This window comes from Eubalaena glacialis, chromosome 10, assembly GCF_028564815.1.
Source record: "Eubalaena glacialis isolate mEubGla1 chromosome 10, mEubGla1.1.hap2.+ XY, whole genome shotgun sequence".
In the NCBI taxonomy this organism is placed as follows: Eukaryota; Metazoa; Chordata; class Mammalia; order Artiodactyla; family Balaenidae; genus Eubalaena; species Eubalaena glacialis.
This window is the reverse complement of record NC_083725.1, coordinates 64,054,287-64,501,717: the sequence shown is the minus strand read 5'-3', so window position 1 is coordinate 64,501,717 and position 447,431 is coordinate 64,054,287. Positions and strand designations below refer to the sequence as shown.

The 447,431-nt window shown below is 46.2% G+C and overlaps 1 protein-coding gene across 3 annotated transcripts; it reads right to left on the bottom strand.

The window, feature by feature from the left end:
• Positions 1-4,008: 4,008 nt before the first annotated feature.
• Positions 4,009-395,454, bottom strand: TENM4 (teneurin transmembrane protein 4). Of its 3 annotated transcripts, XM_061204087.1 has the most exons (29): positions 395,169-395,450; positions 392,362-392,631; positions 300,604-300,813; positions 243,092-243,347; positions 232,669-232,767; positions 231,155-231,390; positions 199,207-199,377; positions 192,025-192,239; positions 190,044-190,254; positions 154,330-154,431; positions 151,794-151,988; positions 145,850-146,050; positions 125,578-125,763; positions 110,482-110,628; positions 98,659-98,875; positions 79,025-79,144; positions 73,769-74,030; positions 70,975-71,242; positions 68,461-68,604; positions 65,549-65,798; positions 55,621-55,853; positions 51,536-51,690; positions 44,805-45,682; positions 30,113-30,285; positions 19,635-19,870; positions 15,725-16,021; positions 12,649-14,263; positions 7,496-7,638; positions 4,009-4,896 (listed from the first exon to the last, which is right to left on the bottom strand). In XM_061204087.1, the coding sequence occupies exons 1-29, from the start codon at positions 395,389-395,391 to the stop codon at positions 4,138-4,140; spliced, it is 8,472 nt and encodes a 2,823-aa protein (XP_061060070.1). In that variant the 5' UTR covers positions 395,392-395,450; the 3' UTR covers positions 4,009-4,137. The 3 variants fall into 3 exon arrangements, with proteins under 3 accessions (XP_061060070.1, XP_061060073.1, XP_061060072.1); XM_061204090.1 differs by lacking the exon at positions 300,604-300,813 and having other exon boundaries at positions 395,169-395,454; XM_061204089.1 differs by lacking the exon at positions 199,207-199,377.
• Positions 395,455-447,431: the final 51,977 nt, after the last annotated feature.

The window sequence follows — 447,431 nt, the reverse complement described above, 5'->3', positions numbered from 1 at the left end:
GGCATTCCAGAGGGGGTAAGAAACCCAACATCGGCCTGCTGTCTGGGGCGGTCACGTACACAAGGCTGGTTTCTGAGAATGGAAAGGTTGGAGAGGATAGAGTTTCTATCACCTGAGCAGTGAGTCTTTAAAATGAGTTTGCTGTTTTTTGAAGGTAAAATGAAAGGGCCTTGAACTAAAGAGTTCTTTCTTTAATCCCCTCCTGTCCAGTAAAATACAGACAAGTGTATAAACTACCTGGGAATTTTGAACCTTAAATAGAGGGCTTTTAATCCTAATGAGGATCCCCAGGGAAAAAAGAGACTGAGTGCTTTCCAAGACCCCTCAGGAGGCAGGCCCCAGCTCATGACCAGGAGCCACGGCCGGGGCTTAGTGGCTGCTGTGAGGAGTGGAGGATAGATTCGACTTTAAGCACCAGGGGAACAAACCCTAAAACCCGAGACCCCGCTGAGGCCCGGCAGACTCCTTCCTCCTGGGCACCAAGCTCAGCCTCATGGTCCTCACCTCGTGGCAACTGCAAATACCAGGCTGCAGATGTGAAACTATTCTAAGATTTCACATGGAAATCTCATCTTTGCATATTGGAAACCCCTGCCACCTATAAGGTGGTACTTAAAAGTCACAGCTAAAAAGGTCCTTTATTCTTTTTTTTGTTTGTTTTTAAACAAATCTGATTCCTTGTTACGTGCCTATAAAAACACTGCCCAGTTTTATTCCCCTTCCTTGCCTATATCACCTTCTGCTCCCAGCCCTACCTCATCCCGATTCTTTAAAATCACGCCCTCTGGCCATTTTCAACCTCTGGTCAGTTTCTTAGCAATTGTTTCAAATCCTCCATCCCTAGGTAGAAATCCGGCACTAGTCTGTTCCTTGGGTTAATTCTCAGCGGACGGTTCTGAGAGACAAGCATCAGGGGTAATTGCCCGTGGAGTTCCTTTCCCTTCTTCCCGTTGTCATAGCTCTGCCCTCCAGTGATGTCTGCCTGGAGGGTGGATAAAAAGGAAATCTCATCCTATAAAAAACAAAGTTGGGGAATCACTGAAGTCCTATTTAAGGTGATGACAGAGGGGCTGAGGATGAGGAGCTGATGGCAGCTGTGGAGGATACGGGAGAAGGCAGGAGCTCTTCCAAAATAACCCTTTTTCTAGGGTCAGAAGCTGACATCCTGCAGGATAATGAACCTGAGCCAGTGAGGGAGGGCTGGTAATTCTAAGGAACGCACACGTTTTGGTTGGTTAATGCCAAAAGGGCAGATGCCGTCAAGGACGGGATTTGATGCCTGGAGGCCGCTGAGCGGCACAGGGAACTCTGGCTTATGCCTTCAGACTCACTCTTGTGGTGCGATTGGCACTGCTGGTCTCAGCAGGACAGACTGAGAGTGGAGGCAGTGAGTCACCTGCCAGCCCAAATGGAAACCAACTCAGAAGGGGCGAGGCCAGAAGCACCACCTCCAACAGCAACAGCACCAGTGTGAAACTGAGGTGCATGATGCTGCCTGCCCCACACCTGAGGTCCTCTCTAAAGGCTGGGGATGCTTCATCTTCTCCCCATACAGAAGCTATGCCTCCTTGGTGGTATGTAGCCCAGAAAAAATATAACATCATTCGTTTAAAGGAAAGGAATGCTCAATAATTCTCTGTGATTTTGATCTTTAAGAGTCCACACTGTTACTTCGGTGGGGGTGAGGGGTGGAGAGTCAGAGGGTTGGGGAGGTGTGGGGAGATGGTTCATTCGGCCCTCGTGCTGTCTCTGACCTCCAAGTAGACGTCCCCAGCAGGTCTTGACTGATGTCAGGAAGCCAGGATGGAACTGATCATCTAGGTCAATGGGCAGGGTCCCATTGCTCAAGGGCTCCTTGTATCAAGAGTACATTTGAGAGGCGTAAGTCTATTTTGGATTAAAAAAAAAAACAACTTGTGTTCTTCAGGCCAAACTATTTTCCATCCCATCCAAGAACGATCCTGCCGGATGGGACCCGCTGCCAGCTCCCGCCTTGCACAGTGGGCCCGGGAGCACTGCATCTGACTCAGCGGAGCTCTGGGAGCAGTGGACAAATAGTCCAAGACACTGTAGCAGCAGTGTCACTTTTTTTGGAAACAGGAAGAGCACTTAGCGAAACACATCCTCTCATCCCAGTGGGATGACGTAAGGCAAAACCTCCTCTCCCGAGAAGCTCTGGGTGCCTACCTCTGCCAGGCAGACCCCGGCCTCCGTGCTGCTCCGATTCTCATGCAGTAAGAGACCTTTTCGGTTTCATTAACTCATGGAATATTCTGAAGACTCTGTGAGTAAGGCTATAAAGGTGCCATGAGCTTGTCAGTCCAACAAGGTTTCCACGGGAAGGAGCTCAGACTCAGAATTCATTTTCCACACTCAATGTAAAATGTAACCCATAAAAGTCCCATTTTCTAAGAAGCCCAGCTTAAAAGGAAGCATTTGGCTTCCCCTCCTGGTCTCCCAGAGCCTCCTGTGAGAGGTAATGACAGTGGTAATTAGGCAGATAAAACAGGAGAAAGGAGCTCCTAGCTCTCCCCTACTCTCAATGCTTCCCCCGGCCCACTGGCTGCTGCCTCTTCCTGGGCATGCCCTCCAGGTGTGGGATGTACTCGCTCCTGAAAGGACTTAAACTTCTGCCCAATGACCACAGGCGTAGGTCTTCACAGGGACAAATGTAGCCCGGCCTTCTGGATCCATGGGCACCAGCCTCAGGAACCGCCCCCAATCCTGGTGGGGTAGCTTGACGCTGCCCGGCCACACCAAATTATCTCTTTCCTCCTTTCTCCTTAATCTTGCTTTAAAACCCCAGTTGGGCTCCTCTAGAGGGGAAGCTGTTTTAGAAGAACTTCACAGAAGGAATTTCCTGAAAGCCTATCCAGCTGCATCCCAGCTCTGCAATTAGCCCAATACATGAGAGGCAGAGGAGCCTTCAGGAGCTCGTTAGAAGGATGCTTGACTCATGCTTTCCTCTCTCTGGCTGACTTTTTCTTAAGCCTCTTTCCACAATCAAAGGCCACCAAGCACCTCTCTCCACACTCCTATTTCTCAGTGGTGGCAGCTGAGCAGTGGAGGGAAGATACCCAAAGTCATGGGGAGAGGGCTTCACCTAGGAAGGCAGGCTGGTACCCTTGCCACCACTGCCATTCTTTTGCCGTGGGTGACCTTCCCTTCTGGACGTGGTGTCCACACTGAGGGCTTGCTGTGCAGTGCTGGTTCTCACATCTGACTTTGGGAGAGAGAAAGAGATGAATAAGGAACATCATGGGAGGACCAACCAACCACAGATGTCCTGGATGCCTCTGCCTCTTGGGGAGGCTTGGGCTCTAAGCCCCAGCATGCTGTCACCAGACTGGGGAAAGGACCTGGGAGACACTTTCTCCATCCCAGCATGGAGGTGGCACTGACAACTACACAAGATTTGCAAAAGGGGTTGGGGGTTTCATTTCCCATCAAAATATAAAGCTTGGACAGGAGTTTGGGGCAGCTTGAAAAAGGTGCTGTGAGATCATGAAATTCCCCAGAGAAGATGGAACCATCCATGGTCCTCTGGAGGCATGGAACACAGTGAGTAAAAAAGCCACCACTTGTCTGCGGGAGCTTAGCCAAAGATCCTCAGGTCCTGCAGACCCTCCTTCCAGGCCCCCTTGGAAATTTGCTACCGGCCCGTTACTCTCCGCACCCTTCCCTCCTGCCTGACCCCCATGGAAGAGAAAGTTGCACATGGGACAAGTTAGCACAGACACTTGTGTCTCACATCACACTGGGTACCTGGGGACAGACAAGGACACACCCCAGGAGATGCATCTCAGTGAGGAGAAGTGTACCCCAAACAACAAGGAAAACTCCTCAAGGAAAAGGGAACAAAAGACAAGAAAGTTTTCATTGTGATCACACTACGGAAAAAAAATACCTTCTGTTCTTTGCAAAAAATGTGTGAAGGCCAAATTTGTGTTTTTCTTTTCTTAAAAAAAAAGGATGTTGCATGAATTACAATGCAACCAGTATCTTTTTTGTTTTGTTTGCTTTCTGCACTTGTTAAAAAAAGGATTCTTTTTTTTTTTTTCAGTACAACACAGTCAGGTATGCGGCCACAAAAGAGTAGCTGTCTTTGGCAAGAAGTCCCGGCCATGGTCCTCTCTGTCACCTTCGGCCCATCTCACTCTGTCTCATGAAGTGGATGTTGCTGGCGCTGTCTGACACTTCCGGGTACTGCTCGACCGAGATCACGAAGAAGCCGTCGTAGCCTTGAACCCGCCCCGTGCTCAGCGCCTGCTGCTTCTCGCCCTCTGTCCAGGCCCGCAGGCCTTCCTCCCCTTCCCGAAGTCGCTGCTGCTCGCGGGCCCAGGCCTCGCGCACGGCTCTCTGCCGGGCCAGCTCCAGCACCCGTGCCTTCTCCTCATCCGGTGTTGTCCCATAGCGGGTGTTCAAGCACAGTGCCCCGTACTGGAGCTGGATGTCTGTGTAGCGTCTAGTCCTGCCACTGAGCACCGTGTTGATCTGGGACACAGTGACGTTGACCCCGTTCTCCAGGGTTCGCCGCCCCCCGCTGAGGCCCAGGATGGCCAGGTCGCCTTCCGAAGGTCCTGGTTTCACAAAGTAGTGCGTGTCCACCCCGTCAATGGTGAAATGCATGTTCTCTAGGTAGTGGGCGTTGTTCAAGATGGCAGCAACCCTCCGCCCGTCCTCGTTGGCCACACTGATGATGTCTGTGGTCACTCGGCCATCCTTCAAGGCGAACTTGACCCCTTTGCCAAAGACTGAGCCACTGGATGCAAACTTCTTTGTCTCTGGGGCCTGCTGGCAGCTGGTGATTGTGGAGCCGTAGAGCTGATCAAAACGTTCCAGGGTGACGAAGGCCTTGAGCTGCTTCTGCACTTCACACTGTACCCCGAGAATAGACTGATGGTGGGGGGAGAGAGAGAGAGAGTGAGATAAATGGGGAAAAACTTCCAACGGCCTGGAGGATCAGCTTACATGACTAAAAGTCAAACTTATTCAAATGTATTAACCTGCAGCATCTAGCTCTACTGCTGACCACTAGGACACCCAGCCCTCCTTCATCCATCTATTCACCCTTCCTTCCATTCAGAAGCTGTTCAGGGAGCATCTACTCTGTGCCCAGTCCCTTTCTCAGCACGGGAGATACAACAATGAATCAGACATCATCCCTGCCCTTGAAGAACTCCTCGTTTAGTGGGGAAAGACAGATGTGGCAATAAATAACTACAATCAAATGTGATGAGTGGTGGTCTAAGAGAAGCAATAGTAACAGCTATAGCCAACATGTCGTGGCCTTTGAGCTGAATAATTCACATTCATTATCTCGTTGGATCTTCACAATAACTTTATACAGTAGGGACTGTTATTGTTCTGGTTTTACACCTAAGGAAACTAAGCCTCAAAGAGGTTGTAACTGGCCCACAGTCATACGACTAGTAAGTATTCAAGCCAACATTCGAACCCTGGTCTGTCTGATACTAGAGGCTCAGTTCAAGGGCTGCTGGAGTCGGGAGGAGCAATCACGGCTCAGGATGTCTCAGCCTGGAGGCGGAGGAGCAAGGTGAAGGAGATGGGGTTCAAGGACAGGCTCATTCTTGAGTTGGGACTTGGAGGATGAGGGGATGATGTCAGATGCAGGAATGGCGAGGAATGCACTCTTGACAAGAAGGTTTAGTAGGATGAAAAGTAGTGATTTACATAAACCCTCTTAGCCTGCTGTATTGCTCTCTGCCATGTTTAGAAATGATTTTCAAGGAGGGCCTCTGTCCCCACAGTGCTTCCTGGGGGCTCCCCAAGTGCCCCCGCTCTTGGCTGCTTTGGGGGACAGGTTGGAAGCCACGTTCAGGCAGGCCCCAGGGCCTTATCAGCAACTTAGAGAAATGGCTTTAGAAAAAGGCCCATCGGTTTCTCACTGAAATTAAGTCCTCTTTATAATTAATAGAACCCTGTCTGTGAACAATTATTTCCTAGAGTTTCACGGAAGCTGGAGTGCTCAACAACAAAGATCTCCAATGCTTGCCAAGGGCAGAAATCAATAATTCATTGACAGGCGAGGTTGGCAAACGGGCTGTCAGAGACTGTGGCTCTGGGAGGGGGTGGAGAAGGGAGCCTGGAGGTGGGGGTGCAGCTGAGTGGCTGGAAGCGGCCCTGGGAAAACAGTCAGTGCTGTGGGCAGCTGGGCAGTACCTGGAGGGATGGATGGTGGGGATTGGAGAGGGGCAGGGGTTGGGGCTAGGGCCGCAGAGAGAGGATGGGCTTCGTGACCAGACAGACTTGGGTTCTCATCGCCTTTCCAGCTCACCTTGGACAAGTTTCTCTCAACTCTGGTCTTATCTGTAAAATGGGGAAAAAGACTGAACTCACAGGGTTGTTTACTTCTTTCAACCATCTGTTCATTCAACAAAAGTTTTCCATGCACCTACTATGTGCGAGGTGGTATGCTGGGTACCAAATAAGACCCAGTTCTTGCCCTCTTGGGGCTTAGGGTCTAGTGGAGATATAGGGAAGAAAACAGGAATGAAAATATAGTGTTGTGAGTGCTTAGCACGAGGAAGCTATAGGTGCCACCGGAGCACAGAGGTGCAGAATCACATTCTCCAGAGGTCAGGGGAAGGAAACAGCTAGGCTGAGGCCTAATGGAATCCGACTGGAGTAAGAGATACGGACGTGTAAGTTTCCGATCGCCAGCAGTATGCCATCTGGCAACCCTGATTTCCTCCTCAGTCTCTTGTCCCCCTGGTCAGGTATCCCCTGGAAGGCCTGGTCTCTGCCTGATTCTTTCCTGCATTCACTGGGCTCCTGGGGCATGGGGCCTGGAAGAGCCAGCTCCTAGCACAGATCTTATGAAAGAGGGGGGCAGTGGGAAGAAATGAGCAAATGGATGCCTGAAGTGAGGGGGTGGAATGAAACTGTTTTTAAGGATCTTTATAGCCATAAAATTCTATGAGTCTTTGAAATTGGGTCATAAATGGAAGACAGGGGAAAGTAACATTTTTTTGAGCACCTACAGACAGATCTGGGTTTGAATCCTGCTCTACTTCATCCTTGCTGTGTGGCATTCGAAAGCCTCAGGCATGAAATCTGTAAAATGGGAACAACGATACCAAGGGATATTTTTGTGTTAATTTATGTAGAATAGGCCAGGTGCACTGAGGTGCTCAGAAAATGTCACATTTGTATTTCGAACACACCTTCCCTCTTTGTACTTTTGTTCTGGGTTGGGACAAAGGCTTATTTTTTTGTGTGGAACTCCAAACTCAGTGTAACATACAAAACTCCTTAATTTGGCTTGTGAGGGCCTACGTGCTGTTACAGCTGGGTCCACAGTGACTTGCCAGTGGCAGGGTTACTAAGTATTTGCTGAACTGTTTCTGGCAGGCACAGTGAACGTACCACATTGGTTTCTACCATTGGCCTAGGCTTTCCTGAAAAGCTGGTGGGACCCATTCCTGTAATGTCTGGATGGCTTGAGGGGTGGTCAGCCATGTGTGTGAATTACCTTGCTGTTGTCCCACTCCTGAGTTTTCATCTGTGTGTGGATGAGCTCGTAGGATGGTTCCATGGCATCCATGTCTGGCTTGGGATAGCCGGGAATCACATTGTGAAGCTGGAATCCGAAGGTGAGGAGCCAGCTGTTGACATCTGGGTGGGAGAGAAGCAGAAACATCCCCATGGAGTCAGTGGACCTCAGAGTGACACATCCCAAGAAAGCAGCCTAGAGTTAGGCTGCAGGGGGGCGGGGTGAGGGCATGGAGAGCTGCTGGGGGGAGACCCAACAAGCATGCTGGAAACTGTTTCACGGTGTGAAAGCTGAACATGCTCTTGGGACCCAGTGTCCCCTCCTAGGCATGTATCTGAGAGAGATGTCACCTACGTAGAACCTAGGTTTCCAGACTCCTCTTACTACTGTCACTCTACCCTGAGGACCTTCAGCTTCACAGCCAGGGACAGCTGTTGATGGATGAAGACTCCTCCACATCCAACCCCAACATCAACAGGAGACACAGAGGACAACCAACCCCAAAGGAAAGATTCTAATGAATGACTTTCAAAGAGAAAATTCACTGAAGAAGCAAACTCTCCCTCCTTTCTCCTTTTTGAAGAGATTAGAGCCTCAGGGCCAAAGTGCATTGGGCATGGAGGTGGCCTGACCAAAGATCGAAGAGTTTTTTCCCCCTTGATCCTGCCTTTATTTACTCTGAGAGCCTAAGGAAGTCAGTTAACCTCCCTGCGCCTTCATTTTCCAGTCTTTATATTGGGCTTGAGGATCTAGCCCCATAGGCACTGGATTTACTGGTTTTTATAATATTCCTGGGGGGTTACTAATTATAAAATACTAGGTGTAGGGAAAGCAGCTGGCTCACAGAAGAGTGGAATCAGGAAGCCAAGACTTCAGGAAGAGAAAGAGGGTGGAAAGTGTGTCCTCAGTTACTTGGCCCTCTGTTGCTGAGTGTCTTTTATGTGCCCAGCACTGGTGTCACAGATCCTCAGCTTGCACACGCAGGACCCTGAAGGGGAGATGAGACATGGACACGGATAACCTTGACACAGGACAAACGCCTAGAGGAGGGCAGAAGTCTTTCAGTTCCACAGGCTGACAAGTCTTCATGAAGAAGGTTGCCTTTAAGCCAGACAGTGAAAGCTGTGTAAATTTTGTCAGGCTTCGATGGAGATGAAGGCAAAGGCCATTGTATAAGGCAAGGCCTGGAGAGGGGAGGTGAGTATTGGGAGCGTTCGGGTAACCAGACAGCAGTTCAGCAAGGCAGAGAGAGAACCAGAAAGGAAAATGGCGGCTGGAGCAGGAAGAGCCTGGGATGGCAGGTGGGAGGTGATGTGGGGTCTACAGGAGAGAGACAGACAGCCTGTGTCCCAGCGTGGCTCAGCCTTCCTTGGGAAGGGGCAGCTGAAGATGCCAAAGCAGTTGTTGACTAGAGACTCAAATCCAAAGTCAGGAGAAGGCAGGATTTGGAATTAAGTCTCTGAGCCAGCAACTCTGGGCGGTGGGCATTCAGGCCTGCTTTTGGCTTCTTCCAAAGCAGACAGATCCCTGGTCAGGGAGGTTCTTAGGGTCCAGGCATTGGTGGAATTGAGTTCATCCCAGTGATGGGAGTGCCATTTGGGGGTCATCAACTTCATCCCACATTGCCTTTCCATTCAAGAACCTCAAGTTTGCCTTTTTCTTTCTTTTCTTTTTTTTTTTGGTTTTTGTTTTTTTGATGTTCCAGAGCCCCTCTCTTGGGTTTGAAGCCTGGAGGTTCTGACGTGGAGGGGTGGTAGAAAAGGAAGCTTGGAAACCCAGATTCTACTTCTAGAAAGATCATATAAGGGAAGGAACATGGTGAGGCAAGACAAAACCCATGTCCAAACTCTGGCTCTCAACTTGCAAACTGTGTGATCTTAGACAGCTTCCTTAACCTCTCTGAGGTTCAGTTTCCTTATCTGCAAATTCATGGGAGAAATGGTTTTCACCAAGTCATGGAGAAGAGTACTAATAGTGTTACCACTTTGGGGCAGCCAACATAGAGCAGGAACTGTTCTGTTTTGTTACATAAATGATGGGATTTAATGTATTTTAAAGTGTCCAGCTTGGTTCCTGGCTCATAGAAGGTTGCCTGTGTTTCCTCAAACCCAAGCCTCCATGTGCCTGGAACTCCATTTCCTCTTTTGTAGCGTGAGGTGCTTCGACCAGTTTTCTCCAAAGTCCCTTTCCTCACTGAGTTTCTAAGTATCTCTGATTCTCTGAATCTTGGTAGATGGTTCTTTGGGAAATTAAAACAAACAGAACAGGGAAAAAAAAAAACCCTACAAAGCCATTTTGCCTGAGGCTGAGAACTTGCATCTGAATTTGTAGTTGCAAAGGAAAGCTTCTATCAGGAATACTGCAAATTCCCAGGAAACCAGGGGGCTGAAAAGAGGCCTGGGCCTTAATTACAAGTGATGGAAGGTGGGAAACTTTCTCATTATGCCTTTAGGAAAAAAGCTGAAAATTGATTCATTCACTGCTTTTTCTACTGTGCTTTTCTCAAGAGTTGGGAATTTTACCCTTCTTTCCTATGACATCAGAGGTAGACATTTCCCTCAAGTTAAAAAGCTCTTTACTCATCCATTCGTCCCAGACTTCAGTGTGGCTCCCTGGGACAGTGATGAAAAATAATAATCCCTTTCACATGTACACAGCTTTGCACTTTACAGAGAGAATTCAAATCTAAGAATGAGGATTTTGGAGTCAGACACAGCCCCAGCCTTGCTACCTCTTCCTGGGCGGGTTACTTTACCTCCCTGACCCTCACTTTCTGCCTTTGTAAATGGGGTCAGTGGTCCCCATCGCACAGGCTACAAGTGAGGGTTAAGTATATGATGGATCAGTGGTAGACATTTTTAAGTTGTCCTCCTAGTGTCCCATTCTGCCTACTCCCTCTTTATTTTTGGGGTATCCATGTATTTTTAGGGACGCTGACTCCACCTAAGGGCTTAGCGTTGAAGCATGTGACCTAGGCTAAGCCAATCAGTGCATTCTATCTCCCCAGCCATGCTGGTTGGTTCAGGCGTTGTCATGTGACATAAGCCTCTCCAGTATTATAGGCTTAAGACCCTATCCTGTTTTTGGAAGAAAGATGAGATGCCTTTTTATTGTTGTTGTTGCTGGATGTGAATGAGGTTGCATGTAGCCCACGTGGAAGCTAAATGGTCAAGTTTAGTGAGAATTAGTAGTATCTTGGCTTTTAGTAGTAAAATGGTTTTTTCTTCAGCTACAGTAACCTGCCAAGGCATCTCACAGGAAATTCATTGGAAGATGAGGCAGGGGGCGTGCTTAATGCAGACAGATGTAAGAGAAATGTCCTCTCAGTCGGTTAAGTTTTTCTGGGGCTGGCAGCAAGCTGAGTAGGGTGAACGCTGTGAAACCTCGTTGAGATATTCCTGTGCGTCCACAGGCCCCAAGGATGTTTTCATCGCACCTGCTCACCACTGTGTCCCCTCTTCCTTCCCACTCTTGGGACTCCTGCTCTCGACGTGACCACCTGGAATTCTTCCCTGAAAGAAGAATCCTCTAATTCTGTCAGCAGAAACAGGTCCAGACTGGGCCACCTCAGTTTGGGGGCCAGGAAGCCACCACGTCCCTAAGGGGCACTCACGTGGGCTGTACACATTGCCCTCTCCACACTTTTGTACGTGCGGTCCCCTCTATCTGGATCGCCTTTTTTCCCATTACCTGGCGAATGTCCACTTGTAAGCGGACCTCACACGCCAGCTGCTCCCTGGGTAGAACCAGCTGTGTCTCCTGTGTTTCACTGGCTGTCAGCGCAAGTCTCCGCCGTGGGCCCCTCACACTGGACAGCAGTTGTCTGTCTGGCCTCTTGTGGGGTAAACTCCTGGAGGGCAGGGATCATCTTTCTATCCCCAGTGCCTAAAACAGTGGCTGCACAGAGGGGGCCCTTGTTGAATGAAGGAAACTGCCTTAAACTAGGGGCAGGAGGATTATGTCACAGGACAGAAGACGGGGAGACGACCACGTTTGCAAGTTGTCATGCCCAACTTTGGTCCACCACGAGCTCTGTTCTATAAAAGGTGCTGGTTTTATCCAGACCTGAATCCCCAGAGCTGCTCTGACTCCTGAGGTCTTCTGTGACTGGCCTGGCAGCGGCTGCTTGCTGGAAGGAGGCCGTTAGAGGCATTTCTGGCATGCGTGACCTATGGGGCATTTTATACTCAAGTTGGTTTCACGGTAGTGGAGACCAAAGCCCACTTTTAAAATCAGACAGTAGGGGAAAGAGAACCAACATGAGCCAGGCACTGTGCTAGGCAGGTTATAAAATGTATCTCATTTCACCCCTGCAACCATCCTATCAGGTAAGTATTTTTTTTTTCTTATTTGTCCATCTGTTCTTTGCTCCTTTTTCTCCCTCTTTTCCTACCTTCTTTGGATTATTAATTTAGTCTTCATTTTATCTCCACTATTGACGCTGTGCCTCTGCTTTATCTTTTAGTAGTTGCTCTAGGATTTACAATATGCATATGTAACTTACCAGAGTCAGGGTAGATATTCTAACTTCAATTTATAGATCAGGAAACTGGAATTCAGGGAAAGTTAAATAAATTTTGTGACTGTCATAGCTTAGAAATGATGGATCTTTCACCTAGTTCTGTCTGTCGCCAAAGTCTGAATTTTCCATTACCTCATCCCAAATAAGAGAACTGAATTCTTCTTTTCTTTTTTTTTTGTCATACCTTCATTCAACTTATCAGGGACTCATAACCAGCCTGATCTCTGGGTCAGAAACTCTCAAAGTACATTCCAGGGGATGCATCCAGTGAAATATTAGGGTTTCATGGTCAAATAAGTTGGAAAAATAGTGCGTAAATATATGAAACAGTTCTCTTTACTACAGGACTTCTCAGAGCCTTTCATAAGCTGAAATGTATCGTGAAAATTTAAGTATGGTAGTTGCCCTGTCAAATTGATTTGATGCCAAAACAGTTTTTCCAAAGCATTTCTCTGAACTGGTGTTTCTTCAAAAATACTTTGGAAAATGCTGCTCTAAGAGGAAGTCAATATCTCCCATTACGCCATACCGGCTTTCTCAAGGAAGACTGTCTTTTCAGATGACCAGAGTGATAGTGGTTCCTGCCCTCTGAATAAGTCCTGATCCTCACCTGTCATGAAGCACTTGATGTCCTGAGAGTTACTGATGGGGTTGTTGTTTTTAAACATATAGAGATTAAAAGGCATGATATTGCTGCTACTAAGCTGCTTCCACAACTCGTGGTCTGGGCTAGTCCAGCGACCAGCCAGCACGTCGTAATCTCGCCGGCCCATGTGGACGAGCTTGGTGAGCGGATCGTAGAGGCCACCGTGGTAGCCAATGATGATCTGGAAGTTGGGGTTGGTGTCCATGTAGATCTCCCCGTAGGCCGTGTACAGGATCTGCTTGATCATTAAGCCCGTTCCACTGAAGACAGCAAGAGGGGTCCCGATGTTGTCACAGGCTATGTAGAACTCGTCTCCGCTGCTCAGCTCCATGGCAAAGAGGTGTCCTTGCAGGTCATAGTAGAGGGATGTGATCTCAGAGCTGGAGTGGTTGTACAGATGGGTGACCTTGGTAGGACTGGTCAGGTCTGCATAGAAGAACTGCAGGTGGTGGCTCTGGCTGCTCTTGCTGGACACCCGCCGCCCCAGGCCATCGTAACGGTACCTGACGCTCCAGCCACCACCCCGGTTGTAGGCCTTAATGAGCAGGCCTGCTGAGTTGTACTCAAAGACATCACTGCCCCTCTGCCTCAGGAAACCGTCCTCGTCCATCTTGTATTGCACGTCACCCAGCCTGGTGATGCGGTCACGGAGGTCATACCGTAGTGGGGTGAGCCGTGCACTGTTCCCGGGGCTCAGTAAGTGCAGGTTCCCATTGAGGTCATAGCTGTATCGCCAGAGTGGTTTGTCATTGATGGAGACTGTCTGCAGCTGGCCGTCGGCGTCGTACTCATAGGAGTAGCGGGTGGTGTTGGCATAGGGTCCCACCTTCAGCTCTTTCTTAACGACTCGCCCCATGTTATCATACTGGACGGTCATCCAGTACATGAGCGAGCGGAAGATCTCGTATTGCACTTCCTTCATCCGGCCGTATGCGTCAAAGTGCTTGGTGTGGGTCATGACCGCCGTGGTGATGATCTGGTTAATGTCGTAGTAGATGACACCAAATTTCCCGAACTGCTCCGTCTTGCCCGACACATCGTCATAGCGATAGAGGTCGATGGGCAGCGGGGTCTCATTGATCACGGCCTGCATGCTGGTCACCCGGAAGCTGTTGTCATAGTTGTAGTCAAAGCGGGCGTTGACCATGCCTTCCTCGGTGAAGCGAAAAATCTGGCGGTCGATCAGGGGCCCGATTTGACGGTAGCGGATGGTGCAGGTGAAGCCCTCGTTCTGTAGGTTGATGGTCTTCAGCATGCCGGCGGTCTCGTCGTAGGTGAAGCTCACCTTGGTGGTGTCGTATAGCATCTCGGCTAGCTTGGACAGCTTGCCATACTTGTATATCACCCTGCGGCCGGTGCCCAGGTAGAAGGTGTGGAGGAGGTGGCCGTCCTCAGTGAAGTCCTGGATGACTGAGGCGTTGCCCTCGGGGGGCTGGTAGATGTTCCTGTAGTAACCCACTGAGCGGATGGTCTCCAGCGTCTGCCGGGCCACGTTGGGCATGGTCACAGAAGAGAGGCGGTCGTTCTTGTCAAACTCAAAGATGTACTGCCTCTGGCTGTGGAGAAGCAGCACCATGGACTGGAGGGGAAGGAAAACCGAGAGATGAGAAGAGGGTGCTGGGAAGGAAGGGGTGGTCTGTGCGCCCAAGGCTTAAAGGAAAAGAATGAAAGGTCAAGGAAGCTGGTGGTTCTCTTAAGTTATGCCCAAACCAGAGCTTTCCAACCAGTGCGCCCTAGGACATTGCAATGGGGCACAAGTGTGCTAAGACAAGAATTTCTCTCTGCCCTTGACCCTGGCAGGGCCTGGGGCCCCAGAACACTCAGGCCATTTGCCTTCCTATAGTGAGCAGCCTTGTCTGTTTGCCCCTTTGTGGGGTACAAAAATGATGATTTCAGCATGGGATGAGGTTGGGAGCACTGGCCTAAAGTAGTTGCAGCAGCCTCTCTCCTGGCTTCCTTGTCCCAGATTCCTTCTCAGATCAATCTTCCTACTCAGGCAAGAATGATTATCCTAAAACACAGCCTGACAATGTCTACTGCCTGCTAAACAACGTCCGTTGACTCCCTATGGCCTACAGGATAAACACATGTCTGAGAAGGACATTTAAGGTTTTGCATAATTGTTTATGTAGTAACAGGTCATATGCCCACCCGGGGGTGGGGTGGGCTGTGGTGGGCATGGGGAAACCTGGTTTCTAATAATGGACTCATTGTGTGGCCCTGGGCAAGTTCTTTCCCTCTGGGTTGGATTTTTCAGTAGGCTGGATGACCCCCAAGGTCTCTCTTAGCACTACCACAAAATGCTGCTCTTGGAGATGCGAACACTGCACAGGGTAGGGGAGACAGATCACAGATCAAGCAGAGCCTGGGCCCTGGACAGGTGACCAGGAGCAAAACATTAAGTAAGGATCTGGGTATCAGAACTGGGGCATGAAATACAGACTGTTTCAGGAATAAGTCAGTAGCTAAAAGGCCTAAACGCATCTGGGCATCAAAGTTAGCATTTTCTCTTATTTGGGACCAACTTTTGATTTCAGGCTTTTCTGATTCCAAGTCCCTGGGATGAACTGAATCCTGACCTGAAGCAGAAGGGACATACTAAGGCCACACCTAGCACTTGAAGCTCAGGACTAAGCACCTCTTGCATAATACTAATCCCCAGGCTTTTGCCTTGTTCTCTGTGACCAGATCACACCAAGAGCCCTAGACCTGGGAGCAGACCCCTGCCTGGGTCTGGGCCCAAAATCCTGCTCTGTAACTCCAGAGAGTGTTTGGGTCTAGCTCCAGCCTATTGGGTGGGACTTTCACATTCTCCTGTCCCAGGACCCCCCACTTACCACCCCATCACCATAATCCATCCATACACCGCCCGGGACCCCCTGGCACTCTGAGGCAGATTTTCCTGAACATTTCCTTTTGGAGACCACATGGGTCAGATCCATCCCACTGAGGTCAGCAGGCTGGGCCTGGCCATGGGTTGAGCCACAGTGATGGATCTTCTATATGGCAAGGCCAGTGATGGAGGGCGACAGACACCTGCCTTCTCTAAGTACGTGTAGCTCCAGGTCTTCCCATCAGCAAAGATCCTAGATGTGATGCGACCCGCCTGATCGTATTCCATCCTCTCAGACATGATGCCCCTCTGGACGCCAGCAATGTGGCCCCCTGGGGAGTAGGTCACGTTGACACCATTCAGCCTGCTGCTAGGTGACCAGAGGCTGGGCCGCCCCGCCTGGTCGTACAGGATGCGGAGGGTGAACTTGCGGTGGTCGTCATAGATCTTCTCTGTGCGTGTCACACGGTCAAAGTCCAGAGACAGGAGGTTCCGGTTGTGAACCTGGGGAAGGGGTAGGAGGAAAGAGAGAGTTAATCTAGACCTTGAGGACTTGGTCTGAGAAGCTCCCGAGTAGAGGAGGCAGCACAGGTTGTGGGTGTCAACAGACAAGGGTTTGGGTCCTGGCTCTGTCCCTTGTCAGCTCTGTGAAGTTTCCTCATCTGTAAAAGGGGAATAATCATGCCAATTACATAGGGCTGACGTGAAGATAAAGACAATGCAGATGCTGGGTAAAGAGTAGCGGAAACGATTACATCATTTCCTAATATGATTCTCCTAATGAGGATAGAAAGGCAGATCCTTCTTGACTCCCTCCTGAAAAGGGAGAGGCCACGTGGGCCCAGCAAATCAGTGCCTGACCCCATTTATTATGTGCCAGTGTTTGCACTCGTGTTTGATACCAGGAAGACCACAGTCAGGGACGGGCTCCAGGTCCCGTGGCTGGTGAGTGAATGAGTCTGGATTTGACTCTCACCATTGCAACGTGCCAACATATGATGTGTGGTCCTCTGAGCAAGTCCAGCCCTTCTTAGGGCTTTGGACTCCCCGTCCCCTCTGGGGCCTCTCCTGCCCTCTGCCACCACAATTAGGGCTTCTTGGTCACCTCAGTTAGCTCCCAAGACATCTTCTTCTTCCTGGAGGCCCTGGGAGGCAGTGTATGTTTGAGTCTGGGATGGCTTCTCTGACTGGGGGTTGCCAGGGGACACTGTCCTAGGTTTTGGAACATTTTGCTCCTTCCTCTAGGCTCAGGAGCCCATTGTATGATCTCTACCTGGGCTGCTAGGTCAGCACACAGTTCGGTTTCCTTTCAGAGTCAGAAATACAGGGGTCCCACAGGGGTAGCAGTAAATCAAGGTTTTTCATATTTTAGTTAAGAAATATACTTCAGAGGCCTGTTTCTGTATTTGGATCCACCCCTTAGGGGCGCCAGTTGTCCCTGAAACACTGCCAGGTACTCTGAGGCTAAAATGCTGGTTCTCTCTAAGTGGTGCTGGGCCTGACAGGGCATTTGGGCACATTTTCGGACTCTTCCATTAGTTACTGGTTAAGTTTGACAAGTAGGTAAGAAGCCCCAAGAGGAAAGCAGACGATGCAGGCCATATGATGCCAACCCGCACATGTGGATTAAGGTAATGAAAGGCCCTCTGGGGCCCTGTGTGGTAGAAAAGGGCTCAAGTCTAGGAATCAGGCCAGGAGTCCAGTCTCAACTCTGTGACTGACTTTTCTGTGTGACATTGGGCCAGTGCCTTTCCCTCTCTGAGTCTCAATTTCTTCCCCTGTGAAACAGCAGGGCTGTTGTGAGGATTGAAGAAACCTCAGTAAATTACCTAGCGGAGGGCTGGGCATATAGAAGGTACTGAGTTAATGGTTGCAGTTATTTCCATTAAATGACAGCAAATGATCACGGTCATTCTCAGAGGAAGTAGAGACATGTGTGTCTCCCCCTTCTCCTCAAACAAATTCTAAAGCCTTGAAAATCAGGATTTATAATGATGGTGCTGAGATGACTTTAGCTGTGAATGGCCTGGTTAAAATAAGGTTGCCTTCCCAGCGGTAATCAAACACAATTGCAGGAGCAAAAACAGTGTGGCAGACAATTCCCATGAAAAATCAGAGGCGTTGGAGGCTGAAGCTGTGTTCTTTGCAGAGAGGGAAGGGGAAGATGTGGGGTCTGCACTGCCAACAGTGATGGGGGCCCTTTTAAAGCATCTCTGGGAAGGTCCCTTGTGACTCCCCCCCAAGGTGGTACCATCAAGCCAGCCTCCCCCCTCACCTCCTGGAGGGCCCCCAGTGAAGAGGATCTACACCTCTGCTGCAAAATTAATAAAATTGAATTAAGCAGCTCACTGGGGAACCACCTAATGCTTCCTGTGCTCAGCAGGGGCAGCAATGAGATTATTTTACATCTTTATTAAAAAAAGTTCCCAGTTGTATAAAAAATGAGCTCCATTATGGCGAGGTGCACCCGGCTAACATTCTAATTCCACATCCCGCCACTGTGGGTGGTCATTTATTTTGGGAGGACTTGGAGATGCAGTCGCCCGACTGGAGCGTCATTCATCTCAGGCTCGGAGAGGGACCAGCTGATGCCTGGGGAACTTTTGGTCCAGTTCACATGGCAGAGAGGAAATCCTAATAGCACTCATTGCTGCCATTTATTGAGCACCTGGGGTCTTCCAGCGCTGGGCTAGGTGCTTCAAATATATCATCTGGTTTCTGCAGAGGAATCTGAGGCTCAGAGGAGCTGCTCAAGGCTACACATGTGGCCCAGGCAGGAATAAACCCAGGTCAAACTTTCTACTTATCTCACTGCCTCAGATGTGTATGAAGGGCTCCTGGAGAATTCACACAGGGGGCTCAGTGAGGCCATGGATTGTGTCCCACAGAGAACAAAGAAAGCTAGGCCTTCTCTGGGGAGCCAGTGGAAGGCTGTTTCCCACATTAGATAGTTGCTTGAGTTCTTGACTGTTGAGGAACACAGGAAACCTTGTTGTCTGGGCTCTAGTTGTGTGACATTGAATAAGTAACTTACTGTTTCTGTATCTGTTGTGAGAATGACACTATGAGACAGGGTGCCTATTTCTAGTCATTACTGCCGCCGAGCTGTGTGAATCAGGAAAAATCCCTTTTCTCTCTGGACCTTGGTTATCCCATGCATGAATCAGGGGCTTAAGTGAACTTTCTTTGTGAGAAAGGGCAGGGGGCTCAAGACAGCCCCGGCCGTGTTGCATGAGGATGCTTCTGTGGCTTTTAGGAGTCAGGAGCATGTGGCTCAGTCCTGTGGTACCCTGCAGCTCAGCAAGTCTCCATGGAGCACCTGTGGTCTGCAAGGCACTGTGCTGAAAGCCAGGTCTGTGTCCTCTGTTTTCACTCTCCCCACTGCCTTCCTTTCTGAAGTCGGAGGGAAAAGAAGCTGGGCAATCTGGCCCTGGGGCAGAGGCCACACTATAGAGACATGGGAGTCAGGCAGAAAAAGGGCTGGTTCAGGGCATCCACACACTGAAAAGTGCCACGCTGCAGATGCCAACCCCCTGGCAGTGACAGCTACGGTGGGGTCATTCTGCTGTCTTAGGAAGGATAACTCTGCCTGGAAGGAGAATGTGGCTTAGGTTCCAAAGAGCTAAACTGACTCTTGGTACATGTTAGCAACAGTAATAACAGTAATAAGAATAACAATAAAAGGACAACTAGAATAGGTATTACTGACCACTTATTATGTGCCAGACTCTGTATAGGGCGCTCTATGTATTATTTCTAATCCTTGGAGCAACCTGTAAATTGGTTTGATCTTCCCCATTTTATGGATAATGAAATTGAGGCTTTAGGAGATTACGGATTTGCCCAAATTCACTCAGGGAATAATAGAAGCCGGAAGCTTGACTAACATCAAAGCCAGTGATCGTTTCACTAGCACAACTGAAAAGATACACGAGCCTCTTATTGTGTGTAGTCGCTTAATTTCCTTTCCCCTTTGCAGATGAAGCAACTGAGGCCCAGGAACACTTTCTCCCCGGGACAGTTTCAAGAAGAGTCCAGTTCTCAGATGCCTCCTCCTTCGTTCCCCCCAGGATCCAACCGCCCCCAGGGGCTGAGACCTGCTGGAGGCCTGGCTCACCCGAAGCCGGCGCCCGAAGACGGTGACCTGACCGCGAGCCTGCTCCCTGCGCTGCCGCCACTCCACCAGGTTGAGGCCGTTGTCGATGGGCAGCGTGACGTTCCGCTTGCCCACGGTGGGGTTGACGGTCCCGGCCAGCAGGTGGGGCTCCGTCTGCAGGGCCACCTCCATGCCGTTGGCCAACAGCAGCCGCAGGGAGCCGTCGGCCCCGATGTAGTAGCTGTTCCGGACCTGGTCTGAGGGAGAGAAGAGGGACGGACTCTGCTCAGGAGGGTGGAGGACGGAGGGAGGTGTGTGTACAGCAGAGGCAGTGGTGTGGTCTTTAAATGTCTTTATGTTTCTGACTACAGAAGCAAAACACTGTCATTGAAGAAAACTAGGAAAATACATGGAGGTCCATGAGCTCAATACCCAAAGGAAACCACTGTAAATATTTTGGTATATTCCTAGATTTTAGGATATTTCTGAATACATTTATAGTTAAAAATGGTTGCTGGGCTTCCCTGGTGGTGCAGTGGTTGAGAATCCGCCTGCCAATGCAGGGGACACGGGTTCGAGCCCTGGTCTGGGAAGATCCCACATGCTGCGGAGCAACTGGGCCCGTGAGCCACAACTACTGAGCCTGCGCGTCTGGAGCCTGTGCTCCGCAACAAGAGAGGCCGCGATAGTGAGATGCCCGCGCACTGCGATGAAGAGTGGCCCCCACTCGCCGCAACTAGAGAAAGCCCTCGCACAGAAATGAGGACCCAACACAGCCAAAAATAAATAAATAAAATACATCTAAGACATTTGGTTTAAAAAAAAAAAAAATGGTTGCTTATGGAGGTTTTTCACTGATCACTGTATTATATCGTTGAATATTTTCATAAATGTTTTTCTTAATGACTGCATGTTATTCCATTGCCTGGAAATACCAGAATTTATTTAACCAGCCCTCAAATAGATATTCTGATTATTTCCAGCTTTGCATAATTACAGGTAACACTGCAGATAAATATCTTTTAATCATTATGCTAAGTGAAAGAAGCCAGACTCGAAAGGCCAGATATTGTATGCATCAGTACATTTATATGAAATGTCCAGGACAGGCCAACTCACAGAGACAGAAAGTAGATTAGTGAGGGAAAAGGAGAATGGGGTGTGATTGCTAATGGGTATGGGGTTTCTTTTTGGGGCTGATAAAAAAATTTCTGGAATTAGTGGTAATGGCTGTACAACTTTGTAAATATGCTAAAAACTGCCGAATTATACTCTTTAATAGGGTGGATGTTATAGTATGTGAATTATATCTTTATTAAAAATATACATTTTGGATAAATCAATGTCTTCATTTGGGGTTATTTAATCAAAACAGACTCCTAAATGTAGGATTACTAGAGCACAGGGTTGAACATTTTTAAGCCTCTCCCACTAGGGTAATAACACTCTTTGCAACAAGGTGAAAAATAAGTACAATATGTATATCAATGACAGAATGCCAAATATATATATATATGTTTTAAATTGCTGTCATATATACATATATGTGTGTATATGTCATATATGTGTATACGACAATGATTTAAAAACAGGCTTGAGTTTGAAATTTTAAATCTGATTAAAACATTTTAGTTAGGATCTTTTAGCTAACAGAACCTTCTGGAGAAAAAGTAAATTTCAGCTGTAAAATGCACACTGTGTTCTTTTCTAAAAATGGAAACATTTGAGTCTGCGCTGCAGTCACCTGCCTCTTGCCCTTCCTTGGCTGTTGCTTCTGCCTGCACTGCCCCTGTGTTTAATAAATGCTAGCCCAAGCCCTTCCTTCAAGGCTCTGCTTAAACGTCATCTCTTCCCAGAAGCTTCCCTTGTTCCTCTGGTTGGAACAAATGCCTCCCCCTCCCTTAGCCTCTTTATTGGTCTCATTAAGGGTCCTGCAGCTGAGGGGTTGGGGGGTTCACCACTCTGTGAGTGAATGAATTCTCAAATACCTAAGTGCCTACTGTGAAAGGCACTACTGCACAGAGATTAAGAGCATGGACTCTGGAGCCAGGCTGCCTGGGCTCAAGTCCCAGCTCTAGCCGCTCTCTTGCTGCAAGACCTTGGGCAAATTCCTTAAGCTCTCATGCCTCTGTTTCTTTATCTGTACACTGGGGATAATAATTGTACTGTTACCTCACAGGATTAAGCAGGATAATGAATATGAAGAGCTGAGAGCAGTACTGCACATCTAGCGCGTGTTACGTAAATGTTAGCTATTACTAGTTGCATGTGCCTTGCGCTGTGCTGGTCACTGTCACATCTATCTCTTGTCATCTCTCCTCTATCTTCACTGCCCCATTTCACACACCTGTCAGAGTGAACTTTTCTAGTACCGATCATGGTCCTTCTATAGATCCCCCTTACTTTTAGATCAGCGCTTAAGAGAATGTGCTCTAGAGCCTATTTGTCTGGGTCCAAACACCCTACTAGTTGGGTGACTTTGGATAAGCTACTCAACCTCTCAATGCCTTATTATCTTCATTTGGAAAATGGAGATATTAATAATATCTCAGAAGGTTGTTGTGAGGATTAAAAAGGATGATGAATGTAAAACACTAAAAATATACTTCATACTGAGTAAGTGCTCAAAATATTAGCTATCATTATTATTATTGCATGTGCTCAGTAAATATTTGCTGGATGGAACTAGATATATACTAGGCTATGTCAAGCAATAAGGATGTGGTTTTTGTAGGTAACCCTCACTGAATCTTCCCTGCTAGGTGGCATCAGATCAGCCTCTCTCTCTCCCACCCCCTCGACCCCATCTTTCTCCCTTTCTCTCTCACGCACGCAGAATTCTAAAATCTGCCTCAAACTTGCTATGCATTATTCACTGACAATCTGTATTTTACTTCCTGTGAACAGTGAAAAAGCCTGTGTCAATTTATCTTTTAAAGCTGCTCCTTGCTGAATCCACATATGTCCATTAATGGTGACTTTGGATGGAACAGCATCTGTCGAGGCCCATCTCAAACGATCCCCATTTAATGTGAGCTGTGACTTCCCAAGGCTGCTGTTCATTAGTAGCTACTTCTTATTTCTTCCCATAGTTCAGACGTAAGATGAAACCGAAAGAGCTTTTAACGAAGTCTCTACTGAGGTGGCTGCAAAACTGAGGATCTGAGCCTGGTACGAAAGGAGAGCTTGGCACAGGTCTCAAAGAAGAAAAAGAGGTACCACGTTTCCTGGCAATAACCCAGCCAGAGCATAAATACCTAGGGTCTGTCCCAACCCACTGCTAAAGGTGCTTGGTGGGGACGGAATTCCAGGGCTTGATTTCTCTTTCTTTGACTGAGAACCGCTACTGTTCTTTGAGCTTTGGTAAAGGCACAGGACCACATTTGGGAAGAAAAATGGTTGTGAAAATATATGGTTATTTTCTTACGGTAAATCAAAATGCCTGTTAATTAATTAATCCAACAAGTACTTTCTAAGCAATACTATGTGCCTGGCCCATGCTGGTCTCTCTATGTATATTGTCTAAAGAAACTGTCTGAGAGGAGATTGGTTCAGGATGGCGGAGTAGAAGGACGTGCTCTCACTCCCTCTTGCGAGAGCACCGGAATCACAACTAACTGCTGAACAATCATCGACAGGAAGACACTGGAACTCACGAAAAAAGATACCCCACATCCAAAGACAAAGGAGAAGCCACAATGAGACAGTAGGAGGGACGCAATCACAATAAAATCAAATCCCATAACTGCTGGGTGGGTGACTCACAAACTGGAGAATAATTATACCATACAGAAGTCCACCCACTGGAGTGAAGGTTCTGAGCCCTACGTCAGGCTTCCCAACCTGGGGGTCTGGCAACGGGAGGAGGAATTCCTAGAGAATCAGACTTTGAAGGCTAGCGGGATTTGATTGCAGGACTTTGACAGGACTGGGGGAAAGAGAGACTCCACTCTCGGAGGGCACACACAAAATAGTGTGCGCATCGGGACCCAGGGGAAGGAGCAGTGACCCCATAGGAGACTGAATTAGACCTATCTGCTAGCATTGGAGGGTCTCCTGCAGAGGCGGTGGGTGGCTGTGTCTCACCGTAAGGCCAAGGACACTGGCAGCAGAAGTTGTGGGAAGTACCCCTTTGCGTGAGTCCTCCCAGAGTCTGCCATTAGTCCCACCAAAGAGCCCGGGTAGGCTCCAGTGTTGGGTTTCCTCAGGCCAAACAACCAACAGGGAGGGAACCCAGCCCCACCCCTAAGCAGTCAAGTGGATTAAAGTTTTACTGAGCTCTGCCCACCAGAGCCACACCCAGCTCTACCCACCACCAGTCCCTCCCATCAGGAAACTTGCACAAGCCTCTTAGATAGCCTCATCCACCAGAGGGCAGACAGCAGAAGCAAGAAGAACTACAATCCTGCAGCCTGTGGAATAAAACCCACATTCACAGAAAGACAGACAAGATGAAAAGGCAAAGGGCTATGTACCAGATGAAGGAACAAGATAAAACCCCAGAAAAACAACTAAATGAAGTGGAGATAGGCAACCTTCCAGAAAAAGAATTCAGAATAATGACACTGAAGATGATCCAGGACCTCAGAAAAAGAATGGAGGCAAAGATCGAGAAGATGCAAGAAATATTTAACAAAGACCTAGAAGAATTAAAGAACAAACAAACAGAGATGAACAATACAATAACTGAAATGAAAAAGACACTAGAAGGAATCAATAGCAGAATAACTGAGGCAGAAAAATGAATAAGTGACCCGGAAGAGAGAATGGTGGAATGAACTGCTGCAGAACAGAATAAAGGAAAAAGAATGAAAAGAAATGAAGACAGCCTAAGAGACCTCTGGGACAACATTAAATGCAACAACATTTGCATTATAGGGGTCCCAGAAGGAGGAGAGAGAGAGAATGGACCGGAGACAATATTTGAAGAGATTATAGTCGAAAACTTCCCTAACATGGGAAAGGAAATAGCCACCAGAGTCCAGGAAGTGCAGAAAGTCCCATACAGGATAAACCCAAGGAGAAACATGCCAAGACACATAGTAATCAAATTGGCAAAAATTAAGGACAAAGAAAAATTATTGACAGCAGCAAGGGAAAAATGACAAATAACATACAAGGGAACTCCCATAAGGTTAACAGCTGATTTCTCAGCAGAAGCTCTATAAGCCAGAAGGGAGTGGCATGACATATTTAAAGTGATGAAAGGCAAAAACCTACAACCAAGATTACTCTACCCGGCAAGGATCTCATTCAGATTCGACGGAGAAATCAAAAGCTTTACAGACAAGCAAAAGCTAAGAGAATTCAGCACCACCAAGCCAGCTCTACAACAAATGCTAAAGAAACTTCTCTAAGTGGGAAACACAAGAGAAGAAAAGGACCTACAAAAACAAATCAAAAACAATTAAGAAAATGGTCATAGGAACATACATATCGATAACTACCTTAAATGTGAATGGATTAAATGCTCCAACCAAAAGACACAGGCTCATTGAATGGATACAAAAACAAGACCCATATATATGCTGTCTACAAGAGACCCACTTCAGACCTAGGGACACATACAGACTGAAAGTGAGGGGATGGAAAAAGATATTCCATGCAAATGGAAATCAAAAGAAACCTGGAGTAGCAATACTCATATCAGATAAAATAGACTTTAAAATAAAGAATGTTACAAGAGACAAGGAAGGACACTACATAATGATCAAGGGATCAATCCAAGAAGAAGATATAGCAACTATAAATATATATGCACCCAACATAGGAGCACCTCAATACATAAGGTAACTGCTAACAGCTCTAAAAGAGGAAATTGACAGTAACACAATAATAGTGGGGGACTTTAACACCTCACTTACACCAATGGACAGATCATACAAACAGAAAATTAATAAGGAAACACAAGCTTCAAATGACACAATAGACCAGATAGATTTAATTTATATTTATAGGACATTCCATCCAAAAACAGCAGATTACACTTTCTCCTCAAGTGAGCACGGAACATTCTCCAGGATAGATCACATCTTGGGTCACAAATCAAGCCTCAGTAAACTTAAGAAAATTGAAATCATATCAAGCATCTTTTCTGACCACAACGCTATGAGATTAGAAATCAATTACAGGGAAAAAACCATAAAAAACAAAAACACATGGAGGCTAAACAGTACATTACTAGATAACCAAGAGATCACTGAAGAAATCAAAGAGGAAATCAAAAAATACCTAGAGACAAATGACAATGAAAACACGACGATCCAAAACCTATGCAATGCAGCAAAAGCAGTTCTAAGAGGGAAGTTTAGAGCGATAAATCCTACCTTAAGAAACAACAAACATCTCAAATAAACAATCTAACCTTAACACCTAAGGGAACTAGAGAAAGAAGAACAAACAAAACCCAAAATTAGTAGAAGGAAAGAAATCATAAAGATCACAGCAGAAATAAATGAAATAGAAACAAAGAAAACAATAGCAAAGATCAATAAAACTAAAAGCTGGTTCTTTGAGAAGATAAACAAAATTGATTAACCATTAGCCAGACTCATCAAGAAAAAGAGGGAGAGGACTCAAATCAATAAAATTAGAAATGAAAAAGGAGAAGTTACAACAGACACCGCAGAAATACAAAGCATCCTAAGAGACTACTACAAGCAACTCTATGCCAATAAAATGGACAACCTGGAAGAAATGGACAAATTCTTAGAAAGGTATAACCTTCCAAGACTGAACCAGGAAGAAATAGAAAATATGAACAGACCAATCACAAGTAATGAAATTGAAACTCTGATTAAAAATCTTCCAACAAACAAAAGTCCAGGACCAGATGGCTTCACAGGTGAATTCTATCAAACATTTAGAGAAGAGCCACCCATCCTTCTCAAACTCTTCCAAAAAATTGCAGAGGAAGGATCACTCCCAAACTCATTCTATGAGGCCACCTACACCCTGATACCAAACCAGAGAGAGATACTACAAAAAAAGAAAATTACAGACCAATATCACTCATGAATATAGATGCAAAAATCCCCAACAAAATACTAGCAAACAGAATGCAACAGTACATTAAAAGGATCATATACCATGATCAAGTGGGATTTATCCCAGGGATGCAAGGATTCTTCAATATACGCAAATCAATCAATGTGATACACCATATTAACAAACTGAAGAATAAAAACCATATGATCTCAATAGATGCAGAAAAAGCTTTTGACAAAATTCAACACCCATTTATGATAAAAACTCTCCAGGAAGTGGGCATAGAGGAAACCTACCTCAACGTAATAAAAGCCACATATGACAAACCCATAGCAAACATCATTCTCAATGGTGAAAAACTGAAAGCATTTCCTCTAAGATCAGGAACAAGACAAGGATGTCCACTCTCACCACTATTATTCAACATAGTTTTGGAAGTCCTAGCCACAGCAATCAGAGAAGAAAAAGAAATAAAAGGAATACAAATTGGAAAAGAAGAAGTAAAACTGTCACTGTTTGCAGATGACATGATACTATACATAGAGAATCCTAAAGATGCCACCAGAAAACTACTAGAGCTAATCAATGAATTTGGTAAAGTTGCAGGATACAAAATTAATGCACAGAAATCTCTTGCATTCCTATATACTAATGATGAAAAATCTGAAAGAGAAATTAAAGAGACACTCCCATTTACCCCTGCAACAAAAAGAATAAAATACCTAGGAATAAACCTACCTAGGGAGACAAAAGACCTGTATGCAGAAAACGATAAGACACTGATGAAAGAAATTAAAGACGATACAAACAGATGGAGAGATATACTATGTTCTTGGATTGGAAGAATCAATATTGTGAAAATGACTATACTACTCAAAGCAATCTACAGATTCAATGCAATCCCTATCAAATTACCAATGGCATTTTTTATAGAACTAGAACAAAAAATCTTAAAATTTGTATTGAGACACAAAAGACCCCGAATAGCCAAAGCAGTCTTGAGGGAAAAAAACGGAGCTGGAGGAATTAGACTCCCTGACTTCAGACTGTACTACAAAGCTACAGTAATCAAGACGATATGGTACTGGCACAAAAACAGAAACATAGATCAATGGAACAGGATAGAAAGCCCAGAGATAAACCCATGCACCTATGGTCAACTAATCTATGACAAATCAGGCAAGGATATACAATGGAGAAAAGACAGTCTCTTCAAGAAGTGATGCTGGGAAAACTGGACAGCTACATGTAAAAGAATGATATTAGAACACTCCCTACACCATACACAAAAATAAACTGAAAATGGATTAGAGACCTAAATGTAAGACTGGACACTATAAAACTCTTAGAGGAAAACATAGGAAGAACACTCTTTGACATAAATCACAGCAAGATCTTTTTTGATCCGCCTCCTAGAGTAATGGAAATAAAAACAAAAATAAACAAAGGGGACCTAATGAAACTTAAAAGCTTTTGCACAGCAAAGGAAACTACAAACAAGACGAAAAGACAACCCTCAGAATGGGAGAAAATATTTGCAAACGAATCAACGGACCAAGGAGTAATCTCCAAAATTTATAAACAGCTCATGCAGCTCAATATTAAAAAAACAAACAACCCAATCCAAAAATGGGCAGAAGACGTAAATAGACATTTCTCCAAAGAAGACATACAGATGGCCAAGAAGCACATGAAAATCTGCTTAACATCACTAATTATTAGAGAAATGCAAATCAAAACTACAATGAGGTACCACCTCACACCAGTTAGAATGGGCAGCATCAGAAAATCTACAAACAACAAATGCTGGAGAGGGTGTGGAGAAAAGGGAACCCTCTTGCACTGTTGGTGGGAATCTAAATTGATACAGCCACTATGGAGAACAGTATGGAAGTTCCTTAAAAAACTAAAAATAGAATTACCATATGACCCAGCAATCCCACAACTGGGCATATGCCCAGAGAAAACCATAACTCAAAAAGACACATGCACCCCAATGTTCATTGCAGCACTATTTACAATAGCCAGGACATGGGAGCAACCTAAATGCCCATCGACAGATAAATGGATAAAGAAGATGTGGTATATATATACAATGGAATATTACTCAGCCATAAAAAAGGAACGAAATTGGGTCATTTGTAGAGACGTGGATGGATCTAGAGACTGTCATACAGAGTGAAGTAAGTCAGAAAGAGAAAAACAAATATCGTATATTAATGCATATATGTGGAACCTAGAAAAATGGTACAGATGAACTAGTTTGCAGGGCAGAAATAGAGACACAGATGTAGAGAACAAACATATGGACACCAAGGGGGGAAAACGGCGGGGGGGTGGGGGTGGTGGTGTGATGAATTGGGAGATTGGGATTGACATGTCTACACTAATATGTATAAAATGGATAACCAATAAGAACCTGCTGTATAAAAAAATAAATAAAATAAAATTCAAAAAAAAAATTGGAAATTGAAAGAGTTAAAAAAAAAAAAAAGAAATTGAGCAACCCTAGGAAGCAGGAATTGTCATTCAGCCCCATTTCCCAGACCCAGAAACTGAGGATCGGAGAAGAGTGACTCCACCCAATTCATACAGGTTGGAGCTGGTACAGCAGGCACAGGGGTCCCAGTGTGTCTGCCCCCGGAACTGCTGCTCTTTCCACTGCCCTGCACCATTCAACATGGCTTCAACATGCTTTCTTTTCCCAGAGTAGAAACTTGAGGGCCATGGTGATGGGGTGGCAGAGTTAGGACTAGAATTTGGCACTCTGACTCCCAGGTCAAGGCTGTTTTTACTACTTTGTGTCAAAGCTTTTGGGAGTATGAAAAGCTATCTGGAGGCTCGGGGAAAAACATCAAGCAAGGCTTTCCCTAGTGATGGCTTCTTTTTTCTCATGCTTACTAAGTCCAACAAAGCTGCAAGCTCCACTCTGGGTCACCAGGGCCCATGAGAACAATTGAGGCAGACAATTCACAGCGAGGTTTCATCCTTGTGATTTATCTGAAGCTAAAAGATCAACTCATATCAGGGATTATTTGATGGACACAGAGAAGGGTCTCTTCTCTATAGAATCCTAGGAGAGTAACAAAGCGCTCTCACCTGGGATTCAGGGAGGCCTTCTCCACGCCCAAATCCCTTTCATAATTAGGTGTAATTATTCTTGTCCTTTGTCCTCATCTGCACCAGAGTGAGAGTCAGTCTTTAATCCGGGAGCCATTAGAATGGCAGAATAGTGAGGTCACCTGGATTAGCAGCTAACGGATTCTCTACCCTTTGTTCTGCTGATAATGGAATAAGACAATGAAATATTACTCTGAAGCTTGAGGGAGAGAATTTACAGGGCTCAGGCTGATGTGTTTTGCAAATTAGGTGGCAATACAGAGAGAAACCAGTTGTTATGCTTTCTTGTTCTTGGGCAGCTGCAGTTAGCAGCTTGTTTCTTGTGTCATCCTCTTTCAAAGGGGTCTCCCCACCCCATGGTCTCCAAGACCCCAACCCCCCACCTGGCTTACCTTGCAGCAGTGTATAGAAGGCACCCGAGGCAGACAGGTTGGTGGTTATGGTGACGTCATCCTTGCTGGACGTCTCTACCTGGACATGCACTGAGCTGTCTGTATCACTTCGGAAACTGCTCACCTGGCCAGTAGGGAAGGTCACATTGGTCAGGCGCCCAAAGCTGTCGTACCTGAAAACCAAGGGGTGGCTCTGAGTAACAGAAATATAATCGTGCCATTGCTGGAACTTGGCATGTTCTACCTTATGCCATGGTTTTGCATGTTCTGCTTTTCTTTCTGGTCAGATACATTTCCACGTCTCCTGCATCTCCTTGGATACCACTCCACCCGCTGATATTCAACTGTAGGCAAACAACTTACCTCTCTGAATCTTCCTTTCCTAATTCTGTAGAGTGGAGATGATAACCCCTGCCCTACCTACCGCCCAGGATTCCTGTGAGCAACATGTGGAAGTGCCCTGTCACTATGTCACCCATGAAGGGTGAGATGATGGTGCCCATATGAGATGGATGACCCAGAGTCTTAGAGCTGGGCGACTCCCAGAGGCGAGCAGTCAAACTGATTGCTTGAATACTGGCTCAACCACCGCCCGCCCGCCCCTCCCCCAAGAACTGTAGGTTTCTCCTGAACAGCACTGGAGATAACCCTAACCCTAATCCAGGAAGCTACAGATCCTGGGAAAAGGGGACTTTGAATTCCAACCAGGATTCTGCTGCCACATAAGCAGGCTAGACAGATGGGCTCTAGCAACCCCTTCACATCTAGGTTTCACATCTGGCACCAAGCAGCTATGTATCTGTGGCGCTCAAAACTCACAGCTTCACTCTGGTGTGGTCTTTCTGAAGCATCATAATTGAATCTTAATTCTCTTTCCCTTTCTCCTGATGAGACTAAAAGAAATACCTAAAATTATTCACCACCTACAGTATGGCGTTCATATTGTTCAGGTATGGTGCTAGTCGCACAATGTTCATACATTCTTTCATTTAATCTTCACAACTAGTCTAAAAGGTACATATTAGCTCCTTTTTGGAGGAGGCTCAGAAAAGTGAGGTCACCTGCTCAAGGTCACACAGCTAAGTGTGATAGAGTCGAAATTCAAACTCAGATCTGTCTGCTTCCAAGCCACCACTTGATTCTCTGTCTTCAGGGAGCATTTCTGTACTGTCTATTTGCAAGTATCCATCGCGTGTGCTCTCTTACCTGCTGCAGAGTGATTGGGAGATAGCGGGGAGCGGGCTACTAACATTTCATAATTACGGGAGGCTGAAGTGTAAAAAGGTAGGTTTTAAAGAGCCTTTTTGCCCTTGCGTGCGAATGGGGAAAAAGTTCTTCGCCCAGATGCCAGTATTTCTGACTTCTACTCAGGCTCAAGCTTATAGCGTTGGTTCAGCTGTATACGTCTCCCTCATGTACTCTGGGTCTCCCACTGGACTTTTTTTCCTGCTTGGCTTTTACTACTAGGGTAAAGCTGTCCTCTTGGCCCCTGAGGGTTTTAACCATGGTGAAATGAAAGGCCTGAAAGTTCAATTCCATCCTTGCTCTTCTTGTGATGCCTTCAGCTGGGCCTGGCTTCCTGATGGGACCCTGGGGTCCCACAGCTTCTATGGTTTCAGGTGAGACTTGGTAGGTGAGACTAGGCAGGCCTTTGCTGAGCAATTTTCTGTTCAAGGTCAGATTTGAATGCTGCGTGGATTCTGCCATCTGCCAACTCTTTCTGTCCCTGTGGCTGGTACTGATCACGGCACGCTTTACACCAAATGGTAATAGTCCCTGGCGCGGTCTGCCACAGAGGAGGTGTTGGTGAAGGTCTTTGGAATGAATTGCCCCAGTCCTTGACCTGAGACCGACTCTGGGGGAAGGGCCAAGGGGCTCTGGGAGAGTTGAATCTTTGGTGCTGAGGCCTGAGGAAGGGGAATGGAAGCTCTTTCCAAGATGGTGAGAAAAGCGGGGGTCTCGACCACATATGTCAGGCCTGAGCTTGGTGGGGCAAGGCTGTGGAGCTGTATCAGTCCTTTGGGTTCTCTTAGAGGCAGTTACGGGGTTTGGAAACCTGTTTCCTGTCATGATTTCTCATTTTTCTTCCTCTGTACTGAATCAGGTTGTTATAGGGAAAGGTCAGTCTGGCTTAACGGAGGGTAGTGGTGTGACTTGACCTAGACTGGAGGGTGAAAGGTACAGAGTGCCCCTCAGAGTCGGGCAAGGGAGTGACTCTGAGAGATGCTGCAGGAAGGAGGGCGCGTCTTGGGGTAAAGATCTGGAATGTCTGTCTTGAGGCCTCTCTCACCTGGAGAAGCTCACAGCTCTGCTCCCTGTAACTCTGGGAGAGGCTGGTGTCCTTTTGAACTCTTCATGGCTGCTGGAAATTTGAACAGGAAGGAATTTCACAAAAATGTTTACAGTGGCTATCTCTGGGAGGTAGAATTACAGGTGATTTTAGTTGCTTATTTATATGCATTTTATACTCCCAAGATTTTTTTATAATTAACCTGGATTATGTTCATAATCAGAAAAGTGCTGTGACAACCCAAGTAATGCCTCATAAGCATGGCCACCTTGGGGAAGAGGACTTTTAAAATTACTGGCATTTATAGAAGCATCTCATTTATAGGACATCTGCCAATATTAACCTCTAGGTCTTTTCAGTAAAATATTACTAGGGCATCCCAAATTTCTGAGCCAAAAATCAAGACCCCCCCCCCCAAAACTGGCTCTGCTCTGGTCACCTTAACTGTATCTGTGGTCTATGAGTAAGCTGAGTGTTGTCAGATCCCAGGTCATCTTTGACATCAACTGGAAGATCCATTTCAGTCCAACAGTTTCATGGGATGAGAATGCTGGTTCTTTGAACACCTGTGATCCATGTACACACTCTTTATTAATCTAATTTCCTGACCTAACTGGATAAAAAAGATTTTATTATACCATGCAAGATACTTAAAATGGAGTTTTGGAGTCTTACAAATAAGACTTAATAGATTATTAATTAGGGCTCAGATGTCACCTCGATACTACTTCTATCAAGGCCTTGCTCAAATGCCACCTCATAAAGCCCTCCCTGGTCTCCCCAACTCTTCTTCTCCCAGTGGTACTCTGGCACAGCTCTATCACAGAATGTGTCCCCTGCATTATAAGAGCTGACGTACAACTTGTCTCTTACTTTGGCCTCGGAGTGCCTGAGTCAGGACAGGGTCGTGGAGTCAGACAGCCAGACTGGGGATCTGGATTCCACCAGCCTGGAGGTCTGGCCGTTAGCTCATCTCAGCTTCCCCAGCATGGGGACTGGTAGAGGGAAGATGGGCAGGGAATGTTGGCTGAACGAATAAATGAATGCATGATTGGACATGTGAGGCCTCTTTCCTGCTCTGTGGGAGAAGACAGACTATCATTCATTCACACGCTACCCCCTGCAGGACCTGACAGAGGCTTGACACACAGTAGGTCCCTGATAAACATCTGCTGAGTGCACAAATAAGGAAACAACCACCTTCACTAAACGATACTTTAGCAATCTCTGTAGGCATCTCTCCAGAGTTTTAGTCTCCAAGATAGAAAGAGGCTTTACATAAAGGCAGACAATCGTAATTATTATTGAAGGTGGCCTGTAATACATAATTAAATTGAGCCTGAAGACGATACAATGAAAAGGCCCCATGCTTTCAAGATCTGGTTTTATTTTATATGAGATGGCCAAAAAACAGTAATTTCCATTCCTCACATTTTCCATTAGAAGGACTGAATGTCTTAATTAAATGAACATCCAACAGAACAGCCAATTTATAGAATTTTCTTGTCTCTTATTCATTCATTTCAGCGCTTCCTGGAGCTTGAGAAATGACACTGGATCTCTCTGCCGCCTGATCAATACCTGTGATTATGCCATCAGAACGCTGCTGCTTCTGCCTCTGCGGAGAGGAGCTGGAGCTGCCCATCCTCTGGACCTTGACCTCTGCCCTGTGGCCCCCTTGGTGGGGCCCTTTCTCTTCCTGCTACAGAGCTGCTAAGGGAAAGGATGTTGGTGCTCCCCAACAGGGTGTTGGGGACGGGTCTCTGTCTGCACTCCCTGGATTACAAGTGGCTGCCTCAAACCCTGGCCCCATGAGGGAAAACTTCTGGACAATGGCTTAGATACGTCTGTTGCAGCTTTACTTAAATTACTGGCCAATTTTCTTCCCTTCTGTTGAAGAGGAACAGAAGGAACACGTTGGTGTGGGAAGGTCCTTGGAGCCAGGTGGTCTAGGCTTTGAATCCAGGCTCTACACTTGCTAGCAATGCAACCCTAGAGGGTGGGCACTCAGTTCTGTTTTTCTGCTAACCATCCAACTCCTACCACAAATGATGCTATTTCAGGTAGGTTATATAACATAACCTTGTGTGCCTCTGTTTTCTCCTCTATAAAATGAGGGTAATAATACCTGTCTCAGAGAGATACTTGAAGATCAAACAAGGTAACATATTTAAATGCAAATTCCTTCCAGGGCTTGCAAGGACCCCATGAGACTGCCCTCACTAGACTATCAACTCCCTGAAGGAAGGGACTTTGTTCAGTCACTGGTGTATCCCCAGAATTTAGGAGAGTGCCCAGCATATGGTAGATGTTCAATAATGTGAATGAGCGTTGGTTGAATGATCTGCTCTTTCCTGCCTCTTTCTGATTTCACCTTGAACCCTATTCCTTCCTACTTCCTCTGTTCCATTACATTTGCTTCTGTTCTCCAAACACCCTGAGTTCAAACCAGGCTTGGGGTGCTCACACTGACTGTTCCCTTTGCTGGGAATGCTCTTCCCTCCAATCTTGGTAGGGCAAGTTCCTTTTATTACTCATGTTTTAGTTCAAAAGGTATTATTCCAGCAAGGCCTTCCCTGATCACCCTTTCTGATGGGTCCTCCCATCTTTATCACATTATCTTATTTTACTGTTTTCACTTATCATCTTGTTGATTTGTTTACTTGACTGTTTTCTCTCTTTTCCCGCTAGAATATAAGCTCCATGAGAACAGGGACCTTGTTTGTATTCTTAGTGCCTAAAGCAGGACCCAGCATGTAAAAGGTACTCAATACATATTTCTTAGATGAATGAATGAATAAATGAATAAATAAATAAATAGTAGATATTATCGTTGTTTTTTCAAGAGTTGGGATGAGGATAACTAAGAACTCCATCCCTATTACCTCTCACTTTCCATATGAGGAAGGGAAAGTTCATTACTATTCATAGAGTACATTTTAGGTACTGAGCACTGTTCTCACAACCATTTTTGAAAGTGGGCATTATTATCATCATTTCACAATTGGAGAAGCTGAGGCTCGGAAAGGATAAGTAACTTGAGTAAGATCACACAGCTAACAGAGGAATACAGATTCTGTCAGGTCTGTCTGACCTTAAAGTCTGTGTTCTTTCATCAAGCTTCCCATAAAGATGGTGCCACTTCAAATCAAAACCTTTGTGTTCAACTATGTTAAAGAAAAAAATTGGGTTTGGAAAATCTCAAGTTGGGTCAAGAAGACTGACAATTTTCTCTTCAAGATGCTTTGCTTTGCTACCATTACAGTTGACTTTGCAGTGATGCCGAGCCCCCATCTGGGGGTATGATGGAGATGGCCAGGTGATTGGCTTTTTCCTATTTCCTTCCACTGACTTTTCTTCACTCATTTTCCCAAAGCATCTTTGGAGCACGAGGAAAGAACACACATAAAAGATTCATAGAGTGGCTGTGAACTTGGCTCTCAGAAGAGGACCACTAAAGGGTATCTTCACATACACTGCAAAGCGTTCTTCTTCACACTCAATACTTCACATCTCGAGCCATTTTACTATGTGTGGCTGGTGAGGAAAATGCCACATTGCCTCTCTGATACTAAACTGTTGCTGATCGGGGACTTTTTAGTTGAAAATAAAGATTTGATTTTTACGACTTTCATCTATGATTGTTTCAAACAACACCATCACCAACAAGAGGAAATGGAGGAAATGGCCACTGTATCCTCTGTGAATAATTAGAGTTCACAGCCCATGCACACCAATAGTTCCCTTGACCCCAGGTCTCTCTGTAAGAGACTGGCATCACTAAACCATTTGCAGCTACTCCAAAACTGCAGCAGAGCCAGGCTACTTGTTGGCTTCTGCAATAAAAATTTGTCCTTCCTGCCCATTTCCCATAGAATTAAGTCCGAACAATGAATTGTAGTCTTCAGGATTTCTAAGATCTGGCCCACCCTATCACTTCAGGTCTTAGCTCTCATTGATGTTATACTTGAGGCCATGCATCCGGTGGTTAAGTGCTTAGGATTCAGGTAGATCTGAGATTGAACCCTGGCTCTGCCACTTATGTGTACAATGTCACAGAGCCAGTCAATGTCTGTTCTGTTTATTCTCTGTTCCCTCCTCAGATCCATTCTCTGCCCTTCTCTGTGCTCAGGGGGGCTGACCCCTGCAGACTGCATCCCTGGGGCCCCTTGATGGCTTGCTTCTGGTTGGGTTCAGTCAATGGCAGGAAATGGCAAGAGACTGGAGGTCAAAAGGAGGAGTTTTCCCTACTCTCCATGTCGTTTGGTGCCATATTTCTAATAGTGGGTGCATCCACCCACTATTACAGCTTCTACCAGATGCCTTCCCCTTCATGGTTACAGCTCCCACTGGGCTTTAGTAAGTAACAATATCGTATTCCTTCCCTGCCCTGCCCTTCAGCCCGAGGGTTGGTAATAGTTGTTCACTGTTTTTAGTGCCTGGATGCCTCACTGTCCTTTCTTGGTTCCCTAATCCCTGCCTATACCTCTAATAACACTTCTTCATTGGAAAGATATTTTTGCTGGATATAGAATTCTAGGTTGACAGATTTCTTTTTTTCTTTCAGCATTTCTGTTTTCTAGTTTGTATGGTTTCTGATGAGAAGTCTACTGTGATTCTTTTCTTTGCTCCTCTGTAAAAAATGTCTTTTGGGGGGCTGCTTTCAAGATTTTCTCTTTTTCTTTTGTACTCAGCAGTTTGAATATGATATGCATAGATCTATGTGTGTATAGTGTGTGTGTGTGTTTATTCTGCTTGGTGTTTTCTGAGATTTTGGGTCTGTGGTTTGATGTCTATCATTACATACAGATAATTCTCGACCATTATTTCCTCAAATGGTTCTTCTGCCTTGTTCTTTCTCTCTTCTTCTAGAATTCCAATTACATGTATATTAGAGCAGTTGATGTTCCCCAGTTCTTGGTGCCCTTTTCTGTATTTTTTTTCTTTCTTTTTTTCTCTTTGTGTTTCAGTTTGGATAATTTCTATTGACCTATCTACTTTCCTCAGCTGTGTCAAGTTTACTGATAAGCCCATCAAAGGCAGTCTTCACTTCTGTAACTGTGTTTTTCATTTCTAGCATTTCCAATCAATTTTCTCTTTTAGTTTTCATTTCTCTGCTGAAATTATCCACCTGATCTTGCATGTTGTTCACCTTTTCCATTAGCACCTTTAACATAATTTTTGGTTATTTTAAATTCCTGAAAGATAGTTTCAACATCTGTGTCATATCTGAGTGTGGTTTTGATGATTACTTTGTCTATTGGGAGTGTATTGCTTTTTCTTGCCTCTTTGTATGTTCAGTTGAAAGTGTGACATCTTGTGTAACACAGTGGACACTGAGGTAATAGCTTTGGGGTATGAGTATGAGTTTCCTTCTGCTCAAACTTTAGTGAGAGAGTTTAAGTTAATTTAGTTAGGATTTGGGCTGGCTTTGAAGTTTGTTACTTCTATGCTTAACCTTAGTGCATCACAGGCTTTACATTCCTCCAGCAATACCTTGTGTTTAGGATGTGAAACTGGTTTGCCAGAGGGTTTTTTTTCAATGTGTCTATTCTATTCTTAGTTTTAGGTCCCCTCTTTGTGCCGGGCCTTAGAAAGGGTCTCTTTGTAGGCTCTTGTATCTCTTTCCCAGTAGTAGTCTGCTTTTCATTGTTATGTTTAGCTTTTTAGCTAGCGGTGGTGGCTCGTGAGCTTGAGAGAATTCTCTTTTGTTCTGATTAAGCCTCAATCTTATGTGTGCATGTGTCCCTGAGTCTCAGGAGTGTGGCCTCTTCAGTGCTCCTGCCCCTTTCAGGCTGTCCATCTGGGCCCATTACATATTCCTGCTCCTCTTCCAGCAGTAGTTAGAAATTTTTTTTCTTCCTTCATTCAGCTGCAATGGTTTTCCACCAGTACCTAAGTAGAATAGTGTTTGTTGCCCTCCTCTCCACAGATTAAGCCTTTTATTCCATGTGGGAGATCAGGTGAGAGGGGTCTGGGTAGAGCAGGCAGAAATTTGTGCCCCTCCCTCAGCAGCTGCTGTACCCCTCCCCCAGGTCTACCACAAGGGATATTTTCTTACATCTTCCCCTAGTCTTTTCTGTGAGTACCGAGTGGGGTTTGTGGAGAAAAGTTCCGGAGGATGTGGACTCTCCCAATTTCTGCAGTCTCCAAGGGCTTCATATTCTCTTGCCAGTACACACTGAGCCTTTATAGATTCACCAAGCTGAACTTTTCCTCCCAGGGACTGGGTGCATCTACCAGGTAAGCTAGTGCTCACATCTTGTCTGCGATGTGACACTCTGTCTCTCCTTGGATTTGGCCACTTGGTTGCCCTGTGACTTCAGAGAAGGAGTTCAAGGAAAACTCATGAATTTGCCATTTGTTTGGCTCATTTTCATTGTAAGGTTGGGAACAATGCTCTTTCTAGCTCTTACATCCTCAAGCAGAAACTGGAAGCCAAGTCTCTTCATTGGAACCATTTGAACTGAATTCAATTTCCCGCTGGGAGCACTGATAGTGCTGGAGCTGCGATGTAAACCTAGTATTTTTCTCACTACAGCATATTTGTTTCTTCCCTTCATTATCCCCCTTCTCTCCTGAATGTAAATTTCATTCATAAAATAGTTACTGAGCACCTACTAGGTGGCAAGCCCCAAGCTTGTACAGAGATACATTAGTTAGGGTCTCAGAGTAGTTAGCTCGAGCATAGGGATGACAGGGGCTCTCACAGGGCACCATGGGATGCCAGAGCCACTTCCCCCTATGAAACTTACTCATGCCTAACCAGCAAGACAATTTTGGAACCCGCCTCAGCTCATCAGGCCATTTTCTTAGTCACCAAATGCCATCTGCCCAGGAGCCCAAGCCTGAAATTAATGATGCCACACGCTGGAGATTAAGAAGGCATTACAGACCCCTTTGAGGTTTCCTACCAGCAGACCTGTGGGCTGAGGGAAGAAAAGTAACCTTGATTCCCCAGAATTATAAACTCTTAAGTCAAGTTGTTCTAAAGTGTGTGGTGTTTATGTTAGACGTATTAATCTGTTGAGAGGATCAATAAAGCCAACTTGAAACTTGTTTCAGTAATAGCCCATGTAACAGGCAAGCCTGGGCTGATTTTTTAAAAAAGAATATTAGAGCATTTGGGTTTGGAATCCATTAAGCTGCCTCATGGACCTAAAAGTGGGAAATTCACTGGAGCAATGTGCATTGGCAAAATCTGTCCAAATCTGTGCTGAGAATTACCATAATGATAATATCAGACTATTACTTCTTGGGAGCATCATAGTTTGCAAAGTATTTTCACTTTCAGTATTTATTTAGTTTTTTGATCCCCATAATGGCCCTGAAATGGAGTAGGTCAGGTGTTATTTCTGTCTGGTTGAGACTTGGGTCTGGAAGCCAGTCTGCCCCTGAATCACATGGCAAACATCCAGTGAAAATAGGTATCTGGTATCCTTGCTATGTTCACAATCTGATCTGAATCATTTTTCCTTGACCCACTCTGGATGTCTTTTTCCAGCCCATTTTTGATATTCTCAAGGATCTAACCCCTTTCCTAGTTCATACCTTGATCCCTCAGACTTGACACTTGATTCTGTTCTTCTCGTCTGCCCTCTAATTCCTACCTACTTAAATTACAACTTTTGTCTGCTCCTTTGATTAGGTGACTCACAGCTGCTCCGAGGCCTTGGGTACCTTCCATGCCCAAACATCATCTCTGCAATTACTTGTACTGCCACTAATATTGCTTGAAATACTAATATTAATACTGCTTGAAATAATAATAACAACAGCAACAGCTATCATTTGAGTACTTATGATGAGTCAGACACTGAGTTTTCCATGTTTCATCTCATTGAAATTTTGAACCTTAGGCTAGCCCTATGAAAAAGGTACTATTTTAATCCCTACCATGTAGTTAAGTTGCAAAGAATTTAGGTGAACCCAGTTAGTGTAATTAAAAGAACATGGACTTGTGTTCTGGCTCTGCTATGCGCTCACTGTGTGATTTTAGACTAGTTACCTAATCTCTCTGTGCCTCAGTTTGTTCATCTGTGAAAACTGGAATTGATAATTCCTACCATCTGAAGTTGCTGTGAAGATTAAATGGGAAAGAGCCTGGCACACAGTAGGATCTCAAAAAAAAGTGAATTTCACTTTTTTCTTTTAGGGCTTTTATCTTCTACTCCTGAGTACAGCTATTAAGTGGATACTTTGGAATTCTTCATAAAACATCAAATATGGCTGTATATTTCATCAAGGAAGACAGGGAGGGAGGAACAGGATGCTTTCTGGTAGAGGTGTAGGAAATGGTTTTCAATTTCAGGGCTGCTTGAGAGTAATGGCTGCAGTGATGTGTAAGCATTCAGTTTGGGACTTGAGGGCGTGACCTTGGGAACTAATTGAGTGTACCGACTTGCTCAGACAAAGAAATCCCTGTATTGGCTAAATAACGTATAAGAGATCTCCATTGGGCAATGGGGGGAAAATTGAATTATTTAACGTATTTCCATTTCAATTAGTTAATCAAGATAATTGCTGTTTTCCTGGATCTTTGTCTTTTCTTTGTAATTTACAAGGCCCTTGTTTGGAGAAAGGAATTTAGCCCGTGAACTCTGTATAAACTGCTGTGACTTTTTTTTGTGTGTGTAAATTATATTTAAAAATCTATTACAGCCCCTTTTGCTTTGGATTCTAGGATTGTGAGAAACTGATGCTTGATCAAGCTTGAGAAAAATTTACAGTTCAAGCATTCGGGTTCATTTGGGATTAACAAACTCAGCCAAGGGGCAGCAGGGCAGAGCTGAAAGAACATGAGCTCTGGCATCAGACAGACTTGGGTTGTGATCCCTGTTCTGCTGTGTTCTCACTACAGAACAGTGAACAAATGAGCCTCTCTGAGCCTCAGTTTCTGTTTCTGTAAAACAGATACTGTCACCCATCTTCCAGAGCTGTTGTGAGGACTGAATGCAATAATGCAGTTCCTAAATCAAAAGAAAGCTGGAGTAGCAATTCTCATATCAGACAAAATAGACTTTAAAATAAAGACTATTACAAGAGACAAAGAAGGACACTATATAATGATCAAGGGATCGATCCAAGAGGAAGGTATAACAATTGTAAATATTTAGGCACCCAACATAGGAGCACCTCAATACATAAGGCAAATACTAACAGCCATAAAAGGGGAAATCGACAGCAACACAATCATAGTAGGGGACTTTAACACCCCACTTTCACCAATGGACAGATCATCCAAAATGAAAATAAATAAGGAAACACAAGCTTTAAATGATACATTAAACAAGATGGACTTAATTGATATTTATAGGACATTCCACCCAAAAACAACAGAATACACATTTTTCTCAAGTGCTCATGGAACATTCTCCAGGATAGATCATATCTTGGGTCACAAATCAAGCCTTGGTAAATTTAAGAAAATTGAAATCGTATCAAGTATCTTTTCCGACCACAACGCTATGAGACTAGATGTCAATTACAGGAAAAGATCTGTAAAAAATACAAACACATGGAGGCTACACAATACACTACTTAATAACGAAGTGATCACTGAAGAAATCAAAGGGGAAATCAAAAAATACCTAGAAACAAATGACAATGGAGACACGACGATCCAAAACCTATGGGACGCAGCAAAAGCAGTGCTAAGAGGGAAGTTTATAGCAATACAAGCCTACCTCAAGAAACAGGAAACATCTCGAATAAACAACCTAACCTTGCACCTGAAGCAATTAGAGAAAGAAGAACAAAAAAACCCCAAAGCTAGCAGAAGGAAAGAAATCATAAAGATCAGATCAGAAATAAATGAAAAAGAAATGAAGGAACCAATAGCAAAAATCAATGAAACTAAAAGCTGGTTCTTTAAGAAGATAAACAAAATTGATAAACCATTAGCCAGACTCATCAAGAAAAAAAGGGAGAAGACTCAAATCAATAGAATTAGAAATGAAAAAGGAGAAGTAACCACTGACACTGCAGAAATACAAACGATCACGAGAGATTACTACAAGCAACTCTATGCCAATAAAATGGACAACCTGGAAGATATGGACAGATTCTTAGAAATGCACAACCTGCTGAGACTGAACCAGGAAGAAATAGAAAATATGAACAGACCAATCACAAGCACTGAAATTGAAACTGTGATTAAAAATCTTCCAACAAACAAAAGCCCAGGACCAGATGGCTTCACAGGCGAATTCTATCAAACATTTAGAGAAGAGCTAACACCTATCCTTCTCAAACTCTTCCAAAATATTGCAGAGGGAGGAACACTCCCAAACTCATTCTACGAGGCCACCATCACCCTGATACCAAAACCAGACAAAGATGTCACAAAGAAAGAAAACTACAGGCCAGTATCACTGATGAACATAGATGCAAAAATCCTCAACAAAATACTAGCAAACAGAATCCAACAGCACATTAAAAGGATCATACACCATGATCAAGTGGGGTTTATCCCAGGAATGCAAGGATTCTTCAATATACGCAAATCAATCAACGTGATACACCATATTAACAAATTGAAGGAGAAAAACCATATGATCATCTCAATAGATGCAGAGAAAGCTTTTGACAAAATTCAACACCCATTTATGATAAAAGCCCTGCAGAAAGTAGGCATAGAGGGAACTTTCCTCAACATAATAAAGGCCATATATGACAAACCCACAGCCAATACTGTCCTCAATGGTGAAAAACTGAAACCATTTCCACTAAGATCAGGAACAAGACAAGGTTGCCCACTCTCACCACTATTATTCAACATAGTTGTGGAAGTGTTAGCCACAGCAATCAGAGAAGAAAAAGAAATAAAAGGAATCCAAATCGGAAAAGAAGAAGTAAAGCTGTCACTGTTTGCAGATGACATGATACTATACATAGAGAATCCTAAAGATGCTACCAGAAAACTACTAGAGCTAATCAATGAATTTGGTAAAGTAGCAGGATACAAAATTAATGCACAGAAATCTCTTGCATTTCTATACACTAATGACGAAAAATCTGAAAGTGAAATTAAGAAAACACTCCCATTTACCATTGCAACAAAAAGAATAAAATATCTAGGAATAAACCTACCTAAGGAGACAAAAGACCTGTATGCAGAAAATTATAAGACACTGATGAAAGAAATTAAAGATGATACAAATAGATGGAGAGATATACCATGTTCTTGGATTGGAAGAATCAACATTGTGAAAATGACTCTACTACCCAAAGCAATCTACAGATTCAATGCAATCCCTATCAAACTACCACTGGCATTTTTCACAGAACTCGAATAATGCAGTTCCTAGCCCAGCAGTGACGGGCAGCAAGGCTAGGTCCTTCCCCATCTTCCACGTACTTATCTAAGGGTCGCATATTTGACAGTCTCAGTTGTGTGGAACATGGCTAAGATCTCAAAAAGACGCCAAAAAAATCCAAGTAGAATAGATGTTACAAAGTCCATTCATTAAAATACCTCATAGAGGAACACCTTGGATATATATATTTAATTTTGGCAAGGATTATAATAAGCTGAATGTCTGGTTCTCTGACTACACCAGTTAAGAAGCCCTACCCTGGATGAAGAGAAGGGAAGTGAGCTACTGAAGTCGGCCCCACGACTGAAACCAACAATGACACGATAGCGCCACACTGAGGGAGGAGGTGGTAAAACTATGGATGAGGCACAGGAACTAATGAAAGAACAGTTTAGAATCACTTGGGGCAGGGATGAAGGGTTCTATAGCTTCATTTCTTCACTTCCTGGAAACTATCTTCAAAGGCAGCATCAAATGCATTGTTGTTTCTTATTAATGACCCTGACTCATAAAAGAAAGATTTCATTATGTCTGTATAATGTGTTTGAGAAGGGAGGCATGTAATGCACTTCATAAACTCCATCCAAAATGGTAAAAGTGAAAGAAAATTTTTTGAAACTTAAAGATGTGGGCTTTGATTATGTGGACAATTCTTCCACATGGAACTGTTCTTTCTCCCATTGCCACATTTCTGGACAGTGGTCATATGAAGATGCTAACACTTAACCAAGTATTGATACTTTTCATCTACATCACCTCCCTGTAGTATGTTGGGCAGGTATCCACTGTTTCCATTTTACAGAGGTGGAAACTGAGGCCTAGAGAGATTAAGATTATCATGGAGCTGGATTCAAGCCCAACTCCTCTGACTCCAAAAAGCTCATGCCTTTTCCACTACACCATGTTCCTTCCTAGGAGTAATCATCTGGGTTATTAACATGCAGAACATATAATAGGTCATGGTTTGCATCCCAAGTGAATTAAAATAAAAAACATCCACAAATTAACACTTCATCAGTTCACCTCTAATCCTACAATGCATCCATGAAACAAAACCATCAAACAGCCTGGTCTTGATACTTACTCGTAAAATGTCGTCCATCCATTTTCATTGCTTTTGGTTGCCAGAAGGCCAGAGTTGCTGTGGTACGTCATCATGGCCAACTCGTGTCCTTGTGTGGTCACGCTCTTGAGTGCACTGTTGGTGCCCATGGTCACCCAGTACACCTGGCCATCTGGGACCACCAGCCAGAGGGGCATCCCTGTAGAGTCTCTGCGGACGTTTACCATGTTGCCGTTGTTGTCTGTGATGAGCGTGATGTCGCCATCCCCAGTGTAGGTAAAGTTGTACAGGTAATCTCCTGTGGGTAGGCTTTGGGTGTACAGATGCTTGCCACTGGTATCAAACAGGTAGAGCTCCTGGTCGATTGGGGAGGACAGCTCATACATGTTCTGGGTGTTGAGGAAAGGCTTGTTCTTCCTGATAAACCGGATTCGGATATTCCCAAGGTCAGCCACATAGAGCTCCCCGTCAGCACACACAGCCAAGGAAGATGGGGTGTTCAGCTTTGCATCCTTGGCATAGCCATCGTCTCCAGAGAAACAATCACAGTTGGCATCATTTTTACAGTCACAGCCACTGGGGGCCCCGGCAACCAGTGAGATCTCTCCGCTAGTGGTGACCTGCCTGATGCGGTTGATCTTCTTCTCGTCTGTCTCAGCGATATACAGGACCCCATTGTGAGAGACAGCCAAGGCAGTGGCTGACTCCAGGGTTGCGTGGATGGCCACCTTGCTCAGCAGGAAGTGGTCGATGCCGGGCACCTGGCAGTGCATGGGCCTCCCGGCGACAATGCGAACCTGGTGGTTTTCAGAGATCTGCAGGACTACGTTGTTGTCCAGGACATAGAGGGAGTTGTCCATCGGGTTGGTGGCTAAGTCTGTAGGCCACTCCAGGCGAACCTGACAATGGAGAGATAGACACTCAAATGCCTGGCGAGGTGCCCACCACTGATCATCCCACACCCCTTAGAGCCCATAACAGTGTCCCAAGTGCCAACACATGGCAGTCTTGCCTGATCCTCACAGCAGCCTGTCATCAACCATGGATATCAGCCCCTGATCAGACAGAAAGCATGCAAGAGCCCTCACTGAGACATCTGATGGTCTACGTTAGACTGACAAAAACACGAAGAAGGGGATAACAAATAAACAAAAAAAGCAGGCGAGGGCTTCCCTGGTGGCGCAGTGGTTGAGAGTCTGCCTGTCAATGCAGGGGACACGGGTTCGAGCCCTGGTCTGGGAAGATCCCACATGCCGCGGAGCGGCTGGGCCCGTGAGCCACAATTACTGAGCCTGCGCGTCTGGAGCCTGTGCTCCGCAATGAGAGGCCGCGATAGTGAGAGGCCCGTGCACCGCGATGAAGAGTGGCCCCCGCTTGCCACAACTAGAGAAAGCCCTCGCACAGAAACGAAGACCCAACACAGTCATAAATAAATAAATAAAAATTAAAAAAAAAAAAAAAAAAAAAAAGCAGGCGAGAGGAGAGACTTTGGAGTCAGACAGGCCTGGGTTCAGATCCTAGTCCCCCTACTTGTGACCTTGGGCAAGTTACTTTACCTCACTGAGCCTCAATATTCACATCTGTAAAATAGGAATGACAATAGTGCAGAGAGTCTGACCCTCCATAAGTGCTCAAATAATGGTAGCTAATGTTGCAGAGGTGGGAGGGGAAGGCAGATGGAGTCTGGAGGCTGAAGCAGGAGCTGTTCAGAGTAAGAAAGACGCTTCATGAATTGTTGCTAAATGCATGAAGGATGATTTCTCAATTCTTTGAGTTCATGGATTAATACATGGCTAGGTGCTGGGGATGTAAAGAGAAAGTAACATTGGCTCTTGTCTGACATAGTTCCAGACCTGTGCTTCTCAAACCTGGCCACACATTCAGATTACCTATGGTGATTTAAGAAAGTATGGGTGCTCAAATTCCACCTCTGATAAATTAAATCAGATCCCTGGGTGTGGGGCTCGGGCAGAGGCATGAAAGCTTCCTGGCTGATTCTAATGTGGGGTTGGAAATCATAACTGGATCTTTCTCCTTCAAGGGTGATCATTGGACTGGCAGTGGTGGCATCACCTGAGAGTTGGTCAGAGAAGCAGAACGGCAGGCCTCCCCTGAGACCTACTGAATCCGAATCTGCATTTCAACAAAATCCCTGGGGGGCTCCTGTACACACTGAAGTTGGTGAAACCTTGCTCTCGATAATGGTTTCTAGCACCTCAGAGAACAGGTCCACCTGGGAGAGATTAACAACGTCGGCTACGGGAGTGAGGGGTTCAGAGGTCCTGGGCCCCATGTCTGAGCCTCCTCTGAGCCGGGTCAGGAAGCTGGCAGGGATCACAGGTGGGCAGGCAGGGGACTGCAGCCGGCAGGTCTGAGGCGAGGATGCTTTGTTTCTTGCCTCGGTGGCCGTGGAGGCTGGGACGTTGGGTGCATCACCCTGGGAGGTGCTGGCACTAAGGGAAGCCCTTTGCCAATTGTGTTCCCCACGAGATCCAGCCGTAGTGCACGTGGGCTGCCAGCTGCTCCCTCCAGCTGATGTTTCTACCCCAGCCCAGGGGACTCGTTGCCTTAGGTGCCTGAGCCCCCTTCTAGTCCTTGACGCTCAGTCCAATTTGGGGCTTATTGAAGCAAGTATACACCTTTGGATAAGCAATTTCTCTTCCAGAAATTCACTCTTGTGCACCCCTGTCTACAGAGGTGCTCATCACAGCCATTTTTAATAATGGTAAAAAACTGGAACCAACCCAGATGCCCAATGACAGAGAATTGGCCAAATAAATTATAGTACATTTAGTTCATCCATAAGATAGAATATTCTGTGTAGCAGTTCAAAGTGACGTTATAGATGAATATTTAATGACATGGGAAGATGTTTGCTATGTATTAAGTGGAAAGAACAGTCTGCAGACCTGTAAGCACAGTGTGATCCCAACTGGGGAAAAAAATACAATAAATTAGATAGATTATGGGTAGAAGGGAGATTAAAAGCTTGAGGGCTATACACCAAAATGTTAACCGTTATCTGGATGAGAGGTAGTTTTAACTTTCTTCTATGTCATTTTAAATGTTTTGTATTTTCTGCAATGTGCATGTGGTAGTTTACTAATGTAAAAAGAAGCCCCAGAAGATAATATACAGATGAGATGTGGCCACCTTCATCTACCTGCCCCTTCAGCTCAGCACCGTTCTCAGGATGGCGTAGGCCCCGGCCCACGGCCGTTGCTCCCAGAGTCTGCTTGCTCCCTCACCCCAGCCTGGATCCCTCTTCTCCCCAGCACGGGGCCCCGAGGCACGCCAGCGGCCCTTCCCGAAGCCCAGAGCCCCGCCCCGCAGCCGGGCTGCCTCCCTCGCCCTTCCCAGCGGTCTCTGGAGCACAGCATCTCCAATGCCTTCGGCTGCATCAAGAACGCAGTTCACCTGAAAGTGACAAGGGAATTTTCAGTTTCCTAAAGCCCATTTCTTGTCAACACTGGCTGCTAAATCTTTCATGCCCTCTGGTCCTGTGGCACCTTGGGGACATACTTGCTGAGACCTCTCTGCCTGTCATTATGGTCAAAAGAGAAGGCGCCCTGATGGGTGGGTGGGGAGGGGGGGAGGTGCCAGGGGAGGGGAGGGAGAGGGAAAGGAAGGAGGGGAGGAGGGAAGAGCAAGCCTTTCCTGCTCTCTCCTGCACACCCATGTGCACACAGGCACCTGGGAAAGAAGGAGCAGTGCTCTTGGAGTCACAGTGCCTGCATGATGATTCTGGACCAAGTACCTATGATTCTTTGATTTTACCTCCCTGTTAGCGATAATCCTGTGGAGGCTTCATTTCCCATCACCAGAATGGAGGGACAAGAGTTTGCAATTTCTGAGGTCCCTCCAGCTCCCACATTCTATCGTCCTGAGATGGAATGGAGCGCCCTTGCCCCATCCTCCAGATCATTCTGTGCCTTTATTAAAGCCCTCTGAGCTGACTGCCTTGTTGCAGAGTTATTTGCAAAAATGGATTGTCAAATGGATGAACGAATGACTGACTGGTGAATGGCATAGAGAGAGCGAGGGGTTTGGGGTCAGGACAGCGCACTTCCTAGCTCAGTCCGCCAATGTCCACAGGTGTGATCTTCCTCAAGTTACATAAACACTTTGAACTTCTTTCCCCATATGTAGAAGGTGGTAATAAATATTACATAAGAGTAGTTGTGAGGATCAAATGAGACAACTCACAAGGATATTCTTGGTAAATTATAAAGAGAATGAATATTTACAGCCTATTATTAGCTGCCAGACACTGTGCTAGGCTCTTATGAAATGTTTATTACCACCTTTTACATATGGGGAAAGAAGTTCAAAGTGTTTTACATGATGTCATAAAAAAATTTCATTTCCATACCCCTGAGGGAACTTAGCACAGGGCTCCGCATTTATAACCACATTTTCTTTCACCAAGCTTCAGTTTCCTCATCTATAAAATGGGGTACGTAATACCTACCTTGACAGATTATGGTGACAGCTAAACAAGAAAAGTGAAGTTGTAACCTTTCTGTATCCCCATTTCTAACAGTGCCTGGCACATACTAAATTCTCAGGAAGTCATTTTGGACACTAAGGACAGAGTTATACTCTGTGTCTCTGGTGGCCACAGGCTGCAGAGTTGAGCACTAATCCCCCGTTTTGAACAGGTTGCAGCATCTTCTGTTCCTTCTCTACTCTCTGCCTCCCTCTAGTTTCTCCTCCGGCCTGGTCTTTGTCTCCTCCCAGAGAGTTCCTTGGTTTTCCCCTTTGTACTCTTGCGTGAGCTGTGCTCTTATCTCTCTGCCTTACCTCCCTGCTCCACAGGGCACTGTAAAGTAGCTGCGTGTTTGTGACAGAGGAAGCTCTGAGAATGAAAGCCAGGCCCCCTTCCCGTACATGTATATAAGAGTTTATGCCTGTGTTGGAGAGTTTGGTAACAAGAATCCCATGCTTAGATTCAGAGGACGGTGTTGAGGACCAGGGCCATAGAGATTTCAGTCCAGGATTTCTGAATTTAAGGGTGGGTTTTTTTCCCCCCTCCACTCTATGCCCGTTGTCTTCCAAGCCTTTGATCGGGCTGCTTGGCAGTACCTCTGGCTAAAGTTAAACAATTTTCCAATGTGTAGACTGAAAATTTTCAGCACCCTCTGCTGGCTGGTGGCGGGCCCATTCTGAGAACTGAAAGTACTTGGACGCACATCCTCAGGCCGTGGCAGCTTCCTGATGGGTAAATCATGCTTGCTTACAGACTGGAGAGGGAAACTCTCAAGCCAGCAAGGGGAAGCCTGCCATACTGGAAAGACAGGTGGCAGAGAAGAGATTCCACACTGGAGCATAAGGATTCTATTAGCTGCTGCAGAGGGTGCTGGTGCACACCAGCATCTGACAGGGAAGGGACACGGCTGCTGGGCCACCGGCAGCAGCCCTGAGTTCTGGGGAAGGGGCTGTGCGACACACATCGGTAGTGGGGGCAGGCATGACCAGAGAGGCCTCCCAGCCGCCGCCCGCTGAGCAGGAGCAGGTCTGTGGTCAGCGGCAAAGGGCCTGTGTGCAGACTCCCCTGGAAGTGAGGGGGTTTAAAAAGCTAAGTGTGCCCACTGCTGACACCAACTCAAAATCTAATGTGATTCGAGCCTCCGTATTTCCTTGGTTTTGCTAATGTTGGCAAGATGGATGTTCACTGATTCGGCACCAGCCAGGTGCTGCTAAAGGATCTAGCAATAAAGGACACATCCCTTGTCAAGTCACTGCAGGACAAACCAGGGACATGCTGAACAGCCAGAACCTTGTGTCTTTCTTGGGTCTACACCCACCTGCTAAGGTCCAAACTCTGGTATGGTAAGGTAAGTCCTTCCCTAACTGGCCCCAAAGCATGCCTCCAGTTTCAACTCCTGGTACTTCCTTCCAAGAACACTATGCTCAGTGCCCAATTTTCCAATGTTCCTTGAACGTTCCAGGCCCATTAACATCTTTGTACCTTTGCACATGCTGTTTCCTTGTGTGAAATATCTCCTTGCTTCCAACAAACTCCTATTCAGCCTTCAAAACCTGGCACAAATGTCACCTCCTTTGTGAAAGCAGGACTAGAATTTCTGTTTATCGGTCACCTCCAGAGTGCCAAGCAGTGCTAGGAGCCCTGCGTACACCGTTTCACATATTCTTAAGGCAATCCTGCCAGGCCAATGCCAATTACTTCCATTTTACAGACATGAAAAGTGAGACTCAAAGGACCTCAGCAACGTGTCTAAAGTTACACAGCTAGTGAATGGCAAAGCTGAGATTCAGTCAATCAACCAACTAATCAACCAACAAATATTGGCTGTGCTCCTGTGCATACCAGGTACCCTGGTTACAGTAGAGGAAAAGATGGACAGAATTCCTGTCCTCATGTAGCTTACAGTCTAGAAAGAGAACAGACAATGTTCAAGTATCTGTAAGTGCTTCCAAAGAGGGAATTCAGAAGGTTATGGATTTAAATTCACACTGTGTGAGGCTCTGCTGCCTTCGAGGCTTCTTGAGGCAAATTTCTTCACTATCCCCCGAGCCTCCTTCTGTCACCCACTTGTCACCTCTGATGGTGAACTTCCAGAGCACCGTGCTGTGCCCTAACCATCTGTGTGTCCTTAGTGCTCTTCACCAAGAGTGTGCTTACAGCCTTGTGCAAGATAAAGATGAACGGCCAGCGGGCTGGCTGGGGGCCGGCGAGAGGATGAGTGTGCAGACCCAGGGCTCTAGCAGACGAAGCTTCCTCCTTTTACCTGAGAAATATCCATGACAGAATCACAGCTCAGGGGCCGGGCTGAGGTAAGATCGTTGGAGCCCAGCAGAGTGGAGATGACCCCATTCTGATCAATGCGTCTGATCATGGTGCCATCCACGAAGTAGATCAGCCCGGACTTGTCCACCGTGATGCCTGGGGTAGAGAAGCCAAAACAGGGAATTCAGCCTTCGAGGTGGTAACAACCCACATACTCATGGAAACATGCGGGTAGACAGAGCACCTCCCCTTTATGATTTGATTAGCTTCTTCCCACAACATTCATGCCCTTTCTAAAGTCGAGAAGACAGCTGCCCAGAGGCTTGTACAAAGCAGAGATTAGAACCCAGGTCTTCAGATTCTCCAGCCCTCTGGTCCTTCCACCTTGCTGCCTCTGGAGATTTTTACCTATCATCTTAGCCATGTACTACAACTTGGACTCATAACTGCTGGGAGTTTGTTAAGTGCTAGAGGTAGTGGCAAGGAGGAACTTTTTCAACGTCAAAACTGTGGATTATTTAAATTAACCTACTTCTGAAGACCTGTAATTATAATAATCAAATCCCTTTTTGACAACAATTTTTCTTTTCTTCCAAGATAATCATCCTTCACATTTTTCTAGTCTATTACTATTTTATTTTTATTTTTATTTTTATTTTTTGGCTGTGCCACGCAGCTTTCAGGATCTCAGTTGCCTGACCAGGGATGGAACCCGGGCCCGCTGCAGTGGCAGTGTGGAGTCCTTTCCACTGAACCTCCAGGGAGTTTCCTGTTACTATTTTAGTTTCATTGGTTATTTCAGAATTATAGAGCCTAAAAAAAGAATCCTTTGGATTTGTGTAGGGAAAATTGGTGAATTTAATTTCTAAAAAAAGGCACACTGAAAGGAGAAGTCATAATTATTATTCAACATCACTTCCTCCATTTGCTAGACCGTCCCACCTGTTGACTCTCCCCGGCCAGCTGTGTGACCTCAGGCAAGTCACTGGATGTCCCTGCATTTGTTTTCTCAGCTGTGAAATAAAGGGATTGTTCTAGATCTATATTGCTCACTTTTGGATGCGTGTGACAATCACCTGGGAGCTTGCTAAAATGCACCCCCCAGGTACCTGGTTCAGAGAATCTCAAGCGGAGCCTGAGCATCTATCTGTATTTTTGACAAGCACCTTGGGTAATAATGATACAAATCAAAGTTTGAGGACCACTCTAGTAAATCAGTACTTCTTAACCGGTGATATGTATCAGAATCACCTGAAGATTTTTTTTTTTTTTGATATATACCTGCTTGGTCTCACTCCTGGAAATACTAGTTCATAGGGTGGCTGGGACTGGGACCAAGTTGTGCTTTAAAAACACTCATGGGTGATATTGATACCCCAAGTCGAGAATCACGAGAGGTAGACATGCCCCCTCAAAATGTGAACTGCTCAGGGGTCCTGGGGCTGAGAGGCAGACAGGATGTGCCCCTGAGGAGAGCATGGTCTAGATGGGGAGGCCTGGGAATGAGAATGGACCCAGGGAGTGACAGAAGCCGGGAAGGTTCACGGGAAAATAAAGGAGATTCTGGTCAGTTTCATTCTGTTCAGTTTTCTCTGGGGCAGGAACTGAGAGAAGGATCAGAAAAAGCTTCATATACTTCACTTGAAGTATAAAGCTTTCCAGTTGTATAATCTCAGGGGAATCACTTTACTTCCAAGCCTCAGTTTCTTCATGGATAAAATGTGGACAATAATGTCTGACCTGTAATAGTTAGCCCTCAATAATTGTTAAGGGCTTATAATTATGAGAACATGAAACCCACCTGGTGCTTGCTCTCAGGGCCCACGTGTCTATGACCGGTCAGGAGGGTGGAGTTAAGACACCCAAGGGCCTCTGAGTGTGAACACCCACGGGAGCTGTGGTTCTTCCTGCCCCCTCCCCAGGCTGTTCAGGGCTGGAGAGTGATTTCACACGGAGGACCCGGCAGCCTCAAAGCGGGGGAAGCCTTTATTCTGTCCCTGCCTAGAATGTAAATTAATTATATTCTTTAAGCACCGAGACAGGAGCTTTCTTGTCTGCCTGGCTATGCTCAGTCTTTCTCTTCCATCTGCTAGGACTGATGAGTGCTCCAGGAACAATTGGGTTTCTTGTTTACAAAGTTGGCTGCACAGGCTAATAGAAGCGATCTGTCCCCTGATTAATTACTTCATTTTTTCTCCTTTTGTTGTGCTATATAGATGGACATCTTTTCTCCTCCCTGCTGTACAGTGTCTGCACATCGTGGCACCCTTGTCATTTCTATCTGGGTTAATTACAGGCTTTGGGGGCGACTTCATTGTCACTGCATCTGTGCATGTGTGCGTGTGTATGTGTTTGTGAGGGCAGGGTGGAGAACACACATGTGTAGGGCAAACGAGAAAAGATTTTGAGAAAATAAAAATTCTCAGAAAAAACTTTTAATTCTAAGAGAACAGAAGGTTGCGACCAAAAGGGCTCTCGGGGACCATTTGCCCAATCCTCACATTTACTAACGGCAAACCTGAGGCCCAGAGAAGGAGGACACAAGAGCCGGGAGTGGCAGAGCAAAATTGTAATGCAGAGTCCCTAAGTGCAAGCCCAGTGTTCTTTCCACTCCAGGCTACTCTTTCAGTATTAGGAAATCACAATTAGGAAGGAGATTAACCACAGATGTCACAATATTTACCCCATGGAGTTACCAGCTGACCACTTCACGTATGTGGTAGAGACATACGCTATTAAATAATGATACATGGTATGCTGCACATACAATATAACAATTATAATGCGAACTACCATTTATGGGATGTTTATCACGTGCCTGGTACTACTGTCCTAAGCAAGCATTTACATTCCTGGTAATACTTAATCTGTACTACAACTGTATAGTATATTTCTATTTCATAGAGGAGGTAAATGGGGCTCAGAGAGGTTAAGCAACTCACCCAAAGTCACACAGCTATTAGGTGGCAATGTCTGAATTTAAATATAGGACTCCTGAGTATGAAGTGCACTGTGGCTTTTTGGAGGAGTAAGTCAGCTTTCATTTGAAAACCTACAGCTTTCATTCAAAACCATGCCCTGAAATCTGGCACTATTTAAAAAAAAACCATCACTCATGACATTTTTATAGGACATCGTACGAAATATATTAATTTTGACCCTCAGAACAATCCTAGGAGGTGGACACAGAAGATACTATTACTCCTATTTTATTGTTAAGGGCCATGTGGCTTAGACACTATAGGTCATTGGCTTTAGGGCCTGCAACATGGTAAACATACACTGATGGGTATCTGTTGACAATGATGGCATCTCCTCCAAAAAGCTTTCCCAGTCTCTTGGACACAGGGACCTCCCTTGGCTCTGGACTCCCATGCACAGTTCTTTTTCCTTGCATCTCAGGGAGCACTTCTCCCCCTCTCCCATCTGAGACATTCACATTCAAGTCTTATTTTTCTGCTACAATGAACTTATTTATGCAAGTACATTGCACTGCATGCTCAGTAAATACTTGCTGAATGAGTGAATGGAAAGTGATTGTGGGTATGAAGAGGTCCAACTTTTTGAAGCACTCAGAATTGAAGCTTAGAGTTAACCCATCCTATAGCACATGAACATGTGCAAAGATGATACACTGCCATGTTTTTATCAAACAATAACATGAAAGGTAGCATAAATATCCAGCAGGAGGGTATTGATAAATAAATAATGGGACATCCATTTGCTGGGATAATATATAGCTATTAAAAGCAAGTACACCAAAGACTCTTTAATGACATGGGGAAACATTTGCGATATATCACTTAGGAAAAAGAGTAGGTTGCTAAAACAGGTTGTTTAATGTGATTTCATTTTGTTTCTGGTGAGCATTACATGCACAAGAACACTTAGAAAAAAGACTAGGGGGAAAGACAGGAAGTGTTAACTGGGAATATTTCTGGCAGGTGGAATTATGACAATTTAAACTTTGCTCCGTAGGTTCTTAGCGTTTTCCAACATTTTTTGTAATGATAAACAGATATGTCTTTTGGAAATGGAAAATACCCCAATAAATGTTACTGAGAGTGTTTAAAAGCAAGGCCTTACCCCTGGGGTTGGTCAATGTGGCTTCCGTGGCTTTTCCACCATCCCCACAGCGAGTGTCATCAAAGGGGAGGCACTGGTCACCTGTCCCTGCCACCACCTCGGAGTTCTTGACGAGGTCCTTCACCACCACGGTGGACTTGATCTTGAAGACCCGCCGGCTGTTGGTGTCCGAAAGGAAGACAGCCCCGCTCGTGGGGTCTGCGGTCAGGTAGTATTTGTGCGCCGGAGTGTGACTGGAAAACAAGGACACGGCAGTCGGTGAGCACTTTCTTCTTTCCTAACAGGCAGCCGGAGATGCACAACTTGAGTCCAAGTAAAGAAGTCTTATGGGGACAATGTTCCTATTTGGGGTGATGGTTGCCCAATTTTTCTGACCTCTCTGGTTGGCCTAACTATCCCTCCCACCCAACTATGAATGCAAACGCCTCTTGCCAAAGACCGTGATGCCCAGTGCCATGCCCGTATCAGGTGCTCAATACGTGTTTTCTTAAGAAGATTATCCGTGAGGCTTACCAGAGGCGGCCTGTAAATCCAGACCAGAAACACGAAAGACTCTGACTTTAAAAAATACTTCAGAACAAAATGACACACAAACGCTTCCCCCACAGCAGCCCCCACCCCCATCTCAGGACTGACGGCTAAGGCCTCGGCCAGATTGGACACCATCCAGTGTCAATACCATCTTCTGTTGACGCTCATGTTATACTTATCAGGAGCCCAGCAGGCTCCCTCCTGCAGACAGACATAAATGAATTGCAGGATTAGTTTGTAATTTGCAGTAATAGCCAAGGAAGAAGAAACGGAAGAGAGGAGCAGTGCTGGGGATAGCTCTGTTTCTGGAAAACAGCCACAAAGACAAGGCTGTGCTAACAGAAGAAAGCGAAGCTAGACCACGACTGTACAGAGGGCTTATGGAGACAAGGCACCGCCTCTAGGCACTGGGCAGGAAAACTGTGTGGGCTCTGGGGTCAGCTCAGTCTGGGTTCCACGTCTAGCTTTGTTATTTCCTGGTTCTGAAACCTGGGCAAGTTACCTGGCCTCCTGAGCCTCAAGTTTTCTCCATCTGCAAAATGGGGATGGGAACAGCTCCCTTGCTGGTGTATTGGGAACATTATATAAAACCATATATGAAAAATACTCGGCAGAGTGCATGGCACATAGTACTTAATAATCATAATTATTATTTTAATTATTAGTCATTATGTCTGTTTTTGCATTTGCAGAGGACTACAGAGTAGGTATCTCTTATTAAGGCTGAATTTTCCTATCACAAAGTGTGATTTACAATTTCTTCCAAGTCTAGGCTGTACTGGAGTCAGACTCATAACTCCTGGGAAGTTAACGATCGGTTCCTGCACGTGGCCTGATCATTGCCAGGGCTTCAGACTGCATCTAAATATTGGTAGTCTCTGGGGTTCCAAGTCTCTGGAAAATCTTCTGATTCAAAGGAATAAGGAATCTCCTTCTGTTCAGCCTGGATGGCCTGGCAGTGGCCACTTTCACCGGACAGTGGGACACACACCGTGCTAGGGGATTCAGGGCACAGACTGAGCAGTGCCTAGAGCACCAGCAAAGTAGGGGCACTCTATACCCCTGCAAGGTACAAGTAAGAGGATCAGAAGAGACTAGGAAGAAGCTATTTTGCATCTCATCAGGCATGCAAGTTTTGGGTCCTTTTGAAAAACAACATTTTATTTTACAGATTAGTGTGTTTTGAATTACATATGGAGACTGAGGCGCTGTAATCTTCAGGGTCAGGTTCTCTGAAGGTCTTAGTCTGATTGCTCCTCATCACACCCACCCCTTGCTTTGGGCGGTGTCTTGGGGACTGGCCAGGCCTCCAGACTCAAGGCTTTCCTTCCTGTTTTCTCTCCCTGAATACGACTAAGATGACATGATCTTCTCCAGCTGTCCTGCCTCTCTAGTCCTGACCCTACTGTCTCATGACCTCCTCAACAAAGGGCAGGTCTCTGCCTGCAGCCCAGGTCCTCCCCTAGCCATTCCTCCCTGATCTAACCCCAAACCCAACACGTCACCTCAATGCTTTCCCTTCCAGGACCCTCCATGTCTTACAGGCTAATTCAGACTCCCCAGCCTGGCAGCACACAAGGCCCCTCATGCTGGGCTGCTGCTCTATCCTCCCAGCCTCTTTCCTGCCATTTCCTCACAGACACCCTGTCCTCAGACATTCTGACAACTTGTCCCTCAAATGCGCCATCACGCCTCTTTGCCCCTGTTCTTCCTGCTCTGGGGAATACCCCGTGCCCTCCGTTTCTTAGCCTGCTGAACTGCTACTGATTCTTCAGGTGTCAGCTCAAATGGTACCTTTGCTGGGAAACCTTCCCTGACTTTTCTTCCCTGAGATTCGTATCTGTTCATATCTGGGTTACAGGACACTCAACATAATGCTGTGGCTATTTATTTATGTGTCTGTCTCCCAAATCCTGCCAATACTTGGTGGGAAGAGACGGGGTTTTATTCTTTTCTGTATTTCCAATGTTCAGCTTGGTGCCTTCTAGCCCATAGCAGCCATTAAGTGGATGGACTCTCCCTTTTTAGTTTATTTAAACAGTATTTTCAATCAAATTACTTAGCTTTTTTTTTTTACTTCTCCTTTGTGGGTGGTGGTAACAGGAGAGAGGGCCTGTTTATCTTGAAATGTCCCCTGTGACTAGCCCTATAATGCAACACAGATTTAATCTTCCCAGATGACACTGATTCTGGCTAAATAAAATGCAGTGACCTTAGATCCTACTCTGCAATGCTGGGGCAGCCTTGATCTTTCTGCTTCCTGACGACAGCTGGAGGAGGGGGTGATTACTTCATCTCTTCGCGTATCACTCATGATAAATGGTTGCTATCCACCTTGGTAGAAAATAGGTCCTTGAGGGAGTATGGTGGGGGGCCCTGTCCACTTAGATTAGCCCCCCGAGGTTTCAGCTCATGTCCTTCTGCACTGCCCTGGAGAAGTGCCACTTAGGTGACGTTTCTCAGGTCCGTGAATTCCAGAAGAGGGTGGCATTGTCAGGATTGTCCCGTGGCCCCCTCTTTTGTGCTCAAGGACAAATTTGCGGTTGGGGGGTCAGTTAAGTGCAGGGGAGAAAGCACTAGCTTTGAACTGAGAGGATGTGGGTTCTCCCTTGGGCGAGTCACCTAAATCGTCCAAGCGGTAGGTCCCTCAGGGTCGAATGATGGCATCTCTGCTCTGCTTTGCTCACAGGATTGTCATTAGGATCAAATGAAATTATCCAGCTCAACAGCCCTTTCCAGTTGGCAGAGAGCTCTTGGATAATCTTCAGCTCACGTCTTCCTCAGGCCACCTGCACCTGGAGCAGCGCCTGGACCTCTCCCAGGAGCAGCGCGACCAGAGCTGCCCGCTGCTGGTATGGAAGCATCTGCTACCTCCAGGTGCCCATTTGTCCCAGACACTGTGCTAGCGTTTTATACGCACAACCTCATTTTCGTCACAACGACTACAGAAGGCAGGTGCTTTTTATTTATTTATTTAAAAACAACTTTTAGAAATGAGATGAGAGAGGTGAAGTGACTTGAGCAGGGCCAGAACCTGCTAAGTGGCATGGTGGATTTCCATCTCGGATCTGCTGGACATTGAAGTCTGTGTTCGTTCTACTTCCCCACACTGCTTCTCAGGGCCTAGAAAGCTCCCCTGCCTTTCTCTCCAGAGCACCTGCTCATCTCTTGGGATGTAGCTCCTGCATCACCTCATCTGGAATACCTACCTTTCCTGGATTCCTGGGACCCTGCTTTGCCCTCTTTCTTTTGTTGTGGTCCCACGAGACGCTCAGCAGACTATACTTTTCGTACTTCTAGCACCTTAAGACCCTTTTCTGCTTAGTTGTCTGTCTCCTCAGGGACATCTTGGACTCCTCAAGGGCAGGGCCTGGCTTCAAGGCCCTGGTGCTTAGCACTGGGCTGGTGCAGAGTTAGTGTTCCAGAAAGGCTTGCTGAATTTATGAATCAGTGAGTGAATGATGATCCGCCTCTCTGGGATTATAGACAGGAAACATCCACCACTAAGGGTCTTAGGGTGATGGTTCTCAATATGGCTACACATCAGGTTCACCTGGAAAGCTTTTTTAAAAAAGCCTCACCCATCACATCCGAAGGGCCTGGGCATCTGTCCCTTTAACATCACTCCAGTGATTCAGAGGCACAGCTAGATTTGGAAGCCATGGCTTTAGGAGCAGTGCTTTTCAAACTTTAATGTACCCACGAATCATGCTAAAAGGAAGACTTCAGTTCAGCAGTTCTGGGTGTGGCCTGAGAGCCTGCATTTCTAACAAGTTCTCAGAGGATGCCGATGCTGCTTATCTGTACTTGGAGGAGCAGGGCCTTACTTAGAATACTCTGCAAGCCATAAATGCATGAGACGGGAGACGGCCTACCCGAGACCCCACGCCTGGTTCTGTGGACAGGGACCGCGTCTGATCCGATTCTGATCCCCAGTATCCTGAGGAGGGCTGGGCATAGAGTACGGTCCTTCTTTTCTACTTCCTTAAACATAAGCCTGGTATCTCTGGAAGCTACGTAAAATCTTAGAGGCTATAAGGTAGCAATCCTGAAGTTAATGAGCTGCAGTGAAGCCTCACTCTGCCCTCTTTCTGGACAATGTAGGGAATTTCCTAGTAGGAGCTGTGAGCCCAGAAGTCTCTTGGGACGAAAGGCAATCTATTCCCTGCTTGTGAGTGAGCATTCTCCCTCTGTCTCAGAATAAGATCTGCTTGTGCAAAGGAGCGTCCTTTGCCCACGTCATGTGGCAGCCCTGGCAGAACTTGATTCACTGGTTCTCAGAACACGTGAGAAGAGCTTGAGTATTGGAACCACACAGACATGGTTTTCAAATACCAGCTCCACCACCCACTTGGTAGGTGACATTGGGCAAATTACTTCATTACTCTGAGCCTCAGTTTTTTTCATCTTAGAAATGGGGATAATCACATCTATTTCAAAGGGCTACTTTGAGGACAAAATTCTATAAAGAATGTAAATCTTTAAGCATAGTGCCTGCTCTATTAAAAAATAAAAATGCCCAATTAATGGCAGCTGGTCACCTTACGAAACCTCCAGAACATTTATGTTACTGCACGATGGGAAAGACAAGTGTGTCATACTTAATACTGTCTGTCTAACCTATTTTTCGAGGCAATTAAGGTCTCTCTCAGAGTTAACATAATTTGCGTAGCTGGGTTTGATGGAGAACTGAGTTCAAATGTACTTCTGAACAACAGGCTTCAGACATTCCTCCGTGACCCTAGGGGAGAGATCTTGGAAGAGGTGAGAATCCTTGTTCCCTGAAGGGACGCAGGGAGGAAGATGCCCAAAGGACCAGGGTGGGGGTCTCTGTGCTGAGCATGTCCAGTATGGTGGGCTGAATTGAGGCTGTAAAGGTCAAAGAAAGAGACACATACCCACAGGCTAAGGGCACCAGCCTGGAGCCAAATGCTATCCCTGGGAGCAGCTGAACAGTAAATGCTACTGGACGAAGAGGACAAAATTTTAGAATTTCTTTAATCTACTTCTGGCATTTACTGATGGGAACACTAAGGCTCTGAGAGAGGAAGGGATTTACCAATATCCAGGTACCAGTTAAAATCAGAGCCGGAGCCCTGGTCTTCTCCCTCCTGATAGTCTTTAGAAAACTGGAAGGCAGAAAAAAATTCTGTTTTTCCCTTACGCTTTGGTTCACTTTCGAAATAGGTTTTAGCACGTGAGAAAACAATGAATTGAGAGAGGGCAGGAATCCAGCCCTGAAATCATACCATGGATACATCAAAAGATTGCTAAAAGTCAGAAACAAAAGGTACCAAAACCACAACTCTCTCAATTTATAGATGATGCAATTGGAAACCAGAAAAGCTAAGTGACCAGCCCAAGGCCGCATGAATACACAGCAAAGCTGGACAAGTGCCCTGGCTCCTAACTCTTCCCGGCTAGGTCCCCCTGTATCCCGGCTGTGTCCCAGGCAGTTACCAATACTGACTGGAGGTTTTAATGATAAATGCTAGGTTTTCATCCAAGATTTTCATATGAAATGTACTGTGTTTTCTATAAAACTGAACTTGAGGGCACATATCAATTCATAGTTCAGTATCATCCATACAAAGATCTTTGGAAATCTCTTTTCTATTTCAGTGTCAGGAAAAAATATTCCTCTGCTTAGAAGTGGGCATATTTTCCCATTTCTGATGATGTAAACCATGGAAACAATTATGTTTCCCTGTTTAATCTGGCTTCCAGGAAGCTCAGAGTCTTATTTGATGTGTAATCACATATATGTGTTTCCTCCTTTTTTCTCTTGCTCCCAAACTGTATGTAATTTACTTTAATACATGTGTCTTTGGTTGTAAGAGGACTGAATTCCTTTTTGGGGAAAAATGGAGACATAATCATCATCATATAATTGTTATGATGATGATAATAATAGTAATAATAGTAATAATAATAATAAATCATTAGTGCTCCTCTCTCCAAGGGAGATTTTATTATCCTCAAGTTAGAAACTAATGATCAGACAGATGAAATAAGTTTTTCAAGGTCACACAGTTGGGGAGCTTCAGTTTTCTCATCTGTAAATTGGGTGTATCATGAATACCTACTTCACAGGGTGGTTTGGGGGTGAACTGCTATAATCCATGTAAAACAGTTAACCCCCTCTCTGCTACACATTAAATGCTCTCTACATATTATTATTATTACCTTAAAAGACTATATATGAGTGTTACATTAATACTATATCTAATTATATCTATATAGTTATTAATTACATTAATAACTATATAGACATGGACATAAACATTATTGGATTTCTGGGTCTGTCTGACTCTTTCTACCATCCTTATCCCAAGTCAGCACCACCCCATGTGCCACTTTGATCTGAGCCACACATGGATAACTGAGAGTCACCTGGGCAGCAGTGCGAGCCACATCCCCACCTGCCATGGCTACTTTCAAGTCACCCAGATGTGTGTGAGGCTTGGGGACTCTGAGGCTTGGGGACCCTGACCATTACCCAGGAGTCAGATGAGTGCCACAATGACAGGGGATGCTGACAGGCAGACATTCCTCTCGGTGTGTCTGACGAGGACCACTTCTGCTTGCCGCAGGGTCACTGTGAGCCTACGCGACAAATCTACTCTGTGACAAAGTTCCTGTTTGGGGGTTGCTCCCTTTGGGTGGTCTGTATGGTCTGGAAATTCCCCCATTCTCTCCTTGCTGGCAGACCTTCTGGAGAGGTCCCCTAGCAACCCAGCCTCCAAAGCCAAGGCACCTGGAATGCCCACAGAAATACAAATCTGAAGCCTGTCTTCTTCCAGGATCTTTGCCTGAATGAGACGTTCTCAGGACTTCCCACTGTGACCCTCCAAGTCACTCAACACAGGATAATGTCCTCATTCATTCTGAGGATAAGCAGACTGGGGTGTTCAAATTACTATGCCAAGGTTAAAATTTCCCCCTATTACTCAGTCTGTCATGTCCACAAACTACCAGAGTAAGTGCTGCACTTTGGTAGAGATGAAAGGAGTTCAGGCTCTCCCCACTCACCCCCACCATTATTAATGACTTTCTCTCATTGTAGCTGATGTACCCCCAATCCAATCCAATCACACAGGATTCATTTGCCATTGAGCGATCTGAAATTGACAGGTGCAGCTTACCATACAGCATGCAACAAGGCAGGGGAGAGACAGGAAATTCTCCACCGGTTGGCTTACCTATGTCTGAAATCTTTATTTCTGACAGAAGACAGGAGAGCAGGGAATAGAAGAAAGAATGAAGTGTTAGCAGCAGGGTTAGAAGCATTATTCGCAGCCTGAAAACTTGACAGCAATGGTCCTGTACAATATTATAATAAATAAAGACTTAGCAGCGCTGACACTGATATATTTCATATTGGCGATTACTTGTCAGTGAGCTCACTTATAAGCAGCTACGTATCACAGAAGAGGCATGGTTTCACCTGCATCAACACTGCTGACTTACGGGAAGAGGATGAGGTTGACCCAGGCTGCTTTCACCAGGGTAAGACAGAGGCTGGAATAGTCGATTCCCTCCCCTGTACAGAGAAGCACTCCCAGAGATACACACTCAAAGCTGCATCTCTGTGTGCACACTGCCCGATGGAGAGCTACCCAAACCTGCGTAGCCCACCACAATCCTCCTCGGAATAGAATACAGAATTGGAGATACACTCTAATTAGAAGGGAGAGGGTGACACAGAGAAACAGACCTGGGAAAAAAGACTGGAAGAAAATATACCAAGATGATAGTATGTCGACAAATTTGTTTTTCTTTCCCAATTTAATTTACTCCTCCCTTCCTTACCCACTGTCTTTCACGATCTCCCCACAGCTGTGGCAGGGAGACAGGGAAAATGGGGGTCTCTTATTTAAAAGATGTGAAAATGGAGGCCCAGAGAGGGTAAGTGGTCCAGTTCTAGTTTCTCTGCCAAGGTGGGATGACCCTGTAGCCCACGACTCTTTCCATCATGGCACGGGAAAGAGAAAGATAATATGAGCAGCTGACTAAAGCAAATACACTCAAGAGTTCCCTCTTCTCTGGCAGATGTCTACACTGGTCAAACTCATAAAAGAGAGAAAAAAAAGGCAGATAATATCCCATCAGCGGCCTGCTTCTCGTTCAGCCTGATGCCTGATTTCCTGTGAGTCTACAGAATGTGAGCTTCTGATTTTCTCGTGGCCAAAGACCTTCTCCTTCCTTTGTCTCTGTGTGGGTCGGTGAGTACCAGCACCCTCATCCTGAGGGCCGTGACAGCTGTGGTCAGCCAGTGAGCCTTCCCCTCCTCTCTCGTGTGTGCTGCAGAGTGAGACTCTCAGCGGGCACTAACCTCCCGGGAATAACTAAACATGGCATTCAGCCACGGTGGTCCTCACCGGGCCATGTGACAATTCTTGGGTGAGGCAGACTGCGTGATGGCCTTCTGGGCTGGGCCTGCCAAGCTGGACCTTGGGCAGATTCCTTAAATTCCCTGAGTCTCCTTTATCTTATTTGTCAGGACAATAGTAATACATATCTTGCAGAACTGTTATACTAGGCAAATAGAAGAGGCCTCGCAAAAAGAGAGTTTCCTTTTCCCCTGGCCGCTTTCCAGCTCAAGGGCCCGTCCTGCTCACATGGACCCCAGCCCAGGAGACGGGCAGATCCCAATCCCTAAAACAGTTGTGAGGAACTTGGTACAATTTCTCCTGAAAGGGAGAGTGGGGCTCCCCCGTCTCTAACCACAGCTTCTCTATAACCCTGGAACCCACCCTGTGACAGTGGTCTGGTTCCGAAAAGATCTGGTTTAGGGAGGCGTAGAGGCATCCAACATATGAGGCCCTTCCCCGAGCTGTGAGTGTGCTGTGCTCCAACCCTCATGGTCAGAATGGGGACAAGGAGAGGCTGACAGCTGGCTCTGCTGCACCTCTGCATCTTAGGAGCAGCCCGTGGGCCTTATCTCAGTATGGGGCAGCTGCAGGGAACTTCTCCTAACTCCGACGCGTGTTAAGTAACATGGCCAGGCTTGGTAACACTGGCACCAGGGCCTAGTCCGTGACACCATCCTTTGTCCTTATAAAAAGACTCATGTGACGAATTCCAATCAGTTTGGTGCCAGGAAACAGAAAAAAGATTCAAGGGCTTCCAAGGGCTCCTCGGTTGCCAGCAGCCTTCTACATCCTCTGGATGCCAAGATATCTCCCTGTCCCAAGGGCAGTTTGTCTTCATTGCAGTGCCCCGTGAAAAGCAGCACCTGCTTCCCCAGAGCCCCCAGCTCACAGTTTGGCCTCTGGGGAGTGACAGGTGAGGCTCTGTCCTGTCTCCTTCTCGGGCTGGTGGGTCACGCCAGGTGGGCCCACAGGATGGCAAAGGGACATATTAGGAACCGTGAGGAAGGCCTCCCCTTACATACCTCAACTCCAGGATGTTGGTGACGTTCCCGGAGGGGAAGATCCTTCGGATGTAGTTGAAATCTCCCACGTAGAGGCTCCCGTCGGAGCCGCACGTGAGGGCCACGGGGGCCAGGAGCTTGTTGCCGTCAGCAAGGCCATTGCAGCTGGGGCAGGAGATGCTTCTCCGGCGCCCGTTGCCCATGATGCTCCCGATGACAGGAGGCTGCTGAGACACAAACTGGTTCTCCCCGTTCCCTTTGTGCAAGATGCCTGGGACAAGGACAGAAGAACAGAATCACCGATGGAGCAGGAGACGGCTCTCCCCTGTGGCCGGCCACAGGGTCGCCTTGATTTTGCAAGGAATGCCAGATCCCTGCCTACCATTTCCAGACTCATCTCCCAAGGCTGCCTCACTCCATAACGAAACCCAGGCCGTCCTGGACAGGCCACACTGCTTTGCTGATTGAATTCCCATGACAAGTGTGTAAGACAGGTGCCATTATGTTCCCTGTATTAACAGGGGAGACCTGACATCACACAGATGACAGTAGAAGCGCTTCTGAGTCCAGGCTCTGAATCATTCAGCTCCGCTGCCTCTCAAATAGACTGAACACACCTCACGTGCCTAGTCTACGTCTCCATCACAGCACAGAATTCTTTATTGCACTTATCTGTTTTCTCTCTTTAGAGTGAGACCGTTTCATGTGCGGAGACAATGTCTTTTCCCTTCTGTATTGCCACGGCCTAGCACAGACCTGACACAGAGTAGATACCAGTAAATGTTCATAGAAATACACAAGTGAAACTCCCAGACTCTTCTCATTGAGGTGGAGTCAAGACACTGGGGTTTTTACCTGATTTTGATACTAATGGGCTGATCCCAGAGCTTGCATGGGTCTCTTCAGTGCTTTAACTGCCCTTGGGCCTCAGTCTCCCTACCAGCAAAATGAAGGGATTGACCTCAATGGCGTGCAAACTGCATCCCATATCTATACTGTCTCTTCTCAGGCCCAGCTCATCCTTTAACTCCTGTACTGTTGCTACAGCCTCCTAACTGGACTCTCTGCCTCCGGCTTCGGCTTCCATACCGAAGCTTGAGTGAGTTTTGGTTTTTATGGTCACAAGAATCTTCTCCCAGGCTGTCATCTGTTAGCTTTGCCCTTTATTGAACAGACGTCTTTCATTTTTACGTAGTCTAATCAACCATTCTTCAATTCTAATGTTCGTGCTTTTTTTAGGGTTTTAGGGAATCCTTCTCTGAGATCATAAATACATTCTCCTGTATCTTCTTCTATTAACTTTAAAGATCTTTCAAATTTAGCTCTTTAATCAAACTTTTAAATTTATTTTGTGTACAGTGTGAACTTAATTTTTTCCTCCACACATTAAGCCCATTTCCCCCAACACCAATTTCTAAAACACCTATCCATCCTCCGCTGACATGTGATGCTACCTCTACCATATACCATGTATACATGGTGCGTGGCAGGAACTTGTATCCTACCCACCCTGCCCTTCTTCTGTAGTTATAGAACTGTGCTGTTTAGCTGGACATGTGACTGTCTGGAACTGACTACAATCCCCAGCTCCCTCTGCAGCTACACTTGGCAGGTAACCGGTTAAAGGTGTGGAAGTGGTGTGGGCAGCTGCTGGGAGGTGTCCCTACAATGGAAGGGGCTTGCTCTCAGTCCTCTTCCTCCCTCCTGCTGGCTGGAAAGTAGATGTGAAGGCTGGAGCTGAAGCAGTCACCTTGGACCATGACCTTGGGGATGGAGGCCTGAGTAGAACAACCCTGCAGAGGTCTAAACCAGCCTTGGATCACCTACCTCCAGACTTTCAGGTGAGTGAGAAACAAACTTTTAACTTGTTTGCAATTCTGTTATTTTGGCTTTTCTGACACTCATGGCCAAATGTAGTCCTAATGACTACTCATAGGTCAGTTTCTGGGTGCCTTGTTCTATCCCATGGAATCTATTTCTCTGTTCCTGTGACAGCACCACACAGTTTTAAGTGTTACAGTTTTCCTAAGATATTTTAACATCTGGCAAGTGCCTCTTTTTTTGTTCTTATTTTAAAGACTGCCTTATCTATTTATAAATCTTTATTTTATTATAAACGTTAGAAGTAGTTTTTCAATTCCCACACCCCCCAAACATCAAAGCAGTGGCTTCGATAAGCATTCTTGCATCTACAGATTAGGCAGGAGAGATCTGACATCATTACCACGTTTACCTGTCCCATCCTGGGACACAGTCAGAGGGGGCTATCTAAACTACAGATCCCACTGCGTCCCTTGCATGCGTTCAACCTTTCAGAGGCTTGAGATCTGCCTCTGGACGGAGTTGGAAGTTCTAATCTTCTTACCTGGGGCTCCAGCCGCTCAAGCCCCCGGCTCTGGCTTTTGCTATTCCCTTCATTTCACCCTTTGCTCAAACCACAATGAACCTTCTCTCCAATTACTCTTGTTTCAAGCTTCAGTGCCTTGGCACATGCTGTGCTCTCTGGCTAGAAAGTTCTCCCCCCTTGACATACAGGGTTAATCCTATAGACCCTTTGAGACTCAGTTCAGAAGTTCTCTCCCAAGAGACACCCTGCTGAACCAAGAAGCTGAGTCAGGTGCTCCTCTTCTACAGCCCCCAGAGTGTCCCCGGCTCCCCTCTGGGACGGCACTGTCCCTGGCACAGCGTGGAAACTGCCTGGGAAGTGTTTGTCTCACCCAGAGTGTAAACCCTTGAAGCCCTTCACTTCTGCATCCCCACTGCCTAGCAGTGACAAGGTAGCCAAGGAATATCTGTATTAACGCTTCTGACCGACTGATCACATATAAGACTATGTGATTTGAAGTGTGTGTTTTCTGCCTCACAGGGAACAAAGCATATGAGAAAAGGGTCACACCGTGGCCTGGTTCCTGGAATTGTACTAATCCACTCACCACTTTGGATGTTGAGGGCATGATGTTTGTCCAGGCTCCATCCTCCCAGCTTGGAAGCATCGATTTCATAGCCCTGTAGCACTGCTGTTCTTTTTTCCCACAGGATTAGATCTGGGCAGGATTCATACTCATAACCCACAGAAACTGTAGAAAACAGAAGGCACAAAATGCACAGGTGAGCAAAGCCTCTTCTTTGGCTTTGACCTATGTGCAACTAACATTGGGAGGCTGAGCCTGAACATCCTTTTTTGGAGAGCAATCGTACATCATTAGGAAACATTAAACAAATGTTCTAAATACTTTATGAAGGATCCAGGTGAAGGACCCAGGTGAATCGATTCCAGGGAAATAATCTTTAGTATGGAAAATACTTTAGGCACTAAAGTCTTCACTGCAGCATTATTTATAATAGTGGAAAGTTGGAAGTAATCTAAAGGTCCAAAGGGGGTGAGAGGTTGAGCAAACCAAGTGTATCCACCTGAGGAATATTATGCAGCCACTGGAAATTATGGTTATGAAGACCACAGGGTGACATGGAAAAGTGCTTACGGGGTAATGCTGAGTTGAAAGGACTGGTTATATACGGTATTAAATCTCTGTTAAAAAAAACTATACATGAAAAAAGAAAATAAAGTTTAATGTTAACAAGTAGTTGTATTTGTTTATAGAAATAGGTTCGACTTTATTTCTATTTTTTGGTCCACTTGCCACATTTTTATTAATGAACATGGTAATACTTTAATAAAGAAAAAAATTAAAAATCATTTATAATGAATACATGGAAAAGGAGCTCAGTTAGGGAACTCTGAAAGCTAGAAGGTGCTTTGAGGTCTCAAAACTTGAAAATCCCTGGTTTTGCTTTTGTTTCATAAACCCAGGCCTCCTGGGTCACTGGGAGGCAGGCTAACCATGGCAGGCTCCCTGAGTCTGGGTTTGTGAAAATCCCAGTAACTGCCCTATGGAAAGGAACTGGCAGAGACAAGAATGCTGTTTCTTCCAAGTATCTTTCTGTGTAGATGCTATTTTCCACTGGGCAATGCTCTATCACATGATCAAGACAGGAATTAACAATTGGGCAGCCCCTTAAAGTTTCCTTTAGGTGCTCTGAGAGATTGCTGGCCCTCTATGGCAGGAGTGAATGCACTGGAAGATGTCCCTGTGACCTCTTCCCTATGACCTTGAGTCCCTTAAGCAGCCACTTGGCCTCCTACTGGTCCCCTGTCATCTCAGGAAAGCAAACCTCAGCCCTTGACGTCTCTGTGCAGAGAGACCTTAACTGGCTGGTGGGCACTAAATGTGCTCATTTCATCTAAAGAGGTAGTAAGACTTCATTGATTTTGAAGAGACCATAGAAGTAGTTTGGTTTACAGAAGGGATTGTCAACAGTGACGGATGGCATCTTTGCTCCCAGTGTGCCCTATGGGGTAGGGCAGGATGCAAAACTACAGGGGAGATCTTGGGTAAATCCAGCTCAGTTCCTTCCTTGTGTGGCCTTGGGAAGTCACCTCACCTCTCTGGTCCTTAGCTTCCTCATGCAGAATATGAGGACAATTTCTGACTCACAGGGTGGTTGTAAGGATTAACCGAGACACCAATGTACAGGGAGCGCATCACCCAGAGCAGATGCTCAACAGACACTCTCTTACTGCCTGCCTTCCCTCCCTCCCTCCCTCCCTCTTTCTCTTACTCTCTTTCTCTCTTTCTCTCTTTCTTTCTTTCATTACTTCTCATCTGCTTCCTCACTCTGCCTTTGCCGAATCTAGAAAGGGAATGAAACTGGAGTGAGGTTCAAGTTGAGAGGGATTTCCTGGGCTGTTACTCTAAGTGCTTGGAGGATTAGCCCTGCAGGGCTTAGGACTGCTAACAATCCAGCTCTGAACCCTTCGTGGAGCCTTGCTGTCATCCGGAAGCTGAGACGAGCACAGCCAGCCCTGGAAGCCCAAGGTCCGAGTGGAGCTGAGACTCCAGGTGAGGCTGTAGTCACCTTCTGCTTCATCTTAGAGAAAAACAGCAATAACATCAACAAAGGGACTCTCTGATTGGCAAGGAGGTAAAGAGGGCAAAAAGCCTTTCTGATGAGGGAAGAATCTTAGCTCCTGCACCTCAATAAGACTGAAGAAACCCAGAAGCTCCAGACTCCCATATTTTTAATGGGTAAGTTCAGGCCCAACGGCTGGGGGGGTGGGCAGGGCTGGGGCAATGTCCACATGGCTCTACCTCTGCGGCACCAGCCTCTTTCAGCCCATCACATGCCACCACAGAGCTCTTCAAGGGCCTTTTTGGTTTTGTAACCCTCTTTTTTAATGGTCAAGTTTTCCACATGCAGGTCTTTGAGTACTTTCTTTTAGGTCATGGATGGTCACTGAAAGGTCCTGACGGCCAGCTAGACCTTAGGTATTTCTGAGAAGAGAAAGGGAGAAAGAAGAAACAAGGAAGGTGGAAAAAGAGCCCCGTCCCCCCAAGTCTTACTGTCTCTCTGAGGATGGCATTGAGGCCTGCGGCTGGGAGGCTTACCGAAGGCTTCCGAGAGCCCAAACACCTTCTGGTTGTAGACGTCTGTCTTGTCCCAGATGAAATAATAGGACAAGTCTGGGGCTGCAGCAAACCACTTCCTGAAGAGGCGGCCCTCAACCGCCACCATGAGGTGCACCTTCATGAGGTTGAAGGGGATGGTGGGGTGGGTGAGGCTGATCCTCAGGACAGATTTGTAGCCGGGGGTACGGCTGCTCAGGTAGCTCAGCCTCATCTTGCAGCCAGAGATGGCGATTTCCTCCTGCAAAGCCTAGAGAGAGAGATCACAGCAGGTGACGGTCACAGAATCACTGGTGGAGGGATTGTGGTCACAGCCCCACATACTCTGGGTGTTCAAGAGGCAGAGGAGGATGCAGAGAAGGAGGAGGAGAGAAAGGGAGAGGAGGAAGCGGAGTGTGAAGGGGAGGGGGGGAAAGGAAGAGAAGGGAGGAAGGGGCGTGGGAGGAAAATGAGAGCCAGAAGGTCTGGTTTCCGGGGCAGCTCTTACTCGGTGCATCCCTGCCTCCATAAGCCTCGGGTTCCTCCTTTCAGCAGCGATGACGATGATCATCTTATTGCATTAATGAGAGGATAACACGTGTAAAGTATTTATCATACTGTCACCTTTCATTCACTAGCTGTGTCATCCCAGAAAACTCATGGAACCTCTGAATCTGTTTCCTCACTGGATTAGTTAGAGGACTGGGTAAGGTCACATACATAAAGTGCCCAGCACATAACGGACACTCAGTAAATGTTACTAATGATGACGGTGCTACTGGTGCTGGAAGCAGGGGGCACTGGGAAGTTCCCTCCGACCGATGTGAACAGGTGGTTCAGAGAGAAGGCCTGCTTCTCTCTCAAAACTTTCCTAAAGGAAGATCTGTTACAAGTGGCTTTCCTCTTCAGGAAGGTAAACAGAGGCTAGAGATGTGGACCGAACCATTATGCAGGGTTGGGAACACAGGCTGCCAAGGACCTGCAGCTAAGGCCCCCAGCTCATCAGCAGAAAGAGGACAGATGGGCTGCACGGAGTCTGCGTGCTCCAAGGCTGTGTCAGAGGGGCAGAGTGGTGGGGAAGGCAGTGCTTTACCTACTGGTGCAATGGGCTCAGCTCCAAGATGGGAAGTTGAAATTAATGCCAAGATGCCCAGGTACATGGCAGAAGTGGAGAACTTTTATTGGCTTAATGCTCTGGGCTCTGTTCCAAGAAGGGGATGTTAAATCAATTGAGGCTAACGTATCCATTAAAAGGACAATGATTATTTTACCCTCGTGGTCACAGGGGAACTGGGCCTTCACAAAGAAAGCCTCTTCCTTTCAGTCCATGTCATAGATGGGTGTGAACTCCCACCCCAACCCATTCTCCTGAACACACGACATTTTCGGGATTGGGCCTACACCAAAGCAATCTTCCTAAATTTCAGCTCACAAGTTCTAGGCAAAGCCACGCTTGAGTGCCATCCAGATGCTGTCATAAATATTTACTCTCCTTAACATACCCTTCAAAATGTACATCTCCCTGTACTTGCAAAGGCTAGCCAATGACAGGACTGGGAGAACCCAAGAGTTTGTTTTCATGTATTTCATGAATCTGATAATAAGCAAGGTTTGTGACCCAGCTGGGCTCGTAGACACCCAGCCCAGGGAGCACTGTAAAGAGAGGGGGACCTTTCACCTCATTTGTTTCAAAGTCCCTGCTCCTGGGAAGATGTCTCGCTGGAGCTGAACCAGTGCTGAGTAACATATCACCCCTCCCCAGCAAGCTCTGTCTCCACTGACAAGCATTCCATAAGAAAGGTCAGCCTGGTGGTGGAGACAGGAGACAAGCGCTGAATGTCTGAAAAGGAGTGAGGTTTCAACCTGTGGGTGCAATGAGAATTCCGAAATGGTTGTGTTTCCTTCTTGAGGGCTGGCGTCTGAAGCCACTCAACAGGGCGCAGCGGAGAGATGTGCCTGCTTAGCCCAGCAAGAAATACACACACAAACGTGTCTAAACACCCCGCTCCGCCAGCACCGGAGATCATTAACCTGCACGTTGCCAGAGCTCTCATGAGGCCGGCGGGACGGCTGGGGCTTCTCCCCCAGTTTCTGCACTGCCATCCCTCCTCCTCCCCAGGCTTCGTTTCTGCCATTAGAAATTGGGCCGGGATGGCAGAAGAAATTCAAGTCCACCCAGCTTTGTTAGGCAAAGAATCCATCTTGGTTTCTATCAGATTAAAATGCATTTTTCCAAATTACTTCCTTTTAATGATAATGAAGTAAAGCACTTGCGTGTATAGATTTGAGCCAAAGCACTCATTAACTGGCATGAAGGCAGTGTGTGTAAAATAATCTTAATAGTAATAATGGTTAAAATGCACTGAGCACTTAGTAGGTGGCCAGATATCGTGCCAAGTATCTCATACACATTTTCTCATTTAATCTTTAGTACGACGCAAACATTTGGGACCCTCTGCCTCACTCCTCTTGGTGGAAACTATCATCGCTATTTTTAACAGAAATAAGGAGGGGCGGGGGATACACTGGAGGTTGGGGAAAGGGGACGTGGAAGTGAACTGGGTGGCAGAGTGGAGAGGGGGTGGGAATTTATTATATGCTGGAGGGTGCCAGGCACTTTACAGGGCTCATGTGTATTAAGTGTGTAAGGGGGTGGCCATCATAGCCTCACAGCATGCTGGCTGGGGTCTGGATGGTGCGCTGATGGGCTCTCTCTTTCCCCTGTCTCTGAGATCCTCCTCCACCTCCCAGATGAAATAAAGGCATGGAGAAATGCAGTTAAGAAAGCTGGGTATACCTGAATTTCCGGAACGATGGGGCCTTTCTCTGCACAGGAGCTGGCGAAGGACGTCAGTGGGGAAGGAGACAGGACAGGGTTTGGGCGGGCGAAGTTGCTCAGGTCACAGCTGGGAATCTCATTCTCCTCGTGCCGCATGATGATGGTTTCCATGACAAAGAAGCGATCCCAAGGCAGCCAGAGGGTGTGCTCCTGTGTGATGAAGGGGGCCCGCTCGAACCGCAGGATGATGGAGATGCCGCCATTTGTGACCAAGTCAAAGCTGTTTGGGAGGGGAGGGTGAGAAGGAGAGGAGAGGGGGGGCAGGAGATGAGGAGGAGGAGGAGGAACAGAGGAAGGAGGAGAAAGAGAGGCAGAGAAAGGAGAAAAAATTACATCGAAGGATCTGAGCACTTGTTGAGGGAGACTCTGAAACCTGAAAGACTTGACCGTGGTCACAAATGGTGACAGAGATTCCAGAAAGCATTATTTTTTTGAAAGTGATTCACCATAGAGAATTTGCCAAAACCAAATAACAACCTGCTTTGGGGAGCCATTTGCTAGGACACAGGACTGCTGATGAGCCTCTGCTCGGGTGCTCCTGGTACTTAGGGCCTCTTAGAGCTGAAGCCCAGTGAAAATTCATCAGAATAAAGCAGAACAAACCCTGCCCTGGTGTTAGAACTCTAAGCCTAGTCCTGGCTCTGCCGTGGGCTACTGTGTGACCTTGGGTAAGTCATTTAGCCCGTCTGATTCTCAAGTTTCTCATCTGTAAAAGGCAAAGGTTCAAATAAATTATTCTTAAGTCATTAAGATTCTATGACTCTACAGCAATTTTATCTCTGATTATGATACTCAACCAGGCCTTTGGAGTTACAAGATAGCAAGATAGTTTAGAGACGGGCACAGTTAGAACTTAGAAGTGAAAGAGGAACCAGAAGACTGAGTCCCAACCTCCTCGTTGAGATGAGATCTCCGTGGCTGTGTCCCTGAGAGCTGGTCACCCAGCCTTTGTACATTACCCTTTCGGGATGGCCAGAAACTTGCTGGCAGCTCTGTTTTTGGTTCTGGCATCTTAACTCCCACCACCTGCAGACAAACCTCGCAGGGCAGTTGCCCGTCCAAGCCTTAGCATGGACCTTTTTTTTTGAAAATCCAAGGAAACTGAGTTCCCACTTGTACACTCCATGTTTCTGACACTGAGCGTCTGATCTGAGGGTTCAGCAGCTAGGTGGTCAGAGGCCAGATGAGCTCACATTATAGAAGACGGGAAAGGAGGCCCAGGTGTAAGCCCAGGTATGTCACTAGTCCTGCAGGCTGGGTCTGCTTTGCCAACTAGAGTGTGTGGTTGCTACTTAAGACCCCATGTTCGATGTGCAACAAGATTAATTCAGACCAGAGTTTTGTGTCCTTCCCCCACCCCATCAAAACAGAAAGTTTAAAATCAAGTAACAGTTGAACCACTAGGTCATCTGACCTAGTCCCCTCTCTGAATCTGATGCTTTAGTTCCTTCTACAGAACCACTATCAAGGGGCTATTTGGTTCCTGTTTGCACACTTCCAGTGATGAGGAGCTTGCTATGCCCGCAGGTGGACTGTCCCATCTTTGGTTAGTTCTGACTGTTAGCAGACTTTTTTGGAGGGGCGGGAATTGAGCCTGGGTCCCTCTCCTAATAGCTCCTTAGCCATTGGGACATGTTCTACCTGCTGGGGTGACTTCAAACTAGTCTTCCTCTGCCTTTGACAGTCCTTTAGGACTTGGAAACAGTGATCCTGTCCACCTGCCACCTCCTGGTGATGTCTCTTTGGACAAAGTCCTTTAGCTATTACTTTTAGGATGCATTTTCAAGGCCTGTCCTCATCTTGCTTTTTTGGATGGAGGGCTTCTGCTAACTCCTTACCCACTCAGAATTCCAGTTCCCTCCCCCGGGATCCCACTGCACCATGTGCACTTCTCCTAACAGCCCACATCACATTGCACTGGAATCATACATTCACTCTCAGGCCTGGGGACACTGATTCCTCTCAGCCTTTCCAGAACTTAGCCCAGTGCTTGATGGTTATAGTTTATAGAATGAACTCATGAGTGATGTTGTCAATTTCTTCTGAATTGACTGTATACTAAACACCCTAAGTTCTTCCTTCCTTTGGCTATTACCGTAAGTCGACCTGACATTTACCTGTGCAGTTGGTTTTAGAGACCCCACTGCAGGACCTCACCTTCATCTCTGATGAACACACCTGGTGGGACTGGTCTCATTGCTCCAGCGTGCTCCTCCCTCCTCTAGAAGCTGCAGGGATTTTGCACTGAACTAGTGTCAAATCTTGCTCGTGGTAGATGGCACCCTCAGATCTGGGTCCCCAAGCTCCAAAGCCTGACTCGCCTGTCCTTTTCAGATGCTTTTCATCTGTTTTGCCTGCTCTTCACTCGGCCCCTTCTAGGCCCACATAACCTTTGAGTAGAGGAAGTTGGGTACCATCATTCTTCAATACATAATAATAGAGAAACACCAGGGAAGGTGTTTATTTTCAACTAAGAGTTCAGGTTTTGGCTTTCCAGGAGAATATCCAGGGTTTGGGGAAAATACCCAGGGAACAGAACTGAATAGCATCTGTACTTTGATAGAACACTTAACTGTCAAACAGAAGTTTGGCCTGACTTACAAGCTCCCTTCGTGAGAGGATGAGCATGGGGAGGGAGTGAAGACAAACATGAAAAGACATATTCTCAAGGCCGTGAGCCAGTTGGGGGCAGCTGGCCTAGCCAACAGCGGGGTGTGATTGGCTCTTACCAAGAGCCAGGCCTGCTCATCTGGAGGGAAACGTTGCTGTGGACATGGGCGTGACACTGACCTCAAAAGGAAGGCCTGCTTCTCAGATGAAGCCCCAACAGTGAGGGCCAGTCCGAGCACTGCCACGTAGTCCACAGGTGAGTTCCGTCACCTGTCTGAGCCTCAATCTCTTCATGTGAGATGAAGGTGACGATCATCATCACTTGGCAGAGTTATTAATGAGACAGATGAGATAATGGATGAGGAAAGCACTGGGCTCCTTTCCCTGGGCTTCGTGCTCTGTATAATCCCATCTTTCAATTCAATGAACCTGAACTGCTTCTCTTGTCTGCTATTCTTTAAACATTTTTCTTCATGATTTCTATTTTTCATCTTTTTAATGATCTCTTTGGCTAACTTTCCTGCCACTGTTTTCTGTTTGTGAGCTCTTGTTAAGACTTGAGGTCTGGTATTTCAGCATGGGGCCAGGGTGGGAGATCTGGACAAAGGCAAGTGTCATGGTGCCTGCTGGGAAAGTGAGGAATACAAAGATGAATTAGACCTGGTCCCTGGACTTGCATATACTGTTATCTCCGGGCGATATCTCTGGCCTTACAGTTTCTCCTCGGGTATGAGAAATAAGAAAGAAGGTGAGTCAGGGACAAGGGGGAGGGAAATGGGCAAGATGTTACCCATTCACATATAACAAACAGGGCTCTTCAGACACATATTAGAGAATAAGTAATGACTTTCCCATACATTATGCAGTGTCTAAGATGGGAAGAAAATTTAAGCCCCCTAATGCATTGGTAAGAACTGTTCTGAAACTCAAGCTTTAGGCTGTAGCAGCTCTGGCTACTCTGGTGTAATTTAGCTGGCCGGTACAGGAAATATGGCTGATACTTACCGCCCAGGATGCCCATCCTCTCAGGAGGTAGTAGAGATCGCAAGGGCAGCAAAACAGGAGGAATCAAAGCCTGGAGGTGCTAATTGGGCATTCCCCAAGGGCCACCAAATTTACTGGACTCTGGTGTGTTTTATGGACTCACCCTAACCAAGCACAGTGGGCAGAGGACGGACTACTCGCCATCTCACGTGAATGATGGACAAATTTTATGGCAAAAAAAAAAAGAGCGGTACCCATGGCTCCTTTTTGATGACTGTTTCACAGCAGGTAATAATGTAGTCAGGATACTTGTTGCCTATGATGCTCACATCTTCTATTTCCATAAAGCAGGCAGCCCTGAGCTGGAAGGTGGTAAAGACACCAGGAGGAAGGAGACTTCTCCATGCTGTAGCGCAAGTCTGCGCTGAGGTGCTTCTGGGGATCGGTGGCCTGGCCCGGACAGATGATCCCTGGGGACTGGCCACCAACCTCTTCCATTCATAGGGAGGGGGAGGAGGGAAGAGAGGGCTCCCCATGCCCAGCTTGCCAACCCCGTCTAAGAGGCACATATGTCTACAAACAGATGAGCCCCTACTTCATTATCACCTCGGCCAGGACATGTTCACATCTGAGATTGGATTAAAGAGGTGCTGAAATCAATCAGGCTGGAGCACAGTTTCCAACACAGAGTGAAAATCAACCTTATGGGCCCACACTTAGCCAGATGGACTATCACCACCTGATTTTATTAAAAATAGAGGACTTGTCACCACTGACAGCCTAAATATTCCACTTTCCTCCTTCCCCTCCTCTTCTCTCCAAAATAGTCTCATGGCTTGCATTGTAATCATCACCTTTTTAAGTTGTAATTTTAATAAATTGCTAATATTTATTAAAAGAGCGGTCCCCATATACTTACTATGTGCTAGACCCTGGAGATACAGCAATGAATCACAGTTGGGCAGGGAACTAAGATTTATTAAACACCTACTATGTGCATGGTGCTTCTCCATTCATCATAGAATCAAATCCTTACCACCACCATGTAAGATAAATAGTACTAGGACCATTTAACAGATTAAGAAGCTGAGGCCAAGAGAGGTAAGGAGATTTGTCTAAGAACACACAGCCAACAAATGGGGGAGCTACAGTGATTAAAGAAACTTGACTTCATTCAGGCTGATGAACTGAAGGTTCTCACAGGGATCTGAAGGTCAGAGTCCTGTCATCACTCAGTGGCTTCCATAGACCTGGGTGGTTGCAGATGGAAACCACACAGCAGGAATGCTGAGACTTCCGGAGCTGTGTGGTCTATGGAAAATGGTCCACGTGACAGTATTTTATATCATAAGCCATGCAACAGAACAATATGTATAAGGTACCGCATGCTTACTCTGAGAAACAAATAAGAAGAAGCTGCTTAATTTAGAGCCAAAGGGATTTAGGCCAGAGTCAGCTACAAGGTCACACAGCTAGCGCATTGCAGGGCTGGGCACATGGATTCAGGTCCTCTGACTCCAAGTCCTATCCTTTTCGTACGTTGTCATTCCAGCAGCAGCTATGTGGCAAGACCACGAGAGCAGGGCTTTCACCAACCCTGGTCCCCAAAAGGCCTCTTACCTGCCATCTTGCCTGCTGATTGTGTATCCAAAGAGAGGGTTATTGACGAAACTGATGTTCACACCAACCAGCGGGGTCCCATCTGATGTCATTACTTGACCACGAATGACACATGCATGCCTGTGGGTAGAAAAGAGAGAATAACATGACCTACTTTTCACGTTAGAACCCTGGCTGGCAGGTCAGAAGACTGAGGCAGGTCACGCAGACATATCTTGGTACCCAGGGGCTCATGGTATCCACTCAAGATGAGCACTACCTTTCTTCTTTTATTGTCTCAATCTAAGTCATCAAAGCATCCTCTAAAGAATTATTATTGAAAAAGGTTTTCAGATATCTCACTTAGAGGGTTATTTTCTATGGATACTGTACTATGCTGTAAGGAGAAAAAGCTGATGGGGTGGGGCGGTGCTATACAGTGTACTTATGCATGCGAATTTGGAGTCACATGACTTGGGTTCAAAACCTAGCTCTGTCACAGCTCTTTTTTTTTTTTTTTTTTAATCATTCACTTTATTTATTTATTTATTTTTAATTTATTTATGGCTGTATTGGGTCTTCGTTTCTGTGCGAGGGCTTTCTCTAGTTGCGGCGAGCAGGGGCCACTCTTCATCGCAGTGCGCGGGCCTCTCACTGTCGCGGCCTCTCTTGTTGCGGAGCACGGGCTCCAGACGCGCAGGCTCAGTAGTTGTGGCTCACGGGCCCAGGTGCTCCGCGGCATGTGGGATCTTCCCAGACCAGGGCTCGAACCCGTGTCCCCTGCATTGGCAGGCAGATTCTCAACCACTGCGCCACCAGGGAAGCCCACAGCTCTTTTTTTTAAATGTTTATTTATTTATTTATTTTCTTATTAGTCATCCATTTTATACACATCAGTGTATACATGTCAATCCCAATCTCCCAATTCATCACACCACCACCTCCACCCCCCCCGCCACCTTTCCCCCTTGGTGTCCATACGTTTGTTCTCTACATCTGTGTCTCAATTTCTGCTCTGCAAACTGGTTCATCTGTACCATTTTCTAGGTTCCACATATATGCGTTAATATACGATATTTGTTTTTCTCTTCCTGACTTACTTCACTCTGTATGACAGTCTCTAGATGCATCCATGTCTCTACAAATGACCCAATTTCGTTCTTTTTATGGCTGAGTAATATTCCATTGTATATATGTACCACATCTTCTTTATCCATTCGTCTGTCAATGGGCATTTAGGTTGCTTCCATGACCTGGCTATTGTAAATAGTGGAGTCACGTGACTTGGGTTCAAAACCTAGCTCTGTCACAGCTCTTTGAGTCTCTGTTTTTTCATCCTCGTGTACAGTAAGCTCCATAAATGGCAGTGATCTTTATTGTCACTAAGAGTCTCACTGGAAGCAGACATTCAAGAAAGTGAACAGGATAGAGGGCACTTCCTCTCACCTGGCATTGGAGACAGGAGAAGGGCAGATGCTGGTGTCCCCTTGGAGTGGTTTCTAGAACTTGGCACCTCTCCCAACATCCCCCCTCCCATTCTCCCTCTATATTCCAGGCAACAAGGCATCTGCTTTTCCCAAACTTGCCAGGCAAATGTTGTTCAAAGCCTCTGTGTCTGTGCAATGTTCTTCCATCTGCCTCAGATATCATTCCTGTACCCCTCTCCCAACATTCTCATCCTTGAAGACCCAACTTCCAATGACGCCTCTTCCCTGAAGCCTTTCTTGATGCCCCTAATTAGAACTAGTCACTGTCTCTTCCAAAACCTGGCACAAACCCCTTGATACCCTACCACACTGTACATGTTTCTCCACTCCACTAGATCACCAGCTCTTTGAGGCCAGGGTCAAGGTCTATTTCCTTTTTTCTCTTTAGAGTGCCCGGGAGTGCCTAACAAGTACCAGGTGATTGTTTAAAAAAACAAAAACAGTAGGTTGAGTAAATAAGTGGGACAATTAGAGATCATCTAGAATGATGTTTTTTCAAATATTTCAGAAACAGAATCTTTTTAGCAGATGATATTTTATAAGGATCCCCAAGTGGAAAACCAATAAAAACAAGATCTGCTCCAGATGAAGTAGGGGTGGGACCCGCTTTCCCCTTGGGGTGGTTCTGAAAGCAACTCTGTAGAGTCTTAGTTTCTGGAGAAGCCAGAGGAAAGCCAGTTGGAAAATCACGGAGTTAGTGGAAGAAGACGAAACTGGGTCCACAGACGTCATGTTATTTGCTCCAAGCCACACAGGGAGGCAGGGGCAGAGCCAGGCCTTGAGTCCAGGCCTCACACTCGGGGTCCAACTCTAGACCAGTCTGTACACCACTGGCAATGGGTGGAAGTGAAGATGCTCACTGGTGTCAATGTCCTAAGGGATCAGGGCGCTGGGGAGACAGCCCTCATGGTCAAGACAAATCTGAGGCAAAGACGCAAGGCGCTGTTGTCCAGACAACTTTTTTCCATTCACCTCAGTTCGGAAGGCTTTTTTCTGGCCTGGGGATGAGCTACTGATGAGGCCTGTGGGCATTCATAAAAAAAGATCTCAAACTCAGCCTCTGCTTTATTAGGTACCTACATCTCTACCCTTTCTACGGAGGAAAGCGATAAGCTTTTCTCTGTTTGATGAGAAAAGCAATTAACACCAGGCTTGTAAGCAGCTGGGCTCGCCGGTGTCAGTTTGTCCTTTCTGAAGGCAAGAACAACTACCCACAATGCATCGAGCTCCTCACCCCGCCTCCCCTCACCACACACAATCTGGTTAATGTTAATACAGTCAGTGGTTTTCTTCCGAGGCCCTTGGTCTAAATGCAATTACATGGCAAACAAGTTAAGCGGGTGAGGCTCAGCAAAGACTCTCCGTCCTGCTCTGAAGGTCTCCCAATATATTTACGTGAAATTATCTCTCCGCTAATGGGAAAGATTTATGCCGTCAATTGTATTCAGCCGGTACTGAGAGATGCTTTCTCTAATGGAGGAAAATTGAATTTCTTATTGCTGGAACTCTGTCCTTCCAGAGAATTACTAACAGATCTCATATCCTGGTGCTGGCTACTCTCCAGCCTCCTCCTGACATATGTGCCTTCAGATTCTGTCTGGACGATAACCAGCCCTCTGGGGATGGTTTCCTTTGGGGGCCTGCCCTGGCTGCTGCCCCTCAGCCACATGCGGGCCAGCCTCCTCTGATTAATCTCTCTTTGGGGATTTCCTGATAGTTGGGAAACACTAAATCAGCACCATTTGGCCATCATGTCGCCTCCACTTCAGCAAGCCAGAGCAGATGTAATTTTAGCCCGAGCTCCTGTGGATTGCTTTGGATTCTGGAGAAGATTAAGTTGACTCCCGGTACCCCTGTGGGCCGCAGAGGCCTCCTGCCAAAACAGGCATTTGGCTCAGGAATTAAGTCCTGGAGAAAAACACTTCCATCCTCCTTCTATTTGACTATGACTTTCAGTTGTCAAGAAAACCCAGTTCAACGTAAAGGCTTCCCTGGAACAAAGGAGGTGGGGAAGTCTGCTCTACGGAGGCCCTGGAAATGTGTCTCCTGCCACGTGTTTTTGTCCAGGGAGGTCTGAAGACATGTGGCTGCTGGGTTTCCAAACATTTTCTTTCTTCATCCAGTTATTCAATGGATACCACCAGTGGTGTACTGGTGAATATTTAACAATTGGCTTTCAAAAGAAAAGTGGCTTTCATCTGTGGCATTTGCCTATTTCTGTGGTGTAAAGACTTCCACCACGGCCGATTTCACACTACCGATGAGATATCACCGCACCCAGAGTTGGGAAGAGATGGCTAGTAGGACACCAGTATATAACAGTATTTCCACCACAGAGAGACAATAGACCTAAATAAACTCTAGAGTAAAGATGAGGGTAAAACACAGCTAAATAACTAGAAAGTGATGAGTTTTGATTATTACCTTTGTTTTAAATATAATTTGTCTAACTGTGACGTTATATAATTTAATTTTCAATAATAGTTGTGCTTAAGAACTAGCTTGCAGAATTCCTGAACATTTAATAAGCAGTCCCTGTGAGCTGGCATGAGCCGGCTTCTGTCCACCACTGGAACACTGACCCTCACACTAAGGGTCAGTGCATCTAAGAAATAGGTGCTGCTTTGACTGTGAAATTCCATAATGGAAGACTGCCTTGGTGAGAAATCACTAATGCAGGGTGCAAATCACTGTCACCAACTTGGCTTCCCAGCTGGCTCGTATGATCCTCTTATCACCAGTCCTATATTTGACGTGTTTTGCTTTTCCTCGGTCACTGTCTTGGCATATGGGGTTATTTTCTACTCATCCTTAGGGTCCCATCTAAGCTGTCATCACTTCAGTGAGGCTGTTTCCAACTCTTCCTGGCACAATTAATCACCCCTCTGCTCTGCTAGGTTGCTCTAAACCTTCCAAGGATCTCTCCATGATGTGACTGTCATACAGTGATATCATTCACATTTACACAGCTATCTTATGTGCTTCCATCTCCAAGGGCTAGGTAAGCATGAGATATTCTCCCCGAGTGTTTATTAGGTGAGAAATGATCAAGTAACTGAAATTCAGAGAGAACGGACTTGCTCAAGGTCCTACAGCAAAGAACTCAATGGGCTGAACTGACACTCAAAGCTAGGACTCCTTACTTCCAGGTCCTTCCTCTTACTACTATGTTATTCACCTGCACTCACTAAAATTCACTTAATCTAGAAAACGGGGCACCTACTCGAAGGCAGGCACTGTGTTAGGCACTGAGGTTATAGAAATACACGAATTACAGTCCCCGGTTGCTGCCTAGAGCTCACCAAAGCAAATTTGAAACGCCTGAGTGTAGTTGTCTCTGACACCAGTGAGTCAACACATGGGTTTGGCATATGTCAGGCAGCTGGGATACAAAACAAGCAATTAGGCTGGGTGAACTCTGCCAGGAAGGAGTTCTCATGCCAGGCCAAGGGGGAGAGGCGTCAAACACGCTGGCATTGGCCCAACCACATACTCAGGGCCCGACTGAGGTGCCCTGGCTGACGCCAGTGACAGGGAAGATCTGCCTGACTGCTTCCTGGGGACACTGGCCAGGTTTGGGATCAAGGGAGGAAAGTGTTGGAGAGACAAAACCACCGTGAAACAGAACCAAGCAAAGAAGAAACTCACCTCAGCCACCCGTCAGGGAGAAGTGGAGGGGTGTGGTGAAAGAGCCCTGGGCAGGGGGTCAGTTCCCAGTTCTGACTCTGGTAACTAACTGTATGACCTTGGAGCGTCATCTGACCTCTCTGGATCTCCATTCTCTCACCTGTCCATGCAGGCTGAAGATTTTCCCAAACAGATGTAAAGTGGAATGTATGATGAATTTAACTTGGTGCTCCTCAATCCAGCTCAAGCAGCCCTACTACACGTGGCTTCAGAATCCTAATGGAGCTCATACAATGCTGATACTTATTTCTGAGTTGTTCCCTCTACATGGAACCTTCCACCCGTCCTCTTCACCTGAAAACCACCTGCTTAGCCTCAGGACCCACCTGGAGCAGTACCCTAGCACTCGCACTCCCTGGGCTGTCTCTGCAAAGACTCTGAGTGCTGTCATGCTATTGGGCAACCTTTTTCCCCCGGCAGATCACAAGCTCCTTGAAGATAGGGACCACATCCCCCCTCACTGCTGCACTGCCAGCACTGAGCGTGGGTGATGCTCATTTCTGCGTGGGCAAAAGAAAGCCTCCACCAACACAGGGGTGCGCCCTGGAATTTGAATGCATGGTGCAGAGTAAGCTCTTAATAAATTATTTACTAAATGAATAAAGAACTGATGTGTTTCTGTAACTGAAGATGAGAGAGATATCAAAGAACTCTGAGCTACTTGACCTTGACAGGGATATGGCTACGGAACAGAGGGTTCCAGGGGCTGGGCTTTCTAGTTGGTCACAAGTTGCATGCCAAGGCTGGGTTCCTTCCCCTGGAGGATCCACCCGCCTCTGCTTGCAGCCCTACTGCTTTGATGCTATAGCCTCCTCTTCTGTACATTTAAAGGTTTTGAAAACTTAAAAAAAAAAAAAAAAAAAAGAATGCCAGAAATTAAGTTAGATTTGTTATTCATTGTGTATTATACAAGCAGATAGAGGAAGATGAAGGAAGAAAAACTGCAGCTTGAACATTTTTTGTTATTAAATGGAGACAGCTAATGAAGCTGGTATTCAGGAAACTGGAATAATCATTTGGGATCTATCTAGGCGGCAAAAGGTAACTTTAGCCTTTCTTTGCTTTAAGGTATTTGTTACTGTATGCCACTATTGGTTATGCAAATCACTCCTTTGCATTACATACTTTAAACAGATTTCTATGCCTGACTTGTACCCACCCTTTAAACTGTTTTCTGCCAACTCATCTGACTGACTAGGGATCTTTCTAGCACCTACTACACTTTATCCAACATCTTGTAAGAACCTTACTTGGGCCCAAAGAAGCCCCACTTCATGGCCTGTCAAATGACCCCCATCAAGGGGGTTCCCAGTCAAAGCCTGACCCTGTCCACTCAGTAGCTTCCAAGACCTTCTTTCTAGCCTGGCAACACGGGCCGTTCTGTAGCCCTTTCTTCAGAGCTTTCCATCTTGATGCTCTGCCTCCGTTTCTTCAACCAGCTTTTCTAGCCTGCCGTCTTCCACCTGTGTACGTTTTCTTGGGAACCCACTAGTCATGACATGTGCGAAGAGACCTTCCTGATCATCTCTCTTCACACTTCACACTTCTTGCAGAAGTGAGAAAATAAAGCCTCGGCAGGGGATGGATTTGCCCATTCTCGTAAGAGTGGCTGGGGAGCCAGGATTCACATTCAGGACTTCATTTATTATCCATGAGAACTCAGGAAAGTCACTTCACCTCTCAGGCTACTTACCATCTGACACAGATATACACCTAAATAACAGAATCTCAATTTGTTTTAGCCGCCTAAAAAATCTGAGTTAACATCATCAGAGGAGGGCTCTGAAAACTCTTTTTGATCACACACCCTTTCTGTAAACATTTTCTGAAGGTTCCATGGGTGTATTCATATTTATTAATAAATTGTACACACATGCTATCATCATTAGCTAATATTGGAAAGCATAATATACGCTTGGTGCAAGATTTAATGGACAAAAAATGAATATTTCAACTAGTCTTCTTGATAATTTTGAATCTTTTGCTTCCCTGTTTGTTAGATCTGATGAGAATGATCACTACTGTTTTTAACTTCATAGTGGAGTTGAGGAAGACTTTGGACCAGGAGTAGGAATATCAGCTCTGCCGTTTGACTGTTGGCTCGTATTTGCACTTGTCATCTTTGATCGGTAGTTACTTTGCAAAAATCCTTTTATGCCGCTGGACCCCATTTTTTATGTAAGTTTGGTTAAAGCTAGATTTTACACACACACACACACACACACACACACACAACACAGTCATGCTATAAACCAGTAAAGCTCCGTGAGGAGTAGATCCTCATCTCCCTCGGAACACCTCACATGCTCGTCCAGACACGTAACCAACACTGGGACCAAGCAAATCAGAGAAAACCTGGTGTTCCGTACAAGTAAACATCCATTCTTTCTTATTTTGAAAGATAAAAAGTAAATGTAGACAGACGTCCTAATATTTTCTTCCTGTACCTCATGGACCACATTGGGCAGACGCCTTGGGACCACTGTACAGCACTAGAGTTACGATAGTGTGTGTCTGTGCTTTCTTTGTATGAAATAAACTCTAATATGCTATACATTACTATATTCAAAAGCCAACTTCTAGCTGTGTTTCATTCTTTATAACTTATTTCATCGCTCTTCCTATGTTTACTTTGTATGTCTTTCAATAACCTTAGGCCCAAACCAACAGAACTTGATCTAATCACTTAACGTTTAATAACGTTCCGACTTACTGGTGGTCAGGGAGTTGGACCAGATCCTCTCTTGAGGCACCTTGCAAATCTAAGATACCCAATTCTCCAGACCTTACCACTGTCAATTTACCACATCATCAGTATCCCTGTGCTATCCATGTCATTTTCTGTAGTACCCATTGTGTCCACATAAAGTCCACACTCTTTAGCTTGGCATGTAAATACCTTCAGGATCAGGCCCCTGCCTGCCTCTCACGTCCCGGTTTTCCATTCTCACATCCTGTGCTGCTGCCATGTTAAATTACTTCTCATACCCTTGCCTTGGCATGCATTTCCATGCCTCCCTGACTTTGTCTATGTTGGTTCCTTTGCCTCAAATGACTCTCCTCCCATTCCTACTAATCTCTCCTTGAAGGCCTGCCTCTCAGTGAAACTCTTCCCTATTTTCCAGGACAAAGAATCCACTCCCTCCTTTGGTGAACAAAGCACAATGTACTTATCCCACTAAAGTGTATTCATCTGTTTAAACACCTTATCTTTTCTAGATTGTGAGTTCTTTGAAGGGAACAACTATGTCCATTTCATCTCCCTAACTCCGTGTTTATCACAGGAGTAGGTCTTTTAGTATGCATTCAATAAATGTTGAGTAAAGAAACAAATGAAGATCACATAAATGAAAAAAGATGATGACAGAAAAATATGAATATAGTTATTTCATATAGCCCAAAGTAAAAAATAGATATACATGGGTTGGGGGAAGAGAAACATAGATGAAGGCCAGGTAAATGAGAATAGGGTTCAGTTATTGGAACTTTAACTGAGCACCTACTATGCGCTATACACGGTGCTGGGTGGTAGGGAAGATATTTATTCATCCATTTTCTTACTTATGGAAACTACAGGACAGCAGTGCCAGTAGTTTCTGTTTTATTTTCCATTGTATTCTTTAAAAAAATATATTTGTTTATTTATTTATTTTGTTGTTGTTGTTTTTGTTGGTTTGGCTGCTCCATGCGGCATAGGGGAATCTTAGTTCCCTGACCTGGGATCGAACCTGTGCCCCCTGCATTGGGAGCGTGGAGTCTTAACCACTGGACCGCCAGGGAAGTGCCCTCCATTGAATTCTAAGCAGTTAAATTACTAACAATAAATGAGACAGAATCCCTATGCATGAGGAACTCACCTTTTGGAATGAATATAATTTGACTTAAAAAAAAAAAATCCTTGTATCTGGAAGTAAAGCTAGCATGGGGTAAAAAGGGGAGCTGCCTACCAGGTCATTCCAGTACGACATACAAACATCCCCACAGTTAGCATCAAGCACCAGGCCCTGCCCAAGTACCCTGACTCTGTTCTTCCATTTGGAATTGGGCTCAGTTTAGACTCCACCAGAGGCTTCCAGATCACTTGCTGGGTATGTGGAATGAATGTCACAGGGAAGTACTCCAGTTCATGACGGAACAAGCTTTTGCTCTTGGACTGTTTTGTGTATATCTGGGGAGCGGAAAGAAGAAATCCACAGACTTCTTCAGATTAACAGGAATTTAAGGTTTAACTAGAAGAGTCCTTTGGGTGCCTGAGTCCAAGCCCCTAATTTACAGGTGAGATACGTGATCCCTAGAGATGGACAGAGCTTCCCCTCCATCACCCACTGAGGCTGAGGCATCGACAGGTCTGCTATGATGCTCTCACCCCACCTGGGGGCATCCAATGACAAGATGGCCCGGCAACTGCTAGTGCCTTCTGGGCCCTTAGGTCTGCCTCCTGCAGAGCCCAGAAGCCACGGTCCTGTGATCTCCTAACTTTCTGTGGTCGTTGAGCTACTTCAGACACTCAGGGAGCACGAGCTCCCGGGCCCCTGCTCTGATCACTCAAGCCTGGGGGCAACTCGGCTGCTGAAAGCTGATGCTTTGGGCTGAGTCAGCTCTCGCAGAAGTCATCTGGAATATTTCCTGCTGGCCAACGAAGGTGCACACAAGAACAGAGCCCATGACTGTTCAGGACACCGTATTTCCAGAGAAGTGAGTCCTGGTTGTGGCAAAGGAGAAGCAGGACTGAGAGAGACCAGCCAGTGGAGATCATTTTTGAGAAGCAAGCCTCCTGATCCTGGGTGGCAGGGCTGGCCAGGTCAGGGGACACGGCTCGGAAGCACCGACCGTGTGCCTGGGGCCAGGGAATGTGAGTACATGTCTATAGAGGCTGTTCTCTGAGCTATGCAGCCAGAGGACGGCCTCTAAGAGGACTCCGCAGCAGATGGCTTGTGCTGCTAGAAAAACCTGAAGCAGCTCTGCTAAAATGTGACTACACACAGTGTCTCAGTGGACAAGTTCATTTCATGACCGCGTGTCCTGTCTTCCTGTCAGGGTACAGGACAGGTCTTGCTTCTCCCGGAAAAGGGAGACTTCGCTGCTTTACTCAGAAAGGGGAGACTAGGACGGACCACAATTAGACCCACTTCCTGGGGTGGGGCTGGAGCGGGGCAGAGACACAGAAAAGAGCTGTGGAAATCCAGCTCAGCAGGCCGGACCTGAGGTGTAGAGCAACAGACAGGTGGCATTCAAGGGAAACAGTCCTTCCAGGGGCAGGGGAGGAGGACTGACAGGGGACAGGCATGGTGAGGGAGCTCCCAGGGGCAGCTGGATGTGGATGTCCCGTGTGTCACCAGGTAACAATGCCCAGGTTCCTAAGCAGAGCACGGGTGGATCTCCAGACCCAGACATGGCAGGAGTGGGAGCCAGGTAAGGGGAAGCAAGGCTTGAATCCTCGGCGGGCAGGGCTGCCAGGCCGCTTGTATCAGGGACTTACAGATAGAAAGTGAGTTTGGGATTCTGGGACAGGACAGAGACCCATTGCCAGAGCTGGCACATAAAGGGTCAGGCAGAGGAATGGTAGGAGGACTGGAGGCTGAGCCGCTGGGGTTGCTCTAAGCCCTCCTCCTCAGAATGGGGTTAGTCCTAGAGGCCTGCAGGCTAGACCCACAGGGTAGAGCCACAGGGCCCCGCCGTGGTGGGAGGAGGTGGAGGAAGGGGGGGGCGGGTGGGCAGGTCTCTCTCCTTGGCTAGAATACTGTCCAGAGGTAGCATCGCCTCCTCACAGCCCCGCACCGTGGAGCTCACTTAGAGCCAGCTCTTGACGCCTCCAGGATTGGACTGGAGTACTGGTTAGACTCATTGCAGAGGTGTTTGGTACATCCTGAGCCTATATTCTCCATAGAGGACAATATTAGTGATGTGATGCCTGGCCCTCCAATATTTTAACTTCTCACTGCTTGAAGTTTATCAGTGTTGGACGGAAATGCAGAAAGTCCCTGACTTACAGTCACTGGAATTACTACTTGAGAGCCTCACTTAGGACTCCACGCTCACCAGGACTCAGGCTCTGCTACTGCATCGTTGAGCCAAGAGTCTTCTCTGGCCTCAAAGTCTCCTCTTCAACCACAACGGACCGCCCATCTCAAAGGTCTGTTCACCTCTGCCTGCCACAGTGCCAGGGCACTTGCATCGGTTATATAACTACATTAATGCTTCGGGCTAAGATTCTCATTTCTCTCCCAGTTCCTACGGTGACGCTAAAACCTATACGAATACAAATGCCCTTGCCAATGCGAACGCTAACTCTTGCTGTAAGTGATAACAGCCAATAACATTCATCCAGTGCTTACTGCTCTGACACGTAAGTGTTTTATATCTCCTTCAATCCTCAGACATCCCCACGAGGTACCAATTATTATCCTCATATGACAGATGAGGAAAGTGAGGAACAGAATGATTAAGAGACTTATCCCAGGTCACACAGCTGGCAAGGGGTAGGGCTCAAATTCAAGCCTCGCTACCTGCCTCTGAGGCCATGCTCTGGGGCACTAAGACCTGCTGCGTGTTAGCTTTTTACTGTGTTGTACAGTATTAGAAAGAAAGTCAGGGCCAGCTGGGGTTGTAGAGTTGTAGCAGCACCATGTTGTACAGATTTCCAAGCTGAAGATGCGGAGGTGGGAATACAAAAGACCTAGCAGAGAAGAACAGAGGCTCAGCACATGGGCTCTAGGACCAATCAGCTTGGCTTCAAATGCTGGCTCTGCCACTTACAAGCTGTCTGTCCTGGGCCAGGTTACTCAACTTCTCTGTGCCTCAGTTTCCTATCTGTAAAAGAAGGGGCATGAATTCCCTATGTTATATGGTTTCGGGGGAGATGTAAAGGTGTTACTAATTATGAAACTTACAAAGTATTTCAAATAATGCCTGACACATAGAACATCCTTGGTAAATATTCGGTGTAATTACTGAACATGTGCTATGCACCAGCCCTTGGGCTTCCTGGGTATTTTATCTCATTTAATTTTCCAAATAACCTGCAGCGTGAGAATGAGTAACCCCTCATTCCAGATGAGGAAATTGAGCCTCGCTCACCCAAGGTCGCTTGCTCTCACTTGCCCAAGAACTTGAATGCAGGGCCTCTCCCTCTAAGCCCCGAGTGGTTCCCGCTTCAGCGCAGCATCGTCTGCTAATGCTTCCTGTGATGGACAGCTAGGAAAAAGCTCAGGCTACGCAACAAACAGATCGTAATTTGGTTTCGGAATCAATAAAGGGATGATCAAGTGGCAGAGGAGGACTTGTTAGCTGCTCATCAGGATGATGTGAGAAGTTGCTGCCTGCATCCTGAATTAAATCACCTAGTTGCTTTATCATCATAAACATTCATTTCAATGCGGGGAGGGATTTTTTTTTTTTTAAACCAACATGAATAATATATAATGGCTGACATTTTGGAGGAAGCAGGATCTTTACCTTCTTCCATCTTCCATCAGGGTAATTTATCATTGCCTTCCTCCCTGCCCCCCCTTTTTTAAACTGATGGGGTAGCCTGTCAGCTCAGCTTGTTCTGAAAACGCAGGAGTATAATTCAATAATAAATTCGCTCAGAGGCCAGCTGTCAGGAAGCTGGTGTTTATATGAACTCCATTAGATGATCTCTACTGCTCAGACTCTCTGAGGGCTATCTGAGGGCTGTCTTAAGGCCTGGGGTGGGGTGAGGGGGGTGGAGTGGCAGGCAAATGCATTTCTGGAACTGCTCTGTCACTGACACTTGCATATGGCTTTAGATCTGCAGTGGGCTGATGAAAAATTATATTGTATACATGATCTTTCCTCCCTCTTTTCCATTATATTTTTCCTCTTGTAACCTTTTACTTCCAAAATTCTTGGAAACATTGTGCCTTTATAAAGGGTCTGAGAGAAATTCTAAAGGCTTACGTGGTATCAAGGTTATTTCACTTCTGTTAGTGGCAGTTTTAAGTCCTAACTGAGGTGACATGCCCTAATCTGGTTAGTGCACAGGCGAGGGGCAGATCTTTCTCAGTTTCTGCCCCAAACTACCTTTCTGGTCTCAGAGTCCCCTCTGTTCTTCTTTTTCCTCCATGGCCCCTCTGCACACCAGGATCATACATCCTAGATTCCCTGAGACCCTCTTGATTTCAAACATTAGAGCTTGTCTCTTGACTTTTGATTTGGAAAATACTGTCACCATAATCATGCTCCGGCCACATTAAAATTCTCTTGGTTCTTTGATTATCATGGAAAGTCATGCTGGTTCCTCAGTCTAGAATGCATTTTAAAATCCTGTTCAACTGAAACCCACAGTAAGCAACATACCCTAATCAAGAGTACACACCACACACACACGTGTCATGAAATACATACCCTTTTAGAGTGCTGCACTGATATTTTCTATTCCACTGTACCCTATTCCATTTAAGTTTACTTCTTAAAAAAATAGTTTCGACCCACTACATTGACTTCATGATGTGCTAACAGGTTGTTGTGACCTGAAGTGGGATAAATAATGTTTCAATGGCTAGCCCTCCTCACTGAAATCTTTGTCTCAGGCCAAAGGCCATCTCCTGCCAGAAGTCTTATTTCATTAGTTCATTTGTTTGCTTGCTCATTCATTCTCAAAACCAAACATTCACTGCGGCCTATTCTGAGCCAGGCCCTCTGCCGGGTGCTGGAGAAACAAAGATGGGCCAGGTGCAGCCCCTATGCTGTGGAGCTCAGGGACCTGGATTTGCAGTGGGAGTGATGGTCCCGCCTTTGAGCTCTCAAAACACTCTCTCTCTACTCTGTTCGAGCACTCAGCAGTAGCTGATTGGCTGACTCACTGATTCATCTACCATTCATTGTGGTTTAGTCTGTGCCAACCCCTCTGCTAGGCACTAGGGATTGAATGACCAACGAGGCATGGGACGCACAAGGAGGCCCCAGTGTAATGGGGTCAGATACACATCTTCTCGCAGGCCTAGTGCAGAGTAGGTGCTGATTAATATTTACCAAATGGAGCGCGGCAGTTCTGTCCCTCTCTGCACCTGCCCACTCTCTCCTCTCCACAGGATCTGACCCTCTCTATACGATACGATCCTCTGCCTCCTTTGGGATGAATACTCTGGTCCATCCCTCCTTTTTCTAAAGTCCCCCTGACTCCTGAAGTCTTTTCTCTTTGGGTTCAGTGTGCCCTGTGGCTGACTTTGGTAGCAACCTATCCACACCCAACCACTTGCCTGAGTGAGCTGAAAACCTATTAGGTTTCGAGGAGCCCAGAGAGACTTGACAACATCACATCCTTCCTCTCACCAATACAGTGTCCTCAAACATGTTCTGAACTGGTACTAAGTAACTTGGCGGTGGTTCTTCCTCTTCCTATAATCTGCTACCCTGTCTAGCAGTGGCAATCCACAAGTATTCACTGAACTGATCTGTCTGCCCTGTGTCCAGCTCTTTTGACCCAGTCAGTCCTTCCTAAGATAAGAGATACAACCAAAGTTGTGTAACGGGGAAACAGCTGCCTTGAGTCATCTTAGAGGAGGAATTGTCTCACACTGCCCTCACTTTCCCAGCTGTCTAATCCCAAGTTCCACGGTCTGGGTCCTGTTACCTGTCCTCCTAGTATGGACAATCCAGCTGGGGATCCTTCTTCCACCTGCAGACCTGAATGGCTCCTCCCCTCCCACACACGTCTCCATAGAGGGCACCCTGCGTTGTATTCTCCCCATGAATCCAGGGGAGGGACAGGTGCCTTCCACTAGGCAGAATGGCTCCAGGCATTCAGGCCAGGGTGGAAAGATGGTATTCAAGCCACCTAATCTGGTGATGGTGGTTCCCCTGCCTGTTTTTTCCCTCCTACTTTAGACCTACTTGAGATCAGCTGAAGTCATTCATATCTCTGTCACTTTATGTGGAGCTGAGCACAGCAGTGGCAGAGGGTCAGGTAGAGCTACTGCATTCATTAAACCTGTATTAAACACCTGCTCTGGGCCAGGCATTGTGCTGGGCTCTGGGGACACAGATGAACCAGACAGGGTCCCTGAGGGAGTCCCTCACTCTAAGTCCATCCGGCAGTACTTCTACTTTAGTTCTGAGTCAAGCTCTGGGCTTTCCTCCAAGAAGCCCAGCCCAGCCCAGCCAAGAGCCCACTCTGCTTGGCTGGGGCCCTCACATCCTGGGGATCCATTGCCCATCCTTCCCTGAGGGCTACCCCTGCTCTAGTGCCTCTGACACCAGCTGGGGTGCTGCACAGAAGTATGAGGAAGCCCCCACATAACTGCTGGTGTCATGTATGCATCTGGAGAACCTCTGCTTCCTCATCCCTGCCGTGGTCAGGCCTCTGAGGAAAAGCATCCTGGGGAGAGCCCTGGGCGCTGAGGACTGACTGGCTTGCTTTCCCCACAGAAAGGTGCTCCGGTCAGTTCCAACTGGCCCTGAATTCCTCTCCCTCTCATGGTCGGTCCCAGCATGCCTCATACTTGGGTCTCCCTGAGTCAGTCACACAGCTGGGAAACTGCAGAGTAAAGGAGCTGCACCCCTGGGGTTCCTTGCTGGGCTCAGAAACGCCGTTGGGTCTCTGGGTGACAGCCTGCTTCTTGGAAGAGCCTGTTAAATGGACTCCCATTCAGACTATACAAATTGTGGTGCAGCATACGGGGTGCAGGAAAATACAGGGTTTTTCTGTCCCACAGGCTTGTTCTTGTTAAACACAGGCACAAGGTCAGGCTGGCCTGCCCATCAGAAACCCCGCTCTCTGGAGAAGTGCCACTGGACTCCTCCCTAATAAGAACCCCGGCTGACAGCTGCCTGGCAGAATGCTGCCGTTTCCCTTCCTCAGATGAGGATTCAACAATCCAAACCTCGTTCCTCTCTAGGTGGCAGCTGGACTTTCCTGGAGGGCAGAGTACTCTCAAGTTCCACTTCCAATCAAGGAATTAGAGCTGGAAGCTCTTTCTAACATCATCACCTCCACTCTCACGTTTATCATCATCACCACCATCATCATATAATTAGCAAACATTTTTTGTGTGGCCAGTACTAGTCTGAGACTTTATGTACTTTTTGTTTTTTCATTTAATTCTCACGACAACCCTGCACAATAGACATTACTACCCTGCTCTTACAGATGAGGAAACTGGAGCTCAGAGAAGTTAAGGAATTTTCACATAGCTATAAAGTGGATGCAACAGACTTTATATCCAGGTCTTGGATATTTTTACCAGACCACACCGCTGCCATAAAAGCCACCATTTACTTATCACGAATGTACCAAGCCCTGTGCTAGGTGCTTTATCTCAGTTAATCTTTTCAATGGCTTTCATGAAACAATTACTATTATTGCCAGTTTATCATTGGAGGCAGGTACACAAAGGTTCAATCATTTACCTGGGGCCACACAGAGCTAGTAGGAGGTAAAGCCAAGATTCACACTCCGGGCGCTTTCTATGATACCACATTCTTTCATACGAGAGGAAAGAAAGCAACAACCCAAACCTGGCAACTGATTTTACTTTATCCCAGAGATGCAAATAAGCCCTGTATTACGGGTTCAGAGCATGACGATAGAGAAAAGCATCTGCTGTCTTGTGTTTGTGGGTTTCCAGTCACTTGGGCTTGTTTTACATACAAATCTGTTTGGGGATACTTAGTAGTGAATGATAGCTGTTTCTTCTGAATCTAGATCAGTGAGAAGCACCGGCATCATGTTTCAGGCGAATAATAGGTAAAAGGAATTTTAACAGTAACATTTGGAAGCTTCCGTTATCCATTCGTTTTAGAGCAAATACTCTATTCCGGGCCCTGCCCTAAGTAATATAGGTTTGGAGAGATGAATGGTCTCTACTTTCAAAGCATGTTATTTAACTGAAGGTGACAGATATATAAACAATGATCTGGGAGCTGACTTCTACTCCTGCTTCTGCTACTAATCTGTAATGTGATTTTAACAGATAATTTAACCTCTCTGGACTCTGAATCCTCAGTAGAAAATTAAGTAAAATAGATAATGTATCCATCCATCCTCTGTCCCACTGTCCCTCCCCATCGCTCCCCTCTCTCCTTCTTTCCTTCCATCTCTTCATTGTTCAAGGTAATATATCGATATATGTATATTTATCTTGAGCGACTACTAAGTGCTAAAATGAGTGAGATGCAGTCCTGTCCTGGCAGACTCAGTTTAGAGGGTTAACAGACATTTACATATTCACTATATTAAGCCCTTGTCCAGAGCCACGTATCTATCAGTGGCAGAGCCAGGATCTGAAACACAAGTTGGCCTGACTCCAAGGCCTATACTCTTTTCTCTCTGCTGAGCGGTCCATTTCTCCCAGTACAGGTTTCTCAAGTTCCCCACTTGACAGGTTCCTTAAGGCATGTCAGACTGGGAGAAACGATACTGAAATCCTTGGGCGGGTGCCGCGTGATTCGTGGCACGTAGGCAGCAGGCTTGGTGAGTGACCAGAGGACATGCAGGGGTCATGGTCCCTGTTGGTACTTATCAGGATGGCATGGTAAGGGCACCCCAAAACAGAACAGCCACTGGCAGCCAACCAGCCATAGCCCTAATCAGATCCCATAACGGGTCCAGTAAAGAAAAGGTGAGCAAGTAACATTCCCCTTGGTAGGAGTAATATTTCTATCTCCAGTTGACTAAAAGAACTCACACCATGGGAAGGCCCACAAGCGTACATACAAAATCACACAACTGAATGAAAGAGCAGAAAGCTCCCTACCCAGAGACGAAAGCTGTATTTCTGGCCAAGATAAATGAATAGGTTTTTCCTCACTCTATTTCTGCTCCTGGCTCTGCCACTTGACTAGCCTGTGAATTGGGGAAGATCATGTAACCTCTGAGGTTCTCAGTATTCTCGGGGTAAGTTGAAGGGACTGTAAAGTACCTTCATCTCTAAAAAGGTTAAAGTTCGAATGCTTTGACACACTCGTATCATGCCCCTCTTGCTGGGCTCAGAGAACTCCCTCGACTTCACTTTTCCCCTCTTGTCATTGCTCCTTGTGAGGAAGGGCTGGGGCAGTGGAAAGCACGGGCCCTGGAGTCCCAGCTCCATCACGTCCCAGGAGTGAGCCTTCTCCTTGGATTCCCAGTTACTCTCTGGGGATCATAATACTACCTTCCAGGGAGACTCCCCAGGAGTCCTTCTTAGGTCCCCACTCGGCCCCCTTACACATTTTCCCGGATCCAACTTTTGTGTGCTCATGGTTTCATCTACTGCTTGTTTGTTGATGGCTCACAAATCAAAAACCCCAGCCCTAACCTCTGTGTGAGCTTCAGATTTGCTTCTGAACTACAAATAGACATTTATTCTTGGGTGTTCTACTGAGGTGAGTCCCTTCCTTGCCCTTGCCAAGCATCTGAGTGAGAGACTCCTCTCTCCAGCATCCCTCAGACCCAGCAGATGATGAATCCCTTCTGATTTCCCCCTTTAAATAGAACTGGGGATGTCATTCATTCTTCCCTTCCCTCATCCCTACCACATCGTCCCCTTAGGGCAGGAACTCTCTTGGCACAGAAGTCATGAACATAGAAGGCACACAGTCTGTGCTGAACTGAACTGGGCTGACTTCTAAGGAAAGCTCTGTGTGCATGAGGTATCACTACCTTGGAAGACATTCAAAATAAATTATCATAAATCCCTCCTTCTTGGATACCTTTCCCAAGTTCACAGACCCTGATCTGGGGAGCAGAGAACAGACAGCTGCCTTTTGCTGGCTCCTGTACACTTTTATGCCTCTGGGTCTTTGCACAACCTGTTCCCTCACCCTGGCACACTCTCTCTCCCTTGCTGAGCTATTTCTCATCTTTAAGACTCAGTTCTTAAGTCTCAGCCTTCCCCCGCCCAGGAGCACCTTCTCTATGCTTCCAGAGTACCCTGGGGGCATATTTCTGGTCTATCACAATGGAACTATGTTTTGTCCCCTTAGTGGGCTGTGAGTGACCAATGGGCAGGGACCGTGCTCCACTCATCTCTGTGACTCCAGCACAGGACCTGGCACAGAGTAGACCTCAGTAAAAACCTGTCCAATAGACGACACCACTGAACGCTTGTGAAAGAATGCACGGGCATATGGCCTGGGGTGCCAGCAGATGCACCCCACCCCAGCCTAACAAAATCTCCCGGACATCAGCTCTGAGGGATAAGAGTGTCAAAGCTTTCAGCTCATCTGGAGACCACAGAATCAGTAAGAGCTGACTGCAAAGTGGGTATTGATCCAAGATTCCCCTTGGACCTTTGATTTCCCACTCTCTCCATCTATCACCCAGTGAGGACAAAAAAAACTTTGCTCATAAAAATTCCAAACGCCTTGGATAGCAGTTTTCTAAATGTGGGTACCTGAGGCTGCTTCCCTGCCTCCCCTGACATTCCATCAAGAGCCTTCAATGCCCACCCTCCTGGACTCCTCCCACTCCCACCCACCCACACATGGCCCTGGAGGTGAGCCATTTCCCCTTCAGAGAACCATGGCCAGAGCTGGACTCACCCTCCGTCAAAGGGGTTCTCCCCGGGGATGATGTGTGTGCTGTCCCTGCCCACGAGGAACTTGATTCGGTCGTAGAAGGAGTGCAGGTTCTGCTGGGACACAGGGGTCTGTGTCTCCTGGATGATGTCCAGAGGGTCGGGGGAGCCCAGGCACAGCGGGCTGACGTGACAGAGGGGCTGGAGGCAGCAGTCGGGGTCCATGCAGTCCACCAAGCCATCTGCAGGGGTGACAGAGCATGACGTTTATATGGCTATGTTCAATCAGCATCGTTTGTCCACAGTGCCTTCCTTATTCACTTCTCTATTTTCCATTCATTGGAAAACTTTATTAAGTGCCTGATATAAGCCAAGGGCTTTGCTGGGCACCAAGTAGATTCAGGTGTCAGATCAGGTCGCAGCCCACTAGCCTAGTAGGAGAGACAGACAAGTCAGTGGGCAGCGTGACATGTTTTTTTGTTTTTTTGTTTTTTTCAGAGAGAGAGAAGGAATTATATATATGAAGGCCCAGAGGTGAGAGACCACACTGAACATTTGTGTTGCTAAATTCAAATGCTGGGCTCAGAAGGTGAGGGGAACAGCACAAGATCAGTCTGTGAGGTTGGCAGGAGCAAACAGCTGGGCCTCCCGGACCAGGTTAGGGAGTTTGCTTTTCACCCTCTGGACAATGGGAGCTACTGAAAGGTGTTAAGCAAGAGGTGATTTTATCTGAAAGTCATTGCATTGCTGAAAGAGCATACCCTGTATCGTGGAGAGGGGACTGAAGGGGGCCCAAGGTAGAAGCTGGGGGCTGCATGGAGGCAGTGTTGCTGAGATTACACAGGAGGAAAATAATGGTTCCTGAGACTAGAGCAGTGACAGTGGAGACTGAGAGAAGAGGACGGTTTGGAGAGATGCTGAAGAGGTAAGACCTGGCGACTGATGGGCTTCGGGGGTGAGAAAGAGGCAGTGCTGGTGGAGGTGGCGAAACTCCCAGCATCTCTCCCGGCCTCGATGCAAACGTGTGGACACCCGGCTCTGCCTTCTGTGAGAGGGGATGGTTTCAGATCACCGGCCAAGCTGCCATTAGCAGAGAATTCTCTCTACCACATGGGTGGATTTCTTTATAGGGCTGAAAATTGTATTACAGCTTCCAGCTTCCCAAAGTGCAAAAAAGAAATTCCACCAGACCACAACTTTTTGGTCTCATTATCCCAAAGCGCTTTTACAGGCACCCAAGAGAATAGCTTAAAATAGATGACAAACCCAGGGATTAGAGGATACTGCCCAAAGTGGGGGACAGGGAAAGCCAGTCTGTGTGCTCTGTAGGCAGAGAACAGTCGAAGCACATGTGTTCCTCTGTAGGTTGGAATTCTGCCTCTCCTGCTTACCAGCTGTGTGACTTTGGGCAAACTTCCTCACCACCCTGGGGGCATGGATCCTGCTCTGGTTATCTCTGTTGTATCCCCGGCACTTACTACAGGTGTTTAAAACATGACTGTTACATAAATAAATGAAAGAAAATTGAATGAATGAATTGACAAATGAATCAAGGGGACGAAACCAAATGACAGTCCATAAAAGGCAGAAGACCATTATCTTCATTCAATTCAGTTAAACAGTGTGGTATGGTGGGAGGATCGTGTGGCTCAGAGATTGAAGCTCCAGTCCCAGAACTGCGCCTAAGAATGACTCTGGGCGAGTTCCTGTACTTCATCGCTCTGAGGTCCCGTCTCCTCAACACTGACATACTGCCTCACTTCTGTCTCCATGGATTTACAACACAGATGCTGCCCACAGGAATACTGCCTATGCATTGGTTAGACTGGGTGCCCTACCCACACAGGCAGCACTCTTAAGCCTCCTTTCTAGCCTTGGGATGTTGTGGCCTCAGGCAAGCTACCTGACCTCCCTGAAACCCAGTTTTTTCCTAATAAATTAGGGCCAAAAATCCCTTGTCTTTCTCTCCCAACTTCTGCATGGTATCCAAGACCTTTTACGCTATGCCCTCCTTGAGGGCAGCACAGTGGTAAAGAGTATGGGCTCCAGAGCAGGACTGTCTGAGTTGAAATCCTGGCTCTGAAACTTACTACTGTGTGACCTTGGGCAGGTTACTTAAACTCTCTGGTCTCAGTTTCCCACATCTCTTACAAGTGGATTCTTTTTTTTTTTTTTTTTTTTTTAATTTTTTTGGCCACACCGAGGGGCATGTGTGATCTTATTTCCCCAAACAGGGGTCGACCCTGTGCCCCCTGCAGTGGAAGCGTGGAGTCTTAACCACTGGACTGCCAGGGAAGTCCCACAAGTGGATTCTAAGAGTGTTACTTAAGTATTTTTTACATAAGTGAAAAACATAGTGTATGTCCCCCAATCTAGCAGAGAACCTGACACATAGTAAGTACTTAATAAAGGTAGCTCCCCTTCCTGACCCTGACCCTAGAACACAGCTCACCAAAGTGTAGGGCTGGCTGTCCTTTGTCTGCTCACCAGCCAGATCCATCCTGAGATGTGGAGGAAAGGTCTCTGCTCACTCCAGCTCTGTCCTGGGTCCTACCTTGTGGCTCCTGTCCCAGCTTCCAGATACACCAGCTAACTGCCTAGCCAAGCACCTGTTTTCTCCTGCAGTCGGCGGGCTCCATCACACATTCTCGGGCTGCCCCTGTCAGACATTGCTTAAGCACATAATTACAGCCCAAGCTGAGGGTTATTTGCATTCTGCTATTGATGTTAGCATGACAGATTCAGTTGCTGCATCCATAACTCTGCAGAAATGCTCCATTATTCAATCCCGGCGAGCAGGGACGCTGACCATTAAATCAGCTAGCACAATTGAAGGGCTGTGAAAAGTCATGGCTAATTTGAAATTTTATTAGCTCTTGCCTGCTCTTGTTTACCACCGAAGCGGTCCCTGGAAACCAGTCTTTTACCTCTTTATAAACACTCAGCTCTGTGGCACCTTGGAAGAACTGCTTCCTGCTCTCTGGTCCTGGTTGGAAGGATAGCCAGGAATGATTGCTAGTATTATTAATTTTTGCATTAAATGATGATGATGATGATGATAATCACAGCTGCCACCTACTGAGTGCCAGGCATTGTGCTAAATGCTTTACAAGGAATGTTTTCAAGGAATGTGTCATTGAATCTTCCCAACTCTACGAAGCAGCCACTGTTGCCACCATCACCCCCATTTCAGAGAGAAGGAACCAGAGGTTCCAAGTGGTAAAGTAACTTGGTCAAGGTCACACAGTCAGTGAAGAAGGTGACTCGGAATTTGAACTCAGTTCTTTCTGAAAAATAAAAGGTTCTCTGATCCTGAAGAGACTTTTAGGAACTATTTCTTGAGTGGGAAACATGAATCTACGAGTGTTGCTGAAATGCTACCCTTCTGTGCTCTTCCAGTGCCCTGGGTGACCTCCACCACTGCACTCATCTCCCCATATTGTAATTCTCATTTTCTCTGTCTTGCTCCCCACACAATGAGCTCTTGGAGAAGAGCTGCTGCCTGCCTACACCTCCCTATGTTGACTCTCCCCTATCATTCATCTGGCAAATATTTGCTGAGTCGTAAATGTGGGCTAAACCTCCACTAATAGAGACCATCATATTTAAATGAGATACATATTTTAAAAATGAGTAGGGCCCACAAAATTCTTATCAAAGTCTCAGTTTATGAGACCAGCTTCTGTGCAAACCCCTCTCTGTTATTTTCAAATGCAGCATTATGGCAGCCTGCAGCAGGGCATATGGCTGCTCTACGGTAACAGAGACTCTTCCACGGTTTCAGTTTCTTAGGCATAGATGACAAGTTTTAGAAAAGTTGTAGTAAGAGGAAAAAGTATGTTCTGAGGACAGAAAAGTAAATTTTGGGGTAGATTAGAAATTAGATTAGAAATACATCAATATACGGTTTTCAAGATTCTCTGGTTTTGGCTAGTTTGGAGACATTTAGATTTTCCAAGCACTTCTTATCTCACTTAATTGTATATTACACACACATTGGTTGACTTATAAAATGTTCATGTTTTCTATATTTCCTATTCCCATCGGGAGACCTTTGTTATCACAGGAGCAAAAACAAAACCAAAAAACCCATCAGGAAAATAGAGAGGATTTTTCCTTTATTTCCTTCGAAATTTCAATAAAACCCTCCTACACCCTAAACTCTAGCTTTTGGGAAATTACCTTTTCCCCCCAGAGATTTCCATTCTCCTTGAACTTCTGAAGGCCTCCCCTCTCTGCTTACATGGTGAAAGTGAAGAGGGGCAGATGAAAGTGTCAGGCTCCCGGAGGGTAGGAGGGGCAGCAATGCCACACCCGGCAGGCAGTGGCCTCTGGTGCCGCGGGGCGGTGGGAGAAGGAAACAGCCAGAAAAAAGGCAAAACAGAGACTAAAAAGAAAGACGAAGAAGAAGGAAGGAAGGGAAGAAGCAGAGAAAAAAAAGAAAAAAGGGGCCAGGTCTCTGGGGCACGAAATGAATATTGCAGAGCAGTTCTCGTGCTTGTGACCCTTGAACGTGAAGCCCTCTGGTGCTAAGATGCCGCATGGTGCGTGGAGCACTGGCTTCTGCTAACATTTCCACATACGTCCTACGCCACCAACTTGAGAATGAGGGCCACACCATTTCCTCTTGCCTCCCTCCTCAGCACCCACCCTGCTGGTGGGTGTCAACTGACCTTGGAGAGGGGCAAGTGGAGAAAAAAAAATCCAGGCTAGAAGCCTGAAGACAGGGTTCCTTCCCTGAGTCTGTCACTCTCTAGCCATGAGACCTTGGGCACATCCCTTCCTATGCCTGAGATGCAATGTATTCACGTCAAACCAGGATAATAAGCTCTGGCAACCTCTCAGGATTGCTGAAAGTTTCCTGGGTCGTGAAGAGTAAACCAGTAATTCAACGAAAGAAGTCTTGGAGTCCTTCACCCTCTGCAGAGGGTTGCTATGGCACAGGAATGAATGAAGTCCTCTACCATCAACTGCGGTCCTGACTAGTGGTGGCTTCCTATTCATGTTGTGACCTTAACAGATGCCAGGGAGTGGTGGGACTTTGGTGACCATCTCCCTCTCTGCTGTCAGTGTCCTCACCAATCGTGGGGGGCGGATGGGGCAGCCTCTGGGGCTAACCTTCCTGTCACCTCCTGGCCTTTCTATGCCACAGGCCCATCTCCCCTGGTGGCTGGCCTGCTGGAACTTTCACAGGAAGTGACAGGCGGGCACGAGAGTTCTATCGTAGGTGGTGACTCAGCTGGCCTTCTCATCTTTACAAAAGAAGACACTGGGGTCAGGTTAGGTGATTTACCCAACATCATACTGCTAGCGGAGTGGCAGAGTTGGGACTCTGGTCTCTTCTCTTTCTCCAAAACCAGGCACTAGTCCACAGTCTACATCTCTTTCCCTATTAGTGCTTTGGACATCCTGGATTCCCCCAGCCCTGTCCCCCATCCACAGAAGGCAGAAAATGACTTATTTCTTATCCTAAATGCATAGCACATTGCCTTGTGCACAGGGAGCATATTTGTTGAATGAATGAAAAAATGAATGCATTACGTGAGGATCCCAAATCAAACAGCTCCATCAGTTGGATGGGGCTCATCGAGGGCTGTGAGGCATGATGAAACCCCACCACCACCCCGGGAAGAGCTCGTTCCTCTCCTTAGAAAGGAGGCACAGGGGACAAGTCTGCTCTGTTCCTTCCGTGTCTGTCACATGGCTGGCAGGCCCTGCGCTAGGCACTGGATAGACAAGAAGAAAATAGTCATGTCTCCAAAGGATTTGGTGTGATGGGTCAGACAGAGATAACCGTGTGCTGGGAAAGAAGGAAGCAGAGGGGGCTGTGGAAGTCCAAAGGTGGGAACCCAACGTGGGCTGAGGGCTGGAATATTTCCTGGAAGATGGAATGTTTAAACTGAGACTAGAAGGAGGGCAAGAATAAGCCAAAAGGAGAGCAGAGCTGGGGGCAGGTTTGGGAAGTTTGTGGACTAGCAAACTCTTTTCATCAGAGTTGTCTGCATGGTTCCTTAACCTGATGGTCCCGTGGACAGTATCTAACAAGCCCACCCAGCTCTCTGCAGGCTTAACTCCTCCCGGGGCTCGACAGCCCATCAGCTGGCCTCATCTCACGACTGCCTGCAGTCTGGCCAAAGAAGTGTTTTGCAGCCGGCTGTGAGCACAGCATCTGGGGAGGCCCCGGGGGGCGGTGGGTGGAATGTGCCTCCCTGTCTGTACACATCTGGGAGAAGTTTTCGTCATTTGCTAGAATAAATTCTGTGCCTTCTTTGAAAAGGCTTGCAAAATCTTTATCTCCTCCTCGGAACCCAGGATATTTAAAGGTCAATTTCGCTCTTGTCTCTTATCACAAGAAATGTGGTTTAGAGATAGTCTGAAGTGCGGCCCAATTCTTTGCCTTTATGTGAACTCTCCATGCCAACAATGGGAGATGGGGAGGAGAAGGGAGGACAGAGAGCTCTGTTCTTGGTTTTACTGAAATTTCTCCTTCTAGGTTGCATCTATCAATTATCTGAATTGCAATCCATGATTGTTTTTTTATGGGACCAACAGTGCCTAAAGAGATGAACACACCTTGAAGCTGCTTAAAGATCCTTTATCAAAAGGGGTCTGGTTGCTTAAATTCCAGTGGGCTTTTTCTCTTGGCTTCTTCTTTTTAAACACAGGTTCCATCCTCATCCTAGCTTTCCCACTGATCCACTGGATGACTTTGGGAAAATCACGTCAGCTCAGTGAGCCTCGGTTTCCCTGCCTGTAAACATCTGCCCTGCAAGTGTGTTGTGAGGGGCTGGAGGTTATGGACACAGAGTGTCCAGTGCAGGGCCTGCCCCTTAGAGATGCTCTCTAAACGATGGCTGTTGTCTTCCTTTATGTACATTTGAATTTTTTTCCTTCTAGCAATAAGCGTGTAATAGTTTGGAATACAAAATTTAACTAAGACACGAAAAAGGTCAAAATACATTATATGGAGAAACACAGCATAATCATAAGTACAAAAAGTAGAGGATAAAATTATATAGAGAACATAATTCCAAGTTTTAAAAATAATAATTTATATATGAATATATATTTATTTTATAACAAACATCATGTTTCTGTGATTACAGGTGGAAAGGAGCAGGAGAAAGAGACCTGACATTTGCAGGTGATGAACTGGGGCTTAGAGAAAGTGAATAACTCGCTGAAGGTCATGCAGCCAGCAAATGGGGGAGCAAGGATTTGAATCCAGACAATGTAGGTACAGATCCTGTACTTTTAATCACTGCGGTATGTTGCTTCTCAGGTGCTTTAGGTACATCACCTGTAATCCTCATAGCAACCCTGCAAGGTAGGCCTTACTATTCTTATTTTACAGTCACACAGCATCTCCGGGCCACAGTTTCTCCATCTCTGAAATGGGCATGAATGCCCCATCAGAGGGTCAGTGTGCAACGCACAGGAAGGTGCACGTGACAGCACTTCACAGAGGGCTTCCTAAAGGGCGCTACATGCATAGGGATCATCTTCTTCGTCAAATGGGCCACACAGAGGAATTCGCATTTTGTGGTGAGTCCGGGCCTCTGCTTGCCAGCCTGCCTTGCTGTTCCCCCTCAGCAACCAGGGCTTGGGGTGAATCTGGAGGCAGGCTAGGTTGACTGGGCAGCCCTGACAGAGGATTAGGAGACTGGGAGTAACTAAGTCATATCCAGGATCTATTCCCCGCTTTAAAAATGTAGACAACGACCACAAGTGAAAACAGAAACAAACCAATGAAGCTAAACCCAACTCAGCCATATTGTGTAACTTTTTTTTTGGTCTCAGTTTAAAAACACTGCTACAACATTCTTAATGAAGCTTGAAATTCCAGTTTAATTTGTAAAGGACTGCTTTAAGGCTAGCAAATTGGGAAAGAAGAGAAACCAGAAGTTCTCAGATAACTTGAAGAGCCACGGTCAGGGTTACGATAGAGCCGTGAGTCTGAAGTCTGGGCACACTGAAAAGTTCTCATGTGGCCAGACCTCACAGACTATGCAGTTTCTGTCACCTGCCAGCTGTGTGACCTGGGCAAAATACTTCCCCTTACTAAGTCCTAGCTTCCTCATCATAAGACAAGAGTAAGGGGATAAGAATACCATACACCTCCCAGTGTTGTTGGATGGGTACACAATTGCTTTGCAAACGGTAAAATGACATATAAGTTATCATTGTCATCCTCTGGTCTCCTCTGTGGTACTGTTGTAGCCTATTTAAATTCGAGTAAGTACTCACACTACATGTCTAGGAGGAGGATAAAGCACTAGGAGGAGGTGGTCCATAAGATCACACAGAATGGCCCAAGAGTCTTGGGTCCTAGTCCAGCTGTGTTAATGACTTTCTGTGTGACTTCAATGTGTATGACGTCACATCCCCTCTCTGGGCCCCAGTTTCCCGGTCTGTAATGTGCAGGGGAGTAGAAGGAGGGAGCTGTAGTCTGTGTTCTCTGTCTCCTCCAGTCCTGCTACTCACATTAACCTCTGCTAATCCCTTCTCCAAGCCCCTGAGTCACATCAGCCAAAAACAATCTCTCAGCGAGACGCTAACATTTTTTTCCCTCCACCCTGACTTATTTATCTGGGATTGTGCTGTGTCCCACATCATGGCTGAAATAAAGGCACCTGTTTCATTCTGCCTCCATTAGATTTGGTTGTTTGGATAACAATTTCTTCCAAACAACTGTGAGCTTCCTGAGGGAGACAGACAGGGTCACGTTCATCGGTCTTGATATCCTCTCAGAAAGGAGTGTGGTACCCGGTAGACAGCAGGAGCCTAGCAAATGTCTGCTTGACTGAACTGCAAACAGCCAAGTGCTAAATCTGGCTCACCCCTGTGCTGCCGTGCACAGCCTGCCCTGCTTCTCCCTCCACTAAAACTGTCCCTGTTTGGCCAAGACCCAGAGGGGCCAGTGAGGATAGTCTTGCCCGCTCCGGCACTTGGGGACAGTCTAACCCTTACGGTTGTTTCATCTGTGCCACCCTGCAAAGTGGGGACCCTCTGCCTCTTCCTCTTGGCTCCCCCAACGGGTAGAGAGCCCACCAAACTGAGAGGGTCCTGAGGTCCATTCCCTCATTTCTCAGTTGAGAACCCAAGGCCAAGCTCCCTCAACAGTCTGGTCTCCCCAGCTAGCTGTCTTCCCCACGATGACGATCCATGGGATGTGTTCCTGGCTGAACTGGAAGCCCCGTGGGACAGGGGCTACATCACAGTTCCCAGGAGGGTACCCAGGCATTTGATGACATCAGTTGAATGAGTAGATGCTCCTTTATTACAGCAGTTATCCCACTGCATTGCAACTGGTGCTGTTTCTCTCTCCAGGCTGTGAACTTCACAAAGGCAGGGACTGTGTCTTATTTGTCTCTGAAGCCCCAGGACCCAGGATAGGGCCCAGTGCAGGGTAGACCTTCAGTTAATGTTTGCTGAGTGAGTGAATGAACTCAAGTTACAGTAGTACTATTGTATGGCTTTCGTAAAAAGTATGTAAAAGCTCATTCCAGTCTGTAACATGCTCCATAAACGGAAGAGGTATATTCTCCTCCACTTGGGGATTTTCTCATTGTTCTTTTCCACTTCGTGCTGGTTCATCTCCATGGCGGCTGGAGAAGGCTCTGCTCCCCTGGGGTCGGGATCAGCCCTGTTTCCTATGATGAGAAGCTCTTTCTCCCACCAAAGCTGTGGGGCTTTTGGCTCCTGTGTGCCCACGCTCCCTGTCAGCACTGGGGGGGCTGCCTCTGAAGGATGGTGAACAGAGGGTACGCTGGCATGGTGTTTCATGTGAGGGGCTAAATGAACCCTGTTTTATAACTTATTCTGGTATGCGTGTTACGGGGGAGTGCACCCTCTCCCCACATTTCTCAGGGACATTCAGTTCTTTTGCTGTCCAGATAGTCAACAGCCTCCTGAAAGCTTTGGCCAAGACCCTGGATTCCTGAGAAGGGAATGACTTCACGGTATGGCTCCTCTCCCTTTCTTTTCTAACTATAGGAATGTCATTGCTGGTCATGGAATTGTGTCTACACAGGCAAAGTGAAGGAGGGGAGTTAGGCAGATAATTTAGGCTGACATCTCTTCCCTATGAAGAGCCAGCACGATTGCACTTTATCTTGCCTGAAGACGGGGCTACTTGGTGCTCTTCCCTGCTTTGCCCATGATGTCTTCTCCCTCCTTTCCAAGAAACGCCTGCCTGCTCAAGCTTCACCTTCTTGATGAATGTCTTCCTACTCTCACAGCAGCCAATACAGAAGTCTGCAACTGCCCTTATCACCGTCCATTAGCACTTAACTTTGGTCTCCCTCCCTCATTTGAGCTCCTGGAGTGTGGGGACCAGACTTACTCATCTCTGTGCCTGGCCTAGCGCCTGGCTCCGTAACAGGAACCCTGGATATTTATGGAGCACAGAATGAATGAGCTCCACAAATCTCAGACTGATTAAGGGACATTTCAGCCCTGTGAGATCTCGAGAGGAGAGCAGGGACCTACTGCCTCTGCCTGGCTACCATGACCCAACCCCACGAGCTCCTTGTCGACAATTACCCCACGGGGCCCAGGACTGGGTGCATCAGGCCCGACCACCTCCTGGATTCAGGCAGCAGACCGAAGGACTGGCTCAGACAAAGACCAGTGGCCTGAAACAGCCCAAGGTTGCCGGAGCCAACTCAAGGCAAATGAACCAGAGTAATCACAACAGCACACACTTGGCCTTTTAATCCTTCTGGTGCTTTGAGATTGTAGAATCACCCTAAGTAGAAGGTTCCCAAAGGTTGGGATGCTGAGTTTCTGGCCTGTTGATTTCCTGCTCTGTGCAGTGTATCAGAAAGCCCCTTGGTATAAATATGAGGGAGCTGCATAAACACATCTGGAGTAGGCCAACTGTTAGGCCATCATTATAAAGGAAGGATTAACTGTTTTGATCTTTTTTTTTTTTTTTCATATCTCCATCTTTTTCTTCTCCTAGTAACCCCTTGAGATTGGTAGAGTCAGGAGGAATCAACCCATCTTCCAAGTGGGAAAGCAAGCACATTGTGTTTGTATTTATACAAGTTCCACACAACAGAAAGACAAAGGCTAATTCTAGGACTAATATAAAGACTGGAAGGGCTCTTATGATCAAATGGCCTCATTTTATAAATAGGGAGTGTGAGGCCCACTGACATCGAGTAGCTTGCTTAAGGACACACAGAGCACCAAAGACAGAATTGGGATTAGAACCCTGGACTCTTCACTCTCAGCTAATAAAAGTTCCACAAGACTAGGCCTCCCTTCCTTAGGGTTTTGACTGCCCAGCACTTGAAAAAAACCCAACAGCAAAGACAAATTCTACTACAAATCCACAGGGACAGAAGGTGTGGAGGCAAAGGTGGCCCCCAGCATGCTTGGTGAGGGTTACCACCAGAATCAGGGGAGAAGGGACCTTGACAGAGGTAACTCAACCTCCCTCCCCTGGAGAAGCATCCTTTCTGCCACTTTCTATGGTACAGAATTGGGTGGCCTTTTCTTGTCCACTTCCAATGGCGGTATCTTGTAACTTTGCCAGGCAACTCATTCCATTAATGAATTACTAGAAAATTCCTTCTTCCATATGCCTTCTCCTCTGCACTTGCTCTCAGAGGGTAACTAATTTTGTTTGCACCAGCTAATTTTAATGAATTCAAATGGAACAACCAGTGATATGCACTCATTCCTTAGATGACATGTGCTGTTTTATGCCTACCCTGCAGGCCCCCTTGACTGGACAGCTGGTGTGTTGGTGGCCTGTTATCTCAGTAATGCCCACCCTCCACTCTGTGCTTCCCACAGCCCTGGAGATGCACAGCACCCATGGGTGCTAGAGCCCTACCTCCATCGTTGTCTTTGCTGTCGCCACAGGCGGTTTCCATGGACGTGTCACAGCCAGCTCCTCTCCAGCCCAGCTGGCAGACGCAGTGCCACCCATTCAGGTCCAAGGTACATCTGCCGTTGCCATTGCACAAGCCAGGGCAACCCTCTGCAAGGCAAAGCACACGGAATCAAGGTATGATCATCCACAGCCAACTGGTCACATACACGCACACTCTGCCTGTCAACTTACAAAAGGCTTTCACATTCATCAGCACATTGATGCCCTCAGCACCGGGGGAGGCCTATCATGAGAACTGCCACTTTACCTCTAAGGCAACTGAGACTCAGAGGTGGAAGGCCTTACTAAGGATGCACAGTCAGGACGAGGCGCTGTCAGGACGTGGCAGGCATAGGTCTGAAACCCACACCTTCTGTATCTGAAACCCCCTCTTTCAAAAGTGATCAGGATTCTGCAGCAGGAGTCAGTGGATGTGGGCTCGTCCAAATTTGATCAGCGGAGCTTTCTGGCTGATCCTTGCTCCTTGTTCACTCTTGCCTGTTTTTCCTGTCTCTGGTGGCTGCGTGGAACAAAGGAATCATCTCTCTATTTACTCCTCTTATCCCGTTAGCACTTCTGGGTCTCATTCTAAAAGGCTGTACCTGTTTCAGGCCTTGTTACTAGGTTCACTGTACTGAACCTTAGGCTTCTCATTTATTTTGTCCTATTTTCTTCTGAACAACTGTCTTTGCTTTCAGGAAGAGTCCTGGAGTCTTTTTTTCCCCATCTTATCTACAGCCAGTAAAGGGAACCCGGATGACTGCCACGAGAGAGACTAAGTAGGGCTGTCTGTGATTGCCAATGCAGGTTTGGGCAGGCTTCCCTTCCCTAATTTTCTTCATCTGTACATCTGTCTGCCTGTCTGTCATTTATTAAGCACCTTCTCTGGGCTAGCACTGGAGGTACAGAGGTGAGGAAGACCTAGTTCTTATTCTTGAGGAGCATGTAGCCTATCAAAGGAGACAGGCTGGTATAAGCAAAATATTTCACTGCTAAGTACCCTGCGGGAGATGTACAAAATATGGTGGGAACCAAATACAGGAGTGGCCATCTGTCTGAGAGGGCTGTGGGTGATTTAACCAGGGAGGGTCAGGCAATATTTAGACTCTGCCTTAGTTCTGCTTTGACTATATCATAAGGTGGGGAGTTATTATTCAAGTAGATTTGCAGGTTTTTGCTGACCACCTTTTCAAACCCCCCTCTCTCTCTGAGTCTGTAGCTTAGAAATCTAGGCCTGAGAATCTGTGAAGTTACACGGTTTACTCCAGCTTCTATGTTGCTGCTTGGTTTTCGTTCAAGTCCTCCTTTTAACAAATCTGCCAATTCTTTTCTCAGAGGGGCTATCAAGATATTACCTCCCTGGGATGTCTTCTCTGGCCCTGCTCAGTCTCAGGGAAAGGTATGGATGTGAAAGCACTCTGCCATCTATAAAACTTGTTTTATTATTAGGAGCAGCAAATACAGCTACAAACTAAATTTTCTATCATGAAATAACTGAAAACTGACCCATTATTCTTAAATGGGACAAATGTGGATGTGGCTGTCTGATATAAGACCTAGGCCAAGGTAGGCACTCACTAAATGGCCGATCAAATAGAATCTAAAGCTGTAGTGTTTCAAGGCCTTTTGACAGTTGACTGTTCTTACAAAGTAAAAGAAAAGACCATGTTCATTTATGCTTGAGATGTTCAATACCAATCAATCAATCTGGCCACTGTGTTCCATTCAAAGGAAGAAACATTTACGGACTGTGTACTCTGAGCCTAGGAGGGATTCCTGCGGAAGTTTTGAAGCAAATGTAGATTATGGGGTCACAGCAGAAGCCTGCTGGGAAAGGTGGGAAGCCAGCAGCATGGCCACCCCAAAGGTGATCGAGAAAGCAGTCGAAAAGCGCAGGAGCAGTGCTGTGATGTGCAGGTGACCGCCCAGGCATTCTGACTCAGTAGCCAACACCAGCCACCCCTCCTGATCTAAGCAAATACAGACTCCCTCTTTCTCCAATTAGTCCCATTTAAAGTTTTGTCCATCCAGCTGAGACTTTAAATTAAGCCTCCTATGTATTTGAGATCAGTTTTGGAGGAAGAAGAGTCCAATCGTTAAGAATGATAGCAGACTGCTTTCTCTTGCTCCAAGATGTAGCCTCTTGTAAGATGCAAACAACATCTCTTATCTAAGAGCACAAGCTTGGGAGCCATATCAAAGGCTGGCTCTGTCACGCAGTGGCTTTAGGACACCCAGGCACCTTATTTAATTTCTCTGAGCCTCAGTCTACTTATAAAATGGGGTTGGTGGGAGGATTAAATAAGATAATGTATGCAAGATGCACAAAGCCTGACATACAGCTTGAACACAGTATCTGAATCTTCTACTCACCTTGACCTTCTCTCTAGTTTAGTAGAGGGACTATAATATCCTAAGTTGTATCCCTAACCTCAGGTAGGGGTCATAGAAAGGCAAAATAGAAAACTGAGGCAGTTATCTAGATCAGAGTTGGCAAGCTTTCTCGGTAAGGGTCCAGATAATAAATATTTTAGGCTTGTGAGCCATATGGTCTCTGTTGCAATTACCCAACTCTGCCATTGTAGCTTGAAAGGAGCCACATAAAATTTATAAATGAATGGGCATGGCTGTGTTCCAATAAAACTTTATTTACAAAAACAAGTGATGAGCCAGATTTGGTCTGTGTGCTGTAGTTTGCCAAACCCTGGTTTAGGTGCTTCAGGAGAGTGATGACAATGCCAGCTGCCATATACTGAAGGTCTCATATGGCTTGCCACTGTGCTAGACATTCTACATATATTATTTCCAAACTAAGTAACTTTTGGTTATATTTTCCAGATCCTTATTTTCTAGGGCAGTGCCAATTTCACACCATTTAATCCTAAATTTTTAATAAAAACCATGTGTTATAATACAGTATGGACTTTGTACCTAGACAGACCTCAGTTTAAGTCCCAGCACCACCATTTTACTTACTACCTGTGTGATGACTGGCAAATTATTTAACTCTCTAAGCCTCAGTTTTCTCATCTGTAAAATGGAGGTAATATGTAATTCAAAGAGTTGTTAAGAAGATTAATGGGATAATGTATATCAATTATTTAGCACAGTGGGTAACACTGGTAGGTATTTAATAAATGACAGCTGCTATTATTATTATTGGGTTTATTTGTTTTAACATTGTATAACTTCACTAAGAAACTCACAGACTAGAAAATAACCCTTTGCCAGTCCAAACTGTGTCAATGTTTGGGTCAAAAGCTGTAGTCCTCGTAAATACAAACCTTGCCAGAGGGAGCTGAGACAAACCCAGTGACATGGTCATGGGGCCAACACGCAGCTCAGCAGGAAGCAGCGAGATGGGTTCAGGGTCACGAGTCTCACACCAGGCCCACCGTTTCATGCTTTCCTAGCACTCTTTCCCCCTGAGAGCAACTGTCCCGAGCATACTCAAATTATTAATTTTGCAATAGTTTACTGCCTTACTCCCTCCATTAGAATGTAAACTCCATAAAGGCAACTTTGGACCTAATCCAGTGCCTTGCATGTAGCCAGTACTCAGTATATATTTGTTAAAATGAATCAATGAATGAGGTGGGGACCTAGGTTCTGCCTGACTAAGTTGTGGGATCTTGGGAAAGTGATTTTTCCCCTTTTGGCCTCAATTTCCTCATCTATGAAATGAAGGTTTGGATGAGATGCTCTGTTAGGTCCCTCCAGTACAGTCACCCAATAGAGAAGGTCAAAACAACTTCAAATTTGATGATTTTGTTCTTAATTTCAACAAACTTCACTTAACACCTACTGGACACCAGGCATGTGTTAATTCTGGGGTACACAGAGCTGAGAATATAGCCTCTGCCCTCAATATTTTTATATTCTATTTATTGATACCCTTTGTTCCAGGGCAATTTAAAATGGATCTTATAATCTCAAACAATACTTCTCAAAGTGAATTCTTTGAACTACTAGTTCTATGAGGTCCTCAAATACAAACTTCCGTAAGTCTGGAAAACAATATATCCTATATTCTTATCCTAGAAAGTCACACTAAATATTAATACACTAAAGGCTCTGGGAAGTCTTATAATAAAGAAACCTGCTTATTTGAGTATCAGAACGCTTTCCTCAGAACTATTCCTCCCCTACCCACAGCCATTTACAATAATGCAGAATATTCCATTCCACAAAACCCTCTGTGGGAAGCTCCTCTTAGCACACAGTGCCTGGTGCAACCCATTCTGTGCTGCTCTTAAACTGCCAGAGGAGCCCGTGTTCCTGGGGAGGGTAAGCTCTACATGTGAAATCACAGGAGCACTCTCTCAGCAGTTTCTTCAAATGGACCAGGTTCTATCCCGAGGGTCTGCACTGTCCTACCAGTTTCAGGGTTTCAGAGAGAACTGTAGTACCTGTGGCTTGAATGAGGTTTGCTCTCAAGCAGGAATTTGCATCTGGGATCATCACACCCCCATTAGCCAGTAGGAGGAAGCCTCCTCTGGGGGACTTGCTGACTTTCTTAAAGCAATATGTCCATCTTTACCCATTGCTAAAGCTCATTAATTCCACAACCCTGAAATTCATCAATAATTCAGAGAGCCCAAGTGACATTAACAATCCCCTCTGGAACGACTCACACCAGGCATTTGCCAGAGCCAAAATAATGTAATTTTAAGGTTTAGAGAAGGGCTAATAAGCTTTTGAAAAGAAACGATGCCCTTTAAATGACAGGGGACCGCTTTATCTTCAACCTCCTGCTTAAGCCTAGGAAGAAGCCTCCCTTGAAGCTAGAAGGCTTCCAGAATCCTTGAAGGTATTTATTTTTTACTTAAGTGGTAAAGCAGCTATGCAACACACCTAACACAACAAATGTCCCGTTTATGTTTCTCTTTCTGGTTTTCTTGTACTTTTTCATCCCTACAGTCACTTCCCTAGACAAGGTCACCATTTCTTCCCTCCTAGATGACAGCAACAGTCTCCTAACTGGTCTCTTCGCCCCCAAATGTTCCTTTTCAACTCTTTTCCACAATAGGGCCAGATCGATCCTTCCAAATCACAAATGTCATCAAGTCATTATCCTGCTTTTAAAAGCCTTCAGTGGCCTCTCATATGCTTGTTACGGCCCACGGTCTTGGTCTATGAGGCCCTGCCTAAGTTGGGGAGAGCTCTTCTTGCTAAGTGGCCGTGGGACTTCTCTATCACAATCATCATACTTTGTTGGAATTATTTGTTTTAGTGTCTTCTCTGCTAGGCTGGGACCACTTCCTTTGTGTGGCATCCTCATTTCCTGGCACTTAGGAGGAGTTCAACATACTTGTTGAGTGACTGTTGTTTCCTCAGTGTCTTCCAATGCAAGTGGAAAGCAAAGAAAAAAAGCTGGTTTGTCTCTGAACTGCAAAATATTCTACTCTGAAAAGTCTGGGGTTTGCATTATATCGGTCTCTGAATTCTTTTTTGGGGGAGTTACTAGTACCCATTATACCAGAAAGCCAGCCAGATGGGGGCTTGGTCCAGACCTAGATTTTGGCAAGAAACATTTGTCTTTTAAAGCAAGTTATGATTCACTGACCTAATCCAGCTCAAGGTTTGGTGATATATTTTCTGAACTAAAGATCAGAACGGGTGGTTTGAGAGAATACGGGTCACTTCCTGGTGAGGTTGCCAGTTTGGAAGACAGTTTGGGGAAGAATTTTGGAAATTAATGGGACATTCTTGGTGACTTACCGTGACAGATGAAAGAATACTGGACATACAGATTAGGCCAGGAAATACAAAATCCTGGTTCTGCCACTTACTAGGAGTGTGATCCAGAATGGGCCACTCAGCTTCTTCAACTTTAATTTCCTTTTCCAATCAAATGAGTATAACTATTCACTTGAAAAAATTCACAGGACTCCCTCAAGACTCATGGATATGGAAAAACTTCACAAAGTAGGAAAAAAAATCCACCAGCTATTAAACTTAATCCATACTGAGGATTCCTCTGATAATGATTATGTGTGAAACGCCTATTTTAAAGAGGCTCAGAGGTGCTACTCTTTCTTGCTGGAATAATTTTATTCTTGGTTGAAGGCCAGTACGTGAAATCCAAGGAACCTTGCTTCTCAACACCATTGGATGGGCCCTAGTACCACCTTTGCTGTATTTGGCAAAGATATTCCAGTTGAAAAGCATTTAGTCATTTATGTTTCCCTAAAATCCTTTCCATCACTTTTTAAACAGCAGTTGCTAACTCTTATTAAAAGCCAATTTAACCTTTTTCTTTACGATTTCAAAAATTAGTCTGGTTAATGAAGTCCTTCTCCAAATTACGGGTGAGGCTAAGAATATGATGCTAAAACAGCACAGCTAACATTTATTGAGCATCATTCCTGCCCACGTGCTAAGCACTTTACATTCATTAATCAATCCTCATGTCAACCCCACCAGGCACGTCCTGTTATCCTCATTTTATAAAGACTCTGAAGGGAAGAGAGGTTAAGAAACATGCCCAAGGTCATCCAGTTCATTAAGTATTGGAGTTTGGATTCAAACTCAGGCAGTCTGACTTCAGAGTATGTTTCCTTAACCAATGAGCACATATTTGGTGCCCGGTGCTGTGTGAGGGCTTGAGGATAAAAAGCTGAAGATGGCATGGTATTTCTCCTCCGGAAGCTTGGAGCCTTTCTGGAGCACACATATCTGATCACTCTGAGACTTATTCCTAGAGCAGTGAGGCCTCTTTGGAAAATTGGGTACTATCTACTTAATGTAAATGCTTAAAACAGAAGGAATTACTTGGCCTGTAGGGAACACTCGTCAACAATAAAACTTACCAAAGTCAGGCCTTCTCTGAAAAGGAAAAAAAAATCCAAACAAACAGACCATTCACTCCCTGAGGTCAGGGCTCTGTTTTCCCCCAATTCTCCAGAGCCTGGCACAGTATCTAGCACACAGTACTAGTACTAGTGGGAATGGAGTTCTTAAGATTTCTTAGTTTGCTCTGGGGTCTCTTCCTGTCTCAGGCCACCCACCCTGGTTCCCAGCATCTTCATTCTGATGGACCAGGGGCCATAAGGGATGGGCAGGGTGACATGAGATGGGGTAGAAAGGGTGAGGGGGTGTACGTGTGTATGGGGAGAGAAGGACAACAGCACAGTGGTAATGTCACAAAGACGGAGCACCTGGGGCAGGGGAGAATGACACTCCAGGTGTATCAACCATCTTGTGACCAAAACCCCTCTGCCCTCTGGGCAGTGGCTGCTGTGACAAAGCCTGGGATGTGGCAGCATCGAGACACCTTGCTTATGGGGTATATATACATTTCTAGATATGCATTTCTTCTGTCTGTTATGCTCATACACAAGCACACACACAAGACAATAGGAAAATAGAGGAAGGAAGACCATACCTTTAACTACCCTATCCAGATAGTGCGCTTGGGAAATAAAAGACAGCACATTTAAGGTAGGATCGAAAAAGTGCAATACTGCCTGTCACATAACCATGCCAGGTGCTAAGGAGACAAAGGGGGCTGCACCCCACATTTGGGACGGACCTGCCAGGGTGGGGAAAATAAAACCAAAGACAGGACAACACGAGAGAGAAGGAGGGAGAGCAAGCACATTCTCCAGGAAGGGCCAAAAGGAACGTCAACTCACTCTGTGATCCAGGCGTTTGGAAATGTGATCATATAAATAAGAAGACATATGGATAAGGAAAACAGCAGAAAAAGGAGGATGGGAAGCTGCAAAAGTGGCTACACTCCTGCTCCATCAGCTTTATGGAAAACTAGAACTTGCCCCTTTGTCTACCCAAGGCAGCATCCACCTTCCCTCCAGGCGACGCAGCGGGACAAGAGCGAGGGCACCCTGCATGGGCAGAGGTGACCCCAGGAGGTTGGAATTCGGAAACAGGCAAAATGTGAGTCACCCCTGATATACACTAGGGAAGTAGGTTGAGTCTTTGGTCAAATATACTGCTAACTTATCTGTTTGCCATTCTTGTATTTTCCATGGACACATGTGCCCACATAGACTTGAATGCAGAATGCGTGGTGTTCTAAGTAAGATGCATCTCTCCTTTGCATCTTACACAGAATGTGAGGTGCAGGTCAATGGATGTTGCTGTGAAAGACAAGAAAAAGAAAAGAAAACCTGACTCCTTCTCAATGCTGATTAACTTAAAAGGTAGAATGATGTATGCTCTGTTTTCCAACACATACATCATTGTTATCATCACACATCATCACTGAGGGGTTATATCCAAGCACTGAATTATTTGGCAATCTAAGGTTTTGCTCATTTGTGAGGATGGGTGTCAAATGTGGCTCTGAACTAAACCTACTGTGCGTATACATGGGTGCCTGGCTGTGTGCTTGGGGCAGGGCAGACCTCTTCATTCCCAGCATAAATCAGTCACAGCATTTCACCTTTCCTATTGGGCTGTGGTCACAGCCATTGGAGGAGCTTCCCTAGCACCTCCTTCTCTATACCTCCCCCACATGTGTTCCCACAAAGGCTGGAGAGATGGCCATTTCCTGAAGGGCTGATGCTTTCAGCCGGGCTGGTCCCCACCCTTAGCTCGATTTCACACGTGAATCAAAAGTCCGTAAGAGAGGGCTCAACTGCAATGGTGAGGCCTTATCTGGAAGCCCTAGGGCTCTATAAACTGTAAGAACATTCTTACTCTCTCCATAAAAGAAATATAAATTTTATGTTTTCAATCCTCTGGATAGGACAGACACTGTGGCTGTTCATCAATATATATTTGCCTCCTACGACTGGTGGATGAGAGGGTATGTTCTTAGTTCAGGCATCCATGTGGTCTGTGCTTCAAGATGAAATATGCTCCCAGAGGCTGCAGAGCCAAGTGGAAAATTGAGAAGAGGAGTTTTCACTGGGTCTGCACGCTTCCCCTTCATTCTTACAGATGCTGCACAGTCCATGAGCTAACAGGCTGTAAGAAGGGAAAGCAAAGGGGAGTGGTGTATGAAGCAGGACTGAACAAAGCTGTGGAATGACAGACAGTGAAAAACAGGGTCAGCCCACAAGAAAAACAACCTAGGAAACATCTCTGGTGAAGGCAAAGACTTTCTCGATTCTTGGTTCATCTGTCACTTGCGTCTTAGTCAAGCTCATTCATCTAATTTTGCAAAGTGATCTAAAATTTCTTAGACATCATCTCCCAGGATACGCCATCGGAGAACCACAAGACACAGGATCTCCTGGCTCAGCTGGTGTTCTTAGCTTTCAGATCTGCAGAGTTTTGTGGAGGGTCATAATCACAGGTTCTGGTAATAACACTGAACCCAGCTACAGAGGAGATGGAGTGAGCCTAGATTTCTCTCACAGGGTTGGCAAGGATGACTCGGCTGGATGAGATGCCATCATTGGGATTCAAATGACCATACCACTGCGCAGCATCCACTTGGAGGGAGTTCTCCGACCAGAAAAACGTCTCCAAACTTAACGGTGATATCATGGCTCTGGTGATGAGTAGAGATTATATCCACCATATAGGCTAATCTCCCCAAACCCAGGGGCTGACCTCAGAGAGCTCTCTCTCTCTCTCTTCTATTGCTATAAGAACTACTTAGCAATAAAGATCTCTATTAAATATGTTTTTAGTACCTTTAAAAAATGCTTACTAATTTCTCAGACCACAGGCAGGAACAGCAGCCAGTGGAAGTGATGGAGGCACACTCGGGTCGTAATCAGTGTTGTGGGTTTCAGGGGACAACAGTGGATTCCACAAATCCCGGGATTCCTTCCCCACACAGTGACCTCAGGCCACACTGTGAAAAAAGCTCATAATAGCCAGTCAATACCAAGACCAAGAGCTTTCTGGGAATGGAATAGAGCTTCCTTGCCTCTATTGAAAATGAAAGCGGTAACTGGGTCTTTGAAGTCCAATGCCATTTACTTATAAAAGGCATATGCAGAAGTCCACACTGCTGTTTCTTTCACTGCTTGAAAAGCTTGGCACATATGCCCTTGAGTCAAGTCACGTAAAATTTCATCGTGATTTTAAAGCAATAACTTTAAGAAAAGATGACGCAAAGTCCCTAAGCTTGCATTATGGATGGTGGATTCAGGGCTTCCCCAAATTCCTTCATCTTTCTCCTCCAGATTTCAGGATGAAAACGATGGAAGCAGAGTCATTTTCCTCTTGGACCACGCTTGTTTTTTCAACATCGGACATGTTTCTCACGCTGCTTCTACATTCCTGTCACTATGCAAGAAAGTGGAGATAGTGGAGGCACACAGCTATTTATAAGACAAGCTCTGAGCCTTAGCACGAGGGTAGCCTGTGAGGTCTTAGATCTCTTTAGCATTTCTATGACCTCCAACATGAAAGCTTCTTTCCTTCACTTGCCTGTACCGATAGAAGTTTCCGGAAATTTCTCTTAAGATAATCCCAAGAAGCTTCAGGCGCCCCCATCAAAGGTTGTGAAGAACATGGCAAGAAGCTTATTCTTCAGGAGCCTCAGTTGACTCTAATAGTTGTATCATTGGTACCCGTTAGGTCAGGTGAAACAAGGATCATTATGGCAGGTGATGATTGGGGTGGCTATAGTCATCTGAACTTCTTTCATATGGATGACAAATCATCAAAGAGATGTTCTTGTTAAGTTCTTGGATACATTAATGCTCTTCTCTCTTTGGATGAAGGATCAATGAGGAATAAGTGGCCAATGGCACCCACCCCGAGAGGGGCTCACGGAGCCCACTCACTAGTCTCCAGTTTCCCACTCCTACCATGTGTGGGCTGAAAGCTCCCAGGACCATCAACTAATCAAGTTCTTGCTCTGATAACATGGGGTAGATCTCTGTCTGTTTTCTCTTTCTCCTTGTCAGCATTTGTCCTACAACTCATGGGTCATGATGTAAGAGAATGCCTCTGAGGATGGATAAGCATAGGATTATCTCACAGGCGCTGATACCTTGTGAATGCTTGTGAGCTCTTGGTTAAGGATTGTCTGATTACAAAAAAGAAACTCTAGAGCTACCGTTCAAAAGTGGACAAAGAACTCCAGAAGATTGTGTGGCCTTTCTTTATAATTTCTCTGCATCGTGAAGTCTGGCTTTGCTCGCTCTAGTAATTGCATCATCAGAGTATTATTTTGATCTTTACTCCCAGAGGAGGATTTGTTTAAGAATCAAGATTTATATGATTGGACAGTTCTCCTGAAACCTAGTAAATAGTTCTGCATATCTGGCATCTTGAACAATCACAGCTTTGGGGTCAAGGTTGGAATTTTACAAATGTAATCAGAAGCTAGCATTTCCCACATGTGTTTTGGGACTTCATAGACAAGGGGCAGTGAAGTGAACAAAATAACTATCATAGAAGTGATCCAAAATGTTGGTGTTTTCAAAGAAATAGGAAAAATTAAACACCTTCTTAAATTTAGCTATGACTTTCAGCTTTCTCTAAAGAAATTGGAGGTCAAGCCCCAGACTTAAAAGACTCATAAAATTCCTGGAAAAGACATCCAAAAATATGTTTCTGATGACTCTGTGTTGACCATATACTTGAGAAATGGATCCTAATCAATCCATCTTACCTTAAGTTCTAGACTAGGGAAACTGGGTTCCGTATACACAAGTGGATGTATTACTAGTAAGTAAGTAAGAGTGAAAATGAAAAAATCCTTTTTTATTTGTGGGATAGTTTTAGAAGCAGGTGATGGGTGTGCAGTCTGTGGGCAGTGGAGGAGGGGCCGGAATTCCATCACCCCTGCAGGCCTCCTCCAGCCACCCCACTCTGTGATTCACAGAGGGAGAAACTGAAGCCCCCAGCGACCATGTGGTCTACCCATGGTGCTGTCACCAAGACTTTTCTTGAAGTTGCAAAGAGACAGATAATTCCTAACATAAGGAATTAAGATTTGAAATAGTCTTGCTTTTTGACAAAAATATTGTCATTAAAGAGGATGCCATTGCCAAATATCCTTTCATTCTGAAACCAATCTGTTTTGAGAAAAACCAGGTAGCTTCCATAAAAGAAAAGGTGGACCCAAGCCTCCAAAAGGAGATATTTAATTCCTCCTATATAATCTGCTCTGGGAAATGTCACTGGGGTAAGAAGGTTTTTAAGCTGGGGACTTGACCATAAGGACCCCAGACTTGTCTTACTCTTTTATGCCAGCTGTTAGCGAATCAAGTCATTCTTTCCTGTTTATGGAGGGCAGCAGTGTGCAAATGAACAGGCCTTCCTCTCTTTGGATCCCACTGCATGGAGGTCTCTGAATCAGCATCGTGGATCCTGGCCTTTTCTCTGGTATGGGACAAAACCACACTGCAAAGTATGAGCTAGCTGTGCTATGACCCATCGTATAATGATGAAATCTGATAACAAGAGAAAATTTAACACTTTGAATTTCTAACTTTTCACACCAGCAGTTTTTGCTTTTCCTAAATGGTCCTCACAGGGAGTGAAGTTCCCTGGAACATAAGAAAGTGCTTCTTGTTACCATCAAAGATTAAAAAGGGGTTTCTCCTTCTCATATCTATTCTGAAAAGAAAAAAGAAGGCACCGCCATCGTTTCCCTCGTTTGTATCTCGTACTCCATCCCTTCCATCCAGCAAGGTTACCGAAGTGTTCCTTCGGCACTAGGGTGTTGGGTTTCTAGCGGGGATGCAGCTGGCCACAGGCAGAGACGCACAGAGGGCAAGTTGCCATGCAGGGAGATTAGACAGGGTCAAAGGAAACGCTCACCACACAATGAAAGGTAATAGAATTCCGAGCCAAAGTCCTTTCATCTGAGCCACTATGACTAGTCCTTTACTTCTTCAATGTCCCGTGACATTTTTCTGGTATTTATGACTGTCAACCTCCCTCTTGAATCGTGCACATTTACCTTGGTGTATTTCTTATCCGGAGGGGAAAAAGCATCTGCAATCCCAAGGAGGAATTTGCTCTTAAAGAGTGACAACAGGGTGTGCAGGGGAGGTGGGAGGGGCTGGTTTGACTTCTTGGCATCAAAACAAAGAGATGTTCTTCAAGCTAGGCTGATGAACATCCACGAGACACTGGCTGGAACACAGCCTGCCCACAAGCCCTGCCATGAATCATCTGTGACTGGACGCAGGGAGAATTTCCGTAAATCCCTCATCATTTGACTCAGACGAGATGCTTTAATCTTATAAAAGTCTGACATCCATAAACTTTTTGGAACTTGGTAAGGTGAACCGAGGACTCTATAAGCAAGTGATAGAAAACAGAACGCACTCTCTCTGGGCTCTGATTTTGGTTTTACTAGGGATGGGTCCCCTTCTGGGCTGGGAGGCTAAAAGGTCAGCTGGTCCTTAGTCATGCAGAAAAGTGAAGGTGAAGGAAGGGCAGAGTTGAAAGAAGCAGGTGGGCCTCTCTTGTGACTAGGGCTGCTTTTCTTTAAGAGGTGTCCAGGGCGGTCGTGGGATAGGATGACATTGACAGAAAGAAGCCACCCAGAGGCACGCAGTGAGACAGCGCGGCACGTTCTGCTATGGAAAAGCAGGGTGGGCTGCCGGCGGCTATGGAGCGTCTCTGGACTCTTACGTAAGAGTGTGGCTGGCCAGCTAGCTGTGGGACTCTGAGACCAACCAGAATAAGAAGGCCCAGCCTCTGGGAAGGATGAGAGCCAGAGGCCTCTGCAGAAAACCTGGGCTTTGTCCTGCAAGGACTGCAGAGCAAGCAGCTGGCGAGGAGCTCCTCCCCAAGGCTCAGAAAACCAAGCCTCAACTTCCAGTCCTACTTCTTAACAGTTAAGTGACCTTGGGCCTCAGGTCCTTGAAAAGGAGGGGGTAATACGTGTGCCTCCACAGGGTGACGGATGGGAGTGGGAAAGAATGCAGTTAAGGCCCTTAGCACAGTGCTTGCCACGCTGTAAATACTCAAAAATCAGAACCTATTATTATTAATATTAGTAAGTATAAGGTATTCCACTGCCATGGATAAAAAGGGCGATGGTGTGGAGGCAGGGATGATGAATAAAAACTAATTTCAGGCTGCAAAACAAAAGGAATGCGGCCTAAACAATATGAAATAAGAGGTAGCTCCATTTGCTCAAAATTCCTGTGTCCCTCATAATCTTTGGGGCTTGCCTCCCAGTTTCTGTAATCAAGAGGTGACTGTCAGAGCTGGAGAGGCACCCGGAATCCTGTCTCCTAGAGCCATGTGCTTGCCATTTGATCACAGACCCTTCCTTGAAAAAAGTGGAAGGGGAAGAAGTTAAAACACACATACACAAACCAGTTGATTCAATAAAGACCTTTTGGTGAGTGTTCATTCCAGGATAATAAACCAAGCAAACGTCTGGCTGTGTTTAAAATCAACAAAACCAGCAGGAAAGAGAGAGAGAAGGGAACAGAGTGATCAGCTTGTTTTGAAAGCTGCCGCCAACAGTGCTGCTTCAGCAGGGGCTGGTGCCAAGGAGCCACCAGGAGAGGGGAAAGGAGACAAATGCAGACGGGACGGAAGCCGAGGACAGGGGAGGGGGGCACCCCAGGCCTAATGGGATGCAGATGTGGCCTGGGGCCTACGGGAAGCTTTCCCCAGGATCCCAGGCCTCTTCGGGAGCTCCGGCCTAGGAGGCTACTGGGGGTGTTCAGCGCTAAGCCCAAGACCTCCCAACCAGACCATAAACTTGATTTAATGGCTACGTTTATGGAGTACTGTACGATGTGCCAGCCTGTGCTAAACTCTTTACGTGCATTATGATCCCCATTTCACAGGTGACGAAACTGAGGCTCTGAGAGGCCTTGGGACTTGCTCACAGCTGCTAATGTAGAGCCATCTGCCTCATGCCTGAACCCCAGCTCCTAACACAAAGTTATACTGCTTTTGGCCCGGGAAGGGCTAAACCCAAGGCACGCTGACCAGCTAGCTGAGATCTGGGAGATGCAGGGTGGGAGGGAAAAGGTTAAAAATGTCCTATTGTGAGTTTGAGTCCAACTGATGTCTAGGAAAAGCCAGCCATAATGTCGTCAGATGAAAGGACTTTTGGCCCAGTTCCCACATGCGATGGGGGCCCCGAAGTGCCCGACAAAGGCACCGCGCAGCCCTGGAGAAGGTGCGGGGGCCTGGCCCTCATACCGATGGTGCAGTGCTCGCCGTTCCAGCCCGGGCTGCACTCGCACTTGCCGTCCCGGCAGGTCCCGTGCTCGGCGCAGCGCGGGTGGCAGGCGCGCTGGTCGCAGGCCGCCCCCATCCAGCCGTCCTCGCAGCGGCAGGTGCCCCCCACGCAGACGCCGTGGCCACCACACTCGGCAGCACAGATCTCTGGGTGGGGGGAGGGAGAAGGGGGAGAGAGAAAAAACAAGTATTGAGCCAGTCGTTCTTGGGAACAAGGGTCACACTTGGCTACCTACCTCGGCTCTGTGAGCAGTCGGGATTCCAGAGGCTCAGGAGGCTAATCTCTGTGGACAAGGACCCTCGGACAGGAAGAGTTCTCCAGCCAGAGGCCTGTCCCGGGCCCCTTTCCTCACCACAATGGGGTGGATTGTAGGGCTCTGCTCTGTTTGCTTTTCTCTGTGGCCAGCCTGCCCCCGCTTCTGTGCTTACCGCTTCCAAAGGGGACCGCCCTTCTGAACAGATGCGAGGAGAAGTCAAATTTAATTAAAAACCAGTTATGTGTGAAAACAAAGTGAGGATGAGCCAAGCGAAGTGGCTGTGGGTCTGGCTGGGGTGCATGAAGGGTCCTGGGCTTGCACTTCATTCCAGCTTTGACTCTAATTGAGATGGGAGGAAAGGGGAGGCTGGGCCCCCGCATCCCAGGGGGGTTTCCTCTGGTGTTCTGTTGGGTTTATGTTCAGCCCTCCTGCTCACTGCTTCATCACCCCAACTCCAAGCACCATCTAAATGGCCTTTCCCATCCAAAGCAAACAGCTGGGCTGGGGGTGGAGGCACTTCACAGCCAGACTGGAGTTGCCCAGCCCTTCACAAAGGCCCGTCTGTGAGACGGTGCAAAAGACACACGCGACCTGATCCACAAGCCCCTTGGGCCCAGGGCCAGCGACAACTTCATGGTTACTCAGGCAGAGGTTGCGAAAGCTCTGAAACACAACTCCTTTTTAGGAAACCAGTTGAACAACTGGGGCCCTTGATGCTCTCTGCCAGGGCTGTGATGGAGACCCTGACTCGATTCTGTGCCTCGTGGCCCAACATTCTTCAAACGAAGATCCCAACACCTTTAATTTCTTTCAAATTAAATTGACTGGCACCCATGTCAAGCTGCATTTGCACATTACCCCTTCCAAGCTGTACTCCTGGCTTGGAAGCTACTAACAGTCCAACTACTTTTGAAAAAGAAAATAAAATTAGACCTCAGAGGCTCAGAACTTCCATATTAATCTACAAGGCAACGGCTAAAATGTTCAAGAATTAAAAAAAAAACAAAACAGAAAACAGTAATAGTTCCCACTTATGGTGTGTTCCTATGCCTGACATCTTGCCAAGCAAAGTAGCTGGAAAGGGAGTTAATGCGTGCAGTACCACACTGGGTTTCTCAGCTCCCCAGGGGAGAGAAAGGCTGTTGTAAAATGTGTGCAGAGAGCCCTGACCTGGAGCCAGGGGACCTGGGTTCTATGCCAGGCTCAGGAGCAGAAGCTGTGTGACCCTGGGCAGGTTCCTTGACTTCACTGGTGATGCTGCCTCACAGCACCTCTGCTGCCCATCAGGGCTATGCTGAGCATTCAGTGAAGTGGACGATAGAAAAGGGCATGACAAGATGACTAACTCAAGAAAGATTTCTCAGGACAGTGAGTTTTAGACTACATGTCCAAGGACCAGGTTTGCGAGGTCTGTGTCTGCTCAGCCACGGATCTGCTGTGTGACCTTGGGAAGGTCACTTGCCCTCTCTGGGTGTTGGTTTCCTCATCAACTGCAGGGGGGAACCTGATGGCATCTAAGACTGTGGGAGTCTATGATATAAACATCCTCCATGTCACACAGCATTATCTATCCCTAAGGCTCGGCTGGAGTGTCCCTCCTCCTCTGAGAAGTCTCCCACGATTCACTCTGCGGTTGTTCTCTTGTTCCGTGCCTTTCCACGTGACGTGATAGACTGCTTCTCCATTTCTGTGTGTCTCACTGTCAGACTCAGGACAACCTGAGGCTGGATGAATTCTGATCACCTCTAGGCCTGGTACCCAGCACACATCTTAGCACAGAACAGACCCTTAATTAAGGTTTGCTGGATAATGAATAAATCCATGTGTGCCTGGGGCTATAGGTGCCTAAGAATTTAAAACAATTCAGGTACACCCTGCTCAGCCTGGCTGAGAGTCAGTCCAGACCTATCTGTCTGCTTATCTCTGGTGGGTTGCCCTTGTGAAAACTTCCCAAGTGAGCGTGGAGCTGTGGAGCAAAGTGTCAGGACACCCAGCAGCCCTACAGGAAGGGGGCTTTCTCAAGATGTTCTTCAAGTTTCCTTCCCTTCTCGCTCACATGGACAATGTCCTGGATTTTTCTCAAGATGAAGAATGACAATCTCGGGTCCCTGGGTCTCCCTACGTCCTAAGTCTGAAATTTCCATCCCTTCTGCACAGCGCTACAAGGGCATCGACCCAGGTGACTCCGGAGGCAGGGCCTGCACTCAGGGCTGGCTGGGACTTTCACCTGAGAGCCTGGAGGAAAGTTCAGCTTAGCATTTTTTGGGGTTTACTCAGCCCATTTTCCAGGTGGCAGTTTATGGTGTGAAAGTAAACTTCAGACAACCCTTCTGTTCACCGAGGTGTGAGCCTGGAGAGGGACAGGCTGTGGGGCAGCCTTCCTCGGGGCACTTGGACTTCACTGTCTTGGTGTTTTGGGCTGCGGGGCACTTGAAGGTCACGGGCTTGAGAGTAGAAGAGGCAGGGCTTCCCCAGCACTTGACGGTCTCACTTCAGGTCCTCACTACTGGGTAGTTCATTCCTTTACTAATTAACTTTGAGGCAGTGTGTGTGAAAGAGCGTAAGACTTGGAATCAGGTGTGACTCCAAATCTTGGTTCTGCCAGTTGTGGGACCTTAGACAGCCTCCTCAACTGCTCTGAGCTTCATTTTCTTCCTCCGTAAAATGGGGATGATGATAGCACCCACTTCAGAGCGTACACAGCCCTGATATACAGCTCATACTGATTCCTTTATTGTTCCAGTAATAGTTCATGCCTGCCTGCTATGTGCCAGAAACTGTGCCGGGTGCTAGGAATACAGAGGTCAATAAGACATAGTCTCTGCCCCACAGGAGATCATTGCCCAGACAAAGCCCAAACTTATTGCTAAGATCAGCCGAGTAATCTACAGCTGTTACTCACTTCGGCACCTTTCTGCTTACATGCAATGAATAAAGAACTGTGAATCTTAGGATCAGACAGATTTGGTATCTATTCTTGGCTTTGTCACTTATTGGCTGGGTAATCTTCAAGGTGCAAGTTATGCAATTCATTGAATCTCGATTTCCATTTCTGTAAAATGAGGATAATAATTCCCACTTTACCAATCTTACACGGTTGGTGTTAGATCAAATGAGGTAATGTATGGAAAAGCCATTTTTGGCTTAATAACTTAACACTTATATCAGGTTTTACAGTTTACAAAGCACCCTTCACATACAATTTCTCATTTAACTATCACAACAATGCTGTGCGAACACCTGGCTATTATCCTTCTTAGAGGTGAGGCTACTGAGACCCAGAGAGCATAGGGGAATTCTACAAGGTCATGTGTTCATCTGGTGCTTTCTCCTCATTTTGACAACCCTCAGGGCAAGGCTGCAAGATAAGCATTTTACAGATATGGAAACTGAGTCACAGACTAGACATAGGCAGGCTCATTTTACAGATATGGAAAGTGAGTCACAGACTAGACAGAGGCAGGCTCATTTTACAGATATGGAAACTGAGTCACAGACTAGACAGAGGCAGGCTCATTTTACAGATATGGAAAGTGAGTCACAGACTAGACAGAGGCAGGCTCTCCTTTGAGGGAACCTCCTGGTTCTTCCAGCAGATCTCCCCTCGTTTCTGGCCCTGTTGTTTATCTCTTGTTACGTTCAAGTCAGACCCTGGCTATGTGTGAGATGCAATGAGATTCTCTACACAGAGTTTCCCAGACACCCGAGCTCACTTTTCTCCTCTGGAGACTGCGGAGCTGTCCCTCCAAACTCTCCATTTCCCCGCCAGTTTACACTAGACATGCTGTCCTGGCACGAAGCTAAAGCTGCCTGGTGGCTGAGCACCCCTCCATTAGTCCTTTACAAGCTGTGTTGTGAGCTCTTACACATTTTGATGGAAGGGGCCTGAACAGGGTGACCTTGATGTTTATGTGGTGCTAGCTGATGGTAACACAACCTGTCAGTGTTGAGGTTCTCTTCTGCAGATGGGCTCTCAGCCCGAGAGCAGGAGACCCACTGCCTCATGACGGGAGCAGAAACCTGAGATTCTGCTTCCTCATTTGGTCTCAAGTTGTAGGCCCCATTGTTATTTTTTTATATACCTCAATTTTTTTTTTTTTGCCCTTGAAATAAAAGGAACTGCTTTATTTTTGCTTCTCTGATTCTGATTTTACACTGAAGCAGATATAACTTCCCAGAGTGGCTGGTGAAAACCAAATAGGATGATGCTAAAGACTGTGCTTTGACCGCTCCTGTGCCCTTTATGTAAATGGTACTTTGTGAAATTCGGGTCACAGCTCCTAAGTCTCAAGTTTGCTCAGTTGTAAACTGGGGATGACACTGACTACTGCAGACAGTTGGTGGAGGAATCACTCTCATTTGCTTAATTTCTTGAGCACTCACTGGGTGCAAATCCAATGGTGAGCGGGCACTGGGGGATCCAATGGTGAGTATGACAGACACGGCTCTTTCCTGACCTCAAGGAGTGACATTCTAGCATGGCAGACGGATATAACCTAATTGAATTAAATGGGTTAAGATGAATGGAAGTGAAGCTTCTAGTATGGAGCCTGGCACATAGTCAGGATATGATAAACTGTGCACACACATATTCTTATAAGAAAGGAAATGGGGTGTAGTGGCAAGTGTTATCAGACTGAATGAAGTCAGATCAGATGTGAATTCTGACATGCAACACACCTGATACAAACAAGCATTTGATAAAGGCTAGGCCACGGTCATGTGATCAACATCAGCGCTTTCTGACTACATGCTGGACGGCTGGGGCCTGGGAGGAACCCTCTGACGTACTATAGAGTACACAACCCATACAGTAGACATGGATTCAGATTCCGACTCTCCGGTCTCCTTGAGTCCTTGCGGAGTCCTTGGGAGAAGTACTTAATCTCTCTGGACCATACTTCTTCACCCTCAAAACAGGGAGAGTAATAATGGTCCCCTACAGGGTGAGTGAGTGGTGGTAACTGAAGGAAAGGGTAAATGTGAATGGCTCTATGTAATCTGTGTTATGTATGTTGTGTTATGTACATAACTGATTGATGGAGACCTACAACACCCTGTATCAGTGCAGCTCCGAGTCACCGAGAAGAGAAGCATCTCCCTGAAGAGCAAAATATTTTCTAGCAGCAGCCTCAAAATTTGGGTATGAAACTCTTTCTCTGGTTACCTAGCATGGCACCATCAGCCAAGACCGTTAAAACCCAGGTAGAAGCCACCTGTATTTGTAGCTTCGGCTTCCTCTTAAAATCAGGTGAAAATCCCCAACTGTCCTAAAGTGTTATTCCAAGTCTGTAAGTTTCTTGGCTGAACTATACAGGGCCTTGGAGAGCAACCAGGTCAGGCCCAAGAGCACCCTGGTTCTTCTGGAGAAAGCCGCAACCCCCAGCACCTCCTCTTCCCCACCCCACCTCTGCCTCACTGGTATCCACGTCTGTCTTCTCTCTAGACTGGAAGCCCACCTGATGGCAGGCTCTAGCTTTTATTCATCTTGGTTCCCAGCAGCAGGCACCAGGTCTGGCAGAGCGTGAGCTTTCAACAAATATTTGTTGAAAGAACAGATGAATTTTTAAAAAATCTCATGGCAGAGGTGTTATGTCAGTTGGCTCAACTCTATCCCAGCGCCATATTGTACAAAATTTATTTGGTTAAGTATATTCACACAGAGGCTCAGCCTCCTTTGTGCTTAACCTTCTTAGAAACTTATCTTCTCCAATCTCCGACTGATAGCTTGTAACCTTAAAGTGTCTCAGTCCTTACACCCTCACCCACATCTTCCTTCGCACCAATGCCCGTGTCATACCTGTTCCATTTCTATGATGTGGAAGCAGGTGGACACATGATGAAAAGGGTAGGGAAAAATATATGGTTTGGCTATTGGTTAATTGTGCTCCAAAGTGTATACACGAGGAGAAAAGCTGCTCCAGTCTCCTCTCATTAAATGTTAATCCCCATATGAACCTGGATGAAGCCTGGGACCTACCACAGCTACGTTTTAATTTGTCTGGACTTACTTTACAATCCTGTTCATTAAAATAGCTGGTAAGGGAAGCTGTGCCTCTCCCCTAAAGGGAAATACTTACATATAATTTTCCCATAAAATTTCTTCGACTTGGAAAGATGCTCAAAATTGACACAAGCAGGGGGATAGAGGGGACCCCACACAAGGATCTGTGTGCTTTCCTGCTGAGCAAGGAACAGATACAGGTGAAGCTGTCTTTGAAATTCCAGGGATGTGAAAGCAGAGCCTTGGCCCCATATGACCTCCTGGGAAGCCCTTTAATAAGTCTGTATTTAGCACTAAAAGGGATAATAGGGAAAATTGCTCTATTCTGCTTAGGACCTGAGGTTCTCAGATGTGACCTTAAGAAATTTTAGTAAGGGTTAAATAATTTTAAATGATTTCCACTAGGATTTTCTGTTGCATCGCTAGCTCATCTGAGTTAGTGCCCAGTTTGGGGGATTTCTCTGAAATCCTGGTCCTTGAAAATCCCTTGGGGGAATTTCTCATGAAATCCTTGGCCACTTTAAGTCCAAGCTACACTAAACAGCATTTGAGGCAAAAATAAGGAGAAATAGTAGAACCACTATTGGTGGCACACAAATATTATCTGATTAAATCCTCACAACATCCCTGCAATTTTATTTTCACTCCCTTACCATCACCGAGGAAACTGCTTGGAGAGACTAAGTGACTTGCTCAAAGGTACTTAGCTAGAATGATAGGTGACTATGATTAACACAGCTTTTTGGTCTGTGAACTGTGGGATCAGGTTTAGGCAAAATCTCAGCTGTAATCTGAAATATTTCCTTATTAATTATGTATTAGATCCTCACCCCAGCTAGACTAGAGAATCTCTGAAATCAGAGTCTGAGTCTCCTTTTTCACCCTGACTCAATGTTTATCATGTTAAGTACTTTTCCTTCTGTTTGTCTGTTCAGTCTCCATCCATCCATCTGCCTGTCCATCAGCTCATCCATCTGTCCATCAACCCAATCATCTAATCATCCAATCAGCTATTCAGTCAACAGGCCACCTAACCGCCCATCTATCCATCCATCCATCCATCCATCCATCCATCTGTGTGACTTGGGCTAGTTAATTCATCTTTCTGTGCCTCAGCTTTCTCTTCTGCAAAATAGGATAGAGACACCAACATCTCAGGTTCATGTGAGGCTTAAAAGAACATCACGTAATGTGCCTAATGTCACGTACATCTTTTACAGAGTAAACACTCACTACATGGCAACTATTTTACGTTTATGTGCTAGAAAGAGCCAGGGGAAGGGAGGGTTTGAAGACACTGTGGAGAGCAAGGGGAGGACGTGAACAATTGAGGTTCCTCTCAACAGCTGGAGAGGACTGGATCTGGAGGATAATCAGAAGGACAGGCTTCCTGGGCCCCTCATGCCCTGGGGAGAGGTAAGCGGCAAAGACCCGTGTAAGGGACAGACCAGGATAATGAGAGAGCACTTAAACCATGGCCTCCATATTCTCAGTGAGGTAGGAATCTCTGCTGAGCAGGATGCTAATGGATAGATGTGGACATTTGAAAGAGCCCCTTGGGGACTGAGTGTAAGAACTGACAAAGTACAAGAAGAACTGCAGCTGGAAGGACCCAGGAGGGGCTAAAGGTCGTGAGCATGACATGATTTGGCTTATAGCTCTCAGAAGCCCGGCTGTAAGATCAGAGATGGTGAGTGGCTGGACTGATCCTGGGTTTTGCAAGATGGATGTGGAAGAAAGGCACAGAAACAGGGAGCCGAGAGTGATGAAGGAAGACAGCTGGAAGTAGAGGACTAAGGGAACAGGGGGAAATGAAGGAGAAAGAGGGTGAGTCAGGGGAGAGCTGATGCTGGGCAGGAAGTGGCCTGGATGTGGCCAGGGGCTCGCCTTCAGGTGGGTTTAGGGGTTAAGAGAGAAAAAGAGGTGGAAAAGGTAGAGGAGCAGTTTTCTTGGTCAGAGCATGAGAAGGTATCTTAGAGATTCTCTAACCATCCTGTAGACAGGAAAACACAGGCCAAAGAGAGGAAGTGCCTTGTCCTTGGTCACATAGTCATGTGCATATTAGTACTTGAGCAAGAAGTTGATGGCTGCCTTAGGAAATAGTCATGTAAGGGGCCAGCCAGATAAATGGCTAAAAGGGGGGGGCGCCTCACCACTCTTTGGCCCCCTCCTCTGTGCCTCTGCATAGGCTGCTTTCATGGTCTAGGTGCTCCTTTCCCCCAGCCTTCACATGTTGAAGTCTGGCTCCAATGCCACCTCCTCCCTGAAGCCTCCTTGCAGTGCCCACACTGGAAGGGGCTTCATCTCCTGCCTTTCCAAAGCACTTTACGCAAACCTTTGTTTATCAGGGTTATTAGTCTACCTGTGTTGCCTCCAGAACCCTGCCATCATCAGATTAGTCTCTGTACTCTGTAGTGAGTCTCACATAGAAAATGTATCTTTTGACTGCATCCATGTACCGCCAGATTCCAGTGGTCTGAGGCAGGGCACTCCATGTAACTATTCAAGGTACGATGATTTTGCACAGGGCAGAGGCCTGGATTTGGGCAAGCTGGGTATAAAAGCCTTCTCTGCTACTTCCCAGCTCTGGGAAACAAACATGGCACATATCTGAGCCTTATCTTTGTCATTTATAAAATGGCGGTAATGAATCTTAAAATTGATTTAAAAATATATTGAGGACCTACTATGTGCCAGATACCTTTAGAAGCTGGGGATTCAGAAATTGTATCAAATTATTCCTATCCTCAAGGAACTCAAGTCTACCTAGGTGTATAAATGAGCACAAAGCTGGACACCATGCCTGGCACACAGTAGGCTAATTACAATTTAACTCTCACTTCCACAGGCCAGATATCCCTGCAGTTTGAACAATTTGGCTCGACTATAGCACCCACTCTCTCTCCCTCCCTCTCCCACAAAATTGGGCAGATGGCTTTTTAGCCTCAGTGCAGGTTGCAGGAAGACGCCAGAAGGGAGGAAGGTATAGGAAAGGAGCATCTGACTTCCTTACAATAATCAATCTCCTTTTGACATTGAGGCCAAACCCAAGTCACTCTCCTGTACTTCTCAGCTTCCATCCCTATCACCTGAGAGTCAGAGCTGCTCCAAGCCATGCCTCGGTCCCCCAGATCTAGATGGCAGAAAGCTAATCAGCCTTGGAAACCACATGGCATTTCACCTCACTCAAGGAGTTCAGAAAGCTTTCAAACCAAGCAGAAAAATGGATTCCAGTACGTTGGTGCAGAGCAGTCTCCAATCTATTCCCCCAGGACTAGAATTTCAAGCTTTATGAAGCACCTATCACAGGAAGTAGTAAGTCGCTTCTATTCACCTTAATTGGAGGGTATCTGGCTTCCTGATTAAAGGAGTTCAAAGCTAGCATGGGGGAGGCCTCCAAATACGCTCTGACTTTGCAGAATGATAACAAGCCAAGAAAGGACGGGTGAGCAGAGAAGCCAAAAAAGGTAACTGGGATGTGTATTTGTGGCCAGGGCTGAACCACTACCCCACTGAAAGGGTCCAACTGGGTATAGTGAAAAGATAGCTGATGTTCAGACCTCCAGCCCTGATACCCTTTTGTGAAGGCCCACCTCTCCACCCAGTCATGTGCTCATCTATCTAACTCTTTCCTGGACACCTCCTCCTAGAAGTCCCCCAGGCACCTCAAACTGCATGCCAATATTAGAGTAAGCTTTCTAAAACCAAACCTGACCATGTCACAGCTCTGCCTGAAACTTTTCAGTGCCTTCCACTGACAGATAAAACCTAAACTCTTTCAAGGCCATTCATGATCTGATGCCTGTTAACTTCCTTCACCTCTTCTCCCTCTCACTACTGCCACAAATATCCTCAGCTAAGCTACTCCAAACTGTGGTTCTTTCCTAGAAAATGCCAGGATCTGTCTCATCTATGTATTCATTGCAAATCTTTGACTTCTATAGTGGGCTGCTGCAAGGTGCTTGCCTCTTTCTTCCATCTCTGACAATTCAGATCCAACCTCCATCACCCACCTTAAATCCCACTTCCTCCAAGAAGCCACCTTGATCACCCCGGCTGAAAGCAACTGCTCTTTTCCTGAACCCCTGTAGTATTGCCAGGTCCACTGTGGTCATGATCCAATTTACATGGTTCCTGGCAGTGTCACCAAGTAAAGTGGTACCTTGTAAACCTGATACCTGATCCATGGACAGTATCGGCGTAAACCTTGGTAATAGCCAATGGCAGGATTATGCAGGGGATAAGCATGGGTTCAGAACCCAGAGAAGGCTGGATTTGAATCCTTTCTTTCCCAGAGTGCCTTTGGGAAAGCCACTCAAGTTCCCTGAACCCTGGTTTCCTGAGAATAACACCGTCTGCAATTTCAGAGGCTTATATATTTGTTGTTTGAATAAATCATGAAGCACATACATGGAGGAGCTCTGTAAAATGTAAATAAAATTTCCATTCAAAGGATAGTTATTATTTTAAAATTACAAAGTTACCATACCAGCAGTTTGATTCAGGAAGACAGCCAGAGATTTTGTACAAGATATCAGCTTGGGCATCCAAATAGAAACCTAATTCTGAAGCCCAATTTCAGGAGGGCTTATATTTGCATACTGAAGAGCTCCAGTTGTGATAGAAAATGTTCCAGGGCTGTCGGGGGAAATTCTACTAAATTACAAAGCTGCCAGCTTCTGGTTTATCAACCTTTGACTCTGGCAGTATTTAGTAGCATGCCTGTTTGGGCCCAATTTCCCAGGCTTTGATTAAATGTTAGGAAGTAACCATCTCATTGTGTCTGAACCTCCACACTACTTCCCAGACAACTGGTGGGCTCTTCTCTGCCTCCTTCTGACACATCCACTTCTTTCTCTGCTTCATTGTCAGTCTCTTGGATATTTATTATTCTGAACTTTGATTTTAGGCTGTCACTTGCTGTCGGGAAAGGGCACAGGAAATGTCAAGTCTCAACGGACATGATTCCTTGGGTGAAATTCTAACCTCGAGTTTCCCCTCCCATAACATACCTATACAGAAATAGCCCAGTCTGATCATTTCCTTTTGATGTTTAATTGGATGTCGGTGCTGTGCTTTCTGCGTTGAGAAGCTAATGCTTCTCAGAGAGGGAACAATTCCGGCTACACAAATGAGACTTGTAACAGGGGAGAATGCTCAACGCTGAATCTAATTTTCTCTCCCATCCATGAACAGAAGACAATTTCTCTGGCATTACAGCATCTCACTCAGTCTTTCTGTCATTAGTAAGAATTAAATTCTGTTCCCTCAAATCTAAACGTAATTATATTTTGCCTCGTAAATAAAACTGAATTACCATTTTCAAAATTTAGCACTAATGCAACTGCTATGTTTAGAGCTTTAATTTTTTTTTAACCCTGTTGCTACTTTCAGCTTTTTTTTTTTTTTTAAATTGGGCTTATTTTGTTATCAATTGTGACTTCATTTGGTAACAGAGCTTTTCTGTTCCATATCTATCTGGTCATTATTGTTATTAATTATGCTTTGTGATTTGCTTTTCTTTTTGGTAGGGGAGGAGAGTAATAGAGAAGAAATTGGAAGCTCAAAGGATCTGAGTTTGAATTTTAGAAGCTCTCGTTAAGCTGAGGTAGGACCTAGGCCATGTTGCACTGACAGAGTTAAAGAAAGAGCCCTGACGTGGAGTCTGAGAGGGAAATCTTCAATGCGCATTGAAAGATTTTTTAATTTGAGACTTTCAGCAAGGCACTGAGTGGACTCCATGACTGGGACCCTGCCTGCCTCTCTGGTCTCACTTCCTCAGCTCCTACTCTCCAGTCAGACTGAAGGAGGACTGCTCCGTACTTCTGCACATGCTGTTCCCTCTGCTTGGACGGCCCTCCCCTCCTTTGCCACCAGGAACCCCACCTCAGTCCCCTCTCACAATCTGGCTCACAAGTCTCCATCCTGGGGAAGACCTTCCCAGGTTCTTCTCTGCCCCGCTCCTGGCCGAGTGCACGCTCCTGCCCTCGTGCTCCCCAAACCCACCATAAATGCGTCGGTCAGAGGCCTTAACACCGCATGACTCCATGTCACCTCCTGAATGGCCTGAGGCATGTTGATCCCCGGGGCCTAGAATGGTCCGGCACACGAGAGGTCAGGAAGGATTGTGAGTGAAGGAGTGGACGTGTGTGCTTGTCAGCAGTGGGTGCGCATCCAGAGTTGTTCTGGGGTGCTCTCTGCGGAGGCTGTGCTCCTCTCTGGAAAAAGCTCAGGAAGCTCAGTCCCTGAGCAGAGGCCAATGTTAGCGCCGTAGGGCCCTTGCGCTGGTGTCTGGGGATAAATGTGTCAGCACATTAGTGACTCTTCACTTAGACTCGATGACCAGAGTCGGGGGCTGGGGGAAGGGGGGTGGGTAGAGAGTCTCAGTAACCACAAGAAAACCGAGCCTCCGAGAGAGAAAGCAAGTTGTTCAGGTCACATAGACTCCAATCCAGTTCTGGCTCCAGGCCTTCACCATATAAACTGCCCTCAAACTTAAATTGCTTAGAGTTGAAGGACTGTTTGGCTAATTTAGATTTAGTCATGCATTCTAAAAATATACATTAATACTTTATTTATTGAGTGCTTACTGAGTGCCAGCCACCATGCTAGGCATTTTATATACACATATTAAAACTAATTTGAAAAACAGCCCTGCAAGGCAGGTATCATTAGCCATATTCTTTGGATAAGCTCAGTCTTGAAAATCTAGCTTGGTCCTACTCCAAATCCCATGCAATTCTTTCTGACTGCACATGCTACGCCCAAATCCATACCATTGAATCTCTAAAAGATCTCTACCTGTTATTCCATGAAATCCAACTGCAATGAAATGATAAGAATCATAAACCACCAGCATGAGCATTTTACAATCAAAATCTCTGCCAGGTACTGCTTCTGTGAGCCAGCAACCCAAAGGAATAAAATGTAGTGAGAGGGCCCTCTCAAATAAAGGTCATTTATGGAAGACAAGATTGGAAAGAGCTCATAGAGAAGTGGAAACGAGGAATGAATTGATGAGGCTGAGGACAGAGATGACTGGGCTGGGGTGGAGGGGAAGGAAGACCCGCGTGAGAGCCAGTGAAGGGGCAAATGATGGGTTTAAGGGATCGAATCTGATATGGTATTCTGGACAATGCCACAGAGCCTGAAATCTTCTTTAGAAGATTTTAGAAGATTTAGAAGTCATTAGGCTCTGAAAGAAAGGTAGGCTTTTCCAATTTTAAGGACCATCTCAAAGAGGTTAAATTTCTCCCCCTTTTCTAAGGCAGCTCTGAACCAAGAGGATGAAAAGCCAACTAAAGCACTTGAGGGGGTGGGTGTGGGGAGGGAGTCCTCCTGCTCTGCAGGGCTACTGAGCATGCCCCCTTTATGCAAAACCAATGAGGCACCCAGCCCAGCAGGACTACTCCCTGGGGAAGGTGGCTTGAAGGAGGTGAAATGATGCCAGCTCTTATCCAGGAGGGGTTCTGGCTGGCTGGCACTGCCCATGAAATGAACATGGGCTAGGTCTGGAAAGTGAAAGATGGGGCCCAGGAACTCGGTTTTAGCTTTGCAGAGTGTTATGGGGGCGTGGGGGGAGCGGATAAGGTTGGGGGTCGGCGGGGGAGGTGGGTGGAATCCTGAGAGAAGGGATTAGACTGTCCAGCTGGTAGTGTGCTGGGATCTTCTTGGGCAGAGCCTTTGGCTGTAACCCCTCATTCTTCTTTGATAATTCCCTGGATAAGTCATTCATTCAATAATCACTAGAACCTAATGGCCGTCAGGCTGTGCACTAGGGAGAATGACAGACACTGACTTCATGGGGTTCACAGTTTGGCAAGAGAGAGGCACATTTATAATACATGGCTCAGTACACCACAGAGCTTAGGAGAGGCCTTGAAGCCAGACTTGGGTTGCATCCGTACTGTGCCACTTTCCAATGGGGAGATATTGGCAAGGAATTTAACTTAGTTCTGACCTTCAGTTTCCTTATGTGGAAAACAGACCTGGTAATATTTCCTTTACAGGGTTCTTATGACCCTTAACTAAGATAATGGTTGAAAGCACTTAGTTCAGCACCTGGTACATGATAAGCATTAAGAAATGGATGACTCTCTAATTAATGCTCCATCCTGTGACTTATCAGGAAAAAAGACAAGATTAATGGCAAAGAAACCTCTTTGGATGGAAAGAAGACTTGAGGTAAGAGCTGAGGACTTGGAAACAGAGGGCCTAGATTTAATTCAAATTCTGCCACTCATTAGTCACTTCGGGCAAGTCGTTTCCTCTCTCTAACTCTTTCCCATCTGTAAAACAACTGCAGTAGCAATCACCACCACCATCATCACCACCCCTATCACCATCACCATCACTACCATCATCATCACCACTATCATCACCATCACCACCATTACAACCACCATCATCACCAACCCCATCACTACCATCATCACCATCACCACCATCATCACTACCATCATCATCATCACCACCACTATCATCACCAGCACCAGCACCATCATCACCACCACCATCACTACCATCATCATCACCACTATCATCATCACCACCATTACAACCACCATCATCACCACCCCCATCACTACCATCATCATCGTCATCATCACCACCATCATCACCACCCCCACCACTACTACCATCATCATCGCCACTAACTATCATCACCGTCACCACCACCATCATCACCATCACCACCATCATCACTACCATCATCATCACCACCACTATCATCACCAGCACCAGCACCATCATCACCACCACCATCACTACCATCATCATCACCACTATCATCACCATCACCACCATTACAACCACCATCATCACCACCCCCATCACTACCATCATCATCATCATCACCCCCATCACTACCACCATCATCATCATCACCACCACTATCACCACCATCACAACCACCATCACCACCAGCGTCCCCAAAGACTGAAGCAGTGAAGTTCCACTGGGTCCAGAGCTGAGGACAGAGGTGTGTTGGGGGTGGCAGTGGGACATATAACCTGTGCTCTTCCAGGCCACAGGAATCTACTTAAACAGTTATCTTATATGGTTTGTCAGGAAGAAAGACCACATCAATGAGGCAGGATTTAAGGAGGAATTTCTGAGATGAGATGGCAAGCCAAGCTGCTGAGAACCCAGAGGCCTGAGTAAACACTTGTGTAAAGTCTGACTTCACTGTTTCCACAAACCTAACCAAAGTGCTGGGAAACTTGTCAGCTCACATTTCATTACAGGCTGGTTGTTGAGTGCAGGGCATGTTGATTTAAGCTGCTTTCATTAAATCCTGTTCTCCATGCCAAACAGCAAGACTCTCATCTCAGGCAAGAGACGGTCCTCCTTCCTAGGAGGGCCAGACAGCAGGGGCCCATTTCTGCCAGCCCCACCACCTAGAGTCAGTCCTATAGGATGCGTCTTCCGGCCTGCAGCTCCTGGTGAGAAGGCTCTGGGCAGTGCCTGTGCCAGCCCTGCTGTGCCAGGAGCAAATAACGTAAAAGGTGTGACTTGAGCTACCCTTGCTGGGTGTCCGACTTGTGCCAGCCACCATGCTAACCACTTTCTCCATATTTTCTCACTAAATCCTTACAACAATCCCATAGGTAATCTACCTAAAGGAAAGGAGGGGAAGCAGCTTGCTGAAGCCACTCAACTAGTGAGGAGCAGGTCCCCTGAAATGTAGTTCAGTGCCTGTTCACCACCCTGTTAGCCGCAGCCCTGAGTACAAAGACAGCTCCCTGGCTACAGCGGCATCTGCTCAGTGAGGCATCTCCTGCTTTAGCTTTAGGGCCCAAACTCCATCGTTTTCAAACAGCTTCCACTCAGTGAAAGTGTCCTCAGAAGGGAGGGAGGGGAAGACGTGAAATGCTCCCCCTCTACAGGCACTGTTCTCAGGCACACCTGCATTACACAACTTAATCACCACATGACCCTCTGAGGTGGGCACTGCTATTATCTCCATCTTTCAGATAAAAAAACCACAGTCGGACTTCCCTGGTGGTGCAGTGGTTAAGAATCTGCCTGCCAGTGCAGGGGACATGGGTTCGAGCCCTGGTCCGGGAAGATCCCACATGCTGTAGAGCAACTAAGCCCATGCGCCACAACTACTGAGCCCACGCGCCTAGAGCCCATGCTCTGCAACAAGAGAAGCCACTGCAATAAGAAGCCTGCGCACTGCAATGAAGAGTAGGCCCCGCTTGTCGCAACTAGAGAAAGCCTGCATGCAGCAACGAAGACCCAACACAGCCAAAAATTAAATAAATAAATAAATAAATTTATTAAAAAAAAAGAAACCACAGTCAAGAAAAGTCAAGTCCCTTGCTAAGGTCACACAGTTAGCGCGTGCAGAGCCAGGATGGAGCCTAGGCAGGGACAGCCAGGACAGTAGGGAGAGAGAACCACCGTCAACGCGCTTTCACTAGCCTTCAAACTGGCTTCCGGCGGGAAGTGAGAGCCAAGGAGAAGCTATGGCCGTGGGGAGGCAGCGCGGGGTGCTGGGCAGCAGGGGGCCCCCAGGCTGGGCTCGGACTCCCAGCTTCGGCAGGCTCAGGGTGTCTCAGGTAGGTCACCGAGTCTCAGGGTGAGGATGGGGATGGTACCATACCCGTCACCCTGCCTCAACAGCTGTTGTTGCTGCTGTGTGTGTGTGTGAAAAGGAGAGAGAGAGAGAGATCTTTGTATGCTTTGAAGCACTCAACAAACACAAATTGTTATCACTATTGCAAGGGGAGACAGGAATGTTGAAGTCATCTTTTAAATTCCTGGCCTTGTGGCAATCATGACACTGTTTTAGTCAGTTATAGGTTAGAGATTTAAAAACCATAATCCACGTTTCTGAAAGGGCACCTTTCATCTTGCCTCTCTCAAATGTCTCCGTTACTATCAAGGGCTCTCACCAGTGCGTGCTGTAATCATGCTCATAACATAGCTAACATTAACTGAGCCCATATCACGCGCTGAGTAGCGTGATACGTGTTTTTACTTTATCTTAAATAATCCTCCAAATAATTACTTTCCAAATACTAATCCCAGAAGGTAGGTATGCTTGTTATCTCCGTTTTACAAGTTACAGAAGTGAAGCAACTTGCCCAAAGTTATAACTAGTAAGCAGCAGGGCCAGCATTTGAACCCAAGACTGTCAGACTCAGAGACTCTTCTTATCACACGGAGCTCTCTGCCTTAGCTTGTGAGGCCATCTGTTTGACAGCAGCTATGGGGAGTGAGAGGCACAGAGTTGAGGAAAATGAGCACTCGCAATTCTATTTAAGGCCCTTGTAATGGGTCTGCTGTCTCCTTTTACAGGGCCAACTCAAGAATGCCTAGTGATTGCACTCAAAGTTACACCTGCCTCCGTCAGAGGCTGTGGAATCTCATCAGGGATTAACAATGCACGGACAGTTATAGTTCTATCATAAACTAGCTTTGTGGCCACATAATGAACAATACAACCCAGTGTAGCTTTCGGAAGAGCATTCCTTATATTGCTATAAACAGAGCTGTATATAAAGACTTATTCCTAAAAATGCAGACGTAGAGAATGGACTTGAGGACATGGGGAGGGGGAAGGGTAAGCTGGGACGAAGTGAGAGACTGGCATGGACATATACACACTACCAAATGTAAAATAGATAGCTAGTGGGAAGCAGCCACATAGCACGGGGAGATCTGCTCGGTGCTTTGTGACCACCTAGAGGGGTGGGATAGGGAGGGTGGGAGGGAGACGCAAGAGGGAGGGGATATGAGGATATATGTATATGTATAGCTGATTCACTTTGTGACACAGCAGAAACTAACACGCCATTGTAAAGCAATCATACTCCAATAAAGATGTTAAAAAAAAAAAAAGGAATTATTCCTAAGACATCTGTGTTCATGATCATGTCTTTACACGAGCTTTGCAAACAAGGATAAAGTCCACTTTAGGCTGCGTATTGAACATCAATTCTCCATTCAATGGGGAAAGGTAATTCAAAGTATTCCAAAGGCACAAATGCTGCACTGGATCTCATTTTTACCAAAGGTCTCAACCGTCTTTCCTGATCACTACCAGAACTGTTAATACACAAGATGATGATCTGATGTGAACTTCACTTTGTTTCAGCAACGTGGTGTGGTGGGGAACGTGATTCAGGGTGAAAAACAACGTTGATGGAGTTGCTACCACTTCTTAGCCACGTGTCCCTGGGCAGGATTACTTAGAAATTTTCTGGGCCTAAGCTTCTTTATTAGTTGATTTCTCTTCATGCGTTTGTTTGCTCTGTCTCCTGCCCCCCCTCTCCAGAATGCAAGCGCGCCAGGGTACAGACTTCCTACCTCTTTATCCCCTCTGCCTTGTTCAGTAAGTATTCACTGAGTAAAATACTATATAAATTGGTAAAATGGGGATGATGATGCCTTTCTCACAGGGTTTTTGTGTGGATTTAAACAGTGGATACTGTCCAGATGAGATACTAGAAGCAACCACACTTACTACCTACCAGTACTGTGCTAGGTGATTTACCTATGTTCTCATCTAATCCTCACCTTGAGAGGGCCTCTAAATCCTAAAGCGCTTATAAACAGAGGGTGCCAATATAAGCATTCTGTGAACTTTATATGTGTAAACTCTGTGGTGAACCAAATACCAAAATTAAGAACACATTCAATCATGTGTTCGTCATTCATTCATTCATTTGTCAAAGTTTATTGGGCAGCTGCTGTGGGCAGGCCTATGCTGAGTCCTGGGAATGTGGAATAAGACACGTTTGCTACCCTCATGGAACTTACCATCTCGTAGAGGATCTGGCCAGAAAGGTGGGTGAGGGCCACATCACAGAGCACCCTAAATACCATACTGAGTTTGGACTTCATTCTGGGGAATGGGTAAAACCAAAGGCCCATCCCTGCAGAGCTCAAGGAGGCACAATGTTCCCCATGGCCTTGCCTCTAGGATGGCCATTGTAATGTGAGAGGCGAGAATTCAATGAATCACATCTATCATCATTAACATGGTTAAGGGGCGATGTTTTGACTCTCAAGGCCACCACTGTGAAAGGAATGATGTGAATATAGGATTTGTGAATCCTCTGCCACTCTAAGAGTAGAGGTGTTGAAGGCTGGAGTTCAGGGGAAGAAGAAAAGCATTCAGAGAACAAACGTATGGAACCAAGGGGGGAAAGCGGCGGTGGGGGGTGTGGGGGTGGGGGTGGGGGCGATGAACTGGGAGATTGGGATTGACATGTATACACTGATGTGCATAAAATGGATGACTAATAAGGACCTGCTGTATAAAAAAACAAACAAAAAAACAACTAATACTAAACTTTCTTTGGGTTATTTGTATGGAAATATGTTAATATAAATGTTTCAGACATTACATGAAATTTCTAAAAATCTTATATGTTCTGGTATAATCTTATAAGTCATAATTCTAGTTATTACTTTAAAATGTATATCTCAGAAATAACTAAATTTCCGTGTCAATTGCATTATTATGAACTTTCATCAAATCTTTAAACGTGGTCAATTTTAAGTCTTTTGTCATTTACAGACAGTTCTGGGTGTACTCTGATGCTTTTGCAAAAATGTTCCTATAAAAGGGTTTCATCTTCAAGGAATTCATGCAAAAGACTCTGACAAGTACAGGTTTCTGGTAACTGACTATACTGCTGAACTGAATGAATAAGCATTTTCAGAACTCTAATGGAAAACTGATGAATTCATAAACGTGCTAACAAAAGATCAAGATGAAAAAAAAATTAATTACATGGGACTGAGTGAACTGATGAGGATGATTATAATTTTTGTGACTTTCTGTTTGAATTAAAAAAAAAAAAAAAAAGAAAAGCATTCAGAGACATGGGTAACCCCCTGCTACATGACCAAGGTCAGGGTCAGGGCCCTGAACAGGACTGAATGGTGTACACGTCACAGTGGAAACCTCCTCCCTCCATCTAAGCTGTGCCCTTATTCTCCCCACATTTACCGACAGAACAGTCGTGTCCAGTCCAGTTTGGGTCACAGCTGCAAAGCCCGGTGTCTGGGAGGAAGGTTCCGTGGCCCGAACACTGGTCCAAGCACGTGGCCCTGGGCGTCTCACAGTTGGTGCCTCCCCAGCCCACAGAGCAGTGGCACTCGCCTCTCACGCAGACCCCCCGGCCCGAACACGTGGGGTCCATGCAGTCCACTGCAACGCGGAGAAGAGATAACAGAGGTAAGTATCGGACCAGCAAGGGTGAGGCTTCTTTAAGCAAACTGCTATACTTTGTAGTGGAGGAGCTTCACATGCTCAGTGAGAAGGACCCAGATTTCCGTGGAGAGGTCACTTGGTAAGGTGAAGAGAATAACTCTAGCAACGGTAGACCTGGGTTCCCGACCCTACCCGGTGGTTGACTGTTTAACCTCTCAAGTCTCAGCTCCCTCACCTGTAAAACGTGCATACATATTTGTACCTCTTGACTTGAGGGGTGCACATAGTAAGACATATGTATAGAGCAGCCAGTGCCTATCCTAGATGTCTGTAACAACTGCAACAATGGAGGACAAGACTATTTTGTTCATGTCTGTATCTCCAACCTCCTAGCACATGGGAGGTGCTCGAAACATCACTGGAGAACAAACTATTAGTATTTACCACTTCATAAATGCAGTTTTATTTCCGCGAATGTGGGATTAAAATAAAGAGATTCCTTAATTTAAATGAGAATTTATTTTGCATTTAAATTCCTTTAGATTTTACCATCTTCCCAAAACTCTGGAGAATGATACAAACTTTCACACCTCATTTTCCAGACACACATTTGCCTGGAAATGTTTCCAGGCAAACATTTCAATTACTATTCAAAATTATATATGATGGCTGTGTTCAGCTTCTCCTCAAGTGGGGGGTGAACTACAAAGCTGTAGCTCACAGCCAAGCAAACCCCCAAGCAGGGCTCTTAGGGCCCAAGGTCAAGGTGGTCTCAAGAGACCTCCCAGAAAGAGGGAGGAGAATAATATTGTGGGTTACCTGCTCTCTGCTTACACAGTAGGAAGTATCTTATATACTTCACCGGATTGTTTTCTCAATAACCCAATGAGGTACAGAGGAGAAAATTGAGGCTCAGAGAGGTAAATAATTTATATGGGATCATAGAGCTAAACCCTGCCGGAGAGGACTCTGAAGACAGGTCTGTCTGATTCTGAATCCAGTGATATTCCTGTTCCTGGGGCTGATTTTCCTAAGTCAAAGCTTTAGTTACGGGGTTACACAAAGTTAACAGAGACCTCTAATCTTCCGCAAAGCACTTCATGGAAAAAAGAAGAAGAAGGGCATTGAGGGCTAACTTAGCATGTGGCTCCAGTGGATGCAGAAAGTGCGAAAGGCAGCAGAGAGGAGGCAGAATCAGCAAAGGGCTTGTCCATGTTCTCTACTCAACCAAAGAGTTGCTAGATCATTGTAGGGAGGGAGGGGATTCTATCCGTCTTGCCAGTGGAAGGGGAGAGTGGAGTCCTGATGGGGCCCAACATGCAGCTGTTGTTGAAAGTGTTGACGGAGCTGCTATGAATGTAGTCAGGTTCCTTCTTGTAGGGGCTCAGGAGGAAGCCGTATGCTGCTGAGGAAAGAATTTAGCATTTGACTCTCTGAGGTCCTAAGTTCAAGGGTCACAGGACAAGCTGTAATGGTTCCATGACCACGGTCAAGTCACGTACCTGCTCTGGGCTTCCATCTATAAAGCAGGTCTGGTCAAATTACCTACCTCTCAGGTGGCTATGAGGACCAAATGACACTGACGATTTGAAAGGACAGTATAAACTGTAAACTGTTGCAAAGAAGTTATCTGTCCATTTTATCAGGACATTCAGTAGCATGACTTGGGCAGACTGTGGTCAGAGCTCATTTATAATTCAGACGTGATTTTACTTTATTTATCAATTAAATTTTATAGCCCAGTATATTTGACTTTTGCACAAAAGAGTGGGAAACTCGGCCTGGGTATATTAGAATCACAGACACAAATGGGCAGAGACTTTACAAAGAGCATCATTCTGGGAACAGGCTGTTCATTTTGAGGGTCACCTCATTAAGAAAGCTCTTTCACTATTTGGGTTTTTAAAGGAGTTCAACATAATTACTTCAAGGATAAACAGGAAGATCAAAGGTCAGGAGCAACCATTTGATTAAAAACATAATAACAAAAACAACAGTAAGAATAATATTAGTGTTAATTTAGTTCCTCTTCTATGCCATATCTTGCTATTAAACCTTTTGTATGCATTATCTTATTTAACCCTAACAACAACCCCTTGAGGTAGATACCGTTACTATCCTCATTTTACAGATGAGGAAACTGAAGCACAGAGGTTAAATAACTTGCCCAAGATCACACAGTGGTTTAAGTGGAGGACTTTAAATTTGAAGCACTCTTCTCTGGTATAGATCCCTTGCTATTTCTTCTACAACCTTACTGGTTCCAAAATACATGAGCACATGTATACAGACATAGCACATAGAATAGTTAAAAACAGAAATCAAAAGAAAAGAGCACAACGAAAGAAACAGGGCAAAGTGGAAAATTAAGAAAGCCAAATGAAGGCAAAGAATTGCTTTTCTTGCAGTCTCTGGACACCACTTAATAATAATGGTTTAAACATGACCTGTTGGAGTTCCTGGTAATTAAACATGATAAAAATAAGAATAGTGATAAATTTTCATGACCTGCCTCAGATCTCAGAACCTCAGAAGGATTATTCTGGCCCATTAGCCTACTATGATAATTCCCTAGATCCAGAGAGTTTTCCAATTTGACAGGAAACGACTCAGCAGTTCTTATCCCGAGGCCTATAAAGGTATTTCCCGTTCAGTGAGTGCCTGGACCCCAGCTTGGGGTGGAAGCTGTCTCTGAGCCGCCCTCGAGGTTGAATCTATAAATCTGCACTGTTAGCGGAGCACGCTGGAGGGTGGCAAGTTTAGCAAGAGGCCCTCGGCATCACAGTCTTGTTCCTCAGACACAGTAAGTCTGATAGGGACCCAGGAACCAGCAAAGTGAATCCGATGCGCTCAGAAGCTGGTCCAGGCAGGGAAGAAAGAGCAGAAAGAAGTGATGAGAGGCTACCTCCAGGCAATTCATCATCAATTAACCATCACTTCGGAAGGTCAACTTGACAAAGCAAGTGTGGAGTGCAAAGGGAGTTTTAAAGAGGACTGCACCTTGGGGCGGTCTAGCAAACCTTGGCTGAACTGGCTGAGATTCCAGCCAGAATGCTGTCCCTGCTGATCCCAAACCTAGGGCCATTATCTATGCCACAGTGACCCTCTGTCCAAGAGGTCCCACACAGACTATGCATCTGCCTTCCCCTTCTGGGGCCTCTGGGGAGACTGGAACCCTAGGGTGAGATTAAAATGGTCTCTTTCCCTCACATTGGGTTAGTTTCCCTAACAATATTTATTTTGCAGGGAGCTGTGTATAACGTGGGAAGATCGGCGGGCCTGGGGTCGGGGAGCTGAAGGAATACAGGGGAAGCTGGCAGGGAGGTGGGCTCAACTTTGGGTAGAAGACAGTCTAACTTAGTTTCTTCTTAGAAGAGGTGCCAAGCAGTTACATTTTTTTTTTTTTTCCTGTGCAGACCCTGCCGTTCAAGCCAAAATTTCTGGCAGACGCTTGGCCCATTAATGAAATGATGGGGCCTGCGTGGCCAGGCTGCAAACACATCTCTTTTCCCCAAATGTTCCACGCTTCAGTGACCACACAAGCTATCGGACGCGCTTCAGGACCCACAACACAGCAGCTCACTTTTCACTGCAAAAGGCTTAGGTGGGCCCCTCTGCCCCTCTCCCAGCTCCCTCTAAGCATCCTGCCAGTGGCCCGGTTCAGGCTTTAAAAAACAGGGGGCAATAAACTTCAGAAGAAGGAAGAGGGAGAGAGAGAAAAAAGTAAGCTTGTTAGCTGGTGTTTTATAAACACAGTGAAACCTGTTAGAACAGAACTGAGAGGGAATGGAAAGGAGAAGAGGGGAGAGGATGAAGGCCTAAGAAAACCCCACTATAAACACAAGGACTGTGCAAGGATGCTTCACCAGAGAAACAGAAATAATAAGAGGAATCAGTACCAGATGGCCCTTCTCGGGAAAGAAAGCAGGAGTGAAAACATTTCTTTTCAAATAATAATGTAAATCAAATTGCTAAACAGCTTCTCTCTCTCTCTCTCTGTAAATGACCTTGCACTCTGGGGCACCGGCTGATCAGGAGAAGGACAACTTCCCCTCCTTGGCCCACATGACATGGTGGGGCTAGGGGTGGGACAGCCCCACTGTTTCAGGAGGAATCTCCTCTTTGTTTCTCTTTCCTTCAGAGGGTCTTCACCTCAAGTGACTAAATGAAAAGGGAAAGCAGAGGAAGGTCACCATTGTCAGGATGAGAAAGCCAAGCTCCTTTGTTCAGGGGCCGGGCTCCTCCTTGAGCTCCGACAGCCCGAAGTAATCCGCATCAAAGTTAATAGGTCTGAATCAGGACCTCCAGCCACACTCGGGGTTTAGAGACAGCCTGTCTCTGAGAGGTGATGGATGCTTTCCAGACACTAATCCCTTCCTATTCCCCACTCTTTTAAAATGGGCCCATTATACTCTCTCATTTTTTAGGGGAAATGATGCCTTGAGGAGGGGATACTCATTAAATCCCCAGTGGGTTAGAAGACTAGCTCTCCTTGGAGCCTCTTCCACCCGCTGGAGAAGGTGCCAGGGCCCTAGACGGTAGACAGTGGGAGGTAACGACTACTAACATCGTCCATCAGTTTCCAAGTCCATCCATTTCAAACGACCTTGGATACAGTGAGTGGGGTGAAACAAGAAATATGCTTCAATAGTCCCCAGAATAATGCTAATGATATAAGAGCTAACATTTTTGGAGCATTTCCTATGTGTCAGACACTGAGCTACGTGCTTCACATGAGTCATTTAATCTAGTCCTCACAATGACCCTCTGAGTAAGGAATTCCCATTTTACAGATGAGGGAACTGAGGCTAGTGAGTGGTAGAACGAGGACTCGAACCTACATCTGATTCCAGAGTGTGCACTCCCGATGGCTACTCTCTATTGCTTGTGAGAAGACCCCTCCTTTCATCGGGAAATCCCATGTGGTCGGGAGGAAAGAGTACCACGTCTGAGGTGAGAAGACCTGGATTGAATTCCAGCCCTGCCATCAGTAAGCGCTATGACTACGGGCGTGTCACTGCCCTTCCCTGGGCCTCAGGTTCTTTGTGAGATAAAAGTATTTACTTATCTCACCTGGTTAGGTTTTCTCGGGAAGAACTGATGTCACCCTTAAGTCAGCAGTTCACTTCCTAGCCTCGATCTGCACAGGCATATGTTTACTTTATGAAGGAGGGAGACACGTTTATGAGCACCTAAGAGCCACAAACATGAACACACACACACACACACACACACAAACACAGGAGTGAGGCTGTGGAAGGCGTGTATGGAGGTCTACAACAGACTCACACTTCAGAAATGGAGAGCAGAGGAACTTAAAGGGGAGGAGAAAGAACTCAGGCTACGGAGCCAGAAAGCCTGGGCTCAAACCTGGCTCTGCCGTCTACCAGCCATGGGACCTTGGGCAAGTCATTTGACTCCCTGAGTCTCAGTTTCCTCAACTATAAAATGGAGATGATTACCCTTCCCTGCTGGGGTTTGAAGCTAAATGACACCAGGCTTTTAGCACAGAGGCTTGCATACAGTAAGTGCTCAATACACACACTTCTCTTCCCCTCGCTGAGCAGGACCCTAATTCGTCTGTCTTCTCCCTTTAGGTTAGTGACCGTTGCCGAAGGCGTCCTGGCTTGGGGGTGGGGGTCACAGGGCCGCTCAGGAGGCTCCCTGGATGCCCTCGTGGCCCTGCCTGCTGGCCTCTATCTCACAGTGAGGTGCCGAGCTGCTTGCCCGCAGGTCTTACCTTCCTCGCAGTTCTCGCCCTTGTAGCCGGGGTTGCAGATGCAGGTGCCCATGATGCAGGTGCCGTGGTTACTGCAGGCCACGTCAATGCACTGGTTGGTGGGCACGTCGCACTCGGCGCCCTTCCAGCCGCTGTGGCACAGGCACCTGCCCTTCATGTACTGGCCGTTCCCACTGCAGAGCACGGGGCAGGAGGCTGCAGAGACAGTGCGGGAAGCCTGGCATGAGTCCACGCCCCACATACCCCATCTGGCCTCGATCCCTTTCTCTCCTGGGCTTCAGCTGCTTCGCCACAATTCCCATGTGTGTCCATCTGTTTGCTTCTCTTGTTTTATTTCATTCCGGTGGGATAGGGAGGGCGGGAGGGAGGGAGATGCAAGAGGGAAGAGATATGGGAACATATGTATATGTATAACTGATTCACTTTGTTGTAAAGCAGAAAGTAACACACCATTGTAAAGCAATTATACTTCAATAAAGATGTTTTAAAAAAAAGTATATTTCTTCTTTTAAATTTTATTGAGGTATGGCTGATTTACAATGTTGTGTTGATTTCTGCTATACAGCAAAGTGATTCAGTGATACATGTATATATACATTCTTTTTCATATTCTTTTCCATTATGGTTTATCACAGGATACTGAATATAGTTCCCTGTGCTATACAGTAGGACCTTGTTGTTTATTGTTACCTTTACTTTAAATTCTCAATAAAAAATAAAGAAAAAAAAAAAAACACATCAGGAATTGTAGGTGAAGGTGTACCATTCAGGGCCTGGCGCAGTTGGTGCCCACTGAACGCTGCTTTCCCCCCGTCCCCCTCATATTACTGGTGCTGCACGGTGGTCACCAGCATCCGTAGATAGGAGGCTTCAATCTGGTCCTTGGGCTCACTGGAAAAGACAGCTGGGCCTCCTGCCCTCCCCGCATTCCCTCCTCCAGCGCTCTGCTCCTAGTAGCACTGCATTTCGCTTCCCCATTCCTCACGTGCGGGACCACTTACTATCGTCTTTAACCCAGCCAATCTCAGCTTTCCTTGCCTTTCAGGTCTCCACTCAAGGCCCACACGCCGCTGCCCCCATAAGAGAATAGCTGAGCCCAACTTGGCTCTTTAAAGTATTATCTTTCCATTTTGCCACTTAGCGTAAAGGGTTTTGTGATCATCTGTACGAAGGACACTATATAAAAATAATTATATTGCACTGTGCTGTAAGTACCTACCAGCCTTACTGAGATACAATAAGGCTGCTTTATACATGACTCTTAACTTTAAGTGCATATGGGATGAGACACTAATTCTTGTTAGAAGGCATGACTCTTCTCTCTGCACCACCTTTCCCCTGCTTTCACCTGGCTTTTCTCCTTTTTAAAACACTCGGCAGGTAATCACTGTGCTTCCTCAAGGCTGCTGGCTCTGCTGTCTCACACCGAGTCTATTTCACGTTAGGAAGAATAAGTAGAATCCCCATAGCAGCACCACGGCATGGTATTTGGAGGGCGCTGTTTCCTCGGCCTGGAAAACCATCTCTGCCTTCCACCAATGAACGATTCAAGTATCTCGTCTTAGTTCCAGTGTCACCTCATCTGGGGAGCCTTTACTGGTCCTCATTCCATCCAAGCAAAGATCCTTTCATGCTGATAGATGTTCCCCGCATCTAACCTTGCTGTAGGTGTGCTTCACTTATCACTGACTGCTTTGTCATCGTCTATTTCCCTGTCTGTCTCCCAGACTGAGAGGTCCTGGGCTTGGGTCTTGCTCAGTGTTGTAACCTCAGTGTCCAGCACAGGACCAAGCCCTAAAGGGCACTAAGCAAATGCCTGTTGGATGAGGGAAGAGGTGGAGGAACCAAAGGAAAGGGCCATTTTAGTTTCCCCAAGAGGAGTGCCCAATTCTTGGGAGTACAGATCTGCTTTGGCATTTTCCTTGTTAATTCTTCCAGGACAGAAACGAAGGCCAAATGCACAGGCAGATCACGGGCAGCCTTTAAACTCTCCCTGTAGTGGTTATCATTAGCATCGTACGTGCCCGAACAGGAGGCAACATGAGTGTCCTGCGTGGAGAAGAGCAGCTTCCCCTCCCAGTCCCTCCCCTTGGTGGCCTCAGCCAAGACTCTGCCTGCACGGTAGCAACTGGAGCAGCAACTCAGGCCCTTCCACGAGGTCAGAGACGAACCACACTCGCTGAAGACAAACGTCAAAGATGCTTGGCAAAGGCAGATCAGTCCCCCAAGGGGAGATCTACTTTTTAAAAGAACCCCCATGGCCACTCTTCCTGCTCCCACAATGGACATGGGGTTCCCCGTGGCTGCCCTTCCTTCCTGACCTCCCCAGTCATGCACCCATGGATAACACGGCGGGGTCAGCCAGGGCTCTGCCTGCGGACCTCCCTCTCAGGGCTTCAGAGGACTGGCTCTTGGGAGCCCTTCTCACAGGAGGCAGGAGCTGGCCTGGATTTCTGCGCTTGCTCGGAGAAGTGGGACCTGAACTGCCCACGGGGCCACAGGGTGGACCTTGTAAGCCCACAAGCGGGGTTCTCACCTCGACCACAGTCAGGGCCCAGGAAGCCCAGAAAGCAATGGCAGGTCCCAGAGATGCAGTCGCCATTGCCATAGCAGTTGCTGGGGCAGTTATCCACAGATTCTGTGGGAGAAAAGAGAAACAGAGTTGCAAACGGAAGCTTCTTTACCCAAACAGAGGGCCTGGGAATCCAGCCTCAGGTTAACTAGGACCAACACATTTGAGCGCTTCTGGCCCAGTCAGTGAAAGGAATCAATAAAGTTAAAAATGATATATTTACTCTTACTGAGGTACATCTCAACTGACGTTAAGAGACGTGTTTGGGAAAATGTGTGCCTAAACCAATTTTTTATAAATCAAGTTTGCATCTACAAATGCAGTAGAAAACTTTCGGCTACAAACATTGGGAAAAAATAGTTTAACCCATTAGTGGTTGTCTTCGGAGGCTGGGTTATGGGGTGATTCTCGTGGTCTTCTTGACACTCTTCTATGTTTTACATTTTTCTCATAATGGGCTGATGATCCATGAATTTATTTTTTCATAAAGCTACTGAGGATTTGCAAATCTGTCTCTTCCCACTTCTGATTCTCCATCTATCAGTCCAGGCCCCAGCATCTCTCACTGGGGCTCACACAATGGCCTCATGGCCGGCTTCTCAGAGTCCTTTCCCTCTCTCCCCCTGATTCATTCACACCCAGCAGCCTGAGCCATCTCTCTGATTCTCCTACTTAAAACCCTTCAATGGCCCCCCCATTTGCCGAAATGAAAAAATCCAAGCTCTTTCAAAATGCGTCAGAGTTTTCCTTCACATTCCCTTTGCCCTACCCGCATCCCCAGCATCGGCAATCAGTGCCCACCTTCTGCAGGGATGCTACTTTCTCTAATTCTTCCTAATATTGTACATTCAGTATCGTCTGTGTGACATGCCAAGGAAATATAGGATCCATTTCAGAAAGATTTTAGTAAAAAGTTAATCAATGTTTTGTAGCTCCAGTTAGTAAACCTGTTATCTAGGAAGTCTTTATTTGGAATAGCTCGTTTCTCAATAATACCGGACATGGAATAAAGGAAGAAGCCACTACATCCTGAATGCCTTCTTTGTGCCATGTATTTCCACAAAGGTTATTTCAGTTCACTGTCACGAAATCTTCAAGCATGTATCAATATTCCTATTTTACAGACAACAAAGAAACGACAAAATGAGGAGGCTGATAGAGAGATGAAGTGACTTGCTGAAGGCCCTGGAGATACTAAGTCATGGATGCCACATCTGAACCCAGGCCTTTGGACTCCAACCCTGGTCTTCTTCAATGATGCTATGCTATCTGGGCCTTAAAGGAACTTATTCTTCAGCAGAAGCCAGGGATGAACAAGGCAGATGTGTGGGCCAGTGAGGCCAGTCCTGAAGACAGAAAGGACCAGTTGGAAGGTAGCGAATTCTAGGACTTTAGAGCCTGAAGGGATTGAAGAGACCACCTAGTCTAATGATCTCATTTAATAGAGAAGGATACTGAGACCCATAGGGCGGGCAGTGACTCACCCAAGGTCTCCGAGAGAGTCAGCAGAGTCAAGTTAAAGCAGAGAAAAGGTTAGTGCGGTGGGGCAGAGCTAAAGATTCAACCTGTTGTCTTAGCTCGCAAGTATAAGTCATGAAGCCAAGACTAAGACCTCTGTTAAATGAGATGTCACCATATGAGACATGAGTCTTACCTACAGGAAAGTTGTGGCTTAACTGGGAGACTGGGATAACAGCTGTCACCCAGGCAGCAGCACAGGGCGTGGAAGCTCTGCCTAGAGGTAAGGAGACCTGGTTCTGGGGCCCATTCTTCTAGAGTCATGCTGGGTGACCTAAAGCAACTTCCTTCACCTCTCTGGGTCTCACCTTCCTCATATGTAAAATGAAGGTGATAGCAGAGATGATCCCTAGGACTGCTTCCTGTTCTAAAATTCTATGAGCATCTTGCAGAAAAGGTGTCCTGACAGGGCATCAAGCCTTAAATCCAGGAAATCACTTAGGGCCAATGCAATGGCAGCTGATATGGGGTAAAACTAGCAGAGGGAAGACTTCTTGGAGGAGGTGAGCTTGAAGAATGGCTTGAGTATGGATAGATGGGGGAAAGGTGGGGGGATTTTGACGTGCTCACAGCATGGTGCATTTCCCAAAAAGGTCTCTTCCCAGTTGTCTGCCGTTATCCACTTGGAAAAGACTGAAAACATTTGGGAAAAGGGCTCAAATGTATGCTTCCTTTTGTGAGTGGGTGGAAAATTCCCCTCGCTCGCTGTACCTCTGCTAACCTGAGCAGCATACGACACTAACACAGAGCTAAGAACAAGAGGGCCTAGCCTAGCCTGTGTTCTCATTTCAGGGAGTCTGAAGCTGTCTGGGACCTGGCAGAGCGAGGCTCACGAGCCAGGGCCCTGAGCATCTCTGCTCTCCATTGGCTTTGCCTGGAAGAATCCATATGCCTTTAAGTCCCTAAAGCCTCTATGTTAGAAGTGGCTTCCGAAACACTGTTTTTATAGAGAGTAACTTAGGACGTTTCCTTTTGAATATTCTTCTAAAAATAAGAATTTTGAGTAAAGTTTAAGGCAAGATTATTTTCTCTTTAGGCTACTGGCTAATGGTACAAATGGAGGGTGGGTTCTACCTGCAGTCTTGCAGAAGGAGTACAGGACAGAGAGGCAGAAGGCCTGCTTCCAGCTCTCGTTCTGCTACTGAAGGGCTCTGGGACCTTGGCCACAGCACTTGATCTTCCTGCACCTGTTTCCTCATCCTTGCACTTGGCTCCTCTCATCCTCCCCTGCTAGGCGACTCCTACTCCTTCTTTCAAATCCAGCTCACATGTCACCTCCTCTGACAAGACTTCCTCATTTCTTAAACAGGCTAAGATACTCCTGGGACTTTTTCCGTCACCCCTATTAAAGCACCAGATAGGCAACACTGTTGACTGTGAGGACAGGACATCCTTGAGGACAGAAACCGAGTATATTCACTTACACATTTGCCCTGGTATCCAAAGAAGGGTCTCAGTAAATGTTTGCTGCTGTCCCTGAAAGAACTTGGCTAGATGTTCTCAGAGATCCCTCCCAGATCTAAAATTCTATGGTCTAGGCCTTCTCAAACCCAGTGGTATAAAATATGTCTCCTCATACAAGTACCATAATTTCCAGCTGTGTTTTTAATAGGATCAGTTGCAGATAAATGTCACACACTTTCTAGATTTTGATTTATGAAGTCTGTAAGACACAAACCTGTTAATTCAAAAAGTCTTCCTAGTGAAAAAGTAAGGAAAGTATATTTTCTGTGACTGAGTATGATGTCGGTTGCTGAAACTGACAGAATAGAAGCCTGTTTGCTACAAAACTTGCCCCAGGCTGTTGGTGTCAGAAGGCAGAAGTTTTAGGAGATATGGAATAATTTTATGACAGCAACATGGAAGTAGAGACATTTGGAGAATATTTCTTTTTGATGAAATGTTTTTGTATATAGTTTTTCTTCCACTTGGAAGGATTTCAGCTACTTGGGGTCCACTTGGAATCCTACAAATAATGAGTCTCCATTGACCAGATATCTCTATGCTAAACGCTAGTGTAGAAGTGACACTCACTAGCTTGGGAGAAGTGTGAACTTTATTGCATAAACATGTTATGTTTTCAATTAGTGCCTGGTGAGTTTCTTCCCCCTATAGTTCCTTCCTGCTTTGCTCATGTTCACAATGCAGCTGCCTTCATGTAGTACAAGGTGTACCTTAGATCTGCTCAGATCTCAATGAAAAATTCAGCTGCCTGTAAATAACTGATTTTCGTAATTGGGTGTATGGTATGGTAGAAAACAAGGGCCTTTCCCCCCAGCTTTTGCTTTTCTATCACAACAGTGTGTTCTGCTAGGAAATTTGATTTTCAGGAACTTGTTTTTCCTTCCGTCAATATTGGAATGCAGAATTTAAATGTTTCCTGAGCTCATTCTCTGGACATGTGTTCTGAGTGGGCGTGTTCTCTGGATGTTGACCAAAATATTGCTCGAAATACAAAGGGGCATCTGCAGAAGGAAGAAAAGACAACAATGCTCCTTCCTGGAGAAAACATGGGAGAGGGGAAACTATAGAGGCCTTTGGTGAAACCACAGCAGTGCCTCATTTTGTCTGCTCACCACGCTTTTCCAGAGACAAATCATTAGCATCGCCATGTCAAGGTGAAAGATGATCACAGTTGGTAAGTATGTCCTCCTGTGTCTAGGGCTGATGCCTGGGAAAGCCTGCCTTCATTTGCCACCTTCTGCTTTTCTTATTTGAAATCCCGGAGCCTCATTTTTGCAGGAAACAAGGAGAGACCACAGAGGGAAATCCTGTCTGGAGGAGGACTACTGGGCAGTGTAATTGCCTACTGGACTCCAGTTTCACAGGGGCAGTTATACGAGAAGGGCAGAGGAGGCTTTTCTCCTTTATTAGCTCACTGTGGTGTGGACACACCTGCTTCATGCCCTGCTCTGAGCAGGCAAACCTTTGCAGTGATTGAGCCTGAGGTTGAATTCCAGCACCAAAGACAGAAGGAACCAGTTGTGAGTGAGGTCAGAGCCCACTAGCCATCCTTGTCTCTCTTTTCTGCTCACCCAGCACTATCCCCCCGCCTCCCCCAGCACCTCCTCCATGCATTGCTTGCCTGTGATGTGTCCCAGCTAATAAAAGCCTGCGCTTGCTACCTACAGCTCCTTCCTCTGCTTCTCTTGTCTCTCCTTAAGCTGTAAAAGTGGATGTTGGCAATTCTTTGGAGGCACTTGTTTAAAGAGCCAAGGTCTACCTATTGCCCAAGAGAGATGCACTCTTTGATGCCTCCTTTTGGCTTCTCTTTAGGAGGATGGATGCTAATGCTTCAGGCAAGAAGGAAGGAACATGGACTCCAGAACAGCCAGTTGGATGATTGGATACATCATCTTGTCTACAGCTGGTGAAATTTATACTCTAGGTTACATCTATTACATCCCCTTTGATCCTGAAGCCGGGGCTGGGTTTGTTGTTGACAACCAAAAGAAAAGAGGGGAACAAACTAGACAGCACAGCTGGGTGTTAATTCTACAGTTACTCTAACAGAGACCCTTTCATTCCCTCAAATGGAACTGTGAAAGGTCTATCATATATTCTAATGTATTCCTTATAATTATGAGAATTAGGTACTTTTGCCACCATTTCACAGTCTTAGATGGAGACTGAGAGCTGAAGTCACTTTCTCAAGGTCACACAGCTGTAAGGGTGAATCTGCTGGTGAAACAAGTTCTATCTGAAGCCAAAGTTTGTGGTATATGGCTTGGACCAAAATATGGGATCCAGTCCCATACTAGCTATGAGCCCTATTGACAAGGCATCTCTAAACATCAGTTTCTTCATCTGTGAAATGGGGTTAATAATAGCACCCACCTCAGAGGGTTATTTTGAAGGCAAATAGTGCTACGCTGTGCATGTAACGAGGTTTGCCCAGGACTTGGCAGAGTTGGTATTTGGGTTTTACGGAAGGTCACACATGCTTTCCGTTTGTGAACCAAAACAACACACTAACTTGGTCTAATGAATCCAAACAAGGCAATATGGGTTATTGGGGGTAAACACACATACACACATGAAACACACAGAAACTCTCCACAGTAAAAACAGGAAAGCAAACAAGCAATGTGCTGAATGTGATGAAGGCAGGGTATTTGGGTAATTTTCCTCCTGGGGAAAAGCACTGTCAAAGCAAATTAAACCTGTTGTCTCCCAGAAGCCCAAACACAGGCTAGCTCATGCCAACATCTGAACGAACTTTTCCCCCCGTGCACTCCAGATTGGCACTGGGCAGGTGCAGGTGCTGGAAAGCTGTTCCACGGCCTATGAGGCGTCAATCTGTAGGTGCCCCAGCTTTCTTTGCAGATGATGGAATTCAAAGCCCTTCAGTCTGCAACAGTCTAGGTCAATTCAATGACAAAAATCTGACAAAGCCTCTGACAGCCTGGGCTTGAAGCCAGTTCTGCACTGGCATTTGAACTGGGAAATCTCTTTTCAGTCCTACCCAGAAGTCTACCAACCACCATTAAGAGCAGCTCCAAGGAGGGATCTAAGAAAAAGATTGTTCCCTTGATTATATTCAGTCTTGGTTCTTTGTTAATTATTTCTTTGGGGGCAAACCAAATTTCACCAATGAGACTGTGAGCTCCTTGAAAACATGCATTATGTCTGGTTCTCCAAAGAGGATGGTGAGTGTGACACACAAAGCAAGTCCTCAGTAATGTTTGTTGTATTGAGAAGCTGAGCAGGAGTGCAAGGGGGAAATGGAGGAAAGGGGTCAGGGTCATGGGCATGGCACAACAGTCAGACTCAAGAGAACAGCTGGTGGCCAACAAAGCTGTTGTTTCCTTGTCCTATATTTTTAGATGTGCAATGCCTAGAAGAATGCAGGGAGTGACAGGAAGTTCAACTTTGCATTGCACTCTCAGACCGTATTTGGAGCTCAGCTGTTCACATCTGGGAGGCACATTTAAGAGCCCAATGAGATAAACTGGAGCATGTTCATCGAAGAGCAACCGGATGGTTAAGAGAACTTGAAATCACATTGCAAATACAGAATTCTTGAGAGAATTGGGAATTTAGCTTACTAAGGGAGTATGAACCCTGCTTAAAAATAACTAAAGGGCTATTATGGGAAATAGGATTAGACTTTTGTTTTGTGGCCCTAATAACTTGACTTAGGTCCAATGAGTAAGAACTATAGTCCTTGGGCAATGGAGTTGGTTTGAAAGAAGAAAGAATTTTGAAAGAGAAGAATACCACTTACTATGTTGGGTTATCTTCTGTTGATGTATATGTATCTACCTAAATATTGTAAACTTTATGAGGGCAGGAAATGTGTTATTCATCTCTGAATCTCTAGTAAACAGTCATCCTTGACTCAAAGCAGGTCTTAAATGAATGTTTGTTAGTTGAATGGCCAAATGAACAGGCTATGTGAGCTATAAGGTCATGCATTTTCAGTCACTGATGTACTGCAGGAGAGGGCAAATTAATGACTGGGATATTGCAGGGAGATTAAAGATAGACAGTATAGCATCTTCCAAATCTGAAATCTTACAGTGCTATGAGTCATGGTGTAAGGGAACATGCCTGGACTGGATCAAGAAACTTGGGTTCTTTACTTACAAAACAGAAATAGACTCATACATGGAAGCAACCTAAATGTCCATTGACAGAGGAATGGATAAAGATGTGGTACACATACACAATGGAATATTACTCAGCCATAAAAAAGAATGAAATAATGCCATTTGCAGCAACTTGGATGGACCTAGAGATTGTCATACTGAGTGAAGTAAGTCAGACAGAGAAAGACAAATATAATACCATATGATATTGCTTACAAGTGGAATTTAAAAAAATTGGTACAAATGAACTTATTTATAAAACAGAAATAGAGTCACAGATGTAGAAAACAAACTTATGGTTACCAGGGGGGAAAGGGGGGAGGGACAAATTGGGAGATTGGGATTGACATATACACACTACTATATATAAAATAAATAAGTAATAAGGACCTACTGTATAGCACAGGGAACTCTTCTCAATACTCTGTAATGACCTATACGGGAAAAGAATCTAAAAAAGACTAGATATATGTATATGTGTAACTGATTCACTTTGCTGTACAGCAGAAACTAACACAACATTGTAAATCAACTATACTCCAATAAAAATTAAAAAAAAAAGAAATAGACTCACAGACATAGAAAACAAATTACTGGTTACCAAAGGGGAAGGGGGAGGAGGGATAAATTACGAGTTTGAGATTAGCAGATACAAACTACTATATATAAAATAGATAAACAATAAGGACCTACTATATAGCACAGAGAACTACATTCAGTATCTTGTGATAACCTATAATGGAAAATAATCTGAAAAAGAATATATATACATGTATATACACACACATATATATGTATAACTGAATCGCTTTGCTGTACACTTGAAACTGACACAACACTGTAAATCAACTATACTTTAGTAATAAATAAAGAATAAGAAACTTGGGTTCTCATCCTACTCCTGCCACTACCTTCTGAGGCAACCTTAGCCATGTCCCCTTTTTCTCTCAGGAACTTTCTTTTCATCTACAAAATTCATTAAATTTATTCAGCAAACATGTATTGAGCATCTCCTCTGGCTCAGGAAGTTTCCCAGTGCAGTGGATGACTTGGATGATCTTTCAGGTCTAAGATCCTGTGATCTAATGAATCAGATCCAATTGTCACTACTTAGAAAACTATACTAACATGAAGAAGATGAGACAATAAATCATCATGATGTTTATGGCCTGAGGGAGAGAAAGGAAGTTTGCTCCTTTAAGGGCAGACTCCAACTTTTTAAACCTCTCTCTGTGTCCTCAGATAACTGGCCTCACATTATAATCTACTGTGTGAGAGCGGCCTCCAGTGAGTCACTGAGGCCAAGGGCACAGGGATGGGAATACAGAGCAGGTGCCTCACTGGCTGCTTCTGGCTAAGAGCTCCTACCTCTCTCCCCGGGGCTGTTGGCAGCAGCTTTCACAGATGCCGGAGTCCCCACAGTTGTCTCTGCTGCCTTTCCCAGAGAACTCTGCACATGCGTAGTCTGTGGCCATGCTCCGTGAGCATATGCCAGGGAGGCCACTGAGACACACGGCAAGTGGTGATGAGACTGCCCAGTGCCATGCTGTTCAAGAGCACAAGGGCCTTCCAAGGAGACGTACGTGCTCTCATCCTTGGATACACTTTTCCTTCCTTTATAGAATTATCCATCCTTCACCCAGAGGAGCGATGCTCTGCCCGCAGTTCCTGTCTAAGCAGTAGGCACAGGTAGACCAGATGACCGGCCACAGCTGATTGGACTGGGACCCAAGGAGAGTCATTTCATAGGCTGCCCAGCGCTCTAGGACGTGGCCTGGTGCACAGAGGCTCTGGGCCAATCAGAGTCCTACTCCAGTATTTGAAATCAAATGTGCCCAGGGAATGCGACAGCCGGTGGAAGCCAAGAGACCTGATGGAAAGAGAGGGGCTGGGGAGGTTCTTCTGGCCAGGTAGGAGCCCACATTCAGAGGAAGCAGTCCTGAGTGAGCAGAGGAAGCCGGCCTGTTGGCTGGGAGAGGTAAATGGAGTGGCAGCTCAGAGAGAGGCATGAGGTCACACCGCCCATGAGAAGAAGAGAATGACGGGGACTGGGGAGCAGACTGGGCTCCCAGAGGCTTCTCAGGGCGTATTTTAGTCCCAAGCCCTGTTAACGTTTTTGAAACTACTTCACCACAACACCTACCTTTCCTTGAGGTGGCCTGAGTGTGTTTTTGCTTCTGGCAACTGGAAGTACCCTGACACATCCATTCGCCTTGGACCTTATCAGCTCTACCTGATACTTATCAGGCTTTGATGATAACTGGTAAGTGCAGGACATGATGTTTTTGCAGCATTTCTGCATACAGTTGCATACAGTTTTATTTGATCCTTACAATAGCTCTGTATGCAGGAAGGGAAGGTGCTCTTTATTATTCCCCATTTTATAGATGGGAACACGAAGGCACAGAGAACTCGCTCAAGTTCATGCAGCTAATAAGTGACAGGGCTAGTATTAAAATCTATATTTCTCCTCCCACCTAATTGAGGGATTCCTCGACCACACCACAACTGCAAATCCAATAAGAAAACATGGTGATCCCACTCCTTTTGCCTCCAGTTACGGAGTGAGGACGACACAAAGGATGCTGCCAGGGCCAGGAAATTCCAAATGGTACCTAATTTGGTTTTGTTAATTGTAATTCTGGTTTTAAAACATACCTGCCAGCATTCAGATATCAAAATGTGGCTCTTGCCCCTCACATTGTATCATACTTGGGCAGTAATATTGTTCCATCATTTGTTCACTGATAATTCATTCAAACAAGTCTCTGTTAGTTCCACTGTGCTGATGCCATCAGGAGGACCTGAAGTGTGGTCCTTGTTCTCAAGGAGCAGTAGAAAGGCTCCAAAGGAGCCTTTGGAGTCAGGCAGATCTGGGACTAAATGTCAACTCTGTTACTTCTAAGGGTGAGACTTAGAGAAAGTCACTATCTGAGTCTCAGTTTACTCATCTGTGGAATGAAAAAATCGTTTGTCTTACACATTTGTACAGATTAAATAAAGCCACTGTGTGTGTGTGTGTGTGTGTGTGTGTGTGTGTATAAACACACACCTGGTGCATGACAGGTGCTCAGGCAATGTTGCTTGCTCCTGTCCCTAGCATAGTTTTTTCCAAACTTTATCCTGTGTCAGTCCTCTGAGAGGCTTGTTAAAACATGGATTGCTGGGCCCTCCCCCCCAGAGTTTCCGATTTAATAGGTCTGGGTCCCAGGTGATGTTCATGCCCTTGGTCTGGGTACCACCTTGAGAACCACTGGTCTGGAAGAAAGGCTGAGATTTTGCACACAGGTTTATAAAAACAAGCCAGAGGGGACTGAAAGATCTAAACTATGCAAGAATGCAAAAGAATTCATGGACCACTTCCAAAGAGAAGGGTTTGATCCTCCAGGAGGGAGTGTCTGAAAAGCTCTTAAAGAATAGGCAGCTTTTTGAAATGCAAAGCAGTCCTGGGCAAGATGGGGGTCGGGTGAGAGCCAGATCCAGAGTAATCATCTTTGCTGCTCCCACGAAGTGACCTGCTGATATTATGCCAACTTCACGTCAAGTCTGTCTTTGGAACAAATTATTTAAGAAATCAGTTTTGGGTTTTTTTGGTGTTTTTTTTGTATTTTCAGTTTTCTTAAAGCTCAACTTGGCTGCTGGCTAGAGAGTTCCATCTAATGAGCATCACTTTGTGTTGAATTATTCTCTGATGACAGACAATGGAGGAACAGAAAAAGGTTCTGAGGAGGTGGGGGGGGACTGCTTATTATTCTCCAATCTTTTATCCAGGCTTGTCACCAAGCTTGACGCTGCTTACAAAGCACATAGAAAACCAGCCCCTCAACCGCCCTTTCATGTCATGTCTGAAAATGCACAGAAGGATGATGTACAGATGACCTAGACACCTGCAGATTAAAAAGGCCCATGGTGGCCTGGCCTTGGCTTGGAAAATGGCAATGTCTGGTCAGCATCACCTCTGGCCTGAACCACTGCATCAGCCCTCCAAGCGGACTTCTGCTTCCAGCCTCGTCCCTGTCAGTCTGTCCTGCACCTGGAGGCCAGAGCTGTCATCCTGAAATTGAGTCTCTTTGGGCCACCGACAAGGCCGCTGTTCCTTAGCATCTAGAGTTGATATCACAAACCGGAGGCTTATGGACACTTCTGTTTGCAAAGTGCTTTAAAAAATTTGAATTAGTTGCCAGAATTTTTCAAAAAGGAGAGTTCATAGAAAAATCTGAATGGTGGCTTTTCTTGAAAAATTGGAAGATCCAGCATGGCAGCAATCTCTTCTCATTTAGGAGAGGCCCAGATACGGTGGTTGTCCACAGTTCCAACCTGCAGCTTCCCGCACTGCTGCCACCTGCCTGGGTCCCCGAGGCATCTGAACATAGGACGCCAGCCCCGAGCAGCGCTTCCAGATGTCACTTATTTGGGTGCTGCCTTTACGTTGTTGCCATAGCCACGCACCATCTGTCCTCTTAGTCACTTAGTATTTTTAGACTCATTTATTTTCTTAAACAAATTTATTTTAAAAAGAAATTCAAAATAATAGTTTGATATACCTAATTATATTTTTTCTAGTTTACTAAAATAAAAACACAATTTTTGAAGTAGAGTCTGTCTATGCATAATATAAAATAATCTCAAGAACTATAAGAAACACTGGAGGGGAGAAAGCCCACATTTTGGAACCAGGAGGTGAATGCTCCAATTCCCTTTCCAAGGTAACTTCTCTGCCACAGGGGTCCTCCTCATGTCCTCTCTGTGTTGCTGCCAAATTGCTCCCCGCCCGCTCCTGAACCCACTCACCCTTTTCAGCCTCCCTGACTGTGCCCGCGCTGATGACTTCACCTGTAAAGCCTTCCCCTCAGCCCCTTCCCCTTGTCCAAGTCCTACCTAACCTTCAAGGCCCAATTTAAATACCACCTCTTTCATGAAGCCTCCCCAGATTCCTCTTAGCAAGACAGACCTCACAGTCTCTCATCTGAATCTAAACAGCAATTTATTGCTATCCTTTGCTTATCACCTACTGCTGTCTACCTTGCAGTCTAGTTATTTATGAGCACGGCTCCTTTTCTCTAGTAGGCGGCAAACTCCTTGAGAGGAAGGGATCCATTTCCCACCCCCTTCCGTGTCCGTGTCTCCCCAGTGGCTGGCACACCGCCTTGTCTAGAGTGGCTGTTCACTCAACGCTTGCTAAGTATCAAATGACAAAGGGCCTTGTGTGGCTGACTTCATGTCCTCTGGTGTGTCCAGCCTCAGACTCTAAGGCTGGGCTCCTTCTGTGGGGCCTGGACTGTCTATTTCTTTGCTGATTTCTTCTTTTTTAAAAATTTATTTTCTAACTTCGTTTTTATAAATTTTTTTTCCAGACCTGTGGCTTCACTTTCATTTCTCTTCCTCGGGGCCTGTTTCATTCAGCCAGACACAATATTGGGCTCTCTACTCGCCAAACAGCACTAACCACATGTTTCGGGAACATGTAGTAATAAAACTTTGCGGGGCCCCCATTCTTTTCTCCAGCAAGAGCTGTCAAGATGGCGTCTGTGAATTATGTGCTTGAATCACTTCCACCTGGACATAACACAATAAAATGATTAACAAGATGGATACATTCTCAGACTCTGGTGGATTTTGCTTTACAATACTTATAATGCATGTTGGTCAGTCGTGCGATGATTGGGACAGTACTTCTTTCTTATTTATCTAGTGGGTAACACTCAGTGTAATAACTTGGGTCTATATCTTTGGGCCAGAGGCCAAGTTGGACTTCTGCTTGACACCAAAACCTATCAGAGATCATGGTCATGTAATTATATGTTCAAGTTAAACATTTTATAGCTGCTCTAGCCACCGGGACATTATCACTCCCCCAGCCTGTAGGCAGAAACTGCCCAACGGCAAAAGGGAAATCTACATATCTTGCAAGGAATTGAGAAATAGTTGCTGCTGTGAAAAGTTTATGGAACCTTCCGGCCACCTCTGATCCTCTGGCAGAAGCAAGACTTTAAGCCACCAGTATACTAGGTTATAACACAAATGTTAGCCCCTGTCTGGGCCTGACGTGGAGGGGAAGTCTCCCAAGTTCCCTAACCAATGAAACGCTGGCCAGGCCATGTGCCAGGCTGTCCTCATGCTGGAGCACTAGACCACAACCCCTGTGGCTGGCCAGCCTTCCTCCCAGGTCCTGGGTTCCTTGCACTTGTCTACTGGGCTGGAGTGAGAGACATCCAGGTGTGGTCAGCTGGGTCCTGCCTCCCGGGCTGAGTCTCTAGGCCCTCCGTTCCTCAGAGCTGTACGTCACCTCTGGCATAATTCGGCTTCACTTGTCTGGAGCTCCCTGACCCATGACTGAGCATGGGCCGTGCAATCAGAACCTGGGTGTGACTTCCAGTTCTGACCCTCACCAGCTGGGCAACCCTGGGAAAACCATTTAGGGTCTCTGAAGCCTGGTTTTCTTACTCACCTATCTCATAGCGGGGTTGGGGGTAAATGAGATAATGCGTGTAAAGCAATTAGTGGGGCTTATGGTAAATGTTTCATCAGTGGTAGAGGTAAAACGAAACCAAGTCAAAACACATCAAACAAAGTAAACCCATTTTTGGCTAGGCCAAATCAGAGGCTGTGTAGTGTAACAGAACGAGCACAGACTTTAGAGTGAGACCCCTGGTGTTCCCATCCCACTCTGACACCTCCTATGTGACCGTAAGCAAGTCACTTCACCTCTCTGTGCCCCAGTTTCCTTTTCTGAAAAGGAGGCATAGGTGTTATAGTATAACAACTGTAGGTGTTATAGTATTAACATCTGAACCCCTATGGATGGGGGCCATGGACCCTTCTAGGGGGTTAGTATTTCCTGGCTGCCCCCCAGCTGTCCTCAGCTCACTCCTCCTTCACCAGGGGCTCCTGGCATGTTGTACCTGAAGGTGTACTTTATGACAACAGGACAGAGGGAGCCCGAGAGCTTGGGAAAGCAGCAACCAATGCTCCGACACCATCTCCACACAGGACTGGCTTATGTTATCAGGACCCAGCTGAGTCCATGCAGATTATGTTTCTTCCACCTGCATGACACACTACAACATATGGGATGTGTCCACAAGGAGGCACCAGGGCGCTGAATTCTCTCTTCCTTTCAGCTCAATCCTCTAAGGTATGGACGAACATTCCACAGACATCACCCCTCCTTTCTGTGAAAGATGAGTTGTAAGGGACTGGCCTTTCCTAGAAACCCCCGGGGACATTTCCTGTGAACCCCCTTCATACTGGCCAACCCCTCGCTTCTTCCCTCTGTTACCTCTCACCCTGAGGACCCTGCCTGCGGCCACAACAGAGGAGACCAGTTTTGCGGGCTGGGACTGATCCATCGCTATAACCACAGTGTGGGCCCAGCGGCCAAAGACAGAGCATGTGGGGACACACACACACATACACACACACACACACACACACACACACACACACACAAACACACAGGGGCTCTGTTAGCCTGAAGGTGATGAGGGCTGATGCTGAGCTTGCTGGGTCTGGAAGCTTCCAAAGGATATAGTAGAAGCAGCCAACACAGGTCATCACCTTCCCAGGGAACAGACTCCCGCTGCTGAACCTTCTGCCTCCCCTTGGGGTTGGGGTAAAAGGCCCCTTGACTCTGAGCCCTGCGCCTGTAGAGGCCGCATCTCTGGCTGCATTAGCCTTAGTGGCTGCGGAGCCTCCTGTCACTCGGCTCTCCTCTCCTGGCGGCTGGCCAGCGTTGCAGAGGATGCGGGGGCATGTCCTCTCCAAAGCAGTCTGGTCTGAGGGGGCAGCTGCTCTGGTTATCTGATGGTTTGGAAGGTCGAGGGGGAGCATCTTTAATTCCTGATGGCTTAGTGTAACCCCTCTTCCCTCCCAGACCCTGGGGAAATCCCAACCTTCACATCCAACTGCCGGGACAGCAAATGAAGAGAAAGACACTGGGCGGAGAACACTCCCAAAAGCATCCTCTGAGAGTCAAAGACGGCTTTGGCCTCTCACTCTTCCATCTAAGCTTCTTAGATTTCTAGTGCAGATACAGGTCTTTAATAATAAAGAAATAAATTCAGACACTCAATAAGGTAACAATACGACTAACAATAGCCCTCACCACCATCCTCTGTTGAGCTCTACTATGTGTTAGGTACTGTGATAAGCATGCTAACCTCATATATTATCTCATCTAACTGTCACCCCAGCATTGACATCGGTATCATTATCCCTGTTTTTCAGATGAAGAAATGGAGGCTTAGAGAGTTGAGATGCCTTGCCCAAGACTGCAGAGCCCAAAACTGTTAGGTCTCCCAAACAACTAGTTACTGAAAACCTACTATGTGCCAGGTGCCAGATTAACTAGTTCAATTGCTCCCTTCTCTGCACCCCCCTTCCCACGCTGCTCAAGCTATGGTACGGCTCAGGTGAAACTGCACTGCAGTTAGCTGTCTCCACGACCGCCTCCGCCAGTGCAATTAGAGCTTGGAGGGCCGAGGTGGGGTCTAAGCCCCTCTGTAGCCCCAGGACCCAGTTCATGGCCTGGTGAAGGGCAAAGGCTTGGTAAATGGTTAGGTGAGATAGAATGAAGGCACAACCTCTGTCCTCACTGTCTGATCCAGGTGACAAGAAGATGGGTCAGCAGGCAGTAAGTTCCTGCAATGGATAAATGTGTAAAACCCAGAGGAGAAAGCAACACCTCAGGGACCCCCATGAAGGCACCGGAGCTCAGCACTGGGGGCTGGGCAGATAGTCTGCAGGTAGAGAAGGGTCCTGGGATTACTTAGAAAGAGAGGAACACGTTCAAAGGCAGCTATTCTCAGAATCAGGTGGAGGAGCAGGGCTGGAATTCAGGATAAGCAGTGGAATCGAGGCTGTGAAGGGCAGTCAGCTGATGGATGCCAGTCATGGGGACCAAAGAGATGCCCCACAGTCCAAGCCGCAGGCCCAAAGGAGCTTTCCTTTAGGCAAATCAAAGGGCCCACTGTTCCTCTCTGAACAGCTTTTTGAGACTGACAACCACCAGACTGCCTGGAACTACAGGTCTGGGTCTAGGGCTCTGAATGCCCCCAGAAAATGACTTCATTCAGACACTCAGCCAGTCAACATGCCTCTGCCTTGGGATTCAGCCTCAAAGTACAAATTAAAGAATGTGAGAGCCCACTGCGTGTCAGGAGAGTGCGGGTACACAGAATCTCATTTGCTTCTTCCAAGCTCAGGGAGGATAATTCCCTTTCTCAAGGTCTCCCCCCCCTGAGTGGCTACAGAACGGAGATGGGAACCCCACTCTTCTCACTCCAGACACACTGCCATCTCCTACATTTCCAGTAGCTTCTCACCCTGGATTTTGGTTCCCTGGCTCCTCCCTCCCTATCCAAATCCTCCTATGCCTTCTTGGTCCACCCTAGCCAATAGTGACACTCATTGCTGACCTTCTCAAAATTCCCTTGACAATTTGCCTTGCCCCACGAGCAACCCCCATCTCTTGTCTTCAATGCTGTCAGGGTTAAGTCTTCTTAAAGGCCAAGGACTGTGAGAAGCTCTTAAAGGCCAAGGACCCCAGACTGCACTGCCTTTGTCTCCCCCAGGAAGCAGCACAGTGCTTTGCTACAAATAATGCAACCAATATATATTTTTAAAATTGATTTGCTTTTTATCAGAATTGGTAGAGTTGGGCAGAAAAAGGTGAAACCTAAAGTTGGACAACTGTGTGACTTTTGTGAAAACAATAAAGATGAAAGCAGAATGTGGAACAATAATAACATTAACTACTGTGCACTTCTGGGGAAGTCTGCTCTGCATGCAATAACTCCTCTACCCCCCATAACAAAGTCTGGGCCGATTAGTACTCCCATTTCCCAATTTGTTGTCTTGACCACATTTGCCTAAGGCTGCAGAGCTAATAAGAGGAGGTACAGGAATTTGAACCCAGTGTCAGGCTCCAGAGCTTATCTTCCCAACCATCACACTGTGTGGAAAGGTTGCTAGATTGTCTACACATTTCAACCACCACAGCATCCTTAACTTGGATTCCTCTGGATAATGAAGGCCTAGAAAGAATAGACTCTCTTACTGGAAGGAAATAAATGCACACTTATTTGGATATAATCCTGGAGGTAGATTCTCATCCAGGTAGAACTTCCTCTCAAATAAGCCATCCAAGTGGACGGGGCTGAGTGAGGAGACGTAGCAGGAACCCAGCTGGTCTCGCTGACGTTTCTATTGCTGCCTCCAGTGGACACTCATCAATTCTTTCTACCTTAAACTCTGTAGCATTTAATTTTTTTCTAAATCAATGTAATGCATGTACATAGTTTAAAAAGTCAAACAATATTATAAAGCTTACAACAAAAACTAGAAGACCTCTGGCCAACTCACACCTCTCCATGCCACCTCCCAGACAACCGCTCTCAACTCCTTTGGCTATTTCTTCTAGAATTTATTCCAATATTTCTAAGTGCTGTGCTTATACAGCTATTTTTAACTTATATCTAATGTCATCTACTACTACTGTTATCTGCTACTTCTGTCCACTACAATCAATGCAAAAGCATCATTTCTTGCTTCTTTAATTTCCTGTGCTCCTATTAACGACTCTACTCATATGAGGCAAGGAACTGAAACCCCTCTGAAATAGAATGTTCTGCATGGTCAAGCACACCGGGTAATCTGTCGGGTCCACTGTTTTCTTTCTGCCTGGAGATCTCCCTCGTGGAGCCCTCTGCCCTGCTGTGGTCTGGTCTGTTTGTGTTCTAGGCCGGCTACACATCCATCAATCTGGGACCTCTCTCTCATTCACTGAACCCCTTACTTCCTGGGCCCCCCTTCTTGGTTTACTTTATTGTTTTGGTGGAGTGCATTTTCTAGAAGCTTCCTGAGAAAAGGTGGGCGGGAGGTATGATTTCAGGACTGTGCATGGCTGTAAATATCTTTATTCTACCCCAACACCTGGTTGGGGTTTTGACTGACTATGTGAGATGAGGGAGGAGACCTAAGGGTCTAGCTGCTTCTGCTGAAGTAGCTGCTTCTTGCCCTCTGTAGCGCCTGGTGCCTCGTCCTGAGGTTTTCTGGGGCCCTGCTCCTGACATCTCAGTCAGCAGATGCCCAGTATTCAGCCTTCCCCACGCTGCTAACTCAACCCGCTTTCTGTTTTCCAAAAGTCCGCTGACATCTCTTGATGGCTACTGTCTTCTCTTCTTTTTTTTTGTCCTTGGGGGCTTGTTCCTTGTTTCTTTGTTTGAAGCCACTGCTCTCACCATGGTGGGACTCCAGAAGGGAGGTAAGTGTAACACTCAACCACAAGTTCCTCTCAAAACAGCATGAGACGATTTTCTAAGTCCCTCTTTCTTGAAGCTCTCTCTTCCCACAGCTTTGGAAACAGCACACGCTCTGATATTTCTGCCACTGTAGTCACTCATCCCCACTCTCCTGTTCTGGCTCTTCCTCCAACTGTTCAATGCTGGTGTTCCTTGGGCATCTGTCTTAAATCCTCCTCCCTTCTTAACACTTACCACTCACCTCACTCTCCCTATTGGATTTTTTGAGGTCTCAGCTTAGATGTCAGGTACTCAGAATGAACCTTCCCCGGCCCTATCCCCGTTAGGTTGCCTCCCCTTGGTAAGTGCTCCCCATGACCTCACCCTTTTCCTTCACAACTTTTCATGTCCCATTACTGATCAATGTTCTCCTCCCTGCTGTCTGAGAGACCCACCAGGGCAGCTCCCTGTCTGCCGTGTTCACAGCTGTCACCACTGCCCAAGCAGAGTGCACGGCATATTGAAGGTACCATAGAAACATACTGGATGAACAACACATGCTTGCCAAGATAAATGGATGAATGGATCAATCAATCAAACAGGAGAAGTGGATTCAAACCCAGGCTTGTCCATAAACATGCTGTGTGACCTTGGACCAATAAAAGAGTCTTCAGAAAAGAGCCTTAACTTCTGAACCTCAGCTGCTGCTTCTACTAAACAGGGGCAATAATCTGAGTGCCGTCCTACCTCACTGGGTTGTAAAGATCAAAATAAGAATGGAAAAACTGTATGTCATTGTGCTGAGTAAGCTAAAAGTCCTGTACGACATAAGGAATTATTACTGTCATGGTAAACTCTGCTACACAGAAAATTCTTGTCTGCTTTGGGTGTAGAGGATGCAGGAAACAGAATGGCGGGCTCAGGTTTCAAATCTCAGGATTCTTTAGAATATACTTTCTTGAAGTAAATCCCACTAAGCCTTCTCCGGATCCTCTAACACTAGGCATGCAGGATGGAGGGATCACCTGGGGTCTTGTCTTTCACCTCAAGCAAAGCTGAAAGCATGGTGTGCTTTCACGGTTAATGGTTTTAACTTAATGTATTCTTTAAAAAGCAGAAACAGAAAACGATGAAAATATTTACGTATACACAGGTGTGTAACAGAGACCCAAAGACACACACGTGTGTCCTAGCACCTGCAGCACTTAGAAATCACACTGGCCCCAGATTTGGTTCAACTCAGGTCCTTTTCTGGTGCTCTAGATTTGCCCATTTTATCACTTGTACCAACCAGGGAGAGGAGGAAACTTTTAGAAAATGCCAGGTCTTAGAGGCTATAAGGCAGACAAAGGTCTCCTCTTTCACAGCCCCCATCGGTTAGTGCTTTGAAACACTGCATTGGGTTCAGTTTAAAAGTGCACCAGACTCCAATGGCCAGCCTGACAAACACCCTGATGGACACTCTCTAAATGTCACTTTGGTTCCACATCAGGAAGTGGGCAGGTAGAAAGAGCAGGGGTCTCAGAGTTGAAAACTTGAGTTCAAGTTCAAATTCTGCTTCTAAACTGTAGGATTAGGCAAATTGCATTGTTACTAATTGATGTGTTCGTACTGTAAACATAACTTACTTCTGTGTCCTAATTCTGGGGCTGAAAATTACAAGCATTTCCCCATGTTTCATACTCTTGATAATGATAATTTTTAATGGCTGAACAACATTCATTAAGTGAATATTATGTAATTTGCTTATACGCTTTCTTATTATTAGACACTGGATTTTTCCCCGAATTTTCACAATTGTAAGCAATGCTGAAATAAGCAAGCAGCTTTTTCTAGGTATTGATTTATTTCTTTAAGAAAGACTCTCAAAAGTTGAAAATATGACCGTTTTTATGATTTAATGCAAAATGCCAATAAGCTTTTCCAAAGGGCTGTATTGATTTACAATGCAGCTAGAAATATATGTGGGTACAGTTTCACTGTAGCCCCTTTGGGGTTGGGTATTAGCTTATGGGGGGGGTTTCTAACTTACTAGGTAAAAAAAAGATGCACAATTATTTTAATTTGTGCTTCTCAGATTACTAATGAGGTTAAACATATTTCATGTATACTATATACTTTTGGAAGCTTTTCTGCATGAGCTTTAGCCATATATCTATGAGATCATAACTTTTTTCCTAGCATATGCACTTTAATATACATATTAATCTTTCCTTGGTCTCTCATTTTTACTGCAAGTATTTTCCCAGTCTACCATTTTTCTTCTTATTTTGATAAGTCTTATAAGACATGGAAGTTTTACATTTTTATGAGAACATTTGCTAGTCTTTTTTCTTCGTGATTTCCTCAATGACTTTTAAGCTTAAACGTCCTTCTTAAGCCAGAGAAATTGCAAATATTGGGTTTTATCCTCTTTTACTTTGACTTTTAAGTATTTACTCTTTAATCCATCTGGAATTTATTTTGCCATATGGTGTGGAGTGAAGTCTGAATCAGAGGGTGAAAACTCAAATTCCTCCAGGAGCCAGGCAGGTAAGTTAAAGGAGTAAAGCAGGTCGGGTAGAAGAAAAAGGATGAGGTAGAGACGGGGGAGAATTACAGAGTATTCGAGGGGAGGCGGCTTGTCTGTGCAGGAAGTTTTTGGTCTTCTAATTTTTCAAGGTAAGCCATAAACCTATAGTTTTATGGGAAATCATCCAACTTTTAAATATTGGGCCAACACTGCAGGCTAAAAATCCTTCTCTGTGTCTACTGGGCACATCTATCCCTCTGAATACCACTTGGTAGCCTGAAGCTGATGCTTTTCCAAGTTATTCCAACAACATTTATTGACTAAGCCTTTTCTTCTCCGTTAGTGTGCAATTCTTCCTTTTTCAAATATTAAAAGTTTACATATAACTGGTACTATTTCTAGGTGATTTTATTTCATCAATCTGCTTGATTCCTATTCTCTGTTATTATAGAATTAGGGCATGTTAATATCTCTAAAAATGAGCACCCTTTCATTATTCTTTTTAGAATCTCTTTCATACTTTCATCTGTTTATTATTCCAGATGAAGTCTTAAACCCTTCAATCAAATCCCCCAAATTCCCTTTAGGATTCTGTTTGGCATTCCATCAAGCTGATAAATTGACATATTTAGAGTAGTTTGCCTTCTCATCTAGGAACATGTTATATTTCCTAATTATTCATGTCCTATTTTATAGCTCTGAATAAAATTTTGCAGTTTTTGTCACATAGGTCACATATAGTTCTCATGAAGATGATATTTTAATTTTTATTGATTATTTTGACTGGGACATTTTTCATTATATTTCATAACTGGTTATTGCAAGTACATGGGAAATCTGTTGACTTTTGAAAAGCTGTTTTGTACCCCAGTTACAAATAGTTTTATTCACTATTAAATAGTTTTTCGATTAATGTTTTTGTGTTCTTTAGGAATGCAAACACATCCTTCACAAATAATGATAGCTTTGTCTTTGCCTCTTGTTTCTGTTTCATGCCTTATGTCACTTAAGCCAGAACTTCTATAACAATGCTAACTAATAGATACACTCTTATCTATTACTAGTTTTAAAAGGAATTTATCTAATATTTAACCAGGAAGCGTTGGCTTTTGACTAGAAATCAGTGTTCTTTATTACGTTAAGTATCTTTTTTGTCTTTCATTTTCAATACTGTTGTGACCTAGTATTGTGATCAAAGGAGTTTTTAATCACTGATTGAACACAAAAAACCAAATCTCAGCACAGTGCACTCAAAAAGTGCTGGAAACTTGCAAAATAAGTATGAATCAGATATACGTGGATTTGAATCCTAGCTCTGATTCTGTGTGACCTTGAATGCAATCCCCTCATCCGGAAAATGGGGATAATGCCTCTGATGGCACAAGTTGGTTATGAGAATTAAAATGAGTTAATCTAAATAAACTGTGCTTAGTGTAGCACTTGGCACCTATGAGAAGCTCAACAGATTTCACTTTCCTCCTCAATCATTTAAAAGAAAGAGATAATGGTGGTACAAACAATTTCCCAAACGAAAGCTTTCCAAGGAATAGCTTGCGTTTATAGGGTTGAGAAAACTCAAACTATATTGGTGAAAAACACCATCCTAGTCTTCCTGCCTTACTGCATAGGGCTTTTCCTCACTTTTTCAAAATTTACTGTCCATCCCTTGCACTCGTGCATAGATTCTTTGGCCTCTGACACAAATGAAAATAAAAAATCAGGCTGACATGTAATATGAACCAGGAATGAAACAAACTGTGTTTCCATTAGCCCCGAACACGAGTGCTGCTCAGATAAAGGCATGAACAAGCAGCTACTCAAAGTGAAGCCAGATGTTTGGAGGTTTCTGGCCTACACTTTTTTATAACCCTTCATATAACACTCATAGTCTCGTCATTTCAACAGAAGATCCTCTGCTCTGTTTAAACAGCAAGAAACCCTCCCAAACCTCTGTTAGATTTGCAATCACTAAACCCGTGCTTGATTGTGAAGAAAAAGGAGCTTCTCTCAGTAGAGATCCTTAGGTGCAAATTCTTTGGCCCAGACAAGCGCTAAGGACTGACAAAGTACACACCCTGCAGCGTCCTCAGAGCAGAGCCTCAGATAGTTACCTGTTACCCTGGGAAACGGGACCCAAGGGAAATGGGTACCGACTTGGGAGGGGCCCAGGGAAAGTATAGAAAGGCCAGTGTAGAAAGAGCATAGATTTGGAGTCAGACTGTTGTAGATTCAAATCCTGGCTCTGTCCTTACTCCTTGTGTGACTATGGACAAGTTTGTTAATTTCTCTGAACCTTATTTCCTCATCTATATAAAGAAAATAATTTCTCCTGCTTCCCTGGGACTGTTACAAAATTTAAGTTAGATAATGCATGTACAACACTTAGCTCGCTCCTGGGGCCCCATAAGCACCGAAAACAATTAGTGACTGTTATTGCCAATAACAATAACAAACCCTTGTACAGCATCTATCATGTGCCCAGCATTGTCCTCAGTATTTAACAAATATCAGTTCAGTTTCTCCTCATAATTACTCCCATGAAATGGGTACTAATATTATCATCATTTTTCAGATAAGGAAACTGAGGCATTGACGGGTTATGTATCTTGCCCAAGGTCACACTGCTAAGTGGCAGAGACTGGATGCAAACCAGGCCATCTGGATTCAAATCCACTCTCTAACCACTAAGCCGTGTTCCCCCTCTTTCTCCTGCTTTATGACACAATATAACTGATCCGATTCAGTGCCGCCTTGAGGCTTCCTTTACATGGAAGGGCACACACACAGTTCGGGCCATAGAGGGCTTACGCAGTAAGACAACCCATTTCTAGGAAGCGCTGCTGACCCTGAGATCAGTGCACACCCTACCCTGTATTCCTCTCTTCTCCACCTTCAAACCTCACTTCACCTTTTCTCATCTTCACTACCCCTTCCTGCCGCACAGGAAGAGGTGTCTCCCCTCCTTTCCTAGGACGAGCCCTTCTGCATCTGCCCTCCGTTCTGTGTCTCCCACCCCCTTGCATCAATCACCTCCCCTCTCTCCTGGGCCTCCAATCTCCTCCCCTGGCTCCTTTTCTGCAGCTGACAACACGCTCAAAACTCCCCCCACCTTATGTAAACCTTTCCTTGAACTTGCCTCCTCCTCAGGTTACTCCCATCTGTCTCCTTCCCTGCTCTGTGTAGAAGGAATTGTTTCTACTCAACGCCTCTTACTCCTGAACTTGTGGTGACCCTGCTTCCACCTGCAACAGGGGCGGAAACGCTCCCACTAACGTTGCCAATGACCTCCTAATGACCATTTCCAGCAGCTTCTTTGTCATCAGCTCCCCAACTTTTCTCTAAGGCGAATCTCTGTGTCTCTCTCCCCTACCTACCCTCTGAATACTGGGGTTCCATCCTGGACTTTCTGCTTCTCAGGGCTCTGCCCTCTCACATCCACACCACGACACCCATTGGGTTCCTGTCTCCAGGAACTACCAGAGCTACCCCAAGTCAATGCCTGTTTATCCATCTGCCTGCTGGTAACTGCCAACAACTGAAACCCACTTGGAAATCCTATGAGCAGCTCAAATCTAATGTGAATTGACCATCTCCCTACCTCCTTCCCCCAACAAATCCATTTCCCCTACTTATTTTCTAATTGAATTAACAATATCACTGTGTATCCATTCTCCAAGGTTGACACTTCCTGCCTCTCCCTGACAGCGAAGTGGTCAAGAAAACTAGTCTATAATGTCCTTGAATGCATCCCTTCCTTTATACAAAACCGTAGCACTTTCCCAATTCAGGCCCTCTTCTCTCATCTAACCATACTGGTTACTGAATCAGTCTTCCAATTCTTCTCCCTATTTTAGTCTGAGAAACTAACCCATTTGTATAAACCACTGCCAAAGAGATCGATCCAAGACCCAAATCAAGCTACATCTTTGCTTAAAAACTATCCTGTGCTCCCCACTGCCTTCAAAACCAGACTTTTAAGCTGGTCCATAAAGTCCTTGCCAGGCTGGCCCTAACCTCGTTTTCTAGGCTCTTCTCTGGGAACCATCCCATTCATGTGCTCTACCCACTTCCAGTAGATACACCGGGCACTCTCACACAAAGGCAGGAGTGGGAAAGCACATACGGGGAAAAGTGTGGATACTGGAGCCAGAGAGACCTGGATTCAAATCCCAGCTCTTTCACTGACCAGGTATGAAACTTCTGCTTAGTCATCTAATCACTCTGAGTTCCACTTTCCTCTGGAGAAAAAATACCTACTTTGCATGCCTGTTGTAAAGAGTCTGAAACAGTTTATCTAGAACATCCAGGATAATACTTAGATATATTATGCAGTGAATAAACAGTAGCTGTTAATATTAATATTATTAATTTTGCCAAGTGATTTCAGAGAGGCAGGGAGGAGTTTGTAAAGACTGACAAAATGTGAAACTAGAATGTGGCATTTGAGAAGTTCCCTATGGAATCAGAAGAAGATCAAACTTAAAAGAACAAATAACAGTTAGTGCTTTGGAATGTTCTGGAGCCCGCATTTCCATTTGTGAACTGCAGACTTGAACCAGTTTCAGAGTTGCTCTACCCCCTGAATCCAGCAGCCGTGGAATGCACAAAGCTCCCAGGACAGAAAGAACATTACTCAGCCAGGTGCCCGGCAGTGCCCTGAACTGGCAGTTGTGCCTTCTTTCCTTCAAGCTGCTCACAAGAAGTTAATGTTCACGGAAGAAGGTTCTAGGCTTCAGGGAGTATCTGTGACCTTTGACCTTTCCGTTGGTGCTCACTGACCAAGGAAGACCTGGCTTCATGTCCTCCTGTGAGTCACTGTTCAAAAACTCTGTCTTCTCATCTCTAAAAGCTAATAATGGTCCTTTCCTGCCTGGTCCACAGTGGCCATGTCTGTCATTGAGCAGAGGTGGTTACTATTTCTCCTTTATTTATTAATTTTTTTTAAGTAGCTCTTTCTCTATAGTTCCCTTCTGGTTCTCACTTCTGCTCTGGCCCCAAGCTGGTAATAATGAATATTTGCACACTGCTTTCCAGCTCACAAAACACTTTTCTCACCATAAGTCCTTTATGCCTCACAACCTCCTCCTGCATCCCCAGCAGAGGTAGCTGCCCTCCTCTCTGCTCCCATGGGAGCTCGCCCAGACCTCTCTGTTGGCACAGACCACATTCTATTGGAATTATTTATGAAAGGGTCAATTCTCCCAGTGGACTGCAGGCTCTTCGAGGGCAAAGCTTCTGTTTTATTCACTGATGAGTCTCCAGCACTTACCAAAGCTGATGTTCAGCAAACGCTGAATCATTAAGAGACACTTAAAAACGTGCTGAGAACTTATCATGAAATCAACTGCTTTCATGTCATCGTCAGACTCTCTAAAGTAGGTTTTAATCCTAACTACAGGTGAGTTAGGTGAAGTTCAGACCTATCCAATGTCCCACAGCTCATAGATAGTGCAGCCAGAATTCAAACCCAGGTCTGGTTCACTCCAAAGCCTTTGCCCTTTCTCTGGACCACACCATCTCTCTGGCCATGGCGACAATCTCAACTATCTACTGCCAATGCCAAGTCCAGCAGACTTGGGTCAGGGTTATTCCTCAGAGGGTGTCACAGAACAGGAGGCCATGTATTTAATGTTCCACACATCAGCGGTACTGAAAAGGGAAAGAAAAGGATACCACGGTGAGAACGCTCTTAAAGCTGCTGTTCTGAAATGGTAAAGCTAGCTGGCAAGATGGGGAGGAGCAGCTGCCTTTATCAAATGAGAGAAAAAAGAGCTATCAGAAAATAAAAACTAATCATCTGTCATATAAAAATTAAACCATTGCTGATAAAATATCTTCTATTGGAAACTCCACCTGAATGGGGGTGGGAGTTGGGGTTCCTTCAGCAGGAGTCAGTACAGGTCAGGATGTTCTTCAGGACCAGGCAGATGGGAGCCCTGCAGGTGGGGATGGCAGGCCCACTGCCTGCACCCTGTGAGCCTAGGAGATGTGAATGCCATGATCCCTAGGACCCCGGCTACCTTGATGATTCTCTGACTACGAGAGTGTATAAGATGTCATCACACACCAGAAACCTGGTCACTGAGATGTAAGAGAAAGAGCATGGGCTCTGAGTTGCTAACCTAGCTCTATTTTCTACTTATGAGATCTTGGCAAATAGCATCGATCTCTGAGCCTCGGTTTCTTTATTTATAACGTAGAAACATACGTAATCTAACTCCCAGGGTGTTTGGGAACTGATACTGCACCCTGTATGGTGCCTGGCATGGAATCAGTGCTCAATCAACAGACTGCTGTCATTATGATCTTGGCTTTGCCAGGCTGTGTGACCCTGGACAAGTCATGGGACTTCTCTAAGCTGTGGTTTTCTTATCTTTAAAAGTGTGATTTAGATAAACAAAACGTTTGTGTAGGCTCCTGCCAGATGTAATCCCAAAGTAACAAAAACATAAACAGGAATAAAGACGCAGACGTAGAGAATGGACTTGAGGATACGAGGAGGGGGAAGGGTAAGCTGGGATGAAGTGAGAGAGCGGCATGCGGCATGGACATATATACACTACAAATGTAAAATAGATAGCTAGTGGGAAGCAGCCGCATAGTACGGGGAGATCAGCTCGGTGCTTTGTGACCACCTAGAGGGGTGGGATAGGGAGGGTGGGAGGGAGACGTAAGAGGGAGGAGACATGGGGATGTAGGTATATGTATAGCTGATTCACTTTGTTATAAAGCAGAAACTAACACACCATTGTAAACCAATTATACTCCAATAAAGATGTTAAAATATAAATAAATAAAGTTCTAACTCAGAAGAAGAAGAAAAAAAAAACATAAACCCAAAGTGAAATGGGAGCTCTGGCTCTGGGTGGAGGAAGAAGGCTGAAATGCTGACACAGAAGAGCCCAGAAATATCTGGACTCTTTCTGTTGACCCTCCCACAGCACCTTCTCCCAGCTCCCTCCCCCCAGCTGCCTGTCTTCACTCACCTGGAAAACGGACCATTCCTCAACCCTTTTCTTTCCTTGCTTAAATCTCTTTCCTTAGGAAACGTTATCTTAACACCTGTGGTTTGCCAATAATCTCCAAGGGGTGGTAGACAGCTCAAATCGATTCATTTACCTCCATTTCCAAGGCCTCCATCCTGGCCCAGGCCAGCCTGAGCCCCTGCCGAGACCACTGTCACAGCCTCCTAACTGGTGTCCCAGCTCCTACAGCTGGAGAAACTTTCCAATATGTAAATCAGATTAGGTCACTCCAGCTCAGAGTCCCACAATGGCTTCCTGCTACCCTTAGGATAGATTAAAAAACAAAACAAAACGAAGTTCTTCACGTGCCATGTTAAAGCCAGCACGGTCTGGCTCCTAGTACCTCTCCAGCCTTACCTGATACCATTCTGCCCTTTGATACCCACATCCCACACTGTGACCATCTCAAAGTTCCTTGAACTCCCAGCTCTTGCCTATCGCAGGGCCTTTGCACATGCTCTTCCCTCTGCTTGGTGTATTCTTTCCCCAAACCTTCATCTAAACAACGAATTTCTAACCCTGTCCCAGCCATCTAAATTAGGTCCCCTGTTTGTTTCTCCAGACTACCCTCTTCTCTTCTTTACTACAATGAATACTTACCATTTACCATTATACACTTACACGTATATTGGATGATTGTAATTAAACTTAAGAATCTATCTCCTATTGTCTCAAGCATGTCTGTAAACTCCTGAGGGTAGGAAGCATGGCTATTTAATATACCACGGACACCAATGCCTGCTCAGGACATGGCAGGTAAAAGGCAACTAGTGAACACTGGTTGAATGAGAATATGAACAGATGTAGTGTCTAAATCTGCCTGCAACCACTCTGGACCTGCTCTTCCTGCTGGCCCCCTTAAAGCAGCACGCAAGGGGCTTTGAGCCTTAATAAAGAAGTCCTTGCTGCCTTACGTGTTGTAAAGAGACTGAACCAAGGCTTTTCCCTCCTCCTCAGGTATATGGGCAGCTTCTCCTTTTTCTCAGCCTCACTTAGCCTCACTTACTAGCCTGTGAGGACATCAGGGGCAGCACCACATCTGCCTCATGGCTGCACCGAAACGCCCAGGCCAGGGGCTGGCACACAGTAAGAGGCTGTCAGTGAATACCTACTGAACCAAACAGACCAAACAGTGAAGCCTGTGGCAGACACCGATGACCCCATATTCACTTCCCCTCTTCCTTTTGTTTCGAGTGCCAAGGTGGCAAGCTAAAAATATTCCTCAGACTTCCTTACATCTCTGAATGTCCAAGTGACACAGCTCTGTGAAAGAAATGTAAGCTGAGGGTTTTAGGAAAAAACTGGCTTCCCTACTTCTTTCCCCTATCTTTTTTATTCCTGCCTGACATGCAGACGTGAGTCCTGGAGCTGCAGCAGCCACTTTAGGACCATGAGAGGCAAGCATGAAAACAACAGCCAGAGCTGAGGATGGCAGAGTGCAAGGGCAGAATGAGGCTGGTCCCTGATGCCATGCTGAACTGCTGTACTGGCCCTGGATGGGCCTGCCCTAGACCGAAAGTGTACATGAGAACATCAAAATCCCACTTAAATGCCACTCTAGCAGAGATCTTGTTACCTGCACACTAAATTCATTTCTAACTATTCCCATGGAGAGACAAGCTTTATTGCTAGTACCTACTGTGTCCTTGAGCTCCTTTTGCTTCTTTCCTGTCCTCGAGGCCCCAGGCCCCAGATAATTTACAAAATAGATGGCAGAGGCAGAGGAGGGGGTGCGTGGAGGTGGTGGGAACCCTGCCCCGTCGTCTGCAGGGACAGCTGCTGGCAGGGCTGGTCTCCAGGCTGCAGGTGAAGCGCTCTGATATTCCAAGCTCTCCTCCACTGAACAGATTTTTGGCCACAGTCTGTCTCCAGTGTGCTGACTTGAGTTCTACCTCCCACCTACAATTTCATTCCACTTATACCAGATTGCTCCCAATAAATCGCTGCTATCAGGGAGAGGTGAATTCACACGGCACTTTTCCAAAGAGGTGTTTTCAGTAGAAATTTCACAGAGTGCTGCCAATGTCATTTACAAGAAGGTTAAATGGATTACCGAGAGACCTTGATTCGTCATTGCTGTATTATATCTTATAATTCAGAGGAAGGGGATATGGGGAAGGGTGGGGCAGAGCTTATGAGAAACTGAAAATCATTTCTCAATCACTCCTTAGCTTCTTCTTTGAAGTAGTGCAGGTTTTTAAACAAACCACAGTACATAATGTCAGAGATTTTTCTCTCTAGATCCTTGCAAATGCACCCAGAGGCTGATGAACAGTAGTCTTACCCAATCAAAGCAAGGGGAATATACAAGTAGCACTGTCCACTGGTCTCTGGAAAATCCTGAAAAACCCAACTTTGATGACCGTTGTAAGATAGAAGCTCATGTGAAAGTATCTATTTACACCTGGGAATAAAGAGGAATGGGTTGCAGGGACAGCAAATAAAAACACCACTAGTGCTACTGAACTGTCCTTCTGTCCTTCCTGGCTCCCCCTCCACCGCCCTCTTCTTTTTTCTCATGAAATCACAAAGCTCAAACCCAGGAAACTTCCTCTGTTATATACATTCATGGGCTCTTGTTCTGGGCCCCGCAAGATAAAGCCTGCAGCTCTAATCATTTTATTCCCTTGCTCAAAGCCTGCAATGGCACCTCATACCTGTAGAATGAGCTTCTCCCTTAGGGTGGCATTCAAGGTGCTCCCTGATGACTCACTTTTCCCCGTCAGGGCATCCTTGCTCGAGTCAATCAGGATGGTGGCTCCTTACAGCCAGCGCTTAATTTTCTGCCTACCTCTCTTTTGCTCACGTTCTTCCTGCTACCTGGAATAACATCTTCAACAAACCCCTGCCATTTCCTCCTTTAAATGTGAGAATTCTACCCATCCTTTAAGGTCCCATCAGGTGTCACTTCATCCAGAGAGCCCTCCCTGACCCATCTGGCTGGACGTGCCCTTGTCTTCCTCCAGCCCTCATGGCACTTTGACCAGTGACTCCACGAGTGAGCCTTCTTTCTCTCTTCCTGGATTACAGGCACTTACTATGTAAATGCTCATCTCCTTAGTCAAGACCATGAACTACTTTGGCCAGAAACCACGTCATACCTTCTCTGTATCTCCACCTCAGGAAAGAGTGGGAATGTAATCATTTTTGGATAAAGGCAGAAAGGAAGGACGGGAGGACGGAAGGAAGGGAGGATGGAAGGAAGGGAGGACGGAAGGATTAGATCTGCTTCTAGTCCCCGGACATAGAATAGGTCAATTTATAGCAGCTGCCTGGGCCTGAACAGAAGGACCCTCCTCTTTCATTACCATGAAATGTCCTCAGACCAGGAAGACCAAGGCATGTTTCTCGTAAAATTGCCAGGGTCTATGTTTTCTAACAAGGATTCTAGTTTCTTTTCTCTGGGTTTCTAAATCCACTGTGGGGTAACCTCTGTTATTTTCCAACTTGGCTCACATTGCCACAATGTCAGGGTGATCTGTCCTTTTATGCTTCAGCATCAACCAAAATTAAAAGATAAGATGCTATATCTAGAGGCCCAAAACACTGCAACACTGACTTGTCAGGGCTTGGGGTTGCAAGCAATGCATACAAAGGTATTTTTATTTTGAAAATTTTGGATGTTGTGAGATTTTTTTCATGGTCTTTTTAATGACTTCTCAAGAAAACTTCCTAGGTTGATTTAAGATGCTTACTTATATTGGAGGCAAATTAATAAAGGGGAAATTATATTCCATATAATACAAATAGAAATAAAATATTTATTTTATCAGACCAAACAGTAAGACACTCTGGCATCATGGACAGAACACGGGATTTGGAGACCAAGTTTCCATCCTAGCTCTGCCCTTACTGACTGTGTGACTTTGGGCTAGTCAATTAAATTCTCTGAGTCTCAGTTTCTTCATCCGTAAAGTTGAGATCAAAATGAGAATTATCTAAGGTTCTGGTTCTTTCTTACATACAGAAAAGAGCTAAGCATGGTCCCTAACACACAGTAGGCGCTCTCTAAATGTCTGCTGAATGAATGAACAGGTGGAAAACCAAAGTAAGTGTAATATCCAAAAAAGGGGGCTTGATTCTGGAAAAGAGGCAGATGACTAAAGAAGGAAGATCATGAGCTTTAGAGTCAGACAGATACAAATTCAAGTCCTGGCTTTTCTCAAAACATCCCTGAACCTGAATTTCCTCATCTACAATATGGGCTGAAAATAAAAATAATCACCATGTGGAGTTACTGCAGGGCTTAGAGAATGTATTTAAAGCCCTCTGTAAATGGCAATGGTGAATTATAATTTAGCTATTGGTATACATCTTCCTACTTCATTCAGTACTCGGGGTCAGCCAGGTCACCTACCCCCAAACGGAGCCAGAACCAGAAACAACATAACCTTCAAATTCGAGATCTCTGCATGTGGGGGAAAAGCCATTCTTTCTGCAAATAGCTGCCATGTTTTATTCTAAAATTTGCTCAGTTTCAGTGGTTTGTGTGCATGTGTGTGTGGGTGAGAGAGAAAATGCATCTAGTTCAGAGGGAGCTCTGTCAACAGCACATCTCCGTGTATATATATTTGTGTACACAGTTTGTAAAGTGCTTTTAGATTTTTTGAAGGCAAAAGATAAACTTATTTAATTTAAAATCATCAGCTGGATTGCATTAAATGGAGGGAAAAGCAAAAACGTTCACAATATAGCCATTTGTTAAATTAAACACAATTATTTCTCCCACTACTTAATTAAAAACAGACATAAATACTCTGGATTCTGACATCTCAGATCTTCTTAAATTCTAGCTCTGCATTTCAGCGTGTAACGGAGGGAGGGTCACATTCCAATTTGTGTGTTAAGCAAACCTGAGAGTTACAATTGTATATTGGGACTATAATGACTTCACTAAAACAAGACCTAAACTTTTAATGAACCTGCCAAGACAAATTACAACTCATGGTTCACAGGTAAAGACCAAAGACAGCTGAGACTCAATGCCAGAGACTCTTGGGGAGACAGGGATTAATAGCAACATCAGAGTCAGTCTGTTTTTGTATTAAAAAAAAAAGGTATTCATTAAACAATCACTGCAGCTTGAAGGAAGACAGACAAGTCAGAAAGGCAGGGAGAGAAAGGTGGACAGAGAAAGGGGATGGGAGAGAATATTAACCACTTCCATGTATCGAAGCCTGGGCTGGGCACTTTATATTTATTCTCTCCAATCTTCACAATGGGGATTGCCAAGTACTATTATTGTTTCATTTTCTTGACAAGAAAGATGAGGCTCACAGAGGTGACGTGACTGACTGTGGTCACAGAGCTAACATGCAGCAGTGGGAGAAGGAAGGAATGGAAAGCAGTGCTCAGAAGGCATTTGTTTTCACAGCTTAGTTGACAGACCGACCACCAGAATCAGGATCACCTGGGCTCTACCTCAGGCCTACTGGGAAAAGGCCCAGGAATCTGAATGTTAGACTCACTTCCCAGGTGATTCCTTTGTACAACAATATTTGAGACCCCCCCTCCCATAAGATACTGTAACCCCTTGTTACTCAGAATGTGGGCCACAGATGAGCAGCATCTCACCGGGTGCTGGTACAAAATGCAGACTCTAAACACCCAGCCTGACCGACTGAAGCAGAATCTGCATTTTAACAAGACGCCAGGTGGTTCATAGAACTCTGAGAAGCACAATACAGCCTAACTGCTCTAAAAGACATTATAGCGTTAAAGGAGGTGAAGACAGATTTCATCATTTAGGTGAGAACAGGAGAACCTGAGGGAAAAGCAAGGCCATCTCCTTAATTATGACAAAACAGGTCAGCAAGCTCTGACAAGCCAAGAGTTGGCAAGGGTACCTAACTGTACCTACATCTTATTTCTCTGAGAGGCACATCCTAATTAAAAGTAGCTTTCTTTGGGGGTTTGTATTAATTTCCTTTCATATTTGTGCTCACTTATTAAAAATACAGAATTCTGATTGTAGGAGACCTTAGTTCTGAGCAAGCATGATACTGCGCCTAAGAGAAATCAGGCTGTGAGACCATGAAGCTGTAACTCAGGCACCACTAATGACTTGAAAATCATGTCTCTAAATTGAAGCCACCGTGTCCAGAAAGAGAGAAGAAACAGGGTCTGGAGCCTGGCAGACCCTGCCGAGTGTCAGCCTAACTGATGGTGAGGACCAGGACTGGCTCTCCCATGACGGGAAACAGGCGGCACCGACAGCCTCCTGGGTCACCACTAACCACCGAGCTGCAGCCTCAAATTCCAGAGTCTCAAGGAAACAGGAGACGGAATCTGTGCAGGGCCAGAACGCAAATTAGTGGTGGAGATTTAGAAGTGAGCACACTTTCTACTGCACCTCAAAAGAAGGCATCAAGGGAGGAAACCAACAGCACAGCGGCTGCCAAGACTGCAGAGACCAGCAGCTAGGACAGACACTTCCAAAATAAGGACAGCACGAAGTGATATTTCCTACCCCGGAGCTGATGTAGCCTAACAGCTCCACCTCCCTCATTTTGCTAAGAGGGTAGAATGTTGAGCCTGCAGTTACAGCAGAAGCCCATACACTGTGCACCGTATTTAATGGGAAGGTATTCTCCGCCTCAACGCTACAGGCAAAATTGCAAGTAAGAGGAAAATGGCCTGAAAATGACTACTGCTGTTTAGAAGGAAGAACCTGGGTCTTGCAAGAGTTTTAGGAACCAACGACCAGATTCAGAGGTTTTTATTCAACTCCATTTCCCATGTCAGAGAGGCTCCCAGCCAAGGACCAAGACAGAGTTTTGAGGTGAACTCAAAACAACACAGAGGTTTTCATTAAGCAGAAAATCCATCCCCAAGCGTTCTGGTTAGTGGAGTTTTGTCTTCTGGAAGTTTTATTTTCCTGTAGGGGATTTTATCTCCAGGCTGTGTCACTGCGCTTCTGATATAAACCGACGCAACGTTTTCTGATCTGAACCACTGAGCCCAACGCATCCTATATCACACTGTGATGATCTAAGGAGGAGACAAATTCTGTGCAGTATAGGCGTAAAGAAGAGAAATTCCTTAAAACAGGATGCCAGGCTCCCCGGACACCCACAGGCTTGTGAGGTGGCCAAGGCGCTCTCTCTGAACGAGAACTCTTCCAGTACGAGGGACCAGAAGCTGTTAAGAGCTCATTTAAATCCTCCGGGCTTGCTGTCCGCCAGAGCTCAGGACATCTCGGTTCTCTACAAAACCCCCATCTGATCAGATTGTTCATCCAGCCCTTTGCATGGCTATTCTCACCCTCTTTCCAAACCTTTATCTTTTTTTTTTTTCCTCATCTGCCAGGGGTTGTTGGCTCCAAAAGCAAAAGAAACAAGCAAACAAAAGCTCAGGTAAGAAACCAAAAACCCAAATAACAAATCAGTGAGCTGAACCAAGGGAGATTATAAGGACGAATACAGGTGATGGAGAGACGTAACAAGAATTCCTGTCTCCTTGTCAGTTTCGCCCCTTGGTGTTTAAATGTAGCTGCGAGTCCACACGCTAGGCCACAGATAACACGAGAAAGGCGGTGGGCAACAGCGCTGGGCTCAGGTGCCAGCCCAACATGGCCTTCCAGCTCCTCCTGTCACTCCCTTCCCTCGTTTCCCTGCATCTCACTCCCATCCCTTGTCCAGCAAGCCCAGTCAGGATGGCCTCATGCTGGGTGGCCTCTGTAGCTCTGGGCAAGACACATCCCCTTGTCCACTTCGACTCCCAGGATCCCCAAGTGTCCTCTCACCCGAAGAGACAATATCCCACAGACCCCAGAGGGGTGGAGCTTCCTTACCAATGGCAGTGGTGAGAAAGGAAACCACTTCAGACTCCTTCCCATCATTATAAAAAGCCAGGTGCCAGATTCCTGAATCCAAATACTGGATGAAGCCCGTCTCATGGCTAGAAGGGGGGACAGCTCCCCGAGACTGGCGCTGGGGTCCCTCCAGGCTCCGTGCTTCCTGGGTCAAGAGCCTCCTTCCATCCAGCAGCTCCACAAAGTCAAACTGAAGTACAAAGAGAGCATAATTAGCAGTGGACCTGCTTCACCACAAGGCTAGATTCTTCAGGCTTCTCCCGGGGAGGACACGGGGAGATACAACCTGAAACAGGCAGAAGAGGCTAACGCCATGTGAAGGTTGACCAACCAACTCCAACTCCTTCCCAGAACCCATTTTTCCCTGGTAATAGTCTCCTGATACTCTTGTGAGTGCACTGTAATTAGTGGATTATTTTCAAGTCTCAGAGTTTGCACAGGACAACCATGCTTTTCCAGTGATCAGAAACCCAGCCACTTCATGACTGTTTGAACTCCAACCCCATGCAGGTGATGGCGGGCAGGAATCCCAGGGGTCTAGGATTGGGCCTGGAGCACTGGATGTGGCTTAAATGTCAGTCAAGTGCAAACGGAAGTTTGATTTATACCTGTCTTCCTTTCGTCAATGACGCTTTCTCAACGCTCCAGTTTCAGGGAGCAGTTTTAGGGGAACTAAACTGGATTAGCTCAAAACTCTATCAATAATTACATGCTGTGTCAAATACAAGTGCCGATTGATCCAAGCCTACCAGCGTGAGAGACTTGAAGTCAGTCACACAGTGCTAACAACAGGCAGGTGGGGAAGTCCTGCTGGCCTACTGGCAAGCAAATCATGCAACTGTCTACCTGTCTGTCTGTCTATCTTTAAAGCAAAACAAAATAGATACTTATTCTGTCTCATGTGAAAACGTCTAGGGGCATGAAGTCCAGGAGCAGCATGGCAGTTTTACAAAGAAATCAGAGGGGCCCAGGCTCTGTCTACTTTTCTGCAACTCCATCCTTAGCAAATGTATTTATCTAGCTTTTATCTAAAAATTAAATAACTACGGGGGCTAGGAAGACTGTCTTTGGCCAGGGAGTGTCTGATGGATGCCTATGATTTATATTACTCCAATTCCAGGGCTGGGAGGACCTCACACAAGTCTGCTCTTAACCCATCATGACTGGTAATGTGTCAATCATCCTGGCCGAGCTTTTTTTTTTTTTTTTTTTTAATTGAAGTATAGTTGATTTACAATGTTGTGTTAATTACTGCTATATGGGAAAGTGATTGAGTTATACATATATATACATTCTTTTTTAAAATATTCTTTTCCATTAGGGTTTATCACAGGATATTGACTACAGTTCTCTGTGCTATACAGTAGGACCTTGTTGTTTACCCATTCTATATATAAAAGCTTACACCTGCTAACGCTGGCTGTCTTTCTTAAGTGTTTCTAGTGTGCATGTGTCTGGGTAAATGTGAAGCCCTGAGGAGAGAAGGGATGCTTTACTCTGAGCCAGGTCCTGCACTAGCTGCCTTCTAGATGTGGTTCTCCACTCTTCACAACAGCCCTGTAAAGTGGGTATTGTTATCACCATTGGCTAGATTAGGAAACTTGCTCTGAAAGGATGTTACAGGCTCAAGGTCACATAGCTGATAACAAGAGGATTCAAACCCAGGTCTCTTTGACTCCAAGGTGCATGCTTTTTTCTCTAGATTACACTTCCTGGATAATTTAACTTTGAGACTGGGTACTAGTAAAAAAAGGCTATACAGAGACTTCCTAGAAAGCCTTCCTCTTAACAAGCTCCAAGGATACAACCCTACTCATCCGAAAGGTAGGGTCTGAGAGAGGGCAAATGGATGAATGGGCTATAAAATACATGAAATTTCCTTCAAGCTCAGAGATCCAGGCTTAAGCATTAGGCTTCTTGACTTAGGCTTCTTGAGCAGGGTCCGTGGGGTTCTGGTTACCTGTGTGTGTGAAGGAGGAAGGCCTTTTCTGCCATAAATGCCGACCAGAGCCGCCTTTCCCAGAGACACATTGAATTTCAGATGCATAGGATGGTCTATGAACACCTGAGACCTCCAGAAAGTGCCAGGAGGAATCTTCTGGGAAGCCCGTCTCCCCACGTCGATTTCTCCGGAGTCTATAAAACTGTCCTCTGGAAAGAAACTACTGGGCTTTCCTACCAAGACACAGGGAAGGGAAGACAAAAACATCACCGTTAGCCACATGTGAAACCAGGGACCAGAGCATCTGAGCAAGCAGGGCTCTCCGATGCCTCCCACTCCTCTCTACAACATTTTGCTGTCAGCCCACTCCCTGCCCCAGACTCCTCCGTTGAGGAGTAAGAATGCCCAGAACTTTTTTTTCCAATGATGCCCAAATTGTTCTGCTAAAAATATGCATTCTTCCAAAGCAGAACGGGTCCTCCCCAAGGGCCATCTGTTTACTGCATAATTCTACAGCTTGTTAAGATATATTTTGATCCTAAAAATAATCACTTGCAGTCACATGAGAATAACTCTGTGTGTATGTGTGTGTGTGTAAAAGCATGCATGCTAAAAAAGAAAAGATAGAGGGAATGAGGTGTTGTTATTAACTTTCCAACTCAGAATGGTTCCCCCAGCAGTGGGAAGCATGACCTGAGTAGAGTCAGGTAAATTTTACAAGTTCACTAGTTTATGTGTAATTGGGAGCCAAATTCTGAGGCTCAGACATGTGGATGAGAGTTTGTGTTGGGAGGAGGGGTAGGGTTGGGGAAGATGAGGAAAAGGGTACGTCTGAAGAGAGAAACCATCTCTGAAAAACGCTTCTTTGTCTTGGATGGAGGGCTATGAATATCACTGTGCTAAAGTGGGTAAAGATGAGGGGATTTTTCAAGTTCAGGCACAAACCTTATGACATACTTGGAAATTCAACCCAGGCTCCCAACCCTGCAGGTTGCTGGAGTCGGGGGAGTGGTCAAGAATAAGGTCTCTTGCCCAATTCTGTCACCAATCAGGAGAGTGACCGCTTTCTGGGCGCACCCCAAGTGCCAGGAAGGAAGGCTGCTTATCAGACTTCCTCTATTTAGTAATTAAACACACTCACATGTGAAAAATATAAACTCTAACTTCCTGCCAGACATCAGCCCTCTGAAGAGTTGGGCGGGGGAAGGAGGAGAGGACAGGGACATTAGAAGACCACCCTTAGGACATTAACAAGCCAAAATCAAGTCAACAGACCACATTTTATTTGTCATTAGAAGGACCTCTGGGTATCCTAGTTCCAAGGTTTGTGGTGGTGTTATAGATGTTGGAAGAGACACTTTAGAGACCGAGAATCCATTTATAAAGAAAACACATTTGTGGGAACTTTTTATGAAAAGCACTTGGGGAATAAGAAATTAAAATGTCTTTTTTTCCCTAGCTTTGTAAGATTCCTTACAAAGCACATTTGATGCTGAAATGGAGCTTGGCAGGGCACTGTTGTAGTCATAAAATATTTTACTGTTTTAAATAATAAAATTCAATTTAAATGTTAAACTTCTCCATATGTTATCATTCCTTATAGACTCCTAGGCAGAAACATCAGGTTTTTAGCTTTAAACCGTTAAACGTTATTTTAATTAAAAATATGCCAACAAAAAAGTTAAAATGCATGCTCTCAATAAAAGTATCACTAGTATTCTGTTGTTAGCATGGGAAAGAGCTTACATTTAATTCCTTTATGGAAGGAATATGCCCCAGACTTTTACCTTGAAAATGTAGACACACACAAACCATGCCACTGTGGTTCAAAGACAGAAGCCAAATTCACAAAGCATTAAGATGGAAGAGAATTACTTTCACATTCTTCCTTATCTGATTTTCGGGTTCCCAGTACCACAATCCTTTTATAGTCCAGGTAGAAGATAGTACACCCTTCAGCTTATAATTCTGTTAGGGAGGCAGAACTAGGAGGGAGTATGAAACAAAAGCAGGATGAGTTCTGAGCTTTTTACTGCTAGAAACTGCACATAAATAAGCCCGAGACTCCTAATTCCAAGGACTCATTTCCTTTGTGAGTAGGTAGGAGTCAGAGCTGATGGGATTTGGGAATTGTCTGCATTCAAATAATTCCTGTGTCTGAGAATGAATAATGAAAACTTCTCCCACTTTTTGGCATGCCGTTGGAGAACCCTGCACAGTTCATTTCCCCTCCAGTGAGCATGTTTTTACGAGACAGCTATCGAATCGGCTAAGTTCTTTAGCCTCACAGGTCAGAGGTCAAGTCCAGAGACTCTCTAGAGGTCTGCAGGCCCCAGAGTCATAAGTAAGTTGGCTCTTACCCCAGAGGAGTGGCAAAAAGGAATATTCTTTTCTAGCACTCTAGTATTTCACCAAAGCTGGCCAAAATGGGAGAAAAAAAATCACATTTGGTGTGTATACAATGATATAAAAATAGTAAATTCTGGTCTACGGCACACTCCCAACCAGGACCTTGACTTTCTTGGCTGAGTCTGTGACGGCCACTCTGGAGCTTAGGTTCAAAAGTGACCTTTGTACCAGAAGTCACCCTGTCCAGATCCTTAGGGAAGGGATCATGGCCCAGTCTAAAGGAAAAGTTTGAGAGGGAAAGAGCGTCCCCATCTTGAAATTTAACCTTTATCATTCTTCCCCTCTGGTCCCTAGTGGTCCCCACAGGGACTAACCCTAAGGATGAGATGGAAGCTTCTGGGGGGGAAGACCTACAGCCTGCCGAGTACCTCTGTCTGGTGGGAAAGAGGCATGAGATTTGCTGGGCTAAGGGCTGTTCAGAGTTAGCCCACCCTCATCCTTTCCTGTCTTTTAAAAACCCTTCCTGCCTTTCTCTCTCCAGATCTTATAACCTAAGATTCTTTGTTCTTAATTTTGAGCACCAAGATGTGAGTACTAGGATAGAAAATATCCCACTACATGGCAATACCCACGGTGTAGGTGGTGGAGTGGTGACAGGGGGTACAGGGTAGAGGCAGTTGGAGGCGAAAAGTCCTGTGCATATAACTCTTTTTATTCCTACCTACATTCTGGAAAACAATAATAATAATAAACATTATTAGTAGTAATAGTAATAGAGGTAGCAGTACTAATAGTAGTATAACCTATCATTTATTAAGTTCCAACTACATACTGGGCATCTTTATATGTATCGGTTCTGTTAATCCTCACACTATTAAAATGTATATACGGATGCTCAGAATGCTTAAGAAACCATTGAGATGGAGTCATTTGGGCCGCCCCTTTATTTATTAGAATATGGCTTCTTAGGACATCAAATTGATAAGTTATTAATTAAAACTCTTCAAAGATATTCTCAATGGTGGCAGAGTGCATTGACCTTCTTTAAGAGCGAGGGTCCAATTTAATTCACAGTCCTAGCGGGCTTAATACCAAGGCTAGACCAGGAAGATCCAAGGCCCATTGGAGAACTTCCTGCCATCCTGGGATACAAAAAATTGACAATTTTTATGAACTGGGATCCCACACACAGGCCCTAAAGTTAAAGGGAGACAGTCAGTATCTCAAGACATTCGTAAGAAGGACACTATACAATCAGTGCGTGCCCGAGAGGCTTAACAAAGTACAAAGAGCTTAACTCAGAATTAGGGAGCTCCAACAGCACGATTAGGTTTCACAGGGCAGATTCTACCGGTAACAGTCCTTTTCTTTATAAAGATATACAGATTCAGGCTTCCTATAGCTATGCTGTGGAAATATGCAATCATGTCTGTAAAAGAAATTTCTCAACAAATTACTGAAATGATTGGATAGCTCAAATAAGGGAGATTTGGAAGAACTGAAGTTCCATGCACTTCCCAAGTTCAGTCTTTATTTTCCTGAACTGAGATTTATCCAGATAGGTTCTAAATTCCTAATCAACCAACACTCTCCCCCCTCCCTCCACCTTTTTGGTTCTTTTCAATGCAATAACTTGCACAAAGATTTCTTTAGTTTCCTTAGCAACTGTTTGAAATTTATTTGGTTATCAAAATAAGCTGTTCCATTTTGGAGAGCCCAGCTGAGCCTGTGTGCAGCAATTTGCATGGTTCAAACTGATGGGCAATTTTGATTTCACTGCAGAAAGAAGAAAATACTATCCCTGGCCCACCAATTAAACCATCAGAAATGCTTGTTTATTCAATGCTTTTTTCCCTTTCTCCATTAATGCATAACATAAGTTCTTATGGTTTTACTTCGAAAAGCTGCTGTATTTGGTTTCCATCCCATGACAACCCTGAAATGGTTATAGCCACTTTGAAAATATAGTATAAATTGCAGTTTGATGTTATTCTCAAAGACACAATGAACCTTTAAAATACTGGGTTCATCATATAGTTCACTGGTATAATTAAAAAATATATACCCTTTAAAAATATTCACAAATGCCCCAGACTTTGTGGGAATCTTTGAGGGCAAAATATTAATTAGTCTGGATTTCTGAGATTCTAATAGCTGACATGGAATGGCTTGGGATTTGGGTGGACAAGAAAGGAACTAACATTTGTTGAGTGCTTCTTCATAACCAGTCTTTGAAAAGATAGGTGTTGGCAATCCTTGTTCCACAGATGAGGAAACTAAGGCCAAAGGAGATGGAGTAATGGACCTGAGTTAACAGAGCCAATAACTGGCGGGGCCAGGACTCAAATCCTGGACTGCCTGGCTCCAAGGCCTATTATCCTCTTTCCACCCACCACACTGCTTCCCCTGCCATTGCGGAACAGGGCTCTAATCTTAACTCTGGAATCAGCTCTCTGATATCCTCAGAAGTGACAGGAAATATGCACTCACATCAGGGTTAAGGACTTTCCCCCTTGAGATACGTCTAAGGAACTAGATTTTTAACATCACAATTAAAAACGTAAACTGAGTAGACACTGGTTTGACCAAGGCAAAAGAAATTAAGAACCATGTGGTCTCACATAAACTAGAGGAAGATGTGTCCTCTGTCTCTCCAGACTGATGTATTTTTTGTCACGGTAATTGCTTTCGATGCTGACCACTTTCCAGCATTGCACTGCATTTTAGGGGTTTGTAAACAGGCTTTCCATTTGCATTAGTAATGACAGATAATCCCTTTAAGCAAAAATACTCCAGTGAAAGTAAACCAATAAGCTGGTGCAATTTTATTTTGTCTCTTATCTGCACCTCCTGCTCCTTGGGAAAAAGAAAACAAAACCTAAACAACCCACAAACTAATTTCATTAGAGTGGGAGACTTTCGATAGATCCAACTCCTGTTGAAAGAAAGTCTGATAGAGAAAATACATTTTCCTAAATGAGATCTTTGAGGGTTAAACATATCTTAAATCTGTGTTTGTTGATTCTAAAGACAGTTGTCATTTATGGTATTCACCTATGACATCTGACACTATAAGCTGACACAGGAATCACAAGCCAACAGGAAGGACCATGGACAGGGCCAACCTGAAAAAAAATTCTAAACAACAATCTGGTTAATCAAATGATGATTCTGTTACTAATTTCATATGTAGAACTTGTGAATTAGAATGGACGTTACAGATAATATAGCTCAATAACCTCCTTTTAAAGAGGAGGAAAATGAAGCCCAGAAAGTCTTTCAAGGGATTTGCTTAAGGGCATCACAAGTGGCAGCAGCTGGACTTGGACTCAGGGTTCTTGACTCCTAACCTAGAGCTCTTCCCATGGCTTCATCCATGCTCCCTCCATATCCTATTAAGGTGCAAAGAAAGTGTAAGTTATTCAATGTTTTAAGTCTTAGAATCTTTGTAAAGGAGAAGACTGGCTTTGCCCCCCGCAAAGGAGTAGGCAGAGGTTCTGATTAGGCTCTTTGGAAATGCCCTCAGTTCCCTTAAAGATGACCATAGGTCAAGAGTGGATTTTGGCCTTCAGGACCATTCAGAGACCATGAATAGCTACTCTGGCCAAGCATATGCTACCCTGTTAACCAAACTGATTCCTAGAAGGCAAACTCTTGACAGGACAGGGAAGCTCAGAAGCCATGACCCAAAGTTAACTGAGCTAAGAGGAAAGAAGATGTAAGCAGTGAAGATTGGAGGCCGCTGTGACCACCTTGCTGACTGAGGTAACACCAGAGAGAGAAAGCAGGCCACAGGAGAAGGGATGGTCGCACTGCCTAGAATGATAGCCAGCCTGGCCCATGAGCTCAGACATCCTTCCCGGTACCAATTTTTGTGGGTCTGCCACTTCTTGGCTGATAGTGAAAGAATCTGTGTTGATGGCATGTTAGAAAGAGCCCTAAGAAATTCAGAACATGGGTCTATGGATGTCCCATTCAAGAATGCCAAACTCCAAATGTCACCACCACTTCCATCATTGAAAGAGAAACATCTGTGTCTCATTGTACAATGGAATTTCTTATCCACATCTCCTTCAGGGTCTTATAACCATGAGGTGAGTCAGGTAGGTCAACTTATGGAGACTGCAAGAGCCCTGCAGTCACACAGACCTGGGCTCATGTCCCAAATTCCATTATTTACTGGCTATGTGACTCTGGCCAAGTAACTTAATCAAAGTGATCCTTAGTTTTGGCATCTAAAATGGGTATAATTATACTTACCTCACAGGATCTCTGTGAGGATTAAATGTGAAGTGCTCTTGACAAAAAGCTTTGAACAAATACTGTACAAACACTAATGATTATTGGTATTGCAGATGAGGAAACTAGGGCTCAGGAAAATTAAGTGACTTGCTCAAGGTCACATGGTTGAAAATGCTACAACAGCTGAAGTGGTGTTTCCATGAAACCACAAGGTCCAAGGGTACTTCGCTTACAACACACCCTCTACCCACCTTGCCACACCCCACTCCAGGAGACGCCCATTCATCCCACGAGGTTGCCTCATCATGATCCCACATAATCAAAGACAGCCGCCCAGCAGCGTGAAAGCCCATGATACTTCCCTCAGGGCATGGGATGGGATGTCGCCTGAGCACCATGAGCCCTGCCCAAGCCCCGCTATGAGCTCACAGTGACAAGGAACTGCGATGAAGACACAGGTGGCCTGGCAGCCGGCGTGGAGTGCAGAGGGATGGAGGAAGCACCAGAGCATGGAGCTGTGAGTCAGGCACATGGCGCGCAGAATGGCGGTCTCCTCGGTTCAAAGGCAGACACAGAGGACTCACGACACGAACAACACAGCAACCCTACCTTCCGTGGCTCCTTTGCCTTTCCTGTCAGGGATCTCTAACCCAGTGCCCCCTGAGGGATACAGGGAGACGTCCGTTGGCACAGGCCAACTGCTGGCTGTGTCCTCCGTGATCTCATACATCTGCCCCTCCATCGGCTGCAGGTGCCAGTTTAGGCCAAACAGGTGCATGGCTGTGGTGAGCAATGAGAAAAGTCATCTTTTTCTGCTGGAGGTGGAAATGGAACTCCCAAGCCAGAGGGGAGGGCAAGTGGGGGTGGGGAACACAGGAATTCAGTTCAGTTCAGTTCAACAAAGAGCCCATGAAGAGAGCTCTGGCAGTGCTGAGCGCTACACAGGGGACTGGGGCACAGAGATGATCCAGGCACAGACCCTGCCCTCGAGGGCTCACAGTCTAGGGGAGTGGGGAGAGGGGCAGGGATGAGGGAGTTTCAGGAGGTCTTGGCCTTTTTTTTTTTAACATCTTTATTGGAGTATAATTGCTTTACAATGTTGTGTTAGTTTCTGCTGTATAACAAAGTGAATCAGCTATACGTATACATATATCCCCATATCCCCTCCGTCTTGCATCTCCCTCCCACCCTCCCTATCCCATCCCTCTAGGTGGTCACAGAGCACCAAGCTGATCTCCTTGTGCTAAACAGCTGCTTCCCACTAGCTATCTATTTTACATTTGGTAGTGTATATATGTCCATGCAACTGTCTCACTTTGTCCCAGCTTACCCTTCCCCCTCCCCACGTCCTCAAGTTCATTCTCTACATCTGCGTCTTTATTCCTGTCCTGCCCCTAGGTTCATCAGAACCATTTTTTTTTTTTTAAGATACCATATATATGTGTTAGCATACGGTATTTGTTTTCCTCTTTCTGACTTACTTCACTATGTATGACAGACTCTAGGTCCATCCACCTCACTAAAAATAACTCAATTTCGTCTCTTTTTATGGCTGAGTAATATTCCACTGTTTATATGTGCCACATCTTCTTTATCCATTCATCTGTCAAAGGACAGTTAGGTTGCTTCCAAGTCCTGGGTATTGTAAGTAGTGGTCTTGGCCTTTTGATTCAAAAGATAAATAACAATCTAGAGGAGAAACCTGCAATTTGTATCACCAAGGGTTAATTTCCTTAATATAAAAAGAACTCCTACAAATAATAAGCAAAGTCTAGCCAGTCAGTAGGAAAATAGGCATAGGATATGAACAGATAGTTTACAGAATAAGAAATGCAATTGGCTCTTGGTCACATGAAAAGACTCTAGACATCACCCCTAGTAGGAGAAATGTAAGTTAAACTCTGCAATATTGTTTTTCACATACGGTTTGGCAAAGATTTTAAAAAGGTTGAAAATATACAGTATTGGAAGAGAACAGGAAATAAGCACTCTCACACTTAGCTGGTTTGGTGTGAGCATAAGCTGGTACAAACCCTACGGAGGGCAATTTGACAAAAGCTATCAAGTTAAAAATACCCATACCCTTTACTCTGGAACTTAGAGGTTCCAACTCTCCTCCAGATATGTTCATATACATACAAAATGATGTACATACAAGGTTATTCACTACAGTACTGTTTGTAATAGCAAAATATTGGAAACCAGTCCACCAATAAGGGGCTAGATAAGTTTTATTTATACAATATACTACGCAACCATAAAAAAGAGTGAGGAAGCTCTTTGTATATATTTTCCTGGAAGGAAAATGGTAACATTCAGAACAGTATGTTTGATATACTACATTTAGGTAAAAACATTTCTGCATATGTATAGAATATTTCTGGAAGGATAAGAAAAACACTGATAACAGTGGGTGCATCCTGTGAAGGAAGAGATGGGATTTGCGTTTCACTGTGTATCTGTTGCACATTTTGATTCTGTGCATTTTTGTGATTTTGTGCAATGCTGTGATTTTGATTCATGTGCATGCATTTCTGTTTTAAAACTATTTTTGCAAGGTAGCAACTGCTAAATAGTCTTCTGCAACAATCGAGAAGAGACCATAAAACACCAGAGAACGGATGTTGTCCTTTAAATACACAATGCTTGCGAAGGCTAGGAAGCGTGTTTTCCAGAAAGGTTTGCAATCTAGTACAAAGCGTCGGCTTAAGTCCCACTGGCGATTCAAGACTTGAGCCTCATCAATGGTCCATACTTACCTCTTCTGGGATGCCTTCCCTGACTCCCCACATACAGAATCGCATACTCCAGTCCCCAACTCCCACAGCATCCTCTGTGTAGCATCACTCCTTCGTTCAGCTGATGAACACTTTCTAAAAGCCCACTCTATGCCAGGACCCGTGGCTGACACTGAGAGCCAGAACTGAATCAGACGCTCCCTGCTTCCATGAGCTCGTAGTCGAGCAGGGGAGACAGACAAGTGACAAAGTGTATTCAGAAGGACTAGAAGGCCCAGAGGAGGCAGTGGCTGACCCGCTAGGAGGGTGACAGGGACACAGGGAAGGATCGACAGAGATATGGAGGCCCATCGTAATTACGTTTACCGAGGACCAACTGCTTGCCGGGCAGGGCCCTGGGTAATCTGTATACATTACCTCTAATCCTCATGCAACCTTGCCAGACCCAATTTATAGATGTGGACATTTAATTAACTCAGAAGGTTAATTGAAATTATGATAATTATAAAACTGTGATTTCTTGACTGCTTTCCATGGGCCAGGCATTGTGCTAAGAGCAGTTTCAAAGTTTCTTTGATTCTTGCAACAATCCTAAAAGGTGATAATGTCATTTTGCAGATGAAGAAACTAAGACACAAAGACATCAATTAACACTGGGAAGGTTAAATGGCTAACAAGTGGCAGAGTCTAGACTAGAATCCCAAACTGCTGGAATCCTGAAATCACACACCATCCATCTTTCTGGCTGGAAGGCTCTCCCCACTTCACCATGCTGCTGCTTGCTAGCTTTTTCTAGCAAGGTGGCTGGGAATTATAAAGACATCCCCTTTTACACATCAAGCAACCTCCGAGGCTTTTACATGTCTTTTTAGGCAGCAGTATAGGATTCCGTGAGGTAGACGGAAAGTTGTGTTATTTGGCCGCAGTTTGTGGAAGGGTCACTGGTGGTCTTGAGGGGCTGTGTGACTGCCTTCAAGACGCAAAAAAAGTGTGTACAGGGGACCAGAGCACAGCATGTCCTTATGACTCTTGATCCAAACACAAGCCACTGAGGAATACACACAAGTTTGGCTTAATCAGGAGAGCGTACGCTGGTAACAGAAATGCAATCAATCAGACCCTTTGCTTTCTCTTCGGTTACTGTGATGCAGTGGGAAGTGTGCTGGACCAAGGGCAAGAAAACTGGTTTTGAATCCTAACTGCCACTTCCTAGCTACAATATTCTCATCTGAGAAATGGGGATAAAAATATTTCAAAGAATTATTGTATCATATGTGATAATATATGGCAAAGCACTTTGTAAACTGTACATCTGTGTGATTACTATATTCTATAACCATTATATTCATACCTTTGACAATACTGATAAAATAGCAGCTAACATTTATACAGCACTTTTCAGGTACCAGACACTAAATGAGGTGCTTTATACTACTCTTGACTGCCTCTCTGTAGCTGTCAATAATAATAACATTAATTTGCCTGTTAGAAGTGAATACGCTGCTACTTCCAAGGCTGAATTAGCTCACGTTTCTGCTTACCTTCTTACTGTTTTAATCTATTTATTGGCAACTCCAAAGGTAATGGAGAAATTGTTTGAATTGCGGACAACTCAGATATATGCAGTTAAACGAGCAGCACTTCTTTCCCCGTTAGAATCAATTATCTCATCTAAGTGCGCAAAAGAGCTGTCTTGTTAAAAGGTCATGAGAATTAACTAATCCCAGAATGAATAGAACTCTCACAGCTTTGTGAAGAGAAACATTTTTGTCAAAGCTTTCTCTTATTTTAAACAAGATGCAAAAGCAAGTTCTTAAGGTAAAAAATATGTGGAGGGGGAAGAAAAGCCAGTGGAAAGAGTGTTCCAGGTGAAAATGATCACAGGATCTGGCATCCAGGGACGTTAATTAGGGCAGGGCAGTCCACAGCTGGATAGGGGAGGCTGTCGGCCAGAAGCCCAGAGGTGCATGCTGGCACCCCTTCCTCTTGGCCTTGCCCCTCGGCGATCACAAACAGAGGCCCACACAGCTGTGACGCTGGTGGGTCTCTCTGTGACCTGTGGTAGATGTGCTCTTAGAAACCACCTGGGAAAGCCAAGTTCTGGATCCAGCTCTAACTTGGACTCTCAGGAGATTCAGTCCTCCAGAAATAATTCTGGAGGCTGGTGGGTAGGGAAGTGAGTACAGGGCCATCAACATTGGGCTGACAAATGGCCGACTGGAAGGTAGGAGAACCACTGGCTGAAACCACCCACCCTGGCCAGGCACCACAGTTACCACGTGCATGAGGTATCTTGCGACAGGAGGTCCTCGTAAGGAATGCGGAACTAACAAGCCACCACCAACCGGAAGAATTCGGGAAAGGTCAAAAGGAGAGAGGGGATGCCAGTTCATATGTCCTGCCAACCTCCCAGAATCCTTCTCACTGGAATCCATCTTGGCTGAGTGATGCGCACGCCACCAGGAAGGACCATGAGTCAGAGTGATTGGCCAGAGACAACCTGGAAGCTAATCCCATCACCATAAAACCCAAGACTGCGAGCCACGTGGCAGAGCAGTCCTCCTGGGTTCCCTTACCCTCCTGCTCTCCGCCCGGGCACCCCTTCCCCATAAAGTCTCTTGCTTTGTCAGCACATGTGTCTCCTTGGACAATTCATTTCCGAGTATTAGACAAGGGCCCACTCTCGGGCCCTGAAAGGGGTCCCCCTTCCTGCAACAGTAAGATTTAGACAGAGGAGCAGGAATGATACGGAGTCAGAGATGTGAAGTTCCACCAGAAATGTTGTCTTAAAGCCAGAATAAAAGGGACCTTTAATCTGTGATCCAGTCTTAAATATAAGTCAGGCTAGGGGCCCCTCAATCCTTTTACTGTATTGTTTGGTGGGTGGTCAGTTTTATAGTTCTGGGTTATGAGCGACAGAAAGAGAAGGAAGGGAAATAGTCTGCTCTGTTCTCCTCTTCCCAAAGGACACAAGGCATACTCGGTCAGAGGCTGTCCAAAGAATACACAAGCTCAAGCAACCATTCGTCTTTGTCCTTGATAATATTCAAAATAACAACAGTAACTCAAAACCTGGTATAATCTGAGTGCATACTACATGCCAAATTCTTAATTTATATTATTCGATTTAATCCACATGTAAAGATAGGTTGAAAAAACATTATTGGAGAATGGGTACAATGGAACTGAATGGAAATTGAGTTACAGGGATATATTCTGATTTACTCACAGTAAGTTACCTAACACCATAGAGCTGGTATAAGTTTGAGGCAAGTTTCAAACTCAGGAGCCTGTGTTCCCCAGCCAAGCTTCCTCTTTTACATATTTTCCTTTAAATAGGAGGTAAAATATGGGCAATATAAAGCCACCAGCAAATAAAGGCTGAAGTTAATGTTTGGGGGTCCCAATGGTGATAATAAATAGTTCTTACCCCACAGCAACCCTCATTTAAAGCTGTAGATAGCAGTAGGTGCATGCTATCCAGATGACTTGGAAATAACAGTCATGGATCCAAAAAAGCTAAATAATATAAATGGTCCTCTCCAGCCTGCTTTAAGACCAGCCCACTGAAACAATATAAATGGTAATGATCGTAATCCCTCCTTCCAGAGGAATTAATAGTAAGCACCAATATACATCACAGGATTATCTAAATTACATCCCACAGTATGTATTTATAACTGTTTGTGCAAAACTCTCCCAAGTACATTGAAAGTGACCTAAATAAGAAACTTGATACCGGTGTCCCCTTTAAACTAGTTTGTAATTCAGTGAAAAGGTGAAAAGATGCTAAAGAGTTGAGAAGAAGGCTGTGGAAAGGTAGCGAGTTCACAGGATCACCCATGTTGAAAGGTTAATGATTTCTAAAAGCCAAGAGCTAGGGTGGGGGGACTTTCTTACTCCCTCAGATCTGGTCAATCTGATCCCAGGGCTGACATTTTCCAGTCGCCTTTTCCTGCCCAGCGAGACATGAGAGAGGGCTGGGAAAGTGCAAGCTCCATCTTGACATTTTTAAGAAAAATACTCAGTAGATGTTCAGATGTTGAAGGCTCCCCCCAGCACCCAGCCAGCAGGAGGCAATTAACAAAGTCATTATGCAGAAGTCACCTAAGTAAGTATAGGAGAGTTTCCACTGTCACATGCATGCTTCCCTTCCAAAAATAGAATGCACGAACCCAGTTGCATCTGTAAATTAGCAGCTCTAGGTAGTGACTAGAGATGGTTATAACTTCAAGAAACTGTTGATTCAAGCAGCATTCTTGGTTTCAAAAGGCAGCAGGAACCAACCCAGCTGCATGGCTACCTACTTTTCTGTTTTACATTATTAATGCTCAGTTGTTTGTTCTTAACTAGCATCATTTCTGTAAAATATAACTCATTGGAGTTCTCTGACTTATGGTCCTCTAATATAGAAAGCAAAAAACAAAAAGGCAAAACAATAACAACAGCAAAACGACAGAGCTTCATTCCCCAAGTTCTTCTCCTGGTTTTGCAACAAAGCCACAACATTCAAAAGTTTCAAACCTAGAAGCCATATACACAGAGATGTACACTGCAGTGTACTAGTAAAAAAATCAGAAGCAACCTAGATGTCTTAAAATAGGAGAACAACTTAGCTAAACTATGATACAAGTACTGGATGGAATACCAGGTATACATACGAAAAAAAAATCTAGAAAGAGATATGTAAAAATGACATCAAGCTTTGAATTATAGTGGTAGGATGACTGACTAATTTTCTTCACTAGTTTCTAAACTCACTTCCATGCTGTTTACATTAAAAAGGAAGTTCTACAACTTAGTCTTAGGAGCAAGAGGTAAAGAAGGACAACAGAGCCGAGTGGGGAGATCCTGATTTTGCGCATATGCCACGTGTCAGACACTTAGGCAAGGGGAATTACATACATTATTTCATTCAGACCTTACATAAACCTTGAGAAAATCATTAGTATTTCCATTTTACAGACGAAGAAAGTGGAGGTTCGGAGAGGCTGCATGACCTGCCCAAAAATACTTCCCAAGATACTTCCCAGATGGGAAGTGATGAAGTCACTTTTGAACCCAGGTCTGACTGGTCCCAAAGTCCAGGCTCACCTCTAGACTGTTGATGAGTTACAATGCCTGAAATTAAATTAAAATTAAGATAATTTTAAGGCAAGGCCTCTGCTGACAGTATAGCCAGGTTTTCTTTTTTGAGATAGTCTGTTAAAGGACCTTCATCTTAGGGATAAAGCATGGGGTCCCCACCTGTTTACATCCTGACCGTGGTAGACAGGGTTGACCCCCAAAAGCAAAACCATGTAAATGCAAGTAAGTGACTTTGGTAGAGTCAGTCCTCAAGTTTGGGTCTATCTGGAGCATTCAGAGGCACATCATTTACTAGGTTCCTGACTTTGGGTAAATGACTTAGCCTCTCTGAGTCTCAGTTTCTTCATCTATAAAATAGATAGTAATATTTACCTCAAAGGATTAAATGAAATAATGCATGTTATGTGCTTAGAACTGTGCCTGGCACATAGTAGGAGCAAAATAAATTGTAGCTGTCATCATCTTTGTCATTTTGCTCTGCTGATTTTCCTAATTCCCAGATCCTCTGAAAGATTTATTTAAGCCAGCTCTGTTCGATCACCTTTCCTTCTCTCCACATATTGCCCCTAATTTCCCTCCCATGCCAACCGCAAATTTCTTTGAGCTGAGGGCTCTCTCCCTACCCTGCTCCCATCAGCTGACAGACTTTGCGCACAGGAACTAGAGATATCTGTCCCGTGGATAAAACAGTTTTAAAAAGCGGAATCGCTATAAAGCAGCCTGACAGGATCCCACTGCTGACTACGTGGGGCTAATTTTAAATCAAGTAAATATATTGCCTTTCTTCCTATCTCTGGATAAACCTGACTGCAACAATCAGGGTTACTGTCTCTCACCCCCAAATTAATTGTTTTCTGGAGAGTGGACTCTGGCACAGTTCATCATTTTCCTGCACCATGCAATGCTGTGGGGAAAGGAGGCCTTTCAGCAAGGATTCACTGGCACCTGCTCAATAGTTCTGGAAAACAAGGTGGGGTGGGAGGATGGGCATGAGAGAAGGGGAGAAACAGGCACGCCCGCCGTCAATGCGGAGGAGAAAGGTCAATGTAAGTGGAGGGCACTGAAAACCGGTGACACGGCAAGTTGTAGGGGGACCAGGGCTGGAATCTAATTTGTGCAGAATGGAGTGAACGGCTATTACTGCAGTAATGGAATAAGAAAACTCTCTTTTCTGGGCCCCTTTCACCCGACGGGCTCTACTAAGCCTTCTTCCGTGCATGACTAGTTTAGGGGTTGGCCACCTTGGACTGACCTCAGCCCAGTAATGTGACCTCTCCCTGCCCTACTCCCAACACAGTGCTGGTGCCAGACACAGGAAAGTGGGAGGCACGAAGTATAGTGGTTACGAGCACGGCCGTTGCAGCCAGACAGCCCTGCGTTCCTGTTCTGGTTTTCACGTTTATAGTTATGTGACTTTGTTCCTGTTATTTAAATCTTTTGACTCCCAGCTTCCTCATCTATAAAATGGTGACAATAATACCTAGCTCCAAAGAATTGCTGTGAAGGTGAAAGGAAAGAATATATTTTATGAGCTTATTATGCTGCTTGGTATTTACTCAAATTTACTACCAGAGGGTAGCCTTCTACACTGGTATCATCATCATCATTTGCAGTGTATATTAAGCTTTTCACTGAGAAAGTGAAGTACAGAGATTTCTTGAGGGAGTTGAGAAGTCTGAGTTTTTGCTCTGCTGGTGGGGGGATGTCGCTATGACTGAACCTGCCCCCCACTCGCTGGGCAGATGAGACTCAGGCTTGACGGGGGCACTTGGGGCAGAGCCTGGAACTGCGCTGAGCCCAAGTCACCGGATTTAGTTCCAAGTTCTTTCTGCTAAATGACCCCGTCACTAAGTCGCAGCAGAAAATCCTGTAACAGCAGGAAAGGCCCCTTCATGGCTTGTTCTTCCGTCAGGCACTGCACTCCCAGACTAAAGGAGTCATCTTCTTGAGCCTAAAGTAAAGGGAATGAGCCCACGGGGCAGGTGATATCAGGCCACCAGCAGGCCCTCCCTTAGGGCAGGGATCCTTTCTCTCATCTCCATCCCCCAGCACCTGGCCCACAGGAGAGAAGAAGAAAAAGAGCAAAGGAAGGAGACAGACATAATTAGGATGATTACCAAAACAGTAACAGTTCCCACTTATTAAAAATTGTACCATGTGCACGACACAGTGCTGGAGGATGAACATTCATGATGTCATTTAATCTCACAGCTTTTTAAGGAAGACAGTATCTCCGTTTTATGGATTAGGACCTCAAAACATAGTGACAAAGTAGATATTATTAACCTGATTTTGGATCTTTAGAAAACCAAGGCCCCAGAACAGTCCATCATTGCACCATTCATCATGGCAGCACCAAGATCCAAACCCAGGTCCGGGTCACTCCACACCTTGAGCTCTTCGCAGACTGCTGTCAGAGCCCAGGGCAGGCTTCCATGCCGTCCTGATTAGAACAACATGCAGCTTCTAATCAAATCACTGCTGACAGAGCAGTCAAGGAAGTGACTCCACGCAGTGGAAGACCCACCACCTGCCCTTCATATTCAAAGCCTCGTTAAGGATCCAGGGAGCAAAATCACCCCAGGGTCGCCAGCCTGTTCAACTGCTCTGCTGGGGTGCGCAGCCAGCCCTGCCCCGGCAGAAACATGTCAGCTGGGGAAAGCTGGGAAAGTTGCCTGTCATTTCCCGAGAGGGGGCGGAACGCTGGCCTAGAGCTCTGCTGGGTTTCCTTTCTTTGTGGTGCTTGCATCCAAGTGCCAAGACTGTTCACAAGGCTATCTAAAGCATTTCTATAAAAAGGTGTCTCAACTTAGCCAAGGACCAGCCTCTCATGTGTGATGCCTTGTCCCCTCCTTCCTGTACCAACCATCAAATGGGGCCGAAGGAAACACGGGTTTGGTTCACGCTTGGGAGCTCCAGAAGGAGAAAGTGCCTGTTGCTAGGTTCCATTTCCATAGCTACTAGAAAACGTCCTGTTGCAAGGCTCTGTGAGGCACCCTCCCATTGCCTGATTCCTTTGGCATATCAACCACGTAACTGGGTTTTTGTTTTTTTTTTTTTCAATGATCAAAGTCAATTAGGAGGTGGTCCCCACTGTACCTCTAAATGGAGTTTTAATTTGTGTGTATATTATTAGGATAGGCCTTTTCCCTCTGGAACAGTCATTTCAGTGGGAAGAATGAGGGTGGACAGCTTAACGCAGAGTCCGCTGCCCAGATTTGTAACTAGCGATGATATTTCTTTATAATGAGAAGCATTTTGAAAGAACATTTTAAACTCTCACAGAACAGAGTGTGTGATGTCCCTCCTTTACTCTCCACAGCTTCCCAGCCTCCTGCCCCCTGGAGCGTTTTCTAGCTCTTTGGGATCATACTACGTTTTCTTGCCTCTCTGCCCTGTCTGTGCACAGAGCCAGGCACACAATACACACGAGTCCTCTGATATGCAAGGACCCCTGGTTTGGCTCAGTCCTTAGATTAGGAAGTTTAAAGCAGCACAGAGTTCCATGCACCATGATGATGATGATGATGATGATGATGATGATGATGATGATGATGATGGTGGTGGTGGTGGTGATGATGGTGATGGTGATGGTGGTGATGATGGGGATGATGATGAATGTGGCAGTGATAACAGCCACTGTTATTAATCGTACCAAGCACTGGGGCTTCCCTGGTGGCGCAGTGGTTGAGAATCTGCCTGCCAATGCAGGGGACATGGGTTCGAGCCCTGGTCTGGGAAGATCCCACATGCCGCGGAGCAACTAGCCCCGTGAGCCACAACTACTGAGCCTGCGCGTCTGGAGCCTGTGCTCCACAACAAGAGAGGCCGCGATAGTGAGAGGCCCACGCACCGCGATGAAGAGTGGCCCCCACTTGCTGCAACTGGAGAAAGCCCTCGCACAGAAATGAAGACCCAACACAGCCAAAAATAAATAAATAAATTAATTAATTAAAAAAAAAAAATAGTACCAAGCACTGTGCTTAGTGCTTGATAAACAGACTATCACTTAATCCTTGCAAAGCCCTAGGAGGTAGGTACTATTATTATCCTCATTTGCAAGATGAGGAAACTAAGGCTCCAAGAGGTTCAACAACTTGCCCAAGATCACACATTTAATAAAAGGCAGAGGGTCACTTCAGATCTGAGCCAAATCCAGATTGCACAGAATCTGTCCCTAACCCCTATACACGCTGCCTTTCTGATTAGATGTAAAACTGTGGAAATGACAGAAATGGAGAATAAAAAAGGAAATCTCAGAATCATATGGCCCTGCCTTACTGCTCAAAGTTTGTTGGTGATATTTTCCTGAGGAGAGAAACTTGAGCATTTGAAACACTTGTTGAGCACAGTACCTGACGTTCCTCGTTGCTTCTCCCTGCCCAGGAATCTCTGTCTGTGTGGGTTTCTCCTGTCCCTTGAACACACAGCCTCCAGGCTTCGTTGATGTAATGTCTCTACATGGAACGGCCACTGTCTTTCCTATTTTTAAAATCATTCTCCCATCCTTCAAGGCCTACTTCAAACCTTAACTCTTCTGTGAGGATTTCCACCATTGCCCCAAGCCAGAAATGCCGTCTGCTCTCCCCTCCCCAGCCCCGGTTCCTGACCATTACTTCAGCACCTGTCCCATGCACACCGCCCTGACAGTCCATACCCAGGTGCTTCCCATCCGTCCCTTGCTGGCTCTGTTGTCCACCTATGTACCCAGCGGAGCAGATCTGCAGAGACAGCTGGACTCCCAGCTCTGGCCCCCCAGCTCTGGCCCTTACCAGCTATGCATCTGCAAATAAGTCACCTAACCACTCTGACCCTCAGTTTTTTCATCTCTAGAAAGGGAAAGAATACAAAACCATCTCCCAGGTTCTTATAAGGATTAAATTTAAGGAAAGTCCTTTTGAAGTGTATTGAAAATATAAGACATCATTATTATGTTGCTTAAAAGTTAATCAATGAGGGGGATTAACCAAGATGGCGGAGTAGAAGGACGTGCTCTCACTCCCTCTTGCGAGAGCACCGGAATCACAACTAACTGCTGAACAATCATCGACAGGAAGACACTGGACTTCACCAAGGAGGATACCCCACGTCCAAGGACAGAGGAGAAGCCACAGTGAGACGGTAGGAGGGGCGCAATCAGAGTAAAATCAAATCCCATAACTGCTGGGTGGGTGACTCACAGACTGGCGAGCACTTATACCACAGAAGTCCACCCACTGGAGTGAACGTTCTGAGCCCCACGTCAGGCTTCCCAACCTGGGGGTCCGGCAATGGGAGGAGGAATTCATAGAGAATCAGACTTTGAAGCCTAGTGGGAATTGATTGCAGGACTTCGACAGGACTGGGGGAAACAGAGAACCCACTCTTGGAGGGCGCACACAAAATAGTGTGTGTATCGGGACCCAGGGGAAGGAGCAGTGACCCTGGGGGATACTGAACCAGACATACCTGCTGGTGTTGGGGGGTCTCCTGCAGAGGCGGGGGCTGGCTCTGTTTCACCGTGGGGACAAGGACACTGGCAGCAGAGGTTCTGGGAAGTACTCCTTGGCGTGAGCCCTCCCAGAGTCTGCCATTAGCCCCACCAAAGAGCCCGCGTAGGCTCCAGTGTTGGGTTGCCTCAGGCAAAACAACCAACAGGGAGGGAACCCAGCCCCACCCATCAACAGTCAAGTGGATTAAAGGTTTACGGAGCTCTGACCGCCACAGCAACAGTCAGCTCTACCCGCCTCCAGAGCCTCCCATCAAGCCTCTTAGATAGCCTCAACCACCAGAGGGCAGACAGCAGCAGCAAGAAAAACTACAGTCCTGCAGCCTGTGGAACAGAAACCACATTTACAGAAAGATAGACAAGATGAAAAGGCAGAGGGCTATATACCAGATGAAGGAACAAGAAAAAACCCCAGAAAAACAACTAAATGAGGTGGAGATAGGCAACCTTCCAGAAAAAGAATTCAGAATAATGATAGTGAAGATGATCCAGGACCTTGGAATAAGAATGGAGGCAAAGATTGAGAAGATGCAAGAAATGATTAACAAAGACCTAGAAGAATTAAAGAACAAACAAACAGAGATGACCAATACAATAACTGAAATGAAAACTACACTAGAAGAAATCAATAGTAGAATAACTGAGGCAGAAGAACGGATAAGTGACCTGGAAGACAGAATGGTGGAATTCACTGCTGCGGAACAGACTAAAGAAAAAAGAATGAAAAGAAATGAAGACAGCCTAAGAGACCTCTGGGACAACATTAAACACAACAACATTCGCATTATAGAGGTCCCAGAAGGAGAAGAGAGAGAGAAAGGACCAGAGAAAATATTTGAAGAGATTATAGTCGAAAACTTTCCTAACATGGGAAAGGAAATAGCCACCCAAGTCCAGGAAGCGCAGAGAGTCCCATACAGGATAAACCCAAGGAGAAGCACACTGAGACACATGGTAATCGAAGTAGTAAAAATTAAAGACAAAGAAAAATTATTGAAAGCAGCAAGGGAAAAACGACAAATAACATACAAGGGAACTCCCATAAGGTTAACAGCTGATTTCTCAGCAGAAACTCTAAAAGCCAGAAGGGAGTGGCATGATATACTTAAAGTGATGAAAGGGAAGAACCTACAACCAAGATTACTCTACCCGGCAAGGATCTCATTTAGATTTGATGGAGAAATCAAAAGCTTTACAGACAAGCAAAAGCTAAGAGAATTCAGCACCACCAAACCAGCTCTACAACAAATGTTAAAGGAACTTCTCTAAGTGGGAAACACAAGAGAAGAAAAGGACCTACAAAAACAAACCCAAAACAATTAAGAAAATGGTCATAGGAACATACATATCGATAATTACCTTAAACGTGAATGGATTAAATGCTCCAGCCAAAAGACACAGGCTTGCTGAATGGATACAAAAACAAGACCCATATATATGCTGTCTACAAGAGACCCACTTTAGACCTAGGGACACATACAGACTGAAAGTGAGGGGATGGAAAAAGATATTCCATGCAAATGGAAATCAAAAGAAAGCTGGAGTAGCTATACTCATATCAGATAAACTAGACTTTAAAATAAAGAATGTTACAAGAGACAAGGAAGGACACTACATAATGATCAAGGGATCAATCCAAGAAGAAGATATAACAATTATAAATATATATGCACCCAACATAGGAGCACCTCAATACATAAGGCAACTGCTAACAGCTATAAAAGAGGAAATTGATAGTAACACAATAATAGTGGGGGACTTTTAACACCTCACTTACACCAATGGACAGATCATCCAAAATGAAAATAAATAAGGAAACAGAAGCTTTAAATGACACAATAGACCAGATAGATTTAATTGATATTTATAGGACATTCCATCCAAAAACAGCAGATTACACGTTCTTCTCAAGTGCGCACGGAACATTCTCCAGGATAGATCACATCTTGGGTCACAAATCAAGCCTCAGTAAATTTAAAAAAATTGAAATCATATCAAGCATCTTTTCTGACCACAATGCTATGAGATTAGAAATGAATTACAGGGGAAAAAACGTAAAAAACACAAACACATGGAGGCTAAATAATACGTTACTAAATAACCAAGAGATCACTGAAGAAATCAAAGAGGAAATCAAAAAATACCTAGAGAAAAATGACAATGAAAACACGACGACCCAAAACCTATGGGATGCAGCAAAAGCAGTTCTAAGAGGGAAGTTTATAGCTATACAAGCCTACCTAAAGAAACAAGAAAAATCTCAAGTAAACAATCTAACCTTACACCTAAAGGAACTAGAGAAAGAAGAACAAACAAAACCCAAAGTTAGCAGAAGGAAAGAAATCATAAAGATCAGAGCGGAAATAAATGAAATAGAAACAAAGAAAACAATAGCAAAGATCAATAAAACTAAAAGCTGGTTTTTGAGAAGATAAACAAAATTGATAAGCCATTAGCCAGACTCATCAAGAAAAAGAGGGAGAGGACCCAAATCAATAAAATCAGAAATGAAAAAGGAGAAGTTACAACAGACACCGCAGAAATACAAAGCACCCTAAGAGACTACTACAAGCAACTTTATGCCAATAAAATGGACAACCTGGAAGAAATGGACAAATTCCAAGACTGAACCAGGAAGAAGCAGAAAATATGAACAGACCAATCACAAGGAATGAAATTGAAACTGTGATTAAAAATCTTCCAACAAACAAAAGTCCAGGACCAGATGGCTTCACAGGTGAATTCTATCAAACATTTAGAGAAGAGCTAACACCCATCCTTCTCAAACTCTTCCAAAAAACTGCAGAGGAAGGAACACTCCCAAATTCATTCTATGAGGCCACCATCACCCTGATACCAAAACCAGACAAAGACACTACAATAAAAGAAAATTACAGACCAATATCACTGATGAATATAGATGCAAAAATCCTCAACAAAATACTAGCAAACAGAATCCAACAACACATTAAAAGGATCATACACCATGATCAAGTGGGATTTATCCCAGGGATGCAAGGATTCTTCAATATACGCAAATCAATCAATGTGATACACCATATTAACAAATTGAAGAATAAAAACCATATGATCATCTCAATAGATTCAGAAAAAGCTTTTGACAAAATTCAACACCCATTTATGATAAAAACTCTCCAGAAAGTGGGCATAGAGGGAACCTACCTCAACATAATAAAGGCCATATATGACAAACCCACAGCCAACATCATTCTCAACGGTGAAAAACTGAAAGCATTTCCTCTAAGATCAGGAACGAGACAAGGATGTCCACTCTCACCACTATTATTCAACATAGTTCTGGAAATCCTAGCCACGGCAATCAGAGAAGAAAAAGAAATAAAAGGAATACAAATTGGAAAAGAAGAAGTAAAACTGTCACTGTTTGCAGATGACATGATACTATACATAGAGAATCCTAAAACTGCCACCAGAAAACTGCTAGAGCTAATTAATGAATTTGGTAAAGTTGCAGGATACAAAATTAATGCACAGAAATCTCTTGCATTCCTATACACTAATGATGAAAAATCTGAAAGAGAAATTATGGAAACACTCCCATTTTCCATTGCAACAGAAAGAATAAAATACCTAGGAATAAACCTACCTAGGGAGACAAAAGACCTGTATGCAGAAAACTATAAGACACTGATGAAAGAAATTAACGATGATACCAACAGATGGAGAGATATACCATGTTCTTGGATTGGAAGAATCAACATTGTGAAAATGACTATACTACCCAAAGCAATCTACAGATTCAACGCAATCCCTATCAAATTACCAATGGCATTTTTTACGGAGCTAGAACAAATCATCTTAAAATTTGTATGGAGACACAAAAGACCCCGAAGAGCAAAAGCAGTCTTGAGGGAAAAAAACGGAGCTGGAGGAATCAGGCTCCCTGACTTCAGACTATACTACAAAGCTACAGTAATCAAGACAATATGGTACTGGCACAAAAACAGAAACATAGATCAATGGAACAAGATAGAAAGCCCAGAGATAAACCCACGCACCTATGGTCAACTAATCTATGACAAAGGAGGCAAAGATATACAATGGAGAAAAGACAGTCTCTTCAATAAGTGGTGCTGGGAAAACTGGACAGCTACATGTAAAAGAATAAAATTAGAATACTCCCTAACACCATACACAAAAATAAACTCAAAATGGATTAGAGACCTAAATGTAAGACTGGATACTATAAAACTCTTAGAGGAAAACATAGGAAGAACACTCTTTGACATAAGTCACAGCAAGATCTTTTTTGATCCACCTCCTAGAGTAATGGAAATAAAAACAAAAATAAACAAATGGGACCTAATGAAACTTCACAGCTTTTGCACAGCAAAGGAAACCATAAACAAGACGAAAAGACAACCCTCAGAATGGGAGAAAATATTTGCAAACGAATCAACGGACAAAGGATTAATCTCCAAAATATATAAACAGCTCATTCAGCTCAATATTAAAGAAACAAACAACCCAATCCAAAAATGGGCAGAAGACCTAAATAGACATTTCTCCAAAGAAGACATACAGACGGCCACGAAGCACATGAAAAGATGCTCAACATCACTAATTATTAGAGAAATGCAAATCAAAACTACAGTGAGATATCACCTCACACCAGTTAGAATGGGCATCATCAGAAAATCTACAAACAACAAATGCTGGAGAGGGTGTGGAGAAAAGGGAACCCTCTTGCACTGTTGGTGGGAATGTAAATTGATACAGCCACTATGGAGAACAATATGGAGGTTCCTAAAAAAACTAAAAATAGAATTACCATATGACCCAGCAATCCCACTACTGGGCATATACCCAGAGAAAACCGTAATTCAATAAGACACATGCACCCCAATGTTCATTGCAGCACTATTTACAACAGCCAGGTCATGGAAGCAACCTAAATGCCCATCAACAGACGAATGGATAAAGAAGTTGTGGTACATATATACAATGGAATATTACTCAGCCATAAAAAGGAACGAAATTGAGTCATTTGTTGAGACGTGGATGGATCTAGAGACTGTCATACAGAGTGAAGTAAGTCAGAAAGAGAAAAACAAATATCGTATATTAACGCATGTATGTGGAACCTAGAAAAATGGTACAGATGAGCCGGATTGCAGGGCAGAAGTTGAGACACAGATGTAGAGAACAGACATATGGACACCAAGGGGGGAAAACTGCAGTGGGGTGGGGATGGTGATGTGCTGAATTGGGCGATTGGGATTGACATGTATACACTGATGTGTATAAAATTGATGACTAATAAGAACCTGCAGTATAAACAAACAAAGAAACAAAACAACTAATACTAAACTTTCATTGGGTTATTTGTATGGAAATATGCTAATATAAATTTTTCAGAATTACATGAAATTTCTAAAAATCTTATATGTTCTGGTATAATGTTATAAGTCATAATCCTAGTTATTACTTTAAAATGTATATCTCAGAAATAACTAATTTTCTTGTCAACTGCATTATTATGAACTTTCATCAAATATTTAACCGTGGTCATTTTTAAGTCTTTTGTCATTTACAGACAGTTCTGGGTGTACCCTGATGCTTTTGTAAATATGTTCCTATAAAAGGGTTTCATCTTCAGGAAATTCATGGAAAAGACTCTGACAAGTACAGGTTTCTGGTACCTGACTGTACTGCTGAACTGAATGAATAAGCATTTTCAGAACTCTAATGAAAAACTGATGAGCTCATAAAAGTGTTAACAAAAGATCAAGATGAAAAAAAAAATTAATTACATGGGACTGAGTGAACTGATGAGGATGAGTACAATTTTTGTGACTTTCTGTTTGAATTTAAAAAAAGAAAAAATCCCACAAGGACTCAGAGGCAAAGAATATACAAATCAATTTTCACTGCAAAGTAAAGGAGCTGTTACAGTGGAGGATTACTGGACTGAATGTCAATATTATGACATAGTATGAGTGTGTTTCATGTTTGGTAATTGCAATCATTGTTGCTTTTGTTGTGGTCATCCATGTAAAAAAAAAAAAAAAATGTTAATCAATGAAAGAAAGAAAGAACACCCAAAGTTTAATACACAGACTAATGCAAAGATTTACACGTGAAACTTCCTACACAGCCCCAGACCGATACCATTAGGGGTAATCACAGTACAATTTAATGGACTTAATGCTCTACAGAAAAGTGAGGAGGCATAAACAAGCAAAAGAAGAGTTTCCAGTTTTCAGGTAAAGAAAAATGCTACCTCTCCTAAAATTCTCATTTAATCTTCGTTACTCCCAACTCCATCGCCTCTCAAATACCTTTTTTTTGCATGCATACTGGGTGGTGTCATGTGTGTACTCACACACAGAGACTCATACACTGAGACACACATAGGAGTCCAATGAGTCTGTCTTGCTGTAGAATTCTACAGATGGCCTGAGCGGTAAAATTTAGGACAATGTGATGAAATGCAGGCCACAGCTCAATTAATGATACTGGCATTTATTCTCTTCCCCCACTGGAGGCTGTGAACAAAATCCTAACTCCAGGCTCAAAGGCGCAATAAATCTAGCTGTTTGCCACACACCAGCAGGAAAGGCTCCCTCCAAAATGAAATGTTACACTGGTGACAATCTAATGCCACAGCACATGAAGCCTGGAGAACAGGTGAATCAGATAACACGAAGGGCTAGTGCTCAATAAGCGATGTGTATCGAGGTCCCCTGATGACATCTGGGCCTCCTTTGCTCTCCAATCCTGAAGCACTCTGGGTGCAAACCACAGCTCCACTCAATGCCACATAGGCACATAGCAATCCTGGCACAGTGCATGGCCCAGGGCAGGTGGATGCTAATTTTTCTTCCTTAAGAAAATAAGGTAGTTTCTCTCTTTAGTAAGGAGCTCTGTGCATCCTCTCAGCAGTTCAGATCAGGTGAACCGTCCCAGCCCCGCTCCAGCCCCGCTCCAGCCCCACTCCAGCCCCACTCCAGCTATGGGAATCGTAGAGCACAGTGGGAAGAGGGCAGGCTCTGGGGGCAAATCCTGGCTCTCACACTCACTAGTGATGTGGCCTTGAACAACTGACTTAATTTCCTCAGGTCTCAGTTTCTCATCTATGAAATGGAAATAAAAATAGAATGGTACCTAGCACATGGCTGGTACTTGACAAATATTTGTTGGATAGGTAGGATTGTTAAGAAGATTAAATGAGAAATATATATAACACTCAGAACATGCCTGGAACATGGTTAGCTCTCAACACATGTGAGCTGCCAACTCTGTTAGATCAGGGTAGGTTGTGGGAGGGAAGCTGGCAGCAGGGGCAGAAGAAAGCCCCAGACAGGATGGCAAAGCACCCCCTTGTTTGCTCTGAGCCTTGGGTATGGAGCACAGCTGCAGAGAAAGACATCAGAGGAGGGCTCTGAGAGCTGGCATGGTCTACATAAGGAACATAGGACTTGGAATCAGAAAATCTGGTTTCTAGGCCCAGCTCTATTACTTACCAGTCATTCCAGGCAAACAAGTAATTTAACTGCAGCAGGCCCAGTTTCCACATCTGGGGCTTGCAGCTAATAATCCTACACAGTGCAGAGACTGCTGGAGAGGACTAATGGGTCTGACAGGCCTCACATGAAGGCAAGGGATTTATTATGTATCTGCCCAGTGGAGCCTATTCTAAGGGGGAAGGCAGCCAGCGTCCTCCTGCAGTGCCTGTGGTTTCTGTAGTTCTACATTCAAGAGCCTTCAGTAAAAGAGAGACTGAGGCCCGCAGTAAGTCCGATGCACAAATGGATATTTTAATGCACAGTCTTCTGACACATGTGCCAAAAAAATAGCCAACATTTCTATCTATTGTCCCTTGCCTTTGTTTAGACTGTTCCATCTTCCAGAAAACCATTCCTAGCTTCTCTTTTAATATCTTACTTGATTTACAAGGCTCAATGCCTTGGGGAAATTTACCTGATCTTCCTGGTTAGAATGAATTGCTCTCTCCTTCAGGCTCCCACAGGGGTAAAGTTCAAACTCCAGTAACATGCTTTTATCATTTGTCTACTATTGCCTTGGGCTCCTTACACATCTGGCTATCTATGAAACCATGGAAGACTCAAAGCAGTGATGCTAGCTTATCTGGCTTTGTCTGTCCCTGTAGCCCAGGACACAACCCAGCAGACAGGCTCAGTGAATGCTCCCCAGTGTCTCAAACCTGAGCCTGGGGAAGCTCCCTCTACTTCATCCCAGATTACCTGAAATCCCTGCATCTGCAGACGGCCCTTGGCTGCTGAATCTTGGTTTCAAATCTCTGGGTGATCCAGCTGCCCGGAAGGGTGAGATCTGTATTTCCTCAGCACCCACCATGGACCACTCACCGAACTGGACCCTTTGCAGATGTTCTGTCACTTAAACACCTCTTGGATATTAATGGACAAAATTATCCATCAGGAAACCAAGATGCAGAGAGATGGAAAAATCTGTGTGAGCACGGCTGGAGGGCGAAGTCTGTGCTTTTGCTATTAGACTGTACTGCAGTCTTTAGGAGGATGAAGCCTTTTAGTTGTGGTTTTGTTGTTTTACTGATAGAAGGAAAAAAACACTGTGTTTTTTTTTTACTGCCATCTCACTTCCTCTCCCCTTTCCCGCCCCTCCCTTTTTTTTCCCCCTGAAATGAAGAGCCGCTTGGCTGGGCTTCCTCACCTCTGTCCCTAGCCTGCAGCACGAAGCACAGCCCTGACTGTACGGACCTCCTCTCCGCAAGCTAGGTATTTACGACAGTGAGAAAACAGCCATCAGGGAGACCACTCTCACTTTCTCTCTGCATCTAAGTGCAATTAAATTATGTTATTTCACAGTAATTAGTTCAGAATAAAAACAAGGACTTGGGGACATGTTCTTTCCAAGGATGCTAAAAATCTGTAAAATCGATTCCTTTTCCACACTCCCAGGGTGCAGCTGGGGAAGGATCACCCCGGCCACATAGCTGGGGCTACTCCCTGACCAACCACAGCTATGCTGCCTCTTTGGGGGCCTTGAAACTACCCACAGGACAAGGCCCCCCGAGTCCTGGGACAGTGTGTTGTCTCTGGAGCTGCCGCCATTGTTATAAAAAATGAATATACTAATAAACTCGGGTCCTTTCTTTTTTGAGGCATTTCCAAACTCGGGACGGCTTGGCCCTCAAATTCAACACAACTTGTTTGCTAGGGGGAGGGGAAGACAGATGTCATTCACTAGTGGCTCTTATTAGAAAGAACTAGGTGCCCGATTGTCATTGCATCCCCAGAACAGCCTATTATCTGCTTTCACAGAGGAGGAAACCGAGGCTCAGAGAGGGCACGGTTCTTGCTTCAAGTCTCACAGGTGTAAGCAACAGACAAGGTCTGTGCCCTACACCGACTACATTTTGGAAGCCACCTCTGGTATTCTCTCCTCTTAGTTTCCAGTAACCATTTTCACTCTCACATGATCTCCCTGCCTCTAGGCTTTCGCCTCTGTTCCCTGTAAGAACCTAAGCTTCTCTGCTTACCACTTTCTTTCCCCCTGCTCCATGCCTTGCAATATCAGTTAGCTTCTGGTCCTGACATCCCTCCTTTCTCTCCTTCAACAAACTTTGGCTGAATGCAGGCTACATCCTGCCACACCCTGGTACGAGAAGCTGTGGCTATAGCACTGGGCAAGACAGAAATTGCTTCCACCCCCATGGAGCTTACAGTCTGACAGTGGAGACAGAGCTGAGCAAATCCAAGACATAGTTCGCAGCTGCAATGACCGTGAGACCCCTGAGCACTAGAAGAGCATATGACTGGGTTCCTGGCTTACGGCGAGGGGGTCAGAGGAGCTTTGCTGAGGAAGGCACGTGTGAGCTAGGCTCTCGAGAGGGAACTGACTGGGAGAAGGCATGTGGTTCCCTCCAGGAATGAAGATCCCTTTACCTCTCTGCGTCTCGGGGCCACTTGTAACCTCCCCCGGCCCCCATTCATTAAACCAGCTGACCCACCAAGATCAGACACAAAGCTGCACGCTAACAGCACTGTGGGGAAACTGGACACGTAGCTGGGAACCCGGGGATTCAGCCCTTTCCTTCTGAGGAGCCCCTAGCAAGCAGTGAGTCACAAGAGCTTTAAACTGTCCATATCTTGTGACCCCCCGCCCAAAAAAATCCTGCTCAGGGGGACACACCCTCCCCAAAGTAAGTGAAAGAAGAAAACAGAAGAGGTTTTCTTTCATTCTGGTTACAGAAGTGCTATTTATAATAGCAAACAGTTGGAAACAAAGGAATACAATGATATAATAATGGCACAAATATGATAGAGGTAGTAAACTTGACAAGAATGAGAATTTTGTGTCAATACTTAAAAATATGTGTACAAAAAGATGGTCCACGAAAAAGGCAGAAGAACATACACATGCTGACTACACAGAGGGTTTTGGCTGTGATCCTCCAAGGAGGTCAAGTGTAACACACAGAGAACCCTAGAATGTTTCAGTTGTTTGCCCTCATATCTTAAATTCTAAACCATATCTTTAAATTTTCTCAAAAACACTTTGATGTCTTAAAGTTTGAAGGTTATTGTAGGTAACACCTGATTTTGAATCCAGTAAGTAAATCACTTCTTTACTACACATCTCAAAAACGGTACCAAAAACTACCGAGATGTGGAACGGATGAGTGGTGGCCCGAGGCTGAGGATGAGGAGACAGGACTGATTAAAAAAAAACGGGGGGCTTCCCTGGTGGTGCAGTGGTTGAGAATCTGCCTGCCAATGCAGGGGACACAGGTTCGAGCCCTGGTCTGGGAAGATCCCACATGCCGCGGAGCAACTAGGCCCGTGAGCCACAACTACTGAGCCTGCGCGTCTGGAGCCTGTGCTCCGCAACAAGAGAGGCCGCGATAGTGAGAGGCCCGCGCACCGCGATGAAGAGTGGCCCCCGCTCGCCGCAACTAGAGAAAGCCCTCGCACAGAAACGAAGACCCAACACAGCCATAAATAAATAAATAAATAAATAATTAAAAAAAAAACAACGAACTTTTGGGGTGATAGAAGTGTTCTGTGTTTTGATGGTAGTGATGGTCACACAACTCTGTCAGAATTCATAGAATGGCACAAAAAGTGTTAATCTTCCATATGCAAATTATATCTCAATAAATCTGCTTTTAAATACAAGCAGTCGGGGCCTGCTGGCTGAGTAGGTGTACAGGTGAGGGAGACACGCTTGAGTGTGGTATGGGTCTCAATCCTAGTCTTGGGCCCTGAACACTGCTAGGACAAGAACTAAGAAGACTGGGGATACTGATGCTATCCATTTGCCCTCCAGATCCACCCCATCCTTCTCGACCCTGCTCTGTGCCCGGGGAGGCTGATCCATATGGTCTGGACCAATGGGTCCGCTTGGGCTCTGGCTCTTGGTTGGGTTCAGTTACCAATGGGAGGGGATCGGAGGGTGGGGAGAGCACAAGGTCTGCAAGATGGACAATCTTCTCTCATGCTGAGCTGAAACATGTTGAATGACTTCATCATTTCAGCTAGCCTTTTGTTTACTCCTGTTTTATAGGTTCAGAAACTCATCCGAAGAAGATTAAGTCCTCGTATGGGTGGCACAGATAGGAATGGCAGAAGGACGATGAGGACAAGATCCCCTGGTCTGTGGAGCTGGGGCACTTAAGAGTCGCCCCTCTCACTGCAGACACCCCTCTCAAGCAGCCCACTCCAGACAGGCGGCTGTCTTGTGAGGGAAGTCTTCTCCCAGAGCCGGAATCGGCCTTCCCATCATTTTCAGCCAGAGGGCCTTGTTCTGCCCTCGGCAATCTCACAGAGCAAGTCTGCCCCCTCCTCCGCGTGGTGGCATTTCAGACCACTGCAGGGGGCCATGCTAGCCTCCTCAAGTCCTCCTTTTGGGGGGCTGAAGGATATTTGTCTGGGGTCTGTCATAAGGAGAACAATCTATATATATCTTGCTATTAGAAATTAGAAATTCCCACAGAGCAGCATGAAGGAATCAATCTTGGAGAGAAAGCCTTTAATACAGGATCCTGTATCTTTATCACTTTTTTCTCCTCCTAAAAGATCAAGTTCAATCATCTCCGTTTCCATTCTTTGGGCTATAATGCTAAATCTATGGCTTCTGTCCAAAAGGCCTGATGTGAAGTCGAAGAAAAAGGGGAGAAAATGAGCCTTATTGCTCACTAATAACACCCAGGCCCAGAGCGCAACGGGCCTGTGCTTAGGAAGCAAATGGCATCTGAGATCCTGATATTGCATGAGCTGAACCAGATGGGGATAACTGCGGGGCAGCAGCGGGTACAATCACCCTGGCCTCTATTTCTAATCCTTTCTCTACTCATTTCATGTCCATTTCCCCTGTACCTGAACCCCAGGACATAAAATGCACATTTCTGCCACCATGCTTGTGCCCACACTATTCTGCCTAGAAAACCCTGGGCAGATTTTACCACCTTGCAAGGTCTTTCATTCAACCACATCTTACTGAGCACAGCTACCGTGGGGCAGGCTGAGTATTAGGGGCTGAGTATGCAGCAGAGAATAAGACATTAGGAGATAGGAGACCACACTCCCAAAGAGGAGGGAAACCTAAGATCCCTTCTGCCTGGATTGCTGCTGTGCTGAAGTCACATGTGCATGTGTGCATGGTCAATGTCAGGGATCTTGAGGGAGCCTGCACAAGTCTGTGCAAGTCACATTGAGTGCCCAAGTCCACCTCTGTCAACACTGCCCAAATGACTTCAAGAGCTGGATGACCCAGGCTCTTCCAGACCACGAACTGCAATAATACTCCAACCAGCAATGCTCTCTGAAAGCTGCCTTTTGAGAAGAGGCAATTAAGCTTCACAACATTCTCACTTATAAATTAAACTCATACCACTTCGAGCAAGGGTTCTGATTTTTTTTCCAGTCCACAATCAGCTGCTGGTGGAGGTGAAAAATGTTACCTAGTTTAAAAAATGAGTCCCTTATGGCTATGGAGCATGTTGGAAAGTTCCCCTGCAGTTACCCAGAGGCTGCTGCAGCCCACACTTGGGACTCCACCCTCAATGTCCTGGTTCAATTTCCTATGGGCATCGTTCCACAGATGGGGAAGGACCTAAGAGGATCACTTACTCCCACGCCATCCTGGGCTGAGATACTGAGGTCCATGACAATGCTCTCCCAAGGCCACCAGCAAGGGACTCCTCCTTGGTCATGTGCCTTGTGTTTTTTCAACATCGTCTCTTTTAACCTGTACAGCAGCCTCAAGAAGGAAGTATTCTTCTTCTTCCCGCTTTGCAGATAAGGAAACCAAAGCTCAAAAGGGTCACACAGGTGGAGAGTGGCAGAGCTGAGATTTCCACTGAATCCTGTCTTCTGATCAGAACACCGTGCTGCCTTAGAGAAATCATAGAGGATGAGGCCCCACCCTCCAGGGGGCACCTGGACCTGACAATGAAAGAAATAGCTCCCAGGCACTCTCGGGTCTCTGTTTAAATGTAAAGCTCTTCCTGGTTTCTGTACTGTTAACAAGCTTTTTTGGTCTCCTATTCCAAAGGCCTATCTGGCTAGACAGGTGCTTGCAGAGTCCTCAAGATACAACTCCGTGCTCTTCTGCAGTACTCAGTGTCTGCTTTTTACATAGGGATTCAGAACACGAGGGAAGCTGTCAGTTTTCTCTGGATAGAGGCAACTGGCAGTGAAGCAAAAGTCAACTTTTGTCCTAGTTAAAGAAATGACATGAGTTGTTTTTTGGGTAATGATTCTCCTTGCAGCCGCTTCCCTGGAACAGTGAGACATCCCTACAAATGCTTTCTGACAGGGCCCCCTGATTGTTCTGTCAGCTGCCCTTGTGACTAACGCAGGCTGGGAAGCCCGCAGGCACTGCCATGAAACAACACTGGCCCAAGTTCTCACTCAAGACTTACTCTTTTCCATGGGATGCTAATAGTACTAGTAATACTGTTAATAACCACAATAGTATCAAACTTTTACTGAGATCCAACTCTGTGCCAGGCAATGGGATAGGTGCTTTATGCAAATTATCCTACTGGAACGTCACAAAACCCTGTGAAATGGCCACTATTATTATCCTCATTTTACAGATGGGTAGGGTAAACTGAGGCTGAGAGCGGTTAAATAAACTTGCCTAAGGTCACAAAGCATGTAAGCAGCAGAGCTGAGATTTGAAAGCAGGCAGCCTTATTTCAGAACCCACGCTCTCAACCATGATGCTACCCTCAGTTTCCTCGCCTGTAAAATGGGCCTAATCATTCCAGCCACATCCATTGTAAGAGCCAAAAGGAAAGTGGAAACTGAAGTTCAGAGAAGTTAAGCAACTTGCTCAAGTTTACACAGCCAGCAAGGGATGGAGCCAGGGCCTGAATGGGGTCTTTTGATCCTCCATTATCTGACCTACAGTGTAGTGGCTGAGAGTATGGCCTTTGAAATCCTATGTCATTCACTCGTTGTGTGACCCTGGCAAGTTGTTAACTTCTCTGAGCTTTAGTTTCCTCTTCCAGGAAATACAGAACTGTTACGAGTGTTCAGAGAGATGATACGTGTATAGTAGTGCCTTGGATCGATGGTAGGTACATAGTAAAAATTTAGAATACCAGATACAAGGAGGGGAAGTTACAGTATAAGGCTTAAGACTGTGAGCTCAAAAGAGAAAAAAAAAATTAAAAGCATCAGCTCAAGAGGCTGACTGCACAGTCCTGCCATTTACTATATGACAGTGGGTGAGTTACTTAAGCTCACTGGGTCTCCATGTCCTCATCTGTAAACTGGGGATAATAACCCATAGAGTTGCTGGGAGATTTCAATGAGAAAACACAAGCAAAGTGTTTAGAACAGTCAGGGCCATGTCCACAGGGCACAATCAAAGCAAACTGCTCTGATTATTAATGATAAAAGGTGACCCCTGTTATTTCTACTACTCTAAACCACACTGCTTTTTTGGGTGAAAGTGTTTTTAAAACAATTAAATGTTATCAAATAAAGCATTATGGCCATGGCTGCACAAGTTTCATGGTTTGACTTACAACTAACCTTCCCCTCACATCATTCTCTCCCCATTTTGTTCTGCAAACAGATTTCTTTTCTTCGGAAAAGCAGAGGCAGGGTATTCAAATGCAGACTAAAAGGATCTGAAAACCTTCATAGGGAAAGTGGGTGCCTAAAGCAAGGCACTCACCCCAGTGGTGGCCTCTCTGAATGGGTGTCCTTCAGAGGCAAAAATACACATCATCTCTCGGAAGAGATCTCCCAGGCTCAGTGAGGGTCCTCCCTAGATTCCCAGCGCAGGCCAGAGCAACCTGTAACACCCCAGGGGACGAGGAGACGGCCCAAAGGCAAGGCCCTGGGTCCTGCAGCCTTTGTGGGTGGTAAGTGCTGACTCCAATTTCTCTATCTTCCTATGAAAATAACTGCACACGTCTCTACAAATGAAGGGCCACTGGTTGCTTGTATTCCAATAAACTTTCCAACCAAGAAACTGAATGTCAAGTGGATCTGTCAGAGTCCTGTCCAGACATGGCAGCCCTGAGCAGACACCAGAGAAAGAACAAGTCTTTCCCGCCCTCTGTTTTCCACTCCCCCTCTGCTGGTGAGGCGATGTAATTCTTATCTGGAACTTGATAGGATGTAGAAAATAATTACAAATGAAAAGGTTATTCATAATTTTTAAATGAGTTAATTAGTAAACCCAGTCAGACTTGCTCATTACAGTAATTAATAATTGATTATCCTTGAAATTAAACACAATTTTTCATCAAAAATCTAATTAAATATCTGTGCTTTTTGCCTGTTGATGAGTTGGTCTGCTAGCAAAGTCTTTGTTAAGGGTAGTTGTGCTCAACAGAGACAATTAATTTGATTTTTAATAATTGATAGTTCCTTATAAGTTAGTCCTCACAGCCTGTGATGATGGCCAAGCAACAAGAGCTCATCCCTGGCCCCGGCAACTGGAGGAGAGCAAGCACAAGGCTGCCAACCCAGCCCTTGAGGATAGGTAGGAACTCACCTCGCACCTGCAGTGCATTCACTGCATTAGCTTACTCTTACTCCAGACTCATAAGCATCCTTCTGAGGTGATGGGTCATGCTGGTTTTCTAGATGAGAAATCAGAACTCAGAGAGAGAAGTGAGTTGCCCAAGCTGCTCAGTGGCTGAGCCGGGAGTGGAATCCAGGCTCTCAGGCTGGTGTGAGCTCTGCCCCAGCACCTTGCTGAGTTTCCAGGTAACAAAGGGAAGACCCCAGGCTAGCCTCTCTGACCTGGTCCTTGGATACAGAATCTAAACTCCTGTTTTAAGTTTTCCATATACATCGGGCTTTGTCAGAAGGACGCATTTATTCTTGGCAAGGACACATTCTCAGTGGACTGACGTCTCCTAACTCGAGAGACGAATTCTCCCAAATCAACCTCACATCTACCCTACCCCCCACCTACACTGTCACCCTCTTAGTTGAAGCCCTCAGCTTCTCTTGACTTGTTTATGCAATAGGGCCTGTTCTTTCTTCCTCCATCCTTACCTTTCTGAGATAAACATCTGACTATGTCCTGCCACCGCTTAAAGCCCTTCAATGGCTCCCTGTTGCCCATCCAATAAGGTCCTTAACTTGGCCTCCACGGTGATCTTCATAATCTGACCAAACTCTCCTGCATTAGCTCCAGTCGTGTCCCCGACACCCCTCAGATGCTTCAAACACAGAAACCCCTTTTGCCATCACATCATCCTCTTTCGAGACTTCGAAATGTCCCTTGGTTTGAAATTCCTTTCCTTCACGTCTACTTCTGGCTGTGACTTGAAGAGTCAGCTAAAACACCACCTTTCACAGGAAGCCTCCTCTAGTCCTCCTGGCTGGGGCTGGGTATTCCCATAGCCCCTGAGCTGCCTCAGCCACTGCTAACACCGCGATGTTATCATATCATATCAATCACTGCTTCTAAGCTACGAACACCTCAAGAGTAGGGAACATATTGTTGGCCCTAGCACTCAGCACAGTGCCTGACTCAAGGTACCCTGTTTCGTTTGCTGAATGAAAAAGAAACCTCACAAAATCGTAGATTCTGAGACTATCAATGTTGGAAGGAAAAGTACAGGTCCTCCAGAGAACATGCCCAGTCAATGAATGAATCTTTATCTTGCTTGCATGGTCATAAGCACTATTTGCACCCTTCCTAGGTAGGGAACTCACTACCATCCACAGTAGCCCCTATCTTTAGATAGCTGATGATGGACCGTGTATTCTTACTAAACGGGAGATGAAGAAGCCCATGGGATGGAAAGCAGAAGAGAGCTTATTTAATCATATAAAGATTGATGCTTTCTTTCTGAACTAGGTTACATAGTACATATTATAACCTTGACTTCAACACAAAACAAGTTGATGTCTATATGTAGTGAACTACTTGACTCTTGATGAACAGTGACACTGCCTGTTCAAAAGTCTACTCATCTATGAAATATAATAATGTCAGTCAAAAGCAAGGGCTGTGCTAGTGGTTGGTGGGGATACAGTATTGGGAGTGCCACAAAGAAACTTCCATGCCAGGTGACAGTGCTTGGAACCCCACAACCCTCACCAGTAACCCAATCTACATCAGTCATGAACCTCCTGCAGAGCCTGGGTGGGTGCTGACCTTTCCCAGTTTGGCTGTTCCTTTTACCCAATGACCCAGGGCAGGGATGGCAAATACCTGGTATGTCATCCATATTCTCCACTCCTGTGACCACAACAGACATGAGTAATCAATCACAGAGACTCTTTTCCATCGAGTCTGAATATAGCCTTGGGATCCTTCTCAACACAGCTTTCTAGGAGGCAACAGCTAATCAATCAGACAGAAGAATAGATAAACATGTATGCCAACTGGACCCTGATGCCGTGAAATTCTCTAAGTCGATCTTCACAGGGGGAAAAGAGACACCGGATACCAGATGAGGCTTATTATACCTCGAGATGTTTAAGGAGACCTCCTTGTTTGCAGGGCTATTGTTTTCCTAATTACTTGTTTTTATTTAATTCAAAGATCTTGAAAGGGAAGTAACCTTACAGCTTACATCACCCAAACCCCCAACCATGCTTGAACCCCTTCTCCGCATCCCGAACAAGTGGGAGCCAGACCTCTCAAGACACTTCTTTTCCATCCACAATGACTTTGTTTGTCGCTAAGTTCTTTTTCACAATGGGCGGCACTCGGTCTTCCTTTGGCTTCTGCCAGCTAGTTCCATTTCTATTTATTGGGCTTATACTAAAAGGTTCCCTTTGCTTATAGAATTATCTCAGAATGCCTTAGCGTGGGTTCGAGGCCTTCTCAAGCTGGTCTGACCTACCTTAAATCTTAGAATTATAGAATTTGAAGGCTGGAAAGGATAGAGGGTTAAGCCAACCCCACTGGATGCCTTTACTAAGAGGCTGATTTTCATAGAGGCAGCAGACTCTACACAACATCCCCAGATCTCTTCAGATTAACAGCTTTCCTGGGAGCAGACCAAAGACCAAACACAGGGGTCTGAAGCAGGACACCAGACTGTGCTGCAAATCAGTCGAAAGAGCGCACAGTGGGAGGCATCGCAAGCGAGGCAGTGGGTCCGGAGGAGTTGCTTACATCACGGACGTGCCCCGGGGTCAGGTAGGAAGGCCAATCAGTGCTGCTCCGGGTCTCTGCGCTCCCTCAGGCAGCTCTAACCGCTCCCTGGGACCCTTTCTGACACTCGACCTTGGCTCCCCCCAGATGGCCCTGCCCGACCACCACCTTCGGACATGCCGCCTGGCTTGAGGTCACACACTCTAATCTTCGGCAGTTTCCCTCCAACCCCAGGGCACCCTGCCTCCTTCCTGCTCCTCACTGTGGCACCGACAGGAGAGGCCAGCCTCCTGTTCAGCTGCCCAACTTGTCATTTCATTTCTAGTGACTCCCATCTATGACACTCATGTCACAGATGACCACCTCAAAAGCCGGTCTTGGTGAGTGCTTTTGCCTGATGCCAGGCCTCCACCACACGAGAGAGCCGACGCAGAGCTTCCTTCCTGGTATACGTGCAGGAGCAGGAGAGGGCCCTGAGAGCTGACCTTGATAGTCTGGGCGGGGGGAGGGGGGCGGGTGCAGGCCAGGCCAGTGATCCAGGGCTGCGCGGCTCACCCTGCAAGCTCTGACTGCCATGCTGGCAGGGTGCCTTCATGCCCACAGGTGTCTCGGTCACTGCCCTCTGGGCCAAAGGGGACCCAAGGGAAGCTGGGGTGAGGGCGGTGCTTACCCACAAAGTACGCCAGCAGGATGACCAGCGTGGCTGAGATGGCAATGGCGCTCAGGGCCGCGCACTTCCAATTACAGTACTTGGAGGGCTTCTTGAGGTTGAAGGCCGGTCGGGAGAAGGTGCTACGGGGCAGGGGTCGGGGCGGAGGTGAGTACACGGTGCTGGACGTCAGAGGGTACCCCGGCGACGTGGTGCAGAAGAGCGGGGAGGTGCCTCCCGGCTTGAAGAGGAAGTGCCTGTGGATGGAGAGAAGCCAGAGGGCGTCAGGGGCTGACAACTCACCAGGAGCCCACACAGACCTGAGGATGCAGGCAGCAGTAGAAGAAGCATGCAGAGGAGCCTGGAGAGAGAGAGAGAGAGAGAGAGAGAGAGAGAGAGAGAGAGAGAGAGAGAGAGAGAGAGAGAGAGAGAATCACCACGGAGGAGACAGAGGGACAGAAAAACAGAGAATCAGGTACCAGACCACAAAACAGGGCACACGAAGACACGTTTCCACGAAACACGGATGGGACAGCCCTGCCCATGGGGAACCCACCCAAGCCAAGGCGGAAGGTGTTACCAACTGGACAGAAGGCTGAGTGTTGAGATCCTTTTCCTGGGAAGGGATGGGGCTGGGATGCTGTTTCTTGGGGAATAAACTAGGTGTTTTCTAAAATTATTGCGGTAACTTGGAAAGTGTCTAAAATCCTGTTCTGCCCTCTGGAGATCATGAAACCGAAAAATTTCCATCTCCCTCCAATACGTCCTTTGCCTTTGTACCATGGTGGAGGAATAAAATACCAATCGTTTTAAAGGGGGTTTTGGTAGGAGTGGGAACCAAGAAACCACCACTAAGGTCTGCCATGGTCAAGAGTCCCCTAGTGGCTGTTACACAGCCAATGGCAGCAAATGCCTTCTAAGCACTCTCCTCAAAAGCCAGTCTGCTGCCTTCCAAGCCCCTGGTAAAAGCCATGGGAGGGGACAGACGGGCAACTGCAGCCTGACTACAGTCTTGAGGGCCGCACGGCAAGGTCAAAGCACACGGTTGTGGCCAAACTAAGTGCCAGGAAATCCTCCACAGCTTGGCTTTAACCATGGCCATGAGAAGACTGGGACACAGCCTGGGAAACGGGGTGCACTGCATGCCCCTGAAGTCTTAGGGTCAAAGGTTATACTTAGAGGAATCTTGTACCCTGCTGGGTACAGGCCACAGAATACATACTCAGGGCCAGCATACACACAATACAGGGCCTGTGCTGCATAAAAGTTGCTACATGAGATGGCTTTCAGAATGGCAGAGGCAGCCAATGAGATGCCAGGAGCGTCATATTAACAAGACTGCTGTTAATATGCTGGGGGACAGTGTATTCCAAGGATAAACTCTTGCAAGTTGAACATGGACTTGGGGATGGGCATGCAACATGGCCTCATCACTTCCCCCAGGAGATCCCAGGGAAAGGTCTCAGAGTCTGCATGCAAATGCAGGAGCCACAGGGAGAGCACACACAGAGGAGGAGCATGGGGATGTCACCTACCCATCACTGTAAGACCCATCATGGCGGGAGGCGCTGAGAATGTCCATCTCAATGAGGTTGTCCTGCAATGTCCCTAGGAATGGCTGCTTGCCTAGGTTTCTATGCACACATGGAGACATGAATGAAGCAATGAGTCATGCATCAATGAAGGGGGAGAGTAGAGAAACACACAAAGTGGCTGACGGGTGCAGTTGTGCGTGAGACCAGCAGGATGCAGTTTCCAGGCAATGGGTCTGTGTGCAAGCCACGAGTGCCCGGAGTCTGCCTGGCCCGGGGCATCTGGAGGGAGCACTCCCCATACAAACCTGTATGTCTGCCAGTTGTGGGCATCAAATCACAGATCTGACTGGTGAAGACTGACTATGGCTCAGGTGCTGAGCTAGGCATGTTATATCCATTTATCTCAAGTCTTCAAAAGAGGCAGTGCAAGGAAGGCAGTGTCATCCCCATTTTACAGATGAGGAAATGGAGATGTGGAGAGGTCCCAGGACTAGGCAAGGCTACCAGCTAGCAAGGTTCAAAGCAGGAATTTGAGCCCAAGTTTATCTGGTTCCGAAGCCTGTGCTTTCTCCTCTACTTCACCCTGCCTACATCTGCTTTAACAACAGCCAGCAATGCGTACTTTGCTAGTCCAAAGGAAAAAGACAGACAAGCATTTTGGGCCATTTGCTTCTAAAGCTGTGGTTTTCAAACTTGCGTAAGCACCAGAATCCTCTGGAGAGCTGTGCTTTGCTGAGACCCAGCCCCAGAAATTCGGGGTCAGAAGGTGTTGGGGGCCTGGGGATCTGCATTTCTCCCAAGTCCCCAAGCTGTGATGATACTGGAATGTCAGGGTCCTTTGGCAGTGCAGGGACCTGGGTGATGACTGATTGGCGAGGATGGCACCCCACAGAGACAGAGGGGGAGGCTCTTTTGTCCCTCCACATGCACTGAGGGCAGTGCAGCATTTCGGGACCCAGAATGAAGGTAGACACACTAGCTATTTTAGTCTCACCCGTGCCTGCTAAGTGGCGTCACTCACACATGAGTGCATGGGATCCTGTTTTCTGATATTTCAGGATTGCTGCCACCTCCCTTGAATCATTTCGAAGAAGCCGGTGGTGGCTGCAGCCTGCTGTGTGTGCCCAAGGGAAGGGCTGACTGCAGAAAGCTACCTTTCACGCCCAGCTCTGCCAGGGACCATCCTTCTGACTTTGACCAGGTCGTGAGAACCGGAAAACCTAAATTCAAGTCCCTTTTCTGCCGCTTTCGCGCCGTGTGACTTTGTGTAAACACTTTAACCTCTTCTAATCTTACACTACTTTTTCATCTGTAAAATGGGGCTAATAATACTAAGCTCACAGGTTGCTCTAGGACCAACTGAGGAATGTTGGAAGCTTTTCAAGGGCTAAACAAAGATTACAGAAGTACTAATGCTAACTATAATAGCGACTACCTACCCTACATCCACCATATGCTTTTCACTGTCTAGAACTCTGCAACTATTATCCAGTGTAAATCTTCCTCTTCACAACAACCTACAAAGTCTCTGCCATCGTCTCTGTTTCGCGGGCTGGCACAGCAAGGCTCGGAGAAGTAACACTCCTAAGGTCCTACTGTACAGTAAACAAGCGGCAGAGCTTGACGGCAGCCTGAGTTTGTCTGACGCCAGAGCTCAGGCCCTCTCTGCCTGTAACCCTGGGTCGCTGCCTAGCCTGTGGCTTTGCCCCTGGCCGGCCTCACAGACCAACGCGAGGGGTTGTAAGTACTATCTCAGAGCACCATTTCGTGGGCACTCCTGGGTACAGGCAACACTGTTTTGCAGCCGGGCCTCTGAGTACCGCCGCGGTGGTGGGGACCGTCCCTCTGAGAGGATCCTGAAGCAGTCTGGGTCCAGCAGCCCGGGTGGCAGGCGGTTCTGATAGCGTTCACTACCCCTGGGGCATCCCACAGAGCCTGGGAGTTCCTGCAGGGGAGTCCCTCAGAGTGGCCCCATTTCTACCCCCAGACAGATGGTCTCCTGATGGGAGGTCCTGTGACACAGTGGGAGGTACACAGGCCCCGGGGTCAGCAGGGTCTGGTTCCATCATGCCCTGGGGCCTCAAGCAGGTGAATCCGTCTCTCTGATCGTTCATAAACCGGGAGACTCACTCTCCTTAGAGATCCAGATGATACTTCTCCTGAAGTATCATCTGGCTCATGCCACTGCCCTGCTCTCATCCCTCCAATGGCATCACAGGAATAAAACCACAGTCCTTACTGGAGCCCACAAGATCTTGTAAGATCTGACCCACTGCTATGTCTCCAACCTCATTTTCTGCGCTACACTGGCCTCGCTGTTTCTCCAACAGGCTAAGCCTTCGCTGCTATTTGCCTGAATCACGTGCCCCCAAATACCTGCACAGATCAGTCCCTCCTTTCTCACCCTAACTATAAAAGCTCCCACCCTACTCCTTCTAGTCACCCACTGGCCCCCTGCACTGCTTTAGATTTCCACATAGCACTAGACATGCACACACACACATATGTATATACGTATATGTATGTGTGCAGGCGTACCTGTGTGTGTGTGTGTATATATATATGTATATAATACGCTTACTGTGCTTTTTCCTAATGCCATTTAGTTTCGTGAGGGTAGAAATCTTAGGTCGTATTCTCTGCCCGTGTGCCCAGAGTCTAGAAGAGTACCTGACACGTGGAAGCAGGCACTCAAATAACATTTGCCGAATACTGCAGATGATGAGGTACACAAAGATAAGCATGCCTGGCATATCGCTAGCATGCAGTTGATGTTTAATTGAGGGTAGCACAGGTGATGTTTTATTATTATTTCATCTATTCCCTGCATTTCACGAGGAAATTTTCAGCCTTCTTATAGTCTATACAGCCCAGCCTGAGCAGGCCCTAACTGCCCCTGTCCAGGGGCCCCAGGGATGAGTTCTTGCTGCCGCCCTAGGGCCTGAGGGTGGCTGTGTGGCACGCTCGCCAGAACGTGTAGGAGTCTGGCCTGCATCACTAGGTAAGGACTATGCTCTCAGAGTCAAATCTATACTTAAGACCTTAAGACGCATCAGAAACAAATAAATAAATACATTCAGGGAAAAAAGACAAAGGATAAAGATCAAAATGTTAACAGTGGGGATTTTCCACTGTCTGGTTCAAGAGTGATTTTAATTTTTAATTTTTTAATTCAAAAGGAAACAGTTATTTAAAAAGAGAGAGCAGACAAGTATCTCCTAAAAGTACAGATCTATTCAAACAAGGGAAGAGGCAATGCAACAGAACAAAGGGTTTCTAGAGTGATAGAGTGCATATGATTTCCTGAAAGAGCGTCCATACCCATGCTAATTTGGATGTTAATCATTTAGATCACTTGGGAGTATGGGGGGACATGAGCACTTGCTGAAATGCTGCCTATTCAGATGCTATTATTGCCTTGAAATAGTAAGCCTCATTCTGTACTTTCAAAACTGAGTTCTGGGTCAAATTATTAGGTCTCATTTGACTGCTGAGAAAACCAAGACCCAGAGAGACATGTGTCCTGCTCCCATCCACACAGCAAGTCAGTGGCAGAGCTGGAACGAAAACCTGGGTGTCCAGACTCCCAGTTCAAGGCTCCCCACTAAATTTCCTGTCTATCCCTGCCCCCAGCACTCTGGGTTTCTGGTTCTTCTGAAACACAGAAGTGACGAGGATTTCCTGACGGGGACCCTGAGCTGCTGAGCCCTCCTTGGGTCACAGTGCTGCAGTGTCTCCAGCCACTGCTGCTGGGAGCTCAGGTATGGCCACTGGATTCATCTGACCTCACGTTGGTGGGTGTTGTTGACTCATTTTACAGATATGGAAACGGAGGCCCAGATAGGTTAAGTGACAGCCTAAGACCACACGGCAGTGGAAAGCTAGAGATGGGACTCAAACTCAGATCTCTCCGGCCTCACAGCCCCAAGCTGCCTGTAAGGAAAGAGTTGCCGCTGGCTTGCAGAAGGAACTGCAGTGTAGTGCCAGACTGCTCTCAAAGCTCTTCTTAGAGAGGGGAGGGGACTGGCTCCCCTCTAAGCCTGAGGGGGGGCCCTGGAGCAGTCCCTGAGCTGCCTGAAGCAGGGTTCCATCTCTCTGACCCAGGGCCGGTTGAGCTTGCCTCCCAAGCACAAAATGCACGGCTTTGGGGAAGGAAGTGGCTGGGAAGCTGCAGTGGCCAGTAGTTCTTCTGGGACTGCCCTGTTCAACAGCCCAGCTTCTCAACCATGAGCCCACTGTCCTGGACCATGTTTCCACCCCCTAAGCCCTGGGACAGCCACCCGGTAGAGCAGGACAGGCAGGGATCACACCCCACACTCTGCAGACCCCCAGCCCTGCCAAGGTGTGCAGGGTGTTAAGAGACTTGGCCAAGACCACACTTAGAGTTACTTATGGAGCTGGCATTTGAACAAATGGATGAACAAAGAAACAAAAATGAACCAGGTCTTCCCTGCCAATCTCATGATGTCACTCTCAATTTGCAAGATGTTGGCAGCTACTCACCCCTACTTCTACCACCCCCAGCCCCCATGCCCACAGGGGAAAGTGCAACCTCCTGTTCATGGAACTCAAGGTCCTCCACCAGTGACCCCCATTTACTGTCATCTCCACTGGGAAGCCCCTGCAGCTCCCACTTCACCGAACTCTTGGCTCTCTCTCCAAAAGGCCAAGCTCCCTCCTGGCCTTTGCACAACTGTCCCTCATCTCAGAATTCCTTTCTCCCTGCAAAGTCTACTAATGCATGCCCCAAGATGCTACCTTTAATCATCAGGAAGGCAGCACTGGACAGTGGTTAGGGGCATAAGCTCCAGAGTCAGCCAGCCTGGGTATGGCTCTTGGTCCTGCCATTTACTGGCTGTGGCTCCTTAGGCAAGTTACTTAAGTTTTCTGTTCTTCAGATTCTTCACCTCTAAAGTGAGGAGGATAAATAAGACTACCTTTCTGTGCAGAAGAGTTAAGATAGCAGTCCTGACTGCTATCCTTCGAAAGCCCTGCTTATAAGGTTGGCCCTTGGCTGGTGTCTGGGAACTTAGGGTTCAGGAGGGTTCCCACCATCAACTGATAAGAGGGGCTGACTCACTGAGTTTTATTTGTACAAACAATATGGTTTATGCTGAACACCTGCTTTCCTTCTGGGAGTCTGGATTTTGGGTACTTGCCAGGCAGGTGATGTCCATGTGACCAGCCCCCAGTAAAAACTCTGGGCCCTGAGTCTCTAACGAGCTTCCTCAGTTGGGAGCTCATTAGAGCACCCAGTGAGGGCTCTCTGAGTGTTTGTTATGATCGTTATTTGAGGCTTCCAAGCTGAGGGAGCCACACCCTCTACTCTCCTCTCAGAGCATCATCCAGACAGCCCTGTCTCCATTCATTCATTTATGGGTCTGCCTCCCTCCCTAGACCTCCAGCTTCTTATGTGGCAGTGGCTGTATCTTATGCATGTCTGTGACGGAATCACCAATGACAGGGACGACCGTCCTTCCCAATTCCCTGCGATGCTCAGGGGCTGGCCTGGCGCACCAGCAGACACCGTGTACCATTCTGGGAAGCGCATCAGGGCTGGGCTGGAGACCACGGGATCGTCTCCCATCCCTGTGGGTGGGCAGGGCTGTTCCCCAAATTGAGTATGACCACAAGGTGGCCCCCAGGCTCCCAAACCAGGCCTGAGATCACATGAGTTAGAGCTGAGGTCTGGCAGCCCTCTGCTCCAGCTTCCCCTTCGTCCGACAGGAGCCTGATGGGTTATTAATCAGGCAGTCTCTGTGGAATCAATTACGCATCTGATGCTGCAGAGTGTGAAAGAAGTGCATCAGGTTTTAGGGGACCCTGAACACATGGCTCCCACCAGAATGGACCACAGATGCACCTGCAGGGCTTAAAGCAATATCACACCCCAGCTCTGGGGAGCACAGGTAGACTCGATCTCCTCCTTGGGGGACTCAGTCACCCTGGGGGAGTACCAGAGGCACAGCGGGGGCAGAGAAAGGAGTGGGTTAACCAAGCCCTCTCTATCCTTCGTCCTTCTGCTAGCCTTCCTTTTCCTGCCAGCATGCAATTGAATTCCCCCCTGGTCATTCTACCATCTGTTATGGTATTTGCTCAGCTATTTATTTTAGACTCTCAACAGAAACTCAGTGTGACAATTAGGGAAGGGTCTGTGGCTGTTTCTCTGGCATCAGGAGGCCCCCCGTTCTGGTGGGGCTTGGCAAAGCTGTTTAGGACAACGGTCTCAAACAGGCCCTGCTCTCTGGGGCTTCTAGGGCTTTGCTCAGGCTGCGCCTCTCCAGGCCCTCCTTTCCTTCCTGCCTCTCCTTGGGGAATCCTGCTTTTCGACACAGTCACACAGCACCAGGTCCATTGGGAAGTCTTCTCTGTGCCCCACTCAAGTCTCAGGTGAGTATATGTATCCATTCATTTGTTCCATCATTCATTCACTCATTCATTTCACCTGTGTGTTAATATCTGCCAAGCCCCCAGCAGGTGGCAAGGCTGTGTTGTGTGCTGGGGATCCCGAGGCAATTAAAACACATTTCCTGTGCTTATCTCTATCCTACTGCAAGAGTCTATTCTCTTAAATGTCTCAGGCACACAGTAGGCATTGCATGAATATTTACTGTACAACAAGTACTACATGATAAGGAGTTGAGCACTTACTGTGTGCTAAGACATTTGCAGGCATTATTTTATGTAATTGCACCAACATCCTTATGAGGCAGTATGGTAGATTCAAGGTGGATGAAAATTCTTGGTACTTCTCCCTTTGAGAAGTGGGGTCTACTGTCCCTCCCTTGAAGCTGGCTGGCCTGTGACTGCTTTGACCAACAGAATATGGCAAAAGTGACACCGTGCCAGTTCCAGGCCAAGCCGTTTAGGAGGAGCAACGGCTTCTTGTCTCAGTGTAGTGGAGCCTTGAGCTGCTGAGGACAAAGTACAGTTCCCTGCAGGGAAGGCCATGTGGAGAGACCCTGAGACTCCATCAGAAGGAGAGGGGCCCTACCGAGCCCAGCTTTCCAGCTGTCTCCCCCAAGGTGTCAGGCACCTGAGTGAAGCAATCTTGGATCCTTCAGACCAGCCCAGCCAACAGCCAAATACCACTGATGGACCCCAGTCTATCCCACGCGGAGCAGAAGACCAGCCCAGCTGAGCTCTTCCTGAACTGCTGATTCACACTATGAAGTACAATCAACTGGTGTTTTTAAACCACTAAGTTTTGGGTAGTTTGTTATGTGGCAATAGATCATCAGAACAGGAATTTGCTAATATTTTCTCCCTTTTAGAGACGAAGACTTACAAGGTCTAGGTCCACAGCTAGTGAGCACTGGAGTGGGGGGTGTCTGAGCATAGGGTGTGTCTGACCCTGAAATCTGTGCTTTGAACAACTCGCTACAGTGAGTGGACCATCACTGATGCCCTTAGAACATCAGGGCCAAACTCACTTCTTCCAAGTAGACAAGAGATAGAACCTGTGGTTTCCTCTCAATTCTTCTGGTGAGTAGGAGCTTAATAAATATTTTTGAATGACTTTTTTCTTCACAGGGTTGATATGGGGAGCAGATATATATGGCAAAAATGGAAACGGCTTTTATAGAGTGTATTTTAATGCCAGGCACTGTGCTGTGTGTTTCTCATATATTTCATTTACTCCCAACCCAAGAGGCGTGAATTCTTAACCCAATTTACAGATGGGGACATCAAGGTTCAGAGACGTTAAGGAGGCTGTCCAGCTAGTAAGCATTAAAGCCAAGGTAGGAATCCACATCCATCTGACCTAAAGCCCACATCCTTCCCACCTCACCAAGTTGATCACAATTACTTTTGATTCTATCTGCCAGACTTGACATTGATCCCTCTTAAACTATACCTTGTTAGTTTTGTGCTGTCAACCAGTTGGTATGAAGATCTAGAATTCTGATTGTGTTATCCACTGTATTAGGCACCTCTCCCAGTTTTAGGCTATCTTTAGATGCACAGAACTCTGAGGTCACAGCGGAAACCTTCCTCAAACATTTCTTCTGGGTCTTCAAGGACTTTGCTAGACCAAGAAGTGAGGAGGAAGGTGACTCTGGCAAAGAGTTGTGCAAAGAGTATGTGCAAAGGCACAGGGGCATGAAAGGCCTGGGGATTTGATGGAATACTGATAAATACACATATATGTACACTCACATATACACACATATACTGAATATTAAATTTACATAATTATGTTATATATGTGAATGGATTTAGAAAAGCAAGAAAATGTGATATAAACATGAGTAGACGCCAACATGTTAACAATGATTACCATTTGGTGGTAGATATGGGTGACATTCTTTTCTTGCTTATTTCCATTTCCTAACTGCTCTACAGAACACTAGTTGAATGATAAAGTATAAGAAAAAAGAAAACAAAGTTCCATGTGGTTTGAGCAATGGATGTGGGAGGAGAGAGGGTCAGATAGGCATGTGGGCACTGGCTAACGAGGCAAGAGACTTAAGCTGGGACCACCTTCACGTCTCAAACTAACCATCAGGAGAATGTCCCTGCTGCTGGTCCTCTATCTTCCTTTCCCTTGAAAAACTTGGAGAACCACCTACTTTTTTTTTTTCCCCAAGCCCCGGAATACCCTTTCTAGCAGCAGGGGAAGAAGAAAACAGCACATAGAAAAAGCACAGAGGCCGACAACAAGGAAAGTCAGCTGCAGCTCCTTGGCTCAGCATCTCGGGAGACTGGGAGGCCGCAGAAGGGTCACTCCACCCCGGGACGAGAACCACCTACTTTGATCCTATGTGAGAAAAATGAACATCTAAGCAGAGGGAGTGGCTGCCATGCTCCATGCAGAGAATCAGAACCATCGATTACTTGCTGGCTTCTTTCAAAACCAACCATGTGCTGTCATTCAATAAGCACTTTGGAAATAATGGAGATCTGATTAAGCTACTCTGGGTAGGAAGACATACAATTATCTGACTCGGTCCGTGAAGAGAGCAAAGGAGGCACGCAGGAAAAAGTCACACATGATTTTAAAGATTGTCAACAGAAACATATTAATTAAGGGACTGGGGGCAGGTTGGGCCGTATCTGTCAGAAATTTGCTTTTGGAAAAATGATTCTACAGGAGTAAAATGGCACAAAACGATGTTGATTTTCTCTCACTGGACCCACTAGCTCAGTGTGGGAATACCACCGTCATGTGCCAGGCAGAGTCAGATGGGTACGCTTTCCCCGTATAGATTAATTTCACTTCCTCAAATGTGGTATGACTTTTGTCCTCTTCCCAGACAAGGAACAGGAGTTTGAGAAAATCTTTGTTTCCCTCTACTTTGAGAACTACTTTCTCTTTGAGAAAGAGCGTCCAAATGTCCAGCCTGGGACACTTCATCCTCAGTTTAGAGAAAATAGGACAAGGCTATGTCCCCCAAAGCCAAGAGCGCTTATCTCAGAGTGGTAGGATTATGGGTACCTCTAACTTTCGTCTTTATATCTTTCTGCGTTTTCAGTTTCATACAAACTCCAGTGGGTTTGTATGGTTTTTATAATCTTAAAAAAATCCCTTCTGCTTGGGAAAAATAGTGGCTTAGCAAAGGGAAGGAAGAAGGCTATGAACAGAGGCTGACTGAAATCCCTGAGCTGAAAGAAGCATTCGAGGAGGCTGGAAGAAGGGAGAGGCAGAGGGGTCCAGGCCAGGAGAAGACGGTTGGTGGTGTAGGAAGACAGCACTGCACCCGGAAGCTGGGCCACCTGGGTTCAAATCTCAGCCGTGCACGGACTGCCTACCCTTTTTGAGTCTCAGCTTCCAAGTCTCTTAAATGGGATCACAATAGTAATACCTATTCCCTAAAGTTGTGAGGATTCTATCATATCCCACATATGAAAGCCCTTGTAACCAAAACTCAAATGTATCAATGTTAGGGATTATTAGGGCTTTGGGTATAGAGGGGCTAGGCCAGCAGGAGAGGAGGAGAGGAGGAGAGGAGGTGAGGGGAGATGTCAGTCACCGAGCACCCACCGCAGGCCAGGCAAGCTCATGCCAGGCAGAGGGTGACAAAGTCACGGTAGGGAAAGACAGAGGTGTGGGCCCAAATCAAACCCTAGGAGCTTGCTCTCCGCCACCTGCCAGCCCTGCTCACACACATCAGCTCTCATCTACTGTTACAACAGCCTTCTCCAGTGAGCAGCATCCCCGTGGTGTATTAAAGGGAGGCACAAAGGGGGTCAGCAAATTGACCAAGGTCACACCTTCAGTAAGCAGCAGGTTAGCCCTGAACTTCAGGGCTGCTTGGTTCCCAAGCCCCAGCTCTCTCTCCCCTACATCATCCCACCGCCCTTCTCGTATCCCTACGCTGTGGCCCAGACCCCAGCCGCCCGGGCCGGGCCCGGTGGTGGGCACACAGCGGGGCCCCTCCAGAGCCCGAGGGTCTCAGCCCGGCCGCCCCGCGCCCCGCACCTGGTCTCCAGCGGGATGTTGCTGTTGAGCAGCCAGTTGTCCTGGGCGTGGGCCGGCTCCTGCGCGCCCCCGGCCGCGGGCTCTCCGGAGAGCGAGTGATCCGTGGGGGCCGGGCTTGGGTTGCTCCTCGGAGTGAAGTTGCCCCGGTTCAGGGAGCTAATGGAGGCCGCGTGGTGCTGGTTAGGGGTGTGGGCGTGCGAGAGCGGCAGCGGCGGTGTCCGGAGCCGAGAGTGGTTCTGCAGGCCGCCCGGGGGATCTAGGGCACAAACACGCGCAGTCAGCGGGGCGGGGACGGCCCCATGGGGACCGCGCGGCAGCAGCCGGGCCAGCCGCAGGCACTGGCAAACCGGTCACGGTCATGCGGTCAATACACAGGTGCTCGACAGGCACTTATTGAGCACCTGCTCTTCTAGGTGCTGGAGATACATCAAGGAGCAAAGCAGACAAAACTCCTGTCCCCACTGAGCTGACATTTTCGTAAGAGAGATAATAAACAAGATTAAAAAAAAAAAAAAAAAAAAAAGACTAGCCTCGCATGTCATCAGCTTCCCGCTGTTTCTTTGGTACTTTTAGGGTATGGCTAGAATCAGTAACTTCAACATCACCTGGGAATTTTTTCGAAATGAAAATTCTTGGGCCCTGCCCCAGAGTTACTGAACCATGAATTCTTGGGTGGGGTCCATTAATCTGATTCCACAAACTCTCCAGGTGATTCAGACGTGTGCTAAAATGTGAGCATCACCAATTACACACAATGGTACATAGCAAGTGAAAAAAACAAGATAAGTTAATACATAGTTTACCGAGATGGTGATAAATCTGAGAACACGTAAAGCCAGGAAGGGCGCTGTGGCCTGTGTATTTGGAGGCAGTGGTGAAACTTTAGGTCACACAGCCAGTGATGGCCTCAGGTGACTTCTGACTACAGGGAATGAGCCACGCTGGTGTCTGGGGGAGATTAAAAACCACCACTAACATCTCTTGAGCCCTTACTATGTGCCAGGCACTATTCCGAGCCCTCTACCTGTATTAATTCAGCTCATCCTCATGACCCACTACAAAGCAGGTACTGTCTGTATCTCCACTTTACAAGTGAGAGAATTAAGATACATATTTTATTTATATATATTAAATATATTTATATGTATATGTTTTATTTATATATAATTATTTATATTTTATTTACTCCTTTCAAGTACTTGGAGCAATAGGTATTATTATCACCAAATTTATAGGTGAAAAACTTAGACTCAGAGCAGGTAAGTAAAGTGCCCAGAGGCATATGGCTAAGTGGATGCTATTTACGAAGAAAGTTTCTAGTGATGCCACTAGAGGCAAGTCCTGGAAGTAAATCTGAAGTACCATCCTCCTAAGCTATGCTCACAAAAAGCCTAGCTTTGGAAGCTAAGGATATTATGAGGGTGGAGAAGGTCAGGAAACTGGATTCTGTTCTAGATTTTGCCACTTATTAACCACATGACCATTGTCGTGGACTGTATGTTTATGTCCCTCCAAAATTCATAAGTGGAAGCCCTACCCCCTATGTGATGGTATTTGCAGATGGGGTTTTGGGGAGGTAATCAGGTTTAGATGAGGACATGAGGGTTGAGTGTGCTTATAAGAGAAGACCAGAGAGCTAGCTTTCTCTCTTTCTCTCTGCGCCATGTGAGGATATGGCAAGAAGGTAGCCATCTGCAAACTAGGAAAAGGCCTCTCACCAGATGCTAAATCAACCCATACCTTGATCTTGGACTTCCCAGCCTCCGGAACTGTGAGAAATAAAAGTCTGTGGTTTAAGCAACCCAGTCTATGGTACTTTGCTTTAGCAGCCCAAGCTGACTAAGACAGAAATTGGTACCCAAAGTGTGATGATGCTGGAACAAATATCTAAAAATGTGGAAGCATCTTTGGAACTGGGTAATGGGTAGAGTCTGCAAGAGTTTTGAGGTACATGCTAAAAAAAGACTATGTTGCTCTGTTGAGGGACTGTTAAATGTGATTCTGGTGAGTGCTCAGGAGAAACAAACAAAAAAGAAGTGTAGAGAAAGCTTCTATCTTCTTAGAGAATACATACATATGTACAGACTAGTGATAGAAATATGGACACTAAGGGCAATTCTGATGAGATCTCAGAAACGAGGAGCATGTAATTGGAACAATGGAGGAAAGGCGATCCTTGTTGTATGGTGGCAAAGAACTTGGCTGAACTGTGTCCGTGTTCTAGTGTTTTGTGGGAGGTAGAAGTTGTGAGCAATGAAATTAGATATTTCTCCAAGGAGATTTTGAAGTCAAGTATTGAAAGAGTGGCTTGGTTCCTCCTGGCAGCTTCGAGTAAAATGAGAGAAAAGAGAAATGCATCGAAGAAAGAACAGTTAAGCAAAAAGAAACCATAACTTAAAGATTTGAAAAATTCTCAGCCTGCCTATATTGCAAAAAATGAGAAAGTATGTACGGAAGAGAATACCATGGGTGGGGCTGATTGACCATTTGATAAGAAGATGTCTATGGGTGTGAACTATGGACCTAGTCAGCCACCCCAGAAGGAACACTGCCAATCTGAACCGAAGAAGATGGAGACAGAATGAAGGACAGCTGTCAAACTTAGAGTCTACAGGACAGGACCATAAAGCTAATTGGCTCTGAATTTGCACTATTCTTCAAGAAAAGGGAAGACTAGCCTTGAAGGTGATTCAGAGATCATCAGGGACACTGCCTCGGTTTCAAAAGGTCTAAGACTTTTCAAGGCTGAGTAGTATTCCACTGTATGTTGCACCACATCTTCTTTATCCATTCCTCTGTTGATGGACATTTAGGCTGCTTCCATGTCTTGGCTATTGTAAGTACTGCTGCAATGAACACTGGGGTGCATGTATCTTTTCTAATTACGGTTTTCTATGGATATATGCCCAGGAGTGGAATTGCTGGATCATATGGTAGTTCTATATTTAGTTTTTTAAGGAACCTCCATACTGTTCTCCATAATGGTTGTACCAATTTACATTTGAGATTGACACATACACACTACTATATATAAAATAGATAACTAATAAGGACCTACTGTATAGCATAGGCAACTCTACTCAGTACTCTGTAGTGACCTATATGGGAAAAGAATCTAAAACAGAGTGGATATATGTATATGTATAACTGATTCACTTTGCTGTATACCTGAAACTAACACAACATTGTAAATCAACTATACTCCAATAAAAATTTTAAAAAAAAGAAAAAGAAAAAAGGCCTAAGACTAAAACAACCATGCACATGTCATGTTACCTCTTTGAGCCTCAGTTTTATCATCTGTAAAATGGGGGAAAGAGTTTATTAAGGGAACCACAGAGCTACAGTGATATCAAATGAGGCAATCAATGGGAAGGAAACATTTCTCAAGTTCACAGTTTACAAAGTATTCCACGTCACTTGTTCCTCTCGAGAACCCTGCATTTCACAGAGAGGACTGAGAGTCAGTGAATATGGGATCCAAACCAAGACAGGTATGATATTCCAAAGGCTGTGCTCTTCCTTGGCTCAGCAGCCTTCTGGAAACCATCAAGCACAGTCAAGTGTGAGGCACTATCAGTGTTATGGCTACTTTTAGTGGATGATGCGCCGCTCTCTGCTTTTTATGTAACCCAGTCTTTTATGCCAACGAGTTATAAAGCAAATCCGGTGGGAGTGGGGCTGGGTAGCAATAGAAGGGAAAAAGAAACAGAAACCCATGTGAGCAGATCACTTCCTTCCTATGAACTATTTTCAGGATAAAGCCCACACGGGATCTACCAAGCCCTTTAGAATTTGATCCACGCCTGTCTTTCCAGCCTCATCTCTCATCAGCTCCCTCTCTGTACCCTCCACACCTTTCCCTCAGAGGCCAAGAGATCTGCTGGGCCACAGAGTGGCTAACATTTCAACTCCAATGAAGATGGTCTCCAGGAAGGCCACAGAATATGAATGGTACCCTCTGAAGATGTACAATGTTGTGGTCCTGGACCAGAAGACTGCCAACAGAGATGCCCCTTGATGGGAAGGGAGAGAACCTGGGAGCCAGTAGAACAGGCAGAGAACAGATAGCCAGGGCCAGGGAGAAAGCGAGAATATGCCGGGTCATTTGTTTGGTCCACCTGTCCTCAGGCAGCACTTTAATGGAGACATGTGGAGCCTGGAAAAGAAGCCAGCAGCAGAAGCGGCCTCTTGGGTTGATTGAGGGTCCCTCCCTACCCCTGGCCTTTCAGTCCAGGGCACTACTGTCCAGTGGTTATCAGGAGGCCAGCAGAGAAGGGTGACCTAGTCCTTGCCCCTGGCCCATCACTAGGAGTCAACCTTCCCATGGCATTTTACCTAATTGATATTAATAGTTGCTGCCATGTATTTGAGCACATACTAAGTGTACTTTCACAGCCTGAACCTTTCTAATGCTCATAGCAGCTCCTAGAGGGCAGTATGATTATCATTCCCATTTTACAGACGAGGAAGCTGAGGCTTACAAAACTAGTGAGTGGTCCTTACTAATGCACAGCCTGAATTCTGTCTACCAAACCATGGTGCCTTTGCATAAAACACAGATACCTGCTTGACCGTCTCAGTCCATGGCCAAAGGCAAGAAAAAGACCCTCAGTGAAGAGAGCAAGCATCTGAGGTCTGGGTCAGGATAGGCTGGCCTGCAAGCCTACAGACACTTGCTTTGTGACTAAGTAGGATGCCCGACTCTGGCTTGATAGAAGCACTGCCAAGAGTCCTGAAATGATGAGATTTTAAGTATAAGCGTCTAAAAGGAAATTCTCCTATGGGGATAAGGAATGTCCTGGTCCAAATCCGTTCTATTTTTTGAAGCTCAGCTCAATTGCCACCCCTTCCAGAAAGCCTTCCTTGATCTACCCTCCCCAAAGTTCTCTTTTCCTCCACTGAATGCTAACACAGCAGGTAACCTGGACCGCTCACCTTTTCTGTCTCCCCCAGAGCATGCATACTTATGTCCCCACCTTGCCTCCTCTAGTAGGTATAAAAATCCCTGTTCCCTCTGTGCTGTTGATCACAGGTCCTAGAATGAAGCAGATGCTCAATGTAGGTTTATTGAGCGAGTGGCTCTTGTGAGTGGTCTGGGCAATCTGTCCAGGAGGGTAAGGCTGGTGTGGAGGGTATTTGTATGCCAAAAATGACAGCAGGCCACCTGGGCTCTCTAGGCCATGGGTCCATACAGCCCTTTACTTACTTGCCTGGAACCAGAGTCCCAAATGCTTCAGCTGGGCTCTCTATTTCCCTTCCATTCTGAGAACACTAGGAAAGGGGATTCTGATGTCTCCCAGGTTTCCCAGGGAAAGGCTCTGTGTTTGGGGGCACAGCAATGGGAGTGCACTCACAACCCCCAAAAAGACATGGTCTTCCCAAGGAACAAATGTTTTCTCTGGTCTGAATGGAGACTCCTTTCTGCTCCTATGGCCAGGAGGGAAGACAGAGAGGAGAGGCCTTCTTTTCTCCCCTTATCCTCCCCAATTTATACTCTCATCTTTAGAGGGAATTCAGAACCAATTCACTCATTCAGCATGTACTGAATCCCCTTTCTGTGCCAGGACCTGTAGGCCGGGTGTTGGGAATACAACGGTGAATGAGATAGTGATGGCCTAACAGAAAGAGGAACTCTCTTGTGCTTCCTACTCACTGGCTGGGTGGCCTCCAATAATTCACGTCACCTTCCTGGTGCTTGGTCTGTGCACCCGTGAAGGCTGCAGACATTCCTGCGTCACCACTTTCTGGAGGATATCCTTTGCTCAAGTGCCAAATACAGAGTAAGCCCCTACTGTGCCCTGAGGGGAAGGGCCCTTGCGCCATTCACCCCAAATCACCGGTAAATATTTATGGAATGTGGGGGGCAGGGAAGGGAGAACAAATCAGGTAGGTGGACCTCTTGTCTGCACAAGCAATGGCTTCTCTTCTGCTACCTGGGAGTAAGCACTGGTACATTTGCAAAGCTGTGCTGTAATTCCAATTCATACCCTCTTTTCGCAGATACAGCCACTAAGTATCTCTCTGAATGAAGCCCAGATATGAGTCATTTTTACTGTTACGTTGCACACCTCTGTCAGTAAAGGCCACTTGCTTATCTGAGTTTTGCAAGCCTGGTTTTCCAGGAAGGTTTTTTGCTTCCTACCAGTTCTCACATATATTTACAGTTGCTGGTTCCCTCCAACACCTCAGACGTTTTTCATTTTATATGCACAAAAATCCTGAATACCAGATGCCTCTGGGCTGCATCTCCCTGAACCGGGATCATAGTGAGGCTTCTTCAGTATGCTGGGCAGAGCAGTAGGTGATAGAAGGAGACTAGGCTTTGATGTCAGACAGCCCTGGGTTCAAGGTTTGGCTTTGCCACTTATAAGCTGTGTGACCTTGATCAAGATACTTAACTTCTCTGGAGCTTCAGTTTTCTTATCATTAAATGGAGATAATGCCCATCTTATAGGGCCATTATGAGAAGTAAATGAGATATATATATATATATATATATATATATATATATATATATATGGTTCTTAGCACAGTAATGCTAAAAAAAAAAAAAAGGAACTACTAATTCCACGGTTATGGTAAAGCCATGCTGAATGGATAAGGTGTAAAGTGCTAAATTGTCACCGTGACGATCACTCTACAGCATTTACAATAGGGGTGCCAAAGCAAAAAACCCTGAGAGAGAAAGAGCAGGAACATGCCTGGCAGAAATGTGGTGGTCCTCTTCTTTTACAGGTGAATCCCACTCTAGACAACCCCACTGGTTTTCAGGAGCCCTGGTCTCGGGAAGGTGCTTGTAGCTCGACGTGCAGATCAGAAGCAATGAGAATGGCTGCAGCCTGACACGCAGTACTGAAGTGGACACACGGGGTCTCCATGTCCTCATAGAGTAGGGCCCCTTTCTGCGTTAGGTAAGCATCTCAGAGCAAACCAGGGTGCTGCTCTGTCCTGGGTTCAGGGTGTACCCTAAGAAGAGGGCCCCTGAGGTTGTGCAATCAATCAGCAATAGAACAGCCCTGTGTTGTGTGCAGGGACTTAAGGAGTTTTAAGATGAGGATGAGCCCCAGCCTTGACAAATAGCTGGTGTTTGGGGGACAGATGTAAAAGGAGTACCAGAGCGGAGCTCAGGAGCCTCCCAGACCTAGGTTCAACCTTGGCTCTGTCTCTGACAAGCTACATGATTTGAGGCGAGTCACTCAAGTTCTCTGAGCCTCTAATTCCTCACCTATAAAATAAGTATATAGTAGTAACGTAATAAAAGGAAGAGGAGGAGGAAGGGCTATCATCAAATGAATATACAGGGATCTAGAGATGAAAGAAACATGGTCTCTGACTTTGAGCTGCTCACAATTTAGTAAAAGTAACAGACACACCAAGAGATACTACACAAGATAGTAATTATGATGAGATGATAATAGTTAACATTTATTGAGTACTCTCTATGTGACTGGTTCCGAATGCTTTACTTATTTAATCCTTATAACACCCCTATAAAGAAGGTACTATTATTACTCCCCAATTTATAGATGAGGAAACTAATGTACAGAAAGGCTAGGAACTTTGCCCAAGATTCCTAAACCACTGAGTGATGGAGCCAGAATTTAACTCAAGCATCTGGCCCCAGAGCCCACACTCTTAACCATCCTGCTTTACGTACACGGAGGGAGTGGACACAGGCAAAGTGCCCACATTGATGCCCATCACATGGCGAGCGGTCCACAAGCATTGGCTCCTAGAATCCTCATTAGCCTTACACTGAAGCCCCGCTGGAGCTCAACGGAGCACAGAGAGGGCTGCCAGCTTGACTGTCAGGGTCGGGGCAGGGTTCATGACAAGTGACATGTGCCCTGTGTCTAAAGGCTATTCTAGGCATTGGATGATGCATGTGTGGAGGTCCAGAGTCGAGAGAGAGAGAGAGAGAGAGGAGAGAGTGAACATGAGGCCAGCTTGGGCACTTCTCTAACTAGTGTTGGGGTGACTGTGAGGGGGCAGTGGCAGGAGGCCAGGTGGAGACACTGGGAGCAGGTCTGGGTGGTGGTCACCTGGAGATGCCAAACAAAAGAAAGTGGCCTTTATCGGGAGGGTGGGAGGGCGCCCCGATGGGCTTTGAGGCGGGAGGGCCATGATCACAGCAGTGTTTGAGGCAGATTCCTGGCGGCCATGTGGAGGATGAACCAGGCGGGGGCAGGCTGCAGGCAGGACCCAGACTGCCTGTGGGATGCTTGACTGCTAGCAAGACTCCAGTGGAGCGCGTCGTTACCCTTTTATAAGAGCACGTTCATGAGAAAAAGACATAAACTTGCAGAGCTTTGGCTCAGGCAGAGAATCTGAATGTCAACAGCTCTGCGATCTAGGCTGGCACTGGCTCTGAGAAAGGGTGCCAGGCTGGGCGTCCACCTCCAACCCTGCTAAACGGCCGCCAGGCGCCGGAAGGTCTCCTGGCTGCAGAGTTAACGATGACCCAGCGTGCGCTGCAGTCATTCATCGGGCCCTAAAGATTGTCAGATATGAAGGATGATGGTATTTAATTATCATAAAACACAAAAACTCCAGCTGCCTGAGCATGCCAAGAGAAAGAGTGATTTGGCTTCCATTAAAATGCCATCGACGACCACTGACTCGGGATGGTGCAGTAGCGGTGCTGAGAGCTTAGCTAATGAAGCTTGGCCTCCTCGACCAATTCAGAGAAGCCAGAAAGCTCTCTGTCACCACAGTCGGCAGCCGGGATCTGATGGCTTGACTTCCAGCCTCCGCTCTGCCTCCTTCAAGCTATATAATCTCATACAATTTACTGAACCTGAGTTTTGGTTTCTTGTCAAATGTCTATGAAAGCACCTCGCAAACTGTAGGGTCCTGTGTGAGAGAGAAAACTACCAGCGTTATTCTTATTGCCTCAGAAGGAATAAAAACAGTGGCATCTGAATGGGAACCACTGGTCTGAGCTCGAGGCCAGGGGCTGCATTTGTGTGCTGTTTTCTCTGCCCATTCGTTCTCTCCCTGAACACATGCTTTCTGTTCATTTTCACTGCTGTGCTGTTTGTTCTGTGCCATGGCCCGTGTGCAGGGACTCTAAACGGGGAGGGCCCACACGGGCTGGGGCCGCAGGCTGGAGCTCCCTGAGGCTACTCTCCCAGTGCTCTTGATGGGGAGTAAAAAATAGCACCCTGAGGTCACAGTGTGGCTGTTTCTGCTCCCTCGTTCACTTCGGGCAGAACTTTGAGTGAATTCAGACTGTTAAAGTGCTTGTATGTGAGAAACAGTAATGAAGGGACAATGCCTTAAACTAATGCAAAAGCCCCATTGTATAGTGCAGTGGTTTTCCAAATAGGGCCGTCTGGAAATGCGGAAGGGGCTGTTTTTTCGTTGTTCCAATGACTGGAGAGCACACCTGGTGTTTGGCAGGAGGGGGCCAGGGAAGACAGCTGCATGCCATGCACAGCAACAGGTAATCTTAAAGGTGATCCTAAAGGGTATGCCATCCAGTCAGAGGTTAGTCTAGTCCTAATTAGTCTGGGATGGGTAAACAGCTAATAAGACAAGATTTTATTCCCTGTTTGCTTCCACCCCCATCCCCAGTTTCACTCACTCTCTGTCACAGGAGGTGACTGCTAAGGGCTGCCATCACCTGTGCTCCCTTGCCCCCTGGCTTCCAGATAGGTTTGGCTAATTGTTAGCGCAGCAGGACACTGGAAGGAGGAAGGGGGAAGAGGTTGAGGTTGCCCCCTGGCCCCATCCTCTGAAGCCCTGCTTCAGGGCAGCGTCTCAGGCAGTAGCCTCATCCCACAAGGCTATAACGGGTTACACTTAAGAGTGGTCTGGGGAAACTTCTAGGAAGAGCGAGACCTTGAACTGGGTACTGAGGTAGAGACAGGGTGAAGGTATATAAAGGGGAGGGAGCGGGCATTCTTGGCAGGGAGCTGGCACCAGCGAAGGCCCACAGGCTGAGAGATGCAGGCCCCTAAGGCAGCAGGATGGTGTGGAGACCTGGGCACTCGGAGTGGAGAGCTGTGAGGGGGAGCAGAGGGAGAGGCTGGAGCCCACCTGCAAGAACCTGGAGCCAGAGGGGCAGCTTTAAGGGTATTCAGAGGGCTCACCCCAACTTCCAGCCTTTTAAAGCCAAATGTCAGAGTAGTCACAAGAGTTAACCAGAATGCCCAGGCCTCATTAAAATGCACTCAGGATTCCTCATCCAGCAACGAATGCTCTCCTAGGGTGGGGTGTGGGTGAGGGACACCCTGCTGCCTTCACCAGACAGTTGAGGAAAGAGCAGTGTTAGGAGTCTCTGTCAGAGAGAGGTATAATCAGCATTGCTATTTCCAGAGTCACGGCAATTTACAAACTAAGCCAAGGGCATCAAAAGCTATCTGTTCTAAGCGTGCTGATGAACAACTTGGCAGGGCCACCATCTGAACCTGGATGAACTCTCTCCCAGTAGACATTTGCCCAAACTTCATTCTTGTGCTTGTCCCTATCAGCTGCTAATTGCTGTGTGACCTTAGGCAAGGCACTTAACCTATCTGAGCTCCAGTTTCCCCAACTGACAAACAGGAGGAGGAGGTGGTGGGAGTCCCCTCTAATTCTAAAATCAAGGCTGAATCATTCTTGGCAGACGAACCTGGGATATCTGTTAATGAACATCTGCTTGCTAAAGATGTGCACAGCAAGTTGGCGGATTGGATTGTGCTGTGTGACTGGGCACCAAAGAAGGCAGAAAGATGGACTGGAAGGAAGAGAAACGTGGTCCTTCTTTCCTCCCTCCCTCTCTTCCTGCTTCCCTGCTTTCCTTCCTTTCACAAAGGTCACTCTCTATAAGCCCTGTGCTTGACACTGGAGACCCAGAGATGGATTAGTCGAAGTCCCTGCCTGTAAAATCTGAACAGACCGATCAGAAAAGGTCGGCTACAACCACAGGGGATCTTTCCTGGGTACATGGCTTTCCCCCAGCTTAAAGCTGTGTCTACCTTAGGGTAGAACTTGTCCTGGGAAAGCTTTCTGCTTGTCAATTAAGTTTTCTTTCCTTCCACTGTTACCTTCTTGCCCTTTTCAAAAATGGTCTGACCCATAAACTGTTAGGTTAAGTCCCAAATCAATAAGGAGTCTTACCTATCAATAGGAGTATGAGTGAGTGTGTGTGTGTGTGTGTGTGTGTGTGTGTGTGTGAGAGAGAGAGAGAGTGTAGGAGGTGGAATTCAGTTTGACAGGAGGCTGCAGTGTGCTGGAGCAGATTAGGAAGCTCATGGAAATGTAGTGGGCTGCATTCATAGAGGTAAAGCACGAAGAAGGAGGCAGGTGATGGTCAGGCTGTGCTGAACAGCTGGAGTGGGTCCAGAGAAGGGACACCTGGATTGGGGGTCATGCCCGTGCTGTAGACACTGATCCTCCCCTGCAGTCTCTGGAGCTAGTCAGTGCTTTCCCTGCCTTCCTTGGATGGTGAGGGGTTTAGAAACTGTGTTCCTATGGGGATAAACAGAGGACCAATGCTGTTAGCCTGGGGAGGAGACAGGTTAGGGAAAGGGATTAAAGAATGAGTGTGTGGCTAGGAGTCCAGCTGAAATACACCACATGCCTATGATTAGCTTTCCCAGCCTCGTCACCTAGGCCACACAATTCATAGCTCGGAAATTAAACACCCAATTATGTGGTGAAGTAGAGAGTCCTAGACTGAAGAACTGTTCCCCGCTGTGTCATTAACTCACGCTGTGGCTTTGGAAAACTCCCTTCCCCTCCCTGGGCCTCAATTTGCCTGAAAAAGGAGGTTCCTTCCTTTTATAGATGATCTCCTGGGTTCCTTCCAGCCTTTGACAGTCTGATTCCTCGTGGCTTCCCTTGTTCCTCTCGGGGAATTTTCTAGAAAGAAGGAGATGGGCAAAGCACTACTGCTGCCTTCAAACAGCCAAAGGATGGAGGAAGCGGCACATCTACTCCATGGGCTTTAGGAGGAAGAATCAGGACCAAGTCCAGGAGGTTACCTGGAGGAACTCGCAGCGCAACTCCAGGAAACCCTTCTTCCTGCCAAGCTCTACAATGGGCCACCTCTCAAAACCACAAGCTCCCTGCCAATGAAGTGGTTCGAAATAAATAGCCTCAACCTCCTCCCTGCACTTCAGGCCTCTGCCGCTCAAATGAAATTCGTACGGAGCATTCTCCAGTCGGCTCCCTCTCCTGTGCTCCTGATCTCAGCGTTACCGCCTGCTGTCACACCACCCACCCCATCCATCCAAGCGGGCGGCTGGGGATCACCATTGCCTTCTCCCTCTTTTTCAGGTTCAACGACTTAGCCGTGATTGCCAGACTCTGGCTTGGCCCTCCACATCCCTGGGATTCTCACCACTGCCACTGTCACGACCTCAGCTCATCAGTGGACACCCAGACCAGGGCCATAGATGACACTGGGGTCTCAGCCCACCGGCTCACCCCTGCTCCAGGTCACTCCCCTGCCATAAAGCCTTCTATGGCTCCCCATTGCCCACAGGACAAGACCCTCACCATCTGACCTGAGCCCACCCATCACTCCAGGGCTGCGCCCACAGCTCCCTACTCCCCTCTTTAAGAAGGTGCCAAGGTTAACAGGCTAATTATAAACCACTCATGAAACGGCTCACTGCCTGTCTCACATTCACGGCTTTGCACATGCTGTTTCCTTTTGCACGGAAGGTGTTTTTTCCTCCTTTACTGGTTAACTCAGACTAGAAGTTACCTTCTCTAGGAAGCCTTTCATGACCACCCCCTCAACCCCCCGCCCCCGTCAGTTTGGGTTCAAAGCCCCTTTTCTGGGCACTTCTAACCCCCATGGCTCACTCGGAGTTATGATCACTTGTTTGCATAACTGTCTCTTCTACCAGACGGTACACTCCAAGCGTGGAGGTCTTATCTTCATACATCACGGGCTGTGAGGCTAGAAGCATGACTCCTCTCTCTGGGGTACCTGGCGGGCTCTTTCACCCGGGTGCTGCCACTGGTTCCCAAGGGGCATGGGGTAGTTTGGGCCCTCTGGGCACCATGATCTTTCTCTTTAAACTTGACCTGATGTTCTCCAAACTGCACAGGTTAGACAGCTGATCGCTGAGGCTGGCATAAACTCTATATATTTTTTTTATCAATGGTTGAAGAGGCCATGAAAAGGAAATCAAGACCATGACTCTCAAGGCTCCCACAGGGAAGAATCTGTTGAAATCGATATCAGCACTGAAGGTCAAGGTAGTTTATTGGGTGGTTTTCCTGACTGTACTCCCCAAGCCCGCCCCTCCCCCATGGCATGGGCCCTGCAGGAGGCTAAATGCCAGCACATGGAGAGGTGAATTTTCACCCATCACGTTCACATCCCTCCCTCCATTTTATATCCATCAGTAGTTCTGAAGAAACTGCCTTCTCCTGGAAGAGACATTGACATGACTAGATGAAGCGACAGGCTGCTAGAACCCACGGAGCATTACTGCGTGTGGTTAAGTGCCACGGCTGAGGCTCAAGTTGCCTTGGGCTCAAACCCACTTCCCCCACTTACACACTGGGCCGCACTACAAATCTTTTTTGGGACCCCAGTTTCATGCCACTGTGGCCAGGAGGGTGAGTGCTGAGTCGGAGGGAACTGAGTTTGAAACCAGGTTCCACCACTTACTAGCTTTATGGCTGGCTCTGGGTGAGTTTTTAACCTCTGAAAGTCTTGACTTCTCCATCTGTAAAATGGGGATAATAGCGCCATCTGCTTCTTAGTCTTGTTTCAGAGGTTTAGTGGGACAGTGCATGATGGGTCCTTAGCACAGGACTGTCAAATAGAAGGACTCAGTTGAGGTTAACTATGAATTTCCTCTCACAGCTCCTTAGAATCCCATCGAGTTACATTCCCCTTGGGCTGTGGAATCTGCAAGGGCAGAGATCTGATATTTTTCACCCAGGGCTTGGTCTTCACCATACCTTTAGCTGTTTTCCCTCTAGAGGTTATTAAGGTATCAGTAAGTGTTTGTTGAATGAAACCAAAGAAGCCCTTGTCCATGCAGGGTCTTTGGGTCTGGGCACCAGGAGGCTATCAGTGGGGAGGAGAATGAATATTTATTGGCACATGACTATAAGCTGGGCCCTCAGAAAGGTTTCCTCATTTCATTTTCAGAACAACACTAAAGGGGTCTTCATTTCCCCATTTTACAGACAAGGAAACTGAGCCTCATCAGCCTGCTCTGCCTTTGCCTATGACTTTTGCAAATGGGGTATCTCAGGCCTCAACATTCGGGGCAGCTTCATGAGATATGACATCCTGATTTACAGAAACCTGCCCAAGGTCATACCACTAGGAAATGATACAAAGCCAAGATCCCAGCACGGACCTCTCTGCTCGCTCTACTCTTGCAGGGAATCAAGCCTCCTAGAGGCAAAGGAAGAAGCAAAAGTAAATTCAGAAGTACTCAAGCTCTGTGTATTGAGCAATTTATTAAATGCAAAACCTCTCGTATATTTTTGCTTTAATTGAGCAACAGTCATGTCAATAGTTACATGGAAGAGGTGTCTGGGGACCACAAAAGCTTTACTGTTTGATGACACACCCGAATAACAACCCTGAGAGGCAGGTGTTATTATTCTTTTACACACGGGGAAACTGAGGCCCTGCAAGGCTAAGACGCTTGCCTAGGCGCAGAGCTCGTAAGCAGTGGCCTCCCAGCCTCTCGAAACTGCATGGAAACACACACCTTCTACCTCGGCAGAAGGGCACCCACCCAACCCCAGCAAGTCACAAGGCAGCATGAGAGCCCCACACGAGTGATCCTGACCTTTTTCCTCAGGCTGTAAAAGGTCCCACTTACGGGAAAAGGCAGAGGGCATCCAACAAATTATACTATCAGAGAGACGCTTTCTATCATTTATGACATGACCACGTGTGGCTTTTCCTTTTGATACAAGCTCAGGAGATCTTAGGCAGGTATTCCATCCATCAATGTCCATGAACCAAGTCATACTAGGAACAGATAAAAGGAATTTGTCCTCCTGAAGTCCTCGGCAAAGTGTCCAGCTCAATCCCCAGGCCACGCAAATGTAATCATAGCACTAATAATGGCCTCAAAGGCTTACTGAGCTGTCAGCTACTCTGCTAAGCATCTCTAATGCACTTTTTTCCCCCATTTCCTCTCTCCAAGAGTCCTTTGAGGCCGGTCTACGAGGAACACAACACAGAGTGGTAGGAGTGTGGGCTCTAGAGCCAGGCAGCCTGGGTTTGAATCCTGGCTCCAACACTTCCTAGCTGTGTGGCCCTCTTTCCTGACTTCAAATATGGAGATAGTACTCGTGGGGTGGTTGGGAGGATTCACGTAAAGCTCAAAGAGCATTCATGGCACACAGTAAGGACTCACCAAATGCTAGCTATCGTTATGTCTATTTTACAGATGAGGAAACTGAGGCTCAGAGAGAGAATTTGCTCATGCTCCATAGCTGCTCAGTGCCAAGACTGGAATTCAGATCTAACTTCAACTCCCATGCTCTTAATGGCTATGGCTTACTTTCTGCCCTTCACCCTACAGTTCACCAGCATGGCAGGTGCTCCAAGACGGTATGATGATTATTGTTATTCATAGTTGAGAATGCCTTGTTAAGTGCTATGCTCCTGGTCACGGCCCTCCCAAGGTGACCGACCTCCAGCTCGTGCCCCTTCTCTTCCGTGGCGTCATGTGCAGCTTACAGAGCAAATCCCTGCAGCCAGGGCACAGACGGCACTAACTTCATTTCAATGCAAAAAGTGTACAGTCTGTGGGCACCACCTGGGCTCATTCCCCAAGTTAATTCTTTTCTCTTGGCCGTGGAATATTTTATTTTTCCAATTTCAGAATCTACTTACGTTAAAAAAGAAAGAGAGAGAAATCCAATCAGCCCAGCTCAGGTTTGTGAAACAAATAATGCAGCTGGCATAGAACCTTAATCAAACAGTTATATTCATAACCACAGTTATCACTGCTCTACCTAATTTCTACAGCCCAGGGCCTCCTACAGAAAATGTCTCTTGACAATATAGGATGAAATGCAGAGGCTTGCTGACACTGTTGAAGGGGTGTAAAACTCCAGGCCTGGCATATTAATGAATCTGAAGCAAATATGGATTTGGAGGTACATCCTCCAGGAATTCCACCCACACCTGAATGTCACACTACATTTTCTTTCTTTCCTTTTTTTTTTTTTTAAATAAGGAAATGGAAGAAGTAAACTTTTGCTTGGCTGCTTCCTTTGTTTTCTGGAAGAAATAAAGTAGAAAGGCCAAGCTTATTGTCCTGAAGAGGACAAGTGCTTCAGAGTCTGGATGACATGGGCTTGAATTCTGGCCCTGCCATTCATTAGCTGTGTGACCTAGACAAGTTACTTAACCTCTCTGAGAGCATCAACAAAATGCAGATAATTATTCCTACTCACAGATTGAAAATTAAATGAGAGAACAGTGAGTTTCCTACTAGACTGTGAGCTTTGTATTCCCAATGCTTAGCACAAGTACTACTTTATTGTAGGTCTAATATAAATGTTTACTGATTGTACCTACAATCCTACTGTCCATTGTTTACTGAGTGATTACCATGTGCCAGGGATGATGCTTAATTCTTTACAGGCATGATCTTATTTTATCCTAAAAACAACCCTGTAAAGCATGTATTATTATCCCCCTTCCAGTTTTGAGATAACTGAGGCTCTGAGAAGTTAGGAGACTTGTCCCGAATAACACAACTAGTAAGAGGGGAGCAATCAGGAATCCCACAGTCACAGAGGCAGAGCCAAACTCACACCCAGGCCCGCTGACTCTACTTCTCTGTCCTGCCCCCTCCTTTCACAGCACCCATCAAACATCACACACAGCACATTCTTAAGGATAGTTGTTTCCCCTTTCTTCCTCCTTTTGACCTCTCATGTTTTAGATTTCCTTGGGGCAACTCAGAAATCAGGGTAATATTTCAGGATATTTAGAGGGGCTTAGTCATCCTTTTCAGCCAACATCTGTTGAACATTTGCAGCAGGCTTGCTCTTGGTTAGTTCCTGGGCAGACACTTTTATCCGTGCTGTGGCTTCCCAGATTTCTGGACTATCCAGAAGAAAGCAAAGTGAGGGATCTAACTCTCCTGAATGACTTAGGGGAAGAGAAGGTGCCCACCCAGGTACTTGGTGAGTCTGATTCAGCCTACTTATGCCCCTGCCCGTTATCCTAAGTGGCAGGGGTAGGCCTGGGCCCTAGTTGCAGCCCTGCCCTGATCTTGCTGGAATCTGGTGCAGTCACCCCACCTCTCTGGGTCTCAGTTTTTCCCTGTGTGGATGGAGAGTATTAGACCCAATTCATTTGCTCAGCAAATATTTGTCAGTTGTTTCCAAACTCTTCACTCCTAGAATCCTACTAATAATCCCCTTACAATTACCCTATGTTTTAAAATACTTTGTTTCCAACACAAGCTATATTAATTAACTAATCATTAATTGTTCTCCCATTTTTAAATCAAACACATGTAAAACTGATGATCAGAATTTCTGATAGGACCAAGAGGATTCAGTGAATGGATCCCTAGCACCCCACTCACTGCTGACACGCGGTAGGCCCTGAGTTCACTAAACGAATGAGTGAATGAATGAACGGATGGATGGATGGATGGATGGACACCTGGTGCTAAGCAGAAGGGCACTAAATGGTGGGAAAATACAGAGTCAGAGAGACCTGGATCTCGATACCAGCTCTACCATTCACAAGCTGTTTGATCTTGGATAGGTCACTTACCTCCCTAAGGCTCAACCTTCCCATCTATGAAAGGAAGACAGTTAGCTATGTCTTGCAGGACCATTGTAAAGTTGATTAATAATAATAGTAACAATGACAAGAAAAATAATAGCTAAAACATATACAGTGTAGAGTATGTACCAGGCACCAGTCTAAATGATTTACACATATTAACTCAATATTCCTAATAAGCCTAAGAGGTAGTTACTATTATCAACTCCTGTTTTACAGATGGGGAAACTATATACAAGAAAGATGTTATGTAACTTGCCCAAGGACAGACTTGCATGATGGAGACAGCATCCAAACCCAGGAGGTCTGGCTCCAGAGCCTGTGTTCTTAATCCTCCACTCTACTGCCTAGGTAGGTCATCAAAGTGCCGAGCACATAGCACGGTAACTCCCATCCTTACTGAGGGGAAGCCCTCCAGGCTGGCTAGTGCACTCTTACAGCAGGACGATCAGCACGGTTTCTAGCTGGGCTTTTTGCAATAATGGCAATCACTCATAGCATCCCTATATTTACATGATCTGTAATGGCCCAGCAACAGCACTTGGGATGGAGCAGGAGGCACTGTCAGACACTGGGCTCTGCTGGGGACTGTACCACAAAGACCTTAGTTAATGGGAGGAAGAATGAGGCAAGTGTTGTCCGTTTAGCCTCCGTTTCTGGAAGACATGCAGAATTCCTCCTGTTCAAGGCGGTTCCCATCCACCATGCCTTTGCCTCTTTAGGGTACCTAGTTGGCTTTTACTTGCCTGGCATTTCTTCTGATGATAGAAATTCTCTTTTTGTTCTGGGGAGCCCTACTCTCAGCTTCTGAATTTGGATGGAACTGACTTCAGGGAGGCCAAGGAGGGCACCCACCCCCATTCCTCCCGCCAGGGTGTCTGATTCAGGCAGGGACATGTGACCCTGCTCAGGCCATTCAGAGTCAATCCTGGATTGTCTTTGGTGCTATGGGGATTTTGCCGGAGCTATGGGGAAAGAGGCACTCTCCTTTCCCTGGGTTTATAAAGCTGGTAGCATATAAGCCTGGGGAGTCCCTTTGTCATCAGATGGGGAACACCTGTGTGAAAACGAGGCCAAAACAAAGAGAAACGGTCAAGAGAAAGAGATTCATGGAGACATTATTTGAATGCCTGGATCTAGCTACACTGATGGAAAAATGACCCCTGGGCTTTTCAGTTATATTACCCATTACATTTTCTTAAAAAAAACCGTTGGAGTTGGGTTTCCATCCTTTACAGCTGGGAGTCCTGTCTAACCCACTCTGACTGCTTACTCATCCAGATTCCCTTTTCTGGCCCCTCCTCAATCCATGAGGTTGAAACTCAACTCAGAGATGGTAACACCACATCAAAGCCCTTGCACAATCTTCAGATAGACCTGGCCACACCCTCCTTTGGCCCCATGAACTGCAACAAAATGTCCCTGCACTTGCACACCCAGGACACTAACGTGTGTGCATGCACGTGTCCCCCACTGATTGTAAGCCCGAGGTAACTTCTTCACCTCTATGGCCCGTGCACCCAGCCCCATGCTTGCCACACGGTAGGTGCCTATGCTCTGACATCACCAACGTTAAAGCACCTGATCACAAACATTCCAATTAAAAAAGAATGCTCCACTCCTATAAAGTATGACCATTTCTACCTCATGAGAAAATGTCCTGTAATGATCTGTGGATATTAAATAATGAGAGGACGTCCACATCCAGGTGGCAGACCATGACCCCTGTGGAAATGGGAGCAGCTGCGGGGCTGAGCCTGGAGGCAAGGAAGGACTGTCCACTGGGAACAGCACCACAGTTCCCATCACGTTTAAGTTCTCGTCCTCCACAGCATCAGTTGTGGACACATTCACTCTCACTGTTTTCTTTTTTCTCCCTGAGGACAAACTACATCATCCCTCCCTAATCTAATGACCGAAACTAGGCGAAAGCAGCCATCTGACACATGTTAGGCATCACCCCAGAAAGGAAGTCATCAAACAAGATGTTACCAAAAAACCTTTTAATGTCTCCATTCTCTTAACTGCCCATGCAAATCAGGCAGAATCGTTCCAAATGGAGAAGAACACGCTTGAGGCTGTGACTGTTACTCACGACCCTTCCTGTGTCAGGTCAATCAGAGAACACATCTTTGTGCCTCCCGTCTCCCCTTGTCAGCAAAAGCTGAGGCTCCTGTGTGCCAGGCACTGGGCGAGGTGCTTTAACTATATATGCTCACTGATCTGTGTTACAACACTGTGAAGTTAGATCGCTATCATCCTCATTTCCCCAAAGAGGAAACTGAGCCTCAGAGAAGCGAAGGGATTAGCCTGAGGTTACCCAATAAGTGGTGGATTCAAACCAGGACTCTACAAGGACAGGCTCTTTCTACCTCTCCCCACTGTCCCCCACTGACACTGTGTGTAAAGGGATTCAGTAAAGCTGGGAACAGCCAGTCCTGTGAATGCTGGCATGTACGCAATGTGTTGGGTCCCATCTGTAGGCTGGCATTACCTATGCCTATGTAGGTATAGGGGAGATGCCTGGGTCTGTCCTATCTGGATATTCCAAGATACTGGGACCCAGCAGATAACTCAGCTCCCTCGAGCTGAGGTCTGGGCAGGGAATGCCGTGTTACAGTGACCCATGTCCAATGACAAGTGGATTGTCCCCAAAGGAACTTCAGATATACATCTCTGTTTCTCCCTCTCTAGAACTCAAATGTGGCATTTTGGAGTATTTCTAAATGTCAAAAGCCTCCATGAAGATAGAGTCTGACTGCCCCCTTCACACACACTTGAGGTCTGAGCTATAATTACAGACACTTTTTCTCGACTCTCCATGTTTGCCTTGTCTGAGTCCATCATGCAGCACAGCAGGGCTGTAACCAACACAGGCAGGCATTGCAGGCAGGGCTCCGGGGGAATCCTGCTCTCCCGGCGGACTGATGGGGAAGGCCTGGAAATGGACTGTGTAGGGCCAAGGCAAGGAGGGAGGTGTCGGTCCTGAGGAGCCTGGTGTCTGGTTGACAGACCAAGGCAATTCTTGTCCTGAACACATCACTGGGCTAAGTCACATAGTGCCTGTTTCCCTCAAGATCTCAGAGTTTTTCTGAAGATCATAAGCACTCGCTTGGGGCCCTGAAATCCACAGACCCTTACCTTCTCTGACCTCATAGTACAGAGTCAAGTCAGCCACCTCTTACTGGAATCTCCTGTGTACAATGCCAGGTGATAGTCATTCAATGAGGGAGGGTGAGGCATGAATATCATCCCTGCCACCAAAGCACTGAGTCTCCTGTGGGAGATGGGCTTGGAGACAATGAACCCTAACGGGATAAGTAGGGGAACTGCTGGTATCAAGGTGTATTTCGAGCACAATGGGGCTGGAAGGGACTCATGTTCTCTTGCAAACTTGGGAGACAGAGCATAGGAGAAGGCAGTAACTGCCTTCCAGATGCCAACACGCAGTGGACCTCCTGAAAAACTCTTCTATATCTGGTCTCAGAGGCAATCTCTGGAGGCCTTGAAGGATGGGTAGACTTAATTGATAGCAATAATGTATAAAATATGCAGGGACAGCTTGAGCAAAGGCAGGCAGGCAGAAAACAAAGGGAGTGTGGCCTGTACCATTCAAAATGCAATTAACTAAGTCCTGCTGTCATGATGCCTTTATGATGACAGTTCTTGTTACTTAATTTTGCTGGGTTTTTGCCCAGTGTCTCCAACTAGGCTGACATGTCTACACACTTCTTTAAATCTGTTTCTCCCCAGAGCTCTCACAGTGCTCTGCTTGTTACAAAAGCTGACTCAACTATTCCTGAGAAGAGGAGGACTACATTCCAGTATGGTAAGAGAACACTGACTGGACTGATGTAAGAACAAATACCATTTCTGAGTAGCCTATCCAAAGGCAGGTTGTAACATCAGAATGAAAATCCTTTGCGTGGTGACTCAAAAACTGGAAGTGAATGGATGCAACAGTGTGGAAATCCTGGTCAAATGTGTGATTATAGTTCAGAGGTGTCATAACCCCAAACGCCGACAACTTTAGAAATCAGGAAGTATGTTCAACAAAAATGTCCCCCAAGTACAAAGTACAAACAGCTGCACTAAGGAGGCAGAAAAGTCTCAGGATCAACGTCAGAATGAAGGGAGGGAGGAGGCGGTACGTAGAAGGCACAGTGTAATGCCTGGCATGGAGCTGCTCACGGCATCCTCGGCATCGCCACCATCCTTACTGCTACCGCCTCAGTCCAGGGGGATCAGCTCAGCCCAGAATTCCTTTCAGAAACTTTTTTTTTTTTTTTAACTTGAGCACCTATTATAAGCCAGGCATTGAAAGAAGCACAGGGTACACAATGACAAACAGGAATGCTTGGTCCTTGCTCTTAAATGGAAGACAGAGCAGTAAACAAAAACCATGGGCAGCGGGCAGCATGCTATGGCCAGGGCTGGCTCTGTGGGTGTGTGACCACTGCAGCCACACAGGGTCCCATGCTCAGAGGGCCCAGTATTTGGTTCAATGTGCTGCTGCCATCTTAAAATTCTTCAACATTTTTGCAGAAGGGGCCCTGCATTTTCATTTTGCAGTGGGTCGCACAAATAATGCAGCCTGTCCTGGACATAGGAAAGAGTTTTGCCATGCAGCTTCCGTCCTACCCTTTCCCCACTGAGTAGTAACAGTACAGTCTGGGGAAATGATCTCCACACAAGGTGCCTGAGAGATCTAAGGGTGATTCCATCCCCTGGGTCAGTGAGTGGTTCAGGAATGAGCATGTGACAAAGCTCTGGCTTTGTGAACTTTGAGCGGGAGGTTTGCTGGAAGTTCCTGGACAAATTCTTGTTTGTTTTTACTACGGAGCAATGGGAAGCTGGTCTCTCTTGCCCATTAAATGAACAAGAAGGAGACTCTGTGTTGCTACTAGCAGCCATCCTACAACTACAGGGGGGAACCAGCCTAAGGATGATAGAGCAGAAACATGGAGAGAACCTGGGTCCTTGATGGTACTGTTGGTCACTGGAGCAGCCAACTCTGAAGCCCACCCTACCTCTGAGCGTCCTTTTATGTGACACAATCTAGGTCCTAATACTCGGTGTATTCTGTTAATTTCAGTCTAAAGCATCTTAACTGACACCAAGTTGACCAACTTTGTTTTAAATCCTGATTCTGCCACCTACCAACAGCACACCTTAGGGCAAGTCCCACTTTCTGTCCTCCACCGGAAAAAGAGGACAAGGAATCATTTTATCAGACTGTAGTGAAGATCAAAGGAGGTAATGCTAGTGAAGTTGCTTGGACAGTGCCTGGCACACAGCAGGGGCTCAATCAATGATAGGTATTACGATGATGATAATGTTGGGACCTAACAGATAGCTGTCTACCACTGCATTTCCTGGTGATGAGTTGGTTATGAGCTGAATTTCCAAACTGGAAATAAAAGCAGCAGCAATCTTTAAAAACAAAAACAAAACCAAAACCTTCTTTTTGCATAAACAGCAATTTGTAACTACGCTAATAAAATTTAAATAACTTGACAAGCAAATTCAATCACTTTACACATTATAGAGGCAGTTAGTGAGCGGCTTTCTCAGAAATCTGGACATTCCCTGATCACCCATCACAGTAGGGTTGTTTTCCTCCTTAGGAGTTCTAATCACAAGGTTCACCTGTGCAGGCTAAGACAGCAAAGCTGTGATTTTGCAAAATTAAAAATAATTTCATACCCATTGACACTGATACAAACCTTAGTTTCTATTCTTATTTAAGTAACCTTCCAAATCTTAATTCTTATTCTGGATTATTTGTTCTCTTGACTACTTCCAGCCTTTCTTTCTTTCTCCCCCAACAAAACAAAACAAAGCAAAAAGCACCGCTGAGATGTGTGTGACTTCAGCTTAAGAGCTGCGATGTGTGTGACTTCAGCTTAAGAGCTGCATTTTGGGTGTAGAATAAATTATAATTCATTGGTGATGGGTGATGCACAAATTCCATCCATCAGCATTTTAGCTATTATTACTTTTTTAAAAACTGGGTGTCAGGGGGAGTGGGGAGGAATAGTTTCCCTGTTGCCCACAACTTGGACCACTTTATGAGTGGAGAGTTCCAAGTGAATCTTGGGAAATTCCAATTGGGGACAGCCAGGGAGATGATTTTTATCCTTCCTTACAATGTACTGGTATATGTGGGGAAGGAAAATGCAGGAGAACTGGAGTGTGTTAGTGACTTGACAAACACCTATCCAAGTGTGGGATTTGCCCAAAGATGGCACCGGTTATGCTGGAAAGATGGTAAGAATGTGGATGCTTTCAAACATACTTCCATGTCAGTTTGAAAACTGTTTCTATGTGGTTCTCTTACACAGCCATCAGAGGAATGTTCCAGAAGGTCATTTCCCTGCCTAAAGTCCTTCTGTGGCTCCTTGTTCTCTTCAGGATAAAGTCCAAGTTCTTCAGCCTGGCATTCGAGGTTCTTTAAGATCTGGTCCCTTTTACAGCCTCATCTGTCATCACATCCCTTAGCCACACTGAACCCTTTGCCATTTCTCAAAAAGGCAATAAAAGAAAGGCAGTCAACAACTCCAAGAAAAATAAAGGCATGCAAAGAAAGGAGGGATGGCTATGGCACACTACTTGGCTCAGGAGCAAAAGAAACAAAAACAAAAAGCCCATATTTTAAATAATCATAATTATATAACCAATGACTACATATTTAACCAAAAATGATTATAACAATCATATTAGGATTGCGGAGAGAGGAAAAGCAAGAGAGTAGGTAGTGAGGGGGAGTTCTTCCACTGCAGGAAGTCAACAGATAGCTAAAATTTATAAATGAAGAAATACCACTATAGGTACTTAATTTAGAAACATGGAGATAAAGAGCAGGGGAAACAACTGGAAGAGATCAGAGTTGCTGTCTGCTGGAGAGTGGGGCCTGGCAGTGGAGACAGCTGGGGCAAGGGACTGCTACTTTTTTATTACAAACAATTTACTAAAATTTAACTTTAAAGATTTTGTGTATATATTAAGAATAATTACAAATTAAGTTTTTAAAAAAGCCATAGAGGAATAGCTTTAACAGGAGGTTTGATGCTTAAGTTACACTTTGAGAAAGGACACAGAGAGTGAACAGAGCTGCAGGGTGGTATCTGGCAGATCAAGATAACTTGCTTTCTTACATTGTGAACACCAGTAATTAGGAGAATCATCTGGAATCCATCAGTGACATGGGCTTTTGAAGACTTTGGAAATGCTGAGTTACCTGGCTTTGCAGATGATGATTTTCTAGATTTGGGGGATAAAGATTAAAATCTTTATGATACTGCACATTTTTGCTGCTTGTTATAAAGCACTGATATTCACCAAAATACGTTTTTCCTGTAAACCATTCACATTTTTTGGTTTGCAGTGCACTAAGATTCAGTGATGCATTTGCTTTTAGTCCATGCGTGAGCGTGATGTTGGAATTCCTTCACGTGGATGATTTACTGTATGCTTGGAGCTCATTTCTGATGAATTATTTGCTTGTGTGCATTGTGGCTACTGGCAAAGGAATTGATTTAATGTTAAAGTTGTTTGCAAGCTGCTGTGTGCTGTTTTTTTTACTGATATATTCTCTTTGTCTATAGGGATTGCACAGGAATTTATTCCAGTTTGCGCTCCAAGAAAAGAACCAATGGTGTATTACATTTATGTTAGAAAAAAACAAACAAAATTTGTCAGGAAAGTAGCTGGCTCTACACCACTCCCTATCCTCAAGAAACCTTAGAACACTGTAAGGTAAAGGATGTAAATGGAGAAAAAGTTTATACTGATCAAAAATATAAAGAGCAATATTTTGGGGGAAGGGATGGGATTTGGATAGTGGCTAATGTGGTTTCGAGAGGTTTCTCCTAAAGGAGCTTTTACCCATAATGCAGGATGTGTGAGTGTCTTTCAAGTGCTCACTGGACCAGTCACGCAGGACGGACACTTACAGTGCTCCTGTGTTAAGGCAAAGGGCTCAGCATTTTTAAGGCTTAGAAGATGTGTACAAAGTTTTCTGCCAACTTCTGCTATCAGTGTCCTTCAAGTCAGGAACCATGTCAAAGCACAGAACCTATCAGAGAGTTGGCACTCAATCAGGCTCAGCTTCCCTTCCATCGCAGAAGGAAGAAAATAAAAGTCCTGCTTTCTCTCTCTCTCTTAATCACACTTAATTCAAAGCAACCCTCAGTGATAGCCAGAGCTTTCATTTCCAACTCCCTGAGATCCCTAAAGCCTCTCCCAGGAAAGCACCAAACTTACACCTCCCGTCCCACTGGTTGCCGCCGTCTAAAAACAGCATCCTGGGATGCGGCGGCTGCCTTCCCTTAGGCCTGCACCATCACCACCACCCACCCACACGCTTCTCAGCAAGCAGAGGGCTGATGCCCAGGACCCGATCCCTCCTCTGCAGCCCTCCAAACAGAGCAGCCCCTGGGCCTTCAGCCATCCCTTCTGCTGAAGCTGCATGCCTTGCAACCGTTTCCAGGCAGGAGACTGGGAGGCCCAGGAAGACGCAAGGCCTGCAGGTGAGGCTATCACCCCCACCTAGCTGGAAAGTTTCAAGAGGGCAACATTATGCTTTAAGAAGCAAAGAGGGGACGTCCCTCGTGGTGCAGTGGTTAAGAATCTGCCTGCCAAGGCAGGGGACACGGGTTTGAGCCCTGGTTGCGGAAGATCTCACATGCCGTGGAGCAACTAAGCCCGCCCACTGCAACAAAGACTAGCCCCCGCCCGCTGCAACTAGAAAAAGCCTGTGCGCAGCATCGAAGACCCAACACAGCCAAAAAAAAAAAAAAAAAAAGCAGCAAAGAGGACTTTTTTCCCAGCCTGGGAGGAAAAACACCCCTCTGTCACTGATATTTAATGTAACAACTCTCAACTACTTGGATATGTAAGTAATAAAGCTAAAACAATTTAAATGGTGTGCAAAGAGTTCAAAAATCTGCAAAGGGGCTTGACAGAAAAGATTCATAGCCTTGAAATGTATCTCAGAATACGCGAGAACTCACTACATAATAAAGGAAGGAGTAAAATGTGAGGGTTACAGTGTGGCCTTTGGAATCAGATCCACACACATTCAAATTGCAACTCTCCTGTTTGCTGGCTGTGTGACTTTGTACCTATTGCATAACTTCCATTATGAAAATGAATTCTGTTTTCCACATAATTAATGGAAATAATTAAACCTGGTATATAATTATAATAAATTATTGTTATAAGGCTTAAACAAGAAAATATGAGATGCACTCAGCACAAGGACAGGCACCCAGGAGGGAGCACTGGCTGGATGGAATGGGCTCTGGTGTGAAGGCCAACTGGATTTGAACCCAGGTTCCATCACTTATAAGCTGGAAGGGCTTAGGGTCACTTTCCTCATCAGCAAGATGGAGATAATGGCTACCTTTACCCAGTATGGTGGTATTAGTCTCTTCCTACATTTTTGTGTCTGCCACTTGCAGAATGAAAAATTCACCTGCCCAGAGGTTGAGAGCAGAGCCAACTGTGAAGCTGATGGGGGAGGCCTGGCGCGCAAGCACCATCCGGGTCAGTGCCCTTGCAGGTGCCTGTCTACACCTGCAGCCTCAAGCACAAAAGAATCTCACCCTTAGAATGCTCATTACCCACACCTTTGGCTCCATTTGCCCATAAATCTGGCCCCTTCAAAGGCTGCCTGTAAATTCAGATCACTCTGCCTTCCTGTGGCATATTCCAGATATTCATGGAGGGTAAACTCGCTGTCGGTTGAGGTTGAAACGGGCAGGACAAAGAAATAGCAATCAAAGTGCTTCCCCGTGTGGCAGGTAATTACAGAATCTGCTAAATCACAGTGATTAGGCATCGCCAAGGAGAGGTCAAAAGAAGTCTCCAGCAACTTTAGAGGCAGGAGGGGGAAAGTTTAATTAAACAGCTCCTTGCAACAGATTCAATCTCTCCCTTGGAAAAAACAGCAGGTTCAGAAGAGACCAGAGGGAGAGAGGGCCAGAGAAGGGGATCCAGGGAAATCCTCCCACAAAGGGGCTGCCTGGGTCTTTAAATGGTTCTTGGAGAGTAAGTGATGAAATGGGAGACGGTGGCCTTTACTATAGAAACATAAGGCTTAAGTTGAGGATCAGGGCCCCTGGGGGAGGAGGTAAAGTGGAGACCCTGTTATAATAGTTGATAATGTCCTGCTGAGGCTGGGGCTGATTTGCATAAATACAGCCAAGCCAAGCTTCAGGTGGCTGTAGATTTTCTCTTGAAGGAATTATTCTCCTTGTGTCAAAAGTTCACCAGCCCCAGACTGTCATTTTGGTACGAAATGTGCCTTTTTTAGCCACCAAACATTGAAAACAAAGGCTGCTCTGCCGGGAGCCCATTTTACCAGCTTTCTTTGAAGACTAATTAAATTGAGATTCTGGACAGAACAGGACCCATTGCATTTGTGGGGTGAGGGTGGTGTGGGGGACAGAAAGACTGAACAACTTAGATGGCGCAGCTCTGTGCCTCCGTCCAGGATTAATCTTAATTTTACCCTGAGGGCTTTACAGAGAGGGCCGGGCTTCTGCATACTGCAGAAGTGCCTGCTGAGCTGGCATTCCCCAGGGGAAAAAGTTCTAGAGGGACGATCAGTGAGCATCTAATGCGGTGTGTTACTCATCCATTAGCTGTGTGTGATCTTGACAATGACTTAACCTCTCTGAGCCTCAGTTTGTTCATCTATAAAATAAGAAAACTACAAAGCCTCAGTGCCAGGATCTTTGGGAAGATTAGAATCACCCACCTCTGTGAAGTGGCCTGGGTCACAGCAGGTTCTCAGTGAATGCTGTTGACTGTGACAAAGGCCATACTCTAAAGATTACCAGGAAAAGGACAGGAACCTTATCCAAAAAAATCTTGACTGTAAACTCGAAGAACATCTCGGATATTTTAAAAAGTGAAGTGTGGATAAGAGCCCTTTATCCTGACTGTGGCGATGATTAAAACCAGGCCTTTAGCAAAGAAAAATTCAACACACTCTAACCCTTCAGAGGCAGGAAGCTATCGTTAAAAGGTCATCTTTTCGGCCCAGACTTCATACGGTCCAGGGGAAGGGTTCCAAATGGTTATGCTTTCATTTTGCAGTGTTGCCAAGAGGATCTGACAATCCACAGGGCCTCATCTGTTGTTCCTTAAGCAAACATCTAATGTAATTTAAAATTTCACTTCATCATTTTGATGGCCGCCAGCAACTCTCCCCCAGCCTGTTAACCCTCCCTTTTAGGGAGGTTAGGGCAGTTTTTCAGCAACCAAAAAGGTGCCAGCTCTACATGGATTCTCACTGCCCACCAGGCATGAAGAAAATTACAAAACAGGTTGTGGAGAAGTGCCTTGCCCATGATTTCCCCATGTGGCTTGCAAAGTTTTTCTTTCCTTTCTCTCTCTCTCGCTCTCATTCTTTTTCCAGAAGCCAGTATTTTTTGAGGCATGCTACCTTTGAGTCCTAACAGAAGCCCCAATACATATTAAAAAGAAAAGATATCCACAGCCCTGAAAGGAGGCACGGTAAGAAAGGAGTCGGCCGGAGCCAGGGGGTTGTCTGACTCCAAAACACACAGCCTAAAGCAAGAGTTTTCGCAGTCGTTAAATAGAAAAGATGTGCCGAAGAAAACAAGTAGTAGGTATTGCATTTGCATCAAAGCATCTAAAATATAAATAAGTAAATAATTACTGGTTACTGATCCCATAAGGAAGGAACGAACGAAGGAACGAAAGAGACATTTATTAACACCCGCTGGCTTTTGGCAAACTGTCATCTTATTTAATCCTACATACATCCAGTGAAGGAGGTATTGTTGTTCCCATCACAGAGCATCTGGTTAAGTGACTGGCCCAGGGTCCCTGTTGCTGCTCAGGGGTAAAGCCACAGTGCGGAATGGTAGTATATGCGTTCCGAAATCAGATCAGGGTTCCAGCCTAGGCTGGATGTGAATTCCACTCCTTCCAAACTATGGAAGCCAGGCAGCATATCAGATCTCTGTGCTTTAGTTTCTTCATTTACAAGTGGCAATGATAATAGCAATACCTACCTCTTGGGTTCCAGGAGGATTTAGCAAATAATTCTGTAAAGCACTTAGTAGGCTGCCTGGCACATAGAAAGTACTCGGTAAAAGTTAGCCGTTGTCATCACCGGCAGCACCATGTATAAATCAGAAGCCAGTGCACCATGGAATAGGCCTCCTGACTGCGTCTGGGGCAAGAGGCTACCCAGAGCTTCTCCTCTGGACAAGGGAGAGTCAGCCTGACTGCGTCTGGGGCAAGAGGCTACCCAGAACTTCTCCTCTGGACAAGGGAGAGTCGGTTTCCGCATTTGTAAGAAGGGGGTAATACTTCCCTGAAAAGGCTGAGGAGAGAAATGAAAGAGCATATATAAAAAACTTCACACAGTACCGGGCACCCAGCTGGGGCTCAGTAAATGGCAGTAGTTATTACTATAATACTCGTGAAGGAGTCTGAGAAATTAAAATGCTGCATAAACTCAACATCTTATTAGTCTTAATCTACTTCATAGGTCCTCAATTAAGGCATAATTAAAGATTAGCTAAGGTTACAAGGTGGGCTGCCCACCTTTTCTTTCTTGGTTTGGGCTTCAGTGCTGCTTGTAACTTTTATTCAGGCCCCAGGCAAGACATAAAAATACACTTAAACACCCAACCACATTAAATGCCAATGAGATTCTGCAACATCTAACCTAGAGAACACTGCTCCTGCTTGGTTAAGTTTAAATCTCAGAAGCACTGGGAGGCCAAAGCAGTTGGCTGCAGGGCTGTAGCGTAAGGCAGTGTGGCAGGCGGGCAGGCGGGCAGGCGGGCAGGCAGACTCGAATTGGCTGCCAGAGTGCCACGCGTGTGGAAGCCGAGGGTCTCACCCACGTACCCAGGCCTCAGTTTCTGGAGAAGGAAGGGAGGAACACCTGCCTCTGGAAAAGAACGCATGTTGCTCCTGGCAGGTGCTCAATAAACGTGAGCTCCCCTTTTCCCTTCCTTGCTTCGTAAAGAGCTCAGGGCCCCCTGACATTTGGCTCTTTCTGTTTACCGACTGTAGATCCAAATTCAAAATACCTTCCTGGGCAAAGGGAAATGGGACAAGATTGGCTTGCTGGTCTCCTGGTGCAAAGATGCACTGGGAATTAGACCTGACTTCTGTCTGAGTTACTCTTGGGAATTTAAAACATACCCATTGCTTAGGCAAGTACTCAGGGCAGGCTGTGTGCCAGGGAGGGCAGCCCAGGATGTAAGGAGGGTGGCGCCTCAGGACAAGGCCAGCTGGTACCAATAAAGGCCAAGAAAGGGGGCTGAGGAGATGCTGCAGAAGGAGAGTCTGCAAAAACACAAATCAGGGCTGCGGTCACAACACAGGGGCTCTGGTGCCACTCCGCTCACACACGTATTCATTTATTCATCTCCCACAGACCCAGCAAATCTTAGAATCTTCGAGTCTGACACACTCATTTTAAAAGGGGGAAACAACGCCGTAGGGCAAAGGCACAAACAAAATCCACAAAAAGACCTCGATTATTGCTCCTCATTGTTTTACCATGAGGTGAGCAGAGGGGCCTCAGGAAAACAAGAGTCCCCTGCGATCTGTGCCAGACTCTGTCTTGGGGGGAATCTCGACCCCTCTCCAGGCCTCAGTATCTTTACCTTTTAGGGGTCAGACTAGCAGACCTGGACCATCCTTCCAATGGTAACAGCCTTCCCGCCAAGTCTATGGAATCCACGCCGAGTGCTATTAAGCGTGCTTATGCATATCACCCAGAGGCTTTCTCTCTTCCCAGAGTGAATTTAAAACAATTGCTTCACATCAGGTCAAATTTCACATACTTGGGGGATTCAGCAATTACCTAGAGCGCCTCACCTGATCTGCTTTTTTGCGCATTCATAAAGGAGGCGATGGGAGATGTGTTAATAATTTTCATGAGGTGCTACGGCCCAAGATATGGAGATGATATGAATTATGCTCTGTGTTAAAGCCTTCCTTATTGTCCTGGGAGGAAGAAACGAGACATATTATACGTGCTTTTTTGGAGCAGAGGAACGTTTGATTCACTACTCAGGAGGCGGTTGTGTTTCACGGCCAACATTTATTTTGGTTCTATTTCATTATTGCTGTGCACTCTGCAGGCGAGGAAGTGTGCAACTTTTAAGAGTTTCTTGAACCCTTGGAAGAAAGGAAGGGAAAGGAGGGAGGTGAGCACCTCTCACGTTCCAGGCACCTTTTACTCCTTGTCTGACAATCCCACAAGATAGGTTACTGCTCTGGGCCCATTTACAGGTAAGGAAATAGGCTCAGAGAAATGAAGTAACTGACTACAACTAATCAGCCAAGTAAAAGTCTAACCATAAAGCTCCCAGAGTTTGTTCAATTTTATGAGTGTGTGTGTGTATAAAGAAAACCAGGACAGTGCTTCTGAGGGTTGAAAAGGCCCTGATGAGGTTGGGTAAAGGGACTGCAGCAGACATCTGCGGGTTCAAAGGAATGGCTGCATCCTAGCCTAGTGTTATAACGCTGATTATGAAGACGATCCCAAGACATGCAGAAAAGTCTAAGATGGGAACCAGCCACTTGACACCAATTCCAAAGAAATATAGACTCTGTTTTAAGAAACCTGTCAACATATTTTTAAAGTCCTAGGCTGGAAGTCAGAAGGTCTGGGTTCTCATCTTGGTTTGACAATAGTGTGACGAAGCCACCTCGAGCAGGTCACTCCGTGTCCTTGAGCATTTCTTTCCCTTAAAATAAAATGGGGTTTTGCAATGAGATCTCTAAGGCCCCTTTGAGTTAGAGCTCTGTGGCTCCATCTGTAAAATGCACTTAATATGACAGCTCATTCCCCAGGTGAGGGATAAATGAGGTGTTACCAGGCTGCCTTGTAAGGTTCTTGCACATGTTTCATCTCTTTCAACTAGAAGGTGAGTTCTTGGGGGGCTGGAATGTGTCTTCTGTCTGGCACCCAGCACATGTCAATAACTGTTGAGTAGACTCTATGAGTGAAAGGAAGAATGGATCTTATCATTCCTGGTGCAATGTTAAAGGACATGGACTTAGGAATCAGAAAGATCTGAATTTTCATATAGCTTCACTCTGAACCTTTTTTTCCAAGTTTATAAAATGGGAGTAATAATACCTACCTCTCAGGGTTGTATTATCACCAAGTTAAGTGTTTTTATTGAAAGGAAGACCAAAAACAGAATATATAACAATCTTAAAGGGTACAATTCACCCCTTAATTCATATCTTTGTTAGGCTAGCAGCTGCTGTGTGCAGGTATCTGCGTTCACTCAACAAGCATCTTTGAGGAATTGCTAAGTGAAGAGTACAATGCTAATCACTGGAAAGAGACTATCAGAAAGAATATTTACCAAGTACCCAAACATACTATATGCCCAGCACTTTTCTGCACTAGCTCTGGGAGGTAGGAATTGCTCCTCCCATACCAAAGATAAGAAAGCCATGTTCAGAGAGGTTGAATAACTTGCTGAAGGTCAAACAACTGGTAGAGACTAGTAGATGTGACAAAATCAGAGGGTTTAATGAACTATAGTGAAAATGCTGAATAACTTGAGTATTTCAATGATCAGCAAGCTCTAGTCAACCACAAGGTAGAGTGAGGAGGGGGGTGGGGAAGGAGGAGAGGCCACCTTAACTAATTATAGCACACAGGTCAAAATCAAGGTGGAGTTCATTTATAAGAGGGAGGAGGAGGAAAAACTATCATATCTGTTCATTCAAATGCAAAAAGAGAGGTTGATTAAGGGACTTAATTAGAAAATTACATTTAAAGAATCCTTCAAAATGCTTCCCTTCTTACAGAAACATCAAATGATTTCTCATTCCTGCAATTTTTAAAAATTGGGTTGGAAATGTGTCCTAGGCATCTATGATATTATTGTTCTCCCATTGTTACGGAGCCCACAGAAGAGGCTGCATGGGGAAGGGCGGTGACCCCAGACATGCCTGAGCCCCTAGGCTCAGACAGCTGGAGAAGGAAGGGGAGTTCTCGGGGGCACTCAATGCCCCAGTGCAAAAGGATCTGAGTATGTTTAGGCCATGGTTTCCAGTTTGCAGAATACAGAAGTACGAAGGGATTGTGCTACAAATACTTGCTCCTCTCATTTTCAATGCCAGCCAGTATTCCCTGAAGTGCTTTTTTCTGAATACAAGTCCTGTGAGAATTTCTTAAGAGGGTTCCATGGTCAAAAAGCTTTGGGAAACACTGGGAACCTTCTCTCTTTAGAGAATCACAGGGCACATTATCAAGTTAATGGCTCTGAGAACTCCTGCAGTAAGGCATCTCTTTAACATTTTTCATATTTCTTTGTCCATGGAACCCCTCTTTCAAGTAGTACCTATGAACACCCGGCAGAGCTAGTTCTCTTTGGGATACTATTAAAGATGATCCTCTCCCATCTGGGTTATTGCAACTGCCTCCAGGCTCACTTCTTTACAACTGGTCAGTCCCTGATTATCAATTGATCACCCTTAATCAAAAACCCTCCGTGGCTCCATACTATCTACAGAGTTAAGTGTGAACTCGAGCTTGATGGTCAAGATACTCCTTCATGCAGCTTTAAATGACAACCACAGGTGACTCCTTCCTATTATCTACCCTCTGGCCCCCTGACCATTCACCTTAGGCCCTAGCCTTTTAAAAAACTTTTTATTTTGAAATAATTTTGGATTTACCTACAAGTTATGAAAATAGAACAGAGTTCCTGTGTACTTTCCCCCAGCATCTCCCCCCTGATAACATCCAGCCTTTTCTAAATGCTACTCATCACTTCCTACCTTGGATTACCACTCATGATCATGTCTTCAAGGGCCACGCCCATGTCTGATTCAACTTCGCATCTTTCCCAGAACCTGACACTAAGTATAGATCAATTAGGTACAAACGCTCAGTAGTTCCCAGACTTTTGCATTTCATAGTAAAGTTTAAAAAAAAAAAGTCAAAAACAAATATAACAACCTGCTCGTCACTGCGTCACTGAAAAAGGGATATCTCCATAAGAAGGGCAATGTTAGAATAAGAGACAATCCTGATAACATATCATCCTGATTGTGTCTTCTGCTGCAAGCAGAACCCTTGTGGACAAGCACAGCAGAGCATTACCTGGTGACCCCTGTGTCAGCTAAAGCCATGGTAAAGGGAACAAGGAGGGTGCCCCAGCTTTCCAGCACTTTCAGATCTGTGATGAGGGGTTTGGGGACTTCTGTACTAAACGTAGCTCCAACCGAGCTTGGACTATAAGTACTCATAGCATTGCCACACAAGACTTTCCCTTGTTTTTTATGGCAAAGACAGAAGTGTTTGGGGCTAATTAAGCACAGAAATTTCATTCGGAACTAAAAGTCTATTTGGAATTCTCAATTCTCCCTTCTGGTGCTAACACCTTGCCCCTGTCTAGATGGTACACACATTTCTGTGTACATACGTCTCTCATCTTGGGGCTGGAGTCCACATGGCTGCAGTGACTGTCTACAAGCAGATAAGGGTAAAAGGAAGTCACACATTTCATGGCCCCCCACAGTTTCCTTTCTCCTTCTCTTCTACCTCAGCTGGCACGGAGATGAATTTTCCTGCAACACTCAGCCTCCAGAGGAACACCTCTCTCTCTACATAAGACGTAGTTTTTCACGGGGTTTAAGAAGCCACAATCGTCTTTCTCCAATGCAGAGCTGACCATGTCAGGGCTCCTCAATGGCTCACCACTGCCTAACGGAATTACGCTCAGACTTTTCAGCATGATCTTCTTCTACGCCCTTCACACAGTGGCCCCGAAGGTCTTTCCAGCTCCTCTTTGGGGAGGAAGAAGTGTGGTGTTAGCCACTTCATAACGATGTCTTGCTCTTTCTTCCCTTGTGCTTTTGTTCATGGTGTTCTCGGTACCCGAAAAACCTTTCCCTGCTCTGTCTGCCTGGAGAACTCACGTTTATCCTGTAAGAATCAGCACAAGTGCCAATTCTTGACTGCAGCCTCCCTGGCCCCGCCCCCCCCAGACAGAATTAATCTTTCTGTTCCCACAGCAGCCTGTACTATCAGTAAAATGGGTTAATAACTACCTGCTTCATGGAGTTGCAAGGTTTAAGTGTAAATATGCATAAGGCATTTAGAACATTCCATAGCACTTAACAAATGTGTCATTATAATCGCTGTTGTTGGGACTTCCCTGGTGGCACAGTGGTTAAGGCTCCACACTCCCAATGCAGGGGGCACGGGTCTGATCCCTGGTCAGGGAACTAGATCCCACATGCATGCCACAACTAAGGGGCCTGTCCGCCACAACTAAGATGCGGTGCGACCGAATAAATAAAATAATTAATTAATTTAAAAAACTGTTGTTGTTGCTGATGTTTTTGTTAAAAACATTAAAAAGAAATCTGCTTATATATGTTTATGCCCTGCGAGGCTATGAGCTCATAAAGGGTAGGGGCTAGGTTCCTCTAAATCTCTTATCCGCAGCACCTGGCACAATGTCAGCTATAAACTGGGAGTCAAAGAAGTTAATTTTCTTTTGACTCTAAAATAAAATTTCCACTAGAAAATGTATGCATAAAGGAGAAGAGTATAAAGGAAAAAACCAAAAATCTATCACAACCAGAACACTTAGAAATAACCACTGTTAACACTCCCTGGTCTCTTTCCTTCTAGTCTTTTCTTACACATAGGTAAACATATACTCATCAAATTAGGTTCAGACTGTAGATACAGCTTTCTATCCAACTTTTTTCCCACTTAATGTTACACTATAAGAGTTTTTTCACATCTTTAATATTATTTGAAAACATGATTTCAATGGCTATCTAAAACTTCATCGTATGGACAGAAGATAATGCTATTTTACCAACTTTCTATTCTTGGACAGCCAAGTTGTTTTCAGTTTTTCTGCTTTTGAAAATATTTCTCAGTTAGGTGTAAGCTCTGCTAAGGGGTAGACTAAGTCCCAGATTAAACAGACCCTCACCCTACCCCTGCCCCCTTGAGAGTAGAGGTCTGGTCTAGAAAAAGCAGAGGATGAATCCTCTTTCCAGGAGCTGATTTAAGTATCTCTTGGAAGGATAGCAGACAAGCTTGGATGAGCTCACTCATGAGGCTGACCTGAGAGTGGGCTCGGGCTGAAGTTAGTCTTGTCTCCCTCCCATCCCCCCTCCATTCTAGGTCCCATTAACATTCCTCCCGGGAGATGGCAGTTCCAAAGGACAAACAAGCATTGTTGGGACTCAAGGGCCCCGAGAATGAGCCCTGTAACACGAGCCCCACCAGCTTGGATACAGTCGGGTAGGTCACCCTGGGGACGCCCTGGTGACAGATGAAAGTGCATCTCAGAGCACTGGATTGTGTTTCCAGGGCACAGGTGTGGGGAGATTACCTTTCTGACAAGCCAAGCACTTACCCCAATCTCTACAGCTGCTTTCTCTTCTTTCTCCGGTCCCAGCACCAGAAATAGCACCCTCAAGCCACGGTCTGTTAAAGCCACAAGCTGTCTTCACCGGAGCCCCTTTGCCGAAGAGTTACCAAAAGATCCCGACAAATTGCCTCACTTTGTCAAGTGAAAGAGTGAACACACACGCTGCACCGGGAGTGCCTGGGCAGGCGTGTCCCCTCCAGCCAGGGGAGCCATGACGCTCTTGCCAGGAGCCCTCGGTGTGGTGGCTGCAAAGACATGAGCTCTGGCCCCAGACCCCTGCGGGCTTGCCACTTGCTCACTGCCTGACCGGAGGCAAACTACTTGATCTCTCTGAGCCTCAGTTGCCTCACCTGTGAAGAGGGCATAATGCTGGCGTCCCAGAATCGCTGTGATGATTAAACGAGACCAGACACGTGAAAGCACTTAGCACCACGTGTGCCTGGCAAAGGAGCTCCTGCAGAAAAACGCAGAGCTGTGAGAGGGGCCAGGTGTGCTTGAGGAACAGGAAAGTGGCACACTGCAGAGCTGGCAGATGGGCCAGCATGCCAAGGCCTGGGGACCTGCCTAAGACACTTGAGCCGGCTGCCAGCAGTGGAGGGTGAGGGTAGGTAGGCTGTTCTGTTCAGGGCTTGGCAACACCCACCGGGACGTGACTTGAAATCAGCCTGGTCTCAGGGCTGGGAGGCAGGAAGGTGAGCCCTGGCAGGGCGCCCGCTGGGACCCCACTTGAAGCAGCTACTGGGGCAGGGCGGCCAGAGGAACACAACCCACTTGGCTCTTGGTGCCCACCCCAGTGTGCTGTACAGTCCAGAGCAAGCTCTCCCCACAGCCCGAGGCTGCCCTGACTCATTCTCACCTCACAAAGCTGTCCCTGAAGCGGGTGGGGAGTTGACTCTGACAGAACACAGACTACGTTCTTGGCCTGTCTTGAACCAGATTTCTAGCTGTTAAGATTCAACATTTCCTGAGCATCTACTACATGCCTGCACTGTGCTGATGCTTCCATACACGTGATCTCAGTGGGTCCCCAGGACGATCCCGTGAAGTCGTTATTCCCATTCCTGAGTGGTGGTGAGACTCGGGGTGATGAGGTCTTTTAAACACATTGACAAGCGTGGCGTTAGCCCTGGGGTGAGGCGACGGAGGGCCAGGCCTCACTGGCTGGCACTGCTCTAGTGCAAAGGCTGATCCGCCTCCCCTTTCTCAAATCCCTTATTTATTCACGATGGTGAACTCTGTGGGCAGTACTCAGGAGAGCTGATCCTCTGGGATCCCGCGGGTGAAAGAAAGGACCGACTCATTCTTGTGTCTCCCATGCACCAGGATGCCTGCTCACCTCTCCACAAATACTACCTAACTCAGTCCTGCCAATTGCACCCCGGCTCCCCGAGGTAAGAACTATTATCCCTATTTTACAAAAGACAAAAATAAGGCTCAGAGAGGGAGACAGATCGTCCAGTGCTATGCGGCTAGACATTGGAGAAGCTGTAATGAGAGGCCAGTGCTGGCTGGCTCCAAAATCTGTGCCCTTCCTCAAAAGCCTGTGTCTTTCCAAGAGAATCCCTGTAAGGCTGAAAGTGCGCGGGGCCTTCAAGGTGTACTGGGAGTTCTGAGCAGACTTTTAAACCTGATGCAATTCTCCCCTCAAGAGTTGGCACAAGAGCCTGTGAGGGTCTCGAGGACAGACTATTTCTTCCCACCCCAGAAATCTGCATCTGCTGTTAGCCCCCCAAACGGGACCTTAGCTAAAGATCCTTAATGAGTGTGTACCTTTCAGACAACAAACACTCAGCTGTTCCCAGTTCCCAGGCGGCAGCTCCCAAGCTGGGGCAGGAGGCCCCAAGGAAGGGGGTGACTTCACACCTCAATTCTTTAGGCAATTTTTTAGTCCTGGAAAAGGCATGTTCTAAACCTTCCAATCCAAGAAGGACCTTGACTCTTGAAAGAGGAAGACAGAAAAGGAAAGGAACCCTAATGAGGGGGTGAGGGGTTGGGAGTGTGTGAGCAACAGACTCTTATCCCAAGGGATGCAGAGATTGGAACCATTCAACCCAACCTGCAAAGAAGCAGGAAACAAGTCCAGGCCCTTTCTACCCTCACCTGCCCTTTTTACATACGACTTCCTCTGCTTCAGTAGGAGAAATACACATTCAGCAAATACACATCATTTAATTGCCTGTCATAAATTCTCACCTGTCCAGAGGGATGGCGATCTTCAAGGCATATTTGAAAACCATTTTTTTTTTCTAGTAGAGAAAGATATCTAGATCTTTAGTGATATCGTAGATGATGACCTGTTTGAAGGTCTTGACAATCCAGGTGTGCTACTTCAATGTGCAAAAATGCACAGTCAAGGATCCAGATGCCAAAACCAGAATAAATTAAGGGTAGCAGATGGGAAGTAAATACTAGCTTTCTTTATCTCTTACTCTGTATTTACAATGTTCCCATTTACTAAATATTCTGTTTACCAAGTATTTTAGTAATAACGTCCTCTGTTTTCATATAGCTTTTTGGGAAAATGCCTAGTGGTCCTCCTGGCTTGAGAGCGTGCTCCTGGGGCTGCCTTCCTAGACCTCCCTTTGTGCAGCACTCACGCTTCCATGTGCCTTATCTCCTAGGAGCCACATGACAGGCTGCAGAGGCCAGCAGAACAGGGTTTTTGTTTTTGTTTTTTTTTAATTCCTTTAGAGATAAGGAAAGTAAGGGCCAAGGAGGTGGAGTAACTTTCCAGTGTCACAAGGCTAATGAGGGGCAGGGCTGGGATTGGAAGTAAAACCCTGCCTAGGATGAACTGGCTGACACTGTAGTGATGCAAATTACAATGCTGAAGCAGTATGGGGCTCTCCATCCTGATTCAGGCAGAAATAAAAAGCAAGGAACCTGATTCTGGCCCACACTCACCTGCCCATCTCTAGCTGTGTTGGCCCAAAGAAACAGGCCAAGGAAGGTTATCTCCCTTGCCTGACTCATGTCTAGGTACCTAGGCTCTGAACAGACCAGCTTGCCCTATCAGAAGGGGCTCTGAAATAACAAATTGAAGTTCCTTCTCATCCTCAGTGTCCTCTCGGCCCCATCAAACCACCAGTAGCTTGAAGGGATAGCTAAGAGACTGCTTCAAAAGGGCAGAAATCACAGTGCATTTTCATCATCCATTGGAAGGTCTGCAGGGCGGGGCTTTTGATGTCAGTCGGCTGCCCTTGATCTGTCATTCCTGGTACAAAAGAACAACTCTTGAGAGGCAGGTTTGGGTATCAGGGGCCTTCCTGGTCTTCTCAGATTCAGTACTAATTGCAGCTCTGTTCACTGAATGCTCATTATTTGCTAGGTGCCAGGCTAAGAGTTCTCCATAAAGTACGTTGATTCCTCGCTCACCCACCTAGGTTGGTATTATTACACCTTATTACACAGATGAAGTGACCGAGGCTCAGAATGGATTACTAATCTGCCTGGTCACTCTGTCACTGGGATTTGACCCCAGGCCTATCTGACCTCAAAGCCTATCCACGCTTTTACGAAAAACTCTTAATAAGAGAATAAAATCAAATTATTTTCCTGTGACTTTCCATGCGATTTCTCTTCCATTAAGAACTGTACTTTGGCTACCTTTTGGATAAAAACAAGAGTAATTTTGGATACACTTTTCTTCATGATCAAAATAAGACAACTATTTGCTACAGATCTCTATGTATTTGAAACACTCTGATGTAATCAATAAGATCATATTTATAGAAGCACCTACTGTGTGTACAGACAGGCTCCATGCACTCAGTGACCACACACCTATATGGGCTGGGCAGCCCTGTAATAAATGTTGTCTATAAATAACCAAGAGGCTGAAGCCCAGAGAGGGGAACCCACTTGCCCAAGGCCACACAGCTTCAGGGCTCAGACTCAGAAACCAGGACTTCCCGGCCACAGCAGAACCCTCCCAACCACAGGATTCAGCAGCTTCTGTGTTGGATTGGATTGTGGTCTGGGTTCAAGGTGGGAAATGGGGCGGGGGTGGAGCGTTTGGGAGCCTGGCCAAGGGCTGGAAAAGCAAAAGGAGATGGAAAAGGTTTCATTCCCAAACGCTGCCTCCCTAGAAAACTTTAAACAGAAAAGTTCGCCTTTACAATCTGGAGGAGTGTTTCATGTTTCAGCTCACGTTAAACTGTTTTATGCTTTAGCTATAAACCTCCGACAGAGAGGGTGCAGGGGCAAGGCTGGCCCAACTTTAACTATGGCGGTGCCATCATAAAGCTCAGGTTACGAGGATCACGTCTAGTGCCAAGGCGGTTTAACAAGTATGAAGGCACATAATTCCTTCCAGTTGTCCTGCCTCAGCACAGAAGGGCTGGTCCTGGGGCGCGGCTGCGTGCACTCCGGCCAATGTGGTTCCCATCACTGGCTCCAGCGCCTCGCGGAAGTCCCCTCCACACCCAGGAAGGGCCTGTTTTATCACAACTGCTAGACTATCAATTTTCTGTAAAGGTTCAGAGGGTTTCTGTATTCTGAGTTCCCAAAGGGGGTAAGGAATCTTGCTACAAAGAGTGCCCACAATTCACCCATCCCAAGAATCCTTTCCAAAAACTCAGTTGCTATCGTCTAATCTCTCCCCAACCCAAGTTAAATCTCCTCCACTTTTTATTTTGATAACTTTAAACCCTACAGAAAAGTCGAAATGACAGTATAAAAATACCCATATACTCTTCACCTAAATCTGCCAATTGTTAATATGTTGCCATGTGGCTTTATCTCTCACTATATATATAAAATGTTTTTTCTGACCATTTGAAAGTTGCAGACATCAAGACACTTTCCATCAGCATGCATCTCCTAAGAATAAGGATATTCTCCCATATAACCAAAACATCATAATCACAGCTGAGAAAAATGAACAATTATATACCACAATATCACCTAGCACACATATATGCCATATTTTTAAAATTCCCTAATTCTTCCCCAAATGTCTTCTTTAAAGCCTTAAAAAAACTTAGGATCCAATCAAGATTCAAGTGTTGCCTTTGGTTGTTACCTTTTTTTTAGCCTCTTTTAATCTAGCGGAGCCTCCCACCTACCCCAGCTGTTCTATTTCCTTTTTTCTTTCCCCATGATATTAACCTTTTCTGAAAGTCCAGGCCAGTTGTCCCACAGACTGTCCTATATTCTGGATGTGTTGCTTTCTCATAATTAGACTCAGGTTAAACATTTTAGGCAAGTACATCTCATGCATGATGGAACGTACTTCTTATTGCTTTATGATAATGACCACGAAGTTTGGTCACTTGTTCAGGTGACGATTCCTGATCTCCCCACTGTAAAGGAACCTTTTTCTTTTGTAATATGTAAGCAATCTGTGACACAAAGTCTAATCTGTTAGAATCAGTTAACTGAACTGTTTCTGCCCTCTCACCTCCCATCCATCCTCCTCTGGCTTTAGCCTCCACACCCTGAAAATGCCCTCACCAAGGTCACCAGGAGCCATCTAGATGCCAAAGTCAGCGGGCGCGTCTCACGTTTGCATTCTTGAACCCTCACAGCAGGAACCGATGTTAGTGCTTGGGTCCCTCCGTGAGGGCATGACCTTTGTCTTACGTCTTACTCCAAGGCCTACCTCAGTGCTTGGCACATAGTAGGTGCTTCAGAAATCTGTGTGGAATGAATCAATGAATCCATACACTAAGAAAAAGTCAGGACTGGGATTCAGAAGGCCCGGCTTCAAATCTAGCTCTGTCACCCTTCACACAAGGAAAGGGTTGATTTAAATCAGTGGTTTTCGTACTCCGAAAAAAAAGAGGTTTCATATTAGAAGTGTTGTTTAAAGAGGATCTTACTCAGAAGCAAATGTAGGCATCTGACAAAAGGAAGCTGCTTTGGTTGAAGCAGGTGGTGAAGGCCGCCTGATGGACCTCACTGGAGTGGGGGGTTGGGGGAGGGTCAGAGAGGGTCAAGAAGGAGGGAAAGGGGTAGATTCTCGGAGGTCCTGACTGCCAGCCTAAGATGCCTGAGCTGTAATCCGTAGTGTTAGGTTTCAGTGGTGAAAGGGGCTGCTGGGAAAATCGGTCCGGTCACTGTGGGCCTGATGCACCTGGGGGCGCAGAGCTAGGAAAGCACAGGCCGAGCGGGAAGTCAGAAATGATCCTTTGTCCCCTCCCCGTCTCAGCTTCCTCCTCTGGAGTCCTTTGTCCCTAGAATGCTCTTTGAGCCCTTCTCCCCCATTATTCCGCGTGTTCCTTCTTGCTAGGTGAGGGCGGCGCATCACAAGATGAAGAGCAGGGTGAGCAGACAGCAGAGGGGGCAAAGGCCTCCTGAGCTCTGAGGGACTCGGGCCATTTGCTGAGTGGTTCGGTGACCTGAGAAGCTTGCCCATTGTCCGGGCTTTAAAGAGACACTGCCCCTTACCATTAACCCAACTTGGGACAAAGGCCATCACCAGCTCAGACAAATAAGCTGCTTAGCCAGACCTCATGCATCATCTTGTCACCCACGCAGGGGCGCAACAGGGGTATCTTGAAAGAGTTAAGAGCCAGAGTGCAACTCAGCGGTTTCCATTCTGGGGGTCTCTGGCTAGGGGGCGGGGATTGCTGACGAAATGTGCATGCAGCCTCTTCCTCAGCAGGGGGGCGAGGTGAGGGCGAAAGAAATCTCACATCTGTTGGGGAGGCTCCCTGAGACCTTCGGCTTCCAGAGGGTTGCCAAGAAAGGGGGGTGACGGCTGTCAGATGAGGGAGGGCAGCCCAGTGGGAAGAAAAGAGGCTGGGTGGAGCCCGGCACACCTGGGAGGTGTGGCCTTGGGCAGGTTACTGTACCTTTCTGAGGCTATGTGCCGTAAAACAATAACCAGAACAACAATGATAACAGTAATAGCAGTTTCCATTTCTACTTTTTTTTTCCATTTAAGACTTTATAATAACCAAGTACTTTGCTAAGTACTGCACATACATTATTTCATATTGAATTCTAACAACACTATGAAGTAGATACTATTATGATCCCTATTTTACACATGAGGAAAAATGGAAACTCAGAGGTTAAATCATTTACTACAGGTCTCCGCTAGCAGTGGCAGAGCCAAAATTCAAACCTGCACTCTTACCTCTTCTGCTCTAGAGCCCACCAGCCATACAGATTCAGCAGGGTGCTAAACACCTATCTTAGCACCTGGCGCCCTGCAGGTGCACAGTAATGGGATTTCCTCTTCTGTTACACAGTCCAAAGGTGTGTCAGGCCCTTTTTGGTTCCTGAGGCTGCACCTGCCACCGTCACCCCCTCTCGATGGGCTCTGAAATTAGACGTGTACAGAGCAGTACACCTGCCTTCAGTCCACGCCACTCACTACATCCCCACCTCAAACCCCAGGAAAATCGAGTCTTCTAAAGAGGCTGCTCCCTGGCGGTGGGAAGGGGGGAGGGTGGAGACGGGCCCTGCCACACTAGCTCTTTCTCCATAGAGAGGAAGCCAGACTTGCCTTCCACCACAGCCCCTGCAGAGGACCCCCGTGTTCCCCTCCTGTGTCCCCTCCCACATATCTACACACGGAGGAAACAATGGTGTCTGATCAGAACTCCTCAGTACAGGACCCCTGGAAAAGTCTGCTGAATGAATGAATGAATGAATGAATGAATGTTTGAGGAGGAGAGAGTGAGCGAGCTCTGGTGTCTCTTCCTCTTTTATAAGGACACCAGTTCCTTCAGATCAGGGCTCTACCCTTAAGACCTCATATAACCTTAACCACCTCCTTACAGGACCTTTCTCCAATGCAGTCACATGGTGGGTTAGGGCTTCAACCTATGAATTTGGGGTGTGGGACACAATTCAGTCCATAGCAGCCCTACAGATCCATAAGACTAAAGCTCACTTCTGGGCAGAGCTCCTTGGGAGTTACCCTCTTTCTCCAGGAGGATCCCCTGAGCCTCCCAGTTTGCACTAAACCTCTGTAGCCCCACACACCCTGGCACACTCCCCTACCTTGCTCCTCTCACTGATGCCTGCTTTAGGGCAGAGCTGCTTAGGTGTGTATCTCTCTCCTCAACAGCCAGCGGGCGAGCGGATGCTTTCTATTCTCCATGGGACCTGGCACACAGTAAGTCTTTAATAATACTTTGCTGAATTGGTTCTGAAAGGTAAACAAGCTTCATTTCTTCCCATATCATTCCAAATCAGAAAGATCTTCACCAGTTCTCCCTCTAAATTAATGAGTTGTGTTCCGAAGCCTTTGCTCCCAAGATCGTCAGCTATTCATCAGAAGCCCTGTTCTGGGTACCAGGACTGTCCTCTGTCCCCTCAAGAACCATGTTAGTTTGCTGTGGCCACAGCTCCCTAGTGGGACCATGGAAGTAAGCAGCTTGAGAGAGTGGGAGGGCCTCTGTGAAGAAGGGCCTTGGCATCAAGCTGAGGAGATAGGTCCTGAACCGCCAGTGGTGGGAAACAAGTAGAGGGTCCCTGCAAGGGCTCTATGATAGGGGTCTGGGCTTTGAAAGGATCACCATGGGACAGTGTGAAGATGGATTAAAGGAAGAAATGGGAGGCAGGGAGGCCAGTGAGGATGCTATGGCAGTGGTCCAGGGGAGAGAAGACATAGTAGTAAACATTTTGGCTAAGGGGAGCAGAATTTTGCAAAACTAGCAAATTAAGTATTATCTCAACTTCCATTTTTGCTTATTCTCAGATGACAGCAGGTAAGCGATCACAACTTCAATTTTGATCAGATAATCTCCTCACTGACTAAAAACTCCATTCTTTACCCAAGATTAGAAGGGGAGACCAGTCAACACTCAGCACCCCCTGTAATCTCAGTGTCTTAGATGTTATCCCATCTCACTGTTGAAACAACTCCCAGACTGCTACTTGTATGCCCACTTTACAGATGGGCAACTGGGTGAGAGAGGTGAGGTCACGCAGCTAACAGGGAGGGGAACTTGGTTCATAACAAGTGTATATTCCCCCAGAGCCTCTGCTGTGGCAGCTAAAAAGAGGTTTCTGGAAGTACAGGGATATGTATTATTATTATTATTATTATTTTTAAATTTCAACAGATGTTGACTCTTTTTTTTTTTAATTTTATTTATTTATTTATGGCTGTGTTGGGTCTTCGTTTCTGTGCGAGGGCTTTCTCTAGTTGTGGCAAGCGGGGGCCACTCTTCATCGCGGTGCGCGGGCCTCTCACTGTCGCGGCCTCTCTTGTTGCGGAGCACAGGCTCCAGACGCGCAGGCTCAGTAATTGTGGCTCACGGGCCCAGTTGCTCCGCGGCATGTGGGATCTTCCCAGACCAGGGCTCGAACCCGTGTCCCCTGCATTGGCAGGCAGATTCTCAACCACTGCGCCACCAGGGAAGCCCGATATGTATTACTGTTAGCCCGTGCAGCAGCTTCCCAGAGAGGGAGTGAAGCGTAAATGAATTACCAGTCATTTTCCTCTCCTTTCAACTCTGCGGGGGAGGCCAGCTGACCAGAAGGAAAAGACATCACAGTGTTTTATCTGGTACCGAATATCACAAGCAATCCTGGAACTATGGGGCATGGCCAGCAGCACAGGGAGCTCCGCAAGGAAGGCGGAGGTTCTGTTTCCAAGACCCCATGCTATGTTTGTTTAGCTGCTGCCTTGGGCTCACTCTCCCACCCTAAATCTCTGGAAATCACCCAGGAGGAGGAGGGGGATTACAGCTCAGGACTCCGGGACAGACCTGTTAATTGCTACACCTCCTCCAAGCCTGGAGGGGTGGGAGTGTAGGAATCTGCCTTCCTTCCAGAGATATCTGGCCAAAACCTTTTGGGTTCTAGAAAGGGTATAAGGAAACTAACATTCATTGAGCACCTATTACGTAGCAATCACCATGCTAGAAGCCTTGCCCATAGTTTCTCATAGACACAACAATTTTGTGAAGTACTATTAAAACCAACGTCCATTTTACAGAGGAAACTGAGACCCAGAGAGGTTAAGCAAGTTTCCCAAGGCCACACAGCACAGCAAGGATCTGTAGACCTCCGTAACCTATCTTTCCTTCCCATGGCTCCATATTGTGCTGTTTCTGTTTTCCTTCTAGCTTCGGTCCTTTTAGGTCATTTAAAGCCGAGGGAATTTTTTTTAGTTGTTTAACCTCAGGCACCTTTATAAATAATGGCAGTTCAGAAGGTGAGGGAGGAGGGGAGAAAGGAGAGGAAGGGGAGGGAGAAGAGGAAGCCACATGGTTTCCTGGTCCAAACTGGGAGATATTAACCAGTAATGCAGGATCCAGCTGAGCTCAAAGCACCCAGCTCAGACCTGATGACAGGGGCAGAGGGCAGGAGGCTGCCAAGGGGAGGGTGGGAACAGATCACTCGGAAAAGACCACATTTAGGAAAGGGAAGGAGGGGAGGTTCTGGGAGCAGCAAGAGATGTTTATTCTCAAGGTGAGCAGGCCATAGGGGTGTAGCATTAAAAGCCTAGACAGAGTTCTGGAAAAAGCCACGGAGCCATGCATCCCATGGGCATGGTTTTAGGTGGTGTACAGTGCGAGCTGACATTAAATCACACTGAATCACGTGCAGGATAGCCTCCATCCTCTTTCAACATTTTTGATGATGTCAAGGAGGAAATCTCAGTTTGGTACGTGTGTGTTTTTAATACCTAACACTTGCCCATGTCCCTATTTAACAAAGAGAAGCAAATCTCTGCATCCTAGAGCAGGCCTAATCTCACCAGAACATGATAACCAGCTTTCACTGTATTTATTTTTACAGCTACCTTCTATTTATGGCAAGTGAATTGCCACAGTAATATACAATTTCCTTTTAAAATAACTAAATTCACTTAGGTTAAAAAAAAAAGTTCGGAAAAGGAGGCAGTTTAAAGGAAAGGAAACAAAATGGCACGGAGGGGGGCACACTGCTATAGTGCAGACTCTGACAGTGACACACAAAGGAACAAGCTTGGGAAATGTTGATCTGATCAAGTCCTCCCACTGCCCGGACGAGAGAGCCAAGGAACCAGAGGACAAGGCTCTGGAGGTCACACTGCAGGTCAGAGGCAGAGCTGGGCTCAGAAGGCAGGTCTGCTGCTCTCCGGCACCTGCTTCCTCCCAAGCAGGTTTCCAGGATGGCTCACGAGGGATTATGGAGAGGCTTCTCCAGGGGAGGGTTATAACTGGAAAACTCAGCTTATGTGGATGGCAGTGGCCCTTGCAGGTTGGATCACCAACTGTGAGCAAATCTAAAACTGGCCCAAAGAAGCTGGTAGCCAAAGGGGCAGCTCTCTGCCCAGTTGCTTCCCTCTCTCCTACCCGGTTCTCTACATTCGGCCAGCCTCACAGCACTGTGCTGTGGATCCAAGGAGATGGTGGAGGTGAACGTACTCAGGGAATGCAAGGCTTATGAAAACGTGAGGTACACTAATCTCCCAAGCTCTCCTTAGCCTCCTTCCAGGTGCCTCTTCAACAGTCTGCGCCCCGAAGTGTCAGGAGATGCTTGAAGATGTGGTCTGGTGTCCACAAGGGCCCCTTGGAGCAGGCCACTAACATGTCCACAGGGACACAAACCAGGCTTAGCTTCCAGATGGAGAAAGCCCGGACACACGGCTAATGTGCCTTCCTCGAGGGGTGGTCTAGGAATTACTAGATCCAATCAAGCCAGACACCAAAAATGTTATTTTTGTACCTTTTAATGCAATGGCATTTGGGGAAATTAGTGGAAAACGAGCTGTAACCGTGTCACGTGAGTGACTAATTAGAGGGCCCTGGTTTTCCCAGGACGTTCGGTTACATTAATTCAAAACGTGACCTGTTTATTTTGCAGGGTCAGGAAGAAGGCTTACCTCCTAGAAAGCCAATGTGGCAATTAAATTAGAGTCACCAGAGTTTGCCTGAGGTAACATATGAAAAAGGGCTTGGTGAACTGTACAAAAACAGAAGTGACCCCTGTGTGGTTGTCCCCACTGCTCCCACTTAGGGGGGCATAATTGCCTGCCCCTGGTGGGAGGCTGCAGGTGAGGGCTTTCCCAGTGGAGGGAGGTACCTGATAAGGTGGAAAGGGCACTGGAGTCTGGGGCCATACATTGAATCTTGACTCTGCACTTGGGCAAATCACTTCATCTCTGCAGATTTCTAGTTATATCATGCATGTGGCTCACTGTACTATTCCGAGGGAGGTGGTTGTGCGTGTGTGTGCGTGTGTGTATGTGTGTGTGTGCGTGTGTGTGTATGTGTATGTGTGCGCGTGTGTGTGTGTGTGTGTGTGTGTGTGTTGGGGGTGGGCTGGTGAAAAAGAGGAAGAGAGAATATCAACTTTTTTTCATTTTTGATTTTAGCACCTACAGGTGCTCAGCTGTGAAGATACAGCCTCAGACAAGGCCTCCCTCAAGGAAGTTGTAGTCTAAGTTGGAAATCAGATATGGGGACATTCAGGTTCCCAGACTGTTAGGGAGGCATCTGTAAAGAAGACAGCAGGGCATCAAAGAAAGGGGAGGTCCATACAACCAAAGGGCTGTCAGGAAAGGTTCCTTAAGAACTCAGAGTTGCCGAGTTCTAGGCTTTGGAGAATTGAGCAGTCGGCCTCTCTCCTCCTCAACTCCCAGGCCTGAGAGTCAGCCAGCCTGCTGGCGCTGGCCTCCTGAGGCCCCATGTCTATACCAGAGGGGCTTGGCCTTTCCAAGCAGTCATTACAGATAAACATAGGGCTTCCCAGTCAGCAACTTGCACCTGTATCATGCTTTCTAGTTACCAAGCTTTCTAGTTATCTCTATGACTATTCTGTTACTAAACCTTTCTGAGTCATGCGACATCCCCCAACCCTGCCCATTTAAGAAGAGGCACGATTCAGGATCACCATCCATTAGCCACCATTCCAAAAATCTCAAAACTCTAAGACTGAAAGGTTTTTTCTTTTTTAATTGTTTACGACTGAAAGTTTTTTTTTAAAGTCATTATTGAATTTGTTACAATACTGCTTCTGTTTTATGTCTTGGTTTTTTGGCTGTGAGGCATGGGGCATCTTCGCTCTCCAACCAGGGATGGAACCTGCACCCCCTGTATTGGAAGGTGCAGTCTTAACCACTGGGCCACCAGGGAAGTCCTAAGACTGAAAGTTTTATCAAAATTGTTCTGGGGGCTTCCCTGGTGGTGCAGTGGTTGAGAGTCTGCCTGCCAGTGCAGGGGACACGGGTTCGAGCCCTGGTCTGGGAAGATCCCACATGCCGTGGAGCAACTAGGCCCGTGAGCCACAATTGCTGAGCCTGCGCGTCTGGAGCCTGTGCTCCGCAACAAGAGAGGCCGCGATAGTGAGAGGCCCGCGCACCTGTGATGAAGAGTGGCCCCCCACTTGCCGCAACTAGAGAAAGCCCTCGCACAGAAACGAAGACCCAAAACAGCCATAAATAAATAAATAAATAAATAAATAAATAAAATTAAAAAAAAAAAACTGTTCTGGTTGCAAAACCTGACCTGAACTGACATGTATCTCAGAGTCTTTTTTTGTTTTTAAATCTCACCAGTGTAACTGTTCATATGTTTGACTGCAGAAATATCAATGTATTTGATTACCGTGGGCCATCCCAGCACTCTGGGAATATTAGGAAAGACACAGTATGTGTACTGTATTTTATTCCTTAAATCTAAAAATTTCTGAATTCGAAAATGCATCTGACTCCAAGGGCTTCATTTAAGGGATTTTTGACCCTATAGATTAAATACCTATTTTATAGGATATTTCTGCTTAGCGTCCCCTTCACCCCTCATCTGTTAGGAAAACATCCGCAAACACTTCAGATGTCATTGTGGATGAAGGCAGGAAAGAAGGAAGAAATCAATTTGTCTTGCTCCCAGGAGTTTAGGTACTTAACTTCTCGACATAGCTGGTGTAAGGATTTATTTACCAACAAGGGTCTTTTGATGCAAGAGAGTTGCAAAAAGCAGTGAACAAAAATGCTTGAAAACGTCACATGCCCCTATGCCCTTGTCCCTTGGGACTTGGGCAACATACAGACCCAAGTACTGTGGTTGGCATGGAACAACTAACACAGGTTCCATGAAATTCACAGAGAAAGGAGACAAAAGCCTCACTGGATACTTCTCCATTGTAGGAAACAGGCACAATTTTGCCTTCTGATTTCAAAAACTGACTTCAAAGGACCCTGGCAGACTCCCTCGGGAATCTGGATAGGTTCCAAATTAAGTTGAATGTTTTGTTTTGTTTTGTTTTAAGAAAACACTTTTGGAAGGAGCTGCATACATAGCAGTGTTTCCCATTTAGAAAGAAAAATAAACACTCTTCCACTGGATTGGAAGTCAAAACAAAATAATCCCAGCTGCTTAAGACCTGAGGAAGTCAATGAAATTGCCAAACAACAGTGATGTTGACCAGTGTCACCAGCCTGAGAAATCTGTAAGGTGAGGCAGAAGGGCCCAGAATAGGGGGAAAAGGGAAAAAAAGCCACGGACGGCCTAGCATCCAGGGCTTGGCTCTCATGAAGCAGCACCACAATTTAGTGTCTAAGTCATTGGCCTGATTCATCTTTGAAACTCCCACATCCTCACCGAAACACAACGGAAAGATTTCACTCAATGGCTTCAAACAGACTTGGGATTCAAATCTGGTTCTATGACTTAGAAGCTGTGTGATTTTGGGGAAGTTACTTAATCTCTCTGGCCTGCTATTGCCTCAATGAGACTAAAAATGGCTATGACACAGGACAGACATGAAGATTCAATGAGATTCCCTGAGATCTCATGATTTAATGAGATTAAACACCTCTCACATAATAGGGGCTTCATCAAGGTTTGTGAGGTGAGTACTAGGAATCCAACAACTAGTAATTTTTTTTAAAAATCAGCTTTTCTTTGGTGGACTTCCCCTTATCTTCTCCAGCTTCCTACTAAGAAGACAGAAATAACAGGATCTGGTATTGAAAACAAAACACAAAATTTGGGTGGGGCTCTAGAATCAGGTAGGCTTGAGTGTGAGTCTCTGCCTGGGCCTCGGTTTCCTGAATAGAGACAAACAGAAGCTCAAAAAAAGATAACGCATGTTGGGGACTTCCCTGGTGGTGCAGTGGTTAAGAATCCGCCTGCCAATGCAGGGGACACGGGTTCGAGCCCTGGTCTGGGAAGATCCCACATGCCGCGGAGCAACTAAGCCCGTGCGCCACAACTACTGAGCCTGCGCTCTAGAGCCCGCGAGCCACAACTACAGAGCCCATGAGCCACAACTACTGAGCCCATGAGCCTAGAGCCCGTGCTCCACAACAAGAGAAGCCACCGCAATGAGAAACCCGCGCTCCGCAATGAAGAGTAGCCCCCGCTAGCCGCACCTAGAGAAAGCCCGCGCACAGCAACGAAGACCCAATGCAGACAAAAATAAATAAATAAATAAAATTAAAAAGAAAAAAAAAAAGATAAAACGCATGCAAAGAAAAGACTTCTACGCGGAAGGGAAGGTGCTCATTACATGTAAATTCTCCCACCTGCTCCTACCTCACCTCGGCTTTTAGAAAAGGACAGCTTTCTCTGAGCTATTTATTCCCCGACCCTCTTAAATATTAACCACCAAGGTTTTAAATCCCTTTTACTTTAGACTTTAGATGACAACAATTCACGGCACATTTAATATTTATTCTGAAAAGTTTCTGTGGCGGTAGGGACAAAGATCTACTTAATCCAAACCACTTCCTTAGCTTCTCGGCTATGACAAGTTGCTATTTTAGTGAAATCTTTCTTTATATCTATCAGTGATTTCTAGATGGTTATCCTTGGGGTGGATTAGGATTTTGAGGACAGAAAGAGCTGCTTCCCCTGTTTTCTTTTCTGTGATGCCCCACGCGGCCTCCGTGCTCTTTACATGGGATTTTCGCAGGGCGGTTCTGGGCACCACGGGCCGGGGATCGCAGCCCGGGCAGGAGCAGACACAGCTGGAGGCAGAGGGCCTCTGGGAGCCACTGGAGCGTGCAGCCCAGCTCCCGGAAGGCTGCTTCCCAAAGGGTCAGCCCTCAGAGGAGGGTGCTGAGTCAGCTCCGGCCAAAGGAAACTTCATTTTCACCCTTTAGGCGCCCGAGGGGCTGCCTTTGTCATTTAAAATATCTTCTGAAAGAAGTCTCTGGGGAAGCAGGCCTCTAAAGGAGCCAGAGCAATTAACCCATTTAGGGTGGTCTTTAAAGTCTTCAAGTGGTGGAAGGGAATGGAAGGGTGGAGATAAGGAAGGGAGGCAGGGACTTTTCCTTGTTGAACTCCATAACGACCCCGGGAAGTTTTCCCCATTTCACCTGGAGAGCAGCTAGCTGAGGCTCTGAAAGGTTAGGTCCTGTGTCCAGGCTCGCATCTCTTGAGACCCAATTTCGGAAGGGTTGACTATGGCTCTGCCCTCTTGGCTGCACTGTGGTCCTTACACAGTTTGTACTGCTTGCTCACCCCTTCATTCCCACTCATTAATTATCTCTACATAAAAGGCATCTGCAAGGCCATGCACCAAACTGTTACAAGTGGCTATCTCTGGGAGGAAGAATTACAAGAGAACTTCACTTGTTGCCTTTCTGCATTATTTGAATGTTAGCAAGCATTGTTACTTTTATAATTGACAGAAACAATAGAGATAATCCCATTAAAATAATTTCACATTTTTCCATGAAAAAAAAATCACACAAAACTTAACAAACATTTATTGGGCACACTACGTAGCAGGGCCCACTCATCCTCACTTGCTAGGGCTGGGTCCATGCCAATACCAGCAGGCCCTTTGGCTCACAGAAGACCACTCAGTTTGGGGTTTCAGGGGACAGGAACGTGGCAGGCAGAGTCTACCTGTGGGGTGACACTCACTGGCTCCCTCATGACCCACCAAACCCAGAGCAGCAGATCACTAAGGACCCAGACTCTCCCTTCAGGCGTGGGACACATTTATTACCAACCTTTAGAGTAACACACTCAGAGCAAGGCTCCAGGGAAGGACTCTGAAGTGCCTCTAGGTCCCCTGGGGAGCAGGAGTACAGAGGAGTGTAGCTGAGCAGACAGCTATAGGCCAAAGTCCCCCCATCTTCCCTGCACATCAATAATGCAGTAATGCCATCAATTTGCTGCAGAACTTGCAACAACGTGATTGCTCTTATTCAGTTAATTAGCGAAGGGAGAGATTAAGGACTTTAATCTCCTGCCTTCTCTTTTACCTACAAGGCTTATTTACTTAGAAATGAACAAAGACTATCACTATATATATATATATTTTTCCCAAGTAAATCTTAAGAAGGCTACTGGCTGACACACCTGTCAGCATCACACAACACTAGGAAAATCAGAGTACCTTAGAAATTGCTCCATCATTGGCAAGATGGGGAAACTGAGGCCTGAAGAGGGACAGTGATTGGCCAAGGACAAATAGCCAGTGAGCTACAGAGCTGGGCCTGGAACCCATTCCAGGTTCCTATTTCTCTGCATACTTTAAAACATGGGCAGCTAAAAGCTCTAGAGGAGCAATGACACTGACCCACCAAAAGGACAATGCCACCCTCAGGAGCACAGAGGGAGAAGGCCCTGGAGGATGGTTTGGTTTTCGGTCACAGATAATGCAGGGCTCAAGATCCTGTCAGAGGGACTTCCCTGGTGGTGCAGTGGTTAAGACTCTGCGCTCCCAATGCAGGGGGCCCGGGTTCAATCCCTGGTCAGGGAACTAGATCCCACACGCTGCAACTAAGAGTTTGCATGCCACAACTAAGGAGCCAGCAAGCTGCAACCAAGGATCCTGCCTGTTGCAACTAAGAAGCCCGCCTGCCACAACTAAGACCTGGTGCAACCAAATAAATAAATAAATAAGTAAATATTAAAAAAAAAAAAAGATCCTGTCAGAAGAGAGACACAGATGTAGAGAACAAATGTATGGATACCAAGGGGGAAAGGGGAGGGGGGTGGGAGGAATTAGGAGATTGGGATTGACACATATACACTATTGATACTATGTATAAAATAGATAACTAATAAGAACATACTGTATAGTACAGGGAACTCTACTCAATGCTCTGTGGTGACCTAAATGGGAGGGAAATCCAAAAAAAGAGGGGATATATGTATATGTATAACTGATTCATTTTGCTGTACATCAGAAACTAACACAACATTGTAAAGCACCTATACTCCAATAAAAATGAATTAAAAAAAAATAGGGGCTTCCCTGGTGGCACAGTGGTTGAGAATCCGCCTGCCAATGCAGGGGACACGGGTTCGATCCCTGGTCCAGGAAAATCTCACATGCCGTGGAGCAACTAAGCCCGCGTGCCACAACTACTGAGCCCATGTGCCACAGCTACTGAAGCCTGCGTGCCTAGAGCCTGTGTTCCGCAATGAGAGAAGCCACTGCAATGAGAAGCCCACGCACTGCAACAGAGTAGCCCCCGCTTGCTGCAACCAGAGAAAGCCCGCGTGCAGCAACAAAGACCCAACACAGCCAAAAATAAATAAATTTATTAAAATAAATAAATAAAAATAAAAAAGAAGAGAACCATCAAGGCCAAAGACCTCCTCCCTGAGTTTCAAAGAGGACAGAGGCTGGGAGAGTTCCTGGTTAGGCGAGGGGGCTGGGGATAAAACACCTTTCTTTGTCATGGGGGATGGGGTGATGCCTGGAGGGCCTCAGCTCAGTACCCAGAGGAGCTCAGGTCACTTTACCATGTGGCCTTCTACACCCTTCCAAGGTTAATGCCTATTTACTGTCCAGGTTCCTAGGTGTAAAAGAGCTGGGGGCAGGATCCCACCAGCTCCCTACCTTGGGTCCTTTGTCCATGTTTTCCCTCTGCCCAGAATGTCCTGGGTTATTAAAGCCCTTGGTTATCTCTACCTGGCACACCCTACTAATTCTTTCAGATCCAGTGAACGCCTCCTCCAGGAAGCATTTCCTGATTTCCTCAGGCGCAGTGGAGGCTCTTCTCCTCAGTCACCTCCACACCAGGTTCCTATCTCCCTTACCACCTTGGGCTGTAATGATCCCAAAAGAAAAGAAGTCTGACATTCTCTGAGCATTATTAAGTGCCAGGCAGTATGGTGGGAGTTTTCACATACAGACTCTCTATAAATTCCCTGGAGGGAGGTGGGTGGTGACTGTGACCATGACTAACCTTTACTAAACTCCTTCTCTATCCCAGGCCCTGTGATGAGCCTTCATCACGAGCTGGGTACCATACTGCCCATGTTATACTTGCTTAAGGAAACAAGCTTAGAGGCAATCTGCCCTATCCAAAGTCCCACAGCAATAAAGCTTATATTTAATGCAAAGATGTCTGCTTGCAGAGCCCGTGGATCCTGCCTTATATCTCTCTGAATCTCTGCCTCCTTCTCCAGAACTTGGCCTGAAATTTAGTGCCACACAGGCACTTATTAATAAATGTTTGCAAAATCAACACACAACCTACAATATTAAGTGGGGAAAGTCTTATTTCCTTTCCTCTTCTTCGATAATCAGGAAATCATGGGCCACTAGGGAGATCCCAGGTTATGTCACATATATCACCCCACCCCTCCTGTAGGCTTGAATCCCCTCCAGGCTTTGAACTCTTGCAGAGAAGTGGACTGGCCACTGCTAGACACAGAGACGGTAAGCACCTTGGCCCAGGTCACACAGCACCTGACCAGGGGCTAAAACCTGTGTCTGCTGGCTCCTGGTCAGCCTGGAGTTTGGAGCTATTGCATCGTACCGCCCCCCGCCCTCCAACACACACACCTCTTCTCCTTAAGAGAGTCGGGGGGCAGAGCTTAGAAGAGGCGTGTGATTATGGGCAGATCCATGCTTAAGCCCAGTGGCTCTCTCTGCAGTCAGCATTCAGCCCTGCAGCTGCCTGGGTCTCCAGGGGCCCCGTCTCTGGGCAGTGTGAAAGTCCAAGAACTTCCAAAGCCAGGAGCCTTTCTCTCAGCTTTCTCATGGTCAGTGGGGAAACTATCATACTGGTCTCTTAGGCAGGGTTCTGAGGAAGATCCAATCCAATAAAGCAACAGTGGCTGGCACAGTCCCTGGCACATAGTAAGTAGTCAGTCGGTGCTATGTTCATTGCAACCATTCTTTTCTTTTCTTTTCCGGTGTCTATCTTTGTCTCAGTACCTTTGTCTTACTCAGGCTCTACCTGATCTTTCTGTCTCCTTGTGTCTGTCTGTGCATCTTTACCCCTGCAGCTCTGTCTGCCAGACGTCTGTCATGGGGGTGGGAACAGCAGCCCCCCACCCCCCGCACACCCCAGCGGCGCAACCAGGCAGTAGCGGGGCTGCCCGAGCCCACCGAGCCCCCCAGGTCCCCGAGAACCCTGAGCCCGCCCCATGCCCCCGGCCCTTCCGCCCCTGCAAGCAGCCCAAGGCCGATTAATCAGCATCGCCAATGAAAGGAAAAAACAAACCCACAGAAATTAGCAAGAGAGAGGGACTTACCGTTTGCCGCGACCCCCAGGCTGGCGGAGCCACTTTTAACTAAGAATGAATTAGGGACAAACTCTTCCTCAGAGTCTGAGTCCGGGGTTGGCTGGGCCACACCGTTGCCTAGCAACCGCCTCTGGCTCTCATTGGCCGGAGGGGAAGGGGGCGGGGAGGGGGACTGCTCAATAGGGGTTGATGAAGCGGATGAACAATGCAAGGGAGCACCTGCGAACCACAAAGACAAACACAGACAGAAAAAAAAATAATGAAAATTGGTTTTGAGGCACACGGGGAGGGGGAGGGAGCAAAATAAAACACGCATCAACAGGGGGAGGGGGTTCCCAACACAGGGCGATCTACTGCACACGTGGCCCCGGGGGCGCGCCTGATGCCTCCTTAAAGTTGGTGCAAACTCCTTCTGAAGAGCTGGCCTCGTGCAGAAGTCTGCATGCTTGCAAAGAAGGCGTCCCTCGAAAACACCTGGGAAGCCCTTCCTGCTTTGCCTGTTCTCTGAGAGAGGTCTGAAAATCTGGCGTCTAGTCCTGGTGGGGCTGTGTCATCTATCAAACAGCTGCCGGCCTCCGAGCTTCAGTGGCCTTGCTGGTAAAATGAGCAGCCGCACTGGGTGATCGCTAAGCCCCTGCAAGCTGGCCATTCTGTGATGTCACCGAACTGAAATAATGTTCTTATTGGTGAGATTTTAATCCAACATGCCTGGAACAGGCTCTGGGCCTCATAAAAGGTAGAGGGAGCTGGAGAGAATGATCCAGAGCCCCCTCCACCGCTGGCATTCTAGGATTTCAACACACTAATCTTTTACTTTTCTAAGAATCTGACATTTTAAGATTTTTAAGTCCTGACATTCTCTGCAAACCTCTTGAGAGAGCAAGAACTTTAGCAGTCTTTTTCACTTCTGTATCCCCAGAATCTAGCATAGTACCTGGCACATAGTAGGCACTATATAAATATTTGCTGAAGAGATGAATTCTAGGTGTCTAACAGACTGGGATTCTTAGTAGTCTCAACAGACTAGGATTCTTAAGTTCTAATAGTCTCAGATGAAAAAACTCTATACTATTTAGGACACTAACACTGTGAATTCCAAGATGCACTAAGTCAGGATGTTTGACTGCAAGTTTCTAACATGTCAGGGTTCCACGATTCTAAAAATCCCAGCTTTCTATAGTTTTGTGAGCACACTCCCAACTCTTCAAAAGGAGGAGGTGATGGCCGGCCGGGGACAAGACCTTTGGGGGCAGACAATTTGCAGTCCTATCTGTGTCTGGGCTTTAGGCATGTGCAGTACATCATCTACAAGAGAGGGAACATAAGCACAGACACATAAAAGTATACGGTACAAGACAACGCATCCACTTGATAGCAAGGGCTACATCTTTTTTTCCCACCTTGACTGATAGAAGGTTTAAAACATAATCAGATCCATCCAGTTTTTCAGAGGCTGAAACTTAGGAAACATAATGCAGCCCAGACATGTCATCATAAGATCTGGTAGAGCTCTATGGGGCAGGTGGCAAATAGAGCTGCTGATTGTTGAAAAAAAGCAAAACAAAACAAAAAAGCTTTCTGTGGTCTGTCTACCAAGAGAAGCTCACTCAGTTCAGTCACCAAATCTTGCAGGATTTTGCAGGTTCCGTGACTCTCATGTCAACCCTTGAGCCCAACCACGTGTGACAACATTTTATAGAGTTGCTGTGTATGCCGTTTGGTTGGTTCATATTAGAAATTCAGTAAGAGCAAGTGAGGCAGCAGGGAGCCACGATCACGGTACAATCTCGGGGTAGCTTTTCCATCCGCGTTTTGGTTTACCTAAAAATCTGGGCTATGATTTACCTTAAAATCGTCCCAACCAGTGTTTCCAATTCACCCTAGGGAGAGCCTTCCCTGACACCACTTACCACACAGCACTATAGCGATGATCATTCCTTTCTCTGAACTGACCTTTTTTTAGTTCTGTTATCATATTTGCCCTGCTGCATTTGTAGTTATCTGTAGTTCTCTCCTGTATAAAAGCATATGGCACATTCTTGGAGTGGGCTTTGGAGTTCAACAGAATTGGGGTTTGCATCACACCATAGCCTCCTATTGGCTGTATGATCTTGGGTAGATTTCTTCCAGTTCCTCATTTATAAGTTGGGAACTCCTCCCCTTTTATAAAGTTATTATAAGGACTAAAGATACTATACTACACCAGCACACAGTATGCTTGAGGAAGCAGAATCCCAGGGTCAGTGCTTACCAAATGTTTATTAAATTGAATGAAACCACCCCACGAAGAACACCATTCAAGATTTCCCTTCCTCTACAGTCCCAGTATTGGAAAGATTTTTGTCCGCCAGGCTGCATTTATTAAGCAATATACATTCATTTCCTCATCTTTTATTAACCAAAGACATCTTCTAATCTCCAATCAGAGCTTCTGATGAGCTTGAAATAACCAGTACCATACCATGCTGAGTTGTTAGAATTTCAGACAAAGGTTAAGAAACATGATATGTTGTTCCAGGGTACTTGTTACAGCCTCTTCCTGAGTAGATCTGTCAAGCTTTATGAAATAAATAGTTCCCGAACTAAGTAAATTGTTCCATCACAAACTTCAGAGACCCTGGGCTAAGAACAGCACAGTCCCTCCCAGTCCTCATGCCTGTTTCTTCTCCCTTCCATCCAATCTCCAGGCCTCACCCTGGGCCTCTGGGGTTGCTCTGAATATTCATAACTAAACATTCAAAGGACCTAACAAGGTGCCAGACCCTTGGTAGGCGCACATGACCCACAAGGTTTCTGTGATGTACAGAAACTATTGGACACATGTTAATTTCCTTCCTCTTATTCATCAGCATCTTTTAATTTAAGTGGTCCCCAAGTGGGGGCACAAAACCATCTCGCGGGTGCAAGAAAATTCTAGAAGTATTTATCTTTTATGTCACCCTTTTCTAATATCTATTTTGTATATGTTTTATAATGTATGTAATGCATTTGTGCCCAAAATACATGTAATAAAACGCACTACTGTATCAATTCGGCATCTACAGAAGCAGGGCAGGTTGTATTAAAAGAATGGGCTCTGGAACCAGACCCTACATTTGAATTCTAGTTGCACTACTTGCTAGTTCCGTAGTAGTGACCTTGGGCAAGTTACTTCACCCTTTGTGACTCAATTTCCTCATCTATGTAATGGAGATCAAAAAATAAAAAAGAATACCTACGTTACAGAGTTGCTCGGAGGATTAAAGGAGTTAAAACAAGTAAAGTCTTGAGAACAGCGTGGCAGCCAGTAAACACCTAATAAACTTTAGATGTTAGTATGCATAAATATGTATATATAAAGTGAGGGGCCCTACCTTTCTTTATCTTTTCTTTTCTTATAAGAGCAGCGTGTGACCGTAGAACTATGGTGAACACTGTTTCATTCCATAGACATTTCCTAAACACCCACCGAGCAGGCTAGAAGGTGAGGGATATATAAACTGTGAGAGGCGCAGCCCCCAAGGAGCTGGTGGAAGGCGGGGGGGGGGAGAGTGTCACATGCAGCTGTAAGCAAGGCAGAGGTGGGACCTGTCAGAACAGAAGATAGCCCAGTGTGAGGGGAGGATGGAGGTAGGGAGCTCACTTCAACTGGAGGAACCAAGGAAGGCTTTCTGGAGCCATAGAGGATTCCAGTGGGAAGAGATGAAGAGATGGGGAGAGGATTCCAGTGGGAAGAGATGAAGAGATGGGGTCTTGAGCATCCATGGCAGAGAGAGGAATACTCCGCCTCAGGCCCTCATCCTTCACCTGGTCTCAAGCAACCTGCCCACTATCACTTTACCTCTCAAGTCTCATGTGTTACCATTAACTTCTCACCAAGGATGCTGAAACTTGCTGGCCTGCCCTCATTACCATGCACTCACTGCTCTCTCTTCAGCTCAAGTTCACCGATTTGCACAACTTCAGGGCACCACTGGCATTGAATCTATCTGAATGGCACCCCCTGAAGCACAGCTACAAAGTTTTGCCTCTGAGCTTTTGCACATGCTGTCCCTTTTGAGAGTTTCCTTTCCTGTTCTCCTTTCCTCATCACTACCACCCTGTGTGTCTCACTAGCCCCCACTCAGCCTCTGGGCTTAACCTCATGATCACCACCTCCAGGGAGTCTTCCATGATGCCTCAAGCCTGAGTTTGGGTTTGGCACCCCTCTGGGGGCTCCCGCAGCTCTCTGTACTTTCCCTGTTGCAACATTTCCCACACTGCAGTGTATACTTGTCTGTGGCCACCCACTAGCCTGATTGGCTTGTCCGTTACCATATTCTCCAGTGCCCAGCACACTGTCTGGTACATAGAAAGCACTATAAATATCTGTTAAATGAAGAAAGGATGGAAGGAAGGTAGGAGGGAAGAGGAGGACCTTGATTATAGCACAAAAGGTCTATGTAAAGAGAGAAGTGGGAAATGAGTCTCTGAGTAGCAGGTTTAGGCCTTGAACACAAGGAAAAGGAAATCAGACCATAACTGGGGAATTACGCAAGTTTTTAAAGCAGGAACGTGACAAGACCAGGGCTGTACTTTAGAAGGATCTGCTCTTGAAACTTAAGGCATCTGCTCAGCCACCCAGATCTCCTTTCTAATTGGCTCAGCTCAGCCAGGATGTTGAAAGTCCACATGATCTGGGCTTGCTTTTCAGGTGGGGCCCAGTTGCAGGTTCGTGTAGGCAAAAAAGGATGCCCCATGCCATAGGACTAGGAAATTGGGGTTTGGGGTTGCCTTTCCATGTATCCTGATCATCAGCTGAAGGGAACCTGGTATTCTAGAATTTTCCACTGTGTCAAAATGAGATGGGATGACTGGAATGTCTCACCTCAACAACCAAGGGGGCCACTGAAGGGTAGAGGGGAGCCATGCAAGTTTCTTGAGAGGAGGTCTCTCTGAGCCTAGCTCGAGCTTATAGTAGATAAGGGTGGAGAAAGAAAAAAAAAACAAAGTGAGAGAGTGCAGACACCCCTGTGATCAAGGGGTGGGGCTGGGGGAACAAACATTTGCAGAACCCCTTCTTGAGGCCAGGAACGGGGCCAGGTGTTTTACAAGATCTCTTCCTCACAAAAACAATGCACTGGAAAATCCATCCCCATTTCCGAGGCCAAGAAGTGGAGGCCTACATTTGCCTGTGGTCACAGGACCTGGGTGAGAACCCACACTGCAATGCTGTGTCCACTGAGGGGTGTGAATTAAATTTATCAGCCCTGGTTAGGAGTAGGGAGGAGGAGATTCCTGTCCGTCAACTGTATCACAGCTAAAGTGGAAAGACTACGGGATTCCTGTTGAGCACACCAGGGGCCAAAGCCCAGGTTCATCCTGGCTCTATGACCTTGGGTAAGTCACTTCACTTCTCTTAGTCTGTTTTCTCCTTTGAAAAATGATGTGTCAATAGCCACTGCAAAGAGCTTTTGAGGGGAGGCTGAGAGTATGCTTGCAAGGAGCCTGGGAGTCTCAAGGTGAGGGCTCAACCAACATGGATTCCCTCTGCCATCCCTCCAGCTGTAGGTCTTTGAGAGTAAGAACAGGGTGATTTTGGGGAATAAATAATGACAGATCTGCAAGCCTGCCAATGACACCTTTATCAATATGCATCACTTACTGACATCATATAAGAGGAAAAGTGTTAGGGAGATGGACAGGATATATGAAAGGAACACATGACAAGGGAGTCCTGAGAGCTACAGAAAGAGCGATTTCAGTCCCTCATACCTTTGTGTGCATTGATGGTAGCTTTCCTTAGCGCCTGAGATGTAACCTATAACTAGGGCAAGCTGGTGCTCAAGGAAGAGCCTCTAGCATTCTGGATCCTGAGTTGTCTTTGGAATACACCGTGAGACTAAAGTGTGAAGGGCTAGCTGATGGACGAGTTTATTACTCTGTCAAAGAAAAGAAGACCATTAACAAAATGCACTTTTTACACTTTTCTCAGCAGTCCTGAGAAATCCATCTAAACGCCCAAATGGAACCTTACTGATCTCCATGAGACCCCATCTAGGCTCCAGTGGGGAAAGTCATGGCCTGCTCACACAGTGGGGAAGTGTGAGTCCTAGCTGTGAAACCAGAGCACGAGCTGTATGCTGCAGGGAGCCCCTGGGTTAGGGGAAAAGCCTCCTAATAACCTTCGAAGCGGCAACTCCGCATTTTAGAAGCTTGTTATAAAATGCTTAGCAGAGTGCCCAGTAAACGGCAATTACTCAGTAAATGATACCTAGAAAATACCAAAACAAAACCTGTAGACCTAAACAGGTAGCTCATCTCAATGGAACCTGAGCTGATGGATTCATCCTTCCCGTGAAGCCTGCCTGTGTTTCATCTCTTCAGTCTCCCTTCTAGAAATACTCTAGCCCTTCCACTTAAAACCAAATGCATTCGTTCTCTCCTCATGAGCCAACCTCATATCTATTGTCTCTTAACAGGGCAGCCAGTTGCTCCACTGAATAAGGAAAACCTTATTCAGTTCTGAGCAGAGGATGGGGCATTAAGGGGAACTTGGATCTCCTTCCGATATGAAGGTCTGAGGCTGCTAGAGGACCAGGAACTCCACTGCAGGGATAGCATGTCCTGCTTTTGATGGCAGTGAGTGATGGTCACGCCTGTAGCTGAAACAGCCCAGCCTGCCCAACAGGGACCACAGCTGCTCATCTCCGTGTCCTGGCCTGGCTCAGAGTCTCAGCTTAGAAAAGGTTTGCAGAACCAGTTCCCACCGTTATTTTAAATGGATTGAAATCCACTGTGGCAAGCATCTCAAAGTGCTGGAAATCTGAAGCTAGAGCACTAGAGGGACCATTTGTTCTGCTGTGCCAGTGACAGCCCCAATTGACATCTGTTATCCTGCAACGATTAATCATAGTGCCCTGCCTTTACTCTAAAGATGTCCTGATTTGGACAATTATATGGCCACCCCATCTGAGGGCAGTATAGATTCAGTTCCACATCAGAGGCTATAGTTTGCTGCAACAGACTAGGGGTCAAGAGATCTGGGTGCAGGTCAACAGTGTGCTGTGGGATCACGGGCAGGACCTCTGGCCTCTCTGGCCCTCACATTCCCACTTGGGGAGTTGGAGCAGAATACCCTAAGGTTCTTTTGTGGTCCAACATTCTACAAGATAGGAGTAACAGTAGTACATACCTCAAGGGGTTGTTTTGAGGATTAAAGGAGACTGGGGGAAAAATGCAGGATAAAAACAATTTCATTTATAATGAAAAGTTAGGTCCTTTCAGTACAGTAAATGCTCATAAGACATTTATAGACTAAATGAATTTGTATAAATGCATTCCTATACAGAAGATTGGCTGAAAAAAATCTTTAACGATGGTTATCACTGATATGGGCAATTTTTAATTTTTAAAATATGTCTTCAAAATTCTCTACAATGAGCATATATAGTTATCTTTATACTTTTAAAAATTATTTTTTAAAACTTCAGGAGAAAATGAAATAATAAATGTGACAATACCTGGCATCTAGTAGGTGCTAAAATAGATGTTGGTTTTAAATACAAACAAGATTCTATGCACTGATATTGGTAATATAATTTGATATAGTTGATTTTTAAAATGGGAAAAGCTTTTAACTGAGCAACTCCACTTCTAGGAATTTACCCAAGAACACAATTACGACTTCTCAGAAGATTTATTTATAAGGGTATTCATCACAACATTGTTTGTAATAGTCAAAAGTAAAATTTAAAAAAAAAATGTTAAAAAGGAAAAACATCCTTTATGTTAAAAAGTGACTAATTATGTAAATTAAGGCATATCAGTAGAATGTTAATATGTAGACATTATAAGCCATGTTTGTAAAGAATGTTTAAGGACCTGGGAAATAGGATATTAAAAAAGCATGGGGCAAAACTGTATAAAAAATAACTGTGACATTTGTTTGAGTGTGTGTGTGTGTGTGTGTATGTGTGTGTGTAATTAACAAAAATGTTAATGCCTGTTACCTTAGGGCAGTAGAATTATGAATAAATTTTATTTATTTTTTATATATTTTCTAATTCTTTCAAGGAACAAATGCGATAATAAGATTTTTTTTTTTAAAGTTATTTTAAAAAGAAGAAAACACACACACAGAAAGAAGCAAAGACAGCAGCTTCTGCTTTGTGTCCCTCATGGGATAAGCCTGGCAGACCACAACCTCCTGGGTCCAAAGTCGCCTTCTTTTCCAGCCCATTAAATCTTTGTGGGTCTTACTCCCCAAGCAGGGCAGCTCCCACTAAGTCAACTCTCCTCTCCTCGACAGTGGTTATTTTCAGAAGCAGGTCTGGGGCCATCTGTCTCTGTGACTTATGTTGGGAAAATAGTCTCTGGAAAACAGGACACAGTAAATTTCTCAGGCTCAGCTCATTTGATCTCCAGCTCTCCTCCTCACAGGTTTCTCAGGGCCAGGTTTTTTTTTTTGGTTTTGGTTTTTTTAAGCATTCACCAGGAAAGGAACTCTGCTTTCACCTGCCCGCCTGAATAAACGCTGAATAAAGAGTGACTTAGGTCTCTCTGGTCTTCACACAAGGATGACCTATCTGCTGCCCGCTAGCTTGTTTGATACAGGTATATTAAATGAGGACATTCACTGATTTTTTTGTAATAACAGCTTTATTGAGATATAAATACATACCATGCAAGTCACCCATGTAAAGTGTACGATTCAATGGAATTTAGTATATTCACAGAGTAGTGCAACCATCACAATAAATTTTAGAATATTTCCATTACCCCAAAAAGAAACCACACAGTCATTAACAGTCACTCCCCATTTCCTTCCAAGCCTCTGCAGCCCTAGACAATCACTAATCTACTTTCTGTCTCTACAGATTTGCCTATTCTGGACATTTTATATAAATGGAATTATATAATATGTGCTCTTTTGTGACTGTCTTCTTTTACTGAATATAATGTTTTCAAGGTTCATCTATGTTGTAACACAGATCAGGATTACATTTCATTTTATTGTTGAATGACATTGCATGGTACAGATGTACCGTATTTTATTTATCCATTCTTCAGTTGATGGAAACTTGGGTTGTTTCTACTTTTTGGCTCTTCCAAATTATGCTGCTACAAACATTTGCATACAAGTTTTTGTGTGGACATACGCTTTCATTTCTCTCAGTATACGGCTAAGAGAGGAATTGCTGGATTGTACGGTAACTGTGTTCGACCTCTTGAGGAACTGCTGGGTCATTTTCCAAAGTGGCTGCACCACTTTACGTTCCCATCAGCCGTGTTTGAGGGTTCCAATTTCTCCATATCCTTGCCAGTACTTGTTATTGTCTGTCCTTTTGATCACAGCCAGCCTAGTGGGTGTGAAGTGGCATCTCTTTGTGGTTTCTGAGTTGCATTTCCTAATGGCTAACGATGTTGAGCATCTTCTCATGTGCTTATTGGCCATTTGTATGTCTTCTTTGGAGAAATGTCTATTCAGATCACTTGCCCGTTTGTAAATTGAGTTATTTGTCTTTATTATTATTGAGTGGCAGGCATTGATTTTTTCATCAAATATTTATTTTGTGCCTACCTTGTGCCAGGCACTGTTGTAAGCATCACTGATAGGCAAGGAAGACAGAGCCTTGCCCTCAGAAGCGTACATTCTAGTGGAGGAGAAAATCAATACACAAGTAAGCAAATAACTATGTAGAGCAAGATCAGGTGATGATAGATGCTATGAAGAAAAGTTTAATGCAATTAAGAGGTTAGGCGTGATAGGGTGGGTGTGTTGTTTTAAGTAAGGTGGTCAGGGAAGGCCTCTCTGAGGAGGTGACATTTAAGCAGAGACCTGAAGTAAGTAAATGAGTGAGCTACACAAACATCTGGGGGAAGAGGTTTCCAGACAGAGTGCCCAGCAACTGCAAAGTCCGGGCAGTAGAAGCAAGTTCATTTGAGAGACAGCAAGGAAGCTAGTACAGCTGGAGGAGTGTAAGGAGGAGAGTGCTGAGAAATGAACCTTGAGAGGTGGCCAGGGGGCCAGATTACAGATGTGCATATTGCAAACCAAAGGCCACTAGGCATACGTGTTCTTATTAGTGAGTTCCCTGAGGGCAGGGACTGGTTTTATTTATCTCCATATGTTCACAGCCCACACAATGATTTCATATATAGTGGGTACCCAGTACGTACTGGAATCTATTTTAACTTATTGAGCTACTAATAAAACAATGCCCACATGTGAATCGTATTTACTCTACAGTTTACAGAAAATGTTCACATCCATGATCTTATTTGATCCTTACCATATCCAAGTGAGGTAACGACCATCACCCCCATTTTACAGATAGAAAAACTGAGTCTAGGAGAGGCGATAGGACTAGTGCAGGGACATACAACTGGTAAGGGGCTAAGTGGGACTCCGACCCAGGGGAGGGGCAGCAGTAAGATCTGAATTTAAAACTGGTTACTGTGGTTTCGGGTAGGTTGCTTCCTCTTTTAGAGCTCTGGGATCTTCAGGATCTGGGCCTACCTTCTAGGGGTCCTGTGAAGAGTATATAATAAAAGCATGCATATCTGGGGCCTACCATGGGCCTGGCATACAGTAAGTGCTCAACAGTGGCAGTCTTCCCCAGCTTCCCTTTATTACCAGCCCTAGCTATACACTCAGGCAGGCTCTTCGTGTGAAGCCTTGACTGGGTACTGGAGACAGAGAGCTAAGACCAGCCCTTCCCCTAGAGGGGAGCCCAGTCTCATGGGTGAAGGAAACAAACGCATTATTTAATGTGAGAGAGACAGGGATGCCGGTGGAGGGGGGGTGAGCGGTGAGGGAGGTGCTGAGGGGCAGGGCAGGGGAAATGGGAGACCCATGGAGCTCTGATTATCAGCTGCAACCCCAGATTTCTCCCAGGTGCTGTTAACCTTTTCCAAGAGTTGCCTCCAAAGGGATTTAAGATGGTCCACCCAGGCCGCTGGAGGCTCAAATCAGCCTGACGGAGAGGCCACCTTCTGTGGGATGTTGGGGAGAGGGAAGGCACAGGGCAAGCTGGATTATCTCTGTCTGTCAAAATCTGCTGGCAAACATGAATGATCAAGGAGCCACTGAAATTTATGGTGGGCCTCGAACAATCTGTGGTCTCAGAGCGCTCTGTTGAACAGGAAGGCTTCAGTTTGCATTTTTGCAGTGAGATTTGATTAAGAAAGTGCCTCCCAACAGCTGTTCCCAAAATCACTGGGTTAAAAAAAATACACACACACACACACACACACACATATACATATATATATAATATATAGTTCCCTCTCCCAGATTCAACTTACACAGCTGCAAAATTCCAGGCCCTAAGACACAGGAAGAGCACAACCTGATTGCCAAGCCCCGCTTCTACTCAGACATTGCGGGAAGGGTGGCGGTATTGAAGAGGCAAGAGATAGGGAGCTGGGGAGAAAAAAGGGCCAAGTTGCTGGAAGGAGGGGAGGGCACTGATATTAACTGGGCACCTGCTGTGTGTGCAGCATTGTGGAAGCTTTATATATACATCATCTTACCCAATCCTCACACCCCCTGTGAAGGTGTTAGGCTCTCTCCAGCTGACAGATGCAGAATTTGAGGTTCAAAGAGAGACTGTGCAAGGTCACCCAGCTGGTGGGCACAAGGCTGGGTTCTGGGCCTTGTTCTGTTAGACTCTAAGCCCATATGAATAAGAGTGATAAACAAGAACATGCACTTGTAAATTCAAGGGTTTACTTCCTTGATCTCTCATCAGCCATGGGAACAGGACTATACGTTTAAAGAAGTTAAACAATTTTCTCAAAGCCCCAGGGCTAGTGAGTGTGGAGCTGGGATTCCAACTCAGGCCAGCCACCTGAGCCCATAGCCAGAGTTCTTCCTAGAAACTCACTCTGTCTTTCAGCCTTAGACGAGGGTCAAAGAGTAGTGTAATCAATGAACTGGGCAAAGATTAACCAGGAAAAAAAAAAACTCCATATAAAATAAATCCAGAATTGTATATTTACCGTTTGTGTAGTTTTCTAAATATCCGTTATATTTCAACAAAAGGTTTTAAAAAATACCAGAAGGCCCTGTGGTGTGAATGTAAGCATATAGTGAGAGAATTTTCCTTAAATAGTTTCCTCCCATAAATGCCCTGATTCTAAACAGCTTTCCTGGAGCTTACTCACTGTGCCAAAGCCTCCTTCCCATCAGGTTTCCACAGAACTTTTTGAAACTTTTTTGGGAAAGCACCAAATGTAGTAAAGGCCAAGCTTTCCAGAAATTTCTCTACTCCCACTCCAGGAAATCATGAAAAATCAAGGAAAGCAGTCAGGGGGAGACAGTGCACAAGTAAAGAGATGGTTGCCTAAACCTTCTCCCAAGCGGCTGGGTCTCCCAAAGACTGAATTTCCCCAGAGAGAGGCTCTCAAAGCCAGAGACCCTGTAGGAGGTTTTGGACAAAAACTGGAAGAAAAACGGGGTTGTTTTTTTTTTTTGGCTGCATTGGGTCTTCATTGCTGCGTGTGGGCTTTCTCTAGTTGCAGAGAGCTGGGGCTACTCTTCCTTGCGGTGCGTGGGCTTCTCACTGCGGTGGCTTCTCTTGTTGCAGAGCACGGGTTCTACGGGCGTGGGCTTCAGTAGTTGTGGCACACGGGCTTAGTTGCTCGGCGGCATGTGGGATCTTCCAGGACCACGGCTCGAACCCGTGTCCCCTGCATCGGCAGGCGGATTCTCAACCACTGCACCACAAGGGAAGTCCCAAAACGGGGTTGTTTTTTATCCCAAACTATACTCTGTACAGAAAGGAGCTTTTGAGATGGTAAGGGAAGGGAAAGGAATAAACATCTACCAAATGCTGTCTGTGTGTTGAGTGCTGCGCTAAGCACTTTACACACGTTTCCGACATACCCTTCAGAGCAAGGGTCACTCACTCCCTCCCTCCACAAATCACTGAGGTCCCCCAACCCCATGTCAAGTTCTCCGCTAGGAGCTGGGGACACCAAGAGAAACAGAATCATGTGAAGTGCCTGTCTTGGGTAGCTGCAAGTTTCCTTGGGCTGCTGTAACCAAGTGCCACAAGCTGAGTATCTTTAAACAACAGAAATGTATGGCTTCACAGTCCTAGAGGCGAGAAGTCCAAGATCAAAGTGTTGGCAGAGTCATGCTCCCCTGAAACCTGCAGAGGAATCATTCTCTGCCTCTTCCTAGCTTCTCGTGGTTTGCTGGCCATCTTGCTGTTCCTTGGCTTGCAGCTGGATCACGCCAACCTCTGCCTTCGATGTCACAGGACCTTCTCCCTCCACCCGTCTCTGTCCGCACATGGCTGTCTTCTTAGAAGGACACCAGTGATACTGGATTAGGAGCCCACTCTACTCCGGTATGACCTCATCTTGACTAATTACATCTGCAATGACCACTATTTCCAAATAAGGTCACATTCTGAGGTACTAGGGGTTAGGACTCGAACATACCTTTTTTTTTTTTTGGAGGGGGTGCAATTCAACTCATAACACTGTCCTTGTAGAGCTTATACTATAGAAGCTTTGTTTTGAAGATGAATAAGGTGAGGCACAGAGAGGCCAAGTGACTTACTCAAGATCTATAGGTAGTAAATCCCAAGTCCAGGTCTGAGTCCAGAGCCCATATTCTGCCTACCATATCACCCTGTCCTGCTAGCATGGGGTTTCCTCAGCTGGTGGTCATTTTTATCAAAGGAAATTTTGCATACATCATCACATTTTGTCCTTGTGACACCTCTACGAGGTAGGTACTATTATTCCCATTTTACTGACAAAGGAAAGGAGCTCCAGAAAGACTGGAGTCACTCAGTTTGCAAGAGGAGGAGCAGGATTGAACCCAAGCAGGTTAGACCCTGTATCCAGGCTTTTGCTGCAGCCACACCAAGATCAATGGCCCCATGGTGGGGGACTGGACGCCAGAAATGGAGTGAGAAATCAACACAACTAGCTAATGGAAAGCCCTATCTCCAAGGCTGTCCCAGGGAAGGATAGGCACCCTGACGGAGGGCACTGGATTGGAAAAGAAAGAGGTTGGCTGGGTTTGTTTCTTTGAACCAAAAAGGCTCATCTGGAGAGGGAAGAATTTGTATTTTGGAAGCTAAAGACGTTCAACATTTTGAGTCCAGGAGTTCAGATCTCCCCTTACTCCTTGGTGAGCAGAGTCTGATCCCTGCTGGCAAATGGGATTTCTTGCTTACTGGAGGGGAGGGCCCTGGGCAACGCTTGAGTATAAATCTCCTCGGGTGTTTCTTGGGCAGAGCCAGAGGAGCAGCATCCCTATGACTTGAGCGCAGGCACACATGGACTGCATTTGCCTCAGATTTCACATGGTTTGGGGAAATGAGAGGAGAGAGAGGTGCCTGCAGGGTAGGGAAGCTATTGAGAATGTTCCTACATGCCAAGTCCACAGAGTCCAGTGGTCTGTGAGGCTGGGTGATGGGTTGTGTGTAATTTGTCACAGGTCCCTGGGCTCATCCGGGGAGGAGCGTGCCACCCTCTTGGGGAAGAAGGCCAAGCATCCTTCCGGAGTGTCCTGACAACTAGATCCTGCCCCAGTTCTCAGCAACCCCAGGGGACTCCAACCAGCACCCCCGTGGAGCTGGGGAGGGGAATCAGATTGGGTTCTATCTGCCTTTTAGAAGTTTCCAGTTCAGTGGCCGAGCAAACCCTGAATGGGCAATTATCCCTCAGTGCTGGGAGAGTGGGAACACAAAGAGCAGGGCCTTGATTAATGGAGCATGGGGCACGGTGGCACTTTCCTGCAGGAAGCGATGTTTAAGCAGAAGCCTAAAGGTGAACCAGGAGTTGGCCAGACGGAGGCGGCATTGTGGGTGTGTGCTTGTGTGTGGTGTGTGCACGTGTGTGTGTGTGGGGGGGAGGGCTGGTTTCAGTGTCTTAGGCAGAGAGAAATGCATGTGCGGGGGCCCAAGGTAGGGAACTGCAAGTATTAATGGCGGGTATGTGTGGAGGAGAGGTGGGGAAGTGGTAGAGAGTGGAATGAGAGAGAGAAGCAGGGTTCCGGTGCTATAGAGGCCTCTGGTAGACTCCAGGGCCGGCCCCTACTCCCTGGGTTCTCAGCCCAGCAGTGGTGAGCAACTAGGCTGGGCCACCTGAATTAAGTCGCCCAACTTCTCTGGGTCTCTAGCTGAAAATTCCCATGGTTACACAGGTGGCCTTCTAAGCTCTCACAGAGCCCCAATAATACAAAGTAGCCAGACTGACTTACATGATTCCGCTTCATCCTCATATCCGCTCTCTGAGTTTCTCTTTATTACCCCCATTTAGCAGAGGGGAGCAGAGAAGTTCAAAGAAGGTTAAGTGACTACATTCTGTAAGTCTATGATTTTCTGAAAGAAACTGCCCTCAGGCTTTCTGCCTGAATAACTGAGACTTTTGCTCTCAGAGGAATTTTATGCAGGAGAGAGATAACTTGTTAATAACACCAATGATAACAATAGCTACCACTGCTTGGGAACTTTCCCTTTGCCAGATATCATAGCAAGTTGTGTATAGACATGCATCCATTTTAATCCTCACAACAAGCTTACCCTCATTAGAGACTCGGAGACTCGGACTTACAGTGGTCAATCCAGTTGGCCAAGGTCACTGGGCTGACTGGGAATGGGAGAGCCAGGAGGTGGCCCCAGGTGGTCAACTCCAGCCACAGCCTGAGCTCCTAATCACGTCTCTTAAAAGGAGCAAAGTCTTCTAGCCCAACCTGTGGGTTTATACATGAGGAAACTGAGGCCTGGAGAGGTGACAGAATGAGCCCAAGGTCCATAATAAGGTGCAGCAGAGGTGGTTTTGTGCCATTAATATCAGTGATAGTAACAGGAATGAGGGGCAGCCTAACACAGAGGTTGGAAAATGGACTCTGAAGCCAACTGTCTGAGTTCGAATCCCAGTTCTGCCACTTAGGAGCAGTAGAAGCCTGGGCATGATCTTAAGTTCCCCGAGGCTCAGTTTCTTTCTCTGTAGAATAGGGATGATGATATCCCTACCTCACAGGGTCGTGTGGGGATTAAAGAGCTGGGTCATGAAAGCACCTGGCATAACGTAAGCTCTCTATCAGCGCCTGCTGTTGTCACTGATTCACAACCTGCTCTGTGCTTGATGCACTTTATCTGTAATTCTCACAGCAACTGTCGAGAGGGGTTATCACCCCCATGGTACAGATGGGGGAACAAGTCTAGAGAAATTAAATAACATGCCCGACCTTACACGGCATGGAAGCTGTAGACGCTGGGTTGGAAGCCACGTCTGTCTGACGCCCAAGTCCATGTCATATCCCATAATAACCCCTCCCCATGCATCCAGCCTTGCCAAGAGCACTGGCATCCATCACCTCATCACTACGAAGTATCGGCCTATTTTCAAATGCTGATAATCGTCATATCTCTATGGCAGTTGTGTACGCGTGTGTGTGTGTGTGAGGTTTTGATGAACAAGAAAGCACAACCACAAGCAGGATGGATGGTTCCATCCAAGTACCATCTATTATCCTACAATAGAATTAAAATTATTCTACAAGGATAACAACAATTCATCCTGCGTGCAGAGTCTTCTAGGGCTCAGAAAACCTTTTCACGTCTATTATCTCATTGCATCCCCCATAATCGCCCTGGAGGGAGGGAAGTAGAGTTAATTGTATTATTTTCCATTTGTAGCAGCCACTCTTGGTTGCCTACCAACATCAATGGCCCTTGCTAACAGAATCCTGACTTGTTCAGCTAGCCATGCCTTCGAGATGTGTCAGGTCATGGATCCTGACTTTTATAAATCACAACAGTCCTGTTCCTCTTGGGGGAATGTGAACCACTGTCCAATCAGATAGGAGGAGAGGTCTCGGGGTGCACCGGACATTGTGCCATCTGGACACAATGCCTGAGGCTGCCGTAGCTGAAGCCAAGAAGGTACATCTGAGCTCTGATGAGCAGGCCTGGAGTCGCACCACCTCCGGACTCCTTGCTAAGTGAGATAATAAATGTTGAAGTTAATAGTGATCGTTGAAGCCAGTTTGAGGTGGGGTTTTGTATAAGGCATCCTCAGATTTCCTACTTCACTGTAGACAGGTCTTCATAAACATTCATTCCTCCTACTTGTGCTTTTCCCTCTTAGCCACGCCCTGTGCTAAGCACTCGATGAACTGCACTTAATCCTCACAATAACTCCGAGTGGTAGTGATATGTTTCCATGTTACAGTTGGCCTGGTCACAGCTCAGGCAGCTAGTGTGAGGTATCCCAAATCCCAAAGCCCATACTCTTCCAGGACGCTGCTCTGCTACTCTCACCGGGTGGCCCGCAAACTGTAGCTCAGTTCCCTCTCACCGACAACGAGCAGCTCCTGCAGGCTCTGTCCCTGGGCCAGCACTTGCCAAAGGGAAGGCTGAAGGACCCTCTTCCCAAGAAGCTGGGGAAGGCGGCTGCAGGATGGCTCTGCTGCTGCTTCCTCAGCTAGTAAGTAGGATGATAATACCTGCCCTGCAGACAGGTTGAGGGGCTGGGAGTGGGGGGTGCTCTCGGGTCTCCCTCCAAGGACACGCCACTTTCCTTAATGGACAATAATCCCTGGATCCCCTGTTTGGCAAGTACTGCATGCCAGACATTGGGAACCAGTGGCAAGCAAACCGGGCCACCCCTGCTCTCTTGAATTTCTTGTCTAATGAGGCAAACATGCTTGGAGGCCTCGTCTCATGTTAGCCCCAGGCCCTCTGAGGGCTGTAGCCTCTTCTGAAAACTGGTGGTTAGAGTTGCCCTCTTCTCAGGGATGACGCCAGAGTCCAACGTCCCACCCCCTGGGCTCCCGTTTTCTGTCTGCTTCTGTGATGGACAAGTGATGACACCCCTGCTGCAAGCCTTGACCTCCTCTCAGAGGGTCCCCCGCTGCCAGATCAGGCAAGAGTCACTGTGCCTCAGGTGGGCAAGCTGGATGCTGCCCCTCCAGCCCTCCTCACACCCTCCCTGGGCCTGCCACCGTGGGACGCTTTCACACTCCCTGGAGACCTGCCTCTCCTGGCTGACAGTGTCCCACCCAGCTGCAACGCCCAACAATCCAGCCAGGCCCTGGCTAACGCACTTCCCTCGGAGGGGCTTATCCAAAGGCCGACAGATGGTTCTCCATGTCAGAAATTATTTCCTGATGCCCAGCTGAGGCATCCCAGGCCCTGCATCACCTGCTGGTGGTAAGTCCCTGCTTTTCCCGCTCTTCGGAATCTCTGCTAATGCTACACGTCGTCAACTAAACTGCCCTCCTCTGTGCTTCTGTTTTGCTCTTTTTTACATCTGCTGTCTGTTCAACGACACATTACTGATGCCTACTGTGTGCCAGGCCCTGTTCCAGGCACTGGGGGCACAGATGGACAGCACAGCTCTGCCTGCAGGGAGTTCACAGTCTAACTGGGGATGCTGACGAGCAATGTGTATGTGCTGGAGACCTAGGGCCTCCTGAAGGTGGGGAGAGGCCTGGCCTGCCTTGTTCCAAGCCTGGCAGAGGGGAGGCATTCCACTCACAGATTGTTTCTTGAGCCAAGAGATGAATCAGGATAAAAGGCAAGCTCTGCTCAGCCTTTGGAGTTGGCCGGCCTCTGTCCCGGGTAATTTCCGATCACAGTGGGGGTGGTAGGGTGAGGGGAGTGGGGTGGTTTGGATTAGCTAGGGGTTGGGGGAGTGGGGGAGGGGATGGGGTGGCAGCTGAGGGCAGGGAGTCAGGGGCCCTGGCTTTCGGGCTCAGCCTGTCACTAACTTTCTCTACCTCTGAGCAAACTGCAAGCCTAACCAGAACTTGGTTTTCTCAGTTATAAAGTGGGAGGCTTCAGGGAATGTTCTAGAAGAAGTGGCTGGTCATCCGTCAGGGATCATGGGGAAGGGATTCCAGCAATGGGAAGGAGAGAAGAAGTGGGCCAGGACAAAGTCCCCAGGCCCTCCTGACTCTGGATTCTCTGCACCGCTCTGGGCCTCAGGTTTCTCATCTAGGGGATCGGGCTTCGGAATCAGACGGATTTAAGTTCAGCCCCATCTCTGCCTCTTGCTTTGTGATCTCTAATAAGTTACTTCATCTCCCTGAGCCTTAATTTCCTCAGATGCAAAATGGGGATTTGCAACATCTGCCTTGTTATACTGGTATGAGGCTTAGAATATTATAAATGACGCCTGGCACAGTATTTGGCACAGAGTAAATATCAAGTAAATGTTAATTCCTCCTCCTCTGAGGGGCGAGAGGCCCTTGAGAGTACTTCAAAAGGAAAATTCTGGTGACACTGTTTCTCACCTGACTTGTTAGTGGGATGAGGGGTGCAGATTGCATCTGTCTCTTAGGATCAGAGTCTCCTGGCTGGACTGGACCTTGAAAATCAACAACTGTCCACCCCCTTCCTGTATCTGCCCTCCCAGATCCAACGCCTGAATCTCCTCCAAGACAAGGTTGCTGCTGACATACCTCCCGGTACAAGGAACTCACTACTCACTCCAGAGGCAGGCTGTTCCCGTCTGATTCAGCTCTGACTGCCATAAAATTCTTCCTTCTAATGAGGCAAGATGCTGCTGTTGGTTCTACTACTATCACTAATCATAACTAACACAGGCATAATTCAGAGAGATTGTGGGTTCAGTTCCAGACCAAGGCAATAAAGTGAATATCGCAATAAAGCGAGTCACACGAATTTTTTGGTTTCCCAGTGCATATAGAAGTTATGTTTACACTACACTGTAATCCATTAAGTGTGCGATAGCATTATGTCTAAAAAATGCACATACCTTAATTAAAAAATACTTTATTGCTAAAAAATCCTAACCAACCTCTCAGTCTTCAGCCAGTCATAATCTTTTCGCAATAGTAACATCAAAGATCACGGATCACAGATCACCATAACAAATATAATAATGAAAATGTCTAAAATATCGGGGAATTACCAAAACATGACACAGAGACACAAAGTGAGCAAACGTTGCTGGAAAAGTGGTGCCGAAAGACCTGCTCGATGTAGGGTCACCACAAACCTTCAATCTGTGAAAAACACAACTGTGAAGCACAATAAAACAAAGTGCAACAAAATGAGGTACGCCTGTAACGGCAAAGTGATTAAGAACACAGACTCTAGAGCTCCTAGCCATTTAAAATTTTAAATTAAAAAAACTTTAGTTTTAATTAATTAAAATTAAACAAAAAATCCAGCTCCTCAGTCACAGGAGCCACATTTTGAACGTTTAATAGCCCCACTGAACATCTCTACTCTAGGGCCAGACAGTCAGGGATAGGATCCCGGCTCTGCTACTGACTAGCCTTGTGATCTTACTCAAGTTCCTTAGCTTCTTTATGCCTCAGTTTCCTCATCTGTAAAATGAGATAAAAACGGGATAAAAATGGTGCTTGCTTCACAGGGCTTTTGTGAGAATTAAATGAATGAAAATATGGAAAGTGCTTAGAAACACGCTGGTTTCACGAGTGTTTGCTTGTTAATAAAAACGTCACTGGTTTGATACCCACTCTGTGCCAAGCCCCGTACTAGACATTTGATGTAGACATGTCAGACACACATTTTTTTCCACACTCAAATGAGATTTTTCACACGCCCAAAGATAAATTGCTGGGCTAAAGAACATGAATATTTGACATTTTACAAAGATAGTGTGGAATCACCTTCCAAACGAGGAGGTACAGATTTTACACTTTCACCAATAACATACATGTTTCCCCAAAACCTGAGCAACCCTGGATAGTCTTACACTTTTTAACCCTTGCTTATCTGATAGATGTAAAATATCTTAAAGTCATTTTCATATTCATTACTTTATTAGTGAGTTTGAGCATTTTTCCATGTTTATCAGATATTTGTATTAATGTATCTATGAATTGATGTACATGTCTGCATTTTTTCTTATTGGGTTATTTACTTTTTCTATTTATTGATTCTAAGGCTTTCTGTATGTTAAAAAGATTAATGTATTTTCTAAAATGCAAATATTTTCCCACTTTCCTTTGACAAAATGCTCATGTTGTTGTTTTCTTGTCACGCAGAAATGCTTAACTTCTATTCTTCATTCTTTTTCTTTATGGCTTCTGGCTTCCGTGAAGATCAGCCTACTTCCCGAACTGTCATCAGGTCTCCCCGGGCTCCCTAGGGATCTGAGGACCAGCGAGGAAGCTCATACAGACAGAACAGGGGCACTGCCCCACGCTATCCTGCGTGCACTCAGGGGACCGGCCACATTTGACGGACCCTGTCCTTTCAAGTCCCCAGTCTCCCTCTAGGATGCATCAGGAGAAGGATACAATCCCTGCATAAAATTTGATTCTCATTTTGAATTCACAAGGAACAGCTCTCTCTTTTCTTCTGGGCTCTTCGCCCTCCTGAAATGGAAGTGCAGGAATGTTGAGGCAGACAGAATGTGATGAGAGTTTTCAGTTTTGCTAGACCACCCAGTGAAGCCACTAGTAAATTCCTGACCCACAAAATCTGTGTGAAATAATAAATGTTGTTGTTGCTGTTTTAAGCAGCTAAATTTGAAGGTAATTTGTTACATAGCAGGTGAAAACTAATACATAAGGGCCATTTGGATTAAATGGTGAACAGCCCTCACAGATGAGCTTTAATCTTAGAGGATTCACAAGGCCAATCATCTTTGCACTGCCTGAGGGCTAAGATTCAGGTGGCTGCTTCTCAATGCAGAGCCTGGTTTTTAGTTGTTCTGTGGTCTTCGTGATTCCCTTTAACTTTTTCTTTTTGTGCTATATCCACACAGCAAAGGCCCAGACCTGAGCTATTGCATTCTTTAGCTGCATCCCCTTAACCTTAATCTTCTAGGCCTGAATACTGTCAAGTCTTACAAAGAAGAAATAAAAATCTGCAACTTGTTTATTAATAAATTAGCCCTATTGAACCCCACAGCTTATCAACAGCTGTGTTTGATACCAACTCTCTTCATTAGAATATTTATCATTAGTGTCAAGATTTGCCTGATTCTGTTAACATTAACCAGAGGGAACATTTTGATTAGGACTTAGCATTGAAAGACTGTGGAAGAATCACAGGACACAGGAAAGCACCTAGAAATAGTTCTGGCCCAGTTCTTCTGTCCCTAGGCAGATGTTTTAACTATGTTTGAATACATCTAGAGTGAGAGACTCTCACAATATCCTTCGGTAGCAAATTCTGCTTTCTACTTTTTGTTTAATCTTAATCATCAATTAAGTCCCTTTCCATCCCATGAACATTTCCCCTGCTTCATTTCAGCTCCTTTGCTCTTGCTTCATCTTCTGAGAACACGAAGAACGCGTGTTAAGAACTCTCTTTAGAGAAGGCCTTCGATAGATTCACAGAGAGTAATTAAACCGCAGCTCAGCCTTCTCATCTGCAGGCTCAGGAGCTCCAGCGCCTGTGCGCTAACCTCACGGGTTAGTGAGGTTCCCGTGCCCCATGGAGGGCCCTCCCTGACTGCTCCCTCCCTTCCAAGCTGCGGTGCTTCAGAAATGCAGCCGTGGCCCAGCGCAGAGCGTAAATATGGTTTCCCTCTTCTGCCTCCTTTATGGGATCACCGTGTCAGTTTAGAACTTATTTTCAGGGTTTTAGACCGGAGCTATGTTAGAGGTATAGATGTCATTTTGTCCCACCCCCGAATATTATAGCTTAGGAAACTATGGCCCAAAGAGGTCTCTCAAGGTCACGGAGTGACAGAGTGGCTGAGCTGAGTCTGGGACCCAGGGATCCTGACTTCCCATCACGTGCCCTTCCGGTCTCTCCTGCTTGGTTTGGCCTCATCTGGGTGTGTCCTCCCACCTGTGCTGGATCTGTACCCTCTTAGTACCACTGTCAACAACAGGACTTTGCAGCTGGTCCTGACAACGATCTCCACTGCAGCACTGTTTGTCACAGTGAAGACATGGAAACAACCGGGGCCCTCTATTCCATGGAATATTCTGAGGCTGTTAAAAAGAATGAGGAAGATCTAAATGTGCTGCTAGGGAGTGATCTACCAGCTATATTATTCAGTGGAAAAACAGACCAGCACCAACTTGCAGAACAGCAGATAGAGTATGTGATTCCACATGTATTTGGAAAGGGTATACACACATGTGATTCTGCACAGAAATTTCTAGAAAGATGCACTAAAACTCTTAACGACAGGATGGGGTTGATGGTAAAGACTTTTCCTTTTCCTTTCATACCCTTTAGCACTGTTTGAATTTTTAACCACGTGGCTTTATTACTTTTATAATAAAAATAGTACAAATGTTTAAAATGTTAATGTTGAGGACTTTCGTTTTTCACTTGTCACACTTCTCTAGTGTTTGACTTTTTCAACTACCATGTATTAGTTGTGTAATTACAAAAAAAGATATTAAAAATAAATGCACCTTAAAAATAATGCTTCATATCTGAATGCTGGTTCTATAGTAATGCTCTGAGGACACAGGGCACAGGGATGGTACACTCCGGACAGGGGAGATCAAGTTGTCACGTGGCGGTGGTTACTCAGGTGGTGCATCGTGTGTGTGTGTGTGTGTGTGTGTGTGTGTTTGTGTTGAGTGTGGCTGGAGCTCCTGGAGATGGTTTTTGGTGGTCACAATGACTAAGGAGGCTGCTACCGATACCCAGTACCCCGAAGTCAGGGATGCTAACAACATCCAGCCAAAATGCCAGTGGAGCCCTGCCAAGAAACACTGGTGGAATGTTGAAATGTAGGGTTTGAAAATGTCTCTATCCTCTCATTTACACTTCACATCCCCTTTGAGGTTTAAAAAAAAAAAAAAAATTCATTATTACTTCTGTTGATAGGGAGGAAATATCCGGAAGGTGGGCTACCCAAATAACTGGGAAAGGGAGTATGCCCAGAGGAAGAAACATGCACACAGTGACAGTATTGTGCCTAGCAACCGAGAGGTTGTTTGTTCACATAAGCACTGTATCAGGCCTGTTCTATCGCTTACCATGGTTAATAGGGTGGTATCTCCTTATTTTACAGAAGAGTAAACCAAAGGCTTGAGATCACAACACCAGCCCCAGGGAACTTGGCTAGTAAACAGCTCAGCTCAAAACCTGGTCTGGGCACTTCCAAAGCCCTTGCTCCTTGTACTTTCCCCACATGGCCTCTCTCACAGCCATGTGAGGAGACCAGGTGGCACCTGGAAGCTATTTCTCCTCTGGTTCCCCCACAGGACCCATGCTACTTTGGTAGGGAATTCACAGTCGGAAATTAACCTCTGTCTGCAAGGGCCAATTTTACAGTCTAGAATAAAAAGAGCAATGTGGGCCTGGACCCAGGCAAAACACTGGCTCCCCCTCCCTCTGCCACTGCCTGTGGAGGCAGCTGGAAAGAGCAAGGAAGGCGGCAGGGGAAATCCCATTCTATTTTGACAAAATAGTTGTGTTTGATTATCCACTAATACCAAGCTATAAAGTTGGGACAACTATGGATTTTCCCTAAATTTGAAAAATTGTGAGTCATTAACTTCTCAATCTTAAAGTAGATCCATTCAAAAGGAATTTCTCTGTGCGTTCTGGTAAGCAGGAGTTAGAGTTACTTACTGCACACTTCTCTTAGGAAAAGAACAGGAATTCAGACCTACAAAAACTTGCAGGAGAGAGAGAGAGACCAGGAAGAAAGAGCAGCTTCCAAGAGGATTTCCTCCCACCATCCCAATGGCTCTGGCCTCTCTGCCACTGTGCCCTCAAATGTAGGCACAATGAATTTTTTCTTACTGTAGTGTTTTACACTTTGGCCAGTCCTCATATCCTTGAGACTTATCTCAGGTATCACTCTTCCAGGAAGCCTTCCCTGACCACTCCAGGCTGGTTTAGAGCCCTCCAAGTCCCCAGTCTTCCCTTCTCTCCTATACTGATCTCACTTGTCACAGAACTCTTTATCTGATTGGACTGTGTGTTTCTTTAGGACAGAAAACGTACCTCGCTCATCTCAGGATTCCAGTGGCTTAAAACAGCACAGGCACTGTCAGGGCTTCACCTTATAGATTCTTGGTGGTGTATAAACCCACTTCCCGCCAAAGTCAGCATTTGATGTGTCCTTGAGCAAGGAACTGGGCTTTGCAGGTAGATGAGAGAAAGGGCAGTACAGACAGAAGGAATAACATGAGCAAAAGCACAGAAGTATGAAACTATATGATTAAGAAATGGGGTGTGAGTAGAGACCAGAGCAAAATGGTAAAAAGCACAATTTAAAAAATCAGTTTTGAGAGGAAATCCTATCAACATCATCATTATCTATGTGACCTGAGGTAATTTACTTAACTGTCTGCCTGTTAGTTTTCTCATTATAAGACTTAATTAGGTGTGTATAAAGGACTTACCACAGTACCATGCATTCAGTGAGTACTTTATAAAATGTACTTTTAAATATATTATTCTGAAAGGGGAGATATAATTCCCTTGTGGCATGACATGAACCCTACTGCTTCTCAGCAATTGTTTGCTTTGAGGTGCAGGATTTGATAACCAATCTGTGTTGTTCTTATCTTTATTCATTCATGTCTTTCATTAGTTCCCTCTACAAACATTCACCGAGCAACTACTATTGGCAAGATGTTGCAGTATGCTGTGATAGCATCAGAGGAAGATGGATTCCTAGCCATCAAAAAGCTCAAAATCTTGAAGGGAAGATGAGGCACAGACACGAAGATATGAGCCTGGAGGAAGAGGGAGCATTAAAGATGGAGAAATCAATTTATGTCTTTCTCTAGCTACTTTTAAGATTTTCTCTTTATAACTGATTTTCAGAAAGTTTATTATGATTTTCTGTTTATTTTTCTTTGGGTTTGTTGAACTTAGATCTGTGGGTTTATAGTTTATAACAAATTTGGAAAAAATTCACTCATTATTTCATCAAATATATTTGCAGTCCTCTCTCTTACTTCTCTTTCTTTGATCCTAAAAACTTCTAATCACATGTTAAATGGACTCCAACTACATGTTAAACCACTTGATATTGTCCCACAGGTCACTGAGATTCTGTTCATTTTTTTCAGTCTTTTTTCTTGTCTTCCTCTGCTTCAGTTGGATAATTTTTATTGCCCTATATTCAAGTTCATGAATCTTTTCTTCTACAGTGTCTAATCTGCTGTTAACCCCATCTGTAAAATTTTCATTGCAAATATTCTATTTTTCAACTCAAGAATTTCCACCTAGCTCCATTTCTGTATTGAAATTCTTTATTTGCTCACTCAGTGTGTTCCTATTTTTCTTTAACTCCTTGAACATATTTACAGTAGCCACTTAAAACTCCTTGTCTGCTAATTCCATCATCTCTATGATTTCTATTTCTATTGACTTATTTTTCTCTTAGTTACGGGTCCTATATCCACCTTCTTTGCATATATGGTAATTTTTGCTTGTACACTGCACATTATGGATGCTGGGATGTTTGGTGTCTGGATTTTTGTTGTCTTCCTTTAAAAAGTGTTGAGTTTTTATTTGGGTAGGCAGTTAATTTACTTGCAGATTAGCTTGATCCTTTCAAGGCTTATTTTGGCTTCATTAGAATAGGCTGAGGGGCTTCCCTGGTGGCGCAGTGGTTGAGAGTCTGCCTGCCGATGCAGGGGACACGGGTTCGAGCCCTGGTCTGGGAGGATCCCGCATGCCGCGGAGCGGCTGGGCCCGTGAGCCACAACTGAGCCTGCGCGTCTGGAGCCTGTGCTCCGCAACAAGAGAGGCTGCGATAGTGAGAGGCCCGCGCACCGTGATGAAGAGTGGCCCCCGCTTGCCGCAACTAGAGAAAGCCCTCGCACAGAAACGAAGACCCAACACAGCCATAAATAAATAAAAATAAATAAATTAAAAAAAAAAGAATAGGCTTAAAGTTGCCTTTACTCTATGGGTAGATTAACCCTATTCCTAAGGCATGGCCTTTTGGGGGTCTCTACAGAAAAGCCAGGGATGTTCAACAAGGTCTCTCTTCTCTGGATGGCTGGAACTTAAACATCTCTCAGTCTTGTGTGAGCTTCAGCATGCAGCTGCTTGGTAGTTGTTTTATTTCCTGATAGCTGCTCTTTCCCCAGTAGATGTTCTTTGTCCAGCCTCCTGGGATCTTTCTCTACACATGTGAAGCTTAGTATCTGGCCAGAGATTCAAGAGGATCTCTCTGTAGATTTCTCACCTCTTCTTAGTAGTACCCTTTCCTACAAACCCAGACTTGTCAGTTGCCTTTAACTCAGTAAGAAAGCTGTGTTCTGTCTGACCGCTCCTCCCCTCCAGTTTCATAAAGTTCGTCTAAATTGACAGCTGGGACAACAACCAGCTCAAATTGTTTGTTTTATTTCTCTTTGAGAACACAGTTTTGTGCTACCTTTTGTCCAATATCTGAAAACTGTAATTTCATGTATTTTGTCCATTTTTACAATTGTTTATGGTAGCATGGCTAGTCCAGTTCCAGTTACTCCGTCATGGTCAAAAGTGGAGGTATGGAAAATGGAGAACTGGAATAGCTACTTGAAGAATAGGTAGGATTTGGACATACGGCAATGAATGAGGAAGCTCATTTCAGGCAGAAGAAGCAGCAAATATTTACTGAGCTCCTGCTGTGTGTTATGCACTGGGGATTTTGTGAGGAATAAGACAAATGGAGCCTTGCCCTAATGGAGTTTACAGCTTGTTCCAATCTGTGTTCATTTCAACCATTCTCTGGATGGTTGTCTGCTCTGTGCAAGACACTGCTGGTACAGGAAGGTGGTGTTAGAAAGAAGAATAAAACACGATTCCTGTCTCACAGTATTTGCAGGGAGAGAGAGAAATAGTTACTTTCAACATCAAGTAGTGAGTGAGATGACAATGTTATGCCTGGGGTGCTACGGGAGGAGAGAGGCAGACTTTTAGGTCTAGGTTCCTTTATGATCTATGCACTGTGTCTCCAAGAAAGAGTAAGAGTTAACTAGAATAGAAGGAGTGGAGGGAGGCTTTCTAGGCAATGGCAGCAAAGGCACAGAAACACAAGGTACCTACAGGAAACTGTAAGTATCTCAGTGTGGCAGCGTAAGATGAGACTGGAGAGGCGAAATAGACCTTGAGAGGCCTTGTGTGCCGTGTTAAGGGCTTAGATTTTATCCTGATGGCAATGGGGGAGCCATGGAAAGCTTTTAAGCAAGGGAGAGATAGCCTGAAAACTCCTACCCTTGACTGAGCTGGCAGGAAATGTACTGAATATTCAAGGGATCTATGGCACTAGGGAGAGCTGTTAGAATTTAACTCTTTTCCACCAGGAATCTGAAGGACCTTTTCGTGAGAGCCATTTGGATTTTTAAGAAACAGTAGCAGACGCTTACAAACAAATCCTATAGTGTAGAAATCTTGTCAACAGAGATGCAGAAAAGCAGGAAAGGCAGCAGGTGAAGATGTGTTTCCTCAGGAAGGTGGTAGGTGGAGAAGAATAATAAAATTATAGGGCTATAATGGTTCTTGCAAAACATTCTGTTCTTCACCTAATTTTATAATTACACTGGAGGCAATTGAGACGCAGAGATATGAAAAGCAGAATAGGGGTAACAAAAACAGCTTTTGGGCTTTGGAGTTAGGCTGACCTGAGTTTGAATCCTGACTTGGCCATTACTAGCTGTGACCTTGGGCAAATCACCTAATCTCTCTGAGTTTTAGTCTCTTCATCTATAAATTGGAGAGTAACAAAATCTACTTCTCTTGATTGAACTAAGACCTTCATGAAGTCCGTGGAGTGGTTCCCGCTGAGCCTAAACTGAGCTTGCTCACGTAGGGTCATCAATTCCTCACACATTCAATTGCTCAACTGATTTACATGGAGAGTAGAGAGCCCACAAGGAGGAAAGTTTCCTTGGGAACAGCCTCAAGAACTGGGGGGATGACAGTGGATTAAAAATAGCTGCAAAGTCTTTGTCACTAACCCCATCAGCAGGTGGGGTTTATTTTCTCCCCCCTTGAACCTTGGCTGGCCCTGGGACTACTTAACCAATTGAAATAACCATCACAGTGGATGCGACACTATGCTAGTTCTGGGCCTAGGTTTTAACAGAACTAGTAACTTCTGCTTCCTCCCTACTGAATGTTTTCTCTTGAGATCCACCTATCATGAAAAGAAGTCCAAACTAGCCAAGTGGAAAGACCACTTGGGGAGACAGAGGCACCAGCCTCCCAGCTGACTCGGTCAAGGCACCAGATATAGGAGCAAAGCCATTCTGGCTTTTCTGGTTCCAGCCTCCATATGACTGCAGGCTCATGAGCACCCTGGGCAGGACTCACAGAACTGCTCAGCCAGCCCATGTGAAAAATAATGCATGGTTATTATTCTAAGCCACTGAGTTTTGGGTAGTTTATTATATAGCAAAGGACCCCCAGCAGAGATACAGAGGTCAGCTCTCCTGCCTGAGCCCAGGGTCAGGTCTGAGCCTATTGGAAAGCTGAAGGAATATTATATTCTGGACCCAAGCAGTAATGCTTTGGTGCCGCGGGGCCAACGTTTAGCACACAATTAGGGTGAGGGTCCTTCTCCCTCCTTCTCCAGGGAACAGAATGTTTATGGTGCAGTGTAGACAGTGTGACAGTTTGAGGGTTTGCAGCTTTGGGGATCCTTAGGGCTAGCCCCTCAGGTAGAAGAACGGTGTTATGTGGACTCCAGCTGGAAGGGCAGAGGCGTGGTGCCACCTTCCCAGTGGCTTGTGGGCAGAGAGAATATTAACAAGGAATGTGATGTAAAGGGACCATAGCAGACTTCTTGCTGAGAACATGTAAGGCCCTTGGAGTCTCCCCGAAAGTCCTGAGCAAGACTTTTGAGTGAGCTGGAGGTCCTGCACAAGTCGTTGGGGGGAAAAATCCAGGAAATCTGGATTATTACCATCAATGAGACCATAGGCTAAGGAGGTCTGGGGACATCCAGGTTTTATATGTAAAGTTCCTCATGTAATGTTTGGTCCATGGTAAATGCTCAATATCATCATCACTAGGGAATTGGCCCTAATATCTAGAGTCATACAGCACATTAACAGCAGAGCAGTCCTGGACTTTCTACCCATGAGAACCTGCCCCCTGCTGACTGCTCTGGGGCTATTTCAGAGGTAGCAGCAGTCACCCTCAAGAATGCAGAGCTCAGACTACTCTCTGGACAGTCAGGCAAATCCTGTCAGGCTCCAAAGTATGCATATGTAAGCCTTTGATTTGGCACAGAAGATAATACTCTGACTTGAGGGGTTATGAATCCCTGGATCTTAAAGTAAATGTCACCTTTCTCTGCTGGACAGTTTAACAGAGGAAGCTGGAAAAAGAAAATGACTGTTACAACCTTAATATCGAACAAAATATGTGCCATAGTTATAATTCAGGAGCTACCTCCAGACAGAGCACAGCGTTCCTCAGTAGGTTGCCTATAGGAGAAAGGAAGTTCCACTATCAGCTCTCATCTTAATGCTGAGAAGAGGAAAGGCCCTGGGCTTCAGCATCCATGGCTGGAGTTTATCCTTTGCTCCTCTCTGAGGTTTGGCTTTTGATGAACATGAGGGCCCAGTGAAACTTTCTAGGCTTCAAGGCAGCAAGAGAAAGATCTGGGCTAGCTTCCATGTGGGCTGAATATTTGTGTCCCCTCAAATTCCTATGTTGAAGCTCTAACCTCCAATGTAATGGTACTTGGAGGTAGGGTCTTTGGGAGGTAATTAGGTTTAGATTAGGTCATGTGGGTGGAACCCTCATGCTGAGATTAGTGCCCTTCTAAGAAGAGGAAGACAGTGATCTCTCTCTTTCTCTCTATGCACATACACTGAGGAAAGGCCATGTGAAAATACAGTGAGAAGGCAGCTGTTGACAAGCCAGGAAGGGCCCTTATCAAGAACCAAATCTTCTGGAACCTTGACATTGGACTTCCAGCCTCCAGAACTGTGAGAAATAAATGCCTGTGTTTAAACCACTCAGTCTACAGTAGGTATTTTGTTATAGCAGCCTGAACTAAGACAGCCCCCTTGCTCGGTGCTCAACAGAGCCCACCCCACGCCACCCCCACCCCCAGGCTCCAAGGTATAGTAGAAACGGCCCTGAAAGACAGAAAACCAAGGTGGAATTCTGGCTCAGCCAGTTTCAAGCTGGATGATACTGGGCAAGTCATTTAACCTCTCTGAGCTTCAGTTTCTTTATCTTTGAAATGGGACTAAGAATACTTGCTCTGCCTATCTCATTTAGAAGTTGTTTTGATCAAATGAGACCATGGATATAAAAGGACTTGAGAAACTATAGGGGGTATTTCTGGCTATGACAGAGTGAGAAGATGGGCAAACTCTCTCCCCTCAAAAGGAACTATAAAGTTGGACAAAACTGACAAAACCATCATTTTAACACTCTGGAAATTGACCAAAGGCATACAACAGTCTCAGAAATGTTTATGCTTGAAAAACTGCTGAACTTTAGGTAAGAACAATGGGACTCAGTGATGTTATTGCCTTGGGCTCTTTCCATCTTCCACAGATTGGTCATTACAGAGGTTCTGCCAGGTTAAGGCCACATAAGGACTGGCAACTTGGCTGCTGAGGTTGAAGGGGCTCAGTTGATTCGGAGCAGTGGGTGGTGACCTTGGTCCGTGACATTGTCAGTGGAAGTTATGATCCTTGGCAGCAGGCAAGTAGGAAGGGCCAGCGGCTCTACTAGCATAAGGTCATGGTTGGGGCAAGCCTATTCTTGGCTGAGATGTAAATAAATAGTGGAGTTCAGAGACAGCCCAAGCTATCCATACACTCCTGGTCAACCCTGAGGTGTGTGCAGGCATAGAGAAGATGCAAAAGGACCAAGCGGAAAGCAAAAGCCAGAACAGACTTAAAAATGACCTGAACTTTGAATGTGCTCCCTTCCCCACATACAGCTCCACTGAACACCTGGCTTGATGTGTCTGAGCATAATCTCTATCCAATCATTGGTTGGCCACTAAGCTATGCAGACAGAAGCTTAAAGGCAAGAATAAGAAAATAACAAAATAGAGACACAAGTGGTCACACTGTGGGACTGAAAGATTTCACATATTTAACCTAGGCAGGTTCTATACAAATAAAGAAAGAGAAAAAACAGCAGTAACAACAATCTTCATGAGGGAAAATCAGAACCCAGAGTTGCTACAATATGGTAACTAAAATGTCCGATTTTCAACAACAACAAAATTTTAAGACATACAAAGAAACAGGAAAGTATGACCCATAATCAGAAACAAAAGCAGTAAATAGAAACTGACTGAAAGTGTCCCTAAATGTTGAAATTAGCAGATAAATGTTGCAAAGCAGCTATTAAAAAAATGTTCAAAGACCTAAAGGAAATCATGTCTAAGGAATTAAAGGAAAGTATGGCAACAATTAATCAACAAATATAGAAGCTCAATAAAGAGTCAGAAACCCTAAAAAAGAACCAAAAGGAAATTCTAGAGTTGAAGTACAATAACTAAAACAAATATTCATTAGAGCAGCTCAACAGCAGACTTAAGAGGAAAAAAAAAATCAGTAACCTTGAAGATAGATCAAGATTAATCAATCTGAAGAACAGGGAGATAAAATTTGAAGAAAAATGAACAGAGCCTCAGAGACCTGTGGGGTAACATTAAGCACACCAGGAAACATATAATAAGGGCCTCAGAAAGAGCAGAGAGAAGGGTCAGAAAAAGCATTTGGAGAAATAATAGCTAAAACTTCCCCAAACTGGATGAAGAACTTTAATCTACATATCTAAGAAATTCAATGAACCCCTGATAAGATAAATGCAAAGAGAGCTAAACATAGACACATCACAGCCAAACTGTTAAAGCCAGAGAGAAAATCTTGAAAAAATTAAGAGAAAAATGACTCATTTTTTACAGTAGAGCATCAATATAATTAATGGCTGACTTCTCATCTTAAATAACAGAGGCCAGAAGAGCTGAAAGAGAAATAACTGTCATCCAAGAATCCCACATCCAGCAAAACTATCCTTAAAAACTGAAGGCAAAATAAAGACATTCCCAGATAAACAAAGGTGGAGAGACTTCATTGCTAGGAGACCTGTCTTATGAAGTCTTGCAAGTTGAAAGGAAATGATACCAGGATGTACTCAAATCCACAGGAAGAAATGAAGAGCATCAGAAATGGAAAATATGTGGATTGATATAAATATATATATATTTTCATTTCTTCTCTTAACATTTTTTAAAAACATAAGGTTGTGTACACCAATACTTATAACACTGAATTTAGGTTATATATATATATAATATACAATATATAGTATATAATACACCACATATACACAAAAATATATATATAATACCCTGTGTGTTACATATACATATCAGTAATAGCATAAGGAAGGAGGAAGGACTAGAACTATCTTTTAACAGTTTTTAGGTTTTACTGAAATTAAGTTAGTATTAATCTAAAGTGGATTATCATCATTTAAAATGCATATCACAAACCCTACAGCAATCACTAAAAAAGCCCTTAAAATATAGTTTAAAAAAATCAAGAAAGGAATTAAAATGCTACACTAGAAATTTTTATTTAACACCAAAAACCAGGTTGTAGAGTAGAAACAGAAGAATAAAAAAAGACAAGGGACATACAGAAAAACAGCAGCAAAGTGGTAAATATAAATTGAATAATATCAATAAAGTAATTAAATGTGAATGGTCCAAATGACCCAATCAAAAGGCAGATATTGTCAGACCAGATAAAAAAGCAAAAATCAATTATACACTATCTACAGGAGACATACCTTAGATTATAAGACACAAACCAGTTGAAAGTAAAAGAATGAGAAAGATTTATCATAAAAACAGAAACCATAAGACAGCTGGAGTAGTCCTGTAATATTAGATAAAATAGATACAGGACAAGAATTATTTCTAGAAACAAAGAGTCAATCTATTGGGAAAATATGACAATTATAAATCAGTATGTGCCTAACAACAAAACATCAAAATTCATGAATGAAAAACTGACAGAACTGAAAGAAAAAATAGATAACTCAGGGCTTCCCTGGTGGCGCAGTGGTTAAGAATCTGCCTGCCAATGCAGGAGACACAGGTTCAAGCCCTGGTCCAGGAAGATTCCCACATGCTGCGGAGCAACTAAGCCCGTGCACCACAACTACTGAGCCTGCGCTCTAGAGTCCGTGCTCCGCAACAAGAGAAGCCACCACAATAAGAAGCCAGCACACTGCAACGAAGAGTAGCCCCCACTCGTCGCAACTAGAGAAAGCCCAGGCACAGCAACAAAGACCCAACACAGCCAAAAATAAATAAAAATAAAATAAATAAATTAAAAAAATATAGTTCAACAATAATATTTGGATATTTCAATCTCAACAATTGATAGGAAAACTAGACAGAAAACCAGCAAAGATACAGAAGACTTGAACAATGCTATAACTAACCTAGTAGACATGTATAGAACACTCTCTACCCAAGGACCGCAGGACACACATTCTTTTCAAGTGAACGTGGAACATTCTCCCAGATAGACCATATGTGAGGCCATAAGACAAATACTAATAAATATAAAGGGATTGAAATCATACAAGGTGTGTCTTTTAACCAGACATTAGAAATCAACAACATAAAGAAACATAAGGCCTCTTCATCCCTCTCCTGGTTTAGCAAAGCATGGCCTGCAGTAACCAGATGATGGGGTAGCTATCCTTCTCCTGGGAAAGGGATACTTTTTGAGGAAGTCAGAATGCTGTTCTCCCTGATTCTCTTTCCCCCTCCCTAATCAATACCCCCCTCTCTCTCCATTCAATTAGAAATTGCAACCCCAAGAAAATGGGTGGCTCCATATCTATTGCGAGACCCTTAAGTAGGCTGAAGTTCAGTGTCAGAAACCATAAAAATGGAGTATTCACTTAAATTACTCTAGACACTCATAGGACAGTTACAACACCCACAGATCTAGAAGTGGTGCTCTGAGCAGTACTCAGAAGTCTAATTCACACTCAGGGAAGTACAGGGCAGGGTCACTTACTGAATTCCTAACTTAGATCAGGTATTATATTGACTCTTTACCAAACTCTATGAGGTAGGCATGATTCTCATTTTACAGATGAGAGAACTAAGGTTCAGAGAGGTTAAGTAAGTTACTCAAAGCCACACAAGATGTGTATGGCCTGAGATATGAATTCACCAAATTCGGATATATGGCACAGGCCTTGAGTCCTACATCAGAGAGAAACTTTGCTGTCTTTTGTTACAGAGACTAGAGTTGCAGAGAACACTGAGGGTTTTTTTGTTTTTTTTTTTTTAGAAACTTAACAATGAGTTCTTAAGTGATATTTGAATGATTTTATTTGATTGGAGCACTGAAATATTTTATGGCAACAGTTTAATACAATGAGTAGAAAGGATGTGTGTGGGGAATAGCAGAGGGGAAGATAGGACTTTATTATCCCCATTCTAGTGAGGAGAAAACCAGAGCTGAGAGACAGACGATGTAAGCGACTTGACCGGTATGACGAAGCTAACTAGGGGCTAAGCAGGGTCTAGAACCCAGGCCTCTTGGACCCCAGTGAGTGTGGAAAGAAGCAGCTGTACTGTGCATCAGGGCCCAATAACTGAAGAAATGCAAGTTGTGTGCAGGCAATAGGTTATCTGGCCACTGCTGGAGGGGTGCTGAAACCCACCACGTGGTGGGGAGTCAGGGAAGCCCTCTCAGAGGGCAGAGGGGTACTGAGTAGCCTGTGCGCCCCCCTACTCCCATCTAGGGGCAGCCAGGAAAGGGGTGTCCCCATTCCAAGGGAGCTGAAGTGTGTATGGGAGCAGGATGTCCCCCACGGCTCACTCCTCCACCCACACGCCTCACAACCCCTCTCCCTTCCCAAAGGATGGCCATCATCCCTAAATCCTCTCCCTTGCTAGGCCAAGTCCCCTTTCCCTGCCCAAAAGAGCAGCGAGAAGGTGGCTTTTGGTCATGACTATTCACTGCATACTCTGCACAGGCCCCCTTTTTTCCTGTATTTTCCCTAGTTCCTGCCCAGATCCAGTCCTGACTTGCTGTGTCGAGTTCTACCAGGCATCACTTAGCAGTGTGCCTCGCCACTGGGTTTAAAACAGCAGGGGACTCGAAAGTTTTAGACATGCAGCTCTTGCTGGGTGAATGGGATTTTTATGAGGAAGCTGCAATCGGTCTTGCATACAGGGTGCTAAAGATTTTTATGGCTGGCTGGGATTTGTTGGAAGCGCCAAGCTGGAACGTGATGGAGTTCCCCATTAGGGAATGTCCCCAGGAAAGCGGGCGCGCATGGTTCCCTGGTACTCAGAGATGTCAGAGAGCTGGTTTTATGGAAAGCAATTTCCTCAGTAAAGAAAAAATATGCTCCAGAGACAGAGTGATTTCAGCACAGGGGCGCTGCCACCCTGGGTTTAACGGGCTTCCTTAGCAGCCGGGCCCTGGTGATTGCAAAGACAAATGGGTCCTACCTACTCTGTCTGCCAGCAAACTTTTCTTCCCTCTGTTGTTTAAAAAAATACATTTTAAAATAAAATAATAAAAAGCTTGAAGAATGAGTGGCAATGACATCATCCACTCAACACTATTGTTAACATTTTGCTATGTGTACACATATATTTTTGCCATAGTTTGGACGTAGCTATGATACGGTTTTATAACTTCTGTTTCACATTTTATGATAAACATTTTGAAGTCATGAAAATCTCTTTGTAGACTTCATTTTAAGTCACTTTATAATATTCCATTAGGTTGACATACCATAAGTGGTAGTACTATTTTCCATATGGTTGGATATGGAGCCAGTTTCTGGTTTCTTATTACAAATAATGACACCATGAACATCTGGGAACATGAAGCTTTGCTTATATTTCCAATGAATTCCTTGGAATAGATTTCTAGAAGTGGAATTACTGGATCAAAGGATGTCACATTTTAAAGTATCCTGATAACATATGGCCAGCTTGCTTTCCATAAAGGTATTATCAGTTTACACTTCCATCCACCTTACACTGAGAATGCCTCTGTTACCACACTCTTGCCAACACTGCGATCTTTAGTTTTTAACATGTCTACTAATTTGCAAAGTACAAAATGCCATCTCATTGTGTTTTAATTTGCATTTTCGGATTAGTAGTAAGGTTGAACATTTTGCCCATTTGTGTATCATCTGTTTACATTTTTTATTGGAGTCTTAGTGTTTTCCTGTTTACTATAGAAACAATTGTCTGCCATATTTGCCACAAAAATATTTTTTAACAGATTTGTTATTCCTGGCAGACTTTTCAAGCAAAACCCAAAGCTGACACAAGTGGGTTTCCAGTTACTCATGTTAGCTGTACAATGATCATTCCAAGGACGTCCCAAGCCCTGGCTTTTGGTGTGTGCGTGGCAGGGCGGGAGTGTGGGTAGTGTTGGTGTTTAACCTTTGGTGAGGTATGCGGGGTACCCAGGCTGGGCCCAAATTTAGCTGCAGGCCCTCAACCAAGTATTAGATTCTCCTCGCTAGCCTGACCCTGTATGTCCAGATCTTGGAAATGAGTAAGACGCAGCCCCTTAATGAGTTTGCAGCGTACTTGGAAATTAAACAAGTACACCTACAATAGGAGTCCAAGGCAGGGGGTAATAAATGCCCTTTGTTAGGGGTATGGCGCCAGCAGCTGAGATTCAGGTTCTTAAATTCTATCAAGTATTATGGTAAGTCCTTGAACCCAGGAATCCTGACTCTTAGGCCACAGGATCACATAATGTTGTTGTGGAGGGGATCTTAGCAGTTACTTGAACCTCCCTATTTTACAGGTCAGAAAACTGAGGCTCAGAGACTTGACCAGGGTCTTGGGGCAAGTTAGCGGCAGGGCTGGTCTGGAATCCAAGTCTCCTGCTTTCCGGTTAGGCTTTTTCTGGAGCCCCTCAATTTCTTTACATAGCATTCTTTCCTGGCTCTTCACTCACCTGCCTACCTTTACACGATCCTTTTTATGTGCCAAGCACTAGGACATGGAGTTAAAATATGGTTCCTGCCCCAAAGGAATTCACCGTCAGTGAGCAGGGGTTGTGTAAGTCATCAGAGGGGCTTAGAGCAAGCACTTTGGGCTGCTGGGGCTCAGAGGCGGCTTGAGGAGATCAAGGTAGACGTCTGCATTCGGCTTATGTTGTCCTGGGTTAGTTTCCCTCAGTCTGCCAGGTGACAGCAAAGCGTGCGAAGGCCAAGCACAGACCCCAGCAGAAAGCTCCACTTCGGCACCTTGCTCACAGTGGTTTGGAAGAAAGAACACAAGCTTTAGAGTCAGGCTGTGCCCTTGACTAGCACCTTGGACAATGTACCTCTCCTTTCTGGCCTTAGTCTTCTGATCTCTATAATGAGCCTCAGAGTTGTTTGTGAGAAATAAATAAGGCACATGGCAGAATGTTTAACACACAGTAGGTGTGCTCCCTCCTTTATTAAGCTCATCCTTATTAAGGATGTGCCCCATCCTTAGTAAGCTCAATTAAAATATCCTTTTATTAAAAAGTCCCTCAATCTGGAACAAATGTCAGCTAATACCTCATCTTCTGGCCTCTGCCTGGGGGAGTTCATCACAAATGGGCCCACCTATGAGCTCTGACCTGCGCTGCTCCTTAGAGGTTGCTGCCTCTGCCCCCTGCCTGCTCCCTTCTGGCTGAGCACTATTCTGATTATAGCTCCCATTGAGGTTGACCCCTAGGCCCCTGAATGATTCTCTGAATCAGAATCACAGTGCCAGCTGTGTGCCTCCCATCTGCTAACAAAGCTCTTCCTTGGGAGTTTCTCACGCCTAGTCTCCAAACCTGTTTTGACCTTGATGTGGTGATGGTTAATTTTATGTGTCAACTTGACTGGTCCATGGGGTACCAAGATATTTAAACATTGTCTTGGGGGATGTCTGTGTGAGGGTATTTCTGGATGAGATGAGCATTTGAATTCACAGACTGAGTAAAGCAGACTGCCCTCCTTAGTACAGGTGGGTATACATCATGCAATCCACCGAGGGCGTGAACAGAACAAAAAGGTGGAGGAACAGAGGTAGGGAGAACATGCTCCCTCTGCCTGACTGCTAGAGCTGGGACGCTGGTCTTCTCCTGCCCGTGAAGTGAGAATTATACCACTGGGCTCCTGGTTCCCAGGCCTCTGGACTTGGAATGGAAGTACACCACTGGCTTTCCTGGGTCTCCAGCTTGCAGATGACAGATCATGGGATGTCTCAGCTTCCATATTTGCATGAACCACTCCCTTGTAATAAATCTCTTATATATATCTATCCTATTGCTTCTGTTTCTCTGGAGAGCCTGACTAATACAGTCCTGTTTTGAGTGTCCGTTCTCGTGACCTGACCAAGGCTCTCCTCTGCCAGTCCTGCCTTGCTTCTTCTATGAGACCTTCTTCCAAAACTAACTTCCCCGAGGTCATTGGCCTATGTGCCCAGATTCCCGAGCATAGAATCTGGTGCCAGATCCTCTGCCTGCACCCCTCTTCCTTCCCCAGGGGCCAGCTGCCCTGGCTAGGGTCTAATCCCCCTCACTCGGCAGCCCCTGTCCAGCCTCAAGGAGTTGGCTTAGTGCCTGACGCCAACCCTTCCTCACTGCCCTGACAGTTGGAAGAAACTTACAGCGAGAAATGAATATAATTTAGAGGACAACCACAAGTGAAATCACCAGCACAATCGCTAAGCATGGAGAAGAGCAGACATTTCTCCTCTGGAAAGGACCATCTTTTTTTTTTTTGCCTTTTAAAAAACCCAGTGACTCTCAACTGTCATTCTGATTCATGAAACCAAACTCTGATCAAAGTTCTTCCCTCATTTTCCTTCCTTTCGATGAAACCCACTTCTCCTTGAGAGGGACCCCCAGCTGATTTCCCACTTCCATGCATCTTTGTATAAAAGTTGGCAGGTGGCAGCCCAGTGGCCTGCTGAAACCCTCCTGACAAACGGGAATCCAAGCCACCAGCCCTCGAAGGAGCAGGGATGAGCACAGGCTCACTACATGTAAATCCAGAGAAATGGGATGGGGTAAGTGCAACTGAATTTTCTCACATGAATTTCCAGATCTTTGATTCAGAGAAACCCAGAGAAGTCACTGTGAGGGTCACCTCTAACTTTAACCCCTATGCAGCAGCTTTCCCCTGATGGCCCCCTCTGCCGGAAGACTCTCTCTCCCCAGTGATGGGGCAAAGTTTTCCAAGCCAGGGTCCTACATAAGAGAGGTGGCTGCTGGACCATCCCACCTACCCTCAGGGTCTCTCCTGGAAAAGCTCAAAAGAAGGGGGGATGGGTAATGCTTACTTCACACCTATTACGTGCCAGGTAATTCCCCATTTAATCCTGTAATAACCTTGACCCATGGAGGGAATTTACCCTTATTTCCAGAGGAGAAAATTCAGGCAGAGCTTTCCCACTAATATTAAGTAGGTACTCGATAAATGCTTATCAACCTGACCTTATCTCCAAGCTCTTGAGAAATGATAAAGTTTTCTGGAAACGTGAAGAATTGTAACTCTTATTATCAATGTAGTTTGTTGTGCTGAATGAGATATACAGGAGGTCCAAGATGGTGATGACTGAGTTTTTGGGATATTCACACAGGAGAGAGTCTAACTGTCCATCACATGTATACTCTTCCTTCCAGAGTATAGAACTGTGGCTGAGAGTGGCTGCTCAGCTAAGGACTACATTTCCCAGCTTCCCTTGCATCTAGGTGGGACCAAGGAAATGGAACTCACTATGGGATTGAACACCTTCTCAGCCTAGACAGTAAAGAAGCAGGTCTGCTTTCTTCACCATTTTTTCCTCTTTTGCAGATGGCTCTGAAGCTCCAGAAGATGGAAGAGCCACAAGATAGAAGGCATTTGGGTCTCTGAATCATTCCTGGCATAAAGAAATGCTGCCTGCCAATTAGGGACAGTGCATTAGACTGACATGTGGACAAGATATATTTACCTACGCCTCTGAAATTGTGAGGTTTTCTACTATAACTGGCATTATCCTTACTAATATACTTGATGCAGTTTATCTTTTCGTGCATCTTTCAAAGTGAACATTCAGGGCATGGAAAACATTCAAGGGACACGGGGCCCTGATAAAGTGCTTCCTGGATTCCTTCCCTTATCTCCTTCACCAAGCACAGCCACACCAGGCGGTCCCCCACCCCTTTTCAGCCCCCCTGCATTCCTCATGATGTCTCCTCAGGCTCCCATGCTCTTTCATACTGATAATATCCTACCTTCACAATACCCTCAAATGTCACCCCCTCAGGGAAGCCCTCCCCAGGTAGGATTAACCACTCTGTGTCTCTATAGTATTTTTTGTTTTAATTTTTATTTTCTAGTGGAATAGAGTTGATGAACAATGTTGTGTTAGTTTCAGGTGTACAGCAAAGTGATTCAGTTATACATATACATGTATCTATTCTTTTTCAAATTCTTTTCCCATTTGGGTTATCACAGAGTACTGAGCAGAGTTCCCTGTGCTGTACAGGAGGTCCTCGTTGGTTATCTACTTTAAATAGAGCAGTGGGTACGTGTCAGTCCCAAACTCCCTAAAACTACCCCTCCCCCCCCTTCCCCCTTGGTAACCATAAGTTCGTCCTCTAAGTCTGTGAGTCTGTCTCTGTTTTGTAGTGTTTATCAGACTTGTGCTATGCTTATTTTTCTGATGACTCCTTCCCTGCCCACCCCTCCACTGACCTCTCTGGGACAGGCGCAGGCCCAATGTCTTTCTATTTGCCTTGTCAGCTAAATTTGGGCCCAGCCTGGGTACCCCACATACCTAACCAATGGTTAAACACCAACACCACCCACAACCCCAGCCTGCCACGCACACCCCAAAAGCTCGCTACCTTGTTTGTATTCCCAATTTCCCTCCTTCCAACATTTTCTCTTTGGTCTTTTTTTTTTACTCCCTAACATACTCTGACAATTTCATTTACTTCCCTGTGCTGCCCATCCGCAGTGCCCAGTGCAGTCCCTGGCACACGGGAGACAATCCATAAATATTTGTTGAGAGAATTGAGAGTGAAGAAGTGAGTGAGTCTGGGACTCATGCTCTGTGCCATTTCCACATTAGAATGAAAGGCTGCCCTTTGCCTCAGTATCTAATTTAAATGTTATCTACACGATGCCAGAGCTGACAAGACCTTGTGGACCGTGCCCTCTGTTCTCTCCCCCCGCAGCTCACTAGCAATGCAGGAGGAAGCCTCTATCGCCCTGCTGGCACTGGCAAGAGGGTGGGGGGAGCGGGCGGGGGCCACCGGTACTTTGGGATCCATTTATCTATTAATTTCTTATCTAATTAAGGCCCACAATGACACAGCTATTTGTTCCAAAATGCCCTGGAACTAAACTCATACAGCATATGCGCATTTGAATCAACTAAAACGGTTCTCCTTAACGGCTGCCTTCAGCAGCCAATAACTGTTGCACACCCGGGTCCACAGCAGGGAAGTGCCTTGTCACTTCATTAGGCCCCAAATGGTATAGCTGTACACTGGCCACCAGGGCTCTTCTTAGAGGGCGAGAGGCAGCCTTTCCAGGGTCCTGGAGATGAGTGAGCAAGATCCTTTTCGGGGAGAACTGCCTTTTACTTGTTTGCAAATCGAGTTATAACCACAGAGACAATGGGCTCTGGGAGATAAGAAGATGGGCAAAGGTGGGCAAGAGGGGCTTACCGCTGCCTTGGCTGAGTGCCACGACTTTTACAACCAGGAAGGCTAAGGGCAGGGGATCTGCAGACAGCTCTCCATGGAGCTTACCTCCCCTTACTGGACTTGAACGGCACCCTGAACTTCTCGGGCAGACTCTGACATACGGACACACTGACGTAACACACATACTCTGACACATGGACATACTGGCATACTCTTGCATCCTCTGACACACTCAGGCATACTCTGGCACTGCACTTTTTCATGGCTTCACTCTACAGTAGTTGTGTGATACTCCCAAGAAGCTGGGGAACCAATTAGGACTGACTCATCCTTGTATCTCAGACCCTGGCAGAGGGACACAGGAAACGTTCGTTGAACTGAACTGAAATAAAAATACCTCGTTAGGCTGTTGGGAGAAAATATATGTAAGAAGCTCCCCACATGGTAATGATGCTAATGATCACAAACACTTACTAAGTACTTACGGCTGCCAGGCACTGTCTAAATACTTTACACATATTGACACATGGAATCCTCACAGCTACGATGGAAGGTAGGTACTATTTCAATCACCCCATTGGAGAGATGATGGAGTGAGGCAGAGCTGGGATTTGAACCCGGGCAGTCTGGCTCCTGAGTCCTTGGTCTGAGCCACTACAATTGCAATTACTTTTGCTGCACTGAATGTTGCCAGGAATCACTGTAACCAAATGATGCTCCGCTGCCCACACAGTTGCAAGAAGTGGCCACCTCTTTCCATTTCATATGTGGATCACCGCCATATGCGAAAAGCTACTCTGCTGATTCCTTAAGAAAAAAGCCACTGTGTGTGTGTGTGTGTGTGTGTGTGTGTGTGTGTGTGTGTGTGTGTGTGTGTTCGTTCTAAGCGACATCTTTATTGTTCAACTCCTCCACAGTGCAAAAACTATTCAATTAAAACAGCAGGTAAGAAAATTTTATACTGCAGCTTTCTAGTAAGGTCTATTATGAGAAAGAACCAAAGAAAAGAGCGGAAAGAATTCCACAGTATTTGAGAGTCAGCTGTGCGTCGAGTGGTGGGTCCACTGCTGGAGATATTACGGTGAGTGGAAGAGACATGGTTCCTGTCCTCATGGAGCTTACGGTCTGGTGAGGAGATGGACAATACACAGAAAACACGGCACACGACCAAACATGTATGACCATGGTGCTGTAATAGATGTAAATTAACAGGACCCTTGGGGGAGGGCACCAAGGTATTCCCTCAGATCAGGTTGTCAGAAAAGGCCCCTCTGAGAAGGTGACAATTAGGTTGAGACCTAAAGAATGAGAGGGGCAAAGAATGCCAAAGGTAGATGGAAGAGCTTTCTAAAAAGTGGAAAAGCATGTGCAAAGGCCAAAGGCAAGGACAAGCTTGATGTGCCAAGGACCTGCAAGTGTGGCTAGGGCAGGGTAGATGGAGTGGTAGAAAGGAGGCTGATTGAATCATAGATGTTGGAGAGTCATGTGGGCAATGGCAAATGCTCTGGATTTTATTCTAGGAATGAAGGGAAGCCATGGAAGGGTCTAAACAGGGATATAACAATGTTCTAATTTATGTCTTTCAAAGACCTACCATGTAGGAGACGAGAATGGAAAGAGGGAGAAGAGTGAACAGGACAGCCTGTTCAGGTGAGAGACCACAGGGTCTTGAATTAAGCTTATGATTAGAGATAGAGAGAAAGATGGATTGGGGATACATTTTTGGAGGTGGAACCAATAGGACTTGCTAGTGATTTGGACATGGAAGCTGAAAGAAAGGCAGGAATCAAAGATGACCTAGGTTTCTAACTTGGGCAAGTGGACAGTCTCATTTACTGAGATGGGGAAGACTTCGGGGAGATACAGGATTTGGGGTCCTGATTATGAGTTTTGTTTTAGTTTTGTTAATTTGAGAGGGTCACCACACATCCAGCTAGAGATGTCAACAGATAGTTGGAGATAGAAGTCTGGAGTTTAGAGGGCAGACCTGGGCTGAAGATATGAATTTGGTTGGTATTTAAAGCATGAAAATGGATGAGCGTACCTTGAGAGTCAAGGTAGGGACTATTAAATGACAAGACAGATGATGAGAGAGACAGTACTCACCAGGCCCAGAAAAAACAGCTGGATGAAATTTCATAGTTAATAGCATGTGTGTAAGGAAGTTCTTAGGGGGAAGAATTCAGCTGCCAGCCCCATACTGGGGGTCACCAAGAGACCCCAAGGTGACTGAGAGGGGAGATGGTCCAAAGCAAGGTCAAGAGGTGGACAGACCTGAGTTTGGATCTTTCCTTTCACTGCTACTTGCTGGTTTATCTCCCTGAACGTCAGATGCTTCAACTGTAAAGGAGTAGACCTACTACTATAAGACCTACTACATATAGAGTTGTCATGAGGGTGAAAGTGATGTTTGCAGGTGCATACTTGGCTCCTGGCACACAGTATACTCCCACGGGAGCTATTATTACTGCTAAGCTGGATCCACAGAGGTTGGGTGATTAGAATGATGGGGGGATCAATTTCTCTCTGTTCTAAGCAGGGCAGACCACCCCTGGTGGATCAGTTGGCCAGCTGTGAGGTCCACACACACAGAAAGTCACAGACAAATGAGGGAAGTCCAGACCTCAGACCCTGTGAGGAAGGGCAGAAGGAAGAGTCTAGATAAAAGAAGCTGAGGCTGGAAAAGGTGGAGTGGATGGAGAACTGGTCTCTGTTTTCGTATCTCTGGAGGACTTTGCCAGGGATGAAAAACTGCCCTTGTTCTGTGTGGTTCCAAAGGGGGGGGATTGGTAGGGGCACTTTTAGTGAAACAAACCGCTAGTTAGTGGATATCAGGAAGAATGTTCTGTACAAGGCACAGAAGATCTGTTTAGTACGTGACCTTTAGGGTTTAAAAAAGGGAGAAATGTAAGAATATGTATTTATATTTCCAAAGAGAAATCCTGGAAAGATACCCAGAAACTAAAAAGTGGTTACCTATGGGAAGGGAGTGAGGAGTATTGAGAATTGGGTGGGAAGGAGGTGGGGAGAGGGCTTGGAAGTAAAACTTTTCATCATATACCGTTTTATGTTGTTTGACTTTTGAACAATGTGAACATATTCCATATTCAAAAAGCTAAATTAGAAATATAACTGAAGCAAGCAAGCAAGCATGCAAGAAAGCAGGCTGGAGCAAAAGCATCAATATATATCCTATGTCAGAGCTGCTCGAACATGGCACAGGCTGCCTGGGGAGCAGGACCAGGTCCATGGGCTGAGGGGCCTGTGGAACCCTACAGGGCCGTGGGCTCAGAAGGTCCTACACTTGATTCAGTGCTCTGTTGCTGCTGCCTTAAAATGCTTAATAATCTTTGCACATGGAGCCCTGCATTTTTGTCTTGCACTGGGTTCCTCAAGTTACGTAGCAGATCCTGCTGGGCAAACAGTGGTCCTCAACCTTGGGGAACTGTGAAATGGGGCTAGGAAACCACTGGGGTGAATGCTGTGGGACAGCTTCAAGCCTGGGGTTGGGGGGAATGGACTGCATGACCTTGAAATGAAATCTTGTTGGCTGGCTGAATGCTGGAACTCCTAACACTAGGTGTTTCTTCCACCTGAGCCCTGTAGCTAGGATGACCACATGTTCCTGTTGGCCTGGGATGATTCTGGTTTGTGCCTGTTGTCCCAGTGTAATTATTAACAGTGATGCCATTCACTATAAGAAGTGTCCCAGTTTGGACAACAAATTATATGGCCACCCTAAGTTAAGGCTCTCCTGCCAACAGCCACCTACTTGGTGTGACAGGCCGGGGGACACGTCATTCATTTGGGTTGCTCAAGGATTGAGGCTGCTGCCTGGACCCCATCTGCTACCCCTAGACACATCTCACACACACACACACACACTCACTCACAGACTCACACACATGCCTGGCATGGCTCACCAGTAAGCTGATTATTTATAATGTGGCAGAAGATAGTTTTAAGATAAGGAAATGGAACGCAGGGCTGATTGAAACAATGTGCTTATCTCTGTCTCAAGACGAAAGAGTGGCCAGAGAGAGATTACTTGCTTCCCAGAGACCTTCCCCCAACCTCCTCTTTATACTCAGAATGAGTTTAATACGTGAAATGTGATTTGGGCGGGGCAGGGAGTGAGGAATGAAGGCGAATCACTCCAGCCAAGCTAACCCACATGTTATTCGTTGACTTTTTTAGCCAGACTTTCAGATCAGCAGTCTTAGAATGACAGGGCTGGCAGGATTTGAGAGATGGGCTAGTGCAGCCTCCTCCTCACTTGGATTTCTCCTGGAGAGCTCTGTATTTTGCAGCAGTAGTTGGGAGGGAACTCGTGGGGAAATAAAGCAAAGACAGTACAAAAAATATCCAGAGGCATTTTCTGGACCTCCTACTTGCCCTGCACACCTGCATGTCTCTGTGAAAGCTGCTGCCTCTGCCTATGATGCCGCTGCCTGCTCCTGCGGAAGAAGTAAACTCTTCCAAGGGCCGGAGCCTTCGCTACGAGCAGGGGCCTACTCCAGGGCCTGGCACAGGGAGGCGGCAGGGCAGGCGGCATGAGTGAAGTCAGGGCAGCAGTCTGGCCACACTGATCTGGGCCTCATACTGAACCTTCTAAGGGTGAAGGGGAAGGAAAAAGGCTATCAGTGGAGGACACAAAGTAAAACAGCCCACCCCCTCCAAAGTGCAGCTCTTATACTTCTAAACCACCCAGGGAGCCATTTCCCCTCAACTGCTGACTCTGCTGGGAAAGGTCAAATCACCTTCCCTATGTTTCACGTTCCTATTCGAACGTCACCTCTTCCAGAAAGCCCTCAAAGAGGACTTCTCCCTTTACTTTGTTCATCAATCACTTTCCTCCTTATTCTCATTTCTTTATGATTTCAGGGAATATTTATTGATCACTTTCTATGTACTGTGTTCTGTACTACGTACTGGTTCCGTGCTAGGAGTTGAGAAGACAAAGACCATGAGATTCAACCACTCTGCTCAAGCTCTCAGTCCTGGGAGAGGGGGATCGAGGGAGGTGGAAACAGAGACAGCATACTACTGAAGTGTGGGATTAGGAGGAAGTGCTGAAAGGTAAGGAATGCCAAGGGAATACCGCCCTCAAACCAGCCTCAAGGCTCAAAAGGGAATTCTTAGAAGTGAGACTTGAGCTGCATCTTGAAAGAGGAGCCTGAAGTGGTTTGGGGCAACAAAGGTGAAAGATAAAGATGTGTGAGGCCTCCAGGCACCGAGCACCTGGTATTCTACTGCTATCACCTATCTCAGTATCCTACCACCCTACCAGCCTGTTAGCTTTGTGGGGACTCATCTTTTCACACCCCATATCCCCACACCTTTCTCAGAACTCATCACTTCTTTGTTAGACAGAATAGCTCATGTGGGCTAAAACAAAGCTTCTTGCCTTCCAGGCGCAGACCACATCAGGCTACCTTCCAGATCCAGAGGCTCTCTTGCTGGAGAGTAGGGCAGCTGAGACTGGTCTCTCGTGGAGCCTCAGCCCCCAATTAATGCTGTGGTAAGACGGACACCGAACACTAATTTTGCAGGCATAAAAAGCACTATTAGAAATTTCTTTCCAAATGTTGAGTTCATGTTGCTGACTCTGTTTTAATATTAACTATCACATTTGGCAATTATATTTCAATAATGAAGAGGTTATCTCTACTGTAAGATGTATAATGAGGAAGACTCACTGGCTTTGACTTGATCTTTGGAATTTATGTGTCATTGGAGCTGTATTCTCAATTACGACTCAACAAACTGATTAAGTATCAGCCAAGCATGAACAATAGCCTGCAGCTCTGATTCCTCCTCCCCACCCCACCTCTAAATGCTTTTAAACCTTGGAATATAAATGTGAATTTTTCTGGCATTTAAAAAAAAAGTTGGATTTTTGACCCAGTTATCTACCAAGACTGACAACGTTCAAACCACTTGGGCCTCAAGATCAATGATCTAAGGACAAAGGTGTTTCTCGGTTGGGCAAAGGAATCATGTGGTCAGAGGTCTCTTCCTCCTGCACTGAACTGCTCAGTTCAATTCAGCCAACATCTATGGAGCACCTACTCTATGCCAGGCCTTGAGCTAGATCCAAGTCCATAGAGATAATTCCACAGGGGAAGAAAAACAACTATTGCTAAGCCCATGCCTTGCTCCTCTGAGCTCCCATGATACCCTCTGCAGCTAGATGCATACCTCCACCAATTATACATCACACAGTGTTGAAATGACCTTTCCTGCTTCCATCCCCTCCAATACACAGTGAGTGCCTCAAGGGTAGAGGATGTATCTTATTCATCTTTGCATCTCTGCTGGGCCAGCCCAGAGCCTAGCAGATAACAGAAAACGCAGCAACAAATGTTTGTTGAATCTTAATGAACCACTTGAAATTTTATATACATTATTGACTTCTCACAGCAACCCAGAGAGTACGCTCCTTTCATAGCCCTTCATCACACTGAACTTGAATGTGTCCAAGTCTCTTCCCAAGAACGTAAGCATCTGAAAGCAGGGGCCATTCTGTGATTCACTCATGGACCTTCTAGAAATTTTTGTTGAGTGAATGGTCACGTTTCCTCCAGTGCTTCCTCTTGTATCTAAGACTAAGGTCCTACTGTTTAAGTTCCCCCAGGAGCAAACCCTGAAGAAAGGATCCAGGTACAAGTAGTATCTGAGAGTAAAAGAAGTCAAAGAAATATGGGTGAAGGAGTAAGGATGTGAGACAGGAAAGACAAGGCAGCCAGTAACAGGTATGTCCTCTGAATTATCCCACCTGAGCAGTGAGGGAACTGAGGTATTTATACACCAACGCCCATCAACCACTGGCTGGGGGCTGCTTCCAGGGGGTGTTAATTCCTTGTCTCTTCTGACCTGCCCTACACATGAGCAAAGCTGGCTTCTGAGGCCAGAGAAAGCCTCAGGGGAAGAAAAGTACAGTTGGAAGTTAAGCTGGCTGCACTGCAATGGTCAGAGGGTATGAATGGGGTGTCCACTGAAGCAGCTGCAGATGAGGAATTCTGATCATATGATGACACAGGACCCCCCAGAGCATGCAAAGGAGAAGTGTGGGATTTGGACATTCATCATATACATGGAGATCCAGATTAGAGGGCATCTAAAGCTCTCTACAGTACTAACATTCTAGAATGTCATGACTCCATGTATCCCTCGGCTTTTGAAGGCCAAATCATCTTCAGAAGAAAATCCTTTTGTCTTTGGATTGAGAAAGTAAAAGAGGAATGAGTGTAACAGGAGGGTGATGGGGGATATTTGTGGTTTGGCTCAATCATTCTTATGTGAAAGCAGATCTATAGAGAAACCCAGGGGCACTATGGTGAGAAAACCCACAATGATGGAGAGATGGTGGGCTAGAGTCCTAACGTGAAATGTTAGGGAGATCCAATCATCCTGTGGGCCTCCAACAAATCATCTGACATTTACCAACCACCTATTTTGTGCCAGGCACTGCGTTGCTCTTTGCCCACATTAATTTATATCATTTAATCATCACAAAAAACCTGGAAGATGCTATAAAAATACCATTTTGCAGATGACAAAACTGAGGATCAAAGAGGCCCAATGGTAAATGCAAACCCAACGTGGGAATGTGAGTCTGCTCCTCATTCTGTGACCCCAGGGTGCCATTCTCTACAGCTGTTCATCCACAGACCTTCGAAGGACGTGCCACTGGGCTCAGCTATGCAGTAAACAGACCCAGCAAAGGAGCTTTGTGCTGATTTGTGATTAAAGGCAAAGAAGATAATCAGTCCCAGGACCGGCGGAGAGCGGTCCTCACTCTCATGTATTCCTCCATTCACACGGCCCTGGAAACCTTTCAGTGCAGTAGTGGCTGCAGCAATTACTCTGCTGACTGCAAAATAAAGGATCCTGTCTAGAAATGCAATTATTTCAAAAGAAAAGGTTTCTAAAAGGCACACACAAAAAAGATAGCACTTTGTTTTTCTGAAACTGATATTCCCAATAAGGACAAAGATTAACTTTGACCAAAGTTTATAAAGCTTTGTAAAAAATAAGGATGATGGAGACAATGAAGAAGACGGTGATGATGATGGATGAAGATGATGGTGATAATGATGCTGAGTCTATTGAGATGGTGATTATAATGAAGATAGTGGTGATGATGATGTGATGGTAATTGATGATGATGATGACAGCAACTGCCATTTCCTGAGCGCCTATATGAGTCAGTTACTATGTTGAGCACTTCATGTACACTGTCTCTGATTATCACAATAACCCTGTAAGGTGAGGATTAGCATCGCCATCGGACACATGAGAAACTGAAGCTCAGAGAAGCGAAGTAACCTGCCCAGGCTCAGAACGCCAGCATGGAAAGGCACTGATAGAGATTAGTGCTTGAATTATAACTCCAAATCCTGTGCCTCTAACCACTCAGCTATCTGCTTCACTCATTTACTCCTCCATTTGCCTAACTATTTTAAAAAATTCATTCATCTATTCAAAATATTTACTTAGTCCCAGGTATACCGAAGATAGCTGCTAGACCCTTCTAACTTCCAATGTGTCAAAAAATTGCCTCTATCCTCGTATTAGGGATAAATGAAAATGAGGATGAATTGCATTCAAATCAAGATTTATCACAATATGGGAGGGAGGGAGATGCAAGAGGGAAGAGATATGGGGACATATGTATATGTATAACTGATTCACTTTGTTATAAGGCAGAAACTAACACACCATTGTAAAGCAATTATACTCCAATAAAGATGTTAAAAAAAAAAAGATTTATCACAATAAATGCTCCCAAAACTAGTGTGAAAAGAACTATTAATGATTTTTCAGCTCCTATAAGCTAATGACAATGATCTGCTTCATGTTTAATTAATGTGGCAGTAAAAAGATGCTCCTTAATTGGTTCGTAAGGAGAGAGGTTGTCTTACTTTTCACTGAAACCCGTGCTCTAGGCAGGGGGCCCAATGGAGTAGGATGGGTGGCTCCCAGGAACAGCTCCTGAAGGGCTGATGGTGCTGGGCTGACACTTGGGAGAAAAACATGGCTTAAAATTTGGGCAGCACTTACTGTACCTCTATTCCCTGGGGTGGCCTGATGGGCAACTGTGTGCTTCATTCTCTGGCATTTACTGAGTGCCACTGCCAGAGACTTCATCTGTACAGTGGCACCATGAAAGAAGCATTAGGCCTTATTATAACCATTTCACAGTTCAGGGAAGTTAAATGACTTCTCTAGATCATCTGGTTAATAAATGGGGGACTTAAGATATGTCTGTATCTGTCTATGAGGTTTGTAAGTTTACCTAAGAGTTGCCATAAATATAGATGCCCTCCTCACTTCCTGTAGTGAGAAGGCCAAAAATAAGGGAGGACTTGGAGAAGGCCCAGAACAGGGCTGGCAGCCAGGGCATCTGGGTTCTAGGTTCTGTTCTACCACTGAATTAGGCTGTGAGGCTGCCTGCAACATCTCTGTTCTCTGTCCTGCAGGATCCTCATCTGTAAAGAGGCGTGGCCGGTCTGTGGGATCTCTTGGGTCCTTTCCAGCCTCCCCAAACTTCTAAGACTCTGGTTTACAGATTGCTCACCTAATTCTTTAACTCATCTGATCACAAGGACCACAGGAGACAGACAGGCTGGGTGGGGGGATCTATGCAGCTTCAACGGGAAGATTTAGGATACTATAATGTTATTCACAGCCAAGAAAACACATCCCTGGAGTAAAGAGGTACCTCAATGGAAAAGTCAGATTCAATATCTAGAAAACAAGTTTACACCCTAAAACCAGATCTATTTCCTTGTATTCTCTCATTCTCTGCCTAGATCATCCATGTTCATTTTTCTCTCCAATAAGAAGGTGAGTGGCTGAGAGTAGGGACTGCATCATCTGCTTCTTTTGCATCGCCCATAATAACCCTAGCACAGCCCTGCATGTAGAAAGGGACTGATAAATATTGTTGCTTGAATTTTTATGAAAAATAATGTCTCAGCACATGTGTATGGCGCCTTCTTGTACTCCAACAGAGGTTATCTTGAACAATACTTTGAATACTATCCCCATTTTCTATAGATGGAAACTGGGGCTCAGAGAAGCCAAACGGTTTGGTCAGGGGCCGCACAACCAGGAAGCAATGGAGCTGGGGCGGGCACTGGGCCTCTTGACTCCCAGGCCAAGGCTCTTGTCACTAGCTCTTGAAAGAGGGACCAGCTCCCCTCAGAGAGGGATGAGGATGTTAGGGAGCGCCTCTCCTGAAGACAGAAGCACCCCCTAGAAACACCTGCCAGGGGCAGCACTTAGACAACGGTCATGGATGCTTTGGGAACTCTAGGAGGAAAAGTGAGAGGCAGATTCCTTGAACTTTCTCCAGTTCAAAGAACTGCCACTTCTTGCTACAGAACTTGGTTATTTAAGTGCCTCTTTGTCCCTCACGTTAGCCTGAGAGCTCCTGGGCCAGGGTCTGGGTCACGCGCCTGTGAACCCTGTAGCCCCCACTAACACCCAGGAAGATCTGGCAGAACACTGGGATGAGTGAATGAATAGATGAATGAGTGATTCAGTCAATACAGTGGGGGGACATCTAGATGCTTTCAAACAGCAGGTGTGGTCTCACAGTCCCTAAAAACAGTCTGTGCTTTTTAATGGACAATAATGGCAATCAACACCTCTGTGGCTCTATGAAGCCCTGTATATGCTTCTGCAGGGCAAGGATTATCATCTCAGTTTGGGAGATTTGCCCAAGATCACAGAGACAGTATAAGTAGCTGCCATTTACTGAGCTTGTGTCAGACCCTTTGCTGGTAAATAGCTCATTTAATCCTCAGCAACCACCCTCTGTGATAGGTTATTATTATCTCCAATTCTTCAGATGAGAAAAACTGAGGCCCCAGAAGGTAACCTGCTTTAAGGTCACCTGGGCAGTAACTTTATTTAAGGCCAAACTGTTCTGACTCCCAAACCTGAGCATTTTCTACTTAGGGCCAAGCTGCTGGGATCAACATTCCCGAAGCTTGGGGTTGGATGCCCTAATGAGGCGCTGTCAGGCTGACAGCCCTCTCAGCTGAATGCAGGCTAATTGGGAATTTTATAGGAAAACAGAAACAAACCCTCCTAACCAATTACATGGAACATGGGTCTGCATGTGAGCATCATGGCTAGCCCTGGGTCACGTGCACACTGTTTATGAGTGTATGTGTGTGTGAGTGTGTGTGTGTGTCTATTTATCTTCCCTGAGGCAGAAAATACAATGGGTCCATTCAGATCCCCTCTCTTAAATAATCTAGGTGCTGCAAGGCTTCCAATCCCTATGTGCCAACAGCATAGGGTAATGGTGTTAGCCATCACGGCCTGTGTTGAGCAGGATTCAGGGCAGGATCTGGCCAGGTGTGAACTGGAGGGCAAGTGTCCTAGTGCTGAGAGGGATCACAGGTAGTGTATTTATTTTATTTTCTTAAATGAAAATTGTATATATTTAAGGGACATAACATGATGATTTTATATACATACACAGAATGAAATTATCACTGTGGTCAAGCTAGTTTACATATCATCTCATCACATAGTTATTTATTTACTTTTGTAACGAGAGCACCTGAAATCTACTCTCTTGATTTTTATTTTGTTTCACATTCATTAAGGGTACTCTGCCAGCCCTGCATGACGCTGGGTATGAGGCCAGAGATAGTTAACATGTAATGGAGACTACGGTAAAACCAACCTAAAGAGGGTGCCCTGCCAACCAGGCATTGTTATCTCGGGGAGGAAGAGAACCAATGTTTGCAGGCAGGATTCAAAGCAGAGCTCTTTGTGACAGTAATCAGGCAACAGAACAAATGATCATCACTGAAAGCAGTGAGTGGAAGGGAGGTTTATAAAGAGCACCATGGACAGTGCACAGGACTGTTTTCTACCAAAGAAATCTGGTAGAATTAAGCAGGAACTGAGCTGTTCGGACAATGTCCTCTAATATCGAACACAGTTCAGCCCTCCTGGAACCTCAGCAGTGGTATTAGAAGTAATACTTTAGTGCTTTTTAGAATGCCTACCTTGGGTCAGGCACTGCTGGGTACCTTCTATGACTTGTCACCTCTAATCCTCATAACAACCTAGAGAGGGGAGATTATTATCCAACTTTACAGCTAAGGGAATCCAATGACTTGTTAGGTTGACTCAAAAACTGTGCAGTCTGATCCCCAAACCCTACAGAGTGGCTGTGGACTTCCCTGACAGAATGGATTAATCAACATGATTATGTAGGAGAAGGGACAGAGCTTCTTGGACTTGGATAAAAGAGCAATGCAGATGGAAGTTCCTGGAAGCCTGCCATCCAAACAACCCTGTGGAGAGCTGGCCATTCTGTACAGATTCTGGTGCCCTTCTGTGTAGGAGTGTGTGTGTGACAGAGCTATATCTATCTGTCTGTCTGTCTATCTATCTATCTATCCATCTATCTATCTATCTATCCATCCATCCACCCATCCACCCACCTACCTACCTACCTACCTGTCGGGAGAGGGAGAGAGAGGGAGATAAGTGGGAGTGGGGGGAAAATGCTGGGAGTGGCAGTGAGATCTCTAAGTCAGAATTCCAGGCATTCTGATTGGATGTTTCATCCTGAGGTCGCCTCCCTCCACTATTTTTTTTTTTTTAATTTGACACAGAAATAGGAAGAAGAATTAAGATATTTCTCTCAAAGGTGCTGAAAGATGTGTAATGCAAGAGGGTAAGTGGTGAGGAGGCAGAGAAGGGGTAAATGTGGGCTAAACAAGAGACTTGAACTTAGAATTATCCAGACATAAAAGTTCTAAAAAGGAACCCTTTCCTTCTGCAAACCACAGAGGGCTAGCAATTCTCTCCAGATTAAGGGACTTTCCTGCAGAGATTCATGCAGTAACCAAGTTTCTGAGCTAGTAGTGTCTTGGGGATCATGAGTCCTGAGTTCTACCTTCATTTCCAAATCAGGGCACGTTGACTTGCCCCAGATCACCCAACCATTTTGTGACAGAGCCAAGATAAGATCCTCTTTAAGTCAAAGTCTAGTAGTTTTGGGTTGAGGATTTCTTGGGTTAGGTGACCACAGTGCCTGGATCCCATCAGAACACCCTGGGTCTCCCATGTCACTGTCTCTATGAAGACCTGGAAACCAGAATTCTCAACCTCATCTTCAGCTTCCTGAGTTGATGTTCCGCCTTCTCAACAGTTACAGATTTATGTGATTTATTTCTCCCTTTCCTCAGTCTTAGTCCACATTCTCATCTTCTCTTAAATCTGTGCCTCCTATTTCCCTGGCCATTCTTTTCTGACATTCCTTGAACCTTGAGCATCTCAGGGCTTCCTGCAGGAGAGCCCATTTCCTTCGTGCATCTGCTGAAAAGTATTGGGTGGGCCAAAAAGCTCATTCAGGTTTTTCCGTAAAGGGGGGATTAGGTAGTGGAAAAAAACTTTAAAAGATCAGCACACTGCTAGCCCACAGACTGTAGAGAGCTCTCACAGCCAGATGGGGTGACCAGTGTGCCCCAAGCCCAAAGAAGCAAAGTTTCAAAATAATATAAAATTTAAAAACAGTTTTGTACATAAGCTATTCAAGATTTCTCCAGCACTAACTGATACAAAGCACGAGGAGATGGCACTTTTAGAGACAGCAGCTTCACACCCAGAAAAGGGTGATGAGATGCGTTTTATGTGGCTAAATCAGTGGCAAAACATAATTTTCTTTCAGCATTTACTGAGTACCTAGCAAGGCTGCAGGATCACTAGACCTACCTGTCTACCTGGTGCCTGCTGGGCCCCAGGCACATGTTAGTACTTATACAGATTGAGCCTCAATTCAACCCCACAGCCGTCTTGCAACGTAGGTACGACAAACCCCATTTCACAGATTAGGACACTCAAGCTCAGCTGGGTTCCCCTGCACAAAGGTCATATAACTAGTGTGTGGAAGAGCCTCGATTTGACCCCAAGAAGTGGTAGAGTATAGGGGTTAAGAGCCTGTTAGAGCCAGACTGGATGGATTTGAACCCCAGCTCTGCCACTTAGTAGCTATGTGATCCTTGGGCAAGTTGCCTAACTTTTCTGTGCCTCAGTTTCCTCATTTGTGAAATGGGGATAGTAATCGGGTTGTTGTATTTATTTAGGGAGGAAATAAATATGAGGCACTCAGAACATAGTAAGAACCCAATAAATATTAGTTGTTGCTGTTGCCATTTAATTATTATTATTATTACTACTACTACTATTATATACCAGGTTGTCTAATTCACAAGACTATGCACTTTCCTCCATCTAACGTTTCTCAAACTCTGAAGTGCACGTGTCTTGGGTCAGGTTCCCTGGGAAACAGGCTCTGAGATGGGGATTTGCCAGCGGGAGGTTTCTTGCTCTCAAGAACAACTCCTGGAAGGGAGTGAGGGAAGCAGGATTGGGCAGAGGGAGACCTGGAGCTGCAATGCAGTTGTAACGTCGGCTTTGGCTAATCTCATTCAGAGCTCAGGAGCTGAGCCTGCCTTTCGGAGTTGTCTCAAATTTGACCAAGGAGTCTGGACCTTTTTATAATCCTCACTCCCAACCCCCTTCTCCATGGATGACTCATTGGATACAGGCAGCCTCCAGGGTCAACCTGGGCTGGGTAAGGAGCCCCTCAGAGAAGGCAATTCCCCAAAAGAAGTAGTGTGAGCTGTGAGCTGACAGCACTCCGTGGCATCTGAGAAAATGAGGGTCTCGTCTTGGGGGGCATCTGGGTGAGGCACGACAGTATCCACCACAATCTGGAAGAGCAGAGGGTAAGTATCCCCTCTCCAAGGCAGGGCTTGTGTTAGTGTAGCTGCATGGATATTGCCTGGGCACTAGCCAACGTGCAGATTTTTGAGTCCCAACTTAGAACTATTGTCAATCATCATCTCTGGGTAGGGAGCCTAGGATTCTGCAAGTTTAACAAGTACCCCAGGTAGTATGTGTGCACCCTAAAATCTGAGATCCACTGCCCTGAAGAGTATGAAAGAGTGGCCTGAAGTGGTCAGCTGCTTGTTTGACATTTCATTAAATCCTCCTATTTCACCTTAAGAATTCACTCCAATTTTGCATCCTCTTAATAATATATACATGTTTGTTCTCATACACAAATACCTTTCCCTCATATCTTCAGAAATACAGGTCATCGTTATCATCCCTGACAACCTCCACACAGACCCGAGGACACCCACACCCCTGTTTGAGAAGCCCAGCTGCCTCCCCTTTGTATCTTTGCCACCTGCTGGGGATGCAAGTAGATTAAGACCCAGCCTCTTCCCTCAAGGAGCTCAAAGTCTAGCAGAGAGGTAACACACAGGGCATCTTCCAGAGTTGCAGTCTTCCCCCTGGCCTCCTCTGCCTGCTAGATTCACTTGCTTTCAAATCTGCTTTCTGGGCGCCGATAACCTATGCTCTTCTGGAGTGAGCAAACTTGCCTTGCCTGGGCCTGCGACCTACCCCATGCACAATCAATTTCTCTCTCTCTGAGGGCAGTGTACGGCTGGTTTAGTTTCTCCTCTGTCCATGTTCTCTACTTTCTGGATCATTAAACTGTTCTCATCCAAATGCAGCAATCTGTTTCATCTTAGATGTTTGGCTGTCTTGGAAACCCAAGAGGCCCTGTGAGCGCGGAAGACCCAAGAGAACTGAATGATTTAGAACTCCTCCAAACCAGGCCTCCAAGTTTCTCAGTCCCATTCCCAGAGGGGCCTTCGCAGTTGGAATCTCAATTCAGAAAGTACTTACAAAGTTGGACGGCAAAGGAAAGGCGGGGGAGGGCATAAAATGGGACAAGAGTGAGTTGGTATTTGTGAAGAGTAGCTTTCTCTATCCAGGTGGGCTCTTTTCCAGGAAGCCCTATTAATAACACTCTTCACTTTGGGAACAGCTCTCATGCTGAGAAATCCCCAAGTCCTTTATGGGGAGAAGTCATATCACCCGACAATGAACCTGATGTCCTGAAGAGAAGAAAGTGAACAGCTGTTAAACAGCTGCATTGCTCTAGTGAAAGAAAGGGAGATTAGGGCCTTGGAAGAATTTAGGGAAAGGAACTAGGCAGAGCCCCACCTCCTTCAGTGGGGGGCAATCCGAATGCACCCAGGGTTCAAAGCAAGCTTCTTGCCTCCTTGGCATCCAGCAATCAGCAGAAGAAACTGGGAAGCCCAGAGAGTAACACAGGGGGCAGAGATGGCATTTACTGAGCACTTTCGGTGCCAGGTAGCGTGCTAAGCCATTTACAAGCATGATTTAATAGACGCCTCACACCTGCTGAATGATGTGGCTTCTAAGGTTACTCCCATTTTACATAAGTGGAAACTGAGCCTCAAAGAAGTAAGACACCTGCTCAGGCTCCCCTGGCCAGTATGTGGAAGCCGGGTTGGGTTCCCAAGTTCTCACTCTAAATCAGGAAGTCTCAGAGACCCTCTCTCACCTTGGCTGAGATGTTGGCTTTGGCGCCACCTTGGCCTGAAGATGGGAAGGCTGTACCTCTTCCAATAAGCAAAAGAACTGTTTCAGTTGGACACGCCACCTAGCAAAACTCGGCAGGGAGGGGAGAGGATCCCATACGGGGTACTGGAAGCCATCCTTCTCGGGGTGCTGCCCTCGATCCCTCTCCGTGTCTAGGAACGTCCCCCAGTGGCACACTGAGCAGAGGGGAGCTACGTGCTGCTCGCGCCCGGCTCTCAGATGATCGACAGGCCTCATATCCTTCCACCATCCGCAGGAAGGAGCCATTCTTCTAACTTAGTGTCCAGCCCAGCTGACTCCTGTCAAACAGCTTTGGTGGACCCCTTAAGCGACAGTAATTCTCCCACCAGGAGGAAGCCACAGTGGCAGGGATCTGAATGAGATACAGTGCCCCTGAGAAGCCACTTGGCTGGCCCCAGCAAACACTGCTGGAGATGGATGGGGAGGAAGGATGGAGTGAGCCAGAGAGACACAGGAGACTGAGGTAAAAGGGAGAGGCAGAGAGAAAGTGAGAAGAGACATAGACGGAGGAGGGAGACACAGAGGTGGAAAAGGGACATTTATGTGGGCGATGCTTGTGCAGTGAGAGCCTGCACTGCACCTCCCACCACACTGCAGGGACCACGTCTGGTTTTGCCCACTCCTGTATCCTCGGTACCTAGCACAGTGCCTAACACACAGGAGATGCTCCTAAGTACTTACTGAATGAGACTGAAAATAAAGAGACATAGGAGTACAGAGAACACAGGACCTGGCACATAAGAGTTGCTCAGTACATCCTTGTTGACTGACTACATACCTACATACAGATAAACAGTATTCTGGAGGGCTTGGGAGGGAACCCAGTTTCCAGGACAGATGCAGTAGTAGATCCACCATGGGGAGAACGTATTGAGGGCTGAGGGCCAAGGGCTGCACCTGATCAGAGCCTAGGCCTGGAGCCTCAAAGCCACGGTGGGGAATCAGAAGGGAAAAGAGCCTCCCAATAGGTACTAGGAAGGCAGCAGCAGGCATTAATCTCTGGAATAGAGGAGGAGTAGGGAGTCAGGGGTTGAGTCTGGAGCTCATCACTGCTTTCTCAGAATCCAGCATGAATCCAGGCATGCAACACACACAATCTCCATTTGCTGAGTGAATGGATGAGAACAGGATTTGGGAATGAGGAGGGCAAGGTGAGGGGTTTAGGACTGCACCTGTGGAAGGACAGTGTGATCTGTGAGGTGGGCACAGAGACTCAAAAGGGAATGCTGGGCTGGTGGGGACATGCCCCGGCTTACGACTTGGTGCCTCTGGGCCAACTTGATTGAACGTTGCTTCTACTTTCACTCCGGGGCAGTGGTTCTCAACAGGGGTGATTTGGAACCCCAGAGGACATCTGGCAATGTCTGGAGACAGTTTTGACTGTCATAGTGAGGAGGGTTGCTACTGGCATCCTACTGGATAGATCCAGGGATTCTGGTAAACATCCTACAATGCACAGGACAGACCCCACAATGACGAATTATCTGGCCCAAATATGGTGGCTGAGAAACCCCGCACTATAGCTCTATGGGAGTACCACTACCCTCACCCCCAGTCATGAATCCAGGGTCTCATTTTGAGGTATTTTAGTTACCATAATTAAGATCATTACCGTCAATAAAGATTTATCGAGCCCTGACAGGCAAAAACAGATACCTGTCATCCTGACTGTTTTTCCTTAAAAGAGATGACAGTGGTTCAGGACTCAGAGAAGCCCAATGTGAACACAATCCTCTGTACCACCCAGCTAGAGACCTGAGGATAACACCAGTCACCACCACTGCACCCACAGGGAGCTCTGTGCCTGTGACTTTCCTTCAACCTTCTGGAATTTATAAACCCAGACCTTAGAACAGGAAGGGGTCATAGGAGCATCTGTTCTCACCGCCTCCTTCTACAAATGAAGAATTGAAGTCCCAAGAGGGAAATGACAATTGACTTGTCCAGGGTCAATGGGAAGTGAGTGGCAGAGGCAGGCCTGGAACCCAGATCTCCAGGTTTCTCTATGAGAAAGAGCCTCTGGTGACTTAAGTTTCCCAAAAGTGCCTCCTACAATACTGAGAAGTATGTGATACATGTAAGTGACTTTTTGAAAGCCTTTCAAATGTGCAGGTAATCAGATGCTGCTCACCTGAGGCTGATCATTGTTCAGGGACCAAGAGCCTAAGAGAAGGTTCTGGTGAGAGCCTGTGGCTTTGATGAATAATTCACCTTAGATAGAAAGGTAACTGCTTGAAGATGTCCTTAAGCATTTGTGGGGGACCCCAAAGACCAAGATGACTTTATAAATAATTAGAATATTTCCCCCCCTATTGTCCCAAGGAAAGGTGGTACTAGGAAATAAAAAGGTTAACATCAAAAAACAGGCATTAATACTTCTTCCCCACACCCAGGCCCTCCAGACTTAACTTTGATGACAAAAAGCTGCTATTCATTTGTCCGGGAAGAATATGCCAGCAATTAGCTCATTTGGAGTGAAAATTAAAGAGCACAGGCTCAGCCAGAAAGGTGGGGTAGCTTAACAAGTTCAGAGCAGTAATTGCCTTTGCTCCCCACCTTCCATCCACCTACTCATCTCTGAAGACTCCTCTGCATCACCCATCCTCTAAAGTGTTTCTAACCTCCCTCCTCAAGGAAGAATTAAATCTGCACCACTTGATGACCCACTGACCCTTACATATATCTATCCCAGCCCCCTGATATGCTAATGAACTTGTTTATCTCCTCTCCTACACTGTGAGATCTGTCCCAAGTGGCTGGCACAAAGGTGGGCATACAGCAGGTGTGTAACAAATATTTGATTTACTGATGTAAAATACGGAGAAGTGGTACCCCAGTGGAGCAGGTATATACCAGAAGAGGAATGGGGAGGTGTGAGCTGGGGATGGAGGACTGAAAACTGTCTGGATGTTTAGATTCTACCAAAGAAGGAAGGATGTTACAATTTCCTGATCCCCTCAATGCACAAGGCACCTATGATCACAGGTTCAGTCCTCCTGACAAGCCTGTAAGTAAAGTATTATTGTTTCCCCAGTTTGCTGATAAGGAAAAGACCATTCAGAGTGCCACGATGATATGGCACCAAAGCACAAGCTTTCCTGGTCTATCAGGCTGCCTCTCGCTACATAAACAATATATTTCCTATAAAAACCCTGATGATGCCTACGGGGACTGTCAGGAATCTGTCACATCAGAGTTTCAGCTCATGATGTTTTCATATCTAATAGACATTTAATAAAAGTAGCTGTTTGTGCTATCAGAGCACTAGAAGCTTATCCTTAAGTCTAAACAAACAAACAAACAAACAAACCGATTTGATGTGTGGACTTATGATTTATGAAGTTGTTTATTTGAAAAGTCCTACAAAGATACAAATAAACTACATTCTGCTAAGCACTTAATGAATGGACTTTAGTTTTTAAATGGCCTGAAATGAAGTCTACTCCAGGAAGCCTAGGGTGTTACCATAATCATTAATGATAGGAGGCAACTTAGTGTAACAGAAAAAATATAGGAGGGAGAGACAGAAGAGCAGGGTAGGGTCACACGCTACCCGTCACTAGCGGATTTTCAGTTTTCTTATCTAAAATGGGTGTAAAAACACCCAGACCTATCAGGTCTGTTCTGAGGACAATGACTTGAAAGCAGTTTTGTAAACTGCAAAGGCATTAGCTATTACAGTTGCTGTGGAAATTTTGCCATTTTATGCACTCGTGAGCACTTGATCTCAAAGAAGCTTTAATTATGTGCACTGAAAAAGTTAAAAATAGAAACCACCACCCTGAAGAGAGTACAATGGTAGGGCTCCTCATGAATGTCAGTTTTTGAGTCTGTCTTTCCTTTCCCATTGCTGTGAGGGCTGAGAGGACCTTATAATTTGCAGCGTAGTTAAGTTGGACCCCAGATGCTATCCTGGTGCCTCACAAAGGCATAATCCTTGTTAACCTCCAGCCCTGAGAGGCACATACAGGAGATCCCACTCTCCTCGTGGGCATGATTAGAGACATTTTTAGCTCTCTAGAAATTTCTTCAAAGCACGAAATGTTCTCAAGAAATCATAAACCACCACGTAGAAAATACTGTGGAAGTTTAATTTGTAAAAAATTTTTTAAAAAGTTAGGTCTTTATGTGGCTTAAAAAACATCTCAAAAACTGTTTTTTGGAACAATATTCCTGTTAAGGGGCATTCCATAAAAAATGTCATCTGTGGTCAAACAGGTCTGGAAAAGCCCTGACGACAAGGTTAACCCAGGACTGTGGGACTTGTCGGGGCATGTGCCCTGCTGGTGCGCACAGCACATCTCCAAGGGCAGACCCAGCGGGCAGAGGTTTCCACGTACATTTGGGAACCTTTATTCCTCAGGGCACATGGGGGACTACCTTTTCGCAGAACAAACTTTCAGAACCTCTGCTCTAAAACTGGTTTTCACACTGTGCTCAGCAAAATCCCAAAGGTTCCCAGAGGAGGTCTCAGGAGGTCTCAGGAGCTCCCAAGGGCTAGAGCTAAGGCCCCTGCTGTCGCCTGAATGTTTGTGTGTGGCCATCCCTGCCACCTTCCCTGCCAGTAAATATGCTGAATCCCTAAAGCCCAACGTGATGATATTAGAAGGTAGGGCCTTTGGGGGTGATTAGGTCATGAGGGTGGAGCCCTCATGAATGGGATCAGCGTTCTCTTTTTTTTTTTTTTTACAGTATTTATTTTTTTAATTTTTATTGGAGTATAGTTGATTTACAACATTGTGTCAGTTTCAGGTGTACAGCAAAGTGAATCAGTTACACATATGCATATGTCCACTCTTTTTAAGATTCTTTTCCCATATATGTCATTACAGAGTACTGAGAAGAGTTCCCTGTGCTATACAGTAGGTCCTTATTAGTTATCTATTTTATATAGAGTAGTGTGTATATGTCAATCCCTATCTCCCAATTTATCCCTCTCATGAACGGGATGAGTGTTCTTAAAGGATGAGAGACCTCAGAGCACCCTCGCCCCTTCTGCCATGTGAGGACACAGGGAGAAGGCATCAGCTATTAACCAGGAAGAGGGCTCTCAGCAAAACTTGCCCATGCAGCCACCTTGATCTTGGACTTCTAGCCTCCAGAAATGTGAGCAATATACTTCTGTTGTTTATAAGCTACCCAGATCATGGTATTCTGTTATAGCAGCTCGAACGGACTGAGACAGCCCCCTTGTTCTTGAAGAGCAGCTCCCTAAAACGTGGAAAACCACTGCCCTAGAACAGATGAGGACATGGGGTCTTTTGCCTGGCTTACACCATTGTGTTAATCTTCAAACTACAATGCCTTCCCTGTTCTGAACCAAGGGGTCCAGAGCACAGAGCGACAAGCTGACGCCTGAAGGCCAGTTCACTCCTTCCTTGACCTTAGGCCAGGTACTTGACCTCTCCCAACCTCTTCTTCTCAGCTCTGCAATGGCAATGGTGCTTATCGTGCAGGCTACGCACTGGCACATAGCTGGCACACAGCAGAGGCTCTAGAAACGACACCCAGGACACCTAAAACATTCTTTAGTTGCCTTTATTTTTTACATTAAAAAAAAAAAAATTCTGAGCTCACCATCAGTTATAGTCATTTGCATCCCACAGCCCTCTGTCACCTTCCTGTGCATCCATGTTGCTTTATTTCTATCTTGCTTTGGTAATTCTTCCTGAAAACATTTCTGATCAATTTTTCTTATTATATAGTGATACACATTCAATGCAGAACATTTAAAAAATTCAGACAAGAAAAAAATAAAAAAGAGAACAAGAAAAACAAAAAAATCACCCTGTAATTCCACCGCTGGGAAGTAGGCTGTTAATGTGTTCCTTTTCCATTTAAGCTCATCTGAGAAATACCCGTGCTTTCTGGGGTTATTCTTTGCTGTGCTGTCAAACTTACATTTACCAAAATCACACATCCTTCTTATTCTTTTTTTGTATAACTTAATTTGCATACTTTTTATCTCCAAAATAATACTAGCATGTATTCCCATATTTGAATTCAAGCAATACAGAAGCAAGCCGAAAACAAACGCAAGTCTTCCTTCACTCCTTCCCACCCCATCCCACTTGCTTCCTGAGGAAACCACCGTTGAATGCTGTATTTATAGAGACGTTTTCCTATTTATTTCCATATTACAGTATTTGATGTTTAAAAACATAAAAGATGGTCTTGTTTTATTTCTCAACCCTCTTGAATCATCTTTTCCAAGTGTCTGGCCTTCAAACTCAACCTAGTATTTTCTCTGAAGTTTCTGAAATCAACTTTCTTAAAAGTCTAGGGCGGTGTTTCTCAACTTCAATGTATGGATGAACCAGCTGGGGATCTTGTTAAAAACCAGATTCTGATTCAGTAGGTGTGGAGTGGGGCTGAGATTCTGCATTCTAACCAGCTCGTGCTGTAGGTCCACTTTGAGGAGCAAGGCTCCAGGGTACATACCTGCCCAAATCCTGCATTCTTCTCCTTGGTTTGTATCAACTCCAAGACGGCCATTTTCTCCCATGTATCCCACACCCCTGCATCACCACCTTTCCTTGATTGGCCAGAGTCAAGTTCAATGCATGAATCTCCCTCAAGATTTGGGGTACCTGGTGTTATGGAGTTCCTGGGGATCTAGGTCCCACAGTAAAAGGCAACTCAGGGTTCAGGCCTTTTCTGCAGAGAAGCAACAGCCAGAGGAGCACAGACATAACAACCAGAGGGCCGAACTCCCTCCTGAAAGGCAGGGCATGAATGCTTGACCAAAACACACCCAAGGGGGGCAGAAGTGAGGAGGTCTTAACCTCAGTGGAGGAGAGAACCCCAAAGAGGCACAGCAAGATTTAGATACCCCAATTTAGCTGAAGTGGTCAAGCACTTTTCAGCGACTGAGTTGAAGTGGTGGATGGAGGCTGAGGAACGGAGATGGGAGGGATGGTGAAAGCATCCTGTCTCTCGTCACCTGTTACTCTAGCCTCAGGTGTGGCCCCTGTAGGAGGCTCTCTTGCCATCAGCTGCTGCACATATAAGGGAGCCCTTAACAACACAGCCGATTCCACCCAGCGTGGTTCTTAAAGGACAGCCCCTTAGCAATTCATAGTGACCTCAACACTGGGATGGGGACAGGGCAGTGCCTTCAGAGTTCATCAGATAGTCAGGCTTCTCACCAGTCTGGGAGGTCTGATGATAATCTCCCTCTGGCTACTATATGCTTAGAACTGAAGAGCTGGGATTTCTACTTGGTTAGTGACAGTACAAGAACCTGGAAAACACATCGTCTCCAATTTCTACAGTTAAGCACATCACTGTTCATTTTGTTTCATTTTTTAAGCTGTGGGCTCCTAGAGAATAGCTTAGTCCAAACCCGCTAGGAAAAAACCCTTCCTTAATTGACCACCACGTCTCAAATTTTCTTTGCTGATGCGAGAGACGTTTCTCCACGATTTGTATATAAACATCATTCCTCCCAAATAACTGAAAACTGCCCAAGAAAGCCAGTGGACACTTATTGGCACAGTTTTCATTCAAATCCATCAGGACATCCAAAGCAAAGAATGCAAGGGGCAAGGGAACTAAATATATATTTCTAACGCACCTTTCATGAATTTGACCTGCATGAGAATCATCAGAAAAGCTTAGTTCTTTCCTAATCACATCAGAACAATGGTGCTAGAAAATATCTCGTATGGTGGAACAAAGCAGGAGGGTTTGGGCCTGAGAAGCAATGTTTGAGAGTCAGCCTCAAGGCTAACAGGTCTTCCTTTTATGAAGCATCTCCAAGGAAAACATAACAGGAATACATGACCAGACTACCCCAACCAGAGGTCCTGCAAGACCCAAAGCTAGGCAGAGCAAGCCAGGGACCACCATCACCTGGGACCTCTGTTTTGCTCATCATTGTATTCCAGCATCTAGCACAGAGCTTGCTTATAGAGTAGGTACTGCATACATTTCCCTTGAAAGAGTAAATGAATAGATATGTGGATGGGAGAATGAATGATCCAATCTAAATCAATACTTCCAGGACCCCTTATTCAGCTCCAGGTGTTTAGTAATTATCTCTACTTAGAGATAATTCAAATTCATCATATCTCAAATTCCAAGTCATCAAGAACCACCCCTACCCCTGCAAACTGCTCCGTTGGGGCTCTGGAATTCGGACGCCATCTTTGTCTGAACTGTTCTCTCTCACCTTCTTCATCAACAAAACTCCCAGTGCAAATGCTACCTCCTCTCTGATGCTTTCCCTGGACACTCCTTGCCTGCCCTTCCTCACTGGCCTTTCCTATTTAAACACTGATTACAGTCTGAGGTGATGTCTGTCAAGAGCTTTTTGTAAACTGACAAGAGAAGGCTGGGCCAAACACATAGGCAGCTCAGCTCTCTCTGAGCTCTGTCTCAGCTGAGAAAAAGAAAACTCTTTTGCTCTTTCATTTCCTTCTGTTGCTTTTCTAGCTGCAATAAAACAGAACTCTATTCGAGGGAAGCAGAGCTGGCCAAGAGCACTGGCCGCTAACTACAGGTGTCATGAGTTCAAACCCTGCCTTGCACAGGAGTTTTAACATAGCTGTTAGGTCGCAGGAAGCCTAGCCTCACACAGAAAAAGCCAGAAAAGGGAAAAAGCTTTTTTGTGACTATTCTGCTTTCAGGAATCACCATGGAAAAGTAAGCTTTGAAACTTTTGATGAAGTCCACTGCCTGCCCCAAGAGCACCAGGATGACATCTGTGGTCATAAAACAGGTGTATGTAGCTTGCTGGATGCACCCTAGGGTTACCTCAGGCTTGGGAGGGGCCTTTTTACCCGGTTTGGGCTTGTGTTGGATGGACTTAAAGAGGAATCAGGGTAGCAGGGGCTAGTTCTGGGCTGGATACTCTCAAGAAATAGGGACAATGAAACGAGTGAGCATTTTTATTTAGAGGTGGGAGGATTAAAGCTGGACTAGAGTTGGCAATACGTAAAGAAGCAGCACTCACTCTCGGGGGGGGCAATGGCAGTCAGAAGAGGTGGGTGTTTCATCATTTTTTTGGTTACATACTGGCCATGTTTTTGCCCTGCACATGCTCACAGGGAGGTTCTGCCAATGTCTTCTTCAGAGCGTTGTTTCTGTCTGTTGGGAATGTTACAGTCTGGTTGTCAGCAGGGCTGTTGTTTACTTTCTCTGTCTTTTCTCTGAAGCTACTACTTATTCTATGGCAGGGCTTATTTAATGCCAGGCACTGCACTAATCACTCTGTATATATCAATTCATTTATTCTTCATAATGTAACCTTTATGAGAGAGGTAGGCGTTGTAACAATTTCACAGATAAGAAAGGCTTAAAGATGTTAGTAACATTCCCACAGGCACAGAGATAAGTAAATTTCAGAGCTAGAACATGAATTCAAGTCTGATCAACTCTGAATCCTGTGCCTTTACCTTCTACATAAATGCTGCCTCCATTTCATCACTACCAGTGTCTACCCCATTCATTCGAGTATTATTGAGCCCATGGTAGCCGCTGTGCTGGGCACTGGGGACATGTGTACAAGTTATGATCCTTGCCCTCAGAGAGATGGAAATAGACTCGATTCGAGAGCTGTGCTGTCCAATATGGTAGCCACTAACTACATATGGTTATTTACATTCAGATTTAAAATTAAATCAATTAAACTAAGTAAAAAATTCCTTTCCTCCACTGCACTAGCTACATTTCAAGTGCTGGATAACCACACGTGGCTAATGGCTGCTGTATGGGACAGTGCAGAGACAGAACATTTCCATTAGTGCAGAAAGTTCCCTTGGACAGTGCAGTTCTAGAGGAAGTGGGTGCCCCTTGAGTCCAGCTTAAAAAGTAGTACTTGCCTTTCAAGTCCTGTCCCCTTTGCTCTATTTTCTAGTGAGGCAAAGAAACAACGATCAGACCCTATCAAGAGCTGGAGTGTTTTTCTGATTCCCAGTGTCTGTCTGTTCTTGTTGCTTTGCTGAGTCATACCCACTTGCCTTATAGCCCCAAAAGGGTTTTGGAGCTATGATGACGGCAGAGTGAATGCCACAGACCACAGGGCAAACCCCAGCCTGACATTTTCTGTACACCAAGAGAACTGTCAGCCTGGCTCAGATTTCAGCATCTTTATTGCTCAGGAAGCTGTGAGAAGCAAAAAGAAGCCAGCTTGATTTTTAAGCTCCAGAAGCAGGAAGAGAAAACATCTTTTGACTTGTAAACTGAACAAATTTGGATGTGGCCGTCACAGGGAAGGAGTGCATAACGTCCTGGGCAGAGTTCCTTCACAGAAAAGTATGCCATTTACCAACGGGGGGGCAGGAGCAGGACTCCCTCAGATGGAGACACAGGCACCCATACTTTCAGTTAAGCCATTTAGGAAAAAAGTCCACAACCAGGCAGAGCAAACAGGACCTCTATGCATCTTTACTCCCTTTGTTCTTCCTGCTGTAAGCTGTAAGCCTTTTCTGAGGACTGAGTGCAGGCTCAGTGTGAGAGGATAGAAAGACGGAGAAGACAAAATCTGCTTCTGGAGTGAAAAGTCTAGACGGGGGCCATTTGGGGCAAAGAGATCATCTTATGCTTGGTGGTCCACGGCCCCTTCAGAAGCAGGGAGCACGCCCGTGACTTCTGGGGCCTAGGTGGCCAAGTTGTGTATCACGTGACTGCCCTGCCCGACTCCACCCACTTATCTTTGGCCTATGGCTTGATACGTAGAGATGGGCTCAGCCAATCAGATTCTTTCTCTCAGAAATTGAAACCGGAAGCAGGAAATGCCTCGCCAAGAAACAAGAAGCCAAAACATGCCAAGTGCCCTGAGAGAACAAGAGGGCCACGTCAAGATTTACTACCTCCAGCCTCAAATCCAGAACCTCCAGTGAGCTCTAGCCCAGTCCAAGCCAGGCTGGTCTGACACCTGCTCTTGCCTTCCACGCGAGCAGCTTTATCAAAGTCCGTGTGTAACCCTGCCACTAACCCCATTCCTTGAGCTGGCTTGAATGTGTCCCTGTTCCTTGAGCAACCCAGTGGTGTTTCACCTCTGAAAACAGTGTCACTCATTCTGTGACAGGAGATGAAGTTTAGGTGAGGACTGCGGAGGTACAAGGGGAATAACGTTCCAAGTGCCTACTATGTGCCTGGCAGGGCCTTAGGTGACCTCCCACCTAAGAGGTCAGATTCCGTACTCACAGCAGCCCTGCCACCTAGGCACAGTCACCGTCCCATTTCACAGATGAGGAGCCAGCTTCCTAGACATCAGCTCTCATTGTCCCCACTGTCCTTAGGTGGCTTGCTCGTAAGAAGCTCTTTTGACACTAGCTGCTCAGAGAAAGGAAAGATTACAGTGAGGAGGAATTAAGGCTTCCTGGAGACGCTGGAAGTTGGGAAGTGACTTTGTCTTTCTGAGCCTCAGTGTCTTTTCCTATAAAATGGGAATAGTAATACTGGCCAAAAAGAGTTGTGTGGAATTGGGGAGATAAAGACTATAAATCCCTGAGCATTATGCTGCACATATACAAAAGGTGCTCAGTCTCAACCAGAAGTCCCCTCTCCTCCTCCTTCAAAATCTATTGCCTTTGTCCAGCCTCGAGGACCTGCCAGCCTCTGGCCTCCTGCCTCTTTCCTGCACCAGCCCAGCAACTTCTCATGTGCTGGATCCAGTCCCAGACTCCTTGGCTGAGACCTGGTGTTCACTGCACTTATTATTCCAGGCATCCTGTAATTTACTTTTCTAGTGAGTTAATTGCAAAATCCATAAGGAGTAGAGAAAAAACATTAACCCAAGCTTGCCATGAAAAGCAAGGGAACAGAGGAAGCTTTCCATCTCAGCCAGTGCACCCTGGAAAGGCAGGGGGGAAGAAGATGTTGCCGCACTTAGTGTTCAGAAGGAAAAGCTGCCAAGCTCAGTGGAAGGCACATGGTGTTCAGGGCCTATATTCTGCCTTCGTGTTTTTTCTCTCATCCCTTTAGACAAAAATCTAAGTTTTAGAAACCCACTGTGGGTGTAAAATGTAGTTTATCAAATCTCAGTGTATATAAGAAGCACCTGGGAAGTTTATTTAAAATGCGGATTCCCCACTTTGCTGTACACCTGAAACTAACACAATATTGTAAATTAACTATACTTCAATAAAGAACTGGTTAATAAAAGAATTCACACTTAAAAAAAATAAAATACAGATTCCCAAGCATCTCTTTCCAGAGTTTCATTCAATAAGTGTGGCATGGCGCCCCAGAATTTACACCCTGCATGTACCTAATGAAAGTAATCTGCAGATCAAAGTTGAGAAACAGTGATGCAAAGGAAAGGTCAGTGGTCCTTGAGTTAGAAGAACCTAAGATTGGTTCTTGGTTCTCCCTCTTACCAGCTCTGTGTCCTTGGGCAGATCACTTTATCTCTCTGGCCTCATTTTCTTACCTCTAAAGTAGGAATGATAGTACCTACCTCACAAAAACATTGAGAGAATAAAGTAACAGATATTGAAAGCCCTTAACACAACCCTTGGCACATTGAAGGCACTCAAAAAAAAAAAAAAAAGAATTTGCTTTTCTTTCCTGGAAAAGGTTTTCTTCAAAACTGGCCCGAGGCATCTTTGCTCCTGAATGTTAATACATTTCTGTACCTGTTTACAATCTAAAACTTCCAAAGAGAGGCCTTTGAGGGAAGCCAGCTCTTGTTGTGAAAGCACTTTGAAGATGAAAAGGTGTCAAATCCTCCAGAGACTTGGTTGGTGGGAGTTAAAACAAATGTTTATTTTAATTTGGTGAGTTATAATTTATTAAAGGCTTTTGGAAAATGGAAGTTCTGTTTATGTTCTCACCAGGGACCCAACAGTTTTGCATAGTTTGTGGTTAATTCATTCATTTGTTCAAGAAACATTGATTAAGCACCCGGGTGCCAGGCCAGATGAACAAGTGTTAGCCTTCTGAGGACTCAGGGTCTGAACAATGACAGCAACTTGACAGAGACCACAAAGGAGGCTTCGGAAGCCCATAAGGCAGTGACTTCTCTCAACCTAAGGAACTGGGTCTTGGGAAGCTGATCAGCCGGAAATGACGCCATTTTGAAAGCACCCAGATTGAAACGCAATTTTAAAAGCAATTCTGGTACCCATAGATGTGCAATTTGAGATCCCTGGAGGAAAGAGCTATTCTCGGCTGAGGTTACCCCCACACTTTTAATTTCTCAGATGCTCTGAGGGGTCGGCGGACTCTCTTCTACACTTCAGGCCCTAACATCCACGTGTTCCCTGGACATCTTGATTTGGAGGTTCACAGGCATCTCAGACTCAACAATGTCTAACACTCAGCCCATTATCTTTCTCCACAAACGTGCTCCAGCATTTCCACACTCATCCATGTCGCTACTCCAATCAAAAACAGGGTCACCAGCCTGTATCCGTTTCCTCTCCCACAGCCCACATTTAGTTAGTCACCAAATTTTATTAGTTCTTCCACCTAAGTACCTCTCAAATCTGTCCCCATGACCACTACTCTGATTTTGGGTGCCACCACCAGTCTCTTACTCTCTGCCTTCAGAAGGAACCCAGGGTGATCTTTCCAAAAATACACAGAGGGTGGATCACATCCCTTCCTAGTTAAAGCCCTTCAGTGGCTTTCCCTCCCCTACAGGATAACGTTCAAACACCAACAGATGATGCCCAAGGCCCTGCTTATCTAGATTTACCTCTTGGCACACAAGTCACCCCAATACAATTCAGCAGTCACACAGTACATGCACATATGAGTGTGCCATGCGTTTCCTGGCTAGTCTGCCAGCACCCCTACCTCCCACCTGGAAGATTCCAACGAAAGGCTCCCTCCTCTCAGATTTCACGTCACATCCCCTTTCCCCCTCTCCAGAACACTCCTGACTTCCCTCAGCTGTTAGGTCTCTCTACTCATCTCTTCTACTGGATGGAAACATCTCATGGGCAGGTAATTCAACTGTGTTCATACTCCAGTCCTTCTTATGCTAAGTTATGTAGGGGCTTCTGGTGCTTACCAAGCTGGTTCTCTTCTGTTTCTGGGCACATGGCAGGAGCATACTTCCTTGCTCCCCTGCAGTCAGGTGGGGCTATATGACTAAGTCAGGCCTATAGGCTGTGAGAATCAGTCAAAAAAGCCATTTGCCCCAGATGGTGCAGCTACAAGATGGCAGAGCCCCTATCAGCCTGGGTCCTGGAGAGACTATGTGGAGAAACCCTTCCCCTGACACCCCCAAAGCATGTTGAGTACATAGTGTGAGAAATAAACTCTGCAAAGCCGCTGAGATATTAGGGTTGTTTGTTACTGCAACATAAATTAACCTATTTTGACTACTACAGAAATCAATTTCTGTCTGTGATCACTGAAACAGGGCCTAGTAGAAGTATCAGGTTCCATAAACATTTGATGAACGAATGAATGCAGGGATGGATGAACGAACAAAGAAGCCTAGGAAAAAGAACATGAGATCTGGAGTCAAAAGAAGATAGCCTCTAATAACCACCCCATATCCTTCTGTCCCCCACACCAGTGCACTGTTCTTCTTTATCTCCATTTGGTTCCAGAGGCAGGATTTAACCTTTTGATTCCTCTCTCTGAAGTATCTCTGTACTGATGCCAACCAAAACTACAGGCAGATCCTAGCTTATGCCTCCGTGTCTGGAGAAAGGGCACTGGTGATATATTTTTGCCAGTTTTCCACCAATCCATAATCCCACTGTCTTTGAACTTCATGCTTCCAGGGTTACATCTGGACTCCGCCCGCCAGATGGGGATTCCTGAGCTCCCTGAACCAAATAAAGGCTTCTAACACTCCCCACCACGCCCCAACCAAGTTAAAGAATGGCCTCATTAGAGCAAATATCTCTTTTACATGTGGGGAAAATATTCTGTAATTATCCTTAAGTCTTTCAACACATTTCAGCTAAGCACAAAAGCAGAGGCTGTAAGATGTGGATTGGTTCTACATATTTTCAAAAATAAACACAAACATAAAGAATGTCATTACAAAGTCATAGGTTCCTCAAATTATTGCTTAGCAAGAAGGTCGGGGCACTAACGCAAACATCTAGCAGGGAGCATCTAGCTAATCAGATCAGAAAGATCAGCGTGCTGGCAGTGCTGAGGATGGAGTGGGGTCGTGAGGGGGGGCCGGGAAGGCAGGGAGCCCGAGGAGGAGAGATGGTAGGGGCCTCAACCCACAGAGGTGGGGGAGGAACTGACCTTGGCAATGTCTGGCTTGCCATCCACATGGGCTCTCCAGCCTCCAGCTGTGCTGCGCTTAAGTTAGCTGGTAAGCGCCAGGCCCGAAACTGGGAGGAAGCACGTGGTACTGGAAATGTGATGGGCATGCAGCAGATAGATTTGGGTTCACATCCTGTTCCACCACTAGGAGCTCTGTGACCTTGGCCAAGTCCTCAGGCTTTGTGATTCTTAGTTTGCTCACTGCAAAGCAGGGGCAAACACAGCAACCTTGCACTGTTTTGAGGCATACACAAATTGCTGTTAAAGCACGAAGTACCAATCTGCAACGTGTTCGTCTGCTTTCCCTAATCCCAAACATTTCTGTGTCCCTGGGGCCTGATTCTACAGGTGCCCTCAATAAATGTGTGCCGAAGGAATGGATGAATTATGTGCTTTAGATTGTTTTAAGTTTTTTTTAATTACAGAAAAATATAACATAAAATTTATCATTTTAGAGTGTACAATTCAGTGGCATTTTGTACATTCCCAATGTTGTGCCACCATTACTACCATCTATTTCAGAATATCGTCATCACTCCTGCCAAAACAAAAAACAAACAAACAAAAAAAACCCTGTACCCATTAAACAGTTACTTTTCCACCTCCTATGGGAAAGTCTATGGTAGTTTTAGCTCCACTGCATACTTTAAACCATTGCTGGTGGATGCTGCTTTGGTGAGAAAGCTGGCAGAGGCAGGTTGGGCAAGAACTTATTTCCTGCGTACCCACCACGAGCTTGCTCCCCTCCGTAAACTACACAGGTAGATGCCTAGTAACAGCGCTATCAGGCATGTGCGAGGCTGTGATGAGGAAACACTTGAGTTGGATCCTGAAGCAACACAGAATGGTGAGAGATGAGGTCAATGAGGCCAGAAAGGGTGGGATGGGGGGGGGTCTTTATGCATAGAAACTTGGACTTGAGTCCACGAGCCAATGAATGGAGGCTCAGCCCTCTCTTCTCTGGTCTAGTACATCCTGGGGATGGTCTTAGAAGAGGGTGGGTACTAGGGAGACAGGCATTCCCCACCCCCCATCCTGATAAATCGACAGTGGATAGGCCCTGGCCCGGCTGCCGATGGAGCTCCAGCTGCAGAGAAGCGGGCGTGGAGGCGGGCAGCCGCGGACAGTTAACGAGGGATTTATTGGTACTGCCGCACAGCAGCTTTCCTGGGACCTGTTGCTCCTAATGAACAACCACTAACTGGAGGATACCGCTTTCTTTTTTTCAAAGCTAAAAACGGCCCCCAAAGCCTTTCTTCCTCATTGTCATGGGAGGAAAGACTTCACCTTCGCCTGCTGCCTGAGTCTAAAATACAACAGGTATTTGGCGGCAATCCCCACCTGCTCCCTCACGCGGGCACAGACACACACAAACACACCCTCACGGAGAGTCAGACCCATACACCCTTAAACATGTGATCCCCACACCGTCAGACATTTATTCCCCCAACACTAATGACACCGACCTTGTCTTGCAGCCATGCTCCTACACTGTCACGTGTATCCGTACTTTACACATACACACACCACCCTAATCCCCCCCCCCCACTGAAAGCAGGAGGCCTAGCCGTGTACTTGCACACAGCCGCATGTGTGCATCCTCACACACTCACACCCCCTGTCATTACAGTCAAGGCCACAGGGTACCCCCCCCACGGTCTCAGGCAGGAATCTTCTCTGCGGCGTCCACACCTCCAGTGAAGGGGCTCACCGACTTAGAAGAAGCTCAAGATTTGGGGCCCTGACCTGACTCCCTTGGCCGTGGGGGTGGTACATGCCAGGGAAAGGAAGGGGATGCCACAGCCAGGCCTCAGGGGCCCCGCGGTCCAGCGTGGAGAGTCCCAACTGCCATATCATTCAGACTAAAATGGTTTCTCCTGTTTGTGGTCCCTAGGACACTAAGAAGCTGCAGACTCACTTAAGAGCCAGGCTGCTGAGGGGTGATGGGGCCTGAGATGGTGCCTGGAACCTAATAGGCAGCTCACATGGACTGAAACGTTTTTCCCTGAAAAAGGCGTGTTGAAGTCTGCTATAGACTGAATGTCTACAGCCCTGCACCTCCAATTCATATGTTCAAATTCTAACCCCCCAGTGTGATGGTGTTAGGAAGTGGGGTCTTTGAGAGGTGATTAGGGCCTGAGGATGGACCCTGAAGAGCTCCCTCACCCCTTCTGCCATGTGAAGAAAGCAGCAGGAGGGGGCCCCCCCAGACACCAAATCTGTAGACACTTTGATCTTGGACTTCCAGCCTCCAGAACTGTGAGAAATAAATGTCTGTCGTTTAAGCTGCCCAGTCGATGGTATTTTTGTTACAGCACCCTGAACAGCCAGAGACAAAGTCCTAACCCCCAATACCCCAGAATGTGACCTTACTTGGAAATAGGGCCATTATCAATGTAATTAGTTAAGATGAAGTCAAACTGGAGTAGGATGGGTTCCTAACTCAATATGACCGGCGTCCTGATAAGAAGACAGCCATGTGAAGACAGAGACATGCGGGGACAAAGGTGTGTGATGATGAAGGCAGAGACTGGAGTGTGCTGTACAAGCCAGGAACGCCAGGAATTGACAGCGGCCCATTGTAAACTAGGAAGAGACAGGGAAGGATTCCCCTGCAGGTCTCAGGGGCAACACGGCCTTGTCAGTAGCTTGATTTTAAACTTCTAGCCTCTAGAACTGGGAGGCAATACATTCCTGTTGTTTTAAGGCACCCAGTTTGTGGTACTTTGTTACAGCAGCCCCAGCAGACTAACACAGCATCCAACAAGTATTAGTTCTGATCTCCTGTTTGCTCTTTCTGGGCTTCAGTCTACAACTCGGCACTATGGGCTTGAACATTCATCAGGGGGACGCTGTGAGAACCCATTCTAAGCTACACATTATTAATGGAACGTCATGTGCCAGGTCCCGATTATACTGAGATAGATAAATAAACCATGGTCTTGCCTAGAGCTACATAAATCTGTGAGAAGGTTTCTAGATAAATACAAAACGGGCCGCTGAAAGAAAAATAATGCCTCCAGCCAAGGCACCGACTATAGCAGGTCTTCCAATCCCCCTCACCCCTGCCCTCAACCCATAAAACAGTGCTGAGCTCTGAAGGGGATGGCAAAGTTAACAATCACTCAGACTTAAAAGTTTCCCCCCAGCTTTTGAGCTATAGATATTAAGTTTCATTAAGACATCGTTGTGGTGGAAAACAAACTTAATAATGGGCAGCTCTTTTTCCATATGAATCAGCCAGCTGTGCAGGAATAAAAAACAGACCCAGCTCCCCCGTCCCCTCTGGGGATGCCGGCATGGGCTCACTGTGCTGGTGCTATGACAGCAGCTCCCAGGAACCATCACACTCTGCCAGGGCCTGGACTTCTGCGGCCTGGGACATTTTTGTGGTCCCCCAAACTCCCTGTCTGTGAACACACTTCGGATTTGTCTCAGAGCTGTCATGCTCTCTGGGCTAATACCAGTCTCAGCCACAGCTTGGCAAACCACCCCTGTCAGTGCCCACCTGTCCCTACGTGTCAAAGACGCCCCATGGCAGTGAGAAAGCACAGGTTTTGGAGTCGGGCAGATCCGTGTGTGAATTCATCCTGCACCACTTACTAGACAGACAGGTGGCTTTCAGGAAGTCACTTTACCTGTCTGACGCTCTATTTCCTCATCTACAAAAAAAAAACCCCACAAAATACCAATCATGCTGAGATATGAAGAGGATGAAACAAGATTATCTATTTAAAGAGGCTCAGCTGGTACCTGACTTATAATAAATATTCAATAACATTTATTATTTATTGAGTACCTATGTATTATTAAGTAATTATTTAGTAGTACTTAATTAATATACTAGTACTTCTTATTAACTAAGTAATTTTCATTATTATTTTCCCAGGGTGCTGTGATTTATCGTGGGACAGGCCACTGAAGGGCCTTGAAGCCAGCTGTCCTCCTGGGACACTGGGTCTTGGGATGAGAAAGACAAAAGTAGTTCCTAACAGCCAGGGGTGGCCTGGCCCTCACAGCTCAGCAGTGGCTTTCTCCTGTTGAATATAGACAATATTACACACCAACTTCAGACAGGAAACTCTGATCATCATGGACCTGGACAAAGGCAAGGCCACTCTGCAATCATGTCTGACCTTAGACAAAAACTGAAAATTGTCCAAACCACAAAATGACCAAAAAGCCGCCCCCCACCATCCTGGCTGATGTGAGTAACTGCTGCTTCTTTTCCAATTACAACTTTAACCTCACTTCATTCTTCCTGCCCTCTACATACGATTCTTTATGACACCCGGGCACAGAATCACCCCTGCTTCCTGACAGCATCCAGAGCAAAGCTCCCGACTTCCTTGAACTCACCTGCCCCCCACCAAATAACCTAATATAGGGCCACATCCTGTACATCATTTCATACACCCTTTCCTGGGACACCCAATGAATCCCCAGGATGTGTGTCCTGCCTCTTTGCAAAGAGTCAATAAACCCATCTTGGTTCAACTACAGGTGATTTCCTGGTCATCTTTGGCTGGAAGGCCTAAAAGGGATTTGGATGCTGCCCTGCCCTAGCAGAGAGGGAGTCTGGGACTTTTTCACACCTGACCACAGGTGAAGCTTTCTCCTCTAGCCTACTTTCTGTATCACATAGGCACATTGGACCCACAGCCTCCAAGCTGCCTTTTGCCATTGGAAGTCCTGACAGCTGCGTTCCAGGATCGGTAGGCCTGAGAGGCCATCGTGGTGAACGTTCTTCTTCCTGTGGTCCTGTCCCAGCTCTCCCTGGATGGGTGCTCAGAGCTGCAGGTCTTAGGAATCATTTTATTCAGTTGCCTCAGCAGGGCCAGGTTTCCTCTGTTGGTCCTCTGCCTGACGGCCATCCAGGGTCATTGATGGCACTCACGTGGCACTCTGTGGGATACTGCCTAGCTATGTGTTTGTCTTCTCTACACCGTGAGCCCCTGGGGCCAGAGACCGTGCCTGCTTCACCTCAGCATTCGTGCAGCACTAACACACTGCCTGCCACATGCTACTGAAAGGAGGCACACGTGTCCATGGCACCTGTTCAGTCACTGAGCCTCACAACTCCCCTCCCCCCCACCTCAAACCATCAATACCACTGTAGACCAAGTAGCATTGTCCCGCTGTGAGATCATTTAACATGTTTTTCTTTTTCCTAAGATCCATCATTTTATTTTCTCTTCTCTTTCATTACCAGCACCAATAGTGAGCTTTCTGTATTAAGCAATTTCTTAATTTCTTTCTTTCTCAATAAGGTTTACAATCACTGTTACTGCCTGAAAGACGAAGCGTAGAGAAAGGTCTACACAGCTGACCTGAGAGGTATACACTGGGTGAGCGGCTAGGATTACTCACTAGTAAACAGGAGACCAGAGGCTTGTGCAGAGAAGAGTCAACACAGCAGCCTAAGATCCTTAGAAAGGTGTGCTTGCAAGGCTGGCTCTTGGCTGGCATCTGGAAACTTGGCTGGTAAACAGTTCCTTACCTGATATAGAACCTTCTCTAAATGAGAAGGGTGGCTTACTGTGCCTAGACTGTGTAGACAAATAATGAGGGCTTACGCTAAATACCTGCTTCCCTTTGAGAGTCTGGCATTTTGGCCTGTGCTAGGCAGAGGGTGCCTATGTGACCAGCCCCCGATAAAATCTTTGGCCAAGGGGTCTCTCTTGAGCTTCCCTGCTGGACAGCACTTTTGTCATCACAGCTCGTTGCTGGAGGAATCAAGCACATCCTGAGTGACTCTGCTAAGAGACAACGCTTGGCAGCTTGCACCTGGTTTCCCCTGGATTTCGCCCTGTGCATCTTTCCCCTTTGCTGGTTTGCTATTTATCCTCTTGCTATAATAAATATTAGCCGTGAGTCCCACTATGTGCTGAGCCCTGTGAGCCCTTCCAGTGACTCACAGAGCCTTCAACACCCCTCGACACAGGCTTCAAGTTCGAAGGTCCACTGTCAGGGTTCAAAGACAGGATGGGGGCTCAGGTGCCCTGGACCAAGGTGGCGATGTGATAATTCATGAAATGTCAGGTATTCATGGTGTCATGAGCTCTGACATACTTCCTAAGTGTGAAGAATAACAGCCAAATGCCAGAGTAGACACTTGAAGAGCTTGTTAGATCTAGCTGGGGAAAAAAATGACACGGTATTTTCTCCAACTAAAACGCATCTTTTAGCACTAACTCTAGCGCTGAGGTAAGAAATTATTGAAAGTGGTGGATGCAGGTAGAAAGCGGGGTAAATCCTTTGGGCTTAAGCCGCTTCTCTCCTTTTCCAACCACGTGAGGCCGCAGGGCGGGAGATGCCCAAGGAGCCTCGCTTGTCACATGCTAACTTCTGACTTAGCCATTTAGTTCCTGTTTGTAGAGCCCCCTCTGCCTTTTCACAGCCCACTTCACACCCACGATGGCTCCTCTCTCCTCCCTCTGCCATCCATACAGCGGCTGGAACAGTCAACAAGTGTTTACAATTGTTTGTAATTTGTTTACACCACACTTTGAATTTGGTTTGTTCCATATGATTATTTCCTTCTTGGGGACACATTCAGGAGAGCAATTTGTTTTGTAGTTAAGGTCCTACAATGTGGAGAGCAGCATGCTCATTTAGGAACCAGGTTGATGAGCGGTAGTGGAAAGAAAAGTCCTCTTTGGTGTCTTGAATATAAAGGGTTTGGCTATTTCTTTGAAGGAAAGTTTCTTCCAGAACAGAGAGCCTGGTCTGAGAGCCTTCTCACAGAGCCGACTGGGAGAAACTGGTCTGAGGAAAATCAGGCCTGCTGGAGTCTTTTCACACTTGACCTTGGCAACTGGGGAGCCAGCTTGGCAAGTGGGGAGTCGGCTTTGACAGCTGCCATATATTCAGGCATACCCCATTTTATTGCGCTTCCCAGATATTTCATTTTTAAAAAATTATGGCAGGTTTGTGGCAACCCTGCGTTGTCAGATAATGGTTAGCATTTTTTAGCCATAAAGTATTTTTTATTTAAGGTATGTATATAATTTTTTTTAGACATAATACTATTGCACACATAATAGACTACAGTATAGTGTAAACATAACTTCTATATGCCCTGGAAAACCAAAAAAAAATTGTGTGACTTGCTTTATTGCAATACTCTCTTATTTCGGTGGTCTGGAACCAAACCCGCAGCATCTCTGAGGTCTGCCTGTAGTTGTGAACAGCAGTGCATGGGTGTGGGGTCAGAGAGTCCTGGGGTTGAATCCCATCTCTGCCACTTTCCAGCTGTGTGATCTCACAGCACCTTCAAATGATGATGAGACCTCTGTCTATCTCAAAGGTCGTTGCAAATGTTAAACAAAAAGTGAAAACACTTTGTGATTCACAAAATGCTGCACAATTGATAATAACAACACTCTATGCTTATATAGCACTACCTAGGCGCCAGGCACTATCCTAGGTGCTGTAACTCTCTGAGCTCATTTAATTCATAACCATGCAATGAGGCAGTCAGTAGAATTATCCCCATTTTATAGGTGAGGACACTGAGGCACGGAGAGATTTAGAAACTTGCCTTGTGTAACACAAGGTAACACAGTTAATGAGTAGAAGAGCTGGGGTTCAAACCCAGGCAGTCTGGCTCCAGAGTCTGTGCTGATAAGTGTAAGTTGTGGGTTTTTTGGAGGGGATTTTGGCACCTTTTAAACCACAAAAGCATTGGTTGTCATTCACTCAAATTTTTGCATTCCTGTTTCCATGAGGCCATGTGGTCAGGGGTATGACCTTTGGATTCTAATTGCCCTGTGTTACGTATCAGCTTTGTGATCTCCTGGCTGGCAAGTGACTTAAGCTTTTGGGACCTTAGTCAGCTTGGGGAACCCAGACCAGGTGTCCTAAATGGCAGAAATGTATTTTCTCACTGTTCTGGAGGGTGCCAGCATGGTCAGGTTCTGGTGAGGACTCTCTTCCTGGCTTGCAGACCGCTGCCTTCTTGCTGTGTGCTCATATGGATTTTCCTCAGTGTGTGTGCCTGGAGAGAGCAATCTCTCTCTTCCTCTTCCTAAGGCACACTAATTCCATCAGAAGGGGCCCCCCATCCTCATAACCTTACCTAATAAGCTTAAATATCTCCCAAAGGCCCCATTTCCAAATAGCATCACATTAGGGGTGAGAGCTTCAACATAAGAATTTAGGGAGGGACACAATTCCATCCATTCATCATCCATAAAATGGGTGGGAAAAACCCTCTATCTAATGGGCTGATGTCCTCAACTGAATCAGGGAAAGTACCTGCCACCTTTGACCACTCCCTGCTTAAACCTTTTTTTGGGGTTTCTTATGACCTTCACGGGAAAGGCTGAAGCCAGCAATTCAGAAGCATCATCTACCATGCTGGAACCCAGCTTTCCTCTCTGGCCTCAACTCTTAATTCCCATAGGCTCAGCCATGACAAACTTCTTGCTAATTCCTGAACAGTCCATACAGCCGGGAGTCAGACCTGAGGCTCCTTTAATTGAGGCTCCTTTTCTTCACCACTGCTGCTCCCCGTCATCAGAAGAAGTTGGGCCTGTAGCTTTGGGAAGAGTCTGGGGGAGGGTCTGGGCTCCTCTGAGACCTCTTCCCTAAAGAGGTCTTTTTTTGGGTTTGCACTGAGCCTGGTTCCGGGGATCCTGTGGGTAATGACTGTCACTCTCTTCCCACTATGCTTCATGTATCAAACCCATATGAACCCCCAGGAGCCCTTCCTCACACTTTGCTTCACATGTTTCCCTCCAGTCCAAAGTTAAAGGAAAGAAAGTCATTTCTATATTGTGGTCAGTCTGCCTGGGTTGATTAGTGTGAAATTAAATTTGTGGCAAGGATCCATGGGCTGGGGGAAGCCAAATTCATCTCGACACGCTGGCTGCATGTGGCGCTCGTGCGTGTTTGCCCTGGGTTCCTCTCCAGTTGCCTTTGTGCTGATGGAGAGATTCAGCTGGTTACGTGAACCCAGATTAAGGCCCCTGTATCCTCCTGTCAGCTCATCCTGTTTGGGGTGCTTTTTCTGCTGCCCGTAGCTACTCAAGGGCTTATCAGTTACCCCAACAGCCATTGACATAGGAGGAAGCTGGGGGAGGGAAGGGGAGAGATGGCCAGGTCCTACAACCCAGGGATTCCAGCTCTGTCATTATATAAGCCGTGTGACCTTGGGCAAGTCCATCTGATCCTGGAGCCCAGCTTCTTTTAACTGAATCATGAGGCCCTGCCCAGAAATGCACTCATTCTCCATAAGGGGGCCCTAGAAATACTACGCCAATAGTTTTTAGACAAGACTATGACAGCATGAATCATGGAATCTTCAAGCTGAGGGGTCCTTGAAGGGAAGGAGGTAACATTCATCAGGTCCTGCTATGTGCCAAGTACCATCTTCTAGACTTATTATTTTTTTTAACTGAATTGCATAGTAAGAAATACATTGTAACTGGCGACCCAGTACAGGTGCTGTGTGTAAAGTATAGCTAAAATAAAAATTCACAAAATAACACTGACTTCACTATGTTTGATGTACTCTATTCTATTCTGCTCCTCTCCCATCCATTTATTATCATTATTTTAAATGATGGTGCTGAAACACAGCACTGATTTCAGGATCAGTTACGGTCCACAGTTGGGAAAAGGAAGCCCTGTATCTTTCATGTGCACACTTGCCTTTTGTGCTCCTTACAACTTTAGGAGGTAGGCATGTATTCATTCCCATGTTGCAGATGAAGAAACCGAGGCTCAGTGAGATTCAGTCATTCGCACAACATCACCCAATTCCTGAGTGGCTGAGCTGGGATTCTGAGTGTGACTCCAAGCCCATGCTGTTCCCAGTTATCTTGCTGCCTGAGAGTCCAGTGATCCCATTTGGCTCATGGGGAAACTGACGTCCAGAGAGGAGAAGTAACTTGCTCAAGATCACACTGGGTCCAGTGATAGAGCCTAACACTGAAACCAGATTCATCCCTGGATTCCACACACCCCAGCACTGGAACTAGGCTCCTGTGGGCAGGAAGCTCCTTCCTCACCATCGGTTACTCTCTTTCTTCCCTGAAGTCATCCTGGATTATATGAAGTTGAAACCGGCCAAGAGCCACTCTCCCTGGACAAAGCTGAGCTTACAATAGGAAATAATGCCTTGCAAATGTCTTTTGGTAGGAAGTTTGTCATTGTGCACATCATTGCTTCCACTGGAACTGAAAGTCATGTTGGCTCAAATTAAAAGCAAAACTCTAGATCACTGTACCTCTCAGCACACACAGCGGGTCCTAACCTAGTTTCACAAATGCAATCTATCTTAATTTAGCGTAGCTTTCCGGGTCTGTTTTTCCCTTCTCCCAGTTCAGAAGGAGGGTGTGCTTGTATTAGCACGTACTGCCCACCAGGGAGTGCTGCAGTGCGCACCAGTGGGGAGTGGATTTGGGATGTATTTAAAGTCTTCTTACAAGGAACTCACAAGAACAGCAATATTAGTGGCTGTCAGATACCAGCTCCCAGATCACAGCAATTCCAGCAGAGGTGGTGCTATGGAGAGGAGGCCCCAGGTCAGACTTCACCACGGCAGTTTGAGGCAGTGGAGCAGAAGGAAGGGCTGGAATTATGGACACAGAGAAGCCAAGATGATAACAAAAGAGATGGGACCAAGAGTCTCCTGGGGGCAGCATGACAAGGCTGGGAGCGGGAGTCGGGCAACAAGGTCAGAGATCCAGATGATCGGCAGCTGGATGGAGGGAGTATGGCGTGAGGAACGGACAAGGGGTGTGGTTCATGACCAAGGCCATGAGCTTTGAGAGAGAGAGAGTGGGGAGTGGCATGGGACAGGCCAATGCTAAAGGACTCTGCAGCTGGGCTGAAGGAGCTGTGAGGCCAGGAGAAGGATCAGGTGTGAGCCCCCTCCCCTTAGAGTACCTGGGACCCCATTTTGGTCACAGAACCTAAGAATACTGTTGTCTTCCTCACGAGGCCCTGGGGTGGAGCAGGGAAGGGCAGCTGGTTGCCCTCACCAGGTACAGATCCCATCCTCACCATCTCCATGCACTGGCCCTGGCCTGAGCGCCCACCCCCTTTCCTGAATTACTGCAGTAGCCTCCTACTCAGACACAGCCCGCTGGAGTTCAACACTGCTGCTTCCAGAATGACCCTGTCCAAGTATTAGTCAGACCCTGTCAGTCCCCAGCCCAGAGCCTCCTGTGATTCTCCCTGCAATGCCCTGCATGTGGGCCCTACCCCACGTCCCCCCTCTGATCTCCTCCCCACTGCAGCCACACTGGCCTCCCTGATGTTTTGGAACAATCCAGACACCCTCCTGCCCCAAGGCCCTTGAACCCGCCCTTCCCTCTGCCGGGATGGCTCTTCCTTCCTCAGCTCTCTCGCCTACCTCACATGCCATCTTCTCAGTGAAGCCTCCTCTGGCTGCACCCCCGGTCCCACCCTGGCATTCCCTATCCCCTCTCCTGTAACACTTATCATCTTGAAACATTCTATATAATGTAGTTTTTAAACTTGTTGATCAGTCTCCCCACTGATGAGTGGGCAGTTTTGTCTGTCTGGATCAGGCTGGAACCCCAATACCTAAAACAGTAGGTGCTCAACAAACAGCTGTTAAATGACAGAGGATCTGCCTAACTCTCCAACTTTCCCTCCCAGCACACTCTGCCCCCATATTCCCACTCACACCCGATGTTCCAGCCTCATGGGACACACCTGACATTTGTCCTCCTCCATGCCTTCATCCACAGAGAATGCCCTTTCTTCCCCCCTCCTTAACCTGGTAGAATCCCTCCCGTCCCTTAAAGCCCAGGGACCAGCACTTTTTCCATAAAACCGTCTCACAAACCTACTGGTTGGACTTTTTCTCTTAAACCTCTACAATGTCTTTTCTCCAGCATGTCACAATTAGTGACCTGGTATAATCTCTAGGGTCCTGAGTAGCTCTAACAGGTTACGGATTCAATTTCTTTTCCGGCAGTTTCTAACAGTGACAAAGAAGTTTACGTTCTGGATACAGCAAGAACCATCTCTCAGGTTGTGTATATTTTATTAGCATTGAGCTAATGAAAACATGTTTCTAGAAAACAGAACAAACTGCAGAGTGCAGTGGTCAAGAAAGATAACAGGCAGTGGAGTGAGGCAGATCTGGATTCAAACCCTGGCTCTGCCATTTACTAGCTGTGCCACTGTTAGCAAGTCACCTAACCTCTCTAAATCGTAGTTTTCTTGACTAAGAAAACTAGGAAATGTGGAAAGGTTAAGAATCAATGGGTTTGTTATCTCTAAGGTTCCTTCTAGCTCCCAGATTCTCAGATGCTCTGACCGTACTAGGCCCTCCTCAATCCTTTTTGGAACTTGGGGGCTTACAGTCCTCATTATGTGGATAACTCTGTCCAGTAAGAGACTCTAATTCCCTGAAAACATCGGGTACTTCTGCAGTATGGGAGGGAGTGTGAGCCTGTTTATGGGGCAGAAGGGTATTCAAATATAGGGGTATAATCCCTACCCCAGCTGAACGAACCCAGCTTCCTGTCCTAGAGAAGGGAGCCTTGTGTCCAATGGCTGAGTAGCTACAGTACTCTGGCCGCTTAGGGAATTAATGAGAGCTTTTCTTACAGATTTTTAAAACTAAATCCCGTGAGCATGGGGCCAGGGAGGGTAGAGAATAAATGGAGTTAAATTGGTAATGAGTTTCTTTCTCACTGTGCTTGAAGATGCTCACCTAATCTACAGACTCTCAATAAACAATTTGGCTGCCTAATTAGGTTAACCAGTAATTTCCCTTTTGATACCCAGGCTGCTTGATAATTTGGGTGTAACTGTGATTCTGTTTCATTGTTTCTTTTCTAAGTGAATTTCTCTATTTGCCTCTGGGATTAGAGCTCTGAGTAAATTCTCACTGTTCCCCAGACCCACCACACCTCTTTATGCCTCCAAACCTTGGCTCCAGCAACCTGCCTCTATTGGGAATGCCTCTCTCAGATCCCTCACGCTCAGTGCAATCCTGCTCGGCTGGCCTTCAAACTCTGGTGCACAATGTGAGTGGAACGAAGGAATGAGCCTTTGTACCTTCAAGGCAAAACGAATGGCTCCTTCTGTCATCCCACACTCACAGCTCTTTAAACAATATTAACAGCTAAAACCCTTTTAACCATTTTTAAGTGCACGAACGATTCAACGGCATTAAGTACATTCACATTGTTGTGCAATCATCACCCCCATCTCCAGAACTTTTCCATCATCCCAAACTGATACTTCGTACCCGTTAAACACAAACTCCCCATTTCCCTTCTCCCAGCCCTGGGTAACCACTGGCACACTGTTTTAGAAATGAGGAAACTGTGGCATAGAGAGGTGAGGTGACTTGCTCAAGGTTTCAGAACTGCGACATGGTCCAGGATTTGAGACCAAGTCTCCTCACTGGATCTGGAACCACCTCTTTCCACCCTGCCACACTGCCTGCTAAACCTCCACCACAGATAGGGCTGCAAGGTTGTCATAGCTCCACCTCCCCTGCTATTCATCTAGATTCTTGATTCTAGAATGACGCCTGGTCCACTGAAGGAGCTCAGCATAGCTACAGAACAAATCACAGAACGAATCTACAAAACAGACACTGTGTCCACCTGACCCTGTGGTTGGAAATGGAGTTCACATTGCAACCTCTGCTTTCTAAAGAACATTTATAGGATGCCAAGTGTGTGCCTGGCATGATGCCAGCTCCTCCTTGCTGTGGCTCCACTCAGCAGGAGAGGCCTGAGGGTCGGCTCCGCCTGACGCCCCAGAGGGGGAAGATTTGTGTTTACATTACCCAGTCAATTCTGTATTTATTTTGGATATTAAGCAGTGACATAAAAGCTGCTGACATTAACCTTCGGGGGCAGAAATTGGCTTTAATGGACCCCATAAAAAGTTATTATTGATGGCAGCTGCATGCAGCTTCACCATGACCTCAGCAAAAGCCTCCACCACTATCAATACTGTTGACAATTACTATTGACTAATGCAAGGCCGGGTGTGGAGGCAGAGTCGATGTTCCTGTGGCTGGAAGTTGCTGGGGGTCATGCTTTGGTGTCCTCAACTGCTGATTCCAAAAGAGGTGGGCAGAGGGCTCAAACTATAGCATCAGAAAGACCTGAGCTCAGATCCAAGCTTTGCCGACCTGCTGAATGACTGGCTGTACAATCTCTGGCAAGTCAGCTGACCTTTTGGGAGCCTCAGTTTTCCCATCTGGGAAATGGGAGTGCCACGGTGCTGTCATGAGGGTTGAAGGCAATGGCCCTTGTGCAGCAGCTTGACACGATAGGTCCTCAGCATGGCCTCCCCCTGCTCCTGAAAGTGGCCGTAATGCGATGTGTTGGCTGATTATGTCCAGTGGAGTTAAGCCCTGCTCTGATGGTAAGATCAGAGTTCTCATCACAGATAAAAGACAGAACTGGGCTCAGGGGGGATGAATGCGAGAGAAAGAGACGAGGGCAGGGGAGAAAGATGTGAGAGCGGAAGGGGCAGGAAGAAGAGGGGGGAAGCCGGGAAAGAACGGAGACTTCTGCATAGAGCCTGGCTGCAGCTCAGCTAGGTACACGGCCGCCGCACACCCTTCACCTCTGAGCCCCAGTCGTCAGCTGTAAGTTCTGGTTGACAACAAAGCTGTCAACCTCCTCAGTGGATAAAGGGGAGCATTCTTATGGCTCCTTCACTGCCAGGATGAGTTACTGTCATTATTTAGACTCCAGTATAGCAAAGCCACTAATATAATTTTCCAGCCTGAAGCAAGTGGACAGGTGCAGGATGTCTGAGTTTGGAAGTCCAGGCCTGGAAGGGATGAGGCGGCCAGGGAGGAGCTCTTTGTTAGATCCACCTGCCCACCTCCTTTGCCTGCCCATCTTCCGTGAGCACAGTGAGACTTAGAGTGAGTGCTATGGCCCAGTGCCGAAATGCATGATCAGAAGGAGAGGGTGGTATGGCCAGGGAAGCAGGCAACCATCTCCCTGTCCCTGTTATCAGAGCCTGAAGCTCTTCAGGCTCGCCGTCGTTATCATCCAACAGAGGCTTAATTCAGCTGGAATTCAGCTCTCAGGGAATATACAATAAAGTGGGTGGTGTGTGCCTCACTCTGTCATGACTTTATGGAAAAATGATCATTTGTCACCATGGCAAGAAGCCTTCAAACGAACAAACAACCCAAGTACTTTGCTGCAGAGGAAATTCACTATGATTAGGGCCACAAGGGTAAAGGTTTTAGAATCATACAGGCCTGAGTTCAAATCTCGTCTTGCTATGTGACCTACACAGGTTTCTTAACCTCTCTGGGCTACAGATTCCTTATCCTGTACAGTGAGGGTAATAAAACCTATCTCAAGGTGTTGTAGAGGGAGTAAATGAGATCATACAGCTAAGCACTTAGCACTGGGCATGGGGGTCTAATAATCAGTAGCAGGTATTAACTAGTATTGTTGTTATTACTATCATGTTCCTCTTGTGCACCTTCACCTTAATGTAAGGACTTCGAATCACAGAATCCTAGATCTAGAAGGGCCTACAGGTGATTCAGCTCACTTATTCCCCAAAAGTGTTCACTGGAACACTGGTCCCATCGCATGCTCTGAGAATAAAGGGTTTTTAATTCTCAGATCAATTTGGGGGATGCTGCATATAACCCTCCTTGCTAATATCTCCGTTAGCATGCATATTAACGTATTAAAGGCTCTGAGAAGTCCTGCAGTAAGGAAACTGGTTTAAGTTCCTTTAACTCAGTGTTTCCTACATTATTTGACCACAGAGCACTCCCCTCCACCCCTCTTCAATCTGAGAACTATTAACATTCTCAGAATACAAGGAATGCTGATTTCATAAAAACTACTTATTTTACAGATGAGGAAACTGAGGTCTAGAGAAAGGATCTAACTTATCCAATGCTACACCCCAGGTCAGTGATGGCACTGAGGCTTCCTGCCTCCCAGTTAGATACCATTTTCTCTGCACAGGCCTCGCACATCAAATTCAGTGTGTAGTGCAGAAGAGAGAAGGCGGCCGCTGGCTGGGCTTGGGCCTAGGTGGGAAGGTGGATGAGGGAGTGTGGATGGCTCCCCACTGCACAGAGGGGAACCCCTTCAGCTGCTGAGGTCATTGACCCCCTCCCAGGGCTGGTGGAGTGTCAGGGGAGGGTGACACTGCCAAGCTGGTATTTGGGACCTGCTGCTCCTCCACCCCTCAAACAGGTGCGTCCCTAGGAAAAACTCCGAGTTCTCTAGCAGCAGTGGTGGAACAAATAGTTGCAATTCTGCTGCACCTGACTTTTTTAGGAGATGGATTTCTCCACCTGACCCTGACCTTACCTTACCTAGTCTCCTGCCTGATCCCAAATCTGGGATTATGTCGTGCAAAACCCACTGGAGCATCCTTTCCAGAGACTAACCCACCTAAGCCTTCACCTCTGACCTGGTGTCTCCACACACGCCCCCCACCACCCCCAAACCACTTCTCCAATTCCCCCCACATCCTGGGGAGGAATCAAAGGATCCTGCATTTAGAGCTGGAAACCAGTAGGGGGCACTGGTACCTGGCTTGGTTCTTCCAGTCCTTGTTCAGATTGCCATCCCCATGTCCCCCTTCCCACCTCTGGTGTGGCAGGGCCAGCAGAGCCCCTCACTGGACCTCTGGGAAACAAAGCCCTCCCCCGGGCAGAGGGGCTGTCCTGGTCTCTGCCACCCTCCCTAAGTCTTTGCTGCCAGACTCCAGCAGGACCCTCCTTCCTCCATGTGGACCTCATCCACAAGCTGCCCAGAGACTGTGGGCACAAGGTGCCACAGAAAGGGAAATTCCCTCAGCGGGTGGCCCACTGCAGGGCTGCATCTATCTCAGGGCCCCTCAGAGATCTGCCAACAAGGTCCAAGAGTGAAGGGGAATATCCTGAAACGCGGCTCCCTTTCCTTCCCCACAAAAAAGGAGATGTGTGAATAACTTGTCCTCTTTTTCTCCCACAGCATCTCTCCGGCCTTGGAAGAGAGCTACAGAGATGAGAGTGGAATGGAGTCCAGAGACAGCCCTTCCTCCAATCTGCAGATGAGATCATGGGAAAGCTGGGGTAAAAACACGAGTTTTAAGTTTCTCCAGCGTGACAGTTTTTGTGTGAAAGCTATCCTCTGATCAGCGTAAGACCCTGGGGTGGGGCAGCACGCGTGGCGGGCGCCCAGGGTGGTTGGGCACCTGGAGGCTGGAGGCTGCGTGAGCAGAGTTCTGCAGGACCAGGCACGGCGACCCCCGGAGAGGATAAGCTGCAGGCGATGGGCTTCCACTCCCCTCTGGCCCGTCTGCTCCCACCCGCACAGGCACCTTGTAAGCAGTAACCCTGCCCCTTTGGCACCCCTCTCATCTGCAATGAAAGTGCGGCAACCCGTCTCTGGCCTGGCACCCACGGGCGGGGGTTTCACGCGACCCTGCGAGAGGCTCTGCCTTTTGACGACGGAGAGCAAAGCCATTTTCCACCGACTTCACCGGAGCCCCAAGGGATGGAGCAGAAGATCAATACTGTGGTTAAAACCCCGGCCCCGTAACCCAGGCGCCCGGCACAGGCCAAGCGGGCCACTCACCAGTCTCCACGTTCTCGTGCTCCGTGTCGGTGAGCGTGAGGTTGGAGTTGGCCCGGCTGGACAGGCAGGAGCTGCGCCCCGACCGCGTGCTGCGGGCCCACAGCTGCACGGGGTGCTCGGGGGACAGCACAGGGTCGGCCTCCAGGTCGGCCTCGGAGCTGGCCCCCATGGAGTAGCCACAGTGGGGGAGGCCGATGTCTGTCCGGTACAGGGTCCCGTGCGGGGGCGTCACCTCCCCCAAGCCCAGCTCACGCAGGGTGAAGTTGGTGCCTAGGAGGGAAGGCAGGGGAGCGGGATCAGGGTGTGAGGGGGGCATCTCCCCACCAGAAGCCCGGCCCCTACCCTAGGACTCACTCTTGTCCTTTGAGCTCACTGTGATGTTCGATGCCCGGGCCTCTCCTCTGCACCCTCTCCACCAGCCCGAACCCTCCACCCCTTTATGGAGGGCCCAATACAAATGGCCCCTCGTCTGAGAAGCCTCCCCTCATCCTACACCCTGTGTGGGAGTCACTGCTTCTTCCTCCGAGCCGCCTCTGAGAGTCCTCGGCCCTGGTCATCCTGCAGAGAAGAACTGTGTAAGAGCCTGGGTCCTCTGCTCGAGATGGCTCCACGGGGGCAGGGACTGTGTCCCGTTCATTCCTAAATCCCTGGGCCTAGAAGGCAACCCGGTACCCAGTAGCGGCTCAATACATGTCTGCTAAACTGGACGGAGAGCTTCGGCTCTCCTCTTCGGGCCCAGGGAGGGCCTGCCAGCAAGGAGGGCTCCTAAGCAGGGCAGAAGCCTGGTCCATGAAATGCCAGTGGTTCCCTGGGACGAGACGTTCCTTTCCAGCCAGGTCAGGAAAGCCTGGAGCAGGAAAGCGAAGAAGATGGTGACTGGCTGGGAAAAGTGGGCCTTGCACAAGGAGGTCGGCTCTGCCTTCTGTTTTCTCACGCCAGGTGGGCTGTGACAGGAGCCAGCAGCCTCTGGGGTAACCCAGGGAGCCAAGCACACAGCCGAGGCTGGGCCGCTGACAGGTCTCTCGAGGCCCCGGGAAAGCCTGGCTGTGCCCACGACAGAGGCCAGGAAGACATGGGTTCACTCAGGGATCCGTGTTTGAGGGACAAAGGGGATACTGACTTCCATGGGAAACACAGCCTCCACATTACTCAGTGTTTACTCAGGGACAGCTTCTTCCATATTTTTAACATTCCCATGGGTGTTTTGGGGGATGAGGAAGACCGGCAGACAAAGGCGCTAAGGATCATATTCCAGTTAAACCACCAATCTAGGAAATGGACTTACACCCAGGTAGTGCCACATTTAACCCAATCCAAGCTGCCCTCGGGTACTGATGTACAGCAATGAGCAGGGCGTGGTGCTTGACCTCACAGAGCTCACAGTCAAGTGGGGGACACACAGCCCAGGCCATGATGAAGGGCTAAAGTCCAAAGTGGGGGGATCCACGGAGAGTGTCCTGGGAGCACAGAGGCAGAGGGCGGGGTATCAGGGTGGGAGCTCAGAGGAGAGGTTTGAGGATGAGAGTAAACGTGCAGAGCGGAGTAAGAAGAGAGAAGAGGCAGATGCCCATGCTTTGAAGGATCCCGCAACCAGGGTCAGGACTGAAGAGGACAAGCCTGCAAAGGAAGGAAGAAGGAACTGCCAGTGAGGCAGGAGGGGAGCCCCCAGAGATGGCCTCCTCTCCCAATCGTGTGCATCGCTCTTAACCAGGAACCCCTGTGCCTCCCAGGGTCCTAGTCAGCTCCGTGTCCAGCCTGGCACAGAGTAAGTGCTCAGCGAAAGGTAGTTAAATAATCAGACAGACACACTCAGGTAGCACGCTGGAGGATGGATAAAGGGAGAGGGAAGGTGGGAGGAGAGAACTCTGCTACCCTCACAGGATTTTTGAGGCTCCAGGGAGGTAATGGGAGAGAGAGAACTTTGTAAGCTGCAGTGCCCATGCCTGCCTATGAGCTGAGAATGCGTCTCATTTGTTATTTATGAAGATAAGAGGGGCTCCCTTTGGAGCCTCACGTGCTAGGATGGCATCCAGGCCAACCTGGGCCTGGCAGGGCTCACCAAGCTGGAGGAAAGCTTTGACACCTCCCCTCACTGAGACCCAGAGATGACAATCAGTAGCAGGCAGCATTTCTGAAGCACCTGCTCTGTGCAAGTGTCGAGTGCTCTATTTCCAGTCCTCATCAATCCTCCCCACCACCTTACAATTAGGAGGCATGGCTGTGATCCCATTGCCCAGGTGAAGACACTGAGGGTAGTAAAAATGGCAGAGCCAGAATTCAAATCAGGTCTGTCTGATGTCAGAGTTTGAGCTGTTGACCACAAATGGGAAAGAGCTGAAGACCCCTCGTCTTTAAAGCAGGAGAGGCAGCCTTGTTAACAGGTCAGCTTTCCTGTGGATCCAGGCCTGTGGGAGAGGCACGGCATCATCGCACTTACCTCGCAACGCGTCATCTCTTTAGTCCTCAGGACAATTCAGTGCAGTAGCGAGTACTCATGGCCATGTAACAGGGGAGGCTTAGAGGAGAGCCGGTGGTGGTCAGAACTCAAGCCCAGGCAGTCTGACCCGGAGCCAGCTCCTAACCACCTCATTACGCCCACAAGGGGGGTGAGCATGAAAACGAATGAACTAAGAACGAACTACAGGGCAGGCTCTGACCAGACCTAAGTGCCAAAATAGCGGAGTGTTGGTGCTGACGGGCGCCCTCCACGCCGCTGGGCTTCCGTCCCTGCTCAAGCGTGCCCACGCCCGGGGGGAAGGGGAGGGAGTGCGCAGGCGCGCCCCAAGCCCCGCCCCGGCCGCCCTCACCTGCCCGGCAGAACTCCTCGGCCTCCTGCGGCACCATGTCCTTGACGCGGCTGCCGTAGGCGAGGCGGGCGTCCTGGTCGTAGGCCTTGAGGGTCTCGCTGGAGCTGTAGGATTTCTGTGGGGCCTTGCCCTCCTCGCTGTCGGCGGACGAGCTGGTGTAGCGGCGCTCGGCGTCGCGGCGCCGGGTCAGCGAGCGGTACGGCTTCCTCTCCTTCACGTCCATGGCCTCCGGCCGGCGCTCCTCCACATCCACGAACAGGGTCTTCGCCGCACTCAGGGCCGAGTGGTCTGGAGCCCGAGAAACCAAAGAAATGGCGTCAGTTCCGGCCCCAGGGGGCAAAGGCCATCCCCGGGTCCATCCCGGACCTCAATTCACTGTGGACAAGGGGCTGTGGACAAGGGGCCTCAGGCTCTGGAGGTGAGGGCGTCGCTCCATGGCCACGCAGCCATAAGTAGCACAGGGGCACTTGCACCCAAGGCTTGTGATGATGAATCCTTTCTCTTCCTGCTACACGACCGAACCTATCTCCCCTGTGGAGATGCCCTCAGCCTCTCCTTCAGTGACGCCTATCAAGGAAGCTGACAACCAAGGCCAGAGGGCACTAGTTTTCCCGATCCCGCTCTAGATGCGAATCACGTGTGTGTTCCCATCAGGCCTCCGGCTGGGACAGGGCCTCACACAGAACAGGGGCTCTTTAAGAATTTGTGAAATGAACGACTATATTCAGGCGCTTTGCATATATTATCTCATTCAATTGTCACACGTCCTGAGATATTATTACTGTCTCCAACCTCTTCTGGAAATGAGCCAAGGTATAAACAACCAATCCACAGTTATCACCACCAGATAATTAAATAATCACCTGCTTATTGTCTGTTTTCTTGCACTCATATGTAAGCACCATGAGAGCAGGGGCCTTACCTGTTCCGCTCACTCCTGATCTCTTGCACCTAAAGTGAAGCCTGGTGCCTCCAATGCATATTTAATTAAACAGCCAACCAGTCTCCATCTGACAGATGAGGAAATTGAGGTTCCAAACCTTCCTCAAGGTGACTCAGGTGGTAAGTATCAAAGTCAGGATCTGAAACCAGGTCTGTCTGGCTCTAAAGCCCGAGTTTTTCCTATTTTATTATGCTCCCTGAGTCCCCTCCCTCCCACCACACAGAAGTGTCCTTCCAGCTAGGCTGGGCCTGGACTACCATGCTGATCAGAGAACTCCCTCACCTCCAGACTCATCCATCTCATTGGAGGCACCATCGGCACCTGGGGAAGCCGCGGCACCTGGGGAAGCCGCAGCTCCTGCCGCATATGTCGGGTTTGCCAGGCTGTGTGGCTGGTAGGAAGCTCCTAATCTCCTTTTCTCCTCTTTTCCCCATCTTGACCCTTTTGCCCTAGGCCGACACATTTTTTAAAGCTGTTATGACACCGTCTTCCTCTTTCCAAATGTCTTCCTTTGGCTCTGGGGTAGCAAACGTAGCCCCCTACAAGAGCCAGGAGGTCAGCACAGGAGGAAAGCAGGATATCCTGCACAAAGGATGATGAGCGCTCTTTCTTGAAACATACAACCTTCTCAGTTCTTTCATTGTTCCACTTTCCAGAGCAACATGGGTACACAAAACCTTCTCCTGCGTCACTGTCCTATTAGAGAAACAACAGAGCAAGAGCTGTCATCAAGGAGTCTCAGTGCCCAGGGTGGGGCCTCTGACCAACAAAGAGGGCGGGCCTGTCCAACGGGGCAGTGGGTGTTCAGTGCCTACCAATGCTGGGACATAGGATTGTAGGGGGTCTTGTGAATTTTTAAGACAAGCTGGAAATTTGGACTTGGATGTAAAATGTATGATTTTTAAATGTAATCCATTATTATATGTAGGCCAAGTTAAACACACTGATGGGTCAGTTTTGTTCTGAGGGCTAGCGATTTCCGAGTTCTGCCTTTGATCGTGGACATCGAAGGTATCGGTATCCCTTTGGCCTGAGGATGCTCTCTTCCCTCCCAAGAGGGAAGAACCACCTCTTAGGTGGTTCTGAGGATGAAATGAGTTAATACATGTCCCTGGTACATATGATCCCTGATACACAATGGGTGCTCAATACATGTTCGCCATTATTATCATCAGAAAAAACCCACCTTTTATTTTTAAAAGGCATACTTTGGAAGGCTCCAGCTAGATGTCAGTTATAACTGGAGAAGGAACATTCCCTCAGACATACGTTAATAAGTCTGAGAGACACACTTTAGGCTGTTAAATTGGTGGATGACTATGTCTCTTACCAGTGTGTACCTGTTGACTGAAGACATGGGCTTCAAGGCAGAGGCTCAGCAATTGCAAATTAAGAACACAGTCCCCAAACTCATGGCTTCCCTATTACAAAGCAGAGGCGAGGAGAACATTTGCCTTGCTCTCATTTCCTTTTCAGTCTTAATATAGTAATTCAGTAAATATTTACTTTTTTTCAACAGATGGGAGATCAGTCATGGTGGACACTCAAATTGGCATTTTTGTTTTAAAGGTTTTTTTTGATGTGGACCATTTTTAAAGTCTTTATTGAATTTGTTACAATATTGCTTCTGTTTTATGTTTTGGTTTTTCGGCCACGAGGCATGTGGGATCTTAGCTCCCCGACCAGGGATCGAACCCGCACCTCCTGCATTGGAAGGCGAAGTCTTAACCACTGGACCGCCAGGGAGGTCCCTCAAATTGGCATTTAATTGAGAGAAAAAGAAGAGGTCGGGATGAAAGAAGTGACAGTGGAGAAAAGCTGCTCTTGGAGCAAAGGTCTGCAGCATAGCGATGCTGAGACCCTGGAGGGGTGGGAGCAGTGCCGGGGAAGGGTGCCAGAAGCACCCGCACACGTCCATGCCTACACAAGTCAGTCCCTGCTTACCCTGCTGCCCTCTGGGTTCCCCACGTGACCCTTCCTGACCCTCCCTCTGCTTCCTCTCACTGCCCACAGAACAACCTGCCACCCCACCTGGACTCTCACAGACGCACACTCCTACTGCCTGCTGAAACTCTTCGCCAGGTAAGCCCCGAGCACACAAATATGCCTTTGCAGAGGAGTTCATTTCCACAACCCATTACAGACCAGTCTCGCGCTAGGACTGGAGCCCAGAGATGAGCAGGACACAAGCCTTGCGGGGGCAGCTACCGTCTCTCTGGGGTGTCAGCCATAGGGGCCATCAATGATGAGTGCTTAGATAAAGCATGAACCATAGTTGTATAACTGTCTCCTTATGCTGACATGGGGGTCATTTTTGGTCTATCTACGGGGAAGGAGAGTGGGCTCTGGCCAAGAGAAGGGAAGAATCATGTCTGCATCGGGTGCTGTGGCTGGCGCTTCCCACACAGACCCACGAGAACTCTAGTTACTTTTTTTTTTTTTTTTTTGGCCACGCCTCACAGCATGTGGGATCTTAGTTCCCTGACCAGGGATTGAACCCTCGCCCCTCGCTTTGGAAGCATGGAGTCTTAACCACTGGACCGCCAGGGAAGTCCCCTAATTACTTCTCATTTTAGAGAGCTGACTCAATGAGCCAGTTGGTTGATAAGTTCACACAGCCAGTGAGCCAGTGATTCTAAAATCCACTTTTTTTTTTTCTTTTACATGGATCTGGTTCAGATGGATCTGGAAGGTTTGAACAGGTCTGTTAATGTGGGGAAGCCTGGAGACACATGGTGGTGATAGGAAAAGAGGCAGTGACAATACAATGACTGTTCATCTAATACCTACTCATGCTGGGAACTTTGTACATGTTGTTTCTAATCCCTACAACAACTATGCAGGTTAGATATTATCCTCTTATTTTATATTTTCTCTTATTTACTCTTATTTTACAAATCAGATAACAAGCTCAAAGAGATTAAGTGATTTGCTCTAAATCACATGGCTTCCAAATATCAGGGTCTAGATTTGAATCAGAAGAAAATGAAAATGTTTAAACCTGAAGAAAGGTATTACACACCTAGTACCAGAGGTTAATTCATTTGGTAAATAATTGCTAAGGACTCTTCTCTCCTAACTGTGGTGGAAGCTGCATGAAGGCAAGACACGAGGTTCCCTTGTGCCCTCCCCTCCTCTCCCCCTGTTCCCCCTTCCCCGCCTCCCCCCAACACTGACTTCCTACCCTGCTTTCCAAGCCTTGTGTGAGGCTTCGGTGGACAAGACAAATGAGCTTCCTACTCCTTGGAGCTTCTAGACAGTGGGCAAGTCAGACAGGGAGAGAGGCAGGGGAAGGACACCAGAGTGGCCCCTAACCTAGGTCAGGTGGGCCAAAGGTGGAGAGATGATTAAGGGACCACTGCTCAGAGAAAGTGACATCTAAACCATGACCAAAGAAAGTCAAGGAAAAGTGAGACAGGCCAGATGGTTTTGAGGTAAGGAGAGAAAAGAAGTCTAGATCTGTGACTTCCCCGTTTATTCTCACCTACGGTAAACATTTATTTCACACACATAAATCTACAACGTTCTAACTAAAACAAAAATTTCAAAAACCATGCCTAACCTTTCCTCAAGGGTGGAATCTGATATTTTCTATCTTATTCTATTTGACTAAAAGAGAATTATGGATGGATTGCTAACCTACAGTTTGAAAAAGACCATTCTAGGTCACAACCTGCATGAAAGTGGGAGGGGTGAGGGAGTTTGGGAACAGACAGAATCCAAACTTCAGTGAGGGAAAGAGGTCTAAGATCAAGCTTGAGAGGTGAGGAGTGAGCAGCCTGGTAGAAAAAATAAAAAGGCACTTCCATGAATGATGATAACACAAGTGGACAGTAAAATGTAAAAGTGCAGGGGGCAGAAAGCCTGGATCTGGGATCCCAGGGGAGCATGTCCTCTAGCTGGTTTTCTGGTGCCGGGAACTGGCCTGGAAGAAAGACGAGGAGGATGTGGGACTCGGGGAGAGAAGAGGAGATGGGGAAACAAAGCTTTTGGTGTTTGGGAGAAACTCAAAAAGCCAGCTTGGGCCCTTTACGTGGGCTCCAGCAATATTTATGAGAGGCAGGGGCCTGGAGCATTCACAGGGAGATGTCATCGGACCTACAGACCTGCCGAGGACCCTTTGCCCCTGCCAAAGCCTCAGGGAAACGGGGGCTGTTACAACCCTGGATTTCCTCGCAATCTCGGAAATGACCAGAGACAAGCCAGGAAATTGACTGAATTCCTACTGGACTAAAGTTTTATAAGTTTTCCTTAACATAAGCACATGGTGATATTTTCAGTTCTTAGTGTGTCAAAAAGGGCTCATAAATATTTGAGCTAAAATGTGTTCTGCAAAATATAAGTTCTAGGCAGTATCTGTGTGTGTATGTGTGCATAAAGTCATCATAAATTTTTACTTTCCTTAGTCCTTCAAAGTTTGCTCTTGCAAGTCCTTTGTTCACAACTCCAGTGTGATATGAAGGGGAATGCCAGGGAGAGAGGCACCTAGTCTGTGCCAGGTACTGTGCTGGGCTATGAACAAACCAAAGAGGTAGGCACCGTATCCCCACCTTACAGATTTGGAAACTGAGCCTCGGAGAAACAAAGGGATGCTCAAGTTCACATAAAATGCCAAGACTGGAATCTGATTGCTCTCTTTTCCCTGTGGTAGCCCCCAGAGCACATTTCCCTGATCTGTCACATTAGGGAATCCTTGGCCTTTTAAAATGGTAAGAGCGTGATTATAATAAGGGTGGCTAAAGGCAAGGTCTTTACATGCATTACCTCATTTAACCCTCACCAGGCCCTTGAACCATTCTCACTTGATAGATGAAAGAAGCTGGGATTTTGAGTGGTTAAATGCCTTGCCCAGATGACCACAGCAAGGACGGGGCAGAGTGAGGATTCAGACCTGGGTCTGTGCGACCCTCAGGCTCAAGCTTTGAATCAGAACCTGTACTGCTTCTCATACAGGTCACCCCTTATTCTAGTTTGCTTAACTGTTCTGTTTGTTCTTTCACTTAGTGTTTTAAGCAATATTAATTCTTCTGATGGACCTTCAGAAGAATTCTTCAGTTAGCACCTGACCTGGGCTTTTACAGCTTCATCTCCAAGTGTCCCCACCCAGAAAGCCAGCACTGTGGGCCAGGGGAAGGGCTTTCTTGGGAACACAGTGGAGTGTGGCCGTGTGCCCAGCCTGGCTGTGGGGACATCCCTAATCAGTGGCTGGCAGGCAGGTGACAGATGGTACCGCTGCCCACAGAAGCCATGTCGCCCTTCTGTTGGAAGGCTTGTCACAGGTCAGGCATCAAAGGGCCGCTGGTTGCTGTACGGGCACCGCTCCTCCAATCCCGGCTGGGGGAGCTCCCACCAGGGCGGCCCCGACCCCTCCCAGGGCTGAGCGTGTGCAGGACAGGGGACACATTCGGCCCTCGGCCAACAGGAGCTATTACGGGGGCTCCGGGGTATCTGGATTCCTCCATCTATAGTTTGTCCTCTCAAAGCTGTTTATGAGCCAAATGATTCCCCTTTACAAATGGTGGCATCTCAGAGTCAGAACATGTGGCATTTATTGTCTTAAGATTGAAAGCACCATCAAAGGTCAGCAGCTTCATGTCCCATCCCCACCAGGTGGTCACACCCCTCCAAAGCTGGGGACCTCATTCCCTCCAGGGACAGCTCTAGCTGTGAGATTGTGCTTCCTGACGTGGAGCTGGACCTGCCTCCTTTCAGCCTCCTTCCACAAGCCTCAGCTCTGCTCCTTGGGGTCTCAGGAAATAAGTCTAACAATTTGCTCTGGCAAGAGCCTTACAGACTGAAGAGGCACCAGTCTGTGCATCCTTGAGTCTTCTCATCAGACTGAACATTCCACCTTCCCAGTAACCTTTCCCCAGGTTCATCTATCTCACTCCCTCTTTCCCATCTAACAAGGCTTTATAAGATCCAGGGTGAGGTCTCTCACCTTCTGAGGTGGCTCACACTCTGTGGAGTGTTTTTCTCCCAGCGCCGCTCTCGCCTTTTGAGACAGACAGCATTCTGTCTGTGGAATGTGGTGTACCTCTCTAAATAAATCCCCTTCTTAGCTGTCAACTTTGCCTCTCACTGAATTCTTTCTGTCTTGAGACATAAAGAACCTGAGCTTCGGTAAGTCCTGACATCAGGAACTAAGGCCCTCACCCAGGTGGAGGACGGAATGATATCAACCTTCCTGACCTCAATCAACTACAGCTTGGACTCTGTTGACCTCTGCCCCAATTCTATGCTGAATTCTCCTCTGCTCGAGCCCCCTCATGAATACGGACGCACCCTTAGTTTAAAACTTCCCCAACTTTGCAGTTTGGGGAGACACTGCTTTGGGAAAAGACCCCCGGTGTTCTCCTTATGTGCTGCAAGTAATTAATCCTTCCTTCTCCCCAACCCCCCAAAAAAAATCCAGGGTAAGACTTGGGAACAAGTAGTTTGACCAGAAGCAGTCAGAGGGACAGACACACCTACAGGTGATTCCAGCACAGTGAACACAAAAGAGCAGCTGACACAGACACTTGGGGGTCAGAGAGGGACACCAGTTTGGGTGTCCTGGAGGAGGTGACACCTGAGCTGAGGAGGGAAGTCCGAGCAGGAGTTAGACAGGGGACAGGGAGAGAGGAGTGCCCACATGCCTCTCTTGTGGGGTGTAGTCTGCATGTCCCTCACCCCCCTCTCTCCTGCACCGGACACCATATTCCCACGGGGCACACCCACCAGGGGGCCTCAGGATGTGCTGTCTGCTGGGACTCAGTTTTTCCATGAACAACACCTGGAGAAACGGTCTCTTCTGCAGTGCAGCCCCTACTGAAAGGGCCCTCCTTCCTTCTCCCTAGAAAACCCAGTCAAGGGTCAAGCCTGAAACCCAGATTATTTGAGTGTTAGCTCTCTGTAAAAAGTTCACAAGGGCCCTACACTGATTTCTGATTTTCTGTCGGTTTGTTCTGGGACCACATGATGAGATAATCAGGGGCAGGGAGAGATAGTCGAGCTGATTAATCGCGCATCCCCTGTGGTGTCCAAGGCTTATCCTGTAATTACCTGGGGTTCCTGTGTTAGGCCTCCACTCTGCAAGGCGGGGAGCGCTGAACAGGGAGAGCTGGAGGGGAAAACCAGCCCCCAAGGGAAGCAGGCACTAGTTTAAGGCTCCTGGAAATGGTGAGACTCTTGGTTTTAACACTGACTCCCTCGATCCCACAGTTCAATCCTAACTCCCAGAGGCGTGAAGGTGGCAACCGCTGTGCCCTCCGAGAGCTGCCCAGGGCCCTGCGTTCATGGAGAGGAGAAGCTGGGGCTCAGAGGCCGTGACCTGCTGACGGCCACAGCCAACAAGGGAAGAGGCAGGAGCCCTCAGCTTCACACACACACACACACACACACACAAACACTCACACACTCAGCCACACAGTGGAATTCCAAGAGCTCTGTCAAGGCCCAGGAGTTCTGTAAAAGTGCAAAGATTGCAAAGCCCCTTGGGGAGGTGCCAGGAGCGGTGCTTGCAGCAGACAGAGCTTGTTAGCGAAGGTGTCCCAGAAAGGGATGTCCAGCTGGAAAGCAAGGGAGACAGAAGTGGCTTTGGCAGAATTTCGCTTATATCTCCATGTACTCAAGTCGCAAAGAGGCGGAGGAAAAGGCCCACAACGATGGGAAAACCCCAACTGCCTGAAGCTGCGGCCATTTCCAATAATTAAAGGCAGACTTAATAGATATCAGGGCCCTCTTTCCAGCAGCTGGGTGGTCAGGCAATTTTTATTTCAATAATTAGCTGCTATAAGTCACACAGAACTGGAGACAGATAAAGGGAGGGCCAGTCTCTCATGGAGCTAATTGTGCCCAGAGTTCTACATGCCTAATCAAGCTTGCACGGCTCCCATCCCTTTCATCCAAGGCCTCAAAGGACTTCGCCTGTGGTAATTAAGTCTCCTAAGTGCTGTAAAGAAAGGGATTCTCCTTGGCAGTCTGAGTGAAGAAGAGGAGGCTGGGGTGGAGATGGGGCAGGTGGCCATGCTGCTGGCCCCCAGGCTGGGGACAGAGGGCAAGGAAGAGGCCCCGACCCTGACACTGGGCCCTTTAAGCCTCTGGCCTGGTGCATTTTGCCCCAAGACAGGACAAGTGCGGACCTTGTGGTGTCACTGGCCACCTCCTGTGGAGCCTGGCTCAACCTGCCCCAACGTGGAGACAGTCCAGATGGCCAACCAAAGCCTTTCTAAATGTCGCAAACTGGATGGTCTCTGGGGGATATATTTGTTAGATGCGTCCAATCAGGTGGTGGTAATTCAGATTCCACTATCCTAGATTCTTACAGGTAGAGGGAACATAAAGGATGTCGTGGCCCAGCCCCATCTGATGCGTGCATTCCTCTGCGTACCCATGGACACCAGCCAGCCTTTGCGTGATCTCCGATGATACCACTTACCCCTAACATGTTTCATCCCCTAAGTTTGGCCTTAGTTCATTCTGATAGTGAGCTGAAATTTGCTTCCTTCAAGAGCCTTCCCACTGACCCTAACTCTGCCTTCAAACCTCACAGACAAGCCCAATCCCTCCCCTCCAGATCACGATTTCTCTCCCCCAAGCTTCAGAGAACAGTGGAGCACAGTGGTGAAAACCACAAGCTACATCAAAGGCACAATCCCCACACCAACAAAAAAGGATAAAATTGGACCTCACCAAAATCCAAACTCATGCTCTGTGAAAGACTATTAAAAGGATGAAAAGACAAGCTACAAAGTGGGAGAAAATATTTGTAAACCACATATCCAACAAAAGCCTAGCATCTAGAGCACATAAAGAACTCTCAAAACCCAACAGTAAAAAACCAAACCAAAACAAAACCCAAACAACCCAATTAGAAAATGGCCAAAAGTTATGAACAGATATTTCACTGCAGAGGATATACAGATGGCAAATAAGCACATGAAAAGATGTTCAACATCACTGGCCAGCAGGGAAATGCAAATGAAAACCACAATGTCACCACACACCTGTCAGACGAGCTAAAATGTAAAATAGTGGCAACTCTGAATGCTGGCAAGGATGCAGAGACCCTGGATCACCTATACATTTCTGATAGGAATATAAAATATTACGGCCCTTCTGGAAAACAGTTTGGCAGTTTTTTATGAAACTAAACGTGCAATTACTATACAATGTAGCGATTGCACTCTTGGGCATTTATCCCTCAGAAATGAAAACTCAGGTTCACACAAGAACCGTACAGAGATGTTCATAGAAGCCTTACTCATAATAGCTAAAAACTGGAAACAGTCCAGATGTCTTTCAACAGCTGAATGGCTATGTAAATGGAATGCCACGGAATACTACTTGGTGAGAAAAAGGAATGAGTTAATGATACAAATGAATCTCTAGAGAATTATGCTGAGTGAAAAAAGCCAATCACAAAATGTTACAAACAATATGATTCCATTTATATAACATTTTTGAAATGACAACATTTTAGCAATGGAGAACAGATTAGTAGTTGCCAGGGGTTAGGGATGGGGTAGGGGTGGGCGGTAGGTGGGTGTGGCTATAAAAGGGCAGTGAGAGGGATGCTTGTGGTGATGGAAATATTCCCTGTCTTGACTGGACGCAGATGATAAAATAGGGTAGAAGTAAACACACGCATACATACAAATAAGTACAAGTAAAATTGGGGAACTCTGAATAAAATGAATGGATTGTACCAATGTCCATATCCTGGTTGTGATATCTATTCTCTTACAATAGTTTTGGAACATGTTGCTGCTGGGGGAAACTGGGAATAGGGTACCCAGGATATATCTGTACTATTTTTTACAACTGCGCATGAACTACAATTATCTCTTTTTTAAATTTTTATTGGAGCATAGTTGATTTACAATGTTGTGTTAGTTTCAGGTGTACAGCAAAGTGAATCAGTTATACATATGCATATATCCACTCTTTTTTAGATTCTTTTCCCATATAGGTCATTACAAAGTACTGAGTAGAGTTCCCTGTGCTATACAGTAAGTCCTTATTAGTTATCTATTTTATATATAGTAGTGTGTATCTGTCAATCCCAATCTCCCAATTTATCCCTCCCCCCACCTTTTCCCCTGGTAACCATACGTTTGTTTTCTACATCCATGACTCTACTTCTGTTTTGTAAATAAGTTCATTTGTACCTTTTTTTTTAATATATATATTCCACATATAAGCAATATCATCCACTCCTGGGCATATACCAGGAGAAAACCATAATTCAAAAAGATACATGCACCCCAATGTTCATTGCAGCACTATTTACAATAGCCAGAACATGAAAGCAACCTAAATGTTCATCAACAGAGGAATGGATAAAGAAGATGTAATGTGTATATACAATGGAATACTACTCAGTCATGAAAAAGAATGAAATATTGCCATTTGCAACAACCTGGATGGACTTGTAGGGTATTATGCTAAGTGAAATAACTCAGACAAAGAAAGACAAATATTGTATAATATCACTTTTTGTGTGGAATCTAAAAAAATACAACAAACTAGTGAATATAAAAAAAGAAGCAGACTCACAGATACAGAGAACGAACTAGTAGTTACCGGTGAAGAGAGGGAAGGGAGGAGGGGCAAGTTAAGGATAGGAGAGTAAGAGGTACAAACTATTATGTATAAAATAAGCTACAAGGATATATTGTACAACACAGGAATATAGCCAATAGTTTATAATAACTATAAATGGAGCATAACCTTTAAAAATTGTGAATCACTATATTGTATGCCTGTGATTTATATAATATTGTACATCAATATAATGCAATAAAAAAAAAATATTTAAAAAAAAAGGTCAGCCCGGAAGAGAAAAAAAGTAGGTTTTTTGAGTCAGGCAAACCTAGGTTTGAACCTTGAACCTACTATGTATTTCCTATGCAACTTTGGACAAAGAAACTGTCTGAGCTTCAGTTTCCTCATCTATAAAATGGGGATAGTATCTAGTATCTTACAGGGCTTTCTTGAGGCTTAAATGAGGCAATCCATGGCAATACTTAAGTCTATGCATGGTGCATAAGTAAGGACTCAATAAACAACAGAAGTAAATGTTATATTATTATTCAGGATAATTATCTCTGTGCCTTCTCCTGATTCAATTCCCAACTAAATTCAACTTCAACTTCCTAAATTCAACTCTGGAAGTTAGGTATGGGGGTAGATTGCTCTAGTAATGATACCTCCCTGTATTACACCCTTGTGTAGTCTCCCTGCTGACTCCAGGGTTGGCCATGTGATTGCACTGACCAAGGGAATATTAGCAGCAATCAGGAATCAGAGGCATGAAAAACCCTTGAGTGTTTGGGCTTGCCTGTTTTGCTACTTTTGGAAAACATCCATCATGTAGCAAGACCCACGTTGTCCAGCTTATTGCTAGAGACCCAAGGCTGAGCCAACCAGCCGCATAGACTGCAGCCACAGGAGTGAGCCCAGAGGACAGTGGATGGACCACCCAGCTCCGCCCAGCCCAAATTTGTGACCCCCAGAAACAGAAACCAATAAGTGGTCATTTTAATCCCAAACTCCTAATTAGTTTGGAATTAAAATATATACACTACTATATAAAATAGATAACCAACAAGGACCTACTGTATAGCACAGGGAACTATACTCCAAATCTTGTAATAACCTGTAATGGAAGAGAATGTGAAAAAAGAATACATATATTTATATATATATATATGTATAACAGAATCACCTTGCTGTACACCTGAAACTAATACAACATCGTAAATCAACTATATGTCAATAAAAATTTGAAAAAAATGGTCATTTTAAGCCACTATATTTTACAGAGATCTGTTACATACAGAGGCTAACTGATATAGGTATTATAATTTCCATATTACAGATGAGGAAACTGAGGCTCAGATCATTAAAGTACCTTGAAAAATAAGAGGAAATGTTATGAGGACTAAAAGAGTAACACCTAATGTTTAAACAGTACTTCAGAGCTTACACATTTTTCCACATTTTTGTGCCATTTAATCCACCATCCTGTACTTCTCTTTTTTGGAATTTTTCAAAACTACATTTATGTTTAAGTAGTTGCTTAATTATATGCTCTAAGCAGGTGGGGATCATGTCTATCTTGTTCAGCACCGAATCTCAACTTTGAACCTTGAAAATAGTAGGCAGCTAATAAATAATGACTGGCTGGATAAATGAACAAATACCTCTGAGAAGGTATGTCATGATCCTATATTAGACAGAAAACTGATGTTCAGAGAGGTGAAGTGCTTGTTTCAAAGTCACACAGCCAGCAAGAGGCAGTGCTTAGATGCAGCCCAGGTCTTTGACTCTAAGTGCAGAGGTCTGCCTTAAATTCTCTGTGCATCCTGAGGGTTAGACAGACAAGGAAATGAATTACGACCCCACAGTTAGGAAGGAATGTTGTTGGATGAATTCCATATGTTTCAGGAATGCCAATCCCCATGCTAAGAGGATTCTGATCAAACCAAGCTTCCAGCTGGACAGAAATGTGCTGCGATGTGAACCCCAGTGCATGGGATCAGAGGTGCCTGTTAGCACAAGCCTCACGTCATTGGTACCACCCAGCCCCAAATCCCCATGGGGCGTCCTAGTCAAATGCATAACCAGGCAGCAGGCACAGGCCCACTAAGCAGCTCTGCTCTCAGCCGTGGGCCAGGCCGTGAGTTCCTTTGAGAGGAACCAGCAGATGTTAGCACCGAGCTCTGAGGACGGACACCGTGCTCCTCCAGAACCAGCAGGCTGCCCGAGCACCACAGTGGGCTCACATGGGCTGAGCAGAGCCCCCCTCGGTGGCCGCAGCTGCCTCTCCGCCTTCCAGGAGGGCCTCGAGCCTGTCCTCTCTGTGGGGAAGCTCTGGCCCTTGGCCCCTCTGCCGGCTAATGTTACACCTGGGTCGCCGCAGTCCTGCTTCCTGGGGCCAGACCCTCACTTTGTTCTCTTTATTGTAGCCCTAAATTTGTTTTCATTAACAAACTCTGCCTGTCACTCCATTGATTCTGCTTTTTTTTAGGGCTGTTAAGCTCAGTTGTTAACGGTACCAGTCTTTAAGGTGATGCCAGCCTGGAGAGGAAGTGGGATGGGGGTGCTGCTTGCTCCTCTCCAGGGCGGGAACCCAGGGGTATCACATTATCTAGGACCCAGCCTGGCCTCTACTAGGCAACTCCTCAGATTTGTCCAGTGTGTTCTTTCGAATGCGAAGCCCCTTCCTATCTCAAAAGTCACCAAGACACCATAAAGCTGAGACAGGCAGAGTGTAGGTCATCACTGTTTCCAGCTTACAGAGGAGGGCATTCCCAGTAGAGAGAAAGCAGCACAGAGCCGTTAAGAGCATCGACCCTGCAGCCAGACAGCCAGGGTTCAAATACCAGCTCTGTCACTCCCCAGCTGTGTACCCTGGGCACATTATTTAACCTCTCAATGCCTCATACTAAAGTGGAGAGAATACTTGTACTTACAAGGTAGAGTTTTTGGGAGGACTGAATGAGTTAATATGTGCAAAGTACTTAGAAAAGGCTTAGCACTTGGCTGCCATGATGATGATGATGATGACTATTATTATTATTATTATTATAAGGTATTGCGTTCTGGCCCTGATGCAAGTTTGGATTTCTCTACCCCATTCACACTAATGTATTAGGACACCTATATCCCTATTTAGCATCATGTATCTACTCATTCAGTCACTGAGCAAATATTTACTAGAAATGTACTATGTGCCCAGAGCTGTGCTGGGATGCAACGACTGTTGTTCCAGAAAGACAGAAAGGGCACCAGTTTTGAACAATGCTCCAGTTTGAATCTCAGCCCTGCATTTACTAGGTATGAGCCATGGGCAGGTCAATCTGGGCCTTACTTTCCTTATCTGTGAGATGGGGAATTATCTGTAGCCCTGCCATCCTGCCTCTTCTGAGGACCCACGTGGTCATCTGGGGGCCTGGAGAGGGAGTATGTTCTAGAACCTTTCCAGACCGGAGCCCCAGCCCTCCTCCAACTCTGGCCAGCCGGGAGGAGAGGAGAGTGGTCCCTAAAGCAGTGGCCTTGGGAAACCTGAACCACCTTCAAAGAGAGGGATTTAGTTGGCTCAGGCTCTGTGTCCTCTCTGAGGGAGCATCACAAAGCAGGGACCAGCCCCCAGGAGGGCCAGGCCCCTCAGGGAGGCCACATGGCTGGAAACTGGCCCCTTTGCCTCAGTCTTCTTGAGTTGTGTGCCCTTCAGCCTGATGCCAGAGGAAGGAGCCTGCTGCCTTTCTTTCTCTTCTTATCCTGAGTGCAACAGAACAGTGTTTAAATCGGAGCCTTAAAATGAGAAGCAAATGGGAAGGGCTTGCAGAATGATGTTTAGCACCATTTAGAAAAAGTCCAGGCTTAAAATTTACAGTCTATGACAAGCAATTGGATTTACCTTGCCAGAGGGAGAGGCCCTGGGGCCACACTGAGAAAACATAATGCTGGGGCATTTCCTAAACCTGGCACTTTAGAGTTTACACAGCACTGACAATCAGGCGACCTCTGCTCACCCTCTACTGCCCTGAGAGGTAGGTTTTACAACCTCATTTCAACAGGGAAGTGTGGCAGGCAGGCAGGAATGTGGGGTTCTGGCTCAGGAGAACTCTACTTTGAGATCTGGCTTTGTGATCCTAAGCAAACGCCAATAATACATAAATGGTGAATACAAACTGTGGCTCTTATCTACTGAGCACCCAGTATGTGCCTGGTGATCCTTGTTTGCCAGATTGTTGCCATCTTATATAAACTGAGGATCAGAGGGGGCAAGGATTTGCCCTGAGTCACACAGCTTTTTAAGAGAGCTAGGATTCAGAGCTCCACACGGAGAGTCTCAATTTTTTAAGCCATATCATGGAGATGATGAAGATCAGTTATATCCAGAGGTTGGAGTGTCACAGGAGCAGGTGGAGGCTGCTTGGAAGTCCTATACAAATATTTGTTATCCCTACTGAGAAAATTAAGGCTCCCAGAGGTGAAGTGACATGTCCAAGGTCACCCAGCTGGCAAGGAGCAGAGCTGGGACTTGATCTCCATGTTCTGGTGCCCACTGTCCCTTCCATTAGGCTGCAGCTGCCATCTGGAACACCTGCCAGCACTGCACAAGAGCTACAAATCTCTAGGAGCAATCAGACTGATGATATTTAAATACTCGGCTATTTGAAAAATATAACAACAAACAGTTGAGAATAAATGCCAAGCCTCTAACTGGTTAGGAACACCACCCGGGGGCACAGAGATTTGTCAGTGTGACTGATGCTTCCTGCTTAAATGCAATGTGCAGACACTTGCACAGAAGAAAGTCAGGCTGTGAGCGGGCGACAGCAGCGGCGTGTGAAGAGGGCTGCACTGGTTAGAAAGCATTGCTCGCATCTGAACCCACTCATTCTCTACTGCAAGTCTGAAGGAGGACTTGTTATTCCTATTTGATTGATGAGAAGCCAATGCCCAGAGAAGCTCGTGACTTATCCAAGGTTGCACAGTCAGTGAGTGCCCAAGCTGGGATTTGAACCCAGAATTGTTTTGCCCTAAAATCTCAACTCCATCCCCTGTACCTCTCTGCTGCCCACACTACCTTTCCTGTTTGGAAGGGACAGGGTTATATGTCTGGGGCTCTGAGAACTCAAGCCCTTTCTTTGGGATTTGCTGGGTCACCTATCCACCTCTGCCCATCAACCTTCCCTGAGTGCCTTGTCTGACCAGGTCCCTGTGCTGGGCATGAGGATTCCGAGGTGGTCTTGCTGTAGGCCTGCACTGTTTAGCATGGTCCTTTCCTGTAGGCCTGCACTGTTTAGCAGGGGAAACCAAGCCAGAAACAGATAATCCCCATCCAAAATCTTGCAGAAGAGTCACTTCACCCAGCCAGTTGGGCTGGCTTCCTGGGGGCACCTGATGCTTTCCAGAATCTGATGATGCAGCGGGAATCTGCCAGTCATCGGGAGAGGGGAGAAAAGGGAAGGAGTAGGGTGTCAGGTCCAGGGCCCCCACCCCTGCACCAACCAGGGCACTTAATTGTTTTTTATCTGATTCACATATTGGGCCTCCACTTAGGGTTTCATTTAAGCAATGAGATCCTTGGCCAAAAACAAGTTAGAAAACCACTGCCTTAAGACATATTCCCAATTTGTTTGCCTGAAGGAGTGTTTTATATAATATTGGCTTATCAGCCTGGCATAACTTGACTCATCTATTCTTCCTGTCTTTTCATTTAAAAAGTCTATCATAAATGGCTAATTTATCCCTTTACATATATCTATTGACTATCTGATATGAGCCAGACACCATCCTAGGGTGTTGGAGATATAGAAAAAATAAATCTCTCGCCCTGTCTGCATACTTCTACCCTGCTGAAGCCTCTTCACAGCTTTCAGAGTGATTTTTCTAAGAAGCAAATCAGATTACCGTCATGTCCCTGCTCACAACATTCAATGGCTCCCTATTGCCTAAAGCATTACTACTCAGAGTAGCTTTGAGCCACAGACTAGTGGCATCAACATTACCTGGAGTTTATTAGAAATCAGAATCTCAGGCTCCACCTCATACCTACTCAATGAGAATCTGCAATTAGGTCCCCAGGTGATTGCTGTGACATTGGGATCTGAGAAGTACAGAAGTATAAGATGTCAACACCACCCTTCACATCCTGATACCTGTTGTTACCTGTCTCATCTCTACCCCCTTTTCTCAAACACATTATGCTCAATGCCAGTCTGCCCTGCCCACCTGTCTTCTCCCACTTCCAAGCCTTTGTACACATGGGGCCCTCTATCCAGAATACCCTTCCCCTGCTGGCTGCCAGTTACAATTCCTTCCTTTCATGGAAGTCAGACTAAATCCTCCAGGAGCTTCATCAGATCCCTTCTCCCTTCTTACCTGCGGTCTAACTCCCACCTGTGGCCCCATCGCCCCATCACTACCGCAGCCAGCCCAGTGTCTGCGTGTCTGCTAGACAGCTCAGTGTGCTGGAATCTGTGTCTGTCATGTAGGTGGGCATCTGTCTCCTTCAAAAAACAATGAGCCCTGGAGGCAAGGGGTGGTCCTTTTCCTTCTTTACATCCAACTACCCTATCCCTGTGCTGCCCATCACTGGGGATGCAGAGAGGATTCAGAGTCCGCTTTGAGGAGCACCCAGTCTGGTGGGCCAGGCTGGCTTTCGAAGTAACAAGTGCAAGTTTTTGAAACAGGTTTGTGGCAACGGATACGATGTTTACTGAGCTTAACCATTTTCAAGGCCGATGGAGCCAGATTGCTTTACTCTTTGGGCAAATGGTCATTGGCTCCCCCTCCTCATCTCTCTTTCCCAACAGACTTTCTCATTGTCCTCTGAGGGAGCACTCCTGGCTTCGGGACTGAGTTCTCAAGAGGCTGAGTCATGTGTGTGAACCATTTCCTGGCTACAGGGCCCCCCTCAGCCTGGCCTCTGTATTCTCACATGTCTAGCTCGAGTGCTAGGAAGTGACATGCTTCCAGCCAGTCAGGCATGGAAAGGGACGATGCTTCCCTATTTTTTCTTTTTTTAAATAAATTTATTTATTTATTTATTTATTTTTGGCTGCGTTGGGTCTTTGTCACTGTGGGCGGGCTTTCTCTAGTTGTGGCGAGCGGGGGCTACTCTTCGTTGCGGTGCGCGGGCTTCTCATTGCGGTGGCTTCCCTTGTTGCGGAGCACGGGCTCGAGGCACGGGGGCTTCAGTAGCTGTGGCACTTGGGCTCAGTAGTTGTGGCACGTGAGCTTCAGTAGTTGTGGCTTGCGGGCTCTAGAGCACAGGCTCAGTAGTTGTGGCGCACGGGCTTAGTTGCTCCGTGGCATGTGGGATCTTCCTGGACCAGGGCTCGAACCCGTGTCCCCTGCATTGGCAGGCGGATTCCTAACCACTGCGCCACCAGGGAGGCCCGATCCTTCCCTATTTTGAAGGAAGAATAGGTGGCCAACTCCCATTACTCCCATCCCGTGCACCGTGGGTCAAGTTAATAAATTAACTGAAGTCCTCAGTGACAGGGATGAGGACAAATTAATTAAAGTAATGCATTCATTAATGCATCCATGAAACATTTACTGAACACCTACTTTGTGCCAGGCCGTTGAGCCAGATATCTGCGATACAAAGTTCAATGACTTTTAGTCCTTGCCCTCAGCTGGGGTCATTTTCCCAGTCCACAGGAGGCAGCTTGAGGGTCTGGAGAACTGGAATCTAGTGCTTACTGGCCCAGTAAGCCATTTTACCTCTCAGAGCCTCGTCATCCTCATCTGTAATATGGGGATTCCAATCCCTGTGCTGTCTCACAAACTGGAAAATCACAAATCAAATGTGCTTGGTAAACTGTAAAGTGCTGTATTAATTGCGCAATGGTTACCGAGGCAGGCAGTATTAGTGGCCAACCCCAGGGCCATTTTTTTCCCAGACTAATGCAAGCCCAGTTTTGTTTGGGAAAGCCACATGCTCAGGCCTGGGCAATGAATCATGATTTAGTTCAGGCAGTCAAGACAAGCCTGTTTTCTCTTTGCCAGATACCCCATTTCCCAGCCTCCCTTGCAGCTAATGGTAATCATGTGACCCACTTCTGGCCGATAAGATGGAAAAGGAAGTCCACTGGCAGAGGGAGTTTGGGGAGGGTTGTAGGTGATACCACTTATCTCCTAATTCACGTCTTAAATGTGATGGTAACATGTGTGCTCTGGTGGCCCTCTTGGGACTGTGAAGTGACAGGTATGAGGACTAAAAATCACCTTGTAAGGATGGTGGAGAGGATCTACTTTCCTTTCCCCCTCCCCACATTCCTGAGGCACCCACCCCATTCAAGGCCCCATCCTCTCTCTCCTGCATGGTGGCTACAGCCTCTAACTAGATACCGTCTGATGATAAACTCTGGAGGTCAAGCTGCTAAGATGGAAAAGCACGGGGAGATGCTGATCTTGAAAATAATTATGGTCCTATTTGGAAAGTCTTCTGAGCAGAGAAGAGGGAGGCCCCAGCCAGAGTGGGACTGGCTTAGAGGTCAGAAAAAGCTGGAGGAGGGGCTGGAACTGCCCCTTTGTCTCCGCGTCATAGGTGAACATCTCACCTGCACGACGTCCCAAAGACTGGGGTCATGCCCTCTCACTGCTCTCAGCTCAATAAACACTAAATAATCATACTGAACATGTGTGTCTACGAATGAGGCACGTTTTCTTGCCTCATTTAGTTGTACCAACAGCCCATATTTTACAGATGAGGAAACTAGAAGTGCAGAGAGGTGACATGGCTCACCCAAGGTCACATATTTAAGTCAATACCAAGCAAGTCAGGTCTTCCTCGTGGTCCAGGCCTATGCTGTCCAATATGGCAGCCACTAGCCACCTGCAGCTCATTAAATTTAAATTTCTAATTAAAATGAGATAAAGGTCAGTTCCTTGGTCACACTAGCCACATTTCAAAAGTACAAAAGTCTCATGTGGATAGTGGCTATTGGACTGGGAGTGGCAGAGAGTTCTATTGGACAGTGCTGGTCCAGAAGCTTGGGATGGTCAGAGACTAATTCACAGATCCCCGCCTGGAGAGCACAGGCCTGCACAGTGACCCGAGCGTGAAGCTGGAACCAGGCCTGGGGGTTCGGGCCGAGGAAGGAGAAAGGAGGGGGCAGAGGTTTCTCTGAGAGCCGAGGATGTGCAGGCACTGTGCAGAGTGCCTTACATCTGCTGCCTCATTTACCCGTCCCACCCACTCTATACCATTGCCATTTATTAACCCCAAGTGACAGAAGAAGAAACCAAAGCTCAGGGATGTGAAAAGACTTGTCCAAGGCCACACATCTAGGAAATGCTGGAGCTGGGACAGGAGCCCAGATGTGACTCCAAACCCAGCTCCCTCTACCACGCCTCTCTCCAGGAGTCAACTTAGAGTCCCTTCCTTCCCTCACTCTTGTCTGAAGGGACTCTGAAGGGAAGAGATGAATCTTTCCAGCAAGGAGGCCCTAATTCCAGTAGGGATGGGGGTGTCGCCCACACAGGCCCAGTGGGAGGCAATCCCCCACTTCGGGGTAGCTCCAACTGTCTCCCTGGCCCAGGAGACCAGGTCATAGGGAGACTCGTTCTTTCCTGGGCCTCCTCTCCCAGGCCGGGCTGTTGCTGTCACAGACCTCCATAAATCACAGACCTCCGTAAATCAGGCCCCCGTCACTCCTGGAGACTCCAGACCAGGGGGGAGGAGAGCCCGCAGCAAGAAGATCAAGCTGCTCAGGCTCTCCCAGGGAGCTTGCAGAAGCTTCAAAGGCCGGGGCCTGATTTACGAGGCTGCCAGCGGCTCCAGGCTGTCCCAGAGCAGCGCCTGCACCAGCTCCAAGCTGTGCATTAGTCCAGGGATAGATCAAAGGATCTGAGGCTAGACCCAGCTTGGGGCTGGATCTGTTCCTTCTCCCCCGCAAGATAGCTTGGAGTCAGCCATGCCTGGCAGGAGATGTGTCCATCTCCAGGATCTTGGATCAGCCGGGGCATTTTTGGTCCGTCTGATAGGGAATGGGGAGAGGGGTGAAGAAGCAGGGCCAGGTCACTCTTGGAAATGGGGTCCAGGCTGCAGTTGGGAAGCTCTGCCTGCAGCAGCAGCCCTATAGCCAGCCTTCGGTCCTCATGGCAGCCCTTCCAGAGAGCCAGGACTGCCCCCTTTTCATAGGAGGAAGTGAAAGCTCACAGAGGTCAAGTGACGTGCCCAGGAGGTAAGCAGCAGGACAGGATTGGAATTCAGGTCTGACACCAAACCCCTGCTTGTCACGCTCTGTGTCCTTGTGCAGCACCCCACACTCAGCAAGCCTTTCCTGACCAACAAAGACAAAACTTACAACTTATATCTTTAATAGGGAGTACACATTCCTTTACACTCTTTCAAACTTTTTCATCAGTTTGAATGAGTGGTGAGAGGAGGCTGCATTATCCAGCCCTGGGAAGTTTATAAAACAAGATGAGTCCCCTGCCAGGGCCAACCTCCAGGCTGCAATCTGCCAGAAGAGCCGTGGGCCTGGCGACCTCTGGAATTCTCTTCCCAATTGAGGCCCTTATGATTATTAGCCTGGTCTTCCTGATGGGAGGGGAGCAAACTCCCACCGCTCCCTGTAGCTGTAACTTCCCAGGTCCAAGCAATCCTAGTACTGTTTGCCATTTAAAGACACCTAGGAGGTACCAGGACACCCAGTTATCACAATTTCTTTCAGTAATCTGGAAAAATAAATATCTTTATCTGATTTGCAGAAGCTCAGAGGGGTTAATGCCCCACAGCCAGTAAGTGGCAGAACTAGGGCTCAACCTGGCTGTATTTGCTTCTAACCCCACTATGTTCCCATCGCAGTATCTAGCCTCTAAGACCAGCCAGCCTGGGTTAACCCAGAGAGGGTCCATGATGTGCCCTGTGAGTGCCATCTCTGCTTCTCTGCCAGATGGTAACTCACTTCAGGGCAATAATGCATACAGTAGAGGTTACAAGTGTGGGTTTTAGAGTCAGAGCCTGGATCTGGATCCCAGCATTGCTTCTTACCAGCTGTGTGACTTTACACAAGTAACATGACTTCTCTGGGTCTCTGATTCTACTCTTCAAAGTGGGGTATCCTGCCTACCTACCTAGAGGATCATCCCCAGGAAGCACCCAGCACCAGACTAGCTTGTGGGAAGAAATCAACAAGTGTTCACTGTCACGACTACCCTGCTTCCCCTGGTGGCCAGCACGGGGCTGACACTGAGTCCACAGTCAATAAGAAAAACCTGTCGACTCAACAAGGAGATGGATTGGGATGATGTACTGCCAAAGTGTTGGGTAAAACTGCTGGTGCTGCTGGTGGGGTGAGGTGGGGAGGTTCCCAGATGGAGCTCTTCAACACCAGCATCTAGTGCAATGGCTCAGGCCCCTGGGGAGTCCCCCTGCCCCCTCCACGGTTTTGGGCTCCCTTGCCTACAAGGCCCACCCGACCCAGGAAAGCGCCAATCCTCCCTTCTCCTGGTGTGCCTCAGACTCCCCCGTGTTCTGTTTTTCAGCAAAGCAGCTGTCTGGAAGCCACCCAGCGCCACCACTCTTTGGGACGTGCAATCCCCCTGCCCCCAAGGCTGGGATGCCAGAAGGACAAACCCGGCCAGACATATGGATCATTGACCCTGTAGAGCCAACAGCTGGGCCACTGGCTGACTTCTCCCCTGTTCCTTGGAATATTCTGGCAATGAGAAGACATAGTCTCAGAAACTTACAGGAAATTTCCCAGGATATCCTAGTCTCTAAGGGAACAATTTGTTCCTTTCTCACACATTTAAATCTCTTTTCTTGGAAAACCAATTCCACGACTCCCAGGCACACATACACTTTTAATTTGTTCCTGTGTATAGTTAAATACAGTTTCAGTGACAAATCTAATAATAGCAATAACTAATATTTGTTCAGTATATGCTAAGTAAGAAGTAACTCACCATCTCATAGAGTCCTCACAATGACTCTTGAGATGGGGCTCTATGTATCCCCATTTTACAGATGAGGAAACAGAGGTGGGCTCCTGTGCAAAGGGCACGCTGCTAGTCACTGCCACAGATCTGGAGGGCCTGGAGTCCAGGGGCCCCATCTCTGCCCTGTGCTGCCTTCTCAACCATGCTGAAGGAGTTAACCGGTTGGAGAGATTTTCTTTCCTTGGGGATGTTTTTTCTTTTCTTTGGGCATGTAAGGTTGACTGAGAGAGGGTCTTTCTCACCACTGGAGTCCATGACCCTGGAGGCTCGGGAAGGAAGCCCAAGCTGAATTTTCTAACATGAACCACCGCTGACTTTCTGGTACAGCTCAGCCGCTGCCAGGCATCCCCTCCTCTGAATCCAGGGCCCGGGAACCAAGCCTCAAAGTTCAGCTTGCTTCCTCTAGCACAGACACTCGGAAATTGAAATTTCCCACATTTTCACCACACAAAAGTCAGGTTGTATTTTTGTCCTCTTCGAAATATGACAAAGGAATTTCTTCTTTCTCCTGAACTTTCTCCAAAAATAAATAGAAAAAGTGAACACCATTTTGCCCTGTAAGCCGAGAACAGAAAACTCAGCACTCAGTGTGGCATTTCCAAGACATTACAGAATAGTGAACATGTGGATCTGTCTCAACACCGTTTGGCAACCTCAGGTTTACAGTAGATGATATTTCTCATCCCCAAACTCCTCATCGGGCTTACATCACAAGTTTCTTTTCCTTTAAGATCAGATCTAAAACATTAAGAGATGTTAATGAATGAACACTGCCTGGATTGCAATTCTGAGTTAACAGACCAACCATAAGCAAATTAAACCTAATATTATACAGATAATTTAGTGAAACCAAGAAGACAGCGACCCAAGGTAGACTAAACTGCTAGCGTAAAGGTTGAGCCCAGAGAAGAAGGGAGGTGTTTATCCAGTAACTGGTGAAGGCTGCAAAGAACCAAGAATAATTGCCAAGGCGCAGGGGTTATTCTCAACTCACAGAATCGGCTGTCCTCAGAATTGTTTGCTGTCCTGGTCCCGGCTGCCCAGACCCCTGGTTCTGCATCTTCAAAAGCCTCCACGTGGGTTTCCTATGTCTCCCCGACCCCATCTCCCAGTTCAGTGAGAATTATCTTTCACAAACACTGTTTGATCACATCGCTCCCTGCTCCGCTTTTCTCTCCCGGCTTCCCTTCTCCTCAAAGCCAAACACTTAGTTCTGCCCCCGGGACCCTTCTCCCGGCCCCTTGCTCCTGGCAGCCTCCTCCCCCCACCTCCGCTCATCACTCCCCAGGAATTTGCTTCAAGCAAGGCACCTGGCTGTGTGCTGTCCTCCACTCCTCACAGCCAGGGAACCTCCAGGTAGGAAGCAGGGGCCTTGGCTACTGTCACCTCCCAACTGCTCTCCTGGGAGCGCTCACCCTACAGGTGAGCTGGTGGACAGTCATCTCGAACTTGCCCTCACTGCTCCAGGAACGAGGGGCTCACTCACTCCCATTAGGAAGAGGAGCTGAAAAAGAAATTGGCTTGAGGACTGATGTCTGCATTCATCCCCATCTCTCCCAGTTCCAGCTGTGCCACGATGGGCGAGTGATGGGTCAGTCCCTTCTGGGGCTCAGACCCTCCATCTGCAAAATGTAGCTAACAAGTTCCACCTCGTTGCCATTGAAAACATCATGAACACCACCCTTATCATCTCTGGACAATTTCAGTATGAAAAGAACATGGTATTCTGGTTTTCTAATGGTATTCTGGGTTTCTAATCCCAGCCCCAAAACTTGGGGGAATGAGTGAACTTCTCTGACCTTCACTTTCCCCATCCTTAAATGGGGATAAAAACTCCCTCAAAGGGTGACTGTCTGGACTGAATGAGATGATACAGATAAAAATGGTTTTGGGCTTCCCTGGTGGTGCAGTGGTTGAGAGTCTGCCTGCCAATGCAGGGGACACGGGTTCGAGCCCTGGTCTGGGAAGATCCCACGTGCCGCGGAGCAGCTGGGCCCGTGAGCCACAATTACTGAGCCTGCGCGTCTGGAGCCTGTGCTCCGCAACAAGAGAGGCCGCGATAGTGAGAGGCCCGCTCACCGCGATGAAGAGTGGCCCCCGCTTGCCACAACTAGAGAAAGCCCTTGCACAGAAACGAAGACCCAACACAGCCATAAATAAATAAATAAACAAATACTTAAAAAAAAAAAAGTTTTATAAACTGTTTAATTTGTACGAATGTAAGCATCTATCCTGCTGAACTGAAATCTGCCTCCTGGTAACTTACCCTGTGGCTACAGGTGCCTAAGACATCACACAGAGATGTTCTAATCTTGCCATCAGGACTTCTGAGTCTTCCCTCCTCCTGTCTGAGCATTAGCCATTCCCATCCCTTAGCCATTGCCGGGGGTAGGTGTGGTGGGGTGGGGGTCTCTGGTTTGCTACTGGCATCACCTGGGTTCCTCTCCTGGGAGGATCTGCATTTGAAAGAGTGCTGCTGGGATTTTCTTCAGTGGGGATCTAACCCCAGTGCCTTTGCACCAGCCCTTCTCCCCTTGGCAAGATCTCCCTGCAGTCTTTTTGTGGAACACCCCATCCCATAGGTCATGCCTTTTGCTCTAGCATGCCCCATGCCATGAATTTAAGGTCTGTGGATAATTATGTCACAGAATTGGTTTCCTCTTTGTCTGTGTGACCCTGAGCTAGTCATTTGTCCTCCCATAGGCACTTGCTCCCTGGGGAATAAAATGAGGAGGTGTACGATGTCTTCATTGAAACTATCACTGGAACTATTACATGAAGATTTTCACCACCTGAATTTGACCTTGAACCCTCCCCTACTTTCCCCTTTAACTTTTCAGGGATATTTAGAAAGGACCTGGACTAGAGTCCCTCATAGCTGACATTCTGTGCATCCACATCTCTTTAAGGTTAGGGCTGGGTCCTTAGAGGCCTTTCCGTAATCCTTAGATCAAGCTCAAGCTGGCAATAGCCATTGTTGGTTCCAACATACCTGACAGAGAACACAGAGAGCCCTGCTACCACTACTTGGCTCTAGTCAGCCTGCATCCTTGTATCTGCCTAATGAACACCTGTACTGAAGCCCTCATGGGCATCCAACCGGGTTTTAATGACTGCAGAGCTTTCTGGCTTTCATGCATTTGTGTAGCCATTTAAATATGGAGAGATGTTCACTGCAGTTTAGTAGCAGTAAAGGGCCATATGGCTGAACACGTTCATACCAGGGCTGTTTTCTGCCTCTTTAGCGGTCTTGCTTGGTACTCTCGGATGGAGCATGGGAGACTGCCATTTATACCCCCTTTCTGAGCACCAGTTTCCTTGTCTGTAAAATGGGGATGAGGGTTTCTGTGGGCATCAAATGACATACAAATATAACAGATCAGCATCCAGGACACAGTAAGCAGTTATTTTGCACTTTTTACGACTTCGTCAAAAAGCTCATCACCCTAAACTCTCTGCCCCCCTCCTACACGTCACTGACATCTAGTGGCAGAGCCGGGTAACTGCAGATGTGAGTACCCAAAGCTCCAGATCCTTTATGTGCCTCGCACACGTCGTTTCAGGGGTTGCAGTGATTACAAGCAATGTCAGCCAGGATCTGCCTCAGCTTTTCCAAGCACTTTGATATTTATCAGCAACTTTATCCCCACACCAACATTTAAAGATGAGTAAGTTAGTAATGGTGACAAAGGGAGGATGAGAGCCAGTGGTGGAGCAGGGACAAGACCTGTCCTGGACAGCAAATTCCTGGAGGTCAGGGATTTTCCCCACATCCCCTGTGCCTATGACACTGCTTGGAACACAAGTGCTTAGTTAATATCTGTAGAATAAGTGACAATTTTAGGAAACCCCAGTCCCTTTCCAGTTTAGAAGTCCATGTGGTGAAGAGACTTGCTGCAGGTGACACAGTGACAAACTGCGCCAGGAATAAGTTTATAAGGAAGCCTCTCCCCATCTCCTCCCAATGCGTGTACAAGAGTGTCCCTAATCTTCCACTTCCTTTAACTGAAAAAGGATTATACCTGTTTCCTCTGAGAGGGTTGAAGGGTGGTGAGGACTACATTATAAACTAATGTTAACGTCCCTCAAAACTCATACCCCAATGTGATGGTATCAGGTCCCTAATCACTTTGGGAGGTGATTAGGTCACATGGGTGGAGCCTTCATGAATGGGATTAGTGTCCTTAAAAGACACCCCAGAGAGCTCCCTCAGCCCTTCTGCCATGTGAGGTTATAGTGAAAAGAAGGCCGGCTATGAACTAGGAAGTGGGCTCTCACCAGACATGGGATCTGCCAGCACCTTGATTTTGGATTTCCAGCTTCCAGAATGTGAGAAATAAATTTCTGTTTATAAACTACCTAGTCTATGGTATTTTGTTATAGCGGCTCAAGATGACCAAGCCAGAGTATAAAGAGAATAACTGCAGGAGAGCAGTTCCCTGGGATAAGGGATGGGAAGGGGACCCCACAGGGCTTTGAAGGCAGCATCATGTTCTGTTTCTTAAGCCAGCTGGTGAGGACATGAGAGTTTATTCTTTAAACTGCACACATTTGTTATAAATACTCTTCACCATGAAAGAGTATTATTATTTAAAAATTTCATAATAAATATTGTAAAAGAGACATAGTGGAAGCTATTGTCTGTAAGTACAGTGGAGGAAACACAGAGAAGGCAGGTTTAAGACATTTTGCTGTGGATTTGGTGTCTCTGGCAACATCTAAGAAATGTAATTGGAGGTTTCAAGTTCTTCTGAAACGCTTTGACGGTTCCTGGTACACAGTAAGCACTATGGTCATTGCTACTTCTTTTGTCTGTCCATTTGTTTATTGGACTGTGTGTCTTGACGTTGGCATACTCCAGCGCTGGCACCCAGGGTCGTGGCTTTCCAACCCCTACATTGGCTTGACTTTGAAACCCACTGACAAGGCTGAGAGGCTCTTGACCAATGGTAGCAGAATTCAAGAAACAGCTGCATCCCTGAGGGACTCAGTGATCCCGACCAGGGGCCTTCACTTCCCTGGTCTCCTTGTGTTAAATGGACAAACTACAGTCTTCACCTCACTTTCCTCCAGGGCTGATGTGAGGAGGAAATGAGAACATGCAAATGAAGGTGCTCTGTAAACCAGAAAACATGGTGTAACTGTAGGATGACTACTGCCATAACTACTCCTGGCAGAGAAGTAGTCTAAAAACGACATAAAGTGCCCCCCAGTTGTGAGGCAATTGTCTTATGACTGGGCATACCTCTCAGCCAAGGTTTTCTGGAACAGAATCAAGTTCTCATACCACTCCAGCCAAAACAGATGGAAAGTACACTTAGCATCTGTCTTCTAGTTCCACAGGATTGATGATGAGAGAGCTATGGCTACGAACCGGACTCCAGGGCCAGACAGCCTGTGTTCAAATCCTAGCACCACCACTTACTAGTTGGACAAAGGATGACCTTAAGCAAGTTACTTCACCTCTCCAAGACTCAGTCAGTTCTCTTATGTGTAAAATGGGGGAAATAATAGCAAACTCATAGAGCTCTTACGAGAATTAAATGAGGTAGTATCGAAAGTGCCTGGAACAGTGCCTAGTACAGAGTAAGCCCATATTAGTATGCTATAACCTCCATTTTCTGAGGGGGAAAAATTAAACAGAATAAATAGGCAACAACTCCCATTATCAATTGGAGATCTGGGTTAGACACTTGGAGGGACTTCCTGGCAAGGCTGCATAGTGCTCATCATGGAATTTGGAGGGTGCCCACTTAGCACCTTCTGGGCCAACTATGATTTGGTGAGTTGGCAAACTTTTTAGCAAAGCTAGGACTCCAACACTCTTCAAAAATACAAGCAATAGAACCCAGGATTCAGGAGAAGCCAGAATCTGAGCAGGGTAGAGGTTTGGAAAAGCTGATAAATGGCCCCCAGCCTTGTCCCCCAGTGGACCTGTTCATGAATCTGTGGGGTGTCATGAGCGTTCAAGGAACAACACACGTGAAACACTTCGACGGTTCCTGGTACACAGTAAGCACTATGGTCATTGCTACTTCTTTTGTCTGTCCATCTGTCCGCCCACCCATCCTCAAGGGATCATCCGAAAGCAGTACGGCCCCAAAGAAATTTCTGTCAAGATACACGTTCTGTATCTGCACTGCCCATATGTCCAACAAGTCACATGTGGCTGCTGAGCTCTGCCCATGTGACCAGTGTGACTGAAGAACTGAGGTTTTATCTAATTTAACTTTTTTCTCAACTGTTCTCATGGCTTTTTAAAAGGCTATTTAATTTTAGTTAATTTAAATAGCTGCCTGTGACAGATGGCTACCATACTGGACAGCACGGTATGTAGCCCTGTCATCTTTCCAGGTCTCCGATCCCTCTGACATGCACCCAAGGCCCAGCACAGCCTCCAGAAGAAGGGTGCTGTCTGTGCACACCCTGCCCTGCAACCACCTTTGCACACCATTACCTGCAGACACTGGCCTGTGCCTCCATCCCTCTGCTTTGGATGCCCTTCCTGCCTTGTCTGCATGGTAATCTCTTCAGAAGCTTTCTCAGGCTACGCCCTCCCACCTAAGTGGCCAAGAATACCGCCTCTGGATACCCCAGCTTCCAGGGCTTCTCTTCACTCCAGCATTTATACAGTAGGGTTGTACTTGAGTGGTTACAGGCCTCTCTCCCTTTCTAGTTGCTCCCTGAGAGCTGACCAGGGCCATGTTGTAAGCATTTCTGTACCCCAGGGCCCTGCACAAGGCTTGGCTATGGTTGGTGCTTTGGGGGGCACAGAGATCTAGAAGACACAGTCCATCCTTATGGTCCCACAATGCTCCCACTCTAGGAAGAAGCATCGACTTCCACCAAGGTCCTTCCACTTCCCAAGGCCGGTCCTCTTAGCATCCCTCACATACATCACTGTATTCCATCAGTCCAAAGACACCAGCAATTGTAAGTACATCATCAATTCAGTGGTAGCCTTTTTGAGAAAAAGAAAACAAAGCACAATGTGTGTAAATGACACATTGATTGTAAGACACTTTCTGCTTTCAGAAATGTCAAAATGTAAAGAAAAAAAATTGCCTCCAAGAAAACGAGCCAAACCGGAGTTGGCCTCTTGGGAGATGTCCCTCTAGAGCATCGTTCAGTGTGGTACCTGAAGGGCACCTTCCTCAGAGCCTCAGTCTTATTCCTACTGCTCTCTGATTGGGCCCCTGCAACAGGAGGATTCAGATGTGTCCTATGTTTTTTTGAATGGATCAAATGGATATTGGAATAAAAATTTTTTTTCTGATTATTGAAATAATACATGGTTATTGTACAAAATTCTTTTCCATCCCAGGGCCTTTGCGTTAGCTGTTCCTTCTTCGTAGAACACGCCTATCCCAGATTTCATCTGGTGCCTCTCTCTCATTTTTCAGGTCTCATTTAAATGGTCTCTCTATAGAGCCACCTTCCCCGCTGTCCCTGCTAAAATTGGTCTCATCCTCCCCCAGTCAGTTTCTCTCACATTAACGATCTCATTTTCTTCCCAGCACTTACCAGCATTTGGAATTAATTGTGTATGTTTTGATTCTCTGTCTCTTCCCAACAACACTGCAAGCTACTCAAAAGCAAGGATTTTGTCTAGTCGGTACTCAAGCAATTTTTGTGAGTAACCCAAAACACAGAAAAGCATTAAAGAAAATTATAAAGACCCCTGTATCCCCACTACTCAGGGAATCACAATTAATATCCTTCTGGGTGTTTCCTGCAGGTGTGGGTGGTCACACAATCACTTTTTTTTTTTTTTTTAAGAGATGCAACCTATTTACATTGCTTTGTAATCTGCTTTTTTTCCCCTCTACTTACTATATCATGAATACCTTTACCCATGCATGGCTGGCCAATCCTGTTTTTAAAGGGGACATACTATTTCCTTGTACGGAGTGACCCTACTGGATTTAACCAGCCCTTGCAGGTAGCCTTTAGGTTGTCCCAGTCCTCCTGTTATGACAGGCAGTGCCGCAAAGGAGCATCTTTGTACAAATACCTTTGCATGATTATCTGCTTATGTCCATTAAAGTGTTATTATTGGGCCAAAGGGTATGGACTTACTACCGGGCTTTGGATAGATAGCAAGAATGGGGCCGCTTTTCAGTTGAGGAGTCCCATTGTGCACAAGAACTTCGCAAGGTTCAGGGGAAGTTGAGAAAAAGATAGGAAACTGGCCCACCTCCGCTCCTTGGGCAACTCCTGTCTAGCTGGAGAGATTTATAAAATCCCCCAGGGCTGCAGCACTCAGGGCCGAACACCCCCGCGAAGGCCCTAAGCCCCGCCTCAATAGCCCTCCAGAGCTAGTGGTTGAACCACTACAGGCTTAGTGGTAGCAGTCTTATGGTAGACATTAATTTTTTTAAAATGTTGACTATCTTGAAAGGTTGAACTATGTTGAAAGGTTGTCTCTTGAAATAAATACACATGCACATGCCAGTGAAGTGCAATTTATAATTAAATTCTGTAATTATAGCTGACCGAATCCACAACTTAATACAGCACAGGTGTGAGCCACCAACTAACCCCAATTTCAGTTCAAAAGGGTGAAATCACTATTTTCTCCCTCTCAACATATTTAATAGCTAGTGTAAAACCAATGAATATAATTTGGCTTCATTTGGAACTCCCATTTCTGTCATTGCTTCCTTACAATTCATGTCACCTGTGTCCCCCATAAATCCGGTCTGACATTGGGTAAAATCCTCCAATTTGGAAGCCCAGGAACAAAGGATGTGTGACAACATGGACTTCCCCATCCTCTAGGGTTCACACCCTCAAAATCTGACTCTCTCCCTGCCCCTCCCAGCTCTGGCCTGGACCGCCTTAACTGCAGTCAGATATCAGAGTGGTGCTGATCCTTCACATGTAAACAGCACATCACAGGCTATCATATGTGTTGCACCCTTTGTGGCACCCGATACTCACAATGACCTTGGGAGGTTGGCCCAGCAGGGTTATTGCAGTAACCCTTATTTTAGAGATGAGTCAACTGAGTCTCAAGTCAGGGAAGGGACACGTTCAAGGTCACACAGCAAACAGGAAGTAGAGTTGAGGCTAAATTGACATCTTCTGACTCCTAGTTCAGAGCTATTTCCATTGTATCAGGGTAGGGCTGGAGGGACCTGCCAAATGGGCCAGGCTGGTCAGTGCCTATCCCCTGCCCTCTCCCCTTAGTTAGTTTCAACCTTTCGGTGCTGACCTAAAGGAGTCCCCAAACTTCACTTTGGCAAATATTTATCTAAACCAGAGAGGTAAAGGGCTGACCCTGGGCAGCCCTCTGAAAGAGTGAGGTAATCAAGTAGCTGGGTGGTTGTGAGAACCAGCTCAGTTCTGGGCAGACTCTAGTTACTAATATCAATTAATGGTGCTAGAAGACATTAATTATGTTCTTTAATTGGCTTACTTAGCAAAACACAAAGTTGGCAACTTTTCTTTTGAAATTTTACTTTCCCATGAAATTTCGAAATCTGAAAACCACTGATTTATACAACCACATTACATTATTTTTAAAAATTACCTAGATTCTAATCACTGTACTAATGTTTTTCACGAGCTCTTTCTTCAAGCCTCCAGATAGTTGTATGAAGTAGGAATCGTTATCCATCCCTCTTTTAAAGACCAGGAAACTGAGGCCCAGAGAGGTTAAATAATTTGCCCCAAGTCACACAACTAGTAAGTGGTAAAGCCAGGATTCTAACACATCTGTCTAGCTCCAAAGTGCAGCTACTTGGAGGAGGAGGTAGAGGAGAAATTTCCCCAAGCATAACTGGCAAGGATGCTTTTGTTCATTCACTCACTCACTCACTCCTTCATTAAACCTTTGCTCAACTGGGAGAACGCCAGCCTAATGGAAAGAAAATGCTTGGGGATGGGGAGTCCCAGGCTGGAGTCTTGGCTGTGATCCTTATCAGCTGAGTGACCAGCTGGCCACCTAACCTCTCAGAGTCTTGGCATTTCCAAGAATGTGAGAATAGAATTCCTCCCTTACCGGGCTGCTGTGAGGACCATATGCAGATAGACTGTGAGGAGAGGGCCCAGCAGCGCCTGGCACGTAGTAGGTGCTGGATGGACAGCAGTCCCCTGCCTGTCCCTGAAAGGAAAGCCACTCCACAGGTCACCAACACTCAGGGCTTTAGGTTGGAAGTGCTCTTTGATATCATCTTGTTCAACTCTCCCACTTTACAGATGGGAAAATCGAGGCTCAGACAGAGATGGTGACTTGTCCAAGTCAGGGTAATGACTTGTAATGACTTACAGTGCAGGGTGATGGCAGAGATGGGACCAGAACTCACATCTCCTGACCCTCCCCCGCTCCGTCTTCTGCATTTTCTACGAAAGCAGTGACGAGCTCTTCAGTGAAGCAGCCAAGTAAACTGTAAAGTAAGTAGGCTGGAGATAAATGAGAGCATTGACAGTGTGTTGTTGGGTAGCTTGAAGGAAAATATACTTTAAAGTATATTTTATACTTTAAAATATACTTCCTTATTTATCCAGCAAGTACACATTGCTTACTCTGTGCCTGCCAGGTACCATGCTAAGGCCTTAAGAAACATGAACTCACTTAATCATCACTCCAGTCCTGAGAGGAAGTTACTATTACTGTCATCCCTGTCTTACAGAGGAGGAAGCAGAGGCACTGAGAAGTTAATTCATTTGCTCAGGGTCCTACAACTAGTGAAGTGGCAGAGCTGAGATTCGAACCCAAGCATTCTGGCTCCAGAGTCCATATCATAACCACTGTGCCATGCTGCTTCTCACTCAGAAGACTGAGTTGCTTTCTTCTGTGTGTACCAGAGTGTAACTATACATTACTTGAGAATGGTAATGATAATCACAATCATAATAGTAATAGCAGGGAAAAGGACAATACATAGACAATTCCCTCTGTGCTTTTTTGGGAAAACAATAATACCTGCCCAAGCTTCCCAGATAGCCACTCTCCCTCTTCCTCCCCCCACCCCAACTCCATTGCCCATGCTACTCCCTCCACTGGGAGCACTTTTCCTCTCTTTGTCCTTCAGGACTCGGCTTGAATGTTGCTAGCTCTGGGAACATTTTTCAGACGGTGTGGTGTCTCCTGTCACAGTTGGTTAACATTCCTGGGTCAGTGCTAATGGTGGGATTTAACATTGCATCCCATGATGAGGATGATAAAGAGGATGATGATTTAGCTTAAGGGACTTTCCCAGTGGTCTCAGATCACTCTGCTAATCAATGTTGCCCAAGGACAAGTCAGCTGTTACTTCACTGAGGCGTGGACGTATATATTTCACGCCTTTGATGCCACAGACTTTGGGGAGCGCCTTCTTGGTACCTGTTACTGCATTTAGTAAGCACTCCAAGCCTTTAGAGCAAGTACTGTCAGCCCTATTTGAGCAGGGAAGACCCTGGCTCAGGAAAGTCGGGTAACATGTCCCAGGTCACATGACCAACTGAATGGTAGAGCTGGGGCCTGAAACCAGGTTCCCAATCCCCTCTCCCAGGGAACGCACTTTATGTAACTGTCACTGTAAAGACCGATTCCAGCAAAAATCAGTAATAGATGCCAAATTGAGGGGGAAACGATTTGATGAGAAATAGGATATTTACATAGTCCTGAAGTATCTCCCTACAAAATATCTACTACAAAGGAAAAAACTGCAATAGGGGACCTGGAAACCATGTGTGATGGTAAGTTTTATGTGGGAACTTGGCTGGGCTATAATACCCAGTTACTCAATCTAGGTGGTGCTGTGAATGTGTTTTGTAGATGTAGTGAACATCTAAAACCAGTTGACTTAATAAAGGAGATTATCCTCGATGTGGGTGGGCCTCATCCAATCAGATGAAAGGCCTTATGAGCAAAAACTGAGGTTTCTTTTTTTTTTTCTTAAATATTTATTTATTTGATTGCATAGGGTCTTAGTTGCGGCAGGAGGGCTCCTTAGCTGCGGCTCGCGGGCTCCTTAGTTGTGGCATGCGAACTCTTAGTTGCGGCATGCATGTGGGATCTAGTTCCCTGACCAGGGATTGAACCCGGGCGCCCTGCATTGGGAGCGTGCAGTCTTATCCACTGCACGACCAGGGAAGTACCTGAGGTTTCTCAGAGAAAGAAATTCTACCTCAAGACTGAAGGATCAACTCCTGCCTGAGTTTCCAGCCTACCTGCCTGCCCCGCACATTTCAGATGGGTCAGCCCCACAATTGTAGGCCAATTCCTTACCATCAATCAGTCAATCTCTTTCTCTCTCTCTCTCCCCGTATATATGTATGTAAGTCTCTTTATTTATATATTCTATTTGTTCTGCATCTCCGGAGAACCCTGACACACTATCTTAACCACGTGATCAAAATTAACATCACCAAAAAGGGCCAAAAGGGTGTCATGTACCTCCAAATGTTATATCCTCAGAAGGACACATCATTCAGATAGTATTACTTTTGTAATTGGAAAAAGACAAACTGTTAATCAAACAGTAAAACAGATCTCCCCTCTTTCCTCACGTGCTCCCAGGCCGGCAATGGCACTGGTCGCTGGCCCTGGTGACCTTCATGCCCCTGGCCCAGAAATGGGTCCACGTTTGGTGACTGTGTCCAGATGAGGATCTGCTCTCTGTCGGCCCTCCCCTTCTCTCTGCCCCCTTCCCCCTCCACCCCCTAACACACACAGACTCAAACATCCTCATAGTTAGTAATTTCCTCTCTGCCACCCAGCAGGCCCAGGAAAATTCCGTCTCCTCAATTTTACGATGCCGGGGTAGCAGTGAGTCACTTGCACACATCTGTGAATTCCTGTCAGAGCTGGTTACCTGTCTAAGGAGGGATGTTAACATTTACGGCAGTGAGCAGGGCTGTGTGACAGTTCAAGAGAGCAAGGTGCCAGCTACCTATCGGAGCTGCAGGTGGTTTTTATGGAAGCAGAATATTGCCACTTATTATTTATTTCACTTTTTAGTTTTAAAATGTGATTAATATCTCTTGCCAATAAATTTGGCTGAGCACAAGTATTTATGAAGCCCTGTCAGCAGGCTTGGTGCTACAGGGCCTAATTGCTGTGAGGGCAGAGGCAGTCAGTGAAGTGAGCCTTCTCCAGCCTGGCCATGAACCAGCCTTATTTTTATGGGCTTTTGGGGCTGTGGTTCTTTTTGTGATCACGCAGGGGGTAAGCCCAGGAGGCCTTCTAGCAAGGAAGCAAGGGGTGCAAAAGACTGATGGAACCAGAGAGGCTGGCTCTACCATGCAGTAGAGGGAGTTTTGGAGCCAGGCAGGAGGTGGAGGTTCAAAGCCCACGTTCAAAGCCATGGGAGCTGGACAAGCTGCAACCCCTCTAAGCCTCTGTTTCCCCGCATGTAAAATGGGCATAAAAGGTTTCAAAGGATTACCGAGAGGGTTTAATAAGTACACATTTGGATAGTGCCATCCAGTGCCTTCCAAATAATAGGTACACAGATATCTGAAGTTTAATGTTTCTAAGAAGGTGGCCTAAGGAACAAAGCTGAGTTTTGAATCCTAGCTCTGCCACTTACTAGCTGTGTGACTCTGGCCAATTAGTGAACCTCTCTGTGCCTCAGTTCCCTCAGCTGTAAAATGGGGATACCCGCAGTGTTGTAGTAAGGACTAAATGAGATAATCCATAGCTGGCACTCGGTCAGTACCTAATAGAGCTGCTCTTAGTGTTGTTTTTATTTCTTCCCTTACTTTCTGCCTATCACCTTCCATGGTCTGGCCCCAGAGACATTTCCTGCTGGTAAATTTCTACTTATCTTTTGAGGCTTAGTTTAAATATCACCTCTCCTGTAAAGTCTTTCCAGATCACTTTTGCAGAAATAATACCATCCCCCTGTCTGCAGCTGAGACACTTTGTACATTTCCATCATGATCGCTCTCACAGCCTGATGCCCATCCTCTTTTATAGGAGACCCTCCTACCTGCACCACCTTCAGGGTGGGACCAGGTTTTAGCATTGCTGCAAACCTACTACACAGCTGCCCAGCCCTTATACAGTTGTCCCTCGGTAACTGAGGGGGACTGGTTCCAGGACACCCATGGATACCAAAATCCATGGATGCTCACGTCCCTTATATAGAATGGCTGTAGTATAGTCAGCCCTCCTTATGTGCAGATGCAGAACCTGTGGTTATGAAGAGCAGGGCTGACTGTATTGGTCTGGCAGCCCCCTCTCTAACCACCCTGGAGCAGAGGGGATCGCTAGCTGTGCCCCCGTGTTAACTCATTCACTCACACTGGGTACCGGGGGTGGGTAGTTCTGGCCTGGTGCCTAGAGGCTATGGCCCAGCACTCAGGAGCTGCTAGGACAATGTGTGCTGGGGAGAGAAAGATGAGATGGGTCATGCGGATTTTCTTAGCAGCTGCCACCTCTCCCTGTTAACAGTTTGAGTAGGACCAGGTGACAGTGCTGGCTGAGGAGAGGAAAGGACTGTCTGTTTGGGGCTCCTGGATCCATAAGTTGAAACGGAGAAGGGAGACCCAGCCAGGTGCATAGGGATGTGCATTTCAGGTAAGTTTCAAAGTTCAGGGTGAAAAAGAGGTTGTCCTCTCCACAGGCTCCCTATCTGGGAGGATGGGTGGGATGTGTCTACTTTGGAAGGGTGACACCAGAATCTGGGACAGGGTATCTGAGACAGGCCCTTTGTCAGTCGAGTACCTGCCCCTGCTTTCCCAGGATATTAAGCTGTGGCCATTTTCCTGGGCCTGTGCAATGAAGGATCTCCCTTCCTCTTTCAGTGCTAACTCATTCACCATAGGGCTATCAGCTCCATCCAACCACAAGCATTGTGGGTGCCTCCTCAGTGTGCCAGGATGTATACTGTGGACACAGAGATGGGTTAGACTGTGGGCTCTGCCTTGGGAGCTCACTCTCTAGTGCAGAAACTGCCATGGAAACCCAGATACAATATGGTGCCATGCATGCAACAGATGCCATATGCACAAGGGACATGGGTAAAAAGAGGGGTGGGAGGGTGGTTCAAGGAAGGCCTCAGAGAGGAGATGTGGCCGAAGCACAGCTGTGAAGGAATTTGCTAGGTGGAATCAGTGTGATAAAAGCACTCCAGGTAGAGGGATCAGCAAAAAGGGACCGGGTGTTGAAAAATATTGTCTGTGGGGGGAACCCTGCATTCACAGTGAAAGGTCAAGGTGTGAGCAGAGAGAGGTTGGGTGACAAGCACAGAAGTAAGTGGCAACCTGCCCATCCTGTATGGGGGGCAGAGGAGGTGGTCTTTCTGCCCAACCACATACACGTTCTGCCATCAGCAGTACCATCTTTGAATACTTGAAGGGGATGTATACACACACGTGAGTATACCAGGGTCTGTTAATTCATATATGCTTGTGTATATATAATATGAACATTCAAATTCTAGAATGTGGGTGGTTGAGCTCTGAGATATAGGGAAATTCTTAGAAACCAGGTAGAATTCAGTATGGTGAGGGTTTCAGTGTGGCAGAGGGTATGCTAGGAGGCACAGAGAGAGCTGTAATTGAGAGAGGCCTGGTTTTGACCCAGTTTCGGTCTCTGTTCTAGGGATGCTACATATGGTTGGGCAGGTTGTTCACTGCTCAAGGACATACGGCTGATGGGAGTGATTCAGGGATGGGCTCACCTGTGTTTACCTGGGGAGGGGAGGAGCACCATTTCCTAATTCACACGAAAGGGCTGCCTGAGCTTCGCTGGTCAGGCTGGCTGTGGTGAAGTAGAGGTTCTTTGAAATGGGAGAACTGGCTCAGGTGATGTCTCAAGTCCCTTCCAGCACTAATATTACACACATGCACAAGTGGACTTGGTTTCCTCATGGGTCAAGGAGGATCATTCCTATGGCATCATCTTCTGGTTTGGCCAGCCTAGACTCCCCACCTCTCTGCTGTCCTTCTCCAGGGACCTGCCTTCCTTCAAGGCAGACCACTGCTTCCCCTAGGAAGCCTTCCAGCCACCCACTCCCACCTCCTCACGCTCCGATCCCAGGTCACTTATTCTTTAAACATCCTCGGAGCACCAGCCAGCCCTCCCTGATTCAGAGTAGGGTGAAGAGCAGATCTCACTGCCATCATGCATCAACTTGTCCTAGGAGAAGAGATGCTGAGATGGGAATTCTTAGACCCTCGCAGGTTTCAGCAATCTTCAGGCTTCTATTCAAAGTAAACCACCCTCTCAGATGGGAGCAGAGGCTGATTGTAAAGGTAAGTGAGACACACTTAATGGCTGTACAAAAGCAAAGATGAAAATCTACTTCTTGTTTTATTATTGCTGTGAGTGAGAAAGCCGCCAGCCCTGCGGGTCAGAGTTGGCTGGGGGTCAGGGATGTAGCTGGACTTCATTCAGGAAAGGGAGGAGGAGGAGAAGGAGGAGGGCTGTCTGGGAGCAGAGCCAAGACCCAGGGAGGAAAAGCATGGGGAAGAAAATTCATATCCTTCACAACCCGAGTCTCTGAACTTTGTGGGATTCTGTCTGAGTTACTCCCTGTCGCCTATTGGATTGCCGGTGGTGGCTGTGGTGTGTGTGTGTGAGGTGGGGGGAGGGAGCTTCAGATTTCATGAAATCCATTTTAATCACCCTCTGCAATCCACAACACTCTGTAATTACAAGGCTCTTATGCTCAAGTACAAAAAAAAAACTCACCAAGAAAGCAACATTATTAAGCTTGCAAGCGGAAACATGAAAATTCATAAAACGCACAATTAAGGATCCAGTGACAATGTTAATGCTCCCCTTTGCCAGCCCAGGCACTGGGGATTACCAACAAAATGGGCAAATCTAAACCCTGAGGTGTCTGCCACCGACCATTGGAAACCCTGACCCCACCATGCCCGGTCTCTCCGTGGATTCCCACTTGCTATTGTCATAGGCTGTCCCGGGGCCCAGCTTTAAGAGTCTGAGCCCTGAGGGAGGGGGAAGGGAAGGTCTAGCTTTAGAGGGCAGGAGCCAAAGAGTTGTGTTTGAGAAATGACCCCAGTGCTTGCTGTCACGTGCAGAATCCCTGAAAGACAGGGCTAGACTTTGATGTTCTTTCCCACTGGTCAAGGGAATTCAAAAGGGGTGGGGATTGCAGTCACCTCCCATCAGAGTAGCTCCAACTCCCAAACTGACCCTCCACTCTTACCTCTGACCCCTTAATCCAGGGCCTCCTCTGTTCTCTCTTCCAGGAACCTAGCTGCCTCCATCTCAATCCCTGATGCCAACTCTGCACCCCCAATCTGCTCTACAAGCTGGCTTCCAGGCCAGTCTCCCCTAAGCATGCATTTAAGAAGTCCCTCTCCTCCTCTTCCACTGTCACATGAACAAAGCAGGGCAAGAAGTTGTAGCTGAGCTATGATCTTAACTATGTTACACAGAAAACAAAAGCAAAAACAAAAAACCTCAGAAAGAGGGAAGGGCATTAACAAAATGTTCGCTGGTTACTTTTGGGTTTGGTTCCTCCAGGGCAGGAGGGACGAGGAGATTAACAGGGCTGCATACCTTTCTTACTTGTGCAAATTTTCACAATGAGTATAGTTTATAGTCAGGAAAAAAAATGAAATAAACCTTAAATGACACCTCTGTTCAAAATCCTTCTGTAGTTCCTTATTTTCTACATGGCAAAATAGAAACCCTGAGACTGGTATTTACAACCTTCTAAGACCTGGTCCTCATTGCAGGGCCAGCTGCATGAATGTGTGACCTGTGTAGTCACCACAGGGACCTGCACTCAGAAAGGCCCAGGCTTGGTTGAATGCTCTGCTATGACTATCCTGAAATTCTTAACAATTTTTAAACAAGGGATCCACTTTTTTTTTATTTTGTACTTTACCCCACAAATTATGTAACTGGACCTGTTCATCAGAGTATGTTCATCAAGAGAAATCACAATCTAATTATTCAGGGCTGAACAATGCAGATAGTCTTTGGACTGCTGTGTCAGGTAAGGGTCTCCAGGCTGTGACCAGGATGGTCATGAGAACGGGAGATGTTCAGCCTGGGCATGTCAAGAGCCAGGGGACACTTAGCCATTGTTTGCTGAGCACCTCAAACTCTCTCCTGGGCTCTAGGAACACAGTCGTGAACAAACTAGGCCAAGTCCCCACTCTATCAAGCTTCAGTGCTAGTCAGGGTAGAGAGACAATAAACAAATAACCAATTATCTATGTTAGATAGTGCTATGAAGAAAAATGAATCAGGATGAGGGAGACAGAAAGGGCTGGAAGAGGAGGGCACACTACTATCTGATTCAGGACCTGAAAGGAAGTGAATAAGCACCTGGCTGGTGGAAACTGGGGAGATGTTGACACACACACACACACACACACACACACACACACACACACAGAAAATTACAATACACAGTGGGGTTTCCCATGGAGAGACTCAGTGGGAGCATCAGTGAGGAGCAACCTGCTCAGCCTGGGGTGGAAAACTCCCCATTTCCCCCATTTCCCCCTCAGCCCCTGGCAACCACCATTCTACTCTCTGTCTCTACGATGTGATTATTTTAGGTACCTCATAAGTGGAATCACACAGTATTTGTCCTTTTGTGACTGAGCTATTTCATTTAGCACAACGTCCTCAAGGTTCATCTATGTTGTATCATGTGTCAGAATGCCTTTCCTTTTTAAAGGCTGACTAATATTCCATTGTGTGTGTATGCCACATTTTGTATATTCATTTATCCACTGTTAGACACTTGGGTTGCTTCCACCTCTTGGCTATTGTGAATAATGCTGCTATGAACATGAGCGTATAAATATCCCTTCAAGTCCCTGCCCTCAATTCTTTTGGGTATATACCCAGAAGTGGAATTGCTTTATCACATGATAATTCTATTTTTCATTTTTTTTGAGGAATCATCATACACTGTTGTCTATAGTGGCTGCATGATTTTACTTAATCCCTTTTTAGAGATGATATATCTGAGGTTGAGTGGCTAAGCAATAGACCTGAGGCCATAGCTTAGGAAGGGACAGTCTGATGCCAATCTGGGTCCAACGTGGCCTCATTCTACAGAGTAGCGGTTCTCATGGCCAGGGCTCAGCCACAAACATCAGAATCATCCAGTATGATGAACAAGTATATGTTGTACTTGTTAAACATATAGATTCCTACCCCAGGCCTAGAGAAATAGAATCACTAGGGATAGGACCCAGGAGTCTGTATTTTCAAAATAACAAAAAACAAACAGCAAACAAACAGAGAAACAAACCAACCCTCCGTGTTTCTGGTGGGCGGCCAGGTTTGATAACCACTGTTTATTATTGGGGTAATGGTTATTATTGTTGTCCTTGCCATTATCCAAATGTCCTCATAACCATTCCTTACTCAGATCAGCTTACTGATTTGTAAACATCCGGAAACAGTGGGGAATGTAAGGGTTACTAGGAGATCTCAACCCTGGGTTTGCTGTCCAGCAAGTACTGGCTTTCAAAGGGTGACACATTTAGTGTTCTAATCAACAAGGCATCAGCCAGGCGCCTGCCCGGGCCTTTCTTCGATTCCTGACTAATACTCATTAAGCAGCTCAAGCCAATGTGTTCCTAAGTGTGTGTACAGAGGCAGGCTGCTGGCATTTTAATCTCATTCGTGAATTGAAGCCCTAAGACGCAGCAGCCCCTTGTGCCTGTGGGGTGAACTTCTTCACACCCCGAGATTGGCTCCCCGTCCCTCTGCTTCTGCCATCTCCCACGCACCCCTCCAGCCCTGCATTCTCCCCTGGGCGCAGAGCAAAAGACTCTGGGAAACCAGAGCTTGATGACTTCCAGGGCGCTGGCTGCAGATAGCTGGATAACCAGCTCAGGTGACCGGGCTGCCTATATCCCAGAACAGATATTGAGTCGTCCACCCTGGCCTGACTTGTCGAGTTGGCACCAGGCCATAGGCACTGCTCCCTGAATTCAACTGTCTGCGTCCCCTCCCCCATCAATACTCTTGATAGAAGCCAGACAAGGTTCTGGGGCTTTGGGAAAGAAACATCTAGAGGCAGTCTTCTCAGCACAAAGCCCTCATTGTTGGAGGAGGAACGCATGGGAGAGGCAGAGGGAGTGCTTATCTTTTGTCAGTGCCAGACAGCTGAAAGGACTCCAGTGAAAAATGACCCTATACACTAAAAGAGAGGGGAATATGCAAACTATGACTAGCTTCTTCCTTGGGACAGAAATAGGTGGGGCTTTCTCTGAAAATGTTCATAGGCACATACACACGTTAACACATATACAAACTTATTATTTTGCTCAAAGTAAATCAAGAGGCAAATGAAAAACAGACTCACCCATCCATTCATTCAACAACTTATCCGTCCATCCATCCGTCCATCTATCCGTCCATCCATCCATCCATCCATCCATCCATCCATCCATCCAGTCACTTGTTTATTCAAACATTAACTCTGTGCCTACCATGGGCCATAAACTATGCTGGAAGAAACAGCAATGATCCTAGATCAGAGGTTTCTAACTGGGGACATATTATTCCTGGCACAATCTAGGAACCTGCATGTTAGCTCACCAAGCATTGTCTATAACTGAATCAATGTCTCGCACAATATAGGTAGGGGTGTTATGATGAATTCACATCGAGTTCAGAATTACTGAATCCAATGAAGCTTTCTGTCACTGTGGTTTTTCTGAGTCAATGAAAAATAAAAGTATAAATGCTAACCACTGGGAGATCTGGACACGGTCTAGACAACAAAAGTGCAGAATCCTAATGTATGGTTCCATGAATGGAGATAATCACAACCATCACCACAATAGTGGACTAAATAAATAACTTAATGATGTGTTGGGCATTATTCTAAGTGCTGTACTTACTTGTTAATCCCCACAATAAATCTATGAGATAGACATTACCACTACCCCATTTTGCAGATGATAAAGCTGCCCATGAGAGCCTCCATAACTCGCCGAAGGTCACACAGCAATAAGGGTGGATCTGGGAGTTAGACTTGGGAAGTACAGGTGCAGAGTCAGTACTTTGAACTCTCCTTGTCATGGTGGGCAGGGGCATCTTGTCCAAACACACTCATTTTAATGATGGGGAGACTGAGACTTAGAGAAGCCATGTGACATGTCCAAAGGGAGTCAGGCGGTGAGTTCTTGAGGGAACTGGGGGTAAGAACTTAGATTTCCTGTTCTCCATTCTGGTTTCATTATTGCTTAAATAAGCCAGACTTCATCCCAAAGTTAAAGTCAAAATAACCTGGGCATGGGGACAAAGGAAAGGCAAGAGACACTAAGGTTCACGATAAAACACATGCTGTCTTCTTGTACAATCTAGAGCAGTTTTTGTTTCCTGGGTTGTCACTTTGTCCAGGATGTCCTTGGGAGAAATTCCTGACACATGGGAAGCAAGACCCAGGTTGTGCTGAAGGTATCAGGGACTCAGGGATCCCAGCTCAAGTCACTTTATTTCAGGCTTTATGCCTGACAATTTGGTGGAGCAGCCCAGCTCTTCCTTGGCTTACATGGTCTTCGTTTCTCTCTGCTTAGCATCTCAAGGCCCACACAGCCAGGAAACCCTAGGAATGAAGGCCCTGTCCCTCTGAGCAAGTGGTGCCCAATTAAATCCCAAAGATCTGTTTCTGGCCACTGGCTGCTGTGCCAGACAGAGAGGCTGGCTTGGGAAGCCACAGTTTGTTGGATGATGGTTTGTGGGGAGGCAGCAGGTGGCAGTGGAAAGAGTTTGGAGTCTGACAATCCTGGATAGGAATTCTGGACCCACTGAACACACTGGCTGTGTGACCACAGGCAAGTTTCCTAACTACTCTGGGCACCAGTTTCTGAATCTATAAAATGAGGACAATACCTTCCTTGTATATGAGTGAACATATGCAAAATACTTGGTAGATTTTTGCTCTGAAAAATGAGAATCTAAGACTAGATCAGTGTTTTCCAAACCTTTTATCGTAGAAGAACCACTTTTTACTTTCTCTAAAGAAAAGCTAAAGTAAAATTGTAATGTCTAAAGGAGATAAAGGGTCGCTTCTGCATTGGTGAGGGGTTGGGGCTCAGGGTCCTGCCAATTTTGCCTCCTTTCCTCCCACTGTGGTGTTGAGGTTCCTCTGGGGAATTTGACTAGTTGATCACTAGGCCCCTTTTAACTGTAGTTAAGAAAAAGAAAGGAAAGAAGGAAGGAGAGAAGGAAGGGAAGAAGGGAGGGAGGGAGAAAGGAAAAGCACAGTCTTGTCTATTGCTAACTGGGAAGAGATTTATATTTGTCGAGCACCATTAAGAAGATGAACTTGATCCCTACCCTCATTGGCTTATAGTCAAGCAGAGAAGCCAGACCAAGAACAGGTAATTTAAAGATTGAAAAGTGATTTAAAAAGAATCAGGGTCGGGGGGGCTCAATGGGAACACAAAGCAGGGGTTCAGATTTAGTTCAGCCATCAGGGAAGCTGGGACCTGGAAGATGAGGAAGATGGTGGCTCGGACTAGCTGGCTGGGGGCAGTACAAGAGAGAAGGGATTGGAGATGGCATCACTAGGACTTGGTGACCGACCGGACAAGAGGCCATGACAGAGAGCATGCTCTCAAGGAAGACACCCAGGTCTCTGGCCTGTAAGCCAGGTATGATTCTGAAAGTAGGGGTGTAAAGCACAAGATTCCACCAGCTCCATCATCCGAATTACGCAGGATCCAGCACGGACCCCCATGCCCACTGCTCACACAACTGTCCATCTTTCCCCAGGGAGGCAAAGCCAGCGGGGACACTGCCACCACACCCCACAGAAAGCATTAAGGTCACGAGAACTCTATACGGCCTACAAAACATCTGTTGGCAGAGCTATGCTGGAAAGTACAGCAACTGCTTGCGGTAAATTAATAATAGATGGGCTGGACTCCCTCAGAAATATTTACCCAGCCGGAGTGGTTGAAGGCTAATAACCAGGAGCGGAACCCGAGCCTTACCTCAAACAGCCCCGACTATTGAAAACGAAGAAGCATCAGCCTGGCCCTTCTTGATGTTGGCGGAAGGAAAACAAAAGTGCAGATCACCTCACTCAGAAATATGAGGACCGCAGTCTGCTGGGAAACACTGGGGAAGGGAACTCGGACAAAGGCCTGGGAGGTAATGACCGAAAGCAGCCAACAGATGAGGGTTGCTAGTGGTTATGTGGCACTTACTGCATGCCCCTGTCTAATGCCATGCCTATTGGTACCCTTAATCCTGGGCGCTAGGAACCTGGGCACTATTTTTAGGACCATTTTACAGATGGAGGTGATGAGACACAGAAAGGTTAAGGCAACTTGTACAAGGAACTAGCTAGGACGTGATGGAGCTGGGATTCAAGGCAGTCTGGCTCCAGAGCATGTGACCTTAAGCCACTTTGCCTTTGCTGCCTCCTGTTGCCTTTTCCAAAACAGTCAAGGGAGGGGGGCAAGTTTGAGGAAAGAAACCCTACAGTCAACTGCCAAAGGCACACTCGCACAGCCTTACTGCTCTGAGTACTTTCTGTCTCCAGCCTCTGCTGAGAACGCCAGGCTCTTTTCACCAGCAAACGCAGTAGCCGTTCTTTCGTTTATTAATTATTTACCGAGCACCTGCTGCGGGCCAGACCCTGTGCTAGGTTCAGACTGGGCCTTCTATAGTGGGCACAAAATCTCCCTCTTCTAGGAAGCTCTCCCTGTCCTCTCCCAGGCAGAGCCCACTTCTCCTTCCTCAGAGCTCCCCACCAGCCTTCAGGCCATTCTCTAGGATGGACTTTCCCAAAATCAATTTGGAAAAACGGAGGGATTTGAATAGACATGCAAAAATGTGTTCTGGAGCAAGTAAGTTTGGGAAATACTAGGTGAGCGTCCTCCCTGAAGGACTTCTCAGAGCCTTTAGAGTGCTAGAGGCAGTGAGGTCTACCAGGAGCGAGTCAGTGATACAGTACTTTCCAGATTGCTCAACATGGAAACACTCCTCCTCCTTTTTTTTTTTTGCCAAACAACATTTTGTGGGGCTGATGTATCATAAAACACTATTTGGGACATTTTGCCCTAGAATAATAACTACCATGTCAAATCTGTGTTTGGGTTTGACCTGTCAGTCCACTGGCAGGACGACGAGGCCGGGAACTCTGTCTTACTCATCTCTCCAGCTCCTGCCTTCAGCCAGGCCTGGATCAGAAGCGTTCTCTGAAAGTTTTCTTTGCAAATGGCATAGGTGAGTGCTGTAACACAAAATTCTGGGACGGCACCAACGTTCATACCTGCGTCTGCCTGCATCTCTTAGTCTGTCTCCAAGGCTACAGGCACTTCTTGCTTATATGAATCTCAGGCGATGTTTCCTCTTCACCCCAGACACTCCCTGTCAGGACACAGAGGCTTTCAGCTGGCCCCCGTCCACCTCTTCTGGATCCTCTCCTACACCACACACTTCCTCGGCCTTGACTATGGGACCACAGGCCGTTTCCAGAATGCAAGATGGCTTCTTTCAAATGAGCTTCTCACCTGCTGGCCAGTCCTCAGCAATCTGCCTGTGAAGTTTCTCTTTCTTTGATCCGTAGCTCAAATCTCGTGGCTTCCGTGAAACCCTCTCTGAGACTCCCTCCGGCACCCCGTCCCCAGGGTTCAGCTGGATGCCCGTGCTGGGGCGGCCTGGGCTGTTACATCGTAAACTGCACCTGTTTCCCTGTGTGGGTGAGGGTGTGTGCTGAGTGAAGATGCCCCATGTGTTCTGTACTTTGGGTCCCAGTCAAAAGAGCTGGAAAGCCCCTGATGTTATGTAACCCTCCTATTTCAGATGGTTCCAGGCTCTGTGCGAGGTTCATACTGAGCCTTTTAAAATCTGCACATTTTCCTCCTCTGTGAAGCTCTGCCTGGCAGAGACAGGGTTACAGCCCCACTCCTCTCGCGCCCTCAGGGGCTGGTAGCCCCGTGACCCCTCGCAGGAGAGGTCGGAGGAATGGGCTCACAATTTTGTGACAAAATAAAAGCACAAAGCCAGGACTGACTCATGCTTTGTCGGCTCGTGTTCTCCCAATGTATTTTCTTCACAGTTTTCCAACTTCTACAACCGTAAAATTGCTTTGGCATGACAGTTGTTTTACACAAATGAAAGCACGACTGAGTGCAGTGGTGTTTCCGGCGCTCGGAGGGGAGCAGATGAGGCAGAAGAAGCAGGAAGGAGGAGGGAGGGAACGCGGGGAGCTAGAGCCAGGCCCCTGCAGGGGCGGCTGGGTCTCTACCCGTCTGCGGTGGGAAAACAACGCTCCCCTTGGACTGAAAGCACAGGGCCGCCTCCCAGAGGCTACGGTGCCAGACGGGGCCTGCTCAGCCGAGTTCGCCATTCCACCGACTGGCAGTGGAAACGGGAGACACGGCATCAGCAGGAGACCTAGAGTCAGTCTTCTCCCCGGCCCTGCTTTCCTCCTAGCTCTGCCCTTAACTCCGTTTTCTCTGGGTCTTAGATTCCTCATCTTAAAATGAGAGGGTTAGACGCCATCAGTGGCTCTCCATTTTTTGGCCCGTGACTCCCAGGAAGGAGTACATTGGACGTCTCAGCTCAGCCTAGACACACATACAGTTCCCACATGTAACTTGAGTTTCACTCTACAATGCTTACTCTTACTACCTGCTGTGTTTTCTACTCTCTTCTATTCATTTATAAATCATAATTTATACATTCATTTTGTAAACTTTTATTGAAGCAAAATGTAAGTCTCGTAGGTGTACATGTCATCGATAAAGAGCTGGATAAGCTCTCACAAATTGAAAACACCCACGTAACCAGGCCTCAGATCAAAAGACAGAGCATTACCCATACCTTGAAAGCCTCCACTGTGCCCTCCCATTTACCAGCCCCTCCCCCAAGGATAACTGCTCTCCTGACTTCTAACAACTTAGCTCAGTTTTGTCTGTTTTTGTACTTCATATAAATGTAGTCATAAAGTTTCTCTATGCCTGGCTTTTTCTTTCAACACTGTATTTGTGAGGGCCATTCATACTGCTGGGGGCAATATTCCATTGTGTGGCTGTATCACCATTTATCCATGCCGTTGCCGATGGTCATGTTTTAGGGTGGAAAGGTGTATGCACATCTCATGAGTGTATCTAAGGATGGAATGGCTAGTATGCATATGTCCCACTTTAGTTGATGCTTCCAGACAGTTTTCCAAAGTCATCATACCAAATTATACTTCAGACAGACATGTGTGAGGGTTCTAGTTGCTTCACATCCTTGCCAACGCTAGATATTGTCTCTCTTTTTTCATTTTAGCCATTCTTATGGGTGTATAGTGGTATTTCATTGCTGGTTTAATCTGTAATTCCCTGATAACTGATAACGCTTTCGAATGCTTATTGGTTATTTGGATATCCTCATTTGTGAAGTATCTGTTTGAAATATCTTTTGCTTATTTTTCTATTAGGTTGCTTGTCTTTTCCTTACTTATTTGTAGCAGTTTCCTCTTTTCTTCCTACTATACAGTTGACCCTTGAACAACATGGGTTTGGATTGCATGGGTCCACTTAGACACAGATTTTTTCAATAGTAAATACTACAATGTTACACTGTCCATGGTTGTTCGAATCTGCAGGTGCAGAACCTGGGATACTGACAAACTGTGTATGTGGAGGGCCCACTATAAATTATACTTGGATTTTCGACTGCACAGAGGGTTGGTGCCCCAAGCCCTGCATGTTCGAGGGTCAACTGTGTATATTTTGGATATGAGACCTGTGTTGAATACATAATATAAATACCGTCACTCACTCTATGGGCTACTGGATCACTTTGTTTCACTTTAATGCATGATGATCTTGAACCACCAAATTAAATTCATGACCCACTAATGGGTCACAACCCACAATTCGTAAAACACTATAATACACGATTATATAGTATTCCCCGGATCTGGAAACCTCGAAATGGACACCTCTGGCCAGTGGCATCCACTGCAGTGTTAGCCTGGGGCAGCACCCTGCTATGAAGAGCCAGTAGCTGTCTGGAGAACAAAGGCCATGACATTAGCTACAATAATTTCAAAAAAAAAAAAAAATCCTTGTTCCACACCTTCACTGACAACACAGTTCCCAGTCCTCCTGAATTTAAGATTTATCAGCCCCATAGCCAGATTGAGGGAGGGGACTGGGAAGGATGGCCGAGGTGTGGAAACACCTCTGGAAGGAGCCTTTTCAACAGGGCTGAAGGGTGTGCTCTCCATTCACCCAGGTGCCTGGGCCCTCAGGGTAGGGTCCTTTCAGCCAACAGGTCAAGAAGACTTCCCTAAACTCTTGACAAATTCCATTAACCATGGGAGAAGGGCACTCACACATCCCGGACGCCTTCTCAGTGTGAAGGGTACCTTCTATGCAGTTCCCTCCCAGCTCCCCAGAGTAGCCCGGCCCACACCCTTTAAGCTCCATAAAGGCAGGGGCTGGGGCACTCTTGGAAAAATGCGGCCAAGGTCACACGGCCAGTCAGTTATAGAGCGGAAGCTGACTGACCCACACCCTGTGTTTTCATTCCTATGTCACACTCTCTCCAGGCCGCCAGTCACCGTGCAGAGTGATGACCACATCCAAAGGGCCCAAAGATTCTCTCACGCATGCACACCCATGTGCACACACAAACTCACACACATAGGCGTGCGTGTGCACACACACAGACATGTGCATACATTCACACACACGCTGTTCTGCTCAGGAATCCGTGGGCTGGACCCTACTGCTTCATTACACATGGACTTTCCCCCCTCTCCTGATTTCCAAAGTACTGAAATATCTCATAGTACATAAATAATACAAACGTACATATATGTGGAGGGTACTCTACAGTTTGTAAATCCCTTTCACACTCAGTCTCTCATCTCAACCTCACAACCAGCCTTCTGAACATATACAGATATATGATGATTCTCAAGCCCCCCAGGTCTACTGGGGGTCTAAGGACCTTCCTTCTGGGGACACCAATCCTTACTATCCAGGACTGGGGCGGTGGCAGCAGCCAGAGATTGGCGGAATTTGTGCAGCTCCTCAGATCCTCCCTAAAAACTTCCCTTTTAACTGTGTATTCCGCAGCAACCAATCTTCCCTTGTCTGATTCTGAGTAGAGTTTTAATTTCATGAACTTTCCAGAGTTGGGCTTGTGTTTGCATGAGACTTTTTGGGATGTGGCCACTCCTCCCCCATCCCTAACAAGCACACCCACATATTCACGCTTCTCTCTTCACCACCTGCTGTCTTCTCCTCCAGCTGGAGGTAAGGAGCCCCATCACTACTTATGCAGCTACTAGGGGCTACCATTTATTCAACACTTCCTACACACCAGGTACCAAGCGCTTTATGTACATTATCCCAGCACACCTCACACGAATCCTTTGCCACACGTATTAATATCCTTACTTCACAAATGAGGAAATAGATGCTCAGAGATAAGTGACAGTCTAGGGTCACATAGCAAGTGATAGGGCTGGGATTGTACCCACATCCCACTGATCCCCAAGTCCTGGCCCATCCCAGTGCCCGGGACAGAGGGAAGCAGCAACTTTTTTACTCTGAGTCAGCAAAACTATCCACATGGAGGTGGGCAGCATCTTAGGACCATCTTGTCCTTCCCTCCTGTTTTCTCCAAGCTCAGAGAGATGAAGGGACTTTCCCGAGAGCATCGCCAGAGTAGATCTGGGACTGGAACCCGGGTCTGGTCCTTGGGTTTATCTTCCTCTGATTCTCACGCATCTCCTGGGACAAAGGACGCTGGTAGAGCACTGTCTGCGTTCCAGGCGATGCCTCTTTTTGAGGAGACATTTACAGTGTCGGAAAGAAGATGACCAGGGAAGGAATTGCTCTTAAAACCAAATTATGAGGGACAAAGAATAAAAAAAGATCTCAAGGAAGGGCATGATCTTTTGTCTTCAAACATTTGTAGGACTGTCTAGTGAAAAAGAGGCTTGGCA

Bases quoted from the DNA above. Each gene is read 5' to 3' on its own strand.
- TENM4 (XM_061204087.1), bottom strand. From the start codon at position 395,391: ATGGACGTGAAGGAGAGGAAGCCGTACCGCTCGCTGACCCGGCGCCGC. The intron at 300,814-392,361 runs GTGAGTGGCCCG...TGTGGTTCGCAG, and splicing joins GCACGAGAACGTGGAGACTG to GTGCTCCCTTGCATTGTTCA. The intron at 14,264-15,724 runs GCAGGTGTCTGT...CTTCCCCTCCAG, and splicing joins GCTACACGTACTTAGAGAAG to TCCATGGTGCTGCTTCTCCA.